The sequence below is a fragment of the Pleurodeles waltl genome, chromosome 7 (assembly GCF_031143425.1).
Source record: "Pleurodeles waltl isolate 20211129_DDA chromosome 7, aPleWal1.hap1.20221129, whole genome shotgun sequence".
NCBI classification, from domain to species: Eukaryota; Metazoa; Chordata; class Amphibia; order Caudata; family Salamandridae; genus Pleurodeles; species Pleurodeles waltl.
Genome location: NC_090446.1, coordinates 1,027,511,274 through 1,028,056,465, shown reverse-complemented (window position 1 = coordinate 1,028,056,465; position 545,192 = coordinate 1,027,511,274). Strand labels below are relative to the sequence as shown.

General features: G+C 45.2%; 1 protein-coding gene and 1 long non-coding RNA gene across 2 annotated transcripts; both read right to left on the bottom strand.

Annotated features, from left to right (window-relative positions):
- Positions 1-207,757: 207,757 nt before the first annotated feature.
- Positions 207,758-462,681, bottom strand: FAM20A (FAM20A golgi associated secretory pathway pseudokinase). The gene is made up of 11 exons (XM_069199843.1): positions 460,000-462,681; positions 290,339-290,523; positions 281,620-281,670; positions 280,418-280,496; positions 256,752-256,844; positions 253,937-254,052; positions 246,414-246,594; positions 244,225-244,334; positions 228,524-228,605; positions 221,962-222,021; positions 207,758-208,538 (listed from the first exon to the last, which is right to left on the bottom strand). The coding sequence occupies exons 1-11, from the start codon at positions 460,524-460,526 to the stop codon at positions 208,280-208,282; spliced, it is 1,743 nt and encodes a 580-aa protein (XP_069055944.1). The 5' UTR covers positions 460,527-462,681; the 3' UTR covers positions 207,758-208,279.
- A 12,335-nt stretch (positions 462,682-475,016) lies between these two features.
- Positions 475,017-506,737, bottom strand: LOC138247355 (uncharacterized). The gene is made up of 3 exons (XR_011194464.1): positions 506,615-506,737; positions 490,578-490,657; positions 475,017-476,547 (listed from the first exon to the last, which is right to left on the bottom strand). It is a non-coding gene; the product is annotated as an uncharacterized lncRNA (long non-coding RNA).
- Between the last annotated feature and the right edge of the window lie 38,455 nt (positions 506,738-545,192).

Genomic DNA, 545,192 nt, shown 5'->3' with positions numbered 1-545,192 from the left:
AGCTATTGTAGATTGAACAACCATCTCCATCCCTGGTAACTTCTATTTGGCGAGTTCCTCTAGAGGTCAGGGAGCACCTAGTGCAGCATGATCAAGCTCTGCAACCTATAGAAGCTCAGCACGACAACTAAAAAATAAATAACTCGCTACGAACAGGTAAAAGTGTCAATTAATATTAGTGCCAATAGTGGACACTGAACTGACCTTTTCAGGAATTTATCCCACGTCATTTTCTTTGAAGTATTTCATAAAGGGAAACTTTTCCCTGGTCTGTGCTTTACTCGTTCCTGGCATACACCAAGTTTTATACCACAGTTTGAAAAAATGTAGTCTAAAATTATTCTTATACCACTGAAAAAAGTGGCTTGTTAATTACTCCAGCATATCCACAAACAATTCATAGAATTTAAATCCATCCATCTGTTGGAGAAGTTAATACATATTTAATTTGGAAGTATATTTACAAACCTTATCAGTGTCACTCGAATGCATGTATCAAAATGAGTCCAGAGTTTGAATGAATTGCACAATAGATATGATGTTTTTAGTTTGACAATCTAATATTCAAAAGAACTCTAGGAGTGGTGCGTTGAACTTAAGGGTTAAGTCTCCTATATAACTAACTTAAACCAGTCATGATTTCTTTTCATTATCAAGCAGTAGCATTGTTCCATCTGGCATCTGAATGCTGGGAAATGAGCCACCTGTAGATTTTGATCGATAGCAATAGGGCCTTTGGGAAGACCAAACTCCACCTCCTTTGATGGGGTTGCACATGCAGATAGTCTACTTAAGTAGCCAAATGCAGAGGGAGCAGTTTGTTTCCATTATTGGACTTGCAACCACTGTTGCTGAATTAATGATGCACCATGCAGCTATCAGAGTATGAAAGTCCATCACCTTCAAGGCACAGATCTCTTTGGAATTTAATGGAGGTAATCGGAGCCAGAAGAAAATCTGACATTGGGTTGCGTGTGGAGCAGAATAGCACTTAGGTCACTGGAGCCCACTCTCATCCATGTACCAGCAGGTCTGGTACAGCAAACAAAGTTCAACTTTTACTTCTAGTCATGGTACTGCCCTTTGCGGTGTTTGGGTGACTTCCCATTTTTAAGGTCCTCAATCTGCTTGAGGAAGTGTATTCATCTTGGGTATATACACTAGTTGACATCCTCTCGATGGACATAATCGGTTCTCGACGATTTTATCACCTAAGACAGGATCATAACAGTATTGTGGAGAGGAAGATCTTGGGCCTGGAATTGACCCTTGAAAGTGCAGAGCGTCCTAAGGTCTATTAAGTTCTGGACAGATTCTCCATGGTGATTACTCTAAATCAGCACTTTAATTATGTACTGAGGCTGAGCCTCCCCTCTCCCAGTGGGATAACTTGAAATCGTATCAGTGAGATGTGAGAGAAGTATTTCTCCTGTCTGGGATCTTAGATATTCGTGAATAGTAGACTATCTACACCTAATTGTGGGGGGTACCGGAGCACATTTAAATCATCTTTAACTCTTTTAAAGAACAAGGAAAATGTGAAATTATAAAAATAAAAAAAATTGTAAACGTTCCGATCTAAACCTACCTGTCTAACCGTTTAAGCAAAGTGTTCCAAGTGGCCAAAAGTGTGTAATACATTGTCAGGACAAATGGGTTTTCTAACCTTTTTTAGCGGGGAGCCCTGACCACAATCTTTTGGAACTGCAGGCTCCTCCATGTAGCCTCAACATCGCAATCTCTAAATAACTGTTCTCACACTATTTATTCTAATTCTAGTAAACCACTGTTGCTCTCTGGCTCATAAATATGAGCATTCTTGCATTGAAACCAGAAACTCGCCGGGTAAGGTTTGAAAGGAATTTGAGTACCTTGCCATTTTGCCCTTGCAGGGAGAGAACCAAATCTAAAAACCCTCTTCACTTACACGTGAAATATGAAATCCTTGACCCTCTAGACATATAATGCCTTTTATACTGTTATAAAGATTGTACGGAATAGGTATGTTTTTTTCCTAAAAATAATTTTTAAGAGATTAAATGTATGACTAGAGGGAAGCCCGAGTTGTTTAGTATCACTTGGAACACAGAAGTGGAATTAGTCCCTGGTTTGGTATGATCTCCATTCCTCTCCCTTCAGCCGTGAATGGGAAGAGGAGTCCTTGAGAAGTCAGGCACAATCCGGCCTCACGTCACCCACCTTCCTTGTGCTGTACAGTTTAAAATTGCACATTCTTGGTGTCCTGCTACCTTCCTCACCCACTGTTGGCATTGCACTCCCTCCCACACCTAGATATTGGCAAATAAAATACCTGATATTCTTCACTTACAATCCCTCTGGTATTCAAAATCTATACTATTGCCTACCATTCCCCCCACCCCCCCTCCAACCGCCTTACCTCCCACAACTAAAGTACCGCTCTCCCATCTTCATTTAAGAACATAGCCAGCAATTTGTTGGCACTGGTTCTGTTTTAGCTGCTGCCAGAGCAAATTAAACATTCCTGTAAGCCAATTGTTTGCAGAGACCCACAGCAGGCAAGGAAGGTAATGGGCAGCAGCATCAGGCAGTGCTTAGTTTGTAAAAGGACTGCTGGTGCCCAAAACACTGCTCTAAAGTCCACCTGGTTTAATTAAACGTCGACGCTCTGAATACCAAGGCTCTGTAGTCTTGAATCCACCTCATGCCTCTTAATCCACCATGAGACATTCCCTTCCCCCTTTATCTCACTCTTGCAGGTTTCTGCTTTCTCCATTGATGACTGTTTCTCAGTCTTACTCTTCCTCTCTTCTCTCGACAAATGTCTGTTGCAGAAAAATCCAGGTCCCCAAAATTGAGCGCCCCCACTGGCTCAAATTAAGCCTTGGCACCAGGGTTCCACACGTGCTCTGACAGTAGTAATGAACAGCCAGATTGCTAATCATCCACTTACGTTTTTAGAAGCCATGAACACTGTTTTATTCACATGACTAAACATACACATTAGCAAAGCCTAGTTGTGCGCATTAAGGGTTACATAGGCGCAGTGTCTGCAGACCCAGTTCTTGAGCCACTCTGTATGTGCACACAAATGCGAAACTAAGCTGTGTATGTTCTCCAAAATCTGAAACCCCCTTGCTTTTACGTACTGATACCTGAAGCGCTGGCATGCATATTTTGTTAAATTTGGAAAATTTGAAACACCGCATTACTTACCTAGCCAAATACTTTTGTGCATTTTGACCCAAACCTCAATCATTTACCCACTTACACATTGCTTATTCTTATGTTTTGGGGATTTCAATCAAATCTGAAATAATGTTCATGCAAACATTTAACCCTGACGCGTACATGTACCTCTGTAAAAGCTCCTCCTTTTTGGCCAAATCTGAAGATCTCTGGTGCATTGTACTATTATGTTCGATGTCATGTGTGACTGTACATACACATGCTGTGCATTATCCTGCCATCTAGTGATGGGCTTGGTGTTGCAACTTGTTTTCTTTGAGAAGTGTTTTCGAGTCACGGGATCGAGTGGCTCCTTCCACCTGATGATACTGTGCATGGGCATCAGGTTCTTTGTCAGATTGTGTGTATTTTTTTTTTTTTTCTCCGCCCTCTAGTTCGGACGTGTTTCTGCTCACTTCGTATTCACTCGAACGATTTAAAACTCTCTTCCCTTTACTTTTCATCAACAGTATTTTAAGTCTTAAGATTTTTTGTTATTATAATCATGATTGCATCGGGTCAAATCTTACCCACGTGCCTTCAGGGCGGGCCTTGCCTGGCCCAAGGCCCATCTCCACCTGGCAGGAAAGATACAAGACCTTATGGAACGGACACCGTGTAGATTCTGTCCTCAGTTCCGTGCCAAATTTCCACACACGGATCACCATCAAGTGTGTAACTTTTGCCTTTCCCCAGACCACAAGGCGGCCACCTTTGACACGTGTTGATCGTTTTAGATTTAAAAAAAAAAAAAAAAAACTTCGGGACGGAAGAGCTTGCAGGCTGGAAATGGTACACTCAATGCAAGACAACACCCCATATATTTTCGGGACTGAACATGCACTGGAGGAGCTGGAGCAAGAAGGAGCATTCTCCATCGAAGACTCGGACCTACAATCTGACATCGAGAGCCAGGACATCACTTCGTCACAAGTCATGAGTGAAAAAAACTGCTTCTCTTTCTCCCAAAAAGGCAGTAAAAAAGGTCACAAAAGAGATCTATGGGCCACCACTGCCCTCTGGCCATGGTCTGTCACACCATGTTCTGCCCAGCCCTCAGACTCTGCTTCGAAATCCAGAAAGACTGTGGCTGGGTCTTCTAATTCAACCTATATTCCTTCGGACCGACCAAAAACATCCAAGGCTTCTAAACCTAAAACTTTGGGACTGCCTTCTTCGGTGCCCACAATTTCGGCACTGAAAACTCCGGCACAGAGCGGGAGTTCCACATCTGTAACTTTTGGCATCTAAAAGTTTTCAAAGGCATAATGTAGGAAGCTGGCTCTGTATATAGTATATCAAAATGAGATAGTGTGCACAGAGTCTAGGGGTCCCCAAGAGGCTTGACAGGCAATAATAGATAATACTAATGGTCTATTTGTGGTAGTGTGGTCAAGCAGTTAGGCTTATCAGAGGGTAGTGTTAAGCATTTTTGTACACACACGAGAGCAATAAGTGAAAACACACACTCTGTGACTTAACTCCAGGCTAATAGGTTTTTATATAGAAAAATATTTTAATTTATTTTTAGAACCACAAGATTCAGATTGCAAGTAAGTACATTAAATGTAAGGTACTTTGCATAGTAATACTTGGAACTTTGAACCAAAACAGTAATGTACACAGTTCTTCATAAAATGGCAATAAGCTATTTTAAAAGTGGACACTGCAGTTTTCAACAGTTCAGGGGTGGGGGAACGGTGGGGGGGGGGTTAGTAAGTACAGTTTAGTTATTACAGTAAGTAAAGCACTTATAAGTTCAGTCTCTGGGGCATAGGTAGCCCACCGTTGGGGGCTCAAGTCAACCCCAAACACCCAGCACCAGCAACACAGGGCCGGTCAGGTTCAGAGGTCAAATAGGAGCCAAAATAACATGGGCGCCTATGGAGAGAGGGGGTGCTCTGGTTCCGGTCTGCTGGCAGGTAAAGTACCTGCGTCCTCAGAGTGCAGACCGGGGGGGGGTTTAGTAGAACACCGGTGGGGGGAGTGCTCACCAAGTAGACACACAAAGCACTCAGCGGCACAGGGTCGGCCGGGTGCAGTGGGCAAACAAGGCATCGGGTGTTCAATAGGTTTCAATGGAGGGACCCGACGTTGCAGGCAGGGCGCAGGGGGGCTTCTCGGGCCAGCCACCGATTGAGCAAGGGTGAGGACCGCCTGCTGGTCACTGCTGCATCAGTGGTCGGTTTCTAACAGGCCTGGGGGCTGCCGGTGCAGTGCTTTTCCAGGCATCTGATATCTTCGTCCCGAGCAGTTGCGTTCAGGGGGTTCCTCGGGATTCCCTCTGTAGGCGTAGTCGTGGGGATGCAGAGAGGTCAGACCAGGGTGGACACGTCGTCGGAGTCACCTGGGGATCCTCTCTGGGTCATTGGTTTCCATGCACACAGGCCAGGGGCATTGGGTGCCGAGTGATGGGGACTCACGCTTCTGGAGTGAGGTGAGAGTCCCTTTTAAAGATGGTTTCTTCTTTTTTGGTTGGACAGGTCCGCTGTCCACAGGAGTTCTTGATCTTTTTTAGTTGCAGGGCAGTCCTCTGAATCGGCAGAGGTCGCTGTGCCTAAATGATGGATCTCTGGTACAGGTTCTCTGAAGCAGGAGACAGGCCGGTAGGGCTGAGGCCAAAGCAGTTGTCTTCCTTCTACTCTGCAGGGTTTTTCAGCTAAGCCGTCCTCCTTTGTAGGTCGTCAGGAATCTAAAATCCTGGGTTCAGGGTCGCCCCCAAATACTGAAGCTTGAGGTGTGTTATCGTCACAGGACAGTAGCCAATGGCTACTGTCCTTGAGGGTGCCACACCCACCTTGTGCTCCCTCCCTTTGGGGAGGGGAGCACATCCCTATCGGGCTAAATCCTCCAAAACAAGATGGAGGATTTTCTAAGGAGGGGGCCACTTCAGCTCTGGTCACCTAAGGGGGTGGACTTGGCTGAGGGGGTGAATCCTCCTTGTTTTTCTCATTATCTCCCCGGACTTGCCACCAAAAGTGGGGGCTGTGTCCAGGGGCGGCCATCTCCACTAGCTGGAGTGTCCTGGGGCACCAACACCAGGCTTGAGCCTTTTAGGTTCACCACCAGGTGTTACAGTTCCTGCAGGTGGAGGTGTGAAGCACCTCCACCCAGGACATGCTTTGTTCCTGGTCACAGAGTGCACAAAGGCGCTCACCCAATGTGGCCAGAAACTTGTCTGGAAGTGGCAGGCTGGCAGAGACAGATCACCCTAGCACTAGCAGTTGGGCTGGCATGCAGGGGGCCTCTCTAAGATGCCCTCTGATGTCAGTGTGGGATTTATTGAAAAATACAAACAGTATGGGTTTTATTGTGCTCAGAAGTTTGATACCGAACTTCCCAGTATTCAGTGCAGCCATTATGAAACTATGGAATTCGTTTTTGTCAAACTCCAAGACCATATACTCAGTATTGCTACCCTGCACTTACAATGTCTAATCATTGTCTTAGACACTGTAGGGGCATAGTGCTCATGTAGCTATGCCCTCACCTGTGGTATAGTGCACCCTGCCTTAAGGCTGTAAGGCCTACTAGAGGGATAACTTACATATGCCACAGGCAGTGGGTCATGGGCATTGCACTCTGAGGGGAGTGCCATGTGAACTTAGTGTTTTTCTCCCCACCAGCACACACAAGCTGTGAGGCAGTGTGCATGTGCTGAGCGAGGGGTCATCAAGTTGGCATAATACATGTTGCAGCCCTTAGAGACCTTACCAGGCCACAGGGCCCTTGGTACCAGGGGTACCTTTTACAAGGGACTTAACTGTGTGCCAGGGCTGTGCCAAGTGTGGAGACAAAGGTACAGTTTTAGGGAAAGAACACTGGTGCTGTGGCCTGGTTAGCAGGGTCCAAGCACACTTTCAATCATAACTGGCATCAACAAAAGGCAAAAAGTTAGGGGGTAACCATGCCAACAGTGGCATTTTCCCACACATAACATTTTGGTGTTGAAAGCAGCTGAGCCTGAACATTCTTCGGCTTCATTGTTTACAATTGAACCGATTTGAGAAACTATGGAAGCTAAGCAGCGCAAAATTCAAATTGAAAAGGACAGTCAGAATTGTGGCTTCTCCCACTATTTCTGTAAAGAAAAATCTTTATTTTCAAGAGGATCTCAACCCCACGCCTCCTCCAAATGGGGGAAAAGCTTCTATGTCTGCAGCAGCAGCCCCTCTCCCAACTTTGTCGCTGTCTCCCTAATTTCCACCTCCTCTTTCTCCTCAACCTCACTCACCTAATTCCCAAGTAGGTGGACATCCCACAACACAAGGTTCCCCTGTATATGATAGGGAAGATCTAGGGGGTGTTCCACAAGACCCTCATCCCTGGGATACTTATGATACCGATCCTATCGCAGATACAGAACCAGATCTCTATCCATCCTGCCCGCCCTCTCCTGAAGACACCACTTAGTATCAAGTAAAGCTAGGGCTGCTGCCTATTACAATATGAAATTAGTAAAAGATCCAATAGAAGAAGACTTTGTATTTGATATCCTCACCATAACACAAAGGGATATACAATTCCTCCCTATGCTCCTGAGGATGCTTCAACATGTCCAAGATATTTGCAAAGAGCCTCTGCGTTCCCATATAATTACATCACTAGTAGATAAAAAATATAAGGCAGCTCTATCGGACTCAATATACATCCGGTCACAAGTCCCTCCAGGTTCCATTGTCACTACCAGAGCCAGGAAAAGAGTTAATAGTCAGGCCAATGAAGATTCTCCTCCTCAGGAGAAATAAATAAAAAGATTGATGCAGCAGGAAAAGGGGCTGCTGCGCAAGCAGGCAATCATTGGCGCTTTGCTAATTCCCAGGCACTGCTTGCAAGATATGATCGGGCATACTAGGACGAAATCAAAGACATTCTTCAACACCTCCCAGAAGATCAGCATAAACATACACAGCAAATTGTCTCTGAAGGTCAGACAATTGCAAATAATTCAATTAGGTGTGCATTGGATGCAGCAGACACAGCCCCATGAGGGGTCAATACCGGTATCCTCCTTCGAAGACATGCCTGGTTAAGGTGCTCAGGTTTCAAACCGGAAGTCCAACAAGCTGTCCTCAATATGCCCTTTTAGGGGGGAGCATCTATTTGGGTCCCTGGTTGACATGACCCTTGAAAAAAAACAAAAAAAAAAAAAAAAGACAGACACAGCTAAAGCTATGGGTGCTTTACCAAATCAGCCAAACAGGGTGTTCTTCATTGCTCAATGTATAGGGGTGGTGTAGGAAAGTGCCCCTTTTTGGCATGGTTACACCCCCTTTTCCAGGTTCTTCCACTTAAACAGTGAAGAGTCTTGGTAAAGGTTAGTCTCATCCTCTTTCATTTGAGAGGGTGTTGTGTAGGAAAGTGCCTGTTTTTGGCATGGTTACCCCCACACTTTTTGCCAGATATTGATGCTGAATTGACTTCGTGTGTGCTGGGATCCTGCTAACCAGGCCTCAGCACCAGTCTTCTTCCCCAAAATTTGTACCATTGTTCCCACAATTGGCACACAGACCCTTATAAAAGGTACCCATTGTACCAAGGGCCTCTGGCCAGGAAAGGTCCGTAAGGGCTGCAGCATGTATTATGCGACCCGGGGGGACCCCTCACCAAGCCTATGCACACTGCCATTGCAACTTGTGTGTGCTGGTGGGGAGAAAAAGACAAAGTTGACATGGCACCCCTCTCAGGGTGACATGCCCACAAGCCACTGCCTGTGGCATAGGTAAGGCACCCTTATAGCAGGCTTTACAGCCCTAAGGCAGTGTGCACTATACCACAGGTGAGGGCATAGCGGCATGAGCAATATGCCCCTACAGTGTCTAAGTCCATTCTTAGATATTGTAAGTGCAGTGTGGCCATATAAAGTGCATGGGATGGGAGTTTGTCATTGCAAACTCCACAGCTCCTTAATGGCTTCACTGAAGTTTGGTATCAAACTTCTCAGCACAATAAAACCACACTGATGCCAGTGTTGAATTTATTGAAAAATGCATCCAGAGGACAGCTTAGAGATGCACCCCTCATTTTAGCCAAACCTCTAGTGCAGGACTGAGCGGTTTGTGCCAGCCTGCCACTTTCACACGAGTTTCTGACCACATGGGGTTAGAGCCTTTGTGCTCTCTGTGGCCAGAAACAAAGCTTGCACTGGGTGGAGGGGCTTCACACCTCCCCCCCTGCAAGAACTATAACAGCTGCTGGTAAGCCTCAAAGGCTCAGGCCTCTTGTTACAGTGCCCCAGGGTGCTCCAGCTAGTGGAGACGCCCGCCCCGCTGACAAAGCCCCACTTTTGGTGGCAAGTGCGTCTGGAAAATTAGGGAACACAAGGAGGAGTGACCACTTCTGGTTGGACCGCCTGTAAAGTGCCCAGAGCTGAAGTGATCCCCTCCTTGCAAAATCCTCCATCTTGGTTTGGAGGACAAAGACCAAAAGGGTTAGTTTTGTGTCCCTGTCCCCTAAGGGAGTGGACACTATGGGTGTAGTCACCCTCGGGGACAGTAGCCACTGGCTATTGACCCCTGCAACGCCCCTAAATCCAGGATTTAAGGGCTGTCCTGAACCTACCTCGTCAGATTTCTGGCAACCTCAAGAAGATGACAAGAAAGGACTGCTAAGCTGACCCCCAGCAGAGAGAACTGGAGACACAAACTAATTTGGCCCCAGTCCAGGAGGCCTGTTTTCAGCTTCTGAAGCCTGCTACAAAAAGTGATGCATCACGCAGTACCAGCGACCTCTTAAAAGCCTCAAGAGGACTGCCTGCACCCCAGAGGACCAAGATTTCCCATGGACAGCAGCTCTGTCCCAAAACTCCAGCAAAGGACTCCAGACCTGCCCTGGATCTGCGAGTCCTGCCCACTCTGCACTAGACGCCCATGGCCTGTGTCCAGGTGGCCAAACTGACTAGAGTTGGCCCCCAGGCGATTATAACCTAGTGACCCTGGGTTGACCCCTCCTGTCCAACACAGTGACGCCTGCAGCCTAAATCCGGAAGACCCCACTGTCTGCGAGAGAACCGGATGAAGATTCTTGGCACCTAAATGTACCCCTGCACCTGCAGCCCCCCCTTGGGGAATCCGACCACCGGTCCAGCAGGTGGCCCTCCTTGTCCAGCCTGTGGTTTTTCCGGAACTGACCTCCCTGGACCTAGGCTGAAGCATATTTGAGACTCCTGGGGTCCCCTTATTTAAAAGCATTGGGAGCCCAAAGCTGTGTTTGGACCCTGCACCAGTCCACCCCTGTGCTGCTGAGTGTGTGTTTGGTGCTGACCTGTGATCCCCCCCCCCAACCCCCCAGTTCTCACCTAAACCCCTCTGGTCTGCCCTCCGAAGACACAGGTACTTACCTGCAAGCAGGGCTGATTCAGTGTGCCCCCAGTCTCCATAGGCCTCCGTTTTAAATCCTGCATCATCTTTGACCTCTGCACCCGGCCAACCCTGTGTTGCTGGTTGTGGGTGTTTGGTGTTCACTTGAACCCCCAACTGTGGGCATCTTAACCCCCAGAGACTAGAACTGTATGTCTTGTACTTAAATCAAAACAGTACTGACATTTCTTACCCCCCCCCCCCCCCCACCCGAACTGTTTCTGAAAATTGCACTGTCAACTTTCAAAACCGATATTTGCTATTTTCTTAAAAACGATTTAACTTGCCAAAGTGAAAGAAAGTGGTGTTGATACATATGTTTGATACTTACTTATAAATGTACCTACATGCAAACTGAGTCTTCTGTTTCTAGAAATAAAGTAAGAAAGTATATTTTTGCTATAGAAAAAACATTGGCCTGGAGTTAGACATTTAGTGTGGGCTTCCTTTATTGCCTAAGTGTGTACAACAAATGCTTTGCACTATCCTCTGATAAGCCTAACTGATCGACCACACTACCACAAAAGAGAGCATTAGTATTATCTACTTTAGCCTCTGTTAAGCCTCTGGGGAACCCCTGGACTCTGTGCACACTAGATCTCATTTTGATATAGCATATACAGAGCCAGCTTCCTACACTGGTGGATCAGCGGTGGGGTATACAACTTTTCATTTGCTCGACTACTCAGCCAGTACCTGATCACAAGGCTAAATTCCAAAATTCCCTCTAGTACCTGATTTGGCACATTTTTCTAAATTTTTAAAACTCCTGCTAGGGCCTTGGTTAAGACCCCTTTAGTCTTGCCTTTTTGGATTTAAAAGTTACTCTAGTTAGTGGTAAGTAGTAGAAGTAGGTTTTAGTTCCTAAAAGTAGTCACCAACTTTAGTAACATAATGAGCAGCTCAGAGGACATAGTTGTGGAGCTCAACTTCACCCCTTATCTCCATCTAGAAATGGGATAGTTAAGGTCCCTCTGCAGACTGAAAAGTATTAAAACAGGGTCCAACCCTACCAAGGTCGAGCTCCAGGAGCTCTTGTCAGACTATACAAGGGACCACCCTGCTGAGGAAAAAGACCTCCTCTCATATAGGAAAAATGTTAGAGATGAGGAGGATAAACTATCCCCCCCCCTCCCCTCACCTAACTAGGGAGATAAGGCCCCTATCTCCAAGGTTAGTGCTCACAGGACCTAGATCTTACACACAAGAGTTGAGTTCCTCTGGAACCATTGAGGGCAGCCTCAATGAAGAGACCAACTCTTAGCAAGGATGGCCAAAAGATGAGCGTTGGAGCAACAGCTCCTAGCTATAGAGGGAACAGAAATGGGCTTAGCCCCCATTAATGGTGGCAGCAATCTAAATGGGGTCAGAGAGCATTCTGATGTCCTAAAATTTCCCAAAGGGATTGTCTCTAAAAATGAAGAAGGTGATGACATCACCAAGTGGTTCACAGCTTTTGAAAGAACTTGTGCAACCAGAAAACTAAACCAATCTCACTGGGGAGCTCTCCTCTGGGAACTGTGTACTGGTAAGTAGGGATAGGCTCCCCACACTCATTGGTACAGATGCTGAATCCTATGATCAGTACCCTGATTGAGGGCTTGGATTCACCATGAGGAGTACATAATTGGGTTCAGGGGGCTCACAAAATCTCAAGCCAGTCCTGGGTTGATTTTGTAGACTACTCAGTGAATACACTAGATTGTTGGATAACTGCCAGTGGAGTTCAAGACTATGATGGGCTTTATAATTTGTTTACGAACATCTTTTAAGTAGCTGTTTTAATGACAAGTTGCATCAATATCTGATAGACCTAGGTTCTAATGTCTCCCCAAGAACTGGGAAAGAAGGCAGACCACCGGGTTAAGACCAGGGTGACTAAAACCTCCACTGGGGGTGACCAAAAGAAAGGAGCTACAAAACCTCCCCCCAGGATAAAAGTAAAGAGTCTTCCCAAAGGCTCCAAAAACCTGCACAGGCGGGTGGGCCCTGAGCCTCTTCAGTCCTCGCATGGGTACTAGGGTAGAAACATTGATCCCAAAAGGGCCTGGTGTCACAACTGTAAACAGAATGGACACCAAACTGGAGACTTGTCCAGTCCCAAAAAGAATCCCCTAGCACTGCTGCAGTTAGTACTGGTATAGCCAGTCTCCAGATAGGAGCAACAGTGTGCCCAGCGCATCTCTTAATTAATGGGACAAAGGAAGAAACCCTGAGGATTCATGTGCCAGTGTCACAATGGTGACAAGAAAAACTGGTTTCCCCAGGACAGTATTTGGCTGGGAAACATTCACTTACCAATGCTGACAATGTCACTAAGGTCCATCCCATAGCTATGGTGACTTTAAAAAGGGGAGGGTTACTGGACTGAAACGGGTAGTGGTTTCTTCGGCAATCCCAGTGGAATGCTTGTAGGGAATTATCTGGAGTCCTCAGCTTGGGCTGAAGAAGAACTCAAAAGCCATGCAGGGAATCCCTGAGATGGTATGTGTAAATACTAGAGCACAAAGCTGAGCACAGGGTGAACAAGAAGTGTTGGAGCCTGGAATAATGGCCCAACCTTCCAAGAGAAAGGGCAATAAGAATGGGGGACCAGCTTCTAAGCAGCAAAAAAAAACAAGACCTCTCTTCTCAGGAAGGAGTCTTATCCACTGAGGGAACTAAGTCCATGGAGCTGGATCCTTATCAAGTATAGCGCTTGGGCCCAGGGGGACCATCAAGGGAACAGCTGTGCCAGGGACAAAAGACGTGTACCACTCTTGAAGGCCTGAGGCAGCAAGCAGCTGCACAGGAAAATGGAGAGGTCAGTGGCTCCCAGAGGGTCTATTAGGAAGATGCACCCTTATACACTGGAGCCTGATTCCCCAAACCTGGTGCAACAAGGAGAGTGGTAGTGCTTCAGAAGTTTAGGTAGTTTATCCTAACTTTGGCCCATGACACCCCCTAGCTAGGCATCTGGGCCAGACAAAAACTTGGAATAGGTTTGTCAGCCATTTCTACGGGTCCACTATGTCTCAGAAGGTAAGCGTTTTGTAACACCTGTGTCACCTGCCAATCCAGTGGTAAGGCAGGTGGCCACCCCAAGGCCTCCCCTCATTTCACTTCCTGTGGTAGCAGTTCCCTTTGAAAGGGTTTGTGTGGACATTGTGGGTCCACTTGAGCCACCCACAGCCTCAAGAAATCAGTACATACTGGTAGTAGTGGATCATGCTACCAGATACCCTGATGCAATTCCCCTTAGGTCTACTACAACTCCTGCAGTAGCCAGGCTCTGATTGGTATTTTTACCAGGGTAAGGTTTCCTAAGGAGGTGGTTTCTGACAGAGGTACAAACTTCATGTCAGCCTATCTGAAACACACGTGGAATGAGTGTGGGGTGACCTACAGGTTCACCACACCATACCATCCACAAACCAATGGACTTGTTGAGAGATTCAACAAGACGTTGAAGGGCATGATCATGGGGATTCCTGAAACATTCTAAAGGAGATGGGATGTCCTCCTGCCTTGCTTCTCATCTACAAAGAGGTCCCTCAGAAGGGAGTAGGGTTTTCCCCTTTGAACGTTTGTTTGGCTACACTGTTAGGGGACCACTTGCACTTGTAAAAGAAAGCTGAGGGAGACCTTCATGAGCCTAAACAAAATGTAGTGGACTATATACTTGGCCTCCGCCCAAGGATGGCTGAGTTCATTCAAAAGGTATCCATAAAACCTTGAGGCCAGCCAACTGCTCCAGAAGCAGTGATATGGCCAGAAGGCTGCACAGGTAGAATTCAAACCAGGGCAGAAGGTATTAGTTCTAGAACTGGTGGCTCCCAGGGCACTTCAGGACAGATGGAATGGTCCTTACCCTATCCTAGGAAAAAAGTGTAGTCACCTACTTGGTAGACTTGGGCACCAGCAGGGCACCCAAGAGGGTGATCCACCTAAAACTGTTGTGACAGGGCAGATGTGACCATGCTGATGGTTACTGATGAGCAGGGAGTGAACCTCTTTCTGATCTCCTCTCAAATTACCCTAAAGATGGGTGAGTTGATGGAGTGGTCTATCAGACACCCTCACTGCCCAACAGCAAGATGACTGCAGGCACGTCCTACAGCAGTTTGCTGGGCTCTTCTCTTCGACCCCTGGACAGTCCCACCTGTTTACCTATGATGTGGACACAGTTTACCTATCAAAACATACATCTATAGACAATCTGACCAAGTCAAAGCGAGCATCATAGTGGAAGTCCACAAGATGCTGCATTTAGGGGTAATTGAACCCTCTGACAGCCCCTGGGCTAGCCCAGTGGTTTTGGTTCCCAAACATCATTCAAAGGATGGGAAGGGAGATGAGGTTTTGTGTGAACTACAGAGGTCTCAACTCTGTCACAAAGACAGATGCATACCCTATACCAAGAGCAGATGAACTTCTAGACAAATTGGGTGCAGCTAAATTCCTCAGTACCTTTGACTTATCTGCAGGGTACCTGCAAACCATAATGGCACCTGGAGCAAAAGAAAATAAAACATTCTCTACACCTGATGGGCATTATCAGTTTACTGTTATTCCCTTTGGCCTAAAGAATGCCCCTTCCACCTTCCAAAGATTGGTGAATCAAGTCCTTGCTGGTTTGGAGTCCTTTAGTGCAGCATACCTAGATGATATTGCCGTCTTTAGCTCCTCCTGGCAGGATCACCTGGCCCATCTAGCGAATGTTTCGCAGGTTCTGCAATCAGCAGGCCTCACTATTAACCCCTTAGCTGCTGAGCCAATAAATGAGCTGAACCTTGTGATGGGATTTTATGGTATACCGGGTATACAGCAATTCATTTGGTGAAATATAAAGAGTCAAAAATATGTATCAAGGAAACCTTTGTATTTCCAAAATGGGCACAAGATAAGGTGTTTAGAAGCAGTGGTTATTTGCACGTCTGAATTCTGGGGTCCCCATACTAGAATCTGAATTACAGGGCATTTCTCAAATAGACTTCTTTTTTTACACACTGCCTTACATTTGGAAGGAAATCATGTAGAGAAAGATAAGATAAACACCGGGTGGTAGGAATTTTGGGGATCCCAGCATATTCCTGTAGTTTGTGTGACAGAAATGCAAGAAAAAAAATAGTTTTTATACAACATTTCACCTTTACAGGGTATTCTAGGATTCTCAGAATCTCTAGAAGGGGAGTTGTCCGAAAAATCACTCCCAGAGTCTGCGCCATTGTCCTATCCCTCAGATGCTGTCTGTCTCTGATCCTATGTCTGAGCTGTCTTCTATAACCAGAGATCGGTCTTGAGCAGCAATCATCCAACTAGGCGCCATCTCTGATACTGGCTAAACTCTTGCTCTAAAACACTAGCCTACGTAGACAGTCGCAAAAGTGCTGGTGGGTGTGTGTGTGACTCGTGCAACAGTAAAGGTCAGTCGCCTTACCTTCGCTTCTTCCATCAATCAGCACGTTCTCTCAAGACACTCAAAAAAACAAAAAAGTCACACTATTACTTTACCTTGTCACATACCAATTGTCAGTCTTTAGCACCTTTGGCGCCCAGTCCAACAATCATTATTGTTGCTCCCACTCCCATGACCTCCTCCTCGGATTCCCTCACTACCACCCAGCAAAAGTGTCCTTCATCTATCCATAGCCCCCTTCACACATACATTTCATTTGTATGATAGTGCAGGTAATGGCTGGCTTTACTAATCCATTCAGCTATTTACATAAAATGCAGATTTGATCTTTGCAGTAGGCATATAAACCTTCTGCGCTACTTTAAGGCATCAAAACTGCCACTAGACAAAAGTCAGATCCTTTTGTAGCAAAAACATAATCACAAGAGTTACCTGACAATTTTATTGCTGCCTAAAAGCTACAGTTGAAACGCGTCAGTTGAAGTATGTGCATATATAATGTGTGTAAAGAGATCACTTTTATATGTGGGTGTGCTGCGATCGAGGGCCAGGAAACCGTTTCAGGAAGACCTTGTTTGAAAGGGGAGAATCTTCCCTTTCAAAAGAGGCCTTCCCGAACGGTGGGGAGGGCCGTTTTCCCCGCCGGAGGAGGAAGCAGCCTTACCTCCGCTTCCTGCTCTAGTGCGGAAAACAGATTGTGACCTCGTGGCGTGCTGATGTCACAAAGCGGGGGGGCGGGGGCAAGGCACCAGATTTATATATATATATATATATATATATATATATATATATATATATATATATATATATATATTTATTTATTTTTTAACCCCCCCCCTCCCGTAGTCGCAACAGGGAGGTAGTGTGGCCGACCGCCGCACTAATGAGGTTAAGGCATCAAAATTCCAGATAGGGCAGGACACTGTCGTATACTTGGGTCACCTTGTAGGTGATCCAGATCCAGACAATTCTGGACTGGGAAGCTCCAACAACCAAGACTCAAGTCAGGGCATTCCTTGACTTGACTGGTAAAGGAGGTTTGCGAAGGGGTATGGATCGATTGTGACCCCCTCACAAAACTAACCTCAAAGAAAATGCCCAGAAAAGTAAACTGGACTCGACTGTCAAAAGTCCTTTGATACCCTGAAGGAGGCAATGTGCTCAAAACCAGTTCGCAAAGCTCCAGATTATCGTGCAGACAGATGCCTCGGAATATGGGATAGGAGCAGTCCTGTCCCAGATCAATGACGATGGCCATGACCAACCTATTGCTTTCATTCGCAGGAGGTTACTCCTCAGGGTGTAGCGTTAGAGTGCCATTGAGAACTGAGGCCTTTGCTGTGTTTTGGTCACTGAAAAAGCTGAGACCATACTTGTTTGGTACTCACTTTATTGTTTAAACTGACCACATACCTCGCTGATGCAAATGAAAGGTGAGAACCCTAAACGTTTGAGGTGCTTCATCTCGAGAGGGAATGGACTTTTCAATGGAACACAGACCTAGCCCTGCCCATGCCAATGTAGATGGCCTTTCCAGGTTCTTCAACTTAAACAATGAAGACGCTTGGGAAAGGTTAGTCTCATCCTCTTCCATTTGGGAGGGGGTTGTGTAGGAAAGTGCACATTTTTGGCATGGTTACCATCCTCCACTTTTTTTTTCCTGATATTGATGCTGACTTGACTGAGGGTGTGCTGGGCTCCTGCTAACCAGGCCCCAGCACCAGTGTTCTTTACCAAAAACTGTACCATTGTTCCCACAATTGGCACACCCCTGGCACACAGTTAAGTTCCTTGTAAAAGGTACCCATGGTACCAATGGCCCTTTGTCCCCAAGGGCTGCACCATGTATTAGGTTACCCTAGAGGACCCCTCAACAAGCTCATGCACACTGCCTTTGCAACTTGTGTGTGCTGGTGGGGAGAAAAAGTAAAAAGTCGACAAGTCACCCCTTTAGCAGGCCTTACAGCCCTAAGGCAGGGTGCACTATACCACAGGTGAGGGAATAGATGCATGAGGAGTATGCCCCTACAGTGCCTAAGTACATTCTTAGACATTGTAAGTGCAGTGTAGCCATATTGAGTATATGGTCTGGGAAACGGTCACTGCGAACTCCACAGCTCCATAATGACTTCAATGAATACTGGGAAGTTTGGTAACAAACGTCTGAGCACAATAAACCCACACTGATGCCAGTGTTGGATTTATTGAACAATGCACCCATAGGGCATCTTAGAGATGCCCCCTGTATTTTAGACAAACGTCTGAACCAGTTCTGACCAGTCTGTGCCAGCCTGCCACTTTCAGACAAGTTTCTGACCACATGGGGGAGAGCCTTTGTGCTCTTTGTGGCCAGAAATAAAGCCTGCACTGGGTGGAGGTGCTTCACACACCCCCCTTGCAGGAGCTGTGACACCTGGTGGTGAGCCTCAAAGGCTCAGGCTTCTTGTTACCGTGCCCCAGGGCACTCCAACTAATGGAGATGCCCGCCATCAGACAAAGCCCAACTTTTGGTGGCAAGTCTGGCTGGAAAATTAGGGAAAACAAGTAAGAGTGACCACTTCAGTTAGGACCACACCTAAGGTGTCCAGAGCTGAAGTGACCTCCCTCCTTTCAAAATCCTCCATCTTGGTTTGAAGGACAGGGACCAATATGGTTAGGTCTTTGCCCCCCCCCCCCCTTGCCAAAGGGAGTGGATACCAGAAGGGTGCAGTTACCCTCAGGGACAATAGCCATTGGCAACTGACCCCTGCAACGCCCCTAAATCCAGGATTTAAGGGCTGCCCGAACCTAGCTCGTCAGATTCCTAGTGACCTCAAGAAGAAGAAAGAAGGACTGCTAAGCTTACCCCAGCAGAGAAGACTGAAGACACCAACTGATTTGGCCCCAGCCCCACAGGCCTCTCTCCAGCTTCTGAAGCCCTGCTACAATTAGGCAACCAATCCTGCAGGACCAGTGACCTCTTAAAAGCCTCAAGGGGACTGCCTGCATCGCAGAGGACCAAGATCTCCCTTGGACAGTGACCCTGCCCAGAAGGAAACTCCGGCAAAGGACTCCAGAACCACCCCAGATCTGCCCACTCTGCACCAAACGCCCACGACCCATGTAGAGCTGGCCCCCCAGGCGATTCTGACCTAGTGTCCACCCTGGGTTTGACCGCTCCTGTCCAACATGACGATGCCTATTGCTTAAATACGGAGGACCCCCTGACTGCGAGAGAACCAGATGAAGATTCCCGACACCTAAAGGTACCCCTGCACTCCCAGCCCCCTGTCCTTTGGAATCCAAACACTGGTCCTGCAGTGTCCAGCAGGCAGCCCTCCTCCTTGTCCAGCCTGTGGTTTTCCAGAATCGACTCCCCCCCCCCCCCCCCCGGACCTAGTCTGCAGCACCTTTGTGACCCCCCTGGATCACTCTATTGAAAAGCACTGGGAGCACAACACTGTGCCCAGCTGCCCCTGTGCCGCTGAGGGTGTGTGTTTGGTGCTGACATGTGCCCCCCCTAAAGCCCCCAGGTCTGCTCTCCTAAGATGCGGGTACTTACCTGTAAGCAGGCCAGATTCAGAGTGCCCCAGTCTCCTTTTGAATCCTGCATCATCTTTTATCTCTGCACCCGGCCGAACCAGTGTTGCTGGGTGTTTGGGGTTAATCTGAACCCCAACCTGTGGACATCCTAACCCCTGGAGACTGAAACTTTAAATCTTGCACTTACTTCAAAACTGTGTTAACTTTTCATACCCCGGGAACTGTTTCTGAAAATTGCACGTCATCTTTTGAAACATATATTTGCTGTTTTCTTGATAACCATGTAACTTGCCAAAGTGAAACAAAGTGGTGTTGATACAATGTTTCATACTTTCAAATGTACTTACCTGCAAACTGAATCTTGTGGTTCTAGAAATAAAGTAACAAAGTATATTGTTGCTGTATAAAAACCATTGACCTGGAGGTAGTCATTTAGTGTGGGCTTCCTTTATTGCCTGTGTGTACAACAAATACTTTGCACTACCCTCTGATAAGCCTAACTGCTCGACCACACTACCACAACAGAGCTTTAGCATTATTTACTTTAGCCTCCGTTAAACCTCTGGGGAACCCCGGGACTCTGTGCACATGAAATCTAATTTTGATATAGTATAAACAGAGCCAGTTTCCTACAGGTGACTACAGAGGCACCACATCCTCTGAACATACCAACTTACTACAGCGTCAAACGTCTTCCTCCTACTCTAAAGAGTTTTTCAGAGGAACATCTAGAGGAAATAGCTCTAAGGGCAGAGGAAAAGCCACCAACACTTGTGGTTCACCCTCTGCAACCAAACATTGACTAATTCCACATTTCCCCTCCTCATTCCTATCCATTATCCAAAATGGTTATTGTCTAGAACTTACATCAACCCCCCAAACATTCTACCTCTCAGATGCAAAATGTTGACAGAACATCTTTATCTTTTAAAAGAAGAGGTACAATTTCTACTCTCAAAAGAAGCAATTGAAACGGTTTCCATACATCATAGAACAGTAGTGTACTTTTTCTACTTTCTCATTCCCAAAAAGGACGATAATCTCAGGCCACTAAATCAAAATATTCTCTCAGAGCATTTTCACATGATTACCCTTCAAGATGTAATTCCATTCCTGCAAAAATGGGACTTCATGACTGCTCTTGATCTTCAGGACGCCTACTTTCACATCCAAATTCATCCTGCACACTGCAAATAACTATGATTTTTAATAGCAGGACAACATTATCAGTTCAAAGTTTTATCTTTTGGAGTCAAAACCACTCTCGGTGTATTCACCAAGTGCCAAGCAGTAGTTGCTGCACATCTAAAAAGGCAACACATACATGCATTTCCAAACTTGTACGATTCGCTAATCAAAGCCAACACTTGACGTCAATGTCAGTCTCACACTCAAACAACAGTGAACCTTCTACACAAATTAGGGTTTGCGATAAACTCCCTAAGACCACACCTACAGCCTCTCCAAATTCAGCCATATCTAGGGGCTATACTAAACACACAATTAGGGCTTTCTCACCCCAATCCAACATGCGTCCATAATTTGCTGGAAACAATTTCTCGATTACAGCTCAATCAAATGTACACTGTCAAAACACTCATGTGACTCTTGGGTATGATGCCATCCTGCATTGCCATTGTCCCTTATGCCAGACTTTATATGCATCCCCACAACAATGTCTCTCTTGCCAATGGGTACAAGCTCAGGCTCATCTTCGGGATCCAGTGTTGGTACATCTCTCTCCTTCGGTGGAATTCCAGCAATCTACTAAAAGGGCGGCCTTTTCAAGACCTTGTTCCCAAAATAGTTCTGACCTCAGATGCCTCCCTTAAAGGGCAGGGGGCTCATCTCAACAACCCCACAGTGCAGGGATTATTGGACTCCAGCCCCCTTGCCATACACATCAATGTTTTAGAATTTCAAGCAGTCGTTCTAGCCCTGAAAGCTATTCTGCCTCACTTAATGCACAAACTGTTCCGATTTGCACAGATAACATGACCGCAGTGTATTATCTACAAAAACAGGGGGGGGCACACACTCTCCAGTTGTCTCAGTTAGCACAAACAATCTGGAGGTGGGCTCATCACCACATTCATCTTCTGGCAGAACATCTCCCAGGTACAGACAACGACTTTGCAGACCTGTTAAGCAGGACACATCAACAAGTCCACGAATGGGAACTCCACCCAGTAGTCCTTCAAAATTACTTTTAAAAGTGGGAAACACCTCACATAGACCCATTTGCCACAGCAGAAAACTCAAAATGCCAAAACCTCGCATCCAGGTACCCACACCCCAGTCCAAGGGCAGTGTCCTACGGATCCACTGATCATGGATATTTGCGTACGCTTTTCCGCCTCTCCCACTCATTCCATTCCTGGTGTGCAAACTAACTTCTCTCAAAATGATCCTGGTAGTATCCACATGGGCTAGCCAGCCTTGGTTTACAACTCTCCCTAGTACCTCACAAGAAACTCAGCAACAGACCGGATCTTCTCACACAAAATCTACAACAGATAAGACATTCGAATCTCGTACCACTCAACCTTGAAATATGGCTCCTGAAGTCATAGAATTTGGTTACCTTCAGTTACCTGCAGAATACATGGAATTTCTAAAGCAGGCACATAGACCAACTACTAGAGCCTGTAATGCAGCATGATATAAACCTTTTGTCTGTTACTCTCAATCTAAATACTTTGATCCACTAACACCATTAGTCCAAAATATTATTTATTTGCTTCATCTGCAAAAAGCAAATGTGGCGTACACATCTATTCATTTGCACTTAGCTGCAATTGCAGCCTATCTACAAAATAGACAACGTACTTCATTATTTAAAATGCCAGTCATTAAAGCTTTCATGGAAGGTCTTAAAAGAGTAATCCCACCCAGGCTACTCCCAGCGCCTACCTGGAATCTTAATATTGTACTCACTAGGCTCATGGAACCTCCGTTTGAGACTCTTCATGTCCTTTACAATTCCTTTCTTACAAAGTAGCTTTTTTAGTAGCTACTGAGACATGTTAGTGAGCTACAAGCCTTAACATTTGAAGAACCTTTCTTTCAAATACATAAAGACAAACTAGTCCTTCATACAAACCCTAAATTTCTACTGTAAGTTGTTTCACAATTTCACATTAATCAAACTATTGACTTGCAGTTTTCCTTCCCAAAACCGGACTCTGGCGGAAAGCACACTCCACACATTAGATGTTAAGAGCACTCATGTATTACATTGACAGGACAAAAGGGGTCAGAACAACTAAGCAGATTTTTGTAGCTTTTTCAATACCACATAAGGGAAATCCTATTACAAAAAATACCGTAGCTTGATTGATAGTAAAATGTATACAAATATGTTATGCTAAAGCATAAAGACAATTACCAGTAACTCCTATACCACATTCCACAAGGAAAAAAAGGCACCAATATGGCATTTTTAGGAAATATTCCCTTAGCTGACATTTGCAAAGCATCTACCTGGTCTACGTCACCTACATTTACAAAACACTACGGCAAAGATGTGCAAGCCTTTCAACAAGCTAATGTAGGACAAGCTGGCCTAAGAACACTTTTGAGCAACTAAAATCCCACAGGTTAGCCACAGCATTTTGTTTTAGGAGGGACTTCTTTACAGTCAATGCACAGCATGTGTATCTACAGCCACACATGCCATTGAACGGAAAATGTCACTTACCAGTAGACATGTGGCATGTAGTGCTGTAAATTCACATGCTCCCTCCCCTCTTCCCCGGAAACCTGTGGTTTTGCAGTTGCGATGTACTTACTTGTATATAGTTACTTATATTTGCATTGACATACTCCTTTCTATACCTCTTGCCTGCCTGCGAAAAAAAAAATCGAACAAAGAACTCAATGCCCATGTGCTGTAACACCGAGAAGGAGAAGCCACTCGGTCCAGTGACTCGAAGAAAACAAGTTGCAACACTCCAAGTCCAACACTAGGTGGCAGGATAATGCTCAGCATGTGAATTTACAGCACTACACGCCATGAACAGATTTCTACTAGTAAGTAACATTTTTGTTTCTTTAAACTAATTACCTGTTATCTTTGGAGGACTTTCCATTAGTAGGCATTGTGCTAACGAGCTGCAGCTTTTACGTTTTCAGGGTCCCCAGGCTTCTGTTAGATTCTTATGGACCTTACTTTCTGATTTAGAGTATAGGTCATGAAGATGGTGCATGTCAGACCCAAAGGTGGTTGCACGTAGTGTTTGACTATTATAGTAACCTTATCGCATAATGTCTGCTTGAGTGACATTTTACCATGTTGAGTAATCTGTGTTGCAGGTGGATAATTGCAATTGCTGATTCCTCATCTTCAGAATATAGTGCAGTCTCCAGACTGGAACAGTTAACTTTTCATAGCAGTGCTCCTATGCAATCCTAGGTTGTGCCTTTTGACTCTATGTAGGCTTTGTTCCGCACTGGAAGTGTCAGAGCAGAGATGTATATTAGTGATACCCATCCATACCAAAATACATTCCTTTCTTTCCTTGCCTTCAAGCACAGATCTGGTGCTCCAGTATAACTCTAGTCTGTCTTTCAATGACTACCAAAAAGAAATTCAGTGTGCAAGTGAACAATGTGCCCTTCTAAAACTGCAGGGTTCCAAACCATTCTGGCTGGATGTGCATGAGATGTCTCTTTGATGTTTGGATGCTGGGCACCACTCCAAGACCTGAGATCTACCTGAAAGTGATCCTGGACCGCAAAGCTGTACTTCACTGATCACATGAATAAGTCATGGGCCTTGCCTAAGTCCCACTCTTGCTCCAAGTTGAGGGCCAGGACTCGCTACTGCAAAAAGTCATCTTTGCTTTCAAAGTCTTCTAGTAAGTCTAAGTCCAAGCAGAAACATAAGTCAAGCGGGATTTGACCGCATCCTGCAAGTCTCTATCAGAAGAAATACGGGAGGGCATAAAGGTGCCATCCATCCATCCATCCATCCATCTCTCTCTCGTGATCAAGTCAATTCCACATTTGACCGTGATTCTCCCAGAGTTCCCCAGGCCACAGGCAACTCCTCAGCTTTCGTACTCTTCTGGCTCACTCTGGCATGCCTTCTGTCCCCAAGGATCGGATGGGGCCCTCAGTCGGATTGCTGAGTGTGGATCCAGTTTTGGTGCCATCTGAATCACTTGTGCTCACTTTCGGTTCAGTATAGGCTCTGGTGCAGACTTCCACCCCGTCTTCAAGACCAACATCTGTCCCTCTATCAATGCTGAATCTTGAGGAGAATCTGGAACCAACTCCAATGTCCAACCCTGACGAAGGTCACACTTCTGATCACGTACTATGCACCGGGTCCTCAAACATCCGGAGTCTGATGCTACACTTCCACTACTGCAGAGGCACCCTCAGAGGCTCTCTTTGGCTCCAACTCTGACCCAAGCTTGGTGGAAGGTGCTGGGACACGTTTGTGATGTGGCGCAGTACCTGCCAGCTGGACCCATTGCAGGTGAACACAGATGTGCTGTTCTTTGCCCTGTATCTGGCCCAGCGTAGTCCTGCACTGAGCACAGTTAAAGGTTACCTGTTGGCCTTGTTGACATTTTTACATTTGCCCAACCAACCATCCTTTGTTCAAATTCCCAGGTGTGGTGCTTTTCCTAAAAGATATGAGAAGGCTTTCACCTAAGCTCTTCGTGATGCCACAGTGGTACTTAAATCTGGTTCTAATGTTCCTCATGTATACCCCTGTTGAACCAACATCTCTCTATGCCACCTTTATTCGGGACAAACTGGTATCGACTTGTGTTCCTATCGAGCATGTAATACCTTTTTATGTTGGACCAGCATTCACCCTGCCACCTTTTTCTTTCCATCTTATCCTTCAAAAGAGGAAACTAGAGACTTCTCTATCTGGACCCCAAGAGAGCACCTAATTTCTTCAGTCTTACCAAAGAATATTGGGTGGATAATCAGGTCTTTGTGGGGTTCTCTGGGGCTAAGAAGGGCAAAGTGATTCTCTTGATACATAGTCCACTCTATTACTGTCTACTAAGCGTTGGCTAAGAAGTAGCATCCAGAAGGTCTAATGGCACTTTCCACGAGGCCAAGGGTGCTACCACTGCAGTGGCTAGCAGAGTGCCGGTCCTGGATATTGGTCAGGAAGCTATATGGGCATCAGTGCACACATTCTTGAAGCACCACTTTGACAGGTCAGTTTACATGGGCACTTCGTTTGCACATTCCTACAGGATGTTTGAGTCTGAGCAATTCCACAGATCCACTTTCTTTGGCTGTACTGCTCCGATATCTATTCACAAGTTGAGGAATCTGTAGTTAGATGTGTACATCAGAACAAGTTATTTACCTTCTTTAACGCTCTTTATGATGGATGCTCTTTCTAATTACATATGGCTCACCGTGAAAGGCTGAGTAGCATCAGTCTCCTCCTTCTTTTTCTCCACCACACCACTGTCGCAAAACCACTAGTGCTCTGTTAGAAATGGGATCTCCAGTTGGCAGTCAGTTTGCACTCTGTCCAAGCAGGGACCCTCACTCTAGTCAGGGAACTGGAGAAACACACTTAAGATAACCCCTTCTCACTCCCTTGGTAGTTTGGCACAAGCAGGCAGGCTTATCTCAAATGCAATGTGTAGCGTATTTGTACCAACACACACAGTAACACAGTGAAAACACTAGAAAATGGGCACCACGCTAGTTTAGAAAAATAGCCAACATTTATCTTCATTACACTAGACCAAAACAACAAAAATCCAACTTACACAAGTAAAGTTAGGAATTTTTTAAATAATAAAATCTTACTCCATAGAAAACAATGGAAACGCAGTTGTTACACAAAGTACATGGTTTGCATAAAAAATGAAGCTGCACAGGTGAATGTTGTAAAAAAAAAAGTCAGCGATGCGTTGATTCTTTACTCGCAAGTGAGGCCATGTGTTGTTTCTTCTCCTGTCTGCAATGTTGTTTTTCTCTCCTGCAAGAGAGCGATACATCAATTTCTGGAAGTGTCACCTCGGATCCACGCAGGTTCATGTTGATGCCCAGCGATGATGTGTACAAAATCCGACTGCACGTTGATGGAAAACCATGCTATGTGAGGTTTACGTCGTTTTCAGCAGCCGCAAGCAAGTGTTGTCTTTTCTTCAGCCATGATGCAGGTGATGTGTCGATTTCCCAGCCGCGATGCAAGTGGTGTCGATTTCTCAGCTGTGATGCAGGTAGTGCATCAAACTTTTCCCTGCACGGCTCCTGTGCGTGGATTTCCACCATGGTTCAACTAGCTTCACCTTTCAAGGGCCCAGGGACTGGATAGGGCACCACTTGGCAGGGCAGGAGTCTCAGCAGAGAGTCCAAGTGCTGGCAGAGGAAATCTTTGATGGCCTTGAGACTTCAAAACAGGGGACAAGCTCAGTCCAAGCCCTTGGAGACACCTCACAAGCAGGAATATACCACAAATTCCAGTCTTTGTCCTCTTTCAGGCAGAAGCAGCAACTGCAGCCCAACCCAGCAAAGAACAGTCACAGGCAAAGGGTCAGTACTCACTCTTCAGCTCTTCCCCTTGACAGAGGTTCCTCTTGAATCCAGAAATAGTCTACAATTTGGAGGTTTTGGGTCTACTACTTATACCCCTTTCTGCCTTGCAAGTAGGCACACTTCAATGGAAAATCTCTGTTGTTCACAAGATCCTGCCTTGCCCAGGCCTGGCTCCAGACTCATACCAGGGATTTGAAGATTGCATTGTGTGAGAGCAGGCACAGCCCTTCCAGGCGTAAGTTGACCACTCCTCCCTCCACTCTGGCCCAGATGGCCCACCTGTATATGCAGGCTACACTCCATCTCCCTTTGTGTTACTGTCTAGTGGAGATTAAAGAAACAGCCCAACCTTCAGTCTGACCCAGACAGCGAATACAGAAGCTTGCAGAGTGACAGAATGGTCAAGCAAGAAAATGCCCACTTTCTGAAAGTGGCATTTTCAAACGGGCAATCGCAAAACAACTTTACCAAAAGATGCATTTTTAGAATGTGGGTTCACATATTCCAGACTCCATATTTCGATTTCCTCCTAAAGGGAAACTGCACCCAAAGGTTATATAAAAGAAGCCCCCGTGTTAACCTGTGAGAGAGCTAGTCCTTGCAACAGTGAAAACCAAATTTGGCAGTATTTCACTGTTAGGACATGTAAAACACATCAGTACATGTCCCACCTTTAACATACACTTCACCCTGCCCATGGGGTTACCTACCGTAGGGGTGCCTTACATGTACAAAAAGAGAAGGTTTGGGCATTTTAAAACTGCACACACAGACACTGCAGTGGCAGGTCTGAGCCATGGGTACAGAGCTACTCGTGGGTGGCACAACCAGTTCTACAGGCCCACTAGTAGCAGTTGATTTACAGGACCTGAACACCTCTAATGCACTTTACTGGGTACTTACTAGTAAATCAAATAGGCCAATCAGGGAAAAGCCAGTTACACATACAATTTATTCAGGAAGCACATACACTTTAGCACTGGTCAGCAGTGGTAAAGTGCCCAGAGTAACAAAACCAGCAAAACCAGAGACCAGCATACAGTCAAAACATGGGACGCAGAGGCAAAAAAGATAGGGGAGACTACACCAAGGATGCCAGGTCTAACATGCTCCCTCCAACAAATGTAGCCAAAATCCAGCATTACTTGATGTGCTGTTGGTAGATTACACTAAGCCAATGGGTCATTCAGACTGTGCAGTGGGTCTTTCCCTTCCTTGACACTCACACCCACATTCTTCCAATAGTCACCCAAACGACTGTGGATCATGCTGATATTGTCTCAAGAGAAGTGCTGATGTTACTTGTCAAGGATGCAGTTGAAGTTGTACTTGAGACAAAGCATAATCTGATGCCACTCTTGGTACTTACTAGTCCCCAAGAAAGAAGTGGGGTTGAGAGCACACTATCTCACATACCAGCACAGTTTGCCCATTTGAATTATGGTAAAAGCGGTACACAATTGGTGCTTACTTCAAATTAGACAGTTCTGCACCAAAGTTGGTGCAGATAGTGGTGTATATCTCAAGACACATGCATATGTTTCTGGATTTCAACCTTCATCAGTAGCCAGCAGAGAGATTCCATCTGGGGATGCTGGAAATGCTGCCTAAATCTTCACAGGTCACCATACCACTCACAGGCGCATCTCTAAAGCTAGTCAGCTTGCTGGCTCAACAGAACCTTTTAAGCAGAAGGGGGTTGAGAGCACATTGCCTCACATCCCAGTTCAGTTCACCCCTTCACATTACGCTAAATGTAATACATATTTAGCGCTTACTTCATATTTGACTGTAGGTTCTTACCAAAGTTGGTGCAGATTGTGTTGTATATCTCTAGACACATACATATGTTTCTGAATTTCATCCTTCATCAGTAGAGAGCAGAGAAATTTCATCTGAGGTTGCTGGAAATGTTTTTTTCAAAAGGCTCCCTTGAGCCAGCTGACAAGCTTTGGAGATGCACCTGTGTGCTTGTGAGTGGTACTGTGACCTGTGAAAATTGTGTCAGCATTTCCAGCAGCACAGGATGAAATTTCAGGCTAACGGAACTAAGGTCACACCAAAGGTCCTGGACTTGGGGTGAGGGACGTGCTCCAGCTGGATCTAGGTGCTGGTGTAGGTGGTTGTGAGCCTGTTATGCCCTTTGGCTCTGAACAGTAGGCCAGCAGACTAGCACTTGGAGTCACAATGGGAGTTCTGGGCTCAGGTGCAGGTCCAATCCATCTGATTCAGGCAGGAGGACAAGAGAATAGCAGTCCAGCAATGCAGCAGTCCTCCCTGACAGAGTCTCCACAGGCCCAAAAGGGTAATGAAGAATTAGTGCCTGAGGTCTAATATTTATACTAGGTGACTCCTTGAAAGTGGGAGAAGCTTCAATAGGTTTCCCTTTGAAGTGCACATTTTTCCTGCCTTCCCTGGCTTCAGACTAACTACAGGAGGTATGCCGTCCTTGGTGTGGAAGCAGAACATACCCTATTCAAGTGAAAGTAAGACTGTGCCCATCTTCGTCCTCCCATCCTGCCTGTGATGGCCCATCTAGGCAAACACAAGCTTTCTATTGTGTGTGGCTATCTAGGACGAATACACAAAGTCCATCTGTCAGCTACACCCAGTCATGTGACCCAGAGGAATGCTATAGGCACTAAATGGCTGACAAGAAAATGCCAACTCTCTAAAAGTGGCATTTTCAAAATTGTAATAAGAAATCCGACTTCACCATGAAAGAGGATTTTTCATATCTGATAGGCATCTAGTTGCAGATTCCTTACCTTTGAATTTCCCACGCATCAATCTGGAAGATTTTTCATGAGTAGTACCCCTGCACGCCCTTAGGTGGCTTTCTTCAGTTCCACACAATGTTGCTGGAAGTGACGTCGCTTTCATCTATATAAGTGCGTGGATATCATTTATTTTCTTTACTCGCCAGTTAGCGCAGATCTGGAGAAGAGCTTACCCCCCTGTTGTTTTTGACAGGATTATTTCTACATTTTGTTGAGTGTTTTTTCAAGTGTGTCGAGGAATGACTTCAAGGAAGACTGGATTTAAGCTGTGTGGGGCCTGTGATCGCGCAAGTGTTGGTTACAGACCCCCATCTGGTTTGTGTTTTTTTAGGGGGGACCATGACTCCAAGTTTTGCTCATACTGCCAGGCCTTAGCACCAAAAGCTTTGAGGGAGCTGTCCCTAAAGCTGCCTGCGGCCTGGCAGGCGACACTGCGTCTCATGACTCCTCTGAGGTCTTGGTCCTGATTGAGGTGAAGGTCACAGGACCACTCCAGGAGCCCCAAGTCCTCTTCATCCCACTCCAAGTCATCAGGACACTCTGGGAAGAGGCACAAGAAGTCGAAGCGTGCTTCGATTCTTCTCATCCATCGGCCGACGCAACAATATCAGAACATGCTTGGCCTGGCAGTTCTGGCTGGACTGTTCCCATGGGGAAAAGGGTCAAGACTGATTTGCAAATAGCTGGATGCAAACTGGGGTGGTGTGGTGAGCAAAAGAATTGATGGATCTGTGACTGGGGGTGAATATCTGATTTGTTCTGCATTCCGTCCATCATTTGTATTTGTTTGCTTTTGATATCGGAACATCGGCATTCCAGGCATGGTTCCGCAGAGCCATTGCCAGGTTTGGCTGCATGTTTCCAGGCACTGGAGCAACCCCCACTCAGACTGTTCTAAAAAGCCAAACGCCCAACTGTACCACACCGGACCAGAATACCTCAAGAGATGGCACTCCTACACCCCGATCCGACAGCTTTGCTCTGCCGACCTTGCCCTCGCCACCATCCCACGCATCCACAGAATGACCGCCGGTGGCAGATCGTTCTCCCACCTCGCCGCCAGAACGTGGAACACTCTTCCTACACACCTGCAACAGACACAGGGCCTACTTACCTTCAGGAGACATCTCAAGACATGGCTGTTCGAGCAGTAGCAGCCCTCCACTCCCCTCAGCGCCTTGAGAACCTCACGGGTGAGTAGTGCGCTTTACAAATACTCTGATTGATTGATTGACCATGTTTGAATTGGCCGACCCCCTCCAGACCACCTCTGGGCCCCATGTGGGGTTGGAGGAGACCCCATCAGGTTCTGCGACGACAGCTCGGCCTTTGCTCCGATGGGGTCTCGTGGATCTGATGATGGATCCGGAACGGCATCGGTCGTGCCAATGCAACCTTACCCGGCACTGATGCTCCCAATGCACCCAGTGTCACCAGCCTCATTCTAATACCCAATGACTCGGAGTCTTGCAATACTGGCTCTGGTGCCAACAGGGCTCATTGGTCCTAGATTGCTGCCTGAGCATTTTACTGAGCAGGAGGAAGGAAGTCACTGGACCCTTTAGAATGCCAGTTGAACACTTGGGCATTTATGGACTGGTATGAGGAACTGGGAGATGCCAGTGGACTGGACATATCTCCAGATACTGGTTTGCTTTATTCCCCTACCATGGCTATGGAGGAGGAAGCTTCCTATGCAATGATGGTGAAGAGGGCAGCAGAGGTCCTCCATCTCAAACTACCCTGTGTGACCAACATCCTGACAGGAGTGCTTCAGCCTGGAGCTTCCTCATCAGAACCTTTGCTCCCCTTTAACAAAGCTCTTACTGATGTCCTGCTGGGAACTTGGTGTAAGCCCAGCACAAGGGCTTCTGTGAACAGGACAATTGCCCGCCACAATTGCCGCATCCCAGGTGACCCAAGTTTCCTCACCCAACACCCCACCCCTGAGAGTTTGGTAGCCCAAGCCTCAACTTACCTTGGCACATTCCCTGCCTCTCCCCTGGGCAGGGAATCCAAGAAGCTGGATACCTTTAAAATGAAAATGTTTTCTTTCCCCAACCTAGCATTGCGGTCAGTGAACACTGCATGCCTTTTGAGCTTTTATTACCACACACACATGGTTGCACAAGTTTTGCCACATGTTCTGGAATAGGCCTGAGCCATTCTCTCCCAAACAGTCAGGAACAGGAGAGATGCAGCAAAATTTACCATCAGATGTGATTTGGACACGACCAACACGCTGGGCAGAGCAGTTTCGTCAACAGTGGCTATTAGACGCTACACCAGGCTCAGCACATCTAGCTTTTCGGGGGATGCCCTTCGATGAAGCTCGTCTCCTGGGAGAAAAGGCACACTCTGTGCCGGAGCGCTTTAAGAACATGCGGGCTGCGGCCAAGTCCTTGGGCCTCTCAGTGGTCCCACATTCTGAGTCTGCCTTTTGCCCCTTTCATGGATATAGAAGGGGAGGGCCACCATGCCAATTGTATCCTAGCCACCATCTTGCACAAGCTTTGAGTGGACAAGGTTGTGTTTCATCCCGATCCCATGGGTCAGGTAGCCAGAGGTTGTCACCAACCCCCGGTAGCTGCGACCTCTCAGCCCTCCTAGTCTCCACAGTTGGCAGGAGAATCCTTCATCATCTCCCCCTGACAGTCCAGAACATCGGACAGGTGGGTCCTGCAGATCACTCAGAGGAGCTACTCTCTTTGCTTCAAATCCGCCCCTCCCCCTATTCCGCAAGCACTAGAAATGGCTGACTGAGGATCATCTTTCCTTGCTCCCCGAGGAAGTCAAGGCTATTTTGGCCAAGGGAGCCATACAGAGGGTTCTGATATCAGAAGTAGGCAGTGGTTGTTATTCCCGCTACTTCAGGGTCTTCAGACTATTCTAGACCACCAAACCCACAATTTCTTCCTCAAAAGGGAGACATTCAAGATTCTCACTTAGGCTCAGATCTTGTTTGCTCTAGACCAAAGAGAATGGTCGGTAGCGTTGATCTTGCAGGATGCGTATTTCACATTCCCATCATGCCTGCCCACACACGTTACCTGCGGTTCAAGGTAGGCCATGAGCATTTTCAGTTCACCGTGTTCCCCTTTGGCCTTACCATGGCCCCTTGAGTGTTCACCAAGGTGATGTTGGTTGTTGCAGCTCATCTGCAGAGATTAGGGGTGTCAGTCTTCCCCTATCTCGACGACTGGCTGTTGAAGGTGGGCTCCTGCCAGTCTGTCGTCTCGCAACTCTAGACTACAGCTGACCTCCTGCATTTGCTGAGATTCACCATAAACGTGCTAAATCACACCTGACTCCTTCTCAGACACTCCCTTTTATCGAAGCAGTTCTGGGCCCAGTGCATTTCGGGCTTATCCTGATGAGCAGCGAGACCAGGATATTCAGGCTATGATACAGATGTTTCAGCCTCTGTCCTGGATGTCAGTGAGAATGTCCTCCTGCATCCTGCTGGTGAACCATGCCAGATGGCATATGCAGGCTCTGCAGTGGGACCTGAAGTACCAGTGGGTGCAGCATCAGAAGAATCTCTCTGACATGGTCCAGACCTCTTAGGGGACTGTAAAAGGCCTGCAGTGGTGGTTAACAAATCTCGATTGGGTCAGAGGCAGACTCCTCCCTTCCCCAACCAGATTACACAGTAGTGACAGTTGCATCACTCCAGGGGTGGGATGGCAATCTGGGAGAGGTGGAGATCAGAGGACTCTGGTCTCCAGCAGAATCTGGACTCCACATCAACTTGCTGGAGCTCTGGGTGATCCAGCTAGCATTGAAAGCATTTCTTCCTCTCTGTCAAGGGAAAGACATTGCAAGTGTTCATGGTCAACACCACTGCGATGTGGAACTGCAACAAGCAGGAAGGGGTTGGGTCATGGACCCTTTGTCAAGAGGCTCGATGTCTCTTCACATGGCCTGAACAGCAAGGCATTACCCTGGTGGTTCATCACCTGGCAGGTTGTCTGAATGCCAGGGTGGACAAACTCAGCTGTCAATGCCTAACGGATCATGAGTGGTGCCTCCACCGGAGGTGGTGCAAGGAGAGCCTTGGTTAGAACTGTTCACCTCCAAAGAGAACGCACCTTGTCTGCAGTTTTGCACGTTGGAGTTTCCAAAGCGGCTATCGCTGGGAGACACTTTATCTTGAGTGGAGCTCGGGCCTCCAGTATGCCTTTCCACCCATACCACTTCTGACCAGAATTCTCAAGAAGATCAGGAACGTCTGTGCCCAAGTGATCCTTGTGGCTCCAAACTGGGCACGGAGAGTCTGGTATTCTGAGCTTTTGAGAATGAGCATTGATCCTCCTGAAGGGGCACCCTGATTGGAGGATCTTCTGTAGCAGCAGTAGGGGAGGGTTCCCCACCCGAACCTGTCAACTCTTCACCTTCTACTGTGGAGATAGAGTAGCAACAGTTGACAGCCTTTGACCTTTGTCCTGAAGTTTTTAATGTTATTCCAGCAGCCAATCATCCTTCCACCAAGACAGTGTATACCCGCGGATGACAAAAGTTTATATTACATTGTACAGAAAAGTCTATCAACCGTCTTTCTGCCTTTCTGATATTCGTCTCTTCTTCTCTTCATTGTTACCCTTGCCCAGCAGGGCTCTGCTCTGGGTAGTCTTAACGGCTATCTTTCTGCTCTCTCTGCCTTCCTGCAGTTTTTCTTTTTAGGTCCCCTATTGTAAATAGGTTTCTCAAAGGGCTTGTAAATATGTTTCCTCCTTCGCCCTAAGTGGGACCTTAATTTGGTTCTCGCCTACCTTATGTGTCCTCCCTTCAAGCCTCTGCACAAATGTCCCCTCCAGCTGCTTACCATTAAGGCAGCCTTTCTATTGTCAACATCATTTACCCGGAGGGTGAGAGAGCCTGTTTGACTGTGTTTACAGCCACTAGGGCCTCTTTCCTACCAAAAGTGGTGACCCCATTCCATCTGGGACAATCAGTCACCCTGCCCACTTGTTACACTCCTCCGCATCCGTCTAAAGAAGAGGAGTGACTCCACTGTCTGAACCTAAAAAGAGCGGTTGTTCTACCTTTACCACACAAAGGAGTTCCTGGTGGGCAACCGACCTTTTGTAGGATATGTTGGAGCAAAGACTGGACAGGCAGTACAGAAGAGAGCCATTTTGCGCTGGGTCATTCTCTGTATTAAGATCTGTTATGCCTTGGCTAAAGGCTTAGGGGCCCATTCTACCAGAGGAAAAGGTGCAACTACCTTGTTAGCACATGGAATCCCAGACCTGGATATCTGCCGGCCAGCAACATGGGGTTCTCTGCATATGTGTGCCAAGCACGACTGTCTAGACAGTCAAGTACGCGGGGGCAAGCATGTTGCCCATTCGGTCCTGCAGGACGTTTTAGTCTAATACCTTTGTCTGCAGCCCACCGCCAGGGACGGTACTGCTTGGGTATCTTTTCAGTGGTGAGGAATCTGTGGCTAGTTGTCTTAATCAAATGAACGAGTTACTTACCTTCAGTAACAAATTTTCGAGTGGAGACCATATCTAGCCACACATTCCTTACAGACCCATCCATTCCTCCCTGCTTTGTGGACATATTTAGAGAGTTAGAGATCATCCCTTCCAGGGCCCAAGTTTGAACACACCAATGTCAGTGCACTTCATGACTCTGCACTCCTGGTGTGGAAAGTTGTGAAAATTAACGCTCCTATATAGGTGATTGCGACATCACTTCTAGTGACTCCACCAATGATGCTGCATGGAATCGAACAAAGCCACCTACCACAAACTGCTCACAAAAATCTTCCAGGTTCATCTGATGCCTGCAAAATTCAAAGAATCTGTGGCTAGATATTGTGTCTACCAAATAATTTGTTACTGAATGTAAGTAACTCATTCTACAATGCCAAAGACACCAAGCATGAACTGGAAACCTGCTTCCATTTGGCAGTTATCACCTTAAAGATGCCAATTGTGCTTAAGCCAATTTTACCATATTTCAAGAAGAGCGCTGTTAGACTTTTCATCCTTGGCGTGGTCTCCCTTAACTTTTTGCCTCTGTTCCCCAGGTTGTTGATGTGTGCTGGACTCTGATTTTACTGTTTTGTTACTCTGGACACTTTACCACTGCCAACCAGTGCTAAAGTGCAAGTGCTCCTTTACAAAATGTGTATGTAATTGGTTTATCCAGGATTGGCATATTTGGTTTACTAGTAAGTCCCTAGTAAAGTGTACTAGAGGTGCCAGGGCCTGTAAATCAAATGCTACTAGTGGGCCTGCAGCACTTGTTGTGCCACCCACATAAATAGCTCTGTAATCATGTCTCAGACCTGCCACTGCAGTGTCTGTGTGCGCAGTTTTAACTGTAAATTCGACTTGGTAAGTGTAGCCACTTGCCAGGCCTAAACTTTCCCTTTTCTTACATGTCAGACACCCCTAAGGTAGGCCCTAGGTAGCTCCAAGGGCAGGGTGCAGTGTATGGTTAAGGTAGGACATATAGTAATGTGTTTTATATGTCCTGACAGTGAAATATTGTTAAATTAGTTTTTCACTGTTGCAAGGCCTGTCCCTCTCATAGGTTAACATGGCTACCTTTAAATCTGATTAAAGTGTAGATTCCCTTTGGGAGCGGATGGACATGTGGAGTTTGGGGTCTCTGAGCTCACAATTTAAAAATACATCTTTTAGTAAAGTTGATTTTTAGAAAGTGAGTATTTTCTTGCTTATACCATTTCTGTGACTCTGCCTGTTTGTGGATCCCCTGTCTAGGTCAGTTTGACAGTTGGGCTGGTTGCACCTCACACTAGACAGTGACACAAAGGGAGCTGGGGTGTAGTCTGCATTTCCTGATGAGCTATCTGTGCTAGGAGGGTGGGGAGGAGTGGTCACTTACACCTGAAAGGGCTGTGCCTGTCTTCACACAATGCAGTCTCTGACCCCCTGGTGAGGGTCTGGGGCCTGGCATGGGCAAGGCAGGTTTTCACATTCAAAAGAGACTTTACTTTGAAGTAGGCCTACTTCAAAGGAGATATTGGGTATAAGAAGGGCACCCAAAACCCCAGAATTTAGAAACCCTTCTGGAAACAAGAGGAACCTCTGCCTGGAGAAGAGCTGATGAGCTGCCCTGCCTGTAACTGTGCTTTGTGGAGCTATCCTGCAGTTGCTGCTTCTGCCAGAGTAAGAAGGCAAAGACTGGACTTTGTGTGCCTTCCATCTTGAGACAAATTCTCCAAGGGCTTGATTTACAGCTTGCCTCCTGTTTGAAGTCTCAGGGACAGCAAAGAAGTCTCTCTGCCAGCACCTGGAGTCTCTGGAGAGACTCCTACTCTGATCTGTGGTGCCCATCCAGTTCCTGGGACCCTGAAAGGAGAAGCTGGCAGCCTAAGGACAAGGAAATCCACGCACAGAGCGCCGTGCGGGGAAAATATCGACGCAACTCCGATCTGCAGCTGAAGAAATGACGCCCGTAGGAAACGCGACCGAAGAATCGATGCACTGAGCAGGAGAAACGATGCGCAGCACCACTGACGGAGGCTGGGAGATCACAACCCGCGCTGTGGGGTTTTCGGATCATCGTGCGGCTGGATTTCCGATACAAGTACCGATGTGCATGGAAAAACAATGCAAGGCCTGCCCGGACCCCGAGATTGCTGACTGGATCGACGCATCGCTCTCCTGCGTAGAGAAGAAACAACGCGCCCGACCCGGCAAAAGGAGAAATGACGCACGGTCCCACTCGTGAGTGGAATCAACGCATCACAAGCCCTTTTTGACACGCACTCGCTCGTGCGGAGTTATTTTTGACATGCCCAAGATACTTTTTCACGCTGACAGGGTTAGTGTGTATTTAAAACTACTCAAAGACTCCTTATGTATTTGTATTGATAACTTGACTTGTGTATTGTGGATTTTTGTCGTTTTGGTCTTGCTTTGTTTAGATAAATATTTCCTATTTTTCTAAACTGGTGTTGTGTCATTTTGTAGTATTTTCATTAAGTAAATGTGTGTGTTGGTACAAATACTTTACACCTAGCACTCTGAAGTTAAGCCTACTGCTCTGCCAAGCTACCAAGGGGGTAAAGAGGGGTTAGCTGAGGGTGATTCTCTTTTACACTGACTAGAGTGAAGGTCCTTGCTTGAACAGGGGGTAACCTGACTGTCAACCAAAGACCCCATTTCTAACGAGCACAAAAGCATTTTAGCACTGGTTAGGAATGGTAAAATGAACAGAGACCTAAAGACAGCCAAAATTAAGTTAGACGGTGGAAGGCAAAAAATTAGGGGAGAACCATGCCAAGCATGCCAGGTCCAACACAACAGCATCCATTCTCTAGTCTGCAGGGAGGGCCATTTCAACCACTTAGACCTGCTGTAATTCCACTCCTAAAACCCACCTCCTTTCAGAGGGCATTGCCTTGGCTTCATTTCACAAGATATAGGATACTGCAGTTGGAAGTATCCATTAGAACAATCATTTCTGTGTCGTAGAATCTTCATTGCTGGTCATAAACATTTAAATAATCCTCTGCTGCATGAGGGACTCTGGGACTCTTAACCAACACATATTTATTTACAAGTAGGTGAAAAAATAGCATAATCTATTCTTTCAATTGCCATGTTTTTCCTTGAGTTTTCACTCTTCTAATATCAACTCTTTTAAGACTTCATTGAAACATCTTAGCCTAAAATTGCTGCCTAAACTAGTTTGAAGGTAGCAAAATAAGGATGTCTCATTGATTTAACATTAAAATCGTTAGACTAACACCCTGTGCCTTTAAGAAATCCAAAGGCTTCCACTTCCATAATGCCTTGCAATGGAAGTTGCCTCTTAATCATTTGCAGTCTTGTGTTCGTGATTTGGGACCTTGGTACACTATGAATGTTTTTCCAGCCTATGTTTGGCAGTTTCAGTCAGAACTCTTTGTTGTTCATCTTCACCTGACTTCTTGTTTGCTGTAAAACTAAATCTGATAGAGACATCTAGCCACAAATTCCTCACCTTAAGATTCTTCCCAGGCACCAGACTGGATCGGGAATTTCTTTCCCAGCAGTACCTCTGGGTGTTGTTAGAGAGTGTCATGAGACTCTAAAGGGACATTGTCCATTGGATGTGATGTTGGCGGATCCCATATAATCCCCTCCTCGATGCTCTGATGTTGGTTCCTTCTTTTCTGCGCTAGAAAGCGGATCTGGAGATTCTCAGGACCTAGTTGGTGTATTTTGACAAAGCATTCTTTTGTTCAGGGAACAGTGTGCCCGCACCCTATTTTCTACATGTCCTCAGGGTTTAAACCTTGTGGTTTCTGTGGCAGGCAGATGTTGGCCACGTACCCTCATACTGTTTGCATGTGGTGCCTCGGGGAACACCATGAGGTTAAGGATTGTGGCGCCTGTTAACACTTTCATCTGAAGCAGCTGCAGAAATGACATATGAAGATCTTGGCGGTGCATCTGATTGAAGCCCCTCACCATCGTCGATCTCACTCCAGGTCCAGGGAGCGGTCTCAAGTTCATTCCAAGAGCCCTTCCCAAGATCGTACGTCAAAGGAGCAGACTGCTAAATGAAAGCATTCTAAGTAGCGGCATCCGCCCTTGTCAGTTAAATACGGCACTTACAAAATCCTCTCCTCATCCTCGGTTGAGGAGTTGGCGCATAAATCCACCCTGCTTTTCCCGCTACTTTTATCTGGTAGACAGGATCTAGCTGCAGATTCCTTACCGACCCACACATCCTCCCCGCTCTGAGAACTGATTTCCACGAACAGGGACTCCCCTTTCACCGGTAGCTCTTCAAACTGACTTCTCTTTTATCTCTAAGGTACCTTCTTGGCATTGTGATGCTTTATTGGGAGCTCTTAATTCATTAACATAGAGATAACTCTTTTTTTGGCACACTGTTGTCCTGGATTCAGTCTGGCACTTGGGGAAAATTCTAAGGTAGGGAATCTGCAGCTAGATCCTGTCTCTATCAGATACGGGGTTGCTGAAGGTAAGTAACTTATTCTTCATGCTCTCAGGCTATTGAGTATTACGTTTTTGCTTTCTTATTCGTGTGACAGAAAGAAAGCTACAACTGCTTCTCAGAATGTAATGTAATTTCCAGCGTCTCACACCACTAAGAACACTGAGTTTTGTTCTTAATGGACCATTAAAGACAGAGGGGATTAGGCCACGAGGAATAGTAGATGACGTGATGAAAAAAAAAAACACAATAGGAGCAAGGCCTGCAGGGAAGCATGTGCATCGACTGTTTTATACTGCCTGTAAGGACTCCTGCAAAGAAAGGAGAAGAAACCATTTGCGCCTTTCTCTACATTGGTACTCCCATTCTGTCAGTGAAGGGTATGAGTTGGACCTGTTCGTCTTTGAAGGAGAGATGTAATTCGATGACAAAACTATATCACCATTGAGCATCTGGGAGGTCCATGTCAAACTACATCTAACTTCACACTTGCCACCGTAGTAATCGACATCAAAGGGGTCTACCCCATCAGGGCATTTGACATCAGAGCACTGCTCAACATTATAGAGCTTACCTTGGCAAATTTGTCAGTGGAGGGCGTGACTCCAAAGAAGAGGTTAATCTCTAACCTTCTCCAGTAGTCATTCGTTTTTTGGTTCTATTTTTTTATAGCACCAGAGTATCTCCTTTTGTGGTCACTTCACTCTTTACCTTTACCCACTTGAAAACTTATAATTTCAAGACTGACAACAATATTTCCCATAAGAAAAAGGACTCTATCATCCAGGGAGTATAGACCTATTGAGGCACCTCCACCGCCTCCACATTCCCCTCAGACTTCAGAGGAAGATCATGGATCACAGAAACAGAATTGTCAGTGAATGCCTTTATCAAATAATTGGGATTTTAGTTCACCTTACTCTCACATTGGTTAAATGTTCTTCATTTAGAGTGTCTCCGGTGGATGATCGTGCCACATTTCACTAAAGTAGCTGTCTTCAAACTGGGGGGAGGGCCACCCGACGGGGCCATCAAGTGATCCCTGTGGTAACACCAGACTCTGGCCAAAAGAACCATTATGCTGGTAACAAGCTTTGTTTTAAGCTGGAAAAAAATGAGCAGCAGTAAACCGCTCTGTAACGGGCCATCACTAACATGTTTTGTCATATATGTCCAAACTGGGAGAATGTGTCAAAAGGATAATGACTCCAAATACTCTTCAAAACCCCAAACCCCACTTCTAGAAGTCACACAGTGAATACTTGTACACGTTAGTAAGGATTGCCTGACCAGAATAGTATGTTTGGAAGCATGTACTTGATTGCATTTTTAAAACATTAACAGAACTTAATTGCAGTGTTTCTGCACAAGGTTGGGTATAAAATGAGGTGGCATAATTTGTAAAATACCAATGGACTGAGATGCGGCCCAAAGTGATTACCAGTGGCTGAAATTAATTCAAGCATTCCATTCATTACCTTTTGTATACTTTAGTGCAGTGATCTTCGAACGTTTTTATGCTTTACCTTTACCTTCACCCCCACCCCGCATAACCTCAGTGAAAAAAAAGGTTGGGCCTTCCAACACATTTTTCACAATTATGCTATTAAATTGGCAGTATTTAAATATATGTACTTATTTAAACAGTGCAGTTAAATTCTGTTATTGTTTTAAAAATGCAATCAAATACACGATTCCAGAAATGGAGCTAATAAATATTGAGTGTTAAAGAGGGACTTTTGTAACCTAAAGAATCCAGCTTCGTCAGTCCACGTTTTCAATGTTTCCTAGACAAGGTTTAGAAAAACAGGAGTGCTACATTACCCTTTCCTGTATTTTGGGCTGCAAACTGCAATACATTTACTCACAATCTATTTTTTCAATGTCATTGCTTCCAACAAAAACAGATGCATTTCTTGTTGTAGATGTGTTTTTTCATAGCCAAGAATGAATGGATTGTATTCCTTTCAATATAATTAGTAATATCACTAACCTTGAGTAAGAAAATTCTCAAGGCATTGGTGTTCAATGGTTTAGTGAGTGATGCAATGCTATGGCCAGGATTGATGGCAACTCATTTCAAACTAATGCAGTTCTACGTAACAGTTGTTTGTACAGGTAAGTCGTAGCTTAATCCACTGTGCCCTCGCCTAGAGATATAAAAGTTTAATCATTAGTTGATGTGTTCACGATATGAGTTTGGCATGAGTTTTATTGTGGAGTGGTTGGATAATAGAAATTAAATCATATCTGTGAGGGGGTTGCTAAAACATCTATCTGGTGGTTTATGTCATTTTCTTTAATGGAAATCAAGAGTTATCTTGCTGAGTGCACAGGATGTCTCCATCTCCCTTTATGCAACGTGACTGTGTGGTTCTGTTATGTTTAGCAGAAGTTTGCTGAAAGTGATTCTTCTCTTGATGAGGGTGTTCCTCAGTTAGACATTGAGGGAGCAGGTATGGTGAACCTCGACGAGGTTCCAAGGTGGACAGTAACTTTAAAGTATTTCTGGATTGTCGCATTTTCTCTTTCAGCTATCCATAGTCATTATCCTTGTGGCTGGTTCCAGAAGGCCAAATTTAATGTCCCATTTCCTATGTTAGTTTCTCTGAAGAAATCTACTGCTATGGATATCCTACAGTAGTTACTCCCGACCAATAGAACTGTTAGGGTGAACATTTAAGGCACTGCCAGGCACTGAAAAAAAACAGCAATGCCCTTTGGCTTAAAGCCAAAGCTCTCAATCACGGTCTGTTTCAAGCAATGTTTATAACTGGCCATGATTGAGAGCTCTGGAGTTGAGGGTGAAGTCACTGCGACTTTTCCACAGTGTCTGGCAGTATGTTACAATGTTTTTTTTTTAAATAGCATAAATGTTCACTTACCTTCTCCCTCTGCCCTCTTGCTCCTCTCAATCTTGTTGCCAGTGGCTCCACCAGCACAGGCTCCCAGAGCTTCAGCGAACTCCCCTCTTTCACTCAATATGCTGCTCTCAAGCTGCACAGGCAGCATTACAGAAGCACCAGGATTGGCTGGAGCAGACTGTCTCCATGCTCATTGAGGCACTGGGAGGCCTGTGCTTGCTCTCTGTCTGGCTGGAGCCGGTAGAAAAGGTCTAAACTGTGCATGTCAGGGGCTGGCCAAAGTGATATGCGCATTCTAAACTGGTGGAGTGAGCACCACCACCCTGCTGCCAGTCAGCACCAGTCCTCCCCCACCAACCCCCCCCCAAAAAAAAAACACGGCTCGGCAGGGGAAAGGGAAAAACAAAATGGTAATAAATTCAATTTATTACCAATTTGTTTATCACCTTTGCAGTGCTGGCAGCAGTAAGGCGATGCTCCTCAACCCTAATAAAGCAGCTGGCACTGTTATCCCATATCCTTTCTAGCAAATGTGGCTGTTATTTGTAGGATGCAAAATCTGACAGGGCTGTTGGTGTGATAATAAAGAGGCGATTACTGTTCTTAGCTTATTTTTATTGGACCTCAAGATCTGTTTCCTTTTTTTTTTTTTTGCAGATTCCACATTGTATTGCTCTAATCTGGGGTTTCTTGCCATTGAAGTTCCAGGTCATTTTGATGACTGTCTGTTTTTGAGTTTCAAATTTATAGTTGCCAACTCTCACTGGATACGTGTGACATCTTTATTAGTTTGTTTAATCACTCCCATGGAAGATTTAGTGAGGTTTAGTTCTGACATCAAAGATTCAAGAGTTGGTGTAGTCAAAGTGTTAAATGGCTCTGTGCCTTCTGTCTTTATTTTGTTATTCAGTGCTTCTGACAGTAGCAGTTGCCAGGTCTTTTTTGAGTACAATATATGCCATGTTGAGTTGGACCAGATTATAGGAGCAATCCAGATGCAAGGATACAGATCCAGGTCCTGTTATACCATAGAGGAACTTTAAGCAGTTCCATGCGGCATGTTTTAAGAGCAGGAGTGGGGTGCTTTATTTGTAATCGAGGCTATGGCAGGTTGACATATCAAGGGTACTATTTTGAGTCAGTGATACTGTGCATGCCCCAAAAGTGACATTCATGGGTTTATCCTCTGAATGTATGCTGATCTAGAGGAAAACAAGGCAAGTCCAACTCGCTGTTGAAAACTTTTGGAGCCTTCTTCCAGTGGAAAGCAACAAAACTGGCGGTCACCCAGACTTATATTAAGCCCATCGAGGTCAATAATGCTCAATCTAAGACGGTAACCACCAGAGAAGAAATAAGCATTATTATACAAATTACAGAGATAGTAAGTGTCACATTTCGCAGATTTTGTACTGGTGCCCATAGAAGATAGATGATGCTGATGTGCACAGAATAGCTTTGCAAGAGGTGGCATACCAAGAACCTTGGGGAGGGACTCGGGAGCAGAGGCACCTCTCACACGGCTTCAGCTGTGTTGCAAGTGGAAACGGTAGATAAGTCCTTAAGGAGTGGCCTGCACATGCCAGATTCAGCGCCCCTTCTCAACGATTAATCCCTGCATAAAAGAAAAGGAAGTCTCCTGGGCCTCCAGTCACAGACATGTAGTTAGTAGAAATTATGTCCCAGTTTGGGTTCTTCAGCTCTCCTCTTGTCTGGATTGTTCTCTTGATGCTCTGGCAGCAGGGTGCTTTAGTAGACGAGGGCTATTTTCTTCACGGCCAGCCTCTATCAATCCACAAGGCATTTTTGCCTTTAACACATGTCTGAGTAATGTGTGTTGGTGGAGACCGAGGTGTGCGCGCAACACCCATATTATAATCCCTCTCAATTACTTGCATAGTTTGACATAAACTAAATGGAAATAACAGAGGTACTGATTGTAGGGAATAATCAATCAAGATGTATGGAAGTCTATTGGCCCAAACAATTAGGTGACCATTCTACTCCTGTTAGGACCTTTTAAAAGCCTGGGTGTCTGGATTGATGAGAGACTGACTATGGATTCCCAGGCAGGTTAAGTAGTGGGTCTTTATTTTAGAACCCTCATAACACTCAGAAAATGTCTCCAGTGGCTCCCGCCACCCAATAGACGAATGGTGGTTCAGAGCCTGATCAGCTTAAGATTAGACTATGGCGACTCTCTGTACATTGGCAGCCTAAAGTAATGTATCAATAGGCTACAGGTAGTTCAAAATGCGGCTGCTAGAGTGTTGGACTTTTGCTTATGCAGGGTCATCCCGAATCTTTTTGCCTCCTGCCTCCTATTTTTTTCTGACCTGTCGCTGTTGGCTTTTGAACTCTGAGCACTTTCCCACTGCTAACCAGTGCTAAAGTGCATATGCTCTCCGTGTAAATTGTATGTAATTGGTTTATCCATGATTGGCCTATTTGATTTACTAGTAAGTCCTTAGTAAGGTGCACTAGAGGTGCCAGGGCCTGTAAATCAAATGTTACTAGTGGGCCTGCAGCACTGGTTGTGCCACCCACACAAGTAACCCTGTAATCATGTCTCATACCTGCCACTGCAGTGTCTGTGTGTGTATTTTTACACTGTAAATTCGACTTGGCAAGTGTACCCAATTGCCAGGCCTAAACCTTCCCTTTTCTTACATGTAAGGCACCCCTAAGGTAGGCCCTAGGTAGCCCCAAGGGCAGGGTGCAGTGTATGGATAAGGTAGGACATATAGTAATGTGGTTTATATGTCCTGACAGTGAAATACTGCCAATTTCGTTTTTCACTGTTGCAAGGCCTGTCTCTCTCATAGGATAATATGGGGGCTACCTTTAAATATGATTAAAGTGTAGATTCCCCTAGAGAGTAGATGGACATGTGGAGTTTGGGGTCCCTGAACTCACAATTAAAAAATACATCTTTTAGTAAAGTTGATTTTAAGATTGTGCGTTTGAAAATGCCACTTTTAGAAAGTGAGCATTTTCTTGCTTAAACCATTCTGTGACTCTGCCTTGTTTGTGGATTCCCTGTCTGGGTCAGTTTGACAGTTGGGTTGTTTTTCACCTCGCACTAGACAGTGACACAAAGGGAGCTGGGGTGTAACCTGCATTTCCTGATTAGTCATCTCTGCTAGGAGGGAGGGGTGGAGTGGTCACTCTCATCTGAAAGGACTGTGCCTGCCTCTGACAATGCCGGCTCCAACCCCCTGCTGTGTGTCTGAGGCCTTGCCTGGGCAAGGCAGGATTTCACAAGAAGGTGTGAGTCCCCTTTGAAGAAAGGTGACTTCAAAGACTAAAATGGGTATAAGAAGGGCACCCAAATCTACAGACTTTAGAAACACTTCTGGAACCAAGAGGAACCTCTGCCTGGAGAAGAGCTGATAGCTGAGGAAGAAGTGTTGCCCTGCCTGTGACTGTGCTTTGTGGAGCTTTCCTGCAGTGCTGCTTCTGCCAGAGTAAGAGGGCAAAGACTGGACTTTGTGTGCCTTCCATCTTGTGAAGAAATCTCCAAGGGCTTGATTTAGAGCTTGCCTCCTGTTGTTTGAAGTCTCAGGGACAGAAAAGACTTCTCTCTGCCAGCACCTGGAGTCTCTGGAGAGACTCCTGCCTTGACAAGTGGTGCCCTATCCAGTCCCTGGGCCCTTGAAAGGAAAGCTGGTGGAATCCAAGGAAATCGACTTCGGACGACTTCGGACTGATGTGTCACGCGGCGGCGGCCGCGCGGCCACGGCCGCAGGCTCAGGCCGCCGCGGCGCGGCATTTGATGAACACCGCGGCCTGCCTGCAAGCCGCGGGGGAAGCCGCGGCTTGCAGCCAGGCCGCGGGAGAAGCCGCGAGTCTGGCCAGGGGTCGCGGCACTCGCCGCGCCCCCTTCTTTCGTTTCTGCCGCAAGGGCAGACGCGGCAGGAGTTGAGACCCCGAGTGGGTCTCAGACCTGCTGCGCTTTGCGCATTTAGTGCACTTTACATTCAGACAATTTATATAACCTTCTGCTTCACCACTTACCAGTATTAACAGGCAAAAGCCGAATACCTGCACATGGTGGTGTTTTTATGCATGCCTTTTCCCTTTCCCAGCATGCTGCCCACTTCCTCTCTTCCCAGCATGCATTGTTTCTCTCTGTTTGGCGCATGTTCTTTATTCACTGTTATACTCTTTTCCCCAATTCAAGATGGTGGTGTTTCTACTTCCTGTTTCCTACTTCCTGTATAGGGGTTTATAAGGGGAATTCAGCTGCTTACTCATTGCGTTGCAACACTCCTTTGGTGGTAGTCACGCTCCGGCTGGTTTCCTCTTGTGGATCCAGTGTTTCCTGACCTGTCTTCGTCTCCAGTTTTCCTGTACCCTCGGATCTTCAGTTCTAACGCCCTTGTGTCCTCCTCCTGTTTCAGGGAGTTCCTGTTGGAGGTTTTTTACCCTTTTAGGGTTTTTCCTCTGCGACTCCTTCTGGAGGGCACGGACTGTAGTGGCTTGCTATTGTCAAACAGCACCGTGGCTACCGGAAGGGGTCGCCCCTACCTCGGCCAGAGCAGAACCTGCCGGAATTGGGGTCGTTCCCCAACCCTCATCAACTTAGACGGTAAGCCCAGTGAAAATCGTGACAGATTGCAACGCCCAAAAATCCAGTTGCAGTCCGGAACCATGGATAATCCAGTGGCACATACGGAACCCACCAGCCAGACCCTGCTCATGACGATACAACAACAGGCTCAAGAACTCCAACAGCTACGTACTGAAAATACCATCTATCGACAAGCCTTTGCATCCAGGACCACTGATGTCCCCTCAGTATCTGCCACTACACCTCGTTTCTCCGGGGATCTTAACAAATTGAGAGAATTCCTAGATGCCTTGACGGTTTATTTTGCCTTTCGCCCCTCGCAATTTGTGCAAGACAAGACCAAGGTGGGGTATTTGATTAGCGCCTTATCGGGGCCAGCCTTGGCTTGGGCCACTCCTTTAGTCACAAGAAATGATCTCTGCCTGTCTACTTATTCCACCTTTGTCACTACCTTTAAACAGATGTTTGAGCGCCCTGGACTCGAGGCTTCATCACCCGTTTCAGACAATTAGCAGTAGAAACATCCTGGGTGGAACGTACCTTGGTGACACTGTTCCGCAGAGGTCTCAGAGAGGACATTAAGGATGAACTGGTGCACTCTTCTAGAATAGAGAACCTTAAAGGATTGATGGATCAGACTCTGATGATAGAATATCGGTTGAATGAACGAAGAATGGAGAAAAAGAAGAGTCGTTTGCCATCACACTCAGTGACGTCTTGCACCTTCTCTCATCGTACCGAGGAAGTCCGTCCTGAACCTAAGGGGGCTACAGAGGAAGAACCAATGCAAATTGATACGGCTCGAGGACCTTTATCAGCTAGTGAAAGAGAACACAGACAAAGGAAGGGACTTTGGGCCAGATGTAGCAAAGTTGGGAATTGCGACTTGCAATTTGCGAGTCGGAGCGACTCGCAAATTGCAAGTCGCAATTTCCAATGCAGAACGGTGTCTCAGACACCGTCTGCGACTCGCTATGGGGTCGCAATGACCCACCTCATTAATATTCATGAGGTGGGTCGCAAATTGCGGCCCCATAGCGAGTCTAGGCACTCGCAAACATGGAGGCCTGCTGTAGTCAGCAGACTTCCATGTTCGTGACTGCTTTTAAATAAAGCAGTTTTTTTTTTTTTAAGTGTAGCCCGTTTTCCTTAAAGGAAAACGAGCTGCACTTAAAAAAAAAGTCTGAAACCTTTAGTTTCGGTTATTTTTCAGGGCAGGTAGTGGTCCCTTGGACCACTACCTACCCTGAAAAAATATTTGTGGGTCCATTCACAAAGTGGAAGGGGTCCCATGGGGACCCCTTCCAATTTGCGAGTGGGTTACCATCCACTTGAAGTGGATGGTAACTGCGACACCATTTGCGACCGCATATGCGGTCGCAAATGGTATTGCATACCACTCCGAATCGCAAATAGGAAGGGAACACCCCTTCCTATTTGCGATTCTGAAATGCATATTGCGAGTCGGTACCGACTAGCAATATGCATTTCTGCATAGGGAAACGCGATTAGCGAGTCGCAAACGGCAATTTTTGCCGTTTGCGAGTCGCTATCCGTTTCCTGCATCTGGCCCTAAGTCTCTATTGTGGTGCAGCTGGTCACCTAATTCGCACCTGCCCCGTTCGTCCAACCAAGCCTTTGGGAAACGCCAACTCCCGTCCTCAGTGAGAAGGGTGAGGACGGGATATCGTGAAATACCTTCCATTTGTTCTTCCATGGAGGAAGGAACTGCTCTTTTTCTTTTACCAGTTATCCTTCACTTAACGGATGGCCGGGAAGAAAGAACCCTGGCTTTATTGGACTGCGGAGCCAGTGGCATCTATTTAGATGAAGCATGGGCCAAAGAACGACAGATAGCACAAATACCTAAGGAAGTACCAGAACAAGTACACACAGTGGATGGATCACTCTTGGCCTCAGGACCCGTACAATATACCACCCCTACTTTCTGTCTACAGTTTGGGAAACACCAAGAAAACCTTTCGTTTGATTTAATTTCATCTCCACACCACGTCATGATCCTGGGAATTCCATGGCTCACACAGCACAACCCTTACATCAACTGGGAAACAAGAATTATTTATTTATCCTCTCACTTTTGCCAGCACCACTGCTACCTAGCAGGGGATTATTGGTCCCCAAAAGGTCTCTTAGCAGCACCCCCTATGGTGGGATGCTCTATTAACGTCCTACAGGGAGTTCCAAGGCATTATCAGGAATATGCCGACGTATTCCAGAAGCCAGAAAGACCTGAACTGCCACGCCATAGAGAATACGATTGCACCATTCCTTTAGAACCAGATACAGTGGTTCCTTTCGGGCGAATGTACTCTCTCACAGAACCTGAGAAGCAGATTCTTAAAGAATATCTTGATGAGAACCTACAGAGCGGGTTGATTGCTCCCTCCTCTTCACCTGCAGGGGCTCCTCTCTTCTTTGTGCCTAAGAAGACTAAAGATCTGCGTCCCTGTATTGATTTCAGAGGATTAAACAAGATCACTATTAAGGATCGGTACCCGTTACCCCTCATTAAGGACATCCTAGAAGCAGTCCGAGGGGCAAAGAGATTCACCAAGCTGGATCTCAGAGGAGCCTACCATCTTTTAAGAATTAAAGAAGGTGATGAGTGGAAGACCGCTTTTAGGACACCTTTTGGTCACTACGAATATCTCGTAATGCCATTCGGACTCACCAATGCCCCTTCCATTTTTCAAAGGTTCATGGATTCTATTTTTTCCGATCTTTTGCAACAAACAGTAGTGGTTTATCTCTACGACATTTTAATTTTTTCTGTTCACCCAGAGGAACACTCTAAGCATGTGTGCCAAGTTCTAGAGAGACTCCGACAACACCATTTATTCTGCAAACCTGAAAAGTGCGAGTTTGATCAGACGGAAGTAAAATACTTGGGGTATTGCATTAACCAAACTGGAGTCGCTATGGATTCAGACAAGGTGCAAGCTATATTGAATTGGCCATCTCCTTCTTCCATCAAGGAGACTCAGGGGGTCATTCCGACCCTGGCGGTGCCGGGGACTGTGGAAGCACCACCAACAGGCTGGCGGTGCTTCCTGGCCAATTCTGACCGCGGCGGTAAAGCCGCGGTCAGAAAAGGGGAACCGGCGGTTTCCCGCCGGTTTTCCCCTGGCCAAAGGAATCCTCCATGGCGGCGCTGAAAGCAGCGCCGCCATGGGGATTCCGACCCCCTTCCCGCCAGCCTGTTCCTGGCGGTTTACACCACCAGGAAGAGGCTGGCGGGAATAGGTGTCGTGGGGCCCCTGGGGGCCCCTGCACTGCCCATGCCACTAGCATGGGCAGTGCAGGGGCCCCCTAACAGGGCCCCATGAAGATTTTCAGTGTCTGCTTGGCAGACACTGAAAATCGCGACGGGTGCCACTGCACCCGTCGCACCGCAGCAAATCCGCCGGCTCCATTCGGAGCCGGCTTCATCTTTGCTGGGGCTTTCCCGCTGGGCCGGCGGGCGATCTTTTGCAGATCGCCCGCCGGCCCAGTCGGAATGCCCCCCGCGGTTATCTGACCGCGGGGCGGTGTTTGGGCGGTTTCCGCCCTGCGGGCGGCGCCCGCCGGGGTCGGAATGACCCCCTCAGTGTTTTTTGGGATTAGCCAATTTCTATCGACAATTTATAGCAGACTTTGCCCAGAGAACCAGCTACATTACTCAAACCCTTAAAAAAGACCATCTAAAGAAGGGCTTTTGTTGGACACAAGATGCAGAGTTAGCCTTTCAAGACTTAAAGAAAGCCTTTATTCAAGCCCCCATTCTACGACACCCAGACACCAGCAAACAATTCATTGTTGTCGCAGACGCATCCAAAAGAGCCATTGGGGCTGCCTTACTGCAAAGACAAGACGATGATGATTTAGAGCACCCGGTATTCTACCTTTCCCACATTTTATCCGACTCAGAACGGAATTATTCTGTGCTAGAACGTAAATTACTCGCCTTAAAGACCGCATGCACAGAATGGAGACACTTTCTGATGGGCTCGAAAGAACCCTTTGAAGCCTGGACAGACCACAGAAATCTACAGTGCTTAAGAAACTGTCAGTGTCAGAATAGCCGGCAGGCTCGATGGGCTTTCTTTTTCAGCCAATATGACTTTTATATCACATACATCCCTGGTTCTCAGAACATCCTGGCGGATGCCTTGTCCCGACGTTACCCTGAGTGCAGCGATTCTCCTGTTCAGAACCTATTTGACAATAACAAGATCATTGGTTTAGTACAGACTTTTTTAGACCAAGTCAGGTCTGAATATGCCCGTCTAGAAGACACAGAGCTGAATAAGTTGCGTCCGCAACTTCATATAGATCAAGGGTATTATTATCATGATAAGGCCTTGTTCTTACCAACTAAACTAGTACAGACTGAAGCTTTACGTATGTGCCATGATTCCCCCATCGCAGGTCATCGAGGAATGAAAGCTACTCAAGAATTGCTGCTTCGCTCCTTCTTGTGGCCAACTCTCAAGACAGATACTGAAGAATATGTATCATCCTGTCCTATATGTGCTCAAGCCAAGACACCCCGTACTAAACCAGTAGGATTACTTCGCCCACTACCAGTTCCCCCAGGTCCATGGCACACCATTTCCACAGATTTCATGTGCTCATTACCCTCTTCAATGGGAAATCACATAATAATGGTAACCGTGGACTCCTTCACTAAGATGGCTCACTTCACGGCCTTAAGAAAGTTACCAACGGCAAAAGATTTAGGTCAAATCTTTACACAAGAAATCTTTCGACTACATGGATTACCTCAGGTCATTATATCGGATAGGGGTCCTCAATATATCTCCCGATTCTGGAAACAATTCTGTAAGACCTTGGGAATCGAAGTGGCCTTATCATCAGGGTTCCATCCTCAAACTAACGGACAGACGGAACGACTCAATCAAGGCCTCGAACAATATTTACGTAGCTTCTGCAATGCTACACAGAGTAATTGGGCTGCCTATTTACCGCTTGCAGAATTCTCCTACAACAACTCCATACACAGCGCCTCGAAGGTCTCCCCTTTCTATGGCTCCTACTGTTTCCATCCTAAGGCCTTTTCAACTCCCCTGAAAGATACTTCCAATCTTCCTGCCATCTCCTCCTATATTCGACAGCTACGGGGTGTCCAACGTGTTATCCATACCAACCTTGTGGCCACTAAGTCTCGCATGAAAAAGATAGCTGATAAGAGACGTTGTGCGGCTCCTCACTATCAGGTCCATGATAAAGTTTGGCTCTCCTCTAGATTCCTACCTCTCCGACTTACTCAGAACAAATTCAAACCCCGTTTTTATGGTCCCTTCCTGATTCTCAAAAAGATTAACCCAGTGTCTGTGCGTCTTCGCCTGCCCCGGACTTGGAAGATACACCCTGTATTCCATGTCTCTCAACTTAAACCTTACCTTCCTGATCCTTTTCACAGACAATTCTCCTGTCCTCCCCCTCTGTTGGTTGAGAATGTGCCAGAGTACGAGGTCCAGGAAATCTGTGACTCTCGGTTTTTCCATGGACGCCTCCAATATCTTATTCATTGGAAAGGCTACCCTATGAGTGAGTGTCCCTGGGAGGATGCCCCTTCAGTTCATGTCCCTCTCTTGGTCAGTCGCTTTTTTCGACTCTTCCCTCACAAACCTGGGGCCTCGGGGGGGGGGGACCTACTGTCACGCCGCGGCGCGGCATTTGATGAACACCGCGACCTGCATGCAAGCCGCGGGGGAAGCCGCGGCTTGCAGGCAGGCTGCGGGAGAAGCCGCGAGTCTGGCCAGGGGTTGCGGCACTCGCCGCGCCCCCTTCTTTCGTTCTGCCGCAAGGGCAGACGTGGCAGGAGTTGAGACCCCAAGTGGGTCTCAGAACTGCCGCGCATAGCGCATTTAGTGCGCTTTACATTCAGACAATTTATATAACCTTCTGCTTCACCACTTACCAGTATTAACAGGCAAAAGCCGAATACCTGCACATGGTGGTATTTTTATGCATGCCTTTTCCCTTTCCCAGCATGCTGCCCACTTCCTCTCTTCCCAGCATGCATTGTTTCTCTCTGTTTGGACGCATGTTCTTTATTCACTGTTATACTCTTTTCCCCAATCCAAGATGGTGGTGTTTCTACTTCCTGTTTCCTACTTCCTGTATAGGGGTATATAAGGGGAATTCAGCTGCTTACTCATTGCGTTGCAACACTCCTTTGGTGGTAGTCAGGCTCCGGCTGGTTTCCTCTTGTGGATCCAGCGTTTCCTGACCTGTCTTCGTCTCCAGTTTTCCTGTACCCTCGGATCTTCAGTTCTAACGCCCTTGTGTCCTCCTTCTGTTTCAGGGAGTTCCTGTTGGAGGTTTTTTACCCTTTTGGGGTTTTTCCTCTGGGACTCCTTCTGGAGGGCATGGACTGTAGTGGCTTGCTATTGTCAAACAGCACCGTGGCTACCAGAAGGGGTCGCCCCTACCTCGGCCAGAGCAGAACCTGCCGGAATTGGGGTCGTTCCCCAACCCTCATCAACTTCGACGGTAAGCCCAGTGAAAACCGTGACACGACGCCGCTGCTGAATCCGGTAACGCCGCCTGCACCTGACGCCGTGACCTTCGCTGGAACGCGACGCTCTTTGCAGGCCCGATGCCGCAGCAGCCCCGCTGAAGTCCGCGACTCCGTGGAAGTCGCCGCACCACGTCGTGACCGACGCCGCTCGAAGTGCACGGATTCAACGTTTCGCACAGACGCCGCGATCCCCGACTTCGCGCATCGGCTTGTTCTCACTCTTCACCAAAGGTACTGTACTTGGGGGTCTACACAACTCCGTGTCCGGCGCCGCTGGTGTCGGCTTGTTGGGAACGATTCCGTCATGACGCCGTGTTAACATCTCATCAAAGCATTTTTGTTTCTAAGCGCTATTTTTGAGTTTAATCTTTAAAAATTCATAACTTGACTTGTGTATGTCGGATTTTTGTCGTTTTGGTCTTGTTTTGTTTAGATAAATATTTCCTATTTTTCTAAACCGGTGTTGTGTCATTTTGTAGTGTTTTCATTAAGTTACTGTGTGTGTTGGTACAAATACTTTACACCTAGCACTCTGCAGTTAAGCCTACTGCTCTGCCGAGCTACCAAGGGGGTAAGCAGGGGTTAGCTGAGGGTGATTCTCTTTTACCCTGACTAGAGTGAGGGTCCTTGCTTGAACAGGGGGTAACCTGACTGTCAACCAAAGACCCCATTTCTAACATTGGTGATCAGCGGTTGGGATTTGGACTTGTATTTGTACTTGACATACAGTAATTAAGTGTACACAACTGTTTTGAGTTCGGACCACTACGTGACCACATACTACTTGTCTTGTGATTCTGCTTTTTGTTCTCTGATGTCCTCCTGGAAGTATTGCTAATATTTTTGGACTTTGGTTTTTGGTTGTGAAGCCTTTGCAGAATGGAAGTCAATTTCTGGCACCTATTTATGTATAAAAAGTGGCATCTTAAAGCATTCTGCATGGAAAGGGGACTGGCTGTGAACAAGAAATCCAGAAGGGAGGATCTTGAGTCAGCCCTGTTTCAGTATGAATTGAAATGTTGTCAGGCAACACCACCAAATGAGTCTGAGGAGGATAACTACTCTGAGGAGGAGGGCAGTGGCCCTGAGGAGGGAACAGAAAGAGATGATTGGCTCCTAGCTCGAATCCGGAGTCCGGAAGAGCTAGATGCAGAGCTTGAGAGGGCTGAGGAGAAGAGAGCCTTAGTCCTGGAAAAAGAAAGGATTACAGCTCAAGAGCTGAGCTGTGAAGAGCGGAAGCTGGAGGCCATGAGGGCTGAGTCCAGTTCAGATGGTGGCAGCAAAAATCTTGTATCCAGTACTGCTGAAGAAGTGCACATGCCCAGAGATGTGGTGCCCTACTTGAAGGAGGGAGTTAACACACGCCAGGAGGTTCAGGGGTATGAGGTAGCTCCAGTGATGCACAGGGTCCTTGAGGTGGATTGGGGAACTGGCATGGGGAGTCATATTCCTACTGGTGGGAGGGACACTCTACTGACTCTAGGTGAGAGTGACAGGGAGAGGGGTTCCCCCCAGGTAGAAGTCCTGGTTATGGAGTGTGAAGACATCCCAGAAGAGTATGGGTTGAGTGTCAGGGACAGTCAGGTACTGTCTCACCAGTCTCAGGAGGGTGATGTGGGGTGCTTTTTCAAAGCAGAGTCACTGGATGGTTGGGTGAAGGGTACTTTGGTTAATTCATGTAAGGGGCTGAGTGATGTAATTGCTGGAGAGTATATGTCTAGTCCTTATTTTCCAGAGCTACGCCAACACCAGGTGGAGTGTGAGTTCTCTGACCCCAGGGAGCTTACAATGGAGGCAGACCTCTTGGTGAGTACCAGAGAGTCTGAAGAGGCATTTGGAGGGGCTCCTGAGAGGAGTGGTCTAGGTATTTCCCAACCAGGGGAGGTAGGGAAGGATTGTAGTGTCCCAGGTAGGTCCCAGTGTAGTGGGATGGGTGAGGGACCCCATGTCCAGTCTCTGAGGAGAGGGAATGGGGATGGGCTGAGGTCCAAGGTACCCGAGATCCGGTCCCAGGTCCAGGAGGGTTCCATGAGGGAACACCAGGAGGGAAGCCTAGCCTGTACCATAGGGCCATCTGTTGAGGGAGATGCCACAGTATCAGGAGAACTTGGGGGGCGGCTGTAGCCAGCGTCCCACCAGTTCTGGTGTCTGGCAGTACCACTCCTAGTGAGGGGGTGCAGAAGTCCAGACAGAGGGTTGAGAGGGGGTTGCGGACCCCAGTGGAGAACCTGGAGGGTCAGGGGTCAGCTCTGAGAGCAGAGCCCCCCAGGAATGACCTTGGTGAGACCATTTCTGTGTTCGGGGGAATCCAGTCTCTGTCAGATGGGCAGAGGTCAGGGGACATGCGCCAGCCAGACTCTTGTGTGGCCCTTGGGGACAGTGTGTCCCTTGAGGGGGGTAAGTGTGCCCCCCTGGAAGTCCTGGTGTGCCAGGCAAAGGTTCAACCGCAGGGTGGTGACTCTGGGTTATATGATCAGGTTCAGGGGGCAAACTCTGACCTGATGGGGGGTAAGTGTGCTCCCAAGGAAGTCCTGGTGTGCCAGGCAGTGGTTCAACTGCAGGGTGGTGACCCTGGGTTGGATGACCAGGTTCAGAGGGTAAACTCTGACCTGGTGGGGGGTAGGTATGTCCCCCAGGAATTCCTGGGTTGCCAGGCAGTGGTCCAGTCTGTGGGTACAGACCCTGGACTAGAGGATCAGGTGCAGGGGATAAACCCTGACCTCAAGGGCGGAGCGGTTTGCCCAATCACCCCCTCTGGTGTGATTTCAAGGGGTACTCTCCCTGAGGGGTGGGTGCAGAACCCTGAGAGTAGGGGAAGGGGATAGAAAGACTCACCCCTGACCCCATAGCAATCTAAGGGTACCGACCCTGGATTGGAAGGCCAGGTTCAGGGTGTCCCCCCTGATCTGGAGGAAGGGGCTACTGCTAACAGTGCCCCTACCATGTTGTCTTCTGGGGGGGGGGCACTCCTAGTTGGGTGGTTCAGGACCCCGGCAGAGAGGGCAGGGGGAGAGAAGCCTCACCCCAGGCCCTGGTCCAACCTGAAGGTACAGACCCCAGGTTGGAGGATCAGTTGCAGGTTAACATCCCTGCACTGGTGGAAGAATTGTGCAGGACTGCTTCTACAAGAACCCTGACAATTTTTTACTCTGGGGTGCCGCTCCTGGAGAGAGGGTACAGAGCCCCGGAGTGGAGGACTATGGTCAGGTTATCTTCTCTGACCTGGTGGAAGGGAGAGTGGTCAAAGGGTGTCAGGCACCTGGGGCTACCGCCCCCCACTCTCCACAGTCACAGTGGGTGGAGAGGCCTGAGGTCAGGCTCTCATCCCTGACAGTCATCAGGGGTCACTGTGGCTTGCTGTCCTGGTGGACAGAGTTGCCCCTGGGGGTGGGACGAGAGTCACACCCCAGGGGTGGAGTGGGCAATACCACTGTGTTGGCCCTGGTGGTACTATCTGCCCATTGCAATACATCTGTGAGCAAAGTAAAGTTAGGTGCTGCACAGATGGTGTCTGCAGATGTGGAGAAGGGTTCCCCGTGGGTTAGCTTAGTGGGCCCTGAGAGTGTGGACAGAGGGATCCAACTGGAGTCAGGAAGGCATAGAACTGGAACATGCCCCTGCTGTTGTGGGCCTGGGTCCTTGTTCTATTGCCCCAATCAGGGAAGTACATCAAGATATTGATTGTTCTCCCCTGGCTTTAGGCTGGTAGGGGGTCGTGTTGAACTTTTGCTTATGCAGGGTCATCCCGAATCTTTTTGCCTCCTGCCTCCTATTTTTTTCTGACCTGTCGCTGTTGGCATTTGCACTCTGAGCACTTTCCCACTGCTAACCAGTGCTAAAGTGCATATGCTCTCCGTGTAAATTGTATGTGATTGGTTTATCCATGATTGGCCTATTTGATTTACTAGTAAGTCCCTAGTAAGGTGCACTGGAGGTGCCAGGGCCTGTAAATCAAATGTTACTAGGGGGCCTGCAGCACTGGTTGTGCCACCCACACAAGTAACCCTGTAATCATGTCTCAGACCTGCCACTGCTGTGTCTGTGTGTTTATTTTTACACTGTAAATTCGACTTGGCAAGTGTACCCACTTGCCAGGCCTAAACCTTCCCTTTTCTTACATGTAAGGCACCCCTAAGGTAGGCCCTAGGTAGCCCCAAGGGCAGGGTGCAGTGTATGGATAAGGTAGGACATATAGTAATGTGGTTTATATGTCCTGACAGTGAAATACTGCCAATTTCGTTTTTCACTGTTGCAAGGCCTGTCTCTCTCATAGGATAATATGGGGGCTACCTTTAAATATGATTAAAGTGTAGATTCCCCTAGAGAATAGATGGACATGTGGAGTTTGGGGTCCCTGAACTCACAATTAAAAAATACATCTTTTAGTAAAGTTGATTTTAAGATTGTGCGTTTGAAAATGCCACTTTTAGAAAGTGAGCATTTTCTTGCTTAAACCATTCTGTGACTCTGCCTTGTTTGTGGATTCCCTGTCTGGGTCAGTCTGACAGTTGGGTTGTTTTTCACCTCGCACTAGACAGTGACACAAAGGGGGCCGGGGTGTAACCTGCATTTCCTGATTAGCCATCTCTGCTAGGAGGGAGGGGTGGAGTGGTCACTCTCATCTGAAAGGACTGTGCCTGCCTCTGACAATGCCAGCTCCAACCCCCTGCTGTGTGTCTGAGGCCTTGCCTGGGCAAGGCAGGATTTCACAAGTAGGTGTGAGTCCCCTTTGAAGAAAGGTGACTTCAAAGACTAAAATGGGTATAAGAAGGGCACCCAAATCTACAGACTTTAGAAACACTTCTGGAACCAAGAGGAACCTCTGCCTGGAGAAGAGCTGATAGCTGAGGAAGAAGTGCTGCCCTGCCTGTGACTGTGCTTTGTGGAGCTTTCCTGCAGTGCTGCTTCTGCCAGAGTAAGAGGGCAAAGACTGGACTTTGTGTGCCTTCCATCTTGTGAAGAAATCTCCAAGGGCTTGATTTAGAGCTTGCCTCCTGTTGTTTGAAGTCTCAGGGACAGCAAAGACTTCTCTCTGCCAGCACCTGGAGTCTCTGGAGAGACTCCTGCCTTGACAAGTGGTGCCCTATCCAGTCCCTGGGCACTTGAAAAGAAAGCTGGTGGAATCTAAGGAAATCGACTTCGGACGACTTTGGACCAACGCCGCTGCTGAATCCGGTAACACCGCCTGCACCTGACGCCGTGACCTTCGCTGGAACGCGATGCTCTTTGCAGGCCCGACGCCGCAGCAGCTCTGCTGAAGTCCGCGACTCCGTGGAAGTCGCCGCACCACATCGTGACCGACGCCGCTCGAAGTGCACGGATTCAACGTTCCGCACAGACGCCGCGATCCCCGACTTCGCGCATCGGCTTATTCTCACTCTTCACCAAAGGTACTGTACTTGGGGGTCTACACGACTCCGTGTCCGGTGCAGCTGGTGTCGGCTTGTTGGGAACGACTCCGTCACGACGCCGTGTTAACATCTCATCAAAGCATTTTTGTTTCTAAGCGCTATTTTTGAGTTTAATCTTTAAAAATTCATAACTTGACTTGTGTATGTCGGATTTTTGTCGTTTTGGTCTTGTTTTGTTTAGATAAATATTTCCTATTTTTCTAAACCGGTGTTGTGTCATTTTGTAGTGTTTTCATTAAGTTACTGTGTGTGTTGGTACAAATACTTTACACCTAGCACTCTGCAGTTAAGCCTACTGCTCTGCCAAGCTACCAAGGGGGTAAGCAGGGGTTAGCTGAGGGTGATTCTCTTTTACCCTGACTAGAGTGAGGGTCCTTGCTTGAACAGGGGGTAACTTGACTGTCAACCAAAGACCCCATTTCTAACATAGAGTCTTGATAAAAACCCCTAAATTCAGTCAGCAGGCCCAGCACTGGAGGCTTTGCATTGTCTGCCGACTCATAAAAGGATTAAGTTCAAAACATTATGTATAGCCCACAAGATTATTCATAAGAAGGCCGCCCCAATAATCGGAAAGCTTATTTTCCCCTCATGTGCCCGATTGTACATTATGAACTCAATCCCGTGGACTTTTGTCAATTCCAGCAAATAAAAGATCAAGATGTGGAGGTAAATAATTTTCATATTTGTTACTAAATTATGGATCAATCTCCCGGCTGAACTGAAACCTCAGCAATCAGAAATACGTTTCAGGGCACATATCTGTTTTAGATGTACGATCTGGGCTGCCTCTGTCCAGGTTTGGTGGAGGTCACGCTGGGGCACTCGACTGGGTAGCCGTGCGCTCTATAAAACACGGGTAGTATAGTTCAATATAGTATAGTAATCTGTCACTATCGGAGCCACAGCTTCACTTACACATCTGCCTCATATATACCTGCACTGACTCTCATTTGGACTCACTGGTAAACAAAAGATATACATTTTTATATGTCTTTAAACCATAAATGTTGATTTGAAAAATAATCTTTTTTTCACAAAACAAAATGTATCTTTTGTGTTTTTACTTTTCTGAGGATACAAAACAAATATACAACTTAAAAAATGGAATAAGAACTTGGATAAGAAAGTACTTCTTACAGGTTTGATGGTGTCATAGCACTTTGTTTAGTTTTATGTTTTCTCACTCTTTTCGTCAGTGGAGATCTCTGTCACACACAGCAAACAGTGCAAGCCACTACTGATAAAATATGTATTACTCACAACCTCCTCTGGCCAAAAATATCATGTGGCAATCTCTCACCAGAAGGCATGGTATACTGCAGTGCAGAGAGAGCTGTAGATGGCTCTTAAAAGTCCCACTTCCTTTTGCCACATTTTGCTGGCATTATCAAACATTAAGATGCTTGTGCATTGATTATGTTCCAAAAACAATACTTTCATGGCTTCTCTGGCTGAGATTTTTCTGGCACAATGTGCATGTCATATTTTAATTACCGTTTTTTCTCCTGGATGGGTCCTGAATAACATTCACAAAATAGACTTGATTGGAGATTTGTACTTCTCAGTGTGGAGATCTTTCTGATCATCTTTGCTTTCCTCAGCATGCACCTTTTGACTTCCCCTATGCAACTGATCCTGACCAGAAACCATTACTGAAGTGCAAAATAGTTCTTGATCAGGAACAAAGAAATGAAAAAACCTAGCTAGCCTCCTTTGTTTCAGATCTCACCTATGGCAAGGAGTCTAATTATATTTGCAAAAAAAGGTCAAGAACTATTTGACTGCGGAATATACAGCCACAGGAACCAAATAGATCTTTTCAATGTTCTCCAAGGATTTAAGACTCCTCCTCTGCAGCAGGGTTTGCCTTGGAGCTGCATTTCAATTCCCAGTCCTTCGACTCCAAAGAGGCTTAAAAAGTGAAACTTTTGAAATGTGCCAGTGCAGTTGCGAGTTTTAGGTTGTAGCTATCAAACCCCTACCCACAAACAAAAAATGAATTCATGTTCCTAAAGGGCTCAAGTTTGTATCCAGTACCGGAAAGGAAGTCTCACCTTCCAGATGCTGTGATGCGGCAATGTAGCATTGTTTTTATTGTTGTCATGGAGAATCTGCAAATCTGACAACACCAAAGAAAAGAAAAGAGCCACCTGGTTAGTTAAACATTGCACACTATCTAAAAAGCAAAAGACAAAACGGCAAGGTGCTCACTCACTGGATGACACAATTTTGCCTTTTCCTCTTGGGAGAAAGAGAGAGAAAAGATGATTCTGCTGTCCTCATTTTGGCTTCCCAGCAGAATGGACACAGCCAGGAAGCCTACAAAACAACAGGCCAGCAATTGCCTACAAGACTCTACAGGATGATGATTGTGGATGTGGCTCCACCCCCAACGGCTACTGCTTAACGTCACACTGAAAGAAAAACTTTGGTAGGGCAATGGACAGAAAAAAAAAAATGCCCCCAGTTTCATATTTAGTTTAGTTGACGAAGTTCCACAGCATGGTGAAACATTTCTGAGCCATGCACCCAGATGAGCACTCCAGAGCTGAGCAGTGGCAGCTGTATCAAGAAGGAACTGAAGAAACCTTCCCCCTATGTCCTCCAACAAGAGGACATAGAAGAAGATTGCCGGCAGTGCTTCACTAACTAACATGAGTGCAGGAAGGTAATTTGTTCAGACCATAATTTCCTGGGCAATCACTCAGCACCTTAAATTCAGCTCAAGCTCGAATACCATGATATTCGTCTCGTATGGTGTCCACATCGTAACTGCTTGTTTCTGTGATACATCTTTGAGAAAAAACTCTCGCCATTTTAAAATTATGATAACTGTTTCAACCACAGGGGAGCCAACAAGATGTCAGTGATGGTTGTGTCAAGGAAAAATTGTAAGCATTATTATGCTGCGTTGATCTGTACCTCATAGTATTTAAAGACCAGTCTACAGGAGATGTTGTTTGTTTGCTAATTTGTTATGAAATTGTTTGCAAATGGTAGCCATTAGGGATTCCCCTTATCACCACTTCTTTTTCACACCGGTGATAGAGCCCCTGGCAGCATGGGCCCAGTGCAATGCTCACATTTGGAGGTCTGGCTGTGACTTGGCAACTATACACTACCATGTGTTTGTATACATCTCCAGACTGTCTCTTACAATTCCCCACGTACTGCAGCTCGTGATGTTTCAGGATCTAGCATTATATGGCCTAAATCAGTCCTGGTACACTTGATAGGTCAGTCGATAGACACGCAAGGGCAGGCATAACTCATGGTGTGCAGGCTGACCTTCCAGTAATTGGGGGTGCATGTGGCTCTTGACCTGGGTCTTACATGGAGTCTGAGCTCCTAATGTCCTGTCTTAGGACAAATCATAACTGGTGGGCAAAACTACCTCTTGATATGTGTGAGAAAACAGGGCTGATTGCAGAGGCCCCATAACTTTTTGCCCCCATTTTCCTCTTTTTGCTGGTGTTTTCCTGACTTTGATGGTGCCCTGGGTACTGCTAACCAGTCCCAGGGCCTGTGCTCTGTGTAAAATGGATATGCAAATTAGGCTAATTATAATTGGCTAAGTTAACCTACCTATAAGTCCCTAGTATATGGTAGGGCATGTAGGTTTAGGGACCACAGCATAGGTGGTGCACACCTAGGTGCATTGCTGAGGTGCCCAGTGTCATTTTAAAAGCAAGCCTGCCTTGCTGGCTGCTTTTAAATTAAAGTTATATGCAAATTCGACTTTGGAATTAAAGGTACTTCCAAAGTCTTAAACTACCTTATTTTTACATATAAGTCACCCCTAAGGTGTGCCCTATGTGCCCCTAGGGCTGGGTGCCATGTAACTATAAGCAGGGACTTTATAAAAATAGATTTATAAGCCCTGGTGAGGTAAAAACAGCCAAATTCGTTTTTCCCTCATGGAAGTAAATGGCCTTCATAGGCTAGAATGGGCAGACTTTATTTTAAATTTTAAAGTCTCCTTAAATGTTGCATACCAAGAATTTGGTATCAAATTAATTGTTGTAATAAATCCTACAACTTCCAGTTGTTGGATTTAATATAACTAGTTCAGGTAAAAAGTTTAGACTTTACCTAAAAAGTTGCCAATTTCAGCTCTGCATTGTTTTTGCTGCTGTGCTCTGATTGGCCAGCCTGCAGCAGCTTCTGCCAGGCTGCCTTGATGAGGTGTGAAGTGGCCAGGCTTCACACAAAGGAATGTGCTTGGGGGAGAGAATCTCCCCTCAGCAGATGGTGAGGCAGGAAGGGGGAGGGCTGCCAAACTGGTCTTCAAAGGCAGAGAAGGACATTTGCAGCACCCAGCAACACCCCCACATCCTGCAACCCCAGACAATTAGGTGCCCCCTTGATTAGATTAGGAGAGGGCAGGAGAGGGGTGTGTTTATGATTTTTAGCCACACCAGTGGGTGGGCTCAGCCAGATGTAACCTCCAAAAATCAGATTCATCCATGTTGGATTTTTAGAGACTGTTGCCTTCTGGGATGGATTTTTGCCACACTTCCCAGGAAGTGGTCATCACAGGGGGACGACCCTGTCCCTGATTGGAGAACCAGGGCCCCCCTGCTTTTCACCCAGGAGCAAGGATAAAACTGGCAGACCTGCACCCACGCCTCAGATCCCCACCAAATTTCAAGAAGAAAGAACTTAAGGAGAAGAAGGACTGCCCTGCTGGACCCCTGGCCTGCACCTGGAACCTGCACTCAGAAGGACTGCACCAGCTGCACACTTGGGCTTCACCACAAGAAGGACTTTGCCTGGCTTCAACTGGTTCAAGGAGGGACTCCCTGTTTGCTACAGGTGAAAAATTGCTAACCAGAGTCCCCTGCACCAACTCCTGAAGAAAGCGACCAGCTGACCACTGTCCAGTGGCCAAAAAGGAGTTTGCGCCAGGTGCATTCTGGGAGTTGAAGTCCGCACCCCCCAAGGACCATCACAGAACTTCTGGACCCTTGGGGTGAGCTGTGGACCCCAAAAGAACCTTAAAAGAACATCTGGGTGAAGCCCCAGAAGTTTGGAAAAGATTTGAGAATTTTTGGAAAAAAGCTCCAGAGAGGGACCGACCCTCCGCGGAAATTCTAGCCGGCTTGCCTCAACCGCGACCCGGCCTGACTTCGTGGTTCGTCCCGGTAAAGAAAAACATCCGAAAAAGAGACTAAGTCCGAACGTAAAAAGTTGACCGGGACCTCCCAGCCATCGTATCCGAGAAGGGCTCCATGGACGTCGGATCAAGATCCAGGTTTACCCCGGTCGAAGGATTTTCATCTCGAAAAAACGACTAAGTCCGAAGGTAAAAGTCTCCACCGAGGAAACCCACATCGCGTATCCGGACAAGGGCTCCAGGAGGTCGGATTCAACTGGAGGTTCGTCCCGGTGAAGAAAAACTTCAAAATAAAGACTAAGTCAGAAGGTAACTTTTTAACCGAGGCCTCCCGCGACCTGTAGCCGAGCAGGGCTCCATCGCGGTCGGCCTGAAAGTTTGACTTTGCCCCGGTCGAGGTGCAACCAGATGACCCGATTGGCTCTTTTTGTTTCTAAGCGCTAGAAAAGTAATAATTCTTTAAAAATTCATATCTCCGGTTCCCCTGAACCGATTTTAATCGTTTTTGTGTCATTTTAAAGATAAAAATATAAACTATTTTTATAAATTGGTTTTGGATTTTTAAACTGTTTCCTGTGTTTTATTTAATTACTGTTTTGTGATATTTGAATGCTTTACACTTTGTCTCCTAAGTTAAGCCTTGACGCTCGTTGCCAAGCTACCAAGGGTTGAGCTGGGATTAATTTACTGAGACCTAACTGTACCTAGGTGGAGGTTAGTGGCTTGTTGCTAGGTGTAGGTACCTACCTGCCCTACCAATAACCCATTTTCCAACAATATGTTAGGTTGCTTAGTCCTGTCCAAGATGATTGCCTTGCATCACCTGTTGTACACTCTGCAAAACTGTCCTGTGCACCTGTCACAACTCTGGTGGTTCAATTTTCAGGCCAAAATCTGTGCTGTCACATGGCTAAATTGCCCATCTGGTATGGCTTATGGGAAATGCACTCAGTCCACCTGGGATGGTGGGCTGGGTATAGCGGATGTGACCTATTTTACTGGGTGACTCAGCTGCTGGTGTGCAACATCTGGATGAGTAGGGGCAGTGGGGATCCAGCCTTCTGGTTGGAGGTGGACTTATTGTGCCTGGATAAGGTTAGAGAGATGCGGTGTGGAAACCCTATCCCATTGTGTCTCCCGAAACTCACATGGGTGGCTCTCTTGACCTAACGCTTAGCATTACAGTGGATTGGATGGGACAAACGGGTCACACTTGCAAATCCCCTTGAACAATTGGTTGGGTCATGCCTCCTACTTACCTAGGTTTGGTGGTTGGTACAACATAGGTGTTTCCAAGGTAGGAGATGTCTGGCAAGGTTCACACCTCAAGATCTATCAGACAATGCCAAGAGGAATTTGTTCTGCACGGGTCCCAGTTCTTTTAAGTACCTTCAGCTGCACCATGCTCTGGAGCAGCGTTGTGACTGCCTTGTGAATGTCCCCTAATATAGCCCCTTGGAATCACAGATTCTTATCGTACCTGTTGTGGAGAATGGGCTTTCTTGGATTTTAAACCCCTCATTAGTCACTCCCCGGACTGCTTCATGCCCCTAAGAATCCGGTGGGAACAATGGGTGGCACCTCTAGATGACTCAGACTGGAATGATGGCCGCATTGCCCCTAGGTTACAGGTCATATCTTCAGAGCTCCGGCTTATCCAGCTTAATTATTATTATTTGCTCATGACTTAAAGGATGCTGTTGTGGCTTTGACGCGCTGACATGCTGGCACTGTTTGGAGCTGTCTTCCCACTTCTACCACATGTTGTGGGAATCCCCTGTGATTGCCAGGTACTGTTCTCAGCACGCTCTCAGGAGTGATTCGAAAAAACATAATTAGCTCCCCAACGATTGCACTGTTGGTAGTACTGGAGAGTGTTAGCAACACCATTGGGTACCAGAGTCTAGTGTGGATTGGGGTGGTTCTGGCGAAGAAAGACATTGCTAAATGGAGGTGATCTGCCTCCCTTCCTCCAACAGCTCCTTGGAAGCAAGAGGTGGACAAGTGTGCCACACAGGAGAGTGCGATCTACATGACCTGGGATAACCCCAAGAAACACAAGAACATTTGGGAGAAATGATTGACATTTTATGGGATGCTTTGACATGTATGATTCTGTACTGTTTTATAGTGTGCGACTTGTGGTTTCGTACTTTCTCGTGCCTGGTGGAGATTTAACATGATGGTTCTGTGTTAAAAAATCAATAAAATTCAGTTTATCCCAAAAATATTGTTAACAAATGGTGCACAATACTGCAGTTACTACACAAATTCCTTTCAAATTGCCTCTCTGTTTGAGCCTTTTCCTAACCACCCATGCTTAGAAAACAAGACACCTTTGTTTAAAAAAGCATTTCTCTGAAAGTAAACTTTGTTACTCTTTCCTAGCATTTTAGCTGTGATGTGCCATGATAGAAGGTGATGAAGAAGAGGAGAGGTATGACTGAGGGGGCAGAAGAGCCACACCGCAATTCTAACCAGCCTTACCATCTTAAGGAAGCAGTCACACTACCTTAGACCTGACTGCTTTGAATTCACAACTCTGTTATGTGATTTCCACTATAAGTCTGTAGCTCTTCCTCTCAGCACGGATGAGGTAGAAGTGTCCAGTCCAGAAGGCCCACTAGTTAATGAGCTAAAATACATGGAATTTGTTGTATAGCTCGAAACGTTCTGGAGAACTGTATGAAAACCTAGGCTCTGTTAAAGGGGTTAGGCAGACCTGTCGCTACAAACATTGGCAACTTTTTATTCAAAAGGTGAGGGTAATGGGGGCATTGGGTCAATGAGCAGAATTGTATTGATTGCAGTTGCAACCCATAAATGACAACCATACCTATAAGGCTCCAAAAGTCCTACTTGGGAATTTCAATACACCAATTCTGAATCTTCCTAAGGGCATCCTTTGTTCTATGTGTCTGATTCCAGACATTGGGAGCTTGGCCCATAATCTGTACAACACATTTTACCAGCCATCTCAGGATGTCTCAGCTAAGAAGTTGAGTTCACTTACACTTTGAAATGTCTGCAATCAATTTTGCTAGGTATATTTTGATACAATTCCCTTGTCTGGTTATAATTTTCATTACAGTCAGCCTTCCATGCATAGCTGTTGTAAGATCTGTCTCTCAATAGCTGCATCTGCACTCTCATTTGTCGAAAGCTTATCTCATCGAGTGACCTATCCAGCATCATGAGTTACGAGTATTTGCAACAGCCTCTGTATTCTAAAATCTGAGCAAAATAAACAAGAGATGCAGAGTTCCACTCTTTCACCTTCATCCTTTTTGTTCTTACTACATAAATATTAGGATTCTCTTTGGCAGAACTATTGTTTTCAATACTGTTGGACATGGCACTTCTTAGGGAATTTTCTGGAAACGTTTTGCTTTTTTTCCTCCCAGTCGTTGCGGATTTCCTGTCGGTCACCTTAGGACTCTGGGCACTTCTCCACTGTATGGCAGTGGGAAAGTGTGCATGCCCTTCCTACCTATGGCGGAAGGGGTGATTTTGTACATGGTTGAGGTGCTGTACCCATAAGGACCCTGTGAAAAGGTACCCCACATACCTGGGACAGATATGTTCCTGGCTACTAGGGGGATGTTGCACTGTCTGATGCCCTCTAGGAGACCCTATAAACCATGTCTTAGGCTGACTAAATGGGTCTGCAGGGGTGCTAGTGTGCCTGCACTCAGGGTGGCAGTCTCTATGCAGTGACCAACCCTGAGCCTGCCTTATGCCTCCTGTGGAGGGCCCATCAGATGAGTCAGGTGGTAGGCATAGGGCAGGGCAGGTATACAAAGGTGTGTACTCTTGCCTGGTAGGGAAGACCCCGGTATGGGTGTCCCTTACCTAGGGGGGTTGGCTGCGCCCATGGGGATAGGCCAGTTCTCTAGTAATGGCCTTGTGCCAGTAGTGCCCCCCTGTATGGGCAGTGTGGAAGTGCACATATATGTCCTATATTGGTTGAGAGGTGGAGCTAACCAACGTGGGTGGGTCGAGCTGTGGTAGGTCCTGGGGTGTGCACTTGTGCCAGAGGGCCTAGCTGGCCTCTCCGTGCCCATGCGCACATTGGTGTTCATATATCTGCTGAATTTAGCATAGCTTGCCTCTAGGTGCCTACCCCCACCAAGGCATAATGTATATAGAGAGTTTGGCACAGGTGTTGCCATGTGTAGCTTGAGACTGGCATCCCTGGTGGTTTCCTATATAGATACTGGACCTGGAATCACTTGTCTGGGAATGCACATGGGTATTCTAGTATAGGAATTGCGTCTGATAGCACAGGTCGGTATAGGCACACTTGCCCCTCGTGGTGGCTTTAACCTGTTTCCAGGCTGCCTCTTGAGGCTTGTGTGTGTGGCAAAGCACATGTGCCCAGGGAGTGCAGGGTACCTATGCTGGTTCGCACTCCCCTAGAGAGCTGTTCTGCCAATAAGGTAACATGGGAGAAAGAGTTTTATTGAGTCTGGCTGCAATAATGGATTGTTGGGGAGCGGCCTCATGATGTTTGGTATCTTTGGATTCAGAATCACAAACCCACTCTGATGGCAAAGTTGTTTTGTTATTAACACCCTAGAAATGACACTTCTAGGAATTGGGTATTTCTAGGTTCTAAAATGCGTTGTGTGTCTTGTAAATTCAGCTTCATTCCACTGGTTGCTCAGGAAGAACACATTGGTGCATTCCCCAAGAGACAGCTATAAAACTTGGGATCCAGAACAACAGACCCCTGTCATTTGAGGCCTGGGATAGGCGACTGGATGGAAAGGTTTCTGACACGTGGACTCTGGGAGCCAAAGCATGGCCCTGCTAAAGATAAAGATCTACATTTCATGGTGTCCAGCAGACAGCGATGAAATTTAGGGGAGACATCTGTGGTTCAAAGGAAAACCCTTTGAACCACCCTGAACTTCAAAGGCACACGTTATTATAACTAGGGGTCCTGTCCGTCAGTAAGGGTGAGTTGCTTCTACAGCAACACAGAATTGGTCTTGTTGGACCGGGTGGTGTACACGGCCAGAGGAGTCTGTTGTGTACAGGAGGATAACTATCTGAGGAAGTGATCCGTGCACCCTTCCTGTATTGTGGCTGGCCTGAGCCGACTGCTTGCTGCTGTGTAGTAACCCGAAGTGTGCCACTTGCATCCAGGCCCATAACCTGAAGTGTGCTCTCTTCGGGTAGGTTGGCCTGCCCAATGTTCTCTGCGGAGGTCTCAGGGACATCAAAGACCTCCTTCGAGGGACTTACATCATCTGCTGGTACCATGTGAAGAGCGGTGCCCTCTTCTGCATCTACATCGTATGCTGGACTCCACCTGGCAGCAGTGGCAGTCGCGTGGACTAAGTATTGTGTCTGGAGACCAGAACTGCCTGGTACGGAGCTTGCCAAGTGCTGCCCAAACTTTAGGTGAATGGCCCTTCATCGTGGGGACCACTCCACATGAAAGGTCACAGTGTGCGGGCCCCTGTGTGGCCCCCTGTTGTCAAGTGCATTGCATTTCCCTCTTGTGACCCTCGGCTGCATGCCCATTGCATGCTGTGCCCCATTCATAGGTGGTGACCCAAGGACGTAGGGTGCAACCTGATTTGTACTATACTCTGCCTCATATGGCTGAACTTGCTTTGAAGTGTGTGACCGGGGAGTCTGATGCACCTAAAGTCATTGTATACCAGACGTGGGAGGTACGAAAACGAAGGTCCTTGTATGACGAGATTTTCTAGACCTGACTCACGTCGTTGAGCTCTGGGCGCTATGCCTCATTCCAGGGGGATGTTGGATTTACGTTCTCTGTGGGAGCGTCCAGGATTTTCTGATGCGGTTCAAGTCCTCACACAGCAGACTAGTGCCTCTTTCTGAGGAGGTACCACATTGGGAGTTGTCTTTGGAGTGATCATATGATCGAGGGCAACCCAGGTCATCGGGCACCCTGACGTTTTGGCTAATTTTTGTGAAGGTACAGCACTGAGCACTTTTCACGTGGGATGATAACTCTCTGGTGCAAATCAAGTCTTCAGGCACCAGAAGCGCCACCTCCTTGTACATGTGGTGTGGACCTAGCGTTGTGAGGTTATTTTAGCATCATTTTATGGGCACATTAATTTAGCCACAGGCCTGCAGCTTGTGCCCTTTACCCTAAAAAACAATTCACTTTATTATTTTAACAGAAACCTCATTCTTTGGTGATGTTTTTATTCTTTTATCTTTTGTTCTCTCTGCTTAGAAATTGTTTTTGTGTCTTAGCACAACATCTTCACTCCGTGCTTGCTCAAGGCTGTACACAATAATGTTGTTGGCACATGTACACAATAATGTTGTTGGCACAAAGCAGAACACCACATTCCCTGTTGTTTCATGGAACCATACATATTCATACGTTAGAGCACTATTCTCAGAACATCAGTTTTAATATAAAAACACTCTCTGCCCCCTAAACGTGAGAGGGAAATTCCAGCCAGAAATTGCCATAGCATGCAGATTGCTTCATTACAGCTCTCTGCTGAGACTAGACATCTTTTCTGCCTACACGGAAGACTCTTGGCAGTCCAACAGCCTTCTTCGCTACTACCATATTCAGGTATGGGGGATTGTGTCTTCCCATGGGGTCCTGAAGGGAAGATTAGGGCTAACACTGCTGTGCCCTTGAAAAGAACCTTAGTGGTGTAGTAAGGAATTCTAAAACCTAGCATTGCGACATTATGATGGGATTTTTCGTATGTTTTACTTTTTTCATCACCACTATTCTATTATTATGCTTAATTAACCTTATTATTGCAGTACATGCCTTTTTATCTAGGATTCATTAGTTGAACGAATTCCTGCTTCTCTTTGTCTCTGCATGGGTGAGACAAATGTAACTGAGAGAAAAGGGTAAGATCTGTTCCATCACAATTTCCCTGAGAGATCAGAATGTCATGCGCATGGCTGCCACAAATCACCTCTACCCTTGGATAGTGGTGAGGTACTGCTAGCTGTCCGGAAGGGTTAGGCTGACAGTTGTCACACGCTGTGGAATTGGAGTCCGTTCCCCACAATCTGGTGGTGCTGCTGCCCAAATCCAGCAATTCCGTTGTTATAATGAGAGCCAACATGACATGGCACCACCAACATTTGGCCAGACACTGAATTACAGATCCCCCTCATTATCTCTGTCTCACTATGTGCTAAAGTCACCCCAATACTATATACAGAGACATCCGTGGTATTGAGGATTTCCTCCTCAGCTGGAAAGGTAGTACCTATTTAAGACTGTAGGTTGTTCAAACTTGAACCTTTATAGGATTAATCCTCAATTGGTGTCCTTATTTCTGAACAAGTGCAGTCAAGATGGCGAAGCCACAACAGGTGTTGATTGCAGTAAATATGAGCCCCTCCTGCTTCCAGCTTATAAAATAGAAACATTTTACTCTTGGGTGAATTTTCCAGCAGCAGCAATACATTTCATCATTATACACATGCTAACGTACCTGCACAATACAGAGCATATGCATACATAAAATACCTTAATCATTTCAAGACCACCAAAACTGGGGTGATGAAACCCTACCACATACAGCACTTCATGTTAGCCTAGGACCTTTGTGTAATGAAGGTCCTACCTGGCCACAATTGGCCACAAACGCACCACATCCTGAAATTGTTACCGTGGTGGTAGCTGAGGTTCGTCGGTTATATATTGAGCTTGTAGCAGTATATAGACTCTTAGTACAATTTGTAATGCAAACATTAAATAGTAACCCAGCACAGGCTGCTCCAGCACAACTGCACGCAGTCACACAAGGCATTAACCTTGCTACGGTGCATTCGATTATGGATAAGGTACCTGCTAAATATGAAGACATTTTGTTTTGGTTAGCTCAAAAAATAAATGCGCTGGAAGCAGTGTTTCTCTATGTGGGACTCCGAGATAAACACCGAATTCTCACTATGTGCTTGCCATTTGGGATAGTTCCCTCAGTGGATAACTGCACCACTTGGGGCACGGTATTTGCCACGCACACCAGCACTTGCCAATCTTCCGGAAGTGTTAAAACAAATTCAAGATGAATACGGGGCTGTCCCAGCCCTGGATTTGGGGATGCAATTGATGAGTCATTTTGGTATAGTTTCCTCAATAACATTATGTAACCTTGAAGGGGAAGCAGTAGTTTTGGCAGTACGCATGCGGCTCTGCGACGTCCCTACACAGGATCAAGGCATGAGCTGGTTAAAATTATTGCCTAAACCTATTCAAGTATAGGTCAACCTATTTTGGCTGCCAGATCTAGAAAACCACAATTACAAAGTAAATCCAATAGGGATTCTACCAAGCAAGCAGCTGAGGGTTCTAAAAATCGCTGGGATAAACAAAAACAGACACCTAAAAAGACAGGGGAGAATTTCCACATTCGGAGGCCTCTGAAAGATGCTATAACTTAAGAAATAGGAATAATATACAAACTCCTGATAGATATCAATATAGTGATTCACACCAATCTTGTTCCTTTCAAGACTCACCAGATAAACGTGGTGAGAGAGGTGGGCAATCAGAACAATGATCAGTGTAGGTGAAACCAAAAAAAGATTCACAATGCTCATTAGAATTTTCAATTAAAAAAGAGAAACTTCCACAAGAAAAAACCCAATTCAAAAGGAACAAGGTGGCAGCTATTTCTACAAAAAATACCGCACAAGATGAGAGTTTTATTGAAGAATAGAAATTGGGCACTAGCTCTGCTAGACAGCGCAGCAAAGGACACAAAATTTAACCAGAATCTTCAAGAGCATCTGGAGGTGAAAGCAACTGATGACTTTTTAGAAGCCTATACTGCAGACATGCACGTCCCCCTCCCAAAATGGTGTATAAAATGAAAATACAATTAGAAGGAGACATTGAGCGAACTGTTGATATCATATTCTGGAAGCGACTAACTGGCATTTATGAAATTTTATTGGCCTTGAAAGATTGGCTCCGAGATTTTGTCCATGAAGTACCGGGGGTGAGAGGAAAAATATAATTAAGCTTTCTTTCTCACCCCTGGTCCCTGTAGAGTTAAGAGAGGCTTATGCATTTGATTGGGCATTGGCACAAGCCTCCGCACTGTATCGCAATCATGTGGGGGTAGGATAAAAATTCTCCCTACCACATAATACCAATTAGGTCCCAACCACTGTCTTAGTCTCAATATCCTATTAAGCAGGAGGCTAAAACACCTCTGAGAGAGATTCTCACACAGAGTACCATGGTGTAATTGAGCCTTGCATCTCACAATGAATAATCCTCTATTTCCTGTTGCTAAGCCAGACCATTCATCTAGAATAGTCTTAAATTACAGACATTTAAACAGTTATACATGTACATTTGCAATCCAAAATAAACACAGCACTCGTTAACATTATAGTGCGCAAAAAATACAAAACAATGTTGGATATTTCCAATGGCTTCTTATGCCAAAATATAGTTTCCGAAAGTAGGGATTTAACAGCATATAGCACTTTAAGCGTGAAGAAAAAAAATGTAGGCTCCCACAAGTATATAAGAAAAGTCATTTCTCAGCACCTGTAACATCCATTGTACATGACATTGACCTGAGATGTTGTCCTATGTAGATGACATCTTCCTTGCGGATGATGATCTTGTTCAACATCTAAGACGGGTAGCCCACATTGTTGTAGGATTTGCCAAATTCGGCTACAAATTCAATTTTAAGAAAACAAAAATTCCCTTCCTCAGTGTCCTATTTCTGGGATACAAGTTATCAGATGAAGGAAAGAGCCTAGCTCCCAACTTTCTAGAAAAATGTGCACAATTGCAACTATCAAATGCCATAAAAAAGCTTCAGTCATTATTGTGTTTTTTAAATTTTGGCATAATTTATATTCCAGATTAAGCACAATGCATTAAACCATTATATGATTTATAATGGCCTGACTTTTTAAGCAAATATTGGACAGTTGAACACACCCGCATCCTCAGAGCATTGCAACAAGACATGCTTGCAGCAAAAGCTTACACACAAGGGATAACAAAACACATTTGGTCATCAGAGTAATTGCTGGTGCCATTGGCTTCACCTGTGTAACATTCAATGAGGGTGATACCATCCCAATAGTATTCAAATCACATCTGTATTCCACAGCTGAACAACACTTTGTTTCGATAGAAAAGATTCTGACTGCTGTTCAGATGACTGTCATTAAAGAGAGACCTATGGCTCAGGGGAAACACATTATTGTCGTATCTCCGATCCCAGCCCTCGAGGTTGCTACAAAAGCCAGTGTTCCAAACGTAAAAGCATTACATCTACGCTGGACCCAATGGGCAACCTCTCTGACAGCCACTGATGTAGATAATTTTTTTGACCCAAAATTATAAACTTAAGAATTCATTCAATACGAAATGGAATATCCAATACCAGCAAACACTTTGCTTATCGATCAATATCAAACAATTATTTACACTGATGGTTCAGCCCAACCAGCCGTCTTCTTACTCAAAGACCTTAGGGGACTGTATGGCACAACTAACAGAGCTCAAAGCTCTGGTGATAGCACTGGGACACAGGGATCCAGAACAACTAATGTTAATAGTCTGTGATTTGTACTACTGTGTCCAGTACTTCAATGAATATCTGTATTACTGCTGTCAGAATGGGTTCAGAGATGCAAAAGGTAACACTATCACACACATGTTTCTTTGGGGGAAGTAGCGGATGTGAAAGAGTCGCTACTCAGTGCCCAAGTAGTTCATACATTGGGACATCAACGCTTAGGTATACACGTCACAGGCTATAGCTTGGCTGATGAAGCGGCAAAGTCATCAGTAGCTACAGCTTCTGTTGCTGCAATTACTCATTCAAGAACGAGGCTGGATGATGAAACACTGATGATGAAACACTGACTGCCGAAGGGCTGACGGCAAGCCGTTACCAAAGACACATCCTGCCAAATATTTCTACCGCATAACTATCCTGAATACTGCCTTAATAACAATACCGGGGTGAGTGATCATGTGATCCTCAATCAAGACCAAAGATCTGAGTTGATAAAAGCTGCACTTGAGGGAGTTGCTTCTGCCCACGCAGGTGTGGTGTCTACTATTTCTTTACTCTAAAAATGCTATTGGTGGCCAGGGCTATACAAACAGACAAAACAGTATGTCGTTTGGTGTGACATCTGTCAGCAAATAAAAGGGTCCACCGTCAAACGCCCACCGCTGACACTCCTTCTTATGTCAAACAACCCACTAAAATGTGTGTACCTGGACCATTGTGGTCCTCTGACACTTGATGGTGCATACAAATACCTTTTAGTCGCTGTCAACTTATGCTCCAGGTTTTATGGGTATGGCCACAATGATCAGCTGCTGATTGAGCTGTTCTTAAAGATTTGTGAGTCTTTATTGGGACATATGCAGTTGCCACATTCTACTTGGAGCAGGGCCCTGCTTTTGCCTCTAGGGCATTCAGGAACACCATGGTTTTGTTGAGGGTCCAACTTCATTTCTCGACCCCCTACCATCTCAAGGATAACAGTGTAATGGAATGGAAGAACCAAGACTTAAAGCAATCCCTAACAGCAAGAGTAGTTGGCTTTATCACCTGTACAGAGTCCGAAGAGCACCTAATAGTCTGCCGATAAGGTCCCTGGGAGGGCCCACACCATATGAACACTAACGTATGTTCCAGATCTTGATGGCTCTGATACAGAGACGGCAGACACACCTTTTGACATAAATGAAGTGTCAGTGTCTTGCAGGAATAACAACAGTTCAATGATAAAAACACATCTACCTGTGCCGCCTTCTTGGGAATAAGGAATGCACCAATAACATCTACCAGCTGGATTCTGAAAGTTGGGGATCTATTGCAAGAAAATATTGCAGTGAAAAAGAAGTTGGGTCCCTCATATTGTGTACCAGTTCAAGCCCTGGGAATACATGGTACCAGAACTGTTATTCTACCCCCTCTGCCTAGTTCAAAGGAAAATCACTTTGGCCCTCATTACAACCCTGGAGGACGGGGGAGAAGTGGCGGTAATACTGCCAACAGGCCGGCGGGAAAAAAAATTGAATTATGACCATGGCGGTTACCGCCATGGTCATCTACCACTTCTCCACTCCGACCGCCACAGTGGTGACGATCACTGGGCTGGAGACTTCGGTCTCCAGCCCGGCGGCCGTCACCAGACCGCCGGCGGTATCACGACCCTGCATACCGCCATGGATTTCGGGTGGTTTGGAACCGCCACAAAATCAATGGCGGTAGGCACTATCAGTGCAGGGAATTCCTTCCCTGGCAATAATAGGGGTCACCCCTCCCCCACCCCTGAGGCCTCCCCCCACACCCCTGCCACTCCCCCAAAGGTGGCAGGAGACCCCTCCCCATCCCTACCCCCAACATGCACAGACACACACCCCCTCTCCACCCCCACCCCCAACATGCACAGACACCCCCCTCCCCACCCCCACCCCAACATGCACAGACACACACCCCTACACGCACACATACACTGCAACAACACATACCCGCACACATACAAACAGACATGCACACAGACCGACCCGCACACATTTCCCATACACACAACACCCCCTGCATGCATACACACACTCACACACCCCCTCTACATACTCACACGCACACCCCATGCACGCACACAACACACAACACCCCCTACCCCCCTCCCTATCGGATGATCAACTTACCTTGTCCGTTTATCCTCCGGGAAGGGACGGGATCCATAGGGGCTGCCCCGCCGCCAGCTCCCTGTCACCAGAACACCGACACACCGAATCATGGAACGTGATTCGGTGGGCGGTGTTCTGATGACGGGGTGGTGGAGGTGGAGCAGCCTCCACTTTCCCGCCAACTGCCAGTATGGCTGCTGGTGGCTCTCCGTCCAAAAAAGGACGGAGGGCTGACAGCAGTCATAATACGCTGTGTGGAAAACCGCCTGCACTGGCGGTCTTCAGCACTGCGGTTCCTCTGCGGTCTTTGAAAAAGACCGCCAAGGTCGAAATGAGGGCCTTTGTCTCCATTGATAATGTCAAGTTACACCATGTGGCCGATCCTACACAGCAGACCTAGAGGACTCCTGTGTAGTTCCCGAATTCCTCTCACTACAGACCAGGAAGTTCCTCTACAGGTTTTAAGCAGCGATGTAATTCTGCTCAAATTTGACTCAAACTGATGGAATCATTTGTTACGAACCACCAAGGGAGACTACTGCCAGTTCTCCACTTCCTCATACGGCTCCAGTCTTTGCACAAACTGCTTCTGGGTATTTTGCTGACATCACTGACTCTTTCACCGATGCATCCACTTCTTCTGCTACACCATTGTCAAGAGCATTTAAGCTGATAAATTGGCTCAAAATCAACTATTTTATTCATCCATGGAGCTATCTATGGCTCATAGAAACTGTACTTGCCTTTCTCCTTTGGGATGGGTTTGTCATCGTCTTTTTCTTACTCACACATGGTCATATTTTTCTGGGCATAATGTGCTGAGTCCTATTATTTTAAACTGCTTCCAATGGAAGTGCACAATGTACTGTCAACTGACACAAAATGTATTTATGCTGATTTGTTTGTTTTCGAGTTGGCTATAGAAGGCTCTGATATTGGATAAAGTTGATTGACTTAAAGAGTGTTTGGAGAACTAAAATTGGAAAATACAGGGAGGAGAAGCTTGATTTAGAGCATGCCTGATACCTTTGTAAATTATATTTTTAAATGATTCAGTGCAGCAGACAAGTTGTTTAGGCTTGGCAAAAATTTAAGAATTGAATGTGACCAGTATCCCCACTCCTGCAAAATTTTACAAAAGGCAAAAATACATTAATGCAACTGAAGAACAGCTCAAGGGGTGGGTCCAGAAAGGAATATTTAACACAACACTTTCAAGTCCTGGCGGTTGGTTATTGTGGCCAGTGGACACAAATGGTTGTCATGTACATTTTGTAAACTCCACAGGGGTTTTAGAGCAAGCAGGCCAAACCCTCATTATGTGTCATTAGAACATTCGGGTATTGTTGCAACATACAGTGTAGAAAAATTGTGCCTGCCATGGCTAAAAAGTTCCTCGCTAGACGCTGTAAAACAACATATCAGTCTTCTGTCAGATAACACAGATTTACAGGATTTTCTGTTAGGCCCTAGAAAAAAACGTAAAAAGTGCTTCTTATATGTAATTTACAATGAAATTTTTAAACTTTCACAACAAGAAGTCTCTGCCCGGTTAAGGCAAATAGATCAGGAAAACTTAAATAATGCATTAGTCGTTGTAGATAATGGGATTAACACCTTGTCTGACTGCATATACATTCTTAACAACATAATTTCTTCTGCAATTGACATTATGCAAACTGACATGTCATCCTTCCAACATGGACAGAGTCAACTTAGGTCCATTATGCAGTTGGGTTAGATACTTTGGACATTGAAAAGTGGTTGCAGGAAATAATGGCTAAGGAGTAAGCGACTAATGTTGAACATCGAAAATTTAGAAAATTTGCCTCTTACTGTGGTGGAAATTCCATCTGCATTAAGGTTAATTCACATGGTTATCAGCCTGCCTATTTCAACACTAAAGTTCACATCTTGATTGAAACACATTCCAGAAGGTAAATATGAAAGGCTAGGAGATAGCTACGTTCATTAGGTGTGGGAGCAGCCCTTCTCATATAGATGTTTCAGTGGCATGAAGCAGTAGTAAATGTGAGACCTCTGTGAGCCATTCAGTGGCTTGTAAACAGCTGTCTTTGCACAGAGCATGTAACTCTTCTGCAGCAAATTTGGTTTGTTATCTGAAGGGAGTTCCTGTCCCCTTGATTTGACCAGCATTCCAGGTGCTCTCAAATGGAAGTTATGTGCTTCTAAATAGTGAAGGGTGTTGTTAACTGCGAGCCAAAATTGTCTATGTAGTTTCGGTCTCCAAATTTGTTACATGTAGCTGTAACATGCTTTTTCCTCCCACACAACAGATGAAAGTCGCAGACATTTGGCTTCATATTGCTACTTCTAATGTAAATTTTGACAAGCTAAGCAGACTAAAAGCTCTATTGTTTGAGAAACATGTAGCTCTGACATATGCCCACAAGACCTATATGATCCAACTAGCGAGGTAATCTGCAGAGATACAGTCCCTTTTAAATACAAACTTTCCAAGACACTTCGGTGAACTTGTGGGATGAATTTTCAATGTGTCCAATACTTCAGGGATTGTACATTTCTTTAAGGCTGTTGTTTCTGGGTTTGTCAGCTCCTTTTCGTCTATAGTTGCTATAATAGCTTCAGCCATACACTTAAAATTTTCAGGCATTTTTGGGGGACTCCCAATTAATTTTGCCTTAAGTGATGGCATTTTGCTGTTGCTATTTCTTATTCACAGTGGTTGCCCCATCACAGCAAGAAGGACTGATTGCGCTTCCTCCAGCGAAACTGTGTCGTAAACCCATGATGCAGTATTTCGGAGCACCAGTCGAGGAACTGGAGTGCAACTGGTCTTTATCATTTAGACTAGTCCTGGAATGTGTGCAGCCTAACTTTCGTTATCTTTGGTGCCTTTACGAATGTGCACTACAACTGTGTCTTTCTACGCTGTGCTTACTTTCATTGGACGCTGATCTGTTGATGTTCTCTCAGAGGGCTCGTTATCAGACAAACGTGTTGAGGGTGTGTTTTCATGGAAACATATGTAGTCTTACGTTAGGGCAGTATTCTCAGAACATAAGATGTTTTATTATAAAAACACCTACTTACCTGGGATGGGGTCCCGCATCCTCTGGTGTCCCTCTGGTGAGGGTGTTCCTGGGGCTTGGGGAGCACACCTGTGGACCCATTCCATGGTATTTAACCATGGAAATGGGTCCACAGGTCTCCTAACGCCTGGTTTGACCAGTCGAGGCACTGGAGTGCAACTGGTCTTTATTATTTAGACTGGTCCTGGAATGTGTGCAGCCCGACTTTCGTTATCTTTGGTGCCTTTACGAATGTGCACTACAATTGTGTCTCTCCACGCTGTGCTTACTCTCATCGGACACTGATCTGTTGATGTTCTTGCTGAGGGCTCATTATCAGACAAACGTGTTGAGGGTGTGTTTTCATGGAAACATATATAGTCTTACATTGGGGCAGTATTCTCAGAACATAAGATATTTTATTATAAAAACACCTACTTACCCCACTTACCTGGGATGGGATTCCCCATCCTCTGGTGTCCCTCTGGTGTGGGTGGGTGTGTTCCTGGGTCTTGGGGAGGGCACCTGTGGGCCCATTCATGGTATTTAACCATGGAAATGGGACCACAGGTCCCCTAACGCCTGGTTTGACCCAGGCATTAAATAATGGTGCAAAGCAAGCTTTGCACCAATATTTAGCCCCTCCTCCTACCCATGTGTCATTTTAGCACGGGGATAAATATGGGGCAAAGGGGATTGCACCATTTTTTAGATGGGGACGCCTACCTTGCATCTCTTTGATGCAAGGTAGGTGCACGCATCCAAATAATGGTGCTAACTCCAATATTTTGACGCTAGACGTATAAAATATAAATATGGAGTTAAGTTTGTGCCGAATTTGTGTAAAAAAATGGAGCAAATTTGGCGCAAACATAGTATAAATATGCCCCTTTGTTGTGAAACCACACAAGTAGGTTTTAAAACTACTGAATGAGGGTGGTGTTGTTTGTTTGCTGCAGCATGCACCAGTATTTCTTTGTACTTTTATTTGATTTTTCACCATTTGTAAAGGAAAATTGTTGCACAGCTCAGTACCTTTTCTGTTTGTAACATTTGCAATATTATTTAAGTATGTGGCCTAGATTTCCAAAGGGCCATTTAAGCCAGTCGGCCGAGGTCAGTACTAGTAGTCCTCAGGGTATGAAATAAATGTTTCAGTAGTATATGTTTTTAAAACTTCGTTTAGGGGAGCGATGGCATTAGATTAAATTAAAAAATGTTTCCTATTATTTGCATTTCATTTTTTTGCAAAAAGTGTATATATTGTGGTGTGATGATATTTGATGGCATAGGAGGATGTTGTTTGACCATGTGGCTGGCAGTCATTTTGTACATGCAACCAGTGTCCCTTTGCCATAAGCTTGCATGTATTCTTCTTTGTTCTCCTTGCTCCTTGTTGTTGCTGTTTGACCATGTGGCTGGCTGACATCCATTTTGTGCACGAAGGCAGTGTCCCTTGCCATAGGCTTGAATGTGTTCTTTGTTCTCCATGCGATCTCCTTGCTTGTTGTTGTTTTTGTTTGACCATTTAGTTGTCTGGCAGCCATTTTGTCCATCCAGCCAGTGTCTCTTAGCCATAGGCTTGCATGTGTTCTTTGTTCTCCATGGTTCTTCCTTGCTATTATTGTTTGACCATGTGGCTGGCTGGCAGCCATTTTGAGCATGCAGCTCCTTGCTCCAGGCAGACATTTTGTGTGTACACTGTGCAGCCAGTGTGTCTTTGACATAGGCTTAGATTCAAACATCATTCATTTTTTATCACTTGTTTTTTAAGTTTCTATTTTTATTATTTTCTATTTTGTTTTTACAATTTTATTTTTAGTTTAATGTATTTTATACCATTTTTTATATATATTTTACTTTTATTTGATATTTTTTAAATTTTGCATTTCTTTTTTATAAAATTTTTCATTTTTCATTTTTTTTTTTTTTTACTTAGGTGTCAGGTGACTGATTACATATGTACCACTGAACACTGGGTCTTTTTTCTGGGAGTAAAGCAAAAGCTATCTACAAGTCTTAGCTCTGAAGAAATGTTTAAGAGCGTTTGGGGGCACACAACAGTAGCCATGTTCGCCAGGAATAAATCGCACACAGCTGCAAACATCTTGGAGGAATTTAGTAGCAAGGTGTCTGAATGGCTGCAACCCAGAGGTTTTTGAGTTGATTTTGTTGCCACGGACAGTGGCAGTAACATAGGCAAGGCCATGGCAAGCGGTGGCTATTTCTGGGTCCTGTGTTTGGCGTACTGCATCAACCTGGTTGTGCAAGACTTTCTTGAAAAAGAAAACATAGTCAGCAACATACTGATCACCTGCATACGCATCTGCACTAATTTCAGCCATTCTTTTAAAGCCCGAAAACAGTCATGGATTATTCAGCGTGATGACAGAGTACCAGTTAAAGCCCTGATACAGGTGGTGCTAACACGTTGGAACGCAACCTATTATATGTTGTGACGTCTGTTTGAGCAGTATAAACAGATCAATGATGGTCATTCAAACAGGAGTTGATGCAATTGGGAAAGCTATGACCATTGATGTGGACAAATGGGGCCTAGTCAAATGCCTCACACAGATGCTGCTCACTTTCGAGGTTTTCACGTGGGAAGTTAGCAAGGAGGACAGTTCAATGGGCCAAGTTATCCTGTTATCGCCTCTGCTACAGGAGCAGCTAAGGAAGGTGTCTGAAAGGTTCCCATCGGGAGGTGCGAAAACCCAGAAGCGCATGGCTTGGTTACTAGCCTAAGTTATTGCTTGACTTGTAATGCAAGGCTGCAAAATGGCATCATCTCATCCAAAGAGTACATCCATGCCAGCCTACTTGATCCACACTACAAAAAAAATCTTCCTGCTATCATTCCTTTTTCTGAAGGGGATGTTTCCCAATATAAGAGGTGGATTTTTGAGTAAGCAGGAGAACTGGAAGAAGAATGACTAGAACTTAGAGTCCCCCTCCACAGTTCTGGGGTGTCGCCTTCAACTTCCAGAGAGGGCAGTCTTGTCTCCCATCTGCCAACCCCACCAACAAGAAAACCAGCAACAACAGCAACAGAAGAATGGACCCAACCTCGGCATTGGCTTAGTTTCAAGTGGCAGGTCTTATGTCCAGTGCAGAGGTGAAGGAAAAAGGTGGTGAAGCAGGTGGCAGCACCACTGAAAATTCAGAGGATGTTTCAAGAGTATCTGGATGACCCAAAGAGGTGTATGTAGATCAAAACCCATTGGTGTATTGGTATTATATATGAATGGCCAGAGCACAGCAGGCTGGCAATAAAGTTTCCGGCTTGTCCTTTAGCCAGTGCCTCTGCTGAACGTGTGTTCAGTGCAGCTGGTGTAGTTGTTACAGTGAGAAAGATCTGTCTCTCTCCCTAAAACGTGGAGAGATTGATCATGATCAAAATGAACTAGCATTTTATACCACCTGATTATACCATTCCTGAAACACCACAGAAGGAGGGAGAGGATGATTGGCCAGAAGCAAGTGTGTTAGCTGACCAACTTATGTGTGGACCACCAGAGTTTGAGGACGAACTCTACTTCCCTGGTTGAGTATGCCAGTGCCACCACAGAACTTTTTCACTATATCTTGTTCAGCTTCTTTTTCTCTTTCTTTGTTTGCAAAAATATATATATATGTGTAATTGCAACATTATGTTTGGGTTGGATTTATGCTGCCCACCATTGATTTTATAGTCACATACAAGCCCGGATTGGAGTTGGACCCCTGTGCAGTGAAGAAGCCCCCACATACCCTTCAAGACATTGGAGATACTGCCTACCTCACTCACATGCCATTGCCTATCCTATTTTTATATCACCCAGCAGGGCTGCCCTAGAAGATCATTGATTAAAAGCCTACCAGTGTCAATGTCTAATTCCGATGTGTGGATACCATCAAAGAGGAGGTATTTTGTTCAATCACTGTGATTGGATTGGAAGAGGTAACAAAGTACCTATTGCACCAATGAGTGGTAATATATTGATTGATTGTGATTGTGAATTTGTGAGTGATGACTTAGGTATGTGGTGGCTGACAGTGAGCCAGGGAGTTCAACAAAATTGTAAAATTGTTTCCGATGATTTGCTATGTTTAGGGGCTGATGGGTGATCATTCTTTCCTGAAAGTGAATGATCTTTTCAAAAGTAGTGACATTTACTTGCAGGGTCTACTCCTTTTTTTCTGGTTCCTTGTAACAAACCAGCCCCTTTAGTTACCAAACATAAATCTACAGAAAAAAGTACTTCAGTTCTGTTTCTCTATTTGTTCTTCAACAGCAGTGCACTTCACAAGTCTACCTTGCTTGGCTTGGGACAGAGTTACTCTGAATCAGGAATAGGAAGATGGAAGGACTCAGGGTGGAACTACCTCAACAGCTAGAAAGAAGAAAGTTTTCAACTTCAAAGAGAACCCATGATGATGGCGAAGACTCTGAGGCCTAGTACTCACTCATCTCTGTGAACTGGAGAGAGGTACGTTGATTTGGAAATGCTGCTGAGTAAGTGGTTGCTGCATTGCTAGCTCAAACATTAAACTCCTCTTATATTCTTGCTCTGCCTCTGAGTCTTCTTGGTACACTCCTGACTCATTGTGAAGCTTAACTTGCTTTCTTTTGTCCTTTGCCTTTTATTGTATAATACAGCTACTGTTCTTTCAATACACAGGTCTTCCCCTAGTCTTCTCCTGCACAAACAAAACTTGGAAAGCTCAAGACTCCAGTTTACCTATCGGACAGGCTCAGACAGGCACCAGACTGACAGACATTCCAAGAAGAATGGAGATGCATCAGCCAATTTGGCAATACAGTATCATTTTCTTTTTAACAATCATCATTTTTTTAAACTGGATTTGTTACATGCAGTCTTCCATATTCCAACATTACAAGACATAATAATTAGGATATATTATCTGGGGTCTCTCTGGAGCTGAAGGACTGTTTCCAATGAATTCACTGAATTGTGTCATACTTTCTTAGTTATCCCTTTGTTTCCTTCCACAACAGATTGATAATGGTATACTGCTCAGTGCCCCAACAAATATTGTTGTAGTGTCTTTTGTGTAGTGTTTGTCTTTGTCACACCCTTCCCCAAATCCCCTTTCCAATCCATTAATTGAGCCCCTAACCCTCTTCCCCCAGGCTGTGTGATTTATTGAGGTCTGACCTAATTTTATATCATAAATGAATCACACGCGCTGGGGCGGATGTGGTGAAAGCAGCACCAACTCGCTTCTACCTTACATTACCTGAGCAATATTCCACACTGGCCCCATAAACATCTTCATTCATGCCTTGTGTGTGTGTTCTGTAAATGCTTAACCTGCTCCAAACACTCTTGAGTCTGAGCCCACTTCTGACTCCATGATCTAATTTCCTAAGTTTAGTTTTATACTATAGCTCCCCAACATTGTTCAGAAGAAGTTGATATTGCTATATTTTATTATCATATCAGGTCTTCATTGCTGTGTGTTAATACTGTAACTTTGGTAGTCTGGTCTCAGTCTTCCTATAGTTATGATATATAATGATGATCCACTGACTCTCTGTTTTCTTTCAATCAAGTTTACAGTGATGTATAACCCTTTGATTAACCCTGTAGTTGGATTTTGCGCAGGTAGGAATAGCACCTTCTGTCAAGTTCTGTCTTCCCTATTAGTGTGTTAGCCTGCTACTACGAATACCTCCCTACCACCCCTTTATGTCATCTTGGGAAAACCCTGCAATAAGAACAAGACTCCCTTGCTTCATCTATTCAGGTAGGAGAAGAACTATGGATTAAAGTACACTTGTTTAGTTAGTATTTTACTCCTACTGAAGAATATGTCTGTGTGCACTGGGTTTTTGTAGACAAAACAGGCAAGGGCAATCATCCCTTAGTGGTTAATAATAGTTGCAGAGGACAATAGAGCAAGGGTCTAATTAAATGACATACACTTTTTTTAGAAGATTAAAAATAACAGGCTACACTAAAAGACAACAGTGCAAACTAAAAGTCTAAAACACCAAAATAAAGATTTAGATGCAAATGAAATAAACAAATATCCCCTTTATTATTTATAAATATAAAACCTTTCCTCTCCACCCACAACACTTTCACCCATCCCCCTGAACAAATAGAACCCAGTTCCAAAAATGACCAATGAAAAGTCCAAAGTGAAGTCCACCCCAAATCCCTTCCCACCTTCAAGTCCTTTCCACCCAAAAACTTTTTTTTTTTTAAAAAGGGCACTGTCTATATGAGTTCAGAGCTGGTCGATGCTCTGCTCTGTGCTGGCGAGCCATCTCTCTATCCGGTTCATTCGCTGCAGTATTCGTCGGAGGAATACCTTGGCTGAGCTGGAGGTTGGAGCAGCAGATGCAGTCATGGACCCAACCTGCTGGCGGCGGCACTAGAGACTTACTGGCCGGGAGGCTGGGGGCTGGCATGCTATCCTGCTGGGTCCTGGGTCTGATGCAGCTGTTTCGGCCTCTTCCTCCTCCAGGATCACCAGGCACCAGTACTCGGCCCGAATATTCTCCAGTCTCTGCTGCCGCAGACGTGCTGCTATCTCCTGCCTAGTTGGTGGTGCCCATTAGGCAGGATTAGCTATATTAAGATTAAGAAGAATGACAATAAACAAATTGAAAAGAATGGTCTGAACAAACACTTGTTCAAATGATAGTGGGTGATACAGAATCACTACATTGCCGGTCCCTAGGGATGATGGAATTTGATGTGATTATTATTTATGATTAGGAGAGTCATGGGGTCAATATTTTATTTGTTTACCTACACATGCCTCACATAAAAAGCACTAGCTGTCTGGTAGAAAAGAATTAAGGCAGAATAAGACCAGATTAAAAAGCTGGTGATTTCATTTTTTTTCTTTTAAAGCCTCTTCTAGTAACTAAATAGACATTTAGTGGAAAAAGAAAAAAGAATTACCTCTCATTATGGTGAATAAGGCATTATGCATTATGGAGTACAAATTGTTGTGCCAATTTATTGGAGGCATGGTAGCCAGCACTTTAGGTATGTTGCTACTGTCTGCAGCTCGGGCATCTGTAGCTGACAATTAGCTATCTTTAATTCCAATGACCTTGCTCTTCCCCACATGCCTTTCACTTAGTTTAAGTTCTACCCTGACTCCAAAGAGGCAGATGAATAAATATAAGATACAGCACACATGTCATGTATAAAATGCCGATATATTTTATCTTGTCTGTCGTAAGTAGATGGGGGAAACGATTCACTGCGCTACAGGGAAAGGAATTGGCTATATATAGATTGTATTTGGCACATTCGTCACACAGTATCCCCTACGCCAAACTTGAAACCAAATCGGGCATTTACTAGTCCCACTTTACTCATTGGTCTCGCCCACCATCACAAATTCTTTCCAACAAATTGATTTGCTGGGCAGTAAGAAAAGTAAAGAAACTTGACTTACTCTACTGCAGAGTAAGCAGATGGATGAGGCAGGTAGGTAGAGCTCTCACTATAGAAAAATAGAGGGCATCACAGATTTATCTGCAGAAGATGAGCTCCCTTCTGTATTCATCCAAGCAATTATTCAATTGTCCTTTCATTCTTCCCCTATGTACACCCATAGCCACCATGATTTAAGCTTTACTTTCTCTCATCCAGTCTTCCACCCAAATTCATAATCATTTATCCATCCATTCAGTACCCACAATGTACACCATTTCTTTTAATCATCCTTTCACCCATTCATCCATTTACCCAATACCGACACTCACCCACACATCCTTTTTCATCCACCCACACATCCTTTCCTTTTACTCTTTTCACCCATCCTTTCCTTTCACTCTTTTCACCCATCCTTTCTTTTAACCTTCCGGTCTTTCCCGTTTCCATCAAGCCATCATTTTTAGCATACACTATGTGTGCTTTTGCTGAGTTGCAGATAGAAGAGGCCATAACTAATCCACCCACCGCTGTAGCTGTAATGCAGGGAGTTCATGAATTCGATCATGAAAACGCCCTTGTAGATAGTGAGTAAGAGTAATTGTCAGTAAGCAAGCAATGTGACTTACAAGCGTCAGTCCCTGCCGCCGCATCTCCCCCTGCTCCACCTACTCCTGCAGTGGTCGAACTTGAGCTGGCTCCTCCACTGGTGATTCGTGTGACTATAAAAACAGTGTATAGTTTTTAGATGCCAGATCCCACTTTAAAATAAAAAAATGCAACCATAATTATTACAGTTCAGTTAGCACTGCAGTAGCTTCTGTCAAAAATATCACTCTGGCCATTTTGTTGGAATGTTAGCAAAGTCAGGTAGACAAGCCTACCAAAAGCTTTGCATAATAGAGGGACGGAAGTATAGCCTATGATTGACAGTGCCTCTGAACCGTTGAAGGGCAACAAAGCGGTGGAATACAAAATGGTCACTGAAAGACAGAAAAAAAGATAATGCAGGGATAACAGGAATTAAACAAAACTTGGATATGGAAGTTGGAAGAAAAGGGAGCCAGTATACAAAAAGGAAACAAGGCAAAATTAAAAGTAGTACAAAAGTGGGGAGAGGTAAAAGTTAGGGAAATAATAATAATAATATATATAATAGGACTTACTGGGATGAGCAGCCATTAGCATCATTGCTGGTGGTTTGCACCTCCCCTGCTGGACCCACCAGTGTAATACCCTTCTTTTTGCCCTTGGGTGCTGATGTAAGATTAGAAAGAAGATAAAAAAATACATTAGTGGGACTGTTAATCTCCACAACTTTATTATATAATAGGCAAATGTAATAACATTGTACTTAAATCAGATCACCTGTGATACTATACTAGTACGATCAACTAGCAATGAGTTGGCTATACTCCTAAAATCCCTATTCCAAATTTCCTTAAGAAAAATCTACATTTAGAACTAAAGCATTGCAATGAATGATCTTTCATTCTATTCTCATTTCTCAAGCCCCTTGATAGACCAACTCAGTCTCCCTTTTTTGCAATGCATGCATACTCGCATCACTGTGAAATTGCTTCAGACTGTACAAGCTACATAAAGTCACAGAGAATGCTAACTCACTGATATCACTAATACACTATGGAGACAGGAGGAGAGAGGAGTCTGCGTTGCAGTGGCTTCTTAAATAATCAGCCAAAATGAGTACCTGCCTATGAGTATAATGATGTTGTGCTGATCACCTACCTAGCTTCACTGGATCACATAATAAATAATAATCTTAATGTAAACTAAACGTAAGTTACCTCTGAGTGGAAGCGGTATGCTATTCGGAAAAAAGTTAGTATTGTAGAACACAACCACAATAAAAATATAATACTCACCAAGCCCCGGGATCTCCACACCTAGCAGGTCCTGCTAGTGGTCGATGATATCCATCAAGTGGTGCATCAGCTGCTGACTGGTGTGCTGGACCTGGGTGGTGGGCCTGACCAACTGGTGCACCCTAACCCATCACTGCCGACGCTCCCACAGGGGGAACCACTTCCAGGCCTGCTGCCTGGAGGGGAGATGGTGCTGCACATAAAAAAACAGTGCTACCACCTCCTCCTCGCTGAAGATCAGACAAGGCTGCACCACTTGACAGCAGCTCCGCTCACAAGGCGGGTGGCCGCTGTTGTTCCACTGCTCTGCCATGGTGCTGGGTGGGTAGGGTAGGAAAAGAAACAGGAGGAAAAGGAAGGAAATAAGGGAAAAATTAAAATACAAATATGTAAGGTAAATAAAAAAATAGGGGTAAATCAAGTATGGGGTGAAGGATTACAAAGATAGAGGGCAGACTGAAGTAGAAGTCCCAGCACCATAAAGAGAGAGCACCGTTGTGAACCGCGTGGTGCCATTCAAAGTGCGTACTTTGTGTTATGCAATATTGTGCTCTTTAAGCTGTTGGTGAAGGGCGAAAAAGCCTTTCCTAATTCTCACTGTATCTTTTGAATAGTCCTGTGCAATGTTGAGTCTGGCTCATTCCATGAGCCTTGTTGAACTTTCTTCATGTGCGTAAGAATCCGTTCTGTGTGTTCATATCGCAAAGAACGGAAGATCATGACTCTAGGAGATGAGTTAGGTGTTCTGGGTTGTGGTTTACCAGTAGGCACTCTGGAGGCCTGTTTGATCTCAAAGTCTTTCTCAAATTTGACACCTAAGGTGTGGGGTCACCAGGCCTCCAGAAATTCAACGCAGGAGTTAGTGTCGTCTTCATCCTTTTCTGGTAAGCAAAATATGCAAAGATTGCGTCTTGGATTCTGCTTCTCCAATTCGGCGATGTCTTTCATCAAAGTTTTGATATTGGTAGTGGCTGTACCCATTTTTAATTTCTTAGCTGATGCAGAATCTTCCAGCACACTGATCCTTGTTTCTGCTTCATTGATTCTACCCGGAAGGTTTTGGTAGTCGTTCTGTAATGCTTGGAGATCGAGGTGCAAAGCCTCTGTGTTGGATTTCTTATCTTACACCAAATCGTGCAGTGCACCAAGTCACTGCATAATTATATCCAGGCAGGCGCTTGCGTCTGTTTCAGATTTGATTGGGGAATCCGGTAAGGGGGTTCTGCCTTGGATCTCTTTAGCAAGGATTTATATTCATTGACATCTTTACTCTTATGGTCAGCTGTTCTGAGGATACATCAATATCCAGATGTTGCTATGAGCATGCGTTACTGCACTTGTCACTGTTACAAGCAAGCTAGATCCTCTGTGTGGTAGGATGTTTGTTAATCACAGTTTCCTATTCCAGTAGATGCACCATTGATCACCTACAGTAGCCAATTCTTTTGGTTACCTTACATCATCCCAGTAAGGTCTAGCCAGGGGTGCTTATAGGACAGAAAGAAAGGACCCTGTATAACATTGAATGATCTGTGCAGAGATCACCCAAAATCCACACAGATCAGGCTATAGAAAGAGCACAGTTCATATAAAAAGGAGCAATCTGTAAGGTGTGTTCTGGTCAGAGTGAACATAGTCTTATATTTTGTTTTCCTGAGGGGATGGTATTGCAGGAGTCAGCGACCAATTATGAGTACAAACTTTACATTTGTTTAGGAGGTTCTATTCAGTACCATCGAAAAATACAAACTTTTTGTTTGGCTTAGAACTATCTTGTAACGTATCCAGATAATTGATCAGGAGTTAGGGAGAGATGGTTCCATTACTCATTTTGCATGCTATGTGTTGGCCAGGCTTGAGGGAGGACTGAATTGGCCGATTTTAGTTTCCGTGTGGCATACTGATTTTATGTAGCGTGGATTGTTGATATCATAGTTTATCAAGATCTGCTGGGGCCCTAGGCATAGCAAGTACTGTTTAAGTGTTGTAAGGCCTTGGGTTCATGAACGGTTGTCGTCTTCTATATGTGTACTATACAAAGTAAGTAGTGCGATAAAGGTGATCAGGGCACATTAGGGAGAAACAAACACTTTTGGTCTGGCTGCAGGAGTGTTTGATGTCGGTATGAGCGTCTATTCTGGCTAGCGTCCCCATGCGAAGTTGCGTGGTAGAGGTGTGGTGCAGAACTCAATGAACATTTAATTTGCTATCATTTTGGACATTGAGCGTTTAAAGTCTCACCTCTGTTTAGGGCTCTTGAAACTCACTTCGTACTTTACTTGGTGTGTTGGTGTGTTGATAAAGGATGCCGGGTCGCTGCGGAGAGAGGAGCTGCTGGGAGTCACCATGTTGTTTCTGGGTCATGGGTGCGATGTGAGATGGTAATCCAGTTCAATCTGCCAGTATTTTTCAGCGAATCTCAGGACAGTGACCTCTGCTGTTTTTTTTCTTCTGTGGATAATCCTTGAATAAAAGCAAGCCAATTGCCCACCAAAATGTTAAAATCAACGATGCAGAATCTGGACCAGCCAGCTTGCTTGGGCCCAGACCACCCTTCCTGAGCCTTGTTAGACCCTGGCGGGCAGGGAAACAGAACAAAGGCTGTTCTTATTGGTTGGGAGCATTTTTAAAGCTCCCGCACAGTGGGAGTGGACTTGGTGTTTGCTCCCTTTTGGCAGGAGATTAAAAAAAGCTCCCACCAAGTGGACGCAAGTACTGGCGCGGACAGGGAAACTGCTATGTCTGCGGGTGGATTCTTAGGGACCTAGCATGTGAGCTCACCCCGGAGGATGGGTTCCCCGGGGTCAATTATGGTTCAGGGACGGGGGCTTCGCACCTCCCTCCTTTAAAGTAATAGCCTTTGGGGGTGGCCTTCCTTGGGCATTTAAGGCTCGGGAGGAGAGGCACCCATCCTCCTCCCCATTTCAAGTAATTTCAGTTGGCCCATTAGTTGGACTCCCCAGGGCCGTTAGAGGTTTGAGGAGGGGAGCCACGAGACCCCTCTCCCCATATAAACTAATTCCAGCCCCAGGGATGGGCTCCCCGGGACATCCGAAGAGAACAGGAGTGAGATGGCTCAAGGGAAATGAAACTCCCTGGCCCAATCAGAATGCTCCATTTTAAAATTGGTGCTCCTACTCGAGCCTCTCACGGACTCAACTGTCCAGATATACAATTATGTTTTCCCTTAATTTCTCAAAAGCACAATCCGCGGACCAAGATCTAGCTTCCTGCCAAAGTTGGTGTAATTCCATTCAGTAGTTTCTGCTGTAGTTTTAAAGATGTCTGTGAAAAATGCATGGGAATTTTATGTTTTGGGATCTCCCCTTCTTTCTTGGCCCCACTTGATAAATCACTCCAAAACTTTCCATGCACAAATTAGGAAAAAAATAGCATCTTTTTGGAAAGTTTTGTGAAGATTCATCAAACCGTGGCAAAGTTATTAGCTATACAAAAAAACCTTTACCTATGGAAAAACAATCCTAACTATAACTACCAGCAACCAGCACTACGTTATTTTATATATATATGTGTGTGTGTGTGTGTGTGTGTGTGTGTGTATATATATATATATATATATATATATATATATATTGACTGAAAAAATCAAAGGTTATAGGTACATTATAGTTAAGTTCTGATTTTACTTGCACAAAACCAGAGAAATTCAGCAGTTAGAGTTATTTCAAGTAACTATAACTCGTGGCCTAATGCAACTATAACTTGCGCCCCTGCTGTGCACAGTTTTTTCTTCAATAATTTAATTTCTAATGTTTCATTGATAATTTTATTGACGTTATAAAAGTTGTTATGAGTGCTGTAATATCTGGGCTAATTAGCAGTGCATGGTGAGGGCATGAGTTATAGTTACCTTTGGCTGGGAGTTATAGTTACTTGAAATAACTCTAACTATGACTGCTGAATTTCTCTGGTTTTGTGTGAGTAAATTTAGAATGTAACTATAATGTCCCTGTAACCCTTGGGTTTGTAAGTGAATTTCTAAGGTTTTTCTGATTATATTTCCTAACCATAACTTCCCTGTAACCTTTGTTTTTTTTTAGTGAATTTCTATGTTTTTTTAAGTAAAGTAATTTTCATTACTATGTGTTAATCCAACCACTGCTGCGCACTGCCTTCAGCTATGTGCTGTGGGAGTTAGCCACATTGTCTGACTCTCTGGGTGTGAGAATAGGTGTGAGAGGGTATCTCTGGTTGTGAGAGTGGCTGTAAGAGTATCTGTCTGTATGTGAGAGAGGGTATGAGAGGGTCTATGTGGGTGTTAGCGGAGGTGTGAGAATGTCTGATTGCGCCCCAATAGATAAAAGATGCATTCACCTCTACAAAGGATTTCAGATCATTTTTCAATATGGAATTGCTGAGTAATCACACTTGCTTTGCCTTCGCCAAGCCCAGGAGTTAGGATCATTTGTCCTTTCCAGATGTGAAGCTTCAACTGGTGCACCTGCTATCTTCATATTTGTAAGTGTTTCCTGTTGAGATTTAATTTTGTGAAGTGAACATCATGGCCAGAATGGAAGCTCACCTGTTTGTTTATTCGACAGGAATCCACAGTTTGCACAAAAGGTCTATCCAACTGGAATACTTTCTACTGGTGAGTTAGTAAGTGCTACTTCATTGGGTAAATGTCCATTGTGGGAGAGGAGGGCCCTGCGGCCACCCTCCCCTGACCAATTACGGCCCTGGGAACCCCATCCACCAGGGCCCACTACAATTCCATGGGGGGTGTTGCAGACCCCCTAGAGCCAATCTCGTGCCCTGGGACCCCCCTTGACCAAGCCTTCAATAAATGGAGGCGGGAGCTGCATGGCCCCACTCCCCGCCCCATTTCGACTCCGGGATCCTCAGCCCCCTGGGCCCAACCTTATAAAACAAATTGGAGGGGAAGGGGCTCACGATGCCCCCTCCCCTGGCCGATTTCGGCCCAGAGGACCCCATCCCCCATTGCCCGGCCTTTTAATATATTTTCTGCTTTGGGGAGGGATGCCAGTGCAATCCCCAACCCCAGGCCGATCTTGGCCCCGGGGATCCCATCACCCGGGCCCCGGCCATCTCTCCTGGGTGCCCCACAGGGCACCCAGTGTGCAAAGGGACCACAGGGGGAGCCTGCAGGACCCCGTTGTCCCAGCCAGCTCTGCCTCCTGAGGGAGCAAGCATTGCTGTCACAGATGAGTAGCTGGTAAACATGCAGTTCCCTATCTGTGAGAGAAATTGTTTCCTCTGTTTCCCTGCCCACATGCCTGCAGGCAGGGAAACAGAGGAAGCCTCCACTCCCAGAAAGCGAGAGCTGGTGACAGATCTCTCTTGCTCGGACTGAAGTGTTTGCTCTGACTTGGTGAGAGCTTTCAAAGCTGCAACTAAGTCAGAGCTTTCAAAGCTGCCACTAAGTGAGAGCAAACAGCTATGTCTTGGAGTGGGCACACCGGGACATAGCAGGAGCCAGCCCCGGGGGTTGGCAGTCTCCAGAGCCATTATTGGCTCTCTCAAACATTTAAGTTAGCCCTAGGGAGGTTTTGGTCTCCGGGTCAGTCCACACCAGACCCACTTCATTATCTTTTTTCAGCCCTGGTGGTCCCCGAGGCTATGGCGGGGCAGCGTGGCTCCCCCTTATTGTGAAATGAATTGCCCTTGGGAGGTGGTGGTTCCTGGGGGTGTGGGTGTCCGCGCTGGTACCCCTGCATTAATTTAACCTTTTGCCTCAGGAAGGTGGTGGTCCCCAGGGCTTTGGAGGGCTGCACGCCCCACGTTAATTGTTAGTTTAGCCCTGGGGAGGTGGTGGTCCCCGGGCCTGCAGGGGAGGGGCGCGGCCCTCCACATATAATTGAATATAAGCCCTAGGGAGATGGCGGTCCCCGGGGCGTAAATAAGCCCAGGAAGGGGGCCCATGTGCCCCCCTCCTTTATTTTTATATGCACCTGGGACCTATCCCACTTGGGGGCTTTAGTAAAACAAGCGCAGGAGAATGTTTAAAAAAATTTTTTTTTTTAAATTACCATGGACTCCCAGCAAAGAGCTAAGGGGTCAGGTATCCCTACCTTGGTCCCTTTTCTTATTTTTTATCTTTTTTTTCTGGGACTTGGCTGAAGCCGAGTCCCAAGATGGCTGCCAACACTTCCTGGCTGAAGTGTTGGCAGCCAGTTAGATCTCAGCATGAGATCGGGCGGATTTGCGGAGCCTTCACGTCCCTTATATTCAAATTTTAATTTTCTTTAATTTCTCAAAAAATACTAGACGGATTTACACCCCTCAGGACTGGCTACTGCTATGTTCCGGAGTGCCCATCTGCCAAATTTGGTGTAATTTCGTCCATCGGTTCGGGCTGTAGTCAGGTTCAAAATCCTTATGGAAAAATGCATGGGAAAACGTGTTTTAGAATCCCCCCTTTTTTCTCAGCCCCTGTTTGACGGATCACCCCAAAACTTTCCAGATATCAGCTGAAGTGAGCGGTGTATGTTTTTTGAAGATTCATCAACCGGCGCCAAAGATATAGGCAAGTCAAAAAATGCTTTTTCTATAGAATGTAGGTCCTAACTGTAACTACCATATATTGCAAACAAATCAGTCCACTCACTGCACGCTCCACAGCTGGTGCCTGCAACAGGGATGAACCAATTCCCTGTTATTATCTTCTCACCAAAAAGAAAAAAAATGTGGCTCTCCTAGTGTTCATTTTCAATTAAATCCAAAGCCACAAACACCCATCACCGACACATTTCGGCCTACAAGAACAAGAAGCAGTTGAAGTGTTGTCATCCATCTTGGGACTCGGCTGAAACTGAGTCCCAGAAAAAAATAATGAAAAATTCAAAAGGGGCCAGGGTACGAACCCTGACCCCTTAGCTCTGGTGCTGGAGTCCCAAAGCGCCCCCCCAGGGCTTATTTTTTTTTTGTTTTACTGCAAATTCATGACAGGGTCATAAATCTGATGTAAATGTTTTAAAAAATGAGCGCAGACTCCCGTTTATAACTCCTGCCCTTACTGTGCACAGTTTTCTTATCAATAATTTTATTTCAAATGTTGCAGTGATAATATAAAAGATACCATACAAGATGTCATCAATGCTATAATATCTGGGGTAATTAGCAATGCACGGCAAGAGCACAAGTTATAGTTACCTAAGGATGTGATGTATAGTTGCTTGAAATAACTCTAACTGCTGAATATCTATGGTTTTGTTTTTTTCCAGTGACTTTCTATGTTTTTTTAATGTAAAGCCAACCCCGCACCACACACGGCTTTTGGCCATGCGCAGCAGAGGTTGGCCATAGGGCCTGTCTCTGTTGGTAGATTTGTGAGTGGGTACGTGAATGTCGAAGTGGGTCTGAAAGTGGGTATGTGAGTTTATGAGTGGGCCTGAGTGGGTGCATGAGTGTCTTAGTGCACGTGTGAGTGGGTGCATGAGTCTCTGAGTGCATATATGATCGAATGAATTAGTGTATAAATGAGTATGTGAATGTTTTTTTTTTTTTTACATATCAGAGAATACCCGCGAATATCATCGAATATTCGAGGATATCGCACATGATGAAGAAAAATCATTTTAAACCCATAATTTGGCCCTAAAACACCCCTATATCACGCCCCCTGGGGTCAGGGTACCTCCATGCTGGCCTCTTATACCACTTATCATTTCTATTTTCAGCCCCAGGGACCCTCTCTGATAACATAACTTGGCAGCCATAACTTTCTAGTCAGGTTCTGGCCAGCGAATTACAGCGCTTCTATTTGTGTGTCCATTTGTGAAAATTTGCAAATGTTCGCAATTTATTCATGAAGGTTATACGTTCCTAGAGATACAAGTTTATTTTCCCTTTACTATCTCAAACACTGCTGGATGGATTTACACCACGTAAGTGAAATCACAATCTGCGTACTGAAAGCTAGCTTTTTGACCAAATTTAGTGTAATTCCATACAGCAGTTCAGGCTGTAGTCGTGTCTAAAGTTCCTATGGGAATTAACATATGAAACACAACTTTTTTTGACCACCCCCTTTTACTCAGCCTCCATTTGACAGATTACCCTAAAACTTTCCATATACAACAAGAATCACCAGCACACTTTTTTAAAAAACGTTTGTGAAGATTCATCAAACAGTGACAAAGAAATAGACAAGTCAAAAAATGCTCTTTCTATGGAAACATGGTCCTAACTATAACTACCAACTGACAACCACCAGTAGGTAATATATATATCCTGCTAGTCACCAGCAGATAGTTATAGTTAGGACCTATTTTCCATAGGAAAAGCGTTTTTTGTTTTGCCAATAACTTTGGTACCGTTTGTCGAATCTTCACAAACGTTTCAAAACTAGTATGCACCTGAGTTCAGCTGCTGTGTGGAAAGTTTTGGGATAATCCATCAAACGGGGGGCAAGAAAATTGGGGTGTCCCAATACGTATTTTCCCTAGGTGGATCTGCGGATCCTCACGCCAAAGCAAGGCCCTGATTGGCTGGCTGCAACCTGATAGAAAAGTTGCAGCTGCCATTTTGTTTATTGGCTCGGTGCGAGGTGGTGGGAAATAAAAGTGAAAAGTGACATAAGGGGTCAGGATAGATGTTAACTGAGTGTGTGATATGTATATGAAAGCCCTTTTAAAGGATAGCTTTTGCTCAGGAAGCTGAGAATTCCAATATACTCAATGTACTTTCATTCCCCTAAAATGCTATTGTTACTGCTTTAATAGATGTATCCTGACCCCATAGGACAGATTGTGGGGGGGGGGGGGGTTGCGCAAAAATGTGCCCATTAATTTTTTTTGGGGGGGCCCACAAAACAAAAGGTTAATGCAACATTATAGTTAGATGAAAATGGCAGTTAAAATGTACCATTTTAAATGAACACAACTACTGAAATTCACCCGTTATAGTTATGTCAAGTAACTATTACTCATGTCCTAAAGTAACTATAACTCACACCCTCTCCATGCACTGGTAATTACCTCACATATTACATCACTCACTGCTAATTACCTCACATATCACATCACTTATGAGATGTTCTATGACATCATTGATAACATCACTGCAACATCTGAAATTACTTAATTGATGACAACACTGTGTATGGCGGGGCAAATAAGTTACTACTGGTGCTAGTACTTTGTGTTTGCTTGATTAGCTCATCTAATTGTGGGCTAAAAAGTTTGAGAACCAAAAAACGATAAATGGGAAATGAGCAATTTTTTTTAGCAGTGTTTAACTTCCAAATCTTCAACCATAAGCGTATTCTACCTGCTATTATGGCTTCAGAGGAAGCCACTACTGCACTTTACTAGCCCTGGGTGAAATTTTAATTACATTGGAGCAATCAGAATAATTTCAGTAATTACGCATCACTCTTGTAATGCAAAATTACCGAAGTTATGTGATTACTCCAGTTTGAGTAAATTGGGGCAGACATCCTACTGCAGAACCACAGGTACAACAAACTAAGAGACACTGAGCAGTTATTGCCTAATGCTATTTGTGTACTGTAGCATTTAGCGCTGTTTTCGTAGCACAAAATGAAACCTTTGGCCCATTTTGGATGAGAGGGTGCATTTTTCACTAAAAAAAATAGTGCTAGATGCTAGATTATGCTTCTCACGTAATTATGCATAAATACAAGTAATTTTGCTTAATTACGCTAGAGAGAATTATGTCAGTTACGCCCACCCCAACACATACCCCATAATAAGTGGTGCCAGACAAACTGTACCATCTGCTCCATTGTGCTAAGAGTCCTGAACAGTGACTGTCTTTTTGAAAACCGATGTGAAGGGCTTGAAACTATTTAACAATGCGTGCAATGCATATGCCACACAGGTTGCAATTCGAAATGAAAACTTGGTGGCTGCAAAAGCTCTCTTTAAAAAAAGTGCACTTTTTTTTACTAATAAAACAGAAAGTAGGCAGTCCTTAGTGTCCAAAGATGACATATTTTCCAATAATAATAACGTTAACTGAGTATGGGATATGTATATCAAAGCCCCTTTAAAAAATAGCGTTTTCTCAGGAATCTGAGACTTCCCAATTGGTCAATGTACTTTCCTTCCCTTAAAATGCTAGCTTACTGCTTTAATAAATGGTAAAGCATCAGGTGTGTTTGAGCCACATGATTAAAAAAAATCTTGTCAGTAAATCACTCATTAAACAGAAAGTCACATTTTTCTCTGATGTGATATATTACATGTATCAGCTGAAACACTTGCATCTACTTCTATTTCTGCGTCTCTACTTTAGCCTTTTCTCTATATGATTTCATTGGCTGTCTTCTCTTTTGAGTTTACAAGGCAGCAGCTACTACCCTGTACATCAGTTCCTGCAAATCATCTGGCAGCAAGAATTTTTTTTTTCAGATGAGGAAACTTGCTCTTGAGTATTTTATCTTCTGTGAGCACACTTTTTGCTTTCCATGTTTGCTGCAGAAAAGCTGGAAATTAAATACACCGGGCGGTTCTTCCTTAATAGTGGAGAAGCTTCGCCCTGCCTACTGCGAGCGCAGCAGGCAAACTTAATTAAAATGGAATAATAATGCCATTTTATTTTGCCATTGCTCTGTGTACAGCGCAAGTGTGAGGGAAGGAAGCCAGGCTGAATCCTGCAATTGCAGGAACACTGCTGCCACCGCTGCCTCTTGCAGCCCGACATGCGCACTGTAGACCCAGCAATCCCAGGCCTGTCAAACAGCCAGAGGATTGCTAGCACAAGCTCTCAGCCTCAAAATGAGCGCTGGGTTAGCCTGCTCCCATCAATCCTGGAGCTGCAGGATTGGTCAGAATCCTGTTCCATTGAGCAGAAAGGAAGTTCTTACATTCCTGCTTGTGGACACGGGGGAATATTGCTGCACTGGAGGGAGCCTTAAAATATGGTGAGTTTGGCGCCATCGTGCCCCACCATATTTTAAACCTGTAGGCCTGCACTGAAATACACATAACTCCTTTCAGAATCTCACCTAAAGCGGGATTTCAGAGTTAAATAATGACCTCAGGCCCTTCTGCCTTCTTCCTTTAGGCATGTTACAACTGCAGCATTAAGCCAAGGAAGCAGGAGAGCTGGCTCAGCACAGATACACGCGGTCTGCATCCACCAGTATACATGATCAAGCCCAATGCCAAAGCTACCAAGGCAGGGTCGTCAAGGGAGGCACTGTTTAAGAAGCAGGCTGTTGTAGCATAGCATGTTGTACCAGTACCCCAGAACTAAATCTTATCTATTGCCGCTCACTCTCTATGACACCTACCTTACTGTACGCCTGTTGTGGAACAGGAAAACAGGCTTGTGCCATTTACAGCTGCACTATTCAATATTCAAATGTTCAATAAACATAAAAATAGAAGAAAGACGTTAATCTTTATTTTATGTAAACAAAGTGAACTGATCACTGCAGTATGGCCATGCATGTCTGAGGACAGAGGCTTCTTTCACCTAGTCAGGACTGGAGACGTAAGACCCGGAGGCAAGAGAAAAAAAGGCACAAGTGTCACCTGTATGTTTGAGTAAGACAGTGTCACTGCTGCACCACCAGGTGGTAGGCTCTGTGCAGAGTTTAGGTTTCAACACCTTCCCCTGACCTTAGCAGTGCCTTGTGGCCACACTCATACAGTGGAAAGAGAAAGACAACTGGCAAATCCTACGAGTGAGGCAATGAGATGCTGCACCATGTTGCTGTAGGAACTTATAGGGGCGGGAGAAGGAAGAGAGTGGCAGCAAGGGCAACAGCTGTGATGATGGGAATTTTGCAACAGATTTGGCCCCCTTTAAAAAAAGTAGTTGTGAAAGGGAATGTTTTAGAGTTCTCTGTTTTCTTACAGAAAATGTGAAATATGATAACATGGACAACAGTAGAGAGTGTCACACAGCCATACGTTGTGAAAGTATAGTGCGGGCCACAAACCCATGCTAAAGACAGAAAGGTGAAGAGTTTACTTGAAAGTAGAATGCACAATTTACAAGATTTGTAGTTAAAGGAAAACCCCTGTTTGCAAGCTTGATGGAATTTATAGCCCTAGCACACAGGTAGGTATTCAGGTATCCTAGTTAAACAAGAATGCGATAGAAGGTGATTGAAGAATAGGAGCAGGAAATTGAATTAGCCAATGGGTACACAACATCTGATAAAGGGTTTTGGGAGCAGAATGATAAAGCACATATACAAATACATATGTATTCAGGCATAAAGAATGGTTAGTTTGTTAAGCATTGTTAGACTTACAATAAAGAATGTGTAGTAATTTAGGTTAAGGTTTAGGGTCATAGGGTCACATGTGGCATGATGTCTTTGCACAACTAATGTATAACTGTGTAGTGATTCATTGTTTGACATTTTGTAATGAAGTATTGTCTGACTGTTTAGAAGTAACTGCCTGTGAAACAGCAAATTGAGGCCGGCTGTTTACTGGTGTGGACTCAACACTCTCCCTGTAGTGACAGTAGAGAGCTGTTTTTACATTGCCAAGAGGACTTTGTCTTTCTTTTTATTTTTTAAGTTACCTTGCACAATTTTTAATATTTTGGAGGTTCACATGGCCAGTGGTGAGCAGGATGAAAGTCCTCATTAGGAGCAGTGGGGAGAATTGGAAGTCGTTCTTCGACAGGCAGATGCAGGGGCGGTTTCAGCCAGGAAAGATCATTGATTGTGGGTTAGCGAGGAGGGTGACAAGGGAGACCATGTTTGCTTGAATACAGAGAGAGTTCTGATCATTTGGGGGGGAGGGTTCTGCACCCAGCTTGGAGAGACAAAACATTAGTTGAAAGAGTTTGGTGATAGTCAAATATACTGCTCCAAAGACAGAGCTCAGGTCTGTGTAGCCAGTTCTGGGACGGCGTTGAAACAGTATCCAGGAATAAGAGGAGTATTGACCTCAGCCTCATTTCAGAAGAAGAAAAATATGTACATTGTGGAACTTGATGTCGAGTATGGCAATGGTGGTGTGGGTGGTGGACAGATTTCGGGCACAAGTGCTGGTATGTGGAGTGGGCAGTGTTGTGTAAATGAGGACGACGCATTATTTGACTAAATTGAGGAAGATCTGGAGAAAGGGTAGATATGGGTCAAGGACAGTGAGAAGGAGAATTTGTGGTGAAATGTGCTTTGTGATTTATGTCATGAGCACAAGATTGTTAACAAAGAAGGTGGAGTTGGTGTTTTTCAGAGGATGGTGTCCAGAATGAATGAGCAGTGACTGGCTGCAGACATTTTGACCAGCACCAGAATGGCAAGCTTTGGTAAAAATTGGTGAAAGGAGACCAATGAGAGTTGATCAAAGTTTTTCAGTAGAATTATTTGATGTTGGTTGTGAGGCAGGGGTGAAAGGTAAGGAGGTGCAGCTTTTAAAAAGTAGATAAGTACAGGATCAAGGTACAGGAACTGAGAATGTGGGAAGGAAGTGATGCCAAATAAGAAAGACACAACGCAAAGATGACAATGGCAAAAATGAAGGAGATGCTAAGAATGAGAGATTAAGGAGATTTGGTTCAAACAAATTGCCATACATGGGCATTACAAAACCGTTGGGGGACCATTAAAACGGCTTTTCCCAATGAACGCACATGAAATGGTGAACAAAATGAAGTTTTAAAATTATTACACAGGGAAGTAAGGGTGAAGTAAGGTTCTAAGGAGGAGGAATTTGAGCTTTCCAGTAAACCCAGAGGTCGAGTCACAATAGAAAACTCAACAGCGGCTTTTCTTGTTTACACCTGCATATAGTGTGAAAAAGATCCAGAAGGATATGTTGCCCTTTTTGAGTATATTGGTGTAGTTAGAAAAGCTCAGATGACATTTGGGGTGTGAGAATGGTTTTTATATGATAATGAGTTTCTGGCCCTTCTGGCAGAGGATGCTGAGGGATTATGGGCATACCTGGATAATCAACTGTTTTCAGACAATGGTGATATGAGGCTGGGTCCCACAAATCACACAGCTAATGGGTAGCCTTTAATGTACAAGCCCTTCTCAGGGGTGACCCTCGCTATGAGGGTGGGTGGCACTGGGGGAGGTCAAACAGGTCAGATGGGCATGTGCTGGGTTTATAGTGAAGGATTATACAACCAGGAGGACTGCAGCTTTAAGCATTAATGTTCCAAATGCAGTGGGAGACATGTGGCCCGCAAACAGCTGGGACTGCTGGAGTACAAGGAAGTAGGGGGAAATTAGCAGACCCACAATTACAGGGTCCATAGGAGAGGATCGCAGAACAATCTGGGGAAAGTCTTGTATACCAGTTAAGCTGGACCAGTTGAGTCATTGGACTGGGGAGACAGAAGAGAAGTTGATGCAAGGTTTTAAATTTGGTTTGCATTTGCACAATGAGGGTCCCACACGAAGAAGATGAACAGAGAATTTGAGATCTGGGAAAAGGCATGAGGACTTTGTACAGTATAAACCGAGGAAGGAAGTGAAGAATGGATGGATTTTAGAGCCTTGTTCAGAAGAAAAGAGGGGGATCAGTTTAACTGCCACCTACTTTGAAGTCTCATGTTATGCGAAAAAGGCTGCTGCAATGGGACTGGTGCATAATTCAGGTAACATTTCCTCAGCACTTGCCATATAAGCTAAAAACCCTGTTCTAACCATTTAAATGACTAAACCATCCCACTCCCTCTTCACCTCCCCTAAACAAGTACTTAAACATTCCCATGTACAACAACACACTCTCATCACTTCAAAGTTGAATCCATCAGTAACTTCCCAACATATTCTCCAAAGGTGCTATCCTACTCTTGACTTTCCAGTCCCACCAACATGTTGCTCATTGTGATGATGAACTTAAAAAAACTTAATTCAAGTGTGGAAAATCCCTTTCCGAAACCACCCCCAGACAAGATCTCCCCTGTGTCTTCCACTGTCATTTTTTTGACGCAAAAGTGGCGCAAACTTACAAAATATAACTCTATATTTTGTAAGTTTGCACTGCTTTTGCATCAAAAAATTACGTTAAGGTGGCGTTAACTTTTCATAAATCAGGCCCTCACAGTCAATTGAGTACTATAAGGAGGTCTCGTTGCTGATGGGCAGCAGGTATGGGTTGGCGGTTTCAGAGAGGAATTTTCAGGGCTTGAACAAAGTTTGGTTATTAGGATCATGACAATGCGCTGCTCAGAGGAGAGGGTGAATTGGAAAGTCAAGAGTAGGATTGCAATGTTGGAAAATGCTTTGGGATGTTACTGATGATGCAACTTTAGAGTGATGAGAGTATGTCGTTGTACAGGAAAATATTTAAGGGCTTGTTTAGGGGAAGGGGGAGGTTAGGTTATTGAAACGTTTAGTGAGGCCAGGATTTATTAGTCTGTGTTAAGTGCCAAAAATAATGTTACCTAATTTATGCACTTCTCTCATTAAAGTGGCCTTTTTTACATAACATTGGATTTGTGTGGTTTCTGGATGCGCCCTCCCGCAAGATGTGATGAAAAAAACCTGGACCAGGAGGTAATTATCATCTGTAAAGCGCCAACTGAAAGTACTTTTGTTGGATTAATGCGTTCTTCTCCTGGCTGTTTTCTAATTATCTAAAAGCACATTTCCTGTACTTTAAATCCAAACACATACAATGTTCTCATGTTATAAGCAGGGACACTGGAATTATGCAGCAAGAGAGGACCAAATCATGCATCAGGGTTAAGTAAATTATGTGGCAAGAAAAGGCAAATTATGCAGCACTATGCAGCACATTTTATGATAGTATTACGTCATTATTTTGTCATTTTTAAATTTGTTAACACTGTCTGGGCATTAGTTGCGCCTCATTAGGACCAGTTTAACAACTAAATATAGCAATAGGCTACAGTAAGTTGACCAGTCAACCTTTGCAGCGGGCCTTCCACTGCACAGCAACATGTGCTGCTGCAATTTTAGTAACTTTTGAACCACTTGAGCTAGGAACATATTTTTTTTGTTAAAATTGGCAGATTGTGCGGCAAATCCACAATTATGTACAAATCGCCGCGGCCACACAATCGCATAATCTCAGTGACCCTGGTTATAAGGTGTCCTCTGGTAAGTATCTTTCATAGTTTGTCCTGGACAGCTCCAGTTCACATATAAGCAAGCTGAGCTGTTTGGTGTTGGGCTCATGTAGAAGTAGCCTTTACAAGTTTACCTACCTGGAGGACGGTGGCTTTTGCTGCCGACTATGAACATCCACGAAAATAAACTCAGACATAATGACACACACTCACTTTGACTTTAAAATGCGTATTACCGCACGTTAATAGCCTACAAACTGCACACTAATTCACACACGTATTCTCACACCTCCTCATTTGTACTTACGCCCAGCTACATAATTGTTGAAGCATACTTACACGCACATTTAACTCTTTGTCACATAGACACACACGTGCGCTTCTTTCTGCTTAGTGATGCATCCTAATGCACACTTATACTGACTCAAACTTCCTTGCACACATGTATTGACATTTATTTACCATGTCACAATCTCATGCTGACTCAAATTTATTAATAATGGTCTGCACACATGCACACTTAAACACACACCCAAATCATTACACACATGCTTATTAACATATAGATATTTTTCCACTAACACATTCACATTAGCATATGCACTCATATGTATACACACGCTCCTTTCCTAATGCACATTGATTCAAACATTGGTGCTTGCTCCAAGTCACCAAGCCCACACTTCTTCAATAGTACACATACATTTAAATACACACTCACACACAAATTGTCTATCCTTATGTAGATTTATAAAGTGCGCGCTCATCCTTGAGGTTTCTTGGTGTATTATGTGTGTACATGCAAATAATTATTTTGTACGCATTTAATGGTATTCAGTTTAGTGACCTTGGTTGCATGAAAGGCTGGGTTGACCTTGCAGTGGAACAGGTGCAAGGGTTCATTTAACTTTCTGAGCATTCTCAGCTTACATATGTACTACGACTTGCATAAGCACTGGCATGGCTAACAGGTTGAGCTACAATGTGCTACCCCGGTAAAAACAGGCATGCACGACAGTATATGTGCCATGTCTTTGAGCATCGTCTCTCATTCTGGGTCTCCTATGCCTGCCTGTTTTCTTTTTTCCCCATGTTTGCAGTGCTGCTGTTTAAGTATTCTCCAAGCTTGTTTTTTGTATTATGAGGGCCTGGGAGCTCCCCGCACACTGCTACCAGTCTTCTTTCTGCTGCTGGCAGTGTATTGCATCTTGTACTGGCACTGCCAGTAGACGTCTGGTAGGACAAAAGCAGCAACCAGACAGGGGTACACAGAATTGTCTTGCCATCCTGCTCTCTCTCTTTCAAGAGCCCCCAAATGATACATGTAGCTCAACAGACCCCTCAAGCTGAATTTGACAGTGTGGTATTAAAAGGATGTCCCCACTCTGAATATTCAGAAGAGTCATATCTGCCCAGTCAGGCCAGCCTTTGGTTTCACCCTGAGAGCACTTTTCACCTCGCTTACACATAATCCTGGCTTGAGCACAGGCAGGGAGCTGGCAGAGACTCATGCTAATTAGTCTTCTGAAAATTCAGGCAGCAGAAGGGTAATTTTCTAAAAACAATGCCTTTGTAATACATCACATTTGTGACCGAGTATCTCATCCGCCAAATTCTGAGTCAGGCCCAAAGTTTTCAGGCGGACTGAAATCAGAACGAAGAGATACAAGTACATTTGGACTGGTTTTGCATGGTTACATTGTAAAAAGAAAGCAGTGCATAAAATCAATAGTGTAGACTGGATGGTGGAAATTAAATTGCTGTGAAACATTTGTTCGCTGGAGCGTGACATGAGAACAAAAAAACTACTTGAAAAACAGATTAAAACAAAAACTGAGCTACAATTATTGACTTCATATTTGAACTTAGTTTTGAAATATCTTTAAAAATATTTGTGCAAGATGTGTGGATATGTGTTAGTAAACATTTGGAAGTATGAACACTGTAGAAACCACATGTCCAGGAACGTGCCACACTAGTAGATGGTAAATAAAGAGTAGGGGATGGGCGTTTTACATAAGGTGGAAAGAGAAGAGGGACTGATAAATCATTTGTGAGCAAAACCGAAGAGAGCACGTTTGAAAATCCCGAACTGCAGGTGTATCTGTTATTTTCCTAATCAATTAAAGAGCAAGTTGCTGAGTACCGTTTTGTCTGAAACAAAGGGCATTGCTGCTGTCTGTCTGCCTGAAGCCTGCCTACCTGCCCTTCTATATATCTACCTATCTATCTAGCATGAACACTGTCTGAAACAAAGGGCATTGCTGCTGTCTGTCTGCCTGAAGCCTGCTTACCTGCCCTTCTATATATCTACATATCTATCTAGCAAGAGAGTAGACACATAATGGGTATCACTGTAGGCAGATCCATCATTGAGTGCTTGGTGTCACTGGAACCTCAAAATAACGTTATAGGAGCATGTTGCATGTTAAGTATTTTAATTTTTTGTGGTACTTTAAAAAAATAATAATATTCTATTGCAACACTGTTGATTACAGATATTACGTAATATGCTGGACTATATGGTCTGGTTGTTTGCAGTAAAAAGAAGAAACCTGAATGTTATGGTCTTGTTTACCTTCTACGAATAGACCGGCAATAGAAAATGGTCCCTGCTGCCCCGCCCCAGCCAGGCCCACAAGCTGAATTCCGTTTTCTGTTGGGCGGTAGGGAACGATAGAGGGGAGGAGAAGGATAGGAGGGCAGGAGCAGCCAGACACCTCGCACTCCCCCCGCTCTACAAACAGAAGACATGAACCAGAGGATGGAGATTGGAATGGGAGGCACTAGGGTGCCTAGTCCCGCTCGTTCCCAACCCCAATTCATGCATAATTTCTTCTGTTGTTGCGGACTGAGAGTAGGGTGGGCCTGGCTGTTTTCTGTGGAACAGCTCCTTCCCCTCACACTCCTTCTGTCTCCATTAAAAGCATTGGGAGGAGCAAGCGCTGTGTTTCTGTCCCCTAAACAGGAGTCCTCCAGGTTGTAAATTATTAGAACGTATATAGTTTTCATACTTTCCATATAGTCTTGGGTTTGAGATCTGTTTCAAAAGAACAGTGCAAAATATATCTTCCACCATTCGGGGATCAGTGGTAATATTATATAATTGAATGTGCAGACCACATCCACTAAGAAACTCACATAAATCTTGCGTTCTCTTACTCCAGACATTAAGGGCAACATTTATGTGGTTAGAGTTCAGGGAGAAGTACAACAAATTAGTATGCACATTTTTATAACACATCATAACGTCTGTGTATTCTTCCTTATATCGTCACGGTCCACTGACATTTTTAAGATGAGGTTGTCCCAAGAAATAGACTTGAACGTGCCAAAAAAACATAGACTGTGTATAAATTAGAGGTACGAGTGAGTGAACAATCTAACTCAGAATATTTGGAAAAAATAAAGACATATCTTAACCAGGCGATCACAAACACCTCAGCCATGAAATTGTTAATAAAAATATTTTCTAGACAATCGGTTAATGCGCTCCCATAAGGAGGCACGTCTTGATTGGGAATTCCCTCCGAATGATACATGGTGTTTCGGCGATATTAAGATTGAAGTGGCAGCGTTCATGTTTACCACTTGGGGGCAGTCCACAATCGATGTACAGTGTAATGTGGTTGATGTTCCAGTGTTGCTTTCTTTTGGGTATATTACCTTTTTACTTCATTAAGTATTTTGTACTTTTCTTTTGCACGTCTATGCCAAGAACACAAAAGAGGGAGAACGCAAAATCAACAGTACAGGCACTGGGCAAAAATGGGAGAACGCAAAACCAAAGTACAGGCACTGGGCAGTCAGTCCTGGGCTTAGTGTGGGCACTACGCCCAGGTAAATTTCCGAAAGAATGGTTGAAAAGGTTTATCAAATCTGTATAAATCAAGCATCAACAAAACCATAAGTTTTGATGTTTGAATTGTGCTTACACGCAGAGAAATAAACACACATGCACACATTAACAACGATAACATATACGTGCAAATCTGCTAACAGAAGAGATCTGCAGGTATCCATGCCCTAACACACACCCACACCTACATCCACGCATGCATATCGTCGTGCATCAACGTAAAGGTACTTATAAACATAGATGAACTGGCATGCAATCCCTCACATACACAGACCAAGTGACATGTTTTAGGTTACGTGGAAGCAGATTGGGAAGTAAGGACCCAGAAAGGGCGATAGATGAAGGAATCGTATGACTTGAAAGCTCTTCACCACAAAGAGTGACGATTGGTAACAGACCTTGACGTCGGCTTCGAAAGGATAAATCAGTTGAGAATAAATGCTGCGGAAGAGGAAAAAGAGTAGGAGATCTAAACAGAGGTAGATTAAACAGTGCGCAGCATCAGCCTGATGGACAGATAGGAATGGGAAACAGAGAGTTTGCAGGGCAAGTCGGGAAAAGCCAGGCACTCATTTCCGCAAACCAACACAAGGCCTGACACACATAAACAACAAACATGGCACACATGGAGTCACAGCCACAGTCAGTACACACACGCAGACATACACACACATACCTATGAACGTTTAAAACCCCAGCAGGACAGATACACGGATGCAGGAATCATGTTGCTGTTCTGTTAGATGTTTTACTGATGACATAAAGTTTGAGACAGAGAAAAGGAGAAACGTTTGGTTCCAACACCTATTCAATCATAGCATCATAAGGAAATGACTTCTAATGGGTAATGGGATAGTTCTGTCTTTATGCCAGGCCCTTCAGTGTCCTCGTATGAATGATCACCGCTCAATAACAATGCAGTGCTCTCAGCATGCCCACTGGGTCTCCTTTGCCTTTTGAAGTAATCATGCTTTGTAGCACTGCACTGCAGTGTCTGCATTTCGTTAGTAGTATCATATGACACCATAGTGTTGCAAAGTCATCTTTTTGCCCTGTTCACCTCCATGTTTTTGTATTTGACTGGTGCTGATGATAACTGACTCTTACTGTGCCCTGGTCTCTATGAGCCAGACCCAGCCAGTGTTAAGTTTAAACACACACATGTAGTAGAGCACACTAGGTATTAGGGTACCCTTCCAATTGGCCTGACAGACCCTGTAAACCCCTAGTGTATAATAAGGCAAGTGTGTACAATCTGCCTATAAGCCCCTAGTATATAAGAGGGCATGGAGATTAGATGCCCAGAAGAATTTCTGCATTTCCATGTGTGCACTGCTGTGTGCTTTCTGTCCTTTTAACTGCAGGCGTGCATTGCAGCCTGTCTTTTAAAGTTAGATTCATATCTTTTGCATGACAACCCCTATGAGTCCCTAGTGAATAATATGGTAAGGGAATGCCAACTATCTATAAAACCGTAGTACATAATAGGGCATGGAAGTAGAGGCCCAGCGGAATTGCTGCCCTTTGCATGTGGGCACTGCTGGAGGTTTTCTGTCATTTTTAAATGCAGCCTGACTCTGCAGACTGCATTTAAATGAAAATGGTGTCCCAATTCGACTTTGGAACCACGGGCACTTTAAATGTGATGAGCTACCTTATTTATTTTTACGTATTAGGTACCCCCAGGGTCTCCCTAGGAGTCCCAGGGGCGGGGGGGTCACGTAACTATACGCAGAGGCCTTATAAAAGCCTGGTGAGGGAAAAACTGTTCATTTAATTTTTCCACCATTGTAGATACTGGCCTTCATAGGCTATCATTGCAATTTTGTATTTCATTGTAATTATAGTAAGGAAACATGTGGAAAAGTCCTTCAAGCACTTAAAAGATGTGTTTTGATATATACAGCAATTTGACATTGGTGAATTTATCACAACTGGTACAGAAAAGAAGTTATAATGCTTTTAGTAGCACAAACACCATCAAAGACGATCTATGATGAAAAGATTTATTCAAAAAACAAAATACAAATGTCACCTCAGAAGGATCCGAGCGTTTTCTTTTCCGCTGTATCCTCCGTAAACCGTCATTCTCCCACTGTTCCATCAGGCACGTTCCAACAGAATATTCCATCCTTCTGCAGTTCATTCCACATTTGCCTAACTATTACAATAAGATACTACACTTTTCTTTCTGTAAGCCAAAGTCCAGCCTTCTGAGGGTCCGGTCTGATTGGTCAATGCTAATAGGATTAGCAGAGCTGCTTGATTACGTGATAAGTGGCTGTCTAGGGGAGAGCCTATCTGGTGAAGGGCAGCTCTGTGGCTACACAGGAATGCCAGAGCAGGGGGAGGGGTAATAAAACAAACAGCCACAAAGGAGAGCAGGACAGGAGGGAATGCCAGATCTCCTAACCCCCACCTTCTGGACCCCTCAGTCAGATACCAGACTTAAGGAAAGAATTTTCAGATGTTAGGAGGAGGAGAGCTATGGAAATGAGCCTCACTGGGGGATGGTTTAGTCGGTTCTTACTGCTCTGCTGAAATTTCAGCCATCATGGGTTTTGGAAGAATGGTGCTTTCTGGGACAGGAATATGCCACAATTTGGAGGAAGTGCTCATGCAGCTCGGCATCACTCTGCATTCTATTTTTTGGGCAGCCCCTTTCCTGATGTCCAGGAGCTGGGGATAAATATGTGAGAGGGACATAGCCTTTCAGATCTGCTGCCTGAAACTACAAGAGTAAGAAGGACTGCCCTTCTGGAATCTGGATCTGCACACTTAGCCTCCATTGTGAGTGAACCTTGTGAATGTGCCTGCTGCACAATCTGATACTACAGCCCCGTGGACGGTGCCTTGCTTCAAGAAGTACTCAGGAGTGGACTCCCTGGAGCTACATGTTAATAGAGCTTCACCTGCATCATCCCCAGCAAGAATCTCCAGCCTGGAGTGCATCTATTGGACTATTAAGGATTTGGCCAGGTGCATTGTGGGAATTGTGGTACAACTTCCAAGGATCATCCAGGAGATTCCAGACCCTTCAATTTGTATTTTGGACCCTCTGTACCTGCAAGAAGGATTTCAGAAAACACTTCCTGAAGTTTGGAGAAGTTTTGAGAATTTTTAGTAAAGTTGGCACTTTGTGTTTCTAAGCACTAGAAAGTGTTTATTCTTTCAAAATTAATTTCTCTGGTACACTACATTGGATTTTTGTTTTTTTAGTGTCTATTTACTCATAAAACTATAACCCATTTTTATAAATTGGTGTAGGATTTTTATTGTGTGTTGTGTCTCACTTATTTACTGTATTTGTGTTTTTGAATGTTTTATGCTCTTTTCTCCTAATTTAGGCCTGTCTGTTCAGTTACAGCTGCCACAGGTTGAGTAGGGGGCTAATTTACTGAGACCTTCACTTAACATATATTTGGTTAGTGGCCTTATTGCCAGTGGTGTGTTTATACTTACCACTACCAATAACTCACTTTCCAACCTTTTGGTATTCAGTGGTGTGGATGAGGACTTGTGTTCAAGTGACATGATTTAGTGTTTAAGGTGAGATCAGTAAAAATCCGCAAAATTGCTTTAGAACAAAACTTTTGATTTTTGAATTTTTGGTATTTGGACTAAACTGATTTTGAATCCATTGTTTTGATTTTTCTAAATGTGTTCTAAGTCTGATAGATATATATTGTGACCCAAAACTAGGGATACCATGGGGCTGTACCTGGCTAAACTGACTAAACTCAATGTCGCTGACCTAAGAGTTTTGTGTAAGGCTAGGGGGCTACCTGCTGCTACCAAGATTAGGAAGGCGGTGTTGGTTAGTTCTCTGAAGGCCTGAGCCAGATCAGTCCAAGTGAGGGCAAGGGAGGGGAGGTGGCCCCCTCAAACCACATCACAGAGGAGCATGAGGAGGATAGAGCTTCCATTGCTTCTGGGATTAAGTCTGTCACTTCAGATGGTGGGGGAGGGCAGGGGCCCCTAGTCAGGAACCACCACTGTCCCTTGCAGAGAGGCAGTTTGAGGCCCAATTAGCTTTAATAGCTTTGGAGCAGAAGAAACTAGAGTTTGCTAAGGAGCAGTGGGAGTGGAAAAAAGCAAAGAGAAATGGTGGCAGCGACAATGAAGATGATGTTGAGGTGCCCAGGGGTGAGGGGTTTGATTCCAAGCTTCCCAAGAGAGTAGTACCCAGGTACATAGAGGGGGATGGATAACATTGACAAATGGCTAATGTCCCCTGAGATGTGGGGGCCCACCCCAAGCAGTGGAGTTCACTCTTGTGGGAAATTATTCCAGTAGCTGGGAGAGATAGTCTCATGATCCTGCAGGGGGAGGGGGCTAAATCCTACACCCACACAGGGAGATGCTTACATGAGAAATTTGGTTTGACCCCAGAGTAGTACAGGGTGAAGTTCAGACAGAGACACCCAGAAAGTGAGTATACAGTCTTGGGTTGATTTTTTGGACACCTCAGAGAGGGCACTAGAAGGCTGGATTGTTGGTAACCAAGTGAGCACATATGACAGATTGTATAGTTTGTTTTTGAAGGAACACATTTTGTCTCATTGTGCACAGGGGAGGTTACGCCAGTATCTAGTAGACTCTAAGCTGCTAGTCCTAGGGAACTAGTCAAGGCAGCTGATGAGTAGGCCAGAACCAGGGTTTCAAATCAGCAGCAGGGGGTGATCAGAAGAAAGGAGGACAGGTCCCTTGCAAGGGGAAAGCCCAGGGGAAAGAAGGTCAAAAACAGAAGGAGTCCTCCAGAGACGCATAAAAGCCTGAGAAAGGAGGGGGGAGGGGTAATCAGGGAAAGAATGGTAAGTTCCTTGATCCCTCAAATGTAGGAAAGTGCTTTGACTGTAGTCAGACAGGCCACAAGAGAGGAGATGCTGTCTCCACAAAGAAGCCCTCCATTGTTGGGCAGTCCCCGGGGATTCCTAATGTAAGTGTGGTGGTGGACAGTGCCCCAGAGAAGGGTAGGGAGGTGGCAGAGGCAACCTTAGTATCCTTTAGTAGGGTGGATCTTACAACCCTAGCCACCTTATCTCTAAGCATGAACAAGTACAGGCAAAGGCTTAACATCAGTGGGGCTAAGGTTGAGGCTCTGAGCGACACAGGAGCCAGTACTATGTTGAGACATACAGTGGTGTCTCAAAAGCAGATGCTACCTGGTGAGTTTCACCAGGTGTCCTATGCAGACAGCAGGACCAAACTCCATTCGATGGCTAAGAAGGGTTTGGAGTGGGGAGGTGTGACCGGTCCTAAGAAAGTAGCTGTGTCACCTGCCCTCCCAGTACAATGTTTACTGGGAAAAGATCTTGAAGCATCTGGGTGGTCAGAAGTGGAAAGAGGGCTCCATATGAGAATATTGGAGCTCCCTGAGTGGGTATGTGCTGTGACCAGGGCACAGACTGTCACAGAAGGAAAATGACGGACACTTGGACCCTGGAACAAAGGGCCAAGCCTCCATGGACAAGGGTGCTGGGTCTGGTGAGCAGCCAGCCCAGGGAAGTAAAGAGGTACAGGAGGAATCTGACTCTGATGGGGAGGATCTGACCGCTGAGGATGGAATTCCATCCCTACCAGATCTGACAGACTTGGCAGATCTGACAGGAGCCAGTGGACTCTCCAGAGAGGAGTTTTGCCAGGGGCAGAGAGACTGTCCCACCATTGAGTGCTTGAGGCAGATTGCCTAAAAGCAAGAGAAAAGGGGATGACACTGTATTCCACAGGATCTATTGGGAAGATGGGCTGCTCTATACTGAGGCCAGAAACCTCAGAGAGGGGGCTATCAGGAGGTTGGTAGTTCCCCAGGAGGACAGGGAGTTCACCCCGAGTCAGAGACATGATATCCCCTTGGCAGGACAGTTGGGGCAGAGCAAGACTTGGAACTGGTTGTTGAACCATTTCTATTGGCCTCATCTATTACAGGAGATAAAGGAGTTTTGTAGCTTCCGTGTCACCTGCCATTCCAGTGGCAAGACAGGGGGCACGCCCAAAGCTTTCTTGATACCACTGCTAGTGGTTGGGACCCTTTTTGGGAGGGTGGGCATGGACATTGGCGGTCCCCTAGAACCAACTACTGCCTCAGGAATTAAGTATATCTTGGTGGTAGTGGATCATGCCACAAGATATCCTGAGGCAATACCTCTCAGAACAATAGCTGCCCCAGTGGTGGCTAGGGCCCTGCTTGTTGTGTTCACCAGAGTACATTTTCCAAAAGGGGTTGTTTCAGATAGGGGCACAAACTTCGTGTCTAGCTATCTGAAGGCATTTTGGGATGAATGTGGTGTTACCTACAAGATCACCACCCCATATCATCCCCAGACCAATGGTCTGGTGGAGATGTTTTCTAAGACCCTGAAAGGCATGATCCGTGGTTTGTCTAACAAACTCAGGAGGAGATGGGATATTCTCCTTCCATGCCTACTGTTAGCCTACAGGGAGGTCCCACAAAGGGGGGTTGGTTTCAGTCCTTTTGAATTGTTGTTTGGGCATCCTGTGAGGGGGCCATTGAGCCTGCTGAGAGAGACTTTGGAGAAGTCTCTGAAGGAAGCAAAGGACAATGTGCTTGACTATGTGCAAGGCCTGCGCTCACGCATGGCAGAGTACATGTATAAAGCAAACAGGAAACTGGAGGTTAGCCAGGAGCTCATGAAGCACTAGTATGATCAGAAGGATGCAATGGCTGAGTATACTCCAGAACAAATGGTATGGGTGTTGGAGCCTGTAGCTCCTAGGGCCCTCCATGACAAGTGGACTGTGCCCTATCCAATCATTGACAAGAAGGGTAAGGTTACCTATCTAGTAGACCATAACACCCCCAGAAACCCTCATAGGGTCCTGCATATCAATAGATTGAAACTGTACCATGACAGGGCAGACATGACCATCTGATTGGTCACAGAAAAGGGAGAAGAGGAGGAAACTGAGCCAGTGCCGGACCTCCTCTCCAGTGACGTGCAAGATGGGTCAGTGGAGGTAGTGGAACTGTCTTCCAAATTGACAGACCAATAGCACAGAGACTACAAGCAGGTGCTGGAGCAGTTTGCTGGTCTCTTCTCTTTGATCCTGGGTGTCACTGATTGGTGTGTATGACACATTGACACTGGTGACAGCCCCCCTGTCAAAAAGAAACTGTACAGGTTGTCAGAGACAGCATTAAGGCTGAGGTAGCTAAGATGCTGGAGTTGGGGGTAATTGAGCCCTCTGACAGTCCATGGGCCAGTGCAGTGGTGCTGGTGCCCAAACCTAATCCCGAGGGGAATAAGAAGGAGTTAAGGTTCTGTGTGGACTTCAGAAGACTGAATGGAGTCACAAAGACTGATGCTCACCCTATTTCTAGAGCTGATGAGCTCATTGATAGGTTAGGGGCTACTAGGTGTCTGAGTACATTTCATTTGACCACAGGATACTGCCAGATTGTCCTCACTGAAGGAGTAAAGGAGAAGTCAACATTCTCCACACCAGAAGGCCATTAGCAGTTCAAAGTAATGCCGTTTAGCTTAAAGAATGCCCCTGCCACCTACTGAAGGTTCGTGAACAGGATTCTGTCTGGGCTGGATCCGTTCAATGCATCATATCTGGATGAAATAGCTGTGTATAGTTCCTCCTGGGAGGATCACTTAAACCACCTGAGGGAAGTGCTTCAGGCCATGCAGCAAGCAGGCCTGACTATTAAGGCCAGCAAGTGCCAGATAGGGCAGAGTTCTATGGTGTACCTGGGTCACCTTGTAGGTGGAGGCCATGTACAACCTCTCCAGGCCAGGACATAAACCATTTTGGATTGGACAGCTCCTATTACCCAGACACAGGTCAGTGCCTTCCTTGGTCTGACTGGATACTTTAGAAGATTTGTTTAGAACTATGGGACCATTGTGGCTCCCCTGATAGAACTTACCTCTAAGAAGAGGCCAAAGAAAGTGATTTGGACGCCAGAGCGTCAGAGGGCTTTTGACACTCTGAAGGCTGCCTTGTGTTCAGTGCCAGTGTTGCTGGCCCCTGACTACACAAATTTGTTTGTGGTGCAGACTGATGCTTGGGGCAGTGTTGGCACAGGTAAATAATGAGGGCCCTGATCAGCCAGGTGCCTTCATTAGCAGGTGACTTCGCTCCAGAGAACACAAATGGAGTGCCATTGAGAGGGAGGCCTTTGCTGTGGTCTGGTTCCTGAAAACCCTGAGATCATATCTTTTTGGTACTCACTTTCGTATTCAGACTGACCACAGACATTTCAGGTGTCTCAAACAGATGAGGGAGGAGAATCCTAAGCTTTTGAAGTGGTCCATTTCCCTAGAGGAGATGGACTTTAAAGTGGAACACAGATCTGGGGTTGCACATGCCAATGCAGATGGACTTTCCAGATTTTTACCAATTAGCTGATGAGGACTACCTGGGTGCAGACTAGTGACCCATCACCTTACGTTTGGGAGAGGGCCAGGTTGCAAAGTTATCTTTTTGCCCTGTTCACCCCATTTTTTTGTTGCTGACTGGTACTGATGATAACTGACTCTGACTGTGCCCTGGGCTCTGTTAGCCAGACAGAGGCTAGTGCTAAGTTAAAAAACACCCATGTAGTAGAGTACACAAGATATTAGGGTACTGTTCCAGTTGGCCTGACAGACCCTGTAAGTCCCTAATATATAATAGGGCACAGGTGTACAATCTGCCTATAAGCCCCTAGTAAATAATAGGACATGGAGATTAGATGCCCAGAGGAATTTCTGCACTTCCATGTGTGCACTGCTTTGTGCTTTCTGTCCTTTTAAATGCAGGCCTGCCTTGCAGCCTGTCTTCAAAAGTTAGATTCATATAATTTGCATGACAGCCCCTATAAGTCCCTTAGTAACTAATATGGCGAGGGGGTGTCAACTACCTATAAGACCATAGTACGTAATAGGGCATGGAAGTAGAGGCCTAGCAGAATTGCTGCCCTTTGCATGTGGGCACTGCTGAAGGTTTTCTGTCATTTTTAAATGCAGCCTGACTCCGCAGACTGCATTTAAATGGAAATGGTGTCCTAATTCAACTTTGGTGTTATGGGCACTTTAATGTGATGATCTACCTTAGTTTCACATATTAGGTACCCCGTAAGTGTCCTAGGTGTGTGGGGGGGGGGTGAGGTCACATAACTATAAGCAGAGACCTTATAAAAGATGTTTTATAAACCCTGGTGAGGGAAAAACTGAACATTTCATTTTTCCACCATTGTAGATACTTGCCTTCATAGGCTATCATTGCAATATTGTTTTTCATTGTAATTAAAGTAAGGAAAACATAGAAAAGTCACTCAAGGACGTAGAAGATTTGTTTTGATATCCAGCAATTTGACATTGGTGATTTTATCACAACTTGTATAGAAAATAAGTTATAAGGCTTTTCTTTCTGTAAGCCTAAATCCAGCCTTCTCAAGGTCCCCTCTGATTGGTCACTGCTAACAGGATTAGCAGAGCTGCTTGATTACGTGACAAGTGGCTGTCCAGGGGAGAGCCTATCTGGTAAAGGATAGCTCTGTGGCTACACAGAAATGCCAAAGCATGGGTAGGAGTAATAAAACATACAACCTCAAAGGAGAGCAGGACAGGAGGGAATGCCAGATCACCTAAACCCCACCTTCTGGACCCCTCAGCCAGATACCAGGCTTAAGGAAGGAATTGTCAGATGTTAGGAGGAGGAGCGCTATGGAAATGGGCCACACTGGGGGATGGTTGAGTCAGCTCCTGCTGCTATCCTGACATATTCAGCTATCATGGATTTTGGAAGAATAGTGCTTTCTGGGACAGGAATATGCCACACATTGGAGGAAGTGGTCATGCATCTGGGCTTCACTCTACATTCTATTGGTCGGGGTGCCCCCCTTCCTGATGCCCAGGAGCCGTGAATAAATATATGGCAGGTGCATATCCTCTCAGATCTGCTGCCTGCTACAAATTGGTGTGGTATTTTTACTGTGTGTTATGTCTCACTTATTTACTGTATTGGTGTTTTTGAATGCTTTACACTCTTGTCACCTAAGTTAGGCCTGCCTGCTCGGTTACAGCTACCAAAGGTTGAGCAAGGGGCTAATTTGCTTAGACCTTTACTGAAGCTATATTTGGTTATTGGCCTTATTGCCAGTAGTAAGTCCATACTTACCACTACCAATAACCCACTTTCCAACACAGAGGTTTACCAGAATGCCTTTCTCCATCAAGCATTATATATACAGTCCTGAGCTTAAACTGTTTTACTCTTAATCAATGTTTTCTACGACATTTGTTAATTAAGCAAATAAAGGCAACAATGCCCACAATGCACTGATTCATTTCATGAAAGCCCAGGAACAAACACATGGTGCCAAGAGTACATGAAGAAAACTACTTATTGTCCTATTAAGCATTTCAAGATAAATGCATCTTAGCATTTCACTGCATTTCAATATTTTCCCAAAACTACCTTGGCAGCGAGTTCTGAACACCTCTTACGTAGGTATGTTTCATATTTTTGTGAAAAGTGGACAGTGTTAGATAAGCACTTGGTATATATGGAAGATCTCGCCATGGAGAGCAGCTATTGCGCGGAGATATGAGTGTTCATTATATGTTGTCAAGTAAAGGTTCCATGGCAGCAGCCAGAACTTTAATTGTGCTTTATAAGGAATTAACAGGGTCATTTAGACCCTGGTTGGGAGCCAGACAGATGACCAGGTTTGCGAAGACCATGGCGTCAGCTTTCCTCATGAGGCACCACCCATCAAATTTTGAGATCTGCTGTAGGAAGGCATGAATGAGTTTCTGTGCTTCAGCAAAACTACACATGTTGTGGTTCCACCAAGGGCATCATGTTTGTTTTGCTGACTCAACAAAGGGCTTCGTTCTCAAGAAACAAAGACCCAGATTTAAGAGGGCTAGCGCCATTCTACCAACACATTAGCATCATATTTTTTAAGCTAATGGGCGTTAGATGTCCTAAAACTCTGCGCAATATTTACAAAGTGGCGCAATGCATGCATTGCACCGCTATGTAACCCTTTGCACTACATTATGCCTGCGACAGGCATAATGTATGCAAAGGGGGCATTCTCCCGTTAGTGGGGCCGAAAAAATGGCACAAAGAAATCTAGGAGAGTTCTTTGCGTCATTTTTTTCAGCACTTTTAACGCCTGCTCTTAGCAGGCGTTAAAAGGAGGCTCCCAACGGTTATAATGGGCCTCTGGGTGCTTTGCAGGATTAACGTCAACATTTTTTACGCTAATCCTGCAAAGCTCCAAACTAGCGGCAAAAATTCTGACGGTAGTTCCCTAATTACGGCCATGCTGCGCTGTATATTAAATATGGCGAACACATGGTGGCGTTAGGGGGGCATTAAGGGGTGCAAGAAAAGCGGTGCTGCGCAAGGTGCAGTAACATTTTTCTTAAATATGCCCCAACATTTCAATGCAGGAGATGCTTCCTGAATACAAAAACATTAGCAAGGCCATGCAGCAGATTTATTATCTATAGTTTGGAATGGGTCTTTATTTGATACTGCCCTGCATCACGATTTTCTTCATGGTGGTTCTGGCTATGGAAAGTTAGGGCCCGAATGACAAACTTCTTTTTGTAGGGTGCAAAATAGTAATAGAGTATTAGTACTTACTTCAAAATGGCTATTCACAAACCTAGTGGTGGAAATCTTCACCTTCACCTCTCCAATCTTTTCTACAAAGATATCTCCACACATGTACGTTTATGCTTAGTAGAGCGTGTGGGAGGGACCCGATGAGTGGTGTAAAAATGGGCAATATCTATTATAAAATGGGCGGTGGGAGAGAGTTTTAGGGGGCTTAAGGAGGATTTCAGAAGGGGTAAGGAGGAGTTTAGGGAGAGAAATGTCAGAACAAAATCCCACCAACAAAAAAGTAAGCCCATTTCTGTTAACTACTCTGTTAAAGGGATTACAGCCCAGAAGGTCACAAAACATGAACTCCAGCACAACCTTGGAGTAAATCTAAAAGCACACGGGGCACTTACAGGTACTGCAACACACTCCCATAGAAAATAATGAAGGCAGTACCCTAAAACAACACTCTATATGAAACAATGTTAAATGAATTAATTTATATTGACTTTTAACCTAAATATATGCTTAAAATTGTTCTAGTATTCAAAGGTACAATAAATACAAAATTAAATATTTTTAATTTTAAAATATATGATTACAAGAACAACAAAAGAAATCTTTATTGGGATTTCAATAATAATCTATAAAAGAGTTTGCATAAAAACATTACATTACGTACATAACTTCATTAATCAGTTTAAAATCAAATTAAACTCATCAATAAAATTGCAGAGTTAAAAAACATGTATTGAAAAAATAGATATAATATTCCATCCTAACGGTCACCATTAAAATTTATATTAAATTTGCTAATATAAGCCTAAAAAGTGTGACATCGACTAGCCTACAGTTCAATGCCTTTATAAATCATCTCCCCACCTTCTGTCTCTCTTTTATAGACGACAAAATAAAATGATAAATAGCACCACAAACCACATCAGTTTGTAATAACTGTAAATATTGAACTGCTTCCTTACATGTCCTGATGTTTAGTGATCTAAGTAACGGGATTATGAAGGCCCTTTTCTGAACATTGTATGGTCCACAAAATAGAAACATTTGCAATTGCGTTTGCGCTGATTGAGAGTCACATGGGCAAGATGTTAAATCCCTAAAGGTATCCTTCGAGGGGTAAACAACCAAAAAGTAAGCCATACCCAACTGGAACCTCATCAAGTAAAATCTATAATATCGTGGAACATACAATAAAATAAGGCTCGATTTTGGGTGTAGTACATAAAGGGAGAAATGCTGCCACCATACCTTTCCCCAAATTACTCCTCTACCTGTCCTCAGCGATGTTTACATGCAACTCATTTTCAATCATTACGTCAGCCTGCTTAGTTATAGACCTAGGCTTAGCATATAGATCTAATCTCTTGATATCACCTAGCATTTTCTTATTATGCATTACCATGTGCTCCCCTGCATCTCTTCCAGATCCATACAGTCCAAAATTAATGACTTAGTAAGGGTTGCTTCCGGTCTCCTCCATTAGGACAACCACAAAGATAGTGGGGCCATCTTAATCAGATCCTCTATAAAAGGAATTCCCAGTTCCTCATGCAGAATAATAGCAGGTACACTACTGGAAAGTGAGAGCAGACTCCTCAGAAACTTGTTTTCCCTTATTTGCAAAGTTTATGCACCCATATATCCCCAGACACCTGCACCTTAAGTAGCAATCGCTGTGGGCCTTGCTTCATAAATTGTAATAATTGCTTTGAGTGGCGCTCAGCCCAGTTTGGTGATACATTTGTGCAGCGCTGCCACTGTCTGGTTATACTGCTCAGCTTTAATTTCTTTAAGGTGGTTTCATTTTCACTCACTGTCAAAGGGGACTCCCAGATAGATAAATGTGTTTACACAATTTAAATGGGTATCTCTGATGTAAAACTGGGGAACGCTACTTCTTGAACGTCTGCACACCATAGTGTATGATTTTGCTCTATTAGTGGGTAGACCCAACGGTGTCATAAACTCCACAAATTTATTTAGCAGCTTTTGTAGCCCCCTACCTGTTCTCACCATTGGAACACAGTTATCCACGTACATTAATACAGATTGAGGTCTACTACCAATCGGGGGTCCACCTTAACCTCTGCTAAGGCTTCTTCTGAACCATTAACGTAAAAGGTAAAAAGAAATGGGGCCAGAACACACCCCTCCCTAACTTTAAAAAAGCGAGAACATTCCCCCTTCAACCCATATCTGACCTTTGCTTCCACGTCACTCTGGAGTTGCGCCAACAAGTGCACGATTTTAGGATTTGCTCTTGTTTAAACAGCATTGCCCATAGTTTACCCCTAGCGGCATTATCAAAAGCTGCAGTTAGATCTATAAACGGCAGGTATAAACATCCTTGACTGGCCTCTACATATTTTTCTCTTAACAAATAGAGATTCAGACATTGGTCAACCATCCCCACCGCTCTGCGAAAACCATACTGTGCCTGGGATAAAATATTATTGTCATATGCCCACAATTCAATCCTCTCTAAAAGAATTCTGCCAAAGACTTTTGCTATAGCGTTAATCAATGAGATATGACGGTAACATGCAGGGTATTTCCTATTGCCTTATTAAAAAATTGTGACAATAGTAGCTTTAGACCAAGTTGGGGGAGAAGTGGTAATTACAGCAGCGCTAAAAGTATTAACCAGTATCGATGCCCACAGATCTACATTGTTCTTAAAGAGATCAGCAGGGACACGGTCTGGCCCTGGAGCCTTATTTGAGAGTGAACTGTTAATTGCCAATATCACATCACTCAAATGTTTAACCACTTCGTCACTATTAGGGGTATCAGATTCCTCTGTTATACATTCCACACAATCATCCCGAAAGCTAGAGTACATCTTTGTGAAGTGAGCTATCCATCTGTGTTCCGGGATAAGAACCTCAATTGCCTTGTTTGAATTTGGAGCAAAAAATTGAGTATTAACTCTTTCCCAGAACTGTGCTCCATCATTTGCAACTGAGGCATCTATTAGTTTCTCCAATGCCCCCTTTTTTAATTATCTTTTTCCTCAGTGCAGTTGCCTCTTTGTAATGATATTTGTGTTTTGGCCACTGACTCCACGCTGCACTTAGCCTGGCAGCACTTCTTCACATTAGTGACTACCAGATTCATTTTGCCTATTGACTTTATTTTAGCATTAGCCACCGCCACGTTAAAAGCTGCAATTATTTTTCCATTCTCACATTATACAATGTGCTCATGTTTTTATTCTGCATGTTCTTTCTCACCAAGGGCCTAAGCTGATAAGAATGTACTAGGGCGGCAGGGAACAGTTTTGTTTTGAGCGAGGGCACCTTGGGATCTTGGCCAATTCCTGACATGTTCTTTTCAAAACTGACCTGAAGTAGCCAGCATTTTTTGAATAATAAACACATGTAGTGGGAGGAGGTTTCTAAAATTCTCCTCTCTTGTTTGTTTAAAATATATAAGAGGCCGAGACCAGGATGGACCGGGGAGTGACTCAGATCTCGGATATGCTCAGGACGCTGAGGTGTGTTATCCTTCCTGTGAGGATAATTGATCTCCCTCTCCACGATCGATTCAGGGATCTGGTGGTCTGATGCTGATAAGGAGGGAGAGAGGGAGATGACGCAGATTTTCCTGTGCCTCATGTTGATGCATTTTTGTATTTCTTGTTATCTGTTTTGCATTGTGACACATATATATATATATATATATATATATACATTTGCTGTGCATATTGCAGTAGAAAATCATTTGTACATGTTTTTATTTCATAGCTGTGACAATTTTTTAATGTGTGCTTTCAGTATGCTAATCTCCTCTACGAACCTTGCAGAGCGATTTAATAAATGTCTTCTTTAGACTAAGAAACACATTCCAGAGATTTTTGTCAGTGTATGAGTGCTTCATCTTGGTCAGTAGTGAAGCAAAACACTCTTTAGGCTGTGTTCTACACTTCTTGACTTCAGACTGATTCCTAGGAGTAGTCTTTAGGGCCTGTATAAGTTCAGCATGGGCACAAGTGCACGATTTATCAAACCATTTATATATGATATATCAATAAAATCCTGGTCATGGTGGTATCTTTTTAATTTGTTTAAAATAATTTTAAGAAAAATAATACATTTTAATTATTTAAATATATGGAAGCATTTAATTAGATTAGTTCATTTGCTGTGAAATTTGACTCTGTTATTTCTAGGTTAATAACCATTTTAAATTCATTCACATTTAATTTGCCATTAAAATATTTGTAATATTTTTTAAATCATTAATAAACTGTAGCACTTTTCCACATACTTTAACAAAGGGTGATCTCCACCACATGGTGGAGATCTCTGCCTACATGTGAAAAAGTACTAGTAGTACTTTTATACTTGTAAATTTAGCTTACCCCCTATTTTCAGTCGGGGGGACATGCACGTCTACACTTTGGAATAGCTGTACTTTTGGAAATACTGAATATTCAAAATTAATAGAGTGACTCTGAAGTTCAGTCTGTCATAAACCTATAGCTAGACAACAGTTACGCCAGACCAAAGAATTCCAGATTTTGCAAATCTTTTGCCACTTTGGAGTCAGACAGATTATTTACATGCAACTTAAAGTCACAGATCACCGACCTTCCATTCTAACCATAGCCTCTAACCTCTAATTCTGTGCTCATGCTGGCCCACACGCCATATGCTATGCCACATGCAGGAAAAAGAACGCCAAGGGAAGACTGTTGCTCAGTGCTGCTCAATTTGACCGATTTTGACTAATTAATGGATTTGACCCAACGTAGCAGCCTTCTGCCCCCATGCCTTGGCCCAGTACATGCTTGGTACACGTTGTTATTGGTTTCAGAAGTCATCTGATCCGATCGGATTTTTGATCGGAATTTTATTGGGAGAGAGTGACCAAACCACAACTCGTTCATTGTGTGTAAAAGGCCGCTTTATTGGAACAGGTGCCCCTAAGCCTACCCCGCCTGGCCTTTGCCTTACAAAACTAAAACCTCACTAGACATCGAATCACCTGTCCCCGCCCCTCCCCCTCCTCTACCCCGATCCCTCCCCCTCTTACTCTCGTCCTGTCTTTTCCTTCCTCTTGTCTCCTTTACTTTCTCCCGTCCTACCCGCTTCTTTGAACCTGTCCGCTAATGAGCAGTCTCCTGCCTGTCCCTGTCTAATTAATGCTCCTTCTTGTCCTAATACCTGAATTGCCCTGCCAACTCTGTCATCCCCCCAAGCTTTTAATAGCTGCCCTGCAGCTGTCCCCACCACCAGAAAAAGGCCCTGACTTTTTCTGCCCCCCCCCTTTAGGGCTCCCTTAGCAACACTTCCATCTGCTCCCTCAATTGCAATTGGTATAGCTCCATCCCTACGAAAGACAAGTGCACCCCGTCGTCCCTGAAGAACTCAGCATCCTCGAACCTTAAATCCGCATGCTCCAAAAAGGATACTCCGCGCCCTACGCAAAAACCTTTCATCTCCTTGTTGAGCTTACGCCTAGCCCTCTCTATGGCCCCCGGCTTCCTGGCTCCTCTACACACCCGACGCAGAACAAAGGCCGTGAACATAACGTGGCAACCCTTCCACTGATCTAGCAAAATCTGTAAATCCCTCTTCATTACTTTCAAGAGGTTTAACCCTGTGGTTCTTACCAAATCATTCTCCCCAAGATGAATGCAGAGTAAATCTGGGCAATGTCCCCTCCCCATTGTGTTCTGTAGGCGAGGCAAAAGCTCATTCCACTTCATTCCCCCTTTCCCGATCCACGTAACCCGGTAGCACGCTGAATCAAAACCCAGGTTATCCCCTAGAGCAGTCCGTCGAGCCTGTCGCTGAGCCCATTTTACAAACGAATGACCAATCACCCAGATTGCCAGGTAGTCCGCTTCTGGCCCCAGCACCACACCTGAAAAAGAAAAAAGACATGAGGCCACACGAATGCACATATCCGCATCCCACACTCCTTAAAAATCATCTCCCCTCACGTATCATCTAAAGCAATCAGATCTCCACCTCCCCAGGGCCATCAGTTCCTCTTTACCCCAGCCCTTGTTCCCCGCTTCTGTAGCCACCCCGATCCGGAAAGAGTGCGTCCCAAAACTCGCACCATCTAACCCAAGACCAGCCAACCCTTTCCCGCAAAACTGCTATTCGTGACAAAAAACCTGTCCAGCTGAAGACGTAGACCCTGCCCGCAATTGGTCCCCCCAAAACACAGAGCAAATGAACCTAACCGGATAACGCCTAAGGAATACCGTGATCCCCACACCTTTTTGATCTGTTTTTGATCGCCGAACGCGCAGCGCCAACCCCTCTACCACCGGTTGAACATCTCTCCATTGAATACCCAACCGCCCCGGCAAGCCCAGCAACTCCGACACACGAAAGGCCCCGAAAAACAGCCACAACATCAATGTTCTGAAAAGTAGGGTCTCATGCCCATTATAGCAAATATCTCCCAGAGCCGGTAGCAAACTCTTTAGAATTGCCACGGATATTGGCTGACGTACACGGCCCGTCACCCACAATGATTTTTCCCAGCCCTGGAGGATCCTAATACCCAATTCCCCTGCCGAGGGAGGGTAACCCCAAAGAGCTTCCCCATAAACCCCAATGCCGACAACTTACCCGAAATCGTGACTCTGGACTCCCAATCAAATCCATAATAAACTGTACCACATCCTCCGCGACCTCCTCCTGCCTCACCCGTCGCCAAGCCCCGGATCCCAGGAACTCTTCCCATGCTTTCGCATATGCCCGCTGTGTAGACGGAGTCAAAGAGTTCATAACCAGTCAAAGCATCCGGAATTGCCTACTCTCCACAGCGCCTCCGGCATGCAAATTCTTCTCAACACCACGCCTGTGGTTAATCCATGGAACGGCTCCCACTGAGAACGAGACAAAGCATCAGCGATGTCATTATTCACACCCGGAACGTGTCTCGCTCTAAAATGTATGTCATTCCGCAAGCATTGAAGGACAAATACGCGCATTAGCTGTAATACCCCGGCCTCGCGCGCAGACTGACGATTAACCATCTGCACCACCGCCAAGTTGTCTACCCAAAAAAGCACCCGCGAGTGCCGAAGCTCCGTGCCCCACAAACAAACCGCTACTATCAGCTGAAAAAGCTCCAAAAACGCAATGCTGCGACCCCCATGCTTCCATTCACCCGGCCATTCTTCTCTGCACCAACGCCCCCCCCCCCCAGTACAAACCAAACCCCGATGACCCTGCTGCATCAGAAAAAAAACTGCACATCCCATTCACAATCAAGCCACACCTTCAGGGGAATGCCATTAAATTATTCCAAAAACCTGACCCACATGCGCAAATCCTCACACACCCCCACCTTCAACCGCACATGATGGTGTGGGAGCGCGTGCCCCAACAACGCCAATGAAAGTCGTCTGCAGAATGTCCTTCCCGCTCGCACCACTCTACACGCAAAATTCAAGTGACCCAACAGCACTTGTACATCCCGCACCGGGACCTTGCGCCTGTCCAACATTCCGGAAATCCGATTGACCATGTCTGCTTTTTTATCGGCCGGCAACCTGGCCATACCTGCCACCGTATCCAGCTCGATCCCCAAAAAGGACAGCGCCGTATCTGGCTCCACTGTCTTCTCAGGAGCCAGGGGCACACCCAGGTCTCCCATGATTTCAACAAACCAGCTCAGCACCGCCGCACAACGCGGGCTGTCCGCCGGTGCCGCGAAGAAAAAGTCATCCAAATAGTGTGTTACCCATTGGTGACCCGTAATTCTCCCGTAAATCCACTGCAGAGCCGTACTAAATCGCTCAAACAGCACACACGAGCTGGAGCACCCCATAGGCAATGCCTTGTCCACGTACCAGCTCCCTTGAAACTGGATGCCCAACAGCTCAAAATTGTCCAGTTGGACCGGAAGGAGCTGAAGTGCCGACTTAATGTCGGTTTTTGCCATCAAGGCCCCAGGGCCCAACTGCTCCACCATATCGACCGCCACATCCACCGATGCATAAGACACCTTGGTGAAGTCCTCTGGAGTGAAATCGTTGACTGACGCTCCCTCTGGCCAAGATAAGTGATGAATTAACCGGAACTGCCCCTTCTCTTTTTTAGGAACAATGCCAATGGGCAACACGATGAGGTTTCGCAGGGGCCAAACCGAAAAAGGACCTGCCATGCGACCCTCACGCACCTCCTTCCGCAATTTCTCTTGGACCAATTCCTCATTACCACGAACGGACCGCAAATTTTCCGCCCACCGTCGCACTTGCGGGCCCTGATAACCCAACCGAAAACCGTCGCGAAAGCCCCGCACCAACAACTCCGCTTCCTCCGGCCTGTCATAACCCGGCAAATAAAATTCTAGGCGGTCCACCTTAACCGGCGTAAGAGCCCTTACCTGCAACTCCTTGCCGCTGGCGCTGCCCCTCTCTTCCGCCATAGCTAGTACCCGGACCCCCACTCTGGGCTCCCCCGCGCCAGCTGTATTCTGCTGCCCGCCACATGATGTGACTGGATGTCGGCCCGCACACTTGGAACATTCGTGCTGAAACTTATAATACTCCCTGGTACAGAGTCCCTTATTATAGTCCCAGCAGGCCCCCGAGCGACTGGTCCCCGCATTGTTAGAGCTACCTGGGCTCGCGCCCCCGGACCCCACCCCTTGGGTGGGCGCTCCCGAAAGGGCCGATATAACATGGGCAAACCACTGGCCGTGAAGACCGTCTTACCAAATTTAGCTGGCCACATAGTGTGCTGCCACAGGTCCGTATCGCAAACAAAATATTTGATAATAGAGCAACTTTCACTGAATGGGGTATAGAGGTTACGAGACCCTCCCAAAATATCCATCTCTATTGATCCCTGTGAACCCACCAAAAATTGAAGATCCATCACAAAGAATTGCTTAAGGCAGCAAAGTTGCTTGTTACGAGGAGCATTAGGTCCACTGAATAACTCGGGTAAAAATTTAGGTCTTACAATTTAAAATTCACTCTCAGCAGTACGTACTTTTGAACGAATGCAAAGAAATAAGGATCTGAATGAGGACTCAGCATGGCATCTAGCCACTTTATTCAAGGCAAAATCTGACGGGATGGATTGATGTTTGAATGATCTAGGCAATCCGGTAAAGTTCACAAAACTATGTTCCTGGAATGTACATGGGTTTGCAAATTTGATGGACGATATGGACACCCTATCCTTTCTACAATCTTTTGACATCTTGATGTTCCAGGTAACATGGAAAGAACAAACGTTACCAGTAATTGGCTACCAAAAATGTATCATTCCAGCCACCGGGTCATCCAGCAAGTTTGTGCTAAAGGAGGTCTCTCTCTTTACATTACTACCAGCTTTACTGTCAGGACACAGGCAAATGATTTTCAGCTGTCTTGGCTGCAATGCATCAAATTACATTGATTTGATGCCTAAGTGATTCTTTTGAAGGATATACAGTTATGAATGGTATTGAGCTAAATATTAGGAAAACTAAAATAATGTCTGCAGGGTCGTCATTCGCTAAGTCTAATACATGGCATGCTAGAGAGAAGTCAATGGATGTGGTTAGGAGCTACAAATGCTTGGGAATTTCAGTTGATGACAAGGTTTCTTTTAAAGGTCATTTTAACTTTAAGAGCCAAGACATCATCAACTATTTAGACTTTTAAATTACTATGAGACAAAGTTAGGTACCAATCGTACGATCATCTGGTGAAAATGATGAAAGCTAAATTGATCTGAGCTCTAGCTTATGGTTCAGTTATATTTAAAGGGAAGGATGACAAATTACTGGACGTACTCCAGATTATTTTTTTTAAACATCTTTTTATTAAATCATGGCTCAGTACAGTACAGCATTGATGAATATGGTCAACAAACACACCTTGGTCACAGGTATCATTTTCCATTAGAACAATCATGTCTACACAGTATATCACCACAGTTTTCGATTCTGTTATTCGTAACATGCCTCATATCTCTGCATGCAGCCACTATCCCCACGTAGTGGTCTCCTCCCTTCCCTGTTCCCCATGCCACCCTAGGCCTCTAGGCCCTTTCCCTACAGTACTCTACATTCACCCCATAATTACCATATCATATCAAACTTCTGGGGGCAACCCCTGCCCTGGTAAATCACTTGTTCCGTGTGATGGCACCAGTCCATGTTTCTCTCCCAACTTTGGACTTCCGGCGACTCGGAGGCCGCCCATGATTGGGCAATATCCTGTTTGGCTACCCTACCGCTAGCATCAACCAAGTCTTTAGATGTCTCGACCAGTTCTCCTCTCCTGAGATCAGGAGTATCAGCCACCTGGGGTCCTGAGGGACTGTGAGTCCCGTAACCAAGGTCATAATGTGTACCACTCTCCTCCAAAACTGTTGTATCACCGGACACCCCCATAATATATGAAAGAATGGCCATACCTCACCACATCCCTTTCGGCACAGATATGATTCCCCGTTTCCAATGCAGAGTTGGAGGGTTCTAGAGTAATATGACCTGTGTAGGATTCGCAGTTGTACAAGGCAGAATCTTGCTCTGATTGTCACCTCTCTTGGGCTCTGAATGGAGTCTTGCCAGTCATCATCCTCAATTCGCCCTATATCCCGCTCCCATGCCTCCCAAAGGGGTTGCCCCGTGTCTGGTGAATTATTCATCAGTTTTTTATAGATTAGGGAAATTGCTTTCTCTGGCATGGGGTCCATCAATAGGTAATTGTCTAACAGGGAGAAATCGGGGGTTTGCTCCCCCCCTACGGACCTAGTGACCTAGTTGGAGGTGTTTAAAGCTCTCAGAGGGTCCCAGGTCATATTAGCTTGTAGGACTGTCAGTGTGATTAAGGAGCCCCCCCACCAGACATCTCCGAGCTTATCAATGCCGAGCAGTCCCCAGGCTCAGAAGCCCTTTAGTGTATGACGTTCGCGTAGCTGGTCACTACACCAAAGTAGCGTCTTGCCTGTTAGACTACCATCCCAGCCTAAATACTTAGTGGCCTCTCTCCATGCCCTTACCACAACCTGCGTGTGGGGTGGCAGCAAGCCCTCCCCTCCCCCGGAGTATAGCACCGAGGGGTATCCCCTGTCTCCCACTGACTTCCTGGCAATCCTGTAGGCTGGCTCCCCTACGTCCGCGTACACCCAGTCTCTCACTAAGACAAGCTAAACCACCCAGTAGTAAGCCTGCATATTAGAGACCCCCCCATATACTCCTTTCTGCAGTTTCACCAGGGAGATCCGCAGACTTCCTCCCTGCCACCGGAGCCTACGTAGTTCACTGTTGAGCTTTGTAAAGAAGTCAGGAGGTACCTTATATGGGATATTTTGGATCACGTAAAGCAGCCGAGGCCGGGACATCATTTTAAACAGGGCTACCCAGCACATCAGTGACAGGGGGAGCTTTTCCAATTCAGGACATCTGCTCCAAGTCAGTCCAGTTGTGGATACAGGTTCCTCTTTAGGAACTCAGTTGGGTCCCTCGCCATGAAGATTCCCAGATATGAGAACCCCTTGGCGCTCACCGGGGCCAAGCATTGCACCGGCACAAAGATGTCCTCGGCTGTCAGAGAAAAGACCAGGGACTTGTCCCAGTTGATCTGATACCCGGAGTGGTGCCAAAGAGCTGAAAAATGTGCAGTAGTCTATCTATGGACCGGCGGGGCCTCGTGACGTACAAGAGAATATCATCAGCGTATAAGGATATCTGGGCTTCTCCCCAGGGCCCCTCAGGTATCCCCCATACCAGGGGATCATGGGGTACCCATGTGGCCAGCGGTTCCAGTGCCAGGGCAAACAACCATGGCGACAGGGGGCAACCCTGCCTAGTTCCTCTATGAAGCGTAAATAGGCGGGACAGTACCCCATTCACCCAGACCCGCGCCCAAGGGACAGTGTAGAGCAGCCGGACTCAATCACGGAATCTGTGTCCAAACCCCAACCTGGTTTGGACAGCATGAGTATAAGACCATTCAATGCTATCAAAAGCCATCCTGGTGTCCAGCAAGAGCACCGCTGCCTCCTCTGCCCCCTGGACCCCTGTAGTGCTCAGGATATCATATAGGTGCCTCAGATTCAACCTAGTGTTTTTATGTGGCATAAAACCTGTTTGATCCTTATGTATTAGTTTAGTCAGGTGGGGTCGCAGCCTGTTGACCAGGATCTTTGCTAACATCTTGACTTCTGGGTTCAAAAGGGAGATGGGACGGTAAGGATGTTAGGGGCTTGCCCTCTTTATGTAGGACCACAATGGTGGTGAATCTCTGGTCCTCTGGAAGTACTCCCTCCGCCCTAGCTGCCTAAAACATTTCCAGCACATGGGGAGCCACAATATCTCTCATGCCTTTAAAGAGCTCCACAGGGAGTCCACTAGGGCCTACTGCCTTCTCTGATGCTATCTCCCCCAAGGCTTGTTGCACTTTTTCCACTGTTAGTTCCTGTTCTAACAGATTCCTATTGGACCCTGACAACTCCTCCATCGGGAGATGTTGCAATAGTTCCTCACAGTCCTCTCAAGTAGCGGTCGTCTGGGAAGAGTATATATGTTCATAATAGGTGGCAAAGCACTCTACTATGTCTTCACTCTTGGAGCACCTTATTCCCCCTTCATCACAGATTTCCGCAACCCAGTTCCTGCTGCTATCCCTTTTTTCTAGCCACCCCAATAGCTTAATCGCTTTGTCTCCTACTTCATAGATCGGACTCTGTGTAGCATGTTCATGGGCCTGTGCCGCATTTGTCCCCAAGTCTTGCATTTCTTTTTGTTGAAGGCGGAGCCTGTGACACATGTGTGGGTTAACTACCCCTCCCTCAAGTGTCGCCCCTTCTAGTTCGGAAACCTCCCCTTCCAGAGCCACATACTTACTATGTCGCTCCTTTTTGTGGCCCCCTACCAATGTCTGGGCATGCCCCCTGAGTACCGTCTTGAATGCCTTCCAGAGTGTACTAGCCGAGTGTACTGCCTCACAGTTTTCAGAGCAATATGTCTTTGCCCCTTCCCATATCTGGTCAGAGAACCCTTCCTCTCTTAACCACCACGGGTTGAGTCTGGGCAACTGTGTCGAGTCCCACGAGGCTCCCTTAGCATGGCCTCCACCAGAGAATGATTGGAAATTCCCCTTGTCAGAAGTGTCGTGCCGTGGAAGCTACCCACACAGGAGTGGTGTGTGAATAAATAATCGAGGTGTGAGAAGCTTTGGTGACATGCAGACAAGTAGATATATTGCTTTGCACCTGGGTTATGGACTCTCCACAGATCTGTTAGACCCATTGAGTCTGTAAAGGAGTTCAGTAAGGTCTCTCCCCCCCCCCCAGCCCTTCCATCTGAGTTGACCGGTCCAGCGTCAGGTCTATAGTATCATTCATGTCCCCCCCTAAAATTAAAGTTCCTGGGGGAGCAGCAGTGCCCCAAAGGCCGGAAAAGTATCTGAGTGCAGCAGAGGGGGAATGTATACAGAGCACAAGTTGATGGCCTACCCGTGGCAAGTTCCAGATCAGTCCACAAACCTGCCCAGTGGGTCGGTCCATATGGGTCCGGGAATAAACGGCACTGCCTTCCTCAATAGGATTCCTACGCCTCTCGAAGCAAATGTGAAGTAGGAGTGTGCCAACATGTAGTACCCCAGTCTGTCCATGGCCTTATGGTGATTTCCCTTCAAATAGGTTTCTTGCATGAAAACTACATCTGGTGTATGTCTCTTGATGTACTGTAGGACTAGAGTGCGTTTAATTTTATTGCTGAGGCCATTTACGTTCCACGTCATGACCTTTAATGGCAACGCCTTAGTGATCATCATGGCGGATCCAGTGTCTTCACGATTCATTATCATTGGTCCCTGTAGACTGATCTCCCTGCCAAACCTAACTGCCAAGGATTTCACTTTTCTCCTGAGTACCAGTTCTCTGATCTCTTTGTAGATAAACATTAACAATTGCGAAATAACTAACCCCCCCAGTTCCCAAACTAGATCCTCCCCTCCCTGCTAACCTGCATATTAGGCTCAAAACTGCCCACCCCCCCAACTTGCAGAGCACCTGTTGCCCCAACTGTAACATGAAATGTGTTAAGGGTTGGCTGGTCCTGCTCAGACATGCCAAACAGTGGCCGGATACATCTTCTCCTGTCGGTTTAATCAGTCAGTTTACTTTGCAACATCCTGCCCGCTGTCACTCAGTATCTTAGCCTGGTGGTCCGTCCCTCTCCGTTTCCCCTGGATCACCATGGTCTTGGGGTGGTCCGGGAGAGCCAGCTTGTTGTTGAGTTCTCGTGGGCTCTCCTTTCACTTTCTCCCGGAATCGCCGGTCTCTCTGACGCCCTCATTCGATCCACTCCCACGCGTCTGCTGGCGAGGTAAAATACCAGGATTTGCCCTCCGCTAGCACCAGGAGCCTTGCCGGAAAGAGCATCATATACATAAGTTCCTTGGCGTGCAGCACTTTTTTAACTTTGTCAAAGCAGCAGTACTGTTTCTGTACTTGAAGTGTGTAGTCCGGGAAGAACGTAATAATCGCATTTTCGTAGTGCAGGTCCCCGTGGGTGCGAGCCACCTGTAGAATGGCATCCTGAGCACAGTGGTTGAAAATTCTTGCAATGATTGTTCTTGGAGGCGGCCCCGGCGACCGATGCGCCATCTCCACCGAGAAGAAGTTCGACAGTCTATTAGGGCAGATGGTTTTTAATATAAGATCTTTCAAAAAGAGGTCACCCTTGCTCCCTCTGCACCTTCCGATATTCCGACTACCCTGATATTGTTCCTTCTTGCGCGGCCTTCCTGGTCATCCAGCCTGGCCGCCATAGTTGCATGTTATGCAGTGAGGGTTAGCACTTGTTTTTCTAAGCTCTTGGAGGTTGAGCTAAGTGTCTGTATGTCGGATTCCGCGGTGGACATCTTGTCTGCATCTTCTGTAGATCCGCACGCAGCAGGGAGACGTCTGCCGTCACTGTGTCCAACTTAGGCTCCAGGACGGACTTGAGATCTGAGATTGCTGCCATTATAGCTTCCAGCGAAGGTTCAGATGCAGCAAGTCCGGCTAAGTCTTGCCCCAACGGGGTCGGGGCGTGCCTGGCTATTGCATAGTTATCCATTTTGTTTGATTGCTGGTGGCTGTGGGTTTTGGGCTTCACCATGACCTATGGCAATGCGGGCCTCCGTCTCGCCTCTCTGTGTTGAACATTTGCCTCCGTTTGCCTCCTACGTCATTCCGACTCTCATGAGTCTCCTTGCTTATTCTCCTATTTTGAAGTTTCTCTGCTGTGGAGGCCGCAGTCGATCGTGCACTCCCCTACAGGCCCTTTCGTTACAGACTGTTCTTTCCCGGGCGGCCCGGACGTAGGACTTCTAGACTCCCTCACTGCACCAATCATCCACTGTCAATAGTGCCCGTCCGAGGTGCCCAGACGAGGGGGCGCGAGCACATCACCTCCCTCCGTCCCGCTCGGTGCTTGTTCTCCTTTCCGCTCACCCTCGATGGTCGCCTCGCTCACCGCTCTTTCACAGCAGCCAAGGCGTTGCGCTCGTCGTGCAGGCCTCTTCAAGTCCTCTACTCCTCTCAGACCGCAACATGCTTGCTGCCTCCCCCGGGGGTCTAGCCGAGCCACTTCTATGTCTCATTTGCTAGCCCTTGGACTCTCCATTTCTTGCTGCTGGCTTCCCTCTCCCGGGGTCCGGACACCCAGCAGTCCCCCTTACCCTGCCACCAGGGCACGGGGCGAGCCCCCACCGTGGGCCTCTCGCTGTCGCCCCTGGTCCGAGGATCAGCGCCTGCTCTGCCAGCGGCACAGGCTCCCACTCCACTTCGCTCCCGGGGCACGACGCACCTCCTCTCTCAGTGGGGCCTCCCAGGCTGTTTTCGAGGCCCCATGGGGTCACACACAGCAGTCGTGCGTTCAGCATTTCGAGCCCTTTGTCATAGGGCAGGATGTCGCCAGATTATATCCGGATTATAGGAGTTTTAAACTGCGGAGCCATGGAGCTCGCTTAAATGACGACCATCTTCGCATGTGCCAAGCCACGTCCCTGATGTACTCCAAATTAAAGCATGTAAATCGGTTTATATGATCCCAAACGATATTGGTCACTCTGGATTTCATTTGGAACTAGGTCTACAAAGCTAAATCCAAGCTAGGAAGCTGGCGTTTCCTGAATGTATGCATTCTCTATCTTTATCTGACTCAGGCTCTTTGGCTAATATTTGGCAGGAAATTACACTCTCGACTTATGCTGGTACTTGGAGATAGTATTTATCCAATTGCCTCCAGAATCTTGAGCTACAGTCTGAGTTTAAGGAAATGACTAAAGCATTGTTAAAGGTTTTTTTGAACCGGAGAACAAAAGTACTTTCGTTTATAGCTGACAAGGATTCTCTGGCAGCAAAGAAGCATGCCTTGTCAGTTATAGATACATTTGATAAATTGGAAATTCAGCCTTACATATCTATATATTTCCCCTCACCCATGAGAGATACCTTCTTTAAATAACATCTTGACAGATATCCAACAACGATGGCACACCTAATTGGATTAAAAAAGGCCATCTAAATTGCTGCAGACTTTGTGGTTACACTGAAGAAACTTAGGGCCAGATGTAGCAAAAGACAATTTTGCGAGTTGCAAATTGCGAGTCATACCGACTCGCAATTTGCAACTCGCAAAATTGTATGCAGAAAGGTGTCTCAGACACCTTCTGCGACTTGCTGTGGGGTCGCAAAGACCCACCTCATGAATATTAATGAGGTGGGTCGCAAATTGCGACCCCATAGCGAGTCCCTGCACTCACAGGGATGGTGGCCTGATGGAGCCAGCAGACCTCCATGTCTGTGACTGCTTTTTTAATAAAGCAGTTTTTTTTTTTTTTTGAATTGCAGCCCGTTTTCCTTAAAGGAAAACGAGTTGCAATTCAAAAAAATTATGAAACCATTTGGTTTCATTTTTTCAGAGTAGGCAGTGGACTACTGCCTGCTCTAAAAAAATATTTTCAGCGACATTTACAAAGGGGAAGGGGTCCCATGGGGACCCCTTCCCGTTTGCGAATGAGTTACCACCCACTTCAAGTGGGTGTCAACTGCGAATTGCTTTGCGACCGCTTTCGCGGTCACAAAGCAATTCTGCATCGTGGTGCGAGTCGCAAATAGGAAGGGAACAACCCTTCCTATTTGCGAGTCGGATTCACATTTTGTGAGTCGGTACTGACTCGCAAAATGTGAATCAGCATCGCGATGGCCGTTTTGCATGTCGCAAACTGCGTTTTTCGCAGTTTGCGACATGCAAACCGGTTCCTACATCTGGCCCTTAGTCTGTGCCTGCCCTTATCTCCTTGATGGGCGTCGTATTCTTTTAAGGCCACTGTTTATAAAGGCAGGGGTGAGAACATGTTGCAAGATTTGAACCTCCGTTTATTGGGCAAATCAATTCCAACGATCTACGGTTTGTTAAGTTTCTGGCCTTGTCTGTAAAAATGTTTAAAACCTTATCTTAAATTATTTGTATTGCTTCACTTCTTTCTTTGTCTTAAGATGCTGCACTTTAATCACTATGATTCCATTAAGTCTCCTTTTTCCATATTGATACTTAATGGTTTGACAAATAATTATTTAAAATGAACTGCTACTGAATTGGTGGTGGGTTAAACCTTACAAATGCACCTGTCTTGGACTACCATAAATATTAAAACTCTGTGAACTATATTGTCGCCCAATATCTATGGCTATACCTGTGCACAAATCACGGCACCTGCCACCACAGGGGCAATCCTGAAAGGATTACATGCAAAAAGATATGGATAGTGCACCACTGCGCAAAGTCAGTAAAGTCCAGTAGCACAACGTTGTCCTTTAAAAATTAACCTCCACTTGTAATTTAGAGGTTTTTTTCTCAGAATGTTTGATCATGATGCGCATCATCGTAAACGAGGCACTCTGAAAATTATCTTACCACTCGGTCAAGGATTCCCCATCCAGATCCTCGAATGTTGGAAAGATAAGAATTCTTAGGCCTCTTGGAATTCTTTTATTTTCAATATATTTTTGTAGTGTGATGCCGTCCCACCATCTGGACATCTCCTGTTTCTTCAACTCTCTAATTTCAGAAATTTGGATTTTAAACCTTCTTGACCTTTAGTAATACTATCACTTCCGTTCTGTACAGTTTAATTACAAAAAAGGTCCCTTGCCATTTCTTCACATTTGTCCTTGAATCGAGGCATTTTAGTGAAAACACAAGGAAAAATATTTCACTTATAAGTGGTAGGACAGTGCAAAGCAAGAAAAAAACCCTCTAAATAAACTGCTACTGAATTGGTGGCGGGTTAAACCTTACAAATGCACCTGTCTCGGACTACCATAAATATTAAAACTCTGTGAAATATATTGTCGCCCAATATCTATGGCTATACCTGTGCACAAATCACGGCACCTGCCACCACAGGGGCAATCCTGAAAGGATTACATGCAAAAAGATATGGATAGTGCACCACTGCGCAAAGTCAGTAAAGTCCAGTAGCACAACGTTGTCCTTTAAAAATCTTCATTTTTTATTATAGATTTTTCTTGAACAAACGAGCAATCATCCTTTAATCTACATAGTTCTAAAGATTTTTATAATATCGCCATCATTCTGTAATTTTTAACAATATATTTATTGAAAAGAAAAAATAATAATAATACATTTTTTATATATAGAGAAATAAATATGATATCAAACACATCATACCTTATATTTGCATGGTCTTTAAATTGATTGTCTTTCCATATTATTGGAATTAAATGTCCAACCTATTATTACTAAAATGGATGACAACACTATGTAATATCCCATGGATTGAGAAACGAGTAACAACCAAAATTATCGACTTCCCACACATAAATGTAATATTAAATTTTTTTTCAAAAGATGGAGAATTTAAAAAGAGGTCAACAAACTCTATAAACAAATAGCCCTACATAAATGGCCAAAAATGCCACAATAAAAGACCACCAAAAGAGCCCATAATATCATTTAAAAAACAAAAACGATAAATTGCACTCTAAAGATAATAACCAAAGCTTTTAAGAATAAATATATAAATATAGCTATTTACAAAAAACCACAGCTCATAAACCATAACCGCACAAACCTACAAGTGCTTAGACAAAAACATATATTTATAAATTCTAACACCACACATGTACTAATATGCTATTAATTTGTGTTATTACTACAAAACAATCCCAATGGGAGAGGAAATTAATAGGCATACTACAAAACAGCGTTCCATAGGATGACATTTACAAAGAAAAGGCATTTGCGGTATATTTAAATTTAAATGCCTAGTCATCGATAATACTGCCTGAAAGGTCCGTGAAGCATGTGAAATTGCAATCAATTAGTAACCGCTTACCCTATAACACAAGGGATCAGCCATGTCCGTCCCGGTCGGCAAAGAAAGTAAACTGAGCCCAGCTTGACATCCGCTTTTAAACCCTGGGCAATCTAGATAAGGAGATTATTTGACACAGGTGGCATACCCATTGCTATGGCGACCGTTCTGGAATAAGAATAGTCGGCATCTTAGGTAAACAGATCGGCCATTTTTGAATGGTGTCATCCATTCTATGAACAGATGTATAGGATCCATCTAGCATTATACGGACTTAACAGGAGTTTTGATAAAGCCCTAAAAAGTAAAAAGAAACTGATACTCTATACTAAACAGGACCCAAGATGCATATAAGTTGCTATAGTGACTATTATACGATAAAATTACTCTTCATATCGCATAAATACGTCAGCCATTTTGAACTGGTGTCAACTATACTGAGAACCAACAGAGCCTAACAGATTCTTATAATAAAGCCCTAAAGAATAAAGCTTACAGACTATGCCATGTTATATTAACATGACATAGGAAGAGCCACGAGAAAACTGATCGTTTTAAAATGGGATGTCAGCCATCTTAGAAGGATGTAATCAATAACGTAGATGGTGGCAAAACAAGGAGGAATATAGATAAGACATTGTTGGGGCTTGAAAATGATTTTAATAAAGCCCTACAAGATAAGAAGAGAAAGATAATCTGTGATGAATAACACACAGGAAACATACCCGTCGCTATAGCGACCATAGTACCATTGAAATATTCGCCATAATGGTTAAAGGCGTCGGCCATTTTGAACTGGTGGCCTTAAAGGCCATAGCTCCAAGAACTGAATATGCCCCAAACATGGAAAAATCGAATCCAGCCTCCTCCAAAATCCATCAAACACAACTTGCCAGAGTTGCCACAGGGACTGGTCCAAAGGGTTTTTGTAAAGAAATGAGCAATTGCCCATGTGTATCTCTTCGAAGCACCCGAGTACTCTCTTCATAAGACTTCAAATATTTGACAATACATAATTTCTGGTGGTGAGGAAAATCTGGACAAGAAACACATCTAGAAGCTGTTTTAGTACGATTTGAGATAGTAAATGAAACTCCCAAAGGAGTAAATACTCTACTTGCTAAATCCAATGCACAAACATCTGATACTCATCGACATGACAGAAGTCAAAGCAAAACAGTTAATTTTGCTGAGAACTGCTTACGTGAGAGAACTTCATTACTACGGCCAAGCTCTCAAAAACCGTAACACTATATCCACATCCCATAATGATGAGTATCTGGGTTGAAATTTAACCATTCTAATACCACGCAAAAGTTTACATACTAACGGGTGTTCGCCTACAGGCTTCCCCTCTAGATGAGGATGACCCGCTGAAATTGCTGATCTAAAATTGTAAGCCAATCCTTGTGAGGCTAGATCAGAAAGAAAATTAACGATCATACTAATATTTGTCCCCAAGGGATCAATACATTGTTCACTACATCAACCAACCCATCTTCTCCATGAAGATATGTTTTGTGAGTGGAAGGGGCCCAAGTCTGGGATAGGAAAAACAAAGCTCTGTCCTAAACTCCAGGCACTTGCCATCGTCTCCGGAAATTCTCCACGCCATGAGTGATAACTGTCCCAGTACCATCAGAGGATGCGGAGGTCCCACTGGGTCAAGCAATAGACTCGGATCCTTGGGAATCGCAATCTGATGTGCACACGACATTGACATCACAACTTGAAACCATGGTTGGGCTTTCCAAATTTGCGTCACCAAAATCAATTCAGTCTTCTGCTTCCTCGCCTGAGAGAGTACTCTCTAAATCATGGAAAAAGAAGGAAATGCATAAAGAATCCCCTTCTCCCATGATTGCAGAAATGCATCCGTTCCCAACGCCAGAGGATCTGGTCTCCAACTGGAGAAATAAGTCAGTTGAGCATTGAGTCTGGAGGCAACTGATCGACAAAAAGCCCTTCAGCCTCATAGGCTCGCATCATTCTCTATAATCATCTCTGGGACTGATGCAAAGATGGCTCTGCTGTTCCATGTGTGCCAGCCACCAAGCGATCTCCGCTCTGGCTTCCTCCGACAGTCCAATCTGTTCTGAATAGGATAAACCCTTGTGAAGATGCATGATCTTCAGTCGTTGTAAGGCTCGGTAATGAAGAAGCCCTGGAAAAATCAATTGCATAGATGAAGCCAACAGACCCACCAAGCATGCAGGGGTCTTCAACGATATAGTAGGCGAGGCAAGGGCTCTCCTCTACTCTTTCTTATGGCACTCCTCTTCTTAAGAATTCTATGACTCTGGATGGGGTCAATACTGATTTGTCTGAGTTGATAAGAAATCCTAGATCCTGGAGCAGATGGACTGTCCAAGAGAGATGTAACAAGACTGATACCTCTGTTTGAGCCATGATCAGAATGTCGTCTAGGTATATAATGAGGCGAATGCCCCTTTCTCTGAGGAACTGTACCACTGGTCGTAAGTGCTTGGTGAGACACCAAGGAGCGGAAGATAGACCGAAACAGTAAATTCTTACCATTGATCTCGCCAATGGAATTGGAGATATCGACAATGAGAATCAAATACAGGTACCGTAAGATATGCGTCTTTGAGATCTATCCGTACTAGATAGTCGCCTTCTTGAAGAAGATGTCTTAAGAGATGGATACCCTCCATCTTGAAGTGATGGTACATCACCCAGGAGATGAAATCCCTTAGATTGAGTACAGGACGTGAACCGCCGCCTTTTTTCTGCACTAGGAAAATAGAACTGACAAACCTGGATGGGTGTGAATTCGATCTGATGATGGCTCTCTTTTGTAGAAGGGCTACTACCTCTCTGTCCATGAAAGAACTCTCTATCTAGGAAAAATGAATGGGACGAGGAAGGGAGTACTGCTGGGGGGAGGTGTAAAACTCTAGCTTGTACCCCTGCACAGTCTGTAGAAACCAAGGGTCTTGCAAAATGCGCTCCCAAGACATAATATGTTCCTTCAATCTCCCCCCCAGAAAAACATCTGAGAATGGAATAATTCTCGCCTGCAGCTGTCCCTTCGGAGGAGTTGAAACCACCTCGGTTGCTCCATACTCTAGTAGGGTAGAACCCTGATCTGTAGCAGGAAGTTTGGCCTTGCTGATTGTATCCTTCAGAGCTCTGGTAGAATCCGCGGCCTGGCGCTTGTCCCCTGTAGCATCCAGTCCTGGCAAAAAGGCCCCTGCTGAACATCTTCTTCATCAAAGATTGGGCTTTATCCAGCACAGAGAAAGTAGCAACATACTTTCCCAAGTCCTTGACGAATTTGTCACCAAAGAGCAAACCATTAGCCAATGAACCTGCCTCATTAGGGGCCAATTCCACCAACTTAGGGTCAATTCTCATCAAAACCGAACATCTGCACTCAGTAGACATAGCAATATTTGCATTGCCCAACAAACAGATGGCCGTGGCACCCATTCTAACATAATTTGTGAATCCAGAGGTGCATTAGATTCTTTAGCCTGGACCACCAGCTCTAAAATCTTTGTGAGTGGGCCAGATATATCTAAAAGTTTATCTTGACAGCCTTTCCATTCTTGGTCTAAGCCCTTCTTCGGGTCCTTAGAAAACCTCTTGATGAAAGTTGCCATATTTGGATCGAGATCAGGCATGTCCGCCACGTGGCCCACCAACGAGGGTCGAGGGCATTCAGGTCACAAAGTATTGCGCATGTCATGGTCAAATCCCTTCCTAAGGCGGTCTTGTACATAATGCACTACCTCTGCACATGGGATCCACTCAGTGGATTGTGGATGGATTATGTTTTCCGGATCAAACAATAAAGTGCGGGGAACCAGGTCACTCTCCTGTGTGTTGTGAGACTTAGGGGCATATTTATACTCCGTTTGCAATGAATGTGCATCAAAAAGTTTAACGCACATTCAGCGCAAAATGTGCACCATATTTATACTGTGACGCCTGACCCCGCGGACGTCAAAATTCCTCCGTGTGCGTCATTTTTTGGATGCGGGAAACTGCCTTGCATTAATGACATGCAAGGTAGGCGTTCCCGCCCAAAAAATGACTTTAAGGCCTGTGCGCCTTATTTATACTCCGCGTCATTTTGACGCACAGGAGGAGGCGGGCCTTAAAAAACGGCGCCCAGCCTGATGTGTGCCGTTTTTTAACACCTGGGTGAGGGCAGGCATTAAGGGACCTGTGGGCTTACTTCCATGGTCTCTGACCATCGAAGCAGTCCAGAGGTGCTCTTCCCTGCCCCCAGGGACACCCCCTGCCACCCTCGCCCACCCCTGGAGGACACCCATGGATGGGGGGACCCATCCAAGGTAAGTACAGGTAAGTTCAGGTAAGAATTACTTTTTTTTTAAAGTGGCATGGGGGGCCTAATTTGGTCCCCCCTATATGCCACTGTGCCCAATGGCCATGCCCAGGGTCAGAAGTCCCCTGGGCATGGCCATTGGGCAAGGGGGCATGACTCCTGTCTTTGCTAAGACACAAGTCATTTCAATGAGGGTTGTGCACCAATAAATGGCGCAAGTCCGGTTTGAGCCATGATTTTTTACTCAAAGCTGACTTGCACCATTTTTTGACGCACAACCCCCATTTTCCCCTACGCCGGCCCTGCCTGGTTTGAGTCATTTTTTTTTTTACTCTGACCAGCCCGCAGCGCCGGCTAACGTCAATCCTTAAATATGGCATCCACATGGGGCGTAGGAATGGCGTTAGCCGGTGGTACATTTTTGGGCGCAAACCAGCGCTGGTTTGCGTCAAAAAGTCTAAATATGGGCCTTACTTTTGCATTTACCAGACGCCTTAGGCTTGTCATGTTCCTGGTCAGAACCTGAGGATTGGGAGACTGATGAAGGAATCCCTTCCGTCCAAATAGAGGATTCCATACCGGTCTCCGGGACCTCTAATGCTGGAAAGGGACCATATTCATGGCCCTTTATCACGGACACTGCCATTTGCACCAGGATTTCGATTTCCACAGATGAGGCTGGACCCTTTGAGTCTCGTCGGGCAAAGCCCACATTGAAATTCTGGTCATGGTTAGAGCCAGATTCAGGAATAGAGCGCCTTCTCTATTCACATTGGCCAAATCTAGCAAGTAGCTGAGTAAAGGGTTTCAGAGCATTTATAAGAGCCTGATTTACTGAGTCCTGGACATGATATCCCAGGGCTTCCACCAATCTCTCCTACATATGATGCTTTTCAGCTGCTTCAGGAAGTCCTGGCAGTAGTCATCCTTCTCGGCGTAGTACGCCATAGTATTTATGAGGATGAATGAAGGAGTTCACAAATGGGGGGGAAGGCCCCAGCAGGACAAAACTCACTAGTGAGTTAAACAAATATATATATATAAATATATATATTTATTGATAGCAGGAAAAAAAGTGGAGGGAGCTCTTGCTGAAAAAACGCCAAAGGCAAAGCCTAAAAATGGTTATCTGCCCATCGGGCTTTCGAGGGGCCTAATAAATCACTTCACTTCAAGCACATGAGCGTGCAGCGTTCTCCCCGATCTCTCAGCCGCCTACGAAGGAGAGCAGAGAGAGCGCAAGCGTGCAGTGGAAATAGAAAGAGGACTAGTCCTCTTTAATGACAGTAAGCATTTCAAACGGGCGAAGCCCCTTGTACATAAGCGCGCCCTGAACAGTGACAGCACTTCAGTTAGCAGACCATAAATGGACGTCACTTAAAGCCCAAATGCACGAAGCGATTGAGTCTGAAGCAATCGGACGTACGGAGAGCCGTGAATAGTCCTGGGGCACCACGACACATCTTAGAGCCCCGCTACTGCTCCACACTGCTATTTATAAGTATATTTTGAAATAATACCGTTTGCTATATGAATTAGAAATTTAAAGGAACACTTATCTGTTGTCTGCAAGCAGCAAAGAAAGAGGAGGGACTGTGTTGGCAGAGACATATATACAGGGGGCAGACCTGTGATTGGTGGAGATTATGGACTATTGGGGTTCCTGGGAAAAATAGTTTTTTGTTGTTAAGTGTTTTAATTGGCTGCTGTTAACGTGCAGTAAAGAGAGAGAGAAGCATATTCGGAAGGGTCCGGTCCTGACATAGAATTCCGTCTGCATAGTATTATTATTTTATTATTCAGTTTTAACACTGCAATTCTAAGAAATAAAACCAAAAAGTCTGAAATGAAAACATGTTTTCTCTCCCTGGGCGTGCCTTTCTGGAATTTTGAAAGAACTGGAGAAGGCTGCACTATTCTGTCAACAAACAGCAGCAGGTGGTTCGGTTTATAATGCCTTTGAACTCTCTCCCTGTACAGCTGTGATGGGTTTGTTTAACAATACTCGTTTTCCGCCCAATGAATAAAAGAATGCTTCGTGACGGGAAATGTTTCTTCAGGAAGGAAGAATGCAATAGAGTGTCATTGTGTGAGTGGTTATGACATTGTAAATGAATTCGCAGTTTCAGTGTTACATTGAAATATTAGAAATTATTCAGTTTTTATGGTGCTGGTATGTGTCACTCACGTATACATATGTAAACACCAGCTCTATTGCTACCACCAATAATCTCTCTAAAATGTGTGCAAAGTTTCTGGTATGTACCCTCTATGTGTTTAACTACCTATGTATATTCTGCCACAGTCAGTATATGTGGTCAGCTTGTTTTCTTTTAAGAATTGCAAACCAAGTTGAGCGAAGTTTGTGCTACAGCATACAATAATCAAATGAACTAAATAAAAAAGATAGGTTACGTGGCGCAAAGACTCTCAGTTTCACTCAGTGCATCTTGGGTTATTTCAAAGATGGCCTTTTGAGCACTGTGCTAGATTATTTCATTTGCGTAGGAAAAATGGATATAAAATACTGTTTACATATCAAAAAAAAATCTTTATATTAAGCCACCCAACATAACGAAATTAAAACAAGATCGCACACTGAAAAAAAAAACTTAAGCTAAAATACACTTTTTGGATACTGCCGTGTTTTTTAAGACAACACAAATACGTGTATCTTATGTTTGGATGAACTGTGAGCCTTCAGCTGGCAAGGACTAGAAAACTGCTCCTATTCCCTCGAGCGAAAGACAGGTTCAGAAGGGCTTACTCTGAGGCACATGTGCGAGTAACAGAGGGGTAGAAAGAATCCGCATAGCTCGCCATCCCTAGTTAGAGCTATTCCTGTTTTAAACTCCTAACAGGGCTTTTCTTGCCACATAAACTGAAAAGTAAGCGAGCCCACGGCCCCAATGAAGTGTGACGGGCACACAAAAGGAAACAGAAGTTCGCTTGCAGTGAAACATATGGGCAAAAGTGCAATTATCCATGTAACCGGTAAAAAGTGAAATTAGCCATGGTATAGGGTTGATGTCATGCAAAGCACACGACTACCTCCCAGCAAGATCATGCTGCCTGCGAAATAAAAATAAAAAGTAGTCCAGAAACCATGCGGAAAACATGAAGCCTCGTATGTTTTCAGTAGTTGGTCGGTGTGCTCAAGGAGGACTAAACACCAGAGAAGGCATGACGTATGCATGCGTTTCACTAATGAAATTAGGCAAATTGTAAAAGGCAATCCCACGAACCAACCAAACTGATGGGCATGACATGGGTGTGGTTACAAGCCGGTGGAGAGATAACAACAGGGACAGAACGCTTTGCACGCTCAACCCTAAAAATAACCAAAACCACTTTTAGAAAACACGTAAGCGATTGAAATCACATCCAAATTCACAAGCGTTGGAGTAACATTTAGCTCCTCTGGAAAATTCTCCTCTATTATGAAATGCTTTCAAGAAACCATTAAGGTAAAACTACAATGTCTGAACCAGACCGACAAAACTCTAGATGGTTATTCGGTACAGCTAGTAATCCTATTGTTTAGCATCTTGCATTGCCACCACAAATGAAAAAACACACCTAGATATGTGTAACGCCATACTCGAGCATCAAAAATATTAAAGGGTGGTTGGTGGCTGTGTTCAGAGCATTAGCCAGCTCCTTGTATTAGACTACCAATATACTTTGTGAATGAGATACACCTGCCCGCTGTGTCAGAATCAATAAGTGGTGGTTAGGGGGTAGTGTATAGGTGTAGAGAGGCAGAGGGTGGCCGTGGTGTGGAGGGGTGGGGCATAAAGAGATATCAAAGAGCAAAGTGCCATCACAGATGAACCTTTGGTGTGTTTTCACTGATGTGGGATGATTTCATTGCTATGAACAACCAAAAAAAGAACCCTACGGCTGCAATGCCCAGGCGTGAGGAGGGGCCATTTCACACTAAAAGGAGGAAGCGTGAATGTAGTGTAGTGTGATGGGCAACAAAAATATTCTCTTAGTCTTCTTCTTTTCCATTCCTCCTGGACCCCCAGTTTACCCTCTCTTGTGGCTTTTCTCTCACCCGTCGCCCAACCTTCCTCACAAGCCCTCGGCACCCATCTTTTCTTCACCGGCCCTCTCATCTCACCCCTCCTCGTTCCACCCTTTCCTTCTTGGCAAATAATTTTCATCCAAATCTTGACTCAAGTCTTGCTGACCTGTTCCACCACTCTCCTGCTGGGCCCACTTTTCCAATGTACCTTGCTGTGGTTGAGCAGTGCACAATGCCAGCAACAATGTAAACATGGAGCATTTTGGTACTAACTGACTTGTACAATTTCTGTCTAACTCTGAATACTCCTGCAGTTTCCATCGATTTGGAAATCTGAGCTAAACAAAGCTGAGTCAGATATGGGAGGACGAAATACACAAAATAAAAAAATAAAAAAAGCAACTAAAAACACCTCAATAAAAATGTTGCGGCTGCTATATGTAAACATAAAATGCAGCTTGCGACGCTGCAACACGTAAAGGAGCTGGAATGACTCATATGCTCCACGGAAACCTGCTTGAACAGGGAAAAGGTGTTGCTCAAGGGCTAGAGCTGCAGACTTTGGACCTGAGGACCCAGGTTTGAGTCATGGCATCAGCTCAACATCACTAAATCTCCTGGTGCCTACAAAAAAAAATTATATGTCTTTATGGAATGTAGATGGTACTCATGTAAAGCCTCAAAACTATTAATTAAATAACCAATCAGGCCTCCTCCCTCCCACCACCAGGGACCACACACTCATGCAGAGAGCCCACGAAGAGCAAATGTAGCGTGAATGAGAGGCACAAAAGAAAAGAAATGTTTGCTCACAGGAAAACATATTGGCAATCATGTAGTAATCCATGTAACAGGGTCAGTCCTCAAGACGGTAACAAAGCCAGCCCAAGGTGGAACAAATCTAATGCCCTTACCAATGGCATCAAAGGATTTTTGAAAGGCAAGCACACAAACTAATGAAATTGATGGGCGAGGTTAAAAACGCACAGAGACAACACGTCGCTGCTATGCTTGACCTAAGAAGGACTAAAATGTCCAGATATCCCACCAAGTACGCAACAGTATATTTTTACAATTCTGAGACCTCCAAATGTAAACAAATGTGAGGCTTGCCTCTCTGGCAGTGATGAGATCTCACATGATATCCAGAATAAGTCTACTTAACATACTTACAAAAAACTGAACAAAGTTATAACAACCCAGTTAGCAACAATGATGCAAGGCAAAGTCAAATCCTACAGAATACTAGATTGGAATTACATTATAGCACAATATCATATCAGAAGAATTCCGAGCAGAGACAACTAGTTAATGCATATATGGTCAGAGATCACAAGTTGGAGATTAAAACAGGACAGAATAGACATACATAAAAAGTAGAGCAAAACCACATTTATCAAGAATTTGATTTTGGGTCTGATTTAACTGCAGTAACGGCCCAGTTGTCGGTCTTCTGTCTGAAAACCCGTCCCTCACCATGATGGTCCGCCCGCCCTATTTACATGTTAACGGTAGCATAGGTGAAAGACCGCTGATGGCCTGCCGTCACTGCCAAGAAACTACACCCATGTCGATGTCGCCATAGGCTAAATAGGCTGGCGGAGGGACTCCAGACCCTTTTGCTGCTGAGTTAATCACAACATGCATTCCCGCCGAAGCAACTGTGGTGGCTAAACCTCCACACCTGAGTTGGCAGATTGGGAGGGATAAAAGGACGGAATTTACCTTTTTTCCACTTTTCCCATTTCCTGCCACCATGAACGTGGTCATACTAGTCCTGCAGTTGTTGCTGCTGCTCCTGGACCAAGAGGAAAATCAACTCTGTTGTTGTCGGAACAGAAGGTAAGTCACTGTTTTACCTGTCATCTTTTGAACTGTTGCTGTACAGTAGTAGTAGACTCGAGTTTGTTTAAGAAAGGTTTGCAAGCAACAGTACAATGAGTTGCAATTCATATGTCTGTAATGTCGTACTTGAAAAATGTCTACACCCTGAGAAATGAGTTGCATCCACCAATCTTTTACTAACTGCCTTAATGGCAATGGACACCTATAACAAAAGACACAGTAATCCCAAATAAAAATATGCCCATACAGGTGTGTGCTATAATGTCCGTTAAACTACCATATCATATACATTAACAATATACCCAATAGGAATTACTCAAATCCATGATACTTTAGCAATTGCATTACAAATTGCAACAGGTGGGTGTACACAGAATGTACAACCAATCTTACCTCTAAATTGCAAACATGTCAGAGATGTATGGAGGTCACAAGTCTCACTGGTGTGTGCAATTTATGACAAACATGAGATGCAACTTAACTGTAAAGTGTTATATTCCCTGTGCAATGCATTTGTGCATATTATTGACACATCATGTCAAAATAGATACACTTCCATTCTCCAGCCCCAATAATAGAAACACATATAATTTTGATGGAAGTGTCCAGAAAGATGATAAATGCTTGCATCAAAATTAATATGTCCATCACAAATGTACAACACTAATGTATGCATTTAAAAAATAACTGAAATAGACAACCTGTGCTTGTCACTGTCACAAATGAGAGAGTAAGTGCATGACACACACATTACAAGAAATAACATAATTAACAAACTATTAGCAACAATCCAAAAATAAGGGCAGGGCAAAGGTATTCTCAAAATAAAAAATATTTTATGTAAATGAGGTAACTCTCTCATGAGCAAAATAACATAATTGAAAGAAAATAATAAGCACTAGGCTATTACTTGAGCGTATGAGTTGCATGCCCACAACTTGCCTCCTAATGTAACTCCCCCAAAAAAAACCTCCTCTGGAAGGGACATCTATGGGGCAGAGAGCAAGCACCTCAATGATCTTACTGGGGGGTGGAGGAGGGTTTGGGCGGAGTGGATTAGGATTTAAAAGGGGTGGGTTGCAGTATGGAAGGGGTATGAAGACATTTGGGTGGGTTGGTCTGAGGTTTGGAAGGGGCGGTCTTGAATGAGAAAGGGATCAGGGACAGACAAACATAAGGTCTTACTTTGGGAAAGAGGTAGGTTGACTGGAAGGAGTTGGGGTTGGGAGGTAGAAGGAATGTCAGTGGCTGTTGTTCATATGTCTGTTGATGGTGGCTGTGGCTGAGGTTCTGGTGTATGTGATGTATGTTTTGTTTGTATTTTTACTGGCTGTCTGTTATGTGGGTGAGTGTTGGTGTTTGTGTTCAGTATGTGTGTAAAGATGTGTGTGTTGTGGAGGAGGTGTGTGTGGGTGTGGGGTCTGTGAGTGTGCTGGTACATGTGTGTGTCGTGGTGGGTGTGGTGACTGAGGGTGTGCTGGTGGTGTGTGTGGGTGTTTGTTAGTGGTGGGTGCTGTTTCTGCGGGTGTGCTCGTGATGAGTGGAGATGTCTGTGTCGTGGTGGGTGTGGTGTCTTCAGGTGTGCTGGTGGTGAGTTTGGGTGTTTGTGTTGTGGTGGGTGTGGTGTCTGTGGGTATGCTTGTTGTGATGTGTGTGGGGTCTGCATGTGTGTGTCTGTGGTTCTTGTTGTGTCAGTATGAGGATGTGCTGCTTTGTGGGGGTTGGCATTGGTGGATGTAAAAGTGTGTGTGTGCTCTGGACAGGGCTGGTAAGAGAGGTTTGGGATGGGGAAGGGATGAGAGTTGAGGCATGAGGTTGGGGTTGGTGGGAAGCTGTGATCACTGAGGAGGCCAGCCCTTGGAATGACTGCTGTAGGCCATACAGAGCACTGTGAATGCCATTTAGGTGAGCAAGCGTCTGGGTATTCTGACCAGCAAACCCTTGGATTGCATTTAATAGTGCGGTCTGGCCTACAGCTAGAATCCTCAAAAGATCACCAGCCTCCTGACTGAGCGCAGCCTGGGAAATCTGAGCACGGGGAGAGGTACCTGCAGCAAAAGTGACACCACACCTTTTAGGGGAGAAGCTATGGCCAACTAGGGGGAGGGAAGCAAGAGGGAGGGCGAAGATTGGAACGTAGGGTGGCAGATGACAATGCAGATGGAGTAGTCGCACTAGGGTCCGCCACCACTAGGGACTGCTCATCTGTGGAGGCTTCCAAAGAATATGATGAACCACTCGTGGGCTTCGCACCAGTCCGCTCACCCTTATTGGCACTGTGTCCCTCGGTGTCAGTGGTGTCTGAACCAGGGCAACAGAGCCCAGCTCCTTCTCCACTGTTGTGGCCACTGTCACCTTCGCCTTGCCCATATGATGCTGTAAAAACAGATACAACAGTTTGAAGGTAAAGGTATCTGTATAAATGGATTTAACATGAACTTTGCTCTGAAATATTTGTGAAGTCTACAGATTGCACAAGTTTCAAAACACTCAAACTTCGCTTATTTATCATCAGTATCTCATGCATGTGGGAAGAATTTCCCAAACCATCCGCCCACAGTCAAGAAATTCCCCATGTAAGCTCCCATACAATGAATGCCTTTTGTCCCTTGTTTTATTTTGCTGCATGACAAATGGTTTTGACTGCATTAGTAAACACATAGGCCTGGATTAATTCCTAAACCACTGCAGTACAGAGCAAAACCTTTTCTACATGTCCAAAAGAGACATGTTTTCGGCTGGATATTGACTCATCCAGATGGGATACACCTACATCTATGTAATGGAACCTTTAATCTGCAATTGTCATTTCAAGTATCACTTTGCTCACCATCATAGCTTTCCCATCTGGACATAACAAAGGACACTAATATGCCATTTGGGCTACATGTAACTCTGTCACCAATGTGTACACATTCCTGTCAGTTTCAATCAATAAATTCTGGCATGAAAAGTCATGTTGGTTTATACAGACTGGCTCACACACACAGTTGGGAAATGTAGGAGGCTGGCCTGGCTTATAGTGGGTACCTGATGGTACTTACACTTTGTGCCAGGACCAGTTATCCCTTATTAGTAGATTAGTAGTGTTCGAGCCGCTTAGGCTGATAGAGATAGCTATAGCAGAGCAGCTTAGGCTGAACTAGGAGATATGCAAAGCTCCTAATATACCACTTATATCATATAGGTACTATATCACAAGAAACACAATTCTCAGAGTTACTGAAAATAAAGGTACTTTATTTTAGTGACAATGTGCCAAAAATATCTCAGAGGATATACTCCCTTAGGAGTAAGTAAAATACACAAAATATATACACAAACCAAAATCAGGTAAGTAAAACAGTCAGAAAGTAGTGCAAACACTGTAGAATAAAATAGGATGCAATAGGCCTAGGGGCAACACAAGCCATATACTAAGAAAGTGGAATGCGAACACGAATGGACCTCTAGGCTAGTGTAGTGTGTAGAGGGTTGCTGAGAGTGTAAGAAAACACTAAGAGTGTCCAAGATGCACCACCCCAAGACCCTGAAAAGTAGGAGTAAAGTACTACTATTTCCCCAGAAACACACTAAACTAGTGATAAAGGATTCTGCAAAGACCACAACAGACTACAAAGCACTGAAGACTGATTCCTGGACCTGAGGACCTGCAAAAGAAGGGGACCAAGTCCAAGAGTTGTGAAAGTGTCCGGGGGGGCAGGAGCCCACTAAACCCCAGATGAAGGTGCAAAATGGCTGCCTCTGGATGGAAGAAGCTGAAGATTCTGCAACAACAAAAGGTGCTAGGAACTTCTCCTTTGTGCAGAAGATGTCCCACGGAGTGCTGGAGGATGCAGAGTTGTTTCTTTGGAGAAAGACCACAAACAAGCCTTGCTAGCTGCAAAGGTTGCAGTGGAAGAAAAAGGGTGCTGCCCAGGCCCAGGAAGGACCAGGATGTCGCCACTTGAGAGAAGAGACAGAGGGGGCCCTCAGCAACACAGAGAGCCCACACACAAGAAGGCAGCACCCGCAGAAGTCCTTGAACATGGGTTCAAGAAGACTGAACTCAGCAGTCATCTCAACACTATAAAAGAGGGTCCCACAAAGCCGGAGGTCAACTCAGGAAGTTGAGCAATGCAGGACGGAGTGCTGGGGGCCTGGGCTTAGTTGTGCACAAAGGATTCCTTGCAAAAATAAACAGAAGCCCTGGCAACTACAGTTCACACTGTGCACAGGAGTACTGTTTGGAGAGAGGAGGCAAGGACTTAGCTCCTCCAAATTTGGACAGTTGGACCACTGGACAGTCTGGGTTACTTGAGTCTACTACCTGTGTTCCAGGGGCCACGCTCGTCAGGATGAGAGGGGTCCCAGAGTACCAGTGACCCTGAAGTTTGGTGCCTGCTGGAGCAGGGGGAGGATTCCGTCAACCCACAGGAGATTTCTTCGTGGCTTCCAGTGCAGGATGAAGGCAGGCAGCCCCCAAAGCATGCACCACCAGGAAACAGTCGAGAAAGCCGGCAGGATTAGGCGCTACAATGTCGCTGGTAGTCTTTTGCTACTTTATTGAAGTTATGCAGGCGTCCTGGAGCAGTCAGCGGTCGATCCTTGGCAGAAGTCAAAGAGATAAGTGCAGAGGAACTCTGATGAATTCTTGCACGTCGTTATCTAAGGAAAAGCCCACAGGGGAACCCCTAAATAGCCCCCAAAGGAGGATTGGCCACCTAGTGAGGCAAGTACCTATCAGGAGGGGTCTTTGACGTCACCTGCTGGCACTGGCCACTCAGAGGCCTCCAGAGTGCCCTCACACCTCTGGATTCAAGATGGCAGAGGTCTGGGACACACTGGAGGATGTCTGGCACCACCCCTGGGGTGGTGATGGACAGGGGAGTGGTCACTCCCCTTTCCTTTGTCCAGTTTCACGCCAGAGCAGGGACTGGGGGTTCCCTGAACTGGTGTAGACTGGCTTATGCAAGGAGGGCACAATCTGTCGCCCTTCAAAGCATTTCCAGAGGCTGTGAGAGGCTACCCCTCCCTAGCCTTTAACACCTATTTCCAAAGATAGAGGGTGTAACACCCTCTCTCAGAGGAAATCCTTTGTTCTGCCTTTGTGGGACTGGGCTGCCCAGACCCCAGGAGGGCATAACCCTGTCTGTGGGCTGGCAGCAGCGGTAGCCGCATAGAAAACCCCAGAGAGCTGGTTTGGCAGTACCTGGGGTCCATAGTGGAGCCCCGGGGATGCATGGGATTGGCACCCCAATACCATATTTGGCATGGGGGGACAATACCATGATCTTAGACATGTTACAAGGACATATTCCAAGTTACCATTGTGAAGCTACATATAGGTATTGACCTATATGTAGTGCACGCATGTAATGGTGTCCCCGCACTCACAAAGTCCGGGTCCGGGGAAATTGCCCTGAACTATGTGGGGGCACCTTTGCTAGTGAAAGGGTGCCCTCATACTTAGGGGGTCATTACAACATTGGCGGTAAAAGACGCTTACCGCCGTGCAGAAGACCGACAACATACCGCTGCGACAGCGGAATCCCGCCACAGCTATTATGACCCACATCTCGGAATCCGCTGAAATTCAGACACCCACACAAGTCCGCCACAACAAAGGTCAGTGTTAAACTGGCGAAAACAAAACCTACACCTCCACGCCAACAGAAACACGCCCATGCTATTACGACCCACGAATCCACGCGGCGGTCTTTCAGCCACGATATTCCATTGGCGGTACACACCGCTGCTCTCAAAATACACATACATCTCCAAAACACCGCCACATTGGACAATTCAAAATACACACACCTGACACACATACAAACACCACTCCCACACACCGAACACAATATAAAACACACACCTACATCACCCACAAACCCCTATGACCAAAAAATAGAGACGAAGGCCAGAGAGAGAGCACAGAATAGACAACCCCACCACACAGAGGCACACAACACCCTCACCCACACAACATCCACGCACAAAACACCACACACCACTACACATCACCACACTCATCAACACATACACCACCCCACACATCCCCTACACCACCCCATGTCACGCCAAAGACACCCCTGGTTTCCGAGGAGGAGCTCAGGGTCATGGTTGAGGAAATCCTACGGGTAGAGCCACAGCTATTTGGCTCACAGGTGCAGCACACATCCATAGCCAGGAAGATGGAGCTATGGCGCAGAATCGTCGACAGGGTCAACGCTGTGGGACAGCATCCAAGAAATCGGGAGGACATCAGGAAGAGGTGGAATGACCTACGGGGGAAGGTGAGTTCAGCGGTCTCCAGGCACAACATCGCGGTTCAGCGGACTGGCGGCGGACCCCCACCTCCTCCCCCACAACTAACAACATGGGAGGAGCAAGTCTTGACCATCATGCATCCAGAGGGCCTCGGAGGAGTCGGTGGGGGAATGGACACTGGTAAGTCAAATCTTAACTATCATATCCCCCACCCTACCTGCATGCCATCACACACCCCCACCCTCACCCCCTCCCCTATCACTCCAAATCCTCACTAATGTACTAATAACACAAACCACCCATCCTTACACCAAGCCCTGCATGACATAACAAAGCATGGACACCCATCACCAAAGCATGCTCACTGCACATACCCAGTACACCCCCCCAACCATCATCACACAAGCCCCCCCACAGGAATGCTTGCATTGGTGTACACTGTGAGCCACCCGTTGCACACCATGACACACACACATGCAATAATCATGCACTTATGCCCCTGCAGGATCACGAAGGACCGTCACCATACCGGAGGGTCCAGACAACTCCACTCCACCCACAGAAGAGGCCCACAGTGACGATAGCAGCTCTGCCCTACTGGATCCTGATGACCAGCCCGGACCATCGTGGGCCTCGGGACAGTCGGTTCCCCTTGCACAGGCACAGCCCAACACTGACCTTCCACCCTCTGGTAACACCAGCACAGCACCCACCCAGCGGGCCCATACCTCCCTACCCAGGACACGTCAATCAGCTGTGTGTCCACCACTACAGGGAACCCAGGATAACCCACCACCCCAACAACAACAGGGACCTGGGGGCAGTGGTAGTGGGCACACGGTCCAGGGGACGGAGGCACAGGAACACAGGGGAACTGGGAGGGCTGCTGTGCGACAGGGGGCGGACAGGCCAAGGGAACCCACTCTCCACGAGGCCCTATCCTCCATCATGGGAGCATACCACCACTCCCAGGAGACGATGGCGACGGTCCTGGCCAAGTTTCAGGACACCCAGTGCCTGCAGAACGAACAGTATTTGGGGGTCAGGGAGGAGCTCAGGACCATCAGCTCCGCCCTGGGCACCATCGTAAGGGTGCTGAAGGACATACAGCAGACCTTGAGGGACACCGTGGCACCCCAAGGGGCCCCTGACACTAGCATGGACGATGAACTGCCCACCACCTCTGCCGGCGCTAGTGGACAGGACGCCACGCCACAGGACCACCACACCAGCACCCCACCCCCTGCAGACGGACAACCACCACGCAAGCGGTCCCTGAGATCCAGGAACAGGACAGAGCAAGATGGCAAGACCCCCGCCAGGAAAAAAGAGACCACCCTGATTGTCCTCCCACTGTCCCACATTGTTACCCTGTCCATACTTTAACTGCCCCAGCTCCACTTCCTTTGCCCATATGGCCAGTGCACCTGTGTGACCAATGGACTGGACTCTGCCATGGACATTCCTCCATCGTCCCCCATCACTATAGTACAACACCCCTCCATTTTTGAGCACTTCAATAAACACCCTTGAACCACAAAAACATCTGGAGTCAGTCTGTGATTTGGTAAAATGTATTATCAATGACAGTGTCAAAAAGCGTTTCTAGTTGTAAAGCCAACATACCTATGTCACACATCACAAGTCCTTGAAGGATGCAAGCAGATAACACACGTTGGTAACCACACCTGTGAAACAGTAATGGAAAGGTACAACTCAATTACCAAATAATGCTATGAAATTACACATAGGATAGAGGAAGACGTGTGACAGTGAATGTAATGGTAAAAATGAAAATGTTCTCACCTGTGTGTCACTGGAAATATTGCTGTATGACTGACTCCCTGTTGTCGTTGTCTTCTTCCTCAGCTTCCTCCTCATCACTATCCACAGGCTCCACAGCTGCCACAACACCGTCATCTGGACCATCCTCTTGCAGAAAAGGCACCTGGCGTCGCAAAGCAAGATTGTGAAGCATCGAGCAGGCGATGATTATCTGGCACACCTTCTTTGGTGAGTAGAATAGGGAACCACCTGTCATAAGGAGGCACCGGAACCTGGCCTTCAGGGGGCTGAAGGTGCGTTTGATCACCCTCCTAGTCCGCCCATGAGCCTCATTGTAGCGTTCCTCTGCCCTAGTCCTGGGATTCCTCACTGGGGTCTGTAGCCAGGACAGGTTGGGGTAACCAGAGTCCCCTAATAGCCATACACGGTGCCTCTGGAGTTGACCCATCATATAAGGGACGCTGGCAAACATAGGCACCACACATCCCACAGGCACTCACACAAGCATCACCCACATACAGACACAGTAACATCCACTGCCTCCACTGTGTCCCCCTCCTCATCGTCTCACTCCTCCCTCCCAGTGTCGTCTACACTCTCACCTGCATGCACTACATCTACAGGCACTAGGACTCGCACCAGAACACCCAGCACAACACCCCGCTCACCTGCACTGTGACGCCCCCTCCCAAAGTAAACAAACGCGGGCACCCACACACCCAACATCCATCCACCCTTAACGACAGCCTCCAGTACCTGCACCTGCACCCAAAACACCTAAAGTGACACCTCCTACAACCACCTCCTCTTCCTCCACTCCCAGACCCCCTCCAGCTACCCATCCCAGTGTTCGTCAGAAACTGTCCCTCTGCAAAGTTGACCTTTTTGCCCCCAACCCCCACCTCCAATTCATCAGTCCCGTCGTAGTGCCTCAGCCAAAAATCCTCCAGTACCAGTGGTGCGTGTTCAAGGTGTGTGGAGTGCACCGGCCACCAGGGCAGGCAGTGTGACACGGAGCCAAAGCACTGCCAGTCCACCCCCTGTAAAGGTTCTGAAGTTGGAAAGTGGCCGACGGGACCGGCTGAAGACTCCTGGAGGTAAAACAACTCACAGGGGTCCCAGGGGGATTTCAGAGTCAGCTGTGACTCCTCCAAAGGTGGGGAAGGGCCAGAAGAAGTCTGCACAGCCTGGTGTGAGCATCACGGCGGAGAAGGGCGGCATCCTTCCCGGCGGCCGGGACGCCACCGCCAGCACCGTCGTCACTGGTCAGGAGACCACCGCAAGAGTCATTGCCCAGGAGGGCACAAGTATCGTCACTGGTCTGGAGGCCACCGCCAGAGTCATTGCCCAGGAGGGCCCCGGCAGCCACAGCCCCACTGGGCAATGAGGGACCGTCATGCCACACACCAATGGCCAGTCCATAGACCGCCATGGCAAAGCACCGCTGTACAGTCCAGAGACCGCCATGGCAAGGCACCGCTGAACAGTCCAGAGACCGCCATGGCAAAGCACCGCTGAACAGTCCAGAGACTGCCATGGCAAAGCACCGATGAACAGTCCAGAGACCGCCATGGCAAAGCACCGATGAACAGTCCAGAGACCACCATGGCAAAGCACCGCTGAACAGTCCAGAGACTGCCATGGCAAAGCACCGCTGAACAGGGCATGCACCGCTGAACAGGGCAAGCATCGCAGAAGAAGGAAAAAGACCGCCACATCAGGCATCGTTATCCCATGTGCAGCTGGCACTGTACGGGACAGGAACTGTCACGGGGAGACTAATCAAGTCGGGCACCATTCCCCCTCCAGAACCAGTGGAGGCTGTTATGTACTTGTGAGACTGTGGCTTTGCACTCCCCAGGATGGAACAGTGGGCAACCCACCCACTGTAGAGACTTGTGAGACTGTGGCTTTGCACTCCCCAGGATAGAACAGTGGGAAAACCACCCACTGTAGAGACTTGTGAGACTGTGGCTTTGCACTCCCCAAGAATGGGACAGTGGGCAAACCACCCACTGTAGAGACTTGTGAGACTGTGGCTTTGCACTCCCCAGGATGGAACAGTGGGCAAACCACCCACTGTCGAGACTTGTGAGACTGTGGCTTTGCACTCCCCAGGATACATCAATGGGCATGGAGCCCCATCGTGGATGTGGCGTGGTGCTGTAATCCGGCTGAGGTGCCCAACCCCTTCCCTTCCCCCTGAGGTGCCTGTTGTTTTTCTCTCTGATGCCCCAGCAGTGTTCTCTCCGTTTGTGGACAGGTATCTTGTGTGGGCCTCGCCCATGCATTTTTGGCCTAGTGGTGCACGGACATTGAGATGTGCATATCTGCACTACTTCTCGTACTGTATATACCTTTGTATGAGTTTATATATATCTGTATATAATTGACACATGTATTTTGATACATTACAATGTTTGAACTGATTTCGTTTTGTGTTTGCATTCTTCCGGGGGGGTTGTGGGTTGTTACTGTGATGTTTGTAAATGCATTGGTGTGTGTGTTGTAATATGCGAGGGTGGGGGTGGGGGTGTTACTTGTGTGTCCCCCTGACTTTTGCCTCCCCCCTCCCCTATGTTGTAGGTGCAGTACTCACCGTTGTCTTCGCCGCCGCCGCCGCCGGTCTTCGTAGATGAGTAGGAAGAGAAGGGCAGGTAGGATTTGTAATTCCGGCTCCATGGTGTCCTCCTTCCTCGTGGGATATGTTAAGGTGAGCATTTTCCCATTGCAGAAACTGTTTCCGCCGTGTTTTTATCCACGGTGAATCCGCCCCGGAAAAGGTGGCAGATTGGTGTGTTGTAATACTGTGGGCTGTACTTTGTCTTCCGCCTGTCTGTTGGCGGTGACCGCCGCGCTGCTTGTCTGTACCACCGTGACGGTCGGAGCGTTAAAGTGGCTGTCTATGTTGGCTGTTTCCGCAACGGTCATAATTCCCTTTTTTTGTCCACCGGCCTGTTTGCGGTATTACCGCACCTTTAACACCGTCCGCCAGGGTTGTAATGACCCCCTTAGTAACTTTGCACCTAACCTTCACTAGGTGCAGGGTAGACATATAGGTGACTTATAAGTTACTTAAGTACAGTGTAAAATGGTTGTGAAATAACGTGTGCCTTATTTCACTCAGGCTGCAGTGGCAGTCCTGTGTATGATTTGTCTGAGCTCCCTATGGGTGGCAAAAGAAATGCTGCAGCCCATAGGAATCTCCTGGAACCCCAATACACTGGGTACCTAGATACCATATACTAGGGAATTATAAGGGTGTTCCAGGGTGCCAATTAGAATTGGTGAAAATGGTCCCTAGCCTATGGTGACAATTCTAAAGTCAGAGAGAGCATAAGCACTTAGGTTCTCGTTAGCAGAGCCTTAGTGACACAGTTAGTCACTACACAGATACACACATTCAGGCCACAAACAATGAGCGCTGGGGTCCTGGCTAGCAGGATCACAGTGAGACAGACAAAAACAAACTGACATACATGTAAAAATGGGGGTAACATGCCAGGCAAGATGGTACTTTCCTACTGGTAGGACTGAGGCTTAATAACAACCTTTGACTGTCTACATTAAATGAATCCGTTTTTGTTATTGAAACATTTCTCAAACAGATTTTGGATAATGGATAATGGCATTGTACACATGTTTCCAGTCCGTTTGGTGTAGTTGCTCATGGTCATATTTTCATTATCCAACTTACCAATGTAAAGTCTGAAACTGCAACTGTCTCACAAGTGCTTACTATGCCAGGACACCATTAATAGGGCCTTCACTACCTACTTACATCTATAATGGAGCATCACATTTGACCCAGTCCTCAAATGGGGCTTGTTTGGTACAAATGTGCCTCATAACATGGAGGAAATGCAGGTACCTCTTTTTTTAATGCTAGACAGTCCTTGGCTTGTGTTGGGGAATCTTGTGAAAACTTTAGCCCAAAAATATAATAAAAACACTGCATCAGACACCGTCTGAAAAACTTAAGCCTCCAGATATCCTCACCTGCTTTGGGTGTGTGTCAACCATTATGTTGATGCCAAACTACATTGCTGTAAATTAAAAAGGTTAAACAACAAGAATGGCTACATACAATAACTCACCCCCTTGATGCTGCTGTTGGGCTCTCAACTGCCCATCAAGCTCCGGGTAGGCCACTGCAAGGATGCAGGCAATTAGGGTGGGTCAAGCTGCGGCACACGGCCTGGCTGAGCTAGATTTGTGCTGACTTGCTTGTCCAGCATCGTAGGGCCTCCCACCTCTTTCACGACGGCCTTCCACAAATCATGGTTCTGATTGGCGTTGACCTGTATGGATGAGAACAAATGACAACAAAAGAGGTTTTGAGTGATTGTGATTATCTGAAGTGCAGTCACACAATTTAGTAGCAGCTCTCACAAGCATTCCCAGGACAGACAGTACAGATTATCTACAAACAATTTAAAGTTCCTTAGAAGCACAAATTTGCGGTGATCTTTGGAGTAGCCTCAACATTATTTACCTCATGTTACCAATACAGGACACAAACACTCTCTAAGTCCTGGGTAGGGAACACGTAATGTAGTGAGACCCAATCCAGATTTGTCCAACTCATTGTGAGCTACTAAAGTCTAAACAGTCTGTACATTATGTGCACATACCCACAAACACAGTTACATTTGTTTAATTCCTAACCTTCTAAGAGTCAGATACTATGGCTTCCACCACATGAAGTGACTAAGGACAATATGGGAGAGCTTCCATGTTTTGTCAGAGCATGGTTTTGGGTGCTGTATAAACAAGTGTGTTTAGTAATGAAACATACTTGCATGGCTGATTGTGAGCCTGTGTCATTAAGACTGGCAGCACAGGCAATACATTTCCCCATATTTTAGCATCATGACATGTTTAAAACAAAAAGTTACTCCAACTATGGCCTGGGCATTCATTTGGCAGAACAGCGCTAGACAGCGGCAGAACTCTAAAAATTCTACTTGGATTTCAGATTTCTACCAATTTGACCTGGGCTGTATGTTTCCACTTAAACTAGTGTTACAATGCCTACTAGCCACTGGAAGAATTAGACCTGCATGTTGTCTCATTAAACCTGTAATTGTAAGCAACATGCACTGAAACTCAGATAATTCTCATAGGCAACCTTTCATTTCAATGTACATACATTTCTAACATCCTCAAACAACATCCTGTACCCAGCTAAATCAATCATTTCACTGCCCTCCAATCACAACACATAGGTCATAAGTCATGAACAAAAAGGGACCAAATAGCCTGCGGACGAAAAGGGAACAAGTAACTTTGGCATACATTTCCCACTCAAACATGTACCTGTTCCTCTGGGATCCCATACAACTGGCTGTACAGAGACAAGACCTCCCTGGAGAAGATCTAAAGCTCCTCAGGGGAGAAGACAGGAGACCTGTCACCTGTTTTGCCCAGTATCCTGGCTTCCAGAGATCAGTAACAGCAGCAAAGCTATGAGGCAGTCCTGTTGGCTGCAGTGTTAGGAGGCAAATTAACTTTTTTCAATATGCCGTGTACAAGTACACGGCGGACGCAATACTTGATGGAGACGGACATAGCCATTGGCTTTTGTGCATAGGCATCACACAAGTTGGCCTATGACAGGGTCCGTCATGGACTGTTCCACCTACTATGCCGACTTCTGCAGATGGCCGTTGGTTAGTTTATGTCCTGACAGCAAGGTCAGACAGCCCCCGTTTTAGGGTGTGAACCTGTGTATTTTTAAATTGTTAGTGCGTCACCAGCACTCAAATGGAGGCTAGTGTCTATACAAATGCCAAATATGAACAACACTGTCTTTGGCAAGATATGACACAATAATAAAAAGTGAACCGTGACTGTGTTTGACATTGATAGTGCCACGGGGAAATAATACCTCAGTTGATGGTATTTTGAAAATAAATAAATTTAAAAAACAAATCAGCGCAATAATACATTTTAAATGTATTATTTGCACATAATCTAAAAAAAATTACATCTAAAAGAGTGAGTTTTAAAGTTAAGGAAATTTGATAGCAATATGTGTACATGTATGACACAATGACATTCCTAATGTTACTTAGACTTAAGATGTGTATTGATCATCAAAGTGTGGTGTGTCTATTTAATCTGATATTTTCTTTTCCATACATGCAGACCTTTGAACCCAGGCATTGATAGGAGGTAACGGCCTCAGGTAATTTCCAGACCTTGCCATCAGGGAGGGAAGGGATGTCATTAAGAAAGTTTTGGTTAAATAGGCAAACTATGCTGGATTTGTGTCACCAGCTTAAGCCTGATCTCCTGCCTCACAGGAACGAAACAGCAATAACACCAATAGTGGAAAGCATGGCCCTACTTCATTTTGTGGCCACTGGCTCTTTTCAGTACACTGTTGCAGTATCTAGGGGCATGCCTCAACCAACTTTCAGTGGTGTGCTACAAGAAGTCCATTCTTCAGTGCTGAGACATATCAACAGCTACATCCAGTTCCCAAAACAATAGGATTTGGCCACCATGAAGGGAGAATTTTATGCTTTGGGTGGACTATCACACGTGGGTGGAGCGATAGATGGTAAGCATATTGCCTTGGTGCCACCACACGCAAGAAAACAGGACTACCACAATTGGAAGAAATTCCATTCCATCAATGTTGTCTGCTTAGTGGATTTGTACAACTCAAATGTGTGTGCCTGCTTTTCTGGGTCAACACAATTTATTTGTACTATGGAACAGCACCATACCTGAGAGGGCCTGCTTTGTTGGTAATAACAATATGACTTGATAATCATTTCCTAGTTGAGAAAGGTACAATGGCTTGATATGATAATAATCTATTGATATGTTGCTTTAATGTAGGAGACACGGCTCATCCTAACAAACCATGATTGCTAGCACTGGTGAGGAATCTAACAACACCAGGAGAAGTCTGCTTCAATGAGGCCCATGGAAGAACATGGAGGACAGTAGAGCAGGCTTTTGGGCTCCTCAAGGCCAGGTTTGGTGCCTGGACAAGGCCGATGAAACCTTCCTCTACTCACCCAATAAGGTGTGCCAAATCATGGTTGCCTGCTGCATGCTCCGCAACATCACCCTACGATCAATCAATCAGTTTTTGTAAAGATGGCTACTCACCCGTGAGGGTCTCAAGGCGCTGCATGAGGGTCCCAATAAATTGCTGAAAACAGTGGTGAAGAAGAAGGGTTTGTTCTATGTTAAGATGTTATTGACCACTTCTTCACCTGTGTAGATTTACCTTTATATATTATAGCCTTCAATGTCAGAACAACTTGTGACATAGGGAACCTAGCAGAGTGCAATGGTAATTTGGTAGGAATGGTCAGTTCAGGAAAGTCCAAGGCAAAGATGTTAGTGGATCAGAGTTTCCCTACATTGACTATTTTGTTTCTCAACATAGATTAACTTTGCTTGTGCTAAGTATATGTGTCCTTCTAACTTATCATTTGAGTCAAATTTATATGCGAAATCATTAATTATCCTGTTTCAGGGTCATTCACCATGTCATCTGCATTAGGACATTTCAAAGTTGGGACATTTGCAGTGATGTGTTGCTTTTGGAAAAGTACAAAGTGAACATGTGTTGATCCTGGGATAGACACCCGCTTGGTATGGACAGATCTTGTACAGAGACAACTTGCACTATGATTGAATAGAATTCTTGAGAATATATAAGACAATTTTTCTGTGGGATGTTGTCATCAAGCCAACATGTGCCACTTAACGTGCTCAGTATGTAAGCCACAGCATACTGTTCTTCCTTCATATTGGCTAAATCTTCAATTTGTGTTCAGTGGAGGTAGCTGTTGATGTGTCTCCTCATAGTTGACAGATTTTTTCTTTTCTTAGCACACCACTGAATGGCAGTTGTGACATTGCACCAGATACTAACACAGTGTCCTGTAGTGGTCAAGTGGTCTCAAATTGTTTTACTGCCATGATGTAGACTATTGGTGTTATTGATTCCTATTCCTATTGTGAGGGCTGGATGTATGGCTCCAGCTGAGGTCATTTATCAATGATAGTTTGCCTATTTAATTTGATCCCATGTAATTTTCCCTTTCTTCCATGGTGCCAGGGTTGTGGAATGCCCATCTCTAAATGGCACAGACTATTCATGGTTTGTGAAACTCAGCTCTAATTTAATCTAAGACTCATTGCCCACATATGTATGTTACCAAAATATTGGGATTTTGATTTGTTTTGTTTGCGTGATATGGGCAACACATTACCTCTTTGTCAAATGTAATTTTCCCTTGCAAATAATTGTTCAATATATTCAACAAAATGATGGTGGAACACAGAGATCAAAAATAAAATGCCACAATAAATGCAAAAACAGTCTTGTAATTCGTGTCCGTATCATTTATTGCATGACACAAAGGAACTGAACAGTGGTTCAGACAATGAGAAAATTAACTAAATAAAAAGTCTAACATGGCTGATGGAAGTACAGTAGTAGAGGCAAAAAGGAGTCTAATGTACAAAATACAACTGTCCTTAAAAAATGGTAAATGTATCCCTGAAACAGTCCACAGAGTGAATGATAGACACAAACCCGATCTGCGTCTCTTGGAGGTGGTGATGGAGGTCTTGCCATCCTCTCCTGGTGGTCTGGATGACCGTTCCCTCTGGGGAGGAGGGCACAGGTGCAGGAACTGGGGTGAGAGGAGCAGGTTTTCATGTGGCAGGGCCTTCCTGTCTGTGGCGGTAGTGGTGCAGATGTAGAAGGACCACAGACAGGGGCAGCTGGCCTGGGAAGAGCCCTGCACATGTGGTGATACGTGTCGAAAGGCACCCCAGTCAGGGAGCTCATTTTTGTCACTGTGCTTCCGCATTTCCAACTTAAGCTCCCTCTGTACCTTGTTGATCTCCTGGAACTCAGTTACAACCTGGCCCATCACATCTTGGTACATTTATACTGCTCTCAAGACTCAGTCAATGGTGGTCTGGCTGACAAAGACGCCAGTGGCCTCATTTTCCTGGCCCATTGATTCCCTCCCACAATGCACATCCACTACCCTGTGCACTGGAGATAGTGTGCCCCATCCCACTGAGTCCAGGCACAGCTGGAGGTGCTGGTGGTGTTGTCTCAGCAGCCAGGACTAGGGGGTACAAGATTGGTGTGAAGTTCCTCTGTACACAGGAAGTGGCTTTATCCTGATGCTAAGATGTGGTTGCAACTGGGGTTGGAAGGTGTAGGTGTGGGGTGACTATGACTCACTGGAGCTGTCTGTCGAGACAGACCAGATGTACTAGGCTGCTCCCGATCATCTGAACTTGCAGGAGTGGAGCCCTCACTGAAGGCTTGATCCTGATCTAGAATGGAGGTGTCTTGAGTGGCAGACGGTGGTACACTGGCCCAGGGCATTGGACCTGAGAAGAATGCAGACACTATGACATTAAAATCTGGTTTGTACCTCATATGTGTCTTTAGCTACAAATGGGGAAACTTGAAAAAGTCAAATGAAAGGATAGAATGATTAGGCCTTTGTGTTATATTCATTGTTTGACACTTGCAGGCTGATTCAAACGGATGCAAACTCCAGTGATGATGTTGTAGAGATGTCCTGATATACAAAATGTTATTTCTGAATTGTACATTACATGTAGCAGGCATTCAACCCAACACAGTGGTGAGTGTATTAGAGTATTGAACCATTCCAAGATCTACCAGGCTGCAAATCGTTAGACAAACTGTGGTTCAACTTAAAAGAAAAAATGGCATTGATCATCACATGGACAGTGCACAGTAAATTATGTGTGAATGCTACTTCTATTCAGCATGCCACATCAGATGGTAGGAAATCTTGGATTCAAAAGACTGTGAACTATGTGAGCATTTACATCAATTCAATGTAGCTATGGGAAAGTGTCAACATACTTGAGGAAAACAACAACTGACATTTTCATCCAGGGCATGACATGGTGGTTGTCAAATGCACACGTTTTTGAGATGTGTGCAAATATAGAAGTAAAGGAATGTAGTGCAATATTACATTGCACTATTGTTTTGTATTGTTTTGCAAACATAATAACAGAGGATCATTGACACCATAGACAATGGTTGCTAAAAAGTGAGTTCCACATATTCTTTTTTAATAACTGTAGTGGAGATGAACACAGATTTACAACATGTATACACAAATGGGTGTGATATTAATAAATAAAAAAAACTCCTACAGGCAATATACCGCCATGTGAAATGGATGGAGTTTTGGATCTGTTTTTGGTAGAACAACAACATACATTGATAGAAAGCAAGGGACTAAGCAAATGCAAGGGATGATCCATGGGGAACAACATACAATCTGACTAAACATATTGCATACTGTTAAATGGGAGATACAACCATGATGCTAGTAATCAGTATGGAACAAGATATTTTGTGGAGTCAAGTTTAGATATATCTATTTGTTAACGGTGTTGAACCATTCTAAGCATCTAACTTAAGGGCAGAACTCCATTTGTGATTGTTGAGACATTGCTAAGTGCAATTTACCAATCTCCACCAGGGATTCATGTCAAGCCTTCAGGATGTAGGGTCTGCAAGACCTTCTCTCTGCAAGGGAAATAGTTGTAATGGGGGCTGGAAGAACCACCACCAGTCCTATGGGCATCCAGGTGACAGTTGGAGGCCAGGGAATGCACTCTGCCCCACAGGTCATTCCACCTCTTCCTAATCTCCTTCTGTGTGTGCAGGTTGTTTGCTACAGCATTCAGGCCCGTATTTATACTTTTTTTAGCGCCGCATTTGCGCCGCTTTTTGGCGCAAAACAGCGCAAACCTACAAAATACAATGGTATTTTGCAAGTTTGCGCCGTTTTTGCATCAAAAAACGACGCAAATGCGGCGCAAAAAAAGTATAAATACGGGCCTCACTGTCTCAAGTACTCTAGCCCACATTTGCCTTTTCTGAGATATGGTTGTATTTTGTGCTTCTGCTCCAAACAGTTGTGGCTCTGCTCTAATGATTTCACCCACCATGACAGACAACTATTGTTAGAAATGGGGTCTTGGGTTGACAGTCAGGTTACCCCCTGTTCAAGCAAGGACCCTCACTCTAGTCCGAGTAAAAGAGAATCACCCTAATCTAACCCCTGCTTACCCTCTTGGTAGCTTGGCAGAGCAGTAGGCTTACCTTCAGAGTGCTAGGTGTAAAGTATTTGTACCAACGCACACAGTAACTTAATGAAAACACTACAAAATGACACAACACCAGTTTAGAAAAATAGCAAATATTTATCTAAACAAAACAAGACCAAACGACAAAAATCTAACATACACAAGTCAAGTTATGAATTTTTAAAGATTAAACTCAAAAATAGCGCTTAGAAACACAAAATGCTTCGATGAGGTGTTAACACGGCGTCGGGACAGAGTCGTTCCCAACAAGTCGACACCAGCGGCGCCAGACACGGAATCGCGTAGATCCCCAAGTACAGTACCTTTGGTGAAGAGTGGAAATAAGTCGATGCGCGAAGTCGGGGATCGCGGCGTCAGTGCGAAACGTTGAATCCGCGCACTTTGAGCGTCGTCGTCACGATGTGGTGCGGCGACTTCCACGGAGTCCCAGACTTCAGCGGGGCTGCAGCGTTGTCGGGCCTGTGAAGATCGTCACGTTCCAGCGAAGGTCACAGCATCGGGTGCAGCAGCGTGGGTCTGAAGTCGTCCGAAGTCGATTTCCTTTGGATTTCCACCAGCTTTCCTTTCAAGGGCCCAGGGACTGGATAGGGCACCACTCGTTAAAACAGGAGTCTCTCCAGAGACTCCAGGTGCTGGCAGAGAGAAGTCTTTGCTGTCCCTGAGACTTCAAACAACAGGAGGCAAGCTCTAAATCAAGCCCTTGGAGATTTCTTCACGAGATGGAAGGCACACAAAGTCCAGTCTTTGCCCTCTTACTCTGGCCGAAGCAGCAACTTCAGGATAGCTCCACAAAGCACAGTCACAGGCAGGGCAGCACTTCTCCTCAGCTCTTCAGCTCTTCTCCAGACAGAGGTTCCTCTTGTTTCCAGAAGTGTAAAGTCTGTGGTTTTGGGTGCCCTTCCTATACCCAGTTTCTCCTTTGAAGTAGGCCTACTTCAAAGTAAAGTCTCTTTGGAATGTGAAATCCTGCCTTGCCCAGGCCAGGCCCCAGACACTCACCAGGGGGTTGGAGACTGCAATGTGTGAGGGCAGGCACAGCCCTTTCAGGTGCGAGTGACCACTCCTCCCCTCCCCCCTAACACAGAGGGCTCATCAGGATATGCAGGCTACACCCCAGCTCCCTTTGTGTCACTGTCTAATGTGAGGTGCAAGCAGCCCAACTGTCAAACTGACCCAGGCAGGGAATCCACAAACAGGCAGAGTCACAGAAATGGTATAAGCAAGAAAATACTCACTTTCTAAAAGTGGCATTTTCAAACGCTCAATCTTAAAATCAACTTTACTAAAAGATGTATTTTTAAATTGTGAGCTCAGAGGCCCCAAACTCCACATGTCCATCCGCTCCCAAAGGGAATCTACACTTTAATCAGATTTAAAGGTAACCCCCATGTTAACCTATGACAGGAACCGGCATTGCAACAGTGAAAAACGAATTTAGCAATATTTCACTGTCAGGACATATAAAACACATTATTATATGTCCTACCTTAACCATACACTGCACCCTGCCCTTGGGGCTACCCAGGGCCTACCTTAGGGGTGTCTGACATGTAAAAAAAGGGAAGGTTTAGGCCTGGCAAGTGGGTACACTTGCCAAGTCGAACTTACAGTTAAAACTGCACATACAGACACTGAAATGGCAGGTCTGAGACATGATTACAGAACTGCTTATGTGGGTGGCACAACCAGTGCTGCAGGCCCACTAGAAGCATTTGGTTTACGGGCCCTGGCACCTCTAGTGCACTTTACTAGGGGCTTACTAGTAAACCAAATATGCCAATCATGGATAAACCAATTACATACACATTTTGTAAAGGAGCACTTGCACTTTAGCACTGGTTAGCAGTGGTAAAGTGCCCAGAGTAACAAAAACAGTAAAATCAGAGTCCAGCACACATCAACAACCTGGGGCACAGAGGCAAAAAGTTAAGGGAGACCACGCCAAGGATGAAAAGTCTAACAACTATCATCTGTGAAACGTGGATTTCTCCTCTCTCCAATTGTAATTATTTGTTAAAAAAATAGTGCCCAAAAAGATGAAGGATAAAAAAATAATATTAACGAAGGCACAGAGGAAGAGAAACACAGAAAATAACCTATCTCCAGTATGGCAATTCTGGTGGAAAAATCGTCTGCTGCAGTGTGATGGTAAAGGAGCATGGTCTGAAATGTCTGAGGTGTCCAACATACAAGTCCAACCAATAGCCACAGCCATAGTACTATATTGAACAGACTCCTGCCGTCATAGGACCACCCTGATACACCGTCAGTCTAAATAGACTCCCCGAGATGCTGTGGTCAATGGGGCAATGGTGGGCTACTCATCAGCATTGGACTCCACTGCGTGAGCTGTGGTGTGGAGCTGGCACGATACTCCATTGTGGCAGTCTGCGGCTCAGCTGCAAAACCTCTAAATTTGGTGGGCGTAACACCGTGAACTTGATGGTATTTTCAGGTCTGCGGCAGATTGGTGGTAAGACCGCCAAGATCTAAATCAGGCCCTTTGACTTTTCGATACACTTTTTCCTATACCTCCCCTGAAGAAAGAAGCAATATTACTGTTGTGGTTTGGACTGAAGATGAGTACCTGGTCTTCATTTTGAGTGGCTAAATCTTATATCTGGCATGAAGGCGAAGTGAGTTCTTGACAACTTGCAGTACCTTCGAAGAGACACACAATCTCCTTCTGTGAACTAAGGCCCATATTTATACTTTTTGATGCAAACCTGCACCAGGCTTGGTTAGCCTCAAAATAATTTACTTTAACCAGGCAGCGGAGGCGTAGGGAAGACTTGGGATTGTGCGTCAAAGAATGGTGCAAGTTAGGTTAGAGTCAAAAATATTGACACTAACCTGACTAGCTTCATTTTTTGATGCACAACCCCCATGGAAATGATTCCTGTCTTAGCAAAGACAGGAGTCATGCCCCCTGCCCAATGGCCATGCCCAGGGGACAGAAGTCAGAAGTCCCCTGGGCATGGCCATTGGGCACCGTGGCATATAGGGGGGCCCAAGTTAGGCCCCCCATGCCACTTAAAAAATAAAAGAAAATTACTTACCCCTACTTACCTGTACTTACTGTAGATGGGTCCCCCCATCCATGGGTGTCCTCCAGGGATGGGCGAGGGTGGCAGGGGGTGTCCCTGGGTGCAGGGAAGGGCACCTATGGACTGCTTCCATGGTCAGAGACCATGGAAATGAGCCCACAGGTCCTCTAACTCCTGCCCTGACCCAGGCGTTAAAAAATGGCTCTAAACAGGTTTAGAGTAATTTTTTAAGGCCCTCCTCCTCCTGTGCGTCATTTTTGCACAGGAGTATAAATAAGGCGCAAATGCCTTTGTCATTTTTGCCCAGGAATGCCTGTGGTGCTGTGAGAGGGAATTCCAATAGTAAAATGGGTGATAGTAACAGTGTTGTAGAGAGAAAAGAAAGGTATGGCAGGGTGGATAAATATGCTTGTTTTCGGTGTGGTAGTTTGAATCACTTAGCGTCGTCAGCTCAGTGTCCTGCTATTGGAAAGGATTGTAAGAAATGTGGTAGAATAGGACACTTTGCTAGGGTATGCAGAGATGTTAAAAAAAATAATAATAACATGTTGAGAGGGAAAATGGCATGTGTGAATGTTGGAAAATCTGAGGTGGATGGATGGGGCAGTGATGTGAAAAGCGATGAGCATAGTGGGACGGTGTTATCGCTGAAAAGTTGTGATGGCGAAAAAGGGAATGTGTCAAACCGACCTATGTGTGAGGTGCTAGTGGCAGGAAGAAAGTTAGTACTTATGGCGGATTCGGGGTCGCCGTGGACAATTGTTGTGCAGGATTATTTCAAACGTATGTTTGAAGGTATTTGGGACACAACTGACTTAAATGAACCTGACATTGTGGCTGAGAGTTTTGAAGGTACGACAATTGATGTTATGGGATTTGTGGAGACAGAAATCGTGTTTAAAGAAAGAAGAGCAAACATTAAGTTGTATGTAGCATCAAAAGGCGTGAATGTCTTGGGTTGGAAGGATCAAGGTAAATTGAATATAATTTTGAACCCCAGGAGCAAAGAACCTGTATTGGCAGTAGGATGTTGGGAAAACAAGGAGGAGATCATTTCCAAATTTCCACAAGTTTTCACCAATAATCTGGGTAAATTGGTGAATTACAGCCATAAAATAAAGGTTAAGAATAATGCTATACCTGTAGTGCAGAAACTTCGAAATGTACCTATTTGTGTTAGAGAAGAACTTAAACATATATTGACAGAGATGATAAAAGATAATGTTATAGAAGAAATAGAATCCTCTGAATGGGTTTCTCCAATTGTGTTGACCCGGAAACCCGACAAATCTTTGAGGTTATGCGTGGATTTGAGGGCTGTGAATGCGAACATTATTGTGAATTGTCACCCTCTGCCTAAGATCAATGAGGTGATCAGTCTGCTAGAAGGAGCAAATATTTTCACCACCCTAGATTTAAGATCAGCGTATCATCAAATAGAGTTGACGGAGGATTCAAGGCATCTTACGGCGTTTATCACCCCACAGGGCTTGTTCCAGTTGAAAAGGATGCCCTTTGGTTTAGCCTCTGCGGCATCAGTTTTTCAAAGGGCAATGTTTCACTTGTTCAAAGACATGGATAAATATGTAAAATGTTTTCAAGATGACATTTTAATATTTTCTAGGGATGAAAAAGACCACAAAGAACATGTAGCAAATGTTTGTAATGTATTGAGGGAAAAAGGATTGACTTTAAAGGAAAACAAATGTAAGTTTTTTGCCGAATCTGTGGAATATTTAGGGTATAGCATATCTGGTAATGGTGTAGTTCCAAAACAGTCTTTGGTTGATGCTATTGTAAAGGCTCCTGCTCCTGACAATCGGGAGAAACTACTGTCATTTGCTGGATTATGTGAGTACTATAGTAAATTTATTGACAACTTTGCCACAAAAATGGAACCTTTGAGAGAACTCACACGGAAAGGGATCCAATACATTTGGTCGGAAAGACAAAATGAAGCCTTTGAGAGGATAAAAAGGGAGATTGTGGGGGCTCCAACTTTGAGACCTTTCAGTGTGGGGGCGCAATGTGTGGTGACGGTGGATGCGAGCATGTATGGAATTGGAGGTGTATTATCTCAAAGATGTGGCAAGGACAGGTGGAATGTCTTGTTTGCCTCACGTACACTCAACGACACAGAAAGAAAATATGCCGTGATTGAAAAGGAGTTGTTAGCATGTACTTGGGCTGTTGAACATTTCAGGGATTACATTTGGGGTACAAAGTTCATTCTTCAAACTGATCATAAACCCTTGGTGGGTATTCTTTCTCCAGGTGGGGGATGGAATGCCACAGCTCGTATTGCCAGACTTGTGTCAAGATTGCAAGAGTATTGTTTTGAGGTTGAATATGTGCCGGGGAGGAGTAATGCGATGGCAGATTGTCTATCAAGACTTCCACAGAATGAGACAAAGGGGGATGAGGCATTCCGTGAGATGTTGGAGAATGATGTAATTTCTAACGTGTCAGGATACATGACTGAAGTGTTTGGGAGCATCAAAGAAGAAGATTGGATGAAAAATGATGGTATCTTGCAGGAGGTAATAAAATATGTGAGAGATGGTTGGCCGGGTAGAGGGAGGTTTGCCTCAGAATTAGAACCGTTTGCTATGGTTAGGGATGAATTGGAAGTGGTAAATGAGATGTTATTCAAGAAAGGGAAGTGCATTCCTCCCAGCGGTTTGATACAGACCATTTTGAGCATAGCACATGAGGGGCACCCGGGTATGTCATCTATGAAACGTTTGGTACGCACATGTTTCTGGTGGCCAGGATTAGATAAAATGGTAGATAGAGTGGTCAGAGAATGTGATGTTTGTGTAAATGCAGAGAAAATGTTAAGAAATGTGCCTGCTCCCTTGGCACCTGTTTCATGGCCGACCTCTCCCTGGCAGAAATTGGGATTTGACATTACTGGTCCATTTTATTCCCTTCCAGCTGATGCACGTTATGCTCTAGTGCTTATTGATTATTTTTCCAAGTGGCCTGAGGTAAAAATGGTTCCGTGCGTTTCAGCGAGTAGTATAATAGAATTTTTCAAGGAAATTTTTGCTAGAGAGGGTTATCCAGAAGTTTTGATTTCGGACAATGGGGTTCAATTGGTTGCTGGTGAAACACAGAGTTTTTTTAGGTACAGCAACATTAAACATGTTACTACTCCGTTGTATGAACCACAAGGCAACGGACAGCTGGAGAGATTTAATCGTGTTCTTAAAGACAGCATAATTTGAGCACGTAGTTTTGGAGGTTTGTGGAAGGAAAAGTTAAGAGAAAGATTATGGCTTTATCGGATTTCTCCACAATCCACAACAGGTGTAAGTCCTTTTAGATTGTTAAGGGGAAGACATCCTGCATCGAAATTATGTCCATGGTGGTTCAAGAGGAAGCATGGCAAGGAGTGGGAAAGTGTATCTCTGGAAGAAGTCAGGGAAAGAGTCAAGGGCAAACAGATGAAGATTAAAGAAATTTATGACAGGAAGTGGAATGTGAAAGAACATAAGTTTGTAGTGGGAGATTGGGTTAAGATACGTAAGCCTGGTTTGGTAAGAAAGACTGAGAGCAGATTTGGCAAGGCTATCAAGGTGGTCAAGGTGTTAAGGAATAGTGTGGTTACGCAGAATGGCAAAGTGTGGAATGTGAGAAGGGTGGCGAAATGCCGTGGTGACCAAGTTGACGGTAATGAAGGTAATTGTATTGATCACCTGGTAGCAGGTTGGAGTGGTTGTTGTGAAGAACTTGCATGACCTGTTGAGTGGGCAGGAAGCGAAAGGGAGTACAGACAGTCTGTCCCTGCTGATGCCTCTGAAGAGGTCTGCGAAGAGTTTGGAGATCAAGGGAATTTTGGGGAGAATATAGGGAATGGGGATTCTGTTGCTTCAAGAGTAAAACTCAATTCGAGGAAACGTTGTCCACCGTGCAAATTTAGAGAGTTTGTGTAATTAGAAATTTAGTGTTAATGTGTATAAAAGTTATGTTGCATACTCTGTCGTTATCTAAATTTTGTGGTCTCATTTTGTATTTTCTGTATAATTTGGATTATGCAACGCCATTTATTGTTTTTCGTTTTTTTTATATTTATGTTTTAGGAAGGGAAATGTGTTATATCTAGGTAATCTTGAGAATGTGGTTGTGGAATGTCGTGGGAAATTGGAAAGTGGGAGGCATGCTGAACATTGGGGTATTCTGCTGTAGGAGACCGAAGCAAGCGGACGGTTTCTTTTGATGACTGCAATAAACCACAGGATTTATATATTTTCCCCACTGTCACTCGTTATTCTTTACAGCTACCCATACAGAAAATGCTAAATTGAACTGACCAATATGGCTGCAAGAACAATTGCTACCCAAGCGATACAAGGCAACGGAACAATATGTCTCATGCACCAAATGCGCAACAATGTGGAGCACTTTACAGACAAACCAGCGTGCAAAACTGACACTGAGTTCTCGTAGTACCTCTGAATCAGGGGGGAAACAACAGATATGAGCTAAACCGGCCCCGCCAACAGAACATACCATGGGGGGAAACACTCAGAACCACAACAGCTCCGCATCCCGCAGGCAGAGTCTACCATGCAGGCAGAAGAAGAGATGAACATCCACTCCTCAATGACAATCCCCTGGCGGGAGGAGGGGGAAGGGGGAGCGGACAGCGGGAGGGGGGATACCTCACTCACCCAATTATGGCAAAACATTCAAACAGTCTACACACAAGTTGCCAGCCATGAATGGCATCATCCCATCTCAGCAAGTAGCAGCCCCATCTTAGAAGTCCCTGGTAATCTCCACAGGGACCCCCAATACGGTATCAATCATACCCCTCCATCTCTCTAGGTCATGCTCCCCATGCTCATCCATATGTACTTTTCGAAGTCGACACTCCTCCGCAGTTGTCCACTCAACAAGATCCACCAACCAAGCATCATGTAGAGGAGGGGATGGGTTCGCCCAATGTATTGCAATGCGCCGCTTGTCGAGGACGAGTCCCAGTAGTGCAAATCTGTAACTCATTTTACGACCTTTTTTGGGTGAGGAATTAAACCAAGTAGGCAGTGTTTCCTAGTCTCCTCTACGTTAATCGCTGACACTTCTCTCAGTGTCCGCACTATTTGAAGCCAAAGGGGTTGAATCACACTGCATACCCATGTCATATGATCAAAATTAGCCGAAGCCCCACCACATCGAGCACACCAGTCTGGCCGCATTGGTAATATTCTGTGGAGGACGTGTGGTGTCAGGTAAGCCCGGTGAATGTAATAAAAGTATGTCAGTTTAAATCTTGCATTACTAGTGGAATCCCGCACCAAGGAACAAGTTCTAGACCATTCACTATCTGTAAGCGTACCATCCGGATCAGCATCCCAACTGTCTCTAGCCCTCATAAGGCTTACATGTCTGTCTTGTTTGAGAGCCCTGTAGAGCCGGAAAATTAGACTACGGACACAACCTGGGTCAACGAGAGTTGCTGCAAGGCAGGATTCAATCGGTTCAGTAGGGAAAGAGGACCAAATCTCACGTGCCGTCTGCGAGAGGCTAACGTATTGCAGAAACTGACCGTGGTCAATTCCAAAAAGGGATTGCGCTTCTCGCCAAGTAATAAACACATTATTTTGGTAAAGATCACCAGCAGTATCACAACTGCCATCTCGCCACTTCCTGAAGTCTACTGTTGCTGCAGCACTGGCGAGGAGACGCAGCCACCACAGCCAAAGCAAGCGCGCATATGGCGCTTTACGCAACATCTTCACAATGACCTGCTCCCAGATCCGTGACACCTGCGCAACTAGATCCCCTCATCAGCAAGCACAGTAAGCGTGACAGACAAACAGAGCCATTCAACAGTTCTTTCTCCCGGTCAGACCCGTCGTCACACCACATGGCCGCATATTGCAGCCAGCATGCCGTATAGTATAAATACAAATCGGACAGGCCCAGTCCTCCGTCAACCAGATCCAGCTTCAGCACCTCCAAGTGAACTCTAGGCCGCTTACCCGCCCAAACTAGTGACAGAAGCAACTTATCGAGTTGACGAAAAAAAAGTTGATGGCATTACACAGAACGAGTTCTGCAACATGTACAGGCATCTCGGGAGGAGAATCATCTTGCAGAGTGCAACTCTACCCATAAATGACAATGGGGGGGAAGTCCAAAATTGGACTGAGGCACGGAGGCCATCTATCATTCTGCCTATATTCTAGTCATATTGCAGTTGGGGAGAGTGTGTCACCGGCATGCCCAGATACAGAAACAACTCTGTCTCCCACTCCAAATCCATCCGCGGTAACTCTGAAGTAGCCACTGCAGAGAGCCCCGCCATAGGGAACAACACTGTCTTCCGTTGGTTAATTCGGAGTCCTGATACCCTACCAAAATCGTCCATCAATGTCAATAAGAGAGGGACTGAGCTCTCCGGGTCCGTAACATACGCCAGGGCACCATCAGCATACAGCGATATGGTGTATGTTGTTGCCCCAACCTGTATGCCCCAATTCCGTAGGCGTGTTCGCAGTTGTATAGCTAGGGGTTCCATGGCTAGAGCAAACAGTAGTGGGAATAGGGGGCAGCCCTGTCGAGTGCCTTGTTGCATGTCAAACATCTCGGACACAAGCGCCCCAGTGCGGACCCGAGCCCACAGAGACGAGTAGAGCCAATGCACCCATGACAAAAAGTAAGGACCCAAGCCCATCCTATACAGGACGGCCCATAAGTATTCCCAGGACAGGGTGTCAAACGCCTTTTCTATGTCCAAGGCAACCAGTGCGGCGCGGTCAGGGAGCCCACGCGTCTCGTGCATAACATGTGATAGTCTCCGCAGGTTCATGTGGGTCCCTCTTCCAGGGATGAACCCACACTGATCCTTCCCCACCAGCGAGGTCACCATCCGGCCTAATCGCATTGCAAGCACCTTAGGGAGGAGTTTCAAATCCACATTTAACATCATCAGCACTCTATAGGAGCTCGGATCAGCGGGATCTCTCCCAGCCTTAGGTAGCACAACGAACAATGCTTCTCTCATCTACTGCAGCAGCAGGCCCCTCTTGTGCACCTCTTGAAGCATTTCCAGTAGTTTAGGAAGCAGTGTTGTGGAGTATGCGCAGTAAAACTCGAATGGGAGGCCATCAGGCCCCGACAACCTCCCAGAGGCCATGCCACACAGGGCCCCTTGAAGGTCTTCCAGGGACACCTCAGCCTCCAATTCTGTCGCCTGAGCGTCTGTGAGCTTGGGCAACCGAAGGCCATCCAGGTATTCTCGTATCCGGGAGCTCACGTCACACTGCGGAGAGGAATATATGACCTCTAGGTGCTCCCGTGAAGGTGCGTTCACGCGTGTTTTACCCAGAATCCTATCACCGGTGGGACCCCGGAGAGATAAGATCATGAGAATGGGGCATTCACGTCGAAGCAACCATGCGAGCTAGCCCAGACCGATCACCCTCACTGTGCAATCGCTGTCTGAAATCTTTACGAACATAATTATCTAGTCTACTCCATAGCGCACCTATGTGTCCAAGCACCACTTGACTTTCAGCCTCCAGAGCGTCTCCAGTGTCAATTTTACGCTGCAGAACACCCAGGGCGTCCTCCTGCTGTGCTAATTCCTGGTCTAGTTTCTTCCAAAAGCCTTATGTCTTAGTGAGGCTTTCGAATTTGAGGGCCTCCCATTCTATGCTGCGACTCTGGGCTGTGGTCCAATTTCCACTAAAATAACCATTCAATACCTCCTGAATGTCACATCTATACTCAAGGTCACCCAATAATTCCGGCCTCATGCGCCAGAGGGGGATCGCCGGTCTAGGCGTGTGGGTACCGCATTCTAACAGAAGAGGGGCATGATCTAACAGAAATCTGACCTGATAATCAGCCCGACGAATATCCAGGGTCCCGTCGTTCGCAAGCAGAAATCTGTGTAAATGGCTATATGCTCCATGAGTGGGGGTGTAACAGGAAAAGGTTGTGGAAGTGGGATGCATCTCCCTCCATATATCCACCAAATGTAGATTCTCCATTACACTGCGGAGCATGGCAGTTACATGAGGCTTAGAGCCCACCCTGGGGGGACTTCTATCCAAGATCCTGTCCAAAACACAATTAAAGTCACCCGCCCAAATGATGGGCATACCCGCATAGGGCATCAAGTCATACTAGACCTTGTGGAAGAACTCTGCTTCGTCGGAGTTGGGGGAATATATATTTAGGACGCAGAGCTCACGGCCATCTAACTCCCCATGTAGAAAGGCATAGCGGCCTTGAATATCAGCAGTATAGCTCCTTAACTGAAAAGGGGTTCCGGGGGCCACCCAAACTGACATACCCCTGGCATAAGATAAGTACGTTGCTGAGTACAGCTGACCCCCCCACTTCCTCTGTAATTTTTGAGCTTCATTTTCTAGCAAGTGTGTCTCCTGCAAGAGAGCAACATGAACCCTCAATTGCCTAAGATACGTGTGCACCCTATAACACTTTACAAAGGGGTTTAGCCCCCGCACATTCCATGTGACCATTCTAATCGATGTACCTGCCATGCTCTATGCCAAGCCGTCATCGCCACTCCCAGCCCTCCCTCCCCAAGACTCATCATCCCGCTGGTCCTGCTCCACAATCAGACGCATTGTCAACAAGAAAGGTGCGGATCGCCCTATCGCCACCGGAAATACAGTGCAATCAGTGCATGATACAAAACTCCAGTAACAACTAAAATTAGCGTCCATAACCAACAACCCCAACCCACCCTGGGTAAACACCACCCACAACTAGTGTCTGCCCACTCATTGCATGCTCCCGCGATCTACCTTAGATTCCAGAAGGTAGTGGCAGCACTAAACTGTACTGCTGCGGAGTATTGGCCTGGACAGAGTCAGGTTACACTCTCACTCCTCTCACCTGACTACCCAGACCATGCACACACTGTACCCAAACTCAACAGAACTTCTCTGCAAGTAATTAGTAAGCCACAACGGTTGACACTCCCCGCTACAAGATGGGGAAGGAATAAAACAATATTTAGCCTAGGTCAAGATAAGGGAGGGAAACTGAAGAGGGTGGGAGTGATAGCACACAGCACCCCATTAGCCCGCCCCGTGATTTGTAGCCACCCAAGTCTCCACAACCCCTCAATAGAAGAGCCTAACAGAAAGGAGGAGGAAAAGGGGGAGAGGAGAAAAGACGGTGGCAGCGGGAAAAAAGGAAGAGGGGCGGGAGAGCAGACAGCGGAGTCAAAGTCCCCAGTCTGGCAATAGCTACTGCTTCGCACATCTAGTTCAGGTATATATTCTAACAGTTCATCAGGTGTTGGTGCTGTCAGAGTCCTGTGTTAATCCATCATCCACGCGGGGGGAACCGGATCGAGAGGATACCTCTGCAGTGACGGATTGCACCAACCGTCTCGCCTCCTCCCGCTCCCGATGCCTCCTGTCCATGCTCAAGGTGCCCTCCAAAGGCACAATCACCCTGGTGCTGCGGGTAGCACGGCGTCACCTACTGGTCCAGCACACGGTGGACCACACGCCACCCATTTTGGTAGGCCTGTCATAGGTTCTCTGCTCCAGAACCCCGTTGCACTGCCAGCATCACCAAGCTCCAACCAATCCCATATTGCCTCGGGTGACTTAAAAAAATTAGAGCGGCCCGCATGGAGAACCTTCAGTTTAGCAGGGAAGAGTAACATATAAGTATACCCAAGTTCTTTCAATTTGCGTTTAACACCCATGAAGGACTGCCGTTGGATTGCACCTCCCGAGTTTAATCCATAAGAAAGCGGATTGTGTGATTCTCGTAAGAAGGGTCCCCATGTTTGCGCACTTCCTGAAGGATTGTGTCCCGTCTCTGTAGTTGAGGATCTTGGCGATGAGCACTTGAGGCTGTGCACCTGGCGGCGGCGGAGGGGCCAGTGCCCTTTGTGCACGTTCCACCACAAACATGGCTGACAAGGGGGCGTTAGGCAATGCTTTTTTAATCCACTCCTCCAAGAAAGCCTCTGGGTTCGTGCCCTCTGCACCCTTGGGGAAACCCACCACACGGAGGTTGGACCTATGCGCTCTTCCCTCCGCATCCTCAACTCTCAATTCCAGTTTTCACGTTTTAACCTCCACGGCGGCCACTGAGGTCTTTAGGGCGTCAATGTCAGTCTGCATAGAGGTCACCTGTTGTTCAGTCACCACCGAACGCTCGGCAACCACCCTCAAATCAGCTCTCAGCAGGTTCACATCAACCGCCATTGCGGCAATTTGCGACTTTACCGCCTGACCCGAGGCCTCAATGGCAGCCAGGATTTGCGTGCTTGTGGTTTCACTTTCTTTGTTCAAGGGACCCCGGCGTTCTTGGGCCGGAGTCCCACCCATAGTCTGCACTGTTTAATGGTCCATCTGGGTTTTTGTGTTCCCTTCCTCGCTTTATCTTTGCCCATGGTGTAACTGTGTCCTAGAGTCGCTTACACCACACACCAGAGCACCGAGGGTTCCAGCGCACAAGGCAAGGCCAACTTACAACCCCACACTCCTATTGGCCGCAGAAGCATGAGGAGAACATCACAGTACCATCTGGTCCTCGCAGGTCAGCGCCTCGCATAGGCCCTGGCAGTACATCACTACAGTGCGTTAAGTCCACACCACAGACAGTGGGCCCGTTGCTCAGGAAGTCCGCTATGTCCAGTGTTCTACTGTTCCCAGGGGGGGCACAAGGTCAAAAAACATTCGAACATCCGCTCTGTCCTCAACAGGTGCAGAGACTAAGTAGAGGGGGGGATCCGTACCCCACTGGCACCCATCTGGTGGAGCAAGTTGTCACTCTCTGGGCAACCCTCTCACTGAGCCCCCTGGGTGGCACCTCTCGGCATCTCCATCCACGAGATTAATGGCCAGCTGACCCGACGGCCACCATGTTGAGGACAGGCAGTGATTTAGAATACAGCCAACTAGGGAGGGGGGTCACCATACCACATAGACCCCAGCGGCACAACACTGGCGAGTGCCACCGCCTCTTCATTGGCGGGCGATCTGCGCCGCAGGGGTTCCACCACAAATGGAGCCACACCCATTTCAGGGGGCCTAACAGACCCAAGCCAGCTGCAGGCCCAGCCTACTCCCTGCAGCAGAGCTGGACAAAAAGGAGATGGTGGGGTCCGCTCCCCTCTCAGACCGAATGCTACAGGATTAAGTTGCCAACTTAATCCAAAATCGCAGGGCGGCACTCCACGATTCACCAGCATCAGGTTTTCAGCCGGCCCGCCTGGCGGCCGCCATGTTAAAGTTAGGCAATCCCCACGGGGCCCGGCAGCACGGTCCGCCACTAACACAATCCCCGAAACTCCAAGTAATGCAAAATACAGCAACTCGGGCGAGCCGTACCTCCATTCACCAAACGCCCATGGCTAATCTGTGGGGTCCGCAGCACCTTCGGCAGGCAAGATGTTACAGGATCTTAGATGCGGGGCCGCGAGCACTCTACAAGTGCTTCCGATCAGCCATCTTGCCAGCCACGCCCCCCACAGATCATATTAGATTAGCCCTTGACTTGCCAGTTATGCTTGTGTTGCTAGAACTGTCTGCCGCTTTTGACATTGTGTCTCATACGCAGCTGTTACAGGGCCTGCATGATGTAGGTATTTATGGATGGCCCTAAATTGGTTTAGGGATTTTCTAAGTAATAGAATCGAAAGAATCTAATTAGGTTCATTTAAATCACACACTATGTTGATAGAAAAGGGAGTGCCTCAGGGCTCTTGTTTAAGCTCTATGCTCTTCAACATGTACATGGCCCCTTTAGCTAACATTGATAGAATTTATGGATTGTACATTCAGTCATAGGCAGATGACACGCAGCTGGTCATCTCTTTAAATAAAATTCTGGTGATAAGTAAACAGTACTTTTCTTCTGGAATAAAAGCAATTGGAAGATGTCTTCCAACTGTCTGCAATTGAAGACAGGGAAAACCCAGATAATGTTGTTTTGGAAGGCCCAACAGTTTTGGTCAGCAGAATGGTGGGCTGTTGAATTTAGCCCTATGCCCATACCCAAACAGGTAGTTAACAATCTTGGAGTCCGACTGGACCATACGCTAATTATGAAAGAACTGACTATGGGGGTCATAACGACCCTGGTAATGTGGCGTCCGTACCGCCAACAGGCTGGCGGTACGGAGACCCGTATTACAACCGTGGCGGTAGCGCCGCAGTCGCACCGCCGGGGCCGGCAGTTTCCCGCCGTTTTAGCCCCGGCGGTGATAATCCACCAGGGCAGCGCTGCAAGCAGCGCTGCCCTGGGGATTATGACTCCCCTACCGCCGGCCTGTTTCTGGCGGTTTGCACGCCAGGAAGAGGCTGGCAGTAAGGGGAGTCCTGGGGCCCCTGGGGGCCCTGTGCAGCTTTTCACTGTCTGCATAGCAGACAGTGAAAAGCGCGACGGGTGCTACTGCACCCGTCGCACGGCCGCAACACCGCCAGCTCCATTAGGAGCCGGCTCCTGTGTTGCGGCTGCATCCCCACTGGGCCGGCGGGCGTAAACTAGGTTTGCGCCCGCCGGCCCAGCAGGGAATTTGGAATGGGGTCCGCGGGAAGCTTGTAATGACCCCCTATATCCACTGTAGACACTTGCTGACATATACTCCGCCTATTGAGGAAAGCGCTTCCTTTCCTACCAGTGTCATCAAGGAAAACTTTAGTCCAGTGACTTATAATCAGTAGGCTAGACTATGGTAATGTACCCTTAGGGCCGGATGTACCAAAGGATTTTACCCATTCTGTGTCTATGGGAAAATGCTTTAGTACATATGGCCCTTAGAGCCTGCTTTATACTTTTTTAGCGCCGCATTTGCATTATTTTTTTGACGGAAAAGCGGTGCAAACTTACAAAATATAATAGAATTTTGTACGTTTGCGCCACTTTTGCGTCAAAAAATGTATAAATCAGCCCCTTAGTTTCTGCAAATGAGAACTTACTTGCTAAACTCCAAGTAATGCAAAATACAGTAACTCGTCTCATCTGCAGTCTTCAGACTGGCTCAGACTAAGCACCCCTTCTGAAATCGTTGCACTGGATGCCGAGCAGAAAAAGAGTCATTCTTAAAATCTGTCGTCTTACTCATTAAGCTCTCATGGAAACAGGACTTCAGTACTTCTCCCAGAAGCTCATCCCTTACTATCCAGGGAAGTTTTGGAGGTCCAGTGACAAAGCGCTATTGACGTTTCCCCGCATATAAATCAGAAAGAGCAGGAGGCAGAGCCTTCACCTACCTGGCTCTGCTTTACTGGAATAACATAATGTGCCCTATAAGGAAAACGCTTAAGACAACATTATTCTATCTGTGTCACACTTACTGTAACTTGGGCACGCCCAGATACCCCTTCCGGGGTGATTCCAGGGTGATTCATGCGCAATACCGAATGTACTTAATATAACATAATATAACAAAGGGAACAAGTCTGAACTTTGGAGGTCCGGGAGGATTGAGTTACAACATGCATACATAAAAGATTTTGCTTTTAACTAAACTGTGAGGTTTGCTCCTCTGGCGAAGTGAAGTAGAGGTCCTACCAGTGCTCAACACTATGCCAAGTGGCACTCTAGACCAACAGAAAGATTTCACTTGGAATTCTGCACATAGGTGCTCAAAATCCACAGGAATGTACTGAAGCCTGTTTAAAAGTATTTCTAGATTAAAGTGGTACTAATTTCTTCTTTTGGAAGAGAACTGTAGGCCTAACTAAAAAGTATGAACAAACCAATAGCTGAACTGTGATATGCATGCATTTGTTAATGTATGTGTCACATAATTTGTGAAAGGGATAGTTGGTATAAATTATATATATTTTTGGAGATGCAGGAGGTGACTATGTAAAATTAAGCTTGAGTTTGTGTTGTTGCATCCATGAGTGCTATTCTGCAATGGGCTTTCCGCCTTCAAAACACATCAGCATGCCTGAGATCAATGGCGAAACTGGACCCAGGCTGCTTGTTTCTGGTCCAAGAAGGACCTGGCCCGGCAGTTCGAGCTGGACTGGTCCCATGGGGAGCAGGGTCAAGATCTATTTGCATATGGCTTGGTCCAAACTGGGACGGCGAGGTGAACAAAAAAAAAAGTTCACTTTTTTAAAAAAATGTTCAGTAAAACATATTAAAATATAAAAAATGTTTAAAAAAAAATGAAACTGGCAGGGGGTCGCCCGTAAGCAGGGCTGACCCCTGGTGGGGGGCGTTTTTTGTTAATATAGTTTCCCTGGGGGCCATGAAGGCCCCCCCCCAGGGAAACCATACAGCTATTAAACATATATATTTAGATCTATGTAGATCTATATATAGTTATATCTATATAAAGAAATAAGTATCTCCATAGATAGATATATCTATATATAGATATGTATATCTGTATCAATATATATATATATATATATATATATATATATATATATATATATATATATATATATGGAGATCACTTTTGTCAATGTGTGTGGTTTCCCTGGGTGCTGAGATCGTCCCCCAGGGAAACCATACCCACTTATAAAAGTGATCTCTTTACATATACATATATATACATATATATTTATACATATTTGCCACCAGGTCTCTTGCAGCTTGCATCTCCAAAGCAATGCACATGCTTCAACTGACGCGTTTCAACTTTAGCTTTTAGGCAGCAATAAAAAAGTCAAGTAACTCTTGTGATTATGTTTCTCCTAGAAAAGGATCAGACTTTTGTCTAGTGGCAGTTTTGGTGCCATAAAGTAGCGCAGAAGGTTTATATGCCTACTGCAAAGATCAAATCTGTATTTTATGTGCATAGGTGAGTGGATTAGTAAAGCCAGCCATTACCCGCACTATAATACAAATGAAATGTATGTGCGAGGGGGGCAATGGAGAGATGAAGGGCACTTTTGCTGGGTGGTAGTGAGGGAATCCGAGGAGGTTATGGGAGCACCAATAATGATTGTTGGACTGGGCACCAGAGGTGCTAAAGACTGTGACGAATGGTATGTGACGAGGTGAAGTAATAGTGTGACTTTTTTGTTTTTTTGAGTGTCTTGAGAGAACGTGCTGATTGAGGGAAGAAGCAAAGGTAAGGTGACCTTTACTGTTGCACGCATCAAACACACACATGAGCAATTTTGTGACTGTCTACGTAGGCTAGTGTTTTAGAGCGACAGTTTAGCCTGTAGCAGAGATGGTGTCTTGTTGGATGACTGCTGCTCAAGCCCTAGCTCGGGTTATAGAGGACAGCTAAAACGTAGGATCAGAAACTGAGACAGCAGATACTGAGACAGCATCTGAGGGAATGGACAATGGCGCAGACTCTGGGAGTGATTTTTCAGTCAGAGGAGTCCCATCCGATAACTCCTCTTCCAGTGATTCTGAGGGAGGTGATGAGGACAGTCCTGCTGTTCCTTCACAAGCACAGTCTGTGCAGCGGGACAATAGCGGGTTAGCCCAACACAGACAGTAGGTGCATGCAGTGGCCAGCACAGAGAGAGTGCTCTCTTGGGAGCTCCCCAATTTAGTTCAGCCCCAAATTCCACTGCCCAAATCGTATTGTGGAGACATCAAAATTATCTATCACAAAACAACCTGGTTTTGTAAGGCAAGCACCTGTGTTTTTGGTCCTGAGCTCGGCAGCCATATAGGGAAGCCTACCAAATCCAGACATTTCTGGAACTAGATACCCGGGGGAGTCCACAGAGGTGTGGCTTGTGTGGATTCCCCAAAGTTTCCTTACTCAAAATACCCTGCAAAGGTGAAATGTTGAATAAAAACTCTACTTTTTCTTGCATTTCTGTCACACAAACTACAGGAATATGCTGGGATCCACAAAATTCCTACCATCCAGTGTTTCCCCACCTGTCCTGATAAAAAGGCTTCCCCACTTGAATGCCTTTACCTAGTGCCTGCGTCAGGAATGGATCACCCAGAGTCAACAGTTGCCCTTATGTAAGGACTAACATTGACCGTTGTGTGATCTATTCCTGACACGGGCACTAGGCCTACCCACACAAGTGAGGTACCATTTTTATCAGGAGACTTGGGGGAGTGCTGGGTGGAAGGAAATGCCTGGCTCCACTCAGATTTCAGAACGTTCTATCACTGAAATTAGAGGAAAAAGTGTTTTTTTGCCACATTTTGAGGTTTGCATAGGATTCTGGACAACAGAACCGAGTGAGAGCCCCACAAGTTACCCCATTCTGAATTCCCCTAGGTGTCTAGTTTTTAAAAATAGGTTTGCTAGGTTTCCCAAGGTATCGGCTGAGCTAGAGGCCAAAATCCACAGCTAGGCACTTTGCAAAAAACAGGTCCGTTTTCTTTGAGAAAATGTGATGAGTCCACGGTGTGTTTTGTAGCATTTCCTGTCGCGGGCACTAGGCCTACCCACACAAGTGAGGTAGCATTTTTATCTAGAGACATGGAGGAATGCTGGGTAGAAGGAAGTTTGTGGCTCCTCTCAGATTCCACAACTTTGCAGCACTGAAATGTGAGGGAAAAAGTTTTTTTTTGTGCCAAATTCTGAGGTCTGCAAAGGATTCTGGGTAACAGAACCTGGTGAGAGCCCCAAGAGTCACCCCATCCTGGATTCCGCTGGGTGTCTAGTTTTAAAAAAAGTACAGGTTTGGTAGGTTTCCCTAGGTGCCAGCTGAGATAGAGGCCAAAATCCACAGCTAGTCAATTTCCAAAAAACACATCAGATTTCAATGTAAAAATGTGATGTATCCGTGTTGTGTTTCCTGTTGTGGGCACTAGGCTAACCCACACAAGTGAGATACCATTTTAATCGGGAGCCTTGGGGGAACACAGAATAGAAGAACATGTGTTATTGCCAATTGTCTTTCTCTACATTTTGTCCTTCCAAATGTAAGACAGTGTGTAAAAAAGAAGTTTATTTGAGAAATGCCCTGTAATTCAAAGGCAAGTATGGGGACCTCGGAATTTAGAGATGTGCAAATAACCTCTTCTTCTCAACACCTTATTTTGTGCCTATTTTGCAAATACAAAGGTTTCCTTGATACCTATTTTTCACTCTTTATATTTCACCAAATGAATTGCTGTATACCCAGAATACAATGAAAATCCACTGCAAGGTGCAGCTCATGTATTGGCTCTGGGCACCTAGGGTTCTTGATGATCCTACAAGCCCTATCTATCCCTGCAACCCGAGGAGTCCAGCAGCTGTAACTGTATATTGCTTTAAAAAATCTGCCATAGCTGGACAAAGTTATACAAGAAAACATGGACAGAAATGACTCTTTTTTTGTAGCTCAATTTCAATATTTTTTTATTTTAGTTGTTACTTTCTCTAGAAAACCTTGAAGGATCTACACACATGACCCCTTGCTGAATTCAGAATGTAGTCTACTTTTCAGAAATGTTTAGCTATCCAGGATCCAGCATTGGGTTCCCACCCATTTCTGTCACTAACTGGAAAGAGGCTGAAAGCACAGAAAATAGTAAAAAAAAGTGGGTATATCCCAGTAAAATGCTAGAATTGTGTTGAAAAATGTGGTTTTCTGATTCAAGTCTGTCTGTTCCTGAAAGCTGGGAAGATGGTGATTTTAGCACCACAAACCCTTTGTTGATGCCATTTTCAGGGGAAAAAACAGATGCTTTCTTCTGCAGCCCTTTTTACCAATTTTTCTGAAAAAAACAAACTTTTAGCTGTTTTGGGTAATTTGTTGGTCTCCTCCAGGGGAAACCACTATCTCTGGGTACCTTTAGAATCACTAGAATGTTGGGAAAAAAAGGATGCAAATTTGGCGTGGATAGCTTATGTGGACAAAACGTTATGAAGGCATAAGCGCGACCCAACCCAAATAGCCAAAAAAGGGCTCAGCACCGGAAAAGGGGAGTTGGGGGAGGCCCAGCAGCAAAGGGGTTAATAAGCAATGAAGCAAAGGTCTCAAAGCTAATAGGTCTCGTTTTATTTAATTCAGCAGGTCTAGCTAGTAATTGAAGAGGCAAGCCATATCTTTCAGCTTTGACAATGCTTGTTCTTTTTCAGTTCACATAATAATCTTTTTTGTTCTTTTCACCTGCCAAGTTCACAAGACTGAAATAAGGAGGAAACAAAGATCCCTCACCCAATTGTGCCACTTGCATTCTTTGAGGCTTTTGAAAAACTGCAATTGGCATCTCCTGATGGGGGAAGAAACAAATGGCAAAAATCGGTCTGCACTGTTGTTTTTATCAGGCCGGATCAATGAAAAGGCATGGCTTCTCATAAATGTGCATATTCGCTTTCACATGTGAAAAGATTTTTGCTTATTATCTATGTCCAATATTAATATACCAGTGCTGAGTTTGATGGTGATAATCATTATCCAGGTTCTCAGTGCTACTTGTTTGTAGAAACTACCAACTTTCCGTGTCCGAAGCAGTTCTTCATCTGTCTCAGTACTAATAGGTGTTAAAGAGAAAAACCACCACCAGTGTCTATTGCCCGGAAATAAAGGAGTGATGTTGGGTAAAAGTGAAAATAACTGGTGTTATGCTGAGCTGGAGTTAGCAGAAATTGTGTAGGACTACTTCTTCTTGTTCCTTGTTCCATTAACCAAATCTAACGGAACTAGTAATGAGACAAAGTAACCCTCCATGAAATGCCCTTGGGCATATTTATGAAAAGTGGTGCTGCACATAAAGTTGCGCCCCTTATCGCCCCCCCCTAACGTCACCATGGTAGCACCGCATTTATAATATGGTGCACCATGGCGGTAGTCACAAATTAAGATTCTAATCCTGCAAAGCACCTAGAGGCCAATTGTAATCAATGGGAGACTCTTTTTAACACCTGCACTTAGTATGCGATAAATATGGCGCAAAGGAATCTTTGGCATTTTTACGGCCTCCAGCACCGGAGCGCCCCCTTGTGTACATTATGTCTGGAGTTGCAAAGTGGTGCAATGCAAGCATTGCGCCACTTTGCAAATATGGCGAGTGGGAAATGCCACCTTAATGCCTCATTTGTGTCTAAATAAATGCCGCAAATGTGGCACAAGGTGGCGCTAGGGACTCATAAATATGCCCCCATGTCCTTAATGGACAGCCCATCCAAGTGTTAACCACAAAAACATTCAAGAGCCAGTGATTGAAGCGGTGTTACCAAAAGCCAGCTCTCCACACTACATTTATTATATACTTCTCTTAGGAATTGGTAACATGAGGCTTCCTAGACAGGTAAAGCTGTTTTTAACAAGCCCTAGAAACAACAAGGTATTTAAAACAGAAAATATGTTTTCATGCAAATATTTCCACAGTACATGCTTTCAAACCATGTCCTTGATTACTGAGGGTTCAATGGATGTCTGCACAGCACAATTGTGAATTACACCTGTGGGCCTTTTTCATGGTAGTTTTGATTGACTCTGCTGTGCTCCACGCGAGTGTCCATGCAAAATATGATTAAATAAGCTCCATATTACTAAATAACCTCCGTATGTCATTGAGAACCTCTCATATGCCCATGCGTAGAGTGGGCTGATGAAATACTAGCTCATTTCCTAGTGGGATTTATGGTTAAAGAATTGGTGGTCTACCCGGATCATCGGTGTGATAATGCCTCATCATTGGTTGCATCCCATAGCAACAATAAAGTCAAAGATATGTGATATCGTTTGATTTGTTATTGAAAGATTATTATGCATCATGGACAAAAATAAAATGGGCAGTCCAGGGGGGAAACTGGAGTCAGAAGATGAGGACTGTCTGTAATTTTAAGTATAAGTGAAACTGGACTTTTTTTCCTTACTTTTAATGTCACGTCAACCTGAGGAAGCGCTGCTTACATCACAGGCAGAGGTTGGTATGGGATTGATTCTGCCCCCGCTCCGTCTGCTTTAAACAAAACGCCACTGGCCTGGTTTGAATCGCTCATACTCACCACAAGGCAGTCTGCCTTTTATATGCTGCCATTATCCCTACTGTTGATGGCCTCCTTTCCAGCTTTTTATACATTTTCCCTTGAAGAAAAATCTGATTTTTTATTTAAAAAAAAAAACGTCTTTATTGACATTTGAGCAAACCTTCCACGTCTAGAACAGAACGTAGCGATAAGAACTTCCAAAAATCTGGCGATCGTCCTCGTCTCATTGTCTCCATACCAGCAACATCATTGATAACAAAGAGAAAAGTACTATTTAAGGTAACGTGGTACAATAGGAAATCAAGGTAATAACACACATTAGACTTTTGCATTCCACCCTTCAGAGGAGTAGCCAACATAAATGAAACAACAGAAGATAACAGAAAGCCTTTTAGAATCTATGGCTGGACCACTCTTGTGCAGTGTGTGTACGAGTGCTATGATGTGTATCATATGTAACCTGCAAATGTACAGGATAAGTGAGAGCTGCACAGGGAGAGAGAGTGGGAAGGAGGCAGCGCCAGGGCTTCCCCCAGATGTGTTGGGCCACCAATAACTCTATGTGGCTTGCGTGTGGGCTCCTCTGTCATTGGAGCCTGATCTCACAGCAGGCCCACCGCAACATGCCCTGCAGTCTAGGGGGTAGGGGGTTTAAATTTTTTAAACAATTTGAGTACGTAGGTGTCCCAAAGTGTGGCTGCACCCTCACCCCACCCCGAAGTTGCTGGTCAGGGACCATGTGGTCTGCCTCGACCACGAAAACCTTGTGGGTCACCAGAAGCCAGCAGTTGATCGTGGGCAGATGTAGTGCTTTCCAAGCCATGGCAATTAAGCGCTTGAATTAGACCAGAGCGAGGTCCACTAGTTTTGGTAATGTTTATTGCATTTAGTGCATTTTAAGATCCCAAGTAGGCACAGGAGTGGGTCAGGTGACAATCGCACGTCTATCACTGCTGATTGTGTTCCATTACCTGCGCCCACTTGCCAGCGGTGGGCACTTCCAAACCTTTGATGCAGATAATTAAACTGCTTGAATTTCAGATGTGCATTGCATGATATATGCGCTTTATCTGCTCTGTGCCCTTATCTAGTGCTTTATGTGGACTGAAATGGTTAGCCGATCTCTACAGCAATCATGGCCTATGACATATACCTAAACAGAAGGTTCAGATTCATGTGGCCTGGAATCATTCTAGTTTTCCCTGTTTCTACTGGTGACAAGTGGCCAAAGTCGTGTTGATGGTCTTGATCCTTCTCGGGGCCTGGTCCTCTTTCTCCTCTTCCAACTAGTCCCCCTCCTCTTCTTGATCCATCTGTTCATATTCCTGATTCTCTTGCTACTCCATGTTCTCTCTTCTCTTACCGGTCCTCCTTCCGGCACTTCTCCTTGTCCTACTCTTCATACTTATGGTCATCTTTCTTTTTTTACCTTGTGATTATGTCCTGGTTCTCCTTGTGGTCCAGATATTCCTCCTCCTGGTCCTGCTCATTCAGATCTTCCTTCTCTTTCTCTGCCTGGTCCCCACCCTTCCATTTGAGAGATGACATCAAGAAGAGGACCTTATGAAGTACCCACCCGAACATCCGTTTAGTGCTCTGGTAGGCTCAGCCCCAGCAAGCCTCGGCTCACTTACACACTGAGGTATAGTAACAGATTATTGTTAGAACATCATTGATAAAAATATCTGATAGAACTTCTAGTTGCAGATTTCTTACCTTAGAATTTTCCCCAGGCGTCAGACTGGATCTGGATATTTTTCTTCGAGCAGTACCCTTGTGTGTCGTCAGGTGGTATTGGTCAACCCCTTGTCTGTCGTTGGTGTTGTGGTCACCGTGAAGATGTCACGGTCATAGATAGGCACCAGCCAGGAGCGCTGACATCAGTTCTTTTCTTTCCACACCATGCACAGATCCGGAGAGAGCTACCCTGGTCATTTGCTGACCAAATCTGACCTTTTTGTCATCTTTTTTAAATTTCTTTGGTGTGTCGAGGGACGTCTTGAAAGACCGGCTTCAAACTTTGCGATACCTATTGTAGGAGGCTGGCCTGGCTTGTAGTGGGTACCAGAGGTACTTACACCTTGTGCCAGGTCCAGTTATTCCTTATTAGTGTAGAAGAGGTGTTTCTAGCAGCTTAGGCTGATAGAAGGTAGCTACGGCAAAGCAGCTTAGGCTGAACTAGGAGACATGTAAAGCTCCTACTATACCACTGGTGTCATATGCACAATCTCATAAGAAAACACAATACACAGAAGTACTAAAAATAAAGGTACTTTATTTTTATGACAATATGCCAAAAGTATCTCAGTGAGTACCCTCAGTATGAGGATAAGTTATATACACAAGATATATGTACACAAACCAAAATATGCAGGTAATAGCAAGAAAAGTAATGCAAGCTGTGTAGAATTACAGTAGATTGCAATAGGAGCACATAGGTATAGGGGCAACACAAACCATATACTCCAAAAGTGGAATGCGAACCACGAATGGACCCCAAACCTATGTGAGCTTGTAGAGGGTCGCTGGGACTGTAAGAAAACAGTGAGGGTTAGAAAAATAGCCCACCCCAAGACCCTGAAAGGTAGGTGTAAAGTGCACCTACTACCCCCAGAAAGCACAGGAGTCGTGATAGGGGGATTCTGCAGGAAGAACAAACACCAGCAATGCAACAACAGTAGATTTCTGGACCTGAGTACCTGTAAGACAAGGGGACCAAGTCCAATAGTCGTGACAGTGTCGAGAGTGGGCAGGAGTCCAGGAAATGCCAGCTGAGGGTGCAAGGAAGCTGCCACCTGTTAGAAGAAGCTTGGAGTTCTGCAAGAAAGAAGAGGATTAGGAACTTCCCCTTTGGAGGACGGATGTCCCACGCCGCGATGAAGCTTGCACAGGTGTTCCCACGCAGAAAGACTGAAAGCAACCCTTGCTAGCTGCAAGGGGCGCAGTAGAGGTTTTTGGGTGCTGCTGTGGCCCAGGAGGGACCAGGATGTCGCCACTTGGAGGAGGAGACAGAGGGGGCACCCAGCAAGTCAGGGAGCCCTCACAGAAGCAGGCAGCACCCGCAGAAGTACCTGAACAGGCACTTGGAAGAAGAGTGAACCAGAGTCCACGCGAAGTCACAAAAGGGAGTCCCATGACGCCGGATGACAACTCAGAAGGTTGTGCACTGCAGGAAGGAGTGTTGGGGACCCAGGCTTGGCTGTGCACGAAGGAAATCCTGGAAGAGTGCACAGGAGCCGGAGCAGCTGCAAATCACGCGGTACCCAGCAATGCAGTCTAGCGTGGGGAGGCAAGGACTTACCTCCACCAAACTTGGACTGAAGAGTCACTGGACTGTGGGAGTCACTTGGACAGAGTTGCTGAGTTCCAGGGACCACGCTCGTCATGCTGAGAGGGGACCCAGAGGACCAGTGATGCAGTCTTTTGGTGCCTGCGGTTGCAGGGGGAAGATTCCGTCGACCCACGGGAGATTTCTTCAGAGCTCCTGGTGCAGAGAGGAGGCAGGCTACCCCCAGAGCATGCACCACCTGGAAACAGTAGAGAAAGCCGGCAGGATGAAGCGATACAAGGTTGCTAGTAGTTGTCTTGTTACTTTGTTGCGGTTTTGCAGGCGTCCTGAGCAGTCAGCGGTCGATCCTTTGGCAGAAGGTGAAGAGGGAGATGCAGAGGAACTCTGATGAGCTCTTGCATTCGTTATCTGGTGAGATCCCCAAAGCAGAGACCCTAAATAGCCAGAAAAGGAGGTTTGGCTACCTAGGAAGGAGGATTGGCTACCAAGAGAGGTAAGAGCCTATCAGAAGGAGCCCCTGATGTCACCTGCTGGCACTTGCCACTCAGAGCAGTCCAGTGTGCCACAGACACCTCTGTTTCCAAGATGGCATAGGTCTGGGACACACTGGAGGAGCTCTGGGCACCTCCCGTGGGAGGTGCAGGCCAGGGGAGTGGTCACTCCCCTTTCCTTTGTCCAGTTTCGCGCCAGAGCAGGGCTGGGGGATCCCTGAACCGGTGTAGACTGGCTTATGCAGAGATGGGCACCATCTGTGCCCATCAAACCATTTCCAGAGGCTGGGGGAGGCTACTCTTCCCCAGGCCTCACACCTATTTCCAAAGGGAGAGGGTGTTACACCCTCTCTCAGAGGAAGTCCTTTGTTCTGCCTTCCTGGGCCAGGGCTGCCTGGACCCCAGGGGGGCAGAAACCTGTCTGAGGGGTTGGCAGCAGCAGCAGCTGCAGTGGAGACCCCGGAAAGGCAGTTTGGCAGTACCCGGGTTCTGTGCTAGAGACCCGGGGGATCATGGAATTGTCCCCCCAATGCCAGAATGGCATTGGGGTGACAATACCAAGATCTTAGACATGTTACATGTTCGGAGTTACCATTGTGACGCTGTACATAGGTAGTGACCTATGTACAGTGCACGCGTGTAATGGTGTCCCCGCACTCACAAAGTCTGGGGAATTTGCCCTGAACGATGTGGGGGCACCTTGGCTAGTACCAGGGTGCCCACACACTAAGTAACTTTGCACCCAACCTTCACTAGGTGAAGGTTAGACATATACGTGACTTATAAGTTACTTAAGTGCAGTGGTAAATGGCTGTGAAATAACGTGGACATTATTTCACTCAGGCTGCACTGGCAGGCCTGTGTAAGAATTGTCAGAGCTCCCTATGGGTGGCAAAAGAAATGCTGGAGCCCATAGGGATCTCCTGGAACCCCAATACTCTGGGTACCTCAGTACCATATACTAGGGAACTATATGGGTGTATCAGTAGCCTGTTAGTGACAAATTTGGAAAGCAGAGAGAGCATAACTACTGAGGTTCTGGTTAGCAGAGCCTCAGTGAGACAGTTAGTCATCACACAGGGAACACATACAGGGCACATACTTATGAGCACTGGGGCCCTGCCTGGCAGGGTCCCAGTGACACATAGACTAAAACAACATATGTACAGTGAAATATGGAGCTAACATGCCAGGCAAGATGGTACTTTCCTACACCTATCACTGCTTGATGTCGGTGACAGACCCACACCTGGTGTGTTTGTGGTGTCTGGAGCGCAATCACAAACCTAAGTCATGCTCCGAGTGCTGGGCCATGAACTTCCCCGGTACCGGCTAAGATGGCGATGCTCCCGGCGTTGAGCCCACAATCGACAGCAACCCTATCCTCATCCTTGATGACCCAGAGCCGGAACGGCGTCAATCAATGCCGCTTCTGACTTCGATGGGGCCTACTCACCCAGGTTGGATTCTGACTCCTTTTATTATGGGTACGAATATGGGGAAGAATTGGAGGGGATGCTGGACCCTTTAGAATACCAGCTGAACAACCCTGACTTGGACTGGGCACAGGAATTGTGTGAGGCTAGTGGTCTGGCTACTTCTCCAGATGCTGGCATGCTTTCTTCTCCTACCGTGGCTTCAGCAGAGGGAGTGTCTTACTCCATGGTGGTCAGTAGGGCGGCTGAGGTTCTTGGCCTTGAGCTTCCCTCTGTAGCAGTCAGAACTAACCTCCTGACAGAGGCGCTTCAGCCTGAGTATTCCACTTTGGAGCCTCTCCATCCATGTAATGAAGCCCTCAGCGATGTACATATGGGTACTTAGTACAGACTCAGCACAGGGGCTCCTGTGAAAGGACAATCTCCCCCACCATCGTCCCATCCGAATGACCCTAAATTCCTGTCCCAACACCCCACGCCTGAGAGCCTTGCCATCCAGTCTTCTTCTTCTGGTGCATTTCCATCCTCACCCCAAGATAGGGAGTCAAAAAGACTGTATCAAGAAAATGTTTTCTTCCTGCAGTCTGGCATTGCGGTCTGTGAACACTGCATGCCGCAACACCCATTCAATGTGGGATACGGTTGCACAGGTATTGCCACAGGTCCTGGAGGAGGCCTGGGTCATCATGTCCCAAGCCGTCTGATGGGAGGGATGCGGCTAAGTTCACGATTCGTTGTGGGCTGGACACAACCTACTCACTGGGCAGATGACTGTGTCGACAGTGGCCTTGAGGTGCCACGCCTGATTGAGGATGTCTGTTTTTTTCGGGGGATGTCCAACAGTCTCTCATGGACATTCCCTTTGACGGCACCCATCTCTTCAGAGACAAAGCAGACTCGACACTCAAGAGGTTCAAGGAGTCCTGGGCTACGGCTCGGTCCCTTAGCCTCGCAGCTGCCCCTGCACCCAACCCAGTCTCCTTTTCTCCCCTTTTGTGGTCTTGGAAGGGGCACCCTCTGATATCCTTTCTCTGCTAGCCACCGAGCCGCACATGCTACTCAGCCACTGAGCAGCCGGGGACGCGGAATCCCATAGGCTCGTGGGACAGGGAACCAGAGGTCTGCCCAGCCGACCCCAAACCCCTGCTGCAGCCTCCAAACCTTCCTAGTCCATTCCACCATCTCGGACCAGTTGCGGGAAGGATCTGCCATCACCTGCCCCACTGGGAATCCATCACGACGGACAGGTAGGTTTTGCAAATAGTCCGAAAGGGCTACTCCATCCCCTTTGATACTGCCCCTCTGGCCATGCCTCCATCTTTTGGCCCCTTACCGGAGAATCACCTGCTATTTTTCTGCAAGAAAGTCATGGCTCTCTTGGCGAAGGGAGCCATAGAGAGCGTCCCTGCACCAGAAGTGTTCCCTCTACTCTCTGGTGCCGAAATTAGGACATGAGCCTACGTCCTATCATAGCACTCAGTCTCTTCCTCAATAAGGACAAGTTCAAAATTCTCACTCTAGCTAATGTCCTGTCTGCCTTGGATCCAGGAGACTGGATGGTAGCATTGGACTTGCAGGACGCTTACTTCCATATGCCCGTCTTGCCTGCCCACAGGTGTCACTTGCAATTTGTAGTAGGTCCTGAGCACTTTAAATTTACCGTGCTCCCCTGCGGCCTTACCAGTGCCCCTTGGGTGCTCACAAAAGTGATGGTAGTAGTTGCAGCTCATCTGCACAGGTTAGGGGTTTTAGTCTTCCCCTACCTTGATGACTGGCTATTGATGGCGAATATACCCCAGAAAGTCGTCTTCCACCTTTAGACTACGGTGAACCTTCTGCACTCACTGGAGTTCACTATAAGCATGCTGAAGTCACACCTGACTCCTTACCAGATGCTCCCTTTTATCAAAGATGTTCTGGGCACAGTGCAGTTTCAGGCCTATCCTCCCGAAAAGCGAGTCTAGGATTTTCAGGCTATGATTCGGATGTTTCAGCCTCTATCTTGGATTTCGGTGAGAATGACTCTGAGGCTTCTGGACCTCATGGCCTCCTGCATCCTGCTGGTGACACATGCCAAGTGGCATATGCGGGCTCTGCCGTGGGACCTGAAATTCGAGGAGGTGCAGCATCAGGGGAATCTCGCCCTCATGGTCCACATCTCGTAGGGAACTGTGAAAGACTTCCAATGGTGGCTTTCAAATCACAATTGGATCAACAGCAGATCCCTCTCCCTTCCCCAAAAAGATCTTTTTTTTAATTGTATTTATTATTTTCATTCATTATCCAAAACCAATTCCAACATTTACAAGGAAAAAGAAAAAGGGAAATAAAAGAAAAAAGACAAAAAAACAAATGGCAACCCTTGCCTTCGTCAAGATATTCAAAAGCAATAGTACAGGCATCTCAGAAACAACATTGAGTACACGGACACAGTACCCCTACAATACAGAAAGAGCATCTAACAAATAACATTACATTATAGATTCCTTCCACCCTGCCCTCCCAATTGTGACTCATGGCGACTACCGAGCAGTGCAAAACCGTATGCTTCTTGGGGATTTGGGGGCACTGAAATAGATTCCCCAACCAGATCTTACAAAAGTGTCAGATGCGTCACTCCTGAGATAGGGCGGCCACACGTGAGAGGCGATGATCAGCGGTCTCTGGCAGAGGCCGGACTCCACATCAATCTTTTCGAGCTCCGGGCAATCAGGCTTGCATTGAAAGCATTCCTTCCCTCTCAAAAGGGAAAGTGGTGCAAGTGTTCACGGTCAACACTACCACCATGTGGTACAGCAACAAGCAGGGCGGAGTGAGGCCATGGACTCTTTGTCAAGAGGCTCTGCGCCTCCGGACTTGGCTGGAACATCAGGGCATAATCCTGGTAGTTCAACATCTGGCAGGCTCTCTTCACGCCAGAGCAGACAAAGTCAGCCATCGATGCATAGTCGATAATGCATGGTGTCTCTATCTGGAGGTGGTGCAAGGCTTCTTCCAGCAGTGGAAGAGCCTTGGTTAGATCTGTTTGCCTCTGCAGAGAATGCACAATGTCCACAGTATTGTGCATTGGAGTTTCCAAGGCGGCAACGCTCAGTGACACCTTTTATCTTGAGTGTTACCCAGGTGTCCTGTATGCATTTAGGTCCATACCACTTCTGCCTAGCATTTTCAAGAAGATCAAGAAAGACCAAGTCATGAGCCTGGACTGGGCACAGAGAGTCTGGTTCATATCTGGCGTGTATGACACCTATGAGAGACGGGGAGCTGACTGACGCCACCTAACAGCGCACAGAGGTACTGCTTGAGAAAAATCTCCTGATCCAGAGTGACGCCTGAAGGAAATTTTAAGGTAAAGGAATCTGCAACTAGATATTGCCTCTCCGAGATAAGGTGTTACCAAAGATAAGTAACTTATCCATTAAATAGGTGATGCACCATAGGTTCTGCATGGTCTTCCACAATGTTTTGTTTGACACACCTTCTATTGGCAAATTGGGTCAGATTTGCTATGCCATGGTGCCCATCAGAAAATGTATGCCACGGCAGACAAAACACATAGCATATAAGCAGATTTTTTATCTTCATTTGTATTCATTTATATACCCTTACAATTGTTAGATATACAAGTGTTTGCCCAGTTATCAGCGTATAGTTTAAGAAGCCAATTTGAGGGGAATAAATACGTTTTCAACTTCTTATTAAATTTTCGAATGTATTTTGTACTTATTTCAATGAGTAGTTATTTCCACATTCTGATTCTCAACATACCAAAAGATTGACCACCCAACGCTGACCTCATAAATTTAGGGATGATCATAAAATCGTTAGAAGGTCATCAAAGGTCTCTCATATAGGCAAAATGAGTACATGTATTTTTTTTGTATAAAAGATATATGCCAAATAGCCTGCTTTATTGTAGGTGCATGGTGCTTCAGCTAGTCAGAAGACTCCGAAGGTTGGCATAATGTCATAATTCTTCATGTTAAATTTTGGATTTTTTAGAGCCTATTTAGGAGTTTATTAGGAGGATTTCACATGATATGTTTCAAGGATTTGAGCCACATTGTAGATTTATTATGGCTCCGGACCTGTTAAAATGGCCTGGCGGCCTTCAGAGTTCTGAAATCAGGCAGAGGTCTCCCCGTCCAACCTGTGGGATCTTCCAAGGGAATGAGCAGACCTGCCAGAGACCCAAGCAGATGTACCTTAGGCGGGCTCACCACTTGTCCTTGGGAAGTTGTTGAAGACATCAATAGATAATCTACAAATCTTTGTCATACAATAACCCATTATATAGTGTATGGAAAGCAATGATTGCAATGATTATTTGAGTAATAGTCAAAGCAAATAGTAATAAGTGCACACAATCAATAATACTAACATAATCAAAACTTTCATTATTGCATGCTGTTCTGAGGGGATGTTCCCAGTCTCTCCCCACTTTAACTGTCCGGATGTGCAGAGCCCAAACTTTGCCAGCAGGCCAGATGTATGGGTATCCTTCCGACAGCCCCTTTAACATTGCAGCCCCCTACCTGGCAAACAGTTAAATCACAGGCTACTTATAAGTCTTTGCAGTTTTAGCAATTAGCAAAAACTTGTGAAAAGACATTTCTTGTTTCTCAAGCTGATCCTAGGACTAAGTTGTGACAATCACCCATGTATAAAACACTTTACTAGGAAAACCAATTCCCTGAGACAACTATGCATATAATTGCTAAACAAACATTAAATATAATGGAGATATACTTTATGTGTATATAAAATATGCAAGCATTTAAAACATCATGAGCCTGCAATCTGCCCTCATAAATAAATAATACAAAAAAACAAGGGGCAGGACCAAAAGTCATACGTCATAAATTATCTACTCCAGCAACAGCCCGATAAAAGATTGCATGATAAGAGATTTGTGCTATCAGGAGAAACTTGGATATGTCTAACAAGAAAATATGAGCGGTGCAACAGAGAACTAAAACGTATTGACTTTGCCAGTGTTTTTCTCTTTACTAGACAGTTGAAGGCCTTGCTTGTGAAACCAAGGGTGGCAGCACATTTTTATTTTTCTTATAGATAAGAAAAAAACATTCAAAAGTGTCCACCACGGATGCACACCGGCTACATATGAGCTATTGCTTTAAGAAAAGTTACTACAAGATGGTCACCGTACATTGCATGCAGGCATGACGACTATCGTTAACTTTATTTTTAAATTACATTCCAAGATAGCAGCTGGCCAACTTGAATTGGTACATTAAAAGAATGAGTATGAGCAGGATCAGTCAGGGCAGGGGCGTAACTTACTTAGTGGGATTCGAGGGTGTGTGAATCTCAAATGTCTCAATTAAAACTCAATGGCCCTGACTTAAGAGGGCCTAGCGCCTCCTTGTGCAAAATTAGCATATTTGTTTTATGCTAATGTGGCTCAATGAGGCCAAATTCCACTTTGTAACACCTTGCGCCACATTATGTCAGCACCAGGCACAAGGGGGACTGCAAAAGTGTGTTTATGTTTATGGATTTCAAAATGTAGTAAGTTTGCGCCTATTCAATGAATACCTATATGGGTGCAGATTTACTACTTTTGTGGTAAACCAGTCACTGTATATGAGTTTACGATCCAAAAATTAACACAATAAGTTAAAACCTATTAGTGGAATGGGAATGAGGGAAAAAACGGACACAAACATAGCTGACCTGACTCAAGCTCCCAAACCCCACTACCAAGCCAAGAATGCATTTGGGCAGTGTGACACCCCAAACACACTCCCTTAAGCTGAGCCCTTGCCTGCACCCATCCTAGGTCTGGTAGTCCTTCCTAGGAACTCATGACAACAGTCACATGCAACACAACGGCCTGGAGTCCTGGCCCTGGGCTCACTTATTTCAATTGTATTTGCACTGAACACACTCTTCTTTGCCTTTGCTACAAGAATTCTCGATGGTAGAGTTGTGAAATCGGTGCATGTAGGCAGGACTCCATGTTTCCAGTCATTGCCTTGTACAAATCATTTTATCAAATGACAGTCTCATGCAGTAAGTCCAAATCGTAAACGAAGGTGGGTGTCCCAGCAAGTTAATAGGGTGAGCTGAGGTCTGGCTTCGTTCAGTCCATGCATGACTCGAGCCATGGAAATATTATGCATGTATATTGTGCAACAAACATGATGTAAAAATATGATGTAGTTTCTTCAAAATTAAAAAACAATAATTTTCTTAACATGGTGAAGCTTTTTACTATAGCACAACAGAATATACCACTGCATAGACAGGCATTTATTAAAAGTGACAGTTTTTAAACAAGAACTTATAAACACTCATGGCTGGGCCCCTAACTACAATGCCATAAGTGAACCAAGAGGCAAGTGGATAGGCCTGTACACCATTATCATGGCCTAGATTCTTACAACTGATGAAGCAACATTATAAATTATTAAGTAAAACATAAGAGGTGCTTGTACTGCGCACATCCTGAATGCAAGCATTCGAACGTGCTCTTATATGTGTTATTAAAGAATAAGAAGGCTCTGTGAAATAAAATATTTGCCTAGGATCATACAATTTGGAGAAACAGGAAAGCTGGTGAAGATTCCATGTAATATGGTTGCAGGATATGAAATTCAGCCACCAGATGGCTATCTCTGCCTGTGCTCTCTCTCCTTTTTACATCAAAGCTCACTGTTAGTCATGTGGTCTGGCACACAACGAAAAACCGACAAACTCCTAGCAGTCGAGGCTCAGAGCTCCAACACACAGCTAATAAGCCAAGAATGCACCCATCTGGGAGGCTGGGGGCTGGTCCCCTGGCTCAGGGTCAGACTGCCCGAAAGAGGAAATCTGCAAGTGCCAGAAGAGCTGGATCGATAGACCACTGTATTGGTCGGTTTTCTAGCTACTTTGTGCCTGTCCTGATGTGTGGTTGGTTGCCTTTTACTGTTGATTTTTAGAATATCACTCAAACATCCAAACATTGCCAATATTAGAAAAAATGCATGCAGTCTCCCATACTGTGCAAACCACCTAGACAGGTGTGTACTAGTTCATGAGTTGCAAATATGGGCCACTGTTTTTTTTAGCTATCTGACTCACTAAGGGAGGCTCAGTTTCATTTTGGTGCCTATTCTCTGCTCAGTCGGACACTGAGCAGGATGGCACACACTGGAGGAAATGTGAACAGCTCACTAGCAGTTTGCAGTTGCCGGCCCATAATAAAAGGTTAAATTAAAAAAAATCAGGGAATTGGAACCGTGAGATGGGGGTAGGAGATGATAACACCTAAAAGTAAACAGCCGGGAACATTTCTCAGTTGCAAGAGCCACGTAACAAAAAAATAAAAAAGCATAAGCCTGAGATTGGGAGGTAGGGAGGGAGATGAAATAATGGGGGTTGGGGGCTTGGTAGCAATGTGCATTGACTGGGCTCTCGTTATACTAATGCAAAGTTAATAATTAAAAAAAAACATAAAGCAAAGGCTGAGAGCAAGGAAAGCAATGCACTCCCATTACATGCAGCACACAAAATGTAATAAAGTGCTCTCTGCTCTTCAGCACTGAAGGACAATGTCAAACAAACAGAAATGTGGTCAAGAGGGAATGCTCAGGGGTGGGTCATGAATGATTAGGCAGGAAACCCATCCCATAAGGAGAAAAAAACCTTAGAGAAACACAAAAAAACATTAAATCAGGAGCAAGTGGCTGACCTGAAGCCCGATCAATGTATGTACTATTGTAGCCAGCACTGGGCATCGAGGATAATAATGCAATGTTTGCTAGAGAGGCTTCAGTGAAAGTACAAGAAATCACAGACCGAGGTAGAGTAACAATACCAGTTTGTTTGTACAACCCCTTAAGACTCTGATTATTTCCATCTGAATAAAATTATTATTCGCATTATTATAAATATTCATAATTCAAAGTGTTGCCAGAGAAACTTGAATTTATTTTTCTCTCTAAAAGGACGAATGTGCAGAACCAGCGAGGAGAATAGATGCTGTGAAGTTATAGAAGTTATCTTGATTCTAATTTGTAATTGTTAGCTGGCATTCATAGGTGTAATTATTTCGTAGTTTGGGAGGCTGTACGCTTCCAACTGGCTTCAAGTAAACGCTAACGATAATCAAAGTTTGCACAACTTCAGCTCCAGCCTAACCTACCTACAGAGTTCATACCAGGAGTCTTCTGGCCTCCTCTAAAAACGCTCCTTTACACTATACAGAGACTATGGGATGCCACTGTTAATTCAGACATGGCTGTTTATGGTGTCTGCCATTCTGGCCCAGGAGGTAATACTGCTGCTTGAAGGAATTTTGCTTTCATTTCACGAAGTCTTATTAGAGCACTAGAGTGTATATGTGTGCATGTTTAGAGAAACCCAGAGCACTAGGGATCTAAACGAATGGCAAACTAGGAAGTTTCAATCGCCCTCCTACGAAGGGACTTTTCAAACTTTGACAAGTTGATTATTGTTCTCACATGGGGCTACTTAGTTAGTGGGGACAGTATCAGAACACTGGAGACCTTTCTCTTCCTTGCACTCTGAAGGTATGGTTTAAAAATAGCTCATGTGAGAAGTTTGTTCAGACTCAAAGAGCTAAATTTACAAGGCCCATAGCGCAGGGCGGCGCAAGGCACTTGGTGCGCCACCCTGCGCCACCGGGAAAGGACACAAATGTGCCATATCTACAAGATAAGGGGCATTTCTGTCCTCTCCCCCTGGCCTGGTGCACATATTGCTGCCATGCTCCAATGCAGGCACGTTTGCACCATGGTGCAAGGGTGTCTGCATTTTAGGGATGATTGTTTTTGTGCAGGAAGGGATACCTTCCTGAACAAAAACAATCAATGCAGGTGATTTCCTCCTATGTGTGCTGCACACAGAGAAAAAGGAAAAAATGGGGAGAAATAAAGATATTCCTCCCCAATGCGTCACTTTTCGCCACCCCCAGGGAGGCGTAGGCTTTTGACACATTCCCAGGTCTATGAAACCTTGTAAATCTGGGAATGCATCAAATACCATGGGTGTTGCATGAAGCACCTGCGGCACAGGCTGCTTGTAAATATGGCCCAAAGTATTTATTGCAGCTGTAATACCAACAGTGAGAGTTGTTTCAGCAGGCCCCAGTCCCCCTTTAACCCTTTGCTGGAAAGTCATCTGGGTAACCCAGGAAATGGAGGACAGCTATGATGAATTCTTGGACATGGTTAACATACTGATGGTTCTTAGAGGCTGGTAGGCCTAAGGAGGGGATAATGGCCTAGAAGGGACTGCTTGCCTCCCGCTGCAGCCGGTATGTCTCTGCTATTCAATGTACTCCAACTTTCCAAAGATTCATACTATGCTGTCTGTTTCTACATCTGAAGCATTTTCTGTTCGAAGCATTTACACAATATACACAAAAAAGCTGTGAGAACTATGCAAAAGAAAAGTTTTTGGGGTGTAGTTGATGTATTAGATTGTTCTGTCACATTCTTCAAAGGTCCAAATTGCTGGACGTTTTGCTTCATTTGCAGAAACACATTAAAAGCATGGCCAGAAATACAAACCATCAACTCATTCTTACCCTTGGGCCAAACCTTGTCTACCTGAACAGAACCTTACAATCTGATACTCTCAGAATTAGTCCACACCGATGGCACCCTTTTTGGCAATTCAAAAATGCATATTGCCTCTTTGAAAGCTACCCTGCATGCGGCATCTCGTTGCATGTTGGGGATGGACCCATTTTGAGTATATCACTCCTGTACTCACTAGTGAGGGCAGAGCTTCATATAGACGTATGGGCTTAGTACAGAAACTCTTGCACGCTGATTGCTCGTATTATCTAGCAAAGACACTTAAGATCTCGGGGAGTTTTGGCCAATGATGCAGGTCTGGCACTCTCTTACTTAAAACCCCTCTTTTCATAAAAAAAAAAAAACTTGGAGCAGTTGTTCTCTGAATGTGGACTCAAAGCGTGGAATTCCTTCTTCCAGTAATCTCCTTGGCTGCTTTCAAGCTAGAGCTTAACCATGACTGCTACATTTTCACGTACTTCATTCCTGGCTCTAATTGCCCGCTCTTTCTTGGTTTTATTATAATGTACATGATGTGCTCGCTGTTCGATGCAACCTCTATCATACCTGTAGTTTTTAATCTTGTCACCCTTGTTTTATATTTGGAACTTAACTCTTCACTGTTCACGTTATTGCTTTTATTTTTGCAGTTACACTCTATACTTTGGTCTATGTAAAGCCCTCTACAAATCCTGGGCTTTGTACGTGCCATATAAAACACCCCGTAAATGAATCATTGTAATCAGAAGACAGCTTGTTTCATATGTGTCTTTAATTTCAATTGCAAGAGATCATCAACTTGCTGGATACAGAACTTTACTCTAAAGCGCAGTGTCTTGCACGTTCAAGTCTTAGCACTTCTCAAGAAGAACGCGTAACCTTAGGCTCCCACCAAAAATATCTTCCACTCTTTGTACTTACCAGACAAAGATAACTAAGACAGTCATGGACTGGACTGAAAACTGTTTCCTTCTTTCTCCCTTACCAGTCCTCTGATATTTGGTTCAAGTGTCTTAAAAAATGGGATCTACAAAACAGAGTGCTCCAATAGGTTTTTAGGTGAAGGTTGCTATTTGCTTTGCTGAGTTGCAGGCTTGGTTATTTAAATAGTAAATCATCCTGTTGTATTGATGTTCTTGTGTGCGGAGGGCAGCTTTCAGGATCTTGGAAGCAGAGATTCATGTTTCAGGAACTCAATAATTCTACACTAAGCCCATTACATCAGTCCTCCACCAAATTCACCATAGCTCTAGCGTTCCTTCGCCCACACCCTCTGTCACGTGTCTCTGTTTAATGTGGATGCGGTGGGTTCCTCCAAAGGTTCACTGACCAGCACTGCTTCTTCTCCATGTATCTGAACACACTCCTCTGTTATCTGAAGTATCTTATGCAGCCGCCTGTCCAAAGCTAGGAGATGAGGTTCAGTGAGAACAGGCGCCAATTGGTCCTCGAGCAGTGATTCCCTCATGACGTCACTCAGCTGGTAGTCTGGTAAGGACAGGAGCTTCAGGCGCTGCCAAGTTGCCTTCTTTATCCTAGAAAAGGAATGTGGAGTTATAATGTAACTAGAAAAATCTTAAATACCGAATCCTAATGCATGCCATCAATCAGAAAATATTTTGACTATGTCCTTCATAATGTCAAGGAGTTGACAATGAAAATATAATCTCTTTGACTCACAACATAAGTAAAGCCTATCGTACCCCCCATAAAAGCTCTGCTCCCTGCAGTTTCCTTTGAACATAAAGGTTGGATGGATGGATGGAAACTTATGGAAGGTGGTTGGACCAAGACGGACACCCTGCCATTTGGACAGTGCTTAGACTTCCAGGAAGCATGGGACTGGGTCACTTACCCATAAGGTGACTTCAACATATGCAAAAGAGCTTAATGACATGAGTAACGTTGTGTTTAGATAAGTCCTTGGAAAGCTGACTGAAAAACTAGACTGCATAAGCTATCTTAAATTCTTGCAGTATGGAGGGTTAAGCTAAGGCAGACCCACCTGCTAGTTTAACTATCAGGTTAGGTTTACTTTATAGTAATGGGTTTAAAAAAATATGTTTTTGTTATTAGTTATCATGAATTTTGCACCCTAGTGTATTTACCCGGAAGTTATTTCAGTGAATGGGTGGGACTGTAGTGCTGCTAAATGATTTTAATTTTGTTTTTCAGAATTATTAATTGTAGGGAGAAGACTTAGTGCTGCTAAATGGATTTTACATTGCTGTATTGTTTGCTTTTTATTTTTTTTATTAGAGTATGTGTATTGTTCTTATGAGGAGTTTGAATGTATTGTTTTTTAATGACATTTTTATGGCAATGCGCCGAAATAAAATATTATCAAAGTCAAAGTATTTGTTGTTCCATTGCCTAAAGATTAACCTTTCTGGCAGTGGGATATGCATTGTCTTCTGCTTGAAGACATAAGTCCAACAACTGTCACACTTTATAGGCCTCTACGTGGTATTAGAGAACTTCTGGGGAGAAAGTGAGGGAAAAGCTGGCTGTCTCATTTGACCAAAACTCCCCAACCAGTGGGATTGCTTTTCCCCCAACTATCACCTCGGTTTTTTCAAGATTGAGGCTATGCCCATTGGTGCCTCTCCCGTGGTCGATGAAAAGAAAACATTAATGTAAACTGGAAACTGGTGATCCAAGTTGTTACTATCCAGGCAAAGCAAAATGTTGGGCTTTCAGCATGGGATCAAATGGAAACCAGAGATTAGAAGAGTAAAGCTGACAGAGAAAAATGAATCAGCTCTTCATAGTGAAATTCAAAAGGTGGTTGGCTCTCAAAGTGGCACACAGCCAACCGAAAGGATGCAAATGACTTCTAGCGAGCTCAAAGACTATGGCAGGGTACGCTGGTGACAGATCTAGAAAACTTGAATAATCGTGACGCCATCACCCTCCAGCATCATTTAGCATCCTAAGAGCAGCCCCGCATAAAACAGGAGCAGTTTGGTTAAACGAATAAGGTAAACTCCTCTTAAAAAAGAAACATTTATCACAAATTGGGACCAAAACATCGCGAGGGTTTACAATTTTAATGAATGTAGGGGGTTGCCGAGAAAAGACAATGCTTTGATGGATATGATCTGGGGGTTCACATTTAATGAGGGTAATATAAACTACCGGTGAATAATTCATACATTTCACCCATCACCTTTTTTGTTTTGCCTAAATAGTTTTGACCCAGGATGTGGAGGCTTTTTCACAACTTTTTTTTTTGTCTGGGCCTTCCACTGTGTGTAGCATTTCCAGACAGGGAATGTTAATGAAAATTCCATCAGAGTGCCCGTCCTGAATGGGCTGGCTTTTCGAATACAGTTTTCATCAGTGCTGGGTCCACGGCGGAAATGCGATTGCACCTCCAACTTCCCCTGCACTTTAAACAAGGCTGTAAAATAAAAAGGCACACCAGTGCACATATGCCTTTTTGGCAGATATCTTGTTACTGCCTTCGTCTAAGTGAGGTCCCAAGCCTTTGAGATCTGGTGAGTCTGGACACAGTCAGGTAAGGGGAACATAAGATACCTTACTACTTGCACCCTACTGTGTTCTTCTAACAACCTGCTTAAGACCTTCAACCAGATCTGCTTCTGAATAAAGGAACCTGGACCTTCTGAGTGCCAGTTGAAGAGCAACACTTTGCAGCTGGCCTTTGCGTTTGCAAAGAGCGATCCATCGTCACTCAATGTTGATGGTGGAAACAATGGTGAGGGAAAATTCCACTGTCCAAATCTCTCCCTTCCTGACATGCATAATGCGTGAAGTGTTGGACGTTTTGGTGGAGTACAAAAAAATAATGTTCTTAGACTTGGAGTTCCTCCTTTTTAAACTATTTTTATAATGTGTTCCTGTATCTACGTTCCTGTTACGCTCTTACCTGTTGAGTGGTAGAATGCCTCCTGTCTTGGTGCATGGATGGCGCCGGCGCTGGTTTGCGTCACAAATTTTACCGCCGGCTAACGCCATTCCTATGTGCCCTGCGGGTACCTTATTTAAGGAATGACGTTAGCCGGCGCTGCGGACTGGTCAGCGTAAAAAAAAGAATGACTAAAACCAGGAAGCGCCGGCGTAGGGGAAAATGGGGGTTGTGCTTCAAAAAATGGTGCAAGTCAGGTTTGAGGCAAAAATCATGCCTCAAACCAGACTTGCGCCATTTTATGATGGCCAATACCCATTGAAATGACTCTTGTCTTAGAAAAGACAGGAGTCATGCCCCCTCGCCCAATGGCCATGCCCAGGGGACTTTTGTCCCCTGAGCATGGTCATTGGGTACAGTGGCATGTAGGGGGGGCAAATTAGGCCCCCCTTTGCCACTTAAAAAAAAAAATACTTACCTCAACTTACCTGTACTTACCTGGGATGGGTCCCCCCATCCATGGGTGTCCTCTAGGGTTGGGCGAGGGTGGCAGGGGGTGTCCCTGGGGGCAGGGAAGGGCACCTCTGGACTCCTTCCATGGTCACAGACCATGGAAGTGAGCCCACAGGTCCCTTAACACCTGCCCTCACCCAGGCGTTAAAAAACAGCACACATCAGGCTGTGCGCCATTTTTATGGCCTATCCTCTCATGTGCGTCAAAATGACGCAGGAGTATAAATAAGGCACACAGTCCTTAAATCATTTTTTGGGCTGGAACGCCTACCTTGCATGTCATTAACGCAAGGCAGTTTCCGGCATCCAAAAAATGACTCACACGGAGGAATTTTGACGTCTGCGGGCTCGGGCGTCAAAGATTAAATATGGTGCACGGTTTGCACTGAATGTGTGTCAAAATTTTTGACGCACATTCGGCGCAAACAGAGTATACATATGCTCCTCTGTGTGGGGATTGGAAGAGTCAGGAAGCAAGGAGAACAAAAACCCTCAACTGCAGGCTAAGGCAGGGATAGAGACAGGCTCCCCCAGAAGTAGAGGAACGAAGAGGACAGGGAGGGATTAGGACAATAAAGGACACGTGTAGTACCAATATCTGGATCTCTGTCTTCTGTCTGCACACACAACACTACACTCTCTTAGTGGGTACTGTGAGCATGACTACAGCAAAGGCTGTTGAAAAAGTAGATAAAGTTGATTGTGTGTCGATTGCAAGCCACATGGTGGAATACTGGACAGCTCTTCACCCTTCCAACGCTGAGAAAATTGAGTTAGGTGGTCATAATGCTTGATATGTAATCGCAAACAGGCTCTTCAGTTTCTGTTGCAAATAGGCATAATTACTTACTTTATCATCATTAAAGGTGCTTCAGATCCTCACATATTTCCCAGTTGGCAGCACTGTGCTGCTTTTCATGTCATTGGGGATGAGGGAGTCATAGAAGAGATGCCACAGGTATGTGGTTTTTTAACAGTTGGTGTAGAGAACAATGCCAATTTCATGGACGTTCAAATAGGCCATATATTGAAATCATTGCGTTCATGCCCCGCTGGAATATTTACAGTATTCGGATGTGCCATTTGCTTTGCCATGAATGATGATGCTGGAGTGCTGTTCTTGAGATTCCAGACTGAGCGAACTTCTGGGAAAGGGGCTATGCATCACCTGATAGAGTGCCATGGGTGACAGCTTATCTGAATATTCAAGTAGCCTTCAGCATTTTATTTATGGATTAATAAACTGGCTGCTAGAAAATATTGCAATTTCAATCACCTGATGTGCAAGAGGCTATTAAATAGCCAGAGCTGGGGGCATTGTCTAATGCACTATGCATTTAAAGTGAATCCAGGGGAAGTCTGAAAGTATCAACCTGTGAATCATAATAAACATATTGTTTTTAGATAGGGCTCCGTACCACAGTTTTGTGACCTCTATTCACTGTTAGCAGCAGATTATACCATTTACCATTTTAATTCAGGAAAGGCACCTCCATTTGAGGCGAGGAGCTTCGCCCCGCCCAAAAAATCCCCCCCCCAGTAACGCACAAAGTTTATAACCATTTTTTTTTCAGCACTCCGTTCTGAATATAGTGTCTGGACGGGGCAGGGCAATTGCTGCCAAGTGGCAGCAGGGAGGTGCACACATGTTTAAAGTGTGCACGTCCCTTTGGCTGGCTGTCTTGCGACGGCCAGCCAGACAAGCGCACTTTAAACATCTCTAACCCAGCTGTCTCAAGGCAGCTGAGTTGGAGAAGGCAGAGGCCTCTGGTGCTCTGGTGAGTGCTGAGAGAGCCCGCTCCCACCAATCCTAAGGCTGCTTTTATGCTGGTTACGAGCATGAAAGCAGCATCAGGATTAGTTAGTGGTGTTTTCTGGTCCAGTGCGTTGAAGCTTCCATGAGCAGGAAGGCGCCTCGAGGAAGATGTCTCAAGGTAAGTGCCTTTTTTTGTCTTTTATTTTTTATTATTTTTTATTATTTATATTGTGTTCCGCTTCTCCCCATCCCCGTCATAAACATAAGACAGCCACCACTGTTTTAATGCTACACAATTAAGGGCTTCGGTAGCACAGGAGCCTGACCTGTTCTTCCTAGGATTTTAACTAGCAGCCTACAGGTCATAGCAATCGCCAGCAGCATATGTTTAACTCACTGAGTCTTTTGGCTGGCTCCTGAAGGTGTATGAGGTGGATAACAAATCTGCCTGTGGGTTCTAGTACTAAAGGTTCAGTGGTGGGTGTTTTGGGTCAGGAGACACATGGAAGAGCTGTACATAGGTTCCAATACTGGAATATCAGTGGATGTGGATTGTAGGCCAGGAGTTGAACGGCAAAGCTGTATTTCCATCCTAGTACTGGAGTACTGTATGTGGGAGGATATAAAATAAGAAAAACAGCCAGAGATTTAATTTATTTCAAGACATTCACATTAACATCTATACCAATGTCCCTTCCATTCTATTTCTTAAAGCTATATCATCAGGATAGACTGTATGACCTTCAATGAAGATGTTTACATTCCGCCTTAACAGCCTCCTGAGAATCAAGACAACATGGTCCATTGTGCTCCTACCTCTGTGTCACCTGTGTATAAAGCCTGTACACTACAGACAACTAGATTACTCCATGTGTACTGCACAGCTTCACTGACGCTACTTTACATGGTCACCACCACCAGTGGCCAAGTGTCTCTAATTCTACTACTGTTATCATTTTCTGGAGGCTGAAGCAGCACATGTTGCTACTGTCTACCCGGGATGTACATTCACTAAATGAGAGTAGTATCTATCAACATCTTTGTCAGGCGCATATTTTAATAACGTTAGTGGGGTGTAGGTCTGAGGTTCCCCAAGAAGGAACCTGGTGAACCCAACTACAAAGGATGGTGGGCAGGTTGAGGCAATGGGGTGAAATGGAGAGGCATTAAGGGCCTGACTCCAACTGCTAGAGCAGTGTTTCCCGAGACACTCAGGGCAAATATTAGTATGGCCTGCAACCCCTTTTTGTGCCAGGTCACTGTTGGTCATTCTGGCACTGGCAGACAGTGAGTAACAGGCAATATAGGTGCTGATGCACAGTTTTAAATTAGAGAGTGCCCAACAGCTCCGGACCTTGCGCGCCAGTGCCTGAAATGAGACGAAAAGGTGGTGGGGCTGTGTGTGTGTGTGTGTGTGAGTGTGTGAGAGAGAGAAAGCAGGTGTGTCCCTAAAAGGTGCATGACCACATTTAGGAATCCTTTCTAAGAGGTATAGTCTAGGTAATTAAGTAATTGGTTTAAACCATGTAAACTACAATTCTGTGCTGGCCATTTGGCTAATATTTGCTCTTTCAGATTTCTATTATTGCATTTAGACATATAGCACAACATAACTAAAACATGGAAGACCTACTGGCTTTTAGCTGCATTGAACACATGAGTGACAACAATGATTTTGTGTTGAATAATAGTATTGAAAATGTTTAAATTCTAGAACTATGAAACCGAATTAAACATTACTGTGGGCTGTGGAAAAAGTAGTGATCTTTAGAGCGTCTCGATCACTTCTGTTCTCCCCTTCAGACCACTTTTTTGTGCAACCTTTCAAGTTTTTAGACACTTACACCATTTTCTCTCCATCTTTCTGAAATTCTCCATGCATGTATCTCAGACACCTTTCTTCTTCAGCACTGTTTTCCCACTCTGTCCTGAATGGATCTCATTTCTTCTCCTCGACTTTGCCACCTCCAGACACACCACCCATCCACTAACTTGTGAAATCTTCATTTTGTTTTCCTTTGGCACTGGCCATAGTTTGACAGCTGTGTACCTTCTTCACACAGTTCGCCACAATTACATTTGGCATGTATGTGACCAGAGCCAGTGTGCTATGCAAGGAGGTCAAGGATTCCATATGCTTGTAGCCTAAACACCTTTCCGACCCACTGACAGGCAACGATAGAAACTCACTCTACCATAGGCTTCAGCTCCAGAGTTCTCAGTTGTCCCCAATGATAAACACCCACCCACAACCAGAACTCCAGACACCTCGAGGCGACTCAGCTCCTAGTTAGCACTTCACGAGGCATATGTTGCATGATAAAAACGACATAAACAGAACATCTGGGCAGTAAATAACCTTAGGAAAGGCCGCACTGGCTGTATCGGGGCACTGGGCGTTTCCCCGGGAGGCTGAAAGGGCTGAGGCCGCTTTTGTTACTGAGGTTTAATTCTAGCAGTGCAGCAGTTTTAAAAGCTTGGCAGAGTTCCTTGTATAGCCAATAGTTTTCAGGCAACAATAAAAGTGGCACGATAATTCTGTTGGTGAATGTACCTGCTGGAGAGAGATCATAGTTTGGTCTAATGGTAGTTTTTGCTCAACTGATGTAGCGCAGAGGGTTAACATGCCTCCTGCAGAGAACGTGTACTGTGCAGAGCACAGAACAGTATTTTATATGCAATCAGGGGCTGATCGTCTATAGGAGCGTAATGGGCGTTGCTCCTCTGATCCACTGCACGCTGCTAGAAACAAAACATATTTAATTTATTTTTGCTTTTATTTGATTTCTACTAGTTTAATTCCGATAATCAGGCAGACTTGCCCGTGCTAAGTGGGTATGGCACAACATTGACATGCAGTGGCGGCTGGGCTGCTTCCCTCTGTAGTAAAAGTGAAGTGAGCATGTCAAGCTGGCTGGTTTCTTGATTCGGCCAGCTAGATATGCGTACTTCAGCCTTCTGCAACCTGCGATTGAAACGGTGCCTTGTGAACTGAAAGATAGCCCCCTGGTCACAAGTGGAGCGGTGGGTGCATCTGCCCAGCCAATCCAAATGCTACTCTTTGCTATTTCAATAAATAAATATGATGACAGCAGCATTTGGATTGACTCATTGCGCTCTGTGAGAGGAAGCAACCCCTGCTTTCTTTACTGACGAGTTTATTAAGCAGACAGTTTGGGGATGGAAAGATCCCTCCCATGCAGCCAGTCATTGTGTGGCTTTATTTTTTTGCAGCCACTTTTCCTGATTCACACTGTTTCTTCAGGTCCTCGATTTGACTGTCCTGTGGGACATTTCCCCTTTAGCAATATGGAGGGATGGGGCAGAGCAATATTTATGTGTCATTGTCCTGTCCACGTGACTGCTGATCACTTTTGCATGCCTGCATGCCTGCATGTGGCTGTTCTTGCTTCTTGAGGCACTCCCAGACATCGATGTTCACTGAACTGCCCTTCGCTCACTGGTGCCCGTATTCCTTCAAATAAGAGTTTTAGGGGCATATTTATAATCTGTTTGCGCCTGATTTGTGTCACGTTTTTTACGCAAATTCTGCGCAAACTTAACTCCATATTTACATTTTGGTGCTAGACATGTCTAGCACCAAGATATTGGAGCTAAAGTCATTTTTTGCCTGCAGAAAACTACCTTGTGTCAATGAGATGCAAGGTAGGCGTTCCCAGGAAAAAAATGACTCTAAGAGCCTAGCACCTTATTAATCCTTCTGTGCAAAAATCAAGCATGGGAGGAGGAGGGCCTTAAATAATGGCGCTAAGCCTGCTTAGCGCCATTGTTTAACGTCTGGGTATGGGCAGGCACTAGCGGACCTGTGGGCCTTTTAGCCCACAGTGCCCTTCTCTGCCCCCAGGGACACCGCCACACACCCACACCTGGAGGACACCTAAGGATGGGGGACCCATGCCAGGTAAGTCTAGGCCTAACTTTGGCTCCCCTACATGGCACTGTGCCCAATGGTCATGCCAAAGGGACATAAGTCCCCCGGGCATGGCTATTGGCCTGGGGGGGCATCTCTGCTGTTTTAGTTGAGCCCAGAGTCATGTTCATGGGGTTTTAACCTAAAAAAATAATGTTAGTCTGGGCAGAGGCATTTTTTTTTTGCCTCTGTCCGTACTAGTGTCATCCTTTGATGCTAAACCCCCTGGTCCCACTACGCCCCCTGCACCCGGCTAGCATCCTTTTCTATGACGCTAGCCAGACTTTACCACCGGCTAGCATCATACCATAACTATGACGCCCAGCTGGAGTCTTGGTATGGCGCTAGTTGGAGGTTAACTTTTTGGCGCCGAACTGGTTAGCGCAGTTCAGCATCAAAAAGTATAAATATGGGCGTTAGTAAGTAGAATGGGAGATCAGTTCCCTATTTATTTCTGTTAGTCGTCAACACTTGTCTGGTGGCTATTGGGTTTGGCATCGGGTTGGGGGAAGAGGGCTGTCACCTTTAGGAGCTAATTATCAAAAACTGTAAATAAATGTTTCCGTCATAGTTTTAATAGAGGTACTAGAATGGTAACGCAGTGTGAAGAATCTGTCTCAGACAAGTCTGAGATATTTACCTGTGGGCTGTACACATATTGAGATGGATGCTAACATGGAGCACTGTGTGTGTGTCCTCGTAGTCTTTAACCTGCGATGTACACCTCAGAGGACTACCTAAGCCTCTTTCTTTTTTGTTTGAAATAACATCCACCTGTGTTTCAAAAAACATGGGTCACAACAGGCTGTTTATTTCACTCTTTAGTTACAGTCTGCCTCTGCCAGCTCTAGAACATTCTTCCTGTAACTACAAGAGCCGCGCGGCGCCTCCCTATAGTGAAATTGTGATACAGCTATTGTGAACTGCATAGTGTGTGAGCTTCCCAGTTTAGGAGCTGTTTGTATGCTGTTCCCCAAAATGCTAAATTCATCTTGTTTCTGATTATGTGCTCTTTCTATTATGTCAAAATGTTTTCCCAACTTATTATAGGGGAAAGTAGCCATAGTAGTTCTTGAAGATATGCAAAATCACGTTCTGCCAAACATTATACATGTCTAATTTGTATTACATGTCATTTTTTCACTTACATTGCCTCAGTGTATGCGTCTAGGAAACTAAGGTGATATGTTCATTAGCTGGTGCTGTTTCAGTTTGAGCAAATATAATGTGCGGCTCAAACCAACTAATTTGTCGCATATAAATATTCAACTCTGCCAAGAGTTGCGCACGTGCACCTGCAGACCATTGATTATACAAACTTACCATATGGGAAGGTAGGTCTGCGATACATTCAGCTAAAATCAGATAGGTAATTGCTGTTTGTGCTTGTTGCTTATTAATAAGTAAAAAATGAGTATCTCCAGAGTCTAGTTTAGTTTGTCATACCAGCAATGTTTTTGGTGAACACTGTAAGTATTACCACGCAACACTTATCAGAGTACAGATATATGAAGGTTTCCTACATTTGATGTCCAGATTTGTCACAAATTACGGTGTGACATTAAAGTTTAGTGTTGGGGAAAAAATTTGGCAAAAATATTTTGCATAACTTTTTCTTCTTGTATAAAAGGTATGCTGCAAACAGATTTGTCTCCAGTTTTAGCATCAGCTATACTATATGAACTTTTGTTTTAGTGCTAAAGAATCTCTGATTTCCACTATTTTTATTTATTTCCTAATAGGGAACAGAACAAATACATTTTGCTCCACTCAATTAAAGGGGGATAAGTTTGAGAACAAATCAGTTCACTGCTTTCTTTTACTAGATTGTCAGCCGAAAAGTGCAAAATATACATGCACCAATTTTGCCCCTGGAAAAACATTTAACATAGTCATCTCATTAGATTAATGAAGACCCAAAGCTGAACATTTCAATTTTGTGTAAAATTCTACATTTAACCTATACCCTTTATTCAAATTCTTCCCCAAAATGCTTCATTTTGCACTCTATATCTTAAAATTCTCATGGAGGTCATAAGGGACTCCTCTCCACAAACCCTTTTTGGGTCACCTGGGCGCACTCCCTCTGTCAAAGTTGCAAACAACTTTTACACCTCACCACTTTAAAAAGTCACCAGCCTCCACTGTATGCAATTCTCAATGGGAGAACGTTTTTGTCACAGAGCTCCTTTTGTTACTGTGCAGTTCATAACTAACAATTATAGTCTAGCAGAGTGAGCTATGAACTGCCATCAAAGAGCTGCATGCAATCTGCATGGTACAGGTTAGAAAGTTATGTTTTTTCCCAAACTTTGATTATGCGAATTTTGCCAAAAAGGGTTTGTTTGGCTAGAAATAAATTGTTATTAGTAAAGTCAACCTTAACCACTGTGTTATGTTCTGAATCTGGAGTTTATGCTTCCCCAGACCAATCACTCTTAAAAAATGGTCACCAGTATGGATGACATGTGAATCCTACACCGTGTTGTCCCCTTTGTTTAATGTAACATTTGTATACACTGATTTAGACTTGTATCTGTATGTGTGTGTGTGATGTAAAGTGCTTCAACACCCTACACTGGTAAGAGCCGCTATAGAACAAATGAAATACATATGAGAGAGGGACTATGGAGAGATCAGAGGTACTGTAAGAGGGTGATGCTGAGGGAATCATTGTAGAGTCTCAATAAAGATTGATGTATCCTTGTGCATTGTAAGGTCATTATTTGCTATGCTTTAAAAATTAATACAATTGAACATATTATGAAAAATGTGTTATAAAATGGACCATTTATTGCCATATTTTGTCCCACATTTTCTTGAGGGAGAGAACCCTTCAAGCACCATTGTAGTGGTCAGGGTTGCCCACTATTGACCCTATGGGGACTGGTCTGACAATTTGTCAGGGCTGCTTTGAGTTCCCAGTCTGGCCTTCAATTTAGGGAATGCAAGATGAAGTAACATAAGTGAACTGTAAAAAAGACTGCATTGCTGACTTGGCTTACATTAGGGCTTTTTACAGTCAATATTGTGAAATCGATTAGAGGGTATTCCAGTAAAGTTAGGGACATGAATATAAGGCCTTGTGTGGACGAGTTTCAAAGTTTGTTTTGACCTGCCCAGTTAAGGCACTGGTGCCTGCTCTTCACAGGCCGGGAAACCCTGACAGTTGTGATGTGATAACTAACTTCAACCGACTGTCACTGCCGTTCTGGGACCTGACTGAGATTACTCAGGGGTTATTACATCTCATACCTACCCCTTCAAACTACGCCATGGATATTTGCATATTAATTTTGAGTTTCATATGCACCTTTATTTTTCTATCCAATTTGATATGATTTGGATGAATTATATTTAATGGTGTTGATTTTGGGCTGTTTATTGGCACTTCAATTACATTTCAAAGTGTTTTAATTTATTTCGCAAAGTATTTCATCCTTGAGGTCACCTTGTGTAATGTCCCATGTTTCAATGCAGCGCAATGTCCCTTCTTGTGTTATCGCAAAATCAGAGCCAAAGGTGATGTGATGTCACTTCCTAAGATGTTATTAGGATCAAGTGATGTAACTTTCTGGGATGTTACAAAGGGCATATAATGTCACTTACGCTACCCGTGGCATTTTGGTGAATCAGCATTAATATTAATGATATGTGTGTGTGTGAGAGACTATGGCTAGCTTTGAGCATAGCGATAAATGTTCCATCCTTTCGGAACAAGATATGTCCCGTGATACCTGGCTACCAAGATGGCTCTCGTCATCGCTGGGGTAAATATATAGGCTTGCAACTATTATTTTCCTGCAGCCAGCAAGACAGCTTATGCTGCAGTCTTTTAGAGATAATAAAGAGCAGAGTATAGGTCATTTGCGGGGAGCATGTGTTTATGCGTGGGCCTGTGTGTGTGTCTGTTGCTTGCCTTTATTGACTGCCTTGCTCCCAGAGGCACAGGGGTGGCCTTAGTATATTGCAACATGATGTATTGTGGCTATGTCCTAGAACTACTTTGAGAGACACTCCAGGTACAAGTCCATAAGGCTTCTCAGCACACCAGGACTCAGAATGTTCAATCTCTCTTGATGTAGGACATGTAAGTCAGTGCAAAATTCACCACTGTACGAGATGCAGTGCATCTGAGAAGGACATTATAAGTTTGATTGACCCATGTTTATTGTTGTGACCCACTATGAAACAGTACAAGTCTGTTATGTGCCCCGTGCAAAATATTTGTTCTGTTTGTGAGTGTGCAGACTGCAGGGTGTGCAATGTGCCTTGTCCAGCTCCCTGGTCACTCACGAGTCCGCTTGTCAGTAGACTGAATGCTGAATTTCATGTCAAGGCTGTGGAATTTTCACAGTATTAAGTTTAACATTAGGCGTTGGAACATGTATGTTCCCAGGTGAGGAGGACTGAATAACCACTGCAGTGGCAGTAAGCACGTAACGCTTAGGTTTTGTGGGTATTCGCAAATGTAATCAATGGTTCTCCCACCCCTTTACCCACACCTGTTAGGAAATGCTGACAACAGTAAATATTTAGAGGGGAACACTTGAGTGTTTCAACATTTTGTAGTTACATTGTCAAGAGATTTCTTCATAAGAAAAATATTTTAAATGTTAAGAAAACAGCAAGAAAAAGTTGGATGTGTTTTTGCTCATTTCTGACAGACTTCCTCTTGTAGATTGTTTGCACTGTGGAGAATCTGCAGGACTCAGAGTAGTCAGACATTTACTAAAACCATCCAAGGATGAGCAGATTTCCCACTTCTTAAAAACAGGTTAGTTAATTATCCCAGAAAATAGACACAGAATCAGTTGCTATGTGTGCATGTATTCACAAGAGGCATTAATGGTCATTTTTGTTAAACCGGTATGATTTCCAACTTACAGGCAGCACTGATAGAGGGGCGCTAAAATGGTGATTTCATCCTGTGAATGCCTTCCAAACCTAGAAGAAAAAAAAAAAAGTTTATTTTTATTGACATTTATTGACTTGGTATTAACTTGCTTCTAGTATTGGCAGACACACTGAGGAACAATAAGATCACAGAATCTGGTCAAGTGGAAGCCCACTCATTTGTCATTTGACAGCATGCAACTGTAGGCAATAGAAAAACGCTGAAAACCTTAACGATGTAGGCCACATCTCCCCCAGGGCTTAAACCTGGAAAAAAAGCTAAAAGAACATAAACATTAGCAAGAACTGTGTACAGATGTCCTAGCTCTACATCAATTATGGTGTGTTCGGTGATCGCAATCCTGTAGTCTAGTGTTTGTTCCCTGGATGCTTGTATTTCCTTATCTTTATTGAATTCCATTTGCTTTAAAATAGTCCCGTCCCCTGTTTTTTTTTTTTTTACTCCTTTTGTTTTATACTTTCTTCTAGCTCTGAATTTAGATTCCTAGAACGTCGCACTCCCATCCCTCACTTTTACATATGCACCTTGCCCAGAGAACGTGTTGGTGTTTCCAAAATTCGATGTCATTAGCTCTCATTTATGTTCTATGCTGATGCTGTTGAGGAGCTTCCATTCCTTCTGCAGAATCAGACTTCCTGGCTTTAAGCTTCCACCAACCTGTCTATAAGCTTCTATCCCTTCTTTAATCTTCCGTTCCCTACACGTTTAAGATCCAAGCCTCTATCTTCCATATTATATCCGACATTTGAGCTTGTACCAGCCTTTAAGCTGTAACTATCTGTCCTTTGGCTTCTGTCATTCCTGACTTTACGTTTTTACCTCACCTTTAATGTTTTATGTCATATCCACCTGTGTTTAAGCTTTATGTCTCTGTCTTCCAATACGTGTAACAATATTTTCTTCTATCCTGTCTATAATCTCAGACACCCTTGTCTATTAGACGTTTTATCCTTCTCGGTAATCTATTTCCCCACCTTTAAGCTTACATTCGATCTTTAAGTGTCTAACCTCCCTCCATCTTCTACCATACACTATGCCCCTGATATAAGAGGGCCTAGCACCACTTTAGCGCTGCCTTAGGGTAATTTTTTTCAAGCTAAGGCAGTGGTAAGGTGACCTTTTTCCCACACAATATTTACAAAGTGGCGCTTTGCACCACTTTGTAACCATTTGCACTTCATTGAGCCTGCGCCAGGTATAATGTATACAAAAGGGGCATTTCCCTGTTAGGGGGGCCGAATTTTTTTTGCGTCATTTCCTTCGGCACTTTTAATGCCTGCTCTGAACAGGCGTTAAATAGAGACTCACCATTGTTTACAACAAGTCTCAATGAGCTTTGCAGAATTATTGTCAACATTTTGACGCTAATCCTGCAAAGCTCCGAACTAGCGTAAAAAATGTTGATGCTAGTTCTCTAACTACTGCCATGGTGCGCCGTATCTGAGATACGGCGCATGCATGGTGCTGCTAGGGGGGCACTAAGGGGAGCAAGAAAAGCGGCGCTGCTCCGGGTGCAGCGCCACTTTTCTTAAATTTTGGCCCTGTGTCTTTATAATTCTATTGTCCATCTTTCACCTTCTGTTGTCATACTTTTATAATATCCCAGGGGTGTGGAATTTATTAAAATATCTAATTGTCCAGGGGACAGGTTGCTTCTCAAATCTACTTGTCCTGTAAAAAGATCTACTTGTCCCTTTGGTACCATGTAGTGTGGCGACAAATTATGGCAGCAATTAATAGCCTCTCTGATTATGCCAGGGCTACTACCATAGTAGGGCTTGAATACTTGGAGTTTCAATCCCTACTGTAGCAATTTCCTTATTTTGCCACCTTTCTGCAGATCTGCATACTGGGGCTGGAGGAAGCAGTAAGTAATAGTTCCAGGGCTGGAATGCCTTTGAGTCTGCAAACCTACTAACCTGCATGTTTTAAAGATTTTTACCAGCTTCTCTCTAATATTTTCCCATAATAAGAAAGGTTGGACATTTACTCCTGACAATGGCAGAATTAGAACTTCTTCCAGGGTTGGGAAGAAAGTGGCTGGATGGAAAATGAACTTGCAAATGCTAAATAGATTTTCACATGAGCAAATCTACACATCGTATTTACCCACGCTAAAATACAGTTCACAAATATTTTATAGGGGTACGACATATACCATGGGTGCACTTTTGTGACTTTCTTTAAGAATTTGGGGCCACAAGTAGGTAGGTTCAGATTTGTGACCTGCAAATTGCGAGTCGCAAATCCGAATGTAGGATGGTGTCCTTGACACCATCTGTGATTCGCAAGGGCTTCGCAAATGCCCACATCATGAATAATCATGAGGTGGGTCGCAATTTGCGACCCCCTCAAGAATGGTGGCCTGCTGGAGACAGCAGACCACCATGTCTGTGACTGCTTTTCAATAAAGCAGTTTTTTTTGTAATGCAGCCCGTTTTCCTTAAAGGAAAACGAGATGCATAACAAGAACGAAAAATGAAACGTTTTCGTTTCATTTTTTCAGAGCAAGCAGTGGTCCACAGGACCACTGCTTGCTCTGAAAAAATGTTTACAGTGACATTCACAATGGGAAAGGGGTCCCATGGGGATCCCTTCCCTTTTGCGAAAGTGTTAGCACCCATTTGAAATGGGTGCAAACTGCGATTGGTTTGCGCCCGCGTTCGCGGTCACAAAACAATCCTACATTGCACTGCAAGTTGCAATTAGGAAGGGAACACCCCTTACTAATTGCGAGTCGCAAACCCGTTTTGTGATTCGGTAACCAGGTTACTGAATCGCAAAACTGGGTTTGTGCATCGCAGTGTGCTTTTTGCACGTCGCAAACAGCGAAAGTCGCTGTTTGCGACATGCAAAAAGCTACCTACATGTGGGTCTTGGTCCCTAATTAGGTCTGGTGTTAACAAAGACATTTTGTTTTTATTAAACTTCTATTTCTCTCTCTTTCGGCTGGCTTTACTGTGAGTGATCGCATTCTGCTCTTCCACAAGGAGCATATTGCCACACAAAGTAGTTTTGTTCAGTGTCAGGAACTACAGTGGCAATCAGTGACGTAACGAAACTGGAGGGTGCCCCTTTGCAAAGAACATGGAGGAGCCCCCTCTCCAGACTCACTCAGGGCAGGTACTGTGCTGACGGCGCCCCCTGGAGGGCGGCTGCAGGGCCTTTGTTATGCCGCTGGTGGCAACGTGTGCTTTAAGAGTTCAAAAACTTTTTGGGGGGGTTTTGCCAATGTTTGTTACAATGTTGAGGGCCTGGTAGCTCCCACAACAATAAAGTGTTACAAAAGCCATGTCAAAACAAGACACGCATTGATGAAACTAAAAGACTTATAAAAATATGTCAGATTAGTTGGCTTTGTCAGTGTTTGTTTATTTTCATGCTTCCCATAATCGTGTTGAAAATGGTTACACTGATTTTCCATTAGAAATATTTTTGGGAAATACTAGCATGCATCAACACATTTTACTAAATGACACTTCATTTGCATATAATCAGAGAGCATTCTGGGAGCATTATACTTAGCCTCTTAGCCTAAACTTTTCAAACATGTGTGTACACGTTTTTTCTTTTTGTACTTGAACCAACGTCAGTAGTGAAGTGTGACCTTAAAACATTTATTTACAGCACGCACCCTAATAATGAAGGCTTTCAAATAATGAACCATAAATACAAGTTCGAACAGCATTATCTTTTGGAAACACATTACCTCAACTGCAGAGAGTTCAACTCTGTAAACAGGCAGCCAAAGGGTTTGTGCTGCAGGGGGTTGGGCCTACTTGTCCCAAGGACAAAGTAAACATAAAAACTTGTTGCCCTTGACCCCAAACAAGATGTCCCAGGCGTCGGGCGATAGGAATTCCACATCCCTGTATCCCATCCTCCATTTGCTAAGCTTCTATCACAATTTTACGCTTAGCTTCTATGCTATCTTGGATCTTTGCCTTTATAATCTTCCATCTCTGATATTTAACATTCTTTCTGTCTGTTTGGATCCTCCCTTTATAGGATTCCGTCCAGTCCAGTGCTTAATTTGTAAATAAAAACGTGCTGGTGCCCAACGCCCTCCTCTTAAACACATGGCTGCTGCAGTTAAATGGGCGAGCACGGAATACTGAAGCAGAGTAATCATGAAGCCATCTCAGGCCCCTTTAATTCATTTAAAGCCACTCCCTGCCCCTTCAGCTCAATCTTGCAGCTTCCTGCTTTCTCCCATTGTGACGCTTTTTCGTTTTTCTCTTCCTCCTTCTTTCCCATATGTGTCTTTTGCTCGTCGTACATGCTTGAGGCAGAAGAAGAAGCAGCGGCCGTGAAAAATAAGTACCGGTGCTCAGCACCGGAAACAACAAGCACAAATTAAGCACTGGTTCTGTCTCTAATATTTAGCATTCTACACCATCTCTTTTAGCTTTGACTCACATTTTGGACTTCTAGATCTGACTTGAAGCCTCCATTTATGGTTTTTACAATTTTATTCCACCGTTTTGGTGCTTCTGACTTTTTATCCTGCTATCATCAAGTTTTAATCAACATTTGTTAAAGCTGTTTGCTGTCTGTTTTTATGTTTATGTCCTCATATCTTTAAGCTGATATCCTCGTGTGTAAATTATAAACTGTATGCAAAAGCTTCACTATGAGGAAGTGTTCAATGGAGGTTTCACCTTTTTCTACCTTTCACAGATGTACATTTTCATGCTGTTGCCGGATAGTAAACAAATAGCAATGAATAGCCATAAACTTTCTCATTTATGAGGGAAAGGTTTCTGGGTGTTTCATTTAATTTGCTGTACCATCACCCTAAAATGCCAACTACCCCGTCCCTAAACCCAAGCCTCAGATCATCGGATTTTAATAGCCCAAAGGAAAATATTTGTCTTATTTTGTGTTTTAAAGTCACCATTTGTGAGAAACCAACTACTTCCTTATTCTCCTCCATCTACAAGCGCCTGTTTGTTTTTCAGTATGTCTGATGAGACCTTGGAGACCTTCAGGTTGTGAGTTCCATGATGCAACTACGGGCCTGATTTATGAAAAAATAGCGCTGACTTTACGTCATTTTTTGACACAAAAGCGGAGCAAACTTACAAAATATCATTGTATTTTGTAAGTTTGCGCGCATTTTCGTAAACAAATGATGTAAAGGCAGCGCTAACGTTTCATAAATCACTCCCTAAGCGATCAAATGACAGATACAGTGCTGACGAGATTTCCATTAGCCTGTTCCATGGTTCTGTTCTTGGAGATGATTTTGTAGGAAAGGTAAACCATTTCATCAACTAGATCAGCAGCATTTCTATATGCCAGGCTTCTGTTACAGGTAGAGTATGGGTTCTCTGTGTCCACTGCATCATGAATTCCCAGACCGTTATTGTTAGCCAATGTACTTTGACGGTTATGTCCTAAATGCACCCTACCACTGGTTTGGTTGGCTTCACTAACCTTGCTGGTTGGAGAGATAGGATTGCTTAGATTTTCACTTCCGGTGTACATATTTTGTGATGAGAGAGAAACCACTGATGGTAATTTTATCATCTGCATTTGTATGTAGTTTGGTATCTTTGGCTTTTGCGTGAGAACTAGTACAGTGGCCCTAAATAATGGAGTGGATGGGCCTCTTGGACTCAGCACCCAGTTCTGAGTAGTGGTACCAAGGCATACAAATGGATCAAATAGAGGTTTTGATGTGAGGATCTGCTCATTTGAGCTGGTGGGAATTGTGATGCGATCTGCTGAAGCATTTTATTATGTTTCAAAGGCTTTTAGATTAGAGTCACCAGCGTGGAATTTGGTAGCACCATACTGTAAGTTTTTCAACACTTGGGTGTCTTCCTACAGTGATCAGTCTCTGACCTCATGAGACCGATTTGCAACGTCAATACTTATATTGATCAGAAAGAAGATAGGACATCTGGCCCTTTAAGATTTCCCTGCATACGGAATAGAAAGCCTACAGACTAATAATATACATACTTTGGCGAACTGTACTATGAAGTGGGATAGTTCCTGAATCTCATGCACTTATCACACTTTTTTTTTAATCACACCTTTTGACCAGTGTTTTGCAATGCTGGGTGAGAGCTGGGATAGTGGAGCAGGGCAATTGCTGGATAAAGTTATTAGGTTTCCAGCTGGAGTTTAGGCTGCATACATTCAACTAAAAAGATTTTTGCAAGATTCGGAGATTCGATTTGGTACCCTAAGTGTACACCATCCAGTGTGGATATAATTAATGATGAATTAAGTTGAAAATGCACTGGCAAGAGTAGTGTTGGTAATATGAGGAGCTTCAATATATTTTCTCATTAATACATACTGTCCCTTTCACGGATCATATATGGTGCGTACAATAGTTCTGTATTAGGTTTTTCTTATTATTGGCACAGATCAGGCAAGCACTTTCTGGTCTTTTAGGGCTGGTTGTTCCTTCCATCAATGAAAAGTATTTAGCGAATGGTCTTGAATGATCCTTAGGGGCAGAACGAAAAGAAAGATATACCTATTACTAATAAACTGTTCATATCACAATCTTACCCTCTGGCATTGTCCAGGTGAAGCAAGAAACCATCCTCGCCAAACTTGGTGAACATCTCATAATGATGGCGATCCATATTTCCTTTAAAACCCAAAAAGATAAGTTGCTTTAATGCACTGTGCCAAAAACTAACTTTTGACAAACAATCTCCATATTTATTAGTTTACACAGCCATATTAAGGAATTCTAGTTACTTTTGGTGTTTCACGGTGATCAAATAAAAAATTAGAAACATATCACCAAGAAGCTCATTGCCTCGATCCCTACAAAAAATATTTACTACAATTCTGTGTGCTATGGTTGTCAACATTGCTCTTTTTAAATCTGAGGACGGAACATCTTTATTATTCCATCTGTACATATCTGTGTAGTTCAAGTCTGTCCCCCCGCCGCCGATTTGCAATTTTACATTCACTGCTATTCTGTTAAAAAATAGTTTCACAAACAACATTAAAAAACAATATTAAAAACTAAAAATGGGAAATATGTGTTGGCCAAGTGTACTTAAGAACTTTTACCGGCTCATCTCATATTATTTTTATTATAGTAGCATATGTATAACACCTTAGACTGCTGACAAGGCACCAAAGTACCTCTAGTTGAAGGGTAATGCAGTATACCTCTTGTTGTGATAGTCTGATAGTTTGGTTTAGTGACAATTTGGAATATGACCTATGTGTGAAGTGTTTTGATGCTTCGTTGGGGGCCATAGGGATGCTCCAATTTTATTGCTGTGAACTTGCAGATAGCCCTAAGAACGGAGTGGAGCAAAAAAGCCTAGGATATACAGTCTAATTTTACATATATTCGCCATCTATGTGAGTGATCCAAAATGCCTATACTCTGGTCGTTGTCGTGTTACACAGCAGCCAGTAGGAGTAAATAAGTGTGCTACCTCTAAGCAGGGCTAGGTTCCATGGCACTAGATTTGGGAGGTTTAGTTTTCAACCTGTGTCTGTGTCTTAAGTGTTTTGGTTGGACGTCGAAGACAGACAGAAATGAAAGTATTCTTCTTCTCAGTGGTTTGGGAATCATCAATTAAGGAACAGTCAGCTCTTTACAATCTTCCTAAATTCCACATGATTCCAATCGTTCCTTATCCTTATTCATTATAGTTGCCAGCACTGACAAATAGATCTCCCCAATGCATGTTTTCTATCAAGAAACGTGAAGAGGAGCTAATCTTAAACTGAGAGTGCTCTTGTAAGAGTATCCCCTAAGGTTCACTTGTATGAAAGATTGCCTGTTGCTGTGTATGGCTCTATGGGAGAAACTTGGAGCCTTCAAAGACATGTATCCAGACAATGGAACCAGTACAGAGCTTGTTGGGCCTGAATAATTTAGTAGCATACAAGAAGATGTAGTAGTTGTCTGACGGGCCCGTTCTCGATTCTCTGAAGTCTTAATTTTAGGTGGGGCTCCAAGGCATAGACTGTTAGCATAATCCAGGCATAAAAGAAACAAGATGGTGCCCTGGGACCTTTTCCGGCAATGCAGATGGACTTGATTCTAACCTCTGAGGACTGTGGATAGTTGGCGTGATGTTTTACCATGTTTGGAGGTAATTAGTCTAGGCCACATGAGTCTACGCCTCTTTGACTGTCAAACTTGATGATCTGGATGCCATCCACATGGTTGTAGGAAGTAATAATGAAGGTTTTAGTGAGGTTTGATACAGGGCTGAAGTATGCATTGAAGAGTAGTGGAAAGATGAAAGAACCTTGTGCAGTGTTGATCTTAATAGGACTCGAAGAGGACAGAAGGAACAATATAATATTGGATCTGTTCGAGAGGTAGGAGGGGATTAAGTGGTATGATCATTCAGCCTCTATAACAGGGTGGGTTGGTGGACCGTATTCAAAGTGAATAAGAGGTGCAGCATCTTCATTACATTTGGCTGTGGTCTTCAGATCATTTCAGAAGGAGATTAACACAGTTTGTGTTCCTCTGTCAGAATCCTGTTTGGAGACCCAAAAGCATCCTATTTTTTTTTAGGAAATCAGAAGCCTTTATGAATGTATCACTTGCAGTGAGTTTAATGAGGAATAGCCAATTGGAGATTGGTCAGTACCTAGTGGATTAGGATTCTTTTTTCACAATGGAGAAATGGGCTCAATGACGGCATCTTATGTTCAACTTTTAAAGTGCATGAGGCTAAGAAGTTGTTGGTAATGGGAGCAGACATGGCAACTGTCCTTGAGTAGTTCCTTGAATCTGAACGGCTAGAGTTTCTTTAACCCCTTCGCTGCCAGGGCTTTTTCCCTTCAGGTGCCAGGCCTTTTTTTGGCTATATGGGGCAGTTCGATCTTAAGCCCTCATAACTTATTGTCCACATAAGCTACCCATGCCAAATTTGTGTCCTTTTTTAAAAACATCCTAGGGATTCTAGAGGTACCCAGAGTTTGTAGGTTCCCCTAGAAGAGACCAAGAAATTAGCAATAATACAATGCAAATGTCGTTTTTTTTTTAAAATGGGAAAAAGGGGCTGCAGAAGAAAACTTGTGTTTTTTTTCCCTGGAAAAGGCATCAACAGAGGGTTTGCGGTGCTAAAATCACCACATTTCCAACTTCCAAGAGCAGGTAGACTTGAATCAGAAAACCACATTTTTCAACACAATTTTGCCATTTTACTGGGACATGCCCCATTTTTACTATTTTCTGAGTTTTCAACCTCCTTCCAGTTAGTGACAGAAATGTGGGTGAAACCAATGCTGGATCCCGGAAAGCTAAACATTTCTGAAAAGTAAACAACATTCTGAATTCCGCAAGGGATCATGTGTGTAGATCCAGAAGGTTTTCCTACACAAAATAACAGCTGAATGAAAAAAAAAATTGAAATTGAGGTGAAAAAACTGCCATTTCTTTCCTCGTTTTACTTTGTAACTTTTCCCTGCAATGTCAGATTTTCAAAAGCAATATACCATTACATCTGCTGAACTCTTCTGGTTGTGGGGATATATAGGGCTTGTAGGTTCATCAAGAACCCTAGGTACCCAGAGCCAATAGAGGAGCTGCACCTTGCAATGGGTTTTCATTGTGTACCGGGTATCCAGCAATTCATTTGGTGAAATATAAACAGTGAAAAGTAGGTATCAATGAAACCTTTGTATTTCCAAAATGGGCACAAGATAAGGTGTTGAGAAGCAGTGGTTATTTACACCTCTCTGAATTCTGGGGTCCCTATACTAACATGTGAATTACAGGGCATTTCTCAAATAGACTTCTTTTTCACACACTGTCTTACATTTGGAAGGAAAAAATGTAGAGAAAGACAAGGGGCAATAACACTTGTTCTATTATTCTGTGTTCCCCCAAGTCTCCCAATAAAAATGGTACCTCACTTGTGTGGGTAGGCCTAGTGTCCGCGACAGGAAATGCAACATGGCACATCACATTTTTACATTGAAATCTGATGTGTTTTTTGGAAAGTGCCTAGCTGTGGATTTTGGCCTCTAGCTCAGCCGGCACCTAGGGAAACCTAGCAAACTTATGCATTTTTTAAAACTAAACACCTAGGGAAATTCAGAATGGAATGACTAGTGGGGCTCTCACCAGGTTATGTTACCCAGAATCCTTGGCAAACCTCAACATTTGGCAAAAACAACACTTTTTCCACACATTTCTGTGATTGGAAGTTCTGGAATCTGAGAGGAGCCACAAATTTCCTTCCACCCAGCATTCCCCCAAGTCTCCCAATAAAAATGGTACCTTACTTGTGTGGGAAGGCCTAGTGCCCGTAACAGGAAACTCCTCAAAACGCAACATGGACACATCACATTTTTACATTTACAACTGCTGTGTTTTTGGGAACGTGCCTAGCTTTGGATTTTGGTCTCTAGCTCAGCCAGCACCTAGGAAAACCTACCAAACCTGTGCATTTTTTTAAACTAGACACCTAGGTGAACCCAGTAAGAGGTAACTTGTGGTGCTTTCACCAATTTATGTTACCTAGAAGCCTTTGCAAACCTCAAAATGTGGCAAAAAAACACAGTTTGGTTTTATCTGGCTCGTTGCCGTCCATGGTGCTGAGTGGGACTCTGGCTGGTGCTGGTTTTACTGCTTACACACCAATACAGTGAAGAAGATGCAAAAACTCAGCTGGCTCTGGGCTGGGGATGTTGGATGCAGGCTGCACAGTGTGCCCTGCAGTGGCAGCAACGAGTGTAGGGGTCAGTTACTGGACTGGCGACTAAAGAGTCTTGGCAGCAGTAAAGGTGAGAAAGTCTTTGGGAACTTCACAGGGTCCGGGGGAGTAATATAGCACCCTAGAACTTCAGGGCTGGTGAGACTACAACTCCCAGAAGACACTAGATAACATACATTTGGGTGATACCATGGAGGGCCCGATGGCTAGTGAATCTTCAGATCCTATGAGTGTTTTTACCTGCAGTTTGCAGGTAACTAGTGCCACTATTCCAAGGGAGGCTGATGGGGGTTTCTGGCATCCACAGGGGTCCCTCTCTTTGGGAGTAATGAGTTTCAACCAAGCACAAGGGTTGTTCAAACAGTTCCCGTCTGTTGCCTCAGGGTCAGAGTATCCATCTTTTGCTTTTTTATGCATTAGGCAAAGTCTGGTTGACGGTGACACAGGGCTTCTCATGGTCCTGCTTCAAAGTTGGTCCATTAGATCTGAGGTTCTGGTGTCAGGGGTGTCCCTTAACTTCTAGACTTAGAGGAGTTAGAGGTGTGGAAGCTAGTGGCCAATAGGCAGTTAGCACCTAAAGGTAATTCACCCTTGAGGTGACCACATCCGGTGAGGTGGGTCACCTTTTGCTACCCAGAACCCTCTATTCTGCCACTCCTAGGATGGCAGAAATCTAACTTTAGTGCACAGACCGGGCTGCTCACCCTAGAGCTGTGGTCAGCCTGCTGGGGTTGTGCACTGTCCTACATATCTAATTTTCCACCTGAGCATGAGAAAATGTGCTGGGAGCAGGGGGAGGGCTGTTTCCTCTGCTGGGGTACAGCACAGATGGCTATCAGGAGCTGTGAAGCTGTAGAAGCTCACCGCCCTGATGAGGCTATTCACAAACCCTGTTGGGGGGCAGGAGGTGTGACCTCCTTCCTGCCTCAGCCTTTGTCTCTGACTCCTGGGAGTGCCCACACTACCTGGCAGGAGGTCAGAACTCTGTCATGGTGGCAGCAGGTGCTGGAAAAGTGTGGACTGACCATCCAGAGCACTAAGAAGTTGGGGCAAACAGGTGGGTAACCTTTAAGGTGTCACCTTGGTACATGACAGTCGACCCTCAACACTAGATTTGTGTCAGGGGAGATAATGCTCATTGTTTGACACCAAACGTAACATATCTAGCCGGTACCATAATAGAGCTAGCAACCCAGGTCTGCCCAGGGGTATGTCCCATGGTATCCTATGGAACGGCTAGCACATATAGGGGCATATAGAAGAGCCCCTAGTGCCTCCTTGCGCTACATTTGCATCATTTATTTACCCAGATGTGGCCCAATGGGGCCAAAAACACCACACCATATTTACAAAGTGGCGCAATGCATGCATTGCACCACTTTTTAACCCTTTGCGCTACATTATGCATGTGCCACGCATAATATATGCAAATGGGTTGTTCGCCTGTTAGGGGGGCCAATAAAATGGAGCAAGGAAATCTAAGAGATTTCCTTGCGCCATTTATTTCAGCACTTTTAAATCCTACTCAAAGCAGGCATTAAAAGGAGGCTTCCATTACTTACAATGGGCCTCTGAGTGCTTTGCAGGATTAATGTCGAAATGTTTTATACTAATCCTGGAAAGCATCTGACTAGCATAAAAAATGTGGACGCCAGTCCCCTAACTACTGCCATGGAGCACCCTATTTTAAATACAGCGCACACATGGTGGCATTAATGGGGCGCTAAGAGCCGCATGAAAAGTGGTACTGCACTAGGTGCAGCGCCACTTTTCATAAATCTGCCCCATAGTTTTTTTTCATGGAAAGAAACGGTAGAGACATATAAGCTTGTGCTTACATGCCTGCATCTTAAATATAATGCACCCCGCCTCCTGGGTTGCAGAGGCCTTCCTTAGGGGTGTCCAATGTATATGTAAGCCAGAGCATTGGACTGTGTCTGTGTGCCACTCATGGTGAGGGCACAGTCGAACTCGAGCAGTTTGCACTGCTCCTGCAGTCTGCAATGACAGGCCTGCTATCAGTAGTTTGCATGGGTCACTCAGGGTGGCACAAACACGTGCTGCAACCCTGCGGACCCCTTTATCACCTATGCCCTGGGTAGCCTGGGTATTATTTACTATAGACATATAAGGGGTTAAAGGCTTTGCCAATCAAAGAATTACCAAGTTCACAAACCAATTTAGGGAGACAGCACGAGCAGTGGGGCCTGTTCAGTAGATTCCATTGCACTAACAGAGTCTGAACCGTCAGCACTGGGAGCAAAAAGTGAGTGTGTGTGTGTGTGTGTGGGGGGGGGGGGTAGCCATACACAAAGGGGCACTTTCCTACAAACTTCAAAGGTGAGTGTTCTATGGTGAAATGGGCACACCAAACCCTCATTTTTAGTCAGACTTGGCAGAACAGATGTCCCCAAGATACTGGTGCAAATTCTTTAGAAAATATAAATAATTGGCTTTGGCTCTACCCAGAAGAGTATTATTCTCCCACCTCACAGTGTTTGGAGTATTATCCTGTCTTCCAGGAAGGGCTTCCTTTTGGGTTCATGAATTAATTTCACATCTATTTTACCTCAAAAGAGATGCAGGCTAATTATTGTATGACTAAAACTGAAGAAAGTCAAAATCTTACCAAAGAAATATTTGTGACTGTGCAGAATCTATTGACACTGAGTGAAAGTGCTTCCTTGAAGGATGCTTCCAATGACAAATGTAATTAGCTCGCTGACCGCTTTACAAACAAATTAAGGGACATATGCTCTAGTGTTTCTAAAACTCCTGAGTGGGTAAACACAGAAATGCAGACCCACTCTGAAGTGTGTCCACCTTCTAATTGTTTAAATTGTTGTCTGGAAGAACTTGTTCTAGCAGACTTAGAGGGGCAATAAATTATAATTGTGAAATTAAAATCAGGATCTCTGGATGACCCAGCTAGACCAGATGTGTTAAAAAGAGCTGTCTCTGTCCTCTTTCCTATATTCCTTACTCTGGGCCTATCTATATCAGCTTCAAAAGCTCCCAGAGAATAGGAGCATGCAAAAGTGCTTCTCTCATTCAAGAAACCTAACTAAGATCAAGACTCATTAGATAATTATTAATGGTCTTCCTCCTGCCACCTATGGCAAAAGTGGTGGAGAAACATATAAATAATCAATTGTCAAGATATTTAGAACAACGCAAATTGCTCCATCCTTTCCAAAATGGTTTTAGACCACTTCACAGTATTAAAACTACCCTGCTTAAAGTGACTGAAGAAATAAGCCAGCTGCTTCATGAAGGAGGGCCTGTTGTGCTTATTTTATTAGATCAAAGTGCAGCTTTCAACACTGTAGCTCATATGATTCTTCTGGCTAGGATATCTGAGAGTTGCATATGTGGAAAGGAACTGGCATGACTGACTTCATTTCTGTCAGACTGCTCCTTTCAGGTGATATCTCCTCAATTCACCACTACTGGGCACCAGCTGGAATTTGGGTTTCCCCATGGCTTGACCCATAGTCCCACTTTCTTTAATGTCTATATCAGACTTTTAGCAGCAATTGTGGAGTCATTTGGTCTGTCCTTGATATTGTAAGCCAATGACACCTAACTGATTCTATCACTGCCCTCCTCTGTGGAGAAGGGACTGGTGTCCATTAAAAGTTGCATGGAAGTGGTAGACAATCGAATGCACTTAAACTTTCCTGAAACGTAATGCTAATCAGACAGAAATCCTTCTGCTAGGCAAACAGTTTGGATATTGGGGGCCCCATTGGTTGTCAAAAATGTTAGGATCACCCCCTGAATCCAAGTCAGAGGTAAAAACATCCAGGAGTGTGCGTAGATAATAAATTGTGAGGAAAGTGATTCCCTTTTTTTGTCCATCATCTCAAAAGATATTCATCTTGTTTAGACTACTATAATGCACTATACTTGCGTTTGTCTAGATATGCCAAGAAAAGACTACAAATCATACACTTCTTTGCTATGTGCCCCATACTCAATCGATTACTCAATCGATTGAGAAGAGGCCTTGCTTGTAGTGTATTGTAATCTTTATGAAACTGTGACACTAAGTTGCGTCCTCTTATTCAACCATATCACCCAGTTAGGCGGCTAAGATCAGTGGAGGTTAATCTAGTGATCCCTCGCTTTGAGAAGTCAAAATAGGAGGATGGTCATTCAGTCTATTGGCACCCACTCTATGGAACAAACTCCCTTGTTATTTAAGGACAGTGTCTAATCCCTTTAGATTTCTCGAGCAGCTTAAGACTGGGTTGTTTCAGCTGTAAACGTCACTATGGTCCATTGGCTCTGGTTTGTGCTGGGAAGCACTGACATAGGGTAACCATGTGCACTATAAATCCGTTTAACATAACATACTATCTGCAGGCTACACTTAATCATTACACTGTTTGTTACGCTTAATTGTTTAGCTCCTCTGCACATTCAGTAAAAAGCAAATCTTCTCACAAATTTTTCCCCAGCATTGGTACAGCCTTTAGTGCAGACTTTAATGTGATAAAAAGTATTCGTGAATGCAATTTATGTAAACAGTATTTGTTAATGTTATGTCATGACTGTTGGACTTTTTCCCTTTTGCAGGGTCATCCCCAATCTTTTTGCCTCCTTCTTCCTAATTTTTCTGACCTGTTTTTGTTGGCTTTTGAACTCTGAGCACTTTACCACTGCTCAGCAGTGCCAAAGTGCATATTATCTCAGTGTAAATTGTGTTCTTGATTGGTTTATCCATGATTGGCATATTTGTTTTACTAGTAAGTGCCTAGAAAAGTTCACTAGAGGTGCCCATGGCCTGTAAATCAAATGCTTCTAGTGGGCCTGCAGCACTGGTTGTGCCACCCACATTAGTAGCCCTGTAATCATGTCTCAGACCTGCCACTGCAGTGTCTGTGTGTGCAGTTTTAAACTGCCAATTCGACTTGGCAAGTGTACCCACTTTGCAGGCCTAAACCTTCCATTTTCTTACATGTAATACACCCCTAAGGTAGGTCCTAGGTAGCCCCAAGGGGAGGGTGCAGTGTATGTTTAAGGTAGGACGTATACTAAGGTGTTTTATTATGTCCTGACAGTGATATACTGCCAAATTCGTTTTTTACTGTTGCAAGGCCTATCACTCTCATAGGTTAACATGGGGGCTACCTTTAAATATGATTGAAGTGTTCCTTTGGGATGGACATGTGGAGTTTGGGGTCTCTGAACTCACAATTTAAAAATACATCTTTTAGTAAAATTGGTTTTGAGATTGTGTGTTTGAAAATGCCACTTTTAGAAAGTAGGCATTTTCTTGCTTAAACCATTCTGTGACTCTGCCTGTTTGTGGATTTCCTGTCTGGGTTAGTTTGACAGTTGGGCTGTTTGCACCTATCTCTAGACAGTGACACAAAGGGAGCTGGGGTGTAGCCTGCATATCCTGATGAGCCAGCTATGCTAGGAGGGAGGGGGGGAGTGGTCACTTACACCTGAAAGGGCTATGCCTGGCCTCGCACAATACAGTCTCCAAACCCCTTGTGTGTGTCTGGGGCCTGGCCTGGGCAAGGCAGGATCTAAAAAACAAGAGAGACTTTCCTTTGAAGTAGGCCTACTTCAAAGGCCAAAATGGGTATAAGAAGAGCACCCAAACCCCTGAAAAATTGCCCTGTGGCTGTGCTTTGTGGAGCTATCCTGCAGTTGCTGCTTCTGCCTGTAAAAGGGGACAAAGACTGGACTTTGTTGTGCATTCCTGCTTGTGAAGAAATCTCCAAGGGCTTGTCCTGAGCTTGCCTCCTGTTGTTGAAACCTCAGGGCCATCAAAGACTTCCCGTGCCAGCACCTGGACTCTCTGCTGAGACACCTACCCTGCCAAGTGGTGCCCCATCCAGTACCTGGGCCCTTGAAAGGTGAAGCTGGCTGACCAAGACTGAAAATTCATGCACAGATCGCCGTGCGGGGAAATTTTCGACGTACCTTCCGAGAAGCGACTGAGAAACATCACGCCGCCAGCTTCGCGGCTGAATCTTGGCTCCATCTGCATCTGGAAGATCGATGCGCGTGGCTGGAGAAACGACATGCAACACCCGCTGACAGAGGCTGTTAATGTCGCAACCCCACATAGCGTGGTTTTCTGATACCGTGTGACCAGATTTTTGACGCAAACCTTGCTGTCTGCGGAAAAACGGCACAAAGCCTGCCCGAACGCGAGGTGCCTCCCTGGATCGACACATCACTCTCCTGTGGAGAGGAATAACGACGCACACTGATGCGACCCGAGGAGGAATGACACACAGTCTCGCTTACGAGTGAGAAATTGACGCATCGCTGGCCTTTTCCGACCCACACTCGCCCGTGTGGTGTTATTTTGACGCAACTCAGGTACTTTTTGACGCTAACAGTGTTAGCACTGTTTTCTAAGGATTTAAGACTGTTTTTGCTTTTTAATTCATAACTTGCGTATGTTGGATTTTTGTCATTTTGGTCGTGTTTTGTTTAGATAAATATTACCTATTTTTCTAAAACCGGTATTGTGTCATTTTGTAGTGTTTTCATTGAGTTACTGTGTGTGTTGGTACAATTACTTTATACCTAGACTCTGAAGTTAAGCCTCCCTGCTCGTGCCAAGCCACAAAGGGGGTGAGTGGGGGTTAGCTGAGGGTGATTCTCCTTTACCCTGACTAGAGTGAGGGTCCTTGCTTGGACAGGGGGTAACCAGACTGCCAACCAAAGATCCCATTTCTAACAATGACACCCTACTTTTTAAAGCACATTGTCACCATGAGTACTAACTTAAAAACAAGTTTTGGGCGGAACAGTAAAAAAGCGTATTGTAAGTGCAAAGTCTTCAGTCATTTCCTAAAGGTAAAATTATTGGACCTCAGCTGAATATCTTTAGGTAGTTTGTTCTAAAGAGTTTGACCACAGACAGAAAAAAGAGCAATCCCCAACGCTCACTTTGTAGTGCCATGGAACTTGCAAAAGTAAAGGTTCCGATGAACAAAGAGTAATAGATGGAAGATTTGTTTTGATTTGCTACGGGATAAAATCAGGAGTCGTACTGTATAATGCACAGAACATTATGCGGACGCCTTTAAAGATTATGCATTGCTGGATAGCGAGCCAGTGTAGCACCCTGCATATACAAATAGCGGAGCTAAACTTGGGAGCTCCAGCCACAAATCTAGCTGCTTGGTGTTGGATGGACTGTAGACAGTCTGGATGTGTTTACTTGACTTTGCCAATATTTTGTTTGCTGCACCTATCGATGGAGATATCCTAGGGACCTCTCTAGCTAGTCCTGTAACGTGCATTACTTACCACTGCTGAGTCCGAGAAGTCTGTTACTTTTCGCTGATTGCTGGAAATCTGTAATAGATATCTAGCTTTAGCTGTCACGTGTTGTTGAAACTGGCACTTCCTATATGTGCAGAGCATTTCTTTGGAAGTAATGAGTGTAATAAGTAGGCATTCTCTGTTAAAAGATTCACCCCCACGGCTTTCTCTTGTGCTTCGAAATCAAGTGTGAAAGGCATTAGTGACATAACAAAGGCACAATGCCCGCTAATGCAAGCCAAGGAAATGAGACCCGTAGCCCTTGATTAGGTAATAGAGGGCAGCTATAGTCGGGGTGCTCTAGGTCCCCATAACCCTGTGCCCCAGGGTCCGGCACCTGCTGATAATTATGTCTGTGAATGAGCTGGAAGGTAGGTTTGCATTGTATAGTTCGTCAATGGCAGTGACACATCTAGCTCCATGTACAGCCTGACACATTCTTCTACTTTCAAATATTTCCTGGAGGAAAGGCTTTCATTCTCATATTTTGCATATTCTGTTTTTCTGTTGCTATGGCTATGGCTACAACCTCTAAAACTGTCATTTTCACCCTTTTGCCCTTTCTGAAAGTTTTCTTCTGTGTTGTTGCATTTTTGGCATATGAAACCATAGAAAGACATATTTTGTAGGGGTGGGTTCACAACGGGGTTTTATTCCATAATGCCCTCCTCTAAATCAAGCCCCTACTATCCTTAAAATAAATAGACATGACTGAACACTAAGGCCCATATTTATACTTTTGTTTGCACCGCATTTCCATCATTGTGTGACACAAAAGTGGTGCAAACTTACAAAATATAATTGTATTTTGCATGCTTGTGCTGCTTTTGTATCAAAAAGTGACGCAAATGCGGTGCAAAAAAAGTATAAATATGGGCCTAAGGTTATTGAGTGGTTGCTGTGCATTAGTGTATCTGAGTTCAGCCAGCTCCTGGATCAGGGGCGTAATGCAGGCCCCTGCAGCCCCTGGTGCACAGAAGGGCCTCCAAGCCTCCAGGAATGCCAGCCACTCAAGGAAGCCCCATTCAGACCAAAGTCAAAGCATATGTGTGAGATATGAAAGAATCAGGGGCCCTTTATCACATTCTAGGGGTGGGGGGAGCATCACTTATCTATGACTTCTCACTATCACTGCCCTTAGAAAGTCAAGTTTACACGGGGAGCAATTTGCTTATTAAACTGATATTAAATAGTATTAGGGTCACCAATTGAGATAGACTGTATCCACCACGTATGCTGTACCAAAAGCGCTTCCTACCCCAAGGCTTATAGACAAGGCTGCTGAGCCTCCTTCTGCCTTTATTCCATTATCTATACAATATTAAGAACATTTAGAAACAGGCTCAATTCTAGCAGTAATTGCTATAAAAATAACCTTGCGTGTACTCTCAACAAGGTGGGCAATTCCGTGGGGTTGACAGACAGGACCACCACACAAATAGATGTGATCCAGTAGGTAAGGGTTAGCCTTGTAACTATAAGGCTTAAAATTATGCCCCAGGTTTTTCCCTTTACCAAAATATGCTTGTAGCAAACACTGCATTAAAAATCAATTAAAACAAAGTAACTAGTGAGCAACATGCATCCACCTTTTAGAGCACTCTTAGCCTAATCTTCCACATCAGCATTAGGAACCGTGAGACTGGGAAGACCACAAATTGCCTATTGTTGGACTTAATAACCCTAAGGGCTTCCCTGAAATCTCTGACACCAAAATTTCGGCAGAGTGGTGCAGTCCTTTTATTTGTTATACCCCAGTAGCCAGGACAGAAGAACAAAAAATGTCCCATAGCTTCAGGCCGAGATACACAGAATGGGCCGTAAGCATCTCTTGGGTTTGCCATTTGCACCCAACCAGCAGTATGTGCTCTTAACTATCACTGCTGTCTTATTGCTTTTGAAATCTTATTTTCATTTTATATGGATTTATAGTTGTGATCTTTGATGGTGAAGATTTGCTGAATAAAGAGAGTATGAATATGAATATGGCATTAAAAGTCTGAGCAGAGCTCACATCACAGTATTCTTGCCGTGGTAGGGCAGTTATTGGACATTGCCATCAGAACCACCCCCATCAATAGTAAGTTAGAAACTGTGGAATTAGAAGACATGTTTTTATTGCTAACTCGATTTTTTCAAGTATTCCTCCACTTTGTTTTTTGCAAAGATCAGAAGAACTTGGAATCATGTTAATTGCTTCCATTAAGTGTATGATAGAAAAACACAACTGGAACCCAATAGACACTGAATTTACCCTGAGGGCCAGCACCCAGTCTCACAGTCTAGTCACTAAAATGTGGTATAGTGAAACAGTTACAGGCTTTGAAACATACAGCCCTGTGTTGCAATCTGGGTTATCCTATGTGACCAATGTGATTGATCTTATAAAAAACACGTTTTCCTTTTGGACACCTTGATTTACCAGCATTTCAGGGGTAGCCGAAGGGACACTGCACAAACTTTGACCAGTGATGGCAAGACGTGGTGGGACCTTAAACTTTCCAATTTGATGCAGAAGGGCTAGGCAAAGTTTACAGAGTGAAAACTTCAGAAAGTACACGGGGCTCAGTTTCTGTGACCATTAACACCTGGATTATAAAGGGCAGTTTCAGGAGGTAACAAAGAATCAAACAGGAGTAGCAGCAGCTACACCTCCTACCCCCAATTGATATCCAGGGTGCTCCCTACGGTGTTCTATCTGCCATGTGAGAACTTCAAAACAGGCTCAATGCAAAAACTGAGAACCAAGGATATATTTCTAAGACAGCCTTACATGGCAGTTTTCATTCATGCATGATTATCATTTCATAATATTTTCACAGCTAAATAGTTGTCATTGACAGATAATAACCACATGGACTAATCCATAACAGGTTATTTAGTTTCCTTCACGTTTCCGGCCCAGTGGACATCTCTAGCACTTGGAGGAACCACCATGACGGTGGTCCCTGCCAATGTATTATAAGTTTGACATACGTCATATAGCAAACTTACAATATATTTTGTATTTTCAAAAACAAAGCCCCAAAGTGGGATTTTGTTTTGGAAAAATATAAAAGCAATTCCCCCTGGTAATGGGAGTTTTCTCCCATGGCGAGGGGGGCATTTTGCAGCTTCCACCGCCTCTTACGGACGGGTTTTACCTGGTGGTCAAGGACAGTTACACCTGGCCCTGTGTTCACCCACTCTAAATCGGGTGGGCAGACACACGGCCAAGCCTTAGACGACCCTTTTCTCTGTTGGACTATAGCAGGTTTATGTTGGAAGGGGAGCCTGAGGAGTCTTCACCATTGACTTAATGAAGGTGTGCCAGACTCTAAACGAGGTAGGTGGACCTTCACTTTGGGCTGTTTGTCTAGGGTGGCTGATTCACATTTACCTGAGTTTGCTGGCATAGGCAAACAATGCTGCAGGCACTTGCGGAGCTTCAGGTCATCCCATCCAGTAAGAATGTCATCAAATGCTGGTCCCTCACAAACGCATCTGAGCAGTGTTCACCTGGTCTGGGCTGAGGCAGGACATCTTGCCAAGCCACTTGAGGCTTCCTTCCAAGCCATGTGATTTACATCCTTCTGGTTGATGAGCTACTCTGAGCAAAATGTGGAGCATTTTGAGTCCTGCACATGGTAAGACACATGAAATGCAGTACAATCTCACAACATTTTGGATAGTTGGTCACTGCAGTTCTCAGACTAAAGTTAATGTTTGCACGTCCTCCACTCACTCTTTTGTAAGGAAATGTTGGAGAAATTGTGATCGTTCTTGAGTTCTTGCAGGGATAGAAATTTCTTCTGTTTCCGTTAAGTATATTGTAAAGCACTCAATTGCATTTATCTTTCAAATTTTTGCTTTAACTTCTGTTGATCTAACACCATCTTCTCATTTTTTCCAAGTCGGATATTATTGTGCTAATGTGGTTCTTGAAATTAGCGGCATGTTTGACAACATTATAATACGCAATTTTGTGTATTTTTGCCTTTGGGGACTGTTTTGCATAGAAAATGTTAGTTCTGATAAAAATGTTCTGCTCACACCTATCGGTATCTCACAAGACGTTTGTTAAGTGAGGTTCGTGCTTGTGTAAAGAAATGCACACAAAACTGGCAAACTACATTTCCTTCTGCAAGCGTAAATTTGTGAAATTTATATTGAATTTCACAACATTTCTCAGAAAACATTAGGCAATTTTACACGCCTCTAGCAATAATCGCATTAGTTTATTTAAATCTATATTAAATATATTGCACTAAGTCATACCTATCAAAAAGTCAAAGGTAGCCATGTCAATGATGTTCAGTAACCTGTTGCTGCTGTTATATGGATAGATCAGCTTCACTGTGTTGCAATAAAGAGGATTGACTTCCCATCTGCAAAAGAGGGAAACTGTTACAATATGCTAAAATATATTGTTCTGTCTGCAGAAAAGGCCATTTCTAAGTATTTTCTAAATTATATTAGCCGTGCACTGGTTATTCTCCACAAAATCGGCAGCTCTTAGAGATAATTTCACATAGGGGCTTATAGAGACACTATGGGGGTTATTCTAACTTTGGAGGAGTGTTAATCCGTCCCAAAAGTGACGGTAAAGTGACGGATATACCACCAGCCGTATTACGAGTTCCATAGGATATAATGGACTCGTAATACGGCTGGTGGTAAATCCGTCACTTTTCTGTCACTTTTGGGACGGATTAACACCTCCTCCAAAGTTAGAATAACCCCCTATATGCCAATGATTAATTTAGCAACTATTTGAACACTGTTCACCATTGATTGTTTGGAAGAGTCAAAAAATGAAAGAGTAAACAAACAACTAAGTCATTGTCTAGGCAGAGCTATACTTTAGAAACAAATATACGTCTTTATTTGTAATACAAAATTGTAGGGCAGTTGAAAGATATAAAATAATACACACAAATTACAAGATAATCCTAACACCTTTTAAGACCAAAATGACCCCAAAGAAATAATTAATACTTAGTCACATAAACACTGCTAAAGTCTAAAGCCAATGTTATCCAATGGCCGAGTTTTTAAAAAGGTTCAAAAACATATGGATTGTCTTGTGGAAAATAAACCTTGATCTTTCGCAAATGAATTGCCGAGGGAATGAATGAAGTAGCCAGACTGAAATTGCAAGATATGTATCTTTTCCTTTTAGACCTTAGTCCTAGTTTCCCAGGAATTCAAGGGGTTCACATCAAAAGCTCAGGGGACTGGAGAACATGCTGTAACTGCATGCACCTATTCACGCAGGCTGCAACGGCAGGCCTGCAGACATAGTTTGCATGGGCTCCCATGAGTGGCATAATACATGCTGCAGCCATTGGGGGGGCCTGGTGTACGAATGCCCTGGGTAGTCAAGTACCATATAGTAGGTACTTACAGGGGTACACCAGTATGCCAATTGTGGGGTGCAAAGGGTACCAAAGCAACCAAATTTGGAGGAGAGAGCACACTCATTGGGGTCCTGGTTAGCAGGATCCCATTGAAGACAGTCTAAACACACTGATAAACATGCAAAAGGTGCGGGTAACCATGACAAAAAGAGTGACTTTCCTACATTGTGCTTCAGTATTGAAAGCAGAGACTGGGATTGAAGGAAACAGGACCTCCAGAAGCTGCTACCACGGGGTATAGCCCCTATGCTAGTAGCATCTGAAGGTCAATGAACTTCATGGATAGAGGACTGCATCAAGACATCTAAAGAGGTTAATTGTGAATCAACTTAATAATACAAGAATAAACACATTAGTGAAGCCGCAGTCAAAAAACAGCACTTTGAAACTCTTGGCTACACCAATAAAGATTCATGAATGTATGAAAATGAGTAAGGCAATGAAGACTTGGATCTTCCCAAACTGATAAGGAAGGGGCACATAACAAGCAAACAGAACTTCTTCCATAAGGGAGGACATGGACGATACAGACCCATGATCATACCCATCTCATTCCAGAATAAATTACCTTTAAAGAACCACATACACAGCCATCTCACTGTCTTCTTCACTTCATTCCAAGCATAAATGCAGATACAAATTCTCAGTGACACAATCTGAGCAACCTTGTCATTGCTTTGCTACACACAATTAAAACAAAGAAACAATGAAACACTTTTCACATAGTCCACACCAGAAACCCACAATATTCTCTCTAAGCACACCCACTGAGCAGGGTGCCTCTCATCTGCAAATGTACTGCAGCACCTTGGAAGAAGCTTAGGAGCTATATACATGCAACCAAGCTAGAGTAACATGTCAGGTGACCTCTGGATGGTGTGTGAGTATGGAGATAGGGCGGTGGAGAGTCCTGAGACAAACAGCCCTTTGATAAGTTTCTTACTCTATTTCTTAACAATGTAGCCACATTTGTCAGACTGGCGAGAATACCTGAGCATCCTCCTGGCAAATCGGTAAACAGTAGACATCCCCCATTCCCCCACTCACTCTTCTTTTCCGGTAAAAGTGTAGGACCGGATCCATGGGTTGGGAACAGAGAGTCTCGGGGCAAGACTGAGTGATGGCAGGAAAGCCGAGAGTGACCCCTCCAACAAGTGGGGGCTGCCGCAGACCGCATACTCTGTTTTACACATGTAGGGGCATTTTGCAAAGAAACAGGTGTTGTTTGCTGTGAAAAATAAGCACAGTGTTAAATACTTTACACAGTTTGGCTTACTGCTAACATCATATACAAAGTGTATGTCACTCAGTTGCTTACTCCCACCAGCTCATATGCACAGAAACTTGAATACAATTGTGGCAAATCTACCACTAACAACTGATGACGATGTGATTGTTTGGTGAACTGCGTCCCCTAACTTCAGACACTGTTTCTTTTGACAACCTCACGTAATACAGGCATATGTTTTGATATTAAAAACATTATTTATGAAATCCGAATCAATATCTTTCTTGTCAGGTTGAAAGTACAACTGTAATGAGTGCTGCATCACTCACTCCGTTGTATAATTACTCTTGTAAGTGATTGATGTTACTGTTATTAGCCTGACTCACTCAAGCGTGAGATAGATTAAATCTATACACTTTAAATAAAATATGTAATTTGGACCATTCAAAAAATCTATAAAGGGCATCTTTTTACTTCCAAGACTCAAGGTTGTTGATATTGGGTGGCACTATTTTGGAGGACTGTACGTTTCTGAAGGACGTAGCAATGTTTCCCAAAGCCCCGGACAAACTGACAGCTCGCATTCAATATGAGATGCGACCTGCAATGATCATTCAGTAGAGTGTCTAAGACAGTGACAGATGGCCTTTGTTAGAAATGGGGTCTTTGGTTGGCAGTCAGGTTACCCCATGTCCAAGCAAGGACCCTCACTCTAGTCAGAGTAAAGGAGAAACACACCTGGTTAACCCCCACTCGCCCCCTTCCCTTGGTAGCTTGGCACGAGTAGGCAGGCTTAACTCAGAAGCAATGTGTAAAGTATTTGTACCAACACACATGGTAATAAAGTGAAAACACTACAAAATGGACACCATCCCAGTTTGGAAAAATAGGCAATATTTATTTAAATCAAACAAGACCACAATGACAAAAATCTAACATGCACAAGTCAAGAAATGAATTTTCAAAAGAATAAGAGTCTTACTCCAAACATAACAATTAAAATGTTGATTTTGCACAGAGTACCTGGTTAGCATCAAAAATACGGGCAAGCGTGCATCGGAAAAGGCTTGCACGGGCATGTGTCGGAAAAGGCAGCAATGCATCAATTCCTTCCTTGCAAGGGGGCCGTGCATCATTGCTTCTCTGGTCGGGTTGGCGATGCGTTATTTTTCTCCTTCGCAAGAGAGACATTTGTCAATTTTAAAACGGGGCACCTTGAATTTGGGCAGAGTCGGGATGACTTTGATACCCAAGGATGATGCGTGGAAAATACGGTCGCACAGTGTTAGGAAACCACACTGCGTGGGGTTTGTGTCATTACCAGAAGCCGCAAGTGGGTTTTGCGTGTCTTTTCTCCAGCCCTGATGCATCGATCTTCCAGCCCTGATGCAGGTGGAGAGTCCATTTCAGCTGCGAAGCCTGTGGTGCATCGTTTATCATCCGAGTTGCAGATGGTTCATCGAATATTTCCCCGCACAGCATTCTGTGCGTGGATTTTCAGCTCTTGTTCTGCCAACTTAACCTTTCAAGGGCCCAGGGCTGGATAGGGCACCACTTAGCAGGGTAGGAGCCTCAACAGAGATTCCGGGATGCTGGCAGGGGAAGTCTTTGAAGGCCATGAGACTTCAAAACAGGAGGCAAGCTCAGTTCAAGCCCTTTGAGATTCTTCTCAAGCAGGAATGCACAACAAAGTCCAGTCTTTGTCCCATTTCACAGGCAGAAGCAGCAACTGCAGGATAGCCCAACAAAGCACAGTCACAGGCAGGGGCAGCACTTCTCCTCAGGTCTTTAGCTCTTCTCCTTGGCAGAGGTTCGTCTTGAATCCAGAAGTGATCTAATTTTCAGGGGTTTTGGGTCCAATACTTATATCTCTTTCTGCCTTTGAAGTTGGAAAAACTTTAAAGGAAAGTCTCTGTTGTTCACAAGATCCTGCCTTGCCCAGGCCAGGCCCCAAACACACACCAGGGGGTTGGAGACGGCATTGTGAGAGGGCAGGCACAGCCCATTCAGGTGTAAGTCATCACTCCTCCCTCCATTCTAGCACCGATGTCTCATCAGAATATGCAGGCTACACCACAGCTCCCCTTGTCTCACTGTCTAGAGTGGATTCACAAACAGCCCAACTGTCAAACTGACCCAGACAGGGAATCCATAAACAGGCAGAGTCACAGAATGGTTTAAGGAAGAAAATGCCTACTTCCTAAAAGTGGCATTTTCAAGCTAACAATCTAAACACCAACTTCTCTTAAAGATGTATTTTTAAAGTGTGAGTTCAGAGACCACAAACTCCATATTTCTATCTGCTCCCAAAGGGAATCTGACTTTACTAATATTTAAAGGCAGCCCTAATGTTAACCTATGAGGGAGATAGACCTTGTAACAGTGAAAAATGCTTTTAGCAGTATTTTACTGTTACTACATGTTAAACCACACAAGTACATGTCCCACCTTTAACATACACTGCACCCTGCCCAGGCGGTGTGCCTAACATGTATAAAAAGGGAAGGTTTAGGCCTGGCATGTGGTTACACTTGCCAAATCGAATTGGGAGTTTAAAACTGCACCTACAGACACAGCAGTGGCAGGTCTGAGACTTGTTTAAAAGGCAACTCATGTGGTTGGTACAACTAGTTCTGCAGGCCCACTAGTAACATTTAATGTATAGGTCCTAGGCACCTCTAGTGCATTTTACTAGGGACTTACTAGTAAATCAAATATGCCAATCATGGATAGCCAATTACACATACATTTTACTCAGGATCACCTGCACTTTAGCACTGGTTAGCAGTGGTAAAGTGCCCAGAGTATCACAAAACAGCAAAAACTGAGTCCAGCACACATCAGCAACCTGGGAAGCAGAGGTAAAAAGTTAGGGGAGACCACGCCAAGGATGCCAAGTTTAATAGCCTTTATGGACACTGGTTCTCCTCCCTGCTTGTTGTCTACTCATAGTTTATTGTACCAGTAGTGAACATTAGCCTGTTATTCATTATTGGTTAATAAATAAAATGCTCACTAGGAGGGCCGAGCAGTAGTCTGATGGCAAGCACAAGCGCATAGAAAGAATTATGCCAGGTATAAGACAGATTGTTGATGGCTGGTGAACTTCCGGCCCTGTCTTTATGAGCCTGCCACACGTCAGGGCTTAGTTTGTGATGAGCTGCACCATCGCAAGACGTTTTAAGTCCTGGGCAAAGCGAGTTTAAAGTCATGGGCAAAGCGAACTCTGGCCCAGGGCCCAGCCTTTCAACGGGCCCTCAGAGACAGTCGGAGCCTTGCCTCGATGACCTTGAATAATTCTTAAACAGATTGTCTTAAATATCTTTTTCCTTTAATACATTTTTAATGCGAGTGAGTTTATTACAGACATTTTGCAGATAAATGCTGTGTTTGTTTGATGCAACATCCATAAAAAGTTTCTTTTCTATTAAAACGGAACCTCACAAATGAAAAATGGGAGGGTGTCACGGAGATTACTTACAGTAATATTAGTGAGCTGCTGCTGTGTTACAATTTTGAAAACACTTGTCACTATATCTGAATTTTAAATGTAAACACATTAAGAATTCGGAGAGGTGTGCCTGTGCACTGTCAGTGACCTGACCAAGGAGTGCATGATTGAGATGGTATTGGATCATAAATTGAAAGCTGTTCCGAACCGGGGTCCCCAAAATACGTTTGGCACAAGTCCCCAAAATCCTTAAGATATCCCTGGCCCTTTCAGATGCCCCCTCGGATATTAGACTTAATCCATATAGTGCCCAGGGCCATCCTTCAATCAGACTGTCACCCAGTGCTTATTCCGAGCAGGTGGGACCCACTAATACTTATTTTTGGGACAGTTGGGACTCACCGGCTCTTTTTTTGGGCAATTGGAGCTCACCAGCACTTATTTCTCCTTATCAGTGAAGAGAGGGAAAAACTCACGTACGGGAAAGAAGAAGGGAGAGAACACAGAAAAATTGTCAACAAGGGAGAAAGCAGAAGCCTGCAAAAGTGAGAAAAAGGGTCAGGGAGTGTCTGGAATCGGATTAAAAAGGCACGAGGTGGATTCAAGACTACACAGCCTTGGTTTCGGCGCAGGGACATTTAATTGCACCAACCACAGTGCTTTGGGCACTGGCACTGTAAGTTCTGCTTTCACCTCACACTCTTGCATCACATCACAGGATAGGGTGGGGTCAGGAGCTTCGCTGACCCCACACTACCATGTGAGAAGATGCAAGAAGGTGAGGTTAAAAAAGCCTGAAGTTGAAAACTGAAGTCTGCGCAGTGAATACTGTATTCACAGTGCAGGTGTCAGCTCTCAGTCTCCTGTTTCAATGCCTGAGGCTGGAAGCAGCTGCATGCCTGCCCAAGGGTACATGCATTAGCAGCTAAAGAGCTTAAGCAAAATGGTGCAGGCAGCAGAAGTGAGGTAAGTGAAAAAAATCTGTTAGAATTTGCTTGTGTCTGTGAGTGAGACAGTGTGTGTAGGCATGTGTGATCACGTTTGTGTATGTGTAAATATTTGCAAGTGAAAGTAAGTATGAGTGACAGTCAGATGGAGTGATAATAAGTAATTCTTGGACAGAGTGAGATTTTGAGGCTGAGTGGGAGGAACAGTGCATGTGAGTGACAGTGAGAATGAATGTGAATGAGTGTGGAGGAGTGAGTATGAGTGAATGTGAGCATGAGTATGTGTGAGTGTGTTACGCTTTCAAGCCTGCCACTGACCCGGCATACTGGAGGCAATTCTTAGAATATGGGGTAACAATAGAAAATTGCTGGAGTGGAAAAACTGGAAGCAATTCTCTACACTTAAGATATTAATATTAAAATGCTGGTACTGGCATATTGGAGGTAATCATTTGCATAACAGGCACTCATGGCAAAATTCCGGCACAGATATAGTAGAGGTGATTCTTGGCATATGGGCATCTATGAAAAGATGCTAGCACTGGCATAGTAGACATAATTGTATATGGGCCAACCATTGCAAAGGGCTGGCATGGGCATATAAGATGTAATTCTTGGCCTAAGGTATATCAATGTTGAAATACAGTGCGTGAGGAAGGAAGGAACTGCATGCCTGCCTGAGGGTACATGTATCAGCATATGAGGAGCTTAAGCATACTGGTGCAAGCAGCAGAAGTGAGGTAAGTGAGGAAAAAAACGGTTACATTTTGTGTGTGTGTCTGTGAGTTAGATAGTGTGTGTAAGCATGTGTGATCACATGTTTGTGTACGTGCAAATATTTGTGGGTGTCAGTAAGAATGAGTGACAGTCAGATTGAGTGAGAATAAGTGATTCTTAGTGTTGAGCAAGTCTGTGAGCCTGAGTGAGAGAAGCAGTGCAAGAGAGTGAAATTGAGAAAGAGTGTGAGGGAGTGAGTGTGAGTGTGAGTGAATGAATGTAAGTGAGCATGAGTGGGAGTGTGTGTGTGTGTTAAGCTTTCAAGTCTGCCACCGGTTCCACATCCTGGAAGTAATTTACAGCAAGTGGGGTAACAATGGCAAATTGCTGGATTTGGGAAACTGGAGGCAGTTCTTGACAAAGATGGTATTAATAGTAAAGTGCTGGCATATTAGAAGTAATTCTCGGCATAAGAGGTGAATGGGGCACAATGCCGGTGCAGACATACTACAGGTGATTCATGGCATATGGGGGAGCTATAAAAAAATGCTGGAACTCCACTGGCTCCCTGCACAGAAAAGATGCCAGATCAAGCTCCTAACCCACCCAAACTAGGCCCTACACAACAGCTGACCCACCTACTTGAACCACCTCCTGAACTTCCATCAGTCTACCAGACACCTCTGCTCTGCTTCCCTTTCTCTAACCCTCACACCCTCGCATCTGAAATAGCGATGTGGCGGTCATTTCTTCTCCTAACTAGCAGCAAAGCCATGGAACGAGCTACCCTTTCATCTCTGGACCTCCCCATCTCTTCTAGAGTTCTGAAAGTCCAGAAGACCTGAATATTCAGCTAACCAACTGGACACTGCCAATGCCTGGATAGCCTCATGGCTGACAAGAAGCTCCCTACAAATCTACTGATTGATTGATTGACTGGCATATTAGACATAATTGATGGTAGGAGGGAAAACCATTCCAAAAGGCAGATAAGGACATATTAGATGTAATTCTAGGGATGAGGTGCATCTATGTTTAAATACTGGCCCATTAGAGGGTATTTTTGCAGTATGTGGAGCTTGGCACACTGAATGTAAATGTTGCCATTAGGGAGCACAACAACAGCATTTGGGGCATGGGTGTGAGCAACCATGGCAAAATGGTGGTCATGACATTCTAGAGGTAATTTTTGACATATGGGTCACCAATGGAAACAGGATGAAATAAATTACAGAATTCTGACACTGATCTATTTTATATGTCATTTTTGGCATTGAGGGTGGCACCCATTACATTTGGTGGTACAGATTTCATATTGAATAGAAATGACAGAGGGGGTGATTCTGACCCCGGCGGTCGGCGGTGCCTCGCAGGGCATTCTGACCGCGGCGGTAAAGCCGCGGTCAGACCGGCAACACTGGCGGTCTCCCGCCAGTGTACCGCTGCCCTGTTGAATCCTCCAAGGCGGTGCAGCTAGCTGCGCCGCCGAGGGGATTCCGACCCCCCCTACCGCCATCCAGTTCCCGGCGGTCCACTGGCATGGGCACTGCAGGGGCCCCCGTAAGAGGGCCCCTACAAGTATTTCACTGTCTGCTTGGCAGACAGTGAAATACGCGACGGGTGCAAATGCACCCGTCGCACCTTCCCACTCCGCCGGCTCGATTACGAGCCGGCATCCTCGTGGGAAGGTCGTTTTCCCCTGGGCTGGCGGGCGGCCTTTTGGCGGCCGCCCGCCAGCCCAGGGGAAAACTTGAAATACCCGCCGCGGTCTTTTGACCGCGGCGCGGTATTTTGGAGGGCGGAATTCTGGCGGGCGGCCTCCGCCGCCCGCCAGAATCAGAATCACCCCCAGAATCTTTTCCTGGGACATTGGGGGTAATTAGTGAAATATTGGGGGTACAAACTGCACATTTTGAAAACATATGGGGGCAGCTTCTGGGGAGCATCAAGCTTAATAGACTTGGCACACCATGTTAGCACTTCAAAACTTAATGGGCTTTTAAGCAAATGTGTACAGAAATCTTGCTTTGAAATGCACTATTAAACACCATTTATTTATTTTTTTAAAAGTAGGTTGGCAGCATTCAGAATATGCTTTGCCCTCCTCTCGGGTGCTCGAATTCTTATTGCAATTAAAAGTTTGTTTTGGAAGGGAGATACTGTGCGTGTTTGTTTCTTTTGGTCCAAAACCAGTAATTATTTACCTAAAATGGTACTTGCACACTACCTGGTGAGATGAAGAATACGCTCTGTAAGACTTCATTCCGGGCAACTTCCAGGATGTCACTGGAGATATTGATGAGCCTTCCAGCTACTGGGGGGACCCGCCGAAAGTCCAAAATCCTATGAAGAGGAACAAACAGTATTAGTTAGGCTAGCAGGACAGGAACTTGCTGGATCTTACGTAGGGACCTAAGCAATGCTTAATTTGTGCTGGTGTTTGCTGGTGCTCAGCACCAGAACTGATTTTGTAACTTAGCATGAGCAAAGTGTTTAACAATTCAATAGACAATTAAAAAATAGGGTGCACAGGCCATTCTCGCAGTTTTGGATCACCTAGTTACAGACCAAATTGTAACATTTGAAGAACAGTAATAATAACTAGGTGTCATTGGTTCTGGGATGTGGCAGAGCTGGCAGGGATGTAAGGTGGCACAAGCAGCAGTGTCTTCCTGAATAATATCTTGAGCCCGGGCACTTATTGATTTATTTATTTTAACAATGAATCATTGGACCTAAGACATATAAACCAAATGGATTTGACTGGTGAAAGCACCATGAGTCACTGCAAGGCTTCAGTTCGCTTAAACCACAGCCCTTATATTTACTACTAATTAATATAGTTACAGGCTAGTCAAAATTAAGGAAGGCCATGTCTGTGGGCTAGGCTGTATCATAAACAATCAGATCATCGCAGCTGTTTTAGCTGTGACATAGCTGCTGAATGCAGAGGAGTCTCTATAGCCATCAGTGTATTATAAATATCTAGAGCCTATAAAAGACAAGTAGATCCCCATGTCTATGTGGCCTTCAGATGGAATGCACTATACCTTTGTAGGTAATGCTCCCAAGATGGCAGTCTGCTCAGAAAAGTGAGTGCATCCAACAATGCCTCCCTTTACAAAACGTAGATTAGGAACATTTAGTGCCCCCCAATACACATATTGGGATGCAACTTCTGACTGAACAATGAATCTATTGTTCTCCTAGGTTATCACACAGAAGACCACCCTGCCAAGTTTGGCAAATGATAAGTATACTACAACAGAGAGACCTGGGTGGAACAAAGTCTCCGAACAGTCAGGAGGTGATCAACACAATAGCTAGAGATGACACAAAGCAATGCAAAGCCTTGTAAGGGTATTTACCACCCAGAGCAAAACAGTGTTTTGCAATAAAACAGTGACATTTTCTCAGTGCTAAAACTGCTTTGCACTTCTTTGGATCTGGATTTAGGGGGCAGTCAAGATAGCCACAAAGACCCTGCATCAGAAGCTAACATCTTCTTGAAGCAAGCGTTAACAAGGGGAAATTTATTTTTTTTCTCAATAAGTCCCAACATTGCATGTAGGCTGCAGTGCACAGCAGACATCCATTACATGGGATCCTTTTGAGTTTGTTTAGACGGTGGAATTTGTACTAGGATAGTATGCTTGCAGTACAAATCCTATCTTAGTCAGCACAAACTCACCTCTGCATTACGGTGTGAGCCAGCACAAAGGATGATAACATTAGTAGGCAATCTTAATAGATATGAATGCTCTGTGCTTTCTTACATGCACAACACAGCACAGCAGACTGGATTGATCTGCTGTGTTGCATGAAAAATTAGTGAATCTGTCCACAGGAGTGTAGATCCAGTGGCAAGAAGGTGAGAGGGTATAGCGAGGGCACTTAAATGTGTCTTTCATCGTACCAAGGCCCATATTTAAGAAAACGTGGTGCATCAGAGATGATGCACCACTTTTTCTGCTCCCTCCTACTGGCACATAACGACACCATGGTTGTGCCGTACTATAGTACAGCACACCATTGCGGTTCTTAGCACAATAGTGTCAAAATTATTGATGCTATTGTGCCGCTTTGCTACACTAACATAAAAAATGTTGACGCTAGTGTAGCAAAGTGCAAGGAGGCCCATAGGTTTCTATGGGAGCATCATTTTAACGCCTGCTTTGAGCAGGCATTAAAAATGACACCAAAAATGGCGCAGTGAAATCTTTTAAATTTCACTGTGCCATTTTTGTGGGCCTCCTAGCGCCAGAATGCCCCCCTTATATACATTATGCCTGGCTTAGGCATAATGTGGTGCAAGGGTTTACAAAGTGGTGCAATGCATGCAGTGCACCACTTTGTAAATATGGTGCAGGGAAAAAGCAACTTTAGCGCCTCCTTAGCATCAAAAAATGATGCTACGGTGGTGCTAGGAACTCTTAAATATGCCCCAAACAGTTTCAGAGAGGTGATCCTGAATGTACTTACCTAGCAATGTTTTAACTACAGGTGTTGAAGGATTGTGACACCCAATAATAGGAAATATGGACGATTCTTGGAAGAATGCAACATGGTAGAGATATTCCCTTGAAAACTGAAGCTGTGCTCGCTGTAGATGCTAAAATATCAAAAATTCTGAACCTAAATGAGAATAGTCACGGAGTAAATAACTTCACCGCCAACAGGGCACACAAGCCCTTACGCTTTAGAGACATGTTTCAATTTACTGGCATGTCTGGTTAATCATTGGGTGAATGTTATCAGTGCTCTACTGATTAGGTTTGAGGCTGTGATAATAGGTTCTCTGGATCCATTATCACTTTACCCACTTTACAGAATGGTGTGATTTTGCGCAAAAGAAGTTATCGCTCTTTCTCGTCCTCAGTTCCCATACTTGCCCCAAATTTTGAATACTTAAATACCATCTGTCTACTGGTATTAACCTCTCTCTGTAAATACATCACATTTACTTTTTTTCAGAACAGGTCATGTTAAACCATAGCCCTAGCAGTGAACGCAAAGGGGCAGATGCAGGTTTGAATCCCTACCTGTCGAGGTGGAAGGCGGCTATCTCGGCGTTGTGCCGTTGGAAGTCGATGAAGTAGAAGAAGTCCTCCGGGGTCTCGTCTTCGCGTTTCTGTCTGAAAGAAATTGTAATTTAACAAAATGCAGGAAAGCAAGGAGGCTGTCACGTCGCTTGATAAGGCAGTGTGGGGTGACAGTCTAGTGCAGCAGTGTGGTGGCTGTGAGGTGTTCCGCCTACTGTGTGTGCGAGCGCACTCGCAGAGCTGTAGTTTCACTATAGTAGCCTAAGATACATATCAAACAGATGGAGACAGGAGCGGCCCCACTGCCTAAGAGCCAGCAGCAGAAAAATAAAACAATATTTGAATAACGTTTTATTTTTCAGCTGCTGGCTCAGCCAACAGGTGCTGGGAGGGGCGGGGCTGGGCCACGGGAGGGTGGATGAAGAATTGTGTGCACTAAGTGCGCATGTGTATTTGGACAGCCAAAGACAGCCGTCCAAACACACATGAGCACTTAGGTTTCTCCAGCCCGGCTGTGCACACAGCTGTGCTGGAGAAACTGCACAGGCCCCAGGGTTGTGTCTGAGCGGCCGTTACTGCCACTCAGACCAACCCTGATGCTGCTTACATGCTATGTTTAGCATGTAAGCAGTGCCAGGATTGCTGGGGAGCCTCTTCTGGTGTCCCAGAAAATGCTGGGACACCAGAACAGGAAAGGATGACGAGTGAGGCGGCAGGAGAGGACGTGGCGACAATGAACGCTAAAAAAATATATTTCCCCCATCATCCCCCCGCCCCTTCCCTTGATATCTGAGGCAGCCGCTGCTGATCAGTACAGTAACTTCGGAATAGTTCCTTAATTAGTATCCAAGAAACAATTGTAAGGTTTTACTCTGGGAACCCATTTTTGTTGTCTTTTATGGCTCTGTGCACTTTACTCCTGCAAATCAGGGGTAATGTGAATGCGCTGTTCCTTGAAAACATGGTGTAAAGAAATGTCTCTTTTTGCAAGCTCACCCCCACAATTTTGGACTGATGCTGCTGGATTTTCAACTCTGAGAGTGCACTAAGGCCTGCTAACCAGACCTCACTGCCAGTGTTCTGACCCCATGCAAAGTATATGTCGAATTGGACTCTTTCAATTGGCAAGGCCTGACTTACTTATAAGTCCGTAGTATATGGTGCCAGGGCATGTAAGGCAGAGTGCCCAATCAGGGCTGCAGCACTGTTTGTGCCACCCTTCATGTGGCAATACCCAAAATGGCTCCCAGCATGCCACTGCAGACTGGATGGGCAGTGCTTCTCTGTCAGTTCGATTTAAATTAATGGCAAAGCCACCCTGCCCCTTAACACTATATACAAGTCTGCCCTAGGGACAGCCTAGAGAGCCCTGAGGCAGGGAGCTGTATTTCATTAAGTGAGACATATATTTCAATATGTCTTGACAGCAATACATCTAAATTGTCATTTTGCTGTGGGTAAAGTTGGTAGCTCCATTGGCTAAAATGAAATCCCCACCCCGATAACTTCTGACTGAGGCTACCAAACTGGGTGATGTGAGGTATCAAATGAATTGTGACATTAAATGCAATCTGATTCTCAGATCAAATTTAATGCCACTATTGATCATTGGCCACTTTTGGAAAAGTGACCACTCTATGCTCTGCTTGTCCACTGACCTCAGAAAGGCACAGACAGCTTTCTGACTGCCTGGGGAGATATGTGAATGACTCACAAGCTGAAAGACAAAGGCAGTGCCGCAGCAGCAAGGTGTCACCTCCTCTGCCAGGGTGGCCACTGAGGGGATTAGCCCAAAGGCATGCCTCAAAGGGGAAGCCGTCTTTGATGGGCTGCCTGGCCCAACACTCCTGAGCAAGATGCCTTTTGTCCTTGCAGACAGTATGGAGACAGGGCCACAGGCAGGAAACTAGCCCCAAAACCGGTTCTACTGTGGGTGTTTTGTCCCCAGCTATTCACACCTCTACGGTGGGCTACCCTGCTCCTCAGGACTGAGGAAGGGTTGTGCTGTCTTGAAGGGGGCAAGAATGTGGCATTCTGCGAAAACCAGATGCCGCACATCACAGGAACTTCATCACTAAATAGGAAGTGACCCAGTAGCACATTGGCCAGTGACCGCATGGACCACTCAGGGCACTTTTCTGGGATAAATATGACACCCCTAGCATGTTGACACTCAGTAATCACTTGACCTGGAAAGAGGAGGAGAAGAAGACCACCCTGCACCTGTTGGAAGCACACACAGATAGGCTGCGATGCAGGAGTGACTCCACTTGCTGTACTTTGGGCTAGTAGAGTTTCAACCCTGTTCTTTGTGCCTAGCTCAAGGGAATACTGATCCACACCCCAGATCAAAGCAGAGACTCCAATGGTCAGTTGGCTGCCCCCCAGAAAAGCACCAAGGACAGCAAAGCTGCAGGAGCCCAAGTCCTATCCCTGGTAGTCACTGTAGAAGTCTTATCACTACCAGACGCCAGGCACCCCCAAGGACAATTCAGAGGTGGCCAAAAGGTACACCCATGTCTGCTGGACTCATGAGTGTTGGTTGTGACTGGATTCGTCACCCCAGAGGGATACTAGCCTCCACCAAAGATTGGCACCATGACAGCTGTGTTGCAAAAGCACAAGGTTTGCATCAGCAGTCCTTTGAACCTTGCAAAGAGGACTTAGTGGAACCCCGAAATACATGTCCAGAGTTGCCCCCACTCTCTTGTGGACCGAGCACTCAACCAGACTTCGCCCTTGTGGACCGTAAGGCACCCAAAGCTTCCGTGAGCATCTTTGAACCTGCATCCCTCAGTGTTAGGGCCACTCGATTATCATCTATTGCGATCATCCTGTAAAGTTTTGATCTTGCTCTAAAAAATCTCTGGTGGCCAGGTAACTGCTCAAAGTATCCTCCCTGGGCCCCCGGCCCTCTGTCCTGCTAGACTTGGGAACCCAACTCGGGCCAGATTTGCCAAAGTAACTTTTCCAAATTTTTCAAAAGTTTCTGAAGATTTGTAGAGCAACGCTTGCTTGCAGTTGGTGCGAAAGGTATTTATTCCTTTAAAGTTCTATATCTCTGGAACCCTCCTTCAGATTTTGATGATTATGTTATCTAAAGATTCATAAAAATCAAATCTATTTTTCTAACCTGGCGTCCTGTTTCTTTCATGTCGCGTGACTTTCTTATTGTGTGGTTTGGTGTTGTTAAATGCTTTACACATTGTTTCTTTCCTAAGCCTTATTGCTTGCAGCCACAGCTACACAGAGTTGAACCTAAGGTTAAGTAAACTTACCTGACTTGACCAGAGATGGGATTTGTGAGTGTACTGTATGGTAGGGCTACCAGCCATAACATACAGTACACCACAATTCCTCACACATGGTAAATTTGGTGTACACCTGATTGGAGTATTCAATTCACTTGTAAGTTCCTAGTATATGGAACTACATGTACGAGAGCCTGTAAATGCAATGGTACTAGTGGCTATGTTCCCTATAGGGTGCGTTCCTGTGCACGCATGCACCCTTATCTTTCCCAGCGCATAGGGCCTCTACTGCAGCACGCATCAAGGGAAAGACTTCCTGAGCTTTTGAAATCAGCATCAGAAAGGAAGCTTTCTCTTGGTGTGTGTGTGTTAGAAATTGGGTCTCTAGTTGGCAGAGGTATGCACCCTGTTCAAGTAGGAACCACAATGTTCGTCAGGTTAAGTCAGATACACAACATAAATTAACCTGATCTCATCCCCTGGCAGCTTTGCACAGAGCATTCAGACTTAAATTAAGAGACATTGTGTAAAGTATTTGTGCAACACTGAATTACAGTAACACAGTGAAAAACACAAAAATATTTATCTGAGTAAAACAAGACCAAAACAACACAACTCCAATAAGTAGAAGTCGAAATATGAACTTTTAAAGATTACATGTGAACACAGTGCTCAGAAGTCACAAGCGGTTAAAAGGTTACTTGAGGTCATGAGGGATCGGTGCAAACCCACAGTTCAAGCTGACCGCAATGGAGGGTAAGCCAGCTACAGAACCTACACAGGGTCCACTGAAACAGTACATTTGATAGAGCAAAGCGTCGATGTCGATGACGTGATCCATCACTTTTTTTCAGAAATCAGCTGCAGAACTCACCTCTTTGGCCCAGGACTGGAGGGGGCACCTCAGGCAAGGGTAGGACTCACAGATGACTGAGTCCAGCAGCACCAGAAGAGTTGCAGGCAGTCTTTGATGTCCCCGAGTCTTCAGAAAACATGGGGGGCAAGCCAGCAAGCCCTTGGAGAAACTTGGGTTCAAGGATGTAGAGAACAGGTATAGTCCTTCTCACTCCAGGCAAGAAGCAGAAGGTAGCAGGCCAACACTTCAAAGCAAGTAGCAAAGTGGCAGTCCCTCCACAGCTGTAGGACAACGCAGCAATGCAGTTGCAGAGTGGCAGTCCCTCCTGGCAGCATAGCAGTCCTTCTTCCTGGCAGAGTGTCCTTGGTTCCAGTAGAGTACTGATTTGGTGGGGCTTGGAGTCCAGTACTTTTACCCAAATGTGCCTTTGAAATGGGGGAGACTTCAAAGAGGTATTTGAAGATCACAAAGTCTCTCCTCTTCCTTCCCTGGCTCCAGTCACTCTACAGAGGGTTAAGCAGACCTTTGTGTGGGGAGAGGCACAACCGTATGCAGGTGTGAGGCAGTGCTAAGCTCTAACACCATCAAGCCAGTTGATGGCCTATTAAGGCCCATTAAGTCACACCTAAGCTCCCATTGTTTGTGACTGTCTAGAGGAAATGCACAAAGCCCAGCTGTCACCAACCCCAGATGCGTATTCAGAGACAGGCAGAGGCACAGAGTGGTTAAAGTAAGAAAATGCCAACTTTTTTAACGTGGCATTTTCAGACTTACAATTTAAAATCTAACTTCACCATAAGTTGTGATTTTGAATTGTGAGTCCAGAGACAACAAACTCCCAATGTCTATATTTTCTCAATTGGAAGTTACACTTAAAGAAGGTTTGGGCCTGGCAATTGTGTGCACTTGCCAGTTCAAAATGACAGTTTAAAACTGCACACAGAGGCTCTTCAGTGGCAGGCCTGAGACATGTTTGAAAAGCTACTATAATGGATGGTACAATCAGTTCTGCAGGTCCTTTAGTAGCATTAATTCACAAGCCCTGGGCATATACAGTGCACTTTACTAGGGACACACAAGTAAATTAAATGTGCCAATTGTGGAGAAGTCACTGTTACCATTTTTTGAGTACAGAGCACCTGCATTTTATCACTGGATAGCAGTGGTAAAGTGTCCAGAGTCCTAAAAGCCAGCAAAAATAGGATCAGTAAAACAGGAGGTCAGAGGTCCAAAGGTTAGGGGAATCCACGCCAAGGATGCCAGATCCAACAGTGTGATAAATGATCCATTAACTGGTGCACACACAGGGAAAGTATGTGACATTACAGCAAGAGCTGCCGAATTTGGAACTCTGTTCAAGTCCTGACACCGACTTAACATCTTATGTTTCTGCATAAATCACTTAGGGGGTTATTCTAACTTTGGAGGAGTGTTAATCCGTCCCAAAAGTGACGGTAAAGTGACGGATATACCACCAGCCGTATTACGAGTTCCATAGGATATAATGGACTCGTAATACGGCTGGTGGTAAATCCGCCACTTTTCCGTCACTTTTGGGACGGATTAACACCTACTCCAAAGTTAGAATAACCCCCTTAATGTTCCCATCCCCCAAAAATGAATCTCAGTTTGTGTAATGTAACTAGAGATGATGTAAACTGCTCCATTGACCTTGAGCCAAGTTTGTACTTTACAAGCTGCCACAAAATGAAGGAAACATTTTAAAGGACCTAAAAGAAAGATTTTAAGGAACAGGGGATCATAGGGGTGAAGTATGCATGAACACAGGCCATGCAGATGCACAACACAACATTCTTAAGTTGGGGGTGCCACTTGTTAATTAAGGGATCCAAAAATAATGCATGTAAGTTTTCTCTACATCGTAACGTTCTATTGGCCACAACAGGAGAGGTGTTTGTCTGACTAAAACAAAGATATATCCACCTGGTGATGCTTGTCAGAGGAGTGTAGGGCACACGAAGGCCCATATTTATACTTTTTTAGCGCTGCATTTGTGCCACGTTTTGAGACAAAATCGGTGCAAACTTACAAAATAAAATTGTATTTTGTACGTTTGTGCTGCTTTTACATCAAAACATGATGCAAATGCGGCGCTAACAATATAAATATGGGCCTAAGAATGTGTCAGCCATATTTTGAGCATGCACACTCTGCTTCTCCCCCACACACACTCTTTGTCTCTCACTCCATGTCACCCACACCGCCTCCTCATCTAAACCTATCCGATATTTCAGCCCTGTTTGACCCATCACTCCAGGGGCTCAAATTAAAGTTACGGGCAGCTAGTCTCACACACAAATAATTTTCTGTCCCCGAGGAAAAAGGACCCTGCAGTAAAGCCCTCCCTCCTGTTTTACTTTGGTGATAGTATGCAATGTCTGAAACATCGTACACCATGTTCACGACACAGTGATAAATATGGTGTTATAGCGGCTACCATGAGTGGCATTTTAACACTAAATTCAGGAATGATGAGGATTATTTTCTGCACTGGCAAGCTAAATGGCCTTACACACCAGGATAAAAAAAAGCTTATCAGCACATGCAAGTCACTTAGGGGGTCATTCCGACCTTGACGGGCGGATACCGCCGCCCGCCAGGCGGAAACCACCATGCGGCCGCCAATGCAGCCGCACTCACGCGGCCCCTATTCTGACATTCCCGCTGGGCCGGCGGGCGCAAACCAAGTTTGCGCCCGCCGGCCCAGCGGGAATGAGGCCGCAACACAGAGCCGGCGGTGTTGCGGCCGTGCGATGGGTGCAGTTGCACCCGTCGCGCTTTTCACTGTCTGATAGGCAGACAGTGAAAAGCTGGCCGGGGCCCTGTTAGGGGGCCCCTGCACTGCCCATGCCAATGGCATGGGCAGTGCAGGGGCCCCCAGGGGCCCCCGGACACCCCTTACCGCCAGCCTCTTCCTGGCGGTGAAAACCGCCAGAAACAGGCTGGCGGTAAGGGGGTCATAATCCCCAGGGCAGCGCTGCCCTGGCGGATTATCACCGCCGGGGCAGAAATGGCGGAAAACCGCCGGCCCCGGCGGTGCGACCACGGCTTTACCGCCGCGGTCAGAATAGGGAAGAAAGCACCGCCAGCCTGTTGGCGGTGCTTTCAGTCATTATAGCCCTGGCGGTCTCGGACCGCCAGGGTCAGAATAACCCCCTTAATCTGGTTAGAAAAGGGCAAGCTAGTGTGTCAGGGGCCCTACCACAGTGCAAAAAAGGAAATAAGGGCCCTAGCCAATGTATGAGCTATGAAATGCAGCAATAATCAGGCCACTTGACCCTGGTGCACTGCACCTGCTGCACCTAGGGAAGCTACACCCACCCCTGAGCCAGGTACAACCCTCTATAGCATGTCTGACCTGTGAGAAGTTTACATGTTGTCCAGTGTTGGTTCAACATACATTCAATCTGCTCTGTCTTCTCTGGCCACAGAGAAATACCCCTTGGAAACTAAAGACAAAATTCAGGTGAAATCATCACAGACCGATGATGGCTAGTGTAAAGAACAAGATAGCAAGAGTATGCAAAATGTGAATATGGTTAATGTGGCAGCCAGTTGCCCAGGCAGGTGTCATGAGTCTCTTTGTGTGGGGAGGTAAATCACCCTGCCAGGATGTGCCAAACATTCAGCTTCACATTGTCTTGACTGGGGCCAAACCTAAACAGACACACCTAAATGGTGAAATTAAAAACTAAAGAGTATGGCTGGACTGACCTGCTGGGAAATCGGGCGAATTCCCTAGGAGACTTGACCACTTGAGGCCGGTTTCAGTCCCCTGGAGGCTGGTTTTGGTCCCCAGAAGTGGTGGTGCAGTTATGAGGTCATCCAGCAACTTGAAATGCTGTCTGTTTGATTTTTTTGGACCAGCTTTTAGGGTGAACGCGCACATCTGTACTTGTCAGGTGTAGACCAAATTTACCATGTATGAGGACTTGTGGTGTACTGTATCTTATGGCTGGTAGCCCTACCATACAGTACACTCACAAATCCCATTTCTGGTCACATCAGGTATGTTTACTTAACCTTGGAGGGGAGGACTCACTTAGTGTAAACGGGGGCCACATTTATATTTTTTGCCAGGGCTGCTTGAAGTTCCCAGTCCGACCCTGCCAAAGAGTATACCTTGTGCTCAAATGACAGTGACGCAGAGAAGATCTTCGCCATCCCTCTGCTGTGGAAGGAAGGAAAAAGATCCTGAACACAACCATGACTACAAAGTCCAGTTCAAGTGCTGAAAGTCATCACCAACATGACCGAGATGCAGTGGTTGAAGAGCATAAAACGTAAGGAAACTTGTGCACATCAAGGTCACCAACAACCATACAGGGAAAGTTATTTTATTTTACAAAAAAAGTATGGCTACTCTTTATCTAAAATAAAAAAATGGATAAGTTATTGCCCATGAATCTTGTCTATTTCGGCCTCTGCATAGATACATCAGTCATGTAATGCCTAATGAACAGTTGGCCAATGAATAGTCTCATAACAACCAAAATGTATACTTATAAGTTCAACACCACAAGCCACTATTCAGCATTTTGAGTCTAATTTACTGCATGGCAGGAATGAGGTGACAATTTGAGACAGAGACAGGAACAGTATAAAATTACAAAACAGTTCAGGCCCTACAACTTCATTCACAAAATGCAGTGCTCAGGTAGATTCATCTGCAGCTTTTTCTTGAAAGATGTCTTTGGAATTTTAAAGGTAGCCTGGTCTCTCCCACCTACTTTTAGTATTTAGTATCTAGAGGCAATATGTACCAACGCTTCAACTGTCTGAGAAGCTATACTCCATCCTGTGCCTTGATAAACCAGGGGCATCCAAATACTTTACTTTGGCATGTAGGCAAAACATTTGTGAAGTACATATTTTAAGGGTAAACATCAGAAGATATGGCTTATTTGCAGAATTTCATTTGTGTTTGTATTACATGTTTGCCTTATTTACTTTGAATATTCTCTAGAGTTACTTTGATCACAAGAATAGTACGTACTTCCCTATATTTGCATCCAGCCAGCACTTTATGCTACCAACCCCCAGCTGATCAGCAGTCTAGCAATAGTCTAGCAGAGGGTTGACCTTTCACCTGATTCTGCACCCTATCAAAAGTACCTAATATAGCACTATCCTACATGTAAATACTGATAGGGCTATAGTTTTGCATCCATAGAGTGCATGCTATCTCGAAAGTCTTCTCTATGCACCTAAAAACCTCCATGAAAATGTTGACCTGGACTTAAAACCTCTGAGTATCTCCTCATCTCAGGACAGGCACTGCAGCCTGTAGTGCAGTATTAAACTGCCATTTTGACCTGGCAAAACAAACCTTTTGCCAGGCTTAAACCTTCCTTATAAAAATTTACAGGTCACAACTAACTTAGGCCATATGGTGTCACAGAGAAGGGTGCCTGGTATTTAAAAAATAGAACAAAACTTCTAAAGTCATTTTTCACTGTAGCAAGGCAACCTCTCCCTTAGACTAGCACTAATTTACTGTAACATACTCAATAAAAGATAACTTATGTTTGGGAACATTTAGAGAAATGCTTCTTCCACTCATTTGAATCATAATTTAAAATTTGGTTTAATTGCAAAGTCGGATTTTAAATTACTATTCTGAAAATGCGACTTTTAGAAAGTTGACAATTATCTGCCTACACCAAAGGTGCCTTTTTGTCATTGTCCACGGTCACAAGACAGTGAATGGCTCTCCTGTGGTGGGTTGTGCTTTCTTTCCAGAAATAGGAAAAAAGTGGCCTTGGGTTTGGATGTTCCTCCCCTGAACAGGATGGTCAGTGGGCTTGTACTCAGCCCTTCCTGATCTTCACTGGGTATAGGAATGGCACTCTCACACCCTCTCATCAGAACTCTTCTTAACCTATGGAATATTCAGATGAAGGACTGCCCTGCTGTGTGAAGAAGGAAGCATGGACCTGCTTGCCTTGAACTCAGGCCCCCCAGAAGTGACTCCAAGGGTTAGTTAGCTGACCTCCTGTTTGAGCTACAGGGACACAAGACGCTTCCAGAGGCCTTCATTCAACGGCCCAGCTGACCATCACCCTCTGGAACCGCCTGACCCTGCTGAAGGCCTCTGCTGGGGTGAGCCTTGAGCCCCAAGAGATGCTCCCTGGGTCCTGAACCATTGGCTCGCAGCAAAATAAACTCCTCCTGTTAGAAACTAAACTCCAGGTGAAAATCCAGAAGTCTGGGGCTCTTCGTGACTGCAAGTGGGCTCCTCGGGTCAGCAACGATCGCCACGTCTCCTGCTAATGCGAGATGTCAACTGCAATCTGCTCTTCATGCCAAACAGCAAGTGCACACATCTCCAGCCAACATGAAGCTCCAGCGACAACTGCTCACCGCGGCAACAACAATCTCCTCGCAGTCCCTGCCAACTTGAAGCTCCAGCCAAAGCTTCTGGCATGGACCTGGCCTCAGACGAGGTAAACTCTTTACTCAGGCAAACTTGGTTTTCGTATCTGACCCGTGTCATTTTGCGGTCAATCTGAACTTGTGACTACTACTTGGTCCAGCCCAACCAGATAGCCACAGGTGGCGCTTTGTGCTTTTTGGCACTATTTTCATCTAAAGTTTAGAACATTTTGTTGCTTTGGTAGCATTTATTTCTCAAACTTAACTATTTTTCTAAATTGGTGTGGGATTTTTCTTGTGTTGTGTTTTCACTTCATTAATATTTGGGTACTGCATAAATGCTTTCCACATTGCCTCTGACTTCAGCCTCCAATGTAAGGACTGGTTAGCAGAGATAAAGTGCACAGCATCATAAAGCCAACAAAAAACAATTCAGCAAAACAGGAGGGGTGAATTAAAAAATGTATGGGGGTGACTTTGCTGAGATCACTGCTTCAAGACAGGCCATCAGTGCTAAACTATACTTGAGGTCCCGGAGAGGGCCAAGATCTTGTTCTTATTTTCTTTTGAAGTCAGAAAATGAATACTGAGTATTGATTACCAGGTAGAAGTAGAGAGCAAAAGAGCATTTGGAGATGTGGAGGTACAGGCTGAAAAAAAACTGATCGGTGACAAACTCAAAACTCACAGATTATGCTGGGTATGACTGGATCTATCGTTTAGTATTGGTGGTGTTCAGTATTGAGTATGCAGTAGTTTACCTTTTGAGTTGTTACCATTACCAGCCCACCTGCTCAAACCTTCCATCAAACATATATTGAGCTTAATGAGCATTATGTCCAGCATTCCCATCCAGTCTGCCTGAATCCCTGCAAATCCTACAATACACGTTCTACATAATCTCCTGCATTAACCTTGTCTCTTCTGCCCCCCTGCTCTGCTGTTCTTTTCATAGATATTTGAATTGATTTACTGCTTCTGACTACCTGACTACATGTTAATTCCATGTACTTAGTAGTACCCTTTCTGCAAAAAATAACAACTTTCTCTGTTGTGACCTTCCTTTTAGCTGGATTCTGTGACTCTATACGACCTGGTGATGTGGGAAGAGCTTTTTAAAAAGGCACATCACTTATTGGTCATATTGGTTACCTAATGAACTGTCTTGTTGGCATCCTACTAGGAGGTTGGTTCTGCATTGTTGAATTAACTGCTGATGGAATCACTGATCTAGTTCCTTTCTGCACAGTGTTCCTTCAGAGTAGTTGTTAGGTTTCGATGAACTCATCAAGTTGGAAGTTAAATCAACTAACTATCAACTGTCAACCCAATGCAAGATAAACATAGGGTTTTTTGAAGTCCATAACCTTTGTGCAAACTTATAATCATCTCACAGATCAAAGTATACAACTCGATGTTAAGCTGATTTCTGACACTCATTCCTCTCATGGTAGGTCGAACAGAGTTGCTAGTGGTAGGCAGTTTGTTCCTATCATACCAGTCTTATTCTCATGCCCCTCTCCTATGGACAAGAAGACAAAGTCGAATTGCTAAAATGGCAAGGCCTAGTTCCCCATCCCACAGTCAGCTCCTTCTGACTCCAATCTTTCCCTTCCAATAAAAAGCATGGCAAAGTGTGCCCGGGACCCTTCTCTGTAGTGCTTAATTTGTACAAGAATAAGTACTGAAGCTAAAGTTCTGCTCAGAAACATACGGCCAGTGCTATCGAAGGTCAGGCTATGTATTGATGTGTCTTGATTCCACCTCATGCCTATTTAATCCACCGTCAGACAGTTTCTGCTCCTTTATCTATCTCTTCCATGTACTTTTTCATCCCTGTTTTCTCCCATTGCCACATGTTTCTGTCTTTCTCTTTTGCCCTTGTATATTGTTCTCTCTTTTGTTCTAGGCCAAAGTCTTATGAGCAAAAATAAGCCCCGTCTCCAAAACTGAGCTTCTGTAGACCACACCTGCAAACCACCAGCTCAAATTAAGCAATGTTCGGTGTTATTTTTCATAGTCTACTAATAGATTTTTGAGAATGTGTGCCTGAACCTGTATCGTTGTTTGCTTACTAGTCTTCGGCTTAACCATACTGATTCTATTTTTCTGAAGCTGACCCTCGTAAGTATCATCTGATGGTTATGGCATCTACTCATCCCTGTATTTATATAGAACAATTCCTCAGCAAGATCACACCAAAAACAAGCATTTTCAATGCAACGGGTCTTGCATTTGCTCGAGTTAGAGCTATTAGCATTGTAAAGAGAACAAAAATGCAGCGCGATTGCGCATCATGAAAAATAAACAGATAAAGCAGTCCGGACCCCAGGCTGAAAACATCGAGCCTCGTATGTTTTTAGTAGTTTACCAGTGCTGTGTAGGTGGGCTAAACACCAGAAAAGGCATGATGTATGCATGCCTTTCACAAATGAAAGCAAGCAGATTTTAAAAGGCAAGACCTCGAACCAATGTAAGAGACTGACGTGACATGGGCGTGGTTTGAAGCACCAAGAGAGATTACAGAATGGACGGAGCGCTTTGCGCTCGCCCATAAAAAGGTTACATCCAGCAAGAACACACCAAAAAAGAAAAAAGGTTACATCCAAGCTTTGGCAACTTTTGGACTTGTCCTTCTTGCTAATTGTGAGAACATGTCACTCAGAAACTGAAGAAGATGGACAGACCTGTTGCTAGGCAGTCCCACTCTGGTGATATTCTTCCAAACAGACCTACTCAACTTGGGAAAGACTCCTATAGCCAGAGGGCTATACGCTCTGCTAAATATTGAGTTTGGTGTCGCCACAACCACAAGGTTTTGTCATATTGCCTTCATTTGCTCTGCTTGGTCCAACGTGCCCACATGTCGTATCACTGGGCTAGATCTCAAATTGTCAGGCAGTCGAAATGCAGAGCTCGGGCTAAAGATGCCAGCATGGGTCATCAGAAATACTCTGTCAACCTGAAGTCCCTGCTGCCGGCATTCACTTCTCTGCCACACCCAACTTTTAGAGTCTTCTTTGTGGTTTGAGGTACATGCTATTTCAAGCAGGACAGGCCCTTATAAATCTAACAGTCAGTTTCGTACATATTTCTCTTGAAACCAGATGGGTCTGAAAGGTTGGTCCAACAGATGTGCTTTCAGCCACTGCCGAAAGCCCTGTCAGAGTGGCCAGTGTGTCAGGATACCAAACTCAACTCACCAAAAACACATCTCTATTTGTTATCACCTTCCTCACATCATAGGCTTTTAGTCCCCCACTTATGTCGCTGACAGTCCCAGGTTTTTTACTACATTTTTTCAGAGAATCCCTTCTAAAGAGTGTTCTCCAGCCCAGGTCCTCTGCCACCTTTTGCGGCTCCTCGCCAATACATGAGCACTGCCATCTTCCATAGCTCTTAAACCAGGAGTGGCTTGAGGTTACTGTTTATACAGTCAATAAACTCAAATTTTGTCTGACATCACTTCCTCGTAATGAAATGGGCTGCTGTGACATCTCTCTGTCCAACAAGGCTAAGGAGAAGCATATCCTATTCTGGTTATTATACTGTACGTGGATCTTATTCTGTGCAACCTGCATATAGCACAGGGCAACTACAGTACGGCTATCCCCACAGTACAGGCATCTCACTTTCTGTGAATATAAAGAGGTCCGGGCTCTGCCTGAAACAAAAACCACAGTAGAGAATGTTTTTTTTCTGGTTCTCTTCATAATGCATAGCCCTGATTGAATAGCTACAACCACAGTACAGGGGTCTCAATGGTGGGTTGAGTGTGAAATGCAGGCAAGGTACTGTCAGATTACATACAAAAAACATAGATCATTTTGCCTGATGAGACAGGGATCTCACTGAGCACAGAGGTGTCATAACACTGGCTACTGAACAATGATCCTTAACAGAAGTGCCCAACAAACCAGAAGCAACCAGCAATGCTTCCATATGAGTCGTTCTCTGTATAAGACCCTTTTCCAGTCTTTGTAGTAGACTCTTAGGCTTAGTGAATGCTAGACTTCAGGTGAAATATCAATAGAATTACACAGTAGAGGACAGGAACATGCAGCTCTGTAGTCACCCAGACTACAGCTATAAGCACTGGAGCTGCACAACTGCAGAACAACAGCAATATATGAAGACTAGAAAAGGACAGAAGCATGGAGAATCTGACACCTCAGAGAAGCAGACGGGAAGAGCTGCAATGCAATGTGGTGCATCTTGAGAACTGTCTACGCTTGGAAGTGCCTATACTCTTTTATTACAGCCCAGATTTACTAAGAGTTCATGCAACACAGGGCAGCAAGCAAAGTTGGAGTGTGTTTTATGTTTACGAAGCAACACAAATAGCCATCTGCGTTGCTTTGTAAATACCAAAAATGATTTTGTGTTGGGTCTCACTTAAAAAAATAATGCAAATATGACACAAAACTTTGTATATCTGGGCCTAAATGTATTGCTGCAGAGCTCAAAAGTGCTGATACTCTCCCTTTCAAATTAAGAAAAGTGCAGGTACTCAGAACCTAACAGTACCTACCCATTAAAAACAGTGGTTTGGATAATGAACGTATCTCCATAAAACTATGACACACAGGCAATGGAATCTACTAACTAATACATTCTATTGAGTATGATTAAAATAATTTTGCAAGAATCTTACAATAGGTATAAAATATTAAAATTGTGTCAAAGTGCGTGAAACATCCGTGTAAAACCACTTAAAAAAGGTTCCAGAGATTCGCGCAGAAGGAAATTACTTTAAATAGGTTTCAGTGATGTTGGCTTGGGCCTCAGAAAATACCTTTCCACAACCCTCAAAAGTCTCACTATACAGTGACATGTACAGGAAAGAATGACCCTGTACACACAATTGCCATCTTAATGAATAATGTGCTGGTAAACACCATCCACACAAAGCCCGGAAACCCAAACAAAAACCTCCCAAAAAAATGTCTGGGCTACATTAGTGCTCTGCCAGACCCCGTGCTCCGCATGGGATGACTCCTGGTGGCCTTCCACTCTCGGGACCACTCCGAATCCCACCGACCACGCACGCAACCTAGGATTCATCTTGGACCCCTCACTATCCATGACCAAGCAAGTCAATGCCATCTCCTCCTCCTGCTTCAACATCCTCCGCATGCTCCGAAAGATCTACAAATGGATATCCACCGAAATCAGAAGAACAGTCGCCCAAGCCCTCGTAAGCAGCAAGCTGGACTACAGTAATGCCCTCTGCGCAGGAACCACGGCCAAACTCCAGAACGCAACGCATCCAGAACGCTTCTGTACGCCTCATCCTGGACATCCCCCGCCACATCACAGACCACCTAAAAAACCTGCACTGGCTCCCAGTCAACAAGAGAATTATCTTCAAACTCCTCACCCACGCTCACAAAGCACTGCACAACACGGGACCAGAATACCTCAACAGACGACTCTCCTTCTACACCCCAACCCGGCATCTCTGCTCCGTCACACTCGCAACCGTCCCACGTGTCCGCAGAACCACAACCGGTGGTAGATCATTCTCACACCTCGCCGTCAAAATGTGGAACACTCTTCCCACCCACCTGCGCCAGACCAAAGACCTCCTTACCTTCAGGAAACTTCTCAAGACCTGGATGTTCGAGCAGTAGTAGCACCTCCTCCCACTTCTCCCCCGTCCCCTCCCCAGTGAATTGAGACCCTCACAGGTGAGTAGTGAGCTTTACAAATTCCTGATTGATTGAGTGCTCTCTACAAGCATGGTTGTGACTTCCATAAGGCCTGAAAAAGTGCCTTTTTAATAGGGAACAGTGGGCACTCCAGTAACAAAATTCCACTTTGCCTGGAGTGATGCACAGTTTTACACCATTCCATTTTGAAAGTGCATGGGCACGCCAAGTAGCACAAGAGCAGAAAGGGGAGTATGAGGAATGAAAACAAATGGGTTTACACCTCAGAAGGAGAGTTCAAAAAGGGAAAATACATTTGCAGAATGCTTCCACAACCAGGCTACAGATTTACTAACATTTTGTGTTGGTTTTACATTACAAAACTGACACAAACCAGCACAAAATGTTTATCTGGAATTTACTGCCAAGTGCAAAACTTTATTTGCGCTAGAAAGTAGCCCTAAAGCTTAAGGTAGTGTTAGTGCTGCTTTGAGTCTTGTTCTTTTTGCATTTGTCGCCCCAAGTGGGACGGGTATGCCCAGACATGGGTCCCCTGCTCACTATGCCACCAGATTCAAGCTAGCCTGGCTGAAGAGGGGTAATACCCCGAAACCGGTCCCAGGATGCCTGTTTCTGGTCCAGGGAGGACCTTGTCTGGCAGTTCGGACTAGACTGTTCCCATGCAGAACAGGGTCAAGACTGATTTGCATATGGCTGGGTCCAAACTAGAATGGCATGGTGAGCAAAAAAACTGATGGATTAAACCCAGATCTGTGACTGGGGGTGAATGTTTGATTAGTTCTGCATTCCGTCCAACAACTGTTCTTTTTGCATTTGTCGCCCCAAGTGGGAAGGGTATGCCCAGTCATGGGTCCCGTGCTCACTATACCACCAGATTCAAGCTAGCCTTGCTGAACAGGGGTGATACCCTGAGACCGGTCCCAGGATGCTTGTTTCTGGTCTAGGAAGGACCTGGTCTGGCAGTTCGGGCAAGGCTGCCCTTCCAGTATAAAACTTATTGCAGAAATGATGCGGACATCTTTGTACTATGGTGTAAAGGGATGCGTGTTGTCCTAGGAGCTTTCTTGTTCACCAGTGCTAGGCACAGAGCCAAACAGTGCTATATCTTAGCAGATATGGCACCAGAAGTAGAAATCAGATCACCATCCCGAACCACAAACAAAGTCCTGAGACCAGGGGTAAAAAGTCTTATTTATTGTTTAATATAACAACAGCATAGGCGGGTCTCTCTACTTGGAGTGACACACAATAAAGGGCCAGAGGTACTACATAAGAATTGCATAAATATGTTGCAATTTGTGCACTGACTTTTTGTGAATCATATGGTATTTTGCAAACTTACGCATGTACTAATAGGGTCAGTTCACAAAATGCCAAACTGCAGAAGGTCGCAAATTCAAACTACCCCATGAAGTAGGTTAATGTGACTCACTAGGTAATGCGGCCCTCTAGGATTCGCTGTCATCACAGGGATGGCAGCCTGCTTGGATCAGCAGACCACTAGGTCTGTGGTTGTTTTTAAATAGAGCAATCTTTTTTTGTTAATAAAATGAAAAGTTTTTTAAAATAATTATAGGAGTAAGCAGCAATCCTGTGGACAGCTGTCTACTCCTAAAAAGTGTTTTGACCATTAACAAAGGGGAATGAACCCCTTGGGGGCCCTTTCCAGTTTGCAAATTGGTTGCCACTACATTTCAGTAGGTGGTTCAATATAAAAGTTTTGTGACCGGAATTTGGTTACAAAACATTCATACATAGTATAAGGATTCACTAGTTCGAAGGGAAGCCCTAAACACCCCCTCCCAAATAGCAATTCCTAATGATTTCCTAAAATTATTTAAGGAATCAGATTGGTCGCAGACCCATGCGGTTCACGGAAACTCAGGCTTTGCAACCAGTAAATGTGTTCCTACATCTGGCCCAAAGACACCTACCTTCCAGATCAAAGTTAGTGCAAGGCACATGTTACCTGGTTACACTCAGTATTGCGATCTCATTGGTTCTTGCAGGGATATCTTTGTCTCGCAAGGTGAGCATTGTAGATATCCAAAATGCACAGGATGCAATGCAGAAATGGTTAATTAGATAGCGGGTACCTAATGTTTACTATTTCATTTTTTGCTTTTAGGCAAAGATTGAGCAGTTTATAAACGTTCTATAAATTTTACAGCCGCCACACAAGGCCATGAGATATGTGTGGTTGCTGTTCTGGCTTCGTAAGGCTCGGCAACCTAGACTAAATTAATCTTTTTAAACACTTCCATTCTACTGCGGGGCAAATTAAAAATGGGACGTTTTTTGGAGTGTATCTACGCACATGAACCCTGCTTTAGTCTGCGTGGCGTCCCTCCAATGGAAAACATAATTACAGTCATAAACACAAAAGAGAATGGAACTGAGCTTCGGAGACTCGTTAATAATTATAAAACGACAAATACACACGCCGAGAAACGTAGTGGGTAGGGAAGCCTTGTTTCTCACCGCGTCATGGGCCTAGGAAAAAAGCCTCCAGCTGGTCTGCGCCGCCCCTCAGGCTGGCGCTGAACGACGCCGAGCCGGAATAATGTGCTCGCTGGCTTCAGTTTATCTGTTGCCCTGGCTCGATTGTCGCAATGGGTTTGTGGATGAGTATTATGTGTGATTGCTCAGCTCACTGTAAATTTTTCGAGTCTAATTAGCAGAAAGCGTCTATCTTCCTCACCCCTGGTGTTTGGTGAAATGGAAAAAGACTGGGTGACTGTGAGCTGACGTGCAAACCCTCCGCTTGGGTCGCCTTTTTTGTATGTGACTTATTTTCCCCAAAGCGCCTTGTCAGTAAGGGGCAGATTTATGGGAAGTGGCGCTGCACTGCGCTGCTCCACTTAGCACCCCCCCTACTGCCACCATGTGTGCGCCGTATTTAAAATGGAGCAGGCATAATGTAGTGTAAAGGGTTACAGAATGGCGCAATGCATGCATTGAGCCACCCTGTAAATACAGCGCTGGGATTTCGTCCTTGTTGAGCCACATTAACGTGAAAAATAATGACGTTAATGTGGCGCAAGGTGGCGCTAGGACATTATAAATATGCCCCTCTGGGGCATATTTACATTCTGTTTGCGCCAAATTTGCGTCATTTTTTTTACAAAAATCTGGCACATACCTAACTCCATATTTATATTTTGACATTAGACACGTCTAACGTCAAAATATAGGAGTTTGCACCATTTTTTGGATGAGTGAACCTACCTTGCGTCAATGAGATGCAAGGTAGAGGCTCCCATAAAAAAATGGCGCTAGCCTCATATTTATCTCCCTGTGCTAAAATGACGCATGGGTGGAAGGAGGGGTTAAATAATGGTGCTAAGCTTGCTTTTAATGCTGGGTCAGACCAGACATTAGGGGACCTGTGGACCCATTTCCATGGTTAAGAACTATGGAATAGGTGCACAGGGGCCCTCCCCAAGCCCCAGGAACCCCCCCACCCGTACCAGAGGGACACCGGAGGATGGGGGACCCCATCCCAGGTAAGCCCAGGTAAGTATTTATTTTTGCCATCAGTGTCCTAACTTGGGGCCCCCTGCATGGCATAGGGTGCAATGCCCATGCCCAGGGGACACCTGTCTTGTGTGCTGGCCATTGGGGTGGTGGGCATGACTCCTGTCTTTCCTAAGACAGGAGTCAAGTTTTTGGTGGTTGCGTACTAGGAAATGGCACTAGTCTGGCTAGAGACCTTTTTTTTGCCTCTACCCAGGCTAGTGTAGTTTTCTGACGCACAACCCCCTCCTTACCTACTGCCACCCCCACCCAACTAGTGTCATTTTTTAAGACACTAGCCCAAGTTTAGCACCGGCTTGTGCCATTCAATAAATACGGCGCCCGGCTGGCTTTGTGAAATGATGCAAGCCGGCACTAAACTTTTTGCCACAAAACTGCGTTATCGCAGTTTTGGGGCAAAAAGTATAAATATGTGCCTAAGTGTCTTGTTTTCACCGCTTGGTGTTTTGAGTTCCTTTACTTTCACTCCTGTAAGCGCCTTGTTTTCACCCCAAGACCTCCTGCTCTAAGTGTCATGTTTCACCCTACGGCTTCCTCCTGTAAATTGCCTTCTTTTCAGCCTACGGACGTTTTAATAAGTGCCTTGTTTTCGCCATCAAACCTCCTCCATATGTGTCTTGCTTCACATTATTGCCTACTGCATAAGTGCATTGTTTAACTAATAACGTAATCTATGTGCCTTGTTTTCATCCTTAAACCTCTTCCATATTGCCTTGTTTCACATTATTGCCTATTACAGAAGTGCTTTGTTTTCGCCCTACTAGCTCCTCTGCAAGTGCCTCTTTTGCCCTACAGCTTCCTTCATGAATTGCTTGCACGCTAAAATTACTCCATCAAGTGCATTATTTTTCCCTAACATTACCTCCGTAGGTACCATTTTCACCCTCCTTCATACCAGCTTTGTTTTCACTAAAAAGGCACCATAGTAAATACCTTTATTCAGTTCCAAGTTCTGCTTCACCCTCAATTATTACCCTATATTAGCCACGCACAATGCATAATCTAAGGTAAATGTTTAGCCTCTTTTCTGCAAACGTTTTGCTGAAACTGGTCTTCCAACGTTAATGTTTCATCCAGAGATGCCTTTTTCACTCTAGTGTCTCGTCTGCACAAGCTAAGTTGTTTTATTAGTGCCCCAGTCATAAGGTACTCAGGGTCAGATTTAAGAAAAGTGGCGCTGCACTTAGTGCAGCGCCACTTTCCTTGCGCCCCTTAGTGCCCCCCTACCGTCAACATGTGTGCACCGTATTTAAAATATGGCGCACCATGGCGCAGGTTAGAGGGCAATAGCATAATTTTATTTGACGCTATTGATGTACTCTGCAGGAGTAGCACCAAAATGTTAGTGCTACTCCTGCAGAGTACACAAGGGCCCTTTATAAATAATGGAAGCCCTCTTTTAACACCTGCTCTGAGCAGGCATTAGAAGTGCTGAAAAAAATGGCACAAATAAATCTCTGACATTTTTTGGCCCCCCATAGGGGAACACCCCCTTGTATACATTATGCCTGCGCAGGCATAATGTGGCGCAAGGGTTTACAAAGTGGTGCAATGCATGCATTGCGCCACTTTGTAAATATGGCGCGGGGAAAATGCCACTTTATTGCTGCCTTAGCGTCCAAAACATGAAGCTATGGCAGTGCTAAGGTGGCACGAGGGGCTCTTAAATCCGCCCCTCAATTTCTCACAGGACCTCCTTCCTAAGGACCTCATTACGAGTTGGCAGCTAAATTCTGACGTGTGGTCATTCTTTTTACTGCACATATGAGTATTGAAGTAAATATGGTGCAACAGAATAATTCACACCTTCTGATATTCCTTGTGGTAAAAACGCCTGGTAAATATTGTGATGTGTTCATTCTAGTGCTCTTAGAATCAAAATCGGTATGTTATTTCCCATTATCTGAGAAAAACGTATATTTAGTTGGTAATTATCACACCCAGAAAATTTCAACCGAATGCAGTCAGATTTTATTGGTTGCAAGATATTATTGTCTTGTTTCCCTTTCTAAATTACTTTAATAAGTAGTTTATGTTCGTTTTTATCAACCATAAAGCATTGTTGTTGTTGTTTTGTCCATTTTGTTGTATCTTACTCTTGGGGATCCAATTTGTAAAATTCCTCCAAATGTTTCAGTTGATAACAGATTTCTTTAGGTCTATGGAGATTCTTGTTGTATCATTCATGACTGCATCTAATCATTGTTATCTTGATCTTCCTCTTTTCTGTTTTCTTTCCGTTATTACCAACATAATGATTTTTAACAAGCAGTGTCCACTTCTCATTTTGTGGCCAAAATATTTGAGCTTAATTTTTATCATAAATAACTGAAACGTTTGTGAACGTTTTGGCTTGATGGGGGCAAGTTTTGATTGATTCATTCTTCTAGCATTCCATGGATATGCAATGCCTTCACCAGCATCAGAGTTCCAAAGAGTCAATTCTTTGACAATCATTTTTATAAATTGTCCAGCTTACACTTCCATATATTGTTAAAGGAAAGACCATTGTTTTGATGATTTCTGTTTCAGCTATTAGCGAGATGACTGCTTTTTATCACTTGAACGTCACCTCTCGAAGTAGCCATAAGTAAACATACTCTCTAACAGGCTTATTTAAGAGCCACTAGCGCCACTGGAGTGTCGCTTTTAGTTACGCTTCGGTGGTGCTATGCCCTGCGCCATATTTACAAGGTGGCTTTAAACTACTTTTTGTGGCTTAATGCCACCTCGTAAATAGGGCCCCTTCACACGTAGCCCTTTGTATGTAAGGGGTGTGCAATAGGTGTCGCTGTGGGCGTGCCACAGCAACACCCATTGCATTTTGATGCTGCCTCAAATTTATGAGATTTTGTAAACCTGAGACAGCGAAAAAATCTAAAGCCACCCCGGGCATTGGCGTTAGCAAGGCGTAACAGAATACTTTTATTCCTCCTTGTTTTTTGCTTTTTCTATGCATGCAGCATTTTGCAGCACTCATAAAAAAGAGCAAAATGCCAAACATTGTTTATGTGCAGCTTCATCTGCAGCACACACAGAAGTGCCAAATTGCCATTAGTGATTGTTTATGTGCAGGAAGGGACAGCTTCTCACACATAAACAATCAAACCCCTCAGCGCAGACATCCTTGCACGATGGTGCAAGGATGTCTGCATTGGCGCTAGGCAGCTCAATTTAGTGCCAGGGCAGGGGACAACACTGGAGTGCGCCGTATTCATTTAAATACAGCGCATCCCTGCATTGTGAAAATGATAGAGCGCGTCGCTGCTAATTTTGGCACATCGTCGTGCTCCGTCATCTTCTTTTGAATATGGGCCATAGTGTCTCTTTTTACTCTTAAGTGTGACCTCATCTCATCTTTCCTTGGTAGTTTTGGGATGTTAGTGGCCCACCTATTGCCCAAAATATGGTCTGCATTCTCTGGGCCCTTATGCATGTTTTCTGTCTTGCACCAATAAACAGACATTTTAAAAAACAAGCACTGACAAAGCTGCCAGCCTTTTGGCTTTGCCAATGCTTGTTTTGTTTTGGCATGTTTTTCGTAAAACTTTATTGTTGGAAGAACTATCGGGCACTCACCTATATAGAAAGCATAGCTAAAAGCATTTTTTGTTGTTTAACAAAGCATGTATTTTCCCAGCAGTAGATGGTACTAAAGGGAACCACGTGTGTGGAATTGCTCCTTGGGAAGGAGCAGACTACTGTCCCTCATAGTGACGTTAGCCAATGGCTGAAGTCAGCGGACCCATTACCCGGTTCTGTATGCTGTAGGGGCGGATGAAAATGTGAACTACCACAACTGCTCAGTAGATGCAGAGGGCTGGCTGAAAGCTCCTACCTGTAAGTATATTATGCATGGAATTTTACTACAATTAAAGGTCTTGGCAAAGCCAGTCGTAAAAAAAAAACAAAGCGATTAACAGAGCCGTGCAACAGCACACACTTGTCACTTACCTCATTGGCTTGAACATTGCTTTGCCAAAATCCTGGAACCTCAGAACTAGCTTCAGGTGTACCCCGCTGGGCTTCACAACTCAAAAGGAGAAGAGAAATAGTTAAACAAGCTTTAACCCGACAGTTTTTCTTGATAGTTAATATTCTAATATATGTATTGTTTTTGGTAAACTTATAACATAATTAGTAAACTGAAACAGTCTGAAAATATGTACATATTCTAAGAACATGAGTTGGTGGGAGGCTGCTACAGCTTATTTGTTTGAGCCACCACCCAGAATCTACTGCTCTGTTGAATTCTCATTTAATTCTTATTGAAAAATGTGAAGGTCTGTGAGAGGAGATTGTACTTCACTGTGTTCTGCTGCTACTGACCAGCGACCACCCAATGGCACACAATCACTGTGCAGCGAGCATCTCTCATCATGAGTAGAGTACAGGCGTTTGGCATCTGTGGACTAAGGGCGAGATGAAGGTGATCACGTGGCAAATGAGTGGGGCACTGAGGAAAGGCATCTGCACCACTTGGATGTACAAATGGATGTTCAGATAGATAAAGCAAACCCACTATAAGACCGGAAAACTAGCAAGAAAGTTCAGTGAGAGACACACTTCCCACAGGAAATGTCGAAAAGTAGGATGCCCATAAATAGTGGGGAGGGGGCAGAAACACACACTATGGATGGAGAGAGAAAAGAAGGAGAACTGTGAGAAGGGACCATCATTACTGAGAAGGGACGGGAGGTTACTGTACCGGGCACTGCCGAGCCTGTTTTGGGTGCTTGCAGACCGAAAAGTGTCTTTTAACCCGGTATTTCTCTAAGTTTCTGCCTTGTTTTCAGACAGTACCGCTCGGAACCAGTGGACAAGGCTTGCCTCTTTCTGTTTGCGAGATCTAACTCGGGGAAATAGCGGGTTAAATTAATCCACCTTATGCCCTGCGGGCGCATAAAGCAGGCCCTCGGCTCGGCACTGTGCTAGCAAGTGATAGGGCCCTTGGTGGCCCTACAATAGAAAGTGTGACTGGACCATGACTGCCGTTGTTTAATGTACACACAGATGCACACTACACACAGGTATCTGTGACTTTGAAGACTCGTTGGTACTGGTAGTCGACACTAGTGTCCAGGCTGAGGAAACAAGCACTAACATATAATAGAAACGGAACCCGTGAACTAAGATGCAGGTGATGCCTGGCTTACTCTGACTGCAGTCACAGGTCCCCAGTAGAGCCTTCTCGTCCTGGCTGTAATCTGCAAGAAAAGCAGAAGGCACATGAGACACAAGCAGGGCTAGAACGAGAAACCACCGAAAAAGCTCATGTGACCTATAATGAAGCTGAGCATCTCTTCAGTGCTCAACAACAGAACTTAGAAGGGCCCGTGGACGTCCACGCTGCAGGATTCACCATAGGAATGAAGAGTATTGACCTTTCTTCCTACCAATCACCAGTCAGTGAGGCAATAAGGAGCTCGCGCCTCCGTCTCTTACCTCTGAAAGTCCTATAGACTGGAGAAGTCAGTTACAGGCAGAGGCGATTGGTAACAAATTAAATTGCAGGTGAGCAAAACACACACATAAAACATACACATAACATACACACCAATATAAATGTAAAAACTCCTTGCTCGATGTTCTGCAGCACATCCTCGTTTTTCTGCAACAGGTCCTCCGAGTGCAAAGCACACAGCCAACTCCCTCATCCTATCAAGGCGCTGTTAAAAAAGCTTCTTGATTACCTGGAGAGAGTCAGCTCCAGGCTTCAAAAGGCACTGTATGCCTTTGCCCGCTCTCCAACCCACCTGTTCAAGACAGCCGGGCTGGAGAGGTTTGAATTGCGCATGTTGGTTTTGTTGTAGCAAGGTAGACGGCCAAACCTACATGCGCACTTCAAACTGTAGTGGCCACTCCAGTCATTGGCAGCAGTAACGCACTGGCCCTGCACTGCCCTCGCACTCTGTGTGTTGGCAGAAAGCCTCAATATTAAATTGGTAATTGTTGGACCTGACCCTTTTACAGGGTCATACTCCAGACTTTTTGCTTTTTGCCTCCTTGTTTTTCTGACCTTTGTTGGCTGACGTTTTGACTCTGAGCACTTTTTCACTGCTAACCAGTGCTAAAGTGCATGTGCTCTCTCTTACAAATTTGGTATGATTGGATTATACCTAATTGGCATTTTTAATTTACCTATAAGTCCCTTGTAAAGTGGTATCCCTATACCCAGGGCCTGTAAATTAAATGCTACTAGTGGGCCTGAAGGGCTGCTTGCGCCACCCACTGAAGTAGCCTGTCAAACCTATCTAAGGCCTGCTAGCGCAGAGCCTGTGTGCGCAGTTTACTGCCACAGGGACCTGGCATCTAAATTTACTTGCCAGGCCCAGAACTCCCCTTTTACTACATGTAAGTCACCCCTAAGGTACGCCCTAGCTAGCCCTCTGTGCAGGGTGCCATGTATGTAGAAGGCAGGACATGTGCCATGTTGCGTGGCCTGTCCTGGTAGTGACAAACAGCCTAACTTGGTGTCTCACTGCTGTGAGTGCTGCCTCCTCATAGGATTGCATTGGAAATGCCCTGCCTTATGTGTAAGGGGTATTGTCTGATTTATGAGGGGTAGCGTAGGCATGTTTGGTATGGTTGTGATAGTGGTTAGAAATGCTGCTTACTGGTGTAGGTGTATTTTTTATTACTATCACAGAACTGCCAGTTCTAGAAAGTGCACATTTATCTGTGCTTATAACTTTGGTGTTTTGCAGCTTGTCTCCAATCAACGTCTGGGCAGACTGACAGTTGGGGCTTTGTGCATACTTCTCAGACAGCCTGAACACAGGGAGGGTGGAGGTGACACAGAGGTGCATCTACATATTGTAAAGCCTTCCTAGGCTGAGAGAGGGAGAGGCGGGGCACACCTGCATTTGTAAAGACTGTGCCCTGGCCTCACACAATAGGGTTGTTAACCCCCCACTGATGTTTGGAGCCTGTGCTGGAAGGAGAGAGGGGGTACTCCCAGAGCCAGTTGTAGCTGGCTGGAACCTCCTCTCCCTACTATAGTAAAACACTGTAAGAACTGACTATAAGTACAGGGGAATTTTCCCCACAATTTGAACATTCTTGGAACTGGAAACTGGACACTGAACGCTGATGAATGGACTCACCAGGAAATCACCTTGAAATGCTGCTGTTGTGCTGACCTGTGACCTGCCTGGTCACTAGGAGGAACTGCCACCATCTGCACCCCTTGTGCTGGTCTGTAGTTGGGCCCACCAGCCCTGTGCTCCTTTGGCTCCTGATTGCTCCCAGGGGCAGGGTGCTGTACCCCTGGCCCCTGCACCGATCTCTCCAGCGTTTCCTTAGCGCTTTGGAAAAGCGCTCATCTCTTGAAATTGCTGGAAAATATCACCGCCACAGCCCAGGCTGCAAGTTTGGCTTTAGCGCTGTAAAAAGTGCTGTGCTCTGCTTCCCGAGATCACCGCCGCAACCCGTGCTTTTAATTTCTCTTCAGCGGCGGGTCTGCGCTGTTTCCAGTGCCCCCGGGGCACATCAACAACGGAATCGGAGCAAGCGTGCTCCCCTCACCGCCCCGAGGCACCTCCCGCTTCAGTCCTACAGGAAGCCTCCCGGCGGCTCGGGAGAGGCTTTCCTCACTCGCGCACCACATCGGGTGCAGGCGAGTGTTTCCTCGGGCCCCCGGAGGGGTCCGAGTTTCAGTCTACCAGTGAGGCAGGACTCAGGGAAGGCGCAGGGAGCGCCCCCCCTTCCCCGGTCGCTGCGCCAGGAGCGGGACGCTCCTTTCCTTGTTCGGGGGCATTTCTTTTTCGTCAAGAGACAGGAAGGGAGACTTCGACGGAGGTCCCTTCCCACTTCGGTCCCCAGAATTGTTTTGTGGGCCGCGCCCGGCCCCCACCCCACGGACAGGGTGTGCGGAGGCCGAGGCAGGCCCCCACCCAGAACGGAGGCCCCCAGAGGGGCCCGTTCATGAGGAGAGGGTGCCAACCGCCCCTCTCCCCTCCAACACATCGCGTGGCCCCCATTTTGCGCGTCAAAGCGCCAGGGGCCCTCTACACTCACCTTCAGGCACTGGAAGTGCCCAAATCAACTGGAAACAGGTACTCTGTAGGAAATCTAGGCTCTAGGAGCCTAATACAGACTTATAAATGTTTTAGGTTTCCTCCCTGTTTACTGTTGCTACATATGTGTGCTAATGTTCCTTTTAGGGGCAGGTCTAGCTGATATGTATTTATATGACTTGTGATATATTCTCTAATGGTTCTTTTATTTAGGAATTGTTCATGCCAAGTGCATATACCTTTTACTATAATTCCTGACTACTGCTTATGTTGCAGAATCCTGAGTACTTACGTGTTCTAATGTGACAACTGCATATTCCTGCAGAGTATTAGTAACTTGTGTAACATTCTGACAACTGCTAAGGTAGCAGGGTATTATTCACGTGTAATATTGGTCTAATTATGTTTTGTGCAATACAGATTATTTTTACATAGCTCAGTGTTGTGTTTACTTTGTGGTGTATGTTTTGCTTCACGTGTGTTGTGTGTTGTGCAAACGCTTTACACATTGCCTCCAGGTTAAGCCTGACTGCTTGTGCCAAGCTACCAAGGGGGTGAGCAGGGGTTATCTTGGACGTGTAACTCCCAGGCCCTGACTGGAGTGGGTAGGTTCTGCCTGGCTGAGGTGCATATCCTAGCCAACCAGAAACCCCATTCCTAACAGTAATAAAATCATTTTATTACAATTTTATTTTTTACCCTATCTGCACAGCAGTGTGGTTGGAGGTGACGCTTCTCCGCTCCCATGGAGGAATGGAGGATCCACCTCTGGTTACAGGTTAATTTCACCCAGACGTGACTCTCCCAGCCCAGACTGTGCTTTAGGGGTTCCAGAGAGTGGGAAATTTACCAATTTTCATTTTAGCCTGTTTGTCTCTCTGAACCTCAAGCTCTAACCACACAGTGACTCATTTCACTCCTGGACTGTATTTTGTAAGAGCACACCGTACCTTAGTTTTCCAACTAATCTGTATAATTACTGAGGCAGGATCAGTTGCCGTCGCATTGTGCATGTTCTTACTTTTCACTAATCTCTTTGGCTCTTTGCACACAAAACGTGGATCCCAGTGCCAAGTAGTAATCCCCTCACACCACGTACACATGGACCTCTTACAGCCTTAGGGGCTGCTGCTCCGTCATCCTAACACTGGCCCGCCGCCTGTTACCAGGCATCCAGGGTATGTTTCCTAGAACCTCACTGCACACCTGGGTACATTTGGCCGAGTACACTATAGAGCTGCAGTGCCAGTGTCACATTGTCCTGTCCCACTGCCTGTATCGGGATGCTTGGGCTTGTGTGTTTGCATGTCTGCAGTCCTGGTTGACTTTAATTGGAGTTTGCCTGAGTCTATTAAGATATTTCTAGAGCAGGTAAGATCTACAGATTCAGACCTGAGGATGTACTTTTGCTAATTCAAAACACCAAGTGGGCCTTACACCCACGAACATGCTTTTGACTACTTTACTGATACTATGCTCGCGTCTCATGTGGTACCTGATCACCAAAGCCTCAAAGCACTCAGAACCCATCACCAGCACAGCCCCAGAGCTCAGTAGAGCCGCAGGCATTACACCTGAACACAACCATCGCGCAGTATCATTGGCTCCTTTGGCTCCTCATACCATTGATATAATGGTACACAAATCCCCTTTTCCTTTCCCTCTCGCACATGTCAGCTTCAAACAAAAACCTCCCACTGTTTCATAATTTTTAGGCATTGGGTGGTCAGCTGCTGCCTCATGCCCAGCTCCTCTTAAAAGAAGATAATCTGATTTATTTATCCCTCTGCTGAAAAACTTAATCTTTCTTAAAATACCCTATTGCCCCAGCCAGAGAATTGGTAGTACGGTTCATTTCCACCACGAGACTTGTAACCTTCATATTCACTGTTGTTTCTGCCAACAAGTTTCATTTGCTCAATATCAAAACGATTTGTCCACACTTCATTACTACCGTTTGTAAGCAACATGCTAAGAATTGGACTTCAAGATTGCATCACTCTACTATTCGACAACCGTGCCATGTCTCTTTGGCATTCACAATGGCACTGTTGACATTTAACGTCCACCATGCACAGAAGTTGAATTCGCACTGCAGTAGCTAACCCTGCTAAGCAGAGTAAAACCATGCCTCCCAGATGTGAACTTCAGGACAGTTGTTCATGCGCTAATCCTGTCCTTTTGCAGCAGAGGCAATTACTTGATGACCGGCATCCCAGAGACTCATTTGCCCACCAGAGCAGCATAGTACATGCAGCCAGCCATTTCATCAAAGATCTTCAGAAAGACAATAGAATCAATAAAGCCCTTAAACAACTAGGCTCATCCCGACCCTCAGCATCCCATTCGGGATGTGCTGCATCATTGTTAGACCTGGCATCGTGAGGGTGGTTTTACCCCAGACTTTTTGCATTTACCTCCTGTTTTGTTTCCATATCTTTTTGTTGGCCTCTGAGAAGTTTACCACTGCTAATCAGTGCTAAAGTGCATGTGATTCTCCCCTAAAACATGGTAACATTGGTGTATCCACACTTGCCATATTTTATTTACCTGTAATTCCCTTGTAGAGTGGTATCCCATATACCCAGGGCCTGTGAATTAAATGCGTCTAGTGGGCCTGCAGCACTGATTGTGCCACTCACTTAAGTAGCTCTGTACACATGCACAGGCCTGCCACTGCAAAACCTGCATGTGCAGTCTCACCGCCACCCCAACTTGGCATCTAAAACTTTTTTGCCAAGCCTCAGACTCCCCTTTTCTTACATATAAGTCACCCCTAAGGTAGGCGCTAGTTAGCCTATAGGGCAGGGGGCTATGTAAACAAGAGGCAGGAAGTACCTTTACGTTTTTCATGTCCTAGTAATGACACCTCCTAAAGTCATTTTTCATTACTGTGAGGCCTGCCCCTCTCATAGTCTAGCATTGGGAGTTCCTTATAAACTATTTAAGCTGTCATTCCTGATCTGAGAGGAATAGCTGCATCAATGTTAGTACCCTTTGAATGGTAATAATAAATCCTCTTTACTGATAAAGTCAGATTTACTGTTACTATTTTAGAAATGCCACTTTGAAAAAGTGGACATTTCTCTGCACTCTCTGCCCTGAGTGCCTACAGCCTATCTCCAATATACATCTGGCTTGGGCTAGGGGACAGCTACACTTGTGCATTCCCTTCATACACCCACAACACAGGATACTCCGCTACATCTGCATTCATCTGCATGCTGATGAATATTCCTGGGGAGGAGGTTGGGAAGGACTCTCACTTACATTTCAAAGAGTAGTGGCTAGAGTCCATGCAAAGGGGCTGATTACCTCCCACTGGCAGTCTGGAGCCGAGATGGACAGGAAAGGGGGACCTGTGCACTTCACAAGAACTCTTTTATAGTCACCCCCATATCAAAGTACGGGGTCTCTTGTCCCGCTCAGGCAGTTCACCACTAGACCTGGAAGAAAGTACACTGGAGTAGATGCTGCTGCACTGGAGGAGTGCGTCTTGTGGTGGTTGATTGTTCTAAGGAACTGCTGCCCTGCCTGAGTGAACTGCCCTTTTGCCTGCTGACCTTTGCCCTGCTAAAGGAATTATAAATCAACCTCCAGAGTGTCTTCCAGAGCAGCTGGTTTGTCCCCCCTGGTCCCAGGAACTCCAAGGACCTCGCAACTTGCTGTAACCGAGCTGCCTGCACCCTTCACACAGCAACATCCTCCTTGGTGTGGGAGCTCTCCCCTTAGGTTCAGCTGGTGCTGTGGTGTGACACTCTCTGCAGCCACCCCCTGGACCCACTATGATCCCTGTAAGGATCTCTTGGGGATAGACCGGCGGTGACCACAAGCAGCACCGCTGTAACAGCGAGTGCTCAAGAGGAGCCCTCTGGGACACCGACAGTGACCACAAGCGGTGCTGCTGCAGCTTCTAGTGCTCAGAGGAACTGCGCGCTCACCCTAGTCCCAGTAAACTTTCTGCAGTGGGCACCTCCTGCCCAATCTCTCTGGGATCGGCAGCGTATTGCCCGTGATCTCCACTAAGCCTGATAGCAGCATGGTTCCCCCGCCCAGTGAGCGGGTACAAAGTCAAACCCAAGGTATTATGAAACAGGGATAACATACTTTAAGATTCTCCTTCTGCCCAACTGAACCTGAGTGGTCCCCGCACTCGGCCTGGTGTTTCCAAACCATGCTTTGGAGTCTTGTCATAATCCTGTAGTAGCTGGCTCCTCTACGAGGAAGAATGCGGCTGATAGTATTACCGTAATTCATATAAAGGTAGCATGCTCACACTCCCAGAACTTCAGCATGACACGCATGCTTGGAGCTCTGTTACATTTCATAGCTATTTAAGGGAACTACTGTATGCCTCATAAACAGAGTCCCCCAGATTACGTTGCTCTTTAATGTCTGTAAACTTGAATAGCTTGACTTCTGTCAATTGGTTTTTTGTTGTTTTGGTCTTATTTTAAACCTGTAAATATCATCTTTTTTTCAACATCTGTGTGGAGTCTTTTGTGGTGTACGCAGTGTGATTTCTATGTGTGTGTTGCACAAATACTTTACACATTGCCTTCTAAGTTAAACCTGCCTGCTCGGTGCCAAGTTACCAAAGGGTGAGCACAGGTTAATTTGGGTTGTTTACTTGTCTTGTCCTGACTAGAGTGGTGGGCTCTGCCTGGCTTAGGTGCATACCCTAGCCAACCAGAAACCCCATTTCTAAAAACAAGCATTTACAATGCATTGGGTCTCCCATTTGCTCATGGTAGAGCTGATCGCGTTGTAAACTCATAACCCGACTTTTCACGTATCGGGCAAAAGTGCATTTATGTACATAACCCGAAAAAGTGAAATCAAGTATGTAAAGCGCTCGAATTCTGCCGAGCGAGATCGGGCTCATAAATTAGAGAAAAAAAAGTCCACGAGCCCGATGGAAAACAGCGAGCCTCGCATGTTTTCTGTACTTGGTCGCTGCGCTGGAGGAGGGCTAGCCACCGGAAAAGGCATGACATATGCATGCCTTTGACTAATGAAAGCAAGCAGATTTTATTAGGGAAGCCCACCAACCAATAAAAAACACTGACGTGAAGTTGACAGGGCTCCGAGCCCTTTTCTAAATACAAAAGAGTCTCGCTGCGAAACGCATGCGCGGGCGCATGCAACGCAGGCTCGACCCTAATCATGTACAAAGCAACTAACTCCTGCATTCCACAGACCATGTGTCCAAAATTGAGATCTCCGGTAGGGACAACATTCAAGAAATGAAGCAACAGCATCATCAGATTAGAACATCAGGACATTAAAGCAAGGATAGACAAGGTGCTGAGCATTCTCGTGGTATATTCTGAAAGTTTAGAACTCAATCCAAGTCTGCATTTGCCTAACTCTACCTTTTTTCCACTTTCAAATAGAGTAAAAATTCACGTCATCAAACCATATCTCATCGCATCGCAAACCTCTAGGTTGCAGCATCCACTTTAAGTGATACTCCACATCCTCTGCAGGTCTTTGTGTGCCGATTTCTCTCCTCCCTCTCACTCTGCAGCTTCACCCATTGTAGTCCTGATGATCGCTCTCTCCCACAATTTGGACACACTGGTCTTGTCCCCAATCTTATGTTTATCCAAATCTCTTAGCACCCTCATATACCCCCATCATCATAACGCTCTCTTCTCCATGTCAGCCTGGACCACCCATGCCACCTCCCTGTTAAACTGTTTCCATGTTTCTCTCTTCATTATGAAACTTCCTTTCTTGTCATGTGGCATGCTGCTTTGTAGCTAGGATTGGGCTGTATGAGTCACACACATACATATATACATTCATAACAGCATATTCTGCACGTAACATCAAAGGTTTGAGAAGTTGTTACCTGCACTGATTGTGTTAAAATGCCCCAGATTATCCAGAAGTTTGCCAACTGTAGTGCTGGATCTTGGGTACAGCGAATGCCGGTTAATTTCCCGATGGAACTGGAGCCACGGTGCCTGTAGGTTGACTTGAACTGGCCTCTCAGCAGAGGTGTTATTGAGTTCTCCCTTGTGCAGCTTGTGTCTCCTGTAATGTCACAAATTAAATTAATTGTATCATAAGCCTTTAAGTGTTCCCTTTAGGAAACAAAATCACTGGCTAAAATAATCAACTCGGAATTTTAATCTTCATTCACAATCTCAAACACATTCATCCAGTCAATCCAAAGTTTATAAATGTGTCCAGTGGATATTTCCATAGACACTTCACAGGGAACACAAAACACTGGAATAACATGACAAGCCCTAAAGTCATCTTTGGTGGACTCTGTTGAGTTCTCCCACCGATAATTCCCCAGCCGCCTAAAAGTGAGGGAAGATTGTTGACATGCGGCATGTTTTGGCAGCAGTCATCAGCAGTGAAATGGCGCAGGGTGATGGGACCCCCAGCAGGCTGAATACTCTCCTGTGGGGGCGCCTCAGGCAGACAATATACTTGTTGTGTACTGGAATGCCTCTCCCGTGCTAGTGCAGGGGGCGTTACTATCCTGAGCTTCCAGTCGTCCTTCTTCAGAAAGCACATCAGAAACGTTCCCGAAATATGAGAAGTAAAAACAATTAGAGATCATATTTCGGCTTCTATAAAGTAATTTCTCTTCCCACTTCCTAGACCTTTCCTACACTCTGTTTCTTTGCTGACGAAGGATTAGGAATCAGAACTTTTCACAATCTTATCATTGTTAACAGACTGATGTGTTGGGACACAGGGAGCATATTTTATTTAGAATTTATATATCATAGAGCAGCAACCAAAGTTGCATGAAAGGGAGGGAGCAAAATAGTGCTATAGTGCATCCACTGAGAGGTAATGCTGTTGCTCGTCCCCCAGCGCTGGCATACTTTAGGCTGCCTTGCACCACGCACACATCCCTGCACCATTCTGCCAAGGTGTGTGCCTGAGGTCTAGCATAGGTTTCGTACTGGAAGGCTATTGTTACTATACAATTAACTATGCTAAAATATAGTTTTAAAATGTTGCCACTATGTGTGTTGTGACAGCACACATGCAGTTTGAAAAGTTTTGACAAAATAAAATTCTTCGCAATCAATATCCCTGTATCACCCTAGTGATACTCTTTCACACAAAGTAGTGTAAAGTAGCAGAAATGGCTACTTTTTGTTACTTTATGGCTACCTTCTAGCACACATCAAGATTTGCACTGGAGCATACATAGTTTACTGAAGACTTTGGGGCAAATTTACTAACATTGTGTGACACAAAGGTGATGCAAACCAGCACACAATATTTATTTTAAAGTATCTTTCGAGCACAAATGCATTTTCCACTAGAAGGTTGTAGAAAAGTAAGACAAAGCTGTGTGCATTACTGTGTATTAAGGGGTCATTCCTTGGGTGGTACATGGGCATTTCCATACAGCCATCCATGGTTTTTGATGCAAAACCGTATCTACTAACAATAGTACACAGGGTTTTTGCACCTAAAATAATGCCTCTTTGAGGTAGGCATAAAAAGCAGAAATGCTTTTATTTCTCCAAACGTTTCCTACCTTTCATGTGAGCTGCACACAACCAAAGTGGGAAATATTTTGAAGTTTGCCTATGAATAGTAGTTTGAAGTGCAATGGTACCTGTCTAATACAAAACCTTTGCTAGACATGATGCAGACACATTTTCACTATGATGCAAAGGTGTGTTATGTGGTGCTAGGCAGCCTAACAGAGCACAAGCACTAGGGAGAGAGCGGAAAAACACCATGGCCCTGATTATGACCTTGGCGGACGGCGGAGGCCGTCCGCCAAGGTACCGCCGCCAAATGATCGCACCGCGGTCAGAAGACCGCGGCGGCCATTCAGACATTTCCTCTGGGCCAGCGGGCGCTCTCCAAAAGAGCGCCCGCCGGCCCAGAGGAAATGCCCCTGCAACGAGGACACCGGCTCAGAATTGAGCCGGCGTAGTTGCAGGGGTGCGACGGGTGCAGTTGCACCCGTCGCGTATTTCAGTGTCTGCTTTGCAGACACTGAAATACTTTGCGGGGCCCTCTTACGGGGGCCCCTGCAGTGCCCATGCTGTGGGCATGGGCACTGCAGGGGCCCCCAGGGGCCCCGCGGCACCCCCTACCGCTATCCTGTTCCTGGCGGGAGACCCGCCAGGAACAGGATGGCGGTAGGGGGTGTCAGAATCCCCATGGCTGCGGAGCGCGCTCCGCAGCCATGGAGGATTCTGTAGGGCAGTGGTAAACCGGCGGGAGACCGCCGGTTTACCCTTTCTGACCGCGGCTGAACCGCCGCGGTCAGAATGCCCTCGGGAGCACTGCCAGCCTGTTGGCGGTGCTCCCGTGGTCGGTGACCCTGGCGGTCACCGGCCGCCAGGGTCAGAATGACCCCCCATATCTTAAATGATATCACAACTTTAGTTGCTGCACTGCGTGACATCTTTGTAAATATGGGCCTTTGTGTCAGAATGCATCACTTTTTGTAACACACTGAACCTGCACAAAACTTTGATAAATCTGGTCCAAGTTGTTTTCTTGTGGTCCAGTTCCAGTAGTTGAATTACATCAGGGCAGGCACATTTCAAGAAGTTTGTTACATTTTTTTTTTTAGATCTTTCTAAAATGCTCTCCAAAATTTAATCTGAGCGCACCACTTGCATGGGTGCTTCCTTCCACCAGCCAAGCTGTCATATAAACATTTATACATGTAGAGACCCAACCTATAGATGGGCCTTAAGCCATATGGTTTCCCACTTCTTCTTGCAGTGCAGACCATAGGAGAATGTATGGAACTCTTCTCAGCTTCATATATTCTGCAACACATATGGGATTTCCTGTCTTTTCATTCAGCCAAACCCTTCCAGAGTGAGCATTCAAGTACAGAGCAGAAAGTGCTAACAGGTTCAATAGCAGATGCTGTGATATTTAACTGACTGACTCAACATACCATGGCACTCTGCCATGAAAAGATATTACAAAGAGTGAAGTGGGAAAATTATATTTTTGGTGATCTTTCTCAGTGATTCAGGATCTGTGGGTGGAGGTTCTGAGTTGGATGGGAGATATCTTAGCAATCTACTGACAGTATACACTAGAATACCTTCTCTTCACATATCTTGGCCCTCAAACCACTGGCAAAGCGAACTCTAAAATGAAGTTAACACGCTGATAGCTGCTACATTCACAACAGCTCTGACGTGAAATATAGAAGTTAATATTCAATAGAGAAATAGCTGAGCAACGAAGACAGGAAGCATTTCATCGGCCCTCAAGTGTGCACTGGGGGCTCCAGACTAAGGACCGTCCTTAATCCACCTCCTCATTAGATGACCCCACCACACGGACCCCAGCCTGTTATTATCAGCACGGGGACTGCACGCATCCTGAGAATTCCTCACAGTGTTTTACACATAAGGGGCCAAATGGAGAAACCTAAAGTCACAAAGCCGTCCGCAACTGCGATGGAGACTCCACTCACTCAGACTGCACCACCAGAGAGCCCATCACACGCTCTGCAACAATTGGATGCCACTCTTCACAGTCACTCCTCACAATTTGAGAAAGGCTTGAAAGCCATATTCAATATTAAAACATCTTTGCAGACCAAAATTGATGCTGTAGTTCAAGATGTTAATTTGCTCTGAGTGGATCACCATAAACTATCAGAGAGAGTGGGGGAAACTAAATCTGTCTTAGTGTCAATTTGTCTGAATGTCCAAGACTTGCCAGCACAGATGAAACAACTGAGCACAGAGGTGGTTTCACTGCAGTGCAGAGTGGAAGACGCTGAGGGGGCGATCGAGGTGCAACAACATTCGTTTATTGGGATTCCGGGAAAGGGTAGAAGGCCCCAGCACAGAATCATTCTTGGAACAGTGGCTCATGAACATGGGGCTGCAAGACAAAGTCCCGAAATTCTTCTTGATAGAATGAGCCCATAGGATCCCGGGCAGGCCATCCCCACCGGGCACCCCTTCCTGACCACTGATAACCCACTTTCTTAATTATTGTGATAGAGATCTAGGGCTCCAATGCTTCTGAACTCATGGGCCTGGTAACTTTGAAGATGCACATACTACCGCCTACCCCGACTTCACGGTGGAGGTCCAAAAGAAACGGAACTCATTTGCAACTCCAGAAGACCCTTGGATGTGGCTCCACGCTAAGGGCTTGGCCCAACCACTTTTCTCAGAGGAAGCAGCAGCACAGTGGCCGACCCCTCACCCTAAACATAAATGAAGCACAGGCTCTAGGGCTACACCTACTGTGGCACAGGCCGCAGAGGGGCGAGCCAAGGTCCTGATCGAAGCAACCCAACTCACGTCAAATGCTTTTGCTGTGTTCCAGGTGGTGCCGGTCACAGACTCCAAACAAGGGGAACATAGTGACTCTGCTGATGATCTTTGAGGCAGCACAAACTCACTCAGAGCAAATGTCCAGGTCTGGATCACCTGCCCAGACCGAGATGCGCAGTCTATTCGGACATTGCTTCTTTTGTGGTTCACACTAAATATTGCCTTCTCTGGTGCGTAGGCAATGGTTGAACAATAGTCAATCGTCTTGCTGCACAAACTATAAACTGGATCCTGACGGGGCCGATGCTCGATGGGTTACCCTCCTTTGTCCACACATGAGGCAGGGCCCTAATTGGGATACTAGGTCCTCCATTTATGCAGGGAAATGGAAGTGGGGACAGTACGACATCCTGCGGGCTGAGAGCACACACTGAGAGCACACACTGAGACGGAACTAAACACCACCCCACAAATAATTCCGTATGGACCAGTTTCACCCCACACATGGCATTGGTCTACTTATTGACAACTTGATCTTGCATGTAATGTGTTGCATTATTTTTCACATTGGCATGTTGCCAACCTTGATTGTTTCCCCTGTAATATGGTTGTTGCTGCACACCAATGGTGGATCGGGAGGCGGGGCAGGACAGTGGCATGCAGGGATGTATTCCACACCACGCCGGGTGTACACAAGTGTCATGGGAGCCTATAAACGGATGGGTGGCAGAATCTTCCCCAACTACAAAATAACGGTTACATATGTGTGCACAGTCATTACCATCCCTAACACGGTACAACATCTTGACGTGGAACGTAAGGGGTATGGCATCCCCTGGTAAGAGGCATTGCATAAACGCATACCTGAAGTGTCACCATGCACACATAGGGGGTCATTCTAACCCTGGCGGTCCAAGACCGCCAGGGCTAAAATGACGGGGGCACTGCCAACAGGCTGGCGGTGCCCCACTGGGCATTCTGACCGCGGCGGTTTGACTGCGGTCAGAAGTGGAAAACCGGCGGTCTCCCGCCGGTTTTCCGCTGCCCATTTGAATCCTCCATGGCGGCGCAGCTCGCTGCGCCGCCATGGGGATTCTGACAGCCCATACCGCCATCCTGTTCCTGGCGGTTCGCCCGCCAGGAACAGGATGGCGGAATGGGTTGTCGTGGGGCCCCTGGGGGCCCCTGCAGTGCCCATGCCAATGGCATGGGCACTGCAGGGGCCCCCGTAAGAGGGCCCCATAAAGAATTTCACTGTCTGCATTGCAGACAGTGAAATTCGCGACGGGTGCCACTGCACCCGTCGCACCTTCCCACTCCGCCGGCTCCATTCGGAGCCGCCGTCCTCGTGGGAAGGTTGTTTTACACTGGGCTGGCGGGCGGCCTTTTGGCGGTCGCCCGCCAGCCCAGTGTAAAACCCAGAATACCCGCAGCGGTCTAATGACCGCGGTGCGGTATTCTGGAGGGGGGAACTCTGGCGGGCGGCCTCCGCCGCCCGCCAGGGTGAGAATCACCCCCATAGTCTTGTTTCAAGAAACACATCTTTCAGAAACTGAACTTAAAAAACTTAGATCCATTTGGAAGGGACAGATATATGGTACCACGTCATTGATGTTTTCCCGGGGAGTATTCATAGGGGTGGCACTGGGTGTTCCATATTACACAGAACGCGCACACACATTGACCCTGACAGATGATATGTGATCACAGAAGGCCTCTTAGATGGAACACCGCTAACACTAGTGGGAATATATGCACCCAATGTATATCAGGGGGCTTTTTTAACATGCTTACACCTGGATTGTTTCAGGATCTGACTGTAGACAGTCTCTGGGGTGGCGACATTAACTGCACACCTGATATCACCCTGGACCGATCCCATCCACCATTGCCTGGAGCACTGAGCTGGAAAACCTCCCAAGGGTTTGCGTCCTGGAGATCACATAGAGGACTACACGATCTATGGCGCTCTGGCCCCCCAGTGGCACGCGAGTACTCCTTTTACTCCCCAGTCCATGATTTACACACTAGAATAAATCTGTTCCTGTCACCAGCAGCTATGACACAGAGAGTGCCGACCTCCAAATATCTCGCTCTAACCATGTCTGATCGCTGCCCTGTGCAGGTGATTCTACAATTGGGTATACCACTCACAAGGGTACCAACTTGGTGCCTGCAGGTTGAGGCATTATCTGATCCCCTCTTTTGGAAGGAACTGGTTGAATGTATCTCCACATACTTTTAACATAATAATAACTCCACGTCCCTCGGCGCCATTCAGTGGGATGTACACAAGGTGGTAGTACAAGGGCACTGTATGTCCGTGTCCTATGGTGCCCAGCAGGTGCTGCGCCATGAGGTAGCCAAACTACGGGAGGTGGAAGTAGCCGTCGCCAACTGGATGACTGGCCTAGAGTTCCTCTGTGAACTCTGCACACAATATAAAGAGGCAGATGATAGGATGTGTAGGCATGACCATATACACTATTTGTCTCTACAGTACGCTGAAGGGGACGATTTGGGTCACCTTTTGGTGTGGCTAGTCTGGGACTTTCTACAGCCAACTCCCATTGGAGCAAAAGGACTTGACACTTGCAAGGTGATTAATATACAAGCAACCATAAACAGAGCATTTAAAGACTATTATCAATCATTGTATGCAGCATCCACAGCTCCTACACCTGTACAATTATCCGCTTTTCTAGACACGCTCCCATTGACCCAGCTACAATCGCTGCAAACAGATGAATTAGACAAACCCATTCATTTAGCAGAGACTCGCATGGCACTGGGTCAACTGGCCCACAATAAGACCCCAGGCATAGACAGCCTACCGGCCCAATATTACACTGCATGTGCAACTCACCTTCTCCAGCCTATGCTTGATATGTTTACTGAAGCAAGTGCAATAGGCCAACTTCCAGAATCACTGCATGAGGCAGTCATAGTGGTCCTACCCAAACCTGGTCGGAACCCCCTTGATGTGTGTTCCTATAGACTGCTCTCCTTATTAAACCTAGATTGTAAAATCCTGGGTAAAATATTAGCAGATAGACTCCTTCCTTTGATCCACCAATTGATCCACAAGGACCAGTCTGGCTTTATTCCCGGCTTAGCACATTTTTAAATATCAGAAGATTAATACACCTCCTACACAGGGACTCACAGGCAGACCATGGCAATGTGGCGATTTTGCTTGACATAAAAACCGTTCGACACACTCAGTAGGGGTTTCCTCACTGAGACCGTACACCAGATGGGCTTTGGGCCTGGCTTCCTAACTTGGATAAACACCCGGTATTCAAATCCAATGGCTGAGTCAAGACAAGGCATATCTTTTCCGACAGTTTTCCCCTACACAGGGGCACTAGGCAAGGGTGTCTGCTTTCCCCATTATAGTTCGCAATAGCGATGGAACCTTTGGCTGCTCGCTTGTGGATGAGCGCACGGTGTTGGGGTATTCTAAATTCCCACATGTACCACATTATATCCCTATATGCTGATATATTAATATATCTACACGACCACGCAGTCTCCATGCCGGAGGTTATGTCCCTGCTGGATTCCTTTGGCGCGATATCAGGGCTGAGGTTAAACTGCTCAAACTTTTGCATCTTCCCCATGTCTCCTATTCCATCGGGTGAGTGACACACCCATCCAAACTACCGACTGCCACGGTGTCACACAACAATTAAATCACTAGGAATACAAATGTATCTCTATAACAGACCTGAAAGCGAGTAACTTGGACCACGCTGTCAGATTCATAAGAGGCTCACTTTCTTTCTGGTGCTTGCTTCCACTTTCCCCCAAGGGCAAACTGGCAATATCCAAAATGTTAGCACTTCCCAGACTGTCAGAATTGCTGGCATATATTTATACATGGTAAACTCACTAACCTACCTTACTCATCACTAATTCCCATAGCACAATTGCCAGGCTCCCAGGTGATGGCGCTTTTCACAACAGCGGGTGACTATTTCGTAGACGAAACATTACTGACGTATGATGAAATCACAGCTACCAGCGATATACACACTGGCTTGTTCCTATCATATTGCGCAATAAGATGACTTATACATGACACCTGGCATAACGGTGAAGCTGAGCTGCCGCCGTTGCAACTACTTACTCTGTTTTTATCAGATTTGGGGTCTAGGAAGGAGATCTCCATATTATATGATACCCTGAACACTACACATTGTCCTGAAATGGAAAGTGCTTGTGCTCACTGGGACATGGTGCGTTCTAGTCCTCTATCTCAACAGACATGGTCGACAGCCCTGTCCAATGTCAAAGGGATATCATGCAACCCTAGGTTTTGCTTCACCCAGTTTAATTATCTACACCAAGCTTACTTCATCCCCCAACGTATCAAACACATGTTTCCAACATCTGACCCCAAATGTCCATGTTGCGGATTGTCTGAAGCGAGTTTCTACCACATGGAATGGGTATGCCCCCCTTTTCTGAATGCGTTGCAGCGGGTAGTTGAGACGACAGCCGACATAACAGACCATGACTTGTCCCCCACCACAGAATTGTGCCTCTTGGGTCTGCGCCAAAAGGAGACAAACACCTTAATGGGTTTATAGATTTGTTATGTTTAACCTTTAAGCACCTCATAGCCATGCACTGAAAGGCACCCACCACTCCAGATAATACTAAATGATTGCAAGTCTTACTACAGTGGCGTTGGAGCGGAGACTGGAGTGCTATGGACATTGAGAGACAGGGGCTTAGCATGTGCTGGCAGTGAATTGTGGGATGCAATGATTATAAAAAAAGAGACCAAAAATGATACACGCCCTCCCCCTTGAACATAGCACTATGGGCCAGATGTATCAAATGATTTTGCACTCGCAAACTGCGAAATTGGCCGTTTTCAAGTGCAAAATCATGGTCTGCAATGCATCAAAGGCATTCGCAGACCACAAAATGAAAATTGCAAAAATTGCGATTTTCTGCGTTGCGACCTGGATTTTGCGAATCGCAATTTGCGATTCGCAAAATCCAGGACGCAAGGCAATTCTGCAAAAAATGCAAAATACCATTGTCTGCAACCAGGTGGTAACCTGGTGCAAAATTTAAAAATGCAGTAAAACTGCATTTTTAAATTTAATATGTAAAGCACACATGCCCTTTTGGCATGTGTGTACTTTACTTGTAAAAAAAAAAAAATTGCCCTGGATGACAACTGGCATGTGGACATAGCCCAGCACCCTGGCCTTTTGCATTTCCCAAATTGCGATTTCTGTTTCAGAAATCGCAATTTAGGAAATGCAAAAAATTCGCAGCTATGGGCAAACAGGCCCATAGCTGCGAATGGGGCCAGTATTGCAATTTGCGATTTGGTAATTGCATTTGCGATTTTTAAGAAATCACAATTACCGAATCGCAAATGTGATACATGGCCCTTTGCGAGTCGGTAATTGCGATGTCTTAAAAATCGCAATTACCGAATCGCAATGGGCCAGATTCATACATCTGGCCCTATATCCTCATAGCACGTACAGCATGCTCCCTGTTGTCTCTATGTTATTAAGTACACCATGTCATCTCTTACTTCTGATATGTAACACGTTTTCTGTTACACTTCTTGGGGCCTCAGTAACCTTCCAATGGAGCATCTCTTTTCGTTGACTCACCTCACCACACTTTCCTTCTGTTATAGACGTCAACCCTGAGTTCCCATTTCAGCTTATGTGGAGTATGATAAGTGACTTGCGGCCAGATGTATCATTAATTCCATTAACGATTACCAAATTGTGATTTTTTGTGAATCACAATTAAGTAATCACTATTGGAATGTATGAAACTCCAGGAGTTTCATATAGCGATTCACAAGGGCTTGCAAATGGACCGACCTCATTAATATTAATGAGGTAGGTTGCAATTTGCGAGCCATTGCGAATGGCTACAAGCACAGGAATGGTGACCTGCTGGGCTCAGCAGACCACCATGTTTGTGATTGCTTTTAAAAGCAATCTTTTTTTTTAATGCCGCCCGTTTTCCTTAAAGGAAAATGGGATGCATTTAAAAAAGAAAAATGAAACGTTTTCTTCATTTTTTAAGAGTAGGCAGTGGTCCATGGGACATGGTGCATTCACCAAGGTGCAGGGGTCCCCTGTGGACCCCTTCCCCTTTGCGAATGGGTTACCACCAATTTGAAATTGGTGGTAACTGCGATTACTTTGCGACCGCATTCACGGTCACAAAACAACCATGCATTCCTCTGCAATTCAGTATTAGGAAGGGATGCCCTTGAAACGCCCCTTCCTAATACCGAATAAGTATGTAGTCGCAAATCTAATTTGCAATTCGGTAACAAGTTACTGAATAGTAAATTGGACTTGATGCATACCAAAATGCAATTTTGCGCTCACCAACGGCCCTTTGGGCAGTTTACAATTGCAGAAATGTTTTATACATCTGGCCCTTGGTTTTCTTCAACACATATTCACCGAATGTACTGTTTCAAAGACTTTGTTATTTAGACTTGCTAGGTAGTTTCACATTCACTTATGAACCTGCAGTACGATAATTATTGAACACTAGGTAACCACCGAGCTGCCCTTTCGCCTGGCGTTCTTCTGCCCCCTCTGGAACACTTCCACTCTTTTTTCTAATATCGCTACATTAATGATGCAGCTGTTTGTGAATGTTTAGTTTTTTTTCTGCTTGCAATGACAATAAAATAAAATTAAGAGATTTTTTAAAAACCTAGATACTACTAATCATTTAAAAACTTCCTTTATTCTTACCCCCTTAGTACTTGCTGTGTTTATAGCTGTGTCTCCCCACAATTTCACTCTTTTTGGAAATGTGTTCTTCAAATTCTTTAACATTATTCTGACAGTATATTTTGTTATTATTTCAAAGGGTTTTTAGTCTTCTATTTTACTTTGGCACCACATTTCATTACACATATTTAGGCCTGGAATTTGACAGTGCAGTTGCCAAACCGACCTATTACTTACAATGTCCACAGAGTGGATTTTGGTCCACCCCCTTCAAATATTGGCTTTCTTTAACTAGCCTCTTTCAGCTACTGGCTTTGTCAATCTTGTTTTGGTGCAGCCCAGTGGAATATTCTTTGCTCATCTAAAGCTTTTTTCTGTTTTGGTGTATCCTTCTGTCTCCTATCAGGTGCATGCATTGAACTAAACCAGGAAGTGCTTTATCACTATAGCCCTATTTGCCAGCTCCTGCTGAAGGTATTAGTAGAAGTAAAGGCATTTATAAAGGACTCAAAACGCAACTATCTCTGGGTGCCGATCTGTTTAATGAAGGTTTCTGAGCCCAGAAAAGGAGTCACTAGGATCCAGATACTAAAAGATACCATTGAACGCAGTCCAGCAGCCAAAAATGCTGTGCTGCGTTGTGTGACAAGGAGAGAGCAGGAAAGCGCCATGTTCACAGAGGTATGGCTCTCTCTTTCCCTTTCCCTAGCCCTGGAGCTGATTTCAGCTGCCATGTGCCACACACACAGCTTAGCGCCATAGTACTGGGGTGTGTTACTGACTCTACCATAGGTTTTGTACAGGAAGGGCACCATTCCCATACAAAATACTATGGCTTTTTCCTACTTTGTATGTATGCGGTATAGCGCAGCACACAAGCAAAGCTGGAAAAGAAAGGAGAAGTGGAAACATTTCTCCTTTTAATGCCTACTTTTCAGCTGTGTTAAATGTTGGCACTAAACCTGGTCCACTGTTGCTTGTAGATAGGGTTTTGCATCAAATAAAACATGGGTGATTGCATGGGAACGCCCATATAACACCCATGTAATGCCCCCTTGATACAAAGTAATGCAAAGCAGAGCTTCACGCTACTATTACTTTTGGGTACTTTCCATTACAAATTAGAATTACAACATAACGCAGTAATGTATAACAAGATAACTTAATTATTACATTTACAACACATTTTTAAAGTTAGGGGTAGGGTGTTTTTTTAGAGGGCATAGGGGTGATAAGGTGCACTTTGGGGTTTAGTGATAGATGGTGTTTAAGGGTAGCAAGGGATTTTCAGGGTTCATGGATGTGAAGTGTTTAGGGTTAGTAAGGAGTAATGAATGTTTTTAGGGATCAGGCAGGGGTAGCATTAATGGCTAGCATGAGGTTTCTAGGACTTAGGGACTGGTTACGTAAAGGGCAGTACAGGGTTTTTAAGGTTGAAGGATTGGTAAAGGCAAGAGGTAGTACATGGTTTTTAGGGTTCAGGGGAGGGCAGTGTAAAGAGATAATAAAAGTTTTTGGGGATCAGGGAAGGGTAACTTTAAGGGGTAGTATGATTTCTTTAGGGTTCAGTGAGCAGTAGAATCAAGGGGTAGTAAGGGGTTATTAGAGTTCAGATATGTGTAGCATTATGGTGGTACTTAAAATGTCCTTTTGGAGAATAACACACATATATATGTATGAAAAATATATGTATATATAAATACATAAGTATAAATAAACAAATCAGACCTACCAACTTGCAAAAATGTTTTACTGTGTAGGAAAAGGGTAGGTCCTTGGTCGGGAGAGAGCTTTGTGCCGAGCGTAGCCTGAGGTACTTTAAATGCACAGCTCTTCCCTCTATTACCTAAAAAACACAGCTTCTGATGTCCTGGGGAGGTTTCACACCCAGCATTGGACAGTAGCTGCACAGAGTACCATTACCATTATCTTGAAACCTGTTGGCTGTAGCGGTTGCCAGGTATGTATGTGCACACTGTGTGATATCGGCTCCTCACCGGGTGACTGTGTGAAGGGAGCCACTTTTGTGTAATGGAGAGTAGCACAGTGTGAGCTGGAAGGCCTGATATACATAATATGTGTGTGTGAGCTAATGTAATGGTGAAAGTAGCTGTCATTGATTTGATGAGAGTCTTTTAGGTGTACTTGTGCATGCTTGGTAATCCATGCACATGCATAGATTGGGTTTCTCAGAACATTGTTAAAGTTGCATTAATCATGTGAGACACGTGAATAAGGGTACACCACCCTCCTCACTGTCTGCCACAGACAGTGTTTCCTGTCGGGCCAGATCTGCCTTTGATCTAGGGCCTAGTTACTACAGCTGTCTCAAGATGCTTTGATGCTGCACACTCGGAACACACTCAGTACACATTTTGAGGAGGGAGTGAGCAGCATAGGTCTGAAAATAATGCTTTCCTGAGTAGAGAGCAGAGAGCAAATGGGGAGTAAAGTGTGAAGGGAGTAACACTGCAACACAGCGGTATTTTTGTTCTGTCGATCTGCATAAAAATATTCAAACGTTGACCACAGGGCAACAAAATGGCATAAGTATCAATTGGAGGGATTCTGCACTATAGATGTCAAAAGGCAAGAATGGATCTGTTGACTGGTGCTAAGGCGGTAGAGGTGAGGCAATGAGTTAAGGTGGTTCACTTTCAGATCGCATCAAGGGGATGTCAGCAGCATGAGCAGTATTGTCATTTCCTATTAGCCTAAGATACAGGAATGACAACAGAAAGCCATGATCAAGTCAAAGCAAAGATGAAGGGTGAATGGGACTATATAGTTGTGGAGCTACATGGAAGAGACCAAAGACAGTGCCCTGAAGAGACAAATTTAAATGAAGGTCACGGAATCAAGGGCTACCCTAAAACTACAAAATGGACCAGAAACCCAGAAGAAACTTGACTGCGGTGAGGGATCTCAGATTGCTCAGACCTTTGCCAGAATCCTGCTGATAAAAGTAATGAGCAGGATAAGACAGTGAAGGAAGCACTTGAAGTGAATCTACATGAAAGCAGAGAAAGCATGAGAAGCCATCCGTAAAAGTGAAGACAGAGGGCGGTTAACAGAAGGTACACTGGTTCTCCACGTTCAAGAGAAGCAAGCAACACAGATGGGTTTATTGTGACTTGCATTTTGACAGTTATAAAGGAGTCATTTGGCAGTGCTAAGGATAGACCGATTAGATTGATGCTATGGAGGTGAGGACATCATGGCCCAGCGAGTCAAGGGTGACTCACAGTGAGATGAACAATGGACAGTGAGGGTAGCCTGTTTTAGAGGGGGGAATAAGCACACATCTTTGACACATGGGAGGAGGCTTGCAGTGAGCAAGGAGTATATTTAGAGGACACTTTCACTGTCTATCATTTTAAGGACAATGAGAAATTCTATGTACAATCTGTTGTATGTTCCATTGTTTATACTGACTACCAAAATAGGAATATGTGTCTTTGTGGTCCCTCCTAAAGGAAAGAAAGACCTCCTTAAGGAATTGAGGAAAGACACTTCCTTAGGATCCTTCATTACAAGTTAAAAGCCATGTGATTTAACTAATTTCCAAGTAGCCATCTGGCTTGGTTGCAGGCAGGGGTGACTGGTGTTTATGGGCAAAAAGGGGAAAAGGAGCATTGCCCTGCCACCCTCGGTGGAGAGGCAAGACCAGGGAAAATAGCAGAGAGCAGCTGAAAAGAACTTATTGCCCCTAGACAGTGTGCTGAATCTCCTGGGTGAACTCTAGTGAACTTTGCAGATGTCCTATTGCACAAGCACCAGCCAGGTGAGATTTTCTTTGACCTGCAGGCATAAGCTGCAGCAGTGACATCACAGGAGAGGGAGTGCTGAATTATAAAGCTATGGACCCATTTGCTTTTGGGGCCCATTGACAGTGGCCCTGGGAGGAGGTGGCAAAGCTCCGTTCACTTCAGTGGCTGGGGCAGGCCGATGAGGACAAGGAGGGAGTGGGTGGTAATAATTTGTTGATCATCACAGAGCAGCAGACTGTATGAGGGGTCAGGGGCTGCTTTCCTGGCAGTAACACGTTTAGTACTGAATTTGGTTTCACTTTGAAAAAAACATTATGGAGCCGAGCATGACAGAGTCCTCTTTATCTTGACTGTAGAGTCCCAAGAGAGGGAAGGAACCAGCTGCGGACAACAATTGCACTATTGGACTAAGAGACTGCTTTACTAGCTACAGGGGGCGGTGGGTTGTTTGATGGGCCTCTACTGTCTGCAGCTCAGCAGACAAAGGTTTATAATGAAATTGGGAGGTGAGTGAGTGGGAAGGAAGGTTGGGTGGATGGACATATGAAATGGAGGATAGATAGATGAATGAGTCAAAGGATGAACACAAGAATGTAAGCATGGAAGGGTGAGAGGAGTGTATGAGTGAAAGGGAGAGAGGGTGTTTGAGTGAAAGGGAGGGTGGATGGATTGGTGGATGGATGGATGGATGGATGATTCACCCATGGAGGAGTGAAAGGATGGATTGATGGATGATGAGAGGAAGGATGTATGGATGGATGGAAGAATGAGTGAAAGGATGGATGGGTGTGTGGAATTGGAAAAGGATGGATGGGTGGATGAATGGATAGAGTGAAAATTTGGATGGATGAGCGAAAAGATGGATAAGTGAATAGATGTATGTAAAGATGGATGAGTAAAACAATGGATTGGTGAGTGAAAGGCAGGGTAGACGGATATCTGGATAAAAGGATGGATGATTGAAAGGGTGAATTGATGGATGGATGAATAGATGGATGAGAGAGTGAAAGGACGGATGGTTGAGTGAAAGGGTAAATGGATGGATGGATGGATGAATGGATGGGATGAAGGGTGGTTGGATGTGTGTGAGGATGGATGGCTGAGTGAAAGGTGGATAGATGGATGTGCCAAAGGGAGAATGATGGCTGGACAGAGTAAAAGGATGGATGGATGGAGTGAAAGGGGTAGATGGATGAGTGAAAGAATGGATGGATGATTGAAAGGATGGATGAATGGATGGATGAAAGGGGGTGGATAAGTGAAAGGATGGATGATTGAGTGGATGGATTGGTTTGATGGAGGGGGTGTCCCTGGACCAGTGGTGGCTCTCTCCTTTATGGGCTCCACAGCTACACTACACCCTTGTTGTTTTGTGGTCCATTTTTATTATTTTATTTATTCACTCCTGGTACAATAAAAATAAAATGCAGACCCACTTTGGGTCCAACAACAATCTGAGGCAGCTAGTAGCATTGTTTGATTGCTGACACTGGTGGATGAAAGTGTATGCACCATTGCAGCACTGTGAGCATGTCTGTGTGACTATGTGTGTGAGTTTCAGTGAGAGAGAGTCAGTGAAGGAGTAAGTCACAGTGAGTGAGAATGAGTGACAGTAAGGACAAGTATGTGTGAGAATGAATGTGAGTGAAAGTGAAAAAATGGCAGTGTAACTGAGTGTTACTGTGTGCGAGAGACCTAAGACGCCTTTTCGATGCAGGAATCTGACACAGGGCCCTGGATTGGCTTGCCTCCTTCCTCACCAGAAGAACCCAGAAAGTGCCAGTCCCCAGCAGCCAAGATCATCTGTGGGGTCCCCCAAGGTTCCTCCCTCAGCCCTACCCTCTTCAACATTTAAATGGCCCGCTTGTCAACATCCTCCGCCCTCACGGAATCACCATCATATCTTACGCAGACGACACCCAGCTCGTCATCTCCCTCACCAGGAACCCCACCACCGCCAAGGCAAACCTCCATGCCAAACTCCTCGACACCGCCAAATGGATGACAGCATGCCACCTCAAACTTAACTCCAACAAAACAGAAATCATCATCTTCGGCCCCAACAAGACAGTATGGGACGACTCCTGGTGGCCCACCGCCCTAGGACCACCCCCAACACCCTCCACCCATGCACGCAATCTTGGCATCGTCTTAGACTCATCTTGCTCCATGGCCCAGCAAATCAACTCTATAACTTCCTCCTGCTTCAACACCCTCCACATGCTGCGAAAGACCTTCAAATGGATCCCCTTAGAAACCAGGAAGACCGTTACCCATGTGCTCATCAGCAGCAGATTAGACTACGGAAATGCCCTCTACGCTGGTACCACAGTCAAGCTTCAGCAGAAACTCCAGCAGATCCAGAACACAGCCGCACATCTCATCCTGAACCTCCCACACCACGAACAAATCTCCGCCCACCTCAGATCCCTTCACTGGCTACCCATCAGCAAAAGGATCACTTTCAAAATCCTCATCCATGCCAACAAATCCCTCCACAACACTGGACCAGCCTACCTCAACGAAAGAGTGAACTTCCACACACCCACTCGTCTACTCCGCTCTGCTGACCCCGCCCTCGCCACAGTCCCTTGCATCCAACACACCACCTCCGGAGGCAGATCCTTCTCCTACCTTGCCTCCAGGACCTGGAACTCCCTCCCCACCAACCTACGCAAGACCCAGGACCTCCTTACCTTCGGAAAACACCTCAAGACATGGTTTTTTTAACAGTAAATCAGCCTCCCCACCCTGTTTCGCTCTCCCCCCCACAGCGCCTTGAGACCCTACTGGGTGAGTAGCGCGCTTAATACATTTTTTGATTGATTGATTGATTGATTGAAGACTGAGTAATTGAGAATTAGTGGGTCTGAGTGGGTCAGAGTAGAATGAGTGAGACTGCATGAATAAGTGGGACAGAGTGAGTCTGAGTGAGTCAGAGGGAGACAGAACAATTAGGGGGTTATTTACAAGAGGCCTGCGCCACCGGAGCAACACTTTTCCAGTGGTACAGTCATCTGAATCATATCTATAAGGTGACGCAAAGCCACCTGTTTGGCTTTACATGGCCTCATAGAGATGGAGTAAGACAAGACAGTGCTGCATTGCCTTACTCTGTGTCAAGGAGGCATCCATGGGCTTTGCGGTGGGCGTTCCCACACAACACCCATGGATTTTCATGATGCCCCAGATTTACAAAGTCACGTAAACCTGGGACAGCACCAAAACCTTATGCCTCTCCAGAACAGGCATAACAAGGAGAAATGTTTTCAATTCTCCTTGTTTTTTTCCTCTTCCCATGTGTGCTGCATTCTGCAGCACACACAGAACGTGGACATCACCTCTATAGCTTATTTGTGAGCAGGAAGGTGTCCCTTCCTGCACAAAAACAATCCTGTCAACAACGCATAACAATAGATACGGTGCATTCTGCCCTTTCAATTTGGAGTAGGGCAGCACAGCAAAAAGACTTCTAGCACTGCCCTATGCTAAATCTTTGTTAATGAGTCCCTTAGTGCACAAAAATGTGAGAGAATCCTTCAAGAAGAAGCTCATTGGATTACGAACCAAGGATTACGCCCACTACTTTTAAATGTCACCAGCCACCACTGGTTGCAGCTGTCCTTGAGTAGTTTATAGTTATGTTGCTAGACAAGGGCCTAGAAACCTAATTGGTAAAAACAGATATAACTGTAGTTAGTTGGTTTGTTGTTGGGTAAATAATGGGCCACTGACAGAGATCAAGATAAGAGAAGCATGCAGAGTTTTGGTTCTAATGCAACTTATTCTAACAAGGTCCTTCAGAAGAGGTAGTAAATCGGGTAAAGTGATTGGAAAGTGGAGTCTTGATGTGGCATCTTAAGGAATGTGAGAAAAGGTCCAAGATGGCCACCTTGAGCAGAATATGATAGTTACCAACTTGTGGAACAGACTACATGCCTTACAGCAGATAAAAGAGTCACAATGTGTTGAAAGTGATTTACTGTGTGGTGATGAGTTGGGTGTGCATGTTACAGAATTGAGGGATGGGGAATTTGAAAGGGAAGCTGCAAATGGTGGAAGATGTAGACCAGGTGGGGAAGAAGCGGCTGACATGACGAGGTTGCAAAACTAGGCATAGCAGAGGATATCAGGGTTGACAGGTTGAGGGATCATAGCCATGGTGATAGGACTCAAAACACAGTGTTGTAGTGCTGTTGGCCTGCTTTCCCCTGGATGACAACTGGCATGTGGACATACGCTGTAGCAGAGCAGTATTCATTGATAATGCCAGAACAATTCTATGCTATTTCTCTTTGACTTTGGTAGGAATGTTATAGGTTTAGGCCATGTTTACTAAGAGGGCCGGTTCCCAGATGAGTAGGATTCCTCAGAGATTAAAGGCAACTTCTGGACAGGAACTATGGAGGAAATTTAAGCAGAAAGGTTCATGACTTGCTGATGTGTGAGCTGAGACAATAAGTCAGATCTTTTCTGATGCCCCTGAAGCAACTAGTTTGGTGTTTATGAGTAGTGACGTGAGTGTAATGGGCTGTCAAATATTAGGGTGCAGACGCGTGAGCCTGAGAAGCTTCTTGCATTGAGTTTTATGGTTATTTTTAGAAATTGTTTGGGTCTCATACATGATGGAGTGTTTTGAAAAGACAGAGGAAACATCTAGCAGAAGAACTGTGATTGGCTAAAGGTAAGAAAACTGTTAGGTCTCATATTGAGATAAAAAGATTATTTTTTTTAATATATGGGGGCAACAAACGAGGTGGCTAAACTTCACCATGGGGGAGACTTCCTTTGAGATCATATTTATGGTTTAACCGATTAATGTTTATTTTTTTATAGGATAGAGATAGTATAGAACATTACAGTTATATTAAAGGACCCACGCCTCACATTAAGACGAGTAAGAAATGGGGATTCCGTTGCGCTATTCTGAACTCTGACCGTCCACATATCAAGTGTGCCTAATGTTTGCTGCCACATTTGACTCATGAATGTCAACTCACCCAAATACTCTGTCCAATAGACGAGATATCAGACAGCCTTTGGCCCAAACGACAATACAGGGTTGACTCATTTACTTACTCCTACCCCCTGAGAAGCCCCTGGTTTGCTGCTTTCCTGCTAGGGAAACAGCAAAGAGTGCAAACTGAGGAAGGTAAACCTGTCCTCATGCTGTTCCTGGCACTGCGGTCATGACCCCGAAGAACAGGGATAGCAAGGGCGGGGCAAGGGAGAGCACCTGGCAAGCTTGTAGCACCTGCCCATGGACGTCCCCAATTAATCTCCATCATCTTCCTCATGGATTTTGGAAGTTTTGGGGTGAGGGGTGTGGGGAAGTGTATGTCTATGACAAGAGGATGCACTGCTTAGGAGGAAGGAGACGCTCTTTACAAAAGCCTGAGGCCGCGCTTACTGGTCAGTCTGATTCTGTGTGTGTGTGTGGGGGGGGGGGGGGAGGGTTGGTAACTGTTCTTAAAAAAAGTAATAGGTAAAACAACAGGGGCGTGACTCCGAGGGGCCTTTTAAGCGACGTGCGGGTTTCTGCCAGACCAGAAAATGTCACGTGAATCGAGATCCTGGGGACAAGTTTTAATGACAGCTCTGGTAGCCTTAAAAATACCGTGCATTAGCCTGGCGCTTCCACCAGACGCACGCAATTACGCCTTCCCTCAAGCTAGAACACGCTGCTCGCGACGTGTAATTAACAGCAACAACAAATGCTGCGGCTGTGGTTTCATGAGAACAGTTATTGTGGCAGCGTCAGGCATGATAATGCACATTACCTACATTCCTCGCGGCGGCTCGCGCAAAAGTGGCAATAAATTAATGCCTCACTGTGCACTCTTGTGCCCTGCGTTTCCTTGGGGCACGCTTTAAATAATTAGATTGAGACTACACGTCTGTGCATGGTGGAGAGCCCTCAGGGACCGTTTAAGCGTCACCTCTTGATGTTATTGTATGCAAGACACGACGCGTTTTAGATATGAAAATGCGCCTACTGCGGCATTTCCCATCAGCAGCCCACCTGACCCAAGTCCCCTCATACTTGCACATGCCCTATGTCCCTTCAGTTTGTGCAGTGTGCAGTATAATCTCCAGGGTGGTTGTCTGTGACAGGTGAGATCTATGTAATGTTGCCTCCTAAGGTGGAAAGTCTCCGAATGAAGCGTAACTCTTTTAAGGTCTAGCTACACCCAGCTTTAGTTGTCACCCAGAGCATATATATAAATATGCTAAGGCCCATATTTCTACTTTTGTAGCGCCGCATTTGGGTGGTTTTTTGACTCAAAATCGGCGCAAACTTACGAAATACAATTGTATTTTGTAAGTTTGGGCCGATTTTGCGTCAAAAAACGATGCAAATGCGGCGCTAAATAGGTATAAATAAGGGCCTCAGAGTGGACTTTGGCTCATTACAATGAGCACTTCATGCTGATAATCAAATTTCAGCAATATCTACATCTTACAGGTGTCGCTTTCAGTGTGACTGGGAGTAAATAATGTTGACCCCATCAATTATCTAACCATTAAGTTATTCGTTGTACAAGGATTTGATTCTATGCATATCCATGTAACAATTCTTAACCTTTTAAATACACTATTTAGATCAACAACCTCAAAAGATGTTTCTCTATTCTAGTCAAAATGAACCTGAAGGATACATGAATGCGGGGAAAAAAATGAATGTGGCTACGCAGATTCCATACAAAGAATCGTATGCATGAAAATGTGCTACACAAGGAAAGCCACTGAGGTATCCCTTAATCCATATATGAATAATTTCTTCATGGTACAGCATTGCTAGCAAAAAAAGCTCAGTCACTCACAAACTGATGTGTAAAAGTAAACTCTTTAAAACTTTACAAAATAGGTGTAAAAAATAAAGCACATTGCCATTTTTAGGTCGAGCGTGCAAGCGCTCTGATGTGTTGTAATCTATCTGTGGCGTTTTAACCACATCCATCACTATCACTTGTTCATGTGCTTGCCTTTCAAACATCTTTGTTATCATTGGTAAATGCTTTACGTTTGTCCCTCCTTGGGGCAGTTTTGTTACCGCCTTGGCCATCGACCCTGTATATGGACAATTGCATGTTTGCTGATACGTTTGACTGCGAGTGAACTTCTTTTTCCTTTTGTATCTCTCCTTCGCGCTCACACTCATGGCGGCCGTGGCACTTTGAATTAGCTTGCTTATGTCAGCTGTTTTACTATTAGTTTTCAATTTATGTGTCAAGAAAAGTCCAGTTAAGGACTTTCCAACACTAATAGCTCTAACTCGAGCGAATGCAAGACCCATTGCATTGCAAATGCTTGTTTCTTGCTGTGGCAGTGAGACAGGCTTCTGAGTGCACTGGACATCTAGTAACCCAGTGTAGTATCAGAGCCTGCACAATGGTCTTCCTGCAGCTATTGGACACCCTTTTGAAGATTTTCCAGATCATCCTCAGTAGGCCAAAGCAGACTCTACAAACAGCAATAACCTGGTTGCTCACAGCTAGACTTTCATCAATAATAATCCCCAGGTTTGTAGTGGTTTTAACAGGTGTTGGGGCAGTGCCCAGTGAACTGTGCAACTAGGTGTTATTCTAAATTCAATGTGCCTTTCCAAACAAGAGGACCTCTGTTTTTTCCCCATTTAACTTTAGGCAGTGTTTTTGCATTCAGCAGGACACCTTGACAAGCAACCCAGTAGGCTCGCCTTGCAACTGTCCACATCCTTCCCGACTGAGATCATGAGTTGTGTGTCATCAGCATGTGATAGGATGTTTAGTCCCCGTCTCTTGACAATGTTAGCCAGAGGAGCCATGCACATTAAAAAGTGTTTGGCTCAGGGCTGAACCTTGGGGAACATCACAACGTACGATTGCCTCATCTGATCTATATAGTTGCAGATAAACTGCCTGGCCATCCCCCGCCAGGAAGGAGCCAAACCATTTCAGAACATCAGAGTTTATCCCCATATATGACAGGTGGTTTAGTAAAAGAAATGTGACACCATATCAAATGCAGTGGAAACATTGAGTAAAATGAGGGTAGTTGCCTTGCCCACATCCAAAGCATATCTGATGCTGTCAGTAAGTGATAACACTGTGTTATCAGCACTGATACTTGCCCTAAACCCACACTGAGCATCATCTAATGAACGATTGCTTTCCAAATACTTGGTGAGTCTCAAATTCATCATTTTCTCTAGAAAATTCACCAGGAAGTGAAGCAACGAGATTGGCCTAAAGTTGGCTAGATTTGTGAGATTGGTCCCAGGTTTTTTCAATAATGGAAGAAGTGGAGTTTTTTTCCAGTGCCCAGGGATCTCAGCCTTGCTCATGGAGAAATTCATGATGTCAGTCAAGTGGGGGGCAAGAGTCATTGCAAGTTGATTAAAGACAAAGGCCCATATTTATACTTTTTTAGTGCTGCATTTGCGCCGCATTATGACGCAAAAGCGGTGCAAACTTACAAAATACAATTGTAATTTGTAAGTTTGCGCCGCTTTTGCGTCAAAAAATTATGCAAATGCAGCACTAAAATAGTATAAATATGGGACAAAGTGTGGTCAGGGCACCAGGGATGAACCTAACTTTATCTTGCTCATGATGTCCAGGACTTCTTGCACAAGAACTGGCTTAAAAGCCCCCCAACTAGGCCCATCGTCTTTCAGGGTACCACCTTCCCCCAACACTTGGTCCATAGCAGGCTGAGAGTCAAATCCTGTGTAAATCGTATTGATCTTATCACAAACATACTAATGCCCCCAGACTGGCATAACCCTATTACAATATGAAAAAGTTTCCTAGAGAAACATCTGCTCTTATTAATGTTTAGGGTAAAATGTTTCCTTTATGCAAGCTTCAGGGACTTATGATAACTGTTTTAAAGCAGTTCTAGAAACATCTTAATTATCCTGCATTTTGAAATTCACCACTTTCTTTCAAGCTTCTTGCATCTCAGCTACTTCTTTCTTCTTTCAGATGAGGGTGTGTTTATATATATATATCTAAATATATATATTCTCTAATGTATTTTTTGGGCAGGGCTTACACACACATACGTCAGCATTAAACAATAACCAAGCATTGACAACAAGGTGGACTAGAGCAAAAATTAACACAGTAGAAGTGCAGAGAAAAGACAGCAATGGAAGTTATTTCACAGTAATTAAAGTTGATGGATATCATTGTTGTAATGGGAAAGGCACACAGTCAGTGAAAAAAACCCTGGCAAAGCCAGTAGATCTTGCTATTTTATAAGTGAACATGACTCTTCATTGATTGGTAAGTTTGGGTGTGCAGTTGTGCGAGTGGGTGATTGTGTTAACAAGTCAATAGTTGGATAGATGAATGGATACATGGATAGATGAAGTGGCTGAGTGCAAGGATAAATATTGGGTGACAGAGTACATGGCTGGCTAATTGAATTGATGAATGGGGTAAAGTGGTCAGCGCATGAATGCAATCATTAATCAAATAAAAATGGGTGCAGACATGCCACAGCATGGCATTGTATATTAATTATGTAATCCTTGCACTTGCATACTTTTATAATTCTTGGCATATTTAACAATTCTAAGGCTACTGCTGTCTGAGACATCAGTTTGTAAGATTTGTGTGACAGGTCTGCAACCATTCATATTTGACTAAAATCTTTTCCCATTTTCCCCGGTCTCTCTAGATTTTCAAAGTCCACCCAACACGTTTATTTGGGAATTGAATGGCCCATGGTATAGAATCTCAGAACTCAGTAGTTGTATTTTTAAATGTAACTTCCAGTACTTAATTTTAGCCGGGGTTTGTCAGTGGGGGCCACTGGCAATCATATTTGAGGACAGACACTTATTTCTCCACATCAGACTTTTTAATCCACAGAAACAGAGGGGGAAAACACACAAAGCAGAAAGCGGGGGCAAAAGAAAGATGGAACAGCTGTCACAAAGGGAGAATACAGAAACCTGCACGAGTGAGATGAATGGACAGGAGGTGTCTTATAGTGGAGTCGAGAGGCATGAGGAAGATTTAAGACTACCCAGAGTTGGTGATTCTACATGACTATATTTATTTGTCCCTGTGAGCAGAGCTTTAGGCACCTGCAGCCCTTCGTTTAACAAACTAAGCACTGGTAACTGTTACTTTTTTCCAACTTTGATAGCTGAAAGTTAACACTTGTCAGCCTATCTTTTCCCCTTCTTGATATTCTCCGATACATTTGAGGAAATTCATGTGCTACTTTGTTACTTTATGTGTTTTTGCGTTTTTGCATTCATATCAGTGTTCTCTAAATCTGGCACAAGAGTTCCCCATAAAGAAACAATGTGGACCTCTCCAACAGCAAAGAGGGAGAAAGATGGTGGCTGTCAAGTATTGAACTTTCAGCTCTTAAAGTGACAGAAGTTTAATTGCAGAACATGTCTCACTCTGGGATTTTGTACTATGGGCCATTCAATCACCCAAAAACGAGTTGGGTGCAAGTACTCCGTCATGCACCCCATTTTTCACCATTATTCTCCAACTCTTACTAAATCTTTCTCTATCCCTAGCCTTATGCTCCAAACTTCCTGCTCTCTGGGGTCTCAAAAGCTCCCTGAAGCAATCATAAAATATACTAGTGGTACAATTAACAAAAGTAACTGTTGCCTCAGCACATATCCTCACTGCCTGTTGTTGTGTCACTGTCTGCTGCGGCTGCCCACCTGTGGGATATAGACATGATACAATAAATGATCCTGTTGCAACAACTTGATCCCCTGTTGGCGGGATTATCCCACATAATGCACGCAGCTTTGGAACCCCTGTCTACACATATGGGTGTACTTCTGTCTCCAGCTATTCAGCAGTGTTTTCACCCTCGGGACAGATACTCACCTGAATCTATAAAAGTGATAGTCATTCGAAGCTTGGCCAATCCTGCCCCTCCAGCCCGAATATGCCATTACCCACCTGCAAGCTATAAAGCTGAAATGTCACTGCCAACAGATTTCAGTCGGTGCTGCTGATGAAACTGGTGTCAGCAGCTCCCATGTCTCTAGTAGTTAGACTTGCTTGGTCCCAACATCGACCATAAGTGAAGATTCCATGAAAATCTCAAAAGTGTGAAATAAAGTCACCGTGCTCAAATGGAATGGAAGCTCTGGTTGCTAACACCGAGTACCAGCTGTGGGATCACCCAAAGCAATAGAAAATATAGACAAGTACATATACTGACTAGAGATTAAACGGAGTGGTAGAAGAACCCTTCAGGGCAGAACGGATTTTCCAAATGAAACACAGTTTGAAGCCTTGATGGAATGAAATGTAAAGGAGAGAAGCTAGCGAAAGGAATAACCTGACAAAACCTGGAACTAAAATCCTCTGCAAGGCTTGGTCATGGGCGTTTCCTACCACTAAAGTGTGTCACTCAAGTCATGAACCGGTTAACCTTCAGGGGCATATCCCTTGCTGTGCAAGGAGGATTTATGGCCTGCTCACTTATAAGCAGTGAAGGCCTCCGCCTAGGCTGGAAGATACCAGCTGCCCTGGTTGTCGTGGAGTTTAGGTTTCCTCGAACATTGGAGAGGGCGGAATTTATGCACCCAGGACCCGATCCACTTGGGAAATACCATCCTGCTAGGGCCCTAGTGGAGCAAGAGGAGTCTGCAGTAGAAAACAACTGCCTGAGCCCAGGGTAAATGCAGATCTGCATCAGTGTACCTATGACTATGCAAGCCTAGGTAAGTTCATGCCTCCCTTTGAGTACAGAGCACAGCTGCATCCTGGGTAAGAATGGGTTATGTCTTGATTTCTTCCGAGATAATGGTTTTGCTCGGTAGACCCTTCTGGCCTTCATGTCTTTTAGGAGACCTAAGACTCCACTGTGGCATTCTGACTCAACACTTCCACAGACTCAGGAACTCTGCCTCTCGAGGGCCACTGTTAGCACGGTTAGGGCTGTATAAATAAGGCCTCTGGAACTATGCGATTCAGTGGCTGCTGCATTTTCCACATAATTATGGATTTACTGCATTTTTTTTAAAAAGAACGTTGCTTCTTGCTCAAAGGACCAATAGTTAATAAAACTGTATCAAAGTGTTGCTGCGCAGTGGAAGACTTGTCACGTTTCAATTGCTTATTGCTGTATTCGGATATTAAACTGGTGCTAATGAAGTGAAACCTTTATCCGAACAGTAAGTGCAAAAATTGCAAAATAGTTAAGTAGTACTATCATAAAATGTGCTCATTATGCCGCCTACTTTGCATTTTCATGCCGCATAATTTAGTGAACACTACTGTGTAATTTGGTCTTCCCCTGTCGCATAACTCCACTTGGCATTTGTATAAGAAGGCACACGTGTGCACAAACATGTGCCATCTGCTGTTGCTGAGGTAAAATGCACGGTTTTGATTGCTGAGACTGTACATTCCCCACTTTGACACACTGTGCGGTCTTGGGATATCATTTTCGTCTAAGGTCTCCTGGATTATTTCAGATGGGCCTTGAGGCATCTGTATCACTGCCACATACCTACAGTGCCACGTGGCACAGACACCCTCCATGCAAATTCTTGGCGTCAGCAGCCTCGGGCTGCGTGACCTGGGTCAGCACACTCTAGATTAAGGGCAGCGTGTGCACGAGCAGAAACACACTGTGTGCTTTTTGAAAACCTTGCCAAACCCACTATTTGTTTTTTGCGAAATATCTCTCTTAGGTTCTCACCACATTCCAAGTCAATATTAGACAGAATTTATAGGTCTCGGAAAACAGCAACTAATCTGCTCTACCATTAAGGTTGCATGAATGCCTTGGGTTCTGGCACACTCAAAAAATTGCCCCTTTTTGCTGCTGTTGGGATAGTAAAATGCAACAATTAACGGGGTTCAATGGACCCTGGTGCCACTGCACCTGCTGCACCTATGGTTGCTATGCCCCTGTGCTGAACTGAGGGATTGTAACTTCTCACTGAGGAGCTGCAATTGCTCCAAATAGTAGGCAGAGGTCATTCTGCGCAAACCCTCCATACTGAGGGTCCATAAGTCCACTGTGCAGGAATTGCATTTCATCCATATTGTCAGACTGAACCCTCTCCATATCGAGAGGCCGCGGCCTGTGATGAGGCCCAGTGTTAGGCTCAGAAGTCCGTATATGTGTGTGTATCTGAGTGAGCGCTGTGAATGGGTGTGTTTATGATTGTGTGCATGCCTATGTGCTTGTGAATGATGGGTGAATGTGTGCACGTATGTGAATGCATGGGCGTGAGGGAGTGTGCATGTGTGACTGTGTGGCTCACCTAACCGGCTACCGCCGGTATCACTCCAATAAGTGGTAACTCGTCTATACCAAGTGCTCAGAGTTATTTATAATGTCCTGTTCTGGCAAACTGAGGGGCGCCAAACAATCAATACCCCTCAATGCTAAGGGGAAGCATTTCAGTCTCTAACCCTGTCACACCTGTAAGCTGTGAGTCCACCATGTGGAAGGACTGTGACACAGCTCTACTGGTATGTTGTCACCACTACATGCCAGGGTGCCGTACCTAACATACAGTATGGGGCTACAGCGCGTCTGTACAGAGAGGATATAACAACCCCATAGGGGGGACTGGAACTCCTCTGTAAACAAAGACTGTGCCTACTCCATACAAGGGCCTCGAACTGCCTATCCCCAGGGGCTGTTTCTCCTCCATAAGGGCGGGTTGAAGGGCTAGACTGACACGTGCTGAAGGAATGTAGCTCCTCCACATGGGTCTGTCATGGCACCATAACGAGGGTTCACATCACCACTGTACCAACCCAAAGTACATCCTGTAAATTGCGGGCTTGCAATATTCGGCAAACCTATCTTCATGACAGAAAGAAAGCAGGGTGCAGGAAGTGACGTCACTCCGCAGATGAATTAGTAGCCCCAATCAATATCATTATACTAAGAACCCCATCCACAACTGGCCGCCGCTTGCCTATCTGCAGGGACAGTGCCGTGCTTGTGCCAAGGGCCCCTCAAGGCAACGGACACCTTGATATGGAGCCGGCGAGGGCCGGTGCAGCTGGAAGTAAACTACAGCACTGTAGGTCGTGTGCACACCTTGGGCCATATGTACGAACACTTTTACCCATAGAGACAGAATGGGGAAAAACCTTTGCTACATCTGTCCCCCCTTCCTCTACGTTAACAGCAATTCCTTTCAGAAAGGAACAAAAGGAAAGACCCACGCCCGCAATTCACAACAGACTCGCCTGCCATCTGAAAGGCCAAACACTATGGGCCTCATTCTGACCCTGGCGGACGGCGGAGGCCGTCCGCCAGGGTACCGCCGCTGAATGACCGCACCGCGGTCAAAAGACCGCGGCGGCCATTCAGACATTTCCTCTGGGCCGGCGGGCGCTCTCCAAAAGAGCGCCCGCCGGCCCAGAGGAAATGCCCCTGCAACGAGGACGCCGGCTCAGAATTGAGCCGGCGTAGTTGCAGGGGTGCGACGGGTGCAGTTGCACCCGTCGCGTATTTCAGTGTCTGCTTAGCAGACACTGAAATACTTTTCGGGGCCCTCTTACGGGGGCCCCGCAGCACCCCCTACCGCCATCCTGTTCCTGGCGGGCGAACCGCCAGGAACAGGATGGCGGTAGGGGGTGTCAGAATCCCCCATGGCGGCGCAGCAAGCTGCGCCGCCATGGGGGATTCTAAGGGCAGCGGTAAACCGGCGGGAGACCGCCGGTTTGCCTCTTCTGACCGCGGCCGAACCGCCGCGGTCAGAATGCCCTGCGGGGCACCGCCGGCCTGTCGGCGGTGCTCCCGCCGACCCTGGCCCCGGCGGTCTTAGACCGCCGGGGTCAGAATGACCCCCTATGAGCCTAAAGAATGGATATCAGGAAGGTGACCCTTCCATGTGGGTCCAAGCAGACCCATGTCGGGGGATGTTCGCTTTCCGGGCTTACAGAGCAGACTCCCAGATCATTCGGTGCCACAGAAAGTGCAGTCAATCAGACCAGGGTAGTGTAAATTACACGATCCCTGGCTCGCCCGCAGCTTGATCATTCTTTCAGTTTCTCTAGTCTGTCTGAAAATGTGATCCTCCTTGTGAAGGCCAGCATGGCTCTGTCTCATAGTGGCCAGAACATGTTGTGTATTTGAATGAACTAATCCGTAGAAGGTCTAATGCAGCCCAAGACGCGAAGTAACCTTGCTTACAGCCACACACAAAGGATTTAACTAGCGTTTCCCGAAGAAAAGATTTGGGTAGCAGCACGATCAAACAATTTGAGCTAACAGCCATCTACACCAGAATAAACTGAACCTGGCAAGAAATTCGTACTAAAATGCACTTCTCAGCCGAATGCCCTATGCGTTTTTGATTGCACTGTTTTGACTTTGTGTCACTCCTTCCAATGTAACATCATGTTGTGCGAACAGTATCTCTCATGTATATATTTCTGTTACATCAAATTACCTCCTTTTGTTGATGATGTTTATTCCAGCTTCTTGGGTTTGCTATTCATTCACTTCTGTGCACGCTCAGTTTTGCACTCTCTGTCCGCAAGCGCTTCGAAGCTATGAACATTTCTACCATTGGTTGACAATATAAATAAACAAAATTACTACTACTTGCTCAAGTGGCGTGCATTTAAAGGTTGACAATAGTGTTTACATAGCAATAATCGCATATCTTGGTAATGATGTTAACTACTTCAAGAAGACACCACATACTGTCTCATGATTCTTAAGTAAGAAATGGTATTATAAGTATCTGGATTTTAGCAGTTGTTTGTTATCTAGGGGGTTATATGGATTGCATTGTACTTTAGCCATCTGTATAGCGCTTTATTACAGTTTCATTGCCCAAAGTGCTTTCTGTGTGGGTCTGGTAAGAGGCTATCCTGCTATTTGTGCCTGGCTGGTAAAGACTATGTGCATAAGAGTGAGCTGAAAAGAGCGTGTGCTAGGAAATGCTGGAGGGTGCTCTGTGGTTCAGGTTATCCTTTACTGGAGCACTGAATGTGCCGTAGGCCTTCCCACCTCTCTCTCCTTAGCTTATTACTTCTGTCTTTAAATTGCTTAGCTGCTGTTAGACTTGGCATCTTGGTGTCATCTCCCGTAAACTTTTGCCTCTGCTCCCAAGTTGTTTCTGTATGCTGGACTCTGTTTTTGTTGTTTTGTATGCTCTGGACACTTTACCACTGCTGACCAGTGCTAAATTGTAAGTGATTCCGGTATAAATTATATGTGTAAATTGACTTATCCATGATTGACATATTTGATTTAATAATAAGTCCCTAGTAAAGTGTACTAGAGGTGCACAGGGCCTGTAAATCAAATGCTACTAATGGGACTGAGCACTAGTTGTGCTACCCATATTAGTAGCCCTGTAAACATGGCCTAGACCTGCCACTGCAGTGTCTTTGTTTGCAGTTTCAAACTGCCAATTCAACCTGGCAAGTGTACCCACCGCCAGACCCAAAGCTTCCCTTTTTCTACATGTAAGGCACCCCTAAGGGAGGCCCTAAGTAGCTCCATGGGCAGGGTGCAGTGTATGTTAAAGGTGAAGCATGTACGTATCTGTGTTACATACCTTAACAGTGAATCACTGCTAAATTCAGTCTTCACTGTTGCAAGGCCTATCTCTCTCATAGGTTAACATGGGGGCTACCTTTAAATATTATTAAAGTGCAGATTCCTTTTGGGAGCAGATAGAAATATGGAGTTTAGGGTCTCTGAACTCACAATTTAAAAATACACGTTTTAGTGATGTTTTTTAAATAGTTAGTTTGAAAATGCCACTTTTAGGAAACAGGCATTTTCTTGCTTAAACCATTCTGTGACTCTGCCTGTTTTTGGATTGCCTGTCTGGGTCAGTTTGACAGTTGGGCTGTTTGTGAATCTCCTCTAGACAGTGACACAAAGGGAGATGGGGTGTATCCTGCATATCCTGATGAACCATCTGGGCTGGAAGGGAGGAGTGGTCACTTACACCTGAATGGGCTGTGCCTGCCCTCACACAATGCAGGCTCCAACCCCCTGGTGTGTATCTGGGGCCTGTCTGGGCAAGGCAGGATCTTGTAAACAACAGAGACGTTTCTTTGAAGTAGGCCTACTTTAAAGGCAGAAAGGGGTATACATATTGGACCCCAAACCCCTGAAAATAAGATTACTTCTGGAACCAAGAGGAACCTCTGCCAAGGAGAAGAGCTGGAGGAGGAGTTCTGCCCCTTTGCCTGTCACTGTGCTTTGCTGGGGTGGCCTGCAGTAGCTGCTTCAGTCTGAGAGAGGACAAACACTAACCTTTGTGTGACTTGCCACTAGTGAAGAATCTCCAAGGGCTTGAACTGAGGTTGCCTCCTGTTGTTGAAGTCTCAGGGACATCAAAGGCTTCTCTCAACCAGCAACGTGGACTCTCTGCTGAGACTCCTGCCCTGCCAAGTGATGCCCTAACTTGTCTCTGGACCCTTGAAAGGTGAAGCTGGTAGAAAAGGACAGAAATCCATGCACAGACTGCTGTGCGGGATAACATTTGACACACTATCCGCAACGCGGCTGATAAACGATGGGCCACCGGCCTCGCAGCTAAAATCGACTTTCCACCTGCATCACAGCTGTGAGAGTAATGCATTGCGGCTGGAGAAACGTTGCCCAGCACCCGCTAGTGGCTGCTGATAATGACGCAAGCACCACGCAGTGCAGTTTCCTGACACAGTGTGACTGGATTTCAACGCAACATCGCTGGGCATGAAAAATCAACACAAAGCCTGCCCGGACCTAAGGTGCCTGCCAGGAATCGTCACATCGCTCTCTTGCGGGAGAGAAGAAACGACGCATGCCGACCAGACCAGACAAGGAAATACGCACGGACTCACTTGCGAGTGAGAAATCAACACATTGCTGCCCTTTTTTGACACACGCTTGCCCGTGTGGCTTTATTTTTGACGCTATCCAGGTACTTTGTGTAACAACAGCATTCTCAGTGTTTTCTAAGGATTAAGACTCTTATTCTTTTGAAAATTCATATGTTGATTTGCGTATGTTAGATTTTTGTCGTTTTGGTCTTGTTTGATGTAGATAAATATTACCTATTTTACTAAACTGGTGTGGTGTCCATTTTGTAGTGTTTTCACTGTATTACTGTGTGTTGGTACAAATACTTTACACAGTGCTTCTGAAGTTAAGCCTGCCTGCTCGTGCCAAGCTACCAAGGAGGTGAGCGGGGGTTAACTGCGGGTGATTCTCCTTTACCCTGACTAGAGTGAGGGTCCTTGCTTGGACAGAGGGTAACCTGACTGCCAACCAAAGACTCAATTTCTAACAGTTGCAATTTTGGCTACATAGAAAATATGGGCAATTGGCCTGATTTGGAGTCGGGGGGGGGGTGGAATTATATCCGTCAAGGGCAACAGGGTACTTTACTTCATATCCCTGATGGATAAACCATGTACCAAATTTTGAGCTGTCCACTGGTTCTGCAGACAGCTCTGTATGTTGACTGGAACTGCCATCAAGGGTGTTTCTATCAATGTGTTAAATGTTTGACAGATGGTATGGTCAACCATGATGGCAGGTTTTTCAAAAATAAACTCCAAATGAGGGTGTTAGTTTTTGAAAACTAAAAAAGAATGATGACCCTCAACACCCTGGGCTGGGGAGGGGAGTTTTCTTCCAGGGTGTGGGGGGTCATTTTGCCCTTTTTCCTGTCCCTTACCACCAGGTTGTTCTCTTAGTGAGAGTTAAGAAAAAAAGCCTTCACATCATCAACTTTGAAAAGGACAGATGGCGTAAAGTCCTTTCTCCGATGGCCAGACTCCATCCAGCTGACAGAAAAAGTATTCTGTTGACAAAGCAAACAGGGGCTCCCTCGACAGTACTTCTGGTCTGCCTGACTCTAGATGAGGCATATGAACCGTCAGTTCACGAGATAGGGTAGTCCGCTGTATTTGTACCATGTCTGCCAAACTCTAAATTATCCCCAGTGTTATCAGTGTTAGAGAATATGTGGCAATTAAAGTATACTCATCATCTATGTAAAGGTCAATTGATGCGATGAAAAATGTTTAAAACTTCACAGCAAGATTAAAACCCTCAAAGGAGAACACGCAGGGCGCGAGTGAGGTGGATAAGGTTTGTAAACTGGCTAAATCGTTAGGCCCCAATTTAGAAAGCCTCGAAGAGCGAGTCAAAAAGTGGGACCTAATCAAGATGTTGTTAAATCACAAAGTGGAGCATAATGAAGATGCTAGTAAACCATAAAGTGGGATGCAATCAAGCACAAAACTGGACAGGCTCTATGTGCTACAGATGTGGATAGAGCACACATGCGCAGTCTAAATAATACCCTCCATGATTAGAGAATGCCCGAGCTGTGGTAAAGAGTGACATTTTTCCTGGTTATTTTAAGCACAGGTGAAGAACAAAATGTACACTATGGAGAAGAATGTAGAAAGATGTGCAGCGAAAAAATAACCACGTTTTAATGGTTAGTAAACAGTGTTTAAATATTAGATAAGTGTTGGAAGGACTTGACTATAGGCCTGCGGCATTCAATGTTCTAATAGTTCATGTGCTTGGAGCTTGGACGTAGCAACGTGAGATTAAAGTACAAAACCAAATTCACAAATAGCAAAATATGTCTACCAACAGGAGTATTAATATTTTGTTCAGGGAAGATCAGAGATGTATCTGCATGATCTTGAAACCTCGTGAAGAAATATATGTCTTATATGTTTATAAGAAGTGTGGAAATAGTATTTAGCAGGATTACAAGGAACTATTTAGTGGCGAATTGAGCAAATGAATAGAATTATGCTGTAAAAGAGAATTAAGCAGAATAATGTACCTGCCATGAACAAAATGAGAAATGTGCACTTGATGAGAAGTAATATACGTATAATCAGGGTATTATTGACCCTGTGGAGTATTCATTGTGGTTTCCTCAATAGCTGTAGCCCAAAGGGAATCAGGAAATATGACTGTGCATTGATTTTGCTAATTTTTAAAGGCAATGTGTGGGATGACCGCCATCCTTTTATTTTTGTTCAAGAGGTGCTGAGCTTAGGTAGGTTAGAGTTCTCGTCTAACCTTAATGTAGCGACAGCCTATAATCATGTAAACCTTTATGCAGAATCACCTGATCTTAATGAGCATATAATTCCGAAGGGAGGCTTCCATCCAGGTGATGCCTTTTTGAATTTTCGGATACTTACTGTGATCTAAAGACTATTGCAATAATTATTCAGGGGCAATGATACTGTACACACCTTCCAATATAGCACTGTGATCCATGTAGAAAACAGTGAAGAACACCAGATGATTTTGAGTGGTGTGTTGGGTGTCATTTTCAACACTAAAATGTTATTTTGAATGAGAAACTTAAATATCTTGGCCATTTATTGTGGGCAGTAGGTGCAAAACACAGGCCATGTCGGATAAGCACTATAATTAACTCTCTTCCATTTCAAAACAAGAGAATCTTTGTGAGTTCTATTCAATACTCCTGGTAAATTTAGCTGTAAAGGTCGGACCCTACGTACATTTTTGAAGGAAGATAATGAATCTCATTCAACTGTAAGGGTATTTAATGAAGATTGTTTTACTCATGTCCGAACTTTACAGTCCTATGACATTAGTCCATGGTCACTATGGCCGGCACTAGACATGGAATGAAGGATGGGCTTTCACCTCTCAAGTTAAGCAATCGGAGAACCTTTGCAGACCTTGCACTTTGAACAGAAACCAAACTTCTGTTTTTGGCCGTAAAATGTGTGTTTGAATTTGTGCAGAGGCTCATCATAACATTTTCATTAACCTTTTCACACACCATGTATTGCTCTATGCAAACTCCAAGGAGGGGTGCATGATGGTGGGATATCTTTCCTAGACACCCTAAAATACCTCTTGGCCTCGCAGCTGGTAGTCGTAAATGACTGGGTCTTCAGCAATAGAAAAAAAAATCCCACAAACATGGAGATCTTCACTGCTAGGCACAGATATGCTTTTGTATATATAGTATGAGGAAAATAATAAACTTTAATAATTATTTTAACAAGTATTAAAATATTTTAATGGGATATAAAATTAGTTAAAACAATTATTATTAACCCAGAACTACAATGAATTAAATGTTACAGCACAATTACTTATTCGATCTAATGCCTAATAAATAAGCACAATATATTAATTACATTTATTAATATTATTTAAAATGATTAAAGAACACCCCCACTATCATTTTTAAATCAAATTATCATTTAGTAAACGTTATTAAAACATATGTAAGTTTTCTTATCGATAATTTTATTGCAAATGTTGCAGTGATAATATCGAAGATGCCATAGAAGATCTCATCAACAATATAATATGTGGAGTACTTAGCTGTGCATGATGAAGGCGCGAGTTATAGTTACCTTAGGGCGCAATTTACAGTTACTTGAAAGCACTCTAACTATAACTGCTGAATTTCTATGGTTTTGTACGAGTAAATTCAGAATCTAACTATAACATCTCTGTAAAAAAGATTTTTTTTCTGTGAATGTGAATGTTTTTTTAACGTAAAGCAATTTTAATTACTATAAGTTATTCCAACCCCCGCCACGCACGGCCACAAGGCCTGGCCAGCAGTCAGACCTTGCAGCCAATCCCTTACAACCACCCAACCCCACACCACGCACACCCTTTGGCTATGGGTATCGCACGTTGACCACAGGGCTTGTCTCTGTCAGTGGATCTGTGAGTGGGTGCGTGAGTGTTTGAGTGGGTCTGAAAGTCGGTGTGTGAGTCTGAATGGGTGTTAGAGGTGCATGAGTGTCTGAGTGGGTGTGTGAGTGGACGCATGAGTCTCTTAGTGCATGTATGAGTGAATTAATTAGTGTATGAAGGAGTCTGTGGTTTTTCCTTCCAATTTTCCAAATCCGCGAATAATTTGAAAAATCACGATTTTTCGTGAATATCAAGCATAGTGATGAAAAATTATTTTAAACCCATAGTTTGCACCTAAAACACACCTATATCACAACCCTGGGGTCAGGGTACCTTCACCCTGACCCCTTATGCCACTTTCAATTTGGATTTTCACCCCCGGGGACTGTGTCCCGTGTAATAAAATGTCGGCCACAACTTTGTAGTTAGGTTATAGTCAGGTCAGCCAAATGCAATGCTTCTTTGCGCACGTGTATTTGCCAAAAAATTGCGGCTTTTGTTAATCATTCTCAAATTATTTGGGCACATTTATTTTCCCTTTAATATCTCAAAAACTACTGAACAGATGTACACCAAATAAGCAAAAGCGTAATCGGTGTACCAACAGCTATCTTTCTGCCAAATTTGGTGTAATTCTGTCCAGTTGTCCGGCCTGTAGTCGTGTCTAAAGAATCCAATGGGAATTAACATGGAAAATGCAAAGTTATCGAACCCCCTTTTTCTCAGCCCCTGCTTGATGGATCACCGAAAAACCTTCCATGGGCAACAAGAATTACCGCAACATTTTCTTTTTACATTTTGTGAAGATTCGTCAAATGGTGCCAAAGATATAGGCAAGTCAAAAAATGCTTTTTCTATGGAATCATGGCACTAGGTAATATCTATCTATCTATCTATCTATCTATCTATCTATCTATCTATCTATCTATCTATCTATCTATCTATCTATGTATATATATATATGCTATAAAACAGCTTTGAAATGCTGTTTCATGGCCGAATGTGTCATGAGTTGGTTGCACTTAATAAATATGGTAACAGGTTTATATAAATATATATATTTAATAGCATAATTATCTAGACACAGGTAGCTCTCAGCTAGACTCAGGACCTCTGCTCACCTGTGGGTCTTCTATACCACCCAGTGTGAGGTTGGATAAAATCTAAGATGCGCACAAGCCACTCCAAAATAGGGCATGTAACTCATTTTTGTTCCTGCCAGTGACAGACAAGTGGAAGTGGCTAGCCTGCTTCTTGGATTAGACTGAAGCTACACTTAGCTATCTGTAGTTAAAATTCGAAATTATTATTTTTTCTAATTTAAAATTGTTGTGGCACATTATTTGAAGTCCATGCCTTCATTATTGTCTATGTAAACTGCAATAATAGTGAGTGGCCATGTCTGGTGTTGGGCCTTACTCAAAGGCTGGGCTGGAGTATGTTTACAACTGTCTTGGTTTTTTTTAAATGTATTTTTATTTTTTAAAGGTTTGTTTATTGAAACTTTTCAGTAAGTACACATAGTAGAACATCTCCTGTCTTGGGTTGTTGTTTAATGTAGTAACTTTAGACGGGCAGCTTGAGAATAGCAATTGGCTTACTTTTTTGTGGGTATGTGGGAGTTTGTGTTTGTATTTTCATGACCTTCCCTAAAACTCTCCATTCTCATTCCTAAACTCCTCTTGCCACTCCCTGTGTTCCTCCAACAGTTGCTACTAAAACATATATCTATGTTGCAAGACCATGTGCAACGTATGTAAAGAACTCTGTAATTGGGGCAGACAACTCAACATTGAAAAGATTTCAGAGATGGAAGCAGATGTCTCCACCCGTATGTTTGTGAACAGTAGAACGTGAGCAGTACTCTTGTTGCACTACTAAAGGTATAACAAAGTGCAACCTGTGGATAGGCACATTCATTCTTGATGGCGAACTCGAAGAAATGTATCGAAGCCAAGTTTGAAAGCATGATTCAGATGCGGACTGTCAGTTAGGTAAGGATTATAAGTAAGTAAAACGTTCAGAAGGAGCAATGACAATGTGATTTATCCTGTTTTGGTCGAGACAACCTCATTAGGTTATGTGGGACATGTATGAGTAACAACCACCAAGAAAAGGTTTAAGTGGATTTTGGTGGCTTATAATATATCAGCATGTGGATGTCCTTGGTCAAGGATGTGCTTTATGTTGCATCCCAGTGAAATCGTATAAAACATCAGCCAATCCGGTGATAGTTTTTAAATTACCAGAAGGTTCATGGCACAGGTTAGAGGTCAGCTCCATACCACTGATATGACAGAAGACAGGGGATGTGACTTGCCTCCATGAAGTAGTGTAATAAACAGACTTCTACAGAAATATTCCCTTTGAAAGTTGTGAGCGATTTTGACTGAGAATTAAGAATAGGAGGATGGTGTATTATTAGAATCAGAGGTGAGTGAAGAAACGTGAAGTTGAACTTGAAAATTGTGCAGAAGGACTCTTGTCCTAGGGGTAGGGGAAGGGGGCAGTCCATGAACCCATGCAGGTAAGCAGAGTGTTCAATAATGCAGTGTAGCATAAAATGTTAAATAGTGTACTTTGAAGCATATTGTGGAGGACAGAACATGGATCAATGTTATTGGGTCAGGGCACGAATGACAGGAGGTTGATGTACTGTTTTGCAGTATGAGAGTTTGTTTGTAAATTGCAGGTGGGCTAATAAATAAGTTCTGGAGGGTTCTTGTATGGAAGAACCACCTCATCTTCGTTCACCCTTCACATTTTCCTGCTAAGTCCCCCACTGCAGTACTCTCAAACCCCATCTCCAGGCTCATCTAGACACCTCCTCACTCCCTGTACTTCTGTGTCCCTACCCTCTAGGGCATGCAGTGCCACTCCCCAGACCAAGGTATGTTTTGTTTTTATGGTCAAGCCTGCGAGTGCATGTGCTAGCACATGTGTCTCACTTGCGAGACTGTTATGTATAGTAAAGGGCTTGGAGCCCACCTGTCCCCCACCATTTGTTGGTTTGTGTGACACTCTTCTTCACAGCATCATAATTCGTCCACTTCAGGCCTGGCATAATATCCATTCCTCTTTGTGGTGCAGGGACCAAGTACTACTTGAGTCAACTTAATCAGTGGCCATCCACTGCTCCTGACGTGATGGAGGTACCATTTTGATCTATTTAACTTCTAGTGCCCTGCAAACAGAAGGCTTTTGTTTGGCAAAACTGTGCCCAGCAGAACAAACAAAATTGCACAGTTTTCTTTTTTATAGCTTTCTTTTATTTTTCCAAGTCATGTTTTCTCCCTTTACACTCATGATTTGTTTTGGTTTTGCTTGTGGGCGCTCTTCTCAAAAGATTATCTTTTTCTAAATATCCAATCCAAACCGCTCACCACAATCCAGGCCAACCCACTCCTCTCCAATCCTCCCAACCCACTCCAATCTAAACTGCCACACTCCAATTCACCCCACTCTAATCCAAAACAACTTGCACCACTCCAATACAAAACAATATGCCCCACTCCAATACAAAACAACATCCCACTCCCATCGACCACATTCCAATAAAAAACATATCTGCCCTACTCCAGTCCAAAACAGTTGGCCCCAATCCAACACAGTCTTCCCCACTGTAATCTGCTGCACTCCAAACCAGAACAATCTGTCCCACTCCAATCTAGTTTAATGCAATCCAAAACAATCTGCCACACTCCAATCCAAAACAATCTGCCCAACTCCAGTCCACCTTACTCCAATCTGCCCCACTTTAATCCAAAACAATCTGCCCCACTCCAATCCTTCCACTCCTATCTTTCCCACTCAAATCCACCCCACACCAATCTGCCCCACTCCAATGCAAAACAATATGCCTCACTCCAATCCAATCCACCCCATCCCAATTCAGTCCACTCCAATACAGCCCTTTCACATCCAATCCACCCTATTCCCATCCAATCCACCTCACACCACCCAATCCACCCACTTCAATCCACCCTAATACAATCTGCCCTACTCTAGTCTGCCCCACTCCAATCCAAAACAATCTGCCCCACTCAAGTCTTCCCACTCCAATCTAAAGCAATTTGTACCACTCCAATCCAGTCCACTCTAATCTCCCCATCCCAATCAAAACAAATCTGCCCCACTCCAGTCTGCCCCATCGAAAAACAATCTGCCCCACACTAACCCCAAATAATCTGCCCCACTCCAATCTGCCCCACTCAAATCTAAAACCATCTGTCCCTCTTCAATCCAAAACAACCTGCCCTACTCCAATCCATTTCAATCTGCCCCACTCCACTCTGACCCATTTTAATTCAAAACAACCTGCCCCACTCCAACCTGCACCACTCCACCCTGCCCCACTCCAATCCCAAACAACCAACTCAATCCAAAACAATTTGCCACACCCCACTTCAATCCACCCCAATTCATCTCACTACAAGCCAGTTCACCCCACACCAATCTAGTCAAACCCACTCAAATCCAATCCACAACCAATCCAGCCCAGCCCAGCCCAACCTACCTCACTCCAATCCAATACAGCTCACCCTAAACAAATCCACTCCAGTTCAATCCACTCCACTCTAGTCCAATCCACCCCACTCCAATTCAATCCACCCCTCTCCAGTCTGATACACCCCACTCCAGTCCTATCCACCCCACTCTAGTCCAGTCCATCCCACCCCACTCCAATCCATCCCACCCCAATCCAACCCACCCCACCCCACTCCAATCAAACCCATCCTACTCCAATCCAATCCACCTCCCTCCAATCCAACCCACCTACACGCCCCCCGGTATATCCCACTCCAATACAATTCACATGAATCCACCCTACTCCACTCCAATCCACTCCACTCCAAACCACCTTAATCTACTCCACTTCAATCCAGTCCACCACTCTCCAATCAATCCACCCCACACCAATCCATCCAACCCACTCCAATCCAAGCAAATCCACCTGCTCCAGTCCAATCCAATCCAATTTATCCCATTCCAGTTCAATCCACCACCATCCACTCCATTCCACTTCAATACACCCCACCACACCCCAATCCACCCTAACCCAATCCACCCCAGCCCCATCCAATCCACCAAAATCCATTCCACCCCACTCAGTCAATCCACCTCACTCCACTCCACTCCACTCCACACCATCCTAATCAGATACATCCCACTCTGGCACACCACATTCCAGTCCACTCCACTCCAGTCCACCCCACATCAATCCAATACATCTCACCTCAATGCAATCCACCCCAGTCTAATCCACTCCCCCAACCCAACTCACCCCAATCCAATCCACCCCACCCCAATCCAGTCCCCCCTCTGTGATCCAGCCCTGCCATCCTACCCCATTTCAATCCAACCCACTCCATTCCAATCCACCTACTCCACTCTACCCTAACCTAGCCCACCCATCCAAGTTCAGTCCACCGTACTCCAATTCAATCCAGCCAGCCTACCCCACTCCAATCCGCCTCATCCAATCCAATCCAATCCACTCCAGTCCACCTCACTCCAAATCACTCCACCCCAATCCAATCCACCACACCCCATCCCAGTTCAGTCCATCCCTCTCCAATCCAATCCATCCACCCCACCACACTCGAATCCCCCAAACCTCAATGTAATCCACCCCACTGCAATCGACTCCAATCCATCCCAATCCAATCCACTCCAATCCAATCCAACACACCCGACCCCATTTCACTCCGCCCCACTCCAATCCCTCCCACCTCACTCCAATTCATCCCACTCCCTCCAGTCCACCACACTTTACTCCAATCAATCCACTCTATCCCAATCAAATTCACCCCATTCCAATCTATCCAGCCCACCCCACTCCAATCCAATCCACCCACTCTATATCAGTCCAATCCACCCCACCTCAATCCATCCCACTCCAATCCACCCCAATTTATCCACCCAACTCCAATTTATTGAATCCAATCCACCCAACTCCAGTCCAATCTAATCCACCCCACTCCAATCCAATCTGCCCCACCACAATCCTATCCACCCCACCTCACCCCAGCCACATCACTCCTATCCAAACCACCCACCCTAATCCAATCTAATTCACCCCACTCAAATCCACCCCAATCCAATCCACCTCATCCCATTTTACTCTACCCCACTCAAATGCAAACCACTCCACATCACTCCACCCCAGTCCACTCAACCCCAATCCAATCAATCCCACTGTACTCCAATCCAATCAATCCCACTCTACTCCAATCCACCCCATTCTACCCACTCCACTCTACCACACACTCTGCCACTAAACCACTGGACTCCTCTCCCCTCTACTCAACTCTACAACACTCTACTCCTCCTATTCCACTTTACGACATTCCAACAAATGCACTCTACAACACTCTGCTTTTACACTACACTCTGACGCTGCATGCCACTAAACTTTAGCCATGCTGAACAGTAGCTGCACTGGTGTATATCATGTCAAAGCCCATTGCCAAAGCCAATACGTCTTGGGTAGGCAAGATTTATTGGCTTTGCCAATGCATGTTGCAGTTTTGTTGTCCAGAGAGTGCATTGAGTGAACAGTGAAGTGCTGAGTGCAAGCAGATATAGCTGCCAAGCTTCACAGGTCCATACTTGGTGCACTGATCCAGCCCAGAATTTTTCTTGGAATTCTGGGATTTGTAGCCGTGTTTTATATTAGACTAAACAAGACTACAAGTCCCAGAATTAAAACAAAATCCTGAACTCGAGCATAGCATCACACATGGGCCCATGAAACTTGACAGAGGTAAACTGGATGAGCTAGGAATGCGGGTTTCAAGGATTGTGTATCTGAGTTGTTTTTTCTTTGTGAAGGGTAAGAAGGTGATATAGCATATTCCCAGGGGAGACCAGAAGTTATGGAATGCTGAAGCTGCAAGAGTCCTGAAGGGGGTGTGATGTACTAGCCTTTGCTGGAGGCTCTGAAGGTGTACTACTCCTTTTAAATCTTGCACCTGATGTCAGTTCATTGTGTAGTCATTACACACATTTCTGGACTTCGAAAGGATGAAAGGCTAAGACTGTGGCATTTAATTTACCATTGAATTCCCGCAGCAACTGCTCGGATCGCCAAACAATTTTAATCCGGAACTGCTAATTTACACTATTGGTGCCACGTGACCCGGTTTCTACCGGCACCACCAGCATTTTAATGTCCAGGCTGGTACAAAAATAAGTAAAACCACCTAAAGCCAGTATTGTTTTAGCCCCTATCTGAAATATCACAAACAGCAAATATAAATAGAAATCACTTTTAATGGTCTTCTAAAGCTGTGTTAATGATCTATTACTATTAAATTAAGTAGATGATGACAGAAAAGGCATTTTACAAATGAGTACAATCCCCAAAATTCAAAGGAAAGAGCCGGATATGTACGAGTTCCTCACTATGGCCTTGGAAACTGGAAAGCTCTGCTCACATCTGGGGAGGATAACCTTTTGATTAAACATTGACATTTGGGCATAGTCTCAAATATTACTCTTCTGGGCCTTTTAACTTCAGATAGCTGAAGAATTAAAGGTCAAACCTATGTTTTTCATGTCTTCAGTACCAGGTAGCCCGAGTTAATATAGCACACTGTCTCTTTAAAATGATGTCTGCCAGTTGCTTCTGGGCCTGCACTCTCATTTTTAGAAATGACAGACGGTTGTAATCTCAGGCGAAATGAGCGGTTTGTACTGCAAAACACGCCATCGGCACACATTGTTTAGCCACATAATCCCTTTGCTGACAAATAAACGTCTGTGGTTGCCGAGAGGAAACCTGTTTTCTTGATCTGGGAGGAGGCGGGCTAGCTCATGAAGCTCTTTTCGTTGTGGTGTGTTTGCACTTGAACGAAAAGGAAAATATTAGAGAATTAGAGATCAACATGGCTGCCAACTGCACACAAGTTATGTGTGACACCTTCATCCAGTCCTGGCTTTTCTTAGTTAAAAGCACGCTCCACTGTGGGACTTTCACATTTAACGTTGTAAAAAATCAAAACATTGTTAAACAAGCATTTGCAATGCAATGGGTCGCACATTTATTCGAGTTAGATCTATTAGCATTGTAAATTCATAACTGGAATTTTCTTGTCACTTAAATTGAAAATGAAAAGTAAAACACTTGACATAAGCAAGATCGCGAAGAAGAGATACAAAAAGAAACAGAAGTTCGTTCGCTGTCAAACCTATTGGCAATCGTGCAATTATCCATGTAACAGGGGCAGTCTGCAAGGCGGTAACAAAAGCATTTACCAATGATAACAAAGGATTTTTGAAAGGCAAGCCCACGAACAAGTAAAAGTGATGGGTGTGCGGTGGGCGTGGTTTAAAGGCCACAATACTTCTAACAGGTCAAAAAGCTTGCACGTGCGACCTAAAAAGGAGCAAGCTAGAATTTGCCTGTTTGCTCTGATGAGCAAAGAATGACCTTCCCCTCTGTTAGGCTAGTCTTTTAACCCCAGCCTGGTATTCCAAGCACTGTTGCAGGATTTTGTGAATTATAGAAAGGCCCTTATGAATCAGGATATTTGATTTAATAGATACTTTAAGGAGCTGTGCTATGCCCCTTAAGTTAGCCTGATACTTGGTGATGAGGTTTTGAAGTTGTCTCTAGTATTCTCCTGGTCTTACTCAGAAGGAGGGGAGAGTTAAATTGTTTTAAAGAGGGGAAGTATGTGCTTTTGATCCCTTCCACAAAACTAAAAAGAAATACAGCAAAACCAATTCTTTTAATATACTTTAGGACTCTTATAATTTGTCATGGCAGCACCAAAACAGCAGTAATTGACCAAACTTGGGCTCCACATGCCATTTCGGCTCTGTGTACAGGAAGGCCTCATCTGACATTTGGTAGAAAGGCTATCTCATTGGCTTGTCCCAGGAAAGCTTTTAAGGACTACAAATGTGGTATGCACCTACCTAATGGTTCAAGATCGCCAGTGATAGATGTCTTCACATATAAATCTAATTACAGTGTTAAATGTTTCCTTGTCTGCAGTTTTACTAAATTTATTGCATTGGCCAGTCCCCTTTTCCTACGGAGTATGTGAATGGCAGGGAAAGATACTTGAATAAAGCCAATGTGACCATGGGGCAACTGAGTATGCAACAGTCTTTCTACTCTTCTTCCCTCTTGAGGACAGTCTTCAAATGTCTTGAGAAACCCCATTTCTGGTAGAGAGGGGGTCCTGGGTTAAAGAGACATTGTCGAACCTCTTTCCTGATAGTTCTAGTAGTTGTGGTGGTGCAGTTTTTAGTAGAACGTGGAAAGATCAGGATTGCTGCTACAAACCAATAACTCTCAGAACACGACCATTATATCTAAAGAAAATGTATCAATATTAAGTTCTAAACTTTGATTCTGTCTTGAAGACACAATTTATATTTCTGAATAGCTTTTTAGCATGTTGTATATTAGGAGGATAAATGTAATTATATATTTTATTTATATCTAGCCTGGAAACAGCTTCATGTAATTAAAAAAGGTCACAAATTAATGTGTCAACCCACTTCATCAATTGGTCTGTTCAGCTGTCATTCACATTTTGTGTCTGTCCACCACAGGATACCGTATGATGCAATGGGTTAGCTCATTTCAGAAACTGTCTCTCTTGCATTGTGAGCAATGGCCTGATCCCATGTAATTGTAATTGTAATTGTATTTATATAGTGCTTACTAGCCATGACGAGTCGTTTAAGCACTTTTCTGCGAGTACATATTCACTGTGAATAGGAAGTGAAGTTTACTGCCAGGGCCGGTAGGCAATACTCTGCTTTATTCTTTTTACTATAGCTATGGTATGTGTACCAATGCCTTCAACTTGCAATAATTCAAAGCCAATAATATATTTTCTTTGCACCTATAAGAATCATATTTTCCTATGATGTGCTTTGCTTTAAAAATTGTATGTATGTATATGTGTGTGGATGGGTGTGGATGTGTGTTCTAAGTACAACTCTTTTTCTTCTTTTTATTTTTGTGGTATACACTTGTAATACCACTACAAAAAATAATAATTTCACCAAGGCCAGACCTATTGACTATGTCAGTTTTTAGCTTTGCATATCTGACTTTTTGACAATTAAATGAAATTGTGTCCTGTGATGCACCTGGTAGCCAGTTATAAAGAAATTATGTCAGAACTCTACTGGAATAATTTAAGGCAGTTGAGTTCTGGTGTCACAATTCCTAATTCTAAAGCGAGCAGACAGAGCATAATTAAAACAATTGTTTATAAAACTCTACCCTATTTTTACAGCTGTGCATTGACAAAAAGAAAATAGTTATTGATAGCAACATGTTTATTTTTGCACTCCTTTGGTAATCACAAAAAGGGTAGAATATTTCTGCATGTTTCTATTAGAACTATTTAAAAAAAAAAAAACTAACTTGTTTTAAGTTGCTTCTAACATCTTTTTACAATAAATATAAAATAGCTTTTGATGTGCTTAATTTTCCATTATGGATTCTATTTTTTTCTTCATTTTTGCAAACATGCTCTCTTGTTTACATGAAAGGACTATGCACCAAGGATTTAAGTGGTTTGTGGGAAAGGTGATAGTGTGACCATTTATTATAAGGAATAAAGTACCCCCTGCCATCCATAATAAGAATATTGCAACTCACATCAGAGTTCCACAACCTTATAAAGAAACTCGTCCTTCAATCTTGTTATTCTATATGGTCAGAGAACTCCTTTGTGACTTGCAAAATCCATATAATGTGCAAAAAAGGGCACTTTATGCCATATATTATTAAAATATTAACCAGATAATTTAGCACACTGTAGCTGAGTGGTCAATAAAAAAGTGGGGCACCTTTTATTCACACCACATTGTTAGACTATTACTTATTTGGTTGAATGGAGGGCAGCAGACAAAGGTGCAATCAAGAAAGGAGATAGACAAGGCATTCCTTCTGGCAAATGAAGTGAAAAATTGAGAAAGCATATTCTCTTAAGGCACACCCACTTAGCATGTTTTGTACTCTCTGTCTGCCCTCTCCCTCTTTAAAGAGGGGAAATTAGCGCTGAACACAGTTTTTTAGATCTGAGTGAGAACTCTAAATGCAAGAGTACACAAAGATGAAGTGTATGGTGTCTGGAGAAAAAGTTAATGTTTAACCAGAAAATGTAGATTCTCGGGTGTGACGCTCCATCAACCAGAGGGGACAGTGAGATTGACCACAATGGAGATAGTAGTGTGGTATGTGAGGCTAACTCTTAGTGAGTAAGAACGTGGGCCAACGTTTTAGATCTATAGAATGGAACTCTGCTCCTCAGTGAATACTGCATGAGGCTATCGTAAGTGAGGCTTGCAACATATGAACTGTGATGCAAGATGTGAAACTGATAGCCATTTAGAAACACAGCATCCCAAATGTTTGATACTCATGTCACTTAAGTGTGATTTGAAGTGTGAGAAACTGTGCTCCATGGTGCAAGACCCACACCCACAGCAAGAGACAGTGCTGCAAGGTAGGAGACTTGTAACCAATAAAGTAGACTGAGATCCAAGTTGTGAAACTCATAGTCATTCGTTGACACTCTGTTCAAACGTGTGAGACTCACACAAATGAGTGCTTTAAGATGTAAAATTCCCATCGAACGAGTGACTGCACACCGATGTACACGCGTCCCAAAGACTGAGCCCGCTGTAATGCTTGAGGTACTTGAGAAAATGAGACTGCCTTGAAGCTAACACTCACACAGTGAGACTGCACTCAAAGATTTGAGACTAGCGCCTAATGAGTGAATCTGTGCTTTAAGGTGTGAGAAAGATACACTGAATGAGACTAGAGAGGTCAGTTCAGTATGCCTGGGACCATCTCGGCTCCCCTAATCCTTTGTTATTCATACTAGTTACGAATAAAGCACACAATGCGATCCGAACAGCCTTTTGACACTCTAATACAATGTTTTATTAATACCTCGGCTCAACTGTAGTCCTGTAATCCACGTTGGAAACGTGAAATGCTGAGTAAACCCCACTCACTTACATTCCCAAAGTGTCCGTGCTACACTCGCTCGTTCCACTGCATTTAGTTCAGGGGCGGGCGAGCTTGCAATCCTTGTCACACATTTTCATGGACTGTTTAGTTCTTTGTTAGTTTTAAAAGAAAATATTTCCTGTAATCCAGATTTCTGGAAAATAACAACAGGGCAGACAGAGACACAAACTTTTTTTTCTGCAGTTTATCCAGAGTTTAGCTGCTTTGTGACACATTTTGCAGTCTGTTTGTCATAACACGCGGCCCTTCGGATGCAGCCCCCATGAAGGAGGACCGAGCTTTGCATGTTACATGCATGACCTGATATTACATGCATACGCATGTTAACGATAGTACCGCTTGTTGTTGGTTATAAAGTGTGAGAAGTTTGTGCAAAAAAAGGAGGCACTGAGAATGTTTAATGAAAAATTAAGAATAATTATTGGTAGGAGACTGTGCTGGAGTCGGGGCTGGTGTGGGGAGGGAGGGGAGGCAACGAATAGTCAGACGAGCCAAAGGAACATGAGATTTCTGTCCAGATAGTGAGTACTCCCAAAAAGTCTCCCGTTCAAGAAAAATAAAACAATCAAGCTGATTCGTAGCACCACAGCCGCCAAGAAGCATGAGCGTGAAACAGAGACACAAAAGGAAAAAGAAGTTTGCTTGCAGTCAAACATATCGGTAAAAGTGCAATTATCCATGTAACAGGGTTGATGGCAAAGGCTGTAACTAAACCGCCCCGATGAGGGACAAAGGTAAAGCATTTACCAATGTCATCAAAGGATTTTCAAAAGGCAAGCCCACGAACGAGTGGTAGTGATGGGCGTGAGATGGGCGTGGCCAAACATTCAGACACATACCAACATGTCGGAAAAGCAGCGCTGCTTTGCTCAACCTAAAAAGGGACTTGGTGAAGGTATCAAAGACATGATGACTATATCACCAGGAGACCAAGTCAACAGTGCACCTCTTTTCCAATTGCTGAAGCATAAATCTAAAAAAACAAATACGTAAAGAAAACTGCCTAATCGTTTCATAATGATTATTAGGGCAAACACAGGGCTAATTGTCATGTTACTAATTAATCCTGACAATTTTACCCAAATTATTTTTCACCCACCAAAACTTGGCTGCTTTAGAATAGTAAAACGTAAACAAATGAGTGGTATTTTTTCTACGAAAAGAGGCAACCTTAGATTGAGATGTGTATGTGCAACAGAAATCACAAGCAACACTGTAGAGAATTGCTTCTCTGCAGAGCATGAGTCATTTGAAGAAGAGTCATAGGAGAAGATAGTAGGTACCAATGAAATTTGTTTTTCCTTTATCAAGGAGGTGCATCCTATCGAGCAGGGTATGATTTCCATAAAATGTTTGCCTTGTTTGAAAAAAAAGGAAAATGCCACTTGTGGTGAAGGTAGGAGCAATTAGTCTAGGGGCTCCAACATGGTGAATGTCATGGCAAATGCAAATATGTATATTCATTTTACAAACTTCAAACAGATATGTATGGCTAAAGATATAACAGAAGAACTAAGGGCCAGATGTACGAAGGATTTTTCAAGTCACAAACGGGCGGATTCGCAGAATTGGCCCATTTGCGACTTGAAAAATGCTTTTTGGGATGTACAAAGCCCAAACTGCGATTCAGTAACTTGTTACCGTATCACAGTTTGGGTTTTGCGATTCGGTATTAGGAAGGTGCATGTCAAGGGCGTCCCTTCCTAATACCGAATCCAAATGGTATGTATGATTGTTTTGTGACCGCGAATGCGGTCGTAAAACAAGCGCAGTTAGCACCAGTTTCAAATTGCTTCTAATCCATTCGCAAAAGTGAAGGGGTCCCCAGGGGACCCCTTCCCCTTTGTGAATGGCAGCGAAAATATGTTTTCAGAGCAGGCAGTGGTCCCACAGACCACTGCCTGCTCTGAAAAAATGAAAAGAAAACTTTTCATTTTTAATTTTGAAATGCATCTAATTTTCCTTTAATGAAAACAGGCTGCATTTAAAAAAAAAAAAATGCTTTATTTAAAAGCAGTCACAGACATGGTGGTCTGCTGTCTCCAGCAGGCTACCATCCCTGTGAGGGCGGCCATTCCCAAAAGGGTCGCAAATTGCGACCTACCTCATGAGTATTCATGAGGTAGGTCATTTCCGACCCCATTGGGAATCGCAAACAGTGCAAAGTACACTGTTGTACATCCGGTTTTGTGACTCACAGTTTGCGAATCACAAAACTGGATCTTTGTACATGTGGCCCCAAGAGAGGTCACTGCCAGAGAACCTAAGCGAAGAGACAGAGTATAACTTACCCTGGGACAGAATGGTCAAATGTGTTTAACTTCTTGAATGTGGTGAATGACCCATTGACGTCCACTTCTTTACTTCGCTAGAGCAGTAGATGTCAACCGTCCTCCATCCCATTGCTTGAGATAATCCTGCTGGTGCTTGCTCCAAAAGGATTTTCTATATAAATGTCAAAGTTTGGACACAAGGGAAAAGCTTTCTTTGCCTCACATGTTTGATTTTTTTTGTTGTTTACTGTGATGCTCAGCTAACACAGCATGCCTATGTTGCAGCACAGTCTGGTTCCTCTTTGACTGGTGCTCGGGAAGCATAGATCTGCCCCTCCCCAGCATTAACCTGTTCAGGACAGATACCATGGGAAAGGAGACAATATCCCTTTTCCAGCAATATCTCTCCTAAGTGGAGCCCTGCATGTGGATCGGCCCAGGACTGCAATCCCTAAGCAGGGAAACACCCACTATGTCACAGGGAGTTTCTTTTGGGGTGAGGAGAGTGGACCCCCGGGTGGTGGCATGTGCACACATAACAGTTTTTCTGTCTCCACTGGGAGGCAGATATTGGAGGTTCATCCTCATTTGCCTAGCCCTCCTCTCCCATGGGGTGCAATCTGCTTCAGACAGGGCAGAAAACCTTTTGGATGCCAGAGATATATTACAAAAAAAATCATGGGACATGTGCTAACCCATCCTGACATCAGGCCACATCACCCCTAAAGCCTCACCAGCCTTTCTGCCCTCCAGTGGCTGAGAGCATTCTCATCCCCATGGTAAGCAAGTGGACATTTGGATTCTTTTTGGCATCACTTGGACATATGTGTGGGTAGATAGTGGATAGTTCAAATTTCATCTGACTTGCTATGGTGAATAGCTGCAGTATCTGGTCTCTGAGATAGCCAGCAACCAGGGTACCCTACAAATTCCTGATGTTTTTAAAGTCTAGAGACTCAGGCAAATCCTGGATGCTGTAACGTTTCTTAGCCAGGAAGCTCTACATACTTAAAACTTTGGCTAAAATCACGTTTTTCTCACATTTCTCACAAAATCCCTTCCACCCAGCATTCCCATACTTCTCCTCATAAAAACAGAAATCTACTTGAGTGGCAGGGCTTGGTGCCCGTGACAGGTACAGATGAAAACTGTATTCATATGAAGTCAATACTGTGTATGCATGGTATCTGGCTTAATCTGTTACTGCTGTCACAGTAAGGAAGCATATGTAGGAAAGCAAAGGAAATTAGATACAAGAGGAGAAAATTAGAAGGCAGAGGCCAATTTATGGAGATAAAGCAGGAGCTCATATTCATTGTGCATACATTTGAAGGGTGGATTAGGGAGTAAGGAAAGAGAAGAGTGGACAGAAGCAACAACAATGACGGCAGATCTTAGAATGTCTACCTTAGAAATTAAGAAGTTGGGAAAGTCAAGTGAGGCAGTGAGAACTGAGATGAAGGGCCATGTGGTTTAGTTAAAAGTTTAAAAAGGTGGGTAAATGGTGACTGCAAAGAAACAGAATTGATAACTTCTTGATAACAGTGGTGTGAGTATGCAGACAAGGACAGATGCCTTTGGAATTGTTGGGCATGGTCTTGGTTCCCCTATTTGTCAACCAGTTTTACTGTGCCCTGGGAAGCCCTGCCCACTGAAAACAAAAAGGGATAAGGCACCAGCTGAAGATATCTATGTGTATCCAGTCGGTTTCATCTTATAACAGTTAGTAAACTCTGGTGGGTAATGCTCTTGCTGGAGTGATATATGTACCATCGCTGGTCACAGGTTTGAAGCATTAGCAAATATAACAGACAGTTAAGTGTATGTTTCAGAGCACTGGAAGTAACATTTAGGTCACAGCTTTGCCTTTCTTGAAAGATATGTCTGTGAGTTAATTATGTTGTTGCAGAGATTTTTATTTTGCCTGCAGATCACAAAATACAATCTTGGTAAAATAGTGAATTAAGTAACCGGCTTCAAATAGTTGCATGTACCCTGCATACGCTTGAACCTTTGAGCCCTGGTAGGTGTTAACTCATTCTTGTGTTATTCTAAAATTGATTCAATGGTTCCATTGGGTAGTGGTAAATACTTATTAAGTGCCATAAAAATCAAGTTTACATCATGTGCTATATAATTGTTTATTAGATATATTTGACATTCAAACAGAGCATGTATAGGCCTACATACTTTACAGGTCTGAGACTGCTGCCCTAGCAGCTGCAGGGTCAACATGTACCCAAAGCCCATTTGTGCCACAGCAGGTATTGGGTCAGCTTGTGCCTAGGATGTACATTTGACCTTGCAGATGTTGGGACCAAGGCCCTCATATACAAAACCATTTTACTGTCAGTAAGGCTCCGAGTTGGAAAATCAGAGCCTTTTCAACCACAAAATGGAATTTTTTTCACCAAACCCAAATAGCGATTCAGCAACATGTTATCAAATCTTAAATACTAATTGGGTTTGGAAATAAGTACAGATCCGATATTTGTAAAGGGCACTTCAAGGGTGTCCTCTTCAGGTACCGAATTTTGAAGCTACTTTTTATGACCAAAATCCAGTTGCAAAACAATATTTCACCACCTGCTTAAAGGAGGTAGTAATCTATTCACAAATGAGAAGGGATCCACAGGGACCCCTTCCCCTTTGTGAAAGTTCATAAAACCTTTTTTGTATGATCATAAAAAAGGTGTGTGTTATTCTTTTCTTTTTTAAATGCATCCTGGTTTCCTTTAAGGAAAATGGGCTGCATTAAAAAAGATTGCTTTGTTCAAAAGCAAGCACAGACGTGGTGGTCTTCTGACTCCAGCAGGCCATCATACCTGTGAATGTAGCCAATTGTAGTGGGTCAAAATGTACAACCTATCTCATGCATATTAATAAGGTAGGTCCAGTGGCATAACGAAACTTGGGCTGGGTACACCTGCAAGATACATGGAGGGGACCCCTCAGTCCGTACATAGTCAGGAGTTCTCATCCAGGGGTAAGCTTCTCAAAATACCAATGGATTTTATAGAAGTCAGGGTGCAACTTGCGACCACTTATAGCAAATTTGGTTTGTACATTCCATTTAAGGAATCACAAACTGCAAATCTTTATTTGTCACAATTTATGATTCCTTAAATGGAATCTTTGCACAAGAGAGCTAGGTTGTGTTTTTTCAACAGACTTGGATTTAGAGAGACATACTAAGGGAGATAGAGGAAGGTGCACTAGCAGAGAGCAAGCAGGACTCAAAGAGAAATTAATAGAGAGATGGACAGCTGGAGAGACAGTTACAGCGATAGATAGATAGATAGATAGATAGATAGATAGATAGATAGATAGATAGATAGATACGCATATACTGTGCTTTTGGGTACCAGGGGTGTTAGAGGCCTACTTCACCATAAATATAGAACAGTCTTCTTCCCAAATGGGGGACAGTGTCACATTTTTTTGATAGCATGAGGGCCATTGGCACCCTTTCATTGCGCTAGATAGATAGAAAGATAGCTAGAGATAGATAGATAGATAGATAGTCTTTCAGTCGATCCCTGCCTTGTCTTTCTCACTCTGCCTCTCACTCTGCCTTTTTCTCTCTCTCTTGCACTCTCTTCTTGTGTCTGTTACCATAGCACTCCCTGTCTCTCTTTTTCCCTTTCTCAGTCACTCTCTTTCTCTTGCTATCTCTCTCTGTTTCTCTTCCTTTCTCTTTGTCACTCCCTATCGTGCTCTCCACTTGTCTCCATCTTTCCATTTCTTTCTCTGTCTCTATCCACCCTTCTTTTTCTAGCACTGTCTCTCTCTTGATATCGTTGTCTTTCTCTGTCTATCCCTGGCTTTCTTTGTCTGTCTCTCCTTTAGTATCTCTCTTTGTGTGTCGCTGTCCCTCTCTGTGTCTTTCTATGTCTTTCACTGTCTTTGACTTTTCAGTCTATCCTATCTTTCTCACTCTCGCTCGCAATGTCTCTTCCTATCTTCCTGTCTTTCTGTTTCTCCACATCTTTATCTTTCTCAGGTAGTCTTTCTCTGCCTCTTGTCTCTCCATTTCTTTCTCTGCCCCCCTCCCTGTCTTTGAATGTCTGTCCATCTTCTATCTCTCCGTTTCTCTCCTCTGTCTCTCCTTACATTTGTCTTCCTCTGTCTCTAGTTGTCGTTTTGTCTCTCTACCACTCTCAGTCTCTGTCACTCCGTGTCTCCATATCACTATCTCTCCTGTCTATCCCTGTCTTTTTGTCTCTCTGTCATAGTCTTTGTGTCTCGCTCTGCCATTCTCTCACTCTCTCTTTCATTGTCTATCCTTGACTTGCTTTATCTGTCTTTCTCTCACCCAGTGTCCCTCTCAGCCTATCACTGGCTCTCTTTCTGTCTGTGTTTCTAGCTTTCTTTGACTTCTCTGACTCTCTTGTTTTTCACGCTTTCCATGTCTTGCCACATTTTCTCTCTCTCTCTCTCTCTCTCTCTCTCTCTCTCTCTCTCTCTCTCTCTCTCTCTCTCTCTCTCTCTCTCTCTCTCTCTCTCTCTCTCTCTCTCTCTCTCTCTCTCTCTCTCTCTCTCTCTCTCTCACTGAGTTTGTCTCTGCCTATTTTTTCTGTTTAGCTTGTGCTTTCTCTTCCTCCCAGTCCCTATCTCCTTCCATCGCTGCCTGTCTTCCTGCCATGGGACATTCTTAATGTCTTGATGATCTATGTTCTGGTGCTCAGAGCTTTATTTAGTTTTGTGTTGTATAAGATCTTAACTATTTGGCTGTGAAATACTAAAATAGGCTGCGCCGTAGACCTGGAAGCCCTTAGGCGTTTGGTGGTTTATTTTCAAGTTATATGCAAATTGAAAGGCTTTGGTTGTGAAACGGCCTGAATGATCTTCTCTGTTCTTAATGATGCACTCAGTGCCAAGTGATCAGCTGGATCTGCGGGGGCAGGAGTGTTTTTGGGTGCCTTCTTTCTCCCTGTCTTTGACAGCAGTATACATTGAAATCTTACCTACATAGCAAGTTTACGATTGAAAGTTTCAAAAAGCTTTCTCTCATGGCAAGTTATAAAGTTGCATGCTGAGTGTATATTAGTTAACCTGATGGGAGGGCTACGGGTCCAGCCGTGTTTGGTCTGGGCTCCGAATGCCCCCACCCAGGGTACAGTTAGCACAAATGGAGTAAGGGAGGCATTTGTACCCCTCCAGCGGGAACAGTGATCACACAGTGAAAGTGTGCTGAACCTGTTCCTGCTCCCCGCATTGCATGCTCCACCAGTACACAGCTGGGATATTTCACCGGGACAAGCCTGGATTCTGGGTAGTTTCATAGTATGGATTTTGAGGGCTATTGGGAAATCTTATTTTGGGGGCCGCGGTGAGGCACAGATTTGAATGTTATTACACATTTCCTGCTAATTAAAGCCTGCATAATGCCAAACAATACTAAATTATATGTAAAACTTTAGCATGATCACAAAATACAGTTGCAATATGCCTTGCCCTGGACCGCAAAAATCCTTAGGATGATACTGGGTAGAGAGACGGAAGCAGATAGAGGCAGAGGATGAGAGAAAATTAATAGACAGAGGCCAAATAAAGAGAAAGTTCACTTTCCCAGGAGGCATCTTGGTAGGTGGGGCCACATATGGCTCAGGAGTAACTGCTAGATATGGAATCCAGGAACTTGGATCCAAACCTGTTCCAAGCACAGAGCCAGACAAAGGTTGTGCCATCAGTGGGTGTGGAGAGGAATGTTTGCCAAAGTCTCTTAGGATGTAAAATAACTTGGAAGGAACGAACTCCAGTCAGACAATTACCAAGCGCTCCCTTCCTTCTCCAATCTGTCCATGAAAAGGACAAATACTTCCTCTCCTGTTGACCCTAGACAGATTCGCTGCCCACAAAACCAGATGTTTCCATTGCTCTTTGAAAGTATGGAAGTATCACTGCCATTGGGCCTCAGAACAAATGCCTTGACATTCCTGCACCATTGGACCAGCGGCCGTTTGTCCTCAAAAGGAGGGGGAGCATTGTCCCCCGCCTGCTGCGAGCGGTGCAGGCAAAAATAAAATGCTCATGAAAAGCTTTCATTGCCATTTTATTTTTACCTGCACAGCGTTCACCAGCCCAGAGACATGCTCTCATCTGCTCTGATTGGCAGCAGATGACTGGAGCAGTGGCTTGACTGCATACTCTAAAGTGCACATGTCACTTTGGTTGGCTGTTTTGCGCCGGCCAAAGTAACATGCACATTTTGAAGCTCTCCACTCAGCTGTCCAGCCAGACCACTCCATCCAATCCAGTTGCTTCTCTCATGCTGACTAAAAGCATGACAGCAGTGTCTGGATTGGTTAGGGCAGCTCTTCCGGCATCGGAGAAGGAGAAGAGCATGGAGGAGGACGCAAAGCCTGTGGGGAAGTGCTGTTTTTTTATTTGAAATGTGTAATGCATGTAAGTGTAATGGTTGTGTTTATTTTGTAGTTATTGTTATGATTTTATTTGGGCTTTTGGAGGGAGGTGTGGCTTACTTTGGGGTTTTTGAGAGAGGGGGTATTTTATTTATTTTTGGGGGGAATTGGTGGGACACTTCAATCGCCCCACCACTTTCAAAGGGTACAAATCGGGCCTGCATCGCACTATACTAATCAAAAGGAAATCCTGCTCCTTTTTATCAGTCAGTGTGCCCACCCCCCTACTTGAAAGTACACAGGTTAACTATAGCATATACTCCATACTCACAACAGCACTCCGAGGGCACTCATTCAGGTACAAGGAGGCAATAGTAGAATATATAATTTGCAGTAAGCGTCGACTTAGGTGTCCTTGATGTGTTAATTGATTCTGTCTCGTAGGGGGATCCTTTTGTACGTCGTTATCAAACCTACATCTGGGGTACCTTGTCTCCACTGTATCAGTGATGTGCACCGATCCTGGTGTTTCTGCCCGTTAAACAATACGTGTTGAAGTACATTTTCTGACTTACATCAATTATTGTTTATCTTTGTTGATACCGAAAGCTGATAAACCGAAGCCTCTTCCTGAGTTTTATCTTGACACGCCTCCGAGCTCGTGGAAACGCCCTCTCGTCTCGCGCTCAGAGCGGCAGCTCGTCGCCGCCTACTTGAATCTGGCTTCATCTGCTCACTATTAGATGCAGGTGTTTGAAGCCAGCCCACGTTGGAGCCGGCTGACGTATTTATGGCTTCTCAGAGGATATGAAGCAAGCCGTCCCCACATGTGGTGCCGCTCAGCTGTCTGGTTTACGTAAGGCGAAGTGCCTCACTGTCAAAACACCGAGGCGACTCTCCCTTGCCAGTCATGTAACTTCTCTCCAGTGAACAGAACTGCGTGGTGGGACCACGGACGGCCATGAATGCACCAGCAGTGAAGCAGTGTTGGAACAATTTTTAGACTGGGTGTACTGGCCCTCCATCACTTGACTTAAGTGACTTGATTTTTTTATGCTGCTGATAAAACATCCATATTGATTTGAGATATTACTACTTGAAATTATAAAGCAGCCATATGGTTATTTATGCACGTTTTGAAAAAAACTCTGAAACTAGTGTATAGTGTAGGAGCACTCTACATCGTGCACACATACAGAGACAATGAATCATACTTGTGTAAAGCAGTGTATAGAAAATGTTACCGAAGGCAAATGGGGGAACAAAGTGTAGGATTCACATGTCATCCATACTGGTAGGCATTTTGTAAGCGTGCTTGGTCTGGAGGAGCACAAATTCAAATCATAACACAGTAGTTAGGGCTGATTATATTAATAAGAATTAATTTCTAGCCAAACAAACCTTTTTTTAGCATCATTAGGATAATGAAAGACAGAAAAAACATAACTTTGTAATCTGTACCATGCAGTTTTCATCAATCAATCAATCAATCACTGCATTTGTAAAGCGCGCTACATACCCGCGAGGGTCTCAAGGCGCTGGGGAGGGGGGTGCTACTGGTCGAAGAGCCAGGTCTTGAGGAGTCTTCTGAAGGCCAGCAGGTCCTGGGTCTGTCGTAGGATGGTGGGGAGAGTGTTCCAGGTCTTGGCGGCGAGGTAGGAGAAGGATCTGCTGCCGGCGGTGGTTTTTCGGATGCGGGGGACTGTGGCGAGGGCGAGGTTGGCTGAGCGGAGGCTTCGGGTGGGGGTGTGGAAGCTGAGTCGGTTGTTAAGGTAGGTGGGTCCGGTGTTGTGCAGTGCTTTGTGTGCGTGGATCAGGAGCTTGAAGGTGATCCTTTTGTTGACAGGGAGCCAGTGCAGGCCTCTCAGGTGGAGTGTGATGTGGCTGCGGCGGGGGACATCGAGGATGAGTCGGGCCGAGGTGTTCTGGATGCGTTGGAGTCGTCTCAGGAGCTTGTTTGTAATTCCTGAGTAGAGGGCGTTCCCGTAGTCGAGTCTGTTGGTGATGAGGGCCTGGGTAACAGTTTTTCTCGTGCCGAGGGGGATCCATTTGAAGATCCTGCGGAGCATACGGAGGGTGTTGAAGCAGGACGCGGAGACCGCGTTGACTTGCCTGGTCATGGAGAGAGTGGAGTCGAGGATGACCCCCAGGTTGCGTGCGTGGTCCGTGGGTTCCGGGGCTGTGCCTAGTGACGTGGGCCACCAAGAGTCGTCCCAGGCTGATGGGGTGGGTCCGAGAATGAGGACCTCCATCTTGTCTGAGTTCAGCTTCAGTCTGCTGTCATTCATCTAGTCCGCTACAGCCTTCATTCCTCGGTGGAGGTTAGCTTTGGCGGTGTGGGGATCTTCGGTGAGGGATATGATCAGCTGGGTGTCGTCGGCGTAGGAGATGATGTTGAAGTTGTGTTGTCGTGCGACGTGGGCGAGGGGGGCCATGTAGATATTGAACAGTGTCGGGCTGAGGGAGGATCCCTGTTGGACGCCGCAGATTATCTCAGTGGTTTTAGAGCGGAAGGGTGGGAGGCGGACGCTCTGGGTTCTGCTGGAGAGGAAGGATGTGGTCCAGGCCAGGGCCTTCTCTTGGATACCGGCGTCATGGAGGCGTGCTGATAGGGTGCGGTGGCAGACCGTGTCAAAGGCTGCTGATAGGTCCAGGAGGATGAGGGCGGCTGTTTCTCCTTTGTTCATCAGGGTCCGGATGTCATCAGTGGCGGCGATGAGGGCGGTCTTGGTGCTGTGGTTACTGCAAAAACCGGATTGGGAAGGGTCCAGGATGTTGTTGACTTCGAGGTAGCGGGTCAGCTGTTTGTTGACAATCTTCTCGGTCACTTTTGCCGGAAAAGGGAGCAGGGAGATGGGCCGGAAGTTCTTGAGGTCCTTGTGGTCCGCCTTAGGCTTCTTCAGAAGGGCGTTGATCTCGGCGTGCTTCCAGCTTTCTGAGAAGGTTGCTGTCTCGAAGGAACAGTTGATTGTTTTCCGTAGGTGGGGCGCGATGGCTGCGCTGGCTTTGTTGAAGACGTTGTGAGGGCAGGGGTCTGATGGGGATCCGGAGTGGATGGAGTTCATGGTTTTGATGGTGTCTTCGTCGCTGACGCTGGACCAGACGGTCAGGCGACTGGTGCGAGTGGTAGTCGCATGGGTGGTGGACTCGGTGGTGGGTGCGGGGGAGTCGGGGTTGAAGCTGTCATGGATGTCGGTGATCTTGCGGTGGAAGAAGGTGGCCAGGGAGTCGCACAGGTCTTGAGATGGCGGGATGTCGTTGGTGATGGAGCTGGGGCTGGAGAGTTCTTTCACAATGCTGAAGAGCTCTTTGGTGTTGTGTGCGTTGTTGTCTAGGCGGTCCTTGAAGGCGGTCTTCTTGGCGGTCCTGATGAGTTGGTGATGTCTGCGGATGGCGCTCTTGAGGGCTGTGTGGTTGTTTGGTGTTCGGTCGTGGAGCCATTTCTTCTCCAGCTTCCGACAGGTGTGCTTGGAGATCCGGAGGTCCTCGGTGAACCAGGCAGCTTTCTTGTTGGTGTGGTTGGTTGTAAAGGTCTTGAGAGGGGCGAGGGTGTTGGCGCAGTCGTTGATCCACTGTGTGAGGTTGGTTGCGGCGGTGTCTGGGTCGGTGGGGTCGGTGGGTGGTCTCAGGGCGAGGGCGGTAGTCAGTTGGTCCTCAGTGACCTTGCCCCAGCAGCGGCGTGGTAGCTGTTGGGTGCGGTGGTGTGTGGTGGGTTTTCTGAAGGTGAAGTGGACGCATCTGTGGTCGGTCCAGTGTGGTTCGGTGGTGTGGTTGAAGGAGACGTGGGGGCTTGCGGAGAAGATGGGGTCGAGCATGTGTCCAGCGGCGTGAGTGGGTGTCGTTACGAGCTGTTTGAGTCCGAGGTTGGCAAGGTTGTCGATCAGGGCGGTGGAGTTGACGTTGTTGTTGTTCTCGAGGTGGAAGTTCACGTCCCCGAGGAGGATGTAGTCCGTGGAAGCGAGGGCGTGGGTGCTGATGAGGTCGGCGATGGTGTCACTGAACTGTGGGCGGGGTCCAGGAGGTCTGTAGATGAGAGTTCCTCTGAGGGTGGTGTTGGGGTCGGTGTGGATCTGGATGTGCATGTGCTCGGCGGTGGTGAGGGTGTCATCGGTGTTCGTTGAGATTTTGATGGAGTCTTTGTGGATGATGGCGATTCCTCCTCCCACTCAGTTGGTGCGGTCTCTGCGGGAGATCTTGTAGCCCTGTGGGATGGCTATGGCGATGTCTGGTGCTGAGGTGGCGTTCTGCCAGGTCTCCGTCAGGAAGGCGACGTCGGGGTGGTGGAGTCTAGGAGGTCCCAAAGTTTGATGGCGTGCTTGCGAGCGGAGTGGGTGTTGAGGAGGATGCAGCAGAGGTGGTTGGGTTCTCTGGCTGGTGGTGTGGAGGGTTGGATGCTGGTGAATCTGCAGTTCCGGCAGTTGAAAGGCCCCTGGGTGCGTTTCGGGGTGGCCCGGTAGCAGGGGTGGTCTCGTCTGGTGTTGAGTGCGTGGAGGGTGCTTGCGTCGTAGTGCAGTCTGGCATTGCGGGGGTGCAGATTCCAGGGGTTCTGGTGCTGGGTGCGGTCCAGGCGCGGCCTCCATATGAGGGCAGAGGGAGGGAGGAGCAGCTGGGAGGTGGTAGCGGGGCGGCCAATGGGAGTGAAGGGGGCGGGGCAGCAGGGGCTCAGCAGCAAGGGCAAAACCCGGGGGAAAACCCGTGGAAAAAATGGCGGGAAAAGATGGCGGGAGAGGGACAACAGAGCACAGGGGTACAGGAAGCAAAACACAGGGGCACAGAATGTAAAAACAAAGTGGCACAGAAGCCAAGCGCAGGGGTAGAGAAAAAAGGGAGCGAGTAGTCAGGCGGCAAAAGCGGCAACGGAGGTTCAACCCACAGGGGGCTGCGTGGCAGATGGGGGGAGCGACCTGCCTGGTGACATGCAACTCTTTGATGGCAGTTCATAGCTCACTGTGCTAGATTTCAATGGTAATTTATAAATTGCACAGTAATAAAAGAACCTTTGTGACAAAAGCATTAACCCACTGAAGTATGCCTATAAAAACTGCTCTGTGATCTGTATGGATCACTTCTTTGTAGCAGGCATATTAACCCTCTGCACTACCTTAGATGAGTCAAAACTATCACTAGACAAAACTCTGATCTCTTTCCTGCAGGAACATTAACCACGAGTAATCTTGACACTTGTTGTTGCCTGAAAACTGCTGGATATAGAAAGAACTCTGCAGCTGGTGCTTTTAAAACTGCTGCACTGCTGCACTGCTGCACTGCTGCACTGCTACAAAACAGCCTCCAGTTACACCCCCACCCCCACTCTTTCAGCCTCCCGGGAACGCCCGAGGTCCGGCATGGCCAGTCCAGCCTCTGCTATGCTGCTTTGCCCACTGCTATACCAATTAGCCTTAACAACCTTGCCACAAAACACTGAAGAAAAACGGCCCTTGGGGAACCAGGGCGTTTTTCCTAACCAGAAATTAATTATCTTCGAGCATAAGTGGGTGCTGCCTTGTTTGTCTCAGAGATGAGTAGAGAGGGTAAGTGTCTCATCTGGCTGGTATTGACTAATCTTGGCATGACCGTTATGCAAAGGTAGGTGGTAAAAACCCCACTATATTTTTTTTTAACAAAAATCCAAACGAAAATTCAAACTATTGAACTGCAGTTTCATTTAGTGAAGGCTTCAAAATCCTGACGAGGCACCACATCGCATTATGATAAAATAAAGGTTCTCTAGATGTGACTGGACAACTTCTAAATCCATACTATGGGGCCAATTAACAAAAAAGTCAAAAACCTGCACCTGTAATAGTGTGCAGGTGGACAGGTACAGATTTACTACTACTATCTAAAAGTCACAGTACGCTTCGAAAGCTGTCCAGATTTCCAAGTTTCCAGGTTTCCAGGTGTTCTACCAAAAATGTCTTGTGACGTACCACACGCTCATATTTCCCCTATACATAATTCTACATAGCATTGATGTAAGCACAAGGTATAGGGATTCTTCTGTACTAATCGAGTTTTTTTCGTTTTTTTCCTGCAGAGGTAACCTTTTTAGACACAATAGACAGGAACTGCACTTTTCGACCTTGGAAAAAGTCAGAGAATAAGCCCAGTCAAAAGGTGGAGTAAATCCCCTTCCAGGACTGGAAGGAGAAGCGCGCCAGCTAATCCCAACTCCCCCAAATCTGGCGGTGGTTTGTTCTCCTTTCAGTCCTAGAAGGGGAGTTTTTCCAGGGCGGAAAAGTGCAGTTCCTTTTCTATTGTGTCTACCTCTAAAATTAAATCCAGTTCTCTTTCTGAGCGTTGCCCTGTTAACAAACTTGAAATTGTTTTACCTGGCAGCTTCAGAATTTTTTAAACAAATCTTGAACATGCCCTTGATTCAAGGATGTGTTCTGGACTAATTTAACTGAGCATGGATCGTAACTATTTTGAAGATACCAAATGCTGATCTTCCTATGATTAGCAACTGTTGACTAATTTCATATCCCTTGTTGTTGCAAAGATCCTAGAAGCTTGTATTGCTAAACACCTTTGCAATTGTTTTGAATCTGCTGAATCATTATTGCTTCAGAGACCATTTTAATCAGGTCAGAGCACAAGGTGTGCCTCTCTTCAGGCCACGATGAACCACAGAATGGAAAAGAAGACGGATGTTGTCAGTACTTTGATCTTCTAGATCTGCCAGCAGCAGCTGATTCTGTTGATCATTCTACACTTTTGGACTTTCTCCAGTGTCTTGCGTCAGTGACTGTTCCATTAGCTTGTTTAGCTCTTTTTGTCCACATAAGATGTCATTTGGCTTCACTCGGACAACCTCTTATCCCCTCTTCTTAAGGAATGCAAAGTCCCCCAGTGTTCCACCTTATCACCACACCCTTTCATAGCTTTATAAAATGAGTGGCCTGACTCATTCTTCTCTTCAAGCACTTTCATTTCTGAATGCCCACAGTAGATAACCAGGTTCTTAATAGGATGGAGACTCGTCATTGACAACCTTATTTCAGTAGTATATTGAATAAGTCTTGGAGTAGAGAGGTTTCTAGTAGCTTAGGTTCACAGCTGCTGAAATTTGAGGTGATGGTCATAGGTGTCAGGAGATCTGCCAGGGAGAATGGTTTAACTCTGATGTATCTTTGGTGACCCAGGTCTCAGAACTCAATGCCACCCATTTTATCACCTTTATTGACTACGAAAATACTCCACGTTTTTATAACAATGGCAAAGGTCTGGGCATAGTTGCTGTTAGAAATGGGGTCTTTAGTTGGCAGTCAGGCTACCCACTGTCCAAGCAAGGACCCCCACTCTAGTCAGGGTAAAAGAGAATCACCCTCAGCTAAACCCTGCTTACCCCCTTGGTAGCTTGGCACGAGCAGTAGGCTTAACTTCAGAGTGCTAGGTGTAAAGTACTTGTACCAACAGACACAAAATAACCTAATGAAAACACTACAAAATGACACAGCACAAGTTTAGAAAAATAGAAAATATTTATCTAAACAAAACAAGACCAATACGACAAAAATCCACAATACACAAGTCAAGTTATCAATTAAAAAGCATAAAGAGCCTTCATTAGTTTTAAACACACACTAACATTGTTAGCATGAAAATGTACCTTGGGTGCATCAAAAATGACCCCGCATGGGCGAGTGTGAGTGAAAAAAGCTTGTGATACGTCGATTTCACTCACAAGCGAGACCTTGCGTTGTTTCTCCTTTCGTCGGGTCGGGCGCGCCGTTTCTTCTCTGAGCAGAAAAGCAATGTGTCGATCCAGTCAGCACTCCCGGGTCCGGGCAGGCCCTGCGTTGTTTTTACACGCCCAGATGCGTTTCAGTCGGAAATCCAGCTGAACGATGATCCCAAAACCACACAATGCGGGTTGCGATCTCCCAGCCTCCGTCAGCTATGCTGTGTATCATTTCTCCAGCTCCGTGCATCAATTCTTCAGTCGCGTTGCAGACGTGTCGATTTTGAGCCACGAAGCCGGCGGCGCATCGATTTTTCAGCCACAGATTGGAGTTGTGACGATCTTTTCCCTGCACAGCGTTCTGTGCGTAGATTTCTTCCCCTTAGGCTGCCAGCTTCTCCTTTCAGGTTCCCAGGAACTGGATGGGCACCACGAGGCAGAGTAGGAGTCTCTCCAGAGACTCCAGGTGCTGGCAGAGAGAAGTCTTTGCTGTCCCTGAGACTTCAAACAACAGGAGGCAAGCTCTAAATCAAGCCCTTGGAGATCTTCACAAGATGGAAGGCACACAAAGTCCAGTCTTTGCCCTCTTACTCTGGCAGAAGCAGGAACTGCGGGATAGCTCCACAAAGCACAGGCAGGGCAGCTCTTCTTCCTCAGCTCTTAAGCTCTTCTCCAGGCAGAGGTTCCTCTTGGTTTCCAGAAGTATTCTGAAGTCTGTGGGTTTGGGTGCCCTTCTCATACCCAATTTCTTCTGAGAAGTAGGCTTACTTCAAAGCAAAGTCTCTCTTGGATGTGAAATCCTGCCTTGCCCAAGCCAGGCCCCAGACACTCACCAGGGGGTTGGAGACCGCATTGTGTGAGGACAGGCACAGCCCTTTCAGGTGTAAGTGACCACTCCTCCCCTTCCTCCTAGCACAGGTGGCTCATCAGGAAATGCAGACTACACCCCAGCTCCCTTTGTGTCACTGTCTAGTGTGAGGTACAACCAGCCCAACTGTCAAACTGACCCACACAGGGATATATACAAACAGGCAGAGTCACAGGAATGGTATAAGCAAGTAAATGCTCACTTTCTAAAAGTGGCATTTTCAAACACACAATCTTAAAATCAACTTTACTAAAAGATGTATTTTTAAATTGTGAGCTCAGAGACCCCAAACTCCACATGTCCATCCGCTCCCAAATGGAATTTACTCTTTAATCATATTTAAAGGTAGCCCCCATGTTAACCTATGAGAGGGACAGGCCTTGCAACAGTGGAAAATTAATTTAGTAATATTTCACTGTTAGGACATATAAAACACATTACTATATGTCCTACCTTATCCAGACAATGCACCCTGCCACTGGGGCTACCTAGGGCCTACCCTAGGGGTACCTTACATGTAAGAAAAGGGATGGTTTAGGTCTGGCACGTGGGTACACTTGCAAAGTTGAATTTACAGTTAAAAACTGCACACACAGCCACTGCAGTGGCAGGTCTGAGACATGATTACAGAGCTACTTACGTGGGTGGCACAACCAGTGCTGCAGGCCCACTAGTAGGATTTGATTTACAGGCCCTGTGCACCTCTAGTGCACTGTACTAGGGATGTACAAATAAATCAAACACGCCAGTCATGGATAAGCCAATTACATACACATTTTGTAAAGGAGCACTTGCACTTTAGCACTGGTTAGCAGTGGTAAAGTGCCCAGAGTAACAAAAACAGCAAAATCAGAGTCCAGCATAGATCAACAACCTGGGAAACAGAGGCAAAAAGTTAAGGGAGACCACGCCAAGGATGAAAAGTCTAACAGTTGCCAATATTGGTTTTAGATTAAATAGAGTAATTCCCTGTTCTTAATCTCTCTCAAATGTTTGATTCATCAGTTGCAGTTTCCACAAAACCAAACAGTTTGTTTGGTATTGGGTGCTAGTTGCATCAGTCATGTCAAAGCTTTGCTTGAAGCTTATTTGCTCTATAAGGAATATCATGTTACTTTTATGAAGATGTGTATCATCCACTGTGCCAATTATGCTCAGTTTCCTGTCTTAATCCCTAAACACCTTTATGTCCCTACTTCTGGTAGGCTCGTGCAGAGTTTAATTTGTGAAACCGAAAGTTTAGGAGCTGAATGGTTTTCTTAGGAATCCACCAATGAACCAAATGCTGGATTAGCCGAATATCAAGACTGCCCATTCTTGATTCCAACTAATGCCTCTTTATTCCACCACCCAACATGCTTGTCTCTACAACTTACTCTTGTAGGTTTTTGCTATCTATCTATCTCTTCCTCCTTTTCTCTTCCCTTTTTGGCATTCTCTGTCTTGCTCTAGGTTATAGTCTGATGTGAAAATACTTCCTCCTTTCCTAAAATAAGTGTTGATGCCTACTACCAACACTCAATGGCACAAATTAAGCATTGTCAGACCCACTTCTGCACACCTATTTAACATATTAAAGTTTAAAAAGCACATCTGAATGGTAATGGTTTCTCAGTTCTGACTCCCTTTTTGAGGAACTTATTTGTTTTCAGCCTCCACTCTATTCCATCACTTTTTGCTTGCTATAAATCTTTACATGACTGGCTTTTCTCTTTCAACTATTAATTCTGTGTATACTCCAACCTATTGTGTGGACAAACACACAATACAAAACTTAGAGCAATGAAAACTGTAACATGAGCATTTCTCCAAAAGACTATTTTAAATATGGTACCTATCCTCGAGTAGTCTGGTGCGCACTAACACATCTCTCGAATGCATTTGAAAAAAACACTCAGGGCCTCATTATGAGTGTGACTGTCTACAGACCGCCAGCCACACTTGATGTGGTGGACCGACCACCACATTACAACCCTGGCAGTCTGGCAGCTTCGGCAGGATCCATGATCCCGGCGGTCTGGCAGTGGCAGAGATCGTAAAGTGCCAGGGCAGCGCTGCATGCAGTGCTGCCCTTTGGATAACAACCTTGCTCTCCATCAGGCTTTTCATGGCAGTAACACCACCATGAAAAGGCTGGTGGAGAATAGGTGCGTGGGGTCGCAGGGGGTCCCCTGCCCAGCACCCTCGCAATGTTCACTGTCTGCTTTGAACAGTGACATTGCGAGGGTGCTGATGCACCCTGCTGGCTACAGCATTGCCGCCGGCTCGATTATGAGCCAGAGGCAATGCCGTAGTCTATTTTCTGCCAGGTCGGAAACAGAGGTTTCCGCCCGCCAACCTAGCAGGAAATTCATAATAACTCTGGCAGGGCGGTCACCACAAAGGTGGCAGCCACCCTGTTGAGAGTTTGCCGGACGGGCTATCCAATCCTCCAAACTCGAAATGAGGCCCTCAGTGTGCTGAGCAGCTAGAAAGCACTTGAACATCATCTTGTCCACATCAGTGACTTTGACGTGTCTCCAGTATCCATTGTTATTTGCCAACATAGTACATTACATCATTCTCTGCTCTTAACTCTCTGCTCCTTAACGCACTCCGACATGTGAATTTCAGCTGTACATAATCCAGTGATTTCCACCATGCTCAACAACCAGTACTTGAGCTGGACACTTAGGGGCCAACTTTGATGGCTCAGGGCAGTGCAGCAAGTCACCTTGCTGCGCTGCCCTCCATCACAGGGAAAGGGCAGGAATGCATCGTATTTATCCAATATGGCACATTCCTGTCCTTTTCTCTTGCGTTGGCAAAGTTTTGGCAGCCTAGTGCCATACAGGCACCCTTGCACCATGGTGCAAGGGTGCCTGTGTTGCATGGAGGATTGTTTTTGTGCAGGAAGGGACACCTTTCTGCACAAAACAATCCTGAGAAGCTTTTTTCTGTCTATGTGTGTACTGCAAAATGCAGCACATGTAGGAAGAGAGAAAAAGTGAGGCGACATAAAGATATTTCTCCTTGTTATGCCTCTCCTGGGGAGGCAGATCTTTTTGGTACATTACAAGGTTTACCAGGTTTGGTAAATCTGGGAATGCATAAAAAAAACATGGGAGTTGTGTGGAAACACCATTGGGATGCCTCCTTTGCGCAGAGTAATGCAATGCAGCAATTTACACTGCATTGAATTACTTAAGATTTTTTAAGCCACGCAAAGTGACTTTGAGTGCCTTCAAAAATCTGACTTAGAGGTTTGTACCAAGCATGTGCCACATTGTGTGAGGTAAGCATACTGCAACTCTCTCATAAATATGCCCCTTTGTACTCTGATGAGGCACATCTACCAGACCTTCTATGAGGAAAATAACTCACTGCTCCATGAGATGCATCCCCCAGTGCTCCCCTGAGGTACATCGCCCAACGTACCCTGCAGGTTAATTGCTGATTTTTCCATGTTGCACATCACACCTGGCCCCCATAATCACAACAAGCAGGCACACCTCATAGTGGGGACCCAGTACTGTGATGAAGAACATCAATCCTTTCTTTCATGACGTATATAATACATTGCTTCCATGACACACATCACTGTATGATCCCTGGAGGATCGTCATTATTTCCTTCCTCGTGCACATCACCCAGAGTTCCACAGATGCACATTGCTATAGATGCCCCTGCGGCGTATATTTCTGTGAATTTCTAAAGCACATCATATTTTACCACCTTCTGATCATCTTCCTGTGCTCATTGATGCTCATCATCGCGTGACCGCCACTGCACCGCTCATTCATGAATGTTAGTCTTTGTGCATCAGTGCCTTTAAGTGTATTGGACTTAGTGACAGTGGGTGCCGGTAGGTCTGTTTGTCCGTATATTTGTGTGCATCCTGTATATGTGCCGGTGTGTTATGTAGAACTGTGTGTACGCTATGGAGATCTACGCCTACTGGCTTTGTGAATGCCTGTCACTTTATCACTTTTTTACATATAGTTCAGTACCACCGACCACGTGCTTAAGTTGAGTTTGCCTGATTCTATTATCCACAACAGCAGAACACTGGAACTCGAATATCCTGCCATGTAGAAATTATCCATCAATCTATCAAACATATTATACAAAGCTCGAAGACAAATGTAAATTTAATATATCCATTTTGAATTCCATATTGAATCAGAGTTGCTGGGAGCAAGTATAAGAATTTATGCAAACATTGGAAGATGACCCCAAATAACAAATGTATTTGTCTAGACGACATAACATTTAAAACGTTCCAATAATTTTGTTTGTACCGTGGCCACAAGAAAATCATTGTCATATTCAACCATTCAATGAAAGTTCATAAATTTTACTAAGAATGCCCACAAAACCACTTTCGAAGTCTTTCCAGCTTCAAAAAATCAAAAGCTATCTTTATGAAAACCTCAGTAATGCATGAAAATGTAGCTGATTCTTTATTTATAACATCTCTTCTATAAATTTAGGAAAGAATGGGACATATTCACAAACTGCACTTCGTGGCATGTGAAGTAGTATTACAGTAGTATTACTTATGTACTATACAATGTTATTTAACAAATTTAAGGCCAGAGGTCTATGCCTCTACTATGTCTTCTATGCACAAATCTCCACCGTGTGTGGATGTGTCTACACAAATATTTACACTTTTTAGTAGTAACAATGGGAGGAACCTGGAGGAGTGACTGGAAAACAAAAAATTTAGATTATTTACTACTAAATAGAAGGGGATTAGGAGAGTTAAGGAGGGGTAAAGATAAGGTTAAGGCGGGGTTTAAGGAGGGACATGCCAAAACAAACCCACCCTCGCAAAAGAGTAAACCTATTGCTATTCACAAATTGCACTTCTAAACTCAAAGGACCCAAAACAGTTTCATTATATTCCATTCTAGTTTTGGACTAAGTGCAACACCACTCACTTGTAATGAAACGCACTCATGGAGAAAACAAATGGAGGCAGGGATTTAAAATACAATCCATAGAAAATAATAGTAATTAAATTAAATTATGCTGATCTGAATATTAAATGTATAAACTTTTTAATTAATGTTACAAAGTCATAATATATGAAAAATCAAATAAATTATAATTGTTAAAATAACATTTTCAACTTTTCAACTTTTATACAAAATTAATTTGAATTATTGAAACAGATATCATGTAATTAAGTTTAAAAAATATTAATTAATATTGTTTTGATATTACTATGTAATTGTGGGTTAAATTCTGTTACACTTAAAGCTTAATATTTATAAAATCAAATAATATATTTCAATTATTAAAATATTTAATAAAGATTTATTTGATAAGTTAAGGTACTGTTATATTTTATTTTATTATTTTTAGGTTATCAGTAATTATTTTAAATTCAATTATGATTTTTTATCACAAAAACATATTTTTATAACTTTCAAAATCAATAATAAACCATATTAATTTTCCCTATAATTTACCATAGGGAATCGCCACTCCGGTGGCTGAGATCTTCTCCTGTGTGAAAAATTATGTGGAGAAACTTTACACTCACAATTTACTCTTAGATCTACTCTTTGGTGTAACTCTACTCTAAATAGCACAAAAGTCGTGATTTACACCTAAGTGCAAGTGTAAATTTACATGTGAGTAAATCTACGTATGTACATTTACCTTTGATAGTAGGGCCCTTAGGATCAAAAAAAGGGGATTGTTCACCATCCAAACATATCTTTAAACTAGGTTGTTTCCTCTTGTCTAGCTGTTCCAATGTTAACTTCTTTTTATCATGTAACAACCCAGTACTTTTTTCCTGTTGCAAATCAGCAAGGGAAATATTTCTGGAATGACATTTTTACTCTGAGAGTTCTGAAAGGCCTAGATTCTAGTGCTGTGTAACATTGATTACTTCCATTACATACATACATATATTAAACGCCTTAACCAACAGGGCTTTAGAACGCTGTTACTCAAACTCTGCCAAAAAGCAAGATGTAGTTTCCACAGGTCGTAGTATCTTCTACTCCATTTGTGATCATATGTAATCTGTTAGCTAATGTGGCAAAAGCAGCGATTCAGTCATTGGTGGTTAATAATCATTTCAAACTGGGTTTGGTGTCAGTAGTGTATTATCCAATGTGAGCTTCATATGACAGGGGAGTCAGCGTGTGGACCTTTTCTTTCAGGTGCATTTATCACTATCATCAATTTTGTTAGGGTAGGTCACAGAAATTTTGCTCTGGTAGGTCAGCTCATCCGGGTGTCATTAACAGGCGCCCTCACGTTGGTCTGGCTTTTTGCTGGTCTTAGAGACCAGCACTGCTTTCTGATCCTAGTAAGTGTCTGTAGGGTTCCAAAAAGCAAAAGAGGATAGTTTTGTATTTTCAGTGTTGCCAGACACTTTGGAATTCTTTTACTTACGGTCTTAGAGGGAATGAGGACTATGTGGCATTTTGAAGGACCATTAATATTTTTGTATACATAGGCATATCTGTGTTCAATGCCTCATTGTTATACACCTTTTGGGGGAACTGTGTTGATTTTAGAGCTTAAACTTTAGAAGGTCACGAGTTAATATTAAAACCTTCACACACGCTTCTGCATAGCAGAACACCCCACAACAGGACAGTTGTGTGGTTTGTTTACTGCTGGGCGAGGCACAAAGGACAGTAAACGGCGCGTCGTTGTATTTGTGTGGTTGGCGTTTGCAGTCACAAGTACAGCCCACCAGGAAGGACAGTTATATCCCAGTGCTCCCTGGTACTGAACGTGTTGCCTTTATGGACTTCCTGTATTTTAACGTATTGTCTCACTTTACCAGCAGACCACAAGCTTGTCAGAGGAGGGAACTGTTCTTCTAGCCAGACATAAAAAGACTATTCGAACTATTTCCAGGCAAATTATTCACTAAAGCAGCCAGGACATCTGTTTCTCCTAGAGCAGCTTTAGTTTCCAAAAATGAACGCTCAAGCAGAGCCGTTTTCCAGTTGGCAAGATTGGGAGCCAGCTGTCGAGTTTCTGAAATATTGAGCTATGCGCCAACACAGACAATCATAACTACACTCAAGAAATATTTAGAAAAGAGGAAAATTAATCAACAGAAATGTCAGCCAGAACAATGAATTCCAGTTTCCAGAAGAGGCTCTTTAATGTACGTGAGGTCCAACGATAGAATGGAATCACGTGGTTTGTTTGGTTTTTACTTTACCGAGCCCTCCTCGTTTCTCTTGCATGAGTGCAAGCTTAGTTTTGTCTTATGAGAGTTTCTGCATTTTTTTTAAATGCCTGTTCTGTGCATTAATTCGTGTCCATTGTTGCTTGTTTTTGCACATTTGGGTGATTTCTCCAGCATGCGCGATATATTTTGAAAAAACAAGATGTACGTGATAACTGGGTATCCCCGTGCAACAATCCATGGTCTTTGATGCAAGGGCATATCAACTAACAACAGTGGACGGGTTTTATGATAAAAATAACGCCATCTTTGAGACAGGCCTTAAAAATCGAAATGTTTTTATTTCTCCAACCTTTTCCAACTTTGCATGCGCCCTGCACAGTACAGTACGCATTGAAAGTGGGAACAGTGTAAACGCTTGTCTAGGCTTGGCATTTTGTACTGGGAGGGTAAACTTGTAGTACAAACCTATGTTAGACATGACGCATAGACATTTGCAACGTAGCATAAAGGTGTGTGTGTGTGTGTGTGCACGTGCTAGGCAGCCAGATTGTACACAGGTGCTATTGAGAGAGCAGGGCAGTGCTATGTCTTAGTAGATATGGCACTATCCTGTTCTCTCCATCTCACATATTGCAGCATAGCAACGTTGGACTCTGAGAGTCTATATTATTAATTTGCTTGATCTCTTATTCGAGAGTGACTTTCTAATCAACAAGTTTAGATTGTGGTTTTTGGGACATGTGGAATATAGGACTCATGGTAAACAGGACTTTGGAAACTGCGGACTGTTTGATCAGTTTGGTTTGTGGTTCACAGATCATTGAGGTTGGAGAATGGAAATGACTGGTCAAAGTGTCATCTACTGAATTCAAAAAATAGTGAAACCTCTACTTAGTTGTATACATTGCCTTGTGGCTCGCTCCTCTGCTTTTTCAGTTTTTTAACAATAGTGTTGTGGTTCAGCACAACCACTTCTGGTTGACTAATTTTTCTGTATGGCAGTGTGGCAGGTGGATCACATCTTATGACTCTGTGGTTTTAACTCGGATGGAGCTTTGCGCATTTGTGTTGAATTTTAAGTCACACTACACTAAAACATCAGCATTACATGGATCCAACACCTCCTCTGGTACAGTTTAAGTGGCTGGTCATCATAAGATGACCAAGCTCTGCTAAAGCTGGGCAGATATTTACACTCTTTTTCTCACAGTCCCACAAAGGGCTTTTTAAAAATGAAAGGACTTCATCCTCCTTTTAATAACCTGAAGTCCTGCCTTAGGCACTGTAATTACCAGATGCATAAAAGCCGGGTCCATCTGGATAGGGCCACATTTGCGGTCATGCTGTTCCAAGCAAAAGCCAGACTTGTCAAACAACTGCCTCAGTTGGTCAAGGTGTCATCACAAATATCAAAGTTAAGAATCATTAAATTATTCTTGATTACATCCTTCCAGTGAAGATCCAGATGGACTCTAATGTTATCTAAGTTTATCAAGTTGATTCCATAACAACTAAGGAGTTTTTTTAAACATGCTATGGTCAACTCCAGAATGAACTACAGCAACACTCTTCATGTAGATTTGGTTAAAAAAAAAAGTAATTGACCAGTTACAAACGGTTTTAAACACTGCAGTTCATCTTGTAAAAATAAACAGGTCAACAATACCATGAGGGCCATCAGTAGGTAACCAGTGACAGCTAGGATGCAGGTTAAATCGTGTGACCACTTAGCAATGCAAGAATGATTAAGCCCCCACCCTACTTCCACAGCAAGATTGTGGACTGTGCCATCTTTGGCTGGTGGCTTATGGATTTAATCTTTGGAATGCTCTAACAGAAAATCCCTTTGAAGAAACAGCCTTTCAGAGATTCCTAAACAGCGTAAAGACCGACCCCTTCTAATACCCAACCTTACTGCAGGCAACTTCTGTGTGGACCAGAAAAGGGGCTTAGGCAGTGAGTTTAAACATTTTCTGGCATTCATTTGTCGCCATAAGCCTTGGACTATAGAAGTAGACAACCTGACCCTTTTGTAATCACTGAAGCTTAATTCTTCCACCAAGAAACGCCATGATGGATTGTCCATGCCTAACACACAGACTTCCCATAATAGACTGCCCTCCCCATGCGTATCCACTGCAATGTAATTCAGTCAAAACTCCCACTTTAGAAATATATATTACATGTAATTTGTGTTTGGTTTTGAATATCCAGGAACATAAACATTTAAGTGTCCTAGAAGCTGTGAATGTGTGTGTTACTAAAAGCACTGCACGTTGCCACGTCCACAAAAGCACTTGGGATCTCCAGTTTTATTCTTCCTCTCTTTAAGTGGCTGTGAAACTACAAAAACCTCACTGTGGGATTCTTCCTCATGGAATGTCTTTAAGTGGATTTTATTGCAAAAACATCATTCCAGTGCCCTGGCAGGTCCCATATGTCAGGCATTACTTAAAAATCCGGCATCTGTCTTTGATAATACAATTGCAAAGCAAACTTTTTAAACCATGGAATGTTGTTGCTGGCCAGTCAGCTGGCTCTTGCTGTGTTCCAAGTGAGAGAATGAAGAGCAACGGTCCTTTCTATCTGGGGAAGAACAATGTTGTGTTGTTATGGAGTAGCAGGAGAGAAGCTGGGAAGCATAAACATGGCTACCAAGACTGACGAAGCACGCATGAACTGGTCACCATAGTGTCCTAAACATCCAGTAAAAAAGACCAAAACAACTCTTTAAAAAAAAAAATATTTATCATTTTCCATAATTAAATAAGAAACACACATTTCGTCTTTCCTTGACAGGGGGATTATAGAGGCATATACAACATTGCAAAGATCATTACAATATCATGCAAATCTACACACAAAAATGAAGAGTGACATAGATAGACCACGTGGATTGGTGTATTCATGCAAGTGAAGTCTAAGGGGGCATGCTCTGGGAGGGGCATTCAAGTGTCTGTACCATCCCCTTGTACTGCCAAGAGGTTGGACACTAGGGGTCGTCAGATATCTTTCAGTCTGCAAGTGGGAAGTTGGAGAGATGAGTATAATTCACATCTGTTATCACAAACTATCAAGCTAAGCTTTGACTGTTGGTGGGTGTCTACCCCCCACAGAGCATTGCAATTTCTCGCTTGGCCAGTAAAATTACTGTGGCAGTGAAACGACAAATGCCCTTGCGTATGTCATGGACATAGCCAACTAACGCCAATAATGGATCGAGAGTAAGAACCATGTCCATCATTTGGGATACACTGGAGAAATTGGAGCACCAAAAAGAGTTTGAAATGACTGCATGTCAATGACGTGTGCAAAGTTTGCTCCAGGAAAGTTACACTTTGGGCAAGTGGAAGGTTTGTTGGGGTCAAAACTGGCCACGGCAGATGACATGATGTAAGCTTTACTTACAAATTTGAACTGAATACATTTATGGAGACGATTGGGTGATATGAGTCTAGTTTGTTCACAGCAGGTGGCCCAAATATGCCTCCCAGGCTGCTCTAACTTTACAATCTCTGGAGGGGAGGCTAGCCATGCATGTGTGATACAGCCTAGAGGCTAGTCGCTGCCCGGTTCTATATGAAATTAATAGATTCAATGGGGTAAACTCATCTGGGGCTACTGGGTAGGAGGGAACAACAGCCTGCGAAGCACTGTGGAGGCCCTGCAGAACGAAATGGTCCATATATGTCGTGGACGTGGGTCCAGTGCCCCTCAACTGCGTTCTAACATATCCATCTGGGAAGAGGTCCACCAAATGTATGCAAATTGTACCCCATTAATGTGTGCTGTACAAGGTTTTCCTGAGTAATGGGCAGCCATGTGTTGTTTATTAGTGGGAGTGAGGGGGAATATAGGAGTTCACCTCCCAGAAAGTGCAGAAGTTTCCTCCAGGCGCAGCTGGTGGCCAATAGAGTTCGGATATCTTTGGGGTTTAGCAAGAGACCTGAAGGAAGGAGCGCCAGTAGCAGAGTAGGTGCAGCAAGATCTATTTCTGGCTTGGAATATGGGAGAGGTGCGTACGCGTGATACCACAAGTGAGCGAATTGGCATTGTGCTGTTAGATAATATAGTTGAAAGTATCATATGCCGAATCTGCCCCGTTCATAAGGCAAAGTCAGGGTGCACCACCCAATGCATGGCTTTTGACCTGCCCTGTTAAGTTTCAGAAGTATGCCTTGTAATGTGTTAAAGAAAGAATTTGTAAGTGGGATGGGTATGTTGAGGAAGAGGTATAAAAAATGGGGGAAGACAACTATTTTAATTATGGCAGTACAGCCTGCCATGGAGAGCGTAAGGCGGGTCCACCCAACCACTCCACCTGGTTACTCAGTTTATCTATAGCTAGGCCACAGTTTAAACATATTACCTGTTGTTTGTCACAAAGTAAAAATATGCCAAGATATTCGACTAGAACATCACCAAGTCAAAGGAAATTCACACTGGGTGGGCATGGTGGATCCGTCTGGGGAAAGAGTTTAGCCCAATTGTTATTGAGTCCTGAAAATCTGCCAAACCGGACTACCTCACAGAATAGTGGAGGAAGGTTGTCAACTGGGTGGCACACAAATAGTAGCATATTGTTGGCATATAAAGAAAGAAGCAGAGAGACAGGTTTGAATTGGAGCCCGTGGTGCAGATGTTTTTTTGCAGACGGCACAGCAAGGGATACATGGCTATAATAAAAAGTAGGGGGGAAGGGCACAAACGTTCCTAGTCCCATGCGCAATGGGAAAAGGCAAGAGTGAGAGTGCCATTGACTTGGAGTCGGGCGACAGGTTCGGTGTATAGCAACTGAATCAATGCAATGAAATCCATTGGCAAGCCTAATTTGTATAGGGTAGCATGCATGAAGGGCCACACAAGCGTGTCAAATACTTTCTCCACGTCTAAGAGTGCAACTCCTGCAGGTGTAGTAGAGGGGATTCTATTGAGGATGAAGAAAAATGTGCGTAAATTCAAAGATGTGAAATGGTATGGGGTGAACCCTGATTGTATCAGGGAGATAATTTGGCCCATCAAAAGGGAGAGGCAGTTGGCGAGGACATTAGCAAGTATTTTATTATCGAAGTTAAGGACTGATAAAGGGCTGTAGGTGCTGCATAAGATTAGGTCTTTACTTGGCTTAGAATATCGGAGCATCGTGGTATTATTCCCTTTTAAAGGGATTCGGTGTATATGTAAAGCAGGTGTGGGGTGAAGAGGTGTTTAAACTGTTGTAGAAGACGCCACAGTATCCATCATGGCCAGGGGCTTTAGACCCATCACGAGAGTTGATGACTTGAATAATTGCCACACATGAAAGAGGTTCACTAAGAAATTGTTACTGAGGTTTTGGGAGCCAGGCCATGGGGTCTTCCACTAAATATGCTGCCTGGTCAGGAGTGGCATCCGGGCAGGCGAGAACTGTACATTTCGGTGTAATAACATAGTAAGGTAGTTAAGATCTCTGCGCCATCAGTGACGTGTGTCTTGGCCACCGTTTGTATTTTGGGAATATAACATGAGCCACTGGTGGGCGAAAGTAGTTGTGCCAGAGTGAGCAGGGTCTGTCTCCCTCACCGTAATGCCGTAATTTCCCAGAAAATGTATCTCCCGATCAGCTAGATCTTGGAATTCAGTGAGTAGAGCTGCACGTTTGTTCAAGCAGGTAGATTGTCGTGTGGGGGATGTGGCTTTGTCCAAAGTAGATAATTCAGTTTCGACATGAGAGAGATTTTTACGAACATCACGCAGCATCCCTCTGTGCTTCACGATGCGTATGATGCGAATGCATGCTTTAAAAGCTTCCCAGAGAGTAGCATGGGTGGTGACTGACCCCATGTTGAGTTCAAAATATAGTTCCACTGCCAACTGCAACTCGGATCGAAACAGCTCATCGTGGATCGCCATGCTAGGAAATCACCCTTGCCGCTCCAGTCTGTTTTGAGTAGGTATGCATAGGGTCAAGCGTACAGGGGACTGGTCCGAGAGTCTATGAGCTAAATACGTAATGCCACCTAACCAGGGGCCAAGGGAGACTGATATGAACCAGTAGTCTATGCAAGACCAGGTGTTGTGTGGGCGTAGTAGTCAGTACATGCTGTTGAGGATGCATGTTTCAGTGACAGGCCTCTTGTAGCAAATATGACTCAGCGAGATAACAGAGGATTTGGAGTGACCGCGGTTTGCCCCCTGGCGCGGTGGCAGTTGCATGCAGCGGTGGGTCTTTGAGCAGGTTAAAATCGCCCCCAAGGAGAATATGATAGGAATCCAGGCAACCTATATATGACATGAGTGTTTGAAAGAATTCTGGTACATCAATGTTTAGGGCATGTACTGTTGTGTAGCCATTTTAGTTATAACTTCATGCACGTTATTTTAGCAAACTAAGCCTGCCGCTGTGCACTTTAACTCAGATATATTTTATTCAGCTTCATTTTATTATTTTAACAATATCCACATTTGTGGTCTTGTTTTATTTTCTCTATCTAGCTGTTCTTTGCCTAGGCCAGCACTGCATTTTTAAACAAGACATTTCTTTCACTCTGTGCTTTCCTCAAGGCTGCAGTAAAGATAGGTTGCTGGCAAAAGTGGTACACTTTGTCTCTAATATTCACAGAAACATACACACACTCTTACGTGGGGATCCTTTCTTGGAACATCAGCTGTTTTATAAAAAAAACACTACTTTGACCCATGTACGTTAGAGGGATATTCCAGCCAGATGACCACGACTGTATGCTGATTGCTGAGTGCTTCGCTGCAGCTCCTTATGTAGACTTCAGGCCTCTTGTTCAGGTATGAGGGATGATGTCTTCCCAGGGGAACCTGATGGGAAGAATTAGAGCTTAACATGCTGTGCTCTAACATAGCTTAGGTAGGAGCTATTCTTAACGATTTTAGTGACAACATGGTAGCGTTATTTTTATGTTTCACTCTCCTTGTCACAATTTTAATCCTGTCATGCTTACTCGTCCTAATTATTGCAATACATGCTTTGTTATCTAAGATGCTGTTATTTCAATAAAACCATACTGAACTATACTCTGCCTCTGATTGTCCTTACATACGTGAGACTAATGTAACTGAGAGAAACGGATGAGATCTGAGTGACCACGATTGCCCTGAGGAGTCATTTGTGTCATGAGCTCGGTTGCCCAATTATCCCTGCTCTAGGGTGCAGATGAGACACTGCTAGTTAGCCGGACAAAACCCGGATTAGGCCGACAGGTGTCACCTGTAGTGGGTTCAGACTCAGTCCCCCACAGTACAGGTGGTCCTGCTCCCGAATCCAGTAGTCTCATTAGGATAATGAGAACCTATGCAACAGTACATTCGCCAAGAGTGTGCAGTGATCCATAAGGGTGTCTGTGACTAACACAAATCTACCTTCCTCGTCAGTGGCTGTGTGATGATGGAATGGGAGGTTTTTATGCACCAGTGTGCACACTCCTCGTGAGTAAGTGCTATACAAGAAAAAAAGTGATTAGAGCCCCAGGTTGAAACAAAGGAGTGGGATTTACCCGGAGAGAGGTGTGTTTCCTGAAGGAACGCTATTTGCGCCCCATGACCGGAGGGATATTGCAGTATATGTTTACCCTTATGGGGGTTATTAAGGCCCCCAATATTCCACAATGGGAAAGTGATTTCTTCAGTCAACAGCTTGTGTAGGTGCGGTAGTACCAATAATAGGCAGATTAAAAATATTGATGCAATGCGCACATACTATGAGCTTGAGGTAGGCAAAAAACTAAGAATATATATATATATATACATATATATATATATATATATATATAACTAGAACAACAACAACCCTCAACCTCTTCACCCCAACCCACCCTTACCAGGTGAAACAATTCCAGTGAACCCATCAATACAATTTGAAAAAAAAAACCAAAGAGACGGGAATGAAAAACTGTTACAATTCAAATGCCATGGCCCTCTGACCCAAATTTTGAAGGAGTTAGGGAAAGGGGGTTTGAGTAGGGCCAATGCCCATTTACAGAAAGCATGCCATCTGAGGAGAAGAACCCTGCAGTCAGTTATGAGAAGTTGCAGGGCACAAACCACAGTGGTTGTCCATGGGGAGCGGGAACTGAACCATGGGAGTCCACCAAGGTAATTCCGTTGAGAATAGTTCAGCACTTGCAGTGGCATGAGTGTCCAGCAGGGAGTACCCTGGGCTTGAGTGCCGGGAAGAGAATTGGTCCTTGGTGTATTGTTTGCAGAAGGTTAGGACATCTGCTGGAATGTCAAAAATTCAGGGTTTCACATATACATATACATGAAGGTGAACTGGACAGACCATTTTGTAATGGAGTCCCAGCTTCCTGAGTGTTGGTTTTGCATCTGTGAATTTGTGGCATGCATTTTATGACTGTTGCATTGAAGTCAGGGAATAAAGAAATCTTGGATCCCTGCCACGGCAGTGAACCCTGTTTTTGGGCCAGTCTCAGAGCAATGTCTCGGTCCAGGAAGTTAAGAAGTCTGGTGATTAGGGGCCTTGGCAGGTCCCCAGGCACTGTGGGTGGCCCGGGCGAGTGGTGAGCTTGTTCTACTACAAAGGAAGTTGTTCCATTTCTACAGTAGCTGCTCTACAAGTAGGTCAAGATGACCAGTGTCAGTGGATTCTGCTACCTCCATGATACAAAGATTATTTCGACAACCATGCGGCTCCAGGTCTTTGTTTTTGATAGCTATGAATTTGAGGAGGCATTCAAGCTTTTCAAGTCATTTTATGGCTATGGAGATACCATCCTCTAGGCTGGAAATGCATTCCTTGGCACAATCTAGGCGCATGTAGTGACGGTCGAGCTGTCTCTCATTTGGTTTAAGCATCTAGCAAGGGTGTCGAACCTGTCCTCAAATGTGTGGCCTCAGAGCTTGACCATGATTGTGTCTGTGCTGGTCGGTTTGTTTCCATCAGAGCTGTTGGCCGCTCCTGTCTCTATCGCAGCCGAGGTTCCCTATGATGTCCAGGGTCGAGGTTTGTGCTGTTAAGTATTACCCTGTACCATGATCTGCTGGGGGAGGGGTGGAGCGAAGGTGACATGTGGTTGCCGCTGTAATTGAGGCAGAGAGGATGGACCACGCAGTTCAGGTGATTTGCACCAGGGAGAATGGAGGGGGTAGCTAGTGCAGGTGTAAAATGCATGGCCCAGTAGCATTGGGAGTACTTGGTTGATGTTGGGAGAAGGCCAGATCAGTCCTGCATTTATTATGACTCCTGCAGAGCTTGAGGACCAAAAGCGGCGATGATACATGTGAGAGGTAGTGGAGGGCCCAAGTATTTTGTGGTGAGGGGTGTGCAAGTCCCAACATGCTTCAAGGGAAGAAACAGTCCAGTGTATCACTGCTTATTGCGATCAAGGTGTGAAGGCTCCCCAAATCAGTTCTGCATGCCAGGAGGCAATGATTATATATTTATAGTGAGGTGTTATATTAAATATCATTCAGTGGCATGGTTTAGAAACGATATAAATTGAGATGAAGAAGCAATTACGAGAGTCCGCCTCCCCCCGCTGCAAGACGTAGGCCCTTAACACTGATGAAGGTAATGCACAGCAAAAATAGAGGAAAGATGTAAACAATAATGTACCTTGACAAAGCCGCTATGTGATGTCCTCGATGTGTGAGTAGCATGTTCTGTTTGCACAGTGTCCTTTATGGTCAGTCCTGGGCACCCTCGTACCCCGTTAGTATCAGGCAAAGCGTGGCAGCTGCTTGGCCACCATGTCGACCAGTGAGAGCAGGGCTCACATGTCGCAAAGTTCAGGCCCGCTGGCAGCAGGAGTCATTCCTCTCAAAGTGGGTCCCGCAGCTGTCGTGAGGCCGGCTGCATCTTGCGGCTCCAATTAGGCTGCTGCATCATGGCTCCTCAGGCCTCCACTAACGAGGCCACGCTATATGCCGCCAAAGTGATTGCCGCAACATCAGGTGGATGAGCGCCTCTCAGCACCAGTGATGTCTGGGGTCCAGTGCCGGGAGGACTCACCCACAGCCAACAAGGCCTCAGCCCCAGCGTGACAGGTATTGAGTTGGCGGGGTGGAGGCAAAGGCCGTCAGTAGCAGCAAGGGTCGAACTCAGCAGCTCAAGGCGCACTCACACCTCTGTCATCAAGGGGAAAAAGAGGGGAACCCAACTCTGGCCAGAGTCTCAGGGACAAACGGGCCTCCCAGCAAGACCGGGTGGTCTCCTTCTTCAAGCTCACCCATAGTCCCCTGTTGCCGCAGGGCTTTCAAGGCAATGCTGCACCTCCTGCTGTCCAGATCAGGATGGTGTTGAAATGTGGCAATTATTGTTCTTCAACCTAGGGTTGTATTGGTTGATAAGAATGCAGCGTATGGGACCCAGATTGTCAGGATGTCTTAGCACGTCCAGAACAGCTCATATTTGTGCTGGTCAAGTCAGATCTTCAGTGCCGTACCATCTTGGTCGCTAGCCAGGCCACACCTCGACCAAAAACAACTTTTATGCAGATGGCTTACTTACGGCTAACCAACGCTTCAGAAGTAAGAGGTATTTATACACAATTAACTATACCTTCACATTACTGCTTTGCTCCATCAGAGGAAGTTTCAACCGATCCTCTATATCCTTGTGGCACTGACCTCCTGGTGAGATACTTTGTTACCAGATCCTACTCAAACATATGTCAGGTAGTACCAAAACTAGACTGAAACCCCTGGCGCCATCACCCCCTCATTTTCAAATATATGTTGGGCTGTCTCCTATCCCTCTTTGGTTTACAGCAAATTGCGAGGCTTTGATTTTTCTTCTATCCTCACCCATTGCTCTCAGTATTCCTTCCATATGGCTGGGCTTAGAGAATATCCTGTTTTTATGTAGCACTTAATTCTGTTGGTTTGACTCTAAGCACCCCCTAAACTGTATAAAAAAGAAGAGTGACACAGCCTTTGACCCCATAGGTGAATGGACCTGGTTAGTTCATACTATAGTGAAAGGCACCAGGCCCAGGAAGGCTGAAACCATTCAGATCTACCCTATTTCCAAAGTATACCCTTCAACAAATTAGGTAGTTGCTCTTGCTAACTGACCAAAGATTTGAGCTTCAATCTTTAGAATGTCCATGTGTTGAGTAAGTAGTTTAAAATGGCCACAAGTTAAAAATATACTTATCACCCTTCCACAAAACAAAATTACACCACCACCAATACACAATCTCTAAACAGCCTACTCATAAATGCTCGATCACTCTCTAAAAACAAGCACTGACACATAACCTGACTTATTCTTCAAAACTAAATTATAGTTGGGAGATGACATGGCCCTAGTGTTGCATGAAGCTGTTCCTCCAGGCTATCAAATCATCACACAAAGCTGGATAGGCAAAAGAGAATATGGACTAGCTGTTTTATTAGAACAACCAATAAATCTCAGCAAAACAGATGACATCTCCATACAGGGTAGTGAGGCCCTCATCACCAGATGCAACCCTACACCAACTGCCTCCTGTATCTTTCTCCTCCTTTACAGATACCACCTAGCAATCCAAAATCCCCAGACACATTTCTAGACACAGTTTCAAACTTTATAACATTATACTTCAACTTAGGCATTCTTGGGGACCTAAACATTTGGTCTGACAAACCCAATATGCCCCAGCCAAAAGCTATCATCACTGGCCTAGTCAAATTGAACCAACATCAGATTGTACACAATCTCACATACATCACTGGAAACATCCTAGAAGTCACGTTTGCAAACCCATAACTAGTTACCTTTCAAAGCATCACACCAGTCACATGGTCAGCAGGGGCTGCTCCTCCATAAGGGTGGAGGAGCATCGCCCCCCCAACCTCCCGCCAGCAGCGGCAGCTGCAAACCTTTTCCCAAAACACAATCATAAACCATGTTTATGAATTGTGATTTGTCGGAAAACTATCTTCAATGCAATTATGTATATATAATTTCTTTTAAGAGATTATTTTGCTAGAAGTGTAAATACCATGTTTATGATTGTGTTTTGGGAAAAGGGGCGGGCCACGAGGGTGACGTGCACTGAGGGGGAGTGCACAGCACTCCCTCTCAGAGTGCATGTGTGCTTGGCCGGCCATCTCAGGCCTCTCTCCAGCACTGCAACACAGTTGCTGGATTTGGAGAGAGCCTGCACAGGCTCCAAGTCCACCTGGGAGCATCCTGGCTGCTTTGAGAAGCATCTGGATTGGCAGCAGGGCAGGCTGGAAGCCTGTGCCTGCAGCCATGAGGAGACGGAGTGGAGTGGATGGAGCGGAGAGTGGCAGAGGAGGGAAGAGTTTGGGGTTTTTGTTATTATTATTTTTTATTTTATTTAATTATCTCCCCTCCCGCCCACACATGTGCTGCACCACCCCTTCTGTTAAGTGCGAGCCGCGACTGATGGCCAGACCACCATTTGATAGCTTTCCAACATGAAACACAGCAAATCAACACACCCAAGACCACCTTACATTCATCCACCTATTGACCATGGGACAAACTCAGTTTTGAATACTTGGACATACAACAAGCAGCCAACTAGACACAATAAACTATGTTCAAAAACTTTATGAGTGGCTACAGGAAGCTTTCAATATCCTAATACCACTCAGAAAAACAAAACTGGGCAAAAGAAAACAAGTGCCTTGGAGAAACACAGAACTAAAAAAGATAAAACAACAAATCAGAAAGCTGCAACAAACCTGGCTCAAAAGAAACATTCAAGACAAACTTCCCCTAAGCAAACTTAACAAAGTATACAACTCAAAAAAGGTAAAAAAGGTACTACTCAGACAGAATTCAAAATGCTATATCTGCTTGTTTAAAACTGTTTATAAGCATTTTCTAGTTATATAACCGTCATGAAAATATAGTCAACCAGAACTTTCTATACATGGTATGTGTATAGGAACAAATAAATGCATGCATAACATATGGCACTTTCCACCTTATTAACAAAATTACAGCGATGTGTGCTACAATAACTGACAAATTAAGCAAATAGTTCACATACATACATATGTTGTCTAAGTTAGACATTAGTAGGGCATCCCTTGCGATAACATGCAAGAGAAAGCACATCTCACTTCAAAAAGGGGTAGTTTAACATATAACTCAGAACCAGGTTTTCATGAAAACAATATCTCTACAATATGGAACATCTATCAAGTGACTCCTGTGTGAATCGTCCGTGCTAAGTACTCATCCCCTTCATCAAACCCTGCTCCTGATTGTGAGTGACCCTACTGGTTGTAACTTGACATACTGTACATAGAAACCACCTTCTAAGGTCTTGAGAGAAGCATTAATCTTCTGCCGGCTCTCCTACCGGTGCTGGTAACGACTCTTCGCCACTGTCTACTTCTTGCACACTGCCATTCTGCAAGTCTAGCAAGATGGTATCCAACTGTGTAGCAATGGGACACTTTTTCTGGCCCTGTGTGTCCTCGTGGCGTAGTACTACGCTTTCAGCCTGCACCCAGGTATTCATTGATTGCACCCAGGCCTCAAGTTGTGGTGGTGTGGGTGATTTCCATCTACAAGTGATAAGGCCTAAATCTAAAAATCTGGATTTGACTCTATGTTTTTTGTGCCTATGGTACAAACCCAGGAGGCATCCTATTTAGGCAAATCTGGGCGTTCTGTCCTAGCTATTAAACGCAATGTCACCCCTATCGTGTATGTCTGCCGGTTAGGGAATTCCCATAGCATGTGTAGAGGAGTGGCATCTGTCTGTGCACATCTGGGACAGGCCGCATCTAATCTAGTGTAAATCCTAATAATGTTGACAGGTGTAAGATAGGCTCTGTGCACAATATACATCTGTATAAGCTTAAAGTGGATGTTGCGTGGTATGTGTTGAGGACTTCCAAGGCTAGCCGCCCAGTCCTTGTCTGTGCAAGGGCATGCTACTTCTGCCTCCCAATGCTGCCGAAGGGCTAGAAGGTCTGGTGCAGTGTGGATAAGCAATGATTCAGTGAACCAGCGAATCAAATGCCCACCCTAACCCATAACATGCAAGTATTGTACCGTAAGGTGGATCGATGGCTCTGTCGCTTGAGTCACCCAGTGATTCGCTAAAGTCATAAGTGTCAAATTATGAAGCAAAAATTAACCTGAGGGAGGCCATCCTCTTCCATTAGTGACTGATATGTCGCTAGTGCGCCACCCTAGGAAGTTTACCCACAGTGTGTATGCCAGCAGAATGTCATGTTGTAATTTCGGCTTGCAATGTGGGTCCGCATGTTCACAGGGTGCCCAGTAGTGCCAACCCTAGAGCGTAGGGATCACATGAGTAGTGAATCTGCAGTAACAGCGGCATGCCATTCCCAATAATAATACATTTGGTACTCGTTCACATATGCAAGGGTGAAAGAGGTGCAGTATGGTGGGCAGGTTTAAGGCAGGAAAGGGTGTAGCTGTGTCTGGAAGGGAGTCCTACCATCCAGCGTGCAATCCATTGGATCTGAGCTGCTAATGCAAACAGTAAAGGTGACAGTGGGCATCCCTGTCTGGTTCCTCTATGGATAGCAACGGAATCCAAAATGAGGGGCCCTGTCTTCACCCTGATGCGGGGGTTGGTGTATAGAAGTTTAGCTAAATGAATAAAGTGGTGTACTATGCCAAATCAGGCTAATACATCAAAACGATACCTCCACTCCAGGGAATGAGGACCCCTTTGCAAATCTGAAACCAAACATCCAGCACACAGGTGCAATAAGCCAGCATATGTCATGATCCTGAAAAAGTGATGCAGATTGAGTGTAGTATTGCATGCAGGTACAAACCCATTCTGATCTGGGTGGACCAACATTGGAAGCAGGGGCGCTAACTGTGTTACCAATATTTTCGCTAATATTTTATAATCTGTATTATGTAGTGCTAAAGGTCTATAGGAACCAATAAGTTCTGAGGTTTTGTTTGGTTTTTATCAAAGAATCACTGTTGTCTCCTGTTGGGAGGCAGGCAAGCGGCCCAGCACAGCGGCCTCTTCATTAACCCTCAACAGATGTGGAGCTAGTTGGGTAGTATATGTTTTGTAGAGTTCCTCTCATAGTCCGTCGGGTCCCAGCATTCTACCTGTGAACAGTGATTGGATAACTGCAGTAATTTCCCCCAGGGTGATTGCCTTCTCCATCTCTAGCCTTTGGTCCAAGGGGATTGATATATCCCAGTGTTATGTCTCGTAAACTCAGCATGAATGGCGTGCTGTGTATAAAGCATCGGATCCACCATGGATCGCAACACCATTAAGAGTTGCTGAAGCCTGTCTTGCCTGATAAGCCATGCCAGAAGGTGACAGGCCCTGTCAGCTGAATGAGTAGGGGCCGAATGGGCAGCAAAATCGAGGCATCTCAGTCTTTCCAGCAAAGCAACATGTACATGACACGCCCTTGCTTGTTCCCCATTGATAGAAGGGTTCCCGGCCTCTCTTGTCTCCAGCCCCATCAACATGAGTTCCAACTTCGTGATGTCTCTGGTGAGTTGGAGGTTCATGTTACCTTGAACACCAAGGCAATGGCATCTTATTTTTACCTTAAATGCGTCCCATTCTAGCAATTTTTTGGAACCCGTGTCCGTATTAGTGTTGAAGTAAGCAGAGATAGCAGAGCCAAGAGAAGTTCTAAACGGTGGATCTTCCAGTAAGGTAGGCAGTAATCTCAAGGTGGGCATGGGTGGTGTCTACCCACATTTAAGACATAGTGGCCTTCTGGGTCACACAATTTGTCAGTGACTACAAATGGGGTTCCAGGTCTTCTCCATACCAGTGTGCCTACATAAGTGAGGTAGTTGCAAATACCTGGCCACGCCACTTCTTCTGTAATCTAGGGCTTTCTGTATGTATAAGGTGTGTTTCCTGTAATAGTGCGATATGTGTGGAGTATTGTCTCAAATAGGAATAAACCACATAGCGACAGGCGGGTGTGTGCATGCCTCTCACATTCCACATCATTATGTTAAAGTGGCCCATGTTCATGGTGATAGGACTTCCAGTTTTTGGGGCACATCTATGCAGGGGTGAGAGCTTAATAGTGTGAGCATCATGGCAGGGTAAGTAACAGTGAACCTCATTTATAGACGAGAGCGTGAGTTCAAAGTACAATCAATCAACATAAGGAAAAAAAATATGAATACCAAAAGAGCAAAAAAGCAAACAGCATCTGCCCAAACATTCAAGTAAACAATATTTGTAAGGGATAATCAGCAATGTAGCTGCTGGGGGGAAGAGAAGAAAAGACCAGACAGCAAAGCAGAAGAACACCCTGTTTTGGAGGATTAGTTTGGTGGCCAGTCACGTCATGGTAGCAATACCATGTGTGGTATATGGAAGGCGTATGCGGCACCGGAGGTATCTACAAGTAATACGAACATCATTACAGTACCTGTCGACTGTGGACCCTCTAAGGCAATAATGTAAAATCACAAATGCAGTTCAAATGAAGGACCAAAGCATTAGATAATAACAGCTGATGTTTGTGGAGTAACGCCTGGAAGGAACAGCGTTTCCGGAGTGAAGGGCTCCGAAGCCGAGGAGCCAGCATCGCTGCCTGATTTGTCGGACTTATCTTTTGTGTCTAAGCCCTGTCCCCCTTTGTATATAATTGCAGCACTTTGTAATGCCCTATGCCTTTCCTTTCTGACTGGTTCAAAGTGTGGGGAGGCCTTCATCTGTGCAGGGTGATGTGAACCAATTCTGCCAACACAACATCCCAGGCAAGGCTTTGTAGGTTTTGCAGTGGCCGACCAGTCCGATCCCACCAATGCAGCATGTCCCAGCCAGTCCCATGTGTCTTCAGGAGTGTTGAAGAATATCTTGCCTCCAGAGGTGACTCTCAGTTTGGAAGGGAACAGCATTGCATACCGTACACCAAGGTCATTGAACCGCCGCTTTACTGCAAGAAATTAACTCCTATGCTTCTGCACCAGTATAGTGTAGTCTGGGAAAAACATTATGGATGCGTTATCAACTTTGATGTCCTGCAATATCTGAATCTCGCACAACACTGCATCTCTGTCCCTATAGTGGAGCAATCTAATCAAAAGTGGTCTGGGGTTGGCACCAGGAGGCGGTCGGCGCGTTGGCACTCGATGGGTGCGCTCCACAAAGAAGCACTGAGATAGGGAATCTTGAAGCAACACATGTTGCAACCAGTGCCTCACATAAGACATATGCGCCACTTGAGGGTCATGACTTGTTTTGTCAACTTGCGCATGTTGGAGCCAAAGCCAGTTACCTTTGGCCCAAGCTGATATGGGGAGGTCAGCGGAGTACACTTTGTCTACAAGCTTCTGGTGATCTGCGTGCAGCAGAGTCAAGTCTGAAGTCACAGTGGCGATGTTGTTCTCTAGGGAGATTTGGGTGGTCTCCAGGTATGAACCAATTTTCTCCACTGCAGCTGGAAAAGAATCACGTGTATTGCTTAGGGAATGAGTGCAGTCGTTATTGTTCGGTACATCAGTACTGTTCGCTTCTTGTTCAAGGTCCACAGATTACTTGGATACTGTTCTATGTCCTGTCGTGCGGTTTTATCGATTTTGTGAGTGGCTGGGTAGACAGAGCAGTGTGATTCAACCTTGCCTCCTATAATGCACTTGTCGGTTCCCCACAGTGTAAGCAGCTCTGGTAATATATGCAGCAGTGGTGGGCACAGTGTTCATGGATAACCATTATTCACATTAATTGGACCTGAGTCAACATAGATTGCATTAGAACAGGTGATGCTAAGGCGGCACATCAGAGTGGCAGAGTTCCATCTCAATGCACTTGAGCCAGAAGGGGCCCACTTACCAATGTCAGGGATAATCGCCCAATGTGGCAGCACGAGCAAACCCATTGGTGTAGGCAAGAGACACTTGCAGTTAATGATGCAGGGTCACATGTGAAATAGCTGCAATCTTTATGTGCAGAAAGCGTCACTGCTGTATAGTGATTGAATGTGTTCAATTGTAATGGACAATATATAGCTGTCTATATACAGGTCGTATATACATGCATCAGGAGAGCAATGCAGATGCTACTGAGCTGTCATAAACATGGGAGGAAGACAGCCTTGTTAACGTTACGCAGTGCTGAGCCCAGTGTTATGGCATCGTCGGCAGCAGAGCATGTAGAAAACTACTACAAACCCCTGTAGTGGCACTCGATATATGGGCGTCCAAGTCGAGGGTCCTCAGGGGTGGCCAATCTACCAGTGCACTCAGCAGTGTGCCCATGAGGGGAAACATAGAAGTTCGGATGGGAGACGCAGGGAGCGATGCAGCAGCGCTCCGGCCACCAGGCCGTTCGCCTGCCCGGCTCTTGCTGCAGCCGAAGCTTTCAAGGTGTTAACCAATACGCAGCAGTACAACGCAAGTCTGCAGTCGTACAAACAGGCACGAAGCAGCACAACCACACTCCTGTGCCCCCCTTAACAGTAGCTGCCAGACTCGCTGCTGTGTGGGCTGCTCTCCAGTGATGTTCACTCCAGTGATGTTCACACGTGGTCAGCTGCCCAATAGTCGCCAGGACACCACCACCACACACCACAACAGCAACACTACATAAGTGTCCCTTGGTTAGCACCTCAGTGCATCTCCCACACCACAAAAGCTGCTCCGATCTACCTCATGCAGCCCCTCAGGTGCTTCCAGTTGTGGTGTCACACTGCGCAGGCCACCATGTCAGTCCCCATCATTGGTCCACATTAGTGCCTCCCACGGTCCCCCACTAGCTCAGTGTCTCATCCTGAGGCAGCTGCAGTTCCACTAAAAGTGGCAGTGCAGTTGGTGTGTGACAATGGCGATTCTCCAGTAAGATTATAGCGATAACCAGGATTGTTGGCGGAGCTCGCTCAGACTGCAGCCGTCATATTGGCTGCACAAACCACAACTCTTCTTCAAAATGCCATATTTGAAAATAAAGAATTTTACAAAATTCTTGATGAATTTTGAAAACCTAAATGGATGGAAGAATTGCGGCCCATTAGTCAAGAATTTACAGACAAACTGGCAAAACATTACACAACCAAGGCTTACACATTGGACTCCTATTTAAAACAAAGGAAAACCACCAGCACAAACCTGTTTCCAAAGATCCCTTCCTAGAGTAAGTCAACCCAACCTCTGCACTCTTTCAAACAAATATCACAAAATGAATTTATGGATCTGGTCAAAGCAAGCAGGCCTTCCAGCTGCCCTTCTAACCCTTGTCCATCACACATCTTCATGAACATCCTTTTGTCTTCCTCTGCTGCCACACCAGTGAGAAGAATCATCAATAATTCTTTAACTACAGGGATCTTTCCTGAAGACCTTAAAAAGGCATACATACACCCATTATGAATGAAAACAAACCTGGTCCTGCATGAAACCAACAATTACAGACGAATTAAAAATGCACCTTTCCTGGGCAAACTGATAAAAAGAGCAGATTTTGCCCAGATGTCAAAGATCATTGAAGATAACTTCATACTTCCAGACTACCAAACTGGACTCTGCCCTGGAAAAGGCACTGAATCTACCCTCATCACTATCGGGAATGATCCTAAAAACACACTAGACTGCACCGCGTCTCCTGGACCTCTCTGATGCCTTTGACACAGCTGACCATGACACCATAATACAAAGACACCATGAGGAAGGAATAGAGGGGACTGCATGTGACTGGATCACATCCTGCCTTCAAAACAGAACAAATGTCATCCATACTCTAATTTTCTCATTCAAACCCTTCACAAAAGCAGGAGTCCCTCAAGGCTAAATCATCTCACGCATGCTTTTCAACATCTACATGATGTCATTACCGGCAATAATCAATAAATTTTAACTCACATGCTACAACTATGCAGATGACACACAAATAATCCTTAAACTGGAATGCTCCAAAGAAATTGGAAACTCACAAATCTTCAATTGCCTCAGAGTCGTTGATCAGTGAATGTCAAGAGCCATCTCAAACTTCATGCATCCAAAACAGAAATACTCACATGTGATGATTGAAAAAATTATGACCCACTCTGCGCCTGGTCTGATGATCAGAGACCACCTGTTAAAATATCTAAGGAAGTTAGAAACTTGGAATTGCCATGGGTTCCAAGTTAACAATGATTGCTCAAGTGGACAAATTAGCAAGATCCAGTTTAATCACTATGAACACTCTGTGATGCATGTTCCCCCACCTTGGATGTCCACACAAGATACAGGCTACTATCTCTATTGTACTATCTAAACTGGATTACGCCAATGGCCTCTACCATGGACCACCTTTTCTACTATGAAAAAACGACAACACGTTCAGAACTTGTCTACATGTAAAGCCTCAAGCCCACATCTCCCGTGCCTTGAGGGCCCTACATTGGTTACTGATTGCCAGAAGATCCACCTTCATCAGGAATAAAATCACAAAGTACATTCAAATAAGAAACCTCCCGCCTCAAAACCTCATCATACACGAAAAATACAATAAGTGGTACATCTTTCTCTGTTTAAGCAGCTGAAATGTGGAATTCATTGCTCTCAAATATAAGATCTATAGGTAACTATCTTATCTTCAGAAGACTACTCAAGAGTTGACTCTTTCCTACATAACCACCATACTCAAACAGCAATGGACTGCATATCCTTGTAAATGCAAACATTTATATTTTCATTATATATATCTATCTAGATATGGTTATTTATTTGTACTAATAGGTATATAAATACAATTACAACTACAATTACAATTACAAAAGTGACAAGTAGCGTTCATCAGGACTTGAAAATAAATTACTATATTAAAATTAATCTCTCACAGCTGACCACATAGTCTGCAGATGACAATAACTTCTATTCGCTTAAGCAGCCTAGAAGACAAAAGCACACATTGTGCCATCCCCAGTGAATCAGCAAATGTCCATTCACGTGTATGCCATCTACCTGTCGCCTTATCCGCCATTGTCATTAGCACATACCCACAGGTGACTAGTACGGAGCCAGCAGAACCATGTCAATGTCAAGCTTGAATTAAAAAAGTGCATGAATAGTGCTAATCGTAGCCTGTTACTGCAGGTAGAGCATCACTGGCTGAGGAACCTTGCGCTACTCAAGAGGAGGCCCGAAATGGGCGGAGCGGGTGCCCCGGTGGGACATCCTGGCCGTTCTTCCTATGGTACGGTTTGTGGTACAGCCAGGGCTGTAAGTGTGCCGGGTCAAAGACCCGACAGTTATTAAAACTGACTTTGATGCAGGTCCCTTTTCGGCTCTATATTAATGTCCTTAACAGTATTACAACAGACTGACGACTGTAAATACCCTTAAGATATTGCATCTCAGGAACACATTTCCTGTTTACATTTCACATTTATTTCATCTTGTATTACCTTTTTCAAGATGTCTGTTCCTCTAGTTTTTTGTTGCAACATATGGCCTTCGTATAATGCATATTTTGCACTGAGCCGCCTCCAAGTGTTTAGGGTAGTTCAGATTGTGGGTAGTTACTTACGGAGGCGTACAATTGAGAGCACTGAAGCTGAGGTTGAAAGCAGTGGGAGTTTCTCACAGTTCCTGTCAGTGAGTCGCAAAGGAGTGCACACTACATGAACATCCAATTCTTGGCCTCTCTGTAGATCACACAGAGTAATAGTTGCATATGTACCATTGATAACTGTAGGAAAGAATGAGATAGGCTGGATTTCAGAAAGATGTAGGGAGAAAAAAATGCATCCATCATTGAGACTGTAGAAGAAAGTGGTATGAAAGGAAAACACGAGTGCCTTTGATCCACTAAAGACCATCACTTCCCCAGATCTTAGTAATGTTTAATGTGTTATTTATTTATCTCATACAGCTAACAAGCTCTGGCGTAGTCTCTACAGCCCGGGCTGCCAAGATACACAACAAAAAGGGCTTTAAGGGGACCAATCTTTCTCAACTTTCCATCGACAGAAACACCTCAATTGTTATTGGATAAGTTTCATCAGTTTTTCATGCAATGTTTGGGTGCTTATAAATGGATATCTCCTACTGAGCACCTCGTGACAACAAAATATCTAGTGAGAATAGAGCAGATACATCAAAACTAATTTATTGTACATCATTAGACATAACAAATAAGTGCCAAAGACATTTTAAAAAGATTATAAACCATCCTTTCATATCGTGCATAGGTACATAAAAGGACGGTTGATAAATTGTTCCCCATTATGAGCTGTCTAGAGATAGTCCACTCAAGATAACGTGTATAAGGCATCTGGTTGAATTTAAACAACGGCTCACAAGTAAATTGTCCTTTTTAAATATTGACAGTGGGCTTCTCAAACTATATGGTCGACCAGATGTCTCACAAAAAAGTGTAAAATAAATTCATTTTTCACCCACTTAAATCATTAGATACACAACTGAAGTGTGGTGTTATCAAACCAAATTAGTTTTTTCCCCTAAATTACTTCCTAAACTGCATAGGTGTTCAACTTGCTTCATTCCTATATTACGGCTGCTTGCCTGATTTCAACATATGTGTGGCACAGACGCAGACTGGTATAGAAGGAAATCAGGACACTTTCTGACAGGCCTCTGCTTCTGAAACACCAGTAAATTCTGTCTGCTCTTGTGGCTACCATGCAGCTTAACTGTCCCAGTCTTTTAGAGGCACCAACTTGGTGGATATTCTCCCACTTAGACCCTAGGATAGAATAGCTCTATTTGGTCAGACATGACAGCCTTTTTAGAAAAAAGATTTTATTGGTGTCATTCTAAAGTTGTTTAGGTATACATGAGCATAGATCATATATATTCATTGCAAAGCACTGGCACACGTCAAAAAGAGGGTGGGGGCACACTGTCTCACATCCCAGCACTCCGTTTTGCTCCAATGCATCATGGTAAATGCAGTGCATGATAACACTTCAGTCTTCAGTTTTTCACCCTTGTTGGTGCAGCCAGTGGCGTGTATCTCTAGACACGTGTTTCAGGATAGTTGTTCTTCTTCAGTACAGAGCAACACAATCTTTTGGGGGTGCTGGAAATGCTGCCCAAAGTCTTCTCAAGTCTCTGTACTGCTCACTGGGTAAAAGTGCATCAGTCAGAGCTTGTGTACTTGGGTACACACAAATTGGCGAAACAATATGCAACTTCTTTCAAAGCCTAATAGGGATCATCACAGTAAAAATCCTATAGTCCCTGGCTTGCCAGAGGGGAAGTTCAGTAGCAAACCTTGCTATACTTGGCTACAGCCTATGACATACAGGGGGTCATTACAAGCTTGGCGGGAAGCGGTAACCGCCGTGCGGCCGCACTCCCGCGGACCCCATTACGACATCCCCGCTGGGCCGGCGGGCGCAAACCAAGTTTACGCCCGCCGGCCCAGCGGGGATGAGGCCGCAACATAGGAGCCGGCTCCTAATGGAGCTGGCGGTGTTGCGGCCGTGCGACGGGTGCAGTAGCACCCGTCGCGCTTTTTACTGTCTGCTATGCAGACAGTGAAAAGCTGCCAGGGCCCTGTTAGGAGGCCCCTGCACTGCCCATGCCAGAGGCATGGGCAGTGCAGGGGCCCCCAGGGGCCCTAGGACACCCCTTACCGCCAGCCTCTTCCTGAAGGTGCAAACCGCCAGAAACAGGCTGGCGGTAGGGGACTCATAATCCCCAGGGCAGCGCTGCTTGCAGCGCTGCTTGCAGCGCTGCCCTGGCGGATAATCACCGCCGGGGCTAAAACGGCGGGAAACCACCGGCCCCGGCGGTGCGACCGCGGCCGTCTCCGTACCGCCAGCCTGTTGGCAGTACGGACGCCACATTACCCCTGGCGGTCAGAGTAATGACCCCCACAGTGACAACAATCCACCATTAAAAGCCTTTTGGCTTTAGTAAATGTTTTTCGCAATAAAATGGCCATACATACCTCATTCGTCATAAGATTTCATTATAAACAGCTCAGGCCCATGGCTTTGGATATACCTTTACTCAGTGAACTAATCAAGCCTTTAGCCTTTATCATTGGCTTGTAACCATAACCAACTAAAGCAGATATATTCAGACAAAACAACCATCAGGCATACAATCAATCACAAAAAAAAAATATATTGAGCGCGCTACTCACCCGCGAGGGTCTCAAGGCGCTTGGGGGGAGGCAAAGGGAGGGAAGGAGGGTCACTGTTCAAACAACCATGTCTTGAGGTTCTTTCTGAAGAGCAGGAGGTCTTTAGTTTTGCGAAGGTTGGTGGGGAGGGAGTTCCAGGTTTTGAGGGCGAGGTAGGAGAAGGACCTGCCTCTTGTGGTGGTGCGTTGGATGCGGGGGACTGTGGCTAGGGCGAGGTCGGCTGATCGGAGGTTGTGGGTGGGAGTGTGGAAGTTCACTCTTTCGTTGAGGTAGGTTGGGCCGGTGTTGTGGAGGGATTTGTGTCCGTGGATGAGAATCTTGAAAGTGATTCTTTTGTCTATGGGAAGCCAGTGAAGGGATTTGAGGTGTGGTGAGATTCGTTTGTGGTGGGGGAGGCCAAGGATGAGGCATGCAGCTGTGTCTGGATTCTCTGACGTTTGCGTTTGAGTTTGCGTGTGGTGCCGGCGTCGAGGGCGTTACCGTAGTCTAGTCTGCTGCCGATGAGTGCATGGGTGACTGTCTTCCTGGTTTATGGGGCAATCCATTTGAAGGATTTTTTTAGAGTGCGGAGTGTGTGGAAGCAGGAGGAGGTTAGAGCATTGATTTGCTGTGTCATGGAGAGGGGGGGGGCCCAGGATGATACTGAGGTTCCTTGCGGGGGTGGGTGCGGGGCCTAGGGCGGTGGGCCACCAGGAGTCATCCCATATGGTTTTGTTGGGGCCGAAGATGATGATCTCGGTTTTGTTGGAGTTAAGCTTGAGGTGGTTAGTTGTCATCCAGTTGGCCGTGTCGAGGAGAGCAGCGTGTAGGTTGGTTTTGGTGGTGGTGGGGTTGCGGGTGAGGGAGAGGATGAGTTGGGTGTCATCTGCGTAGGAGAGGATAGTGATTCCGTGTGATCGGAGGATGTTGGCTAGGGGGATCATGTAAATGTTGAAGAGTGTGGGGCTGAGGGAGGACCCTTGGGGGAGTCCGCAGATGATCTTGGTAGCGGTGGAGTGGAAAGGTGGAAGGCGGACTCTCTGGGTCCGATCGGTGAGGGAGGAGGTGAGCCAGTCTAAGGCTTTGTGGCGAATTCCTGTGTTGTGGAGGCGTGTGCGGAGTTTGTGGTGGCAGACAGTGTCAAAGGCTACGGAGAGGTCTAGGAGGATGAGTGCGACGGTCTCGCCTTTGTCGACTTTGGTCCTGATGTCGTCAGTGAATGTGATGAGGGCGGTTTCCGTGCTGTGGTTCTTGCGGAACCCGGATTGTGAGGGATCAAGAGTGTTGTTTTCTTTGAGGAAGTGGGATAGGCGGGCATTGACTAGTTTTTCTGCAACCTTGGCGGGGAAAGGGAGGAGGGAGATGGGGCGATAGTTGGAGAGGATCTCCGAATCGGCTTTTTTTTTTTTTTAGGAGAGCAGTGAGTTCCACGTGCTTCCAGGGGTCTGGGTAGGTGGCGGAGTCGAAAGAGGAGTTGATTATGTTGCTGAGTATGGGGGCAATGGTTGGGCTGGCTTTGTTGTAGATGCGATGTGGACAGGGGTCGGAGGGGGATCCGGAGTGGATGGAGTTCATGGTTTTTTCGGTTTCTTCATGTGTGGTGGGGGCCTAGGAGGTGAGTGTGGTGGGGGGGTCATGAGTGGGGGTTGAGTTGGGTGAGTGAGGGGTGTGTGTTGTGGGTGTGTGTGGTATGAAGCTGTTGTGGATGTCCAGGATTTTGTGGTGGAAGTGGTTGGAGAGGGCATCACATAGGGGCTGTGTGGGTGAGGGGTCTATGTTGCTGGCTTTGGGTTTGGCTAGTTCATTAATGATGGTGAAGAGTTCTTTGCTGTTTTGAGAGTTGTTGTCAAGGCGTGTCTTGTAGTGATCTCTTTTGGCGGTGCGTATGAGTTGGTGATGGGTGCGAATGGTAGCTTTAAGGATGGAGAAGTTGGTCATAGAGGGTTTTTTGTCGCCATGTTTTCTCCGCTTGGCGGCATTTGCGCTTGGAGTCTTGGAGTTCGGGGTGAACCATGGGGCGTTCTTGATGTTGCGGTGGCAATGTGTTTTCTGAGGGGGGCTAGTGTGTCTGCGCAGGTAGTGATCCATTTCGAGAGGTTGTGTGCTCCTGTGTTGGGGTCGTTGGTGTGGGGGGGGGGGGTTGTGAGCCAGTTGGGAGTTCAGGCGTTCTGTGGGGATCTTGTCCCACATGCGGTAGGGTGTGGTGTGTTGATGGTGGTGTGTGGGGGGTTTGGTGAAGGAGAAGTGGACGCAGTGGTGGTCAGTCCAGAGGAGTTCGTTGGTGTGGGTGTATGCTATGGACTGGCTTGAGGTGAAAATTGCATCGAGTGTGTGTCCTGCTGAGTGGGTGGGTGACCAGTTGTTTGAGTCCGAGGTTGGTGAACTTGTCTATGAGGGAGGTAGAGTTTTGGTCTTGTAGGTTCTCCAAGTGAAAGTTGAAATCACCGAGGAGGATGTAGTCTATGGAGGTGAGTGCGTGAGAGCTGTTGGTGTCGGCGATGGTGTCGCAGAAGGCGGGGCATGGTCCTGGTGGTCTGTAGATTAGTGTACCTCTGAGGGTGGAGTTGTTGTTAATGTGGATTAGGTAGTGTATGTGTTCTGTGTTGTCGATAGTGTCTTGGGAGCTGGTGGTGACTTTGATGGTGTCCCTGTGTAGGATGGCGATGCCACCACCTGGCATACAGACATAACATTGCAAATCCATTCAGAATGACATTTGGCAAAGTAAAATGCAATCTTTGCAAAGAAACCGCGGCCCTCATCCTCCTGGACCTCTCGGCCGCATTCAACACCGTCTGCCACCACACCCTACACTCACGCCTCATCAATGCTGGAATCCGCAACAGAGACCTGGACTGGGTCACCTCCTTTCTCACCGGCAGAACCCAGAGAGTCCGCCTCTCCCAATTCGGCTCGGAGGCCAACAAAATCATCTGCCGTGTTTCCCAAGGCTCGTCCCTCAGCCCAACCCTCTTCAACGTCTACATGGCCCCTCTCGCTAACATCACCCAATCCCACAACCTCAACATCATCTCATACGCCAACGACACCCAGCTGATCCTCTCCCTCACCAAGGACTCCGCCAAGACCTACCTCAATGAAGGAATGAAGGACATCGCCGAATGGATGAAGAGCAGGTGCCTCAAACTCAATTCCGACAAGACGGAAGTCCTCATCTTCAGCTCCACCCCCTCCACATGGAATGACTCATGGTGGCCTTCCACTCTCGGAACCGCTCCGAGTCCCACCAACCACACACGCAACCTAGGATTCATCTTGGACCCATCACTATCCATGACCCAGCAAGTCAACGCCATCTCCTCCTCCTGGTTCAACACCCTCTGCATGCTCCGAAAGATCTACAAATGGATACCCACCGAAACAGTCACCCAAGCCCTCGTAAGCAGCAAGCTGGACTACAGCAATGCCCTCTACGCAGGAACGATGGCCAAACTCCAGAAGAGGCTGCAACGCATCCAGAACGTCTCCGCACGCCTCATCCTGGACATAATCCCGCCACTGCCACATCACAAACCTACTGAAAAACCTGCACTGGCTCCCAGTCAACAAGAGAATCACCTTCAAACTCCTCACCCATGCTCACAAAGCACTGCATAACACTAGACCAGAATACCTCAACACACCTTTCCTTCTACATCCCAACCCGGCATCTCCGCTCCGCTGACGTCACGCTCGCAACCGTCCCACGCGTCCTCAGAACTACAACCGGCTGTAGATAATTCTCGCACCTCGCCTCCAAAACGTGGAACACTCTTCCCACCCACCTGCGCCAGACCAAAGACCTCCTTACCTTCAGGAAACTTCTCAAGACCTGGCTGTTCAAGCAGTAGCAGCATCCCCCCTATATTCTTCTTACCCCCCCCCCCTCCTCAGGGCCTTGAGACCCTCATGGGTGATTAGTGCGCTTTATCCTTGATTGATTGATTGAATGATTGAAGAGGGCCCAGCAAGTATTATCACAGTGCAACCCGTATAACAAAATACCTCTCTGTAGACATTAATACAGAGTAATAACAATCCACCTTTAAATGTCTGTTGACTTTAAACTATTATTTTCACAATAAACATGTCAGGCCTATTACGTTTGTCATGATTTTTCATAATAAAAAGATTATGCCTGTAGTCATAATCAATAGCTTGCCATCATAATCAACAGTCATGTTATACTGAGTGTACACTTTCCCACAAGTCAAAAAGTGCAATACAACCATTCTATCTCAATTCAAGAACACAACCTATGTCCAGTCAAATGCTGTTCTCAAGGAAATCATCAAGTAGGCCAAGCATCAGATGATCTTTCAGAAGTAATTTTATAAGCTCTTTTTCTGTGGACTAGGCTGTCAAGAGACCTAAAGAATCGAATTACATTCAAGTGCTGTAAAATTACTTATATGAATACAGCTTGTGTAAAAGGAGGTTCACTTTTGTCTTTTAAGTACCATAAAATGTTATTTTTTTCAATGCATAATACACAACTAAAAATAGAAGCATTTTCAGCACTCTAATATACATATTTACCCATGTGGTTGATGATCATCGAAAAAGCACAGAATGGGCAGGATTGTTCTAGATCCTTCACTCCCTTCTGGAATCCTCACCATTCTGATATTGTTGAACTGGGGGATGTTTTCAGCATTTTATAGTGTTTCCAGTCTAGCGAAGTGAGAAAGGTTGACTACTGTCTCAGAGAATGGTTGACCTGTGGTGTACGGGCATACACGAGATGCAGGAGGCCCTGCTATAAAAGTAATATCATGTGTCATCGGGTTGGTACATAGTTGATGCTTCTGACCTAACTAAGTTGAGTAGCAAGCAAATGTTTTATAGAGCATTTCTTGTGTTAGAATGCTACATCAGCAATACTAATGATAGTAAATATTTTACCACTTGGCTTCTTGTTTTGGTTTCAGATTAGAGGGCAAAAAAGGAAAGTGATCGAGAAGGCACACTAAACTCCTCTGCTTTTACGTGGGGGACGTGGATTGGTGATGCAGAACAGGTGAATGTTCCGAAAGTGGAGCTCACTGCCAATGCATTCTGGTACTTCGAGTTTGGCTTAAATCAACCACAAAACAATCAATATAACCAGGAAGATTAGTTTATGCTCTCCACAAAGAAAACACAACACATTGAAATTCAATTCACACTACACAGAACAAGCCAAGATCACATCAATAAATAATCCACTACAACAGTAACCGCCAATCATTGCAACATAACCAAAACACGAGCACTGCAATGAATAAACATCTCACACAATCCACGTAATGTCAAAGAAAACAGGTCCCCCACATTTCAGCATAACAGAATCATTAAAATATTTGGGGGTCCCAAATGATCCACTTTGGCAACAGATTATTTAGAAGCCACATAAAGAATATCACCAATCTACTGAGAATTCAGACCTAGACAACTTTATTACAACAAGCATTTTCAATGCAATGTGTCTCGCATTTGTTCGAGTTAGAGCTTTAAGCGTTGTAAAGCAAAACAAAACGCAGTGCGAACGCGCTATGTAAAATGCAGCGTGATCGTGGTGTGTGGAAAATAAACAGATAAAGTAGTCCGGATTCAAGGCTGAAAACATCGAGCCTCGTATGTTTTTGGTACTTTACTGGTGCTGTGTAGGTGGGCTAAACACCAGAAAAGGCATGACATATGCATGGCTTTCACAAATGAAAGCAAGCAGATTTTAAAAGGCAAGCCCATGAACCAATGTAAGTGATTGACGTGGCATGGGCATTGTTTCAGGCCCAAAGAGAGATTATAGAATGGACGGAGCACTTTGTGCTCTCCCATTAAAATGAGGCTAAAAAGGAAAGCCACCCACCCCTTCACTAAGCCTCATCCAAGGCAATGCCATCCTTGTTCTTAACAGTCCAAGAAAAAAGAGAGAGTAACTGATCAATAAAACCAAAAAAATTATGGTTGAAGAACTTACAAATTGTCCTGAAGTCAGGAAAGGTTAAAAACCTGTGTCTCATGTTTCATATGACATCAGCTAATTGAATACATTTTGATGACTCATTATTACACCTGTCTGGTAATAGAACAATATTTTTCAAAGTTCTCTTTCATCCATCATATTATAATACAGTTATTTATTTCATGCAACCCACCCGCCACAGTGAGCTAAACGAGCATTAGTAAATTAAAAATATTGTTAATATTACAGAGTCAAAGAAATTAGCAGTTTCATCTACAACTTTGCAAAGTGGCAAAGCATATATTTTTGAAGCAGCTAATGATGATACACTATATGTAATGTAGAAACTATAGCTGCGCACAATCACTGTGTGCCACCTGTAGGTTGCTACTTTGATTCTATCTAGTTATCTATATCTGTAAATAGCATGCTTCTACTTCCGGGTTTTTATTTTAGGAATCAGCTTTTTCTGGGAATTTAGTCTATATCATCTTTCTTTGAACTAATTTAAATAAAATACTTCAAAGGTGTTGGAAATGGCCTTTCTACAGGGTCACCACCAAACTTTTTGCCTTCCCCCGTCCTCTTTTCTGACCTCCTTTTTGCTGGACTTTGCACACTTTACCACTGCTAATTAGTGTTAAAGTGTATATGCTCTCTCCCTAAAACACAGTGACATTGGCCCATACCCAATTGGCATATTTAATTTACTTTTAAGTCCCTAGAAAAGTGCACTACATGTGCCCAGTGCCTGTAAATTAAATACTACCAGTGGGCCTGCAGCACTGGTTGTGCCACCCACATAAGTAGCCCTTAACCATGTCTCAGGCCGGCCACTGCCCGGCCTGTGTGTGCAGTTTCACTGCCAATTCAACTTGGCAATTAAAAGTACTTGCCAAGCCTTAAACTGCCCTTTTTCTACAAATACGTTACCCCTAAAGTAGGTCCTAGGTAACCCATAGGGCAGGGTGCTAAGAATGTAGATAAAAGGCAGGATATATAGCTGTGTGGTTTATATGTCCTGGTAGTGTAAAACCCCTAAATTAGTTTTTCATTGCTGTGAGGTCTGCTCCTTTCATAGGTTAACACTAAGGCTACCCTCATAAACTGTTTGAATGGTAGATTCTGATTAGAAAGGGGTAAACAGGTCATACTTAATATGGCTAGGATGGTAATACAAAATCCTGGTGACTGGTGAAGTTGGATTTTATATTACTATTTTAGAAATGCAACTTTTACAAAGTAAGAATTTCTCTGCACTTAAACCCTTCTGTGCCTTACAATCCACACCTGGGCTGGGCTGGTTGACAGCTCCCTTGTGCATTTCACCTAGACAACCACAAACACAGTCACACCTGCACACATCTGCATACTGAATGGGTCTTCCTGGCTGGAAGGGTGGAGGGCCTGACACTTACATTTGAAAGGACAGTGGCCTGCCATCATATAATGGCCTGCCAAACCCTCTACTGGGACTATGACAGACAGGATTGTACTGAAAGGTGACCTTGTGCACTTCTAAGCCACTTTTTGAAGTCTACCCCACTTCAAAGGCACATTTGGGTATATAAACTGTGTCCCTGACCCTACCAGCTCAGACACTTCTTGACAAGATACCTCCTGGGAAAGAAACTCTGAACCAGAACCTGCAACCTGCTAAGAGAAGCTGCCTGGCTACCCAAAGGACTCATCTGACTGCTTTGCCTGTAAAGGACTGCTGCCTTGCTGTTGCCCTGCTGCCTTGCTGCCCCTCTGGCTCTGCTGAGAAGTGCTCTTCAAGGGCTTGGATTGAGCTTGCCTCCTGTATCCTGAAGTCTCAGGGCCTCAAAGACTTAGGCCCTCATTACAACCCTGGCGGTTGGCTGAGAAGTGGCGGTCTTACCGCCAACAGGCTGGCGGTAAACAAATTGGAATTATGACCATGGCGGTTGCTGCCATGGTCATCCGCCATTTCTCCGAACCGACCGCCAGGGCGGAGATGACCGCTGGGCTAGAGACTTGGGTCTCCAACTCGGCGGCCGTCACAAGACCGCCGGCGGTATCACGACCCGGCTGACCGCCATGGATTTCATGGGGTTGGGCACTGCCATGAATTCCATGGCGGTAAGCACTATCAGTGCCAGGAAATCCCTTCCCTGGCACTGATAGGGGTCTCCCCCACCACCACCCCTGAGTCCGTCCACGACAGCCCCCATCCCCCTGCTACCCCCCAAAGGTGGCAGGACGCCCCCTCCCCACCCCTACGCCGACATCACTACACAGACACACACCCGACACGCATGCAGACACCACCAACACACATAACCGCACACACACGAACAAACATGCCAACAGACACACACACAGTCATACACACACACCCACATTCAGACAAACACGCACATATCCATACAGACATACATACAGGCAGACATGCACACATTTCCAAACACACTACACCCCCGCATGCATACACGCACTCACACACCCCCTCTTCATACTCACACCCCCATGCACGCACACAACAACTCCCCACCACCTCCCCTAACGGATGATCGACTTACCTGGTCCGTTGATCCTCCGGGAGGGGACGGGATCCCTGGGGGATGCTCCATTGCCAGCACCCCGTCAACAGAACACCGCCACGCCGAATCACGCAACATGATTCGGAGGGCTGTGTTCTGTTGACGGGGCAGTGGAGGTGGAGCAACCTCCACTTCCCCGCCGACCGCCAGTATGGCTGCTGGTGGCTGTCCCTCCAGAAAAGGACTGAGGGCTGCCAGCAGCCATAATTCGCCGTGCGGAAAACCTCCAGCACTGGTGGTCTTCAGCACGGCGGTCCCTCCGCGGTCTTGTGAAAAGACCGCCGAGGTTGAAATGACCCCCTTAGTCTCTGCAAAGAACTCCTTGTACTGCGAAAATCGATGCACAGCGTGCCGAAATCGACGCATAGCCTGCCCTGCGGTGAGAAAATCACTGCATCGCTGAACAGGAACGATGTAGCCCAGCTCCCCAAGTGGAGATCGATGCAGCACCAGCGTTGCGACCGTAACTTTGACATATGGCCCACCGGATCAACCCATCGCCAAGCCGGAATGACGCAGCCTGACTTCCTTTCGAGAGGAATCAATGCAGCGCCTACTGTGCAACAGAAATTTCCCCGCATCGCCCAGCGGATCGATGCAGCTCCTGTGACTTTGTCCTGCACGTCCAGTATTTCTTTGCATCGTCCCCGGGGCATCCAAATACCCCGCAACCCAAAGATGATCCAAGCCTGCGGGCTGGAAATCGACGCAAAGCCCTTGCTGCGTGGAAAAGCATTGGTGCATCGTCTGTGAGCGCCCGGAGATACCGACGCACACCTCCCCGTTTTCCACGCATCTCCTCCTCTGTGGTCCAGTGCGGATAATTTAGACGCAAACCAGGTACTTTGCGCTTGCAAGAGACCATTTGTTGTTTTTAAGAAGAAAAGACTCTATTGATCATTACAAAAGTGATATTTCAACTTGTATTTATCAAATCTTGATCGTTTTGACCTTAATCTACTCAGATAAATATTCTATATTTTTCTAAACCTGTGTGGTGTATTTTTGTGGTGTTTGCGCTGTTATTGCATGATTTATTGAAGAAATACTTTACACATTGCCTTCTAAGTTAAGCCTGACTCTCAGTGCCAAGCTACCAGAAGGTGTGCACAGGATAATTTGGATTATGTGTGACTTACCCTGAGTAGAGTGAGGGTCCTTGCTTGGACAGGGGGTAACCTGACTGACAACCAAAGACCCCATTTCTAACAAAAGGGATTTATGAAAAAGTCCAGAGCTCTTATATATGTTGTTCTGAGTATAGAAAGTGATGTGGAAAAACTAAATGTGATGTAGTTTAGTGTCCGAAGGATACAGATACTGGATTGTAGTTATATATTTGTTTGGACTGAGTGGAAAAACTATTTATGCCACTTTTGATTCAGGCAGCACAAAGTACATGTTTACAACATTACTTTTCACTTTTTTTCAGGCACATTTTTCTAGCATTTTACCAGGCACAGAAAGGAAAGAAAGATTTATATGTCATTAAGGCCTGTTAAGAAAAAAGAGACTAGCAAAGCTGACACAGTGAGTTTTATTTCATTATGAGAGCGCCCTTTTGTTATGACTGTGCCCTGTTGGTATACATTAGCCATGTGGGCTTACAAGGCACTCTTTAAGGATGACTTATGAATACAAGAAAATAGTTTTTTTTCTTAGATGGCAAACACATCTGTCCCTGCCAAGTGTTACTGCAGTACATTTAAACTGTAGCCCAACAAGAGCACAGCGATGCTTCTAGCAGACATATATTTTGTCTGATATGTGGGTGGTGTAAATAGAGTCTTCAGCCCACATATGGCATTTAACTTTAACTTCATAGGTGCATTTTCTGCACCATAAACAAATGTCTTACAGGAAGGTTACAATTAGGAAAAAACAACTTTACCAAACCCATATTAGGGCTAAGGCACACATACTGTGGCACTGATTAGCAGTTTCACATGGCAGAGAGTCCTAATTACACCAAAAGTATGGTCCAACAAGGTAAAAACAAAATCTCAAGTGACAATGCAGAAAAGGCATAATTGGTACAGTACTTTTGTTGCGTAGTGTCTTTGCAAAAATACCTTTTGAACGTATATAATTTAACTTCCACCATTACCTTCCTAAGTGTGTACCTCTTCTCTCAGGAATCACCTATGATTGTTTAGATCAGCCACATCTGAATAACACTGAAGAGTTCCATCACTTACAACCCAAGAAGAGGCCACATACTAGACAGACACTGTAATTAAACGCTCCCAGCTTTTCATTTTTACTGATTTTTACAGATAAATACAGACAGAAAACAATGTGTTTCCTGTCTGCATTTATTTTTTTGAAATGGACAAATACAGAAAACGTTGCTTCTTTTGAGTCACTTCATACTGCCTTTAATCAATTCCAGACTAACCGCTGAGCAGACACATGGTGTGTGAAGTTAAAAAACAGAGTGACATTTCCTTAAATAACAACGTGTCAACATCCATTTATAGTACAATGCTAATATTTACCTGCGGGCGCATTGTTATGTTACATTTTGCTGCTTAATTTGCTAAAACACAACAGACATCAAAGTATGAATGCATGTTTATTAGTTAAATAAAAGTGGAAATATACTATTTTACAACTTTATGTATTCACAGAACACAAAATAAATATGGATAACTACTGATAAGATGGCAAAAAGTAAATATGGATAGTTACAGATGGAAACGTTCAAAAACACAAATACCATAAAACCGGGAGCTCTAATTGTAATTGCAATAGCTGCTTTTATTTTATGAAATTGGTGAACTGCTAATATCTTAAATACTGTACACATAGAAAACTTTATCATTTATTCTAGGTATTCAGTAGCACAGCTATAATCAAGAGGACACTCAACAAAATAGGAGCTAGGAGTAGAGGTATCAGCAAAGTCAAGATAAATCACTGAGATAACAATGTCATATACTTCAATTGTAAGACTGCTTAGCTGCATAAAAAGGAACAACCACAATATACTTACAGACACCAAATGTTGATGTGCTAGACAAGACAGAGACTATTGATGAAACATCAAGGAAGTAAGGGCCATATGTACGAACACATTTTCCTATAGACACACAATGGGCAAAACTGCTTGCTACATCTGGCCCTAAATTCTCAAATCAGAAGGGATAAAATAGCAGGAAGGAAAGGCAGGGACAGTGAAAGAAAGTAAAAAATTACTCCACAGACAAAGGGGGGTATAGTCTTGTGTAAGGAGTGAAAGCAAATGCAAGGGGATCCCAGGGAGACAGCAAAGGAATTAAAAGGCACTACATTCAAAATATTAAAAAAGAGGAATGGCAAAGGTTGTGAAAATAAAAATAAGTATAAAATGAATGGATATGATAGTTGTGCAACAGCATTCTAGTTTTAGAGAGTTACTGGGATGCCAATTGTGCACTGTGCACCTGCCAAGAAGGGCAGGTCATCTGAATAGATTATGTTTGTGTGTAGAAATGTGAAAAGCTTACTCTATTGTGCTGTGTTACCTGATAACAGAAGCATATAAATTAGATTATCAATGCAATTGGAGACTTGACATCTATAAGCCTTTCTAGTAGTCCATGTTGAATGGTTAAGCTGCCTTATGCAGGCATTTGAGTTATATTGTGATGTAATAACATTCCATCGGGCTATGGAATGTACGAGGAAATTGGGCGGCAGGTTGGAGCGACTGCAGTGTGAGAGAAACGGAGAGCAAGCTGTAGTGCGGCACCTGTGGTAATAAATACTTATATTCCTATTTACAAAACATTTGGGAAGTAATTACTACTGCCTGTCTATATGCCACCTGTTCCCTTGGGTGAGCATTTGTGTTTTTTACACATCTTAATCACGGCTCACTCTTTTTTAGGGTTGAGCCTGCGTCACATGCGCTTGCGCATGCGTATCACTTGTGAGATGCTTTAATAGTTAGAAAAGGGCTCGGAGGCCCGTCATTGTCACGTCAGTGTCTTTTATTGGTTCGCGGGCTTGCCTTTTAAAATCTGCTTGCTTTCGTTAGTGGAAGGCATGCATACCTCATGCCTTTTCCGATGGTTAGCCCTCCTCGAGCGCAGCGACGAAGTACTGAAAACATACGAGGCTCGCTGTTTTCCATCCAGTTTGTGGACTACTTTTTTAAATCTTTTTTCGCAGCATGATCTCGCTTGGCAGAAGTCGAGTGCTTTCATGACATCGACCATGTTACATAGTTAATTGCACTTTTACCGGTTATGTAGATAATTGCACTTTTGCCTATAGGTTTCACTACGAGTCAACTGTAGCAGCGCAATCGCGCTCTTTTTTTCCATTTAATGTGGCAAGAAAAATCCGGTTGGGAGTTTACAACTGCTAATAGCTCTAACTCAGAGAAATGCGAGACCCGTTGCATTGCAAATGCTTGTTTTATCATGGACATCTCTCCTAGATTCTGAAATTAGGTGTTTTTAGTTCACTGTTTTTTATTAATTACTCCTGATTCATATATACAATTCACCACCTATTTATTTATATACATTGTGATTCCTATTCACTTACATCCACATCATCATAGGTCCATCTTTTGTTCTGATGAGGCCCTTAAAAAGAAATGAAGGATGCTAAAAAGTTTTGGACATTGCATCACCAAAACCCATCATCAGTATAGTGATGGACAATTGAATTTAGCTGTGGGTTGTTCGAGAATTAAGGACTGATTAAAAGAGTCCATCAGAGTCACATACGGGCTTCACTTTGAACCAGCAGAAATTCAACATACTGGTCTCTACCAATTAACATTTTGACAAAGACTTTGTATATATCAATTAATTGTTTATTCATTTTTGTACAATGTAGACAGCGTTGAAATAAATGTATTATATAAAAGTGTTGATCAACTGTCTGTGTTAAATGTTATATGTGTAAGGAATTAGTTCACAAGTTGTATATGTATCACATACAAAAGAAAATCAAAAGAAAAGAAAAGGGTAAAGAAAGTTAAAAGTGAGCATTGGTATTTGTATGACTATTCTCGTTAATATGGATGCCCTGTAAGGGTAGGACAAAAAAATGCAAACCCACCCCCAGTAATATGAAGACACATTTGCCAGAGGCTTCTGTGAAACACTCTGAGCCATATTTATATAATGTCACCCAGAGAGGCACAGCAGCCAAAAATAGTGCGCTGTGCTGCATTGTGTGACAGGGCGGGAGCAAAAGAGCATCATATCTTTTAATACCTTCCTACTTTGTATGTGTGCTTTACAGAGCAGCACACATGAAAAGCTGGAAAAGAAAGGAGAAATTAAAAAAGTCTCCTTTTAACGCCTGCTTTCCATTGGTGTTGATTTTTAACGCAAACCCCTGCCCCAGATTTTCAGTAGATAAGGTTTTGCATCAAAGAACATGGACGTTTGCATGGAAATGCCCATGTCCCACCTATGTAACTCCCCCTTGACGCTAAGTAACTAAAAACAGAGTTTTGAAATGCTTTGCATTATTTTCAGGAAACTTTTCTATGCAAAGTTCATTTTGGACTGAAAGTAAATTTTAAAAAATGTGTGCAGTTTTACGTCACTTTTGTGACACAAACCAACCGCGTGTTAATAAAACTGACCCGCAGTCTGTATTCATGCAGCCATTTAGGAGGGGGATTTCACCTAGGAAACAGGGAACATGAACCTATGGCTAACTAAGGGCCACATGTAGCAAGTTCCGAATTTCCAAATTGCAAATTCTAATGCAGAATGGTGTCTCAGACACCGTCTGCGATTCGCTATGGGGTCGCAAAGACCTACCTCATTAATATTAATGAGGTGGGTCGCATTTTGCGACCCCATAGCAAGTCCTTGCACTCACAGGGATGGTGGCCTGCTGAGTACAGCAGACCTCCATGTCTGTGACTGCTTTTTAAATAAAGCAGTTTTTTTTAAATTATTTTGCAGCCCGTTTTCCTCAAAGGAAAACGAGTTGCAAAATAAAAAAAATAACAAAACCATTTGGTTTCGTTTTTTCAGAGTAGGCAGTGATCCATTGGACCACTTCCTGCTCTGAAAAAACATTTTGGGCAACATTCACAAAGGGGAAGAGGTCCCATGAGGACCCCTTCCCTTTTGCGAATGGGTTACCACCAGAGTGACACTGGTGGTAACTGCGAATTGCTTTGCGACCGCATTTGCGGTCACAAAGCAATTTAGCATCGCGATGTGAGTTGCAAATAGGAAGGGGACACCCCTTCCTATTTGCGAGTCGCATTCACAATTTGCGAGTCGGTACCGACTTGCAAATTGTGAATGTGCATCGCGATGTGCATTTTGCATGGCGCAAACTGCGATTTTCGCAGTTTGCACCATGCAAAATGATTGCTACATCTGCATCGGGCCCTTAATCCCTCGAAAAATGGTTTGACGGGTGTATTTGGGGAGTTTGCAGATGGTCATGGGGAACACTTGTGTAATTAAATGTTGCACTGTCCCTCATGGGGGAATCGTCCCCATATTGCTACAATAGTTATCCTGGAGAAAAACCTGGGTTTTCACCACAATTCAGAAAAATAAAGTTCCACCATGTACTTCATAAGTTTCAAAACACTATTCCTTTTTTATTCAGTTTTCAGAAACAATGAAATTAGATGCTCCCCAATTTTTTATTGCACATCGTGAACATGTTCACATTACATGTTTCAAAGAATCCCAATGCATTTCGGGCGAGTGCCCTTCATCGGGGGATCTGTTACAACTGTTAAAAAGTGAGAAAGGCGAAGTGCGAACTAAATACAGAAGATGAGGTTCTCTGGGTTAGTTTCCCAAACATCTGTAAGTCAAAAATCATGCCAAATGGCTGTGAACCTACTGGTGATATATTGGATGAAAATGTTATACGGGCACATGCGTCAAACGTCAGGGATGAATTATGGGCCGCGTGCAATTAATTGGGCTGCGCGCCGATTCGGTAACTCCCCAAACTCGTGTAGTACCTGCAGAAGGGCACTGAAGGACCTGTTGGTGCATCTAACATGAACGTGCAGCGTTCACGCGCTGGACCCCTGAATTTCTTACCAAGTGCGCACTCTCAATCTCCGAATCTCCTTATCGACGTGTGGACCGGACCTGAAAGCAAGACAGATGTGAGCTGAGTACTCACTATCCGTGATTACCTGCTTTCGGCTGACATGCCAGTACTTTTCTATTCAAATTAAAATTTAAGAAGTGCAGGTACTCTGTACCTGACCGTAACAGCAGGGGCGTAGGAGACAATACATTTCTGGGGGGGACAGGGACAGCCTTGGGGACTTTCAATCAACCCTATACAAATCGCTTGTTGTTTACGAACTGCAGGCTCCGATAAATATACACAATCATATATATTGAAAGTGAAATGGGGAGAAAGGAAGGCATGTTTTCACAGTCTGAAAGTATCTTTTATTGTTATTTACATTCACAAAGTAATTAGCTAAAATGGGAAAATAACATGTTGATTAACCTTGCATCTTCATGCACCAAGCAAATAAAGGTAGGAGAGTAAAAAGGAAGAACATACCCTTTGTGCCCCACACCCATCATGCCCTTCACCTCATGCCAATTGGAACCAGAGATATCAAAAGTGATTAGGTACAACAGCTGTAAACTGTGCTCGGAAACCAGAGTTCTAATAAAACTTCTACTCCTGAGTGTGATTTTGGGCAGCTCAGCTCCACGTCAGTCATAACTGAAAGCAGTTCAACTGAAGACATTCTTGGAGTTACAGGCTATATAAACATGGATTCTCTAATCTCTGTATAAACTGCAGTCAGTTGTGATGCACCAAGTCGCTGTGTATAAAGAAAATACATTCACTGATTATAAAGGAAATACATCAGAAAATGTCTATGATAGGGTTATTACAGTCGAGTTCTGACATTACAATGCCTTCTGCCAGAGCTAGCAGCCAAGGTAAAAGGCAGATCAGGTCACAGAGCATAATTAATGCAGCTGTTTAAAGCAAAAAATTGAATGTTGCTTTTCTTTCTTCTGCTATACTTTAATAGCTTGGAATGACAGAAGCTATGTACTAAGGTTTTAAGTGGTTTGTGGGAAAGTTGGTGGTGTAACCATGTATTAGATGGGGTAAAATACCCCCTGCATAAGGATATTGCAAGTCACCTTGAAGCTCATACCTTATAAACAAGCATTGGCAAAGCCAATAGGTCTCGCCTATGCAAGTTCTATTGCCTTTGCCAATGTGTTTTAGCCATGCTGTACACTAGTGAGACTACTATTCAGCATGGCTCAAAGTTAATGGCATAAAGGAGAATGATGTGTCATCGACTGGTGTGGCGTAGTGTCATGGAGTAAGTAGAGTGTCCTAGAATGGAGCAGTAAACTAACTTTAAAGGAACAGGGGTCCCTTGAATAAAATGCAACACCACTCCCATAAACAATTATATTAAATTAGTATGCAAATGGAATGTTTCATGCATTTATTCAATCAAAATATAAAAGATCAAATGTAGTGGGAAAACATCAACAGGGGAAATCGAGAAAGACTGGTATTCGGACATTACACAAGTTATCTGGATGACCCAATGTCACCAATTACAAGAAAAATGTAAAACGTAACCTATGTAGTACAGTGGTTTACAGGAGGCTGGCCTGGTTTGTAGTGGGTAACTATGGTACGTACACCTTATACCAGGTCCAGTTATCCCTTATTAGTGAAATGTAGGCAGTGTCTAGAAGCCAGGCTCTCTAGGGGTAGCTGTAGCCAAGGCTTATCTAGGAGACATGCAAAGCTCATGCACTACCACTGTAGTCACACAGTACTCACACACATGAAAGAAAATACTCAGTGTTATAAAAATAAAGGTACTTTATTTTAGTGACACAAATGCCAAAAATACCATAGAGACTATACTCCCTTAGGAGGTAAGTAATACACAAATTATATACACTTGTATGCAGAAATAGGCATAAAAACAGTTAGAAAGCATTGCAATTAGTGAAAATCACAATGGCTAGAAATGGGCCTAGGGGAAACACAAACCATATACTAAGAAAGTGGAATGCGAATGTCAGTTTCCCACCTAGGCAAGTGTAGTGTGTAAAGGGGCACTGGGAGTATTAGAAAACACCAAAGGTAAGTAATAGAACCCACCTCAGAGCCCAGGAAAGCAGGAGTAAATCACAGTAACTTTCCTAGAACACAAGAAAGAAGATAATGAAAGAACCAGAAGATACTTCAAGACACAAAGGGTGGATTCCTGGACCTAAAGACCTGTGGAAGAATGGGATTAAGTCCAAGAAGCACAGAAGAGACCAGGGAGGACAGGAGCCCCTGCTAACCCGAATCAAGGTGCAAAAGAAGAACCACTGGTGAAGAACAACAGTCAGTACTGCACCCAAAAAAAAAATGGATGCAGGTTCCTGGTTGGTGCAGATGATATCCCACACCGGATGGATGATTGCAGTCTGGTTTGCATCGCTGGATTCCGCCAACATGCCTTGGCACACGCAAAGCTCACGGTTAGCGGAAAATGGCACTGCCCGGGACCAGGAGGGACCTGGTGGACTCTACCCAGGAGGAGGAGTCAGAGGGGGCTCTCAGCAACTCAGAGAGCCCACAGAAGACCAGCCAGCACACACAGGAATCCCCCAGCACAGGAACAAAGGAGTTGCAAAAGGAGGCCCACGCAGCGCAAAAACAAAGGATCTCATGCCACCAGAAAACCACTCAGGAAGCTGTGCATTGCAGGAAGGAGTGCTGGGGGCCGGAGCTACATTGTGTGCAAAGAATTTCATAGAAGGATGCCAACAAGCCTTGGCAACTGAAAAACACGTGGTGCACAGGGGTACTGTCTTACATGGGAAGACAAGCTCTTACCTCCACCAAAGTTGGACAGTAGGACGTCAGGACCGTCGGGATCACTTCAGTCCACCACCCGTGATGCAGGATCCATGCAACTCGTCAGGAGAGGGGACCCACGCAGACAGTCGTCGTTGCAGAGAGGTGCCTGCTGAAGCAGAAGAGTGACTCCTTCACTCCAAGGGAGATTCGTTCATTCTTCTGGTGCAGGCTGAAGACAGGCTGTCCGCTGAGGATGCACGACCGGGAAACAGTTGCATTTGCTGGCAAGAGCTGAAGATACAATTTTGCAGAAGTCGTCTTTGCTTCGTTGTTGCAGTTTGTGGAGTTCCTGGTGGGTCCAGATGCAGTTTCTTCGGTGAGAAGGTGAAGTAAAGGATGCAGAGGATTCCTGCTGGAGTCTTGCAATCTGAAGAACCTCCCAAAGGACAGACCCTAAATAGCCCTGAAAAGAGGATTGGTCAGCTAAACAGGTAAGCACCTATCAGAGGACGTCTCTGACACCACCTGCTGGCACCGGCCACTCCGATGCTCCCAGAGTTCGCTTCCAACTTGGAATCAAAGATGGCAAAACCCACGGACCCTCTGGAGGAGCTCTGAGCACCACACGTGGGGTGGTGATGGGCAGGGGAGTGGTCACTCCTCTTTCCTTTGTCCAGTTTCGTGCCAGAGCAGGGAGTGGGGGTACCTGAACCGGTGTAGACTGGATTATGCAAGGAGGGCACCAAATGTGCCCTTCAAACATTTCCAGTGGCCTGGGGAAGGAAGCTACCCCTCCCAATCCTGTAACACCTATTTCCAATGGGGGAGGGTGCAACACCCCTCTCCCAAAGGAAATCCTTTGTTCTGCCTTCCTGGGCTTGAGCTGCTCAACAACAGGAGGGCAGAAACCTGTCTGAGAGGTGGCAGCAGCTGGGGCTGCCTGGAAAACCTCAGAAGGCTGGAATGGCAATGCTGGGCTTCCTCTAAAGAGCTCCCAGAGTGCATGAAATCATACAACCAATGCTTGCAAAAGCCTTGTGGTATGATTCCAACATGTGTTATACCAAACATTCCTATGTTCGGAGTCACCATTATGTAGCTTAGAATAGGTAGTGATCTATTTCCAGTACATGTGTAAAATGGCACCCCCTCACTCATGAAGTCTGGGAAATGGTCCTGGAGGTCATAGGGGCACCTCTGCTAGTGCAGGGGTGCCGTCACACACAGGTACTCTGCACCCTGCCCTCAGGGCTGGATGGCCTGCCATAGGGGTGACTTATAAGTGACCTGGTGCAGTGTAACTGGCAGTGAAAGGGTGCATGCACCTTTTCACGCAGGCTGCAATGGCAGTGCTGCAGAAGCCTTTGTATGGCCTCCCTATGGGTGGCAAAAGAAATGCTGCAGCCCATAGGGATCTCCTGGAACCCCAATGCCCTGGGTACCTAAGTACCATATACTAGGGACTTATAAGGGGGCACCAGTATTCCAATTTTGGGTGAAATAATGGGTTACTAGTATGCAACAACCATAATGTACGGGAGAGAGCATAACTACTGGGGTCCTGATTAACAGGATCCCAGTAGACATACTCAAACACACTGGCAAACAGGCCAAATGTGGGGGTAACCAAGCTAGAAAGAGGCTACTTTACTACAAGGTTAGCATCCACAATAATGATTTACAAGCTTTTATACACCGACTTTTACATGAATGACTCAAATAGTGAATCAAGAAGTCATTAGCTCATAGTACCTATGCTTATGCCAACTTATGTACAATATCACAAATTCAAGTCAAGGTACTTTGGCCGATGATATTTCAATCCCCTAGACAAGTACCAGGATCATCCTTGCCTTCGTTAAGCTTGAGTTAAAAGGGTTACAGAGTACTTGTAACCAAAACGGCAAAGATAAATCTGACTCATGTCTCATATGAGTGAGAAGGCAATCAATGGATATCTGAATCTCTAATCAAGTGCCAATGCCATAAAGTAGTGGTAGAGTGGAGTAGTGTCAGAGTGTAGTAGAGTGTTGTAGAGTGGAGTGGCAGAGTGTCGTAGTGGACTGGCAGAGTGTCATAGAGCGGAGTGGCAAAGTGTCATAGAGTGGAAAGGCACAAAGAAGAGTGAACTGGAGTAGAGTGAAGTAAAGTAACATGAAGTGGCATATAGAAAGTTGGGTAGAGTGTTGTTGAGCATAGTACATTGTTGTATAGTGGAGTGGCATAGAGGGTTGGTGCAGTGGTGTTGAGTAGAGTATTGTAGATTGAAGTGGCATAGAGTGGGGTGGGGTGGCATAGAGTGGAGTAAAGTGGAATGGAGTGGCATATAGGGAGTTGTGTAGGGAGTTACAGAGTGGAGAAAGTGTTAGAGTTTAATGGAATAGAGTGTCAGAGTCTAGTATCATGGAGTGTAATGTCAGAGTGAAGTGTCATAGAGTGGAGTTGGGTGGTCTAGAGTGAAGTGGCATAGAGTACAGTGATACAAACTAGATTGGTGTAGAGTGTAGTGGTGTAATGTGCATTGGTTTTGTGTAAAGTGGTGTAGAGTGCATTGGCGAAGACTGTACTGGTTTAGTGTACAGTGCAGTAGTGTAGAGTGATGAAGAGTAGAGGGGAGCAGAGTGGAGTGGCACAGCATAGATTGCAGTGGTTCAGAGCACAGTGTCATAGAGTGATGCGGTGCATCGTAGAGTGGAGTAGTGCAAGGTAGAGTAGACTGGTGTAGAGTGCAGTGGTGGAGTGCAGTGATGCAGACTAGGGTGGCATAGAGTGTAGTGGCATATAGTACATTGGTGTAGAGTGCAGTAGAGTGGCGTATAGTTGAGGGGTGAAGAGTAGAGTGCTGTGGTGCAGAGTAGAGAGGAGTATAGTTCAGTGGTAGAGTGCAGTGTTGCAGAGTAGAATGTCATAAAAGGCAGTGTGTAGAGTAGAGTGGAATAGAATGCATTGGTATAGAGTGCAGTGATGTAGAGTGATGCAGAGTAGAGAAGAGCGGCTTAGAGTACAGTGGTGCAGAGTAGAATAGAGTTGCATAGAGTGCCATGGCATAGAGTAGATTGCTGCAGAGTACAGTATAGTGGTGAAGAGTAGATTGTTGCAGAGTGGAACATAGTGATGTAGAGTGCAGTAGCATAGAGTGGTGCAGAGCAGATTGGAGTGGCGCCGGGTACATTGGAGCGGTGCAGGGTAGATTAAACTGGCATAGCATAGAGTGGAGTTGCATAGATTGCAGTGGCATGGAGGAGATGATTTCAAAGTAGAGTGAAGTGCCCTACAGTGGAGTGGTGTAGAGTAGATTAGAGTGGAGTGGTGCAGAAAAGTGTGCAGTGGGACAGAGTACAGTGGCATTGAGTGCAGTGGTGCAGAGTACAGTGGCATGGAGTTCTTTGCAGAGAGTGCAATGTTGCAGATTAGAGGGTCGCAGAGTACAGTGGTGTATTGTGCAGTGGCATAGAGTGCTGCAGTGCAGAGTAGATTGGCATAAAGTGCAGTGGCATAGAGTGCACTGGTTTTGAGTAAAGTGGTGAAGAATGCACTGGCAGAGTGCAGGGGTGTAGTGTATAATGGTTAGAGTAGAAAAGCATAGATTGCAGTGGCGTAGTGCAGAGTGCTGCAGAGTAGAGTGGTGTAGAGTGGAGTGGTATAGCATAGATTGCAGTGGCGTAGAGTAGCACAGAGGGGAGAAAAGTGGCGTAGGGTGCAGTGGCATAGGGTAGATTGTTTCAGAGTAGAGTGAAGAAAAGATCAAGAAAATATAATATACTTCAATATGCTTACGTATGTAACGATAACAACAACATAAATAATAACGCTAGGCATAACGGCTCAAAATGAAATATGGCTTCTCCCTGTTAGCCACGCTGTAATCAAGCCCTTCATTACCTAGATAACAAAACATTGAACATAAATGTTAGAAAAATATACCCTTCTAATAGCTAAATTGTTGTGTGAAAAGGTAAAATCTGGGCTCAATCTCGACTTCACTGTTTCACCAACTGGTGTGATGTTAGGCAAATACAAATATTGTGTTTCACAGAGTCTCCTTTCTAGCCTGCAGGCACCAGGCTGAGTGGGACTCTGTTTCCTCTTTATATCTTCCTCATTGTCCTGCAGCTCCTCTTGAAGGCATCCTGCAGTGCTCCTCTTCAAGGCGGCAGGTGATGCAGTAATCACCCAAAACTCTTTTCTCCTCCTCCTGCCCTTTGTTCTTATGAGCACCCTTAATGCCCACAGCTGTGAACAGGACAAACAAAAGGGCAGAGGGCCCAGGGGTCTCAGGACTCACATTCATTCTGTTCCCATCAGATTGGAGGATGGTCCCTACGGGGCTATCATAAGCAGCGCTTTTGTGAGCTAATGGCCCTCTGAATAATAGATATGAGAAGGGAAATTATTTTGTCCCCTTGTCCCTCCCACCTTCGTCCCCCGTGTCCCCCACCCTCCAAAATCTGGGGGGGATACATCCCCCGCGTCCCCCACACTTCCTACACCCATGCGTAACAGTGCATTGAAAGCACTGATATGTGCTGGGAAAACAAAGACGCCCAAATTTAGGAAAGACTGACCTTCTTCCTGTAAAAGTTGAACATTTGTGCCAAACTGCGCGACCGCGCCCTTAGCTGGACTACAAACATACTGACCGCAGCCAGAATTAAAACAACAACCCTCTCATTCGCTGCCAAAAGTTTACTTAGTTCTGGCTTTTCAGCGGGGTAAATAGGACCGCACTCGCCCCCCTAGTCCACTCTCCCATCTCCTCTGCCCCCGGCGAGGAAATATTCCTGAGTCACCGCTGCCCACTTAACTGGAAAAATATGTCAACTTCCTTGTTTATTGGTTTTAACACTCACGGAATGTATGACTAGGAAGTTTGTTTTCTTATAAGAGGTCGAACTCACGACCTCTGTTTTCCCCCTCCGTTTTATTTTCCAGTCCCCTTACCTCAAGGAGAGACTCGGTGGTTTGTGGCTGAAGTGAGGAGACGCAGGGGCTGGAGACAGTAGTTGCGCATTTTCAACGTATACAGATAATGCCCAGCCTAGCTAGCTCTTTCTCATGTAAAGTGCTTAAAAGTAGGAGACTTTCAAATGCTGCGATAACAGAACTCACTGTGGCACTTGTGTTATCGACCTCAGGAGGTTAAAAGGTCGCGCTATCTCACAGTCGACTTGAGCCTACATCCGGCACTCCACCAACTGTGCTTTCCATTTACGTTTTTTCTTTAAGTAACTCTCATTACATAAAAAGGCAGAAGAGAAGACCACTAGATCACCCTGTCCTGTTACACCAGGAGTACTCAGGGTACATCCCAGCTCACCCTGGCTTGGCTTCACCTCATGGAAGTGTACGTCAGGGCTGCTTTTAATAATTACTTTTAAGGTGTGACAGAATGAGGTTAAGGACAGCAATTTAACAATTGCACCTTGTTAGTGGACCTTGCTGCTTGTCATGTTATTGATCATGTAACAGATGGGGTCTGTTGTATTCCTAGGAGTGGTTCGGTTGGCGCTGGACCTGAACAGCTGACACTCTAGTGGACTAGGATGTGACAATTGATTTGAATATTTACTTATTACACTTTGGATTACTAATTTCAGAGGGAGAACCAACTGTTGTGAAAACTGCATAACATGACTCTTACTAGAAGGTTTAGTCTCTTTCGTGGTTATACATACATATTGTGTTATGAAAGTCAGGTAAAAACCTACCCCTTAAAATAACATTATTTTCAAACTAGTGGTGTCATACAACACAGGAATAAACATTAAAAGACAAGGCGGTCTTCAAGGTGAAGGTGAAAGCTAATTAAGTTACGGTGGAAATATGGCTTAATGGCTTAAATGCTCAATAAGAATATGTGCATGTATGTAGGAGTTGAATAGTGCAAACCAATACAGAAGTCAGTGGAGTTCCTACTCTCTAATCAGTCAAAATTGATGTGAGCCACAATAGGCGTTCAGTTGAGTCTTGATGTTTAAATATGTAGGTTGCGAATTAAATCTACAATTGGAAATGGCCAACATTAAAAAAAAAAACCACTAAGTTTAAAGGTGAGGAAATAGAAATGCAGATTTTCCTTATTTATAGAAGAAAAGAGAAAGAAACTACAGGAATGATTCACAAAGCTGGTTATGTGCAAGTTCACCTTGCACACTCAAGTAGCTTTTTTTAAGAAGAGTAAAGCCGGCTTTGCCATTCACCAAACATGGTTTTACACCAACAAAACAAGGTATTCACATCTGGATTGTCATGTAACTGAAATATTGCACAGGGGACAGAGAGGATGTTCCAGGACAGAAATGCTCTGAATGCCTGGGAACATCCAGAAACATAATTTTTAGTGGTTCTTCATAAACGTTTTTTAGGCCCTGGCCACCCTGAAAATGGTTGGTGATTGTTAGACTTGACAGCCTTAGGGTGGTCATCCCCCAACTTATTGCCTGCCTCCCTCCATTTTTCTGACACAGTTATTGCTGGAATTAGGACTCTGCACACTTTACCACTGCTAACCAGTGCTAAAGTGCATATGCTCTCTTCCTTAAACATGGTAACATTGGTTCATACTCAATTGGCCTATTTGATCTACCTGTAAATCCCTAGTAAAGTGCACTTCATGTGCCCAGGGCCTGTAGATTGAATGCTACTAGTGGGCCTGCAGCTCATGCCACCCACATATGTAGCCTCTTAACCATGTCTTAGGCCTGCCATTGTAAGGCATGTGTGTGCAGTTTCACTTCCACTTTGACTTGGCATTTAAAAGTACTTGTTGAGCCCTAAAATCCCCTTTTTCTACATATAAGTCACCCCACGGTAGGCACTGGGTAACCTATAGGGCAGGGTGCTATGTAGTTAAAAGGGAGGACATGTACATGTGTGGCTTATCTGTCCTGGTAGTGGAAAACTCCTAAATTCATTTTCCACTGCTGTGAGGACTGCTCCCTTTATAGGCTAACATTAGGGCTACCCACATATGCTGTTTGTGTGATAGATTCTGATCAGAAAAGGGTAACCAGGTCATAATTAGTATTGCCAGAATGGTAATACAAAATCCTGCTTGTTGGTGAAGTTGAATTTTATATTACTATTTTAGAAATGGCACTTTTAGAAAGTGAGCATTTATCTGCACTTAAAATCCATCTGTGCCTTACAGCCTGTCTCCAATCCACGTCTGGCTGGGCTGGTTGACAGCTCCCTTGTGCATTTCACCCAGACAACAACAACCACAGGATACTCAGTCACACCTGCATTCATCTGCATACTGAATGTGTCTTCCTGGGCTGGGAGGGTGGAGGGCCTGACACTTACATTTCAAAGGCCAGTGGCCTGCCCTCACACAATGGACTGCCAAACCCCCTACCGGGACCCTGGTACACAGACCTGTACTGAAAGGAAACCTTGTGCACTTCAAAACCACTCATTGAAGTCTCCCCCACTTCAAAGGCATTTTTGGGTATTTAAACTGGGCCCCTGACCCCATCAAATCAGACACTTCTTGACATGAACCTGCAACCTGTCAAGAGGAACTGTCTGGCTGCCCAAAGGACACATATGGACTGCTTTGCTGTGAAGCACTGCTGCCCTGCTGTTACCCTGTTGTCCTGCTGCCCTCTGACTTTGCTGAGAAGTGCTCTCCAATGGCTTGCCTCCAGTTTTCTGAAGTCTCAGGGCCAAAGAGACTTCATCTCTTCAAGGAAACTCCTTGTGTGCCAAAAATCGATGAAAAGCATGCCGGAAACAACGCACAACCTGCCATGTGATGAGAAAATCACCACACAGCCAAAGGGCAATGACTCAGCCCGACTTCCTGACTGAAGATCGACGCAGCACCTGCTTTGCGACCTGAAATTCGACACACGCCCATACCGGATCGAAGCACAGCTGAGACTGAACGACGTAGCCCGACTTCCTGAGGAGAAGAACTGATGAAGCGCCTGCAGTGCGCCAGAAAAGTCGACGCATCGCCTGCCGGATCTACACAATGCTTGTGACTTTTTCCCACACGCCCAGGATTTTCCAATGCATCGTCCCTGGGCATCAGAGATCCCTGCATCGCAGTGAGGAACCAAGACTGCACACCAGAAATCGACGCAAAGCCCCTTGCAGCATGGAAAGAAATTACGCATGGTCTGTGCCGCGTCAGAAAATCTGACGGACACCTTATTTTTCTATGCATCTCCTCCTCAGCAGTCTCCGTGCGTGGTAATTTGGACGCAATCCAGGTACTTTGAGCAAAATAGAGACAACTGTTGATTTCTAAGATTTAAGACTCTTTTTAATCATACAAAAGTGATATCTCAACTTGTGTTTATGGAATCTTTATCATTTTGGCCTAAATTTAACCAGATAAATATCTTATATTTTTCTAAACCTGTGTGGTGTATTTTTGTGATGTTTTCACTGTGTTACTGTATGATTTATTGCACAAATACTTTACACATTAGCTTCTAAGTTAAGCCTTACTGCTCAGTGCCAAGCAACCAGAGGGTGGGCACAGGATAAAGCCGCACGGGTGAGTGTGTGTCAAAAAAGTCAGCAATGTGTCAATTCCTTACTCGCAAGTGAGCCTGTGTGTTGTGTCTTCTCCAGGTGCGTAGGCGATGTGTTGTTTTTCTCCCACGCAAGAGAGCAATGCGTCGATTTCTGGACAGGTCACACCAGATTCGCGGAGGTTCAAGATGACTTTGACGCCCAGAGACAATGCATAAGAAATCCGGTTGCACGGTGTTCGAAAACCACGCTACATGGGGTTTGTGTCGTTATCAGCAACCGCAAGTGAGTGTTGTGTCGTTTCTCCAGCCGCAATGTGTTGATTTCTGAGCCGTGATGCAGGTGGGGTGTCGGTTTCAGCCACGCAACTGGTGGCACGTTGTTTTTCAGCCACGTTGCAGGTGGTATGTCGAAAATGTCCCCGCACGCCATCCTGTGCATAGATCTCAGGCCTTGTTCTGCCAACTTCACCTTTCAAGGGCCCAGGGACTGGATGGGGCACCACTTCGCAGGGGAGGAGTCACAGTAGAGAGTCCAGGTGCTGGCAGAGGAAGTTTTTGATGACCCATAGACTTCAAAACAGGAGACAAGCTCAGTTAAAGCCCTTGGAGATTCTTCACAAACAGGAATGCACAACAAAGTCCAGTCTTTGTCCCCTTTCACAAGCTGAAGCAGCAACTGCAGGATAGCCCAACAAAGCACAGTTACTGGCAGGGGCAGCACTTCTCCTCAGCTTTTCAGCACTTCTCTTTGGCCTTTAAAGTAGGCAAACTTTAAAGGAAAATTTCTGTTGTTTACAGGATCCTGCCTTGCCCAGGCCCGGACCCAGACACACACCAGGAGGTTGGAGACAGCATTGTGTGAGGGCAGGCACAGCCCATTCAGGTGTAAGTGACCACTCATCACTCCACTCCAGCCCAGATGCTCATCAGCATATGCAGGCTACACCCCAGCTCTCTTTGTACCACTGTCTAGAGGAGATTCACAAACAGCCCAACTGTCAGTTTGACCCAGACAGGGAATCCACAAACAGGCAGAGTCATAGAATAGTTAAAGCAAGAAAATGCCTACCTTCTAAAAGTGGCATTTTCAAACTAACAATTTAAAACAACAACTTCACTAACAGGTGTATTTTTAAATTGTGAGTTCAGAGACCCCAAACTCCATATTTCTATCTGCTCTCAACGGGAAACTGCACTTTAAGGATATTTAAAGGCAGCCCCCATGTAAACCCATGTGAGAGATAGGCCATGCAACAGTAAAAACTGAATTTGGCAGTATTTCACTGTTTGGACATGTTAAACATATCAGAACATGTCCCATCTTTAACATACACTGCACCTTGGCCATGGGGCTACCCTGGGCCTACCTTAGGGGTGCCTTACATGTATGAAAAGGAAAGGTTTGGGCCTGGCAAATGGGTACTCTTGCCAGGGCGAATGGGCAGTTTAAAAGTTCACCCAGAGACACTGCATTGGCAGCCACTCTTGGGAATACTCTTCACTAAGGTGGAAGAATCTGGACAGACCATCAGCATTGGTGTGTTCTGTTCCAGGGCAGTGTTCCATCGTAAAGTCCATCCCCTGTAGGGAAATGGACCACCTCAACAGTTTCAGATCTCACCCCACAACAATAGTGCCATACCCCTTGACAAACCTCCTATAACAGCCTGTGAGACCTAAAAAGGCTCTTACCTCAGTTTGGGTCTTGGGGGTCTCCCAATCCAGAATGGTGTCAATCTTTGAATGTAGGGGTCCCAACTGGCCGCTCCCCACCTGGTATCCCAAGTACACCACAAAACCCTGCCCTATTTGGCACTTGCTTGCCTTAATAGTGAGGCCTGCCTTCTGCAGGGTCTCCAACACTTTGCAGAGGTGCTGCAAGGGTTCTTCGCAAGTGGAGCTGACCACAGCAATGTCATCCAGATAGGCAGCACTGAAATCATCCAGTCCAGCCAACACCTGGTTATCCAGCTTCTGAAAGGTGGTATGGTTATTCTTCATCCCAAAGAGCATCACTCTAAATTGGTAGTGCCCACCTGGGGTGAAATATGTAGACCTCTCCTTAGCCCCCTCAGTCAGAGCAATTTGACAATATCCAGAGGTCAGGTGAAAAGTACTTATAGTTTTGGCAGCCCCAAATAGATCAATGAGCTCATCAGCTCGTGGGATGGGGTGCACATCAGTCTTAGTGACAGCATTGAGTCCCCGGTAACCCACAAAGAACCTGAGTTCTGGAGTGGCACTAGGTGCAGCAGCTTTTGGGACCAAGATCACAGGGCTGGCCCAAGGGCTACTGCAGAACTCAATAACCCCCAATGCTAACATCTTGGACACCCCATCCTTGATGTAAGCCCCAACCTTGTCAGTCACTCTGTAAACCTTATGTTTCACAGGAGGATTGTCCCCAGTGTCCACATCATGTATACAAAAATGAGTAACCCCTGGGATCAAGGGAAATAATGAGACCAACTGTCCCAACACCTGGTGATAGTCCCTGTGTTGCTCTGGGGTCAGTGAGGGGGAGAGGTTCACACCCTCTCCAGACCCACCTTTCTCCTTAGCAGACAGGAGTTCAGGAAGAGGCTCACTCTCCTTCTCCACCCCATCATCGTTTGAAAGGAGCATTGTCACCTCTGTCCTCTCAAAATGAGGCTTGAGGCGGTTCACATGTAGGACCCTCAAACGGTTCCTGGGAGTCCGCAAGTTCACCAGATAGGTGACTTCATTCTTGCACTTCACCACTTCAAATGGCCCAGTCCACATGTCCTGAAGAGCCCTAGGCTCCACCTGGGTCATCACCCACACTTTTTGGCCAGGCTGGAACTCAACCAGAGTGGCAATCTGGTCATACCAGTGCTTTATATCTTCCTGGCTTGCTTCTAGGTTCTCTTGGGCGAGATTCCTGAAGCCGGCTGTCTGGTTTCTGAAAGCCAGCATGTAACTGTCTATATCCTGGGGGTTTTACTGGGGGCTTTCTCCAAGCCTTCCCTAACCAGACTCAAAGGTCTCCGGACAGGGTTGCCATACAGTAACTCAAAAGGGCTAAATCCAACACCCTTTTGAGGCACCTCCCTGTAGGCGAGCAGAAGGCATGGCAAGAGTACATCCCACGTAGGCCTCAAGGACTCTGACAGCCCCATGATCATGCCCTTCAATGTGCAGTTGAATCTCTGACTGTTACTTTGGTCATGGTAAGGAGTGGTGAACTTATACTTCACCCTATACTCCTTCCACTGGGACTTCATATAAGTTGATATGAAGTTGGTGTCCCTATCAGATACCACCTCCTTGGTGAACCCCATGCAGGGGAAAAAAACCATCAGTGCACATCCCACCACAGGGGAGGTGATTGACCTCAAGGGAATTGCTTCTGGGTACTGGGTGGCACGGTCCACCAGGTACCGGATAAACCTGTTACGCATGCCTGTCTTGGGATCCAGAGGTCCTACAATGTCAATAACAACCCTTTCAAAGGGAGTGCTGAGCACAGGAGAAGGTTGGATGGGAGCCATACAATTCACCCCACTTTTGCCACTTGCCTGACAAGTTTTGGCAAGACCTACAGTGTGCATCTGAGTGCCTGCGCATTTGGGGACAGTAACAGTGGGTGACAAGCCGTTCAAAGGTCTTGTCCTGCCCCAAATGTCCAGCTAAATGCACATCATGAGCCAGAACAAGTAGGAAGCCTGTGAAGCACTGGGGTACCACCAGCACACAAGCTAACCCAGGCTCAGCAACCTTAGGCTAACTATGCAGGAGGCCTTCCTCCCATTAAATCAAGTGTGATTCAGACTCGCTACCAGATGCCTGGTCTGCAGATTGCCACCGCAAGGGGACTCCTTCAGGTCATTGCCAAGCAGACAATCTACAGGCATGGTTGAACTCACAGCTACTCTCAAGGCACCTGAGACCCTGTCCATTCAAAGGGAACCTGCGCCACTCTACACAGGTGCTCTGAGTTGTGTACCACAACTACTTAGTGAAGTACATGGGGATCTATCTGCGCTTCAGACATCAGGTGACTCCCCACAGTAGTCACACTGGCTCCTGTGTCTCTTAGAGCTTCCATCCTCTGTCCATTGATGGCCACCCACTGCTTGTACTTCTTAGTGTTCTCAGGCACAAGAGTTCTCTGGACCATCTCACTGTCCCCTAGAGAGATAAGGGTCACCTCAGCTGGCTTCCACCCACCTGGAACCAACTCCTCCCCAAGTACTACACTGAAAAAACCCTTGCTTGAGCACCAGTGGTTGCCTGTGTCCACGTGGGACATTTGGGATCCTCCCTCACATGACCCACCTGGTCACATGCATAACATTGGCAGGGATCCCCCTCTGCAGGTTTTCCTTTAGAAAACCATGCCTGGTGTTGCCACAGGGCTTTTGCAGGAAATCAACCTTTTTTGCATGTTCAACCCTGATTTTTTCCTTTTGTTGCACCTTATATTTCTGTTGGCTTTGGAATGCTGTGCACTTTACCCCTGCTAACCAGTAGTAAAGGACCTGTGCCTCCTTGAAACATGGTTGAATTGACATACTAAAACTTTTTATTTTCAACTTGCCGAACGCCCCTGCTGTATGGTACAAAATGTACACAGGGCCTAAAAGTTAAATGTTATTATTGGATGGCAGCACCTATTGTGCGATCCACTACAGTGCAAACGTGGCTTCAAGCCTACCATTGTAGCCTGACTGAAACAGTAGAAAACATGCACTGCAACTTGTCAAAGTAAACCCCTTCTGACAGTAAAAATGTTCCTTTTAGATATTAATATCTATATAGGAGTTTTAGCGCACAAGAAACGGAGTATGGTATTTAAAAGTAGGAGATGTAGAATGGTAATGTTAACATGCCCTTACAGAGACTACAACCCAAAAGCTATTTTCAAAGTAGAAAGGCTATCTGGCTCGTAAAGAAACAGTGGAAAGGGATTTTATATATTAATACTGTATCTCAGAAATGGGTCCAACTAGAAGATTAATTCAACAACTATTAAAAATTCATGGCAAAGTCACATTTTGAATAAATATTAAGAAATATAACTTTTGTAAAGTTATCTTGCCTGAAGTTCGTGGAGGCTAATTTGCATTAGTTCTCCAGCTGCTCCCAGTCAGAGATGAGCCTTGATTAAATATGAAAAGGTGTGAAATGCCTCCCAGGAGCAAACAATAAACTGACCTGAATAGGCATATATGACACCTGAAATCCACAGAATACGCATGGTGGGGCTATGGGCCTTCTTTTGACAGCGCAGTGTCAAACCCTGCTGTATGTTGAGCCATGTGTAACACTTGTTGGCAAGACAACTCCAGTGGATCCCCTGCCTGGTTGCTCAAGGACTCTGCTTTTGTCTTCCCGATGTTTGTCTCTGGGTTTACATGCAACATTTGGGGTTCACTTGAAAGGGGGGAAAAAAGAATGCCAAGACCCTTCTTCTGTATCAGCTGTCTGGTTGCTGAAGGACCTGCTTTCGTCTCAACAGACTTCTTTGTCTGGATTTGTTGGGTATGTAGGCCCTGTTTCAAACTGGACTTTAGTGTTAGATGTGGGAAGACACTAGGATTACTAAAGTACACTCCCCACACACACAGATTTCAGAGCCCAAGTGGAGTGTGCCTAAGACCTTTGTCATCTTGGATTTGTCCTGATATGATATATTTTAGCCTATTTGCAGTAAGGCAAACAGGAACTACTGAAAAAGTGAGTAGGGTTGGTTTCAGAAATGTTTACCCCAATGGCTAGTGAGGGGCCTGGAATCACCCCCATCCTATAGCTCCTACTAGGCATAAATGTGGCACCCTCAGGCACCCAATTCACAACACTTTTTTGGACCTGGGTGAGATCGGTGGAGGGCTGGACCTGCAGCCTGTATCCTTATTGGATATCTGTAATTTTGGTGTCATTTTATCTAATACATTTTACTCCATTTTTCTATTATGTATCCACTTTGGATTTTTAGTATTTTGCATTCTAACTTTATTACTATCCAGGCAACATGATAGCTGGACTAGGGGTACTACTGACTCAGTAAGGGTGTAAGTGCTAGGGTTTACATAGAGAGACCAAAGAGGTAAAGGGAAAAAAAGGTTCCAGAGAAGGGGGAGGAACTGGACTGAGTTTAGGAGGGCTTTTGGAGAGACAGAAAAGATTGAAGTTATGTGTGTGGGTCCCCCCACAAAGACGAAGGGTAGACTGGGGCGGGAAATAAAGGGACTGGAATTTTTTTTCACTAAAAGAGGAACACGAGATTTATGTGATGCTAGAAAAAATGGACATTTGTTTGACACAAAGGTATTTTAGAAGGATGGCCGTGAATGTTGTTCATTTGGAGACCGGTTTCTTAAGAATGTTTCTCCAGAACAGGTTTCGTTAAGGAAGATTTTCTCAAAAATCACATAAATCAGGTAAGCGACTCTCAAGCCAGGCAAGCCCCAGGAGTTAGGCTCCTTGGGTGGGCTTCTGCGCCTCTCCTAGGTGGCTTGATTTACTCCTGACAACTAATGGAGGTGGGTACAAGTAGACTTTCAGGCTTGCACTTGACTGTCAGGGTACACATGTAAGGTTGTTACAGGAACAATAGTTTGGAGATCTGAGAGCCCAATAGACCACTACTACAGTCAGAAAGCTAGCACCATTTGGTCCACCTGTGTTATGGTTTATTGTAGGTCCCTGGAATTCCAAAGGAAATTTGAGTTCCTGGATCGCAGTCAATAACAGACAGTAACATATATCTAAAAGCACCAATCACGGACCCGAATATCTTATATTTAAACCTATCTGTAGATATGAAGTCAGGCAATGCTTGCAGGCCGTAACAGGGGGCCGGATGATCTGTTTCCACACTGAAGGTGGGGCACATCTTGCCTGCGATGTATGTTGTTTGTCAACATGATGCTGGGATAAGACAGCAGCGGTATGTGCTGTTGCAAGCTCCAGTATACAAGCACATCCTTTTGTTATGCCCGGAGGGCCCGCCGGGCTACGTAGAAGATCCCTGACTTCTAGGCCTCTCGGGTCCACCTCCAGGCTGCCTCCCAGACCATAACCTCCTCACCCTAGTGTTCATAGGACAGTGCTCACAGTCTGTATCTGGCAACACGAAGTCCACGACGTACATGCTGCAGTGTTTACAGTCTGCGTGTCCGTCTACTCTAAGCATGTAATACACAGAGATACGTAGAGCATATATTTTTATTCAAACTGCCCTTGTGCCCGCATACCTTATGAACAAGATTCACACAGACAAGTGTTCGTTGTTTGTTCACGTTTTCGGTCTCTGTGTGTGTCGTACGTGAGTTAACGTACGAGACGCGGACGGCAAAATGTGGTCCTTCCTCTATGTTATATCGCCTACTGACGTCACGTCCAATCCGGATCGAGGACGGACGTGACGTCGGTGGGCGGCGGGAAGGCGAGAGAAGCGGAGCGTGCGAGAGGCGGCTGGTTGTGCTCTCAGCGGCTCCTCGTGGGCTTTATTGTTTATGACTGGAAAGAAAATAAAGAGCGATATACTCTAATGCAACTGCCTCGCTTCTTTTATTCCTGCCACTACAAATGGCGACGAGGGTCACAGTTTCTAATATGGCCCACGAGTGTAGCCCAACGTGCGTGATGTTCCCAGATGCCGATGGAGCGCGTTGATGTCTCCCTCCTGATCACCACGTGCACTGCCTCCGGTGAGCTGATGCAGGGGGGCCCCATGCAAATGATCCTGGACGACCCCTGCCACGTGAGGACAAGGCAGTAGGCCCGTGCCCCGGGCTTCCTATCGACGTGTGTACACCCCATCGAAGTGGCCGGTGTTCTGGTGGTCCCCGGCTTCCGCTCCGCCTAGGAGCCTTCCATAGTTGCTGCTACAACTGTGTCACGCGGTCTCTCCGGGTGTGGTGCCCACTTTCCGGTCATGTCGCAGACCGGTAATATCTGCGTGCCTCCTCTCTTCCTGGACTCTCCTGGTAAGCCATGCATGAAATGGAAGGGATGGCTGCGCGCATTTGAGAACTATATTGTCTCCATTGATGGTAAGGGGTATAGCCCCGAGCGGAAAAAGTCGCTGTTATTCGGACTGTTGGGGAAGGCTGGCCAGGAGGTTTTTGATAGCTTGCCTGTTTATGCGAATCCTCCCAGGGCTACAGCTCCTCTGAATGAATTCCAGGAGGCCGTTAAGCGACTTGAGCTGCAGTATGCTGAGGAATGTAACATCATGGTGGGGCGCCATAAATTCGCACTGCGGAAACAGGAGGAAGGAGAGACTATCGAAGAGTACATTGCATGCCTATGAGTTTTGGCCCAAGATTGTGAATTTGCGGAGATGACTGATACTTACATCAGAGACCAGGTGGTGTTCTACTGCCATTCTAAGAAAGTGCAGGAACGGTTGCTTTCATGCAGGAACCCTTCACTGAAGGAAGTGATGGCCATTGCAAAGGCAGTGGAACGCTCCATGATGTCTTCTAAGGAACTGGCGAGCAATAGTCAGGCTTCAAATGTGTTCTATGTGCAGGACAGACATAAACATGCGCCCAAGACTCCAGACAGGGCGGCGAGTGATAGAGGGGGTGGCAGGAGGCCGCTCGTTTGTTTTAGATGTGGGTCAAGGGACCACTTAGCGGACAGCAGGACCTGCCCCGCCTTGTACAAAAGCTGTTCTAAATGCAGGAAGGTGGACCACTTTGCGGCAGTGTGTAAGGCCAAGAAATATAGTACGGGCATGAAAGTGAGCTCGGTGAGCGAGAGTGACATGGATGGTGATGCGGACATTGTGCTGTCCATTGATGAAGAGGACGGAAGAGTGAAGGGGCCTATTGGCTCCGTCATGATTGGTGCTGTAGCATTGCCATTTACGGCTGATTCTGGTTCCCCTCTTACCCTGATCTCTGATAGGACGTTTGATTTGAAATGGCAGAATGTGCGACTGCATGAGACGGATGTAAATCCTAAGGCCTTCGGGGAACACGACATATTGATGAGGGGGTACTTCTGGGACTCTCTCACCTTTCGAGGGCGCACGGTGAGAACAAAGATATATGTGGCTGAAAAAGGGAGGAGCCTTGTGGGATGGAAGGACCTGGCGAAGCTGGGTGTGATGCTAGTCCCTGGGGCGGAAGATCCCATAGTTCTGAGGGATGATTGGGTCAATTACGTGCAGCCTGAGGATTTGCATGAAGGATTAGCTGAGGTTCTCGATAAATTTGATTCCGTTTTTGAAAACAAGGTAGGGTGTGTAAGAGGATTTGTGCATGCCATACGCTTGAAAGAGGGTGCCATGCCAATTAAGCACAAGGTCAGAACGATCCCTCTTTCGGTAAGGGGGGAGCTGAAGGCCGTTCTGGATAGGCTGAAAACGGAAGGAGTAATAGAGGAAGCAGGAGCATCAGAGTGGGGGTCCGCAATCGTGGTGTCCAAAAAGAAGAGGACAGGGGACATCCGGCTGTGTGTAGACCTGCGATCCTTGAACAGAAATATTCTGGTGAACTGCCATCCTCTGCCCAACATTCAGGAGATATTATCTTCCACATCAGGATCGAGGTTCTTCACCCTGATAGACCTGAAGTCTGCATACCACCAGGTATGTCTCACAGAGGATTCCAAGGAACTGACCACCTTTATTACCCCGTTTGGGGCATACAGGTACGTCCGTCTTCCGTTTGGCCTTGCATCGGCCTCAGGCGTCTTCCAAAAGCTGATGGACTTTCTCTTCTGCGATATGAAGGGAGTTGAAGCCTTCCAGGACGACATTCTGATACACACGGAAGATGAGGAAGGGCACCTGGAACTGCTAGGCAGAGTGCTAGAGGTGTTAAAAAAAAAGGGGATGACAGTCTCCAAGGACAAATGCAAGTTCATGGAAGGGAAGATTGAATACTTAGGGCATGTGCTTACCCCAAATGGCATTGCGCCTAAAGATGACTTAGTGAGGGCCATACGAGATGCCCCTTGCCCAGGAGACAAAGACGCCTTGCGGTCGTTCCTGGGACTCAGCGAATACTATTCCAAGTTCATGCAAGGATACGGGACCACCGTGGAGCCCCTAAAGAAACTGCTGCGGAAGAACGAAAAATACACGTGGACACAGGAACAAAGTGCTGCCTTTGAATCTGTCAAGCAGGCAATTGCTGAGGCCCCAGTATTACAACCATACAGCAAAGATCTCCGGAACGTAATCACGGTTGATGCTAGTGCCAAGGGTATCGGTGCAGTGTTTTGCCAATTCCAAGGGAAGAAGGAGAACACAGTCGCATTCATATCCCGGTCATTGAATGAAGCAGAGAAGCACTACAGCACCATCGAGCGGGAGACGCTCGCGTGCGTTTGGGCCGTGGAGAAACTGAGGAACTATCTATGGGGCAGGGAGTTCGAACTGGTCACTGACCACAAACCCTTGATATACATGATGGACGGTGAAGGACGTGGCAATGGCAGAGCCAGTTCGAGGCTCCTACGTTTACTGTCCAAGTTGCAAGAATATCACTTCATCATCAGACACATCAAGGGTGGCCTCAATTGCAGGGCGGATTGCCTATCTCGCATACCGGTCACGGGTGAGGAGGACGGTTCCCTGGATGACACGGAATGCGTGGTAGCTATGGTTGACGCAACAGCTATGTGTGAGGGATCCATATCTGAGGAAGAGTGGTTGACGGCTCAGGAGAAGGACACGACTATCCGAAAGGTGATGGACCACATGACGGCTCGTTGGCCCCCGGTCCGGAATTTGCACGGAGCACTCAGGAGTTTCCAACAGGTGAGCTCTGAACTCACCGTTGAGGGCGGCTTTGTGAAAAGACACGAGTTGTTTGTGCCTCCGGAAGGTTTGAGAGACAAGTTAATCAGGATTGCCCATAAGGGCCACCCGGGCAGTACCGCTACCAAAAATCTCCTCAAGCAGTACTACTGGTGGCCAGGGATGTGCAGCGATGTCGGCAGCTTCATTGATCGGTGCGGACCGTGTTTAAGGGCCGACAAGCACTGGAAGACGGCGAAAGGGGAGCTGCAGCTGGTGGACATTCCTGCTGGCCCATGGAACAAGATTGCCATTGATTTCGCAGGCCCATTTACCCTGCTACCAGACGATTGTAGACATCTCATCGTCATCACGGATTACTTCTCCAAATGGATCCACTACAAGTTCGTCAGGGAAGTTACCACTGAACGAGTGATCAAGGCACTGACGAAAATTTTCGCGATTGAGGGGCAGCCGAAGATCATGGTATCCGACAATGGCACACAGCTGGTATCCAGGCAGATGACGGATTTTCTGTCCAGATTAGGGATAAAGCAGGAGAAGACCCCATTGTACAGCCCGAAGAGCAACGGGCAGGTTGAGCGGATGAATAGATTCCTCAAAGAGGGCGTGCAACAGGCAGTCGCCTCCAACATGGATGTGAAAGCGTTTCTGGCGGACAAGGTGCACACTTTTCATAACACGCCCAATGAAGTTACGGGACACACTCCGTTCTACTTGATGAGAGGGAGAAGGTGCATGAGCGAGCTTACCCCCAAATTCAATAAGTGGTATGACATGAGGGAGAAAATTGAGGTGGTATCTGATGAAAGTTTGAGAATCAGAGAAATAATACTGGCTAAACAGGAAAGCAACAAGCGGTATGCTGACATCGTGAACAGAGCCAAAACTAAAAATATAACGCAGGGGGATTGGGTATTGGTGAAGAAACCTAACAAGATGATGAAAGGAGAATCTGTGTTTCAAACCCCTGTACGTGTGCAAGGAGTGACAAGAGGGGCAGTCTGTTTGGAAGGAGGGGGGTGGCGAAGTAAGGACGACATCGTCAGGCTCAAAGCTGGGCAAGAGGAAATCATCATGAGAGGTAGTTGTGTGTGTGGGGCCGAGAGCACGGATGACGTGGATGAGTGCCAAAGTCACGAAGCCAGGGATGTAGTCACTGATGATAAGGAGTATGTGAATACGCCCCCTATGCGAGGGCGGATTGGACACGGAAGTGCAGATCGGTGTGAGAAAGCATGGCGCGGCTTGCTGGATGCCGAAGGCCAGAATGTTAGCAGGCCCGAATCTGCGAAGAGCGACAGTCACGACGTAAATAGTTCAGGCCAAGAGGGTGCAGGCGCCGGCAGGGTGGGTTCACCCCTGCATATTACTCCGAGCAGGCCAATGAGGCATATCCGAGCTCCCAAGAGGTTCGAAGATTTTTTCATGAGATGAAGCCATAAGGTTCTTGTTCTGTTAAGAGGGGAGATGTCGTACGTGAGTTAACGTACGAGACGCGGACGGCAAAATGTGGTCCTTCCTCTATGTTATATCGCCTACTGACGTCACGTCCAATCCGGATCGAGGACGGACGTGACGTCGGTGGGCGGCGGGAAGGCGAGAGAAGCGGAGCGCGCGAGAGGCGGCTGGTTGTGCTCTCGGCGGCTCCTCGTGGGCTTTATTGTTTATGACTGGAAAGAAAATAAAGAGCGATATACTCTAATGCAACTGCCTCGCTTCTTTTATTCCTGCCACTACAGTGTGTCTCCCTACAGTACATGGTAACCCCGGTGCAGGTTTGTAATTGTTGTGTTCCTGTTTACATTCGTCACGTCGTGCAGCTGTTGCAGTGTTTAGCCTGTGCACGTAGCGGCACCAAGCATGCCATTCCAATAGTGCAGTATTTACAGCATGCCTGTGTGTCTACTCATAAGAAGTTGATGTTTACAGCACAGCTATAACCGGCGGGAATTAACCACAAGACAAAAAGTGCAGCGTTTCCAGCCACCTGCCTCCGTGTACGCTTCCCCTGAGCTACAAACGGTGTATGTGTGCAGTGTCCCTGCCTATGGGAAGCTCGTGCTACAAATGGCGCGCTTCTCACAACCTTCGTGTTACAGTCCCGGCACCCTAACCTGCACTAGCAGTTGTTGCACTATTCCTGAACTGTCAGTGAGACGCCTACACAAAAGACACGACCCCTTCACAGCGGTGGTTACTGCCTGTGAAACCATATAGAAAAGTCCAGTGTTTACAAGGCGTTTGTTTGATTCGGTCTGGTCTGACCACGGAATAGAACGAGTGTATTCCGTGTGTCAATAGCACACCAATGATACAAACAGCACTGTCAACCGTGCGTATGTGTTAATTTACCAAGAACGTTAAATACGCCGTAAAGGTCTCCGTGTAGCTGCCTGCAACAAGCAGCGCAACAGTAACAACATGCAGGCCTTTCTGCCTCATACACATTATATAAATAATACAAGGTTCACAGGCTGCCGTTGTGTCTGGCAGCACCAAGCACATACTTGCTTTTTCTCTGACTAAGCACATAATACAGGTAGTGGGGGCTGATTCACAAAGGCGTTCTGAGTACGTAGAGCAGTGCCCCTTTAGCAGTAATACACAGACTCAGAAATGCCTCTGTGCATCAGTCCATAGTGTTTATGGTCTGTCAGCGCATGCTGTGGCGCTAAGCATATAGCTGTCTACATGGAGCAGCCCATGATGCAAACAGTACAGTGTATGTGGTCTGATTATGTACATGGAGCAGCACGTGATGAGAATAGAGCAGTGCATGTGGTCTGACTACATGGAGCAGCACATGATGCAAACAGTGTAGTGTATGTTGTCTGTCTACATCATGGGTACTCGCAAACATTTTCACAGGGGCCGCAGAGTTTGGTCTTTGATGAGACCGAGGGCCGCACTGATGGCACCAGGGTGGCAGTCGGGGGTTGGCAGAAAAGTGGGTGTAAGGGACGCAAAGCATATACTTCTAGTGTCTGAATAGCACAACGTGAAATCATAAACTTGGGAATAACCACAGCTTCTCCACTTTACCAAACTGTGTGATCCTAAGCAAATGTTTTATTTCACTCACCAAAGGCATTGTTGGGGATGGGGGAGTGAATGTTTCTAAATTATGGTTAGAAAATCACTTTGAAAAAATATATTTCTTCAATGCCCTGATATAATTTGGTTACTACGGTGACGTTTCTGCTTGTTAACGAAATACACTTTTTGAATTTTGAGCAGACTTGATCGTGTTTTTACATTTTTTCTTCAAATATGTCTTTAAAAATGAAGGTGTTTCTGATGTTACATTGTACAGACCCCTCTGTTATCTCTTTTCTTTACCTTCAACTCACCTTAAATAAATGCTTGCCTGTTTACTTACATGTTTATAATATTAGTGCTGAGTCTAGTGAAGAGCAGCCCAATGCCGCTGGGCTGCATGTAAAGGTCAGGAGGGCCACTTGCGGCCCCCGGGCCGTACTATGAGTATCACTGGTCTACATGGAGGAGCACATGATAGAAATAGTGCAGTGTATGTGGTCTGGCTGTCTACATGGAGCAGCACATAATGCAAATAGTGCAGTGTATGTGGTCTGACTACACAGAGCAGCACAATGTTGCAAACAGTGCAGTGTATGTGGTCTGATTGTCTACATGGAGCAGCACATGATGCAAACAGTGCCGTGTATGTGGTCTGGCTGTCTACATGGAGCAGCACATAATGCAAATAGTGCAGTGTATGTGGTCTGACTAGACGGAGCAGCACATGATGCAAATAATGCAGTGTATGTGGTCTGGCTGTCTACATGGAGCAGCACATGATGCAATAAGCACACTGTATGTGGTCTGGCTGTCTACATGGAGCAGCACATGATGCAAACAGTGCAGTGTTTGTGGTCTGGCTGTCTACATGGAGCAGCACATGATGCAATAAGTGCACTGTATGTGGTCTGGCTGTCTACATGGAGCAGCACATGATGCAAACAGTGCAGTGTATGTGGTCTGGCTGTCTATCTGGAGAAGCACACAATGCAAGTAGTGCAGTGTATGTGGTCTGACTACACGGAGCAGCACATGATGTAAAAAATTCAGTGTATGTGGTCTGGCTGTCTATCTGAAGAAGCACATAATGCAAATAGTGCAGCACATGTCATCTGGCCGTCTACATGGAGCAGCACATGATGCAAATAGTGCAGTGCACATTGCCTGACTGTCTACATGGAGCAGCACATGATGCACATAGTGCAGTGTATGTGGTCTGATTCTCTACAAGGAGCAGCACATGATGCAAATAACTTTCGTGGCTCGCAGTTGTTACTGGGGTGGTGTGGTGTGCGGGGGGTAGCAGAGGGGAGGGGGTGGAAATAGTAATGAAATAAAACAATTAAAAAAAAGAAACTTACCTGCACGCCGTGTTCACTGCCGCTCCTCCGTCTTCTGCTGCATGCACAGGCTCCCAGCCTGCTCTGTGGCTAATCCTGACGCTGCTCAATACAGCGTCAGGATTGGCTGGGAGAGCCCAGCCAGGGTGCTCCCAGGCAGACTGGGAGCCTGTGCAAGCTTTCTCCAGCCCGGCAACTGTGTTGGTGGGCTGGAGAGAGCATACTGTGCTTTTGTGTTTGGCCGGCCTGAGACAGCCGGCAACATACATGTGCAGTGAGGGGGAGTGCTGCGCACTCCCCCTGACTGCTCACCACCCCGTGGCCTTGCCCCTTTAAAAGAAAACCATAATAAACAAAGTTTGTTATGGTTTTCTTTTAAAGCTTTTGCAGCTGCCGATGCTGGTGGGAGGGGGCAATGCTCCTCCGCCCAAACGGAGGAGCCGACCCTTGCAAATAGTGCAGTGTATCAGCACATGATGCAAATAGTGCAGTGTATGTGGTCTGACTACATGAAGCAGCACACGATGCACATAGTACGGTGTATGTTGTCGGGCTGTCTACATGGAGCTGCACATGTTAACATAGTGCAGTGCTTGTAGTCTTTGTGTTGTTTTATATGGAACACAGTGAACTCAGACTGCTCTATTCACGAATAAAGTAAGAAACACATGTTGAGATCTCCTTCTATGCTCCAATGTACTCTTCCTGCTTTTTTGTATTGAAAAACATTGCAAGGCCTTTTCCAGAATAGCCGAAGCCGGCACAGGTTTCCAACTGTACTCCTGCAAGGTCATGTGACTTTCCATGCGGTTCCTATTCCCACTGAAGGTGTTCACAATAGCGGAGAACTTTGAAGAGGGGGAATACCACTTCCTCTCCAAATGAACCTTTTTACCTGTGTTCAAAACCATTTCCCTACAGAAAATATGGGGTTGATGTGTTCCCCTTGCTGCCATGGTTGGGAATTTATGCCAGGTTTTGCCTGGCAAAAATGTAACTCTCTTCAGCTGGATGAGAGAGAGAAGAGAGAAAGAAGTAGATAGAGAGAGAGAGATGCTAACAAACGTACAGGTTTGTGGGTGTTTCCTAACTCTCAAGTTAAAACACACTGTGGAACATCCACTTTCCCAACCCTTAAGTGTGATTTAAGACTGCAGATATCTCTGGGGATGGGCAAGGAATTGCTGTCCCAGTAAATGGGTTTATGCCTTCCAGGAATCACTTTGTGTTATGCTATGTGGATTTGTAGAGCATGGGTAATAACCTGTGGGGGTATCCAGGTGCGTAGTAGGGCAGGTCTGAGGGGAGAGAAATAAATCATGCCTGTTTTGTCTGGAAGAGCCTTGTCTTGAGGTTCCTTCAGAAGTCCATGATGGGGGGGGCGGGTCGAAGTTGTTGTGGTGAGATAGTTCCAGGTCTTGGCTGCAAGGTATGAAAAGGAACATCCACACTTCTGATCTTCTTGATGTGAGGGAGGTGTGCTGTTCATAGGGACGCTGATCGAAGGTGTCTTGTGGGCTGCTAGAAGAAGAGGTGGTAGTTGAGATATGCTAGACCGGTGTTGTGGAGAGTTTTTGTAAGGAAATGCCTCCTTGGCATGGTTACCCCCTGACTTTTTGCCTTTGCTGATGCTATGTTTTGAATTGAAAGTGTGCTGAGGCCTGCTAACCAGGCCCCAGCACCAGTGTTCTTTCCCTAACCTGTACTTTTGATTCCACAATTGGCACACCCTGGCATCCAGATAAGTCCCTTGTAAGTGGTACCCCTGGTACCAAGGGCCCTGATGCCAAGGAAGGTCTCTAAGGGCTGCAGCATGTCTTATGCCACCCTGGAGACCCCTCACTCAGCACAGACACACTGCTTGCCAGCTTGTGTGTGCTGGTGAGAACAAAACGAGTAAGTCGACATGGCACTCCCCTCAGGGTGCCATGCCAGCCTCTCACTGCCTATGCAGGTATAGATAAGTCACCCCTCTAGTAGGCCTTACAGCCCTAAGGCAGGGTGCACTATACCATAGGTGAGGGCACCAGTGCATGAGCACTGTGCCCCTACAGTGTCTAAGCAATACCTTAGACATTGTAAGTGCAGGGTAGCCATAAGAGTATATGGTCTGGGAGTCTGTTTTACACGAACTCCACAGCACCATAATGGCTATATTGAAAACTGGGAAGTTTGGTATCAAACTTCTCAGCACAATAAATGCACACTGATGCCAGTGTACATTTTATTGTAAAATACACCACAGAGGGCACCTTAGAGGTGCCCCCTGAAACCTTAACCAACTATCTGTGTAGGCTGACTGGTTCCAGCAGCCTGCCACACTAGAGACATGTTGTTGGCCCCATGGGGAGAGTGACTTTGTCACTCTGAGGCCAGTAACAAAGCCTGCACTGGGTGGAGATGCTAACACCTCCCCCAGGCAGGAGCTGTAACACCTGGCGGTGAGCCTCAAAGGCTCACCCCTTTGTCACAGCACCGCAGGACACTCCAGCTAGTGGAGTTGCCCGCCCCCTCCGGCCACGGCCCCCACTTTTGGCGGCAAGACCGGAGGAAACAAAGAAAACAACAAGGAGGAGTCACTGGCCAGTCAGGACAGCCCCATAGGTGTCCTGAGCTGAGGTGACTCTAACTTTTAGAAATCCTCCATCTTGCAGATGGAGGATTCCTCCAATAGGATTAGGGATGTGAACCCCCTCCCCTTGGGAGGAGGCACAAAGAGGGTGTACTCACCCTCAGGGCTAGTAGCCATTGGCTACTAACCCCCCAGACCTAAACACGCCCTTAAATTTAGTATTTAAGGGCTCCCCTGAACCTAAGAATTTAGATTCCTGCAACTAACAAGAAGAAGAGGACTGCTGAGCTGAAAAACCCCTGCAGAGGAAGAACAGAAGACACCAACTGCTTTGGCTCCAGACTTACCGGCCTGTCTCCTGCCTTCCAAAAAAACCTGCTCCAGCGACGCTTTCCAAGGGACCAGCGACCTCTGAATCCTCTGAGGACTACCCTGCTTCGAGAAAGACAAGAAACTCCAGAGGACAGCGGCTCTGCTCCAAAAGAACTGCAACTTTGTTTCAAGTAGCAGATTTAAAGACCCCTGCAACTCCCCGCAAGAAGCGTGAGACTTGCAACACTGCACCCGGCGACCCCGACTTGACTGGTGGAGAACCAACACCTCAGGGAGGACCCTCCGGCGACTCCAAGACTGTGAGTAACCAAAGTTGTCCCCCCTGAGCCCCCACAGCGACGCCTGCAGAGGGAATCCCGAGGCTCCCCCTGACAGCGACTGCCTGAACTCCATTTCCCGACGGCTGGAAAAGACCCTGCACCCGCAGCCCCCAGCACCTAAAGGAACGGAACTCCTGTGCAGGAGTGGCCCCCAGGAGGCCCTCTCCCTTGCCCAGGTGGTGGCTACCCCGAGGAGCCCCCCCCTTGCCTGCCTGCAACGCTGAAGAGATCCCTTGATCTCTCATAAGAAACCATTGAAAACCCGACGCGTGTTTGCACACTGCACCCGGCCGCCCCCGCGCTGCTGAGGGTGTACATTTTGTGCTGACTTGTGTCCCCCCCGGTGCCCTACACAACCCCCCTGGTCTGCCCTCCGAAGACGCGGGTACTTACCTGCTGGCAGACTGAAACCGGGGCACCCCCTTCTCTCCATTGAAGCCTATGTGTTTTGGGCACCTCTTTGACCTCTGCACCTGACCGGCCCTGAGCTGCTGGTGTGGTGACTTTGGGGTTGCTCTGAACCCCCAACGGTGGGCTACCTTGGACCAAGAACTGAAACCTGTAAGTGACTTACTTACCTGTGAAACCTAACAAAACTTTACCTCCCCCAGGAACTGTGAAAATTGCAGTGTCCACTTTTAAAACAGCTTATTGTGTTTTATGTAAATGCTAATGTAATGATTCAAAGTTCCTAAAGTACTTACCTGCAATACCTTTCAAATGAGATATTACATGTAGAATTTGAACCTGTGGTTCTTAAAATAAACTAAGAAAAGATATTTTTCTATAACAAAACCTACTGGCTGGATTTGTCTCTGAGTATGTGTTCCTCATTTATTGCCTGTGTGTATGTACAACAAATGCTTAACACTACTCTTTGGATAAGCCTACTGCTCGACCACACTACCACAAAATAGAGCATTAGTATTATCTCTTTTTGCCACTATCTTACCTCTAAGGGGAACCCTTGGACTCTGTGCATGCTATTCCTTACTTTGAAATAGCACATACAGAGCCAACTTTCTACATTGGTGGATCAGCGGTGGGGTACAAGACTTTGCATTTGCTGGACTACTCAGCCAATACCTGATCACACGACAAATTCCAAAAATTGTCATTAGAAATTGATTTTTGCAATTTGAAATTTTTCTAAATTCTTTAAAGTCATGCTAGGGCCTTGTCTTAGTCCCTGTTAGCATTGCTTTTAGAGTTTAAAAGTTTGTGAAAGTTTGAATTAGAACCTAGAACTAGTTTTAGATTCTTAAAAAGTATTCCAAACTTTTAGAAGCATAATGTCTAGTACAGATGTGAATGTGGTGGAACTCGACACCACACCTTACCTCCATCTTAAGATGAGGGAGCAAAGGTCACTCTGTAAAATAAAGAAAATAACAATGGGCCCCAGACCTTCCAAACTACAGCTCCAGGAGCTGTTGGCAGAGTTTGAAAAGGCCAACCCCTCTGAGGATGGCAACACAGAGGATGAGGATAGTGAATTGGAGGATGATTCCCCCCTACCAGTCCTATCTAGGGAGGTCAGGGCCTCTCAAGCCCTGACTCCACAAATACTAGTCAGAGATGCTGGTTCTCTCACAGGAGGGACCAACCTCTCTGAAATCACTGAGGATAACCCCAGTGAAGAGGACATCCAGTTAGCCAGGATGACCAAAAGATTGGCTTTGGAAAGACAGATCCTAGCCATAGAAAGGGAAAGACAAGAGATGGGCCTAGGACCCATCAATGGTGGCAGCAACATAAATAGGGTCAGAGATTCTCCTGACATGTTGAAAATCCCTAAAGGGATTGTAACTAAATATGAAGATGGTGATGACATCACCAAATGGTTCACGGCTTTTGAGAGGGCTTGTGTAACCAGAAAAGTGAACAAATCTCACTGGGGTGCTCTCCTTTGGGAAATGTTCACAGGAAAGTGTAGGGATAGACTCCTCACACTCTCTGGAAAAGATGCAGAATCTTATGACCTCATGAAGGGTACCCTGATTGAGGGCTTTGGATTCTCCACTGAGGAGTATAGGATTAGATTCAGGGGGGCTCAAAAATCCTCGAGCCAGACCTGGGTTGACTTTTTAGACTACTCAGTAAAAACACTAGATGGTTGGATTCAAGGCAGTGGTGTAAGTAATTATGATGGGCTGTACAATTTATTTGTGAAAGAACACCTATTAAGTAATTGTTTCAATGATAAACTGCATCAGCATCTGGTAGACCTAGGACCAATTTCTCCCCAAGAATTGGGAAAGAAGGCGGACCATTGGGTCAAGACTAGGGTGTCCAAAACTTCCACAGGGGGTGACCAAAAGAAAGGGGTCACAAAACCTCCCCAGGGGAAGGGTGGTGAGACAGCCAAAAACAAAAATAGTAAAGAGTCTTCTACAGGCCCCCAAAAACCTGCACAGGAGGGTGGGCCCAGAGCCTCTTCACAAAACAATTCTGGGTACAAGGGTAAAAACTTTGATCCCAAAAAGGCCTGGTGTCGTAGCTGTAGTCAGTCTGGACACCAAACTGGAGACAAGGCCTGTCCCAAGAAAGATACCACTTCTAACTCCAATCCAGCTAAAACTGGAATGGCCAGTCTCCAAGTGGGATCAACAGTGTGCCCAGAGCAAATCAGGTGTCACACTGAAGCTACATTAGTCTCTGAGGGTGGGGTGGATTTAGCCACACTGGCTGCCTGGCCCCCTAACATGCAAAAATACAGGCAGCAGCTCTTAATTAATGGGACAAGTGTAGAGGGCCTGAGGGATACAGGTGCCAGTGTCACTATGGTGACAGAGAAACTGGTTTCCCCTGGCCAATACCTGGCTGGACAAACTTATCCAGTCACCAACGCTGACAATCAGACTAAAGTACATCCCATGGCTATGGTGACTTTAGAGTGGGGAGGGGTCAATGGCCTGAAACAGGTGGTGGTCTCCTCAAATATCCCAGTAGACTGTTTGCTTGGAAATGACCTGGAGTCCTCAGCATGGGCTGAGGTAGAACTGAAAACCCATGCAGCCATGCTGGGTATCCCTGAACTGGTGTGTGTCAAGACAAGGGCACAGTGCAAGGCTCAGGGTGAACAAGTAGAGCTGGAGTCTGGAAAAAGGGCCCAGCCTACCAAGAGGAAAGGAAAGTCAGCTGGGAAACCAACTGCAACACAGCAAGAAAAAGAGAACCTCTCTTCTCAGGAAGAAGTTCTGCCCTCTGAGGGAACTGAGCCCATGGAGCTGGAACCTTATCAGGTTGAGCTCTTGGGCTCAGGGGGACCCTCAAGGGAAGAGTTGTGTAAGGGAAAAGAAACCTGTCCCTCTCTTGAAGGCCTTAGGCAGCAAGCTGCTGAAGAGTCCAATGGCAAGAAAAATGGAACACATAGGGTCTATTGGGAAGATGGACTCCTGTACACTGAGGCAAGAGATTCCAAACCTGGTGCCACTAGGAGAGTGGTAGTGCCTCAGGGTTTCAGAGAGTTTATTCTGACCTTAGCCCATGATATCCCCCTTGCTGGGCATTTGGGACAAACCAAGACATGGGAGAGGTTAGTCAACCACTTCTACTCGCCCAATATGTCCCAGAAGGTTAAGGAGTTTTGCCTCTCCTGCCCCACCTGTCAAGCCAGTGGTAAGACAGGTGGGCATCCAAAGGCCCCCCTCATTCCACTTCCAGTGGTGGGGGTCCCCTTTGAAAGAGTGGGTGTGGACATAGTTGGTCCACTGGAACCTCCCACAGCCTCAGGAAATATGTACATCCTAGTAGTAGTGGATCATGCTACTAGGTATCCTGAAGCTATTCCCCTTAGGTCGACTACTGCCCCTGCAGTAGCCAAGGCCCTCATTGGTATCTTTACCAGAGTGGGTTTCCCTAAGGAGGTGGTGTCTGACAGAGGTACCAACTTCATGTCAGCATACCTAAAACACATGTGGAATGAGTGTGGAGTGACTTATAAGTTCACTACACCATATCATCCACAAACTAATGGCCTTGTTGAGAGATTCAACAAGACATTAAAGGGCATGATCATGGGGCTCCCAGAAAAACTCAAAAGGAGATGGGATGTCCTCCTGCCATGTCTGCTTTTCGCTTATAGAGAGGTGCCTCAGAAGGGAGTAGGGTTCTCACCCTTTGAACTTCTGTTTGGCCACCCTGTAAGGGGACCACTTGCTCTTGTTAAAGAAGGCTGGGAGAGACCTCTTCATGAGCCTAAACAAGACATAGTGGACTATGTACTTGGCCTTCACTCAAGGATGGCAGAGTACATGGAAAAGGCAAGTAAAAACCTTGAGGCCAGCCAACAACTCCAGAAGTTGTGGTATGACCAAAAGGCTGCACTGGTTGAATTTCAACCAGGGCAGAAAGTCTGGGTTCTGGAGCCTGTGGCTCCCAGGGCACTTCAGGACAAATGTAGTGGCCCTTACCCAGTACTAGAGAGGAAGAGTCAGGTCACCTACCTGGTGGACCTGGGCACAAGCAGGAGCCCCAAGAAGGTGATCCATGTGAACCGCCTTAAGCTCTTCCATGACAGGGCTGATGTAAATCTGTTGATGGTGACAGATGAGGACCAGGAAGCTGAGAGTGAACCTCTCCCTGATCTCCTCTCATCAGACCCTAAAGATGGCTCAGTGGATGGAGTGATCTACTCAGACACCCTCTCTAGCCAACAGCAGTCTGACTGTAGGAAGGTCCTGCAGCAGTTTGCTGAACTCTTTTCCCTAACCCCTGGTCAGACACACCTGTGTACCCATGATGTGGACACAGGAGACAGCATGCCTGTCAAAAACAAAATATTTAGACAGTCTGACCAAGTTAAGGAAAGCATCAAGGTGGAAGTCCACAAGATGCTGGAATTGGGAGTAATTGAGTACTCTGACAGCCCCTGGGCTAGCCCAGTGGTCTTAGTCCCCAAACCTCACACCAAAGAAGGAAAGAGAGAGATGAGGTTTTGTGTGGACTACAGAGGTCTCAACTCTGTCACCAAGACAGATGCTCATCCCATTCCTAGAGCTGATGAGCTAATAGACAAATTAGGGGCTGCCAAATTCTTAAGTACCTTTGACTTAACAGCAGGGTACTGGCAAATCAAAATGGCCCCTGGAGCAAAAGAAAAGACAGCATTCTCCACACCTGATGGGCATTATCAGTTCACTGTTATGCCCTTTGGTTTAAAGAATGCCCCTACCACCTTCCAAAGGTTGGTGAATCAAGTCCTTGCTGGGTTGGAATCCTTTAGTGCAGCTTATCTTGATGATATTGCTGTCTTCAGCTCCACCTGGCAGGATCACCTGGTCCACCTGAAGAAGGTTTTGAAGGCTCTGCAATCTGCAGGCCTCTCTATCAAGGCATCCAAATGCCAGATAGGGCAGGGAACTGTGGTTTACTTGGGACACCTTGTAGGTGGAGGCCAAGTTCAGCCACTCCAGCCTAAGATCCAGACTATTCTGGACTGGGCAGCTCCAAAAACCCAGACTCAAGTCAGGGCATTCCTTGGCTTGACTGGGTACTATAGGAGGTTTGTGAAGGGATATGGATCCATTGTGACAGCCTTCACAGAACTCACCTCCAAGAAAATGCCCAAGAAAGTAAACTGGACTGTAGAATGCCAACAGGCCTTTGACACCCTGAAGCAAGCTATGTGCACAGCACCAGTTCTAAAAGCTCCAGATTACTCCAAGCAATTCATTGTGCAAACAGATGCCTCTGAACATGGGATAGGGGCAGTTTTGTCCCAAACAAATGATGATGCCCTTGACCAGCCTGTTGCTTTCATTAGCAGGAGGTTACTCCCCAGGGAGCAGCGTTGGAGTGCCATTGAGAGGGAGGCCTTTGCTGTGGTTTGGTCCCTGAAGAAGTTGAGACCATACCTCTTTGGTACTCACTTCCTAGTTCAAACTGACCACAGACCTCTCAGATGGCTGATGCAAATGAAAGGTGAAAATCCAAAACTGTTGAGGTGGTCCATCTCCCTACAGGGAATGGACTTTATAGTGGAACACAGACCTGGGACTGCCCATGCCAATGCAGATGGCCTTTCCAGGTTCTTCCACTTAGAAAATGAAGACTCTCTTGGGAAAGGTTAGTCTCATCCTCTTTCGTTTGGGGGGGGGTTGTGTAAGGAAATGCCTCCTTGGCATGGTTACCCCCTGACTTTTTGCCTTTGCTGATGCTATGTTTTGAATTGAAAGTGTGCTGAGGCCTGCTAACCAGGCCCCAGCACCAGTGTTCTTTCCCTAACCTGTACTTTTGATTCCACAATTGGCACACCCTGGCATCCAGATAAGTCCCTTGTAAGTGGTACCCCTGGTACCAAGTGCCCTGATGCCAAGGAAGGTCTCTAAGGGCTGCAGCATGTCTTATGCCACCCTGGAGACCCCTCACTCAGCACAGACACACTGCTTGCCAGCTTGTGTGTGCTGGTGAGAACAAAACGAGTAAGTCGACATGGCACTCCCCTCAGGGTGCCATGCCAGCCTCTCACTGCCTATGCAGGTATAGATAAGTCACCCCTCTAGTAGGCCTTACAGCCCTAAGGCAGGGTGCACTATACCATAGGTGAGGGCACCAGTGCATGAGCACTGTGCCCCTACAGTGTCTAAGCAATACCTTAGACATTGTAAGTGCAGGGTAGCCATAAGAGTATATGGTCTGGGAGTCTGTTTTACACGAACTCCACAGCACCATAATGGCTACACTGAAAACTGGGAAGTTTGGTATCAAACTTCTCAGCACAATAAATGCACACTGATGCCAGTGTACATTTTATTGTAAAATACACCACAGAGGGCACCTTAGAGGTGCCCCCTGAAACCTTAACCAACTATCTGTGTAGGCTGACTGGTTCCAGCAGCCTGCCACACTAGAGACATGTTGCTGGCCCCATGGGAGAGTGCCTTTGTCACTCTGAGGCCAGTAACAAAGCCTGCACTGGGTGGAGATGCTAACACCTCCCCCAGGCAGGAGCTGTAACACCTGGCGGTGAACTTCAAAGACTCACCCCCTTGTCACAGCACCGCAGGACACTCCAGCTAGTGGAGTTGCCCGCTCCCTCCGGCCACGGCCCCCACTTTTGGCGGCAAGACGGAGGAAACAAAGAAAACAACAAGGAGGAGTCACTGGCCAGTCAGGACAGCCCCTAAGGTGTCCTGAGCTGAGGTGACTCTAACTTTTAGAAATCCTCCATCTTGCAGATGGAGGATTCCTCCAATAGGATTAGGGATGTGACCCCCTCCCCTTGGGAGGAGGCACAAAGAGGGTGTACTCACCCTCATAGCTAGTAGCCATTGGCTACTAACCCCCCAGACCTAAACACGCCCTTAAATTTAGTATTTAAGGGCTCCCCTGAATCTAAGAATTTAGATTCCTGCAACTAACAAGAAGAAGAGGACTGCTGAGCTGAAAAACCCCTGCAGAGGAAGAACAGAAGACACCAACTGCTTTGGCTCGAGACTTACCGGCCTGTCTCCTGTCTTCCAAAGAAACCTGCTCCAGCGACGCTTTCCAAGGGACCAGCGACCTCTGAATCCTCTGAGGACTACCCTGCTTCGAGAAAGACAAGAAACTCCCGAGGACAGCGGCTCTGCTCCAAAAGAACTGCAACTTTGTTTCAAGTAGCAGATTTAAAGACCCCTGCAACTCCCCGCAAGAAGCGTGAGACTTGCAACACTGCACCCGGCGACCCCGACTGGTGGAGAACCAACACCTCAGGGAGGACCCTTCGGCGACTCCAAGACTGTGAGTAACCAAAGTTGTCCCCCCTGAGCCCCCACAGCGACGCCTGCAGAGGGAATCCCGAGGCTCCCCCTGACCGCGACTGCCTGAACTTCATTTCCCGACGGCTGGAAAAGACCCTGCACCCGCAGCCCCCAGCACCTAAAGGAATGGAACTCCTGTGCAGGAGTGACCCCCAGGAGGCCCTCTCCCTTGCCCAGGTGGTGGCTACCCCGAGGAGCCCCCCCCTTGCCTGCCTGCAACGCTGAAGAGATCCCTTGATCTCTCATAAGAAACCATTGAAAACCCGACGCGTGTTTGCACACTGCACCCGGCCGCCCCCGTGCTGCTGAGGGTGTACTTTTTGTGCTGACTTGTGTCCCCCCCGGTGCCCTACACAACCCCCCTGGTCTGCCCTCCGAAGACGCGGGTACTTACCTGCTGGCAGACTGGAACCGGGGCACCCCCTTCTCTCCATTGAAGCCTATGTGTTTTGTGCACCTCTTTGACCTCTGCACCTGACCGGCCCTGAGCTGCTGGTGTGGTGACTTTGGGGTTGCTCTGAACCCCCAACGGTGGGCTACCTTGGACCAAGAACTGAAGCCTGTAAGTGACTTACTTACCTGTGAAACCTAACAAAACTTTACCTCCCCCAGGAACTGTGAAAATTGCCCTGTGTCCCCTTTTAAAACAGCTTATTGTGTTTTATGTAAAAAGTATACATGCTAATGTAATGATTCAAAGTTCCTAAAGTACTTACCTGCAATACCTTTCAAATGAAATATTACATGTAGAATTTGAACCTGTGGTTCTTAAAATAAACTAAGAAAAGATATTTTTCTATAAGAAAACCTACTGGCTGGATTTGTCTCTGAGTGTGTGTTCCTCATTTATTGCCGGTGTGTATGTACAACAAATGCTTAACACTACTCCTTGGATAAGCCTACTGCTCGACCACACTACCACAAAATAGAGCATTAGTATTATCTCTTTTTGCCACTATCTTACCTCTAAGGGGAACCCTTGGACTCTGTGCATGCTATTCCTTACTTTGAAATAGCACAAACAGAGCCAACTTCCTACAGTTTTGCTTTTTAGGGATGGATCAGTAGCTTGGACTCACATGTTTCCTGGACTAGGAGCCTTTGGAGATTATTAAGGTGTGGAGACGTGGTTATTTTGTGAGATGGTCAGGATGTGTGCAGTGGTGTATTCTGGGTGGTTTGGAGGTGGCATGGAACTTGGGGGATTCCAAAGTAGAGGGTATTTCCATAGTCAACTCTTCTTGTGGTTTGTTTGGTGTTAAGTGGGATCCACTTGAAAATCTTGCGTAGCATTCGCAGGATGTGCAAGCATGATGAGGCAACAGAGTTAATATGTCTGCTCATGGTGAGGTTGGTGTCCATATTGATCCTTGGTTTCTTGGCATTGCTTCATCAGTGGGTGGGGGGCCAAGTTTGAGGGGCCAGGAGGAGTGCTTGTTGCCAAAGAGAAGGACTTTGGTTAGTCTTTGTTGAGCTGGAGACAGTTGTTTTGTCAATTCATTAAAAGCCTAAAAAAAGGTAGATTTGCTGATAAACTTATATTCATGACTGAATTTACCTTTGTGTGTAGGCACTTAGTGACCAATGCTCTTGTGTCTGCAGCACCATCTTCTCACTTTTTGCATTTTACCCATCAATGGTAACACGCAGGTTACACCCACTTCTCTGTAGCTAGGACTTAACCCATTGAATGAATTTTCTAGATGAGAGTCTTAAAGCAACATCATCATTGAGGACACCTCTGCCTCAGTCACTGATCACGCAAATTTGAAAAACAAATGTGTTTTTTTGCATATGAATTACGTTTTTATATGGTGCTTGCATCCAGTCATTTGGCTTTGTGGCACCTTACACGAAAGGCATCACAATAATGCATTGACTTCAGAACAGGTCAGAACACGGAGCAAATTAATTAACCTGTTCCTTGTGGGGTTTATGGAGATAGCTCTCCACAATATGTGCATTAAACTGGAAGTCTGCACTATTGCAGGATCAGTACCTCGTCAGGGGTAGGAAGCGCTATAAACACACCAATACAAAACAATTAAAACAATATATTACCAATGTAGATAACGTAATACTGCATTTCAAACTGGGTTTGTTTTGAAGTCTGCTCTACTTCAGTGTGCAAACATCCGGACACGTCAAATGCCCCAATGGTTTTCACATGGCTGGTTCCATAACCATGGGCTTTTAATTTGTTGCATCTGGTCTACTTCCTTCCCTGACTGCCAAGCTTCTGTTTTTGCATTGTGGTTTCTTCTAGCAAACCACAGATTCGTGGAAACTGTCCAATTTATTCTTTCCTGTCGTGAGACCCCAGAGACCGCTGCCGAGTGGGCAAAGGAAACCGCACAGTAGGGGACAAGTTCAGCACCAGGTTATCCCATAAACCCCCTAGCTGTAGAGTGACTTGGTATCCCAGGTTTGCCGTGACTGTCAGGATTTTTCATCCTCTGTCATGGCAAATTTCAGTAAATTTGCACCATCTCGGTTTTCAGATAGTGTTAACTGAACAGAGAAGGAGGTGACATTATATTTTTCAGTGCATGATTAGTTAGTAGCTCTGATGAGAACCCAATTTAATCAACACAGATGCTACTGTTTGTAAAAATGTCTTTTAATTTCTCACTGGTGTCCCATTATCTTTGGTTTCTGTTTCATAGAAACTGAGTAGTCAGTGAAGTCATTCTGTTTCCCTCGATCAATCCAAAATTGTAGTCCTACTTCTATGTTTGTGGAATGTCCCGGCTTTTGAATTTTAACAATTTAGTCACCTTACCCTGCTGTATCAATGGCTTTTTATCCATGTTGTGGATATACATAAAGAAGGGTTGAACTGGGGAACCAAAAGTAGTCCTGGCAAAAATGCACAAACTAGCCTCGCTCTCCTCACTTTGTGTCTGATTTAAATCTTGGCAGAGGGAAATACTCCATCACAAATGTGACGGATATCTTGTCTGCCATGTTACGATACCATTATATTCTATATGGATCGTAATACGGCAGAGGGGATATCCGTCATGTTTGCGATGGAGCATTCCATCTGCCGAGATCTAAATCAGGCCCTTTATCTCATTCCATCCACCCACTCTCTTACTATCCCTGCCTCTCTCTTTCTCCTGTGGTGTGTGTGAGAAATTGGATTATGGTTGAGCGGGGTAAGACCCTACTCAAGCAACAGCCACAATCCATTATCAAGGTGAACCACAAAAAGTTACTAAATTAACCTGTGTTTATCCGTCCGCTAGCTTGGCACAAAAGCAATGTGGCTTAACTTGAAGGCAATGTGTAAAGCATTCACACAGCATTCAAACAGTAATAAAGTTAAATCCCCCCATAAGAAAAATCCCACACCAATTTTAGACAAATAGAGTAAACTTTAAAAATTATTTGACATCAAAAATCTCACCAGTAGAACCAGACAAATGCAATTTTAAATAGTTAAGGTAGGTAATGTGCCTAAAAGTGCAAAGAGCCAAATGCAGTTATCTGGTCATGCTGCACCTGCGCACAGTCACAAGTTCAGACCAACTGCAAAGGAGTGCAGGCCGGACACACAAACCAGGTTAGTCTTACTGAGAATAGTACCTTATGTCTTTGACAGGGAGATTTCTGTTGTGCTTATTCAGTTCCATTGAGGAGCTGTGAGGGCTGCAATGCAAGGTCCTGCTTCAGGTTGCATCGTGCTGCGATGGTTCCGATGAGGAGCTGTGAGGGTTTGGATGTGAGGTCCTGTGTCGAGCTGCATTACACTGCATTGGTTTTGATGAGGAGCAGTGAGGTCTGCAATGCAAGGTCGTGTGTTGAGTTGCATCACACTGTGTTGATTCCGAGGCAGATCTTCGAGAGCTACCCTGTGAGATCCTGAGCATAGTTGCAGCACGCTGCTTTGGTTCCATAAAGGAGCTGCAAGGGCTGCTATGTGAGGTCCTGTGTCAAGTTGCATTGCACAATGTTGGTTCCGGTGAGGCTGCTCTTCATGGGCTGGTAGGTGCTGCAATGCGAGATCCTGTGTCACGCAGAGTCAAGTTGTGTCGTGCTGCACCAGTTCTGTGGAAACCCACAGTTGGGCCTAGGGGAGTACACTCTGATGGAAACCAAGGGTCTAGGACCTGGAATGGCACCTCTTGGGGAATCAGGACGCACTCCAGCAGAGGGCAGCAGCAGTGCACAGGCAGGGTCAGTAGGGTCTGTGAGTCTGTGCTGACATAGGTAAAATCTCTGGAGCTTGTTATGTCCCTGCAGCTTAGAATAGGAGGGCAGTCAGCTAGTCCTTGGAGTCACTTTGGTTGTTCTGGGTTCAAGAAGCAGGTCAAGTCTTATTTCCTCAGGCAGGAGGGTAGTTCTTCTTGCAGCAGAGCAGCCCTTCTTCTTAGTCTTTCACAAGTCCAGAAGTGATCTGAAGAGTGGGCCTTAGGGTACACTTTTATACCCAGTGCTAGCTTTAAAATGGGAGAAGTTTCTGGATATTTCTCCCTACAGAGGTGCTTGGAATTTCCTGCTTCCCTGCACTGATGCTAGTATGTCTGCAGTCACAATAGGCTAGTGTGAAGCTCTTTGTATGTGAGCTGAGAAAGGGTCTTTGCAGTGCAAGTGTGAGAAGAGACAGCTCTGTCCCCCTCATGAAGTTAAGATGGTCCATACTGACAACGTTCAGGCCCTCTATTGTGATACTGTCTGGGAGGAATACTCAAAGGCCAGTTGCCAACTACACCTCATCACATGACCCAGGAAACAGGCTGCAGGCACCAAATGTTTAGGACAAGAAAATGTCAACTTTGGCTATTCACACAATCTTGTTGATCTTCAACATCAATCAAACAATCATAATTTATAGAGGGCAACTACTCACCTGTAAGGGTCTCAAGGCACCGTGGGATGTCAGTCCTCTGTGTTTCAGTCAAAGAGCCAGGTTGTAAGGTCCTTCCTGAATTGAGGCAATAATGGTGACTGCGTGAGGTGAAAAGGCCTGGTGTTCCAGCTCTTTGCTGCAAGGTAGGGGAAGGATCTTCCTCTAGCGGTGATCTTCCATATGCGGAGTACGGTGGCTAGTGCCTGTTGAGTGGAGCAGAGAGGTCTGGCGGGGAGTAGCCGGTGATGCAGTGGTTGAGGTAGGTGGGTTCTAGGTCATGTAGAGCCTTGCATACGTGAACGAGGAGTTTGAAGTTGATCCTTTTATCAGAGGGAAGCCAGTGGAGGTCTCTAAGGTGGCTGGTCATGTGCTCGTGGTGGGGGACGTCCAGGATGAGTCTAGCAGAGGTGTTCTGGATGTGTTGAAGTTTCTTCAGGTTCTTTTGGGTGGTGCCGGTGTAGAGGGCATTGCCATAGTCGAGTCTGCTGGTGACCAGGGCGTGGGTTACGGTTTTGTGGCAGTCATGTGGGATCTGTTTGAAGATCTTCCTGAGAAGTCAGAGTGTGTGAAAACAAGAGGATGCAACCAAGTTGATTTGGCAGGTTATAGTGAGTGATGAATCCACGATAAATCTTAGAATGCATGCGTTGGTGGTGAGGTGGGGATGCTGAGAGTAGCAGGCCACCAGGAGTCATCCCACACTGATGTGGAGGGTTCCAGGATGAGGCTATCGGTCTTGTAAGAGTTGAGCTTGAGGCAGCTCCCCTTTATCCAGGCAGCGACGGCTTCCATCCCTTGTGAAAATTCTTCTTGGCAGTTGTGGAGTTTTCAGTCAGTGAGATGATCAGCTGGGTGCCGTCGGCATAAAAGACAATGCTCAGTCTGTGGTTCCTGACGATGGATGCAAGCAGGGCCATGTAAATGTTGAAGAGTGGGGGGCTCAGGGGGGAGCCCTGTGAATCTCCAGAGCTGATCTCAGTAGGTTCTGACAGGAAGAGGGGAGTCTGACTCTTTGTGTCCTGCCATTCAAGAAGGAGCATATCCATTGAAGGGTCTTTCAGCGGATGCCAGCTTTGTGGAATCTGGCGCGGAGGGTGTGTTATGAAACCAAGTCAAAGGTGGCTCATAGGTCCAGTAGGATGAGAGCTGCTGTTTGGCCGCAGTCGAGGAGCGCGCGGATGTCATCTTTGACAGCGAGGAGGGCAGTCTCCAAGCTGTGGTTGCTCCTGAAACCTGATTGGGAGAACTCCAGGATGTTGTTGTCCTTGATGTGTTTGTGAATCTGTGCGTTGATGGCCTTTTTGATGACCTTGGCTGGGACAGGCAGCAGAAATGGGGCGGTAGTTCTTGAGGTCCAGGGGGTCAGCCATGGGTTTTTTCAGAAGCAGGCGAATCTCCGCGTGCTTCTAGTCCTTGGGGAAGGTGGCTGTCTCCATGGAACAGTTTAGAGTGTGGCAGAGCTCGGTGAGATTAATGTGTTGGCTTTGTTGAAAATGTGGTGAGGACAGGGGTCAATAGGGACTCCGGAGTGAATACTGCTCATAATGGAGTGGGCCTCGTTGATAGTGAGGATTGTCCAGCAGTGCAAGATATGTGAAGGTTTGAAGGGTCTGAGCTGGTGGGTTGTTGGTGAGCTTGGGGGGTCTTGGGGTCCGAAACTATTGGTGATGTCTTTGATTTTTCGGTGGAAGAAGGTGGCTAGTCTGTTGCAGAGGTCCTGAGATGGAGGGATGTTTGCCACTTCTGACTGGAGTTTGATGAACTCTTTAACCACAGCGAAGAGCTCTTTGGTGTTGTGTGCAGTGGTTTTGATACGGTCCTGCAGGGTGTCTTTCCTGATGAATCAGATGAGGTGGTAGTGGGATTTGATGGGGGATTTGAAGGCCACGAGGTCTACCAGGATATTGCTGTTTCTCCAGTTTTTTTTTAGCCATCTACAAGTGTGCCTGGAGTCCTGGAATGCAGGGGAGAACCAGCTGGCCGTCTTGAGGTTGTGTTTTTGTAGAGGTCTTTCGCAGTGGTCTTTCTCACTGTGCAGTGGCCACCATTAAGAAGGGGTGAGAGGGTCCAGTCAGCTGAGAGGTAGAAGGGCGGGAAAGTGCTTCGCAGGGAGGGGCCGCAGGGACAGCAGCAGCAGCGGAAAAAAATATACAACTTTTGAAATGCATCACTTTTTATATGCACACTGCCCTATGGGCTCTTTAGGGCTTACTGTAGGCGTGAATTATATGTATTTAAAAGGAAGGTTTAGACCTGGCAAAATGTTTATTTTGCCAGGTTGAAATGGCACTTTAAAACTGCAGACGCAGGCTGCAATGCCAGTCCAGAGATATATTTATAAAGTGCTACTTAAGTGGGTGGCACAATAAGTGCTGTAGGTCCACTAGCAGCATTTAATTTACAGGCCCTAGAGACATATTGTACCATTTTATTAGGGACGTATAAGCAAATTAAAGGTGGCCATTGGGTGTAAGCCAATTTCACAATGTTCAAAGGAGAAAGCACAAGCATTTTAGCACAGGTTAGCAGTGATAATGTGTGCTGAGTCTTAAAAACCACCAAAAATGGGTTTAGAAAACAGAGTGAAGGCAAAATGTTTCTGGGTGGCCCTACAGTGAAAGCCAGGTCCAACAATGTGTTTCTTCCCACTTCTCTTCTTCCTTATCTATCATTCTCTCTCTCCTGTACCAATCCTTGTGCTTGATGCAGTTGACCTCAGAGGCTTGCTAAAAGTGCAAGAGGCACGAGTAGTGGCCTTGAGCTTTCCAAACTGTTCTTCCACAGCTCTAGCCCAGTGTAGGAAATGTTTGATGGAATAAAAGGCTAGTCTGGCCTTTTACTATTACTGTTTGTGCATTTATTTGCTACACTATGCATGTGCCAATAAACATTTGGGATCATCTTCATGCCAGTTTATGTGTAACTCACGTATACTCTCTACTAAGATGTATGTGGATTACGCCACCAGTGCTTCTGGCTGGACCCTCTACTGAGAGGCCAGTGAATTTTAATTGTAGTCAACATCTTCCGGAGGAAACCATTACACCCTTTACTCAGGTATCTGTGTATTACCTTGGACCACAACTGGGTGGACACCATATATCTCTAATGTGCTATCTATGAATGTCCCTGGGATGTGTCTTCTCCATTCCTGGGGTGGTCCTATATACCTTTTATTAATGTATCCTTGAATTTTCTTTTTTGTGTCTCCATCTCTTCTGGGTGGCTTCCATAGCTTCTGTAACTAGTTATTTGTGAATTTCATCAGGTTGTGTAACCACCACTTCTGGGAAGAACCCTTGAACTCTCTACTGAGGTGTCCGTTAATTTCCTTGCGTTGTGTCTCCAGCACTTTTGGGCAGACTTTTTAGTCTCTCTACTGAGATGCTAGCTAATTTTGTTGGATAGATCCAACACTACTTCTGAGTGGACCCAACAGCTTACTTCTGAGGTTTCAGTGGATTTCCTTGGCTTACGCTTTCACCACTACTGTGCATTTGTGGTGATCCTGAATCACTCCTCCTGTGCCTCAAATGGGTTCATAATCAGAATACTTTAGTTACTAGATACTCTGTGCTCTTGAGGAACCCTAGTGCTACCTTCACTCTGGGCTACTCAGTCACAGAACTGAGTAAATAATGTAAAGTAATCATGGTAAGTATGTGCAATAGTGACTCTATCCCTCCACATAGCTTCACTACATGCCATGGCCAAGCACAGCTAAGCAAAACAAAATTACCCCACACAGACCACATCTATAAAATACATGTTATGATCCCCACAGAATGTAAGGAATATCCTTTCATTTGTACCTCCAGAGGCCCTTTGGACCTTGCAACAGGTATGGAAGGGCTACATGAATGTCAATACACGACAATTCATACTCTGGTCAGTGATATTTTAACTGTGGACCTAAGAAGCCTATCTCCAGTCACACTGCCATGGCCCTGCAAATATGCCCTCCCAAGAGCTGCTTTGCTGTAACGTACAAGGGCACAAGCAGTAGAGCCACAGACCCTTGGTCTGCTGCAATCGTTCTCTGAGTATGAATTTGCACGTGCCCACCCCAAGGTACAAAAATAAGCACAATGTGGTTTATTATGATTCTATTCTGCCTTCCTGCATGGTGGAAAAGGGGTTTAGCCATACTTTTTTTAATTAAAATTGCCCTGTGTTCTGCTCATACACAACAATATTGAAGTTTCAGTGAAAACGGCACCATGGACTCTTCATTGCTGGGACACAGGCACAGAAGTTGATCATGATGCCACCATGGGGTAGCTTCAAGGGAGGTGTTTAGGGTGTTGCACCCCCTTAATAAATTATTTTCTGATAAGTAGTTAGGTACAGGTGCTTTTAGTCAGGTCTGGTGAGATGTCAGTTGGATTTCACAAGGAGTTTTCATACACATAGCCAAAAACCCACACTCAATCTCTCCCTCTCAGGTTTAAGTCCTCAAAAATGTTGATTGTTTTATGATTTGGCTATCATTCTGTATTTTCTCTCAGTACTCTTACAAATCTGCATTCCTCTCCATTTCCACTGCCCCTTAGGTCCCTGATATGCACCCTGCTTGTCGTATAATGTGTTTTAACATTATTTGCAAGCCTGATCATTGGAAAATCTGAACCCTCCCCCATCATACTGATCAAGGTGTGCCCTTGAACCCTACCCTAGTGCTGTGCAAGCAGGGTTGGATCCTCTGTAATAGCGGGGGAGCATCACACCCCTTCTCAGAGTGAGTCGGTGAAAAATAAAATGATTAAAAAATTTAGGGGGTCATTTCAACCCTGGCGGTACAGGACCGCCAGGGCTGAAATGACGGATGCACCGGCAACAGGCTGGCGGTGCTTCCAGGGTCATTACGACAGCGGTGGAAGCACTGCGGTCGCACCGCCGGGGCCAGCGGTTTCCCGCCACAATGGCCCCGGCGGTAGTAATCCGCCAGGGCAGCGCTGCTAGCAGTGCTGCCCAGGGGATTACGAGTCCCCCTATCGCCAGCCTTTTCCTGGCGGTTTGAACTGCCAGGAAAAGGCTGGCGGTACGGGGAGTCGCGGGCCCCTGGGGGCCCCTGCACTGCCCATGCCACTGGCATGGGCAGTGCAGGGGCCCTCTGACAGGGCCCCATGCGGCTTTTCACTGTCTGCGCTGCAGACAGTGACAAGCGCGACGGGTGCAACTGCACCTGTCGCACAGCCGCAACACCGCCGGCTCCATTTGGAGCCGGCTCCCATGTTGCGGCCCACATCCCGCTGGGCCGGCGGGGATGTCATAATGGGCACCGCGGGAGTGCGGCCGCATTGGCGGATGCACGGCGGTTACAACTTGGCGGGCGGCGGTTGCCGCCCACCAATGTTGTAATGAGGGACTTAGTATGATTTTTTTTTTCGACTAACTGAGCCGATGGAGCCTATGGTGGGCGGAGCCGGGCCATGGCAGAAAGGAGGAATGGTGGGCATTGTAAGTGCACATGTCAGTTAAGGATGGCCAAACCGACATGCACACTCATATTTCTTACACAGCTGGGTGAGGAAAAGGCACAGGCTAACCCACTCAGGCCCATCCCAGCACTGCTCTCATGCATGAAAGCCGTGTCCGGGTTTGGGGAGCAGCCTGTGCTTGTTGCCCATGCCGAGAGGAGAGGAGCACCGAGGTGGCCGGCAGTGGCAGTTTTTTTTATATTGATTATTCTTGCATAGTTATAGGGAAGTAGTCACAAGTGATCAAGGAACACAGATTATGACGATTTGTTGCTCCACAAGATGTGAACTCCACTTGACACTACCGAGAATAAACGGTTTTCACAAGAAAACCTTGAGGAGTCTTAATAATCTATGTTCCTTGATCACTTTAGACTACATCACTATAACTGTGCAAGCTTAGCTACTTTGAATTTTGGATGCTTGCGTTCTCTGCGTTTATGCTTGTCACTGTCTGTTGGACAGTCCAGGTCACACAGGGATTTGTCACCGCTCAACCTGTTGTTTATTTTCACGAGTCCAAAGGTCATTTGCGGAGGCACGGACCGGAAGAGATCTCTGAACTCTGCTTACCAGCCTGTGATCCTGGTAAATTTTAAACAAAAACTATTTTTTCATATTCAAACTCGTGTCCCAAAATTAAAAGGATATAAAAATGATTGAATAGGTTCTGACATTTGTGAATAGTACCACCGATATTTTATGGTAAAAAAAATAATAATATACTTGTGGGGAGGGTTACAGCACTGTTGTGATAGGCTTCATATCTGGGCTGCCACTGAATTTACCAGCTTAGTGCATGTACGGATAATACACCCCCTAGCATGGGTTCCCATTGCTGAAAACAGCACCAACCCCAGGCCTTTGTTATGTTTTTATAAAGCTGTACATCCGAGCCTTTCCTTATTTGCCTTCCTTAGCTGATTTTTCTACTTTTTTGGCCTACGTTCTACTGAAGAGTGTTTTCCTGTTCGGTTGGCTCCCGGAGCGGTGTCCAGGTTTCAGTGGGTATTATCCATCATCTGTTCCATTAGATTTTCTTACCTCATGCCCTCATCCTTCTCAACCTGGCTGGAAACACTACCTTGAATAGACTAGAAAACATCTCGATAAAATGCTGTTGTGCTAAATAAATTTGGAGGCTGTAATCTTGTGTTTTGCCAAGATTGTGTCGTGGCTTAAGATCCTACCCTTCAACTGGCACCTAGGTTCTTGTTTTCCTATTTAAAAGAAGGAACAGGTACTACTTTAACAACTACTTCCCTCTTATTGTCTTTTTTCAGCACACCCTTGTTCCCTGAGCAATCGTTCCCAAATATACCATACATATGAGGCCTCAAAGCTTGAATCAAGTCCAAACATTTATCACGGCTGACCTGCCCGGATGAATCTGCTGTTGGTAATTGTTGCCATCATATTATGACAAAGAGCAAGAGCCCAGTACTGGGCTTTGATGAAAGGGTATGAGGTCCTGGAAGCAGAACCTCTAATAGCATAGTCTACAGGTCCTTGAACAAAGATGGCACACCACATTTTGGAACCTTCAGCTGCCAATTAAGGAGACTATTCTGGGTTTATGAGAAGAATGACATGCCTCTGAAGTGAGAACCCATTTTCAAACCTTATAATGCTACTGGGTAACTTCGTATGATATCTCATTTGTGAGTACTACATACCAAGTACCAGGTATGGTGAAGAAAACATGGTCACAATCAGGCTCTAGTGAATTCTACGAACATCTGTAATTTATTGGTGCTTAGTCTACCTTAGAAATACTTTTAAACCACTCCTCCCTGGGCCACAGCCCCCACCAAAGAGTCAGTTGTTCCTGAGAGTTCATAAAATCCAAAAGTGTCTAAAACTCAGTGCTGGTAGAGCGAGAGGGTCAAATGGTTCAAGCTAAAACAAGCATCTAGCACCAAATCTTGTACCAAGACCGTATAAGTGAAAACCCCACTGAATAATCTTAAAAACAGAAAAGGTGTCAGGAACGCAAGTAGGATAAAATATTTGGACATCCTAGGTACTGTCCTCTGAGACTGGTTCCAGCATCAAATGATTGTGCCTGTCAAACTTACATGTTATCCTGGAGTTGAGGCCCGTTTCTCCTGCAAGAGGCTCATAAGGTCACACTGTCATTAGAACTTTTACAGCTATGAGCCTCCTCATAGCCAAAGGATAGTTTACTAACTTGCTCTATAGGTTTCAATTAACTTACCCCTGATGACAACATAATGACTCCTCACTTCTCTAGAAAGGACGATTCTGTCGAGATTCTCCTCAGGGGCAAAACATGCTCCTAGCCCAAATGGTTACCTTACTGCAGTGTCCACGACCTGCCATTTCTAATTTCAGTCAATCGGCTTACTTTCCCACTTACAAATTTTACTCTTACCCTTGGATGCTTTGAAGAGCTCTCTCCCACCTTTGACCAGGTTTTGTCTCCTTTAAGCAATTGCTTTGCTCTCACATCCAAATTTTGTCAGAGAACATGGACTCTTTATGTGAAGACAAGGAATCCTCTGCATCTTTCCAATTTACAACTCCTTCATCTTCAGCAGTAACTGAGACATAATTCAAATTCTTATTTTCGTTTCCTAACAAAACTTACATACGAGTTCCAGGTGTATCTTAATGCTCCAAACGACACCTATGCACTCCACAGCCATTTAATATGACAATGCAGTAATAAGGACAAACTTCACCATGGATGAAGGGGAAGACAATGTATCCTAACGCACAACGAGGTAGGTCGGAACCTATTGAGGCTCGTAACTTCGTGCCTCCTGATAAATTAGCAGCTTTGGGCCTTATCACAAAAGTGGTGATGACAGTGGCGTAACGAAACTTTAGCACCCACCTCCCCCAATCTCAGGCAAGGAACACAAAGTGGGGTCCTCCGCCCGTTCACAGTGCCAGGCAGTACTGCATGATGGGCCCCGGAGCGACCCCCCCCCCCCCCCCCCCGCACCGCGGGGGCTTCTGGGGCTTTTGTTACACGACTGGGTGATAACAATTCCTCTCCCCTCCCTCAGAATGGAAACAGCTTCCCTTCAGCCTGCTGCTAGTGTATGAAGAAGATCTCGTTTAAGATCCACAGTATGTCAATTTCTTGACTTTTTAACCATGACCTTTTGACCCGCCATGGTCGATCTTATTGGTGTAGAAGGTTATTTTGCCACTCAGTGCAGATTTATTACTGCGGCAACGAGAAAGGTTAAAGGACCTTCGGATTCCTTGGTGCTAGACAAGGACTCTAAGACTCCGAGATTTAAGATCAGCCAGAATGCCAGTCTAGCCCTCCGGCAAGTGAATACACCTCTGTGGTGGGCAGGTGCAGAGGGTTTATTTATGACGAAATGGACAAAGAGTGTTTTTCCAAGAGGTGTACAAGAATTCATTCAGTTTATGTTGAAACCACCTGTTGGACAGCGTCATGTTAACACAGATAGCTGTGTCACTGTTGCAAGGCGTTCATGTGCACGTAACAATTACATAACATGAGTGTATCCATAAGAGTGTGTTACACTAGCCAGGTTTGCTCCAATCGCAGACAAAGGCGGCAATTATTATTTGTTAATGCAGTGGTTCACCCATTTGTGTGTTTTACCTGTCCCAGTGGTTATTTCACCATCTGCTGACATTTGTTGGTGTTCTATTCGTTACTTAACTGTTCTTAAGAATGTATCTCTGGTTGCTTGATTTAGTTGCTAGTTCGTTATGGGTAATAAACGGTGAACATTTTTCAGTTGACATTACAGATTTCCTAGTTCCCATAGAGTCTTCGTTCTTTGCAGATTTCGGATAGTTTCCAATTTTCCATAGAATTTCGAGATTTTCAAAATCACCTGCGGATGGCTCATTTATGCGCGAGTTTCTAGGCACAGAGAGAGATTGTTGAACCATTAGAAGGTTAGAGAAAATAAATGTCAGAATCCAAGTGGGCTCAGCCACAGGGGCAGCTGCTGCCACAGACCAGCAACACTGTAGGGACTAATTTAAGAGCAACTCAGCGGCCAGTGGGCACCTGTAGTAACCCAGTGTTGTGGTGCCATGGGCTCTCCTACATGAATTGCAAATCTATCTTAGTTAAGTAACATAATTGTGACGCAGTTAACCCTTTCTGTCCCTCAGTTCCAGGGCCACTGCTTCGGTTGCACTAATTATAGCTATGCACCTGGTTACCTGCAATGCAAGTCTCACTCATTTGCCCATCAAGGACTATGCCCTGAATGCAGAAAGTACTTTGCACTGTTAGATGTACAAACAAGCAAAGCGTGAGAGTTTGGAAAGGTATGTGATGGAGCAGGCAACCTGGAATCGGAACACTAAACAACTTTATTTCAAATGGCATGCTTTCTAAACATTCAAGAATGCTGAAAATAACTAGAGTGCAGTTTGATGTACCTTTCGCATTATTTTTGGTTCTGGTCTAAGAAAGATTAATCTGATGTCAACTACTTATTCTTCAGATTACATATTTTTTCCTGCACAATGTTGATGTGTTTTCTGCAGATTTTCACGCTGGTATTTACTTTGGTAGTTTATATATTACAGTGGGTGTTATTTTTAGGTGTTGCCCACAGACAGTGCATGTGCTGCCAGATGGAAGGGGTATTGTTTACAATGAGTACCTTGGAGCCCACTCACTGCTTTCTGTTTGTTGGCTTCATGGGCACTCTTCTTTATTGCCTCCTAATTTGCCAGTGTGTCAGGTGTCACTTACTGTTTCTTCTGTGGAGCATGGTCCAAGTACAAATCGATTCATCTAACTAAAGCTGTGATTGAGGTACTATTTCTTCTTCCCTCCTCCCAACCTGTTTCCATGGTGCTTCTTCCCCTCCCACTCATCCCTTCTCCTTGTTTTCTCATTCAGTTTACAAAATTCAGATACTATTCTTAAAACATTCTTGTAATATTGCCCATCTTGTCTGTTCACATCGTTGCAGCTATGCTCGTGCTCTACCTTATCCTTAAACAGATATGGCACTTCACTAATAAGCACACACTGTTTTCTTAACATCTGCTGAGTGTAACTCGTACGGCTGGCACTTTGCAATTCATTGCTATAATTTAAACTGTGTGCAAACATCCTACGTCTTTGATGACATGCGCTGTTTAACATCTGTGAAAAGGTGCAAGCTCCTTGCATTTTAATTTCTAATACTACATGCATATTTTGAACCTGTTTTCATTAGAACCACATATCCTATTGCAGAGTAAAAAATGCATTGAAAAACACTGCATAGATCTGCCTGCACAGAGCATTTCATCAAGCTTAATACAGCGATCTGACCAGCTCTGTTGAAATGTGACAGAAGTAGTACAACTTACATGGGAAAGAGAGTGTAGAAGAGATTTGTGTGCATGCCACACAATGCCACACTATTCCACTCGATGCAATTACACACAGTCTTCTCCACCCCACCCACTTCGCACCAAACAATGCCACACCATTCTACTTGACTTTAATCAACTCCACTCCATATAGTAGCACACAATTCAACCCCACACCACACATACCACAGAATTTTACTCAACTCCAAAAAATGCCACACAATTCCACTGCACTCTATTCCATGCCTCCCAATGCCACTCTGCTCCACACCACACACTGCTGCGCCACTCCATGATAATCCACTTCACTCAATGCCACTCCACTCTACACCACATCATACCACTACACTCCATGCCGCGCAATGCCACTCCAAACGTTGTTGGACGCCATTCTACTCAAAGCCATTCCACTCTACTCTACTCAAAAACACTCCACACAACACCAGACCATGCCACACAATGCCACACAATTCAACTCAAATCTATTCCACCTCACACAAAGCCACACAATGCTTCTCCATTCCACACAAAGCCACACAATTCAATTCCGTTCCACACAGTGCTGCTCCACTCCACACAGTGACACATAATTTCACTCCAGTCCACACAATTCCACTCCACTCCACTCCATGCCATGCCACACCATGCCACCCAACCCCACACCACTTCACCCCACACCACTTCAGTCCACTTTACTCCATTTCACACAATTCCACTCCACTCCACACAATGTCACTCCACATCACATATTGTCACTCCACTTCCTGCCAAACAATGCCACTCCATGCCACTCTGTTTCATGCCACACAATGCCACTCTACTCCATGCAATGCCACACAATTCCACTCCACACCACACAATGCCACTTCACACCACACAATTCCACTCTATGCCACACAATGCCAATCCATGCCACACAGTACCATTCCACTCCATGCTATTCCACCCCACTCAATGCCACTCTACTCCACTCAATCACACTCCACTCCACTTCATGGCACACAGTACCACTTTACTCCATGCAACACAAAGCCACTGTACTCCACTCAATGCCACTCCACTCCACGCCTCTCCACTTAATGCAACTCTGCTCCACTCAATGCCACTCCACGCTGCACAGTGACACTCTACTCCATCCAATGCCACTCCGCTCCACATCACATAATGCAACTCCACTCCACGCAATATCACTTCACTCCACACAATGCCATTCCACTCCACTCAATGCAACTCAGCTCCACTCCACTCAATTGTAATTGTATTTATATTTTGCTTACTATCCCTGATGAGGCATTGAAGTGCTTTGTGGCATAGCACTCCACTCCAGTCCACTCCACTCAGTGCCACTCCACTTCACACCACACAATGCCACTCCACCCCACACCACACAGTACCACTCAATGCCACTCCACTCCACACATTGCCAGTCCACTACACACAATATTGCTCTACCCCACTCCACATAATACCGATCCACTCCACATCACACAAAGTCACTCCACTCCATGCATCACAATACCACTCCTCTCTATGCCACTAGATGACACTCCATGCCACACAATGCCATCCCACTCCATGCTACACAATGCCATCCCACTCCATACCAAACAATTCCACTCCACGCCATGCCACTCCACTCCACTGCACCAAAGCTCATAGATCTCACAAAGCGAGACCTATTGGCCTTGCCAATGCTTATTATTCCAGGGTTGTTTTACATTTTCTGTGAGGATTCTTATTTTGATTGTTGTTTCCACTCAAAGGGGATTACCTGTTGTGGTGATATTTATCAGTTCCTACAGAAGTAATACCAATGCTGGTATGTTTTTTACTGGATGCGTTTTTACCTGTTTCTGTAGTTACTCAACCGTTGCCAAAGCAATTTTTCTCATTTTTGTGCTACCCATCCCTGAAGGGTTATCCCCCTTCCCTGGCTGTTTTTTTCCCTTTCCTAGGGTGTTCTTACATTTTGTTTTGGACTATTTCCTACTTATGGTGGGATCATCATTTGACCCTCTGTGTATGCCACCATTCCAGAGGTGTTTACCCATTTCACTTGACCCTTGGTATATTTTCATGGTCATTTGTGTATTTGCTAATTCCAGAGATTAAAAACGTGTTTGTGTATTTCCCTATTTTCGAAGGGTTATGCCTGGTTTCTGTGGTCATTTATCAACTTCTGGAGCTTTCCAGTGTTTATTGTTCTATGTTGGGGTGGGGTTGTTACTACCTCTTACTGTAGTTATTTGCCATTGTCACGTTTCCCATTGGCCATTTTCTTGTCCTTGAAATCGTCATCTGTGAGGGAGTAGGAAAAATGGAGATAGTTTTAAAACTTGCTTCACAATAATGTCTGTCTCAAGGAGGCATGTGCTTTTGGCACAATTCCCTGTACGGTTGTTAGTAGTTAGGGATTTTCATCAAACCCCATAGGTGGTTGCATTTGAATGAAAATGTACCATTATTGCCACCTCCTTTAATGCAAAGTAATGCAAAGTACAGCCTAGTGCTAATTTTCATTACATTGGCCAACTTTCCAACGCAAATCCTGATTTGTGCCCAGTCTGCGGTAGGTACTGCAAACCCAGGGCCAAGTATTAGTAAATCTTGGCCTTTGTCCCGATCTCCTGCACTAGCTTGAACTACATACAGGTGGACGTGCCAGAGCTGTTCCTAATTCTCTGCCTATTTCACCTCTAAATGTTATTCCTGGCCTTCAAGGCATCTAGCCTAAAATGCCTTGCATAAACACATTCCAATGTTGTCTTAATCCTGTGTAGACCGTTTAATGGCTACATTGGATGATCCTCAGGGTGTGTCCTTCCCACACTTGGCAGCTGCTGCCTGTTGTCTCGATACATGCCTTCCTCTTGCTTCTGTTATTAGCACCAGACCTGTATTTGTAAATTTGTTGTGACCCATTCCCTTTGGTACCTTCATAAATTCCCACCAAGCCTGACATTTACAGTCTGCACGAACAATCCAGAGCAAACCAAACCAAGGACTTGGGAAAGGTAAAGTCTTTGAAGAAAGGGTTAAAGACTTACCTTCTGGGTGGCATCTTTAAAGTCACTAGCTTCACTCTGTTTAACCCATGACTCTTCCCCCTGCATCTACCACTTTCGATATTCACTCTTATCATTCAGTGATAAAATCTTCTGCTGTGAAACATCTATTGTACATGTTCCTACATCATCAAACTCTTGAAATGCTGCAAATATTTAGGAATAAGTTATTCAAAATGCCTGTGACTGCACGTATTTAGAATAAAAATCAAACTTTTTTTGCCAAATCCTAGCAGTTACCACCAGTTTCAGCACAGCCAGAAGCATTTCAAGCTTCCTTCTCACATAGTGACCGCTTACACAGCACTGCCTTCAGCAGTGCAAGCTTCACTCACAAGCACAAAGTGGGACTGGGACTAAAGAGTACTTGGGCTGTGCCTAGGGTACGTGTACCGTTGAGGTTCTTCAGGGAGCATGTTGCAGAATAAGCTACGAATTAGTGGGTCATCTTTGTTTGAATGAGGATGTTGCTTTTGCAGTCAGAGGTGTGTCCTGTATGGAAAAAACTGAAGGCCACATATAGGTAGGGCATTGGTTAATAGGAAGATCAGTGGTGAATTCTGGTAGGTGTAAACGCTGGTTGATACAATGGAGTCTAGGCTAAGGTAAATGGGTGAAGGCAACCCCTGGCTTTAGGACTATCTTCACCTGCATGTTGGGACCGAGGCTGATGGCTGAGGCTGGTAGGTACGGACAGCTCTGTGGGTCCCTTTGTGGTATTTCATATGACAATAGTGTGCTTAGCTGGCTACTGTACTAAATTGTCCAATCTGAGCCTTTGTAGAGGAAAATCATTATTCTGCTATAGATCTAGGGGATAATTGTAGATACTTATCTGCCCCAGAGCGTATAGTTTTTAATTCCTTTCCCGTGGCTTAGGTCATATCGGGACACCATTTGACTGGATCGTTGTTTTATCACCTGCTACTAAATTTGAGCCCCTGATCAATACCCGTTCGTTGACTGGTGATGTCACCTATTTTCGGGGGGGAGTCACTTGTCGCCCCTTGGGTATGTGTGTGTGGGTGGATGGGGCAGGGATCGGGTTTCGTTCGCTTGAGTGAATTCCCGTCCGGCCACGGGTATCTGCCCGCTGTCGGGTTCCGGGGTTTCCCAGTTACCTGTTCCAGCGGGACACCTTCCTCCGGTAACTGCGGACGGCCTCCGGTCCGGACAGCAGGTAATCCCCGGGCCCCAGTGCCGGCGCGTCGCCTGCGTAAAGCGGGTGCTGCAGCAGCCTGCGTAGTCGAGAGCGGAGAACCGGGGGGAGCTGCATGCCCTGGCCGGCTCCGGCGCTGCTGTCACCGGGCTCCATGTGCATCCTCTTCCCGGCCCTTGCTTCCTCCTCTCCAGGCTCTTGGTGCATTCCGTTCCCGGCCCCTGCTGCCATATCTCGGGGTTCGTGCTGCTCACCGTTCCCGGCTCCAGGCCCCGGGCCGCCCCAGGAGTGGTTCCTCCAGCCAGTCCTCTCCGGAGAGGAGGCATTGCCCAGCCTCCCACCTGGGAACCCGTTACAGGTGCACGGTCCCCCCGGCTCCACAAAGAGCCGGCCCCGGAGCTTAGGCCAGATATAGAGGGAGAAATCCGCCACGAGCAGAGCGGAGAGCAGCAGCAGGATGAGCAGCCGGTCCCGCCTGAAGACCCACATGCAGCTGAGAGGGCAGAGCCGCGGTGTCAGCGGAGGAAGGGATGCGGGTCGCTGTTCTCCGTTCCACCCTCCACGGGAGGAGCTTTGCCGATTGTCTGTGAGTGCTATTGCTCTGTATGCAACTTGCTGTCAAGGGGAGCGAGCAGTACCCCCTCGTGCTTGCGCTCTGTGCCTCAGCCTTTCATGGGAGAGCTCTTCTCAGTGCCCACGGCACCGCTGCCCTGTGGCAGCCCTGCACCTTGCTTTGGCAGTGGGCTGGGTGCTGCTGCTCTGTGTCTCAGCCTTGCAATGGAGAGTCCTTCTCGGTGTCCAGGGCACTGCTCCTTTTTAGTTTTGCACCAGGCTTGGCAGTGGACTGGGTGCTGCTGCTCTATGTGTCAATTGAGAGTCCTTCTCAGTGTCCAAGGCATTGCTGCATTTCAGTTTTGCAGCAGTGTTAGAAGTGGACTGGGCGCAACTGCACCATATGCCAGCCTTTCAATGGAGAGTGCGTGTGAGTGTCCAGGGCACCGCTGCCCTATGCCTGGGTGCTGCTGTTCTGTGCGCCAGCCTTTTACTGGACAGTGCGTTATAGTGTCCAGTATGCCACTGCTCTGCGTGTTAATCTGGCAGGACTCTGACGTATCCCAGAGCAGCTGCTACAGGTGTCAGCCCAAAGAGCTCTGCGTTTTTGTCCTGGGTTCTGCTGGATACTCTTTGTGAGCCCCTGGGGTATTCACCTTGTCGCCGTTGATGCTGTAATGTGTGTCACTCCTTCAGAAGTCTCTGCATTACACAGGGTGCTGCTCTTCGGTATAACAACCGAGATTTGTAGGGGCCAGGTGTGTGTACAGGTTGCTGCTGTGCGGTGTGCCAGCCCTGCTGGGAAATGTGCTGTACCCACGTTGTTGCTGTACGGTGCGTCAGCCCAACTCGAGCAATCTGTGCTGTTTCCAGGGTAAGCAGGGTGACCCAGGGTGCTTTCTTGCAGGAGTCAGTGCTGTATCCGAGGTTCTGTCGTCCGGTATTCCAGAATCACTGGGGCCTGCGAGGATTGCTGGGTGCTCCTTTACGGCGTGTCAGTCCGGTGGGAGTGTCGCAGCATGACCCGCCAGCCTTGCTCCGCTGCATACAGTGTGCTGTACTTGTTTTTAAACTCCTGAAGGATTCAGAATGCTGCACGTGTCGATACTACAGATGGATGTCCGACCTGAGCACAGGGGTGCCGCTGTCCTGTTCGCTAGCCCCGCAGCTCGCTAGTGTTGAGGGACCCTGCTTCCCTGCAGTCTGAGCCTCTGTCACAGGATCGCTGCCCTCTCCAGGTCAGAAGCTCCACTGGTGAGCCGGGAAAGCTGTTATCTGCAGACCGGCGCAGACAGCCTCGTTTAAGGGAAGCAGCAGAGAACACAATTAGGAACCAGCTGGCTGGCGAGGAGGCGTCCTCATTGGCTGTGCCGAATCCCACCTGTGATGACATCTAGCTCCATCAGCAGGGTTTGTGACAGCCCTCCGACGACCACTCACTCCACTTTCTCTCACCTGCTCCTCCCCACTCCCTGCCCCACGACAGCGCCCACAGGCCCCTTACCTCAACACAGCGTCTCTATACTGTCGGACCCAGCCCCTCAGCTCACTAAAGCCTCACTCCGCTGGCACCTCGCCCACGTTACCTACATCATGCAGACCCTCCTTTCTTACCCAATGATCCTCAGCTCACTACCTGTGTTCAGCGCCCACAGCCAGGAACACACCCTGAACTGCATCTAAGCTTCTCTCAGGCTTCAAATCCTAGTCCTCGGCACCCACCCCTCTAACGCTCCTGTAGGGTTTCAAAAGTATGCCTCACTTTTCGGGATACTAGGCTCCATCAGACATCAGCCCCTCAAAGTATGTCAGTCCTCTGGCCCTCAGTCTCCTCGAAGGTCCCATCTTGCCGCCAGCGCCCGAGCTATCCCTCCGGTGCATGGGCTGCGCCAGTGAGTCAGCCACGAGGGTGGCTGGCAGGCTCCCCCTGTACCGCGGCTGCAGTGAGCTGTGCCAGGCGGCTTCTCTATGGGATGGAAACAGAGACGCACTGCTTGGGCGAGCAACTGTTGCTCGCGTTAACCCCTTCTGACTCGGGACTCCAGCACCGCACCACACAGGAAGCGCGCACCCGTACGATCCACTTTCCATTGAGAGCTGGCACGCGGAGGCAGATCTTGATTTAGAGCCAAGTGGTCACATTTCTATCCGACCGGCACCCACTGGTGGAATTTCCTGCAGCACACTATACGGGGCGTCAAAGAGAGTTGCAGTTAGAGGAAAAACCTCCATTTTCTAGAGGAAACTCTAAATATGGAGTAGCACCCACTGGTGGAATTTCCTGGAAATAATATTCATGTGGTGGAGAACATTTAGCCTGTGACCCGTGCTCTGTCTTTAGAGATTGTTCAAGAAACCTGAAGATTGTTCCTTCCAAACTCTTAATGAGAGCCATCTCTTAGCTGGTAGACATTCCACCAGTGTATTCTCCACTGTATTTAACACTTCCTCCACAAATGAGAGGATTTTCGGGTACCACCCAACTCTGAATCAAGTCCATAGCTATTTATATCATGATACCTGCATGGATTATGATCCACCAGCACCCATTTAGGCATTTTTAAGTTACTGTGCCAAACTGTCTGACCTGTTTAGCTGCTAGACTCACGAAAAAATAAAGCAGAAATAGAAAAGAAATATAAATTGGGAGTGGATATAACGGGGTGGTGGAGCAATAGATGATTAAGAAAGGTTACCTGATAGAACAGATAGAGAGAGTGCCTGGGTGTGGGTCCCTCATAAATAATGTCACGTTGAAAAAGTAAAGAAATAAAAAAATAGGAGTAGGAATGGGGGGAGTAAAGAGCAGGTGGAGGAGTGCAAACAGTAAGAGAGCGAGAGTGTTAGAAATGGGGTTTCTGGTTGGCTAGGGTATGCACCTCAGCCAGGCAGAACTTACCCACTCTAGTCAGGGCAAGGGAGTTACACGTCCAAGATAACCCCTGCTCACCCCCTTGGTAGCTTGGCACGAGCAGTCAGGCTTAACCCAGAGGCAATGTGTAAAGCGTTTGCACAACACACACAACACATGTGACGCAATATCCCCACCACAAAGGAAACACAACACCAGATTATATGAAAATATACTGTATTGTACACAAGGCAATTATCAGACCAAACATCACATATCAGTACTATCCTGCTACCTTAGCAGTTGTCAGAACGTTACACATTAGTTACTCTGCAACCTAGCAGTAGTCACACATAACACACAGGTTACTCAGTATTCTGCAACATAAGCAGTAGTCAGGAAAAACGTTATTACATCACAGCACTTGGCATAAGAATATCATAAAATGCCCATAGTAGGAACATTAGAAAACATATGGCAAGTTAGAAAAACATATTAGCAAGCATGTCCATAAAAGGAACATTTGCATACACATATGTAAAAACATCAAACGCAGGTAGGTAATATATGAATCAAACAAAAGTCTGTAGAAAGAACTTTGGATTGCAACTATATTGGTCCTTTAAACAGTACCTGGTTGGATGAAGGCACCTCCAGTGCCTAGAAGGCGAACAATGGGGCCCCCGGTGCTCCTATGCGCAAAACGGGGGCCTCCCTTATACTCTGGGGTCAGAGGAGGGCGACATGCACCTCCTCTCTTTTATAGACAGGCCCCTCCGGGGACCGTGATTACTGGGGGCCTCCCAGGGCCTCAACCGGCCCTCACGAGGGGGGCCAAAGCCAGCAAAAACAACTTAGGTCAGGAGGGGGGCACCACGCACCCCCTCCGGTTTAATGACAGGCCCCTCCCGGGACCCGTGATCTCTGGGGGCCCCCCCGGGCCCTTCCACCAAGGGGGAGGGCCCACAATAATGCCCGTTTTAAATAACAGCAGAAAAGGAGCGTCCTGCTCCTAACGCAGAGGCCAGGGGGAAGGGGGCACTCCCCGCGCCTTCCCCTGGTCCTGCCGTGAAGCCACAAGAAGATCAGACCCCTCCTGGGGCCTGAGCAGACACTCGCCTTCACCCGATGCAGTGCGCAAGTGTTCTTCCAGCTTCCCGGGCCGCTGCGGTGATCTTATTTAAAGGGGCACAATGCAGCAAGGAGCCTACGAGCTCCCAAGCCACCATAAGCGCGCTACAATCGGCGCTATGGCAGCCGCAACCACGGAGAAGCACCCCTCGTGAAGAAATGGATGCAGGAGTCAGGGGCCACAGCACCCTGCCCCTGGGGAGCAGAATCTTAAGACAAGGTCCTCAGGTGGAGGGCCCAGCTACAGGCCAGCACAAGGGAAAGGCAGCAAGTGGCAAGTCCTTCACAGTGACCAGGCAGGTCACAGGTCAGCACAGCAGCAGCAGTCCTTGGCGGTTCCTGGTGAGTCCTTTCAGCCTTCGGTGTCCAGTTCCAAGATGATTCCAAGAGTCTCCAAATTGTGGGGAAAATTCCCCTGTACTTATAGTCAGTTCTTACAGTGTTTTACAATGGTAGGGAGAGGAGGTTCCAGCCAGTTATAACTGGTTCTGGGAGTGCCCCCTCTCTCCTTTCAGCACAGGCTCCAAACATCAGTGGGGGGTTAATGAACCTATTGTGTGAGGCCAGGGCACAGTCTTTACAAATGCAGGTGTGCCCCGCCTCTCCCTTCTCTCATCCCAGGAAGACTATTCAGTATGCAGATGCACCTCTGTGACACCTCCACCCTCCCTGTGTACAGGCTGTCTGAAAAGTATGCACAAAGCCCCAACTGTCACTCTGCCCAGACGTGGATTGGAGTCAAGCTGCAAAACACCAGAGTCATAAGCACAGATAAATGCGCACTTTCTAGAAGTGGCATTTCTGTGATAGTAATAAAAAATACACCCACACCAGTAAGCAGCATTTATTATCACTATCACAACCATACCAAACACGCCTACGCTACCCCTCATAAATCAGACAATACCCCTTACACATAAGGCAGGGCATTTCTAATGCAATCCTATGAGAAGGCAGCACTCACGCCAGTGAGACACCAAGTTAGGCTGTTTGTCACTACTAGGACAGGCCATGCAATATGGCACATGTCCTGCCTTTCTACATACATGGCACCCTGCCCAAAAGGCTAGCTAGGGCGTACCTTAGGGGTGACTTACATGTAGTAAAAGGGGAGTTCTGGGCCTGGCATGTAAGTTTAGATGCCAGGTCCCTGTGGCAGAAACTGCGCACACAGGCCCTGCGCTAGCAGCCCTGAGACAGGTACTTCAGTGGGTGGCGCAAGCAGCGCTGCAGGCCCACTAGTAGTATTTAATTTACAGGCCCTAGGTATAGAGATACCACTGTATAAGGGACTTATAGGTAAATTAAATATGCCAATTAGGTATAAGCCAATCATACCAACTTTAGATGGAAGAGCACCTGCACTTTAGCACTGGTCAGCAGTGATAAAGTGCTCAGAGTCCTAGAGCCAATAGCGAGAGGTCAGAAAAACCAGGAGGAAGGAGGCAAAAAGACTGGGGATGACCCTGCGTAAGGCAAAAAGTCCAACAGAGAGTATGTAGTGGGGATTTGTAGGGGGGCAAGCAGACGAAGGAGAGAGCAAGGAAAGACATGTACTCCCACTTAGTGCTGAAAAGAAAAAAGAGTCCCTTCAAGTCAGTAGAGGAGGGCTACAACTCATCCAATCAGAAGCAACGTAAAGTGGAAATGCTTCTGAGGTATGGCAAGTGCATGAATAGTGAGGAAAGCTATAAACAAGGAATATAGAATTGAGAGGTACGAGACACTCTTCCAATTGTGAGCATAGGGATGAGCCAGATCCCACTCTTTGTATTGTGCACAATATTCAGGAGCACTGGAATTACACAACTTTGCAGCCATGACTTTTTCCACATCATTATGGATTTTCGGAGCGGTCACTTGAGCTCCCATCATGCTCCGTGGCTAGGAGCCTGGAGGAACTCGCATGATGGCGGCGGTGGCAGCAGCAGAATGGAAGAGGGATCTCTGTGGTCCCTAGGTTGATTTGCCCCTTTTTTATCCTTGGCTGGCAGAGAAGCGACGAGCAAGTAAAGGATGCCTAGGCGCTGATCAGCGTCCGTGAGGTTGGAGAGCCGACGGTACCGCGGGAGACAGCGAGGTGAGTCGGCATTTGTGTCCTTCGCACACATCTCTCCTCGTCCTAGGAGAGAGGCATGCTCCCCTCAACTTTCCTCAACTCACAGCCTTGATCGTGGCGGCAGGGGGGCCAGGAACCAGGTATCGTGACAGTGGCGGTCAAAAAGTTAGAGGGAGAGGAGAGTCACAAACTATTCTGCTCCTCCGTGCTGCGCTTGGTGAAGCATATAATGGGTTTGAAAAAGACTTGCGACTCTATGTTTCCGCATTTCCGACTTGGTTAATTTAGAGACAAAGCTGCGGAAACAGGCAGCGATGGCTCTTCAGCGCAAAGCCGACCAAGGCGGGAAGGGGCAAGAAGGGAAGGAGGAGGAAAGGGGGACAGAGAAGAAGAGGGAAATGAAAAGGAAAGGAAAAGTATGAACAGAAAAGATGGACAGTAGAAGGCATCGATGCACGGTGGATGCCAAGTATTGCAGAGTATCCCTCTTCCACCCCCTTAAACAAGCAAAGTAAAGCAGGGGAGAAGAGGGAAAGAACAAGAGCAGAGAAAGTAAAGGAAATCAAGCAGGGAGAGGAAGGGGGAAAAGCAAGAAATAAGAAAAGAAAGCTAAACAGCAAGCAGGAAGAATAAGGGGGAGAGGGGAAAGGAAGAGAAAAGAAGGAAAAGTGCAGAGCAGCACACAGCATACAAGAGGGGGAAGTAGAGAAAGGAAAAAAGAGGAGAAAAGGGTGAACAGTGTATAAGCAATATTTTTTCTTTTTTCCACAACAAGATTAAAATCTGTCCACATAATGAAACGTATGACCCGTGATGGAACAGGGAGGACAAGAATGATTGGAAAAAACATGAAGGGGTCCAAGTCAAAGATTTCGTCATCCGTTTCAAATAGTTTAACCCCAGGCTCTGGCCATATGTCTTCAGGAGAGGTACAGAGAGATGGTATCTCAGAACAGGGTATTTTTCAATATACTTCTCCCCTCCAATTAACGTCTTCTGAACTTCAGCGGACTAATTAAGGAAAAGTTTGCCCCCTTCACCCAGACTATACAGCATTAGAAATGGAAAAGGTAACAGATTCCCACATAATGGATAGCAGTATCTCGCCTGGTAGCTTTAATAACTCTGATAACATTTCTCACATAGCTTTGGAGGATACCCTGCAGAATAAAGAAAAGACTATATATCTTTTATTTGGGACCATCAGCAATCATGATCATCCCAGGTTAATTACAAAAGACAATGAGAAAGTTAATGATAAGGGTCCTGGGCAAGTCTCGATTCCTCAGGAGTCGAAAGGGGCATGTTGCCCACCTCTACATCAGCTATATCTGACAGTGCTCATTTAAACAATTATGGTGTGGTGTCCAACCTTACATCTTTAAAGAAAGGGGCAGTTAAGGATCCTAATTTTGTCACTTCTAGTTTCAGCAGCACGAGTACATTGAACCTACCTTGTACAAATTCAGTGGAGGACTAGATGCGACAAATTCTAGAAGAGCTGCAGGCAATTAAGCTATCTCAGCAGGTAGCTCACAAGAAGACCAAGGATCAGCTCAATCAGTTAAATACCAATTTAACTCATCTGTCCGCAAGGCTATCTTTGGTTGAGCAGTGGGTATCCGACCTGGAGGACTCAGGTCACCAATCTGAGTTCACTATACCACGGATTCAGACGGAACTAGAGGAGTTACAGATGAAACTAGAGGATTTAGAAAATAGATCATGATGTTCGAATCTTAGATTTACAGGGGTTCCGGAGGATTTGGAGGCAACATCATCAGTTACTAGGATGATCTCTGACCTCATACGTAATACTATTCTCCTGGAGACCACCAAGTCAGACCTGGACCTCTCCATAATGTGGGCACAGGGGGTACCTTTTATGCGCCCCACTAATCCAAAATATCATCGTACTATCTTAGTTAATTTTGGGGATTTCAGGATTAAAGACCAAATCCTCACACAGGCAATCAAAAAGAAGATTTTTAGGTCAGGAGATCTATTCAGTTTCCGTGTGTTCCCAGATATGTCGGCTTCAGCAGCCAAACAACGCAAATTTGTGGGACTGATTGACGACTTCAAAAAACTCGGGACACAAGCTGGGATTGTTCAAATTGCTAAGCTGAAAGTTTCGAGTAATGGAAAAATGCATATTTTTCAACGTGTTCAAGACGCCAAAGACTTTTTAACTTCCTTGAAATGACTTTTGCAATGACTTATACCCCATAAGGGCTTGAAATAGACTATGTGGGCGAAGTAGCAACTATACTTTTTTCTCTGTTTCTTTTTCTTTCTCTTCTGACAATCACCACCGCTAGCAGTAATTCAGGGTTGTCGGGGGGGGGGGGTGAGAGTTGGGGCACTAGGGGGTGGGGGCACTTGGGGTGGTAGGAGGGTGGGAGAGGCCAAGACAAGGAAGGACCTCACTGAGTACAAGGGAGAGGGGCAAGAGAGGAGAGTGCACGGGGGGAAGAGTGGGGCAAGAGGGGAGATCACCTAGGGAGGGCGGGGGGACTACGAAGGAGATGGTACAAAAAAAGCAGGTGACACTTAACCAGATTAACTATTTATATGAAGGAAAAACACAAGGCAAAAACCTAGTTAAAATTAAAGCGTCAGGACAATGGGGGAAGATAAAAAAGATCAGCATATTGCGAGAGGATGGGAGTTAAATTAAGAATAGCCTCCTGTAATCTTAATGGGGCTAATAATAGTGCAAAATTCTGTGCCGTGGTAAACTGGCTGGAAACTGCACAGGTGCAGGTACTTTTCCACAGGAAACACATTTAAAGGTAAATGCTAGGCCGCCTAGACTTCCGCCATATGCTTCGCCTTTTATGCTTCGGCAGGTGCTGCAGTACGGGGGTGGCAATCTTGTTTTCAAGGAAATTTGTAGGGTGAATTAATAGGGTTGTTCGAGATCCGCAGGCTAGATGGATAATAGTCTCTGTGACAATGGCTGGCAAGGAGGTTCACTTTGTAAGTTATTACGGTCCGATAGAGGACGACATAAACCCATTGAAGTCCTTGTATACTTATCTTTCTTCTCTTCAAGGGTATTTTGTAATTGGCGGAGACTTCAATGCTATGCTAGATACTAAGTGGGATTCATCACGTAAGAACAAAGTACAAAACAAACCAAAAACTTTGCAATTTCTTGCTAAATTGATGCAGGAGTTAGCTTTAGTAGACGTGTGGCGTGCAGAGCATCTCAATGTCAAAGAGTATATATGTTATTCTAAAAGGTACAACATGGCATCTAGAATTGACTACATTTTAGTATCTTATAGGTTAAAATGGTATCAAACAGGAATCTTTGCAAATTCTTTTTCAGACCACTCTGTTCCTTGGGTCGATCTTGATGATTTTGAGGACTTCGGTGACCAATTTTGTCGCCCACCATGGTGTTTGGATAGATCTCTTTTGACAGATCTAGACTGGATAGCTAGTCTTAAAGGGTTAGTAACGGATTTCCTGAGGATAAATAAGGGATCCACTTCTATTTTTTACGTCTGGGGGGGGCACTCAAGCTTTCATACGCGGGGAGGCTACCTCCTTTAAAGCATATTTAGGTAAAATAGCTAGTGAAAAAAGAACTTTTCTGCAAAAGGAAGTAGAACAGGCTTTAAAAAGAAAGCAAATCTGCTCCAGTCCGGAGACGGTACAAGGGCTGGCTAGGGCCCAGGGGAATTTAAGAGATTTTTTCTTGTCAAAAATAATTCTAAATAAACATACTAGCTATCAACGCCAATACGAAGAGAGTGAACATGCTGGTAGGTTTCTGGCCTGGTCAATTAAAAAGCGCGCCAGTACTAGTTTAATAAAAAACAATTTTGATGAAGATCAGGGCAGAATGGTTACACATTCGAAAGAGGTCGAGCAAGTGTTTTTATCACATTACTACAAATTATATACAGAGACCCTACAAGCAAATCATTTGCAGATTAAACAATATTTAGACACAGTAACTTTACCAATACTCGATGCACAAAATAAATTATATAAAACAAAAAATCATTATGGATTTTCTGTACTTACCTTGTAATCCATCAATTGTTGCATAATTTGTAGTTTTTAACAAAAAATAAGTTCTAGCTCAAATTGATCAAATGTTACTATAAAGGCCTCCACGAATGGTGCTTCATAATGGCATGCCCTTTTCAAAGGCTAATTGGGCACTCTTCGGTTGTTAATAGATATTAAACTGATACAAATGCATTCTCTTGCTGCATAATTTGGTCAACCTTGCTACCTGTTTTGGTCCTGCCCTGCTACATAATTTCTGAGGCCCTGACAGTAGGTTTGCAATAACAGACAGTTTAAGCTGTTTGGAGGCATGATCTAAAAACAGCTGCAATAAATCTTTCCCCACACATTTATGTTCCAGCTAAGATGACTTCATATAAGATAATACCATTGTCAATGCTTTGTCCTTTTCAGATGCTTTGATATACTCTTTCTCGAAATACTAACATTTGACACTCACTATCAAAGTCATACTCTTTTATCTCTTCACCAGGCGATTCTGCAGGCAACCAGAAAAGACAATTCTCTGTACCATTCCTAACCCCACCACATGCTACAACGAGGCCAACGTCCCAGTGCCTAAAATGGTACTCAGTGAACATGGGAATGAAAAACAAACTCACAAGTGGTCTGATAAACATTCTAATAGCAAACTTTGATTCCTACATATTCTGCCAAAAATATGCCACCCCCACCGGGAAGCCAATGCTTTCTTTTTTATTGTGCAGTATATCGGCTCAGCTTCCTACAAAGATATTGATGTGGATGCTACAGTTAATTACTTTCCTCCTTTTCTCGCAACCACTCAACGCCCAACCAATTGTCATTAGATTTAGTGTCAATGATAATTACTGGTTTGTATCTGATATCCAATGGCTTTAACCCAATATTATTTTTTCGAACAAACAGATTCTGTTTCACAGCTATCATTTCACATAGCCCACTACATCATTTTGATGAGTTTCTGCAATTCTTTGAATTGTCAGCAACCAAATCTATACACTTTGAATACTGGGAAGCAATGGCTTTGGGTATTAGCGATGAATTGTATCAAACTTCCCAGGGAAGCCACTCCTTCCTTACTGATATGGAACTAAATAGTCTAAACTTCCAGCATCAATCTGCAGTTGACTTTCATGGTGTGCCCCTTTTCTTAAGAATTTACCACATATTTAATAAAGACACACCCTGTCTCCTTTTGACTACCCGAAAGATCAGTGCGATCTTAGAAATACATTGCTCTTGTCAAGACTTTAAATAATTGATGCATTATCTATCGGGACAAGGAAACATGGCTGAAGATGAAGCTAATCTGAATATCATGCATGTTATCCATTTTACCTCTGTATTCTCTGTGCTACAAAAGATGGGAACACATTGGAGTCATTATTTAATGCAATTTGATGATATGCTGACAGCAAGTCAAGAGGGGTAAACTGAGCAGCACCCTTGAGAGATAGCATTGTTAATGTGGAGACATCCTAGTTATATTTTGGTCATGAAGGACTAGATAGTGGATTTCACACACTAGGTTGGTGAACCAAACCAAATTTGTTTTGAGAAAATGTATTTCGCAATATGTCATAAACATCACATATAGCATATGATAATCAATCCAACTCCAATGACCATACCAGTTTATTAAGAAGCTAAAGGTTTATTTCCCAATATTAACAAGGTTAAGTTCACAAAATGAATTCTCAAACACAAATGATACATATAGAAAAACAACAAAGGCTGATTTGTGTGCCAAATATATCTAAGTTTAATTAACGCAAAAAGACAAATGATCTCAATGGTTATCACACAAAATCATAGCAACAAAATCTGAGCAAGAGAAATAGAATACATCTGAAAATAATAAGATAAACATCAGAAACATATCATGAGCATGTGAGTAACACCTTTCTAACCACTAATTAGCATCAACATGTTGGGCTTCATGTAAAAAGTTTCAGTGACACAAATTTAGAAAACATCTAGCTATGGCGCTCTCAAAAATATGAATAAACAGCAGTATATAAACCTTTGCAGCTGGTACCTGAAAAACAAAAGATATATAACAGTTCACATTACATATGTTACCAAACCACTATAGTAATCAACAACAACGTCTACTTCGTCAGTGAGACATCAACATCAGGGACCATCATCAGAACAGGAACAGGATTAAGGATAGGGATAATGGTTTAGAAATTTTGAGCATAAGTAATAGAATCTCTAGAACTCAGGAAACACAAGGGTCCCAAAGAAAAATCACCCAAAGAATGACTTGAAGGAAAAAGGAACCCCGAACAATGGTGACTGAACATTAACTTAAACTTGTAAGTTGAAAATGATTGGATAAAGCATGATGCGAGAAAATTATGACCGATCAGAACATTAACAGATATCGAAATTATACAATTAGTTTACTCCAAGCTTTTCTATTTGCTGTTATTCTATTGACGAAATCTAAACTAATAAATTTTATATTCTAGACTTCCTCTTCTTCCGCCTCATCTGTGGATCCTTTGTTTCCACTCCAGCGAAATACAAAGTCACAGGAAAAATGATTACAAAATACGTTACTTAATTCATCTCTATATCCTCGAAGAAAAACACACAAGTTAGAAACATATCTTTAAACAATAAAGTCAGCCAACCTACGGAACACACTAGAAACATTTTATACAGCTTACATTAAACAATGACCTTCCATCTGCTTCTACTTCAGTTCAGCAGAGACCACTAAATACACATTTATTTCTATTATTTGTTTTAGTTAAGAAACACACTTTCTTGTAAAGACAAAATAATTTCATCAGTTTAAGATAGCATGGACAAAATATAAGCCTTATATAAGATGGTGGCCATTCAGTTAGTCACTTTTTTGTAACTGTAATATTATTATCTAATTAATTCACACATTAATCTGTAAGTTTAATTACGTACAGACTCAACATTTTATCAGTAATTTCTATGCTTCCACAATCCCTCCTCTGATGACTATATATATCATCACACACACTAAAAAATACATTCATTTATTTCATTTCAAAATTTTGAATCTTGATTCTTTCACCTTTTTATAAAATGTCTTCCTCCTTGAATTTCTCCCATAACACTTTTTCCATTTGAACATTTACCCTCCTCTGATTCTTTTTTGAAATCTTCCTCTTTTAATTATTTGACATATTTTATCTATTCCTCAAATCCCAATTAGACAAAACACAATAATCGAAATCCATTTGACCAATATTAATATAATACATTCTTCCAAGTTGCCAAGCCAATTTGCCACTGAAGCAATTCCTTTGCCAATTTTTCCCAGACAGTAGTTTCAGTTAATTCTTTTAGTTCTGTTTTATCTTTTGTTAAATTATTTATTTAACCTCTAACTAACTTAGAATTGTCCAGTATGTATGAACAACAGTGACACGGACCAAGTAATTTGCAAACTACGCCCCCTTTTGCTAAGGGAATGTCTAACGCAAGGTGGTTTTGAAGAGTTATAGCTCTTGTAGCTGCCATTTCAGTATCTAAGAGGAGAATAGATCCTGAATAATCTGTTATAATATTATCCACAACTGTAGACACATTCTGTATCTTTATTGAATTCAGAAGAACTCCAACTGAAGGAATTATTGTTCCAAATATGTCTCCCACAATGTCAGAAACTGATTCTCACTTGTGTCTAATTTGAATTTTAGTAAATTTGGGAAAGTTACTTAAGTCTTCCAGCTGGTACATTTTTGGAAAGACTATTCCCAAATAACACGTGCCATACCATCCTCTAGGAAGATGATAATAAGCATCCTTTCCACAAATATAGTACATACCAGGCACTGGAGGGTCCTGACCATGCAACAAAAAATTCCTCTGAAACACACATGTCTACATTCACTTGTACCCACATATATTCTATCCAAGTAACACTACAGCCTATATATACAAAGCTATCCTACATGTTGTGTATCTAAGGCTAACTTTCCTAGATCAGTAATGTCAATGTAAGCATGATCAGATTCAGATCTGCAGTGAAATATTCCTTTATCTATCCTAGCTTGATTACTCTTCTCCTGTCTTCTGTGTTATCTAAAAACTTATTTTCTACTGATGAAAGCAAACAAGTGAGATTGTTTCTATGAGCATAGGCTGTGCCAAAGGCTAATGTAAGTTCAAAGAATCCATTTACTATCTCTATGTTGTGATCTCTAGATATCTTACTAAGGTCCTTAATAATAAGTACAAAAGAAAACACAACATCCCTATTTGAATAAAAATATTTAATATATTTTTGATTATAGAATCGTGTTAGTAAAAGACTATAACTTATAGCATAAGTAAGCAGTAAACTATGATAAGCAATTCCCTTCTCAACAGAGGCTGGAATCTGCATGCAGACATAACACTCTTTTGCATCCTTTACATCCACATACTCACGCAATTAACGATAGAAGACATTAGAAGAACGTTCTTTCTCTTTGTGTAAGTATCTATCATCTATTTTAAACCTATCTATTGCTGAAAGAGTAGTAGTTGTCTCTAAAGAACTATCGGTTGTGAGTGTCTCTACAGTATGGTTAGCTCCATTCATCTAAAAAACAATCACACCCACAATCAATAACAAACATACTATCACACAAACAATTGCCAAACCAATACCTATACATTTACAACAACTATTTTTAGTGTGTTGATTACTAAAGTTTCCCATGGTCTGTAAAGAACCAAAAAATATACCTATGCATCAAAAAACAAAAACAAAATCAAAAGACAAAAATTAAAAAATCTTCAAACTTTCATCTTCAATCTTCAATCCCTTCTAATTTTTGCTTTTCAAGAGTTCATTTACACTGTCAGATTCTCCTTTGTCAAAATTCGGGAAACAATTGTTAAATCAGTTTAGCAGCTTGTCAAGTCAGGTTATCAAAGTCTCTTTAGGTACAACTTTTTTAAAGTCTTTTCATTTAAAATTCAGCATCAGTTTTCCCATTTTCTTTTCACGTACCAAAACATAAACTCGGAATGTCTCTATAAAAAAAATAATAAAAAAAATCTTCTTGCCTTTCATTTGTAGTTACATATGACCATTCTGGGCCAGAGTATTTCCGATTTGCAATTCTATTTCTTTTTACTCTTTGACTACTACTAGCTTCTTCTTCACTGAGATCTTCTCCTTCGTTTAACTCGCTTTCTTCCTGAATTGGTGGAACCACATTTAGCTTCCCTGCTTCTGAGCTCTTCTCTGGACAGTTGCCACCTTTCAAAGGCCTTCTTGTTAACACTCTTTTCAGAATTTAACTCCAACTCTTTTCCTTCGACGTTCCCACAACTGGTTCAGGAGTAGTCAAACCCTCTTGGCTTGGATCTGTCTCATCTCCTTTTCCATTGGGGTCAGTCAATTGATCAGTTTGGTGTATCAGATCACCTGTTTCTTAGGACACCCTCCTCTGAGCAGTGTTTCTTTTGACCGGTATTCTCTCTTGTTCTCCTTGGACCAGTTCTTTCACCACTTCGTTCGTAGGTGATTCACCCTCCTCTTCCAGGATACTCTCCACTTCGCCTGATACAGGAGTAGGTAAATCAATTGGAATGTTTCCAGGTACAGCCTCCAGTTCTCCTCCTTCTCTTTTTTGCCCAGGAACACATTTAGCTGTAGGTAATCGCAACAGCTCTTCTTCTTGCTCTATTGGATCATTCTCTTTCCGAGTGTGGCTTGCATGCACCCAGTTCGCAAGACCTGCACACTTCACAGCTGTTGTTGTTATTAATATCACCTAGTAGGGTCCCTTCCACCTTGGCTCCATGCACGACTTCCTCATGTGCTTATGAATGACGACCCAATCACCAGCCTTCAGGTTGTGTCCTTGGCCTTGAGACTTTTGAAGTGTAGTTGCTTCCACCTGATGAGAAAAAGATCGAATCACATCAGCTAGACCCTTGCAGTAATCTAACACCATATCATCTGTAATGTTTATAAGAACATTTGTAGGTACTGCTGGTAATCTCATAGCTCTAACCATGAGGATTTCATGGGGTGATAATCCTGTTTTCTTGTCAGGAGTACGTACACATCTTTGCCAGTCTGGACTTTAGAGTGCCATTCATTTGCTCTATGAGTTCTGAGGCTTCTGGGTGTTAACTACAATGGAGTTTCTGCTCAATGTTTAAAGCTAAACATAGCAACTTTATCACGTTGAAGTGGCTTCCTCTATCTGATTCCAAAGAGAACGGGCAACCGAAACGTGGTATTAACTCCTTAAGCAGTAATTTTGTTACTGTGAGACTATCATTTCTCCTTGTAGGTTAAGCCTCAATCCCGTGACTGAAAATGCACACAATCACCAACACATACTTCAAACCAGCACATGCAGGCATCTCAATGAAATCCATTTGCATCCTGCTAAATGGTCGTCCTGCCAAGCCAATGTGTCCCATATTAACCATTGTTCCTTTACCAACATTCGTTTGCTGGCAGACAATGCATCTATGGCAAACTGCTTCAGCAACTTGTCTATATTTCGGATTAAACCAGTGTTGCTTAAAATATCAAACCATTGCATGTCTCCCTATGTGTGCATGACCATGATAGTATCTAGCCATTTGAGTCAGTAGACTGTTAGACAGAACCACCTTCCCTTCTGTTGTCACCTAGACATCATCCTCCCTCTGGACACATTTAAGTTTAACCCAATACTTACGCTCTTCTTTAGAAACATGGTCCTGTGGAGCCTTCAACTCTTCCAAAGTATCAATAATCTGCATAGTAAAATTTGTATGCACTTCATCATTCTCAGGTAACAATTCCCAATTTCCTTTGAAAGATATGCTATTCAGAGCACAAAATGTGGCAACCTGATCTGCATAGGCATTTCCCAATGACACATAATCTTGTGACCTCTGATGTGCACTGCTTTTCACCACATAAATTTTCTCTGGCTTCTAAACTGCTTGTAACAACTCATGAATTTTCTCTCCATTTCTTAGTTAAGAAACCTCTCTGCGACCATATCTGGCCAAAGTCATGCACAATGCCGAATCCATATTGACTATATGTGTAGATAGTCACTTTCATCTGACTCGAAATATGGCATGCTCTAGTAAGATTCACCAATTCTGCTACTTGTGCAGAAAACGCCCGCTGAAGCCATGAAGCTTCCAGTATGCCAGTGATAATACACACTGCATATCCTGCTCTCAAAGTGTCCACATTATCTCTTAAGCAGGAACCATCAAAGAAGATAATTTGATCATTGTCTATCAGGCAGGTGTCTAATATCTGCTCTGGGTTTTGGGCATAACTCTGTAATTTCCAAACAATCATGTTCAGTATCATCCAATTTATCTGAACCAACATTTTCGAACCGGAAGTAAAGTTGCTGGGTTAAGCACTGTACATCTCTTAATCATCACAGTAGGAGATCCTAGAATTGCTGTCTCATATCTGGTCAGTCTGTGCCCTCCACAGGGCTTGGTCGCCCCACTCACTGCTGCCGCTCCTGCCTGCCTTTGCCGCCTCCTGCCTGCAGATTCCTTCGCTCGCTCGCTGCTCCTGGGATTTCCCGCCGCTGCCTCCCTGCGGCCCCGCCCCCCTGTGATTCCATTCGCCGGACCGCTCCCGCCACCCAGCTGCTCCTCCCTCCCGGCTCCTTACTTAAGGGGACCGTAGGGGACCACAGAGTGTGACCGCTCAGCCCTCCACAGGGCTTGGTCGCCCCACTCACTGCTGCCGCTCCTGCCTGCCTTTGCCGCCTCCTGCCTGCAGATTCCTTCGCTCGCTCGCTGCTCCTGGGATTTCCCGCCGCTGCCTCCCTGCGGCCCCGCCCCCCTGTGATTCCATTCGCCGGACCGCTCCCGCCACCCAGCTGCTCCTCCCTCCCGGCTCCTTACTTAAGGGGACCGTAGGGGACCACAGAGTGTGACCGCTCAGCCCTCCACAGGGCTTGGTCGCCCCACTCACTGCTGCCGCTCCTGCCTGCCTTTGCCGCCTCCTGCCTGCAGATTCCTTCGCTCGCTCGCTGCTCCTGGGATTTCCCGCCGCTGCCTCCCTGCGGCCCCGCCCCCCTGTGATTCCATTCGCCGGACCGCTCCCGCCACCCAGCTGCTCCTCCCTCCCGGCTCCTTACTTAAGGGGACCGTAGGGGACCACAGAGTGTGACCGCTCAGCCCTCCACAGGGCTTGGTCGCCCCACTCACTGCTGCCGCTCCTGCCTGCCTTTGCCGCCTCCTGCCTGCAGATTCCTTCGCTCGCTCGCTGCTCCTGGGATTTCCCGCCACTGCCTCCCTGCGGCCCCGCCCCCCTGTGATTCCATGCGCCGGACCGCTCCCGCCACCCAGCTGCTCCTCCCTCCCGGCTCCTTACTTAAGGGGACCGTAGGGGACCACAGAGTGTGACCGCTCAGCCCTCCACAGGGCTTGGTCGCCCCACTCACTGCTGCCGCTCCTGCCTGCCTTTGCCGCCTCCTGCCTGCAGATTCCTTCGCTCGCTCGCTGCTCCTGGGATTTCCCGCCGCTGCCTCCCTGCGGCCCCGCCCCCCTGTGATTCCATTCGCCGGACCGCTCCCGCCACCCAGCTGCTCCTCCCTTCCGGCTCCTTACTTAAGGGGACCGTAGGGGACCACAGAGTGTGACCGCTCAGCCCTCCACAGGGCTTGGTCGCCCCACTCACTGCTGCCGCTCCTGCCTGCCTTTGCCGCCTCCTGCCTGCAGATTCCTTCGCTCGCTCGCTGCTCCTGGGATTTCCCGCCGCTGCCTCCCTGCGGCCCCGCCCCCCTGTGATTCCATTCGCCGGACCGCTCCCGCCACCCAGCTGCTCCTCCCTCCCGGCTCCTTACTTATGACGCCCCCAGAGCGACCACGCAGCGGACGCGCGCAGCGGGAGCTCCGACTGAGCGCCGAAGGTGCGCCAAAGGTAAGCCCGTCTGCGCCCGTCCGCGCCTGGACCGCGCCCAGCGCCAGACCCCCTGGTCCTCGCCCTCGCCAGCACACCCTGCACAGCTACGATGCCAGAACCCTCCACGCACTCAACGCCGGCCGAAACACCGCCTGCTACCGAGCCACCCCGAGACGCACCCACGGACCCTTCACCTGCCTGACCTGCCGCTTCACCAGCCTACGACCCAACACTGCACCTACTAAACCGAGCCCCAGCAACAAACACCTGAGGTGCATCCTGCTCAACACCCGCTCCGTTCACAGGCATGCCGTCGAACTCTGGAACCTCCTCGACTCGACAGCACCAGACATCGCCTTCCTGACAGAAACCTGGATGAACGCCTCCTCAGCACCCGACGTCGCCATCGCCGTCCCAGAAGGCTACAAAATCACCAGGAGGGACCGCGTCAACCAGACAGGAGGAGGCATCGCCATCATCCACAAGAACACCATCCGCATCACGACCAACTCTGATGACACCTTCACCTCCGCCGAACACCTCCACTTCCAGATACACACCAACCCCAAGACCACGCTCAGAGGCACCCTCATCTACAGACCACCGGGACCACGCACACAGTTCAGCGAAGACATCACAGACTTCGTCAGCCCCCACGCCATCAATTCCACCGACTACATCCTCCTGGGGGACCTCAACTTCCACCTGGAGGACGACAAGGACCGCAACACCACTGCTCTACTGGACAACCTGGCCAACCTCGGACTCAAGCAACTGGTAACCACCCCTACACACCACGCCGGCCACACGCTTGACCCAGTCTTCTCATCCAGCAAATATGTCACCTTCAGCCACTCCACCAATCTCCAGTGGACTGACCACAGCTGCGTCCACTTCAGCTTCAGTAAAACGACGACCCACCACCACCCTCAACAAACCCCCCGCAGGAGCTGGAACAAGATCACCGGCGACCAGCTCACCACCTTCCTCAGCCAGAACCCCCCCACCAGCTCAACGGACCCCAACGAAGCCGCCAACAACCTCACACAGTGGATCACCAACTGCGCAGACGCCCTCGCACCACTGAAGAAGAACCCCCCCAGCAGACGCAGCAGCAAGAAAGCCTCCTGGTTCACCGACGAGCTCATCACCTCCAAGAAGAACTGCCGCTCCCTGGAGAACACCTGGCGCACCAACCAGACCACAGACAACATGACGGCCCTCAAACACGCCACCCGCAAACACCACCAACTGATCCGCGCCACAAAGAAGACAGCCTTCAAGGAACGGCTGGACAACAACACCCACAACAGCAAGGAACTCTTCAGCATCGTCAAAGAGCTCTCCAACCCCGACGCCGGAAACAATGACATCACTCCCTCGCAAGACCTCTGCGACTCCCTCGCAGCCTTCTTCCACGACAAGATCGCCAACATTCACAACAGCTTCGGCCCACCAACCACAAACCCCACCACCGAACCGATGCCCCCCACCGCCACCCTCCGCACCTGGACCCCAGTCAGCACCGAAGACACAACACGCACAATGAACACCATCCACTCCGGATCCCCTACGGACCCCTGCCCACACCACATCTTCAACACGGCTGACCACATCATCGCACCCCACCTCCGTGACATCGTCAACGCCTCCTTCAACACCGCCACCTTCCCGGAGTGCTGGAAACACGCCGAGATCAGTGCCCTGCTGAAGAAACCAACTGCAGACCCCTCCGACCTCAAGAACTACCGCCCCATCTCGCTCCTCCCGTTTCCTGCCAAAGTCATCGAGAAGACCGTCAACAGACAGCTAGCTGCCTTCCTCGAGACCAACGGATCCCTCGACCACTCGCAATCCGGCTTCCGAGCCAACCACAGCACGGAGACCGCCCTCATCGCAGCCACAGACGACATCAGATCCCTAATGGACAATGGGGAAACTGCGGCCCTCATCCTCCTGGACCTCTCCGCAGCGTTCGACACTGTCTGCCACCGCACCCTGGTACAGCGCCTGAACAACACCGGCATCCAGGGGAAGGCCCTGGAGTGGATCGCCTCATTCCTCGCCGGAAGAACCCAGAGAGTCCGCCTCCCCCCGTTCCGGTCAGCGGCCACCGAAGTCATCTGCGGAGTTCCACAAGGGTCATCGCTCAGCCCCACCCTCTTCAACGTCTATATGAGCCCCCTCGCAACCATCGCACGTCAACACAACCTCAAGATCATCACCTACGCCGACGACACCCAGCTGATCCTCTCCCTCACCAGCGACCCGGACGCCGCCAGAGCCAGCCTACACGAAGGGATGAAAGACGTCGCCGAATGGATGAAGAACAGCCGCCTGAAACTGAACTCAGACAAGACGGAGGTCCTCATCCTGGGATCATCACCATCCGCCTGGGACGACTCCTGGTGGCCCCCCGCCCTGGGAGCCACCCCCAAGCCAACGGACCACGCTCGCAACCTAGGCTTCATCCTGGACTCCTCCCTCTCGATGACCAGACAAGTCAACGCCGTCTCATCTTCATGCTTCAACACCCTGCGCATGCTTCGAAAGATCTTCCGGTGGATCCCCACCGAGACCAGGAAGACGGTCACCCAGGCCCTCGTCACCAGTCGGCTGGACTACGGGAACGCCCTCTACGCCGGCACCGCCGCCAAACTCCAGAAGAAACTCCAACGGATCCAGAACGCCTCAGCACGACTCATCCTGGACATCCCCCGACACAGCCACATCTCCGAACACCTGAGAGACCTGCACTGGCTCCCCGTCAACAAAAGAATCACGTTCCGACTCCTCACCCACGCACACAAGGCCCTCCACGACCTGGGCCCCAAGTTCCTCAACAGCCGCCTGACCTTCCACAAGCCCACCCGCCAGCTCCGCTCCGCCAGCCTCGCTCTCGCCACCGTCCCCCGCATCCGCAGAGCCACCGCCGGAGGAAGATCCTTCTCCTACCTGGCAGCCAAGACATGGAACTCCCTCCCCATCCACCTCCGGACAACGCAAGACCATCTCGCCTTCAGGAAGCAACTCAAGACCTGGCTGTTCGAGCAGTAGCGTTTCCCCCCCCCCCCCAGCGCCTTGAGACCCTCCGGGTGAGCAGTGCGCTATACAAATGCCTTTGATTGATTGATTGATTGAACGAGTTAACAACACTTCTGTTAAATGGGGCACCATCACAGTAAGAGGGTATCCCATTACAATATTCTCACCTTGAGCAATGCTCTGCTCTACTGCTGCAACGGACGGCAAGCATCCTGGAAAGGCTCCTACAACTGGATCCAAAGTAGCTGAAAAATATGCTACTGTACAATTGACACCACCATGTGTCTGATTCAAAACAGACAAATAACATGCATTGGATTCATGACAAAACAATAGAAAACATTTAGGGCCTCATTATGACCCTGGCGGGCGGCAGAGGCCGCCCGCCAGGATGCCGCCCACCAGGATGCCGCCCGCCAGGATGCCGTCCTCCAAAATACCGCGCCGCGGTCAAAAGACCGCGGCGGGTATTACAAGTTTTCCCCTGGGCTGGCGGGCGGTTGCTGAAAAACCGCCCGCCAGCCCAGGGGAAAACGACCTTCCCACGAGGATGCCGGCTCGTAATCGAGCCGGCGGAGTGGGAAGGTGCGACGGGTGCAGTGGCACCCGTCGCGTATTTCAGTGTCTGCAAGGCAGACACTGAAATACTTTGCGGGGCCCTCTTACGGGGGCCCCTGCTGTGCCCATGCCATTGGCATGGGCACAGCAGGGGCCCCCAGGGGCCCCGCGACCCCCCCTACCGCCATCCTGTTCATGGCGGCTTTCCCGCCATGAACAGGATGGCGGTAGGGGGGGTCAGAATCCTCATGGCTGCGGAGCGCGCTCCGCAGCCATGGAGGATTCACACGAGCAGCGGAAAGTCAGCGGGAGACCACTGGCTTTCCGCTTCTGACCGCGGCTGAACCGCCGCGGTCAGAATGCTCGTTGGAGCACCGCCAGCCTGTTGGCGGTGCTCCCGTGGTCGGTGGCCCTGGCGGCCACCGGCCGCCAGGGTCAGAATGACCCTCTTAGTGTAATCAGGCATACCTAAAGCTGGAGCTTGACACAAACTCTCTTTCAGTTCAGTGAATGCTCTCATACTCTCTACATCCATCATTATAGGATCAGAAACATCTTTAGGAGTCAGTCTCTGTAAAGGCTTTGAAATAACTGAGAAATTTGGAATTCACTGGCGACAATAACCAACCATTCCCAGAAACATCCTCACATCCTCATATCCTCACGTGCTTTCATCTGCAAAATTTGACACAACCCTCTCTCTTGAAGCTTTCCCAGTTCCTTTCTCAATCAGATGACCCAAATATTTCACTTCTGACAATACTACAACTTAGTAGGGGATACCTTATGACCACTGTCTCCCAGGAAATTCAACAATGCAATAGTATCATATTTACATCCTTCTTTTGTCTTTGATGCAATTAATAAATCATATATATATTGCACCAATGTCAACTGGTAAGGCATCACCAATGACTTTAAATTCTATTTCAAATTCTGGTTGAAAATAGATGGTAACTCTGAATTCTGCACCAACAGTAGACTTTGTTCAAGAATTTAAAACAAAAGAGATATCTTTACACAGATCTAACACAGTAAACCTTTTAGAATCACATGGGATCTGAAACATAATCACAGCTGGATTTGGCACAATTGGACAACACTTAATCACAATGCCATTTATTTTCCTCAGACCCTGTACAAGATGAATTTTCCCACATGGCTTTCTCAAACCCATTCTTGGTGAATTGCATGGACTACTCAACACCTCTCTCAAAATTCCTTTCTCCACAAATTGTTCTATCAAAGGTCTCACACCCTCAATTGCCTCAATTGTCATTGGATATTGTGCAGTCTGAGGGAACACCATTCAGCTTCACTGCAACTCTGACTGGTTCTACTCCTTTGATCAACCCAATATACTTTCCTGAAAGATCCAAAACTCTAGATTTAACAGTCTTCTACAAATCAACAGGAAGATCTTTATCTCAAAAACTGGAAAGAAATTAATCAAAGGTGTTTCTTCAACCTCTGCCTCATCGAAACCAATCAAAGGAAATTCCCCAGACACTGGCTCATTGTTAACAGCAAGTGTTGAGTCTCCATCATCATTCAGAATCTCAATTCCCTCATCTGTACTAGTAATTCAACATCTTGTTTTACACAACAGATCTCTACCCTGGAGTGACACTGGACTTGGGTCACAAACCACAAACATATGCAAACCCTTAAAATTACCAATTTTAACAATAACTGGTTCTGCAATAGGACTTGTCAAATGTTTGTTTGCAACTCCCACAATCTGAACTATCCTCCCTGACAGAGGTAAATCGGGAACCTCTACAGATCTCACTGTTGAGCATGTAGCTCCAGTATCAACCAGAAAATAAATCTCGTGACCATGCATTTTTCCCTTCACATAAGGACCTTTCCAATCCACTTCTACTGATGTAGCCGTCACATACTCCTCCTCATCTGAACTATCTGTCAGCCATACATCGTTTATTTCATTCTTACTATGTAAAGGAAATTGATTTACTGTATTATCTCTATGGTTTGATTTCCGAATTGTGACCACCTGAGAAAGCATCACATATTGCTGATCCATAGGACTCTGCGGCACTTGTAATTGTCTAGGCATTTGAATTTGTTGTGCAGGCACCATCTGCACTTGTTGCTGTATCCGCTGTACTTGGGGCATTTTTACTGCCGTTTCCAATGTCCAATTGCCCCGCAAACATGACAAGGTAAAAAATGTTTTCCCTGCTGCTCTCCTTGCATCATCAGAGAACTCAAATCCACACTTCGATTAACAACCGGAAGTGTCATTCCACCACGTCCTCTACCTCTGCCTTAATTCTGAAACATACCATTTCCCTGCGGCCGCTGCTGGAAATTCACTTGAATCCCTGTCTGTGCAGCTTTAATCTGCATCACCATCAATTCTCTTTCAACTTTCTCTGCTTCAATTCAATCTCATCACTACAGTATTTTGCATACTGTAACACCTCATCATTCGTTTTTGCTTGCCAACAAATCAAATGACTCTTAACCATCTGGCCAATCCCTGGTCTCAATCCTTCGACAAACCTGAACACAAAATGAATCATGTCTCTTGACTCAATTGTTTCTGTACCACTGTAATGTTTAAATGCTTTTAACAACCTTTCATAGTAGGTATGGATAGATTCTTTCCCTTCCTGAGCTGTTCTATCTGTGCGTTGCCAATCAAAGTATTTTAGAAAAATCCTCGCCTTCAGAAACTCAATGACCTTATAGTAATATTTCACTACTTCAGGAGATGATACATCTGTTTTCTGACCTCGTTGTGATTCACTTGTAGGCCAATCTACACTCTTTTTACACTCAGTCCATAAATCTGCTGAAACAACAATCTCAAAGAGATTATTCAAGTCCTCCCACAGGCATTTCTCAAGTTTTACAAACCTATCTGTTTGCTGATACCATTCCACTGGCTTCTCTCTCAATCTGGGGTAATCATTTGCAAAAGTCAAAATATCACTCCTGCTCCAAGGTACATGTGCAAAATTCCCTCCTGGAGTCTCTCTCCTTGGCAACATTTTCACTGGTTCTCTTGTCTGTGCTATATCTTCAAGAGGATTATCTAAATCTTTCCTCGTCCTTTCTCTTTTCTTGACCCATCTGCCTTCCCATTTTTCTAATGCTCTTCAAATTTGTACTCTCTCAAGTAATTCTCTAAGATGTGTTTTCATCCCTGCAGACCTCATGTGTTCAAAATCTTCAGTATCAAAATGTAATCTATAACGTCTCTTCAGGGTCTTCATTGTTGTAAGGTCTATTTCGTATTTGTCTGCTAATTCATGTAATTGCTGATGTACTTCAACTGCTCCCTCTGCAATTAATTTACATAAGTATCTCATGTGAGCGTCAGTATATGATTAAAGTCTATTTACTCCCAATGTTCCTTCAAGAAGTTCACCTGCTTCCATTGATAACCTTGTTTTGTTTATAACTTCATCCCTCTTATTTTGATTCTTTGGAACTTTAGAAACACTCGAATCTTCTAACCATTTTGTTATTTCCTGGGCAGTCAGACCCTTCAATGAAACATTATCAGGCTGAACACTTGGTAATTGCTGCTGCACTGGACTCACACATTGGGGTGTTAATAATCTTCTCTCCTGGCCTCTGCATGATCCAGTTATTTCAGAATTTCTAACAGGAGACAGATATATTGAAGACCTTGACTTGTTTAGGGTTTGTCCCATAGATGACATTAACTCAATATTACCGTTCTCGTTTTGAATTATTTGATTCACTACATCCCGGTTGCCCTGGACATATAAAGGCATAGGTGGACCAAATGTAATTGGTACTGAAATCGCATCTGGGCTTATTGTCTCTCTATTCTGAGGCTGCATTATTCCCATATTCTGCATCTGTGGTAAAAATATTGGAGTAGGATCTTTCTGAATCAATCTCAACTCTTGCGGATTCTGACTCGAAGATAACACTAAATTAGTAGTAGTTTTCACAATCAGAACACCTTGATAAATCCCAGGAACATTAATCTCTGGTAGCTGCTCATTGGCTGTCTAATGATTAAAGCTACTCTGCAATGGTATTTGCCCCAAAAGACTAGTCTGTTCTGAACTCTGAAATCTCTGTCCTGAACTCTGGTTCATGTTAGGATTAACCTGTATAAAATTCTCAGTTGTGTTATGATTACTCTGAACTGAACTCTGTGTTACTACAGCTGGTATTGGTGCAGTAGTTTCATACCACTAGTACCAGAACGTTCTTGAGCCACATATGGTGGTGGACGATTTCTCAAAATCTGTGTAATCAACTCATCATCGTTCGACTACTGAAGAACTCTTTTTATACTTCTTTAAAACCTTATTTGTCTCTTTTTTGTTGTCTTTTGCCATTGCTGGAAACAATCGAACACCTTGTAAAGTATGAAGTCTCCACTGTCTCTGCTCACTGTCCCATCTAGCCTCCGCTAGTGACTTTTCTGCTCTTCTCGTTCTTTTCTCAAATTTCAAAGACTGTTGCTGTCTAGCTACGAGCTCCCAGACCGCTAAGGCTTCGAACTGAGCTGGTCTTGGTGGAGGTCTCAGACCATACATCTTCTGTCTCAAATTCTCCAAAATCCTCAAATTAAATGTACCATTTTTAGGAAAAGCTAAACAACCTTCCTTTTTCATGATTTTAATCTAATGTTTTAACCAAAGACATGCTGAGGTCCCTTTCTCCTCAATTGCAATATATGTGCTGAAGTACCTTCTGGCGGACAAATTTCTCCTTCCCTTCTCGGAATATACTCATCCCCTCTAAGAGCACTTTTTAAAACTTTGAAAAACCTAATTTTCCACAAAATTTTATTCAAAAATCAATAATCAGGAAAGACACCCTTCTCATCCAATCACACTATACGACAGTCCACCAATCCTTGTGCGACCCTTCTCACTAACCAACCTATCCCAGCGCTGCACAAATCTGACATCACACTACACACAGCAGCTGAAAGTCTTGAGGCTTGTCCTCCTAGACTCAAAACACTCAAACTAAATGCAAAAATTAATTGTGAACACTTCTTCAAAACCAAAGAAAACAAATTTGTCTATTTACTAAAGGTAGGGCAACACAGGCGCTTCAGGAACCTTCCAAATTTCACTATCGGCTTTCGCTGTTGTAGTTATTCTTTTCACAGTTCCCCAGATTCACAAGTAAAATTCGACCTGCAAATTTCACCCTCAACTGATCAATGGATACTGTCCTGGTGCACATAGAACTTGCCAAATCTCAGTCGAAAATTTCAAACACTCAATTTAACTTACAAACTCGACTTACCAACCACAACCGATTGGTCTACTAAATAGACAAATTACAACATATACCAAGTGTCTCACTACACTTGCCAATATACTCCAGAGTCTTAGACCTCTACCATCAGGTCCGTCTTATCAACAACCACGTGGACAATTTTTTCAGAGCACCAAGCACCACACACATATGAAGTTTGCCGACTTCTCTACTCACATATTTCAGAGTACGCCAATTCTCTTTTTAAAACTATTTTCTTCTTCTTGAGTACACCAACTCCCTAAAAACTCACAAAAAAACTAAATCAACTGCAAATTAGCTAAAGCTGTACAAGCGCATATTCTACACACTCAATCTAACAACAGAAAGATGAGCACACTCCTTACTAACCGAGGGCACTTTCAAGGACTGGGGAAAGTCATGTTAGGCATCTAGCAACTAGTTTTATGAAATTTGAACAACATCTTCAAAAATAATAATCAAAACACACCAATTAATTTCACAATTTATGACGCAAGCAATGACCTCATCAAAAAAATACGTAACCACCTCCTGCTACCAAAACTGTTAACACGGAGAAATTCTAGGTATATTTTGGTCATCAGGACTAGATAGTGGATTCACACACTAGGTCGATGAACCAAACCAAATTTGTTTTGGGAAAATGTAATTCGTAGTACGTCATAAACATCACAAATACCATATGATAATCAATCCAACTCCAATGACCACACAAGTTTATTAAGAATTTAAAGGTTTATTTCCCTATATCAACAATGCTAAGGTCACAAAAATAATTCTCAAACACAAATGGTACATATAGAAAAACAACAAAGGCTGATTTGTGCGCTGAATATATCTAAGTTTAATCAACGCAAAAAGACAAATTATCTTAATGGTTATAACACAAAACCATAGCAACAAAATCTAAGCAAGCGAAATAGAATACATCTGATAATAATAAGACCAATATCAGAAACATAACATGAGCATGTGAGTAAGGCCTTTCTAACATGATGGGCTTCATGTAAAACGTTTTAGTAGCACAAATTTAGAAAACATCTAGCTATGGCGTTATCAAAAATATGAATAAGCAGCATGTGACGGGCTGCGGCACACGACAGCCCCGATGGAGGATGCGGCACGGACTGACTCTGCCGCCGCCGACCCGCAAGTGGAAGGTCCACCGACCAACCCCCTTCGACTTCTGGGTTCCAATGGGCAGTGGCTTCACACCCTTTTCATAATAAAAGCGAACACTGCCCCGAAAAAGGGGTCGGACGTCGGGGAGTTGGAACCGGATACCAGCGCAAGGACGATGACCAGGAACCCACAGCAAAGACACGAAGCCGCCGCTTTGGAGGAGGACGCCGGACCCAACACAGGAGAGCCCTAAGCGATGCCAGTGGCAAGGGAGGTGCCTAGCGCAAATTCCAGCCACGCTTCAGGAGAAGCATGGCCTCTCCAGGTGCGTGTCACTCCTGGGAAGGGGGAAAAGAGAGGGTGGATGGGAGAACATATCCAGCCCTGACAGTTGTAGGAAGTGAATTGTGGGCTTTGAGACTTCGTTATTTTTCTTTATTTATTGTTTGTTTGTTATTTTGGTGCAAAGGAAGGAGTGTGGTGGAGGGGACCACATAATAAGGTGACGAGTGACGAAAGAAGGGAAAAACTTATGCAGCCAGGGAAGAGTTGAAATGGAAAAGACACAGAAGCAGAGACAAAGAACAGTCCACTAAAGACAACCAGAAACAATAAGACAGAACAAAGGTGAAGGAAGGCATCCCCAAGAAACCCAGAAAAACACAGGAAGAGAGAGAGAAAGAGAGAAAAAAAAACAAAAGATAAACAAGGGCACGGAAAAGATAGACAGGAAAAAGGAAGATAGAAAAGACGAAGGGGAAAAGATAAAGGGGGTTATTCTAACTTTGGAGGAGTGTTAATCCGTCCCAAAAGTGACGGTAAAGTGACGGATATACCACCAGCCGTATTATGAGTTCCATAGGATATAATGGACTCGTAATACGGCTGGTGGTAAATCCGTCACTTTTCTGTCACTTTTGGGACGGATTAACACCTCCTCCAAAGTTAGAATAACCCCCAAAGCCTGTATATAGGATATTCCACTTAGGACACAAAACAGTACCACCCACTTATTATTGCGCAACAAAAGAAAATAAACCTCACCTGAACTGTGAAACGCTGCCTTCGTGTCCTCCTTGCCTCACCCGGTCACACAGCAGTATATAAACCTTTGCAGCTGGTACCTGAAAAACAAAAGACATATAACAATTCACATTGCATACGTTACCAAAACACTATAGTAATCAGCAACAACGTCTACTTTGTCAGTGGGACATCAACATCAGGCACCATCATCAGAACAGGAGCAGTATTAAAGATAGGGATAATGGTTTAGAATTTTGGACTATGAGATACACTAAACCATCTAGCATAAGTAATAGAATCTCTAGAGCTCAGGATACACAAGGATCCCAAAGAAGAATCACCCAAAGAATGACTTGAGGGAAAAATGAACCCTGAACAATGGTGACTGAACATTAAATTAAACTTGTAAGTTGAAAATGTTTGGATAAAGCATGATGCGAGAAAATTATGACCAATCAGAACATTAACAGATGTCACAATTATACAATTAGTTTCATCCAAGATTTTCTACTTGCTGTTATTACATTGACGAAATCTAAACTAAGACCCTCATTATGAACATGGCGGTAAACACCGCTCCGGTGGCGGTGGCAGTAACAACCGTCAACAGTCTGGCGGTCTGGACCACCAAATTATGAACCACCGTAAAAACAGGCAGCCTGAAAACCACTCACCGCCAGCAGAGGAGTGCCGACAACGATGGCAGAGCCCGCCCACATGCCGACGGAAAGGCCCTACCCGCTCATCAAATAATGAAGCACTAGACCGACGTCAGTTCCGGGGCGGGAACCACCGCCACGCAAAGCCAGGTGGAAATGAACCAAATAAAAGCACTCACCGGAGGCACACACAACACGCCGAAGCAGAAATGGATAGAGAGTTGCAAATCATGCCAGTACTGCTCCTTGCCATATACCTCCATGACCGAGACCGCCCACGAAGACGACGACGGTAAGTATCGCAACCTACTAAACAAGGGAAGAAAGGGCACAGTTACATAGCCACCCACCCTACCCACCCCACAACGCACAGTCAGCCCATCACAACAGAACAAGCTATGCACCAAACAGAAAGAGGTACTTCCCCGACACAAGGCAAATCAAACCTGCCCAAGGTACACACATGTGCCCAACACCCCCAACCAAAGAAACGATGAATCACGGATCCTGAGTGTGCCAAAAACAACAAAGGCCAAACAAATTTTTTAATTCAGCTCAATGAGCAACAGAAGTGCAACATAAGGCCAATGGCCAGTCCATAATTCGTAGTCCAATGGGCCAAAATGGCCCCAACTTGACTCACACAAGTGCAAAGGTACTCCACCTCATAGGGGCAACAATGGGGCATCCAGGCAACTCAGGGAACAGGGGAACGGGGTAGTGGGGGTGGGGACTTTACATTTTGGAGGTGGAGGGGGCTTGTGTCTGGACTTTGAAGCTGGTGGAGTGGACTTGGCCTGCGTGCGGCAGATGTTCCAGGGCCAGCATGGGGTCTCTTGCACACAAGGGAGGTACCACAGGAATGGGAAGGGTGGACAGGGGGCTGTGACGTGGGAGGAGTGGACAGGGCAAGGAGGTGGGCACGTTTAGGGACGAGACGGAGTGGGCCAGTGGGTTCGAATAGGTCAACACAGGATAGGAAACGTTTTTTCGGGGCAATTGGGGTGGACCTTGAGGAAGGAGTGTGAGTGGAGGTAGAGGGAGTGGGAGTGGTGTAGGTGTGCGTGATTCACAATGAATGGTCACACGGCGGTGAACACCGCCTTACGCTATTACGTCAACCGCTAGCGGTATGAGGTCACTTCCACTACAACATTTCTGGATTATAGGGGGCAGACATTTTGGCCTTTACTATGCAGTTATTAAATCCTCATATGCTCCATGCAGGCCCTATTGTCCCCAACCCCCATAGGCATTAACAAATATACATTTACTCACCACTATAGTCCTGATGTACCATTGAGGACATGTTACTCCAATTTCACACCTACTATGCATATGTGTCGTCGACTTGTATGCCAGCAGTGCTGAAAAGGAAACATTGGGGGCAGGTGTGTGTGTGTTCCTCTCATGTGTTCTCAACTCCTCCTAGGTACAGACCCTTGTGGGGAGGGATGGCCCTATCAGTGTACAGACCACTTGTTGATTTGAGGACCATGGTGGAGCGTCATATCATTATCAATTACAGACTCAACTCTGCTACTATTCATGAACTTTGTGCATTAATGGATCCAGCACTGAGACCGGCTAATCGGAATCAGCATGCCACCCCAGCTGAAGTGCAGGTGCCCTCTGCACTCCATTTCCTGACCACGGGCTCATTTCAGGTGACTGTGGGCATGGGTGCAGGTTTTTCACAGCCCATGTTTAGTATTATACTGTCCAGATTCCTGAATGCATTTGTACGACACCTGCAGTCCTATGTAAGGTTTCCCCAAAGTGCTGACCTCCCTACCATCAAGTCGGACTTCTATGCCTGTGCCAACATTCCCCATGTGATAGGTGACATCAATGGCACCCACATAGCTCTCATCCCCCCAAGAGTCAGTGAACAGGTGTACAGAAACAGGAAGAACTTTCCCTCCATGAACACTGGTGTGTACTGCAGACCAGTACATCTCACATGTGAATGCCATGCTCCCTGGATCCGTCCATGATTCCTTTGTGCTGAGGAACAGTAGTGTGCCACAAGATGGAAAAACTACAAGGGGACAGAGGATGGATCATAGGTAAGTGTGTCGGACACTTTTTGGCACATAGTAGACAGACAGGCTGTCTGCCACTGAGGGTTGTCAGTGACAGTCCTGTTTTGCCCCCTTTTGCAGGTGATTCTGGCTACCCCAACATGCGTTGGCTCCTGACACCAGTGAGGAATCCTAGGACAGATGCAGAGAGGAATTACAATGAGACCCATGGACGTACTAGAAGGGTGAGAGAGCGCACACTAGGTCTCCTGAAAGCTAGATTCCATTGCCTCCATATCTCCGGGGGATCCCTGGCCTATGAGCCTGAAAAGGTGTGTAGAATAGTGGTGGCCTGCTGCATGCTGCACAATGTGGCTGTGAGGAAATCTATCCCCTTCTTGGAGGAGGTGGGTGCCGTATATCCAGACTAGCTTCCACAGGGAGGGGATGAGAGTGATAGTGATGATGAGGAGGGGGAAGGTGTACATTCCAGGAACCAACTGATGCAACTTTACTTCCAGTAAATATGTGGGACTATTCGATGATATTGCTGTCTGTGCAGCATACTGTCAGTGTGCCTTCTCCTCTGTGTGGGTGTTGGGTCTATAGACATTGTCACTGTGGACAGGTTTGCATGGGACATGTAACATTATGGACAAATTGTTTGACAATTCTGTTGGCACAACCACATGTTATGCAAGGGGTGCAATTCCTGCAACTCAGATAAGAATAAATGATTTCAAAGACTATTGCATCCACACTTCCATTTGTTTCAACATTATGACAGGGGACATGGACATAGGTGAACAGGTGTTTTATTGGTGCAGGGATGACATTGTGCAGTTTACAGTGACAGGAGTGGGCTACTGATGGATGTCCATATTGGATACCTGGTTGCAGCGTTTGTTGGCAGTGGTGGTATGTCCATCTATCACTTACAGTTTTTGGGGTTGTTATTACATGGTGTGGAAGGTGGTTCAGTGGCACACTTGGAGGACAGTTCTTGTTAGAGTCACTTCTTTGAGGGGGCCTTGGTCTTGGCAGGTGTTCCTCTGCCATATCTGGGCCTGAGGGACCGTTTGGGTGCATGGTGTTGGCCTGTACGGGTTGAGATGCAGGTCTCCTGTGTGTCCTGAGATGGTGGCACAAGTCCAGTTGCTGCTGCTGATGTTGTTGGTCGGTCCGTGCCTGGGCCTGTATTAGGAGCTTCCTGGTCTGTGAGGTTCTCAGGCTGGGTTGGGACAAGGTGCAGCAGCACACCTGCTATGGTGGCCATGGTGGCATTGTGCAGTTTCCACTGCTCCATGGCGTCTTGGTGGTGTGCTACCTGCATACTTTGACTCTGCTCCAGGGTGGAAACAATCTAGGCCAATCTGCCCTGGGTATGGTGGTATGCTCCCAGGACCTCAGATATCACGTCCTGGGCTGCAGCATCCAACCTGTAGCCTCCCCCCTGGGCCAGTGATGCCCTCCCACTGGGCCTAGCCCACTATGTCTGTGTCCCCTGCACAGGTCTGGTGGTACCTCTTGTACTGGGGCCATCGTCTTCCTGCCTGTTGGTAGGGGGTGACTGTGGCCTCTGTCCATGTGTTCCACCAGTCCGTGGTCTGGATACACAGGTGTGGGGATGGTTGCCCTGTGCTGATGTTGTTTTCTGGGCGGTAGGGGTGTCAGTGGTGTCCTGGGTGGGGCTGCTGGATGGTGACAGTCCAGGACTGTGTGAGGGGCCAGGGTGTTCCTCACTGTCCAGGGTTCCCTCTCCAGTGTCCTGGGTCGTGCCTCTGTCTCCATGTAGGGCACTGCCACTCCTTGTCCTGTCCGTCAGGGTGGCATGGCTAGTGGTGCCTGTTGGGGGGGGGGATGGACATGTCTCTTACAGTTGCATGATCGGATGGGGTGCACAGGGCTGGGCTGTTTTGTGCAGGTTTTACACTTTGGGGTCACGCAGGGTGCCTTTGTGGGGTTGGCATTGCATTTTGCTTAGGATGTGGAGGTGCATGGTGGGTGGTGTAGTGCCTTTGTGATTCCTTGCAGGGGTGGGTGGCTGTGCACAGGGGGAGGTATGTGGGCCTGTTAGTGGGTTTGTGGGCATGCAGGATGACTGGATGTTGTGATTGTGGCCTGGATGGGGTAGTGGTCCTGGTGGCTGTTGGAGGGGTGGGTTGGTGCATGGATTACAGGTGTAATGGATATGGGGTGATTGTAGATTACTTACCTGAGTCCATTCCTCCAGTGAGTCCAGTGAGGCCTTCAGGGTGCAGGATGGCCAGTACCTTTTCCTCCCAATCAGTGTAGTCGGGTGGTGTTGGTGGAGGTCCTACCCCAGTCTTCTGGTCTGCAATGTTGTGCCGGGATGCCATGGACCTCACCTTCCCGCGCAGGTCGTTCCATCTCTTGCGGATGTCGCCCCTCGTGTGTGGATGGTGTCCCACTGCATTGACCTTGTTCACTATTGTCTGCCATAACTACATCTTCCTGGTGATGGGTGTGTGCTGGACCTGTGCCCCGAATAATTGTGGCTCGACCTTCAGTATCTCGTCCACCATGGTCCTTAGCTCCCTGTCTGTGAAGCGTTGGTGTTTGGGGGTGCCATGGTGTGTTTTCTGAGTGGTGTGTTGTGTGGATCTAGGTGAGGGTGTATTGTGGTGTTCAGTGTCTTCTTCTGGAGTTCTCTATATCAGTTGTCAGAATGCCGTTGCAAAGGATTGTGGGGTGTGTCTGTGAGTGTTTTATAGTGTTGTGGATGTGTGTGGGTTTCAGACTTGCCAATGTGTGCAGTTCTTACTGTTGGGTCCCATTGCTGGCCGTGGCAGTCTGTACCGCCAATGGTCGTTCGACTTCCACTGACCACCGTGGTGATTTGTGCATCATTATTTGGAGGGCGGGGGTTTGTGAGCTCAGCAGTGGCAGGGTCGGAGGTCCTGCATTTCTGCCGACAAGGTCCTGGTGGTGACTGGTGGCTGGGACTTTTTTGTTGGATTCTGATTTTTGCATCTTTATATGGCGGTCTTCTGTTCTCCGTCGCCACGGCGGTCGACGGTGTTTACCGCTGTGTTCATAATGAGGGCCAAAATCATTTTATATTCTAGAATTCCTCTTCTTTCCTCTCAAGAACTGTGGGTCCTTTGTTTCCATTCCACTGAAATATGAACTCACAGGAAAAACGATTGAAAAAAAGTTACTTAGTTCATCTCTTTATCCTGGAGGAAAAACATACAAGTTAGAAACATATCTTTAAACAATGAAGTCAGTCAAACTATGGAACACACTAGAAACATTTTATACAGCTTACATTACACAATGACAGTGCATCTGCTTCTACATCATTCCAGCAGAGGCCACTAAATACACATTTATTTCTATGATTTGTCTTAGTTAGGAAATACACTTTCTTGTAAAGACAAAATAATTTCATCAGTTTAAGTTAGCATGGACAAAATATAGGCCTTACATAAGATGGTGGCCATTCAATTGGTCACACTTTCATAAACGTAATATTATCATCTAATTAATTCATACATCAATCTGTAAGTATAATATACGTAAAGACTCAACATTTTATCAATAATTTCTCTGCTTCCACAGCATCTCCCCAATGTTAGGCAGCTAGTGCATTTCCACATAAGTAATACAAATTCAAATCCTCTAGATCCATACGTAGCCTTATGTTAGCATTCATCTTTCTGGCTCGAAGCATTGGGCAAGCCATTAAATTGCGTTGATTTCTTCTGTGAAACCCTCTTGACATAATCAGCCTATTTTCTCGATTCCTCTCTCTTTAACAACATGGGCAGATTTCGAGCTATGTGTAGTTTGGTTTAAGCTCCTTCTTTTAATATAATCTTATCTGTGAGATTTGTGGGTATCCTTAATTTCCTACAATGTACTCTGGGATATTTTACTTCATACGTCTGACTGGATTCACCCTGAGCAACTACTTTCAAGGTTAAAGACTGAAGTGGGTGAATTGGGTCTAATTTCATCTTGGAATTGCTGTGTGGTTCTAACACCAGTAAGCATGACTTGTTTCTGGTGTAATAGACCTTAGCACTTTGCCTTTAAACTCTAAAGTCGATTAAAAGTATTTAATTACCTAAATGGTTTTATTACCATAAGTTTTATGTCAGGAGTTTTCAGTTTTAGATCCCCAAAATTCGACAAAAAATCTATCAAGGAGCAATGTGTATTCAACCAATCTTTTTAGCTCATCTCTGCTACTACACCCTCCCTCGCTAACCTTCGAAACAGAATATTTCCTGTTCACCCTTTATTTTCCAATGCACAAGACTGACACCTTCCTCCCACTTGACTTGAATATGCCGGTATCCTTTCCCTTGCACATCCTTGCATAGTGTCCTTTATTTTTAAGAAGCATTTAAAAAATGTAAAATCTAACAAACAAATCATTTCATTATGAGGCGATAATGATAAATTTAAAGCATCAGCTATTGTTGGAACCTGATAATTCAGAAACAAGGGTCTCAAAAATTTACAGCAGTAGAGAAGCAGTGCAGGCCAAATAAATAACATGTATTAGATCTTGGACGCCATAGTTACATATATTATCCCTGCTGGGTCAATGATGCCACCAGGCAGTTAAAATATTTAACGGTAAAATATCAAGATGTAGTAGAGACCAGCAACACCTAACACCATGATCATTATTCCATGTTATTCCATGTTAAATATTGCTGAGGAGTTCCTGGAACAAAAGAATTCACTTTCACAATAAATTTACATTTTTTCCTAAGAGATTAGTGTCTAAGTGTGACAGCTTAGACTACAGGAACCAAGTTTAATATATGCTTTTAATTGCTGCTCAGACCAGAAAAGTAAATACTCTTGATTTAAAAACTTTATTTTCAAGCTTCCTGGATTCCTGCCTGTTGCCAGGCACCTTCTATTTGTCGCTAGGAGCCCCTTTAACCCTCAACAATATTATATGTATCCTTTGGTTGCCATGTCTTTTACCTCTCCAATTTCTCTTTCAAGGTCTGGTCTAGAGACAGCCATAGCTGACTCCCCAGCCATATGTAACCAAACAAAATCATAAATGATACATATTGCATATACATATCGGGTCTTTTTAGACAACCCTCTTCATCCTTAGACTGTTCATGTGCTGTTCATATTTTATTTCCACATACCACAACATACAGACTGGAGCAGTGGTTAAGCCTACTTCAACCATGGGCTCTCGGGCACTGTGAGTGCCAGAGGACCAATGTGAGTTTTGTTCCATAACGTGCACTTCTGCATAAAAAGTGGAACGTTTCAGTGAAAAACATGGTTCACTTGTTTTTGTGTTTCCTATTATGTTACACCCCAGGTCATCCTGTAGCTTTTCACAAACGAAGGCAGATTCCATTTCTGCCATCCCACACATGTCCTGTGCATCTGAGCACAGAGCAGCGCAGCTCGCTTAATTTAATTTTGACCCCATACTGCAAAGTTAGCCTCTCTTAAATTATTTAATTACCTTCTGCCTCTTTAAAAGTTTGTGTTTTTCCAAGATCCCCAGTCGGTAAGCAGGTCCCAACTAACAGTGAAAGTTTCCATTGGGCACCTGCCTTAAACACAACGAAAAATATCCTCCCCTAAATTAAATGTCATACTTGCCTTGCTGTGATGTGTTGCTGTGCATAGTATGAATAAAAATGTTCTTTTTATAAGCTGTACTTTTTCATGATTTTATGTATTCTCTTTATTTCATATCACGTTTACGGGTACAGGACTTTACGAAAAAGAGTGCCGTAACTTCCACCAAAGAAGGCCCCATTTCTGTATTAGTGTATTAATGTGTTTTATGATGTTTTGGGTTTGAATGTTAGAACATGACTTCTTGCATCTATTTCTGGAACACGTTCATAGTGCTAACGCTCAATCTTGTATAAGGAAGCACTTAAGTTAGACCTAGAGAGAAGTCGAAATCTAACTGATGCGCTTTCATTACTTACCAGTAGCTTAAGTGTCTCTGTTGAAACAGAGTCCACAAAATGATGTAAATTTTGTCTCGCTTTATTCCAGGAAAACAGCCCCGACAGCAACACCTAAGTACGCCACTCCTCCCGTCCGCCAGTACTCCAACTGCCGCCCTCGAATCTGTCCCCACATTCCATTCTAAACATTTTCTGGCTCGCGTGCGTAACTCACACAAGCCAGTCATTACATAGTATTAGATCGCGATATAACACATCTTCCCCTTTAGACTTATAGAACTCTTACATGTACATATTTCCATTAAAATAAACCCTACGTTATAACACAATAATTCTAAAAAAACACTACATATAATTATTTTAAAATCGCTGGATAAAATTATTAATTTTCCCTTTTCCTTTTAACAATTAACAGAATCAATTGCACACATAGGGGGTGATTCTAACTTCGGCGGGCGGCGGAGGCCGCCCGCCGAAGTTCCCCCACCAAAATACCGCTCCGCGGTCGAAAGACCGCTGAGGGTATTTTGGGATTTGCCCTGGGCTGGCGGGCGGCCGCCAAAAGGCCGCCCGCCAGCCCAGGGCAAATCAACCTTCCTACTAAGATGCCGGCTCAGAATTGAGCCGGCGGAGTGGGAAGGTGCGACGGGTGCAGTTGCACCCGTCGCGTATTTCAGAGTCTGCTAGGCAGACACTGAAATACTTTGTGGGGCCCTCTTACGGGGGCCCCTGCCGTGCCCATGCCATTGGCATGGGCACGGCAGGGGCCCCCAGGGGCCCCGCGGCACCCCCTACCGCCATCCTGTTCCTGGCGGGCGAACCGCCAGGAACAGGATGGCGGTAGGGGGTGTCAGAATCCCCCATGATTCTAAGGGCAGCGGTAAACCGGCGGGAGACCGCCGGTTTACCCTTTCTGACCGCGGCCAAACCGCCGCTGTCAGAATGCCCTGCGGGGCACCGCCGGTCTGTCGGCGGTGCTCCCGCCGACCCTGGCCCGCCGGGGTTAGAATGAGGGCCATAGTCACTAAGCTTTCCAGGTCTTGTGATTTTTCTGCCACATCTACTAAATTTTTCCATTTTCCCAGTTGTGCCCTCTTCTTGCACAAGAGTCCCGTTGTCTATATCTTCTTGTGCTACATTAGGACCTTATGTTGGCACATCGACTTCACCCTGCGAGCACATGTTATTCCCAGTTACTTCATCCATTAACCATTTGGTCTTAGTCACACCCTTGCTTTCACAACCCTTGTATGGTGAGACCCTGTTTAAATGCCACACTTTCCCATCATCAAGTAGCACAGCATTACACATAACTTTCACAATCTTTAAGGGAGGATAACATTTTCCTTTACCATACTTTTTGAAACCAGGAACTTTCACCCTTACCCAATCACCAACCTGTACATTTACAGCCTTGCATTTGCGTTTTGTGTCAAAATATTTCTTCTAAAGTGTTTGTGCAATTTTAATATTTTCTTTAACATTTTTGACTGTCCAGCTGCTCTTCCTTCCACCCATCATCCAACCTATATTGTCTTTCCTTAACAGAATCCTTTGTCTCATTATTTCAAAGGGACTACGGCCTGTGGAACTGCACGGTGTTGTCCTATACGACCAAACTGTACTCCAAACGTCCTTTTCCCAACACAATTTTGCACTATCTGCTAACTGTATACTATTCTTCAACACTCTGTTAAAGCGCTCAACCGCCCCATTACCTGTGGGATGATAGTTGGAAGTAGTCATATGTTTAATACCACATCTCAATAAGAATGTTTTAAATTTATCAGACATCAATTGCGGTCCATTGCCCGTAACTATAACCTTAGGAAAACCCTCTCTCAAGAAAATCATATCCAAAAATTCCACAATAGACCCAGAATCTACTTTACCCATCATTTCTGGCCACTTAGAGAAATGGTCAAATATCACCACAATGTATTTGCACTCTCCTTCTGCATGCATAGGTCCTGTAATATCTAGACCTATCTTCTCCCATGGCATGTCAGGACATTTAATAGGAACCAAAGGCGGTTTAAATGTAGATAACGTTTTCTCCGATTCACTGCACAGAAAACATTCTCTTACTTTCCTTTCCACAGCCATATCTATCGCTGGCCACCAATACAATTGTTTAATTTTGCTTTTTGTTTTAGATATCCCTCGATGACCATCATGGCATAAATCCAGTATCCTATTCCTAAGTACTTCCGGAGGAACAAACCTACCATTACGCATTAACCGGTTACCCTCTACGGACAATTCCTCTTTCACTTTCCAAAACACCCTTATGTCATCATCTAGATTTTTCTTATGAGGCCACCCCTCACATAACCACATTTGAACTTTACTCAATATCACATCATTATCCAAACCCTTGTTCCACTCATCCTCGGTGATCCCCTGAACATCTTGTATAATGTCGGCCACACAACAATCTTCCAATTCTTTCACTTCTTCATCAGTTCTGGCCAAAGGCATCCTACTTAAATAATCAGCAATTTTATTCTTGAAGCCCGGTACGTAACGTACTTCATATTTGTAATCCAAAAGCCTTACAGATAAGCGGGCAATGCGTGGAGAAGCTTTAAATAAGCCCTTCATCGTTAACACTTTGGCGAGTGGTTTATGGTCGCTATGCAAAATGACATTTGTCCCCCATTCAAAAGATCGGAAATGTTCTAAACCCCACACACATGCAAGGGCTTCCCTCTCAATAACAGAATATTTCATCTCAGCATCAGTTAATGAACTGGAAGCAAACGCTATTATACACTCCTTATCACTCTTATCTAGTTGTGTAAGAACCGCTCCCAACCCCTTATTGCTGGCATCCGTAGTGACAATGCATTGCAAATTTGGATCAAAACCTTATAAAGCAGGTGCCCTGATAATGTCATTTTTAATCATATTGAATGCTGTTTCACACTCTTCAGACCACTCAAACACACATTTCATTCTTAACAATTGTCTAATGGGAAAGGTTTTATGGGAAAAAGTATGCACAAACCTAGCATAGTATTCCACCAGACCTAAAAAAAGCTCTAACCTCGTCTTTATTTGTTGGTGCTGGTGAATCTTTTATCGCAGCTACTAGACTAGCTTTAGGTTCAATGCCTTTACCACTAATCTCATGTCCCAAATAAGTGACATTCCGTCTGGCTATTTTGCACTTACTGTATTCAGCTGTAAGACCATTATCCCCTAACACCTGGAGAACACTTTTAACATTAGCGTCATGGTTGATTTTCAAATCACCCATTATCAAAATGTCATCCTGGTAAAAAAAAAACATCATGCAACTTGCGGAATAATTTAAGCATTAGCTTTTGGAACATAGCAGCCGCCAATGCTAACCCAAATGGAACCCTGACAAATTGGTAACATCCAATTGGCATAATAAAAGCAGTTAACCTACGGCTATCAGGATGTAACGAAATTTGGTGATATGCCGAAGTAAGGTCAATTGTAGTAAACCATTCCTTACCTTTAGTTAAAGCTACAATTTCATTGATCCTTGGTAAGGGAAATTGGTCAACTAAAATATTCTTATTAAGGTCTCTAAGGTCCACACACATCCTTAATTTGCCATTAGAACGTCTCGCCACAACTAATGGAGAAATCCAATCAGCCGCCTCAACTTGTTCGATAATGCCTGCCTGTAATAACTTGTCTAACTCACTAGACACTTCATTTCTAATGCTTAAAGGTAAATTCCTCACTTTATGGACAACCAGTACCGCGTTTTCCTTCAACAAGATCTTATGTTGGAACTTTTTTAACTTACCAATGGTACCCGAAGAATACTTGGGGGAATAGGTCCTTTACAGATGTATCATTTACCTCTTTATCCTGAATTACAGACACAGGTTCCGTACTGTTTGGGTCAAGGATCATTCCCAGCGCACCCTGGTCCCACCAACCCAAAACAGAAGGCCCAGACTTAGACACATACATTTTGCATTCCGCCCTACGATCTTTGAACTCGAATGATAATCTCCTATAACCAATCAAATGGATAGGTTCACCAGTGAGACTTTTCGGTGAAATATCAGGTGTAACAAGATCCCCACCAATGATATGTTTAAATTTCTTTAACCAAACCGATTAATTTATAATTGTGGAAGGTGACCCAGAATCAGCAGTGACAGAGATGATGACACCTCCCATTGATATTTCACACTTCGTTTTTTTCCGTTGACAACCGATTATTGAAGCTTCAGTATCTTTTATGTTGAGTACCCACATGTTCTTGTCGTCACTGTCTGAGGTTGAAGCAGAATCAGTGGCACTCTCTAAAAGCTCTATCACCGACTCTTTTTTTTTCCTGCAAACTTTAACAAAATGTCCCATAATGCTGCAACCAGAACACTGCTGATTCCGGGCTGGACAGCTCTTGTCATTTGCATAATGTCCCATTAATCCACACCTGAAACACGTAACATTTGCCTTTGTAACCTCCTTCTTCTTCTTCTTCTTAAGTTTACTGGAGTTATATTTCCTTGAGGTACCGTCTGTTCCATTTGAAAAAAAAATTGTCTCCGTAATCTTGTTGACAAGATTGTTAGATTCTGCTTTCGAATCATCTTCTTTTTTATTTCTCAGTAAAACCTCTTTTGCACACCTGTCAATTCTGCTTTTTTGACAACCTCTATTACTTTTTGTAAGGACGATTCTCCTTTAGTCCAAAAGCAATCCTGTATATTCTGGTTCGCAGCATGCATTACTATTTGGTCTCTTATGAATTTGTCGTGTAAAGTACCGAATCTACATGTTAAAGTCAAATTCTTTAAAGCTGAAACATATTCTTCGATTGTTTCTTCCTTTTCTTGCTTTCTATAAAAAAACTTGTAACGATCAATACCAACGCAAATAGTGGGAACATAGTATCTATCCAAATCGTCTAAGGCATGTAAGAAGACATCGCCCTGTTCTCTTTGTTTCTTTTCAATTCTGTTGTACGTTTTAAGGCCATGTGGCCCTAAACAATGTAATAAAATGTTCTTCTTTTTCTCTCCAGAAACATCACTATCTTCGTCACATGTAGAAATGTACTTTAAAAAATATTCTCGGCATTCTTGCCATTTTGTAGATGCATCGCCACTTCCAGGAATAAAAGGTTGTGGTGGCGGTAAATTCAAATTATTTGAAGCCATTATGGGCCAGATGTAGCAAACCATTTGCGACTCGCAAACGGCGAAAATCGCCGTTTGCGAGTCGCAAACGTGGGTTTGCCATGCAGAAATGCATATTGCGAGTCGTTACCGACTCGCAATATGCATTTCCGACTCGCAAATAGGAAGGGGTGTTCCCTTCCTATTTGCGAGTCGCAGTGGGATGCAATACCATTTGCGACCGCGTACGCGGTCGCAAATGGCATCGCAGTTACCATCCACTTCAAGTGGATGGTAACCCATCGCAAATTGGAAGGTGTCCCCATGGGACCCCTTCCAGTTTGTGACTGGACCCAAAAATATTTTTTCAGGGCAGGGAGTGGTCCAAGGGACCACTCCCTGCCCTGAAAAAATACCGAAACAAAAGGTTTCGTTTTTTTTTTAAGTGCAGCTCGTTTTCCTGTAAGGAAAACGGGCTACACTTAAAAAAAAAAAAACTGCTTTATTTAAAAGCAGGTCACGAACATGGAGGTCTGCTGACGTCAGCAGGCCTCCATGTTAGCGAGTGCCTATACTCGCTATGGGGCCGCAATTTGCGACCCACCTCATGAATATTCATGAGGTGGGTCATTGCGACCCCATAGCGAGTCGCAGTCGGTGTCTGAGACACCGTACTGCTTAGCAATTTGCGACTTGCAAATTGCGAGTCGCAGGGACTCGCAATTTGCAAGTCGCAAATTGCCGTTTTGCTACATCTGGCCCTATATGTATTAATTTTTATGTATTTAGTGTACAGTACGACTATTCCTTCATAAACTTCATACAGATCGAAAGTATGACAGTTGCTATGAAACAGTGGTAACAGCGCTAGGAAGCGAGAAGTCGCGCTGGTAAAAACAATGTTGAAAGTTGCTAAGCAACCAATAACACGCTGAGCGAGAAGCCGCGCAGTCAAAGGCCCTGATAAATGTTGCCATGCAACTAACAGCACGGTTGGTGGTCCAGTTGTCAGAGTTCCTAATCTAACATCACCATTGATGCAGTGGTACGGCAGTGCAGCGCGAGGAACAGGACACGCGGGAAACGCGCGCAAATGAATCCACCAATGCTGCAACGCCTCAAACAGCAGGAACACAGCAAAACACCAAAATAACTCACTAGCATTGAAAGCCGAACACCAAAGTCCGTGTGGATCAACTGACTGTTAGAGAGTCGGATGAGGATCCTTGTCGAATGGTTATTTGTAAGCAAGCTGGATGATGATTGTAGATCGCCTGGTGGTCGGGGCTGTGAGTCCCTCGTCCCCAAATTTGTTGAAACAGAGTCCACAAAATGATGTAAATTTTGTCTCGCTTTATTCCAGGAAAACAGCCCCGACAGCAACACCTGAGTACGCCACTCCTCCCGTCCGCCCGTACTCCAACTGCCGCCCTCGAATCCGTCCCCACATTCCATTCTAAACATTCTTTGGCTCGCATGCGTAACTCACACGAGCCAGCCATTACATAGTATTAGATCGCGATATAACAGTCTCTCACTCTTCCTGGGATGAGCTGGGAAATCATTCCACTGTCGGTTGGCTTTCAAACTAAGCAATGCCCACATTAACTGTTATGTGAAGTGTTGATAGCTCATGCAGCTCTATAAGCACAGATAGAATAAACTTCACTGCTTCCAACACTGGGCTCATGTGTTTGCTTTGCATGAGTTGCAGGCAGCATGTAGGTTTATTTAACCCCTTCTCATTCATACATTCAAGATTTACTTGACAGCAAGGGATGTGAGTGCAGCCTTGCCTGCCGCCTGCAGCACAGCCCCTTCCACCATCCCCAACCTTCTTCAGCACAACATGGCTTTGTACTCACACTTGCACACTGTGAGTTCTGTTAAATAAACAGACAAAGATAAGGATTCTAGGACACCACTTTGTTTGATGCTGTTGAATTGCGTTTTGGAGCGTTTACTGGAACCTTTGACTACATGGCCCCTTTACATTTATTAACTATTATCGACAAAACAGACAAAGTGTAAACGCATTTCAAAAATTCTGCTCTTACCCTCTCTGTTTTCATGCAGATGCTCCCTTTCTGGTAGTTTGCCCTCCCCGTATTTCTGAGGGCATTTCATGGATAAGACCGATCACTGTTATGGCAAACCGTACTTTATTTTTATTTTTCTAGGCTAGCACATGCCTTACAGACAAACCGACACTGAAGTGCCACAATAAGTCCCTAAGTGATGTGTTGTGTTAGAGTGAGTGCGTCAGCTGAGTGGTCACCCTTTGACCTTTGCCCATTAGGAGAAAGAAAGAAATCCTACCTTTTTAGGGTCGAGCCTGCGATGCATGTGAGACGCTTTAGGAGTTAGAAAAGGGCTCGGAGCCCCATCCACGTCATGTTAGTGTCTTTCATTTGTTCATGGGCTTGCCTGTTAAAATCTGCTTGCTTTCATTAGTGGAAGGCACGCATGCGTCATGCCTTTTCCGGCGGTCGAGCACAGCGACCAAGTACTGGAAACATGCGAGGCTCACTGTGGACTACTTTTTATCTTTTGTTCGCAGCGCGATCTCGCTTGGCAGAAGTCGAGCGCTTTGCATAAAATCAACCCTGTTACATAATTAATTGCACTTTTGCCGGTTACGTACATAATTGCACTTTTGCCGATAGGTTTCATTACGAGTGAACTGATCGCGCTGTTTTTTTCTTTAAATGTGCCAGGAAAAATCTGGGAGTTTACAACTGGTAATAGCTGTAACTCGGACAAATGAGAGACCCTAGTGCATTGCAAATGCTTGTTTACATTCCAATTGCTGGAAAGAAAATATAGCAATCTCTTTCTCTTATTTAGAAACACATGAAATAGTACTCTTAAAGAAACAGTGTAGAAACGGGAAAAGAAAGCTGGCCTATTTCTTTCTAAAAGCAGCCACTTATATAACCATTTTGCATGAGGAGTGAACCTTCTCCAATTCCTTACATAATGTATCTGTAAGCGGCTGCTGGTGCACCTTTGATATTATAGATATTTATTAGTATTTAGCCGGTTTCAATAAAGTATGTAACCACTCCCTGAAACGATGATTGGCAAAGCCTGGTGCGATGCCTAGTTTTGTTTCTAGTTACTTTTACGATAAGCGTGCAGCCACCACGTTTAGGTGCCATACTTTTTTAACTTTTATTATTTCAATTATATCTATCATAGTCACAAAAAATGTAAAAAATAATAAAGCTGTCGCAGCAGAAACGTCTTTGACTGACGAGGCCAAACCTATTGGCTTTGCTAATGCTTGTTTTTACCTCCCATCACCCAGCTTTCACTCAGAGCATTGTTTCTATTCTTCCTTATTTCATTCTAGAAGCATGCAATGTCTATTGCTTTTTTTCTGAAATTGTCGTTTTCCCAGAAGGTACTTTTGCATTTGGTTTGTTAATTGTTATATTTATTTTGGAAATGTTATAAAGTTGGAAAATGCACATGATGGAGGACTGTAAAGACAGCGTACACTGGCTCATACAACCTTATACAAAAGTAAATGCAATAACTAATTAGACATTAGTCGCTAAAGTTCAGTTCATTTTATACATGTTATTTTTTGTTTTGATTTTTCAGCTTAGAATAACCTGGTGTTACTTTCAACAAAAAGTGCAGACCACGAATATAGAGTGTGGAATGCTATTTATTTGGAATTCCTTTTTAACTAATAAGGTATATTTTTAATGTACCCAAGACTTGCCTATAATTGACACAAAACTGTTCAAAAGTCAACTAAGAGCCTGATTTAGATCTCAGCGGAACTCCTCACAAATGTGACAGACATCCGTCCGCCATACTACGATCTCCATAAGGTATAATGGGATCGTAATACAGCGGACGGGATAGCCGACGCGTTTATGATGGAGTATTTACCCTCCTTTAAGATCTATATCAGGCCCTGAATTCGTAAAATCTTTTAACTTTGAATTCCAGTAAAAAAGTAGAATCTGTTCATAATAAGGATAGTATTAAGCATGATGACAATAATACTAACTCCCCTCACGCGCAGAAAACAATATAACTTGCCAAATATTTCACCTCATTAAGCACCGGTCGGGAATTTACCTAGTAATCTGCCAAAACCACCTGATCTGCCCTAACAGGTTAACAAAAGATGAGACATAGAGGAAAAAATCAGTCATGTTAATCAGTTTCCGAAGGCTTTACTAGAGACACACATCTTGGAAAAATAAATTTGACTACTAATTTGACATAACTGGATTCAGCCCTCTTAAGGCACTGAACTACACCCTTACAAACATGGTGACATAAATAATTTCAACTTCCAACACCAATATATGAGATACATGAACCTGTGCTATCTGCATGTGTTGCAATCCTAATATGCGCCATTCATTAGGCATATATAGTAGGTCTGAGCACATAGGTCTATGCACATCCATATGTCACTGGCACATGGAGGTCATAGGCTAACGCTGTTGCTTCTCCATTTACAGCTATTACGTTGCAATCACAATTAATACAACTAATGTTTGACTACATTAGGTAAAGTGTTCATAGTCTGCCTAATCGCGGTTCCTCTGTGTAAGCACTTCTATGTTTAAGTGCTCTGCAACTATATAAGACATAGGCTCAGAAATCTGTGCAATCATACATTTATACACATAAATATATCAGTACACACTGTAGGAGGTCACAGAAAATTATTTCTGATGTATTAATGGACATTACACAAGGGAGGAGTGCATTTTAAATCTAGATTCCTTCACGTTTGTGATCATGATCTATATTTATGATCGATATAGGAGAAGAATATTAGTGAGCGAGCGGTCCACTAGGCTGTCTGACTTTTTTAATGACTACATTAAAATTCTGTTGATTTAACCATCTTGGAATGGGAGCTTGGCCGTTCTATATGTAAGACAGTGCTTCAGACCGAGCCCTTCTCTTTTAGGCTGATATCCTTCTTAGATAACACATGGAAAGTGTTTGAGAAAATTGTGTCCTCTTGAAATACAGAAAAAGGGGCATACTCAATAGGAATATTATTAGAGGGACAAATTGCTGATTTATGTGTCCATTTGGGCTTAATTTAAAACTGTATAATAAACGTATATAACCAAATAAAAGGACAACATATGAATGTTTGTTTCGACAATTGTCTGCATCAATCAATGGAGCAAGTCATGATAGAATGTGAGGTAAGTTGCAAAACTGCAACTTGAACTCTGGGCTTCTGCATTTAATTAGGGAATTGTATGTGGACACATGGATCTGTGTCCAATTAAAAGGATTGGATGGTTTTCCAAACCAATCCAGACAAAGGATGGCGTAAAACAAGGCTGTTTCCTAGCACCAGTTTTTAAAATATTTGTTTTTAAGACAATGATTGTTTAAGATCGATCCTTTCCCTCCAAAAATTAACAATATTGTATATCAAACTCTTGAATATGCAGATGACCCCGAGTGGTCTGCAACAGTTAAATGAACAGACTAAGAACACCATTCTGCCAAAATCGTAGTTTTTGGGTCCTTATGGAAGTGGGCAAAACAGCAGATTTCTGGTCTTTAATCTGTACAGTTTTCCTGCTTGGGACGGCAAGAAAAAGACTGGCTGTCCCAAACAAGAAACAAAAGAAACGACCCCCACGTGCAGGAAGAAATTTCCTAGCACGTCAGGGTCATTGACTTTTCGTTTTTCAGTAATAACCCCCCACTTTGGACGTTAGTATGTTCAATGAAAAAAATCTGACCATCCGTCAAGCAAGGCCAGCAGCAGACATTCAGAGAAATGATCCTGCAATGTTTGCAGGGACCTCTAAGTATGGTGGGCAGTCTTTCTTCATGAGAGTGCAGGTGATAGCCTTTAATTACCTGTGGCCTGGTAGTCCACCTGCCATAATCTTAATGACCAAAAGTCTCTTGTGCAATGTGAAAAGAAAAAAGTGAATGGTAGCTCAAAAAAAATGGGAACATAAAAAATATGTTTCTCTCACCTGCAGTTTGTTTTATGTAAGCACACCATGTACTCAAGCTATGTAATATGGTGGTCAACTCATGTCATAGTGGGCCTCATGTTTGCTGTCGCTAGTGAAAGTAAAAGGAGCTGCAGCATGGCTAAATAAAAAATGGCAGTCTGGGCACCCCTCCTTTTTTCTGAGAAACCTGAAAAGTGTTTCTTGGGTTAGTTTTAGAACGTAACTTCTGAGCCGTAGAAGTGTAGATCAAAGAAAAAATCCAACGTAGTACCTGTTTAAAACACTATCCTGCTCCCGTTCAAGAGTAGAATGGAAGGAGTCCCAGACTCCTGGTGTGATGCCCAAACTGATCAAGCCTCCTTTGAGAGTAATGAAATGCTGTAAGTGAGAGCTGGACAGCAGAAGCGCAGGACTCAGGTTGGGCTGCAAGGATCATGATAAACACCAGTGACTCAATCAGCACCCTTCTAGTGATTGATGATTGGCAGCAGGAATGATGATAAGTGAATGAAGGCTAAGTGCATCCTGAGAAATCTGCTTACCCTGGTACCCCAATATGGTAGGGCAGAGGCCAGGCATGCCATAAAATGGTGCGCCATTGAAAAGAAAGCTTCTCATCAGATTACAATTTGCAGCTCAGCTTAAAGTCTAATTTATAGAACAGAGAATTGCTGTCCCAGAAAATCATGGAGGAAGAGACAACAGGGACAGACCCCTAGCACCATAGTTAGTACAGTAACTATGTTGTGGTGTAGTAGAGGTTGCCCAAATCGCTCCTCCATGAGATGAGAGAAATAACTGGATGGGGTTTCACCCTGAGATGGTTCAATTTGTCTTAGAAGTAAGAACAAAACCCAGCCCCACAAGAAGATGCCAGGAATCTCAGCCTAGAGCAGGCTAACTCAAAGAAAGTAGTGATTTAATACAATGAGACATAAAACCCTGATGCACAAATGCCATAAACCGTGCGGTTGAACAAGGGAAGCCAGCATCTGAAGATGATGGATTCCTTCAGGGTGGTTGAACTGTGAAGTTAAATTATGGACATGGAAAAGCAGATCCTTGCGCCAAATAAATAAAACATATGGGTTGTACCAGAATGGATAGGTAACTCAGCGGACATTTATGAATTCATACCATGTACTTCCTCCTCATTGGTTCAGTAATCGATTCAAGTTAAGGAATGTGGTGTTAAAATGTAGGGTCGTGCTAAACATGTGCTATATGGATATGAAAACAAGAGCCATAATGAGGGATGATCAGGGCCTATGCACGTGTGGCCTGAAAGTAAAATGTAGTGGCCAACATATTTTAGGGACTGCTTGTGATTTTTTAGATGAACGCAAAACGTTTTTAAAGCCAATTTTTAGGGAATATATTATTAAATGGGACCAAGCTTTCAGCCATTTGGTAGATATGAGCTTATTAAACTTGGAATGTGCCATAGGCCAATTTTTAAATGAAGAATGGGGTTCCCTAATTGGTCTCTGTGAAACATTGTAAGGGGTGAGAGAGCTGGTATGTGGTTTTTAATTAATCTAGGGTTAGTGTTTATAAGGATTACATTGTTTTTAATTGTTAATCAAGCAGTAAGGAATATGCAAGTGTTATTTAATATGTATTTAGGATTGGGAATGGCTCTCACTTCCAAGAAATATAATGAGTTACACCTTCAGGTGTTGTGAGAATTGTTCTGTTATACTGTATAATGTTGACTTGTATGTCTTATTTAGAATTATGAAATATGATGATATTTTTATTTTATATTTTTAGTCCTGTATTGTGTTTTAAGTAAGGATCTAATTGTGATTCCAATTGACCTGTACTATGTTTTAGGGCTACAGCCGAATAAAGCTTGTTTCTAAACCGAAACCGAACCATTTACTGTAGAGAGCAAAGCGCATTTTTATGTTAAATAAGAACAGCAAAATGGTTAACGTTTGGTTAAATAATGAATATGTAATAATGCACCCTCTAAAACATGTGAGCAACTGTGGGGCTCGGAAATGTATCAATAGTAATGCCTCGCCAAGTCCTGAGCTGCCACGTACAGGTGCAGTGGAAGCTCGTGGACACCAGCTGAGAGCATTGTAACAGAGTCATGAGGATGCTTTTCAGAAACTGGAACAGTTAGATGTAGATGCAGGTTTTTAAAAATTGCGACGATGGCATTGTAATCCATGATGACAGGGCGAGTTTTTACAAACGGGATTAGATGAAAGTACTTTCAAAAGCATTCCACTACCAAGCTCTACCCCTTTACTTGCGAGTAAGCTTTCCCAGCACTCGTCAAGGCCCTGTTAGTGCCCAATTACAGCTTCATTGACTGTATTGATGGTGTAGTTTGTGATGCCATCCACAAGGTCGTGTATGAGGGTATGAGCAGTGGATCTTGTGGTAATTATTGCTCCAGTGCTCACCATAAGTATAGAATTTCAAGGTCACTGAGGTTTTAAATTGTAATCACCTTCATGTTTTTGTTCTGCTAATGGTCACAATGCAATACCTTAAAAACATTAACATTTGGTTTATTTACAGAAGCCTCTTCTGGTATTATGCTCTTTGGCCAGATAATCTCCCCTTCTCCGCATTATAATCTATAGAAAAGGGAGTAAGCCTCCGTTTAATGTCAAAAGGCCCCAGAAAAATCATACAAAGAGTGACTTGAAGGCAAAGGAAAAGATAATGGTAATAGTCAATAGGTGAGGGAGAACCCTCCCTGATAGGAGTGTCTGGGGTGGAAGAGGAGACAGTAAATAGGTTAAAAAGCTCTTCAACTCAGCTGTCAATCCTGTGAGGGAAGCCATGTCTGCCAATACAGTTATCAGGTTCCTCCAAAAGCAGTGACTTTCCTCAGAGGCCGCCAACTTGAGCCAAGCGAAGAACCCAGGGAATGGTTTTAGAAAAAGGCAAGGAGTCCAATTCCAATAGTGTATAGCAAGGCTCAGACGTCCTACGTCCTACAAGTCACATGATATATGGGAGAGTCCCAGCTACTCCTCAGAGTTCAGCTACAGAGGGAAGAGGTTTGAAAGGCAAGCAGGGGATGGAAAAGAAACACAGAGCGCTCTCGGAGGAGGAGGTGAACAGATACTATGTCCACCACTGAGCTTTTTCATGGCCAGCTATGAAAGCAGCAACAAAAGAATGAGGGAGCTGTTTGAAAACAGTCAAAAGGTTCGTTTCCAGTAGCTATTACTAGGAAAAAACAGCTCCTCACTAATAAAATTACTCAGGGTGCCATCCCAGGGCCCCATCGCAGTCCATCATTATTTTGCACACTATGGGCCATATTTATACTTTTTTAGCACCGCATTTGCGTCATTTTTTTACGTAAAAGCTGCACGAACTTGTAAAATACAATTGTATTTTGTAAGTTTGCGCCGTTTGTGCATCAAAACGCGGCGCAAATGCGGCGCTAAAAAAGTATAAATATGGGCCTATGACTAAATGTCAGCCAGCCCTTTTAGCTTTGTCAATGTTTTTATTTTTTCTTAGTTTGGTGAACAACTCAAGCCAGGCTATGTCAGCAATGTTTAGAGTTTTGAGTTGTTCTAATGCAGTCCTCATTATCTAATTCTGAGTAACTACTTCACATGGTTGCTGAACTCCTAAGTATCTTATTGTTGCTTTGGCCCATTTAGTGTGACTCATAATTAAACCCAATTTTGTGACTCAATTGTTTAGCTGAAGAGCCATGTTACAGTGCTTAATTTGTAACAGAATAAGTGCCGGGCCCAAACTTTTGCTCAGAATTCAGCAGTAACCTTGGGTACTGCAAAACAAGCCACTGCTCAGAAGACTTTGAGGCCCTGCAGTGGTAGCTGAGGTCTCACACTCGTGGTGAGACCTCCACAAAACAGATTCCCATTGTGGAGGTCCTGCCACGAGTGGGGAACCCCTGATGCAACTGTGGGGACTCCGCTGTGATGGCCCTTTGTGAATTAGGACCTGAGGCTGTATAGGTTTGATTCCATTACATGCCTCTTTCTTCCACTACCATACACTCCCAGCCCCTTCCTCTCACAATTGAAGGTTCTTATTCATCTCTGCTTTCTCCCTTTGTAACTATTTCTTTCCATTTTTCTCTTCCTCTTTCTTCCCCCTTTTGTGTTTTTCTCTCTCTTACTCCAGGTGAGACTCTGGTGAGAAAAAGTAAGTGCCGGTCCCCAAAACTGAGCGCTGGCGGGCCCCACCTGCAATTACGAGCTCAAATGAAGCACCGCCACAGTTGACTCCTTAAGCTTTCCCCCTCCGCATCAACAGAAGCAGCAGCTTTGCAGTGGTAAGCAGACAACAGAGTCCGAGACGTATTATTACCCTCTTAGAGATGAGGTATGAAACCGCATCTTGCATCCTCACTATAATTCTAACACCACCAACGCTTTAAAAAAACTGCTTAAAAAGTGAAATATTTTGGAAGGTGCTGGGATGCCTACCAATGCTAAGCCCTGGAAAAGGCGTTGTTATGTGCGATCGAGGGATTGTTCCTGCAGCTATAATTTGGACTTTGGCTCCAAAGGTCTTTGCGTTCTTCACCCAGACGCTGCTGCACACATACCACTTATTCTTGTTATGTATGATAAGACCTCCCTCTTTGAGCCATGGAAGCCATTGATGACCTCTACTCAGGTCTCTAGGTCAGCTAATCAAGTGGTAAACAGGTGCCTTCTCTGGTTAAATCTCTTGAACACACAGACGCGTCAATAAGGGGGAGGGGCATGGTGACACAGTCAGGAAGAGGAATAAACGTGCCTGGCGGAGCCCTCTTTACTTTAGTTTACACTCATTGCTATTTCCGAGCCCACCGAAAGCAAACAAGAGACTATTATGGAGCTATGAGTGGGACAAGGGACAATCTTTCTACCTCATCAGGTGGTAAAGGGTGCATGATTTCACTTCCGGTACTCCTGGTTTTGCTGAATCACCATCCATCATTATACACAAACACAGGGCCACAGTATTCGTTATTAAGACAGAATAACAAGTATAGACACAAGCGGCTGAGTCACTCCTAGCTTACTGAGTGCTCCTAGCTTACTCCTAGAATTCAGCAGTAACCTTGGGTACTACAAAACAAGCCACTGCAAGATGTTTGTATACTGGGCCCACAGTGTACCACAGTGCCACAAAGCATGGTATTGTGAAAGCCTGAGACTGGATGCAGGACAGCCACTTAATCTCCTTTTAACTTCAAACTGGTTTAGCTAGCATGACGCGCGAGTACGCAGAACTTAACTCGTTGTTTTTTGTTATGAAAATGTTTTATTGGCGTTCATATTTGTCAGTATAGTATCGCAAGCAGGGTGAGTGCTATGTGGAACCAGCTCAGCTTGTTTCTATTATCATCTTTAAGCTCTCGCATCTGCCACTAGAATTGGATTATAGAATAAAAGAGAAAGGAATGTAAAGCAGGCCCTCGGCTAGCCACTCCCGAAACCCATGACTCAGAAAGTTTTGCAGCAAATTCCTAGTGTCATCTCACTGGCTTCATCATTGCTTTATCCATTACACTACGGGAGTGAGAAAGTGAGTGCGCCAGTACTTAATTTGTAAATATAAAGGTGCCGGTGCCCAAAGCCCTCTTCTTAACACGCGGCTGCTGCAATTAAAAGTGTGAATCTCGGACCTCTTCAACCCATTTAAAGCCACTCCCTGCCCCTTCAGCTCACACCTGCAGCTTTCTGCTTTCTCTCATTGTGACGTTTTTTCGTTTTTCTCTTCCTCCGTCTTTCCCAAACGTGTCTTTTGGTCGCAGCAAATGCTTGAGGCAGAAGACTAAGCGCCGGCCATCAAAAATAAGTGCCGGTGCTCAGCACCGGAAACAACAAGCACAAATTAAGCACTGGAGTGCGCCCTTTTTGCACGGATCCAGAAGTGCGAGGGCGCTTCAGCAGAACGTATTACAGTGAGAAATCTGTTGTAACCAGGTATGAAAATCAACGCAGGTTGTCTTTCCAAGAGTGAAAAAAAAACAGTAAACAGATCAGTGAAAATCCCACAATCAAAATGTATAGATTTGATTTTAAATTGCTAAATTCCCCCACTGCGTTTTGGTCCTCTTACCCCTGTTGGGTTATCTCAGCACCTCGACTTCAGCCACTTCATTGCTGTATGGCCCCCGGACCTGCTCAAGGGGGCTTGGCACAGGGCCTTCCTCATACTCAGCTTTCTACTATTGTTGGGTGCAAGCCAGTACACCAACTGTGGTATTGCCATGCCACACGCCTGGCTTTGTGCCTGTCAGGGCAGCACTACTGAACACAATAGCTGGTGGGCTGTAAAGTTGAACTTTTAGGCACAATGTCCATGTAACACCCTGCTCTTAATTTTGTCATTCTGATTGGCCTAGTGTAAGAAATTGGGTTGTTGGTTGACTGGGGTATGAGCATTGGTCAAGCAACAACCATAGTCCTAGTCAGGGTAAGTGTCAGGCGAACCCTAAATTAACCTGTGCTCACCCTGGCAAGAGGGCAGCAGGCACCAGGTCAGCACAAAGCAAAGCAGAGGTCCAAAAGAGTGGCAGTTCAGCAAAGTCGCAGCCCTAGTGGCAGTACAGCAGTCCTTCCTGGCACAGTATCCAAGGTCCAGACGTATACTAAGTTGGTGGTCTCAGAGGTCCAGTTCTTATGCCCAGTTGGGCCTTTGAAGTGGGGGAAACGTCAACGTTCACAGAGGTCCTGCCCACCTGCCCTGGCTCCAGACTCACTACAGGAAGTTACACAGCCCTTTGTGAGGGGACAGCACACAGCCTATTTAGGTGTGAGTGAGTCTGTAGCTAAGGGCCAGATGTAGGAAACTTCAATTTTGCGACTTGCAAATTGCGAGTCTGACCGACTCGCAATATGCAACTCGCAAAATTGGATGCAGAAAGGTGTCTCAGACACCTTCTGCGACTCGCTATGGGGTCGCAAAGACCCACCTCATCAATATTCATGAGGTGGGTCGCAGTTTGCGACCCCATAGCGAGTCCCTGCACTCACAGGGATGGTGGCCTGCTGTAGTCAGCAGACCTCCAGGTCTGTGACTGCTTTGTCAATAAAGCAGTTTTTTTTTTCATTTTGCAGCCCGTTTTCCTTAATGGAAAACGGGCTGCAAAATGAAAACTAAACCGAAACCATTTGGTTTAGTTTTTTTCAGAGTAGGCAGTGGTCCATAGGACCACTGCCTGCTTTGAAAAAATATTTTTTTCGGCATTCACAAAGGGGAAGGGGTCCCCTGGGGACTCCTTCCCTTTTGCGAATGAGTTACCACCAGTGTGACGCTGGTGGTAACTGCGAGTTGGTTTGCGACTGTATTCGCGGTCACAAAGCAACTCTGAATGGCGATGCGGTCGCAAATAGGAAGGGAACACCCCTTCCTATTTGCGAGTCGCATCCCCAAATTGCGAGTCGGTACCGACTCGCAATTTGGGGATGAGCATCGCGTTCGGCCTTTTGCATGCCGCAAACTGCTTTTTTCGCAGTTTGCGACATGCAAAAGGCTTCGTACATCTGGCCCTAACTCCCTACCTCCCTCTCATCCATCCAGGTTGGCCCATCAAGGTTCATCACGTCACACCTAAGCTCCCATTGTGTGTGGCTGTCTAGGGGGAATTTACAAAGCTCAACTGTCACCCACCCCAGACAAGTGATCAGAGACTGGCAGCAGGCACCAAATGGCTAAAGTAAGAAAATGCCAACTTTCTAAAAGTGGCATTTTCAGAATTACAATTTAAAATCCGACTGCAGCATAAATTGTGATTTTAAGCAGTGATTCCAGAGAACCAAAATCAAAAACTTTCTCTCTTCCAGATTGTGAATTGCACCATTAAGAAGTAATAAGGGAATCCCAATGTTATGCTATGGGATGGGCCTTGAAGTAGTGAAAAACAACATTGAGAATTTGTCACTACCAGGACACATTAAACATAAAAAGTACATGTCCTACCTCTTAAATACATTGCAGCCTGCCTTCTGGGTTGTACAGGGCCTAACATGAAGTGACTTATATGTATAAAAAGGGAAAATGTGGGTCTGGCAAAAGGGTTATTTTGTCAGGTCGACATGGAAGGGTAAACCTGCACACACAGGCTCTGCAACGGCAGCCCTGAGACATGGTTAATGGGCTACTTAAATGGGTGGCACAATCAGTGCTGCAGGCCCACATGTACCATTTAATTCACAGTTCATGGGCACATGTAGTGCATTTTACTAGAGATTTACATGTAAATTATATATGCCAATCAGGGATAAGCCAATGTTATCATGTTTAGGAGGGTGAGTACAAGCACTTTAGCACTAGTTAGTAGTAGAAAAGTGCACAGAGTCCTAAAGCCAGCAAAAACAAGGTCAGAAAAGTGGAGGAGGTAAAAGTTGGGGGGAAGGCCACTGTAAGGTTTTCAGGCCCAGCACCTAGTATTTTTTCATGTTCAGAAAACTTGTTTGACAAGGTGCTCCATGTGCTTTTGTATATTTCTTACCAGCATAGCAGTAGGCTTTGTTGGGTGACAGGGGCATTCCAAATTGGTGCTCTTTTTATCTTGGGTGATTACTGTTCTGTGCCAGGCCAGGTTATTGCCCATGAAGCAGGGCCCAGGTACCTACAGCACACAACAGAGACTCAGCACACAGTGGTTTGGTTGGACTCTCCCTGAGCAGCAGAACATCACTGAATTTATACTTGAAGTGGCATCCCGCCTCAGAGTTGCCTGTTGTGTGAGACACAGATGACCCTTTCCCAACAAGTAAAATACTACATCCTTCCCCTCTATAGTTGGCACCTCTACAGTGGCTCTGGAGAGCATCAGCCAACACTTCTGCCACAACAGTGCTACTGACAAAGTCCTGCAGCCAGGGTGTTGGGTCGGGTGTGGTTACAGAAAACAGTCTTGACTGCCCCTGATAAGGCCTTTCTGTGTTAGCTTTGGAGGAGACCTACATGAACCTCGGGTGGCTTTTGGATCCAGCAGGTTAGACGGGAGTGTGTCAATAGGGGCATGAGTAGAGGTCACTCGGGGCAAGAGTAAAGGCCACTGGGGGATATACCTGTTCCTCCCCACTGTCACAATCAAGAGGTTTCTCTCTATGGCTCCATTCCCTTTCCAGGGTCCTGCTTCCTGAGTCCATTTGTGGGTACACTTTTGTGAACGAGGAGATGTTTCTCGTCATGACTTCTATTCCTTTTGTTGACATGATCATGGTTCCTTTGACTGTTATTATGATCCACACTGCTTTTTCATGTGGTGTTTGACATTTTCACCCTTGATGTCTGTCTTTCAGAATGGCATGCTGTCTCTTGATATCTCTGACTGTGGCACATCATGCCACAGGCGCTTGGTGATTGTTCTGTGTTCTCTGACGTTGGCTGCCCTCTACCACAAGCTTAGTATGCCTCCATTTTGACGGCGTTAGGTACACTTCTTGACTCTTCCGTCCAAACATCAGCAATACTGGAGTACACTGGGTTACACAGTGAGGCGTGTTGTGGTATGCCCTTAAAAGATTTGGAGGGCCAATCTGGGTCTTCCTCTTGGTCCATGCTTATTCAAAGGGCTTTTGTTACAGTGCTCTTAAAACTTTTTCCGTCTTCATTGGACTGGGTTATCTGCTTGCCTACTTTGACATTCATCCCTGGGAACCACAGTTTTTCCCGCACTCTAGCTCTGGATCTTCACCATCCCCTGGTGAGCTAATCTCCCCACAAGACCCTGCATTGCTCGTAGAGCCACAAACCTCCTGCCTCAGTGGACTAGGCCTTTACTGGTCACACTGAGTTCAGAATGCACTCTCCAGAGCTGCATGAGGGTTTCTCTTGCAATCTGGTTGAGTCTTCAGGAGCTGGCCAGGAAGGTCACCTACTTGTTAAGTTGCTTTGTGCCTCCCATTTGCTCCAAACAGCTGTCTTGTTGCAACACCAGGGCGAACTCCTCAGCAAGAAGGCCTAAGGGCATGCGGCCGAGGCGATCAATTGGATGTATTGTTCTGTGGCTTTGGCTTGGTTTTAGACCTCCGTTGCTTGGCATTGTAGGTGTCTAGAATTTATTCTGCTGGGTTCTCGGCCACATGCCTGTAGCTGAAGTCAAACTGGTATTCCTTCAGTCAAATGACCCACTTTTCAATGTGAGGTGGGAGTAACAGGATGTCCCCAGGAGTAGATTCACTCGTATCCAGTGGTCTATCACCACTCTAAATCTTCTCCCAAATAGGTATACATGGAATTGGGTGCAGCCCCATTTAATGCAATGGAAGGTAGCTGTGGAAAAAACCTTGCTGCACACCCACACACCACTAAGGTTATAATAGTGTTCTAAATATGTGATAAGTGAAAAAGAACAGTGCTACATCTATAACTAACCCCGATACCTAAAAGTGTCAATTAAGCTTTTGGTCTAAAGGCCTTGGCTTTGCTATATGCAAAAAGATTCAGTGTTTGCTCATTTAAAAACAATGAATGTAACACAAATTTTCCAAAAAGACAATTAAGTTCTCTAAGTTTAGTGAAAAGTGATGTATATTTTCTTGAATGATTCAAAGATGACACATCCACAATACAGATATACAGCCTTTATGTATTTTGTCACATCACACTTCCTCAAAGCTAATATAGGTAATTGATGAACTATTAAGAAATAAGGTGAGGATCGACTACTAGGAAGAGACGTGATGTTCAAGGGTGCAAAGGAGATAGTATTGTGTCAGTGGTATGTGTACAATTGTGATAAAGGCATTGTTGCGGTCCTCTGTGTGAAAAAAAACAGTACAGTGGTAGTCAGGATAAAATGTCAAATGAATTTATGTCTACTCATCCAATAAGTATATTGGAAATGGGCATAAAGCACGGCTCGGATAAGCCTAACATAACAGAAATCAATAGGAAGGAATAAGGCGTTAACCCATTAAGAGTACGGTAAGTAGCGGTAACCCAAAATATAAATACTTTTTATTATGGGTAGAAAGAGGTTAGCCTGAGTCGGGCTTCACACTCTGTTTTGGCATCTCAGGTAGCGAACACCATTTTTTCCTAGTCCTTGTTTTATTGTTCGATCAAAATGGCTCATAGACTCACTGGACTGGCGTCAACTTTAAGTTCTGTCTCTCTTTGAGGGTTGAAGAAGGCCCTAGTCTCGTCATGGAGCAGGGCATCCTTGATCATTTTAAATGCCATAAGCAGAATCTTGCCCCACTCCCTTTTATCTTGGGCTTTCATGGGAATTCTGAGTGGGTCAGTGAGCATTGCCAGGTTTGTGACAAATGGCCCATGATAGTTAGCCATCCCTAGAAAACTTATCCCTTTCATGTCAGATGTTGGTGAATTTAGGATATAATCGGATTGCCACAGGTCTACAATGATGATGAAAAATTTGCACTTGCCTCTGTTCACTGTCAGGCCTTGGTCTCACAAGCTTTGTAACACCGCTCAGATGTGCTGATAGTGGTAGTCTTGAGACTTGGAGTACATAAGACCATCATTGCTGATGTTGATTGCTACAGGTAGTCTGGATAGAGCTTCCCTTATGGCATTTTGGAAGACCTCTGCTGCTGATAAGACCCCAAAATTCAGTATTTTGTAGTGCCTCAGCCCTGGGTGTGTTTAGAAGATAGTAATGTACCTGCTCATAGTGCCCAAGAATATCTGGTTGTAGCCTGAGTTGAAGTAAACTTTGGAGAGCAATTTGGCTCCTGTGTAGTCCTCAGGATGTAATCTCATTGTTGGTGTGGGATGGTGTTCTCTCCTGATTGCCTGGCTGGGGAATTCACAGCTATGCAAAGTCTAACCACTCCTGGTTTGGAGCGATGACCATCAGAGATACCCAGGGACCAGACACTTTCTTGATTACCCCAAGGCTTTTGAACCTCATCAGTTCTATTTCCACTTCTGTCCTCAGATGGAAAGGGACGCACTCGCACCTTAGTGCTTCTGGTTTGATGGTATAATCAACATGTAGTTTGATGCAATACTCTTTCAGACACCCTAGGCCTTTCAGTACGTGCCTGCATTCTTGCATGAGGTTCTCCACTTGGTAGGTGTGGACTTGCCTGGGTAGCCTCAGATCTTCTGCGATGTGGCATCTGATGAGGGTATCCCCCACATTTATGGTGGTGTAAAATCTTGCATTGATGTTCTGATCTAGGTGGCAGATGTTTCCTGCTAGAGGAAGCAGAATGTCACTCCCATAGACGAAGATTCTCGGCTCCGTAGTGGCCCAAGGGCCGGGTTTTCAAATGATGGTATTGGAATATGTCCATTATGTTTACTGATGATCCAGTATCTATGAGAGCCGAGATAGGTTGACCATTGACTTCAATATTACAGACGAGCAGTAGCCCTCTTTGCTGCTTGCCTTTTTGCCATGTAGGGGATTGGAAATACTTCTTCATGCTTTTCTTCGTCTGCATCATATTGGGTGTAGTTTCTTTCTGGGTTGTATTTTCCCCACCTTTCATCCACCTTAGATGTCGGGCAGCAGCACAAATCATCACTCTGCCTCCTCCACACCTGCCTCTGCCTCCCCCTCAATACACTAGTGCACAGTGGTTGCTCTTACCACATCTTGAACAGGACTTGCCTTGTGCCAGGCATTGGGGCTGTGGGTGTGAGTCATACCTGCAATATTCACAGTTTGTGTTCTGCGGGGTGGGTCTGGCCATAGGATGAGCAGACTGCACCTTGTATCTCTTGTCAACGTATTTTATTTTCACTCAAACCCAGTCGTCCGACTGGTTCACTGGTCTGACCTTTGACAAGTACTATTTTATTCATTCTGCTCCACTGTGTGACAACTCACGTGGTCTTGCCAGCACCAACATGTCTCACAGTTTCATGCCTGGTTCCCTCAGGATGAGGTGGCATAGCACACTGGACTTGCAGGCCTGGATGGTTTTGGATTGTACCTCTTTTTCGTCTTTTTGCTGTTCGTCCTGCATGCAAGTGCTGGCATCTCGCATCACTGAGCGTAGGACCCACAAATGGTTTTTTCGCCATGCTTTTGGGCCTAGTGAAGTTTGGATCTTTCAAAATCGGGATTGATCTGTGGGTCGGAATGCTCTTCGGGTACAGAAATTCCTGCACCATAGTTGTCCTCGTCTTCTGCGTAAAAGAGGTTTTCGAATAAGTTAAAGACTTCTTCACTCGCATAGTGGAGGAGGAGGGAGCGTTTCACAATGGAGCCAGCCTCTCTCGTGGTGCGGAAGTAGATTGTGTGTCTGCGAAGCCATGTCTCCCACAGGGTTAACGCAGTAGTTGGGTCACCTAATTTGCAAAAGGGAGGGAGGACGCGTGCAGCCAAATGGACTGGCATGCTTGTGGTGACGGTGGTTCTAGGCCGGCACCATTAGCTGGAGTTGGGGGCATTGTTTCCTGCTGTTTGTTGACACACCGACATGGTGTGTTATGGTTTTGTGGGGGTGGGGAGTTGCTAAAACTGCTGGGCTCTGGATGGCCGTCTATTGGCACTAGTGGGGAAATGGGGCATGTTTCCTTCATAGCTCGATTCTGTAGCACTGGTGAGCTACCTTGAGGGATGGATAAACTGGAACTAACCCCTTCTGCGTCCTCTGGGTGCCAAGTTGTTGGTGGGCGGCACCATGTGCTCACACCTCTACCTCGGTGTGTTGAAGGTGGGGCACTAACAGGTGTGGCTGGTCATGGAGGACTGTTGGCACAGGACGCTGCCTCCAGCCATTTTGTAGGAGTGCCAGCATGCTGCAGTGCTGGCATCCAGGGCTGCTTCACTCCAGGGTGAGAGGAGACAGAGGAATCCCTTCTTTATCCCAGTGGTAGGGTTGTCGGTCGCTGGCTCCTCTGAAGCACTGCTGCTGACTCTATCGACCATCAGGAACGAGGGCGGGTAGTGCGAGGTATTGGTGCACTTGATGGGATTCTACCCATGTCACCAGTGTTCTCTGCCATGCAATGCTATTGTCCATAAAGCAGGGCCAAGACAACTAAGGCACATATCTGAGACCCGGGACACAGTAGTTTGGTCTTACTCCGCCCGAGCGCAGAATGTCTCTGCGTAAGGCCGTGTATCGCCGAGGCCTCCTACCACCAAACACCACTCACCCCCACTGCACAAGCTTGAATTAAAACCTTAGATGCACTTCACTTTGGGATTAGGGGTCGTAAACCCCCAGCCGTATTTTTATTGACAAAATATTGTTAATCATAATCAAAATTATATGCAGTAACCACAATCATATTCACAAAGTATTTACAGAGTTCAAGGGATGCCTAACCTTAACAGAGTACGCTAATACATCCACATTCCTGTCACTGACTAAAACTGTTAGTTCCTGCGTACCCAAACAGGAAATCACTCTCTGACCTCAATGGGACTTCCCTTGCCAAGAAAGCACCTAATGTAAGGGCCCCTTACCACAGAACACAAAATAAACACCTACAGGTATGTCAAAGGGCACCTCCCCTACACTCCACCTCACTTTTAGGGCCCCCCCCATCCTATCTACCAAGAAAAACAGGAACACTATAGCTCCCCAAACAAAATTGGCCAGGTGGCCGCTCATCCAGTAGCCCAGGAACCCCACAGGAGCCTCCACAAGAGTAACTCGGGTCAGGTGGGCTAAGCTCAAACCTGAACGGCCCCCATGAGGCTTGCTGGGCCACTCGCGTCGTCCTCTTCTTCCCTTAAATGCTGCAGAAAGCAACCTGCAAAATGGAACACATAACAAAATTAAATAATGTTAAAACCTGCAAAAAAAAAAAAAAGAAAAAGCAACCCAAACGAAGAGATTGCTTGTTGCGGCCACTGGGGCCCCCTGGCCCAGTCGGCGAGCGCGAAAAAGACGCGCTCGCCAACTGCGACCGCCTTATAAGGCCGGTTGCATGATGTCATCCTTGTGCGCGACCCCGGTAGCACAAACAGTGCTTCCAGGGCCGGCAAACAGTGCTTCTGGGGCCGCGGGCCCCTTTACAGCCAATTAGCTGTGTTTTTGTTGCAGGCGAGGGCCACACCCCCATGTCCCAGCCGAGTACATTTTGTGACACAGCTGATGCTTTCCCAACAACTAGAATACTACCTCTACCATCTCCTGGACCAGGCCATAAGAGTATTAGTTGATTCCAGCTGATTAAAATGTATGGGATACGGGCCTTTTTACTTTACCTTAGTGGGGACATTGTTTACCATCTCTCTATGTATAGATTGATGCGCTGTGTCAGGATGGAAGCCAAGGCCATAGCCATAGGAGGGCCCAGCGGGTCCAGGCCAACCCATACGTCTGTCTGACCATCACCCCCTGAGCCCCCCTCAAATATGAGACCACCACGCTGTGAAATTAGTATTTATGGGATTTAATACACACAATTTTGTTTTAGCCAGCCTTTCTCTCTAAAATGTTTATGTTTTGAATTATGTGACTCGAGTTCCATCTCTTCATAGAGGAATAACTCCCTGCACGTGGAGTCTGTTGTTGTGTCTGTCCTGTGCAGAGTTGCACTGACCGGCAGATACTGTGGACCACACTTTCATTCAGGTAGTTAAGGCAGGAGCAGTACTGCGGTGGGCTAGCTGGAGAGTCATTGCTCTATTTCCCGTTTAGCTGGGCTCAGTGAAGATTACCACTATGACACGTGCCACCACTGTCCTCATCTATGGAGCATCAGAGGAAACTGAGTAGTTCTTGCTGGCGCAGCTGGGCCTCAGAGTTCAAGGGCTTAGGAGGCAACCAGACAGTGTTTTGGTGAGGGCTAGAGAGACCTCTGGACCAGTGGCATAACAAAACTTACAAGGGCCCCCCTGCAAAGTACATGAAGGCTCCTCCCCTCTGGACTCACTCAAGTGCTCTCAGTTCAGGGTATTGTGCTGTGGGGGGCCCCTGAAGCTTGCCCTTCCCCTCTGCACTGCAGGGGCTGTATCTGCCTTTGTTACACCACTGCTCTGTGCAGTGACCCTTCCCACCCGTGGCTGTCGGATGCAGGCAAGGTAGGTGGGAGAGGAGACTAAAGTGGAGGAGGGGTCTAGAAGAAGGACGGCAGGGCGCCCAAAGCCCACCATCCCCCAAAGCATGCCGAATCCTGCCTGTGGGATTGGCCCATACATTTCAAACTGGCCAATAAGTGGGAATAGGCGACCAAGCCTGAGCAACTAAAAGGCAAGGGCCTCACTGATTCTGAAGCTGCCCACCCACAAACACCTAGGGGATAGGTTGTGCAGGTGTCACAGTCCCGAACCCCTCTAGAGGGGCAGAGGCAGCAGCAATAATCAGTAACAAGAACACCTACCGGCAGCCAGACGGTGTAAGGAAGGGTAAGGTTTCCAATGTTGTGGGCCTTGGGATGCCTAATGGCACAGACCCGGGGGCAACAGAGAAGGCAATGAGGTTGTCCCAAGAGTAGAGATGGTGCTTGCAGCCAGACATGGCCTGAACAGCTTTCGAGGCCTGACACTGGAAGTAAAGGAAGCCTCGAAGCTTCTGCAATCAACCAAGGCGAGTTTCATATCCAGTGTACAGTCAAATGCGTGTGGCAATTAATTTCCGCCTGTGAGCGGTCACAGTGATTTACAGTTCTTATCAATGATTTATGGTTTTATGATTGACATATATTAAAATGTGGCCTGTTATCTCCAATCGGAGACTGTGTGTTCATTGGTAGAGGGCAGACGGTTGGTGAGTGGTATCATGTACACTTCAGTGCAACACTGTGCTAGAGGTGGGTATCTGTTGCATTATGTTTGCATCTTGTCTCTGAACTACCATTAAAAAAGTAATTTACAGAAGTCTGAGTGAGACAGGATCTGCAGGCATTTCCAGGTAGTGAGCCCGGGCTATCCTAGAAGACAGAGTAATAGGAAATGAAATGTATGGTATTATTAATTCATGACATTCCAGGGAGAGTTTTAATCAGAAATTATTTCTCAGTAAACAGGGCCCTATACCCGACAATAAGTGGTAGAATGAGCTGTGGGTGAAGGGTGTGCTGGTTTTTAGATTAAAGAAAATGTATTGTTGGTTTCGGGGCAATCAGTGCCAGTCCGTGGGAGGAAACCTTTTTTTTTTTTTTAATGATTGTTGAATCCCTTCACATCTATTCAAACCCATAGGTAGGTGTGCTGAAGGAAAATAAATTAAATTAAGCAATGCTTACAAGAAGTCCATGCCTTAAGGGCATTTTATGTAAACTAATATCTGCACTTTCCAATCTCCGGTAATAATGAGGTAGCTAGGAGGATGAGTATCTGCTGTTGAGATAGCTGAAGTCTAAATGCCACAGCTTTCAGTTCCAACCAGCATGATGGTTTAGTGGTCTGATGCAGGAACTGCACAAATCTGAGTACATTTAGGCCCATATTTATACTTTTTGCTGCAAAACACCAGCCGGGCTCTGTATTTATTAAATGGCACTAAACTTGGATTAGCTTCTTCAAAAAAGACGCTAGCCGGGTGGGGGTGGCGGAGGGAAGGAGGGGGTTGTGCGTCAGAAAATACAAAAAAAAGGCCTCTAACCAGACTAGCGCCATTTCCTGACGCACAACCACCAAAAACTTGACTCCTGTCTTAGGAAAGACAGGAGTCATGTCCACCACCCCAATGGCCAGCACATGGGACAAGTGTCCCCTTGGCATGGCCATTGCACCCTGTGTCATGCAAGGAGCCTCAACTTAGTGGCCCGATGGCAAACAAAATATAGAACAAAAAAAACTTACCTGGACTTACCTGGGATGGGATCCCCCATCCTCCAGGGTCCCTCTGGTGGGTGTGGGGGTGTTTCTGGGGCTTGGGGAGGGCACCTGTGGACCCATTCCATTGTGTTTTACCATGGAAATGGATCCACAGGTCCCCTAACACCTGGTCTTACCAAGGCATTAAATAATGGTGCAAAGCAAGCTTAGCACCATTATTTAGCTCCTCCTCCTACCCGTGCATCATTTTAGCATGGGGGGGTAAATATGGGTCTATAGGGATAGCACCCTTTTTTGCTTGGGAATGCCTACCTTGCATCTCATTGATGCAGGGTAGGTTCACTCATGCAAAAATGGTGCAAACTCCTATATTTGTCTAACGTCAGAATATAAGTATGGAGTTAGGTTTGAGTCAAATTTGCGTAAAAAAAGAACGCAAATGAGGTGCAAAAAAGTATAAATATGGGCCTTAATCTCAACTCCTTTTTTTATTTTTTTTTATTTTTAGAGTGTGAAGCTAACTCTTGTGAGCAATGAATGGTGTGTTATGCTGAGACCAGGTTTACATTTAAATAATTTGTATTTGATAGTAAAACAGAACAGGTTAATAGTGAAAAATCCATCTTCATACACTCCAAATGTAAAAGACAAAAATGAAACATTTTGCAGCAGTTCAATTGTCCCAATTGAAACAAGCTCCTAAGCAATCACCATTAACTATTATGAGTTTAATGGTGCTCTGCATATTGACTCATTTACCCGAAAGCCCATTAAGTAAGTTTAGAAAAGGAATAAGAGGGAAGAAAAGAGGAAATCAGAGACAGTGAGGGGAAAGACAGAAAAGAGTGAAAAAAAAGTCAATTAAAAAAAAGTCCATTAGCTTGATGGACTTTTTCAGAAAATGCAAAAAAGACCCCTCCTCCTTCACCATCTTTAACATAACTAAATATAATAGAGACAGACACGACAGTGATTGGGTAAAATATTGAGTTTTAATACTGAGATACAGAAATATTGGAAAAAACACATTGTGATACAAAAATATAATGATGCAAAAATATCATTGACAAGAATATCGATTTTTTAAGTAAGGAATATTGATTTCGAGAACATCTGTATTGTTAATATCATTTTCAATAATATAGTTATAAAAATATCATTTTAAAATTATCTTTATGTGTTTTAGTTCATATAAATGTTATATGTTTAATGTTGTTTGTACAATTGTTTCATAGGCCTTATACTTCATGACTTTCAGCAATATAACACAGGTAAAATGAGAAATGGAATGCTTTCCTAATCTCACTTCTACTTCTTGGGTGAGCAGGCTTCATGCTATCATGCCTAAGGAGTCTTATAAAATGTCACATAAAGATAAAGCTGTGTGGAGGAGGAGCCTCAATTTCATGAGCTGTGCTTTTCAGGTCGAATCTAGGCAACGCATGCGCTGTCTCGGTGAGACATGCTGTGTTCAGTGTAGGGGCTTAGGCCACACCCACTCTTGCCATTCGTTCTCTGTTGTGCTTGTTTTAAAAGCTTCCCTTTTATTAGTGCATTGTGCTAAATGTCCCTCCTTTTCATGCTTTGTTCCTGCCCAGAGAGCATTCACTCAGAGAACATTTTTGTTGGCCATCGCACTATGTCATGCTTCCTCCAGCTTGTGATGGTGCCGCCTCCCTTCTCCCGTCTGGTTTCAGTTTTCCCTTTAATCCGAGCCACAATCCTTTTTCCTCGCGGCTCGGTGCCATGCTTCATGTTCGAGGGTATGTTTTGTTTTTTATGGTGCCATTTAATTTTTAAGAATTAGGAATTGCCTTACAATTTCAATATTAAGGAGGACTGAACAATTCTATAAAAGCTTTATTTTGGTTTTGTGTTTGTTTGAAAGATTTATTCGCTGCATGAAATAATTCCTCTGAGCTGTTTCCGAAACTCCCCACTTCTTGTCATGTATTTATGTGTGCAAAGCACTCTGCAGAAATCTCGCTGTTTTGAAGTGCACACCTCGATTCTCTAAAACGACTGTATCAATTTTTATTAAAAAATAAATAAGTTTTTAGAGCTGTAAATGAGCGATGACTCGACAACAGTGCTTAGACAGATGTAAGTGGAGGACACAAGGCACTATGCCCCAGACAGAACTCCCTGTCACATGTGACCGTCCCGAGTCACAGCTCCACCCCACTCATCACTTCTTTATAAATGCGCTTATATGGTAAACTAATCTATGTGTGTCTTTCTGTCTCTCTGCCTATATTTATTTTCCTGTCTTACTGCATGATGATACCTGTCTATCTACTGTTTTCTGTCTCAAAGTTTCTCGTCCTCCCTCTCTGCTTATCTTTTTTAAGTCTTTTTGCCCATAACTCTACCTCTCTTGTTAATTTTATTTCTATCTTTCTCTCTCTGGCTGTCTGCCTGTCTTTTTTTACATCTCTTTGTCCATAACTCTAGCTCCCTCACTCATCTGTTGCAGTCTTCCCCTGTCTTTTTCTCTCTGTCGTTCTGTCTTCAATCCCTTTGTCCCTTTTCTCTTGATCTGTATCTCCTATTCCCAATATTTCTCTCAACATTTCTCTCTCCGTCCTCTCCCTCTCTCATTAGGCTTGAGCTGAGTGGGGCCTCCTTCAAGATTTGGGTCTCCCTGGAGAGTGCCCCCACCTGCACCTCAGGGGCTGCAGGGGCCTCTGTTACGTCCCTGAATCTGTGGAAATCGTACCTTTACATGAGAACCTCTAGCCTGCGATGACTATTCCTAAGTCCATTGGAAAATACACAGGAGCACATATGGTTGGAATGTTCAGAAGCCCAATTTTAGGTTGAGTCTGACAGCTTTAGATGTTGATACCTAATGTAAACAAGAAATGAAACCATGGGGCTTGCTTTTTTAGGACGAGCTAGCAAGCGCTCTGGCCTGTTGCAATCTATCTGGGGGCTTTTAACCACACCCAGGCCCACCGCCACCCAACACTATCACTCGTTCATGAGCTTGCCTTTCAAAAATCCCTTATCATTGGTAAATGTTTTACGTTTAACCCTCCTTGGGGCAGTTTTGTTACTACCTTGGCCATCGACCCTGTTAAATGGATAATTGCACGTGTGCTGATACGCTTGACTGCAAGCAAACTTCTTTTTCCTTTTGTGTCTTTCCTTCATGCTCATGGTCATGGCGGCCATGGTGCTTTGAATCGGCTCACTTATGTCAGCTTTTTTACTTTCCATTTTCAATTTATGGGGCAATAAAAGTCCAGTTAGGAATTTCCAACACTAATAACTGTAACTCGAGTAAGTGCGAGACAGTGCATTGCAAATTCTTGTCTATCTTGCCCTCAAATACTGGAACCAGCACCCACTAACTTTCGGAATCAGCCAAGCCGCTTGTTCGGCTTGCGTGTCAGGATACCTCTTGAAGTAACAGTGTGCTTCTACCAAACCTCAATCAATCTGTGAGGTTTCCATATCAATTAGGAGGTCATCCATCAACCATATTCTCCAATTCATTTTCTGATGTGGAGCTCCGCATGCCTTGATTTACAAAGGGTCCAATTGACTACCTGGAGTACATGCATACTTTTGTAAGTCTGGTGGTCATGACTTCAAACAGCCATGTTCACAGTAAGGAGGCTTCTAAGACCTGCCGTGATTCATAATTTGTTTTATGTGATTTATCAATTTTATGGGCCTTCCCGGCTGCATGCTATAAGTGCTAAAAGCAGTATTAGTGGATTTTCAAAGCAATATTCCTTTTTACAATGCAGTCACGCGTGCTACACCTCATGATCTCTTCAGGCACAATTTTTCAGAGGTGAATTCTAGATGTGAGAAAGCAGATTTACTTGTTTCTTTGCCTTAACACCATTACATGTATTTTAAAAATGCCAATGCTCATGTATGTCTTAGAATGTATTGTTTTGTCACTGAATTGCAGTTGTTTTTATACCTGCCTGTGGACAATTACAAACTACTATGCGTGCTAAGTAACGTGCATTTTAATGCACAAAAGCTATTTCATTTTTTGTTGTACAAGTGTTCATTTTCTGTACTGTGTAATAAGCATAGCCTTGGTCTGAGGATTGGCACCACAAAGCAAGATTGTTAGAAAATAGTGGTGCAACACCTGTCTGCCTTCAGTATCAGTTCTTCAAGATCTTCTCACATTCTTTGTCAGTGAGTTGCAGTCCCGATCACATGCTGTCACTGCCGTTCACGTGTATTGCGAAAAATCTGTACAAAAATAATCACTGAATGTATGATTTTTAGCATTTTATGCTCCAACTGATTTAGGAAGGAAGCTCTGGCATGTTGAAAAGGCAATTTTGACACATTATTTTCTTACTGGCTATTTTATGTTAAGCCCATTAGACTTCGTAGGCTTTCCGTCATGTTTTGTTTTTCTTTTACAGATGAAATAATCTCTTCTTGAAGATGATGCTCAAGAATACTTAACTTTGCTTAATCAAGTTGTAATCTGACAGCCACCACACAAACAAACTTCTTCTACTTAGTGGGAATCATCCCACGTGCAGAAAGAAAGAATGGTTGAGATAGCCAGCATATCTAAGCTACTCATTATTGTCAATATTGATCTTTTTTATCATTAATGAAATGTACCTTTTTTTACATGACCCATCCATCTTTCCACTTCTCTGGACAGTGCTTTAATAGTTGGTGCTTCAAATGTCTGTGCATTTAAAGCACTGCCTCTTGTTCAAAGTGTTTTCCAACTGGTGGATGGAGGGAAGGAACGTAAGAGAAGTGACATATGTGGATACTGATAGAGCGAACCGTGGTAACAATTTACCTGTGTTCGGACGCTCTTTAGGCCGATGGATCTTTTGACTAAGTGGGAACTCTCTGTACTCTTAATCGATCAATCGCATCAAATCAATAATCAATAACGTACATAAGCAATACCTTGATCAACATAACACTTAATGATTAATCCAGAATACATTTCGGCGAACCCTGACCTTTCAGTCAGGAATAACCACACCAGTTTATTGCAAAGTTAGTGAATTTATTTCCCTATATTAACAAAGCTAGCACAATATAAATGTGTCTCAACACCAAATGATAAACATAAATGAACATTAATAGCTGTCCATATCGTCGAAACAAGTGTAATCTATGTAGCATTTGAATCACAAGGCATTCGATAATGGCAATGCAAAGCACTAATACGATAATCTGTAATGGGCTAATTGCGTACATTTAGTCAGCATAACAAGATCTCAAATTGCATCGTGCAACATATGGAATCCTCATCTAACCTCAAATTAGCATCAGCATGTGGGACTTCATGCAAAACAATTTAGCAACATTAATTTAGAAAAAACTCCTAGCTAGGGATCTTATCAAAAATCAGCAGTTGGTTACCTAAAAGAAACACAATGCAATTTTACAATTTCCTTTCATATTTACCAATTACGATCAGCGTACAAGGAAGTCTTCGTCTCACAGGTACCGTTTCTCGATCAGCATGGGACGGGACAAAGGGGCAAGGGTGGACGGGGCAATCGCCTCACGGCGGCAAGTTAAGACTACTACTTCATGCAAAGGGACAAATCAAAGTTAAAGTCTCTAGGGCAAGAATCATTAAAGTCTCTTTCTCTCGACTAGAGAAAGCATCAAAGTCTCTCAAAATGGCGTCGCAGCAAAGTGGGCCATAATAGCTACGAAGTCTGCAATATGGCGGGATGTCCAATAATGGATACTTTCCTCTCGTGCACCTGGTTTTTATAGACAACAGTTCGAATCCAGTAGGGTCTCCATTGGAGGGTTCATAGGTTAGCTTCAAATTGTCCAATCAAAAACGACAGTTCTCAAGCTTTTACTTAAGCATACATTATCCTTGGAGATGGGTACGCAAATCGCAACATTGTCTATCAATTAGCTCACTTTCAGAGCCTCCATTGTCCGCACCTGCAAGTCGACCTTGAATTAAAGAGAAAATATGCCAGGCTGGCACGAAACTTTAAGATAAGCATGTGAACAGTTTCTGTGGAAAAGTACAGCTTCAAGCAGAAATACACGTTTAATAGCACATTGGAAAAATACGAGCATCTAAACCGTGAGACCAGGCCACTAGGCCAAAGCCTCCTCTAAAGTAATGCTAAGCTAACGCATTTCAAACAAGCAAATCGTAGCACACGTTTATGATTATGTCAGATTAGTGCAATTCTAATACACTACGTTATATAAAGCACGCGTATAATGTTGGCAAACTACTCTGAGGGCACATTTTGTCCCCGTACAATCTTTATTAGTTCGGTTAAAGTCACACATGATTATTTCACACTACGTTTATGCGTTAATAAATCAAAACCTTCATTTTCTGCTTCATCAATCCCTCCTCTGATGACTACTTGTCATCACACAAATTAAGCCCACAAATTTTATTCCACTAAAATTCTGTCAGTTCCCTTTTCCTTTTAGTTCCCCTAGTTTGTGCTTTGTATTCTTCTGCCATTCTTTTCATAATTTTCTCCTCCTTTCTTCTTTTAATTCTTTCCATAATCATTATTATTCCCCTTTTTATTCCCCAAATTCCAATTACACAAATTATCACTATTAAAATTCCCTCTATTATTTTTAGCAATATTCCATTCCAAATTCCCCCAATCCAATGTCCCACTGAAGCAAGTCCTTTTCCAACCTTCTCCCACACTCCTGGTTCTTTCAGTTCCTTCAAATCTGCACTTTCTTTTGTTAGATTAGCAAGCATAGGTTTAATTTTCACACTATTGTCAGGTATATAGGTACAACAGTGTCTTGCACCAAGCATTTTGCAAACACCTCCATCCTTTGCTAAAAGAATGTCTAAAGCAAGCCTATTTTGAAGAGTCATAGCTCTTTCCGCTGCAAGTTCAGCATCTATCAGGATTATAGCACCTGAAAACTTTGTCAACATGTTATCCACTATAGTAGACAACTTTCTTATTTTGATAGAATTCAGCACAACTCCCAATGAAGGAATCATGGCTCCAAATATATCACCTACCACAGCAGCTGCGGTCTCTCTTTTCTGGATACGATGGGATCCAGATGTCTTTTGAATCATCGATAGGTCATCCAGTTGATAAACCTTTGGGAACACTATACCCAAATAACATCTTCCCCACCATCCCTTTGGAAGACGATAATAGGCATTATACCCACAAATGTAATATACACCTGGAATGACAGGGTCAAGTCCGTCCATCATGAATGTCCATTTGGCCTTAAAGATAAACGTGTGCTTACACTCACTCGCCCCTACAAAAATGTTGTCATAATAAGATTCACCTCGATATATACAAAACTTCCCTACATGCCAAGCATCTAAAGCAATTTTCCCTTGTGTTTTTATTGCAGCAAAATCATAATTATCTACTGAAGTCCTCTTATGTAACTCCTTTTCTAATTTCGCCTTCATTTGAGCCCTTCTATCATCTGTGCGATCTAAAAAGCTTATTTCTACTGCAGAGAGTGAGCAGGTAAGATTTTCCCTATGAGCGTGAGCCGTTTCAAAAGGTTGCATTGGCTCGAAAAATTCCCTCATAATTTTAGCATCCCAATCTTTTGCAGTCTGGCTTAGCTGCGCTATTATAGGAACATAAGCAAAGGTAACATCATAATTTGAGTAAAAATACTGTATGTTAGTTTGACCATAAAACCTAGACATTACTATACTACATGTAATCCCGTATGTAAGAGGCATGTGGTGATATGTCACCCCTTCCTTTACTGATGTCGGTATCTGGGTACACACATAACAATCTTTCGCATCCATTGTCTCAACATATTCTGTTAGTAAGCGATAGAAAACATTATACGAAAGCTCTTTCCTTTCATGCAAGAGTCTCTCATCCAGTGCTAGCCTTTTCAATGCGGTTAGTTCAGTGACAGTAACAGGAACAAAAGTAGAAGCCTCAATATTCTCATTCTCACCCTTGCCATGCATTCCAAGTACAATTGCCATTATTATTAGTACACATGTAACTACCAAGCCTATACACACATATTTACAATATTTCTTTCTATTGTTTTGCGTCATGATCTGTATAGAATCAGAGAGCTAGAAGCACTTATAAATGAAACTTATTTAGCAATTCAGTTACAAAGCTGAGCGAGCGCAATGTTCACACCGTCTTCTCCAAAGGCCAAGTCACTTATCGGTTAGCAGCATTTGTCTCAATTCGGCAATAACTCAGTCTTTATCGGTTTAGCAAATGTCTCATCCGGTTTAGCAATGTCTCAGCTGGTTGTTTATTTCACGTTAGATTGTAGCAAGCAATGTCATTTATCACCCCTTCAATCAACACTGTCCATAAAACTTTTCTTTTCTATTGGTATCTCTTCCTCTTCTTCGTTCTCGATGCTTAGAGATACAAACTCGTCAGTCCAATCGTCATTGACTGCATATGCCCATTCTGGACCGGAATACCTTCTGTTCGGTATCCTTTTCCTTTTCAATTTTGCTTCTCTTTTCGATTCTGCCTCGCTGGTACTTTCCTCTTTTGTCACGTCTTTTTCTTCACTCGAGGTTGGTACCACGACAGACACTTCTTTTCTTTTCTCTTTTACTTTTGGCCTTTCTTCGTCATTCAATCCTTCTCCAGACCTTTGTTTTACTGGTGATATACTTAGTCTCCTCTTTGCACCGTGTCCATTTGATGGACCTGCGACCTTTTCTGTAGAAGTTTGAACTTTTTCGTTCTGCTCTGCCTTGTCCCCTCCTTCAGGGGAATCGATCACGTTCTCTTTTTCCTTTTCTGTATCGTCTGTTTCTGGGAAAGCCCTCTTCTGATCAGGCTCTCCTGCTTTTTCACCTTTTTCGAGCCCTTCATCACCGTTACTTTCGTCAGGCTCTGTATCACTTTCAGCTGCTTCAGGTTCTTTGTCACCTTCAGCTGCTTCAGGCTTTTTGCTACCCTCAGCTGCTTCAGGCTCTTTGTCACCTGCAGCTTCTTCGTCGCTGTCTGAACTTTCTCCTTGGTCTTCCCCAAGTGAGTCGGACTCTTCGCCCTCCAAAAATATCTCTTTCTCTCCTGCTTCTGCCTGTTCGCTTTCAGTTCGCTTTTGTTCTGTCTCAGCACTCGGCGCCGTTTTATCAGGCACTGGCAATTTCAGCGCTTCAACTTCCTCATCTGTGGGACACAACACCTTCTTTGTGTGACTGGCGTGAATCCAGTTGGGAACCCCCGCACACTTCACAGCGGTAGTTGTCGTCAGGATCACTTGGAAAGGGCCTTTCCAACGGGGTTCCAGGCACGACTTCCTCACGTGCTTCTTCACCACGACCCAGTCACCTGCTTTCAGTGCGTGTCCTGGACCTTGGATCGGTGGCAAGGTGGTCGCTTCCACCTGGTGAGAGAAAGAGCGAACCACGTCAGCCAGTCCTTTGCAGTAGTCTAACACCATATCATCTGTAATATTCAAAAGCGCGTTTGCGGGAACTGCAGGAAGTCTCATAGCCCTGCCCATGAGAATTTCGTGCGGAGACAATCCAGTTTTTCTATCAGGAGTGTTTCTCATTGACATTAGCACTAAGGGCAATGCGTCAGGCCATTTCAAATTTGTTGATGCACATATTTTCGCCATTCTTGATTTCAGTGTACCATTCATCTGCTCCACCAGTCCTGATGCTTCAGGGCGATAGCTACAATGCAGTTTCTGCTCAATGTTCAGCGCTTCGCAAAGTAACTTTATCACCTCGTTGTTGAAGTGACTTCCCCTATCTGATTCTAAAGAGATCGGGAATCCGAAACGTGGTATCAACTCTCTCAATAATAGCTTGGCAACTGTAAGGCTGTCATTTCTACGTGTGGGGTATGCCTCAATCCAGTGACTAAAAATGCACACAATCACCAACACATATTTCAGACCCCCATGCACAGGCATCTCAATGAAGTCCATCTGCATACGACTAAAAGGCCCGCTTGCCCTACCAATGTGGCTCGCGTTCACAACTGTTCCCTTCCCTGGGTTCATCTGCTGGCAAGTGACACATCGATGGCAAACTGCTTCTGCAGCTTGACGAAATCTGGGGTTAAACCAATCAGTTTTGAACAATCTTATCATGGCATCTCTCCCTAGGTGAGCTTGCCCATGATAGAACCGCGCAAGCTGTGATAAGAGACTATTTGGCAAAACAAATTTTCCCTCATGTGAAACCCATAACTCGTCTTGTCTCTTTATACATTGTGATTTGATCCAGGAATCTCTTTCATCCTCCCTGACATTATTTTGTAATGCTTTTAGTTCCTCTATTGTATCTACGACCTTCAAGGCAAATGCTTCAGCTGGTTCGAGTTCTGGCTCACTTATTGAGTTCCATTCATCTCTCAGTAATATACAGTTCAAGGCACCAAATCTTGCGACTTGATCCGCATATGCATTTCCCAGCGAAACATAGTCCTGTCCCTTCGTGTGAGCACTGCACTTTACCACTGCAACTTCAGCTGGCACTTGAATGGCATGTAACAATTCCCTTATTCTTTCCCCGTTTTTCACTGGGGATCCTGAAGAAGTCAGGAAACCTCTCTGTGACCATAGTTGTCCAAAGTCATGCACAATCCCAAACCCGTATTGGCTATCAGTGTAAATGGTGACTTTCATCAATGCAGACAGTTGACATGCTCTGGTAAGGGCTACAAGTTCTGCTACTTGTGCAGAATAGACTCCTTGGAGCCATCCCGCTTCCAAGACCCCTGTTACAGTGCATACAGCGTATCCTGCTTTCAAAATCCCCATCCCGTCTCTTAGACATGATCCATCAACAAAAAGAATTTGGTCATTTTCATCAAGCTTAGTATCCTTGATGTCCGGTCGAGGTTTTGTGCAAAATTCAGTCACCTGAAGGCAGTCATGCTCGACGTCTTCAGCGTTCTCAATTTCAGCATTTTCTCCAGGAAGCAAGGTAGCTGGATTCAACGTAGTGCACCTTTTCAGCTGCACGTTCGGTGAGCCCAGAATTATCGTTTCATACCTTGTGAGTCTTGCTCCAGTCATGTGTTGCGTTCGGGAGCGGGTCAAAAGTATCTCAACTGAGTGAGGGACCATGACTGTTACTGGGTGTCCCATCACTATTCCTTCACTCTGAGTGAGGCTGATACCAACTGCTGCTACGGCGCGCAAACACCCTGGGAGTGCTGCTGCGACCGGATCCAAAGTAGCTGAAAAATACGCTACTGGTCTGTTTACGCCACCATGGGCTTGAGTCAAGACAGACAAAGAACATGCATCACATTCGTGACAAAACAATGTGAAAGGCTTTGTGTAATCAGGCATACCTAAAGCTGGAGCCCTACACATGCATTCTTTCAATTCAACAAAAGCATCCATCTCATCTCCTTTCAGCTCAATTTGATCCAAAGCATCCTTCTGGGTCAGTTTCAGTAAAGGCTTTGCTAGAGTCGAGAAGTTGGGAATCCACTGGCGACAGTAGCCCACCATTCCCAAGAACTTCCTCACCTCCTTTCTCGTCTTAGGCGGACTCATTTGAAGTACACTTGTAATCCTTTCCTTCATTATTCTCCGTGACCCTTTCTCTATCTGGTGACCCAAGTATTTCACTTTCTTCTGACAGAACTGCAATTTGGAAGGAGACACCTTGTGTCCGTTTCTTCCCAAATGGTTCAACAGGGCAATGGTATCGGCTGTGCAGCCACTTTCTGTCTTTGATGCAACCAGTAAGTCGTCACTGTACTGTACTAGGGTTGACTCGAATGGCAACTCTAACTCTTCCAGGTCTTTCTTTAGAATCTGATTGAATATCGACGGTGACTCAGAAAACCCTTGAGGAATTCGACACCAACTGTACACTCTGTCTAGGAATTTGAAACAAAAGAGAAATTGGCTGTCCTCATGAAGAGGCACAGAAAAGAATGCTTGTGACAAATCGATGACTGAGAACCACTCAGCATCGCAAGGGATCTGAAACATTATCACAGCTGGATTCGGTACAACAGGGCAGCATTTGACTATGATGTCATTTATTTTCCTCAAGTCCTGCACGAGTCGGACCTTTCCACTTGGCTTTATTAGTCCCATTATCGGTGAATTACAGGGACTGCTTAACACTTCTTTCAGTACCCCCTGTTTCACAAATTCGTCAATGAGTTGGGCAACTTTCATGAGGGTATCTTGTGGCATGTGGTATTGTGGGGTCTGGGGAAAGATCGCATTGGGCTTTACCGTCACTTTCACTGGTTCCACTCCTTTCATCAATCCCACCTCTTTCCCTGTCATGTCCCACACTTCCTTTCCGACTGTTTCTCGTAATTCTGCTGGAATATCTTCTTCAGTTATCATCGGGAAAAGACAAATCAGAGGATACTCTTCATCTACCGTTTCCATCTCATCTCCCTCTACACTATCCTCTTCTTCCCCATCACTGCTCGTCTGTATCGTTATTCCTTCGTTCGAACACATGATCGAACAACCCAATTTGCATAATAGGTCTCTCCCTAACAGTGCTATTGGGCTTGAGTCACATATCACAAACTGATGTACCCCTTGATAGTTACCGATGCTGACTGGTACCGGATCTGTAATTGGGTTCGTCAGATGTCTGTTTGCTACTCCCACCACTTAAACTGTCCTCCCTGAGAGTGGCAAATTTGGTACTTCACTACTCTTAACAGTTGAACGTGTCCACCAAGAATGAAACACGATGACCCATTACTCTTCCCTCTACGTACGGACCCTTTTGATCAACTTCTAAGGATGCTGCAAGCACACAATCTCCTTCTTCTTCTGAGCTTTCACTCTCCCATACATTGTTTATTCCACTCTCACTGTGTAATGGGAACTGTTGTACGGTGCCGTTTGTACTCATTACCTGACCCGAGACCTGTGGAGGAACCATCACTTGCTGCTGACTCATTGGTGCCAAAGGTATTTGCATTTGCTGATTAGGTACCATGGGTAACTGCTGTTGCATCGGCTGCATTTGCGTCATCTGCATACGGGGCATCTGCATCTGCTGCGGCTGCATAGGTTGTAATCCCTGCAATTGATTTACGGTCTGAAAATTTGGGTTTGGACCTCTCATTTTCGGTCCCCTCATTGTCTGAAATGCATTGACGTCATTGTTTTGCTGACCAACACCTACACCTGCACCTTCCTGCACCACCATCGGGCACTCGCGTTTCCAATGACCTACAATTCCGCACGCGTGACACGGCATCACTTTCTTCATTGCCTGCACACCCGTTACAACAGTGTTAAAATCCGGACCATTATTCACAAAACCTCCTCTGCCTCTGCCTCTCGCCTGTGGCTGAAACGCCATGTTTCCCTGCAACTGCGGCTGCGGTACCTGCTGTTGGAACCCTTGCATCCCTTGCAAACCTTGCAGACCTTGCAAACCTGTCTGAGCTGCTTTAAGTTGCATCATCATCACCTTCTCTTTCAGCTTTTTCTGTTTCACTTCAATTTCGTCGCTACAGTATTTCGCATAAGTCAAGACCTCATCAATCGGTTTCGACTGCCAGCAAATCAAATGCGACTTTATCATCTGACTTATCTCTGGTCTCAACCCTTCCACAAATCTAAACACAAAATGAAGCATATCCTTCGCCTCAATTGTTTCCGTGCCACTGTAATTCTTGAACGCCTTCAACAACCTCTCATAGTAACTATGAATCGATTCTTTAGCCTCTTGGGCAGTTCGATCAATCTTCTGCCAATCCACATTTTTCGCGGCAACCTTCGTCTTCAAATGCTCAATCACCTTATAGTACAAGCTCATCACCATAGGTGATGGTGCACCCGTCTCCCTGTCTCTTTCTGGTTCACTTGTCGGCCAACCTACAGCTCTTTTGCAATCCTCCCACAAATCTGCCGGAACCACGATCTCAAAGAGAGTATTCAGGTCTTCCCAGAGACATTTTGCAAGCTTCACAAACCTATCAGTCTGTTGATACCATTCAATCGGCTTCTCTCTCAGTTTGGGAAAATCATCCGTAAATGACTGAATGTCGCTTCTGTGCCATGGTACATGTATTAATTTTCCCCCTGCTGTCTCCCTCATTGGTAACATGGTTACTGTCTCGCTGCTCTGCGGTCTTTTCTCGTTGTGCTCTGTAGCACTGTCCCTCCTCTTATCCTTCCTCTTTACCCACCTGCTTTCCCACTTGTCTAAGCACCTCCACACTTGGGCACTCTGCAACAATTCTCTAAGGTGTGCCTTCATGCCTGCTGACCTCATGTGTTCAAAATCTGTGGTCCCAAAATCCAACCTATAGCTCCTGCTCAAGTGTTTCGTCTTGCCTATGTCAATCCCGTTTCTGTCCGCTACTTCCTGCAAACTTTTATGTACCTTGTTCACTTCTTTCGTAATCTTTCGACATAGGTATCTCAGCTCTTCTTCCGTGTAGGACTCTAACCTATTCACACCCATAGTCCCTTCCACCAATTCTTGTGCTTCCATGTTCAGCCTCATCCTATTCAGGTAATCTTCTCCTTGCCCACTGTCTGAACTTTGTGTGGAATTCAGACTGTTGAACCACTGTGTCAGCTGTTGCGCATTTACCCCCATCAGTGTAGCATTCACATCGACTGCCATCGATGGTTGCGGCAACTTTTCAGTATTCGATGTTAAAGGTATTATCAGTGGGGGGCTCGACCTCACCAGTGTAGACTGAGCACATATGGGACTAAACTCCATCAAGGATCCAGATCCACTTGGCTGAGCCGCTATCGGAGTTATCCCTGGAGTGTTCTCTATACACCTCCTCTCTGTCCCATTCTGTAGCATTGATCCCTGACTGTTCATGCCTAAGTTAGGCTGGCTATACAGAGGTACCGGTGGACCTACAGTAATGGGTAGTGATATCGCGTCTGGGTTCTGTCCATTTCCCATGTTCTGAGGCATGTTCATCCCCATATTATGGGTCATCATTGTCGGCATGCCCATCTGACTCCCCGTCATCTGACCATATGCGTTTCCTCCCTGCATCTGCTTTTGAGGCATCATAAACTGAGTTGATTCAGCCTGTGTCATTGTTGGATTGTGACCATTCTGTACTCCCCTCACTGTTTGTTCTAGAACCATTCCTCCACTATTGTCACTGCTGTAGTACCCTGGCATCTGCGGTTGGTAATTTTCTGCTGGTTTCATTATGGGCACATCTGGATATATTCTCCTAACCTGCGGTATCTGCGGGGTGAACAGTAAACTCGGGTCCTTAGATCCCGATGACGCTCCTGAACTCTGGGTTTCACTGTTCTGTACCAGTGCCGGAGGGGCAGAACTGGTACTTGGACCTTGTCCATTTTCCGCATAAGGTGGTGGACGGTCGTTCAGCAATTGCATTATCAACTCCTCATCCTCTAACTCCTCTTCTCTTCTCAACTTTTCCTCGTCCTCTCTATCCTTGGAACACCTCCTGTCTGTCTTACAGGTAGCTTTCTTACCTGTCTCCTCTTCCTCCTTAGTAATTGCGGGAAACAATTTTATTCCCTGCAATACATCTGACCTCCACACCTTCTGCGCATTATCCCACCTAGCATCCGCTAGTGTCTTTTCTACCTTCCTCATCCTTGTTTCAAACGTATTCTTCTGTTGCTGTCTAGCCATTAATTCCCAGATGGCTAGAGCCTCAAACTGTGCTGGCCTTGGAGGTACCTTCATGTCATACATCGTGAATCTCAAATTCTCTAGGATCCTTATATTGAATGTCCCATGTATCGGGAATGCTACGCTCCCATGTTTCTCTGTCAGTTTGTGCCATTGCTTTAGCCAAAGACACGGAGCTACCCCTTTTTCCTCCATTACAATGTAAGCTGGTGTGCCCTCGGGCGGCGTCTCCTCTCCTACGCTCGCTTTAATGTAAGACTCCCCCTTCATCGCACTCCTAAATGCTTTAAGGAATTTCATTTTCTCGCCTTTTATTTCACAAAGTTTATAATCAATAGGTCACTTTTTATTCCACAAAATTTGTAATCAATAGGTGACTTTAATTCCCGGAATACTCTTCACTTGCCTTTCCCTTTCCAATCGAGCCCCACGGACTGCGTCCAATCCGTGCGCGACCCTTCTCTCCAACCAACCTATCCCAGCGCGGCTCCTAGTGACGTCACACTCACACACACTGCGGCTGACAAAGCCTCGCGGCTAGTCTTCCTTCACTCAGCTCCTCCCGTAACAACTTCTTGCATGTATCGCGAGCTACCAAAAACTAAAACAGATCTGTCGGTTTACTACAGGAAGGGTAACACAATCGCTTCAGGACCTTAGGGACCTTTCACTAGCCTCGGCCGCTATTCCGTCTTTCTCAGTCCCCACATTCGCAAGCAAATCTGACCTGCAGACCTACTCTCAACTTGTCAATGATCTATTCTAGTGCACTTAGAATCTTGTCAAAGCCCGAAGTCGAAGTTTCTTTCACTCCCTAACACACGTACCGACTCGTTGACCACGCCCGATCAAACTACTAAACCGCCCAGACCACAACATGGATCAACATACTCCGGAGTCTCTTGACCTCGCAGGGCCCGTCTCAACAACAACAACCAAGTGGACCTTTTTATGCACAAAGCGCCACACGCACATGAAGTTCGACGACTTCCCTACTCTCACACTCGGAGCCGCACCTCCGCTATTTCCATGAAGTTCGACGACTTCACTACTACTACACTCGGAGTCGCACCTCCGCTATCCTCTAAAAAAAGAAAAATTCCTCGCAACCCTTTCACACACCCTGCGGCAATAAGCTGTGCAAGCGCAAAACCCTAACTTCACTCATACCATCACTAGTACCGCCAACGCTGTTTCCACACCTCTGTTCTCTCCATTCGCAAGCTCCGAGATCCCGGGAAAGTCGCGGTGGACCTAGCCCATCATCATTCTGTCAATCTATTTTATCCAAGAAAAATCTAATTCAACTTCTCAAATGATGCCTCAAAATGCGTAACCGTTAATCCAACACCATGTACTCTAATAGTACAGGGTTCCAAAAGACGTAACCATCCTCTGCTACCATCTACTGATAGAGCGAACCGTGGTAACAATTTACCTGTGTTCGGACGCTCTTTAGGCCGATGGATCTTTTGACTAAGTGGGAACTCTCTGTACTCTTAATCGATCAATCGCATCAAATCAATAATCAATAACGTACATAAGCAATACCTTGATCAACATAACACTTAATGATTAATCCAGAATAAATTTCGGCTAACCCTGACCTTTCAGTCAGGAATAACCACACCAGTTTATTGCAAAGTTAGTGAATTTATTTCCCTATATTAACAAAGCTAGCACAATATAAATGTGTCTCAACACCAAATGATAAACATAAATGAACATTAATAGCTGTCC

Bases quoted from the DNA above. Each gene is read 5' to 3' on its own strand.
- FAM20A (XM_069199843.1), bottom strand. From the start codon at position 460,526: ATGTGGGTCTTCAGGCGGGACCGGCTGCTCATCCTGCTGCTGCTCTCC. The intron at 281,671-290,338 runs GTAACAACTTCT...CTTTTCTTGCAG, and splicing joins TTTTAACACAATCAGTGCAG to ATTACAGCCAGGACGAGAAG. The intron at 280,497-281,619 runs GTAAGCCAGGCA...TCTCCTTTTGAG, and splicing joins GACCTGTGACTGCAGTCAGA to TTGTGAAGCCCAGCGGGGTA.